The 540175-nt window shown below is 45.4% G+C and overlaps 1 protein-coding gene across 2 annotated transcripts; it reads right to left on the bottom strand.

Moving 5' to 3' along the window:
• Positions 1-141176: 141176 nt before the first annotated feature.
• On the bottom strand, positions 141177-403920 carry PHAF1 (phagophore assembly factor 1). Of its 2 annotated transcripts, XM_069216171.1 has the most exons (17): positions 403600-403920; positions 325637-325719; positions 284376-284459; positions 264923-264966; positions 259458-259537; positions 254326-254420; positions 253911-253934; positions 249940-250037; positions 230085-230197; positions 222174-222307; positions 214706-214789; positions 193437-193519; positions 189591-189634; positions 167062-167105; positions 165942-166000; positions 156826-156898; positions 141177-143298 (listed from the first exon to the last, which is right to left on the bottom strand). In XM_069216171.1, the coding sequence occupies exons 1-17, from the start codon at positions 403661-403663 to the stop codon at positions 143209-143211; spliced, it is 1296 nt and encodes a 431-aa protein (XP_069072272.1). In that variant the 5' UTR covers positions 403664-403920; the 3' UTR covers positions 141177-143208. The 2 variants fall into 2 exon arrangements, with proteins under 2 accessions (XP_069072272.1, XP_069072273.1); XM_069216172.1 differs by lacking the exon at positions 253911-253934 and having other exon boundaries at positions 403600-403894.
• Positions 403921-540175: the final 136255 nt, after the last annotated feature.

Genomic DNA, 540175 nt, shown 5'->3' with positions numbered 1-540175 from the left:
GGTTTTCTGAATCCCAGCATCTGCTGATATTTAAAATCGTTGCGTTCAAATAACGTCAGCTGCTTTCAAAGTGTTTCTTCTTTTAATTATTCTTAAAACCTGTAACAGAATTTGAGATCCGGATAACATTGCAGATTTTGCGGCTCAGTGTTGTGAGGAATTAAATGATGCAAGAATCATGAAACACACCGCAGATTATTGGCTTCTGCCCACTCTGCAGAAAAGGCAGCATTATTCGTGCACATGTTTGGGACTGATCATTCTTAATACACTTTAAATGGAAACTGACATCTGTTTGGACCATGATGGATAGCAGAAACCTTACACAGTCCAATCAAGAGAGTTTATATTTTACAGACTGTTAAGTATTAGACCTCCGCAACTGTGAAACTTGCATTGCCATGCAATGGGGATAGCTGAAAAGAAAAAAAAAAAAACATAACTGGTCATAATTCACTGTCACAATGTAGATACATTCGTGGAACAACACAAGTTGAAGAAAGATGTGAAAGCTCTGCTGCTGCCTTCATGAAGCCAACTGTGACGTGTGAATATGTGCATAGGAATGCCACTAATCGTGTTCTCAATGTCTTCTGTTTAAATAAATATCAGCTCAAAACTCGCTTGTGGCCTGGGTGCCACTCACAGAGCGCTCAGTGTTTTGTGTCTACATGAGCTACTGTGATATTATTGGAATGAGTTTTCGTATTCTTTTCTGCTGTGAATCCTAGAGTGGAGGATCTGCCACGATATTGCTAATGTACCCTCTGTAAATCTCTCCCGTGAAAACACTGCATAAAATGTTCATTATGAGGACCCTATAGAACTGAGCACCCCGCAGAACATCTCAGTGGGATGGGGAATGCAGGTGTTGCCAAAGCTCCTTCCCATTGGACATGCTTTTCCTGTGCATGCAGTGGGTCTGCCCCTGGTCAAAATCAACCACGTTGACCGAATTTCTGCCAGAGAATTTACTTCTTCTACGACGAGATAACAGAGAAACCTTTAGGCCCATAGTTATACTTTTTTAGCGCCGCAAATTTACAAAATACAATTGTATTTTGAAAGTTTGTGCTGCTTTTGCGTCACAAAATGACGCAAATACGGCACTAAAAAAGTATAAATATCGGCCTTAAATCTGGTATATTTACCACTGTCGCCATGGAGGAGTCCTTAAGTGAGCTCTGGTCGGAAACTGCTTTTCCCTCCCCATACTCAGCTCGGACCCAGAGTCCTACATGGAGTCTTATTGCACGTCCAGCTCCTCAGAAGTGGCCCTATTTACTGTACTAAGGACCATAAATCCAGCGCTGAAGGCTTGTTCCTCTCCAAGTGGGGCTCACAGGTTCTGGAACTTTCTTCCATCAGAGATCCTTAATGCCGCATGTCGTCAGAGCCTTTAGGGCACAGCAGAAGCATAGCATGCAGTTTAGTGTATTACAAGCAACAGTGGTCACTTTTATTTTACCCCTTAAGTTTGAAAGCAGACATTTTAGTACGCAATGAGCAGTTTTGGAGCTCGTGCAACAGAGTTCTTTCATAAAAGATAAATAGATAAAACAGCTGTAAAGGTGAGAAAGGTGCAAACTAATAGTTATGTATTTCCTCTGCGGGACAAGTGTGAGTACAGAATGGGTCTTGAGAAAGAGTTTTCTGGTGTAACAGAAGGCCAACAAGAATGAGCTGCACATTGTTTGTCCTACATACACAAAACACTCTGCCAAAGTAGGCCCACGAATCATAGCTTAAAAATATTCGACGTTGGACTATATGATGAGCACAGAAGGCTTACGCAGGTTGTGAAGATGGGAGTTTTGATATAAAATATGAAATGGAGGAACTGACAGACTTTGTTGCCTTGCTTAGCTCCCAAACAAAAAGCGCCTGATTGTAAGTCAGTCGTTTTTTTCCGACGCGTGCATAAACCTCTGTTCATGCAGAAGTCAGAATTACGAGTTCACTGTTATTTAATTTAATTATCAGATGTGTTAAATACCCCACCCTTGGTTGACTTCAGGGCAAACCTGCCGAAATTTAACGGGGAAAGCCATACAGTAATTACCGTATCGTGGATTTTGGTGTGTGAAACACCAAAATCCGCATGTTATTCCCAGAAGCTCGGTATAGCTGCTATAACGTTATAGGTGGTAAATAAAAACCCCATGGCACCTATACTTGTGATCAGGCACTTATTAGGTTAGCTTTCAGTGAGTGACACTGATGCTTACATAATTGTGGCCATGTATTCTAGGAGGGGCACTGGGGTGAAGTCGATGCTCTCAGTCACTAGATTTCATTACTACTAGATGGAAGAGTTTCAAGGCACTGCTTATGTATTTATTTATTAGTTTTCTATTCCTGAACTGCAACAAGAAACATTAGAGTGCTTGAAAAATAACACATAAAAGTTACAGTAGCAGTAAGGATGGAATGCAAGCTATACAAATATAGAGACGATTGGTGGTAGGTTGGACATCTTCACCGGGCCGATTGGTCTTGGTGTAGGCTGAATAGCTGCATTTTTAGGTTGAAAGATGGGAAGATTGCTTCTCAGCTTGGGAAGTTTTGAATTTCAGAGATTCCAGCATCATTCCAGAGTCTTTGTTCGTAGGTGTCCACCAGAAATTATCGGCCCAATGTGTAGAATGAACGATCTATAAATATGATAAAAGTTCTTTCGTTCCTGAGGAGCACAGTACAAAGGAAGAGGCCTTCAGCCCTTTGTGATGTGGTAACTGATACAAACTGATTTACTACAGTAACAGGTAGTCTATCCAGTATATTGCTAGACCCATGTTTGGGCATTCAGTGCACATTGGTCTCATGATTTTCACAGAAACTAAATAGACTATAAATGTGCTTTCTCGTTGTGGAGGATGGTGTCACCTAAACCTTCACCACACACCCACACCGCTGGATCTCTAGGCGGTACAAACTGTGCAAGCTTCAGATATGGCATACGAGAGCCTCCTCTCTTATTCTCTCACAAGCGCTCTAAAGCGGGGTAAAGAAAAGGCGAGGTATGAAACTGTCCCGCTGCCTCCTCCACACTCCTCAGCTTTCACACATATTACAGTATAATGACAACAGACAGTGGAACATTTCGGTGTGGAGGTAGGTAAATCAGAGTGGAAGTACAATCTCAGAGCTGTCAACCATGCTCTTCACTCCACCAAGCCCTCAACCACTGAGCGACCTATGCATCGGTGAGAATTAATCTTTGGACTCTGGATCTGAGCGACAGGAGGGTTGTCTGACTTCCCTGATCAGATAATTTTTATTATGTTCACAGAATGAAAAAAATGACAGGTTGTAGGGAGTACAGATAGGTCCCTGGATTAAAACATAGACTTTCACAGAGGAAGGTTGCGTCTGATTTAGAAGAATCCACTGCACCAATAGAGGAGCCCTTGTTATAAATTCTTATCGAAATAATGAGATGAGCACATCTGTGGACAGATGCTCAACACTCCCTTCCACAGAGAAATACAATGACCTCCAACTGAGAGAGTGAATCTATTTCTGATCCCACTCCCATAATCTCACACCAAATCACTCAACCCTGCAGTGAAGGCTTCTCAGATCCTCCATAACTGATTGCAGCAAGCACGTGTGAGCTGTTAAGTCTACCAATATGCAAAAGCGGAGGTCAAGGAGAGTGTGTGAGGGTGCAAACATATTTGCATCAGGACACAGAAAGGCTGCTGAGAGATGTGACTGAGGCATAGAGAGCAGAGAGAGACCCTGACATCATGCCTGACAAGGGGTAGCTGAAGAGACAAGAGTAAGGGAGAAAGAAACCCTACCTATTTCAATTAATTTACTTTTAAACTCAGGGAATGTTGACAATATATACTAATGAATGCTTTTCAATTTACTTTTTTCAATTTTTTTTTCTCTGATGTAAGTTACATTTATGTGATTTTGACAGTTGTGTCCTCACTTTTCTTAGGATTCCATATCAAATTTCACCTCCCCTTTCCATTGAAATTTGAAAATATTTCCATACATTTTCCAATATTTTGCCACAGATTTGGACTGTATCTACCTGTAACCCACTATTCTGGGCGACTGTGAAGTACCATCAGGGGTACATTATCTACAGACTCTATAAATACAAATGTACAGACTATTCCTAGAAGATATAATTGAAGAATGGGCCTGTGCCATTTATTAAACCTATTACCTGTTGGGAGACTTAGAGAGCCAAGATCTTAAAAGACTTGCTAAAGAGTATGCAAAAGCAAAGCGAATTATTGTCACAAGTATCCTGTGGCAATTTAATGTTTACAGTTATTACAACAGCATCTATGCTGGAGAGGAGTATGCAATTCTCACATTCCTGTTGTGTGTTTTACAGTAACAGGATGTTCTGTTTACAAGTAGGGAATATGCTGTAGTGGGCAGCCTAAGTCAGGAAACTGTAAGTTCCTCTCATAAGGAGGACCATTAGCAGGCCAAGTGTCAGCTGATACAGCAGCTTGGTGGCCGGTGATAAGCTGGCAATGAAGACCCTACTACAGGGGCAGACCCACAGCTCATGGTTCTCTTCTATAGACAGCCATCCAAATATAGCCCGGTCTGTTCTCCCACTCCTGTTATCCTCTCTAGCCCTTTCTGTCTTTCCCCTCACCTGGTAATGAACAGCAAGAAGGCAGGGCTGATCCAGTGGTTAAACAAGAAGTAAACATATGTAAAATACTGAGTTCTACAGCATTCGTCCCCCATCAAGGATACTGGTAACCCCAGTCCTGAGAAATCCAGACGAGGTGCATGTCTGCTTAAGGAGAATTTGTTCTTAAGTTAGGGGACATTTTAATTTCAGGCCTCCTCCTTGGCTTGAAGGCTTCCAACAATTTTCACTGTTAGATTGACCTGAAAAGCATCAACAAACTCCTACAGTCAGTCTCCTTCAAAATGGAGTCAGTAACATTGATCATTCCCATTTTAAATTATTACCATGATTCCTTCTTCTGCTCACAGTGCCACTGGAACCAAGCTATACCTGGCTAACTAGGATGAAACCATTTCTAAGTTGCTTGTGTTCCTGTTCAGAGAGGACCTGGTCTGGCAGTGCGGGTTGGTCTGTTGCTATAAGGAGCATGGTCAAGACTTGTTTGCATATGGCTGGGTCCAATCCGAGGTGGCATGGTGGACAACAAAATTATGGATTAGGATGTAGCCCAAGTGATTGCCAGTGGCAGAGATTAAATCAAGCATTCAGTCCATCACTTTGTTGTTTTTGCTTCTGTTTGCCCATCAGGAATCTCAACAGAGTTTCCTCACGTTTTCAGTTTTGAATTATCACTACCACTTCTGGGTACTGCCTTGTGACAAAAGACGGCCCCATTGTTGTCACAAAGATTCTGACACTGGTAGTGCACCTTTCTTTATGCCAGAGAAAGAGCATTTCTTAGCATCACTCAGAAAATACAAACTCCAGGAGCATCTTTTAGGAGGTCCTTTCCTTTGATGCCATATACTAATACAGTTGTTCAAGGTATAACATTTTCAGCTGTCTTTGCTCTGGAAATCCTTTCTTCAACTGGAATACAATGTAGAAGTAACAAGAACAATCGTTATGGCATCTCTTGATTTACACTACTTATGCTCGTATTTCAGAGAAATACATCAGCAAATTGTAGAGTGCAAAATCAGCCAGCAAAGCTTTGCCTTAACTTCCAGTTTTGTTGACAATAAAATGCAAGATTCTTTGCACCATGTACAGGGTATTTGGGTTAAAGACCAAGAAAACTTACAAAACATGGCTCCTCCTTACATTGCTCTCATAATCCTCCAGTCGATCACTGCCAACCTCATTAAAAAGCAAGGCTTCAGAAGACTAAGGGCCGTATTTATACTCCGTTTGCGCCGAATTTGCGTCGTTTTTTTCGACGCAAATTCGACGCTAAACTAACGCCAACTAACGCCATATTTATACTATGGCGTTAGAGGCGAATAGCGCCAAAGTTCCCGGAATGTGCGTCATTTTTTAGCGTGAACCCCTTCCTTGCGTTAATGATATGCAAGGGAGGCGTTCCCGTCTAAAAAATGACTCCCAGCCCTTTACGTGGTATTTATACTCCCGGGCAAAAGAGACGCCCGGGAGTGGGCGTGGCTAAAAACGGCGCATTTGCGCCGCTTTTTAACGCCTGGGTCAGGCATGGCGTTAAGGGACAAGTGGGCTCAAAATGAGCCCAGAGTGCCCTCCCCTGCCCCCAGGGACCCCCCCTGCCACCCTTGCCCACCCCAGGAGGACACCCAAGGACGGAGGGACCCACCCCAGGGACATTCAGGTAAGTATTTTTTTATTTTTTTTAAATAATTTTTTGTGGCATAGGGGGGCCTGATTTGTGCCCCCCTACATGCCACTATGCCCAATGACCATGCCCAGGGGACAGAAGTCCCCTGGGCATGGCCATTGGGCAAGGGGGCATGACTCCTATCTTTACAATGATAGGAGTCATGTTGATGGGGGATGGGCGTCGAAAATAAATGGCGCAAGTCGGGTTACGACGATTTTTTCGACGTAACCTGACTTGCCCCATTTTAAGACGCCCATGCGCCATTTTCCCCCTACGCCGGCGCTGCCTGGTGTACGTGGTTTTTCTCGCGCACACCAGGCAGCGCCGGTCTGCTTGCGCCGGCTAACGCCATTCAATAAATACGGCGCCCGCATGGCGCTTCAGAATGGCGTTAGCCGGCGCAAAACTTTTTGACGCTAAACTGCGTTAGCGCAGTTTAGCGTCAAAAAGTATAAATATGGGCCTAAGGGCCTGATTTACAATTTGGCGGATGGATTACTCCATCACAAGCATGAGAGACAACCTATCTGCCCTATTACAAGTACAATATGATATAACACACACGTAATAAGGAAGACGGCATAGCTGTCACTTTTGTGACCGAATTACTCATTCACCAAACTCTAAACGGACAATCAAGCATGAAGCCAGATCGCTTAGAATAGAAGCCTTCAAGCAACAAAATTATCGAAACCCTAAGCAGAGGGCACGTGTACCTCCTAGCATGCAGAAGAAAATAAAAGATGCCTATTTAGCTCCAAACACAATATATTAAATAAATAATGATGTATCCAGGAACATTTGTATTTGTAAGGTTGGATGATGGAAGCCCCATCCCACCAATTGCTGCTGTGCCATACCTGGATTATACACAAAGTTCAGATTTGCTGGTGGGAAAAAGCTAATACGTAATACATTCAGGTGTCTTGCACCTGCAGGATGGAAAATGTCTGTAATAACTCGCTCAGTGGGGTTTTCTAATGTTCCAATTAAGCTCATCCTGGAAGGAGGGTATTGCCAGGACATACCAGACACTGAATAAACTGTGGCTTGACATTTTTGCAACAGAAGGGATATTCTCTTCTAATGTTACTGCTCTAAGAGCAAATTATAACAGGCATTAGCAAATGTTGTCCTCTTATTCAAGTGTCCAACTTGTCTAATTGTTTGCTTTCCCTAAAGATACTTGCAGCTCCATATTGTGAATCATGATCTGTACAGAGAGTCTTTGAGTAGTCATGGACCTGCCATTCTGGCACAGGGTGACTGTTTTCAGGAGTGGACCTTTCCTCTCTATCCATCTCCTTTGCAGTGGCTGGAAGCCCCAAACCATGCTGACACTTAGGCTAATGGTTTGGGGACTTAAAACAGTGGTAGACTCTCAGAAAAGTATGTCCATAGAAGTAGCGACTGCACTACAGATTCAAGAAAATACTTGGGCAGGCATTAGGAAGACGTTTCCTAATGTTGTATAACCTAGTGTTTCCAAGATCTATTGCATGATCAAGTGAGGACACTGGACTTCTGGCTGCATGCTTTTTTTAAAGTCTAATGGGCTCTACATTTAGGCCACAAGTGGCACCTATTTGTGCTGCAGGGGCCCTGGGGAATTGCTATGTCTGAGACACGTGCTTTACACCTCCTCACAGACTTATCATGTCTTCTCCAGATCATTCTGTTCTTCATATCTAGGATTTGATATGGTTTTAGAAACTCTTCAGAGACCTCCCTTTGAGCACCTTTTACAAATATTATTTAAGGTTCCTTAACCTCAAATTCTCATCTTCGTAATGATCAGTGTTAGAAATGGGGTCTTTGGTTGGCAGTTATGTTGCACCATGTCCATGCAAGGACCCTCACTCTAGTCAGGGCAAAGGAGAAACATAAGTGGTTAACCCACGCTCACCCCTCTGGTAGCCTGGGATGAACAGAAAGGCTTAACTCAGAGGTAATGTGTAAAGTATTTGTACCAACACATGCAGCAACACAGTAAAAACACTGCTAAATGACTCAACACCAGGTTAGAAAAATAGCCAATATTTATCTGAGCAAAACAAGATAAAAATGAAAAAACTCCAACATGCATAAGCAAAGTTGTGAATTTTTTAAAGATTAAACTTCAATATAGCATGTAGAAACACAAATGCTTTGAATTTGTGATATCATGGCGTTGTGACGGAGTCGTTCACAACAATCCAACGCTAATGGCGCCAGCCACAGAGTCACACGGACCCCCAGGTACAGTACCTTGTGAAAATGAGGAAACCAGATGGTGCACGTAGTCGGAGAACGCGGTGTTGCTGGATTTGGTGCGGCGTCTGTTCCGGTGCTGCGGAGCAAAGGACAAGAGGCTCACGAAGAGGCATTGGATCCTTGCTGCGGAGCGGTGGAGGTGAGGCTGTGTTGGTGTGAAGCGTTGGATCCGCACACTTCCGATGGAGTCGATATACAGCAGTCACGGCATGGTGTGGCGAAGTTGGCTGTCATGGATGTCGGTGACACAGTACTTTGGGACTCACGGAGTCGCAGACTTCAGTGAGGCTGCTGCAGCATTACGTCTGAGGAGTCGTTGCACTCCAGCGGGGTCCACAGCTTCAGTTGCAGGTGCGTCGCAGAATCCAGCAGCGGCAACAGTCCGGGGTCATCCGAAGTTGGTGCACATGGTTCTTCTTGGTTTTTTTGCAGGATAGCCAAACAAAGCACAGTCACAGGCAGGGGCAGCACTTCTCCTTCTGCTCTTCAGCTCTTCTCCTGGCAGAAGTTCCTCTTGAATCCTTCAAGTGATCTAAAAATCTGGGGTTTTGGATCCACTACTTATACCCCTTTCTGCCTTTGGAGTAGGCAAACTTAAAAGGAAAGTCTCTCTTTTTCACAAGATCCTGCCTTGCCCAGGCCTGGCTCCAGACTCACACCAGGGGGTTGGAGACTGCATTGTGTGAGGGCAGGCACAGTCCATTCAGGTGTAAGTGACCACTCCTCCCTCCACTCTAGCCCAGATGGCCCATCAGGATATGCAGGCTACACCTCATATCCCTTTGTGTCACTGTCTAGAGGAGATTAACAAACAGCACAACTGTCAGTTTGACCCAGACAGGGAATACATAAGCAGGCAGAGTCACAGAATGGTTTAAGCAACAAAATGCCCCTTTTCTAAAAGTGGCATTTTCAAACTGACAATTCAAAAAACAACTTTACTAAAAGATGTATTTTTAAATTGTGAGTCCAGAGACCCAAAACTCCATAACTCGATCTGCTCCCAAAGGGAAACTGCATGTAAAAGATATTTAAAGGCAGCCCCCATGTTAACCTATGAGAGAGACAGGCCTTGCAACAGTGAAAATCGAATTTGGCAGTATTTCACTGTTAGGACATGTAAAACACACCAGTACATGCCACACCTTTAACATACACTGCACCCTGCCAATGGGGCTATATAGGGCCTACCTTAGGGGTGCCTTACATGTACAAAAAGGGAAGGTTTGGGCCTAGCAAGTGGGTGCAGTTGCCAGGCCGGATTGGTAGTTTAAAACAGCACACACAGACACTGCAGTGGCAGTTCTGGGCTGTGTTTACAGGGCTACTCATGTGGGTGGCACAACCAGTGCTGCAGGTCCACTAGTAGCATTTGATGTACAGGCCCTAGTGCACTTTACTAGGGCCTTACTAGTAAATCAAATATGCCAAATCTGAAAAAGCAAACTACACATACAATTTACCCTGGGAGCACTTGGGGCCTCATTTCTACTTTTTGGTGCAAAACTGCACTAAGGCAGTTTTGCCCAAAAAAGTTTTGCACCAGCTTACACCATTTTTTTAGCACCAGCTAGGCACCATATTTATGGAATGGTGCAAGCCGGTGCAAAGGGTAGGCTAGCTTAAAAAAAAATTACGTTAGGCAGTTTTGAGTTAAAATAAATGATTCTGACCAGATTAGCATCATTTTTTGACGCTAAGGGGCATATTTATACTCTGTTTGCACTGAATTAGCATCATTTTTTTTTAACTCTAATTCAGTGCAAAACCAACTCCATATTTATACTTTGGTGCTACTCCTGTCTAGCGCCAAATTTATGGAGTTAAAGTAATTTTTTGGAAGTGGAAACCTACCTTGCCTTAATGAGATGCAAGGTAGGCGTTCCCGTGCAAACAAATGACTCTATGGCCTTAACACCATATTTATACTCCCATGTAAAAATTGTGCAAGGGAGGGAGGAGGGGTCAAAAAAGCTTTGCCCCATTTTTTAAGACCTGGGTCAGTGCAGGCGTTAGGGGACCTGTGGCCCTATTTCCATAGTGGAACACCATGGAATAAGCCCAGAGGTGCCCTCCCTAGGCCCTAGGGGCACCCCCACCCACACTAGAGGGACTGCGAGGATGGGGGACCCCATCCCAGGTAAGTACAGGTAAGTGCATTTTATTTTTGAAAGTGCCATAGGGGGGGCCTGAAATGGGCCCCCTTACATGGCACAGGGTGCAATGGCCATGCCCAGGGGACCCCTGTTCTCTGTGCTGGCCATTGGGGTGGTGGGCATGACTCCTTTTTTTCTAAGGCAGGAGTCATGTGGCATGGTAGGTTTAGCACCATAAAATGATGCTAATCTGGTTAGAGTGATTTTTTTTACTCTAACCTTCCTAAAGCCTTTTTTTGGTGCTAAACCGTCTTCTTCTATACTGCCAGCCCCACCCGACTAAAGTCATTTTTTAAAACTCTAGCCTACCCTTTGCACCGGCTTGCACCATTCCATAAATATGGTGCCCGGCTGGTGCACAGAAATGGTGCAAGCCGGTGCTCAACTTTTTGGTGCAAAACTGAGTTAGTGCAGTTTTGCAGCAAAAAGTATAAATAAGGGCCAATATTTTGTAAGTTTGCGCCACTTTTGCGTCATAAAATGACGTTAATGCAGTGCAAAAAAAGTTTAAATCAGGGCCTTGGTGCTAGATGGGTCTAGCACCAAAGTATAAATATGGAGTTAGATTTGCACCGAGTTAGAGTAAATAAAAATGACGCTAATTTGGTGCAAACAGAGTATAAATATGCCGCAGAGTATAAATATGCCCCTAAATATGGCGTTAAGGCCATAGAGTCATTTTTTGCACGGGAACGCCTACCTTGCATCTCATTAAGGCAAAGTAGGTCTCCACTTTCAAAAAATGACTTTAACTCCATAAATTTGATGCTAGAGGGGTCTAGCACCAAAGTATAAATATGGAGTTAGTTTTGCACCGAATTAGAGTAAAAAAAAAATGACACTAATTCGGTGCAAACAGAGTATAAATATGCCCCTTGGACTTTAGCACTGGTCAGCAGTGGTAAAGTGCCCAGATTAACAAAACCAGCAAAAACAGAGTCCAGCACACAGTCAAAACACAGGAAGCAGAGGTAAAAAAGACAGGGGAGACCACACAAGGATGCCAGGTCTAACAATCAACACAAAGGGGGTCATTCCAAGTTTGGCGGGCGGCAGTTGCCGCCCGCCAAACTTACCCCGTCAAATGACCGCTCCGCAGTCAGAATATCGCGGGGGCCATTCAGACTTTCTGCGACGGGTGCAGTTGCACCCGTCGCGATTTTCACTGTCTGCTATGCAGACAGTAAAAATCATGCTGGGTCCCTGTTAGGGGGCCCCTGCACTGCCCATGCCAGTGGCATGGGCAGTGCAGGGGCCCCCAGGGGCCCCAGGACAACCGTTCTCGCCATCCTGTTCCTGGCGGGAAAAAATGCCAGAAACAGGCTGGTGGGAAGGGGGTCGGAATCCCCATGGCGGCGCTGCTTGCAGCGCCGCCATGGAGGATTCTCCCAGCTGGGGAAAATTCGGCGGGAAACCGCCGGACCCGGCTGGGCGACCGCTGCTTTACAGCCGCGGTCGGAATCCCAAATGAAGCACCGCCAGCCTGTTGGCGGTGCTTCCGTGGCCATCAACCCTGGTGGTCGATGACCGCCAGGGTTGGAATGAACCCCAAAGACTGGTGGAACCGTTTGAGCATTATATATGCTTCTTCTCTACAGCACTGGTAGCCTGTCACTCCACACATTTTGAATTTTGTCAAGGTTCCACTATGATTATGAGGTGATTCTTCCATCTGTCTGTTCTTCAGATGGGGAAGCAACCTTTTAAACATCCTTTATGTGGAGCTGGAGATATGGGCCTACAGGTCAGGACTGCTTATTTGACTCACTAACTTTTCAACTTATTTGTAAACTTTGGGTCAGGGCACATGGGCACTAAACCACTAATGGCTAACCTCAGCTTGTGGGTCAGGCACTTCGATACGGCAAGAGCCATGGCACCCTTATAGGTGGATATCATAGAGCATTTGTTTCAGAGGAGCATACAGCCGGGGCCAATACATTGAAGAACCAAAACATACGCATATGAGAGCACAAACAATAATTATATAAATAATGAATTAAAGGGTGTTCATGTCACACTATATAGAGTGATATCTTTAATTACTTTGATTGCAATCTTTCGATGTCTATACAAAGTTTCAAAACAGCCAACACGTTTCCTCCAAATGGACGTTGTCAAGCCTATAATGTAACAACAATAGTGTATTTATACATATAAGCAAAGTGTGAAAATAAAAAACATATTTGAGCAATACAAGTTTATGTCAAGAAGACCTAGGAATCAAGGCCACAGACAGGAAGTCCCAAAAAGTGCAGATGGTTGTGTAAACAAGAAAAAGATGCAAACTGAATCAGATCCCCAAAATAAATTGTTTGGCTACATGAGTAGATTTTGAGGTGACCCAGAAGAGTGTTAATACAATCTGAGTAAGTATACCAAGAAACTACTATTGCCAAAGAGGAGTGATTGACACTGTGTACTGAGAATGTGTATAGGATGCATGTGAGTCAACCAGAGAGTAGTAAAGAAAAGCTAGCAATAGGCAATAATAAATGAAGGAATTTGTTATTATACAAATTATGTCTGTAAGAACTTGTCCAATCCTTTGCCGTCTTAACCATGATTTGCCGTTCTCCCTTAGATGGGCTAATTATCTCATTATGCTCTTTTAGGTTTGCTCAACAAATAGGTAATTTCCACCCTCTTCTTATCATCTACTCATCACTACAGCACCCAGCTCCTATACTGCATGGTCATGTGTTCCAATGGTTTATTTTACATCTTTCTGCTTTACATTCTCCACCACTCCTCTTTGGCGATGATATTTTCTTGGTATCCTTATTTGGATTGTGTTAACACTCATTTGGATCACCCAAAAATCTACTTTTTTAGACAATTTTTGGGGGGATCTGATTGAGTTCCCATCTTTTTTTGTGAATTAACACAATCCTGCACATTTTTGGGCATACTCTCCGTGGGCTTGGTGCCCTGGTCTCCTTGACACAAACCTTTATTGCTCAAATATGTTTTGTTCTTTGAGTCTCTGTTTATATAGATACATACATTATTGTTATTACATTACAACCTTGACAAAGTCCTTTTGAATGAAACACTTATTGGCTGTTTTGTTAGTCACTTTGTATCAACATTAAGCTATTGTAATCAAAATATACTAAACATACCACTATTAACCACTTCGCTGCCAGGCCTTTTCCCCCTCCTGTGCCAGGCCTTTTTTTGCCTATTTGGGGCAGTTCGCGCTTAGGCCCTCATAACTTTTTGTCCACATAAGCTAACCAAGCCAAATTTGCGTCCTTTTTTTCCAACATCCTAGCGATTCTAAAGGTACCCAGACTTTGTGGGTTCCCCTGAAGGAGGCCAAGAAATTGGCCAAAATACAGTGAAAATTTCGTTTTTTTCAAAAAAATTGGAAAAAGGGGCTGCAGAAGAAGGCTTGTGGTTTTTCCCCTGAAAATGGCATCAACAAAGGGTTTGCGGTGCTAAACTCAGCAGCTTCCCAGCTTTCAGGAACAGGCAGACTTGAATCCGAAAACCCAATTTTTCAACACAATTTTGGCATTTTACTGGGGCATACCCCATTTGTGCAATTTTTTGTGCTTTCAGCCTCCTTCCAGTCAGTGACCGGAATGGTCATGAAACCAATGCTGGATCCCAGAAACCTAAACATTTCGGAAAAGTAGACAAAATTCTGAATTCAGCAAGGGGTCATTTGTGTAGATCCTACAAGGGTTTCCTACAGAAAATAACAGCTGAAAAAGAAAAATATTGAAATTGAGGTGAAAAAAACATCAATTTTTCTCTACTTTTTACTCTGTAACTTTTCCCTGCAATGTCAGATTATCGAAAGCAATATACCGTTACGTCTGCTGGACTCCTCTGGTTGCGGGGATATATAGGGTTTGTAGGTTCATCAAGAACCCGAGGAACCCAGAGCCAATAAATGAGCTGCACCCTGCAGTGCGTTTTCATTCTATACCGGGTATACAGTAATTCATTTGCTGAAATATAAGGAGTAAAAAATAGCTATCAAGAAAACCTTTGCATTTCCAAAAAGGGCACAAGATAAGGTGTTGAGGAGCAGTGGTTATTTGCACATCTCTGAATTCCGGGGTGACCATAGTAGCACGTGAATTACATGGAATTTCTCAAATAGATGTCTTTTTTACACACACCCCTATATTTGGAAGGAATAAATGTAGAGAAAGACAAGGGGCAATAACACTTGTTTTGCTATTCTATGTTCCCCCAAGTCTCACGATAAAAATGATACCTCACTTGTTTGGGTAGGCCTAGCGCCCGCGACAGGATATGCCCCAAAACACAACGTGGACACATCACAGAAAACAGAGCTGTTTTTAGCAAAGTGACTACCTGTAGATTTTGGCCTCTAGCTCAGCCGGCACCTAGGGAAACCTACCAAACCTGTGCATTTCTGAAAACTAGAGACCTAGGGGAATCCAAGGAGGGGTGACTTGTGTGGCTCGGACCAGGTTCTGTTACCCAGAATCCTTTGCAAACCTCAAAATGTGGCTAAAAAAACACATGTTCCTCACATTTCTGTGGCAGAAAGTTCTGGAATCTGAGAGGAGCGACAAATTTCCTTCCACCCAGCATTCCCCCACGTCTCCCGATAAAAATGATACCTCACTTGTGTGGGTAGGCCTAGCGCCCGCGACAGGATATGCCCCAAAACACAACCTGGACACATCACAGAAAACAGAGCTGTTTTTAGCATAGTGACTACCTGTAGATTTTGGCCTCTAGCTCAGCCGCCACCTAGGGAAACCTACCAAACCTGTGCATTTCTGAAAACTAAAGACCTAGGGGAATCCAAGGAGGGGTGACTTGTGTGGCTCGGACCAGGTTCGGTTACCCAGAATCCTTTGAAAACCTCAAAATTTGGCTAAAAAAACACATGTTCCTCACATTTCTGTGGCAGAAAGTTCTGGAATCTGAGAGGAGCCACAAATTTCCTTCCACCTAGCGTTCCCCCACGTATCCCGATAAAAATGATACCTCACTTGTGTGGGTAGGCCTAGCGCCCGCGACAGGATATGCCCCAAAACACAACGTGGACATATCACAGAAAACAGAGCTGTTTTTAGCAAAGTGACTACCTGTAGATTTTGGCCTCTAGCTCAGCCGCCACCTAGGGAAACCTACCAAACCTGTGCATTTCTGAAAACTAGAGACCTAGGGGGATCCAAGGAGGGGTGACTTGCGGGGCTCGGACCAGGTTCTGTTACCCAGAATCCTTTGCAAACCTCAAAAATTGGCTAAAAAAACACATGTTCCTCACATTTCTGTGGCAGAAAGTTCTGGAATCTGAGAGGAGCCACAAATTTCCTTCCACCCAGCGTTCCCCCACGTCTCCCGATAAAAATGATACCTCACTTGTGTGGGTAGGCCTAGCGCCCGCGACAGGATATGCCCCAAAACACAACGTGGACATATCACAGAAAACAGAGCTGTTTTTAGCAAAGTGACTACCTGTAGATTTTGGCCTCTAGCTCAGCCGCCACCTAGGGAAACCTACCAAACCTATGCATTTCTGAAAACTAGAGACCTAGGGGAATCCAAGGAGGGGTGACTTGTGTGGCTCGGACGAGGTTCTGTTACCCAGAATCCTTTGCAAACCTCAAAATTTGGCTAAAAAAACACATGTTCCTCACATTTCTGTGGCAGAAAGTTCTGGAATCTGAGAGGAGCTACAAATTTCCTCCCACCCAGTGTTCCCCCAAGTCTCCCGATAAAAATGATACCTCACTTGCGTGGGTAGGCCTAGCGCCGGCGACAGGAAACACCCCAAAGCGCAACGTGGACACATCCTAAATTTTGGAAAAAAACAGAGGTGTTTTTTGCGAAGTGCCTACCTGTAGATTTTGGCCTCTAGCTCAGCCGGCACCTAGGGAAACCTACCAAACCTGTGCATTTCTGAAAACTAGAGACCTAGGGGAATCCAAGGAGGGGTGACTTGCGGGGCTCGGACCAGGTTCTGTTACCCAGAATCCTTTGCAAACCTCAAAATTTGGCTAAAAAAACACATGTTCCTCACATTTCTGTGGCAGAAAGTTCTGGAATCTGAGAGGAGCTACAAATTTCCTTCCACCCAGCGTTCCCCCACGTCTCCCGATAAAAATGATACCTCACTTGTGTGGGTAGGCCTAGCGCCCGCGACAGGATATGCCCCAAAACACAACGTGGACATATCACAGAAAACAGAGCTGTTTTTAGCAAAGTGACTACCTGTAGATTTTGGCCTCTAGCTCAGCCGCCACCTAGGGAAACCTACCAAACCTGTGCATTTCTGAAAACTAGAGACCTAGGGGGATCCAAGGAGGGGTGACTTGCGGGGCTCGGACCAGGTTCTGTTACCCAGAATCCTTTGCAAACCTCAAAATTTGGCTAAAAAAACACATGTTCCTCACATTTCTGTGGCAGAAAGTTCTGGAATCTGAGAGGAGCCACAAATTTCCTTCCACCCAGCGTTCCCCCACGTCTCCCGATAAAAATTATACCTCACTTGTGTGGGTAGGCCTAGCGCCCGCGACAGGATATGCCCCAAAACACAACGTGGACATATCACAGAAAACAGAGCTGTTTTTAGCAAAGTGACTACCTGTAGATTTTGGCCTCTAGCTCAGCCGCCACCTAGGGAAACCTACCAAACCTGTGCATTTCTGAAAACTAGAGACCTAGGGGGATCCAAGGAGGGGTGACTTGCGGGGCTCGGACCAGGTTCTGTTACCCAGAATCCTTTGCAAACCTCAAAATTTGGCTAAAAAAACACATGTCCCTCACATTTCTGTGGCAGAAAGTTCTGGAATCTGAGAGGAGCTACAAATTTCCTTCCACCCAGCGTTCCCCCAAGTCTCCCGATAAAAATGATACCTCACTTGCGTGGGTAGGCCTAGCGCCGGCGACAGGATATGCCCCAAAACACAACGTGGACATATCACAGAAAACAGAGCTGTTTTTAGCAAAGTGACTACCTGTAGATTTTGGCCTCTAGCTCAGCCGCCACCTAGGGAAACCTACCAAACCTATGCATTTCTGAAAACTAGAGACCTAGGGGAATCCAAGGAGGGGTGACTTGTGTGGCTCGGACGAGGTTCTGTTACCCAGAATCCTTTGCAAACCTCAAAATTTGGCTAAAAAAACACATGTTCCTCACATTTCTGTGGCAGAAAGTTCTGGAATCTGAGAGGAGCTACAAATTTCCTCCCACCCAGTGTTCCCCCAAGTCTCCCGATAAAAATGATACCTCACTTGCGTGGGTAGGCCTAGCGCCGGCGACAGGAAACACCCCAAAGCGCAACGTGGACACATCCTAAATTTTGGAAAAAAACAGAGGTGTTTTTTGCGAAGTGCCTACCTGTAGATTTTGGCCTCTAGCTCAGCCGGCACCTAGGGAAACCTACCAAACCTGTGCATTTCTGAAAACTAGAGACCTAGGGGAATCCAAGGAGGGGTGACTTGCGGGGCTCGGACCAGGTTCTGTTACCCAGAATCCTTTGCAAACCTCAAAATTTGGCTAAAAAAACACATGTTCCTCACATTTCTGTGGCAGAAAGTTCTGGAATCTGAGAGGAGCTACAAATTTCCTTCCACCCAGCGTTCCCCCACGTCTCCCGATAAAAATGATACCTCACTTGTGTGGGTAGGCCTAGCGCCCGCGACAGGATATGCCCCAAAACACAACGTGGACATATCACAGAAAACAGAGCTGTTTTTAGCAAAGTGACTACCTGTAGATTTTGGCCTCTAGCTCAGCCGCCACCTAGGGAAACCTACCAAACCTGTGCATTTCTGAAAACTAGAGACCTAGGGGGATCCAAGGAGGGGTGACTTGCGGGGCTCGGACCAGGTTCTGTTACCCAGAATCCTTTGCAAACCTCAAAATTTGGCTAAAAAAACACATGTTCCTCACATTTCTGTGGCAGAAAGTTCTGGAATCTGAGAGGAGCCACAAATTTCCTTCCACCCAGCGTTCCCCCACGTCTCCCGATAAAAATTATACCTCACTTGTGTGGGTAGGCCTAGCGCCCGCGACAGGATATGCCCCAAAACACAACGTGGACATATCACAGAAAACAGAGCTGTTTTTAGCAAAGTGACTACCTGTAGATTTTGGCCTCTAGCTCAGCCGCCACCTAGGGAAACCTACCAAACCTGTGCATTTCTGAAAACTAGAGACCTAGGGGGATCCAAGGAGGGGTGACTTGCGGGGCTCGGACCAGGTTCTGTTACCCAGAATCCTTTGCAAACCTCAAAATTTGGCTAAAAAAACACATGTCCCTCACATTTCTGTGGCAGAAAGTTCTGGAATCTGAGAGGAGCTACAAATTTCCTTCCACCCAGCGTTCCCCCAAGTCTCCCGATAAAAATGATACCTCACTTGCGTGGGTAGGCCTAGCGCCGGCGACAGGAAACACCCCAAAGCGCAACGTGGATACATCCAAAATTTTGGAAAAAAACAGAGGTGTTTTTTGCGAAGTGCCTACCTGTAGATTTTGGCCTCTAGCTCAGCCGGCACCTAGGGAAACCTACCAAACCTGTGCATTTCTGAAAACTAGAGACCTAGGGGAATCCAAGGAGGGGTGACTTGCGGGGCTCGGACCAAGTTCTGTTACCCAGAATCCTTTGCAAACCTCAAAATTTGGCTAAAATAACACATGCTCCTCACATTTCTGTGGCAGAAAGTTCTGGAATCTGAGAGGAGCTACAAATTTCCTTCCACCCAGCGTTCCCCCACGTCTCCCGATAAAAATGATACCTCACTTGTGTGGGTAGGCCTAGCGCCCGCGACAGGATATGCCCCAAAACACAACGTGGATATCACAGAAAACAGAGCTGTTTTTAGCAAAGTGACTACCTGTAGATTTTGGCCTCTAGCTCAGCCGCCACCTAGGGAAACCTACCAAACCTATGCATTTCTGAAAACTAGAGACCTAGGGGAATCCAAGGAGGGGTGACTTGTGTGGCTCGGACGAGGTTCTGTTACCCAGAATCCTTTGCAAACCTCAAAATTTGGCTAAAAAAACACATGTTCCTCACATTTCTGTGGCAGAAAGTTCTGGAATCTGAGAGGAGCTACAAATTTCCTCCCACCCAGTGTTCCCCCAAGTCTCCCGATAAAAATGATACCTCACTTGCGTGGGTAGGCCTAGCGCCGGCGACAGGAAACACCCCAAAGCGCAACGTGGACACATCCTAAATTTTGGAAAAAAACAGAGGTGTTTTTTGCGAAGTGCCTACCTGTAGATTTTGGCCTCTAGCTCAGCCGGCACCTAGGGAAACCTACCAAACCTGTGCATTTCTGAAAACTAGAGACCTAGGGGAATCCAAGGAGGGGTGACTTGCGGGGCTCGGACCAGGTTCTGTTACCCAGAATCCTTTGCAAACCTCAAAATTTGGCTAAAAAAACACATGTTCCTCTCATTTCTGTGGCAGAAAGTTCTGGAATCTGAGAGGAGCTACAAATTTCCTTCCACCCAGCGTTCCCCCACGTCTCCCGATAAAAATGATACCTCACTTGTGTGGGTAGGCCTAGCGCCCGCGACAGGATATGCCCCAAAACACAACGTGGACATATCACAGAAAACAGAGCTGTTTTTAGCAAAGTGACTACCTGTAGATTTTGGCCTCTAGCTCAGCCGCCACCTAGGGAAACCTACCAAACCTGTGCATTTCTGAAAACTAGAGACCTAGGGGGATCCAAGGAGGGGTGACTTGCGGGGCTCGGACCAGGTTCTGTTACCCAGAATCCTTTGCAAACCTCAAAATTTGGCTAAAAAAACACATGTTCCTCACATTTCTGTGGCAGAAAGTTCTGGAATCTGAGAGGAGCCACAAATTTCCTTCCACCCAGCGTTCCCCCACGTCTCCCGATAAAAATGATACCTCACTTGTGTGGGTAGGCCTAGCGCCCGCGACAGGATATGCCCCAAAACACAACGTGGACATATCACAGAAAACAGAGCTGTTTTTAGCAAAGTGACTACCTGTAGATTTTGGCCTCTAGCTCAGCCGCCACCTAGGGAAACCTACCAAACCTGTGCATTTCTGAAAACTAGAGACCTAGGGGGATCCAAGGAGGGGTGACTTGTGGGGCTCGGACCAGGTTCTGTTACCCAGAATCCTTTGCAAACCTCAAAATTTGGCTAAAAAAACACATGTCCCTCACATTTCTGTGGCAGAAAGTTCTGGAATCTGAGAGGAGCTACAAATTTCCTTCCACCCAGCGTTCCCCCAAGTCTCCCGATAAAAATGATACCTCACTTGCGTGGGTAGGCCTAGCGCCGGCGACAGGAAACACCCCAAAGCGCAACGTGGATACATCCAAAATTTTGGAAAAAAACAGAGGTGTTTTTTGCGAAGTGCCTACCTGTAGATTTTGGCCTCTAGCTCAGCCGGCACCTAGGGAAACCTACCAAACCTGTGCATTTCTGAAAACTAGAGACCTAGGGGAATCCAAGGAGGGGTGACTTGCGGGGCTCGGACCAGGTTCTGTTACCCAGAATCCTTTGCAAACCTCAAAATTTGGCTAAAATAACACATGCTCCTCACATTTCTGTGGCAGAAAGTTCTGGAATCTGAGAGGAGCTACAAATTTCCTTCCACCCAGCGTTCCCCCACGTCTCCCGATAAAAATGATACCTCACTTGTGTGGGTAGGCCTAGCGCCCGCGACAGGATATGCCCCAAAACACAACGTGGACATATCACAGAAAACAGAGCTGTTTTTAGCAAAGTGACTACCTGTAGATTTTGGCCTCTAGCTCAGCCGCCACCTAGGGAAACCTACCAAACCTGTGCATTTCTGAAAGCTAGAGACCTAGGGAGATCCAAGGAGGGGTGACTTGCGGGGCTCGGACCAGGTTCTGTTACCCAGAATCCTTTGCAAACCTCAAAATTTGGCTAAAAAAACACATGTTCCTCACATTTCTGTGGCAGAAAGTTCTGGAATCTGAGAGGAGCCACAAATTTCCTTCCACCCAGTGTTCCCCCACGTCTCCCGATAAAAATGATACCTCACTTGTGTGGGTAGGCTTAGCTCCCGCAACAGGATATGCCCCAAAACACAACGTGGACATATCACAGAAAACAGAGCTGTTTTTAGCAAAGTGACTACCTGTAGATTTTGGCCTCTAGCTCAGCCGCCACCTAGGGAAACCTACCAAACCTGTGCATTTCTGAAAACTAGAGACCTAGGGGGATCCAAGGAGGGGTGACTTGCGGGGCTCGGACCAGGTTCTGTTACCCAGAATCCTTTGCAAACCTCAAAATTTGGCTAAAAAAACACATGTTCCTCACATTTCTGTGGCAGAAAGTTCTGGAATCTGAGAGGAGCTACAAATTTCCTTCCACCCAGCGTTCCCCCAAGTCTCCCGATAAAAATGATACCTCACTTGCGTGGGTAGGCCTAGCGCCTGCGACAGGAAACACCCCAAAGCGCAACGTGGACACATCCACAATTTTGGGAGAAAACAGTGCCTACCTGCGGATTTTGGCCTGTAGCTCACCCGGCGCCTAGGGAAACCTACCAAACCAGTGCATTTCTGAAAACTAGAGACCTAGGGGAATCCAAGGAGGGGTGACTTGCGGGGCTCGGACCAGGTTCTGTTACCCAGAATCCTTCGCAAACCTCAAAATTTGGCTAAAAAAACACATGTTCCTCACATTTCTGTGGCAGAAAGTTCTGGAATCTGATAGGAGCCACAAATTTCCTTCCACCCAGCGTTCCCCCAAGTCTCCCGATAAAAATGATACCTCACTTGTGTGGGTGGCCCAGGTGCCTGCAACATAATAAGGCCCAAAACCTGAAGGGATAGAAGGGATAGCACAGCAAGTTTATAAGGGCATATTCTTTTATACATCTTTAGACGGACTCTGCTTTGGGGACCCACATAAGTGAGGTGTCATTTTACTTGGGAGACTGAGGGGAAAACTGGGGAGTAGGAATTTTGTGCTGGAGCGGTGATCCTACTAAGAAAAATCAGGAAAATATGCTTTTTTATGCAAATTGTGAGGTTTACAGAGGAGTCTGGGTAAGAAAATGTTGGGGGAGCCACACAAGCCACACCTCCCTAGACTCCTTGGGGTGCCTAGTTTTAAAAAGTTTCTGGGTTTTGTAGGTTTCCCTACATGACGGCCGCACCCAGGACCAAAAACATAGGTGGGCCCTCCCCCCCAAACACAGGTATTTTTGGAATATATCACTTTGATGTGTGCACATACGTCCGTGATGTGCCAAACACTAAAATTGTGAAAAGAAACACACTTAGGTTATGTGAAGAAGACCCCTCACCCACCAACCAAGTTGGTGGCATGCTTCATCATCGGGGTCCCACCTGAGGCACCTAGCGTGTCTCAAGTGTGCTGCGACGCCTGATTACAGCGGAGCAGGTTTTGTCATTTGTACCACACATACTGGTTGGATTTGGCACGAGGGTGAGTGATGGTTCAGTAGATCAAATTTTATTAACAAGAGATTTCACAAAAGTGAAATGCACTGGTAATAACTGAAAGGCCAAAAAAACTGAACCAATGACTCACAGCTCGTGAGCTGTAAAGCCACGACAAGGCACCAACCGCTTTACAGTCCATTCACACACCTTTCATACATGACATGCACTAGACCATTCACGCCGCCAGCCACGGGCCCAGCACATTCCAAGACTCGCATCCACAGACAGGGCCAGTCAAGGGCCCATCACTTTCATACGCCCACATGCCTGATACAGCAATCACACCAGCTGATGAGTGTGTGGACTGGCGTTTGGCCGGCACTGCCAGCCAAGCGCCACACCACCAGCCAAGCGCCACCCCACCCACACCACCAGCCAAGCGCCACCCCACACACACCGCCAGCCCAGCGCCACCCCACACACACCGCCAGCCAAGCGCCACCCCACACACACCGCCAGCCAAGCGCCACCACACCCACGCCGCCAGCCAAGCGCCACCACACCCACGCCGCCAGCCAAGCGCCACTCTACACATGCCATCCCCTTTTTTTTGTTTTTAAACAACAAAGAAACCACTAATCATAAATTAGTACAAAACTACAAACACAAAAGCTCTAACTGAATACATGACTAATGCCAACCGTGAAACCGAACATATAAAAATATAAAACACCAGTTTACGCTCACGGAATTTCCCAATAATTCTTCTGTGTGTGGTAGCTCCTGAAACAGCCACCCACACACAGCCCAGGCTTTGAAGGACAATCAGGGCAGTACATCCTAGTCTCCTTCCTGATACCTCTTCGAGCACAGACTCTACATCTCTTAGCAGGAAAGTTTTTTTTGGCCGTGGGAGGAATGTGCTCAGCAAAGTGACGATCTTTCAATCTAGCCACATCCTCCACCACTGCTTCTCTAGGAACTCTTGCCTGTTCCAGCACAACAAGGCTAGCTATGATAGACTCCTGAAATTTCACAAATGTCATCCTTGACTCTGGAGAACTATCCTTAAACACAACAAAAGCATTAAAAGTTGCCAAGTGGAACAAGTGAAGCGCTAATTTCTTATACCACACATAAGACTTACGAGCAGCAGTGTAAGGTTCTAACCTCTGATCTACTCTATCAACACCACCCATGTGCTTATTATAGTCTAAGATGCACACAGGTTTGCGCGCTTCGGCAACCTGACCCCAAACAGCCACAGGTGAAGTACTCTCATCATGGATGGTGCTTAGCATGTATACATCCCTCTTGTCTACAAATTTCAGAGCTAGCAGCTCATCATTCCGCAAGGCACTGCACTGTCCCTTCTCAAGTTTTTTACAGACAAGCTCTTTTGGATAGCCTTTCCGATTAGAGCGGATTGTGCCACAAGCAACAGTGTCCACTCTAAACAACTCCTTGAACAACCGAACTCCAGTGTAGAAGTTATCTACATATAAATGGTGACCTTTGTTAAACAGTCGTCTACCAAGTTCCCACACAATTTTCTCACTAACTCCAAAAGTGGGAGGACAACCAGGGGGGTCAATATTGGAATCCCTACCAGTGTAGACCCGGAAATTATAAACATATCCTGTACTACTTTCTGACAGCATATACAATTTAATTCCATACCGTGCCCTCTTGCTAGGAATGTACTGCCTAAAAACCAAACGACCCTTGAACAGGACCAAAGACTCATCTACAGATATTTCTTTCCCTGGAACATAGATCTCTGAAAACCGATCTACCAAATGATCAAGGACAGGTCTAATCTTAAAAAGACGGTCAGAATCAGGATGATCTCGTGGCAAGGCTAAAGCATTATCTACAAAATGCAACATCCGAAGAAGAAGCTCATACCGGTTACGACTCATGATGGCAGGAAATATAGCAGTTGCCATCAAGGGACTAGTAGACCAATATGAAGACAGCGACGGCTTCCTTATCAGCCCCATCAAAAAAGTTAAACCCAAGAACTTTTTCAACTCTTCCAGATTTGTGGGAATCCACCGGCTAGCTCTAGAGTGTGGCCTAAGTCTGGCAGCGTTGTCCCTCAAAAACTGCTCTGCATACAAATTAGTCTGCTCAACAATCTCTTCCAAAAATATATCGTCCATAAACAACTCAAAAAAGTTGACGGGCAAAAAGTTTTCCGTATTAACTCGACACCCTGGAAAACCAGTAAACGCAGGCAACTGTGGCTGCTCCATGTTTGGTGCAACCCATGCGTCAGGTCTTCCAATGGGAAGCCTTTCAGCCGCTGGCTCCTGCACCATTGGCACATCACTGTCCTCCTCTAAAACAGGCCCTTCATCAGCACTGAGAGTGGCTTCATCATCAGATGATTCATCTCTGACAGAAAATTCACTTCCAGAATCCTGCACTTCCTCCTCTGCCTCAGATGCAGAGTCAGTCTCATATTCATGGTCAGAAGATGACTCAAAAAGCACACTAACAACCTGCTGAGCGGTCATCCTACGGCTGGCCATGATCCTTCCTACTAAAATTAACTGGACAAATACACCACCAACAACCAGCACTGTGTAAGATAAGTAACAAAGTATAGGTTTATCACTAAGAATTATAACTCAAAAACTATACTGCTCACTTGCCTGAAAAAGCTTGACTCACCAGCAACTACTCTGCACAGCCACAGCAATCACCAACGATATCCCACTAAAAAGAGAAAAAAAAAAGCAAATTAGACATAAGACAACACAATAATCATTGTGCATAACTCTAAGGACAATTTCACACACAATCCTGCATTCAGTACACCACCTACAAACATGTCATTCATGCATTGCAACAATACTCACTTGGAGTACATTTATTTACTTACCTAAAACATGCAACTACGCAAACCGCAGGACAACTACTGCCAAAACTGCAACAAGCCACAGCAAAGTCAGCAAAAGCTTTGAACTAAAACAAAAAGGAGAAAAACTGTTATTATCATAAAAGTAAATACTTCGCCAGTTGACAAACACTCCGCCACTAACCATTTTTTCATTTTCCTGTGTCTAGTCTTCTCTGCTTGGGGGAAGATGGGCCTAAAAAAAAATAGGCCAATCTACCCCCAAGGGGAGGGGGCAGAAATCGCCCAGATTACATTGCACCCTTTGGGGGGGGGGGGCCTTGCCCAAGGTGCCACACCCCCACACAAAGCACACACACACATACATAGTATCCCTGGCGCTATGGGGATTCTGCCCCCCTTGGGGACAGAAAGGCCTAAAAAATAGGCATATCTGCCCCCTAGGGGGGCAGAACTGCCCAAAAATACATGTGGGCCCCTGGGGGCGACCCTTGCCCAAGGGGCCACCCCCCAACACAAAAAATAAAAATCAACAATAAAATCCCTGGTGTCTAGTGGCTTTCTGCCCCCCTTGGGGGCAGATCGGCCTAAAAATAGGGCCAATCTGCCCCCAAGGGGGGCAGAAACGACAATAAATACATTGCGCCCCTGGGGGGAGCGACCCTTGCCCAAGGGGCCACCCCCCAACACAAAGCACACATACATACATACTATTTCTGGCGCTATTGGGATTCTGCCCCCCTTGGGGGCAGAAAGGCCTAAAAAAAATAGGCCTCTCTGCCCCCAAGGGGGGCAGAACTGCCCAAAAATACATGAGGGCCCCTGGGGGCGACCCTTGCCCAAGGGGCCGCCCCCAACACAAAAAATAGACATCAACAATAAAATCCCTGGTGTCTAGTGGCTTTCTGCCCCCCTTGGGGGCAGATCGGCCTAAAAATAGGGCCAATCTGCCCCCAGGGGGGGCAGAAACGACGTAAAATACATTTGCCCCCAAAGGGGAGCGACCCTTGCCCAAGGGGCCGCCCCCCAACACAAAAAATACAAATCAACAATAAAATCCTTTGGTGTCTAGTGGCTTTCTGCCCCCCTTGGGGGCAGATCGGCCTAAAAATAGGGCCAATCTGCCCCCAGGGGGGGCAGAAATGACGTAAAATACATGTGCCCCCAAAGGGGAGCGACCCTTGCCCAAGGGGCCGCCCCCCAACACAAAAAATACAAAGCAACAATAAAATCCCTGGTGTCTAGTGGCTTTCTGCCCCCCTTGGGGGCAGATCGGCCTAAAAATAGGGCCAATCTGCCCCCAGGGGGGGCAGAAACGACGTAAAATGCATGTGCCCCCAAAGGGGAGCGACCCTTGCCCAAGGGGTCGCTCCCCTACACTAATATTCACACACACACACACACATACAGAAATCCCTGGTGTCTAGTGGGCATTCCTGCTGCATCGCGATCGGGCAGCAGGAATGCTCAAAGAGACATCGAGGGAAAGGAAAACCCTTTCCTTTCCCTCGATGCCTCTCTGAGAGCACCCCCACCCCGTAGGAAGGTGAAATACTCACCTTCTCCCTTGACGCGCTGGAAGCAAATGGCTTCCAGCGCGTCATTCCCCCTTTCCATGAAATCAGCGCGCGATCGCGCGCTGACGTCATGGGGGGGGGGGTGGGGGGGGGTGGGCGTGAAAGGGGAAGGGATTCCCCTTTCAGCCCTGGCCTGGGGGTGTTGGGGGGCGGCCCTCGGGGGAAGCGCTAGCGCTTCCCCCGACTGCCAGTCCCTGGACGTAATGGTTACGTCCATGGCGCCACACGGGCGCTGCCATGGACGTAACCATTACGTCCGTGGCGGGGAAGGGGTTAATACTACACTATGGGGCATATTAACAAGAAAGTGGCGCATCATAGATGGTGCGCAATTTTCACCATGTCAGACATTAACACAATTGCGTCAAAAGTTTTGACGCTATTGTAGAGATTTGCTACACTTGCATCAAAAATGTTAATGCTAGTCCAGCAAAGCACATGGAGGCCCATTGAAGATAATGGGTGCGCCATTTTAACACCTGTAGGTAGTAGGCATTAAAAATGATGCTTGAAATGGCACAGTGAAATGTTGTAAATTTCACAGCAACATTTCTTCGGGCTTTCCTGTGCCGGAACGCCCCTGTGCATACATTACAGCTGGCGCAGGCATAATGTGGCTCAAGTGGGCGCAAAGTGGCGCAATGCAAGCATTGGGCCACTTTGTAAATTAGGCGCTGCAGAAATGCCACATACTGGCACCTTAGTGTAAAATAAATTATGCTATGGCGGTGCTAAGGTGGCGCAAGTGGCTTGTAAATATGCCCCTATGTGACATGGACATTGTTTACTTAATTGTTTTATATCATTATTGACTGTGCTCCCGTGTGCTCACACAGCGGGTGTCATGGTTAGTGAGCACCTACTCTGGTTCATTTTTTGAGTAGCATGGAATGAAGTACAACGTGTAGCCATATATTTTCCCACTGAGATGTGCAGCTCTCCCATTTCCACTGCTGTTGTTGTGATAGTTCACATTGAGTGAGCACTACTTTGTTAAGGGTGAGAGAAACCAAATGTGGGATTTTTAGCAGGGCAGTGTTTGGCTTAATCATTTGCTGGATTCTTCATGGTATGTCAGCAGTCTCATGGTAAGTCAGCAGTCTCATGGTAAGTCAGCAGCCTCATTCGAAGTCTGTGTTGCTTCTTGGTGCGCAGGTAACCATGAAGGACTGGAATGAAGAAAAAAGATTGTGCACTAATGCCCAGATCACTTTGTTGCAATGTTCCTCAGTGAATCCTGTCTTCTGTATCCCAGTCCTTCTTCCCACCACCTACATCCAAAGACATGCACTGTACAGTCCCTATCAAAGTTACTGTGTAAATAGATTCAGGAAGAAATTGGAAGAAAGGAATAATGATCAAGTCCTTGAAGTGGAGTCCAGTATGACACTGTAATCCCAGCGGTGTCACAAAAATATCAAGGTCAGAAATGTTTAGGAGGCACCAAGATGTTCTAGCAGAATTATGCAAAGCTGGCTGCTGCCACAAGAAGGCATATAATGGACCGAACCTCAAAATAGTGACAAACATTGACAGCGTATATTCCTGCTTCCCACTTCAGTGTGGAGGCCTGGAGAAGTGACTATGCAGGAAACATGTTTTGAGTGAAGGAACTGTGGTGAAGGACCTGCCATTATGGCTGAAGAAACTGTAGTGTGGGATCTTTTCTTTTTGGATTTAGAAAAAAGTTAAACTCTTATCGAAAGATCGACACAAATGGTTATATTTGACATTTACTGCACAAATTGTTCCAATTACATTAACTGTTACAAAAGTGATAGCTTTCTGATTCAAATTAAAATTAAAATTTAAAGATCATCCTTTGGACTACTGTATTGATGCATCCGCTTAACTAGATCTTGCAGGGAACTATTCACAAAGGGCTCCATAACTGCCCTCATTCTGTCATGCGGCCAAGCTCACTTTAAGTCGAAGTGGAACATACCTGGCATCGGGCAGAGGATTGATGTCTTCAGCAACGAAGGGGCAGGGCAGCATTAGCTTTCAGAAAGACATTGTGGACGCACCAGGCTAAATTATCTCAAACAAGCTTTGCTCTCACCTGGTTTAAATATCAACAGCCCTCCCCTCTGGTGCAGATGGATGCTCTGTACTACCACTCCCTGAAGAGGCGAGCAGTAGTCAAAGAACAGGCAATGAACACGCATGCTGGCTTGGCAACAGTTTTACACCAGCATCATACCTTTTCCTTGCAGTAGTTATACAGCCTCCTACCCTATGACTTTTCAGTGCCTCGCCTGTGATTTCAAATATAAGATAGCTTTTGGAAGCAGAAGAAGCTGGAAACAAGAAAAAGTCACACTTGAAAAAAGGTTTAATTTTTTGCAAAGCAAATCCTGCCCTATTGTTATTAATAGACATGGTGAAGTATGAAACACCGAAATAAAAAGGCTCTGCACAAGGAGAAGAGTTGGACCCTTTCTGATCAAAATTAAGTTTGTATCAAACATATAGCTAACGCCTAGGAGTATGCAAAGGAAGTGGGGATATCATTGTAACCCTTGAGTTCTCACTGCAATAGATAATAAAAACACATTTTTCAAATACTTCCTCGCCCTAGTTCTTACACCATGAGTTGCGTCTTGCTGCAGGCATATATTTCACCTAATTTATTAAAATACTCTAAAACCATAACCCAAGAAGCTCCTCCACTTCCTGCTAACATAACGGATTGATTTACATCTGTTTCTTCCTGTTTTGTTTCTCTTCACACTACTTGATATAAGTATGTGCTCGTCTTGTTCAGAAGGTTTCAGATATGTGTATGTCAGTGCTTAATTTGTAAATGAAGAGGTGCCGGTGCTCAAAGCCCTTCTCTTAAACACGAGGCTGCTGGAATTAAATCTGCCAGCACTGAATACTGAGGCAGCGTAATCCTGAAGCCATCTCGGGCCTCTTCAATCCATTTACGGCCACCCCTGCCCCTTCAGCTCATCCTGCAACTTTCTACTTTCTCCCTTTATGACGCTTTTTCGTTTTTCCTTCTTCCGTCTTTCCCATGTGTGTCTTTTGCTCGCAGCAAATGGTTGAGGCATAAGAATAAGCCCCGGCCCTCACAAATAAGTGCCGGTGCTCAGCTTAGGAATCAACAAGCACAAATTAAGCACTGGTGTATGTTCGTGTTTTAGAAGCTCTACAGAGGTAGGTGTTGCGGCTGGGGTAATTCTAACAAATTTAACGTCCTGCCAGTCATCACGCTAGTGTCCCTTCCTCTGCTAAATCCGGACTATGCCGAGAAAGTAGGAGAAGGCTACTGAATTAATTTTGGACTTGTCCAGCCTCAGAAATAGATTCCAGGGCTCTGCAAATAGTCAGATTGGAGTGCTACCTCAGGTTTCAATAGAACACTGTAGATCTTTTTCAAGAAACCGATGTTCCTTGTTGTTTTCTGAAGTTTAAAGGAATTCTGAAAGTCCTTCAGGACTTTATCCTGAAAACGGCAAATTTCCAAAGGAATTGATCTAGCTAGCTGCTATTTCATCATATTCCTTCTTCAAAAACCTTCAAGAGACGTTTATCCTACTGTAGATCTATAAAAAGTAAACACCTTTGTTCCTCATTAACATTTCAAGATGGTGACTCTTCAAACTATCATTCCTTTCATCTCTCTGGGGTGTTTTTTTTGTCACTCTAGACTTCTTGGACACATATTTCCATATTCTGATCTGTCCATGACCCAAAGAATCCTCTGTGTTTGTGTAATGTGATATTATTTTCAGTTTCGAGTGCTCCCTTTTTGTGTAAATCACACTTCTAAGGGTGTTCACCAAAGTGGCTGCACCTCTGGTGGGTATCCTTCATGCTCATGGGTTACTGGTGTCCCCATTCCTGGATAACTGCTTAACCTTTGCTTCTTCCTTTTCAAATGGTGTGGAAGCTGCCTGACAAGTATGCACAGTTCTAAAGGATCACAGATTTCTAAACGAAATCCCACTTTGTACCAGTATACGAAATACAGTACATGGGGGTTCTATTCAGGGCAGACTACAAAATGGTGTTCTTGCTTCCTCAACGGCAGCTCAAACTGATGAATCATATAAGAGACCCTCTCTACGTTTGTCAGACAGTGGCTGAGAGTCCTTGGAGACATGGTGGCCTTCCTTTACTTGATTCCTTGAAATCATCTTGACCTGTATCCTCTGGCAAAGATTCCTGTCACACCACAGGTTTTTCAATGATGGCTGTTTCATCCTCAATAACTCAAAGGAGGTTTTCTTGCTCCACCTCAGCCTTTCATCCTAATGTCAGATGGCAACAACCTCTGTTAGGGAGCCACTCCAGGAGACTCCACATTAGGAATCTGTTCATGGTCTCTGAAAAGCAGAGAAAAGAGAAACCTCCACCAACTGGAAGAAGGTGGCTGCAGACTACAAGGCTCTTCTTTCCTTTGCTCCTTTGATGCAGAATCAGGCTGTTCAAATTCAGAGAACCATGTAACCCTTTCTTATGTAAATTGTCTGGGGGTGTTCCTTCCTGGATCCTGAGAATGGCACATTGAGCAAAGTTGATTGAGTCTTAGGTGGAGCCCAATCTTCTGCCTCTATCAGTGATTTATCCTTCGGGTAATGAGAATGGGCATGCAGACAAACTGAGTCAGGTCTTTCCACTATATGCAGCCTGTGTCTTTGTCCCCGTCTCTTTAAGTTAAATGAGAAGAGGTTTGGAGCTCCGTGGCTGGATAGGTTTGCCTCCTCTCAAAACTCTCTATTTCCCTATTATAGCTGTTGTCCTCCATCTCAGAAGACCTGGGGAAAATGTGCAATGTCAATTCATTGGCCCAGGGCCCAGTCCATGCATTTTTCCCTTTTCGTTACTAGGCATGGTTCTTTGAAAGATCAAGCGGCGGTCTTGTTAGTGGTCCCCTGGAGTCACAGAGCACGGTTCCCCTCTCTTCCAGCAGCTGCTAGTACAACCTCCTTGGATATTTCCGATCTCCCCATGCCTGCTCAGACTTATACAGTTACTGGAGACTTTTCATTGTCTAGTGATGGAGGTTTGAAATCTGAAAGGGTAAAGTTAGATTCCTTGGGGTGCTCTTCGGAAGTGGCATTTCTATTTAGCAATCCGGAAGGCAGAGTACTTTCAAAGTATATGCCAAGCATTGAAAGAGTTTTCATCATGGTGTGTTTCCTCTTCTTGTGAGGGGTTTAAAGTTCTGGATATTTTAGGAGATAGCTTTTTATTAGGTTTGGCCATGTCCACTCTGCAAGCTAATGGGCAGCTATTCGGGCTTATAACCTCGCCTCCTTTGATCCCTTAGCTTCCTCTCTCTTGAAGAGGTTATTTTTTAAATGTCTTGTGATTCATACCCATGTCCCATATTGAGATCTTCTGTTAGTCCTCATCATGTTACAAGAAGATACATTTGAGCTCTTGCAGTCAATATATTTGACAGTTCCCTGAAAGGCAGATACCCCCTATACATGCACTTTATGGTCTGGGATAAGGGGGAAATAACCCATAAATCAACAAACAAAATCTCACTTGACCTGAATCTCTTCATGTATGGCTTAAACTCAAAACGGTCTGTCCAGAAGTAATACTTTTTCTACATTTGCATTTTATGATGATTTTTTTTCATATTTTCCCTTCAATGAGACCAGCATAATTAATTTAATACTATTTTGTTTCTTTATACAATTGCTAATTCTGTATATTTAATTTCAACCTTAAAACATAGAATAATCAACCACTGTTTGCATATTTTCCTAAACCTGAACAAGAATGATTACATTAGATCTATATGCTTTTAAAACCCCCTTTCCAATCTAACACTCCCTCTCAAGCCAACATTTGTACTCAGACATACATAAACACACGTATATCTTACATTCCCACCCCAGCCACCTCAAACATACACTGCTGAATACAACGGGAAAATAGATCTCCAATTTCAACTGTTGTTGTGTTGCGGGCTAGGATGTTCTTTCAGTATCAGTCAATGCATGTTTTGGTGGTATGAAAAAATATCAGTCCACCTTCATCAGGACAGTTGATTTGGTTGATTGAGTATCTTTGACATTAAGGACATTTGTGGACACGACTCTTCGGTTTTCCATCATACCTTTATATCACTTCAGAACCACCCAATATCATTCATAAATAATAATTCAGTTAAAACACTCAAATGGCACACTATGCCTTATTTTCTCAGCAGATCCTGGATTATATGTTGCATCATTTATTCCATGGTTCTGTCCGTACTGACTCTGGGAATTAGGTGACACGGCCGGCTGGAGTAAGTGTGATGCTGGGGTTTGACCTGTCCATAACACCTATGGGGCAATTTATGCGGGGTTCAATTTATAAGAAAACTGGATAACATACAAGAAACAAAAATTCCCTTTCATCGACAATAGCCGGATTGATAATGCATGAGTGAGTGCATGGAATGAATGATACATACACATATGAAAGACATTAACTATAGGACACAACGTATATAAGTGGGATCTTGCCAATCCTGATGAAATTTGTATAGCTGAAACCAACTGAAACATGTAGGGAAAGCAGATGTAGGAACAAAATGTATGCTTTTGGTGCATCATTTTTGTTTTTAAGTTGCCAAAGTACAGGAAAGGAGATTGTGGTATAACTCCTAGGTGGTTTTTACTCTCCTCCCAGGATCCCTATGACATTTAAAATAACTGTTGCTTTATAATATCAAAATACTCACACCAAAAGTAGGGTCGAGTCCACCCGGTGAGTGTGGTCACACTGAATGAGGATCCAATGATGAAGAATTTGTGTGGGTGAGGTCCCATAAAGACAAAGAATGAATTAATCGGTCCTGTAGGTTGAAAATAGGGATTACAGTCGGCCTGTTTGGAGTGGTAGGGATCATTTTTGATACAGATACACTTGAGTACATTCTCAAGATGTATGGAGTGGGAAGAGGAATACTGACGAGGAGGTAATGCTCGAATTACCTAGAAGCAACATTCTTTATTCTTGAGTCCAAGTCTTCTTTCCACCCTTTCTTCCCTCCCAAGAAAAGTATATGATTAGAAAGTAAACTATTTGTATTGTAGCTAGGAAATCAGGAAGAGGTAAGGGTAACTCCCTTCTTTATGTTAACAGGAAGCTGAGCATCTTCCTGGGTTACTAAGTGATTTTGGTTTTGGAGAGTTTTTTCATAGCTTAGATGAAGTCTGTCCATGTGGTGAGAGGTTGTCAAGACGCAAGAACTGTAACAAGGAAGGCTTGGAGCAATGCAGGTTACTGGAACGTACGCAGAGCATTTGTTGAGATGATGGATTGGCAAAGCTAATATTTCTGAATTTAATGTGCCAACACTCTTTTTTAATGGACGCACTCAGTGGAGGTGGAAGGATAAAAAGGGGAGGAGCCAACTAGGTCTGTGTGACATCTGCACTTTCAAAATCGAGCCCCTTCTATGGAGCCGTTTCTCAATAAGCTTTTGTCTTTTTTCATTACTTGTTTCAATAGACAACAATTCTCGGGTTACATTTAAAAGAACAAGACATGTATTTTCTTGGTGATATATTTATTTGGTCACCTTAAAGGCTTCCTTCAGAAAGTCTGTGCTGTAAAGTACATGTATAACAATGGGGTAACCCAGTAAAATCTAGGACCTGGGTACAATATTTTCCAAAACAATTGGTCCTACCAGGTGACTTCTTTTGGGTAAGACAACTAAATTGGCCTACCTCACCATAGCCCAAGTAGAAGGAGAAGAGAAAAATCACAACAGACGTTGTAACACAAAGCAAAAACAATATAGATTAACTCAAGATTAATATAAAAAATGTATTCCAACGAAACATTTATATACATATACAGTATAAGAGAGGTTGCTCTGCAATGGAATAGTAGTGCTAAGAAAAATAGAAGTACTCATGTGCTCGTGCAAAGAAATCAAAGCAAATTGTGCAAAAGAGCAAATAATTATGAACAAATCCACACTGGTATTGATCCTGTCTGACAGTTTTACACAAGTTGAACTCCATCCATGAAGTGCAGGTGGATAATTAACAAAGCCCCAACGTGGGGAATAAAGTCAGTCCAGGCCAGGGTTAAAACTGACCGCTTCTATATTGGGTCGAAACGTTTTTGATTTTTATATCTGGCCTGGACTGACTTTATTCCCCACTGTGCCTTACCCAAGGATAAAGGAGAGGTAGGTCAATTTAGTTGTCGTACCCAAAAGAAGTCATCTGGTAGGACCAATTGCTTTTGTAATGTTACATTACACACAGCATAATATTTATTCACAACATATTTATTTGTGCAGTGCCTAGAAGCCACTTTGCAGCACTAGACTGCCTCTAGATGGTCGCACGTATAACTCGCACTCTCGGGGTCATCCTCTGTCCTCCATGTCAACTCTACACCTATTTCACACAGAACGGTGACAGATCTATGTGAATAAGAAGCAGCAACACTATTTATTATAAATTGTTCCTGAACTAAGAGTATAGACTCTTGCACTCCTCATGGAGATTGATCCTTCCTCATCAGTCTTTATGTCTTTCCCTTCCTATCCCACCATGCTGCCTACCAGCTTGTTAAATGACCTTACAGAGCTCGCCTGCAGATGTCATTGGAGTATTCCCTACTGCCTTTGTTTAGCAGCCACACATCTGGATGAGCATTCCTGCAACCCATCCTGATTCCAAAGTCAATAAGAAATTGACATAAAAAACCTTTAGGTTAACCAGGATGTTCTGAACATCCCTCTCAAACTATTTGAAACTGTCCAGAAATTCGTGGTCTATTTCAGAAAATCATCTCATCACATACTTGACAACAGCCAATCAGGATTCGACCTATGAAAGATAAGGAACTTCCTTAGTCCTCCTTGTAAACTACATACCGATCATTGGAGATGAGGAATCGGGACCACACTAGAACCTGAATTGTCAAGAGCCTTTTAGCCAGTAGTCACTCACACTCTTCTGAATCACCTTACCAAATGCACAGGTGCTTCAGAAGAAACATTTCAAGTGGGTCATGATACAGGGTATCACCCCACAACTCCCAAAAGCAGTAATTGTTAAGAACTCTTCAAACAACGACTCCAGATCCTGTAGTTCAATTAACTGGAAAATTCACACCAAGAGAAACCGAACCCAGATGTTGGGGATGGGCCAACCAACTCCCGCAAGCACTTGCCACTCCCAAGTTATGCTATCCTATTGTTGCAAAGACTGTTCCAATTTTATCAGGTGGTATTCATTTCATATAGACATTTAAGCAATGTGTGCCTATTCATCGCCTATAGAAGCCATTGCTTGTCTGACCCGTCCTAGACAACTTCATTCAACTCTGTACCTTACAGATCATCAGTATAAAAGAAGGCTTCCTCCACCAATTTAAATCTCATCTTATACTGGACACCAACAAATCAGCATTCCACTTATGACAACATGGAAACTACTATAGTCGTTGTTACAGACACTATAGTAACCATCATGGAAGAGGGATTATGGACCACGTCAGGGCCAGCTTTACGATAGAACAACCAGCAGTTGAACTTGGTGCCAAGTTCGAGGGGTGTCCTCTTTCAGTTGAGCCTGTCACACACAAAAGTGGTGCAAAATGTTCTTTTGGGGCATGCTTTTCAGCACAAATCCTGAATTGCTTTGTACAGCAGCCCTAAAGTAACACAAGGTAGCACCATGTGCTGCTTAACTTCAAGGAGGCATAACAGAGATTTTCTACGGATGTTTCCAACCAGTCACCCTTGGATTTTGATGCTAATCTTTACTTACTTTGGTAGAAAAGGATTGGCATCAAGCGATTATGCCTCCTTGAGGCAGGCATAAAGTTAAAGAAAAGATTTATTTTCTCCAAACTTTTCCAACTTTGCATGTGTGCTGCACAGTAAAGCACATATACAAAGCGGTAAAGTGTTAAACTGTGTCAAAGCATAGAACTTTGTGCTTCCAGCAGAAAACCTAAGCTTGACATCACACAAACACCTTTGTACTATGGTGCCAGGGTGTGTGCACTGGTGCAAGGCAGCTAAAAGGACACAAGCACTACAACAGAGAGCAACAACACCATATATTAGTAGATATGTTGCTGTTGTGCTCTCTCCTTTTCAAGCAATGCAGAAGGCTTGCTAATTGCGCATCGTTAAAACTTAAGTAATCCGCCACCTAATTTCTCCAGACCAAGTACTCTTAACAGATAAGGCACCACCTTATTCAGGCAGACAACCCTCATTGTGAGAATCAGATTCCAGTTTTGACTTCAGCTTTAAAACCATCTCTTGGGATTGCACCAAGAAGCTCCTCCAGGCCATTGAAACTCTTTGGTAATACTTCTCTAAAATTTTATTACAAGCACGGAGGCTCCTATTATGCTTATCTTCTCTTGCTTTAATTCAAATAGCAGCCAAGAAACTACAAATCCCAGCAAACCCCGCTGGGAAACTACAAATAAATGAGTATGTCATACAGTATGTCATACAGAATGTAACCAATCAGCTGCATAGAAGGGTATAAACATATTGGCTGATAGCCACAAGTCCTCTTTTCTTGCTGCTAGCAGTCAAGATAAGTACTATCTTTTACTCATTCACTAAAGTTTGTGTTGGTTATATATATTACCCTTTTTCTATTGTTACTCTGTGTTTCTATGCTTAATGTATGCTTTTCTAACTTGTTATAACCTTTTTCGGTTTCGCTTTTGTTAAATTTGCCGAACATTTCAATCTTTCGTATCGCGCCCCAACGTTCTATCCTGAACGCCTGGGGCGCGCGCGCGCGCGCGCGAGCTCTAATCCGCACCGTTCTTCTGAACGCAAGCGGACGGAGTTTCACAGCTTCTGACAGCTCGTTCATTGAACGCGCGTCAGATCAGCTGTTCCCTCAGCTGACGCCTGCCGGCTGCTCTCCGCGGCTTTGTTTACCAACGGACACTCCTTCGGCAGCGCGCTTTTCGTCCTCTCGGCATTTCTTCCGTTTTCTCCTGGTTTGGTCAACACGCTAATATATATAAATTATCGTATATAGGCCCATATTTATACTTTTTGACGCTAAACTGCGCTAACGCAGTTTTGCGTCAAAAAATTTTGCGCCGTCTAACGCCATTCTGAAGCGCCATGCGGGCGCCGTATTTATGGAATGACGTTAGCCGGCGCAAGCAGACCGGCGCTGCCTGGTGTGCGTGGCAAAAAACCACGTAGACCAGGCAGCGCCGGCGTTGGGCAAAAATGACGTTAGGGCGTCTTAAAATGGGGCAAGTCAGGTTGAGGCAAAAAAATCGTCTTAACCCGACTTGCGCCATTTTTTAACGACGCCCATCCCCCATCAACATGACTCCTATCATTGTAAAGATAGGAGTCATGCCCCCTTGCCCAATGGCCATGCCACTTGTCCCTTAACGCCATGCCTGACCCAGGCGTTAAAAAGCGGCGCAAATGCGCCGTTTTTAGCCACGCCCACTCCCGGGCGTCTCTTTTGCCCGGGAGTATAAGGGCCGTATTTATACTCTGGTTGTGCCGAATTTGCGTCGTTTTTTTCGACGCAAATTCGACGCTAAACTAACGCCAACTAACGCCATATTTATACTATGGCGTTAGAGGCGTCTAGCGCCAAAGTTCCCGGAATGTGCGTCATTTTTTAGCGTGAACCCCTTCCTTGCGTTAATGATATGCAAGGGAGGCGTTCCCGTCTTAAAAAATGACTCCCAGGCCTTTACGTGGTATTTATACTCCCGGGCAAAAGAGACGCCCGGGAGTGGGCGTGGCTAAAAACGGCGCATTTGCGCCGCTTTTTAACGCCTGGGTCAGGCATGGCGTTAAGGGACAAGTGGGCTCAAAATGAGCCCAGAGTGCCCTCCCCTGCCCCCAGGGACCCCCCCTGCCACCCTTGCCCACCCCAGGAGGACACCCAAGGCTGGAGGGACCCACCCCAGGGACATTCAGGTAAGTTCAGGTAAGTATTATTTTAATTTTTTTTTAATAATTTTTTTTGGCATAGGGGGGCCTGATTTGTGCCCCCCTACATGCCACTATGCCCAATGACCATGCCCAGGGGACAGAAGTCCCCTGGGCATGGCTATTGGGCAAGGGGGCATGACTCCTATCTTTACAATGATAGGAGTCATGTTGATGGGGGATGGGCGTCGTTAAAAAATGGCGCAAGTCGGGTTAAGACGATTTTTTTGCCTCAACCTGACTTGCCCCATTTTAAGACGCCCTAACGTCATTTTTGCCCAACGCCGGCGCTGCCTGGTCTACGTGGTTTTTTGCCACGCACACCAGGCAGCGCCGGTCTGCTTGCGCCGGCTAACGCCATTCCATAAATACGGCGCCCGCATGGCGCTTCAGAATGGCGTTAGACGGCGCAAAATTTTTTGACGCAAAACTGCGTTAGCGCAGTTTAGCGTCAAAAAGTATAAATATGGGCCTAAATACCACGTAAAGGCCTGGGAGTCATTTTTTAAGACGGGAACGCCTCCCTTGCATATCATTAACGCAAGGAAGGGGTTCACGCTAAAAAATGACGCACATTCCGGGAACTTTGGCGCTAGACGCCTCTAACGCCATAGTATAAATATGGCGTTAGTTGGCGTTAGTTTAGCGTCGAATTTGCGTCGAAAAAAACGACACAAATTCGGCGCAACCAGAGTATAAATACGGCCCATAATCTACTGGGGGCTTCACAGACTTCGTTTTGGCAGTATACTCGCCCCTTATTTCAGGGTTATATTTTTTTCATTTAGTCAGATAATTTAATTACCCTGGTCAAGAGGAAATTCTTAATTTATTCATTTTAATATTCCATATATAACAATTTTTTCTGGGAATATGGAGAATTTTTCTGAAGAAGACGACGCTCAGCAATTCAAAGATGACTTGGACTCTTTTATTAAAGATTCTGTCCAGAAAGCGGTATCTTCTTCAATTTCTGGGTTTTCTAAAACATTTGAGGCCTCTATCAGGAAGTTAATCTCTTCTACCTCGCCTTCTAAATCCAAAAAAAGAAAGGCAGACAAGGCTCAGGAGGAATCCGACTCTCCGGCAAAAAAGGTACCTAACCAGTCCCCTAGCACTTCCTTTCCTATACAGATCACTAATCTGGGAGACACTGATGATGATATGGGTGATTCAGATTCGGATAAAGATTCGGATAAGGAGGATCCAGACATAATGATCTGGCCAGGGCCTATGGAGAAGAGGCGTAAAACTTCTCTGAGTAAATTGGGAGAGTCTTCCTCTCAAACAAAATTGAAGAATACTTTATTGGATTTCGCGGGTCAACCAATGTTTGACCCATCCCTTATCCGTCACCCAAATTCCACTGAATGGACTCCCTGTGATCATGTCTCAGAATACGTACTGAAGAATTTACGTCAACCACTAGATAAATTAGTACGCAACAGACTTAAATCTGAGTGCCCCAGACCTTCCCTGCCAAACAACATCACCAATACTCCGGCCATTGATCCAAACATGATAATGTTTTTCACAAAATTTGGGAAAGATCCCCAAAAAGGTGTGGACAGAGCTTGGACCAACTGTCAGGACAGGTTGCTCGACATCTCTGGTCCGCTCACTAGAATTTTAGATCTAGCAGAAGAGGCTAGAATGGAGAGTAAAAAAGTGGATCCGGTTGTACTCTCAAATTGGGCCCAACGGGCGATATGTCTTCTTGGAAATGCTAACGCCTCTATGGCACAGGAAAGACGGAAAAGTCTACTCCTCAAAATCGACCCTAAACTTAATTCGCTCGCAACCAAGGAGACGGGTCCAGAAGCCAATGGTTTGCTGTTTGGAGACTCTTTCCTCAAAGAACTCAGCAAATATGTTCAAACTTTCACCTCAATGGACAAGGCGCAGTCTTCCATGAACAAAATCTTTCACTCCCGTGTTTTTGGAAGAGCCGGCAAAGGCAGGAGCCGCTTTGCCGGCCGTTACACCCAGAGGGGTGCGGTCAATCAGACCAGAGGCTCCTCTTCGTACCCTCAGGAGTACAAGCCACAGTTCTATCCACAAAGGTATCGCTCCTTCAGACGTGGCTTCAGATCCAGAGGCTCCCAAAACGCAGGTAAGCGTTCCTCCTTATGGCTCATTGTTGGTGGGAGGCCGGACAGCTATGTTTGTGACAAATTGGCGGTCCTTAACCGCAGATCCTTGGGTCCTTCAGACAATTTCAGGTTATCATATAGAACTCTATTCAATTCCTTTCCAACATCGTCCTCCAAAACCCTTAAAGTTTTCCGAACAACAAAACACTCTTCTTTCACGCGAGGTCCATTCCTTGATTCTCAAGCAGGCGATAGAGCCATGCGTCCCTCACCCTTCAGGCTTTACAAGTACTCTGTTTCTGGTGCAAAAGAAGAACAAGAAATTTCGTCCTGTGATAAACCTCAAAGTTTTCAACAAATTTGTCGTCTATCACCATTTCAAGATGGAAACTATTCTCCATCTTCGAGATTCGTTGTTAACAAACGATTGGATGGTCCGACTAGACTTACAAGATGCATATCTTTCCATTCCCATCCATCACTACTTCAGAAAGTTCCTACAATTCCAGTGGAACGGCCAATTTTATCGATTTACATGTCTTCCATTTGGTCTCTCCTCGGCTCCTTGGTGCTTTACCAAGGTGTTGAAGCCAGTCATAACTCATTTACGAGCTCAGGGAGTCAGAATTATCGTCTACTTAGACGACTTCCTTATCCTACACCAGGACAGGTCCACTCTCATACATCATGTAAACATGTTAGTTTCTCTCCTTCAGGGATTAGGTTTTCTAATAAACAACGACAAATCCAACCTCATTCCATCTCATCACATGGAATTTTTGGGTTTCCTTATAAACTCTACCAAGGCTACTCTTCATCTTCCGGCCCAGAAAATTTCCCATATCAAGAAGGAAATACACTTGGTCCTCAGCAAATCACAACTTACGATCAAGAGTCTCGCCCGGATAATCGGTCTTTTAGCTTCATCCATTCAAGCTATTTTTCCAGGTCCCCTTCATTATCGAGCACTCCAGAGATTAAAAATCCGGCATCTCAGAGAAGGCTTTACTTACGAAGACCTAATTTTGCTGGATCACGAATCCCGGATCGAACTTCAATGGTGGCTCGATCATCTAGATGCTTGGAATGGCCGGGCAATATTCTCTACAGCACCAGATCTTGTTTTAGAATCCGATGCAAGTCGGACTGGTTGGGGCGCAAGATGCGCTCAGTTCTCGACTGGAGGTTTATGGTCAAGAGAGGAGTCATATCTGCACATAAATTGTTTAGAGATTCTTGCAGGTTCCTTTGCGATCCAAACCTTCGCCAAAGACAGGGTAAGCTGTTCTATTCTCCTCCGGATGGACAACCTTTCCGCGGTTCGTTACATAAATCATCTCGGGGGTACTCGGTCAAAACCCCTTGCCGAATTGGCAAAGAGTCTATGGGAATTCTGTCTCCAAAATCAAATTTCGCTCCGTGCAGAGTACCTTCCAGGAGAGATGAACACAATCGCAGATTGGTGTTCAAGATACCTTCAAGATTCCAGCGATTGGCGTCTTCACCCCTCAATATTCAACGTTCTTTCTTCCAAATTCGGTCCCTTCTCGGTCGATCTTTTTGCTTCCCGTTTAAACACCCAGATCCCTCGGTTCTACAGCTGGCGACCAGACCCCCAAGCTTTCGCCACCAATGCTTTCCAACAGGACTGGTCCAATCAAACCAACTATGCTTTTCCTCCTTTCATAATGATTTCCAGAGTTTTGGCGCAGGTTCGACGTCAATCCACCAGAGTACTCTTGATTACCCCTCTCTGGCAGGGTCAGCCTTGGTTCCCGTTAGCTCTCGAACTTCTTATAGATCTCCCCGTTCTTCTTCCAAATTTTCCATCTCTGCTATTGAACCCTCAAGGTCATCCCCACGACCTGATACTCAGTCAATCCCTCCAGTTAGTTGCTTGGATGGTTTCGGGTCTGCCTGGAGAACCCCAGGAATTTCGCAGGAAGCTGCAAGCTTCATACGACAAGCCTGGGCTCCTGGCACAACCAAAGCTTACAAGTCAGCATGGTCAGCCTGGCATAATTGGTGTTTGCTCAGGGGTGCCAATCCCACTTCAGCGGATATAGTCCTAGTTGTTAATTTCTTAGCCTCATTGGCAGCTCAAGGAAAGGCCTACAGAACGGTCAACATGTACAGGTCGGCAATTTCCGCGGAACATGACAGAGTAAACAATAAACCTGTCGGTGAACATCCTCTGATTTGCCGTTTATTGAAAGGAATCCGTTTCACTAAACCCCCTTTACCGAAGTACAATTACATGTGGGATGTTAATGTAATTTTACAATTTTTCTTATCTCAACCGTCCAATTCCCTTCTATCTCTAAAGTTGCTTTCTGCCAAATTAACCATGCTTCTTTGTTTGGTTTCCCTAAAACGTATTTCTGATGTTAGAGCTTTAGATGTCACCTCAGTCCAGTATACTCCTCAAGGTGTTTTCTTTCAGGTACAAAGACGAACAAAAACTAATTTAATGTCTGTGTTTTATCCTTATTTTCCTGAACATGTTAACTTATGTGTCGGAAATTGTTTGAAGGAATACATTTCTAGAACTAAGGATTTGAGGAAGTCCTCTGAAGCTCAACTCCTCGTCTCTTTCAGACCCCCTCATAAACCTGTAACCTCCACTACTTTAGCACGATGGGTGAAATGGATGATGGAATTAGCTGGCATTAACACTTCCACTTTTGGTGCCCATTCTACCAGAGGAGCTATGGCTTCCAAAGCTTTTTGGACAGGTTTGAGCTTGGGGGACATTCTCAAATCCGCTGATTGGTCTAATGTCTCAACCTTTAGAACCTTTTATTGCAAACCTGTGTCTCATGTAGCTAATTCAATAATTTCTATGCTTTGAACTAAGCATAATAGGAGCCTCCGTGCTTGTAATAAAATGGAGATTTTCTTAGCTTTAGTGAAAGAAAGTCTTGATTTTATTAAAACACGGAGGCGAGTATTATCCCACCGCTTTGGGTCTATTATTAACCCTCCCTTTACTCTCATTAGGTACAACTTCCACCACCAACCAGTCAGCCTAGGATCCTTTCCGCATCCTTCCAGGATAATCTGCAGGCGGCAACTTCCTCGACTCAAGAAACGTCTCTATTTCAAGACCTCTTCTTTCCCAAGTTGGATCAAAAGACTATTCATGTTATTTATCGTTTTGAGGCTCTATTTTCAGTTATATTGGCATGTATTATTTTGCTGTTGATAATACCTTTATTCAGAGTGTCTTAACTGCTCTGCAAGAAAAGAGGACTTGTGGCTATCAGCCAATATGTTTATACCCTTCTATGCAGCTGATTGGTTACATTCTGTATGACATACTGTATGACATACTCATTTATTTGTAGTTTCCCAGCGGGGTTTGCTGGGATTTGTAGTTTCTTGGCTGCTATTTGAATTAAAGCAAGAGAAGATAAGCATAATACTCGCCTCCGTGTTTTAATAAAATCAAGACTTTCTTTCACTAAAGCTAAGAAAATCTCCATTGTACTTCAATACTGTACAGATGTGATGACCTGTCTTTAATACCTAATAGCTTTCACAAGAACAGCCCTTTCCAACAATTTGTCCTTACATGTCACCTGAAAAGTTATTGCTTGATGGACCCATAGTACACTACTGTAATCCAATCACAAGACTTACATGGCTTTTGAAACAAATGCCCAGATGAAGTGTGAGAAAGTGCCTCTTTCTGATTGGTCAACCCATTACGTTTTTGGCTGATGCTGCTGAATATTTAACTGCACACTGGGACAATGCTGTCCAGTATCCTGTGTACGTACTCTGACGTTTAAGCTTTGCTAAAATTGACTAAGGGGGTTATTACAACTTTGGAGGAGGTGTTAATCCGTCCCAAAAGTGACGGATATACCACCAGCCGTATTACGAGTTCCATAGGATATAATGGACTTGTAATACGGCTGGTGGTATATCCGTCACTTTACCGTCACTTTTGGGACAGATTAACACCTCCTCCAAAGTTGTAATAACCCCCTAAATCCTAATTGGCATATTACTTTCCAGTAAGACATTGTATATGGTGGTGGCAATGTACTAAAGGCAGGGAATGTAAATATCACATGTGCAACTGCAACGTGTTACCCCATCCGCTAGGCTGACCAAGAAAACATGGCTTCAGGCCTAAGTGTGTAGCCTAACAACTGTAGTTTAAATAACCTGCAGGCTGACCTATCAAAATAAAATGTTTTTGGCAAAAGGAAAGTCCTATTTTTAAATACTAACTACCCCTACCCCACACCACCATGTAGGCCTCCTTCAGCACACAAGGCAGGGTGTATAGTATTTTAAAGTGGAACATGAAGACATTAAAGGTTGGCATGTTCCTACAGTGACTAGCCTCCAAAAGCTATTTGCACTGTATAGTCACTGTGATGTCTTCTATGAAGACAGTGAAAGTACAATAAAAGCGCGATTTATGTACTACTGGCTTAGAAAAAACTAGAGTTCATTCAAAAACTATTTTGAGATCAAGTGACCCATTATTCTGCTATGGAAAACATTCACAAGGTCCTGTAGAATTGTTAAAATCGGGACCATATAAGCCATTCTGTGTGAAAAGGGCATGACACAAAGGCCAATGCTCTGCCAACCATGTCATCTACTCATTCGAATTCTTGGCTTGCAGAAACAAATGTTTCTCATGTCAGCTCTAAAACAGATGACCACTAATCAACTGACAACTAAGCCCTACACAGTGGACATCTTCCTTGCTAATCTTCTTTACGGAAGGCTATAAAAACTTTCCTGGTCTCCTAGTCCTCTGCTAAGTCATAAGCAGGCCACACTAACATTATTTTACACATACTGCTCAAAATGTATAATAATAGTTGAAAGTAGCTTGACCAGGGCCTTTGACAATGGCAGAAAGTGTTCTCTAGCCCTGCTGCTATTGGCCATTTTCTATCACAAGCCTGCACTCACTACAACCTGTAGTGCTGAAGCATAGGTAATGTGCACAAGCACTGTCATATCGCTTCCACTGGTTAAGGATGAAGATCTTACTCTGTTTAGTTTGTAGTTGACTGGTGTATTATTAAAGCCTAAATACGGTACTATGCATGCATATCATTAGAACATCTCATCTTCCACTAGTTCCTCACCCAGCTATGTAAGCTTTACAATACGTTGTTTTGCATCAGCAAAAGAGGAATCACCACTTGATACTGTCATAGCTACATCTTTGGTATATGTTCAACAAGTATTGCACCTGTGTTGTACATTTTGCAAGTGGACTCCGTGCGTCACCAGGGGTGTTCACCCTTGAACCAGTTGTCCGTGTATTGGTAAAACTAATCAGGAAGATCAATAGCCTGTTGAAGAGCCCAGTACCATTTCTAACTAACTGGTACATACTTGCAAACAGAGGTTTGGTTATTTTCACCACTTCAGCCACATCTAGTTAGCCAAATATTTTTTCATCACCTACCTACCAAACAACCCAAATCTCATAGACATCAAATTGATATTAATGTATATAATATTCATTATCTGAGGATCCATTGATAATAGCGTCTATTTGCTACAAGAAGGCCAACTTGTTTTTACTAGCTATTTCCCCTCTCTTGCTTAATATTTTACAGAATATCCAGTCACTTCATTTATAACAACGTATCTGCAATTTATTCTAAAAAAGTCATAGTGATGTGATATCAGGGTCATTCATAATTTCCTGTAGCTTTGGCCGCATTCCTGTCACATCTGGGATCCAGCAGTTTAGCCTGAAGGCCACTCTCGGTACAAGCACATCATCAAACCTTTTTTCTACTCAGCTCGCCAGGCACGCTACAATTCTTCGTTCAAGTGCTTTATAGCGCAGGACATACACTTGATTACTAATATGAAACTGAAAGGCCTCGCAGTCCTTTTGAACTGTACCCTCCAATATGCAGATGTGCTCAAACAAATTAGAATATTATTCGAAAATCTAGGCACACAAAGATCCTCAGCCCAATGCTTTGAACAATTTTTCAACGGAGCATCTGTTTTTAAACTATTTGTGGTTTCTGGGGTGAACTTTGTAAACTTCAGAAAGATACAAAAAGACCCTCTCTGAAATTCCTTATAAATTGATTCAGGATGGAACACTAGCCCTTATATTTCTCTGTCAATAGACAGCCCCTTTTGTAGATCTGCCAGGACTTTCTGTCTGGCGTGGCTCCATTAAAGAGTATTGGTGATGTTGACAATCTATCTATTGCCCCATTTGTGAGATCAGGAGTTCTGGAAACTTTTGTTGCCTACATGATTGTCCACCCGAATGACACTTCTACAAAATTAGAGATGTCCTTTGACCAACATATGACTCTGTGTACTATCATGCAGCATAACTTTTTTTGCGATAATGGGGGGAAGGACACAAGTTGCATGTGGGTGACGTATGCAGAAACTCACCCCATGTTTCCGGATTGGCTTGTTACAGCCATATCTGCTTGATTCCAGTTACAGCCTCCAAATTGGCAATGGTGAGGCAAACAGAAGTGGCTTTGTGTGGCTCTGTAAGTGCCAAAAATGATTTAGCATTGGGCTGTGACACAAAAGTGACTCAACCCCGACACAAAATCAAAGTAAATCTGAGCCTTAGAGGGATAAGGTCTACACGCAGTGTGAGGACTCACAACACTATCACATTAAGAGAAGGTAGTGCATTAAACAATATGAAAGGTGAAATGGAAACAAAGCGGAATGGGTGACTTGTAAATCAGTTAGGAGAGGGGTTAAAATTGAAGGAAAATTGGCCGGGCTCTAAAAGGTTGTGGGACTGGGCAGGAAGAAAACTTGCATATAATCTGTCGGAGGCTATATTTCAATAAGCGACATATTCAAGCCTTGCCCCTGAAACTGCCTAGCACTAGAGATAGCACAATCGTTTGTTTCACAGCGTCATTTTTGTAACACTCCTGAAATGTCCTTCTTACCTAAAAGCTAAGTTTGTATTTATGGTCACATCGAAGGTGTCCTTACATTTAGAAACAAGAGGACATGAGAATTTAATATGTGTTTTGTTTTTTACTGTATCAAACTGATTAAAATGCTGTAAATATCAAATTAAATAACCAGAATTAGGAAACAAATCATGGCAAAGGTTTCAGTCTGAGGTACATTGGTACTTATAGAAGGTCTTGAACTCACAAGTTAAAATAGAGGCTGGCATCAAATAGTTGTAAGGCTGTACTGGCCTCAACAGAGGGGTGGAAACTCCAGTAGCTGGCGGACAAAGAGAAGGGAGGGGTCTTTTATGGCTCAATGCAGTAAGAGATCCTCAGGCCATCCTGTCCCAAAAGCAGCCCTGAGGGCAGTAGTGGCTCGCAGGGGGGGAGTGGTGGGGGGGGATTCAATTGAAGAAAAAAAAACACTTACCTTTCTCGCCGCCGCGGCCACCACCACCACACCACTCCTCTGCTGCAGTTGTTGGCACAGGCTCTCAGCCTGCCCTGCGGCCAATCCGAACGCTGATGTAATGCTGCTGGCAGCCACAAAGCAGCGTTCGGATTGGCCAGAGTGCAGAGCCAGGGTGCTCTGTGGCACAGTGAAAGTCTCTGCCTGCTCTCTCCAACCCGGCAACACAGTGTCGGGTTGGAGAGAGCCCAGTGCGCATGTGTGTTTGCCCGACCTGAGACAGCTGGCCAAACATACATGCGTACTGAGGAGGAGTGCCTACACTCCCCCCTCCATCCTCGTCATAGCCCATGGCCCCACTCCTTTTACTATAAAATGATAATAAACTTAATATATTATCGTTTTACAGTAAAAGATTTGCAGCTGCTGCTGCTGGCAGGGGCCGGGGGTGCGACGCTCCTCCGCCATAGCAGAGGAGCCGTGCCTGCCTGAGGGAGTAGTACACATTATTTTTAGGCCCATGTATGATTTGTGGCTGAGGGGAAATAATGCACATAGATATTCTGTGAACTGCTGAATCCCATGCAAAAACCCATGCCCAGCTTGAAATATCATATAAAAATACTGGAGTTTTATTTGGTTCACACACCGTATGTCAAGTGGCAGTTGAAAAGGCGCCACTTGCAGTCACCCCCCATTAAAGGTGGTCAATAGGGTGTACAGTCAATGGCCTCACAGACATGGTTCAGATTCTTTGGGTTATTTCTGATAATTATGTGACATTAGAGGTTTTGATCATAGAGTTGACAAAGATAGGTATTTACTGCATCAACCAGCTCACCAAACCAAGACCAGATCTCCTTTGAAGAGAAGCGAGCGACAAGTGTACAGGCCATTGTGAGATCATACCTCAACTATTATGGTACCTTTAACATTGATGCCAAGAAAAACATTTTTTGCCAGTTTCAAAAATCTACAGTTTCGCTCCAAATAACAAAAGGAGAAGTTATTAGTTTTCTATTTGCATGCATCAGTTGTTCCTGTGACAACCGATGCATGGGTTAAATTTTGGTCTCTTGCTTAGTTTTCAAAGTTGTTTACCATAGGAGTTTAAACACTGGCTGGGGAGTCCACATGCAAAAGCACTGCTACTGGGTAATAAACTCCTGCAAGCCATCAGGACCCAGTGGTGGAACAGTCTCACGACTGACCTGAGGAAATCTTATTCAGTTCAAGAAGAAATTAAAGATCTAGCTCATTCCTTCTTGATTTCAAATTTTGTAATCCTTGGACTACCTCGGATAGCCTCTTGTGCCCCTTATAAATGCCCGGGGACTTTAACTTTGAACAAGACTTGCATTTCAGCGGTCCAATTTTGTCAAAAAGTACCTTCAGATGGGGTATTGCCATGTTCTTTGACCAATTAAATTCAGAAAGCTATAAAAACTAGGCCTGGGCACAGTTCAGGGAATTGCCCTACGGGAAGCTCCACAAAGTGCCCAAAATACTCTGCCATGCTACGTGGAGTTCTGCAACCGGTGGAGTGCATTAGGTTGTGCCGTTTGTACTGATTTTTTGAGGTAGGTGTTTGTCCTGTGCTGAAAAATCAGCTCTAATGGCTCCCTGCGCAGGGCGCTGCTTCTTTTCTGCCATTTGAGTTTATTTTCAACTCAAGCGGCAGCTACCTCAACGTGAATGGAAAGTTTCTCACCATGAGCAGTCGAAACCATCTGCCACAGCCCACGCTGAGATATCTCGCCGGGAGTTGGTCTTGATTAAGATTTCACTTGCTCGCGCTCGCCAACTCACCGTTGACGAGCGGGAACAAGGAAAACACTCCGCTCCACTACACTGAGTTTTTCAGAACTCTGCGCTCTAAGCGGAGCGAGGCGTGGGGAAAACTGTGCAAGCTCTGCGAGCGGAGTGGAGTTCACTGCCCACCCCTAATAAAAACTTGGCGTTTCACTTTTTAAAGCTCATGCATTACATTGTTTGTCATGGAGCTGGTTCAGCACAGAGAGTCTCCTCTGAGTGTATGTGTGATTTATGAAAACTACATAAATGAATAATAAATGTCAGACTCTAGAAGCCCCTGATGCAAATGGGTCCTAGTTTGGTGAGCAAAAACCGAGCTATCTTTCAGATGCAGCCGCAACTGGTTCAATTGTATTAGATTTGAGTTTTCCGCAGTGATCAAGTTCCAAGGGTTGGAGTTTTTCTTAGGAACTCTAGCATACGCCCTGGTATTAGTCGGAGTGGTAGTAAATTGTCAGATTCAGCTAAAGCAGCTGTTACAGTTTTTAAAACAGAGCAGCTGTTTGTGCTGTTTATTCTGGATTTACTTACCATGAATAGATGAGGACGATGAAAATAAGAGTTCAGTCCCAAAAAATAAAGATAAACTTACAGTCCTGCTCATGCATAATCAGTTACTAATTGAGCCACTGGCAGGAAGGCTGAAAAATAAATAAAGGGTCTTGGAAAAATAGAAATGTGCTTAAATAATGGAATGAAGCAGGACAACCACATTCTAGGATCAAAAATAATTAGGCAAGTTACATGACAACAGTCACAAACTGGGCCAAGTAGCAGACATGTTAAGTAGGGCTTTAATCATTTATTTATACCCTCCACTGTGGTACACATTAGCGCCTAAACGCAACGCTCATCTGAGACAATCTGTTGAACTATTTCTACCTGTTAGGGATTAGCAGGTAACTTGTTCCAGGGGCTGGGGAACTTGTCCACTGGTCCCTTAAAATGCTGTGAAATCAGGCTGTTTCTCAGATGGTTACAAGGGTCCACCAAAGGCAACATAAACGAATACATCGCTGACACCACTTTTTACCTCTTAGATTATGCATTTTTCCTCTGGTGACTGACTGAAACGTAATAAAGCGTATGGCCAGAGGCATGGCTAGTACCAAGCCACATAACCTGGAGTCCAGAGTGTTCCCCAAAAACCTGAAACATAACAAGGTCAGGATTATTTCATAAAGAATTGGCCAATTGTAAAAGAATGTGGTCTGCTTAACGTGAGATCTTATCCTCCTGACCCATACCTGAACCCAATCCACTCATTTGAGGCTCTGTCCTGATCCAGCATGCCAGGAGATCTACAGACATTTCGAACCGTAGCAGGAAGAGGAGACAGCCTTGATTTTTCCCCCCTCTGCACATTAACATTAAACATCCCAGACATCATCATGTTTGCCCTAAGTGTTGCATTGGTCCTCTTTTAGAGCAACCAAATCCAGATCTGCATTCTTGGGCAAAAATCCAAAATGTATCCAGGACCATATCAAGTATTGCCAGTCAATAGAATTGAACACTTTTCGGTGTCAAGAGATAGAATTGCTAATTCTTCATCAGTCTCCTTTATCTCGTCCAACCACATGTACAGCCTATGCAATTTTATCCTAGTTGACCTATACAACATAAAGTTGGATTGATCCAGATAGATCATCGTTGCTATGACTCTCACTATCATCTTTGCTAGTACCTTGACGAGTACTTTCACCTCAAAAATGAAACCAGAGCCCTTCTTGGGATTTCCTTTCCTTCACATGGTTGTAATATTGGTGTTTCGGATGTGCCTGGTCAATTCTCTCTTTGTTACTTGTCATGAACATATTCAGCAAATAGGGGCCTACTTATGGGATCAAATGTTTAAATAGATCCTCTAGAAGGGTGTTGGGCATCTGGACCTTAAGACTATGCATCTTGAGAATAGCTTATCTCACTTCTTTAATTGTTACATCATTTCCTAAGTCCATGGTGCCCACTAATGTCAGCTTCAAAACAGGCAACTTAGTCATGGCATGGGTTTCAGAGGTTGCTTGAGTCTCTCTCCCTCTGTAAAAGTCTGCACAATACTCTGTTAAGGCCTTCAGCCTCACCCTTCCTGTCTTTTATTTTTCCACTCCATCTCACTTTTCAATTACCTAGTCAGTCCAGTGAGTTTCTAGCTTGGGCTCTGGTGTCATATATTTATTTATTAATGTTTATGTGGTGCAACTAAGACCAGAATTGAAATGAAGGCACTAATGACCAAGAATGGTGGCACATCAAGATAGGCGGGGTACAGAAAAGATATATAATTATAGTTTACTTTGCTTGATAATACAGTATAGCTGTCCCTTGCCATTCTGCTTGCTTTTTCATGATATTCTGTCAGCTCGGACAGCAGCAGCAGAAGCCTTGAATGATCAGTGTTCTAGTTACGCAAGAACCAAGTTGAGAAATTCAATAACGAAGACTCAGACATGCCCGGCTGAAAAGCACTGACTAAGATGCCGCTCCTATTACGTAGATCATCAAGCAGTCATTGCTTAAGCACAACGTAGCGATCATTTGTATAACAGGGACCACAGTGACCAAGCATTTCACTTCCAAGGCATCCTTCCACAAGCTAGTGCTCCTGATGCAAGTTAAGAGTCAATGTTGTGCTTTTAAGCTAGCTAGAGGGTCTTGAATTATGATTCTCGCCTCTGCATTCCACAAACTACTGTGTGAAAAAGGCGCTAACCTCATTTTCAGTGTCTTTGTTGACTCAAGTAGGGTCCCTCTACCGCTTTTTCTCACTTACTTGGTTCTCTTTTGTCTTTTTAGGGTCGAGCCTGCATAGCATGCGCTAGCACATGCGTATCGCTTGCGAGACGCTGTAGTATTTAGAAAAGGGCTCAGAGCCCCACCCATGTTAAGTCAGTGTCTTGGTTCGTGGGCTTGCCTTTTAAAATCTGCTTGCTTTCATTAGTGGAAGGCATGCATACGTCATGCCTTTTCTGGTGGTTACCACGCCTCGAGCGCAGCGATCAAGAACTGAAAACAAATGAGGCTTGCAGTTTTCCGTCCGGTTTGTGGACTACTATTTCTCTTTTTTCGCTGCGCGATTTTGCTTGGCAGAAGTCGAGCGCTTTGCAAGACATCGACGCTGAGACCGTTTCTATTTCCATTTCCATTTTTTAGCAGCGCGATCGCGCTTGTTTTTTTTCCATTTAATGAGGCAAGGAAAGTCCGGTTGGGAGTTTACAACTTCTAATAGCTCTAACTCGGAGAAATGCGAAACCTGTTGCATTGCAAATTGCTTGTTTGTACTTGCTTTCACTGTCCATGATGTCAACATAATATAAGCAAACCGCTGTTGTCACACTACTCATTCTATTCCCTTCTGTGCCGCGGGCGTAATGGTTACGTCCTGCGGCACAGTGCTCATGTGCCCAGGACGTAACCATTACGTCCTGGGCACAGAGCCCAGAGGGAGTGCTAGCGCTCCCTCTGTGGGGTTCCCCCCCCCCCCCCCCAGCCCCCCAAGGCAGGGATGGAAGGGGAAGACCTTCCCCTTCCAACCCAGACCCCCCACACCCACATGACGTCAGCGTGCGATTGCGCGCTGATTGTCACAGAAGGCCTCCTCCATCGCGCTGGAAGCTCAGCTTCCTGCGCGATCGAAAGAGAAATGCAAAGCATTTCTCTTCCGATCACGTGGAGGAGGCCCGGAGAGGCTTCAAAGGGAAGGCAATGTATTTCCTTCCCTTTGAAGTCTCTCTGAGCATTTCAAAAGCCGGATTGCACAGCAATCCGGCTTTTGAAATGCCCACTAGACACCAGGGATGTTTTTTTACAAAAGGAAATTGGCATAAGGGAGCGACCCCTTGGGCAAGGGTCACTCCCAGGGGGGGGGGCATTTTTTTTAAAGACCTTTTCTGCCCCCCCCGGGGGCAGATCGGCCTATTATTAGGGCGATCTGCCCCCGGGGGGCAGAAACCTCTAGGCACCAGGGATCATTTATTTTTCTTTTTAGTTTTGTTTTTGATTTTAGAGGTAGGGAGCGACCCCTTAGGCAAGGGTCGCTCCCATAGGGGGCAAATTATATTTCGGCCATTTCTGTCCCCCCTTGGGGACAGATTGGCCTATTTTTATGAGGACAATCTGCCCCCAAGGGGGACAGAAACTACTAGACACCAGGGAGTTATTTTTTCTCGTGAATTTCACGCAAGGGGAGCGACCCCTTAGGCAAGGGTCGTTCCCCTGGGGGGCAAATTTATTTTAGGTCATTTCTGCCCCCTTGGGGGGCAGATCAGCCTATTTTAATTAGGCCGATCTGCCCCCAATGGGGGCAGAAACCACTAGGCACCGGGGATTTTTTTGTTTTACAGATGGGGAGCGACCCCTTAGGCAAGGGTCGCTCCCCTGGAGGGGCAAATTGTATTTAAGCTATTTCTGCCCGCTTTGGGGGCAGATCGGCCAATTTTAGGTCAATCTGCCCCCAAGGGGGGCAGAATCCACTAGGCACCAGGGATCTTTTTTTTTGCGCCGTCACGCAAGGGGAGCGACCCCGTAGGCAAGGGTCGCTTCCATGGGGGGTGGGGCCAAATTTATTTTAGGCCATTTCCGCCCCCCTGGGGGCAGATCGGCCTATTGTTATTAGGCCGATCTGCCCCTAGGGGGGGCAGAAACCTCTAGGCGCCAGGGCAAAAAAAAATTGTTTTTTTTTGTTTTGTTTGTTTGTTTTTTTAGTGATGGGGAGCGACCCATTAGGCAAGGGTCGCTTCCCTGGGGGGCAAATTGTATGTAGACCATTTCTGCCCCCCTTGGGGGCAGATCGGCGGATTTTAGGTCATTCTGCCCCCAAGGGGGGCAGAAACAAATAGGCACCGGGAATTTTCTTTTTGTGCCAATGTCACGCAAGGGGAGCGACCCCGTACGCAAGGGTCGCTCCCCGGGGAGGACAACTTTATTTTAGGCCATTTCTACCCCCCTGGGAGCAGATCGGCCTATTGCCGATCTGTGCCCCCGGGGGGAAGAAACCTCTAGGTGCCAGGGCAATTTTTTTTTTTTGTGTGTGTTTTTTTTTTTTTTTTTGAGATGGGGAGCAACCCATTAGACAGGGTCGTTCCTCTGGGGGGCAAATTGTATTTAGACCATTTCTGCCCCCCTTGGGGGCAAATCGGCAGATTTTAGGTCAATCTGCCCCCAAGGGGGGCAGAAACAACTAGGCACCGGGGATCTTTTTTTTTTGCTCCAATGCCACGCAGGGGGAGCGACCCCGTAGGCAAGGGTTGTTCCCTGGGGGTGTTGGGGGGGGGGGCAAATTTATTTGAGGCCTTATCTGCTCCCCTGGGGCGGGCTGAGCTAGAGGCCAAAATCCACAGGTAGGCACTTTGCAAAAAACACCTCTGTTTTCTGTGAAACAATTTGATGTGTCTACGTTGTGTTTTGGGCCATTTCCTTTTGTGGGCACTAGGCCTACCCACACAAGTGAGGTACCATTTTTATCGGGAGACTTGGGGGAACGCTGGGTGGAAGGAAATTTGTGGCTCCTCTCATATTCCAGAACTTACAGTCACCGAAATGAGAGGAAAAAGTGGGTTTTTTTGGTCAAATTTTGAGGTTTGCAAAGGATTCTGGGTAACAGAACCTGTTCAGAGCCCCACAAGTCACTCCATCTTGGATTCCCCTAGGTTTCTAGTTTTCAAAAATACACTGGTTTGCTAGGTTTCTCCAGGTGCCGGCTGAGCTAGAGTCCAAAATCCACAGATAGGCACTGTTTTCTGTGAAAAATGTGATGTGTCCACGTTGTGTTTTGAGCCATTTCCTTTCATGGCGCTAGGCCTACCCACACAAGTGAGGTACCATTTTTATCAGGAGACTTGGGGGAACGCTGGGTGGAAGGAAATTTGTTGCTCCTCTCAGATTCCAGAACTTTCTGCACCGAAATGAGAGGAAAAGGTGTTTTTTGGGTCAAAGTTTGAGGTTTGCAAAGGATTCTGGGAAACAGAACCTGGTCAGATCCCCACAAGTCACCCCATCTTGGATTCCCCTAGGTGTCTAGTTTTAATAAATGCGCTGGTTTACTAGGTTTCCCCAGGTGCCGACTGAGCTAGAGGCCAAAATCCACAGGTAGACACTTTGCAAAAAAACACCTATTTTTTCTGTGAAAAAATGTGATGTGTCCACGTTGTGTTTTGAGCCATCTCCTTTTGTGGATGCTAGGCCTACGCACACAAGTGAGGTACCATTTTTAACGGGAGACTTGGGGGAACACAGAATAGCAAAACAAGTGTTATTGCCCCTTGTCTTTCTCTACATTTTTTCCTTCCAAATGTAAGGAAGTGTGTAAAAAAAGACTTCTATTTGAGAAATGCCCTGCAATTTACATGCTAGTATGGGCACCCCAGAAATCAGAGATGTGCATATAACCACTGCTTCTCAACACCTTATCTGGTGGCCATTTTGGAAATACAAAGTTTTTCTTGATACCTATTTTTCACTTTTTATATTTCAGCAAATGAATTGCTGTATACCCGGTATAGAATAAAAACCCATTGCAAGGTGCAGCTCATTCATTGGCTCTGGGTACCTAGAGTTCTTGATGAACCTACAAGCCCTATATATCCCCGCAACCAGAAGAGTCCAGCTTACGTAACAGTATATTGCTTTAAAAAATCTGACATCGCAGGAAAAAGTTACAGAGTAAAACGTGGAGAAAAATGGCTGTTTTTTTCACCTCAATTTCAATATTTTTTTATTTCAGCTGTTATTTTCTGTAGGAGACACTTGTAGGGTCTACACAAATGACCCCTTGTGGAATTCAGAATTTTGTCTACTTTTCAGAAATGTTTAGCTTTCTGGGTTCCAGCATTGGTTTCTCACCCATTTTGGTCACTAACTAGAAGGAGGCTGAAAGCACAAAAAATAGTCAAAATGGGGTATGTCCCAGTAAAATGTCAAAATTTTATTGAAAAATTGGGTTTTCCAATTCAAGTCTGCCTGTTCCTGAGAGCTGGGAAGATGGTGATCTTGCCACCGCAAACCCTTTGTTGGTGCCATTTTCAGGGAAATAAACACGAGCTGCCTTCTGCAGCCCTTTTTCCAATTTTTTTGAAAAAAACATAATTTTCACTGTAGTTTGGCTAATTTCTTGGTCTCCTTCAGGGGAACCCACAAAGTCTGGGTACCTCTAGAATCCCTAGGATGTTGGAAAAAAAGGACGCACATTTGGCGTGGGTAGCTTATGTGAACCAAACGTTATGAAGGCCTAAGCGCGAACTGCCCAAAATAGCCAAAAAAAGGCTCGGCACAGGAGGGGGAAAAGGCCTGGCAGCGAAGGGGCTATTATATATGTTATTTTGCTGGCCATTTTAATAGTTTTCCCTTTCTTTTCTTCTGTACTTTCTTGCTCCCTTTTCTTGAGAGACCTGTTGATGATTCCTTTATCTAACACGGGATCAAAACGTTGTTGACTTGCGCCACCGACCCAAAATATTTTACACCTTAATTACACGAGCCGTATTTGTCTTGACTGTATGATAAGCACACTGATCACTTTATTTACATGTATCATTCTTCAAGAGAGCACCGAGCATTTTATTTCACTGGCACCCACTCTGCCATGTTTTGCGTTCGTCTAAAAAATACTGTTTGCTTGCGTTTACAATTTTGCATCTCTGAGATAGGGACTACTGTTGATTTATTTATTCCATTTAATTATGGCTGAACACCTCATTATCCCGTATTTTTACATAGAACTTACTTGCTGCCCATAGATTCAAGTGCTGAGACCATAGAACCCCGGCTATTAGTCAGATATGTTGCAATAAAGTTCAGCCATTTTTGTCCCTGGGCCTTCTATACCTATGCACATTCAACTAAATCATGGTCCGATATACTATTTGGAATGATTATTGCATGTAAACACCTGTGCACCAGTCTCCCTCATAACAAGAAGGAATCCATGTTGAAACGTTCCCAATGAACAGAAGATGTGAATTAGTAATCTCTTTCCGCTGGGTGTAATAGACCCCAAGGTTCTAGGAGTGTGATCAGTGATAAACTAGTATGCATCTGTTCTTAATATGTTTTAAGTGAGGTCTTCCCGGTTCAATAGCAGGGGCGGCTCTGAGACAAGGAAGGTACGCTTTAAAAAAATATATATTATAATTTTGTTTTCGCCCCCTCCCCATGCCACTTGCCACCCACCCCATTTCCGTCTTGCGAGCCGCGACTGTCTAATAGTGGGTCAAAACCATGTTACAGTCTCCATCTAATACCGCACAAGATTTCCCAATTGCAAAGAGCGTGCTGGAAACATTGGAGAGGAAGTCTCCTTTCTCTTCCACTGGAGCGTAGACTGATTCCACAACCACCATGAAATCATGAACGTGCAATCTGGCGATGCAAAGTGACCATTCGGATGTATCGCATTTTAAGAGATTCTAACTAGGAGTGATTTCTTTATTAAGATAGCCACCCCTACTAAATGATCCAAGGCCTGTGGTGAGGCACCCTCCTGCTTTATGTGTGTATTACTTGTGAATATTACCTGTCCCACTGATTACTTTTTAATTTCTAACATTTTTGTGGGAGGATAACTGTTTTTGTTGAAGTAAGACTAAGTATGGGTGTTTGGAGCCTAGAAATAAGAGACATTTGGTTGTTTTTTATATAATGGGTTTGTCCATTTTTCAAGGATAGAATTGACAGTTGTAGACCCAAAGGTGTACATCTTCAGTGCCTGACCTTGTAAGGTACTGTGCTGAAAATGTGTTTACAGTGTGTACCCTTGTATATTCATGAATCTGGTGATGCAGTCGATCACTGACAATATAGATCTCTATAGTTAGGTGTTGGAGCCAGATTTACTTTGAACAACAAACATCAATCAATGTAAAACAATAACTTTGCTTAAGTAACTCCCATGGCATTGTCATCTTTGGTTTTTGATACTATGGCCCTCATTCTGACCCTGGCGGTCTTTGACCGCCAGGGCGGAGGACCGCGGGAGCACCGCCGACAGGCCGGCGGTGCTCCAATGGGGATTCCGACCGCGGCGGTAAAGCCGCGGTCGGACCGGCACCACTGGCGGGCTCCCGCCAGTGTACCGCCGCCCCATTGAATCCTCCACGGCGGCGCATCTTGCTGCACCGCCGCGGGGATTCCGACCCCCCCTACCGCCATCCAGATCCCGGCGGTCCGACCGCTGGGATCCGGATGGCGGTAGGGGGGGTTGCGGGGCCCCTGGGGGCCCCTGCAGTGCCCATGCCACTGGCATGGGCATTGCAGGGGCCCCCGTAAGAGGGCCCCTACATGTATTTCACTGTCTGCTGCGCAGACAGTGAAATACGCGACGGGTGCAACTGCACCCGTCGCACAGCTTCCACTCCGCCGGCTCGATTCCGAGCCGGCTTCATCGTGGAAGCCTCTTTCCCGCTGAGCTGGCGGGCGGTCTGAAGGCGACCGCCCGCCAGCCCAGCGGGAAAGTCAGAATTACCGCCGCGGTCTTTCGACCGCGGAACGGTAATCTGACGGCGGGACTTTGGCGGGCGGCCTCCGCCGCCCGCCAAGGTCAGAATGAGGGCCTATATATGGCCCCTTAAAGATTGTATCAATGCATGGTAATAGAGTATTGCTGTTATTTCACAAAGAGGCATAACGAAACTTGAGGGGGTCCCCTTAGGACGCGCACAGGAGCTCTCAGGCTAGGTTATTGTGCTGAAAGGACCCCCTCGAGCTCGCCCCCACCCGCACGGGCTGCAAAGACATTTGTTTCACCATTGATTTCACATGATAGGTACCTATATTTCATCATTCAAGCCTCTGTGCCTGCAGTTTCACACTTCTTACCATCTCATGTCAGTCTTCTCATACATATATATTTTTTCTTGTAATCTGTGCTTAATTTGAGCCAGTTGTTTCTGGTGCTCGGCCCCGGCACTTAAGTGTCAACACCCGCACTTCTGATAGTCTGTCACACGGTGGCCTCTCTCATTTTTAAAGGAGCATAACAGCAGTTGTTTAATAATTCAATGTACTTTAGAAATTACTAATACATACCACCCAAACCATTGTTATAGCTTTGGGTGGCTTGCAGTAGTCTGAATTCCCTTACGTGTAGGAGTGTGATGGTTAGTAGTTCTGTTGGGACTGAAACTGGCAGGGGCAATGTGTAGTACAAGCTGCAGTGACCTCCTGACAATGGCCCTTGCACTTTTTTTAAAAACAAATTAAGCACTGCTTGTTGTCAATCAGGGTTTAAACAGCCTAGTAGGTGAGAAGGCAGAGATAGCCTTTCAAACGCAGATGAAATCATCTCACTTCTAATGTGCTAATATTAGCACTCCAGGGTAAACAAACTGAAAAAAGCTGTTTCTCACAGCGACAAGAGCATCGGCTGACCTCTCTGAAGAGAAAATGAAAAAGGAAAAATGACGCACTGCCTGTCCTCTTCCAAAGTCCATCTTCGGCCTGGTGGTTGGTGTGATTTAGGCAAAGCACCTGCAACACCACTGTGATGTACTCAACCTTGAAGATGTGCAGCACATGCCCCCTGTGAAGGCCGCCAGTGAATGCACTTAATAGAAAGGCATGAAAGAGTTAACACAAACCATTTGTAATGTGAACACATTGCATGCTGCGGGCACAAACTCACACACCAGTGTTCAGTATGCACCCAATAAGTAATCAGATTTTGGGTACAAACAGGAGTGTGCATCCTAAATAGGATCATCCCAACAGCCATCCTCAGTGCCTTATTAATGTATATAGTGCAGGCCCCTCATCGCTGGAGCAAAAGCTAGCAGAACTTATTTATAGTTTGAGGGATGGGTTATGTAGACTGCCACCCAGACTCTCTCCTACAATGTTGCCGATTGCCATCCTGGAGGACGGGCCCGGCCCCAAGTTATAAATAAACGAGCGCGTGGGCACCCCAGGTTCTAGCTGCTGCTCAACTATCGGCATAGTGTGGTGTCCTGTTTTGTTTAGTGGACGCGGCCAGCGAACCCGAGGTCTTTGCGTCACCACAGGTTACAGAAATACAAACATGATGATATCTTTTCTGCCTTATTACAAGTACTATATTATAATGAACTTGTAATGAGGCGGCCAGGATATCTCTCACATTGCAGCAAAGTAATCTGTAGCCAAACGCTAAATCAGGCCCTTAGAAAGAAACAGTTCCTCCATGAGGGTTGAGGATCGTTGCCCCCCCACCAGCAGCGGCAGCTGCAAAACCTTTACAAGGAAATGATATGAAACAGTGTTTGTTATTGTTTCCTTGTAAAGGGGCGGGGCCACATGGAGTGACGTGCTCTGAGGGGGAGTGCTTTGGGAGTGCTCAGCACTCCTCCTCAGAGCACATGTGTGTTTGGTTTGCGCTGTAGGCTGGAGAGAACCTGCACAGGCTCCCAGTCTGCCTGGGAGCTCCCTGACGCTGCTTTGAGCAGAATCAGGATTGGCCACAGGGCAGGCTGGCAGCCTGTGCCTGCAGCCAGCAGGGAAGAGGAACGCGGTACGGGACCGCGACAAAAAGTTTTTTTTTTTTTTTGTTGACTTCGTTTTATTACATTTTAGGTACCCCCCATGCTCCGCACCCGCCCCGTTCCTTTCGAGCGAAGTGGGCCGCGTCTGCCCTTAGAGGCTGATTTAGAAACTGGCAGACAGGGTACTCCATTGCAATGGTGACAAAGTGCCCTGTCCGCCAAAGTCTACCCACCCATCTTGGAGCTCTGCAGGCCACCAGGTTAATGCTGCAAGAGTAAAATTTACTTTATCAGCATAAACTTTCCGACAAGAGGAACTATGAGCCATCAGAGATAAGTCATCTGACCATCTGCCCTATGTAGAGTGGGTGGTCAGATGGCTTTGTATAGTGCTTGTCACTGCCAAGATTATGTGGACTGTGTAGGACAGAAAAATAGAAAGGATACCCAAAAATGCCTCCCACAGCACGGGAAAAAACTCCCATGGTGTGGGTGCCATTAGGTTTTTATTTTCCATAAACAAAACTCACACTTTGAGAATTTGTTTTTGGAAAAGAAACATTAAAAAGTTTGCTAAAACCATCCATCAAAAATGATGGACCCACACAAAACTTTTAAATGGCTTTGCACCACCGAGAAGGCGGTTCATACAAACGCACAGAGTTTTCACCCCTGGCCTGGTAATGAACTCTAAATTTGGCGTGCAGAGTAGAGACAAGGCGGTGGACATAAAGTCCTTCTCCACCTTGACTGCCTTTACTCCGTCAGCCAAACGCAAAATCAGGCCCTTCGTCCTTTATTCTTCTGAAAGGGAAATGATATTGCACCATTTATTGAGATAAGAGTTACACATAAACGTCAACTTCGAGACCTCCCTTGCAGGGTAGAACGGCTGCCAATCCAATGAAAATAAAACGCATCAGAATTTAGCCCTTAAATGGTGTGAGTCATGGTAATATTGCTATTCCCTTGATATTCCAAAATGGCAAAGGTTACAAAGCCGGATCCCTTCCCGAGACTATACCCGTCAAACAAACAAGACGTCACCTTTAATTAGAGACAGGTTTAGTTCCTTTGCTGAGTTGTCATCTGGTGACCTCTAGCGGAATACAAACGAAGAATAAACGACTGTATAACGTATATGCAAGAATCCGATCTCCAGAAACCAGAATTATTCCATGGGTAACTATAGCGGAACTCATAGATTATTTATTATTCAAAATATTTCATAGTTCAAATGTGTTTATTGCTTTCGAGTGCCCTCCCTAGAAAAATTACTGCACACTCATCAGCTAACATTTTAAAGTCAGCGTCGAACGTTCTAAAATAAGTATATACAAACTGCTTTCTGCCATCATTTTTGTTTGCTACTACAGTTTTCTTCCAAATGAAAGTTCAAATACGCCATTCGTTTTCTGCACGCGGCAGTCGCTACGCAATGTTCTCGTGATAACGTCATCCTATTAATTTACTTACCAGCTCATGACAAGATGGCAAAGCTGCAGAGCGGAACGTCAGCCTGTGATTGCAGGAGGGGCACACCGGCTCTTATTTTTGGGGACATCACTTGTTTTTCCTCATCCGACTTTGACCCAGAGCAGGCGAGAGAAAAAAAGACCAGGGCTAAAGGAGGATGAAGAGGAAGACGGAACAACATTGACAAATGGAGAAAGCAGGGATGAAAAAGAACCAGCCACAGTAAAATAAAGGGGCAGTGTGTGTTTGGTGGTGGGTTAAAGATGATTGAGGTGGAATCTTTGTATTCAGCTTCCCAATAGTCAATAGCGCCAACAGAGGTTTTCTTTCTAGTAAAACTTTGGACCCTGTACCTATTCTTTAATAAGCATTGCAAGGCTGTTTTTTATCCTACAGTGTTTCATCATTTTTTTTGTGCAAACACATAGGGGGTCATTCTGACCTCGGCGGTAAAAGGCACTTACCGCCGGTCAGAAGACCGCCATAACACCGCCGCGGCCGCGGTAAACCGCCACGGTCATTCTGATCCGCAACTTGCAAACCGCCAAAAACCCGACATCCACAAAAGTCCGCCACACCAAAGGTCAGTGAAAAAATGGCGATGACCAAACCTCCACCGTCACGCCAACAGAAATACGCCCATACCATTCCGACACACAAATCCACGCGGCGGTCTTTCAAACGCGGTATTCCATTGGCGGTACACACCTCCGCGGTCAAAATACACACACACATAGAAAACTCAGCCACATTGGTCAGTTTGAAACACGCACACCTGATACACATACTAACACCACTCCCACACACCCAACACAATATAAAACACACACCCACAAACCCCTACGACCCGAAATTATTGACGAAGGCTAGAGAGAGAGCACAGAATAGACAATCCCACAACACAGAGGCACACAACACCATCACCCACACAGAATCCACGCACCAAACACCACACACCACCACACGCACCACACTCATCACCACAAACGCCACCCCACACCTCATCCACACCACCCCATGGCACCCCAAAGACACCCCAGGTTCACTGACGCAGAACTCAGGGTCATGGTGGAGGAAATAGTCCGTGTAGAGCCCCAGCTCTTCGGGGCACAGGTGCAGCACACCACAATTGCCAGGAAGATGGAGCTATGGCAAAGGATAGTGGACAGGGTCAACGCAGTGGGACAGCATCCACGCAATCGAGATGACATAAGGAAGCGCTGGAACGACCTACGGGGGAAGGTGCGTTCCATGGTATCAAGGCACAACATTGCGGTGCAGAAGACTGGCGGCGGACCCCCACCTACTCCCCCAGAATTTACAGCATGGGAGGAGGAAGTCTTGCACATCCTGCATCCTGAGGGCCTCGCAGGAGTAGGCGGAGGAATGGACTCTGGTAAGTCAAATCTTCACTACTGCTTCCCACCCCCACCCCACCTGCATGTCAAATCATACCCCCACCCTCACCCCCACCTCCATCACACCAACTCCTAGCAAAAGGCTCACCATCACAACTCACCCATCCCAACACCAAGCCCTGCATGCGACCACAAAGCATGGACACCCATCACCAAAGCATGCCCACTGCACACACACATCACCCCCACAAGCCACCCTCACAAAAGCCCCCACAAGGGAATGCCTACACTTGGGTACACGGACACCCACCCATCACACGAAATGCCACACACAGAAGCAATAACCATACCTTTATACCCCTGCAGGACCCGAACGCCACCACACCGCCACGGAGGGTCCAGAGATGTCCATCCCACCCCCAGAAGAGGCCCCCAGCGATGACAGCAGCTCTGTCTCCCTGGACCCAGATGACCAGCCCGGCCCATCGGGGACCTCTGGACAGTCGGTTCACCACAGACAGCCACAGGCTACACCAGACCCAGCCCCCTCTGGGAACACCAGCACAGCTCCCACCCAGCGGGCCCATGCCTCTGTCTCCAGGACACGTCAATCAGCGGTGTGTCCACCACTACAGGGCACCCAGGTTGACCCACCACCCCAACAACAACAGGGACCTGGGGGCAGTGGTAGTGGGCACACCGTCCAGGGGAGAGAGGCCCAGGAACACAGGGGAACTGGGAGGGCTGCTGTGCGACAGGGGGGGGACAGGCCCAGGGAACCGACTCTCCAAGAGGCCCTCTCCTCCATCATGGGAGCTTACCACCACTCCCAGGAGACGATGGCGACGGTACTGGCCCGGTTCCAGGAGATCCAGGCACTGCAGGAGGAACAGTACATGGGGTTCAGAGAGGAAGTGAGGAACATCAGTTCCGCAATGGGGACCATCGTCGTGGCCCTTACCCAGATAGTCACCACATTGCAGGACCATGTGGCACCCCAAAGGGCCCCTGTCACTAGCCCAGGCCAGGAACAGCCTACCACCTCCGCCGGCGCTAGTGGACAGGAGGCCCCCACACAACAACAGGCCACCAGAACCCCACCTCCTGCAGAAGAAGAACCACCCGCAAGCGGAACCTGAGATCTCACAAGAAGACAGAGTAGGATTGCAAGACCCCCGCCAGCCTAAGATACCCCCTGATGTCATCCCACTGTCCCACATTGTCAACCTGTCCAACCTTTAACTGCCCCTGCTCCATCCTTCCACAGGCATATGGACAATGCACCTGTGCGACTGAGAACTGGACTCTGCCATGGACATTACTCCACCCCCACCCATCACCGTTTTACAATCATGTACCTATATGTAGCACTTAAAATAAATCACTTATTGCACTTAAAATAACAGGAGTCTGCTTGTATTCTTAACAAATGTATTACACATAACGGTGCAATAATGTCCAGTTACTTTGTGATGACAACATACCAATTTCAATAAGCTTTAGTCCATGGGCAAACAAAGCAGAAGTCAGGCAGTGAGTCATACAGCTCTGAAAAGGGAAGGGAAAGTCACAAATCAGTTAACAGGAACTGGGGGGAAACACAGACAGTGGAGACGCATGAGGCCTTAAGTAAATGTAAAATGGCGTGGGTGATTCTTACCTGTGTGCTACTGAAAATATTGTTGTATGACTGTATCCCTGTTGTCCGTGTCGTCCCCGTTGTCTTCCTCCTCTTCACTCTCCACAGGCTCCACAGCTGCTACAACACCACCATCTGGACCATCCTCCTGCAGAAAAGGCACCTGGCGTCGCAAAGCAAGATTGTGAAGCATATAGCAGGCCACGATGATATGGCACACCTTCTTTGGTGAGTACATTAGGGATCCCCCTGTCATATGCAGGCACCTAAACCTGGCCTTCAGGACCCCGAAGGTCCTTTCTATGATCCTCCTAGTTCGCCCATGGGCCTCATTGTACCGTTCCTCTGCCCTGGTCCGGGGATTCCTCACTGGGGTCAGTAGCCACGACAGGTTGGGGTAACCAGAGTCACCAATTAGCCACACACAGTGTCTCTGTAGCTGTTCCATCACATAAGGGATGCTGCTATTTCGCATGACATACGCGTCATGCACTGACCCAGGGAACTTGGCATTTACATGGGAGATGTACTGGTCAGCCAAACAGACCACCTGGACATTCATCGAATGATAACTTTTTCTGTTTCTGTACACCTGCTCACTTTCTTTGGGGGGAACCAAAGCCACATGGGTCCCATCAATGGCACCAATGATGTTGGGGATATGTCCAAGGGCATAGAAATCACCCTTCACTGTAGCCAATTCGCCCACCTCAGGGAAAATAATGTAGCTCTGCATGTATTTCATCAGGGCAGACAACACTCTGGACAAAACCTTAGAAAACATAGGCTGAGACATCCCAGATGATATGGCCACTGTTGTCTGAAAAGACCCACTTGCCAAAAAATGGAGTACTGACAGAACCTGCACCAGAGGGGGAATCCCTGTGGGTTGGCGGATGGGGGACATCAGGTCTGGCTCCAGCTGGGCACATAGTTCATGTATAGTTGCTCTGTCAAGCCTGTATGTAAGTATGATATGTCGTTCTTCCATTGTCGACAGGTCCACCAGCGGTCGGTACACGGGAGGATTCATCCTTCTCCTCGCAAGTCCCAGCGGACGGTGCCTAGGAAGGACAACATGGAGCACAGAGTCAAGCAACCCACAGGTTCGTTCACACAGCTTGCACAGTACACAAATCGCTTTGCATTGAAAGGCTTGTATGAGTGGCAATGCAAGGCCTAGGCCTGTGTGACGCAGTAGAAATTATGCCATGTGGGCCCTTGAAATGGCGGCTGCCTGACCTGTGAAGTGTGACAGTGGGATGTGAGGTCACTGCGCTGGCGTGGCACACCGTGGCGGTAGGCGGTCGAAGACCGCGGTGCTAAGCCGCATTGGTTAACATTGCACCCTATGGGTTTCAGTAGCCAATGAGGATGGGCGCCTGCGGTCGCGGTACGCACCGCAGCGGGCGTGACCGCCATTTTCTATCTGATTAATCACTCGAGACCTGATCATCCACAGGAGAGGACCGATACTGCAAGTGCTGCTGTGACCTCGGTCTGGGAGATACAATGGCTGCTGCGACTGGGGAAAGGGCCCCTGCCTTCACTTCCGAAGAATTGGAGAAACTTGTTGATGGGGTCCTCCCCCAGTATGCGCTACTCTACGGTCCTCCAGACCAACAGGTTAGTACACAGGGTGCACGTTGAATGGGCTATGCCTGTGTTGAGTGGGGTGTATGTAAGATGGTGGGGAGGGGAGCGAATGAGGAGTGCAACGCACGAAAGATGAGAGCATGTGCCACATGGCAAGGTTGGGGAGGGGGGGCCACTCACATTGACCAGGCAGAAAAGTGATGCGATTTCCTTTACCACCCTGTACATGTCACATAGGTCAGCGCCCATCAGAAGATCGACATTTGGCGTGCCATCGCCAAGGACGTCCGGGCCCTGGGGGTCCACAACAGACGGGGCACCCACTGCCGAAAGAGGTGGGAGGACATCCGCCGCGGGACCAGAAATACCGCCGAGTCTCTGCTGGGGATGGCCTCCCAACGTAGGAGGGGTGCCAGCCGCCAATTGACCCCCCTGATGTCCCGGATCCTGGCGGTGGCCTACCCCGATTTGGATGGGCGCGTGAGGACATCACAGCAGACACAAGGGGGTGAGTATCAGCACATTCTGCTATCTTTGCGCGCAGTGAAGGTGACTGGGTGGGGGAGGAGGGCTGTGGCTATCTCTAGGCCAGGGCGCATTCTGTAGGCTAGGCCCCTCCGTTAGACACGGCCCTGTGCCCCCGCCCCCCACCTCTGTAGGGTGGCAAGTACAGCTATCCATGGTCCGGCCTCACACATGTGTGCATTTGTCGTCCATAGACCTGTAGGCCTAGTCACAATAACTGAGTAGTGTACCCCGATTGCGCGGCCTAGTGCAGGGGGCTTCTGTGTCTGTCCTCTCCGACAACGGTGTTGCCAATGCATGCACTCAACCTGTCTTCATTTCTCCCCCCCCCCCATTTTCTTTGTCTTCCTGTTCATGTGTGCATTAGCATCATCAGGCAGAGGAGAAGTGGCATCGGCGCACAAGGGAGCTGCATCTCACATGGCCTCGGAGAGCCATGCAACAGACTCCGAGTACACCAGTGAGACGGAGGGCGAGTGGAGCTCCACAACGGGGACCCGTGGAGACATCAGCGACACCAACACGTCCTCGGAAGGGAGCTCCCTAGCGGTGGCGGCAACATCCGTGCCCACCGCCACAACAGGTACAGCCGCCACCCAGCGCACCAGCCCCGCCCTCCCAGCAGCCCCTCAGCCTTCGCTCCGTGCCCGCTCGCCCAGGAAGGCGGGCATCTCCTTCGCCCCAGGCACCTCAGGCCCTGCCCCAGTTACCCCTGCTGCCCTCAGTGAGGAGGTCATTGACCTCCTCAGGACACTCATTGTTGGGCAGTCTACCCTTTTGAATGCCATCCAGGGTGTAGAAAGGGAGGTGCATCGGAGCAATGCATACCTGGAGGGCATTCATTCGGGTCAGGCTGCCCATCAGCGATTGTTCAACGCTCTGGCCTCAGCACTGACGGCAGCCATTGTCCCTGTCTCCAGCCTCCCTCTTCTGACTCCCTCCACCCAGTCCCAGTCTCCTGTTCCTCTGCCTATCCCATCCACACCATCAGACCAGCCTGCACACACCTCTACACCCAAGGGCAGCTCATCCAGACATAAGCACCACAGATCCCACAAGCATTCACCCAAGCAACATCCAGATGCAGACATGCCAACAGTCACTACCACCTCTGTGTCCCCCACCTCCTCATCTCCCTCCTCCCTCCCTGTGACGTCTCCACTCACACCTGCATGCACACCACCATCAGCCAGTACTTCCATCACCAGCACACCCTCCATTACAGCCCGCACACGTGCAGTCACCACCCCCACTGCCATTTACACGTCCCCTGTGTCCTCTCCCAGTGTGTCTGTCATCCCCTCTTCCAAACCACACAAACGCAGGCAGCCACCCACCCAACAGCCATCCACCTCACGACAGCCTCCGTCACAAGCACCTGCACGCAAAGACAGCACACTTGACTCTCCTACAACCACATCCTCTTCCTCCACTCCCATACCCACTACACCTACCCGTCCCTGTCCTTCCAAAGTCCTTTTCCTTTCAAACCTTGAGCTCGTTCCAATCACTGACCCACCCCCTCCATCTGGTAAGAGTAAAAAAAGCACCTCAGCCACCACCAGCCCTGCATCTACTGTGACCATAGTGCAGGGCTATTGGAGTCCACCAGCTCCTAGGGCAGGAACATCGGCCAGCAGCAAGGGGACAGCCAGCCCACCCCCTGGGAAGAGGACAAAAAAAATAAGGGCCGGCGCGACAAGCCTGAGACGGCTGCCACCAAGGACAGTAGCCTTGCCCCGTCACCTGCCACATCATCAAAGGGAGGCAAGGGCAACAGAGCTTCAGCGAAGGAGGGCAAGGGCAGCAGGGCGGAGAAGTCAGGCAGCAGGCGATCTGCCCAGGAGGGCCCCACCAGCCCCATTCCGGTTGTGACGGACGACACCCACGGGCCCAGGACTCCATCACAGGAGGGCCCCGCGACCGCAAGGTCGGATGGCGACTGAGCGGGAAGTCTTGGCCAGGTCTGGCTCCCTAGAAACACAGGACAAGCACCGCTGAACAGGGCCCCGCCGGGAGGTGCACCGCTGAACAGGGCCCCGCCGGGAGAAGCACCGCTGAACAGGGCCCCGCCGGGAGAAGCACCGCTGAACAGGGCCCCGCCGTGACAAGAACCGCTGAACAGGGCCCCGCCGGGAGAAGCACCGCTGAACAGGGCCCCACCGGGAGAAGCACAGCTGAACAGGGCCCCGCCGGGAGAAGCACCGCTGAACAGGGGCCCGCCGTGACAAGAACCGCTCCGCTGGGCCCTTCATCTCAGGCACTGCTCCGCTGGGCCCTTCATCTCAAGCACCGCTCCGCTGGGCCCTTCATCACAAGCACCGCTCCGCTGGGCCCTTCATCTCAAGCACCGCTCCGCTGGGCCCTTCCTGTCAAGCACCGCTGCGCTGGGCCCTTCATCTCAAGCACCGCTCCGCTGGGCCCTTCATCTCAAGCACCGCTCCGCTGGCCCTTCCTGTCAAGCACCGCTCCGCTGGGCCCTTCCTGTCAAGCACCGCTCCGCTGGGCCCTTCATCACAAGCACCGCTCCGCTGGGCCCTTCATCTCAAGCACCGCTCCGCTGGGCCCTTCATCTCAAGCACCGCTCCGCTGGGCCCTTCCTGTCAAGCACCGCTCCGCTGGGCCCTTCATCACAAGCACCGCTCCGCTGGGCCCTTCATCTCAAGCACCGCTCCGCTGGGCCCTTCATCTCAAGCACCGCTCCGCTGGGCCCTTCCTGTCAAGCACCGCTCCGCTGGGCCCTTCATCTCAAGCACCGCTCCGCTGGGCCCTTCATCACAAGCACCGCTCCGCTGGGCCCTTCATCTCAAGCACCGCTGGGCCCTTCCTTTCAAACACCGCTCCGCTGGGCCCCGCCGTCTCTGCACCGCTCCGCTGGGCCCTTCCTGTCAAGCACCGCTCCGCTGGGCCCTTCATCTCAAGCACCGCTCCGCGGGGCCCTTCCTTTCAAGCACCGCTCCGCTGGGGCCCGCCGTCTCTGCACCGCTCCGCTGGGCCCTTCCAGTCAAGCACCGCTCCACTGGGCAACGCCGTCTCAAGCACCGCTGGCCCATTGACAGTGCTGGTTCTGTGTCGAGCAGGGCTTCACGAAGCACTCTGGGCACCATGCCTCCTCCATTAACAGTGGAGTCGGTAATCCATCTGATGGACTGTGGCTTGGCACTTCCCAGGATGGAACAGTGGGCAAGCCACACACTGTAGAGACTTGAGAGACTGTGGCTTTGCACTCCCCAGGATGGCACAGTGGGCAAGCCACCCACTGTAGAGACTTGAGAGACTGTGGCTTTGCACTCCCCAGGATGGGACAGTGGGCAAGCCACCCACTGTAGAGACTTGTGAGACTGTGGCTTTGCACTCCCCAGGATGGGACATTGGGCATGGAGGCCCCTCGTGGATCTGGCGTCGTGGACTCATGTGGCTGAGGTGCCCCCCCTTCCCTTCCCCCTGAGGTGCCTGTAGTTTTATCATCTGATGCCCCAGCAGTGTTCTCTCCAATGGTATCTGGTCTCCTGTGTGGGCTTTGCCCACGGACTATGGAACTTTGACAGAATGGGCAGGACTTATTGCCTATGTATATATTTTTGACTATGTTCATTCCTTATTTTGTATCTTTCATATTGCATATTTCCCATACCTTCAATGGAGCTATTTATACATATATTTTATAGATCATTTTAATTGTGTCTTTGCATTGTTCCGGTGGGTTTGGGGGGTGTCACTCTGACTTGTTGCTCTGCATTGGGGTGTAGGTATTTGGGGCGGGGGGGTGGGTGTATGGCGCATGCGTGTGCCCGTAAGCTTTCCTCCTCCCCCCTCCCCTGTGTCGTAGGTGCAGTACTCACCGTTGTCGTCTGCGCCGGCGTTCGTACTCCTGGTAGACGAGCAGGTAGACAATAGCTGGTAGGATGTTTAATTCGGGTTCCATGCTGTCCTCCTTCCTCGTGGAGTGTGTAGAGGTGAGCGTTTTCCCGTTCGTAGTCTGTTTCCGCCGTGTTTTTATCGGCGGGGCTCCCGCCCCGGAAAAGGTGGCGGATTGGTGAGTTGTGATAGGGTGGGCGGTACATTGTCTGCCGCATGCCTGTTGGCGGTGACCACCGCGCTGTTTGTCTGTCCCGCCGTGGCGGTCGGAGTGTTAAAGTGGCGGGCTGTGTTGGCGGTTCCCGCCAGGGTCAGAATTCCTTTTTTTTTACCGCCTGCCTGTTGGCGGGTTGGCTGCCACTTTATCACCGACCGCCAGGGTTGGAATGACCCCCATAACTTATCACTGTTTAACTTTGAAGAGTTCACTGGCCCACCACTAATAAGATTACTGCATTTCAGCAACACACCAGCAGTCTAACTTCCAGCGTTAATTAACAGGAAAACTTGCTTCCCTGTCAATGAATAAGGGTAGTTCCCTTTATTAGGTCTCACCTACAGACTGTCGAAGAGTCAGAGAAGCATCGCGCCCCGCGCCAGCAGGAGATGCAAAACTTTGACAGTAAAAACATAACAAACTACGCTTATTATGTATTTACTGAAAAAGGGGTGGGGCCATGGGTGTGACAGGGACAGAGGGGGAGTGCATAGCACTCCCCTCAGTGTGCATGTATGTTTGGCCGTCCATCTTGGGCTGGCCAAACATAAATGTGCACTAGGCTCTTTCCAATCCGGCAACGCAGTGCCAGGTTGGACAGAGCAGGCAGAGATTCCCACTCTGCCTCAGAGCGCCCTAGCTGGGCGCTCTGTCCAATCCTAATGTTGCTTTTGTGCTGCCAGCAGCATGAAAGCAGTGTTAGGATTGGACGCAGGGCAGGCTGGGAGCCTATGCCTGCAATGCAAGACCGGAGCAGAGCAGAGCAGATCGGCGCAGCGAATACGGTGAGTTTAAAAAAAAATATTATATACTTTTTGTCACCCCCTGCCACGCTGCCCCTCCCCTTTACCCTCCCGTGAACCGCGACTGCTCTTATGCAGTAAAACATATACCTATAGTGCGTACATGTCAGGCACTTTTTAGGCCGAGCGTGCAAGCGCTTTGACCTGTTGTAAATATTGTGGGCTTTTAACCACGCCCATCACTTTCATTTGCTCCTGGGCTTGCCTTTCAAAAATCACTTGATGTCATTGGTAAGTGTTTTGTGTTTGTCCTGCCTTGAGGCTGCTTTCGTCCCATCTTACCTACAGTCCCTGTTACATGGATTATTGCACGATAATCATGGAGGCCATGGTGCTCACAGCACCAACAGGGACAACAGGGCCACATTGTTCACAGTTACCTAATCAGTAATTTCTTGTGTCTCTCCCCTTAAAACACTTGAAATTGCTAAATGCTTTACCTAAAACAGAAATCCTCAAAGCGAAAGCGGCTCTCCCGGCACATACTGCAGTATTCACTGCACTCAGGAAAATGACCTATAATGCTTTGCAGGGTATTACTCAGCCTGTGGTGGTCCTAGGACAAAGGGACCACCACTAAAACGTTCAGCACGATGTACTCTTTCGGTCTAGGACATCTCTGGGTCCCAACACTAAGTTAGTGGGGACCCCAAAATAATAACCCCTCCCACCATTCAGTGTATTTTTAATAATTCTTTTGGCTGGAACTTTTATTTTACAGCTGGGAGTAGGTTGTGTTTTAAGAGCCTTGTTTGTAATATTATCGTTATAGGCCTGTTACCCCAGAAAATGTGTAATGCACTATGTCCTCTAGGGGCTAAATATATGGTTACACTGCATTATTTATTGCTATATTTTTCTTGTGGTTATGCTCTCTATGGCTAACTATGTAGTTACATGACCATGTTGCTTACAAATGGTATTTTCATTGTGGTGTTCTCTAGGGGCTGTTCTAAGCATTACAGTCATATCAACATAATAAAATACTCGTGACATGGAAACTTGCCCCATAATGCTTTGCAGGGCATTACTTTTACAAAATATTTTCACCAATAACTCAGCCTTTGTGGTCCTAGGACAATGGGACCACCCTCAAAACATTCACCACTATGTGCTCTTTCTGTCTGCATCATCTCTGGGTCCGCACACTATGTTAGTGGGGACCCCAAAATAATAACCCCCTCCCACCATTCATTATCTAAGTTCTCTTATGGCCAAAACGTGTTTTACAGCTGGGAGAACTTATGTTTAATGGGCCTTGTTTGCAATGTCATTGCAATAGGCCTGTTAGCTTTGAAAATGTGTAATGCACTATGCTCTCTAGGTGGTTACATGTTTTTGAAAAATAAATTCTTTGTCAGTTAGCATTTGGGTACATACGATATATCAGGTGCAAACACCGATATGCAAAATCCTAAAATGAAATATAGCAATATCTTCTTGACAATAAAACAAATCTTAAACTTAAACCAAACCGACCATAACATCACATGTTTACTGCATATGTTAATCCCTTTCCCAGCCCCAAAACCTTGACTATTCAGTCCCATAGGGGTCACAAGTACAAGGGAACTCATCTCTCCATCCCGCGTATCTCTATATCTGGGCAAGCCCAGGCCTGGAAAATGTGAATAGAATTGTATGTCACGAGTAGCTTAATCTCAGTCAGATTCTAGCCGCGATGTGGCGTCTTGGCCTTTCAGGGTGCTGTGAAGTAGTGAGTGGGTCATGGCCGCCCAGACCATCAACACCTCTTCAGTTTTCGCATCAGTCCTAGTTTTTCTCAGGTGTACCCCTTCCACTTTCACCCACTCGGGGAGATTTGCTCTCCAGCCAATGTATGGCAACGCGTCTTTTAGCTACCACCAGACCTAGGAGCACATACCTTTTCATGAGTTTTCTATTGGGATTATCCAGTGGGAGGCCCAACAAAAAGTTTTTAATAGTTAGCGGAACATCCCATCCGGCCACTGACTTTAATTGTGCCAGGATCTTGGTCCAAAACTCGGATATGTTCAAGCAGTACCACAACATATGGACAAAGTTCGCACCAATTGCCCTACATCTAGGATAGGACCCAGGCCTGGATGGGATAAATGTGGTAGAGGCGCTCAGGGGAGAGGTATGTCATATGAATAACATTCTACTGTATCTGTTTAAATTTGGCAGATGTGAATGTCTTACAAACCCCCTCATCAATCTTAGTCCAATATGGGGAGTGTACTGTTGCCATAGCTCTTCCACCCTTAGCTGCGGCTGGTGCATGTCAGCGTGAAGTGCACAATATAAATATATAATGAGTCTTTGTTCACCTGCCATAGCCAATGGAGTGACCATAGTGTGGGTGGGTTCCAGTGCATCTGGGAATGTAGGCCTCAATTGATGTGCCGTGGCTGCAATTTTGGCATATTGGAGAAACTGCCCCTGCCTAAGTGGAAAGTTGTTTGTGCATCTTGCAGTGATATAAAATGGCCATCTGGATAGGAATCAGTCAACATTATGCAGCCACCCTGCCGCCACTTATCTGTCGCCATCACAAGCTATACGTCTGAAAGGAGAAATTATGCAGATATCTAAGTCTGAGGCAAAATTGACTCACCTGAGGACTCTTTTTAATGCCCTCTCCCATATCTGACCCATCAGGCGTAATAAATGTGTGAGATGTTTGGGTATTCCTGCTCCCATCATCAGGGGTTCGCCTAATTGGGTCCATCATGGGATCCCTTTAAGAGATGTCTCTCCCAGTTCCACTCTCCATCGAGCCAGGAGATGGCATGCTGAAGTTGGGCCGCAAAGTAGTATAAATCTAAATCCAGTACTTATAAGCCTCCTCTAGCCCACTCCCTCTTATTGGTGGCTAAACTCACCTGGCAGTGTTTACCCTCCCTTAAAAGTTCTACCAAGAGCAGATCCAGCTCTCAGAACACTTCTTTTGGGATTTCATAGTAGGACCCCTGCATGATGTATAGACACCTGGGTAGGACAGCCATCTTCACGAGAGCTATTTTCCTCATCAGGGAAAGTCGAAGGGTGTCACAGAAGCGTATGGAAGACTGTAGTTCTGATACGACACTCCCCATATTATTGGTATAGAATAGGTCCTGGTCTTGTGTTATATAGAGGCCTAGGTACTTGAATTTGTCTATTGCCCATGAGAGCTCCGTTATGGGGAGACACTCAAGGGGTTTACCCATCAGAAGTCCGAGCGGGAACAAGGTTGACTTCATTGTGTTGATCCGGAGGCCAGACACCTCCCAAAATTCACCCATAATATTCAACATGATGGGGACCGATATGTCGGGGCACCTGAGGTAGATCAGAACATCATCTGCATACAGGAAAACCATGTGTTCTTTAAGGCCTTCCCAAATTCCACAGCCCTCTAGAGCTTGACTGAGTCTACATGCTAGGGGATCCATTGTGATTTCAAATATTAGGGGGAAAAAGGGGATGCCCTTACCTGGTACCCCTCTGCAATATGATTTTGTCTGAAACATATCGGCCAGTGCAGACCCTAGCTCTGGACTAAGCATATAATAATTTCAGCCATTGAATAAATCGGCGACCCAATTGCTTTTTTTTTTTCAGTACAAACCAGACAGTCTCAGTTGAGAAAATCAAAGGCCTGTTCAATATCGACAAGGGCTAAGGCATAATGATCATTTCTGAGCTGTGGGTCAAGCAACACATGATCCAGGCAGCATATGTTACGGAGGGTATTTCTATGTGGGATAAACCCTGACTGATCTTCGTGTATGATGGTCGGGAGGTAAGGAAGCAGACAGGCTGCCAGAATACTGCTAAGAATTTTAACATCAATGTTTAGAATTGATATGGGTCGGTAGGAACCGGCATCCAATTGATCCTTGCCGTGTTGGGTAGTCCCGCTATCAGCGCCTCCGTCAGAATATGGAAGATGACTAGTTTCATACGCCTCCGTAAATACTTCTTATAATCGCTCTGCCAGGACTCCTGGGAAGGCGTTGTAAAACTCAGATGGTAGGCCATCACTCCTGGGTGTCCTAGCCGATTGTAGTGCTCTGATGGCCTTTAAGATTTCCTGCGTGCTAACCGGGGCCCCTAGTTGTTCGCGGTCTGCCGCAGTAACATGTTTCAGAGGAAGGATGTGCAGGTAAGTTTGCCTGGATGCCTCATTACAGTCCAATTTCAGTTGGGTAGGTACCCACCCCATGTGTCCCATAAAGACATCATTAGTGGCCTGTTGGGTATAAACCTCTAAGCCCTCATGATCCCTCAAGGTCAGTATTAGTTTGGATTAAACAGGCTAACCTTCTTCCCTACTTATCTCCCTCTAGATACCATCTTTTTTTGGACCGCTGTTTTATAATGTTTTTCCAGCCAGAGCCACAATTCATAGAGTTTACGTTTCAGGTGATCCCATTCCCCCCTTAGTGCAGGGTTCTCAGGGAGGTTCTTCCCAGCCCTTCCAGTTCTCTTTCTCGGTCAGATAATTCCCTCTCAAGCATACGACGCACTCCAGGCAAAGTAGCTATTCAGACCCCCCAGAGGACCACCTTCATGGTATCCCATTCAGTTGCCTAGATCCCAGCGGTATGCCTGTTCGCTGTGAAATACTGTGATAATGTCTCTATGATTGTTGCCTGGAAGGCTAAGTCTGTTAGCACTTCAGGCTATAAGTGCCATATGGGCACTTTAGGGGGATGTCTCTTCAGCGTATAAGTAGCAAGAAGTGGAAAGGGATTGGATAAGTATCTCGCAAGATAGTGCAAGTGTAATGGAATAGACGGTCGCTGCCGTTCTGAAGAAATAATTAAGGCTGCTATGTGTCTAAGTGTGGGGGGAAATAGCATGAATATCCTCTAGTGTGCGGGTGATGTTGATGCCACACACCTATTAATCCAATCGTGTGTAGGACCTGGTGAAATGAAATGGTCATACGGGGCTTAGTATTAGTTTTATGGGGTGATCTGTCCATTTTGCCTCTTAATACACAATTAAAGTCACCCGCCATAATTACTTCAGTTGGGGATGGGATCTGGGCCACTCTTAACAGCAAGCCCAAAAATTCCCGGTCATCAGTATTTGGCCCATAAACATTAACAATGCATATATGATGAGCATCTAACAATCCTTCCAGTATGACATATCACTCCCTCTCATCTACCAGTGACCTGCAGGGTTTAAAAGGGATCCCAGGTGCGACCTAAATCCTGAATACAATGTGGCGAAAATCTGGCCGGGCCAGCTTCTCTGCAAGTATTTAAGGCAGTACTCCCCAGAGGTGTGTTTCTTGTAAAAGGGCTATAGCCACCCCATATCGCCTAATGAAGGCGTAAATCCTACGTCGCTTTGTGGGGTTAAGACCTCACACGCTCCATGTCAAGATTCTGTATTTAGTTCCTGGGTTTGCCATGTGTACTTAGTTGGTGGTTGGGCTCCCCACCCCTCTAGTGGGTTCGCTAGGAGGAGGAGAGGATCCAAAGGTCTCCAATGGATACTCTCCCCCCATAGGATGTAATGCAGCTCTGTGTTCAGTCTGGTACTAACAAGGTAAGTCATCCTGCGTCTGTATAGAAAGAGCAGTATACAACCAAGAATAATTATAAAGAAGAAGAACTCCCTCCCCATCCCCAATTCCCCCCACCCCCAGGCAGTTGCTGCAAAACCCCCTTGGTGTACAATCTACCAAGAGGATCAGAAACCCTGCCCCAGATACCCCCCCAAAAATCTCAACAGTGACTATATGGTGGAATGTGGGTTAGTGTAGAATCTGTCCGATACCACTAGTGACCCTTCGTCATGAGCCCAGTAAGTGCTCAGTAAGTCTGGGGCACTCTGGTCCTGAACTGTCTCATCTCCATCATTGTAGTATATCGTTTCCTTGCCATCTTCGCATATTTGCCAGAGGCGACTCTCCAAACCCCAATCCTGTGGTCCTCCATTCCCACCACCCCGCAAAAAGAAATAACCCAACATCGAAGGGGAGTCAGGTAAGTCTAGATCTCCATCTCTACCTCCTCCCCATCAATAATACTTATTCCGACAGGTGATCCGTGTTCTGAGTGTCTGAAAGGTGAATCAGAGGAAGAAAGAGGTTTGGTGTTGCTTTGATTTCCTGTTCAGTGCAAATTGTTCCATCCTCTGCTATCAGTATTTTGTTGACTGCAGCTTGTTGTGGTACCTGTCCTAGCATTTAGAGTTCTGAAAGCAGCGGGACAGGTACTGAAATTTCTTCTGCTTAGGTTCTCTCCAGCCAGAAATGTTCTCTCCTTGAGTGAGGCCCAGAGCTTCCAACCATTCTATTGCCTCCTGTGGATTCTCAAAGTACAAAGTAGTACACCTTATTATCATGCTGAACCCACAGTCTGGCTGGAAAGAGGAAGCTATATTTGATGTTGTGTTCCCTCATCCTCTTTTTGAACCCCAGAAAATCTCTCTGGAGCCCCTGAATTCTCCTCGTGTAGTCTGGAAATATGGGTATGGGTGAGTCTTTGATGTTAGAGGAGCCACGGGATGAAGTCCCTATCTCTATAGTTAAATAAGCATGCTATAATTGCACATGGCAGTGCACCAGGCCTCGGCACTGGGCTAAATACCTTATCTAGTCTCTCCACTGTGAAAAATGTACAGAGGCGTATAGGTTGCAGGGCTGTGGCAATCCAGTCTCTAGAAATAATTCAGCAGATAGTCCCTCTGCCCATTCCGGAAACCCCACCAGTCTTAGGTTATTAGGGAGCGGCCTTCTGCATCTTCTAGACTCTGTGGCTTGGATGGCATCTTATTTTAGTTTGGTTACCGTTGTCTGCAACTCCTGAACTGTGGTACACAGTGTAGCCACCTCCTCTTCTGTGGTTGTAACTATCTACTACCTTGTGGAGGTCATGTTGGAGATGGTTTATGTCCATTGCCATAGAATCCATTTTATTTTCTAGAGCCTCCCGGGTCCCCCTGGTCACCTCCAATATTTCGATAGTGTCTTGCGAGGGTACATGTGGGGCTGGAGAGTTCCTCCCCTCCGAGGTGTGCACTCTGCTCCCAGGGGTAGTATATTGCATAATCTTATTTGATTGGGCCCCCTTGACTGTTTTTTCATAGCCCATGGTAGGGGTCTCCGTACTTAGTCAGGCGCGCGCTATGCACCCGGACTGCCACTCCACTGCAGTGGGAAGGTTTTCTATCCAGGGGAACTAGGTTGTCTTCTGGGCGCAGCACCCGGGTCCCCTATCATTGACTCCTACCCAGAAGCTCAGGAACCTGAGTTAAACTATAGATAGTAGTTATAAAGGTGCTGCCTCCTCTCTTGCGTCTATTAGATAGGGTGGTGAAAGTTCTGGCATCGTATTGTGGGAGACGGGGCTGCGTGTGTACCAGCAGGGGGTTGTCCTACTCTGATCAGGAGATGTCAGCTCCCGTAGCCCCCTTGTGCCATTCTTCCTAGCACTTCCTGATTGTTTCTGCAAGTCTCCATAGGGTCTGAATCGTGCCGACACACTCTGCATTCAGTTACTCACAGATTTTTTTTGCTCCCTGGAACATCTGCTTCAGCTATCCTATCTTACTGTCCAGCAGCCCTGGGGTTGTATTTAGGGCAGGATCATGGAGCTTAATTGCGTCAAATTGCCATCCCCTGTGGACTTTCAGGCTTCATCCATCTCTGTCCACGTAGCCTCCATCTCCAGCCAAGCACCCTGCTGCCCTCATGCATTTCCCGCTCACAAGACCTCACCACACTCACTCTGTTTTCAACACCGACAATGCAGGGGAACTGGCCGGAGCCGACTACTCATCAACTCTTCCTCCGCTGCCTCAGTCCAGAACCTCGCAATCAGAGGATCCCAGCTGCATGTGATTGGGCCCAGGGGCACGACTGGGGCCTCGTTTCTTTTCTGTCCCCAGTTCATAGGCAGCCCACAGCAGCACAACTCCGCCGCCCCTTACCCCTCTGCAGCTGCCGTATCATCGCCATCCAGGGCCTCTTCTGACGGTGCCCCGGTGGTGGGAGGATTGGTTACCGCCAATGTCCAGCACTCCTCAGTCCAGTGAGGTTCTGCTCCAGGCCGATCCTCATCTTCAGTCATTTTCTACTCACTGGCCCGCCTGCAGGCCTACACGGCATCTGCCAGCCTAACAGTCGTCACCCTCGGGCCGAGGGTGGCATCAACACAGGTGCAGGGGGGCTCAGGCGATCAGGCAGCCACTTTCTAATGTCTCCGTGGGCCGGGGACTCAGGATTATTGCAAGGTTTTCCGATCAGGACTGGAGCTTTGGTGAGACGCGTCTAGGCAGACATCTTGCCAAGCCCTGCCTCGCTACATATATGGCTACGCTGCATTACTTTCTCCTACATTTTTTTTTATGTGGTTATGGTCTCCATGGGATGACTGTGTGGTTACATGACCATGTTTCTTCCAAATGCTATTTGTATTGTGGTGTCCTCTAGGGGTTGTTCTGAACATTGGAGTCAACATACTATAGTGTTTGTGGCACAAAAACTCGCCCCATAATGCTTTGCAGGGCATTGCTTTTACAAACGTTTTTGGTCATAACTCAGCCTGTGGTGGTCCTAGAACAATGGGACCACCTTCAAAACACTATGGCCCTCATTCTGACCCTGGCGGTCGGTGATAAAGCGGCGGCCAACCCGCCAACAGGCCGGCGGTCCAAAATATGCAATTCTGACCCTGGCGGGAACCGCCAACACAGCCCGCCGCATTAACACTCCACCCGCCACGGCGGAACAAACAAACAGCGCGGCGGTCCCCGCCAACAGCCAGGCGGCAGACAATGTACCGCCCACCCTATCACGACCCACCAATCCGCCACCTTTTCCGGGGCGGGATCACCGCCGATAAAAACACTGCGGAAACAGACTACGAACGGAAAAACGCTCACCTCCACATACACCACGCGAGATTCCGGCAGTATGGAACCCGAGTTGCAGGTCATCCCCGCACTCCTATACCTGCTCCTGTACCAGGAGCACGCCCGGCGGCGCGGAAGACATCGGTGAGTACTGCACCTACGACACAGGGGAGGCAAAAGATTACCGGCACACACCCACCCACCCACACCCACTACAACACACACATCAATGCATTCCCACAGATCACTGACACAACCCACAAACCCCCCCCTTCCGAAATAATGCAAAGACCAAAAGAAGAGATCTCAAACGGGCAGATATATTGAAAAATGGACAGCAGTAATCCAAATAAATAAATAAACTATGTACAAAATATATACAGCTACTAAATGTAGTCCAACCACTGTCCGTGGACCACAGGGGTCCTGAGCAAAGGGGCAAGGCCCAGTCCCACGACAAGAACTCCACGGAGAGAACACCGCAGGGGCATCAGAAAGAAAAAAGGACAGGCACCTCAGGGGGAAGGGAAGGGGGGGCACCTCAGCCACTTGAGTACACGACGCCAGATCCACGAGGGGACTCCATGACCACTGGCCCATCCTGGGGAGAGCAAAGCCACAGTCCAAACAGTCCATACAGTGGGTGGCCTGCCCACTGGGCCATCCCGGGGAGAGCCAAGCCACAGTCCAAACAGTCCATACAGTGGGTGGCCTGCCCACTGGGCCATCCCGGGGAGAGCCAAGCCACAGTCCAAACAGTCCATACAGTGGGTGGCCTGCCCACTGGGCCATCCCGGGGAGAGCAAAGCCACAGTCCAAACAGTCCATACAGTGGGTGGCCTGCCCACTGGGCCATCCTGGGGAGAGCCAAGCCACAGTCCAAACAGTCCATACAGTGGGTGGCCTGCCCACTGGGCCATCCTGGGGAGAGCAAAGCCACAGTCCATACAGTCCATACAGTGGGTGGCCTGCCCACTGGGCCATCCTGGGGAGAGCAAAGCCACAGTCCAAACAGTCCATAACAGACTCCACTGCCACTGGAGGAGGCATGTTGGCCAGAGGACATCCTGCAGCCCTGCCCGAGACAGATCCTGCCCTGCCACGTCTGCCAAAGGGCCAGCGGTTCCTGCCTGGAAGGGCCCAGTTCAGCGGTTCTTGCCTTGAAGGGCCCAGTTCAGCGGTTCTTGCCTTGAAGGACCCAGTTCAGCGGTTCTTGCCTTGAAGGGCCCAGTTCAGCGGTTCTTGCCTTGAAGGGCCCAGTTCAGTGGTTCTTGCCTTGAAGGGCCCAGTTCAGCGGTTCTTGCCTTGAAGGGCCCAGTTCAGCGGTTCTTGAGACGGCGGGCCCCAGCGGAGCGGTGCTGGAGACGGCGGGGCCCAGTTCAGCGGTTCTTGCCTTGAAGGGCCCAGTTCAGCGGTTCTTGCCTTGAAGGGCCCAGTTCAGTGGTTCTTGCCTTGAAAGGCCCAGTTCAGTGGTTCTTGCCTTGAAAGGCCCAGTTCAGCGGTTCTTGCCTTGAAGGGCCCAGTTAAGCGGTTCTTGAGACGGCGGTCCCCAGCGGAGCGGTGCTGGAGACGGCGGGGCCCAGTTCAGCGGTTCTTGCCTTGACGGGCCCAGTTCAGCGGTTCTTGAGACGGCGGTCCCCAGCGGAGCGGTGCTGGAGACGGCGGCCATTCTATGGCCAACTGCTCATTGCCTGGTGGTGCCCTCCTGGGCAGCGGGGATGGTGCTCCTTCAATGCCCACCTGGGCTGTGGGTGGTGGGGCCCTCCTGGCCGGCTGGGTCCTCCCTGGGCAGCGGCTATGGGGGTGGTGGGCTCTCCCGGGGCAGCTGTGCCGGTTCCTCCCGGGGCAGCGGCTATGGGGGTTGCGGGCTCCTCCTGGGCAGCTGTGACGGGTCCTCCATGGGCAGCAGGCCTGCTGCCTGACTTCTCCGCCTTGCTGCCCTTGCCCTCCTTAGTCAGGAGTCTGTGGCCCTTTCCTCCCTTTGGAGTTGTGGCTGTTGACGGTGGCTGGCTAGTGTCCTGGGGGGATATCGAATCCGGGCTCCGGCGGCGGCCCTTCCGCCTTCTGCTCCTCTTCCCAGGGGGTGGGCTGGCTGTCCCCTTGCTGCTGGGCGAAGATCCAGACCTGCGGGCTGGTGGGCTCCAATACCCCTGCACCCTTGTCAAGGGGGCTGCAGGGCTGGTGGTGGCTGAGGTGCTCTTTTTACCCCGACGAGAAGGAGGGGGGGCTCATGGTCAGGAAAGAAGGTAGCAGTAGAGAGATAGATTTTCTTGGGACAATGGAGAGTGGTAGGTACAGTGGGTATGGGAGTGGAGGGAGAGGATGTGGTTGTAGGCGAGACAAGCTTGCTGTCTTTGGGTGCAGGTGCAGGAGCGGGAGGCTGTCGTGAGGTGGATGGCTGTTGGGTGGGTGGGTGGCTGCGTTTGTGTGGTGTGGAAGAGGGGGTGACAGACACAGTGGGAGAGGACACAGGGGACGTGTAAATGGCAGTGGGGGTGGTGACTGCACGTGTGCGGACTGGAGTGGAGGGTATGCTGGTGATGGAAACACTGGCTGATGGTGAGGTGAATGAAGGTGTGAGTGTAGACGTCACAGGGAGGGAGGAGGGAGACGAGGAGGTGGGGGTCACAGAGGTGGTAGTGACTGTTGGCATGTCTGCATCGGAATGTTGCTTGTGTGAATGTCTGCGTGATCTGTGGTGCTTATGTTTGGATGAGCTGCTCTTGGGTGTTGAGGTGTGTGCAGGCTGGTCTGATGGTGTGGGTGGGACAGGCAGAGGAACAGGAGACTGGGAGGAGGGAGTTAGTAGAGGGAGGCAGGAGACAGGAACAATGGCTGCCGTCAGTGCTGAGGCCAGAGCCTGGAATGATCGCTGATGGGCAGCCTGACCCGAATGAATGCCCTCCAGGTACGCATTGCTGCGATGAACCTCCCTCTCCACCCCCTGGATGGCATTCAAAAGGGTAGTCTGCCCAACAATGAGCGTTCGGAGGAGGTCAATGACCTCCTCACTGAGGGCAGCGGGGGTAACAGGGGCAGGGCCTGAGGTGCCTGGGGCGAAGGAGATGCCCGGCTTCCTGGCAGAGCGGGCACGGGGCGAACGCTGAGGGGCTGCTGGGAGGGCGGAGATGGTGCGCTGGGTGGCGGCTGTCCCTGTAATGGCGGGGGGCACGGATGGTGCCACCCCCGCAAGGGAGCTCCCTTCCGAGGACGTGTCCGTGTTGCTGCAGGGTCCAGTCGTCCCCGTTGTGGAGCTCCCCTCGCCCTCCGTCTCACTGGTCCAGTCAGACTCTGTGGCATGGCCCTCCTGGGCCATGTGAGATGCAGCTCCCTCCTGCCCCGATGCCACTTCTCCTCCGCCTGATGATGCTGATGCACACAAGCACAGAAAGACAAACAAAAAGGGGGGGGGGGAGAGAGAAATAAAGAGATTTTGAGTACATGGATCACCGGTACAGTTAGCGGACATGACAGACACAGATGCCCCCTGCACTAAGTTGCGCACTTGGGGTCCGCTACGCATTCCGTGGAACATGCCCTACACGCCTAGAGTTGACAACTGCACCCATGGATGACACGGCCCAGGGATGGCTGTACTGACACACTACTGAGGGTGGTGGCTGGGGACACAGGGGCTTACGGGGGTGCCCAGCCTACAGATATCGCCCTGGCCTAGGGGGACCCACAGCCCTCCTCCCCCACCCAGACACCTCCACTGCGCGACAACAGAGTAGATGATGCTTGTACTCACCCCCTTGTGTCTGCTGTGCTGCCCTCACGCACCCATCCAAATCAGGGTAGGCCACCGCCAGGATCCGGAACATCAGGGGGGTCAGTTGACGGCAGGCACCCCGCCTACGTTGGGAGGCCATCCCCAGCAGAGACTCGGCGGTCTTCTTGGTCCCGCGGCGGATGTCCTCCCACCTCTTGCGGCAGTGGGTGCCCCGTCGATGGTGGACCCCCAGGGTCCGGACTTCCTTGGCGATGGCACGCCAAATCCCGATCTTCTCATGGGCGCGGACCTATGTGACACGTACAGGGAGGGAGAAATACCACGTTCAAGTTTGTCTGCATTTTCGTTGCCAGTGGCCCAACGCCCCCCATCCCCGCCAGGCCCCCCGCCATGCCCCCCGCCAGGCCCAACATGCCCCCCATCCCCGCAGGCCCCCCGCCAGGCCCCCAAGCCAGCCAGTGGCCCCAAATCCATATTGAATTAAACTCACTTGTTGGTCTGGAGGACCGTAGAGTAGCGCATACTGGGGGAGGACCCCATCCACAAGTTTCTCCAACTCCTCTCCAGTGAAGGCAGGGGCCCTTTCCCCAGTCGCAGCAGCCATTGTCCCTTCCAGACCGAGGTCACAGCAACACTTGCAGTATAGGTCCTCTCCTGTGAAAGTTCAAGTCGCAAGTGGATAAGTAGATAGGAAATGGCGGTCACGTCCGCGGCGGTGCGTACCGCGGCGGGGCGTACCGCCACCGCCGGCGCCCTTCGCCATTGGCTCCTGAAACCCATAGGCTTCAATGTTAACCAATGCGGCTTCGCGCCGCGGTCTTCGCCCGCCGACCGCCGCGGTGTGCCACGCCAGCGCATTGACCTCACATCCCATTGTCACACTTCACAGGTCAGGCAGCTGCCATTTCGAGGGTCCACATGGCTCAATTTCAACTGCGTCACACAGGCCTAGGCCTTGCATAGCCACTCAGACACGCCATTCACTGCATAGAGAATTGTTTACTGTGCAAGCTGTGAGTACGTACCTGTGGGTTGCTTGACTCTGTGCTCCATGTTGTCCTTCCTAGGCACCGTCCGCTGGGTTTGGCGAGGAGACGGATGAATCCTCGCGTGTACCGACCGCTGGTGGACCTGTCGACAATGGAAGAACGCCACATTATCCTGACCTACCGGCTTGACTGTGCCACTATACATGAACTGTGTGCCCAGCTGGAGCCCGACCTGATGTCCCCCATCCGCCAACCCACAGGGGTTCCCCCTCTGGTGCAGGTCCTGTCAGTACTCCATTTCCTGGCAAGTGGGTCATTTCAGACAACAGTGGGAATTGCTTCTGGGATGTCTCAGCCCATGTTTTCGAAGGTGTTATCCAGAGTGTTGTCTGTCCTGATGAAATACGTGAGGAGCTACATCATTTTCCCTGAGGTGGGCGAATTGGCTACAGTGAAGGGTGATTTCTACGCCCTTGGACATATTCCCAACGTCATTGGTGCCATTGATGGGACCCATGTGGCTTTGGTTCCCCCAAGAGACAGGGAGCAGGTGTACAGGAACAGAAAAAGTTACCATTCCATGAACATCCAGGTGGTGTACCCCAACCTGTCGTGGCTACTGACCCCAGTAAGGAATCCCCGGACCAGGGCAGAGGAACGGTACAATGAGGCCCATGGGCGTACTAGGAGGGTGATCGAACGCACCTTTGGCCTCCTAAAGGCCAGGTTTAGGTGCCTGCATATGACAGGTGGATCCCTAATGTACTCACCTAAGAAGGTGTGTCACATCATCGTGGCCTGCTGCATGCTTCACAACCTGGCTTTGCGCCGCCAGGTGCCTTTCCTGCAGGAGGATGGTCGAGACGGTGGTGTAGTGGCAGCTGTGGAACCTGTGGAGAGTGACGAGGAGGAAGACGACGGGGCTGAAACAGACAACAGGGACAGAATCATTGAACAGTACTTCCAATAGGACACAGGTAACAATTCAAACATAATTTAGTGAATGTGAACTACTCTCCTGCATCTCTGCTGCCTGTCTATTTGCCCCAGTGTATGATGACTGAGTTGTGGCTTTTCCCCTCCCTATTTCAGATATGGGGTCCCCACTACGAGTCCTGTGCTTCGTTTCCCCATGGACTACAGCTTTGTGGCAGCTGTTTGTTGACTCCACTATGTACAAGGACATATTTGCACTGTCATGTCAATTACAATATTTTGAAATCACAGCCAGACTCCAGATAGTTTTGTGCTAAATGGGTGTTTATTTCAGTGCTCAAAATGGGATGGGTGGTTTCAAGTGGGTGGGGGCTATGGTGAAGGAATGTCCATGGCAGCGTCCAGAGTAACAGTCACACAGGTGCATTGTCCAGAGGCCTGTGGAGAGATGGAGCATGGGCAGTTCAAGGATGGACAGGGTGACAATGTGGGACAGTGGGATGACATCAGGTGGTATCCTTTGCTGGCGGGGGTCTTGACATCCTACTCTGTCTTTTTGCGAGATCTCAGGGCCCTCTTGCGGGGTGGTTCTTCTCCTGCAGGAGGTGGGGGTCTGGTGGGCTGCTGTTGTGCGGGGGCCTCCTGACCACTAGCGCCGGCGGAGGTGGTTGGCTGTTCTTGGTCCAGGCTAGTGGCAGGGGCCCTTTGTAGTTGTTGAGTGTCCGTCCTGGTGTTGATGAGGTCCTGCAGCAGCCCGACCATGGTAACCAGGGTAGAGGTGAGGGCTCTGATGTCCTCCCTGTACCCCCGATAGTGTTCCTCCTGCAGTACCTGGATCTCCTGGAACCGGGCCAGTACCGTCGCCATCGTCTCCTGGGAGCGGTTGTATGCTCCCATGATGGTGGTGAGGGCCTCGTGGAGAGTGGGTTCCCTGGGCCCGTCCCCCCCCTGTCGCACAGCTGCCCTCCGAGTTGCCCTGTTTCCCTGGGCCTCTGCCCCCTGGCCGGTGTGCCCACTACCACTGCCCCCAGGTCCCTGTTGTTGTTGGGGTGGTGGGTTATCCTGGGTGCCCTGTAGTGGTAGACACACCGCAGATTGACGCGCCCTGGAGACAGAGGCATGGGCCCGCTGGGTGGGAGCTGTGCTGGTGTTCCCAGAGGGGTTTGGGTCTGTAGTGGCCTGTGGCTGTCTGAGGGGAACCGACTGTCCAGAGGTCCCCGATGGTCCGGGCTGGTCATCGGTGTCCAGGTCGACAGAGCTGCTGTCATCGCTGACGGCCTCTTGGGTGGGGGGTGTGGAGAATTCTGGGCCCTCCGTGGCGGTGTGTTGGCGGTCGGGTCCTGCAGGGGTATAGAGGTATGGTTATAGTTTCAATGTGTGGCATATGGGTGTATCTGTGGGTTCCCGTGTCCCCAAGTGTTGGCATTCGTGTGTGGGGGCTTTGGTGAGGGTGGCTTGTGGGGGGGATGTGTATATGCATTGGGCATGCTTTGGTGATGGGTGTCCATGCTTAGTGGACGCATGCAGGCCTAGGTTTTGGGATGTGTGGGTTGTGATAGTGAGACATTGGCAGGGAATAGATGTGCTGGGGGTGGGGGTGAGGATGGTGGTGGGGGTGAGGATGGTGGTGGGGGTGAGGATGGTGGTGGGGGTGAGGGTGAGGGTGAGGGTGGGGGTGAGGATGGGGGTGAGGATGGGGGTGGGGGTGAGGGTGGGGTTCGAGGATGGGGGTGAGGGTTGGGGTATGATTTGGCATGCAGGTGGGGGGGAAGCAGTAGTGAAGCTTCAACTTACCAGTGTCCATTCCTCCGCCGACTCCTGCGAGGCCGTCAGGATGCAGGATGTTCAAGACTTCCTCCTCCCATGTTGTAAATTGTGGGGGTTGAGGTGGGGGTCCTCCACCAGTCTTCTGCACGGCGATGTTGTGCCTGGATACCATGGAACGCACCTTCCCCCGTAGGTCGTTCCATCGCTTCCTGATGTCTTCCCGATTTCTGGGGTGCTGTCCCACAGCGTTGACCCTGTCGACAATCCTCTGCCATAGCTCCATCCTCCGGGCAATGCTGGTGTATTGGACCTGTGTGCCGAAGAGCTGGGGCTCTACCCGAACGATTTCCTCCACCATGACCCTGAGTTCTTCGTCTGAGAAGCGGGGCTGTCTTTGGGGTGCCATGTAGTGGTGTGTATGATGTGTGGGGTGGAGTATGTGTAGTTAAGTGTGTTGAGTGTGGTGGTGTGTGTTGTTTTGTGTGTGGATATTGTGTGGGTGATGGTGTAGTGTGCCTCTGTGTGATGGTATTCTGTGATCGCTGATGTGTCTCTCAGTGCTTCTTTCTGAATTTTTTGTCGTAGGGGTTTGTGGGTGATGTGGGTGTGTGTTTTATATTGTATTGTGTGTGTGGGAGTGGTGTGTGTATGTGTATCAGGTGTGTGGAATTCAAATCGGCCAATGTGGCTGAGTTTTGTTCGTTTGTGTGTATTCTGACCGCGGCGGTGTGTACCGCCAATGGAAAACCGCGTTTGAATGACCGCCGCGTGGATTCGTGGGTCGTAATGGCATGGGCGTATTTCTGTTGGCGTGACGGTGGAGGTTTGGTCACCTCCACTTTTCCGCCGTCCGCTGGTCTGGCGGTCTGTTGTGGCGGTCGGATTTTCTGAGGTTTGGCTGCTGCGGGTCAGAATGACCGTGGCGGGTTACCGCTACCGCGGCGGAATTATGGAGGATTTCTGACCGGCGGTAGGCGCCTTTTACCGCCGAGGTCAGAATGACCACCTATGTCTACATCATCTCTGGGTCCCCACACTAGGTTAGTTGGGGACCCCAAAATAATAACCCTCCCACCATTCGGTGTCTTTTAAGTTTTCTCATGGCTAGAACTTTTGTTTTACAGCTGGGAGAAGTTTTGTTTTAAAGGCCTTGTTTGTATTATCATAGCCCTAAAAACGTACTCTAGGGGCTAAGTGTATGGTTACACTGCATTACTCTCGCCTGTTTTTTTTCATGGAGTTATGCCCTCTAGGGGCTAACAATTGTTACATGACGTGTTTCTTACAAATTATATTTTTGTTAGGGTGCCCTCTAGGGAGACTGTTTTGAGCATTACAGTCTAATGGCAAAAGTTTATATCTGATAAAGGTTTATATGATGGTAAAAAAAAATCTAGCTATTGCGTCAAGAAGTTTCAATTCCATTAAAGACACGAAGGCGAGGATTATGCTTTCTCTTTCCTTACTGAGAAAATGACAGAGGCCAATCAACATTAAACCATACAAAAAACTACATTTCCCAAAATTCCTTGTAGTCCGTATCATGCCCAATCCCAGGCTTGTTCTGCATATAAATGTCTCTGCCTCCTTGGTTCTTCCTCTTTCTTTGCAATAAAAGAACATGAGAACCTGATCTCCACGAACTGGATGTTCCAAAGTCCCAATGTGGAACAACGAACTGCAGCCACTGGCTGAAACTGGCACAACTACCTTGTCCTATGTGTAACTCAGGATTATTCATGCACCTTTACTGTCTGATCCTATGAACAAAAGGAAATGCGCTACTAAACTGGTAGTGGTTATGAATTACATCAGTGGGTACAAAATAAAGGACATGAGAAATACACCATGCATATAAATTGAACTTTACTATACATATCTCAACTGCATAATTGCTTCAGGAAACATCATCTGAAATAAAAACAATGATAAGGGTATGATAATCCTCAACTTCCAGTCCTTAATAGAATTGAAAATTCTTGACGTGATAGCTAGAATTTATTTTATTCTATGTCAGGACTGGAGGCTTCGGATTATGCTAGCTCAAAGCTGATCTATCACTGTAGATGCCACATCAACCTTAAACGTGGTGTCAGAAGACCAATCTGTCACAGCCATGATGTCCTCTAAATGAGAATAAGCCCCAAAGGACTTGGATGCCATAGTGCTGTGCACTGAATGTGCTTCAAATGTGGTGGTATCTTTACCAGCCTCCCCAATAACCATTTGACCAATTGGGCTGATGGCCAATTTGGATGATGATACTAGAGCAAATGGATTTTGTATTGATATGAGCAATTGCCTTCAAGCATCTCTGTGAATCTCCCGAGCGCAGTCCTCGTAAGCCTTTAAACATTTTACAACACATAACTTCTGGGAAAATGGTGGATATGAAACACACTTAGTTGCCGTCTTTGTACGTCTAGAAATAGTGAAAAACTCCTGAAGGAGTAAATACTCACCCTGCTAAATCCAGAGTGTGTACATCAGACACACGCTGAAAGGAGATGAGACACAAAAGTACAGTTAGTCTGGCTGACAATTGCTTACAAGGGAGATCTTCGCCACATGGCAAAGTTCTTAGAAAAAGCAGTATAATATCTACATCCCATAAAGTTGTATACTTAGGTTGAGGGGGTCTGACCATTCAGATGCCCTGCAAAAGCATACAAATCAGATGGTGTTCACCCACTGGCTTACTCTCTAGATGTGGGTGCCCTGCTGAAATAGCGGATCTGAAATTATTAATGGTGCTATACGCTAAACGCTGGGTTCACAAATCCAATAGGAAATTGATAAACATACTAATGTGGGCTCCCATGGGATTAAAACCCCGTTCACTGCAACAAACCACCCATCGTCTCCCGGAGGCTTCATAACGCTTATGGGTAGAAGGAGGCCAAGTCTGGGATAAGAAGAACATAGTGTCTCTCGAAACTCCTGGCACTTGCCAACATCTCCAGAAAGTCTCCATGCCATGAATGACAAGTGCCCCTGTAATATCAGAGGATGAGGAAGATCCAACGGATCCAGAAGCAAGGATGGGATGGATGGAAGTAGAATCGGAGGAGCACATGATAGTGACATCGCTACTGGAAACCACGACTGAGATTTCCAGAGAGGGGTCACTAAAATGATCTCCGCCAATTGTCTCTTCACATGAGAGAGTACTCTCTGAACCAGGGAAAATGGGAGAAAGGCATAAAGGAGACCCGGGGACCAATCGTGGATAAAAGCATCTGACCCCAAGGCTAGGGGCTCCAGCCTCCAACTGCAAAACTGTGGAAGCTGAGCACTGAGCCGTGACGCAAAAAGGTCCATCGAGCACTCACCCCACCGTCTCACCAGATTGTGAAAAACTGACTGGTGGAATTTCCAGTCGCTGCCAACCCTTAAAAAGTGCGAATTCCAGTCCGCTACCACGTTGGAACATCCTGGAATGTACTCCCCTGTCACCAATATCTGGTGTTGGAGGCAAAAGTGCTAAAACTCTTTGGCAATCACCACTAGAACACAAAATCTGGTCCCACCTAGGTAATTTATGTATCTCACCGCTGATATGTTGTCCATACATAACAGTATGCCACAACTGGCCTTGTGGGAAGAGAGACAGCGAATCGCAAAAGCTGCAGCTAGAAGCTCCAAACAATTGATATGGAAACTCAGATCCTCTGGATCTCCACCATTCTGCAGCAAGCCCCCCAGCCCCATTCACTGGATCTGACTCTATTATTATCTCCGGAGAGGATGCAAAAATGGTTTTGCCGTTAGACGCATCCATGTGGCCCAGCACCATTTTTCTCTGTCCTGGCCTAGTTTGTTAGTATAATCTGCTCTGAGTAAGACAGACCTTTGTGAAGATGTAGGATTTTCAGACGTTGAAGGGCCCAGTAGTGCAGGAGGCCTGGAAATATCACCTGGATGGAAGAGGCTAGAAGCCCTACTAGTCGAGCAAGGGTCCTCAATAATATAGTCGGAGAGGCAAGGGCTCTCTGCAACTCTCTCTTGATTGCAGCTAGTTTCACTAGTGGTAACTTAGACTGCGCTCTGATGGAATCTAGTTGAAAACCTATGAATTCTATACATTGAGAGTGATTTGTGACTGACTTGCTGGAGTTTATCAGAAAACCCAGATCTTGCAGAATCTGAATAATCCAAGACAGATGCAAAAGAACCAGCTCTTTGCTTTGGGCCATGATCAGGATTTTGTCGAGCTAAATGAGGCAAACGTCTTGTTCCTGAAGGAATTGCACCACTGGTCGTAGCAGTTTGGGGCCGAGGACAGTCTGAAGGGAAGGACAGTGAACTCATACCACTGGTTTCACCAACAAAATTGAAGAAAAAGATGATGCGGAGCGAAAATCAGCAACATAAAATAAGCGTCTTTTGAGATCTAACTGGACAAGGCAATCTCTTCCTTGTAAAAGATCTCTTAACAGATGGATACTCTACATTTTTAAATGGTGGTACACTATCCATCAGTTCAGCGTTTTTAGGTTTAGGACTAAACGGTAACCCCCACCCACAGAGGGGTTAGGCGCCTCAGTGCGTGGTACCGAAGGGGCTGGAAAGAGCCCAGAAGAAGCTAAAGAGGCCCCAGGCCCGTACTCATGATCTTTGAGGACTGTGGTAGCGATTTACATAAAAAGTTCTGCTGAGAAAATAGGTGCCATTGAGGCTTTAAGGGAAGGCCCACATCAGAAGACTGACTTTCTCTAGTCAGTGTCTCGAAGGGGGGGTCGACCCATCAACTCTCCTTGTCGAAACCTCACTAGAGGTTGAGTGAACAGCTTTAGAGCTTTTATCAGAGTCTGATTAACAAAGTCCTGTACATGGCGACCCAGGGCCTGTACTAGTCACTCCTCCATCTGATGCTTATAGGGCACTTCGGCCTCTTCCTGATAATATCCGTGCTCTTCTGCGTAATACGCCATGCTGGAATAGCAAGAGGATATGGAGAAGTTCAATAAGGGGATGGGGGAAATAGCCCCAGCAGGTCAACAAAGGAGAAAACTCCTAATTAAATGAGACCAAGCCTCTCAAAATGGCCACGTCTGTGTGGAGGGAGCACCTGCCAAAATTTGCCCTAGGGCAAAGCCCTTAATCATTTTTGCGCTCTGGCAGGCGTTCTGGGGGATATGTGCACATGGGAAAATGAAGCTCTGCGCTCGAGCCGATCTCCGAGGCTATTTGCTGACAGAGATCGTCTTGCGTGCATGCATGTTCATTGAAACAGAAAGAGGGCTCAGACCTCACTTTTGAAGCAGTCTCCTGGCCTCCCCAGGAGGCCAGCAACACGCGCATTGCAACAGACTCTGAGCGCTCTACATGGGCCCTCCGGAGGACGATGTGAAATGTCTGCGTACGATGCGCCCGATCCAAAAAAAAAGGGATCAGCCAGCATGCGAGCATGACGGCATGCATAAAAAGGAGGGATTCCTCTAAGCGAAGTCCCACTCAATCCCCACTCCACGGCCGTAATACAGTATTTAAACACAAATGCTAGCTGCAAAGACACAAATAAAAGTAGTAATGTTAATGTAGTATTTATTAAGTTCATTCGGTCTAGAGATCTAGACCATTTTGAGTAACAAAGATAACAATCATACATGATAAATAGTATTTGTTAAACAAAAAAAAAAAAAAACAAGATAACAATATAAAAACAGTAATAATCAGGACAGTATAACAATAAGATCAACAAGACTAAGTATTTGATTGTAGATAAAAAGTACAATAAATAAGACATGGCTAAAATGTTAAGAATAAAAAAGATAAAAGCTAGGATATAAAATTCTGTCTAACATACCAATGTGTGCAATTGTTTTCCCGTAAGACCTGGCCCTCATCAATCCTCATGTAGAGGGCAACAATCTCCAGCTAAGAAAATCCTACTGATGATACTAAAAAAAAAAAAAAAAAAAAAAAAAAAAACAGTTGAGACTCCTTCTGTCGACTAATGTCAGGATGGCTCAAATGAAACAATAAGCCTACGCCGGATGTACCAGGCCTCCGCTAAAAATTTGGTAACTGTAATAGCTACCACGGAGGATGAGTCGTATGTACAGATTCTGGTGGCGTTTGCTCTATCATATAATGACATATTTTTGCAGAGGGGAATGATCCACCTCCCTCTGGGACTCTTATACAAAGGGCAGAAAAATAGTAAATGCTCTATTGTTTCTTTGCAATTTTGGCAAGAGATACATCTATCATTTGAAGCGATGTTAGATGACCAGTGAGCCGTAAAACCATTAATAGGCAGTGTACCATATCTTAGTTGGAGATATAAAGCACAGGCGTACGGAGGCATGGGAAGGTTCAAGAAGTTCTCAGGCCAGGGCTCGTGCTTGAGTTGGAGAAATTCCATTGTTAGCCTGCCCGCCCCTTTTTGTTGCAAGGAGTCTTCATTAACTTTCTCCCAATATCTTTTTGTGACAAGTTTCCTTGCATTATCGGGGATTTGATCCGGGTATTTCCAGTAGGAAGGAAAACCTATTTTGACCCAGGCAGATTTCATTTCCTTCAGCCATGGAATTTTCTCCAGTGCCTGGGGGGTGGCTATGAGCTCTCTTATAGCCAACCTATATGGTTCGAGTTCAAGAGATTTCCATAAACGAATCCAATAGGAGAGAGGCCTTAGGGCTGCTGTGGTTTTAATACTGTTTAGACCTAGGTCTAGCCTTAGAGGGGTCATTGGTGAGCCCATACCTAGCCGGGCAATCTGTCTAAGGAAATGGTTTTCCTTGATTTGCAGAGTATCGAGGTTTTTGTGGGACCCCCAAAGTTCCGCTCCATAAAGGGCCGCTGCTCTAATTTGGACATTGTAAATCTCTGCAAGTATGTTCAAGGGGGGACTCGGAGCCTTTCTCGATCTACGGACAAGGGCCCCACCTCTCTGGCTTATAATGAGAGCCCCTTTGTCAATGGCTGCCATCCATTTGCCTGTGGTCGATAGTCTGAAACCCAAGTAGTCGAACTCTTCTACTTTCTCCAATGGAATTGAGTTCATTTCTATGCTAACGCGCGGTCGTTTCTTGGAGGTACTATATATCATGAGTTTTGTTTTCTTAATGTTTACGTCCAGACCATAGTCACTACAAAAAACACAGAATTGGTTGATCAGGTTTTGGATTCCCATTGGCGATTTAGATATCAAAATTGTATCATCTGCATATAGCAGACACTGGATTTTTTCCCCAACCAATTTAGGTGAATCATTTATACAGTTCTCTAAGTAGTGGATGCAATTATTGATATATAACAAAAAAAGGGTGGGTGCCAGAACACATCCCTGTCTAACTCCTTTTTTAATAGCTACGGGGTCAGTCAACTCGCCCCCCCTGGCCACATCTAATTTGAGCGAAAGTATTTTCATGCAGTTGAGCAATGAGTTTCAGGAGACCAGATGGCACTCCCATGTTTGATAATGTTGACCACAGCAGGTTCCTGGGGATCAAATCAAATGCGGCTCTGAGGTCTATGAAGACCACATAGAGATTACCCCTCCCCAGGTCAACATTCTTCCATTTTATTGACATGAATCTTGGGGCTTGGTCAACTGTACTCACTGCAGGTCTAAATCCTGCTTGTAGGTCAGAAAGAGCTTCGGACTCCATAATCCATTCCTCAAGATGGAACAGAAGATGCTTTGCATAGATTTTTTGGGAGTTATCAAGGAGACTAATCGGACGATAATTGGCAGGGATGTTCGGATTTCCTTTTTTAAAAATGGGTACTATTTCAGCCCCTGCCAAGTGGGTGGAGCGGGGGCCCCTGCTGCAATAGCATTGCAGATAAGGTTGAGATATGGTGCCCATATATCTGATCTTGATTTGTATAGATCGCCTGGAATCTTGTCTGGGCCAGGGGCCTTTCCCCATTTCAATGAGTCTATTGCTGCTCTTGTTTCGGTTAGAGAGAATGTGATCGGGGTGGTCTCATGGTTTATTGGGGCATCAGGGGCCCACAGAGCTGCTTCAGAAGGCCCTTCGTATAGTTGCCCAAAGTGCTCTACCCATGATGCTGAGAGAATTGAGGAGCCAGGTGCGGCAGGGGAATTGCTACAGTCATCAGTTATTAGTTTCCAGAACCTAGATGTGTCATTAGATTTAGCAGTCTCCAAAATAATAACCCATCTGGCCTCTTCCCAACTTCTGCGTGCCTTAGAACATTCCTTCTTATAAACTTTTCTGGCTGTTCTTAACGGCCCAACATGGCCATCTTTTATTGCTTCCAGGAGAGACAGTTGTGCTTCTCTGCAACAATTGTCAAACCAAGGAGCGCAGTGCTTTTTGTTAGGATTATTAAGAAACTTTTTTGTAAAAAGATGCTTTAAAGATTGGAACAAGTCAGTGTGGGCTGCTAAAACTCTGTCACCCTCCCCATTCTCATTTAGCCGGATCATACACTCCATCTGGTTGGCAAGCAGGTTGTAAATAGATGCCAGGTGTTTAGGGGAAGAATTAACAGATTCCCATTTTAGGTTGCGTCTGTTATTAGTTAGAGCCAGCTGGGAGGCACGGCTCTTAGAGTAGGGCACATTAAATGAAGGAAAAAGTCCTCTGGTCGATAAAATCAGCGGGTCATGATCGCTCTCAATTTGCTTTTGGACCCTCATATCGAACATGTGTCTCCACAGTCGGATGTCAAGAAGTATATAATCAATACGACTCCTGAGCCCTGCGCGCCTAAAGGTAGCTTGCAAATTTACATCCGAGCGCGAGCGACCGTTGCAGGCTCGGAGGCCATGGGCTAGTGTGATGTCGGCCAGTAAGCGCGCAGATTTATTCAGCCTTGGTCTTTTGTTGGAGACTAGCTGAGGGATGCCCCAATGGGCATCCTCTTCTTTACATATTCCTTGGACTAGAGGATTAGGTTCAAAAGTGACATTGAAATCCCCTCCAATCAAAACAAAGAAGGAGGGATTGTTTTTAAGAAAACTGTCCAAAATGGACAGGACATCAGAATCAGCGTGGGAGCTCACATTCCTATTATAGATATTATTTAAAAGTAATGGTCTCTCTTCAGAGATCATTATTAATAGGACTTGCAAGTCAGGGCAACCCGTATCTATTTCTTCTATCTTGCACCTAAGAGAAGTGTTGATCCACGCAAGCAGCCCTTCCGATGGTCTCCCAGAAGATGACTTGCGTGCTGGAACCCAATAGCTTTTAAAGCCTAGTCTATATTTGGGTTCTAATGCCCACGTTTCTTGGAAGAGGCAGATCAGGTGATCATCAGTAAGACTGCCCCATCCTGGGCTTTGTAATTTGCTTTCCAACCCTGCTATATTCCAGCTAAGTACCTTATCGGGATCCTCTGTTTTTATGAACCCTGCTTTATTCTGAGGATATTTCCTACAGGGGGAGGAACTGCTAGGAACCATACTAATTCCCTCAGGTATATTAGGACCAGTGGCTTTCTCGCTATGTGCCTTGTGAACCTCGCTGGATGTGACCCCAGCTATATATGAATTAGGTAGGTTGGCCATACGGGTGGACCCCAGAATGTATGGAACAATTGACAGGAACGGAATACATTCCTCGCTGACTTGGCTCGTGATGCTTGTGGGTGATCCCTGGTTAACAGGATCTGCCAAGGTCGAAGGGGCAACGGAGTTAGAGATGCTGAGGGCAGTAGGGTGAATGTCCTCAGCCTCACCATTGCTCGGAGCCACTTCCGAAAGGGCATCTCCTAGTCAGTCTGTCTCAGAAAGAGATGACGAAGGGCATCTAGGGCCAAGTGCAGGGATAAACTGTGTGTGGGTAGCCGGGGGAGCCCCGTATAACGTTGGCAGTTGTCTACTCCAAGCTGGCATGGGAGGTGGATAAAACACTTGTAACCTGCAAAGGGAGGCTTTTTAAGTTATGGGATAAGGTCTATTAGCGTTTAAAAAGAGCCGTTGGACAAGGTCTGGAGAATTGAAGTTGATAACTATGCAGTCCCCTGAACCGATCTTCGCTAGGGAACCCACCCAACCTACCCTTCTCACCATCAGTATTGAGGGTGTCATGGAAAAAGCAAACCCTGCATTCACGTGCAACCAATGAATAAACTTGTTTTTAAGTTCGGTAAAAGATTCAGTGGAATGAGGTTTGAGTTCAGGAACATTCGATATAATGAGTACATAATGACATGATTCTGGTGGCAAATGGAGCACTTTTGGATCTGGCAGACCCCTGATCTTGTCGCTCTTCTGGTGTTCTGTTTGCGGGTGCTCCCAAGTGGGGTTGCCATCTCCCGGATTAGTTACTGGGTTATTCCATGGGGCGGTTCCTTTTAAAAGGGGAACTGAAACCATATGGGGCTTATTCATTAAAATACTAGCTGTTTTGACGGAGCTGGGCCAATCTTGGTTTAAAGAGGAAAAAGGGATTTTTGCTATTTGGCCAGTGGGTCTGTTAGCAGTGATGAGGTCATGGTTGGCAAGGGGATAGGATTGAATTTCTACGGGTGGAGCAATTTTTGGTGGCTGGCTATTGATAAGGCTTTCCAATTTGTCCTCAATCGATTGGAGGCGGGTTAAAATTGGAAGAAATAGTTTTGAAAGCTCATCTCTTATGAAATCCCTGGTGTACTCATTTGTATGGCACTCGTTTGTGTTGTGTAAGGGGATTGATACCGTATCCTTGTTAGAAGGTTGGGCCATGTCAGAGGGGCTCAAAGTCCTGGATCGTTTGTTTTTAAAAGCGGGTTCCCTTCGTTTCCTTTTTCCTTTGGTATTGGAATCTGCTAAGGTGAGGGGGCCTTCATTTGAGGGACTCTGAGCCAGCGGAATAGGTGCAGCACGGGTGGTAATTACAATTGGGGTTTCGTCCTGATTCTCCTGGGAGTTTTTAGAGGGGGAAGGGAAAGGGGTAGTCAGTACAGACTGTAATTCTGGTCGCGGGGAGGGCTGTGGGGCTGAGCTATCATGAACTAGGCTGTTGGTTGAAGAAGGGGGGGCAGCTAAGCGTCGCTGCACTAACTCTATTTCTTTTTCAAGTTCCCCAACAGCCTTTTGCAGAAAACCATCTAAGGTTCTGTTAGAGTGCTGCTTTCCTTCCAACCCACCCCCACGTCGACGGCCCATTATTCTTTAAGTCAGGGGCCTTTAGTGAGCCCCCGGCCTATAGGGGTGTGTAGGCCTTTGGGACCCAGCCACTGACACTATAGTGTGATTAATAAGCTTCTCAGACCCTAATGTTAACAAATCCCAAAGACAAGACCACAGTAAGACGCCCAAGCGTGTATATATATAAAGCCTGGCCCAACCACTTATCGGGCGCAGACAGGCGCAGAGCGGGTAATGAATTATGGGCTCCTGCCCTTGGGAGAAGAAGAGTGGTGCCGCCTCCTTCCACCCTCCAAGAAACGTAATTCAATAAGCAGTTATATGATGAACTGAGATAAATTCAGCTGAGTACACGGAAAAACCTGCAAGTATCCGGTTTAGGTTAATAGTTTTCCACGTGCTTGATGGGGCCTGGGGCTCTATGGGAGGACTGCCCACGCACCGAGCAGAGGAACTTGAGATCTCCTTCAGGCAGCCATAGACAAGTTTGCTGTATGGACCACGTCTTTGGGTAGATGTCAGGGGGGTGGCCCTGCCCTGCCTCTTCCTGGCAAGGACGGGCCCGCCCTTGGCCCGGGCGCCGCCCGCGCGCGTCCCGCGACGGCGGGAGCGCGATTCAGTTTTTAAAGGGCTCCTGCCCCTTGCACTCCTTCCCGGCACACAACAACAGCGCTTCCCGCAACGGCGGGAGTACGATTCAGTTTTTAAAGGGCTCCTGCCCCTTGCACTCCTTCCCGGCACACAACAACAGCGCTTCCCGCGACGGCGGGAGCGCGATTCAGTTTTTAAAGGGCTCCTGCCCCTTGCACTCCTTCCCGGCACACACCAGCGCTTCCCGCGACGGCGGGAGCGCGATTCAGTTTTTAAAGGGCTCCTGCCCCTTACACTCCTTCCCGGCACACAACAGCGCTTGTACAGTAATGTAGTACTTATCTCTGGCTGCATGCAGAAAAGAAAGAGGACGACTATGGAAGAAAATACATTTATATGGAGAGCAGACCTTGGATTGGGCATGATATGGACTACAGAAATGTAGTTTTTTGTATGGTTTAATGCTGATTGGCTGCTGCCATTTTCTCAGTAAAGAAAGAGAAAGCATAATCTGAAGTTCTCCGGTCCTGACATAGAATTGTATATGTTTTAATAATCACTCCTTATTACAATTATGACCATGATTCAGGCCAACTTGGGTGGTCCTTCTACTTTATTTCACCTCTGTGGCTGTCTTGTTTCTTTTTTGGGGAATTGTGTTAGCCAGCCAGCAACTCTAACGGTGGGGTGGTGAAAGTGGTATTCTATTGGAATTAGCATGGCAGATTTAGATTAGGATGCTAAATGGCAACATTTTCGTTTTTTTGCTGCAGATAGCAGAAGAAGGTAAATGGAAGTGCTTTAGTTATATTCTGAGCAACTGCCAATTATATGGCAGGAAAAGACAAAATTATGAGGCAGGGTTGACCAATTTATGTGGCAAGAAAATTCCAGTTATGAATTTACAACGCCAATAGCTCTAACTCAAGCACATGCGTGACCTACTGCATTGCAAATTCTTTTTCTTCATTGGAAGAACTTATTGTCTCAGTTCCTTTCCTTTTATTTAATGGCTTTCTTCCACATTATTAGGCCTGGTTGAATTTCTTGTGTCCTTCCACTGCCTACATGGACCCCGATCCCTCATTCTTCCTGTTGCTCTCCAACTGCTGCTCATACTTTGGTTCCTCCACTACTCTTCCTTCTTCTGCATTTGTTTTAAAATAAACCCACTCCTGTCCCCTGCATTCCTTCTCTCCTTGCTCACCAATGGGGTTTAATTGCTACTCCCACCTAGGCCTGTTTTTTTCCCCTAGTTTTCACTTTTTAGGGTGACCCAGTGGTGCAGTTTGTTAATGCAATGCTCCTTTTTAGGTCTTGCCTACTACACAGTGCACGAGTGGCCTGTTGCGATAGTATTGTTAGCTTGCAGTGTACTTACAGGCCTCCCATGGTTTACTGTTAGTTGACTTTGTCGCTCTTATTTGCCTCCTTACTCTTTTTGTGCTTGTCCCTAACGTGGAACATGAACTCTTTACTTGTGTCCTTATACTCCTCCCTTTCCAAGCATTACTTTTTTCTTTAAGCAATCAATGAGATTGAATGTGTTGTCATCCTGTACTTCTCCCCCCCCCCCCACCCTTCTGCTGTGCCCACTGTTCCTGTTACCAGTGTGCTTCTCCCCACATTGCTTTCCAGTCCATTTGCCTATCTCTCACTTGGCTCTCTGTGTTGCTTCCAGCCCTGGTTATTTGATCGACAAAACCAGTAGGGACATCCATATACATTCCTATTTCCATCCACATTGAGATATAGGTCTTGTAATGGGATAGGCCATCTGAACTACTTGGTATATTCACCATGCATGGCCTTCTTCCACTTGGGTGGTTTGCGATCGGCCTGAACCACAAACTTGGTACCAAATAAGTTATACTAGGACCTCTCAGGAATCCTACAATCACCAAACATTCTTGTCAGTGGCAGCTTTGTTTGGTTCCCTACGAAGCACTCTGCAGCTGGTGAATGCCACTGGACCCTCTCAACCCTTGTCATCAAATTGAGCCAGTAATGCTCAAACTCCTTAGTGTCAGTCTGTGCAGTGAAGGGTTGTCCATAGTCAGGCGCCTTCAACACATGAATATTGCACAGTGCTACATTTAGGACCTTCAAGACATTCATATCATTTTTCTAGGCTATTTCTTGGATGTCAGAGAAAGCACAGAACATAAGGACTGTCCACAGGTGACCAATAGTGACCCATAATTGGCCACAAAGTGAAATATTGAGTGAGTTCCAGACAGCGTGTCACCTTATTCTGAGTAGCACCCCCTGTTTTAATCCAGACTGGCTCTTTGTAACCAACAGGTAGAGTTTCTTGATGCCCATGTCACAGATAAGCTATTTGTACACCCATGTGAAGTATGCCAAAGTGTATTCAGGAAAACAAGCATAGACTGACATTGATATGCAAAGCAACAGCATTTCCCCTCCATGAAGTGTAAGCATCTAATGTTAATGCTATTATAATTAACAATACCTTTTATAGGATTTCTTCATACAAACTTCAAGCAACTGTATATGTGACAGAAACAAACATTTGCATAGGAGGTGCACATATTTCTGACAAGAAAAAATAAATAAAAAAAGACCCTGAAAAGCATAGAAGAAATTTAAACTTCCAGATACTGAGCTAGACATTTGTGAATTCTGGTTCAGGAGGTCCAAGCATAAGATGGACATTGACTACATCAGGGGCAAGAAAGCAGTACAGGTGATGCGCATTATGGGTAAACAAAATGGCAGTAAATGAACGAACATGGCATCAGCTATTAATGGTGATTTCAACGCAATCATGTGCTATATCTCACCCACTTATTGCCAAAGGTAGACAAGGGTGCAGTGCAGTCCCACAAACTGTAAACATGCAGGCTCATCAAGGTAAGCCACATAAACCAATTCAAGCCATAACAGAACATAGTCCAATTGCTGAAAGGTAACAGGAAAGTTTTTAAGCCTGAGAAGAATAACCCTAAACTGGTACAAGCCTTCTGGTATTGAGAATGTGGTTTCTCCTTGCACTAAGTGCCAAAGCAATGTGCCAATAGCCACTGGCCAGATCAAAAATGCTTAAGACTCAGGAAGCATTCAACCGGTCACCATGTCATCTGATCAGGTAAACAGGTGTGTCTCAGTCTTAGCTACCCCACTAAAGACCTAGCAGTCCACACACAAAAGGGCAGGTCAGTGAACAGGGTACCAACACTACTTGATGAGCCCAAAGAACTACAGAATACTCAATCAATCACTGATGATACCAATATCTTAGCAACCTCTGTTTTCGTACACTTTTGAACCTGACATCTTACAGACCCTATTATTCACTGGCAAACTATCCCCAGTATCTAGATTATGTTAACAAACCAGAATCAATTCTGAGGTCAGCAAAAAGAGACCGGAAAATCATCCCAGTATCTCTCTACACTGGTCTTGCTGTTTATGAGTCATTTCACTGCCTCTATAGAACCATCTTTCTAACTGTGCAGTAGGCCAGGGAGTGGGTCTCTGTCCTCCTTAATCCCTTCTATAATTGCCGGGATGTTCATGATAAGCCTCTAAGGAGGTCTATAACTGACATGCAACATTACTATTACGCGGCCAATTTACAACATGCTGCAAGGTGGCTGACAGACACAGACAAGTGGAAGAAGAGGCTGTTCCTAGGCAAGCTGGGGAATTACATGCTGGTGTACTTACTGTTGCAGGGAGGTCAGTCTGGGGATACAGTCCCATATCTGGTAAAACAGACCGCGGCAATCTGGGAGACAACTGTGGGAAAGATGATATGCAGGGCACCATTCAATAGTGAGCTGCGCATTTGGAACCTGGCCCCATTCAGGGCGATCGATGCTGACATGTCCATAGAATGTTGGAGGGCAAGTGGTTACTAGACAGAGGGGGGCCTGTACTCCAGGAAGGTACTTATCATGTTCCAGGAGGCTCGGGAAACATTTGAGGTGGGACCAGGTTAATTCCTACATTATACTAAACTGGAAAGCATTGTGCAGGAGTTCTGATCTGGGTTTCCTGCTACCTGTGGCCCTACCAGGTGTTGTGCTGCTCCGGTGGTGGGCACCTCATCTCATTATTCTATAAGATGATTAGAAACAATATGATATTCCCACTTTGCGCTTCGAGGGATGCCTGGGTGAGGGAGTTGTGGGAGCCCATTACAAATGTCAATTGGGCACATGCATGCACATTAGTGAGAAAAGTGTTCTGATTTATGTTGCTCCATTTCAATTTCTTACATCGTGCATATGTGACTCCCAATCATTTAAGCAGAATAACTCCCAATAGGGGGTCGTAGTGCATGCGATGTGGGGAGCTGGGTGCCAGGTTTTTGCTCCTGGCTTGGACATGTGCAGGGGTTCAGGGATTGGGGGGGAAGTGGTGCCAAAAATAACAGAGGTGACAGACATTGAGAATCCTTTGACCCCGTTAGCCTGGCTATTGGGAGTAGTAGGCAGCCCGGAGGATGAATGATGCATCACAAGATGGCACAGCTTGCTATGTTGCTGGCCAAGAGAAGAGTGGCCATTTGCTGGATGAGTACCTGAGCACCCCTAATGTCTTCATGACAGCGGGACCTACTTGAGTGGGGGGTGGTGGAAGAGGTACATATGCATACGACTCGTAAGGACAGGGGCGCCTCTGATGCAATCATGTTGTGGGGGAGGTCCCTCAATAATTTTGCAGATGACTATGAAAATTATTCAACAGAGGGATCTAGTGATGAGGGGTGATGTGGGACCCTCTATATACCGACAATGAGATTATGTTGGCCAACTGTGTAACTTTGTGATGGCTATCATGTACTTGACTAGTAAACTTGGCCTTGGGGTGCCTTGGACCTCTGGAGGTCATGCTCAGTTGACACCTCGACCCAGATATATATACTGCCACTCCTGAGTGTACTGCCATGAGTTCAGACTCAAAATCTTCCTCATATTGAAATGTCAATATGTACTGATTGTTGTTCTTATTGTGTTGTTTTATTATCAAAAATCTATTACAAATGTTTTTGGAGGTAAGGCTTCAACCTGTTCATATTTATAACCCTCTTCGGTTTCTGTGTGGCATCAGTGTCCACAAAGTAGATCATTTCATAAACCTTATGCACTATCTTGAATGACTCTTACCACTTATCCTCAAAAGCTCTAGGTCAAATGGGCTTCAGCAATATCATCCCCTGACCCTTCTAATACCCAGTCAGCATTGCTTTCTGGTTATACCACTTTTGGTGTGTTTGAGGGTTTTTCTTCTTTTGACTCTTGATGATGATGATCATAATCATCATTCATCATCATCATCAATCATGCAAGGACAATCATAGTAGTCCACATCCTTCTGGGAAAGCTAACAGGTTCTTTCCCAACAGTCTCTTACTAAGGTTACACACTCTGTGAAATTTCGCTGTAGGTGAATGAGAGGCATAACAGAAAAAAAATCCCACTTTCTCCCGAGATTCTGTGGTAGAAGTCTGATCATGCTATTAGATTATATAAGAGCCTTGGTAAATCAGCCAAATCATTAGCCTGTGGGTTGTATGGCATGGAGACATAGTAGATCACACCACCTTGCTCCACATCACTTTCATATAAGACAACATTTGTTCTCCAGTCTGCAATCATAATCTTTAGAAATCCAATCCTTGAAAAGGTTCCCAGGAGTGCACTGACTATCACCCTAGCAATCATGCTTTACAGTGGTACTACCTCTGAAAACGTGGTGATCTGATGCACTACAGCCAAGATGTACTTGTTGCCTGATGCAGAGGGGGATAAAATGGAATAAAAATGTAAATGTGGTCCCCACTGGCTACCTCCTTCGGTCTGACATACATTCTTTTCATCATAGTTCTGTAAGTACCCTTGCTCATTGATACCTGCTTGCAACAAAAATCTCATGGTATTTGGTTGGATGTACTTTACGGCATCTGGTTCTGTTTCCCACATGTCCAGCATTACTACGTTGCATACCAAAGGGCTCCCTTGGGTCCCCTTACCCATAGTCAACACTATTATAACAGATGGTAAGGGGGGATGGCTCAGGAAAACTATTTCAAGGATACTTAGATGAATCTTGGAAAACCCTGTGGTAAGGGTGTAAGAGAACCAGATACTACAGCACTCCTTCCCTCTGTTTTGATCAAGGTACCCTCCCTAGAATCCATAAGTTTTGTCCCTACCATCCAGAGTCTCTAACAACTCCTTGAGAAAATCCACAAGGACCTCCCTATCTTAGTTCCTGTGAACCTTTTACCTTCTCTTCAAACAAATATCCCCTAACTGATTTAAGGACATGATGTCCAGTTCTGTTCCCACCAACCTTCCATCTGCCATCGAAATCTGCAGATAATGATGTGTTTAAGCTAAATGTACTGTTTTGTTCAAGGCAGCTGGAATTGGAACTTGCAGATTCAACACCACTTGCTGCCATTTGTGAAACACCAGTAAGGGGCTACAGGGCAGATAGCGACTACTGGTCCACAACCGTGGTCTTTGCGATTGTTTGTGTCTTGGGTTCATCCTACTGTGGGGCTCTGCAGACTGGGCCATGTACACCACACTTATTTGTATGGTGGATGTAGAACACCCTCGCAATCACCAGCCCCTTCTCCATTTCCTGTGCCCAAAAAGAGGATGAGTTAAGAACATGTATTGTTTGTATAGCAATTAACAAGACTACAGTTAAAAATAGGTACCCCACTACCACGGATATCAGTTATTTTAGGTCAGCGAGGAGTATGAATGTAAAACTGTGATTTAAGCAAAGTTTGAGTATTTGACTTTCAAGCATGTCTTTTGACCTCTGATGTATGAGCTGATTTTATTTTTATTATTGATGAATTACTGCGAGCATTTCTGTATGTATAATGTGGCTAGATATTGTCCTGATTTACTCTGATTCGCTGGAAACACACTTGCAACATGATCAGGGTTGGAAATGGCTGGCTCTAGTGTTACCCCCAAATGTTTTGCCTTCCTCCTCCTACTTTTTGCTGGATTTTTGCTTCTTGGCCTTAGGACTCTATTCACTTTACCACTGCTAATCAGTGTTAAAGTGCGTGTGCTCTCTCCCTGAAACATGGTTTGAGCAGTGGCGGCTCCTCCGCTTAAGCGGAGGAGCGTCGTTCCCCCCGAACAGCAGCAACCGCTGCAAAGCCTTTAACTAGGAAAGGATAATAAACTATGTTTATTATCCTTTCCTTGTTAAAGGGAGGGGCGTATGGGGTGACGAGTAGTGAGGGGAGTGCACTCCCCTCACTGCGCATGTATGTTTGACCAGCCGTCTCAATCTGGCCAAACATACATGCGCACAGGGCTCTCTGCAGCCCAGCATCTAGGTTGCTGGGCTGCGGAGAGCCTGCACAGGCTTCCAGTCTGCTTGGGAGCACCTAGCCAGGATGCTCCCAGCCAATCCTGACACTGCTCTGAGCAGCGTCAGGATTGGCCACAGGGCAGGCTGGGAGCCTGTGCCTACAGCAGCGACGTAGACGGAGGAGGGGAGTAGCACGCACCGAGGTACGTTTTTAATTTTTTTTTATTGTTTTTCAATATTTTTAATGTCCGACCCTCCCCACCACATCGGCCATCCCCTTGACTCATGCAAGCCGCGACTGAGCTTAAGTGGCATATACCTGACTGGTATTTTAAATTTACATGTAAGTCCCTTGTAGAGTAGTATACCACATATCCAGGGGCTTTCAATTAAATGCTACCATTTGGCCAGCAGCACTTATTGTGCCATCTACTTATGTAGCACCTTAAAACGTATCTAAGGCCTGCCACTGCAGCCTGAAAGCAGTGTCCCATTGCCATGTCAACTTGGTATTTAAAACCCCTTGCCAAGCCTTAAACTCCCCTTTTATTACACATACATCACGTCTGAGGTAGGCCGTCGGTAGCCCATAGGGCAGGGTTCTGTGTAATTAAAGGTAGTTTGTGTACTTTAAAGTTTTACATGTCCTAGTAGTGAAAAAATCCTAAATTCATTTTTCACTACTGTGAGGCCTACCCATCCCATAGGATAACATTGGGGATTCCTTATTTTGTTTAATGAGCTGTAATTCCTAAACCAGAGGTGGTAGATATTTCATGTTTGGTATTTATGAATTTTAATGAAAAACCCTCTTTAATGGTAAAGCCGGATTTATCATTACAAGTTTGAAAATGACACTTTTAGAAAGTTGGCATTTTCCGGCCCTTAGCCATTTGTGCCTGCAGCCTGTCTTAAGTCACAAGACTGGCTGTAACTGACAGTTGAGGCTTTGCGAATTCATCCAAGACAGTCACACAATAGTGGGATTAGCAGATCCTAAATGGGCCATTAACTCACTTAATAGGGGTGGAGCGAAGCACAGCCCAATTACACCTGATTAGGCTGAGCTCTGCCATCACACAAAAGGCTTAATGACCCTGTACTGTCAGTGCAGCCAGCTAGGAGCCAGGGCAGGGGGGCAGGAAACTCCTGCAACTTCAAAGAACCCTTCTAGATACTTCTCTCACCATATAGGAGCAGGGTACCAGGGTATAGACCTGTGAAAGGACTCTGAGGAATGCCTGCCTCTGTGACCTGCTGTGCACTCTACCAGACTGCTGCTGTACCTGGAGGGGGTGTTTTGCTGCCTGGAACCTGTCTTGAACCTTCAGAGGCCAGCTCTGCTGCGGAGCCCTGCATCTTCAACTGCACCCTGGACTGCAGAAGTGACTCCAAGGGCTAGCTTAGCTGGCCTCCTGTTCAGAGCCACATGGGCATTATAAACAGGCTCCCACTATCTTGAACCCGCACCTGGACCCAGCCTGAGTGAGTCTTGAACCCACAAGAGGTCTCCATCCACCCCTGGACTCTTGGTTGAGGTTCTCAAGGTGCCCAGGTGGCCATTTTCCAAAATGGAGGACTTGCTATTTTGAACCTTAAACTTTAGGGATTCATAACACCGGTTCAACTAATTGGATTTTGATAGTTTTGTTATCAAATACTTTATTAACATTTTCTCTATTTTTCTAAATTGTTCTGAGATTTTTCATGTTTTCACTGTATTTCTGTTTGTGTACTGCAAAAATACTTAACACATTGCGTCTAAGTTTAGCCTGATTCTTCTTGTGGCAAGCAAATGAGGGTTAAGCACAGGTTAAGTTAGAGATTTTTTGTGATTCACCCTGCAAGGGTTGGCGGCTGTTGCTTGACCTGGGGGACACACCCCAGTCAACCAACCAGCCAATTTCTCACACTGGTGTTAGCAGTGGGGTCAAGACGTGTGTGTGTGCAGTACTATACAGATATCTGTATTACACAAAAATACCAGATAATTTGGCACCAAACCTGTTTTTTTAGTCTCCTTAGTTTCCATTGGCTTTTAAAAAAATCTAAAAAATTCTGAACTTTAGTAACCTTACCTTCCTCTAAGTACCAAGGAGATGGAGCTGATAAATGTTGACAACCTCACTAAGGTTGAGTTGCAGAAGCTCTGCAAGGAGAGGGGGGCTGAATGTGGCCACAAAGGCTTCCAAAGTGGACCTGCAGATAGCCCACGAGCTTATGAGGAGGTCAAGAGGCTTCAAACAAAGGAGGAGGATGATGATCCTGAGGGGATCCTGGGATCAAATGAGGATGAGAACCTGACCCAGAGGAGAACCAAGGGCTGCAGGAAGAACCCTCATGCCCCCAGGACTACAATCAGGCTACTCAGGATGGGACAAGAAGCAGTGTGTCTTCCAGATGCCAGTCATACGTGGAGTTGGAGGACAAGAGGGAGGTAAGAAAACTCAAGCTGGAGCTGACAAAACTAAAGTTAGAGGCTGAGAGAGCCTTGGAGGAGCAGAGAATAGAACATGAACTCAAACTTAAGGAGCTGGACATTAAAGCCAAGCAAGTGGAGTCCAGCAGTAATAGTGGAATTGAATCAGCAGTGTCTGCCTGAGAGGTGAGTGTCTGCATACCGAAAGACCTGGTGCCTAAATTTGTGGTGTGGGATGATATAGATAAATGGTTTTCAGCCTAAACAAAAATGTCCAAGGCACTCGTGAACAGAATGAAGTTCATATCCATAGTATTATATGTAACAAATTTTCTTGTAGTTATTGCACCTTTTCTTCAGTGTCATCCAAATCAGCCCAGCCAACACGTGTTTCGTCATGCGACCAATCCTCGCTTTGACTTCATCAGGGCTGCAATCGACAAAAATTAATTCCCATGTATTATCCAAAGTGAATAACACAAGCAAATAAATTATGTGGGTGTGCTCCCCAGTGCTCACACAATAATTAATTTACCACAGTTGTCCATTTCTGTGTATCACTAATTAATTTAGCAACTACATCAATGTGAAAAATGGTGGGTAGTGAATTGTTCCATTAACAGCATATAATCTATTAGATAAAATAAGCACAGAAAGTCAAGGTTAGTGCTCGCCATCCCACGTGCTGCATCCATAAAGGTATGGCACCCATTTCACCATCCTAATATGCCCCCAAGATATTGATGCATTTAAGTAATCACATGTGTGAAGCTTAAGTCAAAACTTGCCTACGCTATACACAAAAGAGGATCAAAAGTTCCACAGATTTTAGAATTCTTGGTGTTGTCTACTCGCAAATCTCTTCCAAAATCTTGTAGTATGCCCACACTCCAGAGATCGGTGTGGCTCCTGTGTTTTGTATCTGTCCAAGAGTGTTAGGATACTATAAAAAAAAGTTCAAAATGAGCAATGTACCGTATTGGCGATGTATCCTGAACTTAATAATGATGAGCAAAATACCTTAATTCCTCATGAAATAATAATGTACTTTCTTTTGAAGTAGCCTGCGTTAATCTGAAAAAAGATGTTATCTATAGTCGATCTAAGTAAGTTGTTCAATAAACCTAAAAATCAAACTAACACACTGTACGGTGTCCGACTTATCAATGTTAAATATACAGCATTGTGCCAATTCCTGATTAAAAGTAACTAATGCACTGTTGAAAAGTCTAGTAAAGCCAAAGTCCCATGTAGAGGTCATTAAGGAAAAAAGTATTCAACAACAATCCCCCATGATCTAAAATACGACCCCTTCGTCTACTCGAGGTCAGACTGACTAATTACTGTCCATCCGTATTCCGATGTAAAGTGCAGAGACCACGCTTACCTCAGTAACGGCATAAGTATAACTGTATCTCCAAACCAAAAAGACATGTGTACGCGTTTGTATCCGGAAACCCTCATTAACCTCGGGTTGTCTTATACGCTTAATGCAGCAACCTAGAAAGCGGACTAACAAACAAATATCTAGCGTCCGCCATTTTAGTAGTTTGTAGCCCTCCATTAACGTACAGCGTTCATTATTCTAAAAGTAAGTAAAACACTAATGCTTATCAATAAGGTAATGAGATTGTTATTAATTAAAAAAGCTAGAGAATATGTGTACGCGTTATATCCGTTATGCCCCGGCCCCTTGAATTGCAAAGTGCAATTGATGGAGTAATTCAGAAAACTGACTATTCTAAGCAAAACTCGCTCTTAATCCTAACTCAATTCTAGTGAAAGGACAGCGGACTACTAAAATTTACCCCGTTCGTCTTCAAAGTAATGTATCTGATACCATCACTGACATACCTAAATCAGGCTAGGCAAAAGCAAACCTATGGTATATGAAAGCTGAAAAGTAATTCAATAATTAACATATCCACAATCATTTGTTCAGAAGATAGGTTACCCCCCCTACATGGAGGCAGCATGTGTAGGGCCCCTATATCATTAAATATTATATTTAGCACACGTTTGCAATTAGTAATACAAAGAATATATTGTAATAGTAATTGAGGTCATTGCTCCTAAGATATAGTGCACATTGCCCCCAATAGTAGCATACTGTAGTCATTCTCCCAAAAAGTATCATATTTCAATTAATCTCCCAGAAAGAATTCCATCTCATGAATGGTATTCAAACCCTCCTCAACCGTTCTAAGTCTCAATATTCAAATACATTCTCTTCTTCTGAGGCGTAGTTCCCTATTGCCCCCGGAGGGTCTTGTGGTATTTGCTCCAGACCGAAGAATTGAAAATCCTTGGTCTGTCCCTGTGCCATGCATTGTCTCATATGTAATGCAATAGGATATCTAGCATCATCCTGTATTACATTCCTATAATGTTCACTAATCCTTAATTTCAAAGCTCTAATTATACTCCCCACATACATTCGATTACAATTACATACAATAACATAAACCACATATTTGCTATTGCAAGTAATATTTGATTGAATCTGAAATGTATCCCCAATGCTGTTATTAAATGAACAAATTCCAGTTTTTGCCCATCTGCACATACCGCAGTGCCCACATTTATAGAACCTTTATTCTTCATTGTTAGCCACCTGTTAGGGGAATTGATCCTCGGGTAACTGGGACAAAGTATATTCTTTAGACTTCTACCCCTATGATATGTAAGGCATGGACGATCGGAAATATACTTGCTTAAGCTTTTATACGCATGTAACACATGCCAGTGTTTGTACATGCATTTGAGTAAGTCACTCGAAGCTCGTGTGTAATCTACTTATTGTTTCATTTTTAGTTCTTGGAATATATTTAAGTATCCTTCCTATCCATTCTCAAGACCTTGCTCTGGGCCTTATTAATAATAGACATCTCATAGCCCCGTTGAGCAAAACGTCTGCTCATGTCTTCCGTACATTGCTGAAAATCTACATCCTTGCTACAATTACGTCTTGCACGTATTAATTCCCCGTAGGGTATCTCAATAATCTGATGTTTGGGGTGTGCACTGGTAGCATGTAGTAAGGAATTGCATGCTGTACTCTTTCGATATAAGCAACTATGGATTTTCTGATCTTCTATGAAGAGCTCTACATCCAAAAATGCAATATGTGTACTGCTGTGTTCACAAGTAAACCTGATATTGGCCCAATTCGAATTCAAACAGTCACAAAACTGATTTAATTCCAAGTCTGTTCCTGTCCAAATCATGAAGCAATCATCAATGTATCTGCCCCAGTATAAAATATTACTGTTCCATGCTGCACCCCCAGGGCCCCAAATTAGTTCTTGCTCCAAGTAGCCCATAAACAAATTAGCATAGGAGGGAGAGAACCTTGAACCCATTGCTACGCCCTGTCTTTGCTTATACCAATCAGTCTTGAAAAGGAAAAAATTGTTGTGTAGTATTAATTCAGTCATTGTTATTAACGTCTCCATGTGTTCCAACAGACTTGCTGACCTCCTTTTTAGAAAATATTTGAGAGCCATAATACCCAAATCATGTTGAATACTGGTATACAATGAAACTACATCTAGTGTAACCATTGTCATCCCTGGCTCCCAATTGACATCCGTCAAAATACTCAAAATGTGTTTTGTAGCTTTAATAAATGAAGACAGATTACGTACAAATGGTTGTAAGAAAATGTCAACAAATTGCGACAATTTCTCAATTGGGCCCTCTATACCCAATACTATTGGTCTACCCGGTAGGAAAGGTAAGTTTTTATGTATCTTAGGCAAAGTATAAAGGCATGGGTACATAGGTCGAATGACCCGTAAATACAAGTATTCCTCTTCATTAAGTAAACCTCTTTCAAACCAACCTTTGAGGAACTTATTGATAGTACTAGTAAGTTCATAAATAGGATTATGAGTAATTCTTTCATAACAAACTTGGTCCGCTAATTGTGAATACATTTCTTTTTCATAATCCAACGTTTTCATTATCACAATGTTCCCACCTTTATCCGCCTCCTTTATCGTAATGTCATCCCATTGTTGCATAATTTTGAGAGCCTCTCTTTCTTCATTACTAAGATTCCTATTTACAAACCAATGTCTTTTCCTTGCTTTTTTCTCTAACTTATCAAGATCCTTCCAAACTAGTTTGTAGAGGGTATCACTGGAATTCCCACTAATTAAGTTAGGTGCCCATTTGGATTTCATTTTTAGACCACTAGCAGTTGTACTGCTATCAATATCTAGATCTGAAAGTAATTGCGGAATAGTAATGGTATCATCTTCATAGTCCGTAATGGACATCAAGGTCATTGTATCAAACAAACCCTGAATGGTAAGGGTGCTATGTTGTATGTTTGTCTTCTGCGAATAATCCTCGCGTCGATTCATCACATTAGTATCAAAGTGTTTCTTAAGGTTGAGACGTCTGACTAATTTAAATAAGTCAATCTTTGATTTGTAGAATTCCCCTGTATCTTCAGGACAAAAGCCTAAACCCTTATTAAGTAGTGAGATGGTACTGCAAGAAAGTATCTTGTTAGAGAAGTTAATTACATTAATGGTGTCCTCCTCTGTTTCCATTGTTTCCCCTTGCCCCATGACCTTGTTCTCATTCCTTTCTTTTCTTCCATGGTTCCCTTCCCTCTTACCCCTCCTTGTTCTACAGAATTGTCTCTTCTCCAATTCAATTCCAGATGTGCTTGTTTGATTCTCTGCACCTCTCTTAAAAAAGAAGGAGCAGTCACTTTAAGAGGTTTTGATTGCAATGAAGTACCATCCTTAATATCTGAATCACTATCACTAGTTGATGGGGCAGTGATTGATGTGGTATCTGATCCTGACAATTCTGGTCCCATCTCTCGTTTCTTATTGTCTGTTCTAACTAGATTGTCATATTTGTGGGAAAAAAGTAAAAATTCTCCAATATTTTATAGTCTAACTCATCTCTCTTCAGTTTCCTAGCTTTCCTTTGTGTGATTTCATTTTGGTGTTTATTGATTACGTCCTCTAATATTGCATAGTTCTTAGTTGTTGCTTCCACTAAATTTAGTTCCTTAATTTCATTCTCAAGAGCTAAGATCTCTGTTTGCAAAGCAGATACTTATCTATCTGCACTTTCAATCAAGATCTCTATCAGTCTCATAGAGCTCATAGTCAGATGAAGATCACTTGACCTGCTGGGAAAACAAACTAAGTGGTCAAAAGTAGGGAAAAATCTGAGACATAAGTCCCCTTGGTATCCAATTAAGATTGACATTTTGGCGCAACATTGCTCCATCCCACCATTTTGATATTTCTTGTTTCTTCAGTCTCTCTAGTTGTATAGATTTGTCTTTTAGGCCCTCTTTAGGTTTATATGTTGTATTCCTGTTACTAATGATCACTCCACCACCCCCTCAAGACTACTAAATAATGCTTCTGCTATTTTTGAACAATCCATACTTTGTAACCTAATATGGTGTCTGGAGCTGCCCTCCTATTAACAAAGTAGACAAAAAAAATGCGTGTTTTAAAATAAGGAATGGCGCTCGCTAATGTCACACCCAAGTATCCTATGCCATAAAAAAAATTCTCATGGTGCTCCTGGAAGGGAAGAAAAACACCTCACTCTCCCAAGATTCCAAAAGGAAAAGCTTAAACAAAAATGTCCAAGGCACTCGTGAACAGAATAAAGTTCATATCCATAGTTCCATAAGTACCAAGGCCCGTATTTATACTTTTTTTGCGCTGCATTTGCGTCGTTTTTTGACGCAAAAACGGCGCAAACTTGCAAAATACCATTGTATTTTGTAGGTTTGCGCCATTTTGCGTCAAAAAGCGGCGCAAATGCGGCGCTAAAGAAAGTATAAATACGGGCCCATATGTTCTTGTATTTATTGCATCTTTTCTTCAGTGTCATTCAAATCAGCCCAGCCAACAAGTGTTTCGTCATGCGACCAATCCTCGCTTTGACTTCATCAGGGCTGCAATTGACAAAAATTTATTACACAAACTGAATACCACAATCAAATAAATTATGTGGGTGTGCTCCCCAGTGCTCACACAATAATTCATTTACCACAGTTGTCCTTTCTGTGTATCACTAATTAATTTAGGAACTACGTCAATGTGAAAAATGGTGGGTAATGAATTGTTCCATTAATAGCATATAATCTATTAGATAAAATAAACACAGAAAGTCAAGGTTAGTGCTAGCCACCCCACGTGCTGCATCCATAAAGGTAATGCACCCACTTCACCATCCTAATGTGCCCCCAAGGTATTAATGCATTGAACTCTGTCCAAAAAAAGCACCAACTGGTGGAAACTCAGCAGGAGTGTCCATGTGGCCTAAGGGGGAAGAGATATAATATACTGCTAGTCTCCCTTAGTTGGGGAGTGATTCAGAGGGTGGACTGGAGTTCCTTGGAGGGGAGGGGAGTTGAGTTGGTACTTCCACCAGGGCAAAGTGAATGTGGTCCCGGTCACTGCTCTGAGGGACTCTAGGGCCAGATTGATCATGGTAGTGGAAGGCTGGTTTCCTCACAACAGTGTACAGGTCAGGTGTGTAGGGTAACCCAGGCCCAGATGTAAGCCTTTTTCTACCCCATGGCCCTGGTATCCCTGGAATAGGGTGGGGAGGTTACCCAGAGAAGGGTCATAGTTAGCCCCCAGATGTTCACAGACTGCCTTCTGGGGAATGAGTTGCCACTGGTGATAGAGGAGCCAGGAGGAGTGGATGCCCTGAATGCTTTGACATCTGGACATACAACTCCCAAACAGAGGGTACAGAAGCCCAGAAGGAGGGGTAGAGAGAGGAAGGACTCACCCTGGCCTCTGTTTAACCTCAGGTGTCAGATCCTGGGCTGAGTGACCAGTCTCAGGTTACAACCCTTGAACGGGTGGGAGGGAGAGTGGAGAAAGGGTGGCTAACACCTGGACTACTTCCCCCACTCTGAGAAACCACAAAGGTCAGAGACCCATAGATGGCCTGGTTAGTGACACCGCCAGCTACCAGTGGCCTCTGTTGGTTGTTGTCCTTATGGACAAAGTTTTTCTTTGGTTTGGGGACAGAAGTCTGATCCAAGGGGTGGAATGGGCCACATCACTTTGATGGCCACGGTGGCACTGTCTGCCGACTGGGATGCATCTGTGAGCAAGTTAAGGTTAGGTGCTGCACAGATTGGGTCCACAAGTGATGAGAAGGGTTCCCCATTGAGCAGTTCAGTGGCTCAGGAGAGTGTAAACAGAGGCGGTCCAACTGAATTCAAGAGGGGTGTAGAACTGACAAGTGCCCCTGCAGTAGCCATTCTCCATGTTCTATCACCTAAGCAAGGAAGTCCATCAAGGCATTGATTAGTCTACCCTGGCTTTGGGATGGAGAGGGGTTGTGCTGGTAATGGCCCTCTCTACAGGGTCACCCCCCCAAACCTTTTGCCTTCCTCCTCCTACTTTTTGCTAGGTTTTTGCTTGATGGCTTTAGGGCTCTGTGCACTTTACCACTGCTAACCAGTGGTAAAGTGCTTGTGCTCTCTCCCTAAAACATGGTTTGATTGGCATATACCTGATTGTCATATTTAATATCATGGTCATCCCATATAGAGTGGTGCATCATATACCCAGGACCTGTAAATTAAATGCAACCAGCGGGCCTCGGCACTTCTTGTGCCACCCAGCTAAGTAGCACCTTAAAATGTTTCCGAGGCCTGCCATTGCAGCCGGAAGGCAGTGTCCCACTGCCATGTCGACTTGGCATTTAAAGCCCCTTGTGAAGCCTTAAACTCTCCTTTTATTACATATAAGTCATCCCTACAGTAGGCCCTAGGTAGCCCATAGGGCAGGGTGCTGTGTAATTAAAAGGTAATACTTGTACCTTTAAGTTTTGCATGTCCTAGTAGTGAAAACACCCCCAAATTCGTTTCTCACCATTGGGAGGCCTACCCCTCTCATAGGATAATGTTGTGGGTTCCCTATTATGTTTAATAAGCTGTAATTCCTAAACCAGAGGTGGTAGATATATCATGATTGGTATCTATGAACTTGTAATTATAAACCTTCTTCAATGATAAAGTCGGATTTACCATTACAAGTTTGAAAATGCCATTTTTAGAAAGTTGGCATTTTGCTGCCCTTAACCCTCTGTGCCTGCAGCCTGTCTTAGGCCATATGACTGGGTGTAATCAACAGTTGAGGCTTTGTAAATTCACCCCGGTCACACAATAGTGGGATGAGCAGAGCCTGAATGAGTCCTTAACTGACTTGATGAGGGTGGGGTGAAGTTAAGCACAGCCAGATTACATCTGAATAGGCTGAGCTCTGCCACCACACAATATGCTTAATGACCCCCTATTGTCAGTGCAGCTAGCTAGGAGCCAGGGCAGAGGAGGCAGGAAACTCCAACTCCAAAGAACCTTTCTGGAAACTTCTCCCAGCTGCTAGGAGCAGGGCACCAGGGTATAAAAATAGGGCTCTCAGACCCACTCTTCAGTTTACTATTGGACCTGCGGAAGGACTCTCAGAGGACTGCCTGCTGCTTTGACCTGCAGTGCATTCTACCAGACTGCTGCTGTACCTGGAAGGACTGCTTTGCCGCCTGGAGCCTGCCTTGAACCTTCAGAGGTCAGCCCTTCTGTGGAGCCCTTTATCTTCACCTGCACACAGGCCTTCAGAAGTGACTACAAAGGCTAGTTTAGCTGGCCTCCTGCCAGAGCCACAGGGACATAACAGACAGGCTTCCACCACCTTGAACGGGTTAACATCATTTACATCGCAGGGAATGCAACGAAATGCATTTACCACGATGCATTTACAACGCATATGTGTTTACCACGCATGCCCTTACCACGAATATACCTTTACCACGAATTTCATTGTAAAGGCATGAATGGTAAAGGTGTATGCGTGGTAAAGGTTTGAAGGTAAGTATTAATTGGGTTGAATGATCTATATATATATATATATATATATATATAGGCATTTTGTAGGTTTTAGGGTGGGTATGGGCTTTGGGGTGGTAAGGGCACTTATGGATTTTGGGGTGGATTTGGGTTTTGGGGTGGTAAGGGCAATTTTAGGTTTTAGGGTGGGCATGGGTTTTGGGGTAGTAAGGTTATTTTTAGGTTTTAGGATGGGTATGGGTTTTGGGATGGTAAGGGCATTTTTAGGTTGGGTATGGGTTTCGGGGTGGTAAGGGCATTTTTAGGTTTTGGGGTGGGTATTGGTTTTGGGGTGGTAAGGGCTCCTTTAGGTTTTAGGGTGGGCATGGGTTTTGGGGTGGGAAGGGCATTTTTAGGTTGGTTATGGGTTTTGGGGTGGTAAGGGATGTTTAGTTTTAGGATGGGTATGCGTTTTGGGATGGTAAGGGCATTTTTAGATTTTAGGGTGGGCATAGGTTTTGGGGTGGTAAGGGTATTTTTAGGATTCAGGGAGGGTATGCGTTTTGAGGTGGTAAGGGCTTTTTTTAGGTTTTAGGGTGGGTTTGGGTTTTGGGGTGGTAAGGGCATTTTTAGGTTTTAGGTTAGGTATGGGTTTTGGGGTGGTCAGGGTTTTTTTTAGGTTTTAGGGTGGGTATGGGTTTTGGGGTGGTAAGGGCATTGTTAGGTTTTATGGTGGGTTTGGGTTTTGGGGTGGTAAGGGCATTTTTAGGTTTTAGGGTGGGTATTGGTTTTGGGGTGGTAAGGTTTTTTTTTTAGGTTTTAGGGTGAGAATGGGGTTTAGTGTGGTAAGGGGTGTTTAGGTTTTAGGGTGGGTAGGGGTTTTGGGGTGGTAAGGGCATTTGTAGGTTTTGGGGTGGTAAGGGGTGTTTAGTTTTCAGGGTAGGTATGAGGTTTGGGGTGGTAAGGTAATTTTTAGGGTTTGGGGTAGGTAGAGTTTTTGAGTGGAAAGGTGTGTTTGTGTGTGTATGTATGTATATAATAATGTATGTTATACTTAACTCTAGTTTTTACCATGCATATGCCTTTACCAACTATGCCTTTACTACGATTTGTTTCATGGTAAAGGCATTCGTGGTAAAAGCATATATATTGTAAAAACATTTTGTGGTAAGTGAATGTGAGGTAATGACCATGCATTGTACTTACTGCGTTGTAAAGGTATGCGTTGTAAGTGCATGCGTTGTTCCATCATACAACCCCTTGAACATGAACCTGGCCCAGCCTGAGTGAGTCTTGAGGCCCCCAAGAGGTCTCAACCCACTCCTGGACCCTTGGTTGTGGTGCCAAAGATGTCCAGGGGGCCATTTTCCAAAACTGAGGATTTACTATTTTCAACCTTTGACTTGAAAGTAATGCCTCTGGTTCTACTAATTGGATTTGATGGTTTGGTGTCAAATAACTTATTAACATTTTCTCTATTTTCCTAAATAGGGTTGGAATTTTTCTTGTGTTGTGTGTTCACTGTATTGCTGTTTGTGTACTGCATAAATACCTAACACATTGCCACTAAGTGTAGCTTGACTGCTTCTTCTGCCAAGTTACCCAGGATTAAGCACAGGTCAAGTTAGTGACTTTTTGTGGTTCACCCTGCAAGCAATTGTGGCTGTTGCTTGACCAGGGCTCATGCCCAGTCAACCAACCACCTGATTTCTCACAATCCATCTGTGTTACAAATATTAAGCAACTGCCATCTTTTTACCAAACTCAGTAAGTGTTCCCTTTCACTCCACCTTCGTTTTTTTTTTATGTATATAATTAGCTCACAGGGAAATTAAATGGATGACAAGAAAGATTCAGCAAAACGTAATTGCCTACACCCATGCCTGTAAAAGGTTCTACAAGGTTTGCTAGGATTGTCAATTTTTATAAAAGGTTTATTGATCAATTTGCAGATCTGCTTAGATTCTTTACCAAACATTTTCATAGAGGGGCTACCTTTATCTGGTCCAAAGATTGCCAAGCTTTTTGGTTCCTAAAATCATTTTTCTTCTGTCCCCATTTTGCGAAATACACATTTTGAACGTTTATATTTATTTTTGAGACAACCTCCTCATTTCGTGCTATGGGATGATTGGCCTATTGTTCCCAGATTCTTCCCAAACAGAATTAAACTATACCATTACAAAGACCATTTGAATAATGAAGACATCATTTATTAGGAACCAAACATACAGTAGAGGTATACACCAATCATATACACTTAACATTTTATAAATCCCCTAGGGTGCTGATCCGTAGATGGTTAAGAACAACAGTAAGGGGGCACCTTATTTAGACATAGTCACCATGAAAACGAGAACAACACTGCTAGTGACCGTCCACTGATGTTGCCAGATGAGACCCAAAATAACCTTGTCCTAACTTTAATGAAGATTGAAGCATTTCTAATAAACGTATGCAGAGTTACAATCGATTGATAGAGAAGCCAGGCTCGGAAAAGAGGAAGGTAGAAGTGAGAAAGATGGATTGTTATTTGAAAAGAAAGTTTTGTGTTTACACCTTCATTTCAATTAGGATCACAAGCTATGAGTTGGCTTTGTGACTTAGACTGCTGGGCATCCTGCAATAACTAAACAAGAACAGTGGTTATAGGATATTTTTTGTGGCCTACATTGTCTACAGATGTTAAGCAATATGTGCAGACATGTTGTTTATGCCCAACCTAAGAGCTCACATACGAAGCCCTTGGACCTTTCTCCCAAAAGCATAGCCTGCAGTACCCATGGACCTTATAGTAAAATGACGCAAGAGTCAAAATTGCTGCAGTCACTATTGTAACTATTGTTCATTTGACCAAAATGAACATTTTATTGCATTACCCGGGTTTCCCTCTTCTAAACAGATATCACACACCTTAGCACATTATATTGTTCACTTTCATAGCAAACCACTGGTTTTGAGGCTCTCAATCTCAACATTCCGGTCGCTGGTAAGGAGTTGGACATACACGTTTCTCGGTCTATGAGCTATCATCCTCAGACAAGTAAACAGCAAGAACAATTAAATCAATGTGTTGAACTATATCTCAGATGTCACATATTACTGCAAGAAGAGGATTGAAGTAAGACCTTGTAGTAAGCAAAATTAGCCTATAACAATGCTGCACAGTCTGCCACGGGGATGTCATTTTTCCTTTGTGAGAATGGATATTAGGCTAAAATATTGCCTCTACATTTACACTTGCAGGAACATATTGCTAATTTCAGAGTATTAAAAAGGTTGCAAAAAAAGCTTTGGAGAAAGCCAAAGCAACCTACAAGTCGCATGTTGACAGAAAAAGAATTCCTGCACCAAAGTAAACCGTAGATGAAAATGTCTTGTTATTCACAAAGAATTTACATTTAAAAAAGGCTTCCAAGTGGCAATCCAAACTGGCTTGTCTTTTTATCACTGAACAAACTGTGAAGCCTGTAATTGTGCAATTCAAATTACCGTAGTGCATGGTAACTAATCCCCCCCCCCCCCTTATCATGTTAAATTGTTAAACTCTGGTGGTCTGGAAGGGGTACAGCCCCGAGAAGTGATCAAAGTTGCTTATAGTTCCATAGGAATCATACAGATCAATCTGGAACCCTGACACTGAGACATCTACCCTTGGGGCGGGGGGAGGTGCACTGTCATGAACTGCACACCATATCGGAATGTATATACTGGACAGGCCAGGTGCTTCCCTTAGTTGCTTGGGTGCCAGGGTCTTTCACAGCAGACGTTGTCAGTGGTACATGCAGAGTGGGGGCCTCTTTGTGTGAGACTCCACGTCTGCTATGCATGCACTGTGCATAACACACAGATGAAGTCAAGATTACAAGTCACAGGGTGACACTGGACTCTCATACGACTTGCAATGGTGATGGCCATATTAGATTCGGGACTATAAGATCTTTCAAAGCATTCTTTCATAGGCAATTCACCACTGGAATATTCAAAGACTTGCTGGACACAGAAAGAAATGATAAGAATCTTCAATCTGTACATTGTGATTTTCTTCTGAATCACATAAGATTTTAAGGTATTCACAGTGGCGAGGAAGTGATGTTTCTGTTGCCAAAGAAAAGGGTAAAATAATAATGTATAGTCATTTTACAGCTGATAAGCGTGTTACATCAGAATCAATCAGACCACAGACATAATTTACAAATCACAGAAGGTAGTTATTAATATATAAACCAGAATTGTAGTTCAGGTATTGCTTACATCCAAAACAGTTGTTTAATTTGTAATTCAGTTCTAGGGAATCCCACCGTTTCAATGAACTATACAGAGTTGGAAATACAAAGATTGCTACAAGGGTTATTCAATGTCATGTTAAGCAAGCATATGGCGGTACCCGTATTGTAAAAAGTGAGAAGGTTATAGCCTTCAAAGTCACTGTTTTTGTTATGACCTTAATCTTTTTCTGGTGTGATGGGGACTTCAGAATTGGGATCAAATAATTGTTCCATCTGCATAAATATCTGGGCCCCAGGAAAATGCTTGGATATTATCAGCTGACCTCAGACTTGAGTTGGCAGAGAGAGGATCAATAACGCAATGTCTACTGAATAAGGGATTGCTTCATGGGCTAAAGGCTTCGTAGGTGCCGAGGCCTCCACCTGTGGAGTAGCAGAGTTAGGAAGTATTGGGGTCAGTGCCCCTAGAGTCACCAAACCTGCATTATTGAGCTCACCCTGGTAGAGTAAGGCAGAGGGTACAAGAGGGGTCTTTAACACTTTTAGAATGTCCTGCTGAAAAAGGCTTGACCGGCGGGGGTTCAACCAGTGTAATTGAGATTCATGGTTTCATCTTTTTCATCATTGATATCGGGTCAGACAATAAGGCAGCGCCAGGCTTCAGGGAAGGGCGTTGGGACTCTGAACTATCCCAAGAGCAGCAAGTTTGCTAGGAGAGGAGGAGGATTTCTCATTCCTATGTGATTTTTGTGAGTAGACATCTTAGGAGAATGTTAACTTCCTGGTGACTTATCCGAAGGAAAAAGAAGAATACTATAGAATGTCCCTGCATGCCCTGGTCAAAAAAGACTTGGGCCCTCATTCTGACCCTGGCGGATACAATCCGCCAGGGCCAACGGGCGCGGGAGCACTGCCGACAGGCCGGCGGTGCCCCTAAGAGCATTCTGACCGCGGCGCTAACGCCGCGGTCAGACAGGGAAAACTGGCGGTCTCCCGCCAGTTTCCCCCTGCCCTGGGGAATCCTCCATGGCGGCGCAGCATGCTGCGCCGCCATGGGGATTCCGACCCCCTTCCCGCCGGCCTGGCTCTGGCGGTTCTTACCGCCAGAACCTGGCCGGCGGGAACGGGCGTCTTGGGGCCCCCTGCAGTGCCCATGCCCATGGCATGGGCACTGCAGGGGCCCCCTAACAGGGCCCAACTAGGCTTTTCAGTGTCTGCGATGCAGACACTGAAAAGCGCGACGGGTGCTGCTGCACCCGTCGCACGCCTTCCACTCCGCCGGCTCGATTCCGAGCCGGCTTCCTTGTGGAAGGCGCTTTCCCGCTGGGCCGGCGGGCGATCTGAATCAGATCGCCCGCCGGCCCAGCGGGAAAGTCAGAATACCCCTCGCGGTCTATTGACCGCGGGGCGGTATTCAGGCGGCTTCCGACGGGCGGGCGGCAACCGCAGCCCGCCTAGGTCGGAATGACCACCTAGGTCTCTTATTCCCCCTACTTTTTGGTGTATTAAGCAACATGCGTTGCAGGCCAAGACATTGTGATTGGTTTCAAGACACCACATGCAGATGCCATGCAGTTCTAACAAAGACATATTCTTAAGGCAGCTGCAACACATTTTACACCCTTAAAACGTAGGAGATATTTGACCCAGTGTCTGTTGAAAATCTGGGAATTTCATCGGAGCTTCAAACTTCACAGAGGAGGCATGGAAAACCAGGAATCCTCACCCACAAGCTGGTTGAAGCCTAATATTTTGTTGATATTATTACGTCCAATGAGCGAAGTCATGTCTGAAGCTGCATGGCACCACTTGGCAAGGCTTAAGAGGTATTGCTGGGGAAAATGTTTCGAGAACTAATCTGGCACCTGGAGGACATCTGTAGGGTGAAGAGTTTGCATTAAGACATATCCATCAGAATGATTCTGCTCAGTGTGCCAAGGACCACCAGACATAGGCTCTCTCCTATTCCTTACAGTGCATTGATTTTTTTCTTTCAAAGCCTAAATCAACCTTTTGAATGAACTCTCAGGACAATCATATCCGATATTAGGTGTCTATTCTCAATGTTTTGTGCAATGAACAATATTAACACTCCAAAATCTCCACCCCTTTCATGAACATTGCACCTTAGAGTGCTCTGTTCTGTTAATTTCCATTAGGATTTGAATGTAGGGCTCTACGTTTGTTCCAGCAACTTAGTTCTAGCATCAGGGAGCAGTAAGACATACACAGCTCATCCTTAACGTCTACACATCAATCTTCTGCTTCTGACTTTCAATGTGAAAGGACAGGTCTTCTGCTTGCTGTCCCTGGAACAATCATGAATTGCCACAGCTAGCTTATATTCTACAAGGAGCTGCCACTTCAGAGCACCCGCTTTGCTAATGGTGTTGTGACTTCTCAAACAGTGAGTGGGTCCTAATGCCATGACCCCACTGCTACAGCCAGGTCACTCAAATATCCATTTTCAGGCATTTATATGGCTGCTGAGGGGCACAAACTTTCACTGTCACTCTACACGATCCACCAGACTGCTCCTTCCCATTGTTTGCTTTATCATACTTTGGTGGTCCTTCCACATTACACTGGTTGGTTTTGCAGGTCTCCACCATGAACTCTGAGCTGCAACAACCATTACGTGCCGTTTTTGATGCATGGGTGGCTTTACGCTGGTAAAGGCTATATAATCTTCAAGCCACTGATACAGACAGCCTCCAAGACACCCAGTCAACTATGAGCCAAAAACACAAGTTTGTATTTATTACTCCCAAACAAATATACAAAGACTGGTGCAGCATTTTCTTTTCAAAATGATACATTTGTTTCCTCTGCAACTACTTTTTTCTCTCCGATCTGGAAATCTACACACAGTTGTATCTACTCTAAGTATTTGCAGTTTACTAACTTGTCGCAAGGAAGCAACATCTTCTAAAAAAAAAAACCTACCTTCCTTGATTCATTCACTTCACATCAGTCAAAGGCTTCGAGGTGTGGGCCCCAAAGCCTTATGAGCACAACGTTTAAGTGACACAATTTGAACATGGTCTTAGCCTTAGGAACTTTAGTGACGGTTTCAGTAACCGGTATTTAGAACACAGATTTGCATTTTATGTTTGTGGGTACACAACAAGGGCTGCGGAAGTGCAGGAACTGATGCGTATGCAATGTCTGCCTGGTCAAGAAAGGAAAATGTCACTTACCCAGTGTACATCTGCCCATGGAATGTACTGCAGATTCACATGCTATGCTATGCTAGTGTTGGGCTCGGAGTGTTACAAGTTGTTTTTGTTAGAAGAAGTCTTTTAGAGTCACGGGATCGAGTGACTCCTCCTCTCGGTTCCATTGCGCATGATCATCGACTCCATTGTTAGATTGTTTACCCGCAGAGGGTGAAGAAAGGAGTGATAAAGTATATGAGAAAATAGATGTGCATGCAAATGTAAATATATATATACATATGTACAAATGTATTAACTTAAACAACTACAGGCTTCCGGGGAGGAGGGAGGGTGCATGTGAATCTGCAGCACAACATGCCACGAACAGATATACACTGGTAAGTGACATTTTCCGTTCGATGGCATGTGTAGCTGCAGATACACATGCTATGCATAGACTACAAAGCAGTTTGTCCTCCCAAAATAGCAGTGGCTAGCCTGTAGGAGTTGAAGTTGTTTGAAATAATGTTCTCAGGACAGCTTGTCCTAATGTGGCTTGTTGTTGTGAGAAAACATCTAAACAGTAGTGTTTCGTAAATGTTTGAGGTGTAGACCATGTAGCTGCTTTACATATAACAGCCATTGGTATGTTTCCTAAAAACGCCATTGTCGCACCTTTCTTTCTTGTAGAATGTGCTTTAGGAGTGAGTACAAGTTGTCTTTTTGCTTTGATAGAGCATGTTTGTATACACCTAACAATCTTTCTTGCTAAACCTTGTTTTGATATAGGATTGCCTGTATGTGGTTGCTGGAAAGCTACAAAAAGTTGTTTTGTTTTCCTAAATTGTTTAGTTCTGTCTATGTAGTATATTAAAGCTCTTTTGGGATCTAATGTATGTAGAGCTCTTTCTGCCACAGAATCTAGCTGTAGGAAGAAGACTGGCAGTTCCACTGTTTGTTTGATGTGAAATTGTGAGATTACATTTGGTAGAAATTTTGGATTTGTTCTCAGTACAACTTTGTGTTTGTGTACTTGGAAAAAAGGTTTTTCAAAAGTAAAAGCTTGTATTTCACTTACTCTTCGTAAAGAAGTCATTGCCACAAGCACATGGAAAGCATCTTTCCATGTTAGAAATTGAATTTGGCAAGAGTGCATGTGTTTAAATGGTAGTCCCCTAAGTCTGGTAAGTACTATATTTAAATTCCATGTTGCAATTGGTGGTGTTCTTGGTGGAATGATGTGTTTTAATCCTTCCATGAAAGCTTTAACCCCTTCGCTGCCAGGCCTTTTCCCTCTCCTGTGCCGAGCCTTTTTTTGGCTATTTGGAGCAGTTCGCGCTTAGGCCCTCATAACTTTTTGTTCACGTAAGCTACCCACGCCAAATTTGCGTCCTTTTTTTCCAACATCCTAGGGATTCTAGAGGTACCCAGACTTTGTGGGTTCCCCAGAAGGAGGCCAAGAAATTAGCCAAAAAACAGTGAATATTTCGTTTTTTTTAAAAAAATTGGAAAAATGGGCTGCAGAAGAAGGCTTGTGGTTTTTTCCCTGAAAAGGGCATCAACAAAGGGTTTGCGGTGATAAAATCACCAGCTTCCCAGCTTTCAGGAACAGGCAGACTTGAATCAGAAAACCCAATTTTTCAACACAATTTTGGCATTTTACTGGGACATACCCCATTTTTACGATTTTTTGTGCTTTCAGCCTCCTTCCAGTCAGTGACAGAAATGGGCATGAAACCAATGCTGGATCCCAGAAACCGCAACATTTCTGAAAAGTAGACAAAATTCTGAATTCAGCAAGGGGTAATTTGTGTAGATCCTACAAGGGTTTCCTACAGAAAATAACAACTGAAAAAGAAAAATATTGAAATTGAGGTGAAAAAAACATCAATTTTTCTCTAAGTTTTACTCTGTAATTTTTTCCTGCAATGTCAGATTTTCGAAAGCAATATACCCTTACGTCTGCCGGACTCTTCTGGTTGCGGGGATATATAGGGCTTGTAGGTTCATCAAGAACTCTAGGTACCCAGAGCCAATAAATGACCTGCACCCTGCAGTGGGTTTTCATTCTATGCCGGGTATACAGCAATTAATTTGCTGAAATATAAAGAGTAAAAAATAGCTATCAAGAAAACCTTTGTATTTCCAAAATGGGCACAAGATAAGGTGTTGAGAAGCAGTGGTTATTTGCACATCTCTGAATTCCAGGGTGCCCATACTAGCATGTGAATTACAGGGCATTTCTCAAATAGACGTCTTTTTTACACACTGTCTTACATTTGGAAGGGAAAAATGTAGAGAAAGACAAGGGGCAATAACACTTGCTTTGCTATTCTATGTTCCCCCAAGTCTCCCGATAAAAATGATACCTCACTTGTGTGGGTAGGCCTAGCGCCCGCGACAGGATATGCCCCAAAACACAACGTGGACACATCACAGAAAACAGACCTGTTTTTAGCAAAGTGCCTACCTGTAGATTTTGGCCTGTAGCTCAGCCGCCACCTAGGGAAACCTACCAAACCTGTGCATTTCTGAAAACTAGAGACCTAGGGGAATCCAAGATGGGGTGACTTGTGTGGCTGGGACCAGGTTCTGTTACCCAGAATCCTTTGCAAACCTCAAAATTTGGCTAAAAAAACACATGTTCCTCACATTTCTGTGGCAGAAAGTTCTGGAATCTGAGAGGAGCCACACATTTCCTTCCACCCAGCGTTCCCCCACGTCTCCCGATAAAAATGATACCTCACTTGTGTGGGTAGGCCTAGCGCCCGCGACAGGAAACGCCCCAAAGCGCAACGTGGACACATCACAGAAAACAGACCTGTTTTTAGCAAAGTGCCTACCTGTAGATTTTGGCCTGTAGCTCAGCCGCCACCTAGGGAAACCTACCAAACCTGTGCATTTCTGAAAACTAGAGACCTAGGGGAATCCAAGATGGGGTGACTTGTGTGGCTGGGACCAGGTTCTGTTACCCAGAATCCTTTGCAAACCTCAAAATTTGGCTAAAAAAACACATGTTCCTCACATTTCTGTGGCAGAAAGTTCTAGAATCTGAGAGGAGCCACAAATTTCCTTCCACCCAGCGTTCCCCCACATCTCCCGATAAAAATGATACCTCACTTGTGTGGGTAGGCCTAGCGCCCGCGACAGGAAACGCCCCAAAGCGCAACGTGGACACAGCCAAATTTTTGAAGGAAAACAGAGGTGTTTTTTGCAAAGTGCCTACCTGTAGATTTTGGCCTGTAGCTCAGCCGCCACCTAGGGAAACCTACCAAACCTGTGCATTTCTGAAAACTAGAGACCTAGGGGAATCCAAGATGGGGTGACTTGTGTGGCTGGGACCAGGTTCTGTTACCCAGAATCCTTTGCAAACCTCAAAATTTGGCTAAAAAAACACATGTTCCTCACATTTCTGTGGCAGAAAGTTCTGGAATCTGAGAGGAGCCACAAATTTCCTTCCACCCACCGTTCCCCCACATCTCCAGATAAAAATGATACCTCACTTGTGTGGGTAGGCCTAGCGCCCACGACAGGAAACGCCCCAAAGCGCAACGTGGACACAGCCAAATTTTTGAAGGAAAACAGAGGTGTTTTTTGCAAAGTGCCTACCTGTAGATTTTGGCCTGTAGCTCAGCCGCCACCTAGGGAAACCTACCAAACCTGTGCATTTCTGAAAACTAGAGACCTGGGGGAATCCAAGATGGGGTGACTTGTGTGTCTGGGACCAGGTTCTGTTACCCAGAATCCTTTGCAAACCTCAAAATGTGGCTAAAAAAAACACATGTTCCTCACATTTCTGTGGCAGAAAGTTCTGGAATCTGAGAGGAGCCACAAATTCCCTTCCACCCAGCGTTCCCCCACGTCTCCCGATAAAAATGATACCTCACTTGTGTGGGTAGGCCTAGCGCTCGCGACAGGAAATGGCCCAAAACACAACGTGGACACATCACATTTTTTCATAGAAAACAGTGCCTACGTGTGGATTTTGGCCTCTAGCTCAGCCGGCACCTGGGGAAACCTAGCAAACCAGCGCATTTTTTAAAACTAGAGACCTAGGAGAATCCAAGATGGGGTGATTTGCGGGGCTCTGACCAGGTTCTGTTACCCAGAATCCTTTGCAAACATCAAAATCTGGCCAAAAAACACTTTTTCCTCTCATTTCGGTGACAGAAAGTTCTGGAATCTGAGAGGAGCCACAAATTTCCTTCCACCCAGCGTTCCCCTAAGTCTCTCCATAAAAATGGTACCTCACTTGTGCGGGTAGGCCTAGCGCCCACAAAAGGAAATGGCCCAAAACACAACGTGGACACAACATATTTTTTCACAGAAAACAGAGGTGTTTTTTGCAAAGTGCCTACATGTGGATTTTGGCCTCTAGCTCAGCCGGCCCCGGGGGGGGGGGGGGGGGGGGGGGGGGGGGGGGAAAGCCCTAAAAATAAATTGCCCCCCCCACCCCCCCAAACCCCCCCTGCCCAGGTGCGACCCTTGCCTACGGGGTCGCTACCCCTGCGTGACATTGGCGCCAAAAAACAAATTCCCGGTGCCTAGTGGTTTCTGCCTCCTTAAGGGCAGATTGACCTAAAATCGACCAATCTGCCCCCAAGGGGGGCAGAAATGGTCTAAATACAATTTGCCCCCCAGGGGAGCGACCCTTGCCTGATGGGTCGCTGCCCATCTCTAAAAAAAAAACAAACAAACAAAAAAAAAACACAAAACAAAAATTTGCCGTGGCAACAAGAGGTTTCTGCCCCCCCTGGGGGCAGATCGGCCTAATACCAATAGGCCGATCTGCCCCCAGGGGGGGCAGAGATGGCCTAAAATAATTTTGCCCCCCGCACCCCCCAGGGGAGCGACCCTTGACTACAAGGTCGCTCCCCTTGTGTGACGGCGCAAAAAAAAGATCCCTGGTGCCTAGTGGTTTCTGCCCCCCTTGGGGGCAGATTGACCTAAAATCGGCCGATCTGCCCCCAAAGCGGGCAGAAATGGCCTAATAACATTTTGCCCCTCCAGGGGAGCGACCCTTGTCCAAGGGGGTCGCTCCCCATCTGTAAAACAGAAAAACAAAAAAATCCCTGATCAGCCGAATCAAAATAGGCTGATCTACCCCCCCCCCAGGGGGGCAGAAATGGCCTAAAATAATCCCCCCCACCCCCCAGGGAGCGACCCTTGCTGAAATTCACGCAAAAAAAAAAAACTCCCTGGTGTCTAATGGTTTCTGCCCCCCTTGGGGGCAGATTGGCCTCATCAAAATAGGCCAATCTGCCCCCAAGGGGGACAGAAATGGCCTAAATATAATTTGCCCCCTAGGTGCCTAGAGGTTTCTGCCCCCCCTGGGGGGGCAGAAACCATTAGACACCAGGGATTTTTTTTTTTGCGTGAATTGCCCTTGGGGGCAGAAAAGGCCTTCCCAAAAAAATGCCCCCCCTGGGAGCGACCCTTGCCAAAGGGGTCGCTCCCGTTGCGTGAAATTCGCGCGCAAAAACAAACTCCCTGGTGTCTAATGGTTTCTGCCCCCCTTGGGGGCAGATTGGCCTCATCAAAATAGGCCAATCTGCCCCCAAGGGGGGCAGAAATGGCCTAAATATATATTGCCCCGTAGGGGAGCGTCCCTTGCCTAAGGGATCGCTCCCCACCTAAAAAAAAAAGAAATCATCACAAAAAAAAAAAAAAAAAGGTCCCTGGTGCCTAGAGGTTTCTGCCCCCAGGGGGGGCAGAAAAGGCCTTCCCAAAAAAATGCCCCCCCTGGGAGCGACCCTTGCCAAAGGGGTCGCTCCCGTTGCGTGAAATTCGCGCGCAAAAACAAACTCCCTGGTGTCTAATGGTTTCTGCCCCCCTTGGGGGCAGATTGGCCTCATCAAAATAGGCCAATCTGCCCCCAAGGGGGGCAGAAATGGCCTAAATATATATTGCCCCGTAGGGGAGCGTCCCTTGCCTAAGGGATCGCTCCCCACCTAAAAAAAAAAGAAATCATCAAAAAAAAAAAAAAAAAAAAAAAAAAAAAAAAAGGTCCCTGCTGCCTAGAGGTTTCTGCCCCCAGGGGGGGCAGAAAAGGCCTTCCTAAAAAAATGCCCCCCCGGGAGCGACCCTTGCCCAAGGGGTCGCTCCCTTTTGCCAATTTCACTGAAAAAAAAAAAAAAATCCCTGGTGTCTAGTGGGGTTTCAAAAGCCGGATTGCAAGCAATCCGGCTTTTGAAACCTGTGAGAGACTTCAAAGGGAAGGAGATACATTTCCTTCCCTTTGAAGCCTCTCGGGGCCTCCCCCATGGGATTGAAAAAGAAATGCAAAAGCATTTCTTTTTCAATCGCGCTGGAAGCTCTGCTTCCAGCGCGATGGGGGAGACCCTGTGACTAATCAGCGCGCGCTGACGTCACGGGGGGGTTGGGGGTGGAAGGGGAAGGGCTTCCCCTTCCATCCCTGACTTGGGGGGGGTGGGGGGGAACCCCACAGAGGGAGCGCTAGCGCTCCCTCTGGGCTCTGTGCACAGGACGTAATGGTTACGTCCTGGGCACAGCAGCACTGTGCCTCAGGACGTAACCATTACGTCCTGGGCACAGAAGGGGTTAATAACAGGAACTCTAAATAAAGAGGTATGTTGAATAGTTTGTAAATATGCAGATATTGCAGTAAGGTGTATTTTAATTGAGGAAAAAGCTAAATTTGATTTTTGCAAATGAAGTAAATAACATACAATGTCGTGTATTGATGCTGTAATAGGATCTATGGTTTTAGATTGACAACAATAAACAAATATTTTTCATTTGTTTGCGTAGCACTGTCTAGTAGTGGGTTTACGTGCTTGTTTAACAACTTCCACACATTCTGATGGGAGTTTTTTGAATATCCAAATTGTATGACTTCAAGAGCTAAATCGCTACATTTTGAGCACTGGGGTCTGGATGTCGGATTTGACCTCTGTTTTGTGTTAACAAATCTGGTCTGCATTGGAGTTTGGAGTGAGGTACCACAGATAGACCGAGTAGTGTTGTGTACCATGGCTGATGTGCCCATGTTGGTACTTGTGTATCATGTTGAGTGAAGTTTGACGCAACTTGTTGACCAGAAATGGAAGGAGGGGGGGGGGGGGAGAAAGGTAAGCAAATATCCCTGACCAATTGATCCATAGAGCATTGCCCTTGGATAGGGGATGTGGGTGTCTCGATGCGAAGTTTTGGCATTTTGTATTTTCGCTTGTTACGAATAGATCTATGTTTGGTGTTCCCCAGTTTTGAAAGTACTTTTGAAGTACTTGAGGATGAATCTCTCATTCGTGTGTCTGTTGGTGATTTCTGACGAGGACATCTGCCAACTGATTGTCTATCCCGGCAATGTACTGTGCTAATAGATGAATTTGATTGTAAATTGCACATTTCCAAATTGTTTGGGCTAGAAGGGACAGTTGAGATGAATATGTCCCTCCCTGTTTGTTGAGATAATACATGGTTGTCATGTTTATGTTTTTATAAGAACATTCTTCTGTTTGAGAAGCGGTTGAAAAGCTTTGAGGGCAAGAAACACAGCTAATAACTCTAAATGGTTTATGTGTAGCTGTTTCTGTTTGACATCCCATTGCCCTTGAATGTTGTGATTGTTTAGGTAGCTCCCCAACCGATCATTGATGCATCTGTTGTAATTATGGTCAGAGGTACAGGGTCTTGAAATGACTGCCCCTTGATTAAATTGCTGCAATTCCACCGCAGAAGGGACATATGTGTCTGGCGGTCTACCAACACTAGATCTTGAAGTTGACCGTGTGCCTGTGACCATTGTTGTGCAAGGCACTGTTGTAAGGCCCTCATGTTAAATCTTGCATGTGGGACTATTGCAATGCAAGATGCCACCATTCCTAGTATTTTCATGACAGATCTTACAGTGTATTGTTGATTTGGTTGTATAAGTGGAATTAGATTTTGAAAAGCTTGTATCCTTTGTGTATTTGGATACGCCAGAGCTAGTTGAGTATTTAGCATAGCACCTAAATATGGTTGTATATGTGCTGGCTGAAGGTGTGACTTTTGGTAGTTTATAGAAAACCCTAGGGTTTGCAGAGTTTCTATCACATAACGTGTATGATTTTGGCATTGTGTACAATTGCTTGATTTAATTAGCCAGTCATCTAGATATGGAAAAACATGGATACGTTGTCTTCTTAGGTAAGCTGCTACTACTGCTAAGCACTTTGTGAATATCCTTGGAGCTGTTGTTATGCCGAAAGGTAACACTTTGAATTGTTTGTGTTTTCCTTGTATAACAAACCTGAGGTATTTTCCGTGAGGTGGATGGATGGGTATGTGGAAATACGCATCTTTGAGGTCTAGGGTTGTCATAATGTCTTGTTTTTGTTGCAGTGGGATAACATCTTGCAGAGTTACCATGTGAAAATGTTCTGATAGGATGTAGAGATTTAGGGTCCTGAGGTCTAATATTGGCCTGAGGGTGCCATCTTTTTTTGGGGAATTAGAAAGTACAGTGAGTAAACTCCTGTTCCTAGTTGAGACTGTGGAACTAATTATATTGCTTGTTTGAGTAGTAGAGATAGAACCTCTTGTTGTCACAGAACTGTATGTTCTGGGGTTAATTTGTGATACCTTGGTGGAATAGTTGGAGGAGTGTTTATCAATTCTAGGCAATAGCCATTGCGGATAATTGATAACACCCAGTTGTCTGTGGTGAAATTTTTCCAATGTGCATGGATCTATTGTAGTCTTCCCCCCACAGGAGCTGTGTGGAGTGGAAGGGAGTGAGGAAAGTCACTGTTTTGGTCGTGTTGCTGGTTTGGAATTTACCTGTATTTCTAGAGTATTGTCCTCTATATGTGCCTCTAAACCCACCTCGTTGGTACTGGGTTTGATAAGTTGGTTTTGCTTGTGAGGTTGATGCCTCTGAGGATTGTGGTCTAAACCCGCCTCCAAACTGAGGCTTACGGAATGACCCCCTATATGGTGTAGAATAGTGAGCACCCATTGCCTTGGCTGTATCTGAGTCTTTTTGCAATTTTTATATTGTAGTGTCCACCTCTGGCCCAAAAAGATGTTTCTTGTCAAAAGGCATTTTTAATACAGCCTGTTGGATTTCTGGTTTAAAACCAAAGGAGCACAGCCATACATGTCTTCAAAAAGTAATTGCTGTGTTGACGCTTCTTGCAGCTGTATCAGCCGCATCCAGGGCAGACCTTATTTGGTTGTTACTGATAGCTTGCCCTTCCTCTACTACCTGTTGTGCACTCTTTTGGTGCTCTTTTGGGAGATGCTGTATGATATCCTGCATCTCATCCCAATGGGCTCTATCTTAATGGGCTAGTAGTGCATGGGAATTGGCTATCTCCATTGGTTTGCTGCTTGGGACGCAACTCTTTCCTGCAGCGTCAAATTTCCTGCTCTCCTTATCAGGAGGGGTGCTTCCCCTGAAGACTGGCTATTTGCCCTCTTTCGTGCAATACTAACCACTACTGAATCAGGAGGCACCTGATGAGTGATGTAATCAGGGTCAGAGGGTGCAGACTTATACTTCTTTTCTATTCTAGGTCTGATTATCCTTGCTTTCACAGGTTCATTAAAAAATGTGATCTGCGTGCTTTACCATGCCTGGCAGCATTGGGAGGCATTGGTACCTAGAATGTGTTGAGGATAAGGTATTAAACAAAAAGTCTTCCTCTAATGGTTCTGTGTGCATTGTTACCCCATGATAGGTTGCAGCCCTGGCTATAACCTGATTATATACTGCAGTATCTTCAGGTGGAGATGGTTTAGAGGGGTAGGTGTCTGGGTCATTATCTGGGATGGGATCAGGGTCATAAAGGTCCCATGGATCAACAATGTCTTGTTGTGAATCAAAAGAATGTGTTGGAGAATGCATTGGTGTAGGGCTGGTGTGAGGAGAGGTAGGTAGGTGCGGAGAATGAGGAGAAGAAGAATGAGGAGGTGCTGGCTTCTCTTTTTGCTTTGGCACTTTAGCTGGTGGCTGAGCAGTGTCCAATTCCTCTTGGAATGCCAGCTTTCTCTTTGTCTTTAGAGGAGGTACTTTAATAGTTCTCCCTGTCTCTTTATGGATGTGTATCCTAGATTGTCTCTCATCCATAATTTGAAGAATTAGTTCAATGTCCGACTCTTCCTCAGAGGTGTTATGGCTTTCTCATAGTCTTTTGTAAAGTCCTTGCTCCTCTGTATAACCTGTCTTTTTCAGTTCCAAAGTTTGATGTGTTTTCAGTATCGAAAATGTTGTGGAAGGTCTTGGCTCGAAACTGTCTTTCTAATTTTCGACTCTGAAAATTGTTGTTTTTTGCTGGAGTCCGAAATGGAGCCCCTGATATTTTTTGTCGACTCCGAAGTCGTCGGAGGTGTGGCCTTTTTCGGTTCCAAACCCAAGGGTTGGTCACAGACAGTCTTTTTCCGGGCCGGACCATGGCTTTCCGGCAGTGGTGTACCCAAGGCCTTCTGTTTTTTTTTGTGTGGGGGTGCAGGGGCAGATGTACTCACATGCTGGCTGGCTGTGATGGGTCTGTCGTCTTCGGACTCCTGCTCTGACTCTGTGTCTTGGATAGAGACTGCTGTTTGTGTCTGTTCCTCTTCGGTAACGTCGAGATGTTCAGCCTTCTTGCTCTTCAGTCTCTAAGAGTCTTTTTCGATGGGACCGATCAACAGGCCTCGCAGTTTTCCTCCCGATGATCTGGAGAAAGGCAGAGGTTGCAAACCAAATGCTGGTCTGTGTATGGGTACTTAGTGTGGCACCGAGGACCGAATCGGAATGGAGTCCGATCCATCAGGCTCTCCACGCGATCGGCCCGAATAGGCCTGAGTTGGAGGCACATGCCCGAAGGGCTAACAGAGTGGTTTTCCGACTGTACTACTGGGTCGATGCTAGATGGAGAATACGATTGATACAATACCGACGAAAGGGAAGGATTTCTAAAGTTTTCCTAATCGAAATCTCAGAGCGAGAGGAAACATGTCCGAACCCAACAGCGGAAAGAAATCAATCTAACAATGGAGTCGATGACCATGCGCAATGGAACCGAGAGGAGGAATCACTCAATCCCGTGACTCTAAAAGACTTCTTCGAACAAAAACAACTTGTAACAATCCAAGCCCAACACTAGATGTCGGAATTGATATACATAAAATGTGTATCTGCAGCTACACATGCCATCGAACAATTAAATACAGGATTATATAATGTGCCACAGTATGCTAAGGATCAACACCGTATGCTTGCAGTGATGTGCAAACTGTTTACATTTTGCTGTGAAACAGGAATGCCTCCTCTGGCAGCAGGTACAATTATACAATCTCTATGACTTCAGGTGCAACGTACCAGGTTTATGCAATGTTAAGTGTATAGACTACGGGTAACAAAGTCTAGCCAGTCTGACAGCTGCGGAGGTGTATAGTGTGAAAGGCATTTAACGTACTTCTGTAAGAGCAAGGCCTTAATCTCCCATTTACGTATATTCTGATGATTCCTCATTCAACCATCCTAGTCCACACGTGGTTTCCCAACACCGACTGGGATGCTTCAGTAGCAACTCTCTTCTGGTTGCAGGTCCACAAATGATCCATGTACTACATCTTTGTGTTCTCCTCTCCAACACTTCTGTTTTCAACACTACATACATAAAGCACCTGCTTTGCAAGAAACCTCTGTGAGGCTAACAATTCCTGTAGTGTCAACATCTGTAAACAGGGCAATGTGTGAGACCTGTCATCTCTTTTTGGCATTACTGCTCTTCCCTGAATTTGGTTGCAGCCTTAAGATCTGTACCTTCTTTAACTCGAGATCAGTTTGGGTATGAAGCAAACCCTTAACTGATCTAACAAATTGGTCCGCCGATATCACTGGTAGCTATCTTCTGCTTTGCTTTACCATATGGCTGCCCAGATACAGATAGGTGTGAACTGACCCATGGCTCATGTAACCTGCCACAACCACCTATGGCTAACCTTTGGTAAAAACTGAGTAAAGACTTGCAAATTTCAAGTCAGCGAATAAATCCTGTTTCTTACAGAACACAAGTCTTGGTGCAATGTGCCGTATACAAGTGAAAATGGAGTTCTGCAAGCTTGAAGTAAAGCTTGAGGTAAACTGTGGTCTTACAGATGTCCTCCTGCGAGAACACAATGGCTAGTTGAGAAGAGAACATCTTAAAGTGGGCTGGTGGCACATGATGGTTTAGTGTTAAGAAATTATGAATGTGTTGTAAGGTTCATGAATTATATAGGATACAGCTTTTGAATTCTCTAGCCTAATGGACTCTCAATATTAGACTCCTTTGGGATTGGCACCACAAGTTCTTCCAACATTCGGAGCAAACTGCCTGCACTGGTATTTGCCTTTCTTTTTGGGTGGTGATTGAGAAGATGATAGAGTTCTACGCATTACCCAGTTGTGGGAGAGTACATCGTCCACCTGCTTGAGGTTGTCTCATAGTGGGGACACATGGTACAGTAGTATCTCAGTCGTTCCTCAGCCGCTCACTTGTGGTGGAGTGTGAAACGGGACACATCATTGCTTGTTTGGGTCGCTACTTCCTTCCCAGTCTCTGTTCTCAGCAGGAGTAGGTTTCCTTCCCTTAAATTTCCCCTTTGACATATGAAATCCTGAGTACATTGCTGCTGGGGAAGGTTTGATATTTAATGCCATTTAGTAGGGTGTCTCTGGCCTGTGAGGGGATTCTTTCCTTGGGGTCTGTGAAAAACTACCTGCTTTGTTACTGTGCCTCTGCAGACTAAATATTTTAGTATTTTCTATTTTTTTTTTTAGGATCTCTGACTCATCAAGAAGGCATGCAACCCGGTGGGGCAATGGCAAAAATCTAGTCAGTGGGAATCTTCAGGAGTTAAAGCCAATACTTGTACCATTTACCTCCCTCTCTATTCTATGCATTACAATGTTGGCCAACTACCTGCTGTCTACTGAGTCAGGGAGCTGCTCTGCAGCGAATACTGGAGTGCTGGCCCTGGAATTAAATGCTTCCTTCTCATACAGACCTTCAACAGTTGTTTCTTTGGTGTCAAAAAGTAGACTCACAAGGATAGGACTAGTTTCAGGGCCGATCGGCGTTCAGGTGTTGCTTGCCTTGGGTTTAAGGCAGAGTGTCCTGGTGTAGTGTTTTTTTCCCTCTGGGCTGTCTCTTAGTACGATGGCTGAAGGTGTTTCCGCCCAAGGTCGGGCAATCATTCTGGGCGGTTTTTCAGCTCAAAGCCAATCTTTAGCTCAAGATGTGTTTTGTATCTTTTGAAGCCAACAGCACTAAAGCTTGATGGAAGTGATGATGTCTTCTTTGTTCTCCAAAATAACCCAATCTCACCTTCGAACCCAATAGTGAAAAAAATCAATCTAATATGAAGTCTGTGTACCCGTGCACTGTGGGTTTCACAGCGATGTACAGATAACTGTTGAGTCATGTGGGAAGCTAATGGTGAGGCAAAAGAATTGGAAGTTAACACGTTTTAATTTTCAGATCCCAACACAAGATGGTGGCAGGATACACAGCATGTGAACTAGACCCACGTTGCAAACACTGTGTTCCTTCTTTCTTTCTTATAGACAGCTTTGCCTCATTTTGAGATGCCATGCAGCCTTTAAATCCACACCAATGTATACTGGCTGTGTATACAGGATTGTATGGCTAGGTAATTTATTTTCAATCAAGAATGATATAATGGAAATTAAAAGACACCACCAAAGTCTTTATTAAAAAAAAAACACCCAGCGGCTGTGTAACACCAAACACTGACTGGGAACCCCTTTATTTGCTGTTCGTATACATGCTCATTGCAAGTTCCATTGAATTTACATGAGGGCAACATTAAATGAGAAAAGACACTGAACATTATGAGGCACAGACACTTCTCAGCAAGCAACAATCGCAGGAAACCGCACATACGGGATAGAAATTCAAAAGCGGTCACCACCTGGGAACAGTAAAAAGAAATTCCAGACCTTTTCTGCTTAATTAGTTAGATGTCAATCATTTTTCTTTTTTTGTATTTTTTTTTGTACAAAACAGTCTAGTATGTCACAGTATACAGGAAGACTAAATGGTAAAAGAATACCACACGTAAGTACGTCACATTATCCCGGCTACTGGTCCTGGATTCAAAGGGTTCTTTACAGTTGTATGCCCTCTTTCACTCGCCCATTCTCCATCTCTCGCATACACTGCTAGTCTATACAGAAGTACACTGTACATCCAGATAAAATTACAAAAATGTTCTATTTACAAAAATCTGTACACATTGCAAAACTCACAAAAAGTATTCTATGTTTATCACAAGTTGCTACACCGAAATATTAAAAATGGGATAAAATTAAACATGTTTGCTCTTTTCAGTTTTAAAAATGATGAGTAGTATACAGGCTAATAGTTATGTACCTGCCCCTTCCATCCAACCGTAAGACTAACACAAGAGGACCATAGATCTTAAATATGCAAAAATATGATATTCTGGGTAATAGTCTTGTCGTACAAGGACAGAACGTCCCATTTTTCAGGGATGTGCAGTTCGATTTTATATTCATATAGAAATGATGATTTTTTTTCCACATCAAAGATGTCTTTGGCTAACACTTTGGCATTAAATAAAAATTAGGTCATGATCATTATTCAAATACATTTTCCTAAGGATAAAATATGCTATTTATCAATAAGCGGGCGATTAATTATCCCCTTGCGCGTTGATAGAAAGAAGACAAGCTTTTGAGACATGCATGCAAGCTGGTGATGGTGGAGGGGCAACAGCGTTTCCCTTCTGTAAATAGGCATACATTTTAACTGTACCATAATCAAAAGCAATTCATATTTGTAGAGTGGCCTCTTTTCTAGAAGGATTATAGAAACACTCAATGAGAACAAAGTATATAACATTGCATAAACAATAACAATAAAAAAAATCGGGCATGGCAGGAAAAAAATCCAACGGCTTCAGCATGTCAAGTAAGTATTAGTGCAGGAGGTGGGTAATCCATGCCACCGTTATAAATAAGCATTAAGAGATGCATACTTTGCAGATAACCATCACACCCAACTTGCGCCCGGTACACATATGCGCCTCAGTGAATATAAGGTTTATCAAGTAATTAAAGTGTATGTAGTGCAAATGTTACAACCAAGTAAGATGCACATGCTACTTGCTTGTTGAAAGTCACAAGGATGTGGTGCCTGAATCACGGACATTTATACTCACTCATTTCACACTTGGTACAATGTCCTAAGCCACAGAAATACCGACGTGTTTGTAGCTGTATATACACACACAAATGTATCACTTTCCTGTAAATGTGAATTTCACATCTATACAGTAACAAAACACAGACTAATCAATACCTGCTTCCAGATAGCTCAAAGGCTCAGAAAGTTTGTGCTTCTAACTCTGCAGTCTATCAGCCAGCACTGGCTCCTGGCTTTTTGTGCTGACTAGGGTGTCTCTGAGGTTGTGCTGTCCAGGAGTAGAGCAACAATCCAGGGAAGGGATGAAGGGACCACAACACAGGTCTACATCTGGTCTCCACGCCTCGTCTTCCAAACACACAAGCTATGTGCCCATGCTGTAGAGTCCTACCGATGTTCTCACTTTGACATCAGGCTTGAGGTGGGAAAACCATACCGTGCTTTCCATAGACAAGTGGCAGCAAATAAAGGCACGCTGTACTAAATCTGTAGTATTATGAGGAGTTGCTTGTAAAGGCATGGCGCTACTGTGGAAGATCTGTTGTTCGCAGTTGGCTGTTCGGCCTTGGGGGGCCATAGAGAGTAACAGAGGCAATGTGATTATTTTGCATCACCTGCAAAGGGGCAATTCAAAGAGAACAAGGTAACAAAATGAGATATTAGTCATTAAAAAAATCAGGAATTTCTTAATAATCTTCATTAACAAACATGGACATAAAAGTAAAGTCACAAGAGCAAATCTGTTGGTTTTCGAAATTATTGCAGATGCAGAAAACGTGAGGTACACCAATTTACATGAAATACTCAAATTGCCATAAAGCCCTGAGATAGTTATCATTTCAGCCTTGACCTAAGAATGTATGTCAAATAATGCAGCAGGGATATAAGTGTTTACCATGGCTAATTTGTGTGTTCAGTTTTTGAACAAAACTGCAGAATTTAGTAGTCCTGAAGTAGGTACCTGTTCATTTATTTTGTGTGCCTTGCTATCCAGTATCTACGACATCAGCATATTCTGGTTAAGTGACATTTTGTAATAAATAAGCTGCTGGTTATCTCAGTGATGCAAGTTGAAGGGGGTATTTTGATGTTTCCTCAAGATCTTAACTAAAGGTTCCTTGTCAAAGTTATTTAGTTGCCCATTGCATCATTCCTATCCATTGCAGATCCTCATCCCAAAGTCTAGCCTAATTACTACCACACTGAATCCCAACAGCGACCTCCTTTACCCTTCCCACAATGCATAATGTAGATTGCCCCCTCCCTCCACACTGGACCACACTATTACATCTTCCACTACTCAGCTACTCCTCCTCTCACCTCACCGTCATTACCATACAATGAAACTTCTCACCTGCTACCAGCAGTATGGCACACTCCTACATCTCACTGGAGCCCATGCAATCTTCTAGTTCTGATGGCTCCTCATTTTTCACTGAGCAATGCCAGTTTACTCAGTTACTGATCTAATTCCTTGTCCTGCTCTCCCAACGCCCCACCCTCCTCTCACTTCATCTACTCCAGCACTCTGTACCTTCTCTCCCAGTGTACCCACATACCTTCCTAGTACTTTTCCGGTAATCCACGTAACTTATGTTATATCCTCAGGGTAGCACATCCTGCTTTTACCATTTATGCAGACCCAGAACTTCACAAAACACATTCTAGCACCTCACAGTAGAGCCTATCTTCGCCCAGGGGTGTCTACAATAATCTTCTCTCCATTAGACCACAATCTTTCTGCACACTGAAATGGATATGCTCACCCTAAGGGTTCACACCAACACTTCATTCAATGGGCTACAACTTTAATATTTACCACAGAACACCGCTTTTTGAACGTATGCCTTCCCTACAAAACAACACCCTTGGCAAAAGGCACTACACATGTGGTGCAAGGTGCACCAAAATACATAAAGGGAAAGGCTACTAAACGCATTCACCACCTGGAGGTGGTGTTGAACACTCAATGCACTTGCTAAGGAAACAAACTTTCATCAGACTTTTAAAACCTTTTGTACAGTAGGTTATCCTAAAACCACTGCCTGTCTAAACTCAATAATTCAAGCTTAACAAGGCAGGAATGATAAAAAAATGTTGACGTAATAGAAGGCAAGATTTGACCACTATAGTTATAACACTAAAGACACACAATACAAGATATCACTATTCTCAGGAATGTCTCAATCACAAATCAGGTCAGGAAGCTGACATGGAAACCAGGCATTTATGCGATGTTGAAGCTATACTTAAGTGCGATTTATGCACGTAGCTCGCTCATGCACAAAGTCGGTGACCATTTTGTGGTCATGTCGCCTGGATACTATTGCAGTCCTGAAGCACTGTTGATTTGCCACTGACATTTATGATATGAAGGAAACTACTTGTTCAGCTCAGCCATCCTATCGCTGAATCGATCTGAAGCGATCTCTCACATTTATTATTTTTAGCATTTTAAAAACTATCATGTCATAAAGGATTACAAACCCATTCTGCCTCTTACATGTTTTTTCTCATTTACCTCTTCCTGCACCACATGAAAAGTTTAACATAACACTTAATCTAGCAACACAAGCTTCTCGTCATTATCTAGAATGTTGGTGCCCTAATTGCTCAGTGGAACTCAGTTCTAAAAGCAGCATCAGTCATTTGAATACTTGAGTGGTACTGCAGCTACACAACAAAGTTTCACTCAGCATGGTAATGAAAATGTCACTTACCCAGTGTACATCTGTTCGTGGCATCAGTCGCAGTAGATTCGCATGTTTTGCAATAGCTCGCCATCTGGTGTTGGGCCGGAGTGTTACAAGTTGTTTTTCTTCGAAGAAGTCTTTCGAGTCACGGGACCGAGTGACTCCTCCTTTTGTCTCCATTGCGCATGGGCGTCGACTCCATCTTCGATTGTTTTTCCCCGCAGAGGGTGAGGTAGGAGTTGAATTGTAGTAATAGTGCCCATGCAATGGAGTGACTAAGTATGCACCTATTTAAGGTTGAGATGATACATATATAAATAGTTGAAGGTAACTTCCAAACTGCTACAGGCTCCCGGGGAGGCGGGTGGGCACATGCGAATCTACTGCGACTGATGCCACGAACAGATGTACACTGGGTAAGTGACATTTTCAGTTCGATGGCATCTGTCGCTGTAGATACGCATGTTTTGCATAGACTAGTAAGCAGTTATCTCCCCAAAAGCGGTGGATCAGCCTGTAGGAGTGGAAGTAGTCTGAAATAATGTTCTTAATACGGCTTGACCTACTGTGGCTTGTTGTGCGGATAACACGTCTACACAGTAGTGCTTGGTGAATGTGTGAGGCGTAGACCATGTGGCTGCCTTACATATTTCTTGCATTGGGATGTTTCCTAGAAAGGCCATGGTAGCAACTTTCTTTCTGGTTGAGTGTGCCCTTGGTGTAATGGGCAGCTGTCGTTTAGCTTTAAGGTAGCAGATTTGGATGCATTTAACTATCCATCTGGCTATACCTTGTTTTGATATTGGGTTTCCTGCATGAGGTTTTTGAAATGCAATAAATAGTTGTTTAGTCTTTCTGATGTTCTTTGTTCTGTCAATGTAATACATCAATGCTCTTTTGACATCTAATGTATGTAGTGCCCTTTCAGCTACGGTATCTGGCTGTGGAAAGAACACTGGAAGTTCCACTGTTTGATTTAGATGGAACGGTGAAATAACCTTTGGCAAAAATTTAGGATTGGTCCTTAGGACGACCTTATTCTTGTGTAGTTGTATAAAAGGTTCCTGTATTGTAAACGCCTGAATCTCGCTTACTCTTCTTAGGGAAGTAATGGCGATGAGAAATGCCACCTTCCAGGTTAGGAACTGTATTTCGCAGGAGTGCATGGGTTCAAAAGGTGGACCCATAAGTCTAGTTAGGACAACATTTAGGTTCCAGGAAGGAACAGGTGGTGTTCTTGGTGGTATAATTCTCCTAAGGCCCTCCATGAATGCTTTAATGACTGGTATCTTATATAGGGAAGTTGAATAGGTAGTCTGCAGGTATGCAGATACTGCTGCAAGGTGTATTTTAATGGAAGAGAAAGCCAGGTTAGATTTTTGTAAGTGAAGCAAGTAACCCACTACATGTTCTGGAGTTGTGTGTAATGGTTGTATTTGATTAATATGGCAGTAGCAAACAAACCTCTTCCATTTACTTGCATAGCAGTGCCTGGTGGATGGCCTTCTGGCTTGTTTTATGACTTCCATACATTCTTGGGTAAGTTGTAAGTGCCCGAATTCTAGGATTTCAGGAGCCAGATTGCTAGATTCAGCGATGCTGGATCTGGGTGTCTGATCTTTTGGTTGTGTTGTGTCAACAGATCTGGCCTGTTGGGCAATTTGATGCAGGGTACTACTGATAGGTCTAGCAGCGTTGTGTACCAGGGTTGCCTTGCCCAAGTTGGTGCTATTAATATGAGTTTGAGTTTGTTTTGACTGAGTTTGTTTACCAGGTAAGGAAGGAGAGGGAGAGGAGGAAAAGCGTAAGCAAATATCCCTGACCAGTTCATCCATAGGGCATTGCCTTGGGACTGTTTGTGTGGGTATCTGGATGCGAAGTTTTGGCATTTTGCGTTCTCCTTTGTCGCAAACAAGTCTATCTGAGGTGTTCCCCAGAGTTTGAAATAAGTGTTCAGAATTTGGGGGTGAATTTCCCATTCGTGGACCTGTTGGTGATCTCGAGAGAGATTGTCTGCGAGTTGATTTTGGATCCCTGGTATAAATTGTGCTATTAGGCGAATTTGGTTGTGAATTGCCCAACGCCAAATCTTTTGTGCTAGCAGGCTTAACTGCGCGGAGTGCGTCCCCCCTTGCTTGTTTAGATAATACATTGTTGTCATGTTGTCTGTTTTGACGAGAATGTATTTGTGAACTATTATTGGTTGGAAAGCTTTTAGTGCTTGAAAAACTGCTAGAAGTTCTAGGTGATTTATATGCAGTTTTGTTTGATGTACGTTCCATTGTCCTCGTATGCTGTGTTGATCGAGGTGTGCTCCCCACCCTGTCATGGAAGCACCTGTTGTTATTACGTATTGTGGCACTGGGTCTTGGAAAGGCCGCCCTTTGTTTAAATTTATGTTGTTCCACCACAGAAGCGAGAGGTAAGTTTGACGGTCTATTAACACCAGATCTAGAAGGTGACCCTGTGCTTGTGACCATTGTGATGCTAGGCACTGTTGTAAGGGCCTCATGTGCAGTCTTGCGTTTGGGACAATGGCTATGCATGAAGACATCATGCCTAGGAGTTGTAGTACCATCTTTACTTGTATCCTTTGTGTTGGATACATGCGTTGTATGATGGTGCTGAAATTTTGAATTCTTTGTGTACTTGGAGTGGCTACTCCTTTTGATGCGTCTATTATGGCTCCCAGGTATTGTTGTACCTTGCGCGGCAGGATTTTGTGAAATTGACGGTGAACCCTAGTTTGAAGAGGGTTTGTATGATATGATTTGTGTGATTTGAGCACTCTATTAACGAATGGGCCTTGATAAGCCAGTCGTCTAGATATGGGAACACATGTATTTGCTGCCTTCTTATGTGTGCAGCGACCACCGCTAGACATTTGGTAAAGACTCTTGGTGCGGTTGTTAATCCGAAAGGCAGTACCTTGAATTGGTAATGTATTCCCTTGAATACAAACCTTAGGTATTTCCTGTGCGATGGGTGTATTGGTATATGGAAATAAGCATCCTTGAGGTCTAAAGTTGCCATGTAGTCGTGTAGTTTTAGCAATGGCAATACTTCTTGTAGTGTGACCATGTGAAAGTGGTCTGATTTGATGAAAGTGTTCACTACTCTGAGGTCTAGGATTGGTCTCAGCGTTTTGTCCTTCTTTGGTATCAGAAAGTACAGTGAGTAAACTCCTGTGTTTATTTGTGTGTTTGGCACTAATTCGATTGCATTCTTTTGCAATAGTGCCTGCACTTCTATCTCCAGGAGATTGGAATGGTGTGTTGTCAAATTTTGTGCTTTTGGTGGTATGTTTGGAGGGAATTGTAGAAATTCTATGCAATAACCATGTTGGATAATTGCTAGAACCCAAGTGTCTGTAGTGATTTCCTCCCATGCTTTGTAATAATGACTTATTCTTCCCCCCACTGGTGTTGTGTGGAGGGGGTGAGTGACATGTGAGTCACTGTGTAGTAGTAGGGGTTTTGGGGCTCTGAAATCTTCCTCTATTCCTAGGGAATTGCCCTCCTCTATATTGTCCCCGAAAACCTCCTCTATACTGTCCCTGGTAACTGGACGGTGTTGCTTGTGAGGTGCTGGCTTGTGTGCTCTGACCCCGAAACCCCCCTCGAAAGGGTGTTTTACGGAATGTGCTGTAATTGCCTCTGCTCTGCGGGGAGTAGAGTGCGCCCATGGCTTTGGCAGTGTCCGTATCTTTTTTGAGTTTCTCAATCGCTGTGTCCACTTCTGGACCGAACAGTTCTTTTTCGTTAAAAGGCATATTGAGAACTGCTTGTTGAATCTCTGGTTTAAATCCAGACGTTCGGAGCCATGCATGCCTTCTGATAGTTACAGATGTATTAATTGTCCGTGCAGCTGTATCTGCAGCGTCCATGGAGGAGCGGATCTGGTTGTTGGAAATGGTCTGTCCCTCCTCAACCACTTGTTTTGCCCTATTTTGTAAGTCCTTGGGCAGATGTTCAATGAGATGTTGCATCTCGTCCCAGTGGGCTCTGTCATAGCGCGCAAGTAGTGCCTGGGAGTTGGCGATGCGCCACTGGTTTGCAGCTTGTGCTGCGACTCTCTTACCAGCTGCATCGAACTTGCGGCTTTCTTTATCTGGGGGTGGTGCATCTCCAGATGTGTGGGAGTTGGCCCTTTTCCTAGCTGCTCCTACAACGACAGAGTCTGGTGGCAGCTGTGTAGTGATGAAAACCGGGTCTGTAGGAGGCGCCTTATACTTTTTTTCCACCCTTGGTGTGATAGCCCTACTTTTGACCGGCTCCTTAAAGATGTCTTTTGCGTGCCGGAGCATACCAGGGAGCATAGGCAGGCTGTGGGTGGAGGAGAGTGTGTTGAATAAAAAATCATCCTCGACCTGTTCTGAGTGGAGGCTTACGTTGTGAAATTGTGCTGCTCTAGCCACCACTTGAGAATACGCGGTGCTGTCCTCTGGTGGAGATGGCTTCGTAGGGTATGCCTCCGGACTGTTATCTGACACTGGGGCGTCGTATAGGTCCCATGCGTCTTGATCTTGGTCACCCTGGCTTATGGTGGTGTGAGCTGGGGAGTGTGATGGAGTTTGTGCTGGCGAGACGTTAATCACGGGCGGAGGAGAGGGTGGTGGGGTAACTCTTTTCACCACTTTTGGTTGTGGTGTCTGTTCAGTTTGGAACTCCAACCTTCTCTTTCTTCTAATGGGGGGAAGGGTGCTTATTTTTCCTGTCCCCTGCTGTATGAAAATACGCTTTTGCGTATGGTCTACATCAGTTGATTGTAGCTCTTCCTCAAACCTATGCTTTTGCATTTGGGAGGTTAGCGAGTGCTCTTCTGTATAAGAGCCTGAAGCTGGGTCGCTTACAGTTTGTTTCGGCACCGAAACCCTGTCTGCGTGTTTTTTCGGCTCAGAGGTGACTTTTTTCTTTTTCGGGGCCGAAACCTCTCGGCGTCGATCTTCTTCGGTGCCGCTGTCTCGGCGTCGAGCCGTGTCCACACCGGCATCTTGGTGTCGAGGCTTGTCTCCAGCACTTTCTCGGTCCCGAGAAGGCTGCGTGCCGGTGTCTCGACCGGAGTCGGACGATCTCGGCACTGTTTGGGCCTTTTTCGGTGCCGACGGTCGGTCACCGAATTTATGGGTGGAGCCATGGCCTGATGGCAGTGGCGTCCCCTGGGCCTTGTAAATCTTCCTCTGTGTGGTTTTCGACGTCTTACTCACGGTTTGTGTCTCGTCGAATCCTTCGGAGTCCGATTCTTGGACCGAGAAGGTACCTTCCTCTTCTTGTTCCTCGAACTCTCGGTGGGCTGTCGGCGCGGACGCCATCTGAAGTCTTCTGGCTCGACGGTCTCGGAGTGTTTTTCGGGACCGGAACGCACGACAGGCCTTGCAGGTGTCTTCGCTGTGCTCAGGTGACAGGCACAGGTTACAGACCAAGGGCCTCATTATGACCCTGGCGGGCGGCGGAGGCCGCCCGTCAGGATGCCGCACTCCAAAATACCGCGCTGCGGTCAAAAGACCGCGGCGGGTATTACAAGTTTTCCCCTGGGCTGGCGGGCGGTTGCTGAAAAACCGCCCGCCAGCCCAGGGGAAAACGACCTTCCCACGAGGATGCCGGCTCGTAATCGAGCCGGCGGAGTGGGAAGGTGCGACGGGTGCAGTGGCACCCGTCGCGTATTTCAGTGTCTGCAAGGCAGACACTGAAATACTTTGTGGGGCCCTCTTACGGGGGCCCCTGCCGTGCCCATGCCATTGGCATGGGCACGGCAGGGGCCCCCAGGGGCCCCGCGACCCCCCCTACCGCCATCCTGTTCATGGCGGCTTTCCCGCCATGAACAGGATGGCGGTAGGGGGGGTCGGAATCCTCATGGCTGCGGAGCGCGCTCCGCAGCCATGGAGGATTCACACGAGCAGCGGAAAGTCAGCGGGAGACCGCTGACTTTCCGCTTCTGACCGCGGCTGAACCGCCGCGGTCTGAATGCTCGTTGGAGCACCGCCAGCCTGTTGGCGGTGCTCCCGTGGTCGGTGGCCCTGGCGGCCACCGGCCGCCAGGGTCAGAATGACCCTCCAAGTGTTGGTCTGTATAGGGGTATTTATTGTGGCATTTGGGGCAGAAACGGAAAGGGGTCCGTTCCATCGGCGTTCTTCAGCACGCGGTCGGGCCGACTAGGCCCCGACGGGGGATCGAAAAACTACCCCGAAGGGCACCGGAGCTCTTCGATCTTCGATGCGGTGTTGAATCTAACTACGCCGATCCCGAACGCAACAATACCGACGAAAATCTTCCGAAATTAGCTATCTTTCCGTTCCGAAACTCGGAGCGACAGGAACACGTCCGAACCCGATGGCGGAAAAAAAACAATCGAAGATGGAGTCGACGCCCATGCGCAATGGAGACAAAAGGAGGAGTCACTCGGTCCCGTGACTCGAAAGACTTCTTCGAAGAAAAACAACTTGTAACACTCCGGCCCAACACCAGATGGCGAGCTATTGCAAAACATGCGTATCTACAGCGACAGATGCCATCGAACACTTTTTTATGCCATGGATAAAGAATATAGCAGAAAATATTTGGAAAATAATTGTGGTGCACCAACCATAATTTCCATGACAACCCTAAGCCCCTCCTTTTACTGCAGTACTGCCACAGGAAATACTTTCAATTCAAATTGTCCTATTCCAGCAACATGGCGCTAGGGTATGTCTCACATTTGTAATGTGTACGGTATGTCAGCACTCTAGCTGTTCCTTAGAACTCTTTGGTGAACCTGGAGTTGAACACTGGAAGTCACCGGATTGGCTGCTGATGTTAGTACATGTTTTTAACAAGTATATCAATCAATCAATCAAAAAATGTATTAAGCGCGCTACTCACCCAGGAGGGTCTCAAGGCGAAGTAGGGGGGTGGGAGGGTGAGGGTGGTGGGAATGCTGTAATACTGCTCAAAAAGCCATGTTTTTAGGAGCTTTCTGAAGGTCAGGAGGTCCTGGGTCTTGCGTAGGTTTGTGGGGTGGGAGTTCCAGGTCTTGGAGGCGAGGTAGGAGAAGGATCTTCCTTCTGGTACGTTGGATGCGTGGGACTGTGGCGAGGGCGAGGTCAGCAGAGCAGAGGAGACGAGTGGGTGTGTGGAAGTTCACTCATTCATTGAGGCAGGCTGGTCCAGTGTTGTGGAGGGATTTGTGAGCGTGGATGAGGACTTTGAAGACGATCCTTTTTCTGATGGGCAGCCAGTGAAGGGATCTGAGGTGAGCGGAGATGTGTTTGTGGCGTGGGAGGGTGAGGATGAGACGTGCGGCTGCGTTCTGGATACGCTGGAGTTTCTGCTGAAGCTTGGCTGTGGTACCAGCATAGAGGGCGTTTCCGTTGTCTAATCTGCTGCTGAGTGCCTGGGTGCCAATTTTTCTGGTTTCTATGAGAATCCATTTGAAGGTCTTCCGTAGCATGCGAAGGGTGTTGAAACAGGCGGATGATATTGTGCTGATTTGCTGGGCCACGGAAAGAGATGAGTCTAGGATGATGCTGAGGTTGCGTGCGTGGGTGGAGGGTGTTGGGGGTGATCCCAGGGCAGTGGGCCACCAGGAGTCGTCCCATACCGTCTTGTTGGGGCCGAAGATGATGATGATCTCTGTTTTGTTGGAGTTGAGTTTGAGGTGGCTTTCTGTCATCCATTTGGCGGTGTCGAGGAGTCCGGCGTGGAGGTTTGTCTTGGCGGTGGAAGAGTTCCTGGTGAGGGAGATGACGAGCTGGGTGTCGTCTGCATAGGAGATGATGGTGATTCCGTGGGGGCGGAGGATGTTGGCGAGCAGGGCCATATAAATGTTGAAGAGGGTAGGGCTGAGGGAGGACCCTTGGGGGACCCCGCAGATGATCTTGGTTGCTGGGGACTGGAAGGGTTGGAGGCGGACTTTCTGGGTTCTTTTGGCGTGGAAGGAGGTGAGCCAGTTTAGGGCCTTGTGTCGGATTCCTGCGTCGGAAAGGTGTGCGCGGAGGATTTGGTGGCAAACAGTGTTGAAGGCTGCGGAGAGGTACAGGAGGATGAGAGCGACTGTCTCGCCCTTGTCGACTTTGGTTCTGATGTCATCGGTGCAGGCGATGAGGGCGGTCTCAGTGCTGTGGTTCTTGCGAAATCCAGACTGGGAGGCGTCGAGTGCGTTGTTTTCCTCTAGGAAGTGAGACAGTTGGGCGTTCACTATCTTCTCAGCGACCTTGGCGGGGAAGGGGAGAAGAGCGATGGGGCGGTAGTTGGTGAGGTCTTCCGGGTCTGCTTTGGGTTTTTTGAGGAGTGCAGTGACTTCGGCGTGCTTCCATGGGTCTGGGAAGGTTGCGGCGTCGAAGGAGCGGTTGATTACGGCGTGGAGCTGGGGAGCGATGATTGGGCTGGCTTTGTTGAAGATGTGGTGGGGGCAGGGGTCTTTGGGGGAGCCTGAGTGGATGGAGTTCATGTTTTTTTCGATTTCTTCGTCGTTGGTAGGGGTCCAGGTGAGAAGTAGGGTGGGGTGCGGGGGGTGTTGTGTTGTCTGTCATGTCTGTGGTGGTGATGGTGGGAGCAGATGGTGTGAAACTGTTGTGTATGTCTAAGATTTTGTGGTGGAAGTAGTTGGAGAGGGAGTTGCAGAGGTTTTGTATGTGTGGGGGGGGGGGGGTCGATGGTGCAGGATTTGGGTTTGGTGAGCTCTTTGATTATGGTAAAGAGTTCCTTGCTGTTATGCGAGTTACTATCTATGCGTTCTTTGTAGTAAGCCCTTTTGGTGGTCCGGATGAGTTGGTGGTGTTTGCGTATGGCAGTTTTGAGGGTGGAGAAGTTGTTTGTGGAGGGCTCTTGGCGCCATGCTTTCTCAGTTTTGCGGCATTCACGCTTGGAGTTCAGTGGTGAACCAGGGGGCGGTCTTGATGTTGCAGGTGTTGTTGTTACTTTTCAGTGGGGTGAGGGAGTCTGCGCAGGTTGTTAGCCAGTGCGTGAGGTTGTGGGCAGCGATGTTGGGGTTGTTTGTGAAGGGGGTGGGTTTTGTGTGAGCTTGGCGTTCAGTTGTTCTATGGGGATCTTGTCCCACATTCAGTAGGGGGTGGTGTGTTGCCGGTAATGGGTGGGGGGGTTCATGAAGGAAAAGTGGACGCACTGGTGGTTGGTCCAGTGGAGTTTGGTGGTGTGTGTGACTGTGATGTGGTTGCTGGAGGTGAAGAATGCGTCCAGTGTGTGTCCTGCTGAGTGGGTGGGTGAGGTGACCAGTTGTTTGAGTCCTAGGTTTGTGAGGTGTCTAGCAGGGTTGTGGAGTTGTGGTCGTGGGTGTTTTCCAGGTGAAAGTTGAAGTCACCGAGGAGAATATAGTCTGTGGAGGTGAGGGCGTGGGAGCTGATGGTATCAGTGATGGCGTCACAGAAAGGGGGCGGGGCCTGGTGGTCTGTAAATGATGGTTCCTCTGAGGGTGGTGTTGGCGTTTATATGAATTAGGAAGTGTAGGTGTTCTAGGGTGTCGGTGGTTATCTTGATGGTGCTCTTGTGTATGATGGTGATGCCTCTTCCTGGTTTGTTAATGCGGTCTCTGCTGGAGATTTTGTAGCCTTCTGGGACGGCTATGACTATGTGAGCTTCTGATGAGGGGTTCATCCAAGTTTCCGTGAGGAAGGCGATGTCAGGCGAGTGTGTTGTGATCAAGTCCCAGAGCTCGATGGCATGCTTGTGGACGGAGCGGGTGTTAAGGAGTATGCAGTTATGGTGGTTGCGGGGGCTGTTGTAGTTGTGGTGTGTGTAGGTGTTGTTGGTGTTTGTGGGAGTGCAGGAGAAGCGGCATGCGTGACATGTGAAAGGTCCCTGTGTGTGCTTGTGGTTGGCCTGAGTGCAGGAGGGGTGTTGTCCTGGATAGAGGGCGTGGAGTTTGGTGGAGGAGTAACGCTGCCTCGGGGGTCGGGCAGCGAAGGCAAGGGGGACCGGCGCTGGGCACAGTCCGGGCGCAGACGGGCTTGCCTCTTGAGCGCTTCCAGCGTGAAAGCTGCACGCCCTCTGGGCGCAGCCGCACAGCGGCCGCCATTAAGAAGTGGTGGTGGGAGGGAGGAGCAGCTGGGAGGTGGTGGCCAATGGGAGCGCGAGGGGGGCGGGGACGCAGGGGACACAGCGGCAGGGACGGGGAACCGGCAAGAGCCAGAGGGAGAAGAAAGGCAGCAAAAACAGCAGCAGAAACAAAGTGGGGCTCAAGAAGGACACAAATACAAATGAAATCACAGGTCAGAACGAAATTCGAAATACAGGAAACGAAATGCAGAGCAAGTGCAAAGAATGCTAGATACTCCTACCACAACGGCAGCGAGGGCAGCAAGAACGGGGTCAGGGACACGAGGGCAGAATGGGGGATCTGCTTGATGTTGAGGAGTCGTTGCCTGGCCTTAAAGGAGAAACGACGCACAGTCCCGCTCATAAGTGGAATCAACGCCTCGCAAGCCCTTTTTGACGCGCACTCGCCCATGCGGGGTTATTTTTGACGCGCACCAGGTACATTTTCACGCTAGCAGCGCTAGTGTGTGTTTAAAACTACTTAACGACTCTTTTTGCATTTTTATTGATAACTTGACTTGTGTATTGTGGATTTTTGTCGTTTTGGTATTGTTTTGTTTAGACAAATATTTCCTATTTTTCTAAACTGGTGTTGTGTCATTTTGTAGTGTTTTCATTAAGTTACTGTGTGTGTTGGTACAAATACTTTACACCTAACACTCTGAAGTTAAGCCTACTGCTCTGCCAAGATACCAAGGGGGTAAGCAGGGGATAGCTGAGGATGATTTTCTTTTACCCGGACTAGAGTGAGGGTCCTTGCTTGAACAGGGGGTAACCTGACTGTCAACCAAAGACCCCATTTCTAACATTGGTTAGAGATCAGATGTTTTTTCTCACGTGAATGAGGAGATGCTTACAAACCTATAGAAAATGTTTTCATTTTAGCTTCTGACACACTAACTGTAATTTCCATGAGAAAACCATGAGAGAAAACCGCTTTCTTTCAAAGATTGTTCATCAAACCTCAACATGACCATATTTTGTGAATAAAATATGTTATCATCCTTTTTCTAAGCACTTTTGTGTAACCTTCAAAATGAGTTATTCACTACACTGCTTTTCAGTAGGACAAAAATGGCAGATCCTTATCACAAAGAAAAACAAACCCAAGCTGTATGCTTCTTATAACCGTCAATCTAAATACTACCTTTAAAAAATACCATTTAATAAGCAATTGTGGGAAGCTTACCCAAATTTTAAGGGTCTGTTTAAAAATAGCAATATTATCCGGGGGGGGGGGGGAGGGGGGAAGGCACTACCATGTAGTTATTGACCAGGGTACAGTAATGCCCTCGCTTTTCCTCAGGCCCTTTGACTCCATCCTGGTCAATACCTACATGGGAGTGCCCTCCTCCTCGGATAATATTGCTTAATTAGAGACATATCAACTGTCTTACTTCCTAAACATGATTCTTACCTCAAAGATCATCCGTTGCAGCCCAAAACAAAATGTTGAGCCAAATGGATTTGTGTTGTTCGGAGATGATGACCTGCAAGCAGAAAAACAAAGACACAAATAGTGAATGTCTAAAAGTCATGGTCTGAGTGACCCGATTTAAGCTTTCACAATCTGGGTCTATGGGTTTTAATGTTCTACATATAAATGAAAACAAAATATTGCAGAGGACGCTCAGCCTATTGCAGTTAGACTGTGCACACAAGAAATCAAGTCACAAATTTGAATAAGAGTGCATAGATATCATTTTCTGTGTACAATCTTTTCATTCAAGATTTTAAAGGGGAAAAGCTATGCATCAAAGTTCTGTTATTTTTAAAGCATGTTTTTATTGATTTTTCATATGAGGTTCCAAGTCAATCCACAGAGCATAACTTCTCAAATTTAAGTAATAAAAAAAATAATAGACAATTGTTGGAAATGACCCTTTCTGTAGGGTTATGCACAAACCTTTTTTCCTTCCTCCTCCTATTTTTCTGACTCTCTTTTTGTTGACTTTAGGACTCTGGGCAGTTTACCAATGCTAATCGGCTCTAAAGTTCATGTGCTCTATCCCCTAAAACTGCTCTGGTTGGCTTACACCTGTTTGAATTATTTAATTTACCTGCAAGTCCCTTGTAAAGTGGTATCCCATATACCCAGGGCCTGTAAATTAAATGCTACTAGTGGGCCTGCAGCGATGATTGTGTCACCCACAGAAGTAGTCTTTGAAACTTGTCTCAGGCCTGCCACGGCAGTGCCAGCGTGCACAGTTTACTGCCACATTGACTTGGCATTTCAAACTACTTGCCAAGGCCTTAACTCCTCTTTTACCACACTTAAGTCACACCAAAGGTAGGCCCTAGGTAGCCCTACGGGCAGGGTGCTGTGTATGTACTCTTATGTGTTACATGTTCTAGTAGTGCCAAACAGCCTATTTTGTTTTTCACTACTACAGGATAGCATTGGGAATTCCCTATATATATTTTTAAGTGGTAATTTATGATCTGAAACGAGTAGCGTGGACATGTTTGGTACATTTGGAATGTTAGTGAAAAATCCTGCTTACTGGTGTTTTACATTATTTTACAAATGCCACTTTTAGAAAGTGGGCATTTCTCTGTGATTATAACTCCAGTGTTTTGCAGCCCGACTCAAATCCACGTCTAGGGCAGAGTTACAGCTACACTTCCTGCATACTTTCCAGACAGCCACAACACAGAAGTGGTTGGGTGTGACAGAAGAGGCATCTGCATACTTATAGTCATCCTGGGGAGATCACACCTTGCTTGTCAATAGGCTGTGTCCTGCCCTCAAACAAAGGGCTGATTTACCTCTTACTGATGTCTGGATCCAGGGCTGAATTGAAAGGGGTTGGGTTACACTTGAAAGGATTCCTTAGATGTCACCCCTGACCAAAGGCATTTTGGTGTATAAGTACAGGAGCTCTGACCCCATATTTTAAGAGCACTTTTGGAACTGGGACTGAACTTCTGCTAGAAGGACTGCTGAGCTGCATAAGGACTCATCTTGACTGCTTTTCTGCTGCTGCCCTGCAACCTGCTGGGTGGCATAAAGGACTCACTGGATTCCTTTCTTGCTTGTTGCGCCCTGCTGCCAGCTGCTCCCTGACTGTGGATGACCCAGGCACTATCAGCACTGCCAGCAGGAACAGCCATCTTTTGTTTTTAATGTGTTGGCCTACTGCATCTCTGGTGCTCCAATTGTTCCCTCAGGGGCCCAACGCTTGATGAGTGTTGGTTGCTGCTCCTGGCCCTGCAGTTATAGCGCATGGTGAGCCCTTCATTTTCACCCAACCTCTGCAACTAAACGGTTTATATTTTTCCTATTCTTCACTAAGTGCGTGGGAAGTGCAGTGCATAACCAGCGCACTGGTGACAGCTTTATACTGCCAATTTACTTTAATCACACAGGGAGCACTACATTTTTCACTTGTTGTGGCCAGCGCACGGTGTGCACTTTAACTTCCTCATCTGCAAAACCACCGCACGGGGAACGCTGTCCATCTCCCCTGTAGTCAATATGCAGCTGATCAAAGAAGAGTCCCCCTGTTGCTGGCAGTCTTGGGAAAGGTCGCAGTGAGAGCAGCACTGCAGCCTTTCAAGGCACGTTATCCTGGAAACCAGCGCATCCCTCAAACCTGCGTGTTCGCTTTACCCGCGCAGAGGGAAGCACATGTTGTAAGGGAGCTTGGAGGCCTCGGGCACTAGGAGAAGGCCTGTCCAGCCAGCCCCGTGTCAAGAGGGAACACAGGAACTGGTTGCTTCAGTCCCTGGCTCTATCCGAGATGCGCCACTGGCCGTGTAGCCAACTTGATGAGTGGAGATGGGCCCCGCCTACCCTTCGGAGGGGGGAGGCCGCCACAGCATCACGACACTCAGCACTGATCCCTTTTACTTGGCAGCGCTGATCTCTTCTACAGGATAGTCAATTAGCCCCAGAGAGGTTTTTGGACCCTTCTACTTTCAGGCACTGGAATCGCAGGTGTTCAACGGAGGGAAATCCTCTGAGCTCTTGAGGAGGAAAAGGTTGCCCTCAGGAGGAGTTGCCTCCCAAATTACTGTATCACTCAGTTGGCGTGCAGGTGCTCCTGCGGCCTACACCTTTGTGCCCAAATATAATTAGTACACCAGTGCCTCTGTATCTACTCGGTCATATTACTGATGAAGTTTATGGTGATAATTTGTGATCCCTGCATTTTAGGTGACCTGTAGTGATATACGCTAATGTTTCCTAGCCTCATACATTTCATGACCTGACCCTTTATTATTCTTTTGGGTACAAAGCACATCAATTCCTGTGTGGCCAGGACACTCAGTACCATGGCAAGGATTGTTTCAGATGAACAGTCTTTATGATACGTTGGGATTCATGTGCGTTCTACTATAACGTAATGGCTGCATTTCATGCCCTGATGTTGTGATGTATAACATTTTTATCCTTACCTAGCCAAGATAATGAGTACTACCTCAGGATTTGCATAGTGTGCACAGTACTTATTAATATTGCCACTTTGCTCTATGTTTTATGCATGAGTTACAAAATATATAAATATATATTTTTATATATTTCTGTGGGCAGTCTCATTTGGGTGTATATTTAGTGTGCTACTGGTGTGAGTGTGTTTTGCAAACGCTTTATACATGACCTCTGGGGATAAGCCTGATTGCTCAGTGCCAAGTTACAGGGAGTGAGCACAGGTTATCTTTGGTGTGTAACTTATTTGTCCAGACTAGAGTGGTGGATTCTGCCTGACTTGGGTGCAAACCCTAGTCAACCAGAAACCCCATTTCTAACAACAATGCAAAATAACATGCTTTTTAATGTAAAAACCATGAGTCACCAGGTTTCAATTTAAGCTGTGTAAATAATATGAAAATATTTCCAAATACAGATTTGGATGATGCAGCATTACAAGCAGCTTAAAAACACAGACCCACCAGTACTAAATAAAGGTCAAAATAATATTCCTTTAAACTAATATTCCTTTAAACTCGTTGAGAGTTTGAAATCAATGTGTTAATGGTGATCTATCATTCCACTTAGGAGCAAACTCAGGAAACAGGATATTTAAGTTAATGGCCACTGTTTTCATGCTGGCTTTTTAGCATTCCAATATACATATTTCTGCTATTGCCCAAAGATCAGATTTACGTATAAATACACTTTGCGAGGGCCTCCAGCTCATTGCATTTGCTATTTTACCAACAACACTGCTAAATCAAGGAATTTGTAACTGGATTTCTAAATTTTGGCAGAGGCATTCATCTTAAAAAGCACTATTCAGGCTTCTACGATTATGCTTTCTAGTCAGATGAGCTATCTAGTGACCTTATTCCAAAAGCACTGAAGTGGATAGCATACCCTATGAAAGGACACTTGACTGTCCCCACATCTGGGGCAAATAAAGGGAATCACTGGGTGCATGGTCATAATGATTTCGGTGTTAGGTTTAGTGATGGTACTTAATCTGAATATTGCATTTCTAGACACTTTACTGATGTGCCGTTGGGCACTGATCATTCTTGTGGAATAACTGTGTCCCCAAATCTATGAGCTCCTTCTTCAGTTCCTTCCAGTCACAACTGATAGCACCGCTAAAGGATTGGTTCAAGAAAGTTATCAGTTTAAAAGGTCACACAAGAGTTATAAACAAATGCAAAACTACATCTGCTAATTGTTCGGTCAACTCACATCCCCACATTAGTCTAACTGCTCTAACCAGAGAGCAGTCAGTAAAGAATTGTCCTGCTAAGATACCACAGTTCTCTCCAAACTTTGAAAAGTTCTGCATTCTCCAGTGTTCTGCAAGTCCCATCTGTGAACCAGGTTTGCATTGGTCCACCAGTTCAGATGGGCTGTTCATGCAGCCATACGAAGCCTTGGGCGGCACTACAAACACCGTTCAGGTGCATCCACTGCCTGTAAGTTAGGCTTTATAAAATAGCTGGTGCCCCAGTATTTGGCAGTGCATTAGTGCATGATAAAAAGTTTCAATTTCATAACTGTTCTTATAAAAGTACTTTTTATATATATAATAATTTCCTGCTTCTCTCGCTGGGAATGTCCCCATCCTAACTACACCCTCCTTCATGCCCCAGTATGTCCTGTGCAGAACTTTCAAACATAACAAAGATAGCAGTTTGGTCACTTCATGGAAAATATCAAATATTTCAGTTCAGAAAGGCGTTCCATATCAGCCTGAAGCTCAGCAGCATCCGTGCCTCTCTTTTTTCAGGCAGTTCTATCTGTGTCATAAGTTCCTGCCACTCCTGTAATAGTTTGCTATAACTAGTCCTCCCAATCAGCGTAATGAAGTGGCAATATCAGATTGTGCTATCAAGCTCTGTTTGTGCTGCTCATGCCATATACTCTGGTATGCTAGTGTTAACTCTAATATCAAGATCAGAGGTGAATTATTCATAGTCATACATGACATAAAGCCTATTATTTTTGGTACTTGTTAAAATGGGGGAAACACAAAAGCTTCCAAGACATGTGAAGGAAGGTGCGATTGACCCTATGCCCTCTCCAACGGTAACAATGTACTGCTGAAGTCAGGCTGAGTACAATTAAGCTCTTTTTTAATGTTCGAGATGAGATCAGTTTAGTACAGGTATCTCTCTACCTGTGATGATGTCTTTATGTCTTTACAATGTCCAGCCAAACAACTTCCCTTTTTCACTTCTGCCTCATCAGAGAGTTCCAGCAGACTACGTTGTCTAACACTGTCAAGGATTCAGACATATAGTTGATGGTTCAACAGCGTTTGGGAAATGCAGCCTGATGCTTCAGATACCTAAAAGAGTTTAGTTTCCAGCTTATAGAGGCTTCTCCATGATTTAAAGGTTGTCAACCCCCTCCGTGAAACAGTGGCTCATATTTTGTATCATCCCATTCCTTCCAGTAAATGTCCATGTGCAAGGTGCCATTCAGAACTGCTGACATCCCCTGGAAGAGAAAAGGGCTTGTCTCGTCTCAAATAAGCCCTTGGTTCACAAACTCTTCACTAGACTGTGACAACAGTGTTTGACTGGAGCATACTGTCTGATAGTGGAGGGCAACAATCTTGCCTTGCTTAGGGATACTCTTAAACCAGTACAGGCTGGTAAGAGTGACCTTCACGTGGGAGGATCCCAGGTAGAGGTGTTCCAAATGAGGAAATCCAGTGTCACCTGGGGGACATCCGTGCACCCTTATACTCCATGCAAGCCAGGCTGTTCCAGAAAAACTTTGTAACTAACAACCACCCCCACCCTAAAACGGTTGTTGACACAAGGCACATGACTTGCAATCAGAATGTTGTGGAATGAGCTAGCCAAGTTAAAGGAAGAAGAGGATAGAGTGAAAATACAGCAGACACAATAGATTAAAGGGTGTAAGGTTTCGGCCCAGCATTAATAAAAATGGCTAGCACAAGGGAAGCAGGTTCTGATTCATAGTTGTTGGGGGTAAAAAAGGGGGTGATAAACACACAAGACTGCAGACCATTTAAATTCCATAGTGGGTGGAGTCTCCCTCAGGGTAGCCTATCAGACCTTTCTTACCCCCACGCTAACAGAACAACCTTGGTCATTTGTTCTTACACTGATACTAGTACCCTGGTACAAGGTTTCCTATGTGCTTGCAAAACGTCTGTCCTGCCATCTGAGAGACCACATGTCCAGGCACCAAGAAGCCAGACTCACTGATGATGTAATACAGGAATAAAGAGCTGCTCCATTTTCCTCTTGCAACTGAAGGTACTGGTGCTGGGGACACTATAGTGGTTTAATGTTACCAGCTTTTAGAAACTAGTAAAAGAAACCTGTGCAGAGCGCCTCTGAACAATAATCATGATTGTGCACAGCACAAGAAGGTGTTTGGAGTATTTCCTTCCAGAATCTGCGGGGAACATGGACTAAACATCCTGATCAATCATAAAGGAAACTGCTCCAGAGGTAGAAACTACCTTTCTCCTACAGAGCGCAAACACGTTGCCTTACTTGGCCAAACAGATACCAAAAAGGGGGTGGAGGAGTTAGAAGCACCTGTGTTAGACAGGAGGCTTGAATACAACCATGAGTGGCCATTTGCAAGGGGGATGTAAAATCATGGATCAGAGAGACCACCAATATCTTCAGGTTCCAGTGCTGATTAAGTTGAATTTCACACATGCAACATGAAAAGTTGGCCTTGTATAGAGGAATCTATGGGGATAGCAGCAGTCTGGAAACAGCAGGCAGTGATAGGTGCGAAGTAGTGAACTTTGCACATCAGTAAGTCCTTCTCCAGATGAATGAGGGCTTACTGAGAGATGCATCTTTAGAGCTACCAAAGAAATCAGTTCTGAGACCGGATCGGGCATCACAGGTTGTTCGACCAACTGGGCTAGATAAACCGCTTTCTATACAGGCAAAGACTGTTGGCTTGATGCCTAAATCATCCACCTGTGTAAGTATTCAGGTCTAAAAAAAATATTTTTCACTGGCAGACACCCAGCCAGACACACACTTTTCATATGGCTGCCATATTGGGAGGGTCCTTATGTTCATCCTTTAGATCTATGGGATACAGTGTATTTCACAGTTGGAAAGAAAAACTGGATTTTTTACTGGGGCACCATCTTGAGCATTTTTGCTGACAAATGGCAACTAACCAATCTGAGGAGCACACTCTAATTTGCTGAATCCAGACGTGCTATAGCCCATAGCAAGTCAGAAGACACTAGGAAGAAGCATTGGGAAAGCCAATAGGTTTTGCCTATGCCTACTTAGGAGCTAAACTATGGTTAGGACCACTGGAATTATGGTGCAGAAGAGGGCCAAATTATGCGGCAGGTTTGAGAAAAAATATGTGTCGAGAAAAGGCAAACTATGCAACATAATGTGGAACATTCTGTAACAGTATTACTTCATTATTTCGTCATTTGTAAACTTGGTAACACCCGATTGCACTTCATTAGTACCAGTTTAATACCTATATATAACGATAAGTAACAGAAAGGTGACCAGTCCAGTCCTGCAAAGGCCTTCCACTCCGCAGCAACATGTGTCACTTCAATTTGAGATGGTGTTAGCTTTCTGACACCTTCTAGACTTTGTTCACTCTAATATAATACTACTGAATTAACTTTATGCACTAAATAAAAGATCTGTGGAAATTAGCGAATCCCACAAAGCAGCACGGGTGGATAACGCCATCATCAGACGTTTTACACAACTCTCTGGAGTCGAGCCACTGTTTTTGGCTCTAATGAAACAAAGACTGTGGAGCACTTATTAGCGCTCCCCTCAGTGGGTTAACCAGAGGGCTGTCATTGGTGATTCACTGTGGGAGCCCCAGCCTCTCCCCACTGACTCCGGTGAGCCATGTCCTTTTGTAATGCCACTGGGGCTCATGTAAAGCGCCATGATACCTTCGGTTTGAGTTTGTCCTGTATAAAAGTGCAATCAAAGTAAAATGAGTTTGTGTAGTGTAACAGTGAAAACAAAGTTAAAAAAATAATAATAAATGAACAAACAGCGGGAGGGGGCGAGAGCGGAAAGTAAGTACTGAGTCCATGTCTTCAGTATGCACTGGATTGCCAAATATAACCGAAAAAAAAAACACTGATCCAAGAGAAGAGGCTGAAAAACCATGTGAAAGAGAGAGTCGGCGTGCAGGTGCAGTCACATGAAATGGTCATTTGTAAATTTTAAAAAAGGGACCTGTGGTGTGGAAGGACACTGACCTGTAGCCAATGGCAGTGACTGGAAGAAGTACTTGGTCCAGAATCCACCCAATGGCATGGACAGCAGGATGGCAAAGCAGCAGAGAGCAGGAAGTGAAAGCAGACGATGTGGTTGCCAATCAAAAGCATGTAAACTGGAGCGATGACTGACTAAGCCAATGGTAAGATCAGGTAATTAAGTGGCGGGTTCTAAGCCTTTTTAAGATTCTTTTTTTAATCAAAAAAAAGATTTTGCTAGCACAGTGCGCAAGTGGGATTGTGCCGGCAAAAGCTAACAATGAAGTAGAGAAGGTCCACCAACTGAACCTGCAGGAGTGAAATAAGTGCTGAAAAGCAAATTCTGCTCCTTTGCTCAGCTTTGCAAAAGGATGAACAACAGCCTGAAACCTCTGGGCCACCTGTCCGTTATAGTTCACAGAAGTCTCAAGATGGGATAGAATAGGGCATTAGGCTGAGGATCAAGAACTTCTCACAGAGACTTATAAACCATGCCCAATGCCCTATCCTGGTTAAGGAGTTTGTCAGTGGTTTGCGCCTACAGGAATGATTGCTTAAAGGAGAGATCTAAAATCTCTGGAGTCTCCGGGTTTTGCATGATTTAACTACGTGTCAAATCCCAACAATCATTCCTTTCACAGCTGTTTCTGCCAGAGGTATCAAGCATCTCCAGATTCATATTTTACCCAACTTGAACTTAGTTTGAAAAATCTCTAGACAGCTTATGAGGGTGATCACCCATGAATCTATTTAGCTCATAACATTAAAGAAAAGCACCAAGCTAGGGCAGCAGTGGCATGTGCTGCAAGAGAAAAAGGTAGTCCCTCAAAAACAAGCCCATGAACCATTTAGAATAGGAATTTTTCACCTGTGGAGGACGACTGGCTTCTCCATGGGGTGCCCGAGAAGGTCCTGAATACTGTCCCACTATCATCATAAACAGAGATAAAAGACAAAACATAATTAGCAAATACATAGTGGTCGAAGTATTTTTTTGAAAATATGAGCACCAATGACAATTTCGAATCACAGCAAATCAGACCTTCTCTCCTGCTCTTCTAAAGTAGGTAAGTCATACACTAGGTAAGAGTCTTTTTTATTATTTATTGTGCTTCTAAACGGAAAAAGTGAGCTACAAGCAGTGTATTGTGCTACACAAATAAATCTTTAATATGATTTGAGACCCCAACAGCCATAAAAGGACTGTGTGGGAAAAAGGTAAAAATAGGATGTTTCACTTTGCCCAAATTTGTAAACTAAGACTATGAAAACGTGAGGTGCCATTCAAAGGATTCAGAATCTCGAACTTGACATTTCCACCACCATGCATATCCATGGGTCCAATGGCAAGTGTGCAAGACGTACACAGATTCAGACGAGCTAGTTCCACCTGGCTTCATCAGGGCGACATCTCCAATGAGAATTTGTGCTTTCAAAATGAAAACCACATCTTGCCTTCGGAATGAGCAGCTCATGACCTTACACATGGTACAACAGAAGATACTGATAGCATCTATAGTGACATCTTATTTTGGTTTTAATGCGTAACTAGAATTTCAGTTCAACTGTTCAGGGAAGAAAAAAAATAATATATATATTATTATATATATATCTTTCACCAGTGTGCTCCTCTGGCACACTCTCCACCCCCCCACGGTGTATTGGGTCCCATTTGGAGCTCTGGATATATACACACACACATCTATATTTCTAACTATCTATCTATCAGTCCATCTCTCTCTATGTCCATCTCTATATATATATATATTGCAATGAAGTGTAGATAAATATGTGGTTGGGAGAGTATGAAAGTCCTCCTTTTTAAGTCTCCACACTGGTTTTAGAAATACATTAAGGGACACTTCTCTGTGTTGCTATGAACCCTTGCTGTTACAGGAAAAAAGTACTTGTTTAATAATTATAATATCTGATTACATAACTTTATTATTACCTATCATCCACAACATATTTGACATAATACTTCTCACCTTACTGTATGTTGTACAAGTTTCCGTCTGCGTATCAACACTTTCTGCAAAGAGATAAAACAGAGTGCCAGTTACATTTATTTCAATATATATGGAAAATGTTACTTACCCAGTAGACATCTGTTCGTGGCATGTAGTGCTGCAGATTCACATGCTTTGCATAAGTCCTCCATCTAGTGTTGGGCTCGGAGTGTTACAAGTTGTTTTTCTTCGAGGACGGTTTTCGAGTCACGAGATCGAGTGACTCCTACTCTCAGTGACAGTGCGCATGGGAATCGAGTCCTTTGTTAGATTGTTTTCCCGCAGGAGGGTGAAGTAAATAGTGTAGAAATGTGTGTGTATATATATTTTTTTCTGGGAAAAGAAGATGTCCATGCAATGTATATACATATTTACAAATAAAGTACTACAACGGCTACAGGCTTCTGGGGAGGAGGGAAGGCGCATGTGAATCTGCACCACTACATGCTACAAACAGATGTCTTCTGGGTAAGTAATATTTTCTGTTTGATGGCATGTGTAGCTGCAGATACACATGCTTTGCATAGACTGTAAAGCAGTCCAATCCCAAAATAAGCGGTGGCTAGTCTGTAGGAGTTGGAGTAGTATGAAATAGAGTTTTAAGCACTGCTTGTCTAACATTTGCTTGTTGGCGAGATAAGACATCCACACAGTAGTGTTTAGTAAATGTGTGTGGTGTAGACCATGTGGCTGCTTTACATATGTCTGCCAATGGTATATTTCCTAAGAATGCCATTGAAGCTCCTTTCTTTCTAGTAGAATGTGTTTTAGGATTTACTAGTAACTGTCTTTTAGCTTTAAGATAGCAAGTTTGAATACACTCTACTATCCATCTGGCTAATCCTTATTTTGAAATAGGACTACCCTTGTGAGGTTGTTGAAAAGCCACAAATAGTTGTTTAGACTTTCTGAAATGTTTTGTTCTACCTATATAATACATGAGAGCCATTTTAACATCAAAGGTATGAAGAGCTCTTTCAGCAACTGAATCTGGCTGTGGAAAAAGACTGAGAATTTCACTGACTGATTGATATGAAATGGCGAAATTTATTTTGGTAGGAATTTTGGGTTTGTCCTAAGGACTATTTTAATTTTGTGAATTTGAAAGAAAGGTACTTCAAAAGCGAATGCTTGAAATTCACTAACTCTTCTTTAAGAAGTAATTGCTACTAAGAAAGCAACCTTCCATGACAAAAACTGTAGAGGGCAAGAATGCATGGGTTCAAATGGTGGAGCCATAGGTCTTGTGAGCACGATGTTAAGATTCCAAGCAGGAGCTGGTGGAGCTCTACATGGAATAATTCTTCTAAGGCCTTCCATAAAAGCTTTTATAAAAAGGAATCCTAAACAGAGAAGTATGCTGTGTGTTTTGGAGGTACGCAGCTATTGCTGTTAAATGGATTATAATAGATGAATATGCAAGATTAGCTTTTTGTAAGTGAAGCAAATAACAGACAATATCCTGTACTGACGCTTTAAGTGGGTTAATGTTTTTAGGCTGACAGTAATGTATAAAACGTTTCCATTTAGCTGCATAACACTGTCTCGTTGTAGGTTTGCATGCTTCCTTTAGAATATCCATACGTTCAGATGGAAGCTGTAAATAGCCAAATTCTATGGTAGTTTGTGATGTGGTACTACAGACAGATCCAACAGTGTTGTGTACCAGTGTTGACGTGCCCATTTGTGAGCTATGAGTATCATAGTGAGGGAGGTGTGACGGATCTTGTTGACCAGAAATGGAATTAGTGGGAGAGGCGGAAAAGCGTAAGCAAATATCCCTGACCAATTGATCCATAGAGCATTGCGCTTGGATTGAGGGTGTGGGTACCTGGATGCGAAGTTTGGGCATTTTGCGTTTTCGCTTGTGGAGAAGTGGTCTATGTCTGGGTTCCCCGCATTTGGAAGTATTGTTGAATCACTTGTGGGTGAATCTCCCATTTATGTATTTGTTGCTGCTTCCTACTTAAGATGTCCACTAGTTGATTGTGTATACCTGAAATATACTCTGCTAGGAGCTGAATGTGATTGTAAATTGTCCATTTCCACATTGTCTTTGTCGAAAGGGACAATTGAGATGAGTCCCTCCCCCGTTTTTGCAGATAATACATTGTGGTCATGTTGTCTGTCCTTATTAACACTGTCTTGTGTGTGATTTGTTTTTGAACAGCTTTGAGTGCTAGGAACACTGCTAGTAATTTCAAATGGTTTATGTGATAAGTTTGTTGAATTAAGTCCCATCCCCTGTGTATGGTGAGGTTGCTGAGATGGGATCCCCAACCTATCATTGATGCATCTGTTGTGTTTATGGTCTGTGGCACAGAGTCCTGAAAGGGCCGCCCTTTTAATAAGGGTGATTCCACCATTGCAAAGAGTGATAAGTCTGGCAGTCCAACAACACTAGATCCTGAATAGGACCCTGTGCCTGAGACCATTGTTGCAAAAGACAGTGGTCGCATGTGTAGGCGTGCATTGGGTACTATTGCTATGCATGATGCCATCATTCCCAATAATTTCATGATTAACTTCACTGTATAAGTGTGGTTGTATTGCAGTTGAGATATGAGATCGTGAAAAACTTGAATTCTCACTGGGTTTGGGTATGCTAATGCTGATTGAGTGTTCAGAATTGCTCCTAGATACGGTTGTATTTGGGCTGGCTGCAGGTGAGATTTCTGATAACTGATTGTGAATCCTAGGTTGAGTAGGGTGCCCACTGTATACTGTGTATGCTGTTGACAGGTTTGAATTGTACTGGCTTTTATGAGCCAGTTGTCCAGATACAGAAAGGGTTGTATGTGTTGTCTTCTGAGGAATGCTGCAACCACTACCAGACATTTGGTGAATACGCTTGGTGCTGTTGTTACTCCGAAGGGTGGTAGTTTGAATCTGCAGTGCTTCCCTGCTATAAAGAATCTTAGGAATTTTTGATGTGCTGGATGTATGGAAATGTCGAAATAAGCATCTTTTAGATCTAATGCTGTCATTTAATCTTGTTTCCGTAGCAGGGGAATGATGTCTTGTAGAGTGACCATGTGAAAGTGTTGTGAAAGAATGTACTGATTGAGGGGTCTGAGTTCCAAGATTGGTCTGAGTGCCATCTTTCTTTGGTTTGAGGAAGTATGGTGATTACACTCCTGACCCTTGTTGGGATATCGGTACCATCTCTATGACACCCTTGAGTAGTAGTGATTGTACCACCTGTTTTAACAAATTGAGATGTTCCAGAGTAAGTTTGTGCGAGCGCAGGGGAATGTTTGGTGGAGTAGAGATAAGTTCTAGGCAATAACCATATTGGATAATTGATAGAACCCATTGATCTGTAGTATTGTTGTGCCATTGTGGGTAAACGATTTTCAGTCTTCCTCCCACAGGAGATGTATTTTGTGTGGGGATCTGTAAAAAGTCACTGTTTGGTTGAGGTGGAAGAACCACTTGGGGCGGCTGATTTACCTTTCCCTCTATAATTATTCCCTCTGTAAGAGCCTCTGAAGGAGCCTCTCTTGTAAAAGTGTGGACTTTGTTTCTGTTGAGATGTGGATGGTTCTGAGGTTGTTGGTTTGAAACCACCGCTAAACTGCGGCCTGCGAAAAGTTCACCGAGTAGGTGTAGTGTAAAGGGCACCCATAGCTTTAGCTGTATTAGAGTCCTTTTTTTAGCTTTTCTATTTGGGTATCAACCTCTGGCCCAAATAGGTGCTGCTTATTAAAGGACATATTCAGCACTTGCTTTTGTATTTCTGGCTTAAACCCTGAAGCCCTTAGCCACGCGTGCCTTCTAATGATGACACTGGTGTTGATACCCCTTGCTGCTGTATCTCCTACATCTATAGCAGATCTGATTTGATTATTGGAAAGGGCCTGCCCTTCTGCTACTATATGTTGTGCCCTTTTCTGGTGATCTGGTGGAAGGTACTGTAATTAATCTTTCATTTGGTCTCAATGAGCTCTATCATATCTTGCCAAAAGTGCTTGAGAGTTTGCAGTCCTCCAGTGGTTAGCAGCTTGAGTTGCTACTCTCTTTCCTGCTGCGTCAAATTTACGACTCTCTGTAGGCTGGCTATTTACTCTCTTTCTTGCTGCACTGACGACTATAGAGTCAGGTGGTAATTGAGCTCTAATAAAAACCAGATCAGAGGGTGCAGGTTTATACTTTTTATCCACCCTTGGTGTAATAATTCTAGATTTTACTGGTTCCTTGAAAATGTCTTCTGCATGTTTAAGCATGCCTGGGAGCACAGGAAGACACTGATACTCCTTATGAGTAGAGGTTAGGGTATCAAATAAAAAAATCATCCTCAATGGGATCTGCATGTAATTGCACCTTATGATATGCAGCTGCCCTAGCTATAACCTGATTATAAGCAGTGGTATCTTCAGGGGAAGATGGTCTTGCTGGGTATAATTCAGGATCATTAGGAGGGATGGGATCTGTATCATATAAGTCCCATGGATCTATATCCTGTTGAGTGTCATATAAAACACCCACCACGTGGTGACAGGGGATTGTGGAGAAAGTTGTGTAGGTGAAGGTGGTGGTAGAGTATCTGGTGGTGGAGAAGCAGGAAGTAAAGGGGAATGTGGTGGTGAAGGCTGTTGTGGTGTCTTTGGTTTCTCCTTTTGTTTAAATATTTTAGCAGGTGGAGGCCCAGTTTCTAAAGTTTCTTGGAAAGTCAATTTTCTTTTCATTGTTGGAGGAGGAGAGGCTATGATTCTTCCTGTGTCCTTATGTGTATGGATTTTTCGCTGTTTAGCATCCATTACTTCCAATATGGGCCTTATTTCAGATGACTCCTCAGTAACTGGAGCATATTTACCACCCACAGGTTTCAGCTCCAAAAATTTGGATACCAAATGTTTTAGTCGGTCCAAAATTGTTGGCTCCAAAAGTGTTGTTAGTTTTTTCGGTTCCAAGGTTGAAGTCTCAGATTTTCATCTCGATCCCGATACAGGGGTGGCAAGCTGTTTGGTCGGTGCCGAATGCACTTTAGCCTTTTATTTCTGTGCCAAACTCGAGGGTTGGTCATCCGATTGTATTTTTTGGTTCCGACCATGGCTGGCAAGCATTGGGGGACACAAGACCAGTGCTGAAGTCTTTTTGGTTGTGTTTGGGTGATGGGAAGGGGCTGGTGTACTCACGTGTTGCGCTGGTGGGATGGATTGGCTGTCGACATCGGAATCTTGATCCGAATCAGAGTCTGCAATGGAAATTGTCGCATGATGTGCCAATTCCTCTTGAGCAAGTTCTTCTCCAGAGATGTCGGGCGCTTGTTCCGATGACTTGAAAGCCACCTCCAACCGATGTGCTCTTCGATCATTAAGAGTCTTCTTCGAATGAAAGCATCGGCAAGTGTCCCAGTTCTCTTCTCTGTGATCCAGAGAAAGACAGATTGCACCCCGAGTGCTGATCGGTGTATGGAAACTTGGCGTGACACAGAGGGCAAAAGTGAAACTGAGTCAGTTCCACCAGCTTAACATTGTTCAACTACCACACATCTAAGTAGGCCCAAGAAGGGAGAGGTCGCCCCTAAGGGGCTTGTAATCAACCCCAACGATTACAATCGGATCGAATGTAAAATTCCAAAACACGATCGCGAACTATACCGACTTTTATAGAAAAGAAAAGGGAAGTTCAGATAGTACCGAACCGAGATCTCGTCTGAACCCGTCAGCGGAAAGAAAACAATCTCACAAAGGACTCTATGCCCATGTGCATTATCACAGAGAGGAGGAGTCACTCTATCTAGGGTCTCATAAACCTTATTCGAAGAGAAACAACTTGTAACACTCCGAGCCCAACTCTAGATGGCGGACTTATGCAAAGCATGCGTATCTGCAGCTACACAAGGCATCGCACACACACACACACACACACCTTCCCCAATACAGCCCAAAGTGTGTCGTTGATGAAACAAGAGTACAGAAAAAGGCAGTAAGGAAAAATATATATAAGAGCTTTCATGAAGACTAATGCACAGATCAGATTCATTCCCAGCAGTGTGGAGTCTGAAAATACAGTTTAAGAAGCAGTCATCCAACAGGGAGATATCACTAGTTGCAGGACCCCTATTAAGAGTGGTCTGGGGTACCAAAAACACAGATAGATAATTGTGAAGTGGGTCTAAGGGTTTGAAAAATCATTGGAGTTTAGAACAAGGCAGAAGAGCTACAGCGAGACAAGTAAGGAAGAATAGGTAAAATAGCTTTGTTTTCAAGGTAAAGTACAGAGCTTCAAGCACCTAGCAGATATTTTTAAATACAAATGACAATATGATTAAAAGAAAGGATTATAAGCCATGGCATGTTCATATAATTTCTCTTTTTTACATGAAATATGCATTTTACAGTTCCAATTTGTGCTTTATTGTATCACACTCACTACTGCATGTTAATTCAGTGTTGCAGAGGATTGTCCCCCGTCATAACACTGCAGGTGAAAAGGCCAAAATGCAGCGAGAAAACAATCGTAAGCCCAATGAAAGGGATATGGTGGGTTCCGAAAGAGAGTGCTCAGAGACAGACTGGTTCAACAAAGTGCGACATAAGACTGAAAAAGCATTGTTAAAGCCAGCAGGTCTGGCCTTGGCAAGCATGGTTTATTTATTCATTTAACAAAAAGATGAAATGTGCAAATGTATCCTGCAACAATAAAAAATAAAAACAAAGAACAACATAAGCCTTGGTACTGAAGTGCACTTCTGTGCTGTACATGTGATCAGGCAAAATTAGCTCACTTTCAGTGCAAGACACACAATAGATTAAGTGGGCTCCGCTGACCCATTGCCTCTTGCTGTATGCTGTGGTGGGTGGAACCAAAATGTGAATGACAATTTAACAGACCGATAAATGAAGCCGAATGATTGAACGCACCTGCATCTATTTGTATATGTATGCATTTTTCTAAAATCTTGATTAAAAAAAATGGGACCACTGAAGCGTCTAAAGCTGTCTACGCCCGAATTACAAATCTGGTAAAGGGGTGGTATGTGAGAGAGAATGGCTTAATAGGATCCCTATGGGATGGGCAATTTGTTAACACAGGCGGGCATGGGGCATGAAATGGCAATGATAATGAGAAGCAACACTAAAATGCCTTTGGGCAATAAAGCACTGCACAAATAAAATAAATAAATAAATCGAAAGAGGTGGCATGTGTGTTGATTTTATTTGAAATACACAGTGTCATTAGCCAGGAAAATGTGTTGTGACACTGGACTGAGCAAGCAGAGACCCGACGCCATATTACATCCAAATCACCTAACAGATGGGCATTGAATAAGAAGTCGGGGGTTCTAAGTAATAATAGGATGTTCCTCTGTTAGAACCCATCTGACAGTGGGTGACTATGGCAACACTGTTACTGAATCTCCACACGGATTTATTGCAACTCTGAACTGGTGTTTGTGATTACAAGAGCAGTTCTCAATAAAGTTAAAGTGCCCATTATTTCTTCCATCCCCAAGGAATTACACACAGCTCACTTTAGGGTCTGTAAGTCATTTTGTGATATATGGACTGGGCCAGTACAAAAATTGTATGTCACGTTTACTCTCTGGATTAGACGGGTTTTCTTAAGTCTGGTTGAAACCATTCAGGAGCACTGGGGTGGAGGATGAGGGGCTATCGCCCCACCCACACACCAATTAACTTGAGTACAGCATTTCATTGGTCAGAAATTGTGTTCTTTCACTGAAAAAGACTGCTTGTGTAGCACTTTTTTGTCTTATGGGAAAGCTTATGTCCCACACAGCATAACAGAGATGGTTTTGGTGCCAATTCAACGATGAAGACTAGGCTAATCCACTTATTATTTAAAGTTATGACTAAAGTATTAGGCCTGCCTTATTTATTGTAAAAGCCATTGGGCCTTTACGGATGGGTGATAATTACACAGCGTTAAAGGCCATAGACTGGTATTTTATAATGTGGCATCTCACAGATTACCAGGGTAGGGAAATGTTTTGGTATTGGGTACCCATGCTAAGAACCCCTGTTTACAGAACCCTGCACTGTGAGAATCCTTGTTAGGCCCTCTTAGAGGGGTTAAATGTTGTTTTGACAGCTGTTATTTTGTAGAGGTTTTTAATTTTATGACTGCATGCTTGATGGTTTCCAGTTTATGCAAGTAGGTCGAAGCAGCTTATACTGACAAGCTAATGATGAAGGCTAAAAGCTTGATTTGTTTGGCTTGTTTTAATAAGTTATAACAAAGGCAATAGGCTTCACTTATGCACTGTAAAAGGAATGTTAAAGGCAACACACCTTTAAAGATGGATTGGTACTGCACTGTGTTAAAGACTGTAGACAGGTATTTTGTTTCATGGAAGAGAACAGATCACCATACTAGTCAAAGATTCTTGTGCTGGTTACCACCTTTGAAAAGCCCGAGGAGTAGATGATTTTCAATGGTAGGAACCATGCCATACACCCTTAAGAGGGGTTGTCCATTTTTCCCAACTGTAATTTTGTACGTATTTATAATTTTATGACTGTACGTTGGATGGTTCCATTGGGGGAAAACGTATGCTCAATAGAGCAGACCAGAGTTGAGGGTTTTAGCAACAAGCCCATTTTTAGGGCAACAGACCTGATTAGTTTGTTAGGAAATGTTATGTCAGATGCCATAGGTCTGATAAGTTAGGACAAATGCAGTATGTTTGGCTTACTTATTATGAACACCATATGGTAATGCCAACAGACCTTAATAGCGGATTTCTATTACTCCCTTTGACAGCATGTAGTCAGGTATGCTGTTACATGGAATTTCACCAATTACCTTAATAGGCAAACCCCCTTTGACACAATCAGGAGTCTTGATGGAGATTGATAGTAAGAGCCATATACTTTGGTCTCCTCTTATTACCTGAACAGGTTAGGTCAGTTGCCAGTTATACCTTATTGCCTAAGCATGACCAGTAGTCAGCAATCACTAGCATTTTGTTTTTTTGTTGTTTTATTATTGTTTCAGCTAAATGATAGGTTTAAAGAATTAAGGCACCACAACGTAACACACAATTAATGGGCAGTATCGATGTCTTTGTAAAGACACACAGAGAAAATAGACTGTGCTTCCCGGTGACCCACAGAAAGGTTATTTTCACAAATCACACTGAGGTTTTTCACAAAGAACTAATTTGATTTACTGGTTGATATTTTTATGGGAGCTTATCTGCTCGAGAGCCTTCAAAGGAGATGAAAAGTGACAAGCATAATGGCCTAGGTTTTCGCCAAATTCAACTAAAGTCAAGCAGTGGATCGAGTATTTCATTTCTGCAGTTATCACTTGCAGAAGCCATACTATAATCATCGCAGGGATCATCAGTAAGGCCTTCGCCTGGCAGTCGATCATACGGTTCGAAGAAACAATAGAGGCTGCCTCGCTGTGAATAGAAATGGGAGGGACCCATCTGGTGACTCTGGTGGTGGTAGTTGAGGAGGTGCAAACTTGTGCGTGGTAGTGGCAGCGGAGGCAATTGTGGTGGTGGTGTTCGAGTTGGGGTAAGCAGCAGCGGAAGAGGATTGGTGGGACTTTCCCTGCATTTCTTTGATGATGCCTCAGAGGAGAGACGCTTGGAATACGGGTCACCTTCCAAAGTAAGTGTCCACTTCTCAAGAAGAGGCTCTGGAGGTAGCATTGGAGCTGGTGGAGGGGTATTTGCGGAGGTCTTGCCCGTGACTGGGTGGATGAACAGGCATTTTGTCTGGTGACCAGATCCTGTTAGAACCTATCTATGATCAGGGCCTTGACGGTGGTCTGGACCTTAACCTCCCTTTCCTTTGATGATGACAAGGGTTTCGGTGCCAAGGTCTGTTTCTGCATCAATGGTTTCGTGTGGCTGGAAACAATCAAGGGTTTGGCTTTGAGTGAGCAGATGCTGTTTGGTGTCCTTGAAGCGGGTGGGGCTCGGAGTGTGCTGGGGGTTGATGCCCAGGGCTGGAGACTTGCTAGGCTCAAAGCCTTCTGACAGTGCTCTGGAGCCGGATGACCGTGGGGGCCTGTCGCTGGCCTTTTCTAGGCATCTATAACTCTGGGCTTGATGCCCAACTCCCTTGGGAGCAGTGCACTGTCTCTACATGGGACTTCTTTCGGGGACTTGGCTTGGTGTTATGGGCTGAAAGTATACTTGCGGCCATGGGAATGGTGTTCATGTGAAGGCCAGTTGCCAATTACATATCTTCCATTGGCTGGTTGTTGAAGTCGCTGGACGACAGTCTCTGCACTGTACGATGGTTGCACAGCCAGGAGACAGGAGGGTCAATCTTCTTCAGCGAAGATGTCTGGTGTGCCTAAAAAGTCCTGCTGATACACCCTCCTGTGTGCCTAGCAGTATTCCCTTCGATACCAGAGAACAAGTTACTTACCTTCGGTAATGCCTTATCTGGTAGAGACAATATCTAGCTACAGATTCCTTATCTATGAATTTCCCCCAGGTGTCAGACTGGATCCAGAGATTTTCGTGAGCATTACTACCTGTGCATCGATCGGCTCCGTGTCATCGCTGGCATTGTCCGGGGTGGATAAGAGTTCATGGTTCCTATATAGGCACATTCCCTATCTGGGGGAGTGAAAGGAAATGCACCCTGGGAGGTAGAGGCTTAGACCACCAAGCTCTCAGGGTGGGGTGTTGCATCAAGAAACTTGGGTCACCTGGTGTGGGGTGATGGCGGTAAGCAATCGTCCTGTTCACAGGAGCCCCTGTGCTGGGTTTGGACAAAGTACCCAGTAGGACTTCCATAAGGGCCTCCTTAAATGGGAGCAGTGGTTCTGAGGTGGATGCTCCCAGTTGTAGTACCTCTGTCAAGAGATTAGTCTTGACGGCCACTGAAGGTACTGGAGGTTCCATGACCTCAGCCGCTCTTCTAACCACCATAGCATAAGATGCTCCCTCCTCGATGGCCCTGGTATGGGAATAAAGCATGCCAGTATCTGGAGAAGTATCCAGTCCACTGGCCTCATCCAAGTCTTCACGCCAGTCCATAGTTTCATGGGGCTGGTATTCTAAAGGGTCCAGCTACCCATCCCCGAGGCCTAACCCATAATTAAAGGGTTCAGGATCTGATCTAGGAGGCAAGGCTCCTGCCGGCGTCCGAGTCGTACAACGCCCATCCAGCTCCATGTCAGAGTCGGGGATCACAATGGGGATGGTGCTGCCTGTGGGCATGGATAGCACCAGGAGAGTCAGTGTCGGGCCCAGCATCGTGGAAGGTTGGGGTGGTACGACTGACACTGGTATGGATTCAGAACTGGATCCGTGGGTGTCCCATGGGGCCCGAAAGTGTTGGGCTGCACAAATAAGAGGCGCACAACCTTGTAAAACTCTGAGCTGGGCAGGGGCCACTCGGGCTCCTGGAAACTCAGGGAGGCATGAAGCCAGCCAAGGCACTGGCTCCACAGAGCGGGCCTAGAACGTCAATGCTCCCTTGTCTCATTGGCTGACAGACGAGTCTAAGTCAAAGAGCACTTCGACTTCTGGGACTCCGCAACCGATCCCAGGACCTTCCTCTCGACGAGATCTCGACTTGCGTGGAGTCGCGAGTCTGGCTGCTATCAGCTTTAGGGACAACTCCCTCAAAGTCTTTGAATACATGGCCAGACACCTGGAGCACGACTTCAGGTCGTGGTCGCGCTACATGCACTAAATACACACGGGGTGCCTATCCGTCAGGGACATTGCCCGATGACAGGATCCACAGGGTCTGAAGCTGGTTTTCTGTGTGGCATCCTTGAACCACCAAGAGTAGAAGACCCCAAAAAAAGTTTTGACAAAATGTTGAAAAGAACCAGTCAAAAAATTACTTAGGGATAGCTCTCTTTGGATCAGCTCTTGCTGGTGCAGAAAGAAAAGAACGGACGTCAGCACGCCGAGGTGGCACCTATATAGGTACTGCAAGGTCATATTTTTTTTGCGGACAATGGCAACGACGGACGCAGAGCTGATTGACACCACCTAACGGCGTGCAGAGCTTCTGCTCATGAAAATCTCTGGATCCAGTCTGACACCCAGGGGAAATTCAAAGCTAATGGAATTTGAAACTAGAAGTCTCAATCAGATGGGTTTGTTTTAACTAGTAGGTGAGGCATGACGCATAGGAGGCATTGTTGCAGAAGGGGGACAGGCACAGATTGCACACCTCTTAATGATGCGCCCAAGGATATTTCAAGTGACAGTGAGGACAATTCTGGAACCATGTCTGTCCCATTGTGAAGGCCTTCTCTGGCAACGAAGGACTGGAGAGTGTTCTGAGCCCTTAGAGGGGTAAGGCAGTAAGTGCTCTGGGGAATCAACACTGGTCTCCGGTGCTGCTGAAGATAGTGGGCTTCGTGGAGATGAAGGAGTGGGAACTCGGTCAAAACCGACCATTGAATCAATGAGTAAACCAAAAGGCTGGATAAAAATCATGTTCTGGGTACGACGATTTTGAAGCCCTCTCAGTGCCTATCCGAACTCGATGGTGGTAAAAAACAATATAACATGAAGTCGGTGCCCATGTGCAATGCACACTTAATAGAGGAGTCAGCCCACATTTTGTGACTCGAAAGACTTCTTCAAAGAAAAACAACTTGCAAACATCCAAGCCCAACATAACATGCCAAGACTATGCTAAGCATGTTTATCTTCAGCCACACATGCTACGAATATTTATTCTTTGTTAACAAAATTAAAAGTAAAAATGATCTTCCAAAAAGTATGGTGTGATGACTTAACACTTGCAACCTCAGATAATGGAATGGAAGTTATATTTATAGATACAGCTTCTAGAGTACTACAAAGATTACAGAAATAAATTGGATGCCAGAGATTTCATCTTTAAAAAAGAAATATGTGGCTGCACCTAATGTGACTACATGGCTGTTCCAACAGGGGGACCTCAAAAATAGACCTCTACACATAATATATGCTTCTGTGATTACAGCAATCTCCTCCATCCCACATATGCTGATCAGTTCACTCTTTGTCTACCCCAAGTTTGGGCAGTAAATCAGTAGACATGGCAGAATAAGGACTATCCATTCAGTACAAGCTCATACGCTGCATCTACAAGTATACATCAGTTGTAGGTTCTAATCATTTCCAAAATTTGCTAAATAGTCAATTCAATTCTTTATTTCGGCCAAGAATATGACCATAAAAGTGCAAAACATACAGGATACTACATATCGTGTTGCAAATACATCACAATATTAAAAAGATGTTATCCTAAATTAAAACCATCAATAATCATTTAAAAAATGTTGTAGCTCATGCATCTTAAGCCCCTGCAGCTGGGAATCCAACTGGGAATTGCTAAAAACAAAACAAATAAGTAGGCAACGCCATATAGTGCAGCTAACGGCACAGATAAATCAACTAAACATGAAAGACAACAAAAAAACAATAAATTCCTCCTTTTTACAGCACATTTAAGAAAGGAGCAAATAATGACTCAATCCAAGTGAGATTCCAGGAAGATAGTCCTAGATAGTCCTCACAGAAGTAGATGCTTTATCTCTTGGGTCTACACAAAACAATTCTAGTACTTCCTGGTACTTAAGATTCAGCATTTCAACCTTGCAGGAAGGGCTTTCAGGCCAAGGACTATCCAGATAACTTATGACTGTGGAAGGGAAGTTCGAGTTTCAGCATCTACCCTAGAGAATCCAACCTACTCTGCAGACCATTACGTGGGCACCTATACTGTGCCATTGGCACCGTTTTTCTCCACGTAGGCATTTTTAGGGGGACTACCCCTCTAAAGGCAATATTAAAACTCTGAAAAAAATCAATGGCCAATAAAGTGCAGGTACCGCAGTTCTCAGAATTTGCGGAAATTACCATTCTCAAGTACATATTGTTGTCTGTGATTCTAAAGTTATTCCCATTAAATCTCTAGGTAGTGCAGACTTACTTTTAACCAGGAATCATAAACTGAATCCTTGCCACATTAACAATCATGCTATAAGAGATGATTTTCACCTAGCGACTCCTCTCCCCCTCAGAAGCAAGCACTGGCAAAGCCAACAGGTTTTCCTTTTGGCTTTTGCAATACTTGTGCTGATGCAGAACAGCACTGCCCAAAAACCTAAAAAGCACAGTGATTTATAAATGTGATTTTGCATCTATGTACCATGAAAAGAGGTATGAATTATAGGCGTATATCATGACACACTCACCATTTTGTTTATTTAATTTCCTATTCCAAGATGGTAGCTTCCCTTCCTGGAGTCGTATATTAAAAATAAATAATACTAATTTAATGTGTGTGAAAGTGTTTTTGCAGAAAGGAGCAGCCTGGCAGCAAACTGCAGCAGCTGGGCCTTCCTACAGAGTGAAGTAAATTGAAATAATGGGGAGGGAGCAATGGGAAAGTTGATTATGTGAAACAAAGAAGATGAGCAGCTGCAGTGAGCGAAAAGGGATGTTTAATAAAACAAATTTAAAAAACCCAGTGGATGGGGTGGAGGAAGCAACAGGTCAGTGTCGGGATGTTAAAGGGGGGGGCAGTAAGCAGGACAGAGGGAGAGAAATTGAAAGAGAGCAAGAAAAAGCATGCATCCCATGGAATGCCAAAAGAAAAAGAGAAAAGGGAGCACCCATAGCAATGGTTATATCCCGTTAAAAGGATAATAAAGAAACTAAGGGAGGGATAAACATAAGAAGAGGGAAAAAGCCATTGAATAGGAAAGCAAATGAGATTAACAAGAAACTTAACCAATGCCCACTGCATGTATTGGTATTGTTGACAAGAAAGTGCCTAAGCTATCTGTAGTTGAGACTTAAGGGTAGGCTACAAATACTTCTATTTAAAATAAAAAATGAAGCATTTGGCTCTGAATAGCTGTGCCACAGGTAAAAAAAAAAACCCAAAAAACACTAGTTTGGAAACTAATACAACAATTCATTATACAATAAACTTGTGGCACAACTTGGTGCCTATGAAGTCCATTTGATGTCTAATCAACGACAACCAGGTCATCTGCACACATTACATATTTACATGATGTTAAATCGCTTTGTATGGAAAGCTGCACAACGTGCCAACACATCCTACATATGCTGGACCAATTTTAAGGCAGGGTGGAGTACAAAGCCTTGCAACAGCCCATTCTTTAAGGGAATTCTGTCTGTGCACTACCTGGCCAGCCCCATAAAGGCCTTCACCTGGTGCAGTATAAAGGAGTCTTGAGCTCACTAAGAACGTACCTCATATTATTAATCTGGCAAGCTTTGACCATAGGTTTTCGAAGATCTTGTATTTAACTCTGGACAGTTATTTGTCTAAAAGTAATGGTGGTGTTATCTATTCATGAACTTCTATGCAAGATTTCAAAGGGATGAACACTGATAGATGGTACATATGCTACAGCTAAATTTGGTCTACTCTTTCTCTAGATGCATTTTCTGCTACTCAATAACCTATCTGCTGCAAAACAACGTTGGCTAAAGTTTGGACACACCATCTAACAGGGTCAGCCTGGAGAAATGAGCTCTTTCACATTCCTTTTCGACAAACAGTGGCATTTTGCAACATATCCAGGCTTGGTGCCACACTATTATCCAAGCGCTCATGGTGATTGTGAGAGCCGTAATGTAGATCTTAATTAAAGACACAGGCCAAGCAAGGAGCTACACAGACCTCTCTTGATAGCTATAAGTCGGATGTGTACCTTAATTCACCTGTTTATTTAGTTACACCTTCTTTGGTGTCATCTTTCAGAATAACTTCCTCATTTTCCTGCGAGGCACTAAATGGTACAAGATTTTTCTTCAGTTAGGGTTTTTTAATGCCTTTCCATAAATATGCGATAGGGTTACAGTAGTGGGAGACTTGTGCATCTGAAATTCTGCAGTTCTATCTGAAAACACTAATTTATCACGTTCGCAATCTACATCAATGCATTAATTTTTACTTTAGTGTCATCTGCATTCATATGACAGCTAAAGGGAATTCCCTGCAACAATGATCATACTGAGAGTATGGATCTTGCCCATTGCAGCTTTACAATTGTTTGTGGCTCATATTTAACACATGTATTTCTGTCCTCCTCTTTCAGGGTAAATGGGCTTGCACATTTTTTTCATATTTGTAAAAGTTGGCCCTTCTCCTTTGCAAGAATAACTCAGAAGTGTGACAGCTTTAAATGATTTCAACGGAGTGTGAAATAATCTATAAGTGACACATTTCCAAAACGTACATAAGTATAGCAGAAAGGAAAATTTTATTTGCCCAGTAAGCATCTGTTTGTGGCATGTAGTGCTGTAGATTCACATACTTTGCATACTCCTGCTATCTAGTGTTTGGTGCAGAAGTCTGCAAGTAGCTTTTGTTCGAAGACGTCTTTTGAGTCACAAGGTAGAGTGGCTCCTCTTCTTGGTGATAACATGCATAGGCATCGACTCCATTGTTAGCTTGCTTTCCTGCAGGCGGGTGTGAATGGAGTGTAAAGTCAGTGTGAGTAAAGAGATATGCATGCAAATGACAATGTAAAGGAACTGCTATGGCCACAGATGACTGAGGAGGAGGGTGGGTGCACATAGATTTACAGCACTACATGCCACAAACAGTTGCTTACTGGGCAAGTAACATTCTCCTTTCTGCTATACTTATGTACTTTTGGAAGGTGTCCTGCTAACAGATGCATATTGTGATGGAGAGCCCAAAGCCAAATTGACTGAGCTAGGCGTGATAACTCTAGCAACTGTGCCCCGTTGTTTCTATAAATAGTACATGGTTGTCATATTATCCGTACGGACTAAGGCAACCTTGCCGATGACATGAGGTGTGAATGCTTTCAATGCGAGGTGAACAGCTTAAAGCTCTAGGTAGTTGATGTGGAGACCCTGGTATTTGGTATCCCAGAGAACTTGGACTGCGATATTCTGTAGGCGAGCACCCCATCCTGCCCGTGATGTGTCCACTGTCAGTATGATGTGGGGAACAGGGTACAGGAAAGGCGGCTATTTTAACAGGCTGTTTGTGTTTCTCCACTGCAGAGAGCAATGAGTGAGGTGGTCCATCAACACTAGATCTTCTAACTGACAGACCACTGTTATGCTAGACATTCCTGCAGAGGATGCATGTATAGTCATACATGCAGCACTATGGCGATACACAAGGTCATCATACTCAGAAGGAGCATGACAGTTCTGACTGTGACTTGTTGATTGGCTTGGAAGCATGATGTTAGCATTTGGAAATGGTGTATTTGTGCTGGGTTCGGATAGGCTAATCCCTCCTGAGTTTCTAAAATGGCCCCTAGCAAAGGCAGAAGATGAGATTTTTGGAAATTGATGGTGAAGCCTAGTTGGAGTAGGTCTATGGTAGTTTAGTGTATTGTTGACAAAGCGGGAGAGTACTGGTTTTGATAAGCCAGTCGTCTAGATATAGGAAAACATGATTTTTTTGTCTGCGCAGAGGTGCTGTTACCACTGTCAGATTTTGTGAACACTCAAAGTGCAGTAGCCACCCCGAAGGGAAGGACTTTGAATTGGTGATGGTTGCCTGCTATCATAAATCGTGGGTATTTGCAATGTGCTGGGTGTACGGGAATGTGGAAGTAGGTGCCCTTTATGTCTAGGGCTTAGAGGAAGTTGCCTTGCCGGAGAAGTGGGATCATGTCTTGAAGAGTGACCATGTGGAAATGTTCTGATAGGATGTAATGATTTAAGGGGCATAGATCTAAGATTGGCCTTAGAGGACTGTACTTGGGGATTAGGAAGCATAGGGAGTATACTCCTGACCCTTGATGTTGTAGAGGGACAGGTTCCATAGCTCTATTGAGTAGGAGAGATTGAGCTTCCTGTATGAGCAGATTTTGATGCCGAAGAGAGTCTATGAGTGAGAGGTGGGTTGTTTGGAGGCGTGGTAATGAGCTCCAGGCAACAACTATGTTGCTTAACGTAGAACAATTACTGGCCTGAGGTTACTGATTGTCATGTGGGCAGAAAATCCTGTAATCATCCCCTGACTAGTGTTAAGTAGTCGGGGGGGAAGGCGAATTAAGTCACTGTTTTGTGGTGGTTGTAGCAGCATGTGGGGAGGCTCCTTTGTCTTCTCCCATGGCACTGTTGCCACTATAGGAACCTCTATGGTAACCACGAGATAGGAGTGATGCCATTGGCCACGCTGGTACGAGGTAGAGGCTTCAGAGGATGTGGATTTAGGTAGGTGGAGCTGTGAAAGGTGCCACAAGGACTAGACATACGAAGAGCACCCACAGATTTTACAGTTGTATCTTTTTTAATCTTTTCTAGTGCTGAATCAACTTGTGAACCGAAAAGACGTTCGTTACTGAAGGGGACATTCAATAGTGTTTGTTGAACCTCTGGTTTACCAGATATGCAGGGCCAAGCATGCCGCCACAGTGAAATGCTAGTATTGGTTCCCCTAGCGGCTGTATCTGCTGCATCCAAAGCACAACAGATGGACGTGTTGGAAATCAACTTTCCTTCAGTGACAAGCTGTTGCCTTCTCTTATACTCCTCTGGGATATAATGGAGGAGTTCCTCCATTTCGTCCAAGAGAACCCCGTCATAACGTGCTAGCAACCCCAATTATTGGTGGACTGTGCTGCCACCCTCTTGCCAGAGGCATTGATTAATTTGTTCTCCTTGTCAGGTGGTGGAGCATCATGGGTAGCCTGGGCATTAGCCCTCTCACGTGCATTGGTCACAACTAGTGTGTAAGATGGAATATGTCCCTTTATGTAAATGGGCTCCGAAGGGGAGGCTTTGTATTATTTTTGTTGTTGTTCCAAAATCGACCCTGGGAATTATAATCCTAGCCCGCACTGCGTTCTTGAAAATGTCTCCTGCATGCCTCAACATACCTTTAAGCATAGGGAGATATTGGTTTGCCCTATCTGTTGCAGAGAAAAGTCTAAAAGACGAAATCCTCTTCCAGAGGCTTATGGCATCACAATATGTTGCAGCCCTGCAAATAAGCTCCTGATACATGGTAGAGTTGTCAGAAGGGGAAAGTCTAGCAGGATATAGGTCAGGAACAGTATGCCCTTGATGGTCAATGTTGTATGTCATCCAAGGATCAGGAGGTGAAGGTGTGATACCAACTGTGTCAGTCCCCTATGCCATGCCCACCTATAAATGAGTGTGGGGACCCTTGAGGAGTGATTGTCTAGAGGATCACCTCGACAGTGAGGTGGAGAGTGCGACTGTGGTGGAGAGAGGGATGGAAGTGTTGGTGGTGGAGGAGAGGAAGATGGAGGAGATGGTAAAGGACTGGTGGTTTTATCTGACGTCCTCTTTTTTAATGGTACCGGAAGATCAATAGATTCCCCGAAGAAAAGCTGGTGCTTGGATGATGGGAGTGTAGGTACTGAAGGTTTGGTAAGGATGTGTCATGTCTGAGGCTGTATGTGAAATTGCCTCTGGCCGGCATCAAGTTTTTCTTACAGTGTATGTAAGAGCTGTTCCACTGGAGTGCCAGGGTCCGATCTCAGAGCCTGTTTGGGTATCTTAGGATGCAAGATGGATTTTTGTTTGGGCGCCAAAGTGATTGGTACCGAGGATGGAGGTTGTTGGCTCGACGTAGAAAGGTGTTTTAGCAACAAAGGATTCGGCTTCGATGGTTTTGTCTGAACTTTCGGCACAGAGCCTGTAGGCAGGGCAGCTGAATCAATTTTTCAGTGCGATCATGGCCTGTTGGCAGTGGTAGCCCAGCAGCCTCTTGTTCGGTGGAAGTCGAATGTTTTTTGGGGTGAGGAACTTGGGCTTCTGTATCCACTGTACATTGAAAAGATGAAACATCTTGAGGTCGATTTTGAGCTCAGTTATGGAGCCCTGAATGAAGAACGCCTGTTCCTCCTCTGCAGAGGCCTCATGAAGTTTCTGTTCTTCTTCCTCGACATGTTGTCTGAAGAAGTCAGGAGTTTCTTCAATGTCTTTCTGCTGCATTTCCTTTCGATGGACCCGGTGATCTCAGAGAGTCTTCTTAGACCGAAATGGTCGTCAGGCATCGCAATCCTCCTTCCCTGTGTTCCAGGGACAAACAAAGGTTGCAAATCTGATGGAGATCAGACTGCAGGTATTTGACATGGAAGTTTGGGCAGAACCGCAGAACTGTTTCATCAGTGGGGCATTCTCTGATGAAGTTGGATGTGATGGAAATGTAGGCCACGAACCGCGAGACCAGAAAGGCCACTGTGAAAAGCGTGTCAATACGACGAGCAACAGTTTTCTAAGTGATCGATATGCAAGAAGGGATACACATTCAAAAACAATACCAACAAGTGTAAGAATGAAGTGCAAACCGAAAGGAGCCCGAGAAATGGTCTCAACCCGGAGTACAATCAGACACAACTGAACCCGACAGCAGAAAGAACACAATCTAACAATGGAGTTGATGCCCATGCACATTATCACCAAGAGGACGAGTCACTCTACCTTGTAACTCCAAAGACTTCTTGCACACGTTTGGACCAAACATGAGATGGCAGGAGTCTGCAAAGAATATGTATCTACAGCCACACATGCTATCAAACACATTTCCGACAGTCATTCCACGTTTACAAACAGGTTTGAAACAGAATCTTGAGAAGGAATACCCATCCTACAGATACCAACTTGCCATTGGTAGGCTTAACATGCATCAATAATTATCAAGTTCCCATCATCTAGATCAAAAATAGTAATTTCCTGTGGTCATCTTTTTTCCAGATGGTAAAACTGAGTCAAAGATACATTAGCGTGCAAATTCAATGTTCTTTACCAAGAATATAAAATAATGTTTTTTCATCACAAAGAGTGGCCCTTCAAATTGTGAAACTAGAAGTATCACATTCAAATATATGATTATAAGCATGCATTTATTGCCTTTCACAGCCCCTGTTTGGAGACAATTCAACTAAAATTCTGCAAATGATTAAAGGTTGGTTTCGGAGGGGATATAAAATCCAGCATGAAAACATTAGAGGGTTCAATCAAGAAGATCTGAATGGACTCTAGAAGACATCTTAATCTTCCAATGATATAGAGTAATCGTGAACCCACATAATGACAACTGGGCTCATAGGATCACTATGAATTTGGTAAAGTCTAGCAAACTGTAGCACGCCATTCTTTAGTGGATGCTGAGGAGTGAGAAAAAGCATAACCAGGAATATAATTTAAGCGAGTTTGGGACACACAGAGGATGATGATGCTAGAATAAAAGAGGGAAGATGAGTCAGAGGAGCTTTACGGCTGAATAAGCCATGCAATCCTCATGTACAAATTAAAATATGTTGAATATATATGTATTCAAGCATATTTTCACCTATACATCGTTTTTTTGTTTAACATATTTCGCACATTTTGGTTTTTATAATACTTTTGTGTCATTTTTACAGGCAGAAAAGGGGTGAGATTAGAAAAGGACACTAACGAGCAGGTATTTTCTGCGACTTTGGTATGTCACGTCATACCTCGAGTACAATTTTCAAGCAGATGCTGAAAATCATCAAAAATCAAGCACATAACGTATTTGAAATAATTTTAAAATCTGCTCACCGCTTCCGCCAATACATTTCTTCCTTTGTAATATTAATATAAATTGTTCAGTCTAAGTAGCCTGTACCATTTCTATAGACACTCACACAGAAGAGTTCGGTCCTGAAAGATGATATCTGCACACTCAGAGTATAAAGCATATGGTATATCAAAATGCCATTTCGATTAAATTACGTATTTAACAACACAACAATTATATAAAGTTGTGGCAATTTAAATTCTGTTTCAGAATTACATACATTCATGGATCTATTACGTATTCCTGGCACTGGGTTATGGTAAAGGTTTTTCTATCCAGATGCCATCATCCTATTTTAAAACAGCATATATTTGGGATTGATTATTAAACTAGGTTACTTTGGCAGCGTCTTGTACAGTAATCATGGTAATTTCCTTTCAAAATAAACCGCATGATTTAAGTATGTTATGCTTTGTTTTAAATGTATTTAAGCTTAAAAGTAATTACTCTATTGTGTGTCTTCATTAATCTCTTAAAGAACACTGCTGTCGCCCCCGGCTTCTGTGTTTCATGCAATTAAAACCGAGGTCTTGTCATCGCCAACCTTAAATCTCCCACATTTGGGTTGTATTCAGAATATCGTGTGTGTACAAACATACTATCTGTCACAAATAATATATTGTAAGTATTGCGTGGGAAGTAAGAACCGATGTTGGCCACATCAACCGGGCCCTGTCCTCTTGCTCCAGAAGGGGAACCCTCTGTGCCCTCAGAGATTCCTTAGGGCCATTTATCTCTGGTAAAACAGTGCAGACCCTCAACCAAGGGCAGGCGGACAGCTACTCCCAAGTGGCCCAGCAGGTAATGTCAAACATCCCTCCCATCAGAGTATGTACAAACCCAGTACACAAGGTGAAAGGTCAAAACTGTGCTGAAACTCACAGCCTTCTACCATTCTGTCCTGTATGAATATGAACAAACTGTCATTGACTGAAAACGTGGTCCCTCTAACTGGACAACTCTAAATCATGGTTTGTAATAGAGTATTCAAAAACATCCACCCACCTCGTTTGATAGTGAGCGGAATCTTGAAATCACAACGATGATAACTGAAAAGAAGAAAAATTATTAAAAATGCATAGTTTAGTGATCAACGACAGGGAAGCACTGACAACCACAAATCATGTGAAATAGCATGTTCACACCTTCAGAGATAGCCTGAAAAACACACATCCCAGACAAATGTCCGCTGCTGAAATTGTGGGAAACTTTCTTGATCTTTAGCAAAAATACACACAGATCCCTTGGGAACACTTGTACCATGCAGGTAGCATACCAACAGCAACCAGAGATATGTTAAATGTTATACGGTGGCTATACTGCTACTTTAGGAGATGACGGACCAGAACAGTGATCAGTTTTATGGTGACTGTTTCACCTTGTAGGAGACTATAGATACCTTTTCGTAGTTTGATCATTGTGTTCTGAACCACTAGGAATATGCCCAATACTGAAACTATGACATGACAGCATTTTTCCCTTATGCCGAGAACAAGGGTGCCAGCCAAACCTGTGGTTTTGCACAACTGACATCAGAATAGATTAGTCTCTAGAGGTGTGATCAGAGATTATCTATTCTTTAAGGATGAAATTTGCTATATATGCATAAAGCTGAATCAACAACATTTGTGGGTTAACAGTTAATGTTTTTCTAGATGGGGTTATTCCTCAATTTTTTTCCTGAGTTGAGTGCACTTTTGGTAACTTTTTCTACCTGGTTTGAAAATTAGGTGCAGAGGACAGTTATGTTTGATGGGAAACTACAAACACCTTTTATGTGAAAATCTACTTTGGAGGGGGGTAGGGTGATAGGATTAGCCTTGACTAACTAATACAATTGTGATGATTTCTTTGTGACTTGGGGCACAAAACAATCAATAGGACTTGTGAAAGACATGCAGAATAAAACAAATTCAAAATGAATCTCAGTCTTTGAAACAGAACGTCTACTAGATAACTGTATCCACACTGCACTTGTAAAATGTGAATGGAGAGAGTCAAGCTTAGGGAAACAATAATGGCGCCATTACGATTTGGGAGGAATGTGCGATCCGGAAGGAAACTGAGAATAAATGATGAATTTAGCTCAGCTGGATTACCGAATTCCTGCCGTTTCCCTTCCATTACACTGGAGATTTCACCAGGTAAAAAATAAAGGGGTTTCCAAGTGTGACAAGCCCTGAAAACACAGAATTACACTACAATCTGTCGAGATAATCAGAATTTGTGAAATAATTTCCAATGTTGTAGGTCCCCGTGGAGGCAAAGCGGAACACCACAAGTACTGCAGTCCTATCTTCTGAAGTTTCTGGCTACTAAAGTTATTAGCAATGTTAGGAGTGGCAACATCAATAGGCCTGCCCTCCTTATAACCAGTCTAATTGTGGCACAATTTCAATGTGTGAAATCCTGGGAATAATTTTCTCTAGTCATCTCAAAACAAGAGTTAAAATCATATAAACAACACGGTAATGCACGTTAACACCCGATGCCCAATGTTCTCATTTATGGCACAACACTAATTCTCTTTGCTAAGCTCCTTTTAGAAAGTGTGGCAATGTCCTGTAGAGTTACTATGAAGGAGTGAGTGTTTCATCAAGCACCGCAGCACACTTTTAATTCAGCTATGGCTTGGAAAAATTATGACTTTATAAAATAGAATGCGCGCCTGCAGTGCAAAGTCAATGAAGTGATACTGCCATGATTTTACGACTAAATTAATGATCCAAAACGATTCACCAAAACAACAAGCACTGGCAAAGACAATAGGTCTCAGCTATGCAAAACTATTGGTTTTGATAATGTCTTTTAGCCATGCTGTATAGTAACATGGCTAAAAGTTAGCAGGTTGGCAGTGAGGTGAGTGGCAGTGAAGAGAGGAAAGTGGCAGCAAAGAGAGGAGAATGGCAGAGTGGAGAGGCGTAAATGGAGGTGGACGAGTGGAGGTGTATAGAGTGGTCTGGAGTGGAGTAGTATGGAGTGGTGTAGAGTTGAGAGGTGTAGAGTGGAGTAGCGTAGGGTAGTGAAGTTGTGGGTGTAAGTTACTAAAACAAAGGAACCAAACTTAAAATCAACTCAAAAGTATGAGGCATAAAGGGGATGAATGGCTGAAAATAGGCGTGCAGTGGCAAACATCATGAAGGTGCAAATGTGTTATTAGTGTGGCACTTATACGATATAATGGCTTAATCCACTCAACGTAAAATTTAATTTTATTTTAGTTGTATGACTAAAACAAAAAATAGAAGCATACACAATGTCCAAAAAAGTGTTTGGAGAAAACAGCATGACAACTGGAAACTGAGGAAGCGTCCTACTGAAACTCATATCTCAATCACAGAGCGATCGTGGATGTACATTAATTAAGTTAAATTAATCTGTCCCTGGATCATGCTCCACAGTAAGTAAAGGAAGAATTGCCCAGCATCAGCTGGCCAATTAGGAGGCAGCAAAGAAGAATGACTGATGCTAATGAATAGTAAGCAGTGGGTAGACTCCAAGCCCTTTATTGTAAACAATCCCACTCACAAGCAAGAGCGCATGCTGTGGACGCGCTGTCGCATGCGAGACCTCATAACGTGCCTGGTTCAGGGCAGTTTAGTGGATTTTTCCAATTGGAGGCAAACAACTTTTCTAAGTAGATAATAAAATGCTGCAACAGTTTTTGAGGCAGATTGAAAAAAGCCCCTTTCCCAAAGAATACATGGTCACATATGGGCCCATATTACAGATAAGGGGTACTGTCCTTGTTTGTGCGTTGGCACACCATTAAACAGGTGCGTTAGACAGATACAGAACAGTGAACCCTATTACAATTAACATACTGCCTTCAGGGCAGCTGCAAACCTGGGACTGTCCTGAGGGCAGCACACTGAAAGAAATATGAAGCAGCTGTTTACAAGCTGCTGCGTGTTTAACAGTGCAGGCAACATGCCACCTGCACTTAAAAGGGGGGCAAGAGATCTCCTAGCTGGCAGGTCTAGCGGGATGTCTGGTGGTTCTGTGGGACTCGATTTTCCCAGCCCAGGGGGCTGGCTCAAGAAAGCACACTGACAGTGCCCCGCTGTTTTGGGTGCACCACTGGTGCGTCTCCAAGGGTCCTTTTTGCCTCTGCGTCCATAATAGAGCATGAGCGTACAGGTAAAGTGATTAACTCATTTGCATGGGCACACCCCCATGCAAATGATAGGACGCTCTCTGGAAATAACACTGACGCTACATGTGCACCAGTATTACAGCATCAGTATTACAGAAAGGATTGCATAAGCATCTGCAGCCCCTTCTGCAATACCACATTGCCCGGGAGGAGCGAAAAGCGGATGCAAAAAACATTGCGTCCCCATGGCACTATGTGTCCCTGGTGAGGTAATGGCCTAAATTTTCTGTTGTATAAACTCGCTATGCTAAACACCTCCACAATACGCCCCAGCATGCAGAAACAGTCTGCCAAGCCAATACAACTATTCTTCTCTTGTACGGATCTCAGTAAGAAGAGTCTTTCCATGAAGTCCTACCCAATCATGTGTCACCTGTTAGACAGTGTTACCCAGAAGGTGTCTGGATGTGATTTATAAAGCATTTTATGAAGTAGACCAAACTTAGAAAACACCCATGCATACAACTACTGAGGTAAGAGGTGAAGAAATCAGGCACGTGTATGAGCAGGTTTGAATAAATACATGAAAATAATAGTTCTTAAAAAAAAATTCCCCCCACCCATTGCTGTGATGCCCTTTCCAAAATCCATTTCATGAGCATGATAAAATAATAGTCCTATTTTACAAACACCCCTGAAATTAAACCACCATTGCAATGTTTATGAGCTAAACTTACTCTACAGCTTTTACTTACATGTTGAAGTTGTAATGGCCAGGATAATTGGTATGCAAGACAAATTTCTTCACCTTATGTGTATTTGCATCAAAAAGAATATCCTATTCGAGAAAATGATAGAGACTTGAAAAAAAAGAATAACAGAATACAGTTTTACCCTGTTTATAAGGGATTTCGTTTTGCACAGAATTTTACTTGCATTGTTGTGATTTCTATTACAAGCATTTTACTTTGCTTACATTAGCCAGATGGGCAGACAACAATAAATTACTTTGAACTGCACTGATATAAGCAAACATGGAATATACAGATGTTATCATGCTGAAAGAGGCTTTAATGCTTGTATCCCCTCCCATCCACCAATGTACCAATTGGTACTGCTAAGATTCAGGGATCACCTAGTGCAAAATCTTTCAGGACTTCAAAGGTCAACCAAGTTGCAGTGAGAAAACAATACAGAAGACTGCAGTTATATTTCAGCTAGACAAGTGAAAGACTAGGCCTGATAATCACGTATAAACAAGAGTGGATTCCACTATTGGTATCAGATTAAGTGAAACACTACACTTATCATACACCGCCCTATGATATGCTCTCATTTAACAAACTAGATGGGATATATACACCACAGATTTTAAAATACTGACAAATCAAAATAACTAGATGAGTTTTAATTTTTGTGTTCCCTAGGTTTGGACTGTGTAACATAGTGTTTGATGTGTGTACAGTGACACAATGGTCAGAACACTACTGTTGTCTGCGTTTTGACTACACATCAGTATTTGACAAACTTAACTCAAGTGGATAAAATGCTCAAATTAAACAGGGGACCAATCTAATGAAAAACACATTTCCATTAATGCACACTAGCTGAAGATCCGAGAACAAAGTTTTTCTATACCAGACATTTTCTGAAGAAAAGAGGTGCAACACTCACAACCCTAGCGGGCATAGAATCCAGCCTTTGTAATAACAACCTTTGAGAGACACTGTCAACCTAATGTGGTCGCTTAGGACTGAATAAAACTCTTCCCACAGTCCTTCATCTATATTGAACTCAAGAACTGTAATACACTAGATATCAAACTGACCTTAACTAAGGTGGAGTTCCTGGACCCAACAGTACATAATGAGGACAGCGTAATAAAGACAGCACTATAGGAAACAAACAGAAACAAACTCAATATCACATGCCACCAACTATCACCTTAAACTCACAAATACATCATCTCTAAGGGTGATTTGATGCATAAAGATCAAACAGCAGTGATAAAGATGAATGCACACAAAAAGATGATCTGATATAAAGATTGACTAACAGGGGTTATGACAAATATTTCCATTTTATTAGCATTTTATTTTGTCAATTCTTTTTTGTGCCAGAGTCACGCAACCGCTACTTTGAATCACTAAGATGTAAAATCTTAAAAAAGGGATCTAGAATTTCTCATCTGCTAGTTTCTATGGACAAAAGACCTATGGTGAGACAATAACTCTTGCTAGTAATCACTACTGTCTGATATACTACTAAAAACATTTTAATGTATACAAACTAGCATTGCATATTTAAACCATGTTCAATTTATTTATTTGAGTTAATTATTGACAATTGTTAACTTTGGGTTACAAGATTTAAAATCACAAACAGAAAATGCCCCATATGACCGCTACAATCCTACCACGCGGAGTAAAATTTAACAAGAACCTGCTAACACATTCCATTAGCCCCATCTCAAACTAGAATATGGACTCATTTTCACAACATACACTTCAGACCATAAAAACAATGTCTTTGAAGGCAAGGCTATGATACTTACAACACATTCGTAAAGGCAGAATTAAGATAGCCATTAACATAAAATACAGTGAAAAGAGTGTTCAAGAAAAAGCCAACAGGAGATTGGTTATTCATTTGATTTGGGTTGAATCAAACTGTATGAATGGTACAGACATGGAAAAACTGAACCTCTCGGCAGAGTGACTGATACTTTCCAATCACAAATGGAGCCAAAAGACCGTGAAAGAAACTAAATCCTATTTTACAGTGGATCGTAAGGCAACATAACTTGCAGAAATAAATAGTCAACCTTAATTGGTGTCTGTGAGAAAGAAGACAACTTTCCTGAAAGCTGGAGGATCCCATTCAGGACAGAGGTCAAGCGGAACTAACAGAAATAGGCCCATATTCATCAATTACACGAGACAATACATACGACACATAAATCCTGTCAGTAGCAGCTCAAAAGACTGAATGTGGTATCAATGTAGTCTGTGGTGTTGAGAAGGACCACCAACTAGATTGTAATCACAATATATTAAATTGAAATTTAGAAGATTTCCACAAGGGCAATATTCTACCTTCACGGCAACATATCCTACTTTCTTCAAATAAGTCAGAACCTTTCTTAGTGACGCTGTATTCACTCCACCTAAAATGAATTATTGGGAATCTAACAACTGTTAGAACAAATATCGGAAATGCCATCTTCGTGGTCCAAGGCAGGTGAGATGGAGTCAGGAGCGGCCCACTTCATTCCCCTGGTAAGATCCTCAAATGAGGGATCTGGCAAGAGACATTCACAACAGAGCAGAAATCATCAAAAATTACAATGTAACCTCACAAAATAGATCCCTTGTGTATGCTGGCTATGATTTATAGAACTGGCACTGGCAGCATTAACAACGACTATCTCATCCTGCTGTCAGAACCTGAAAATTGTTTCTCAAAAGTAGCATATCATCAGACAAATGCTGTGTAACATATTATTTATTTAAATACAGTGAAACAAGAAGAGGAGACTGGTAAATACTTTGTTCATGGGAAAAGTTACATTATTCAATTAAAACGATCCATGGTTTGGTCCAACGTAGGTATTAGCAAGGCCAGCATGCAATATTGTAGATGCTCCTTTTCCCTCTATTAACTTATTTTGGTGTACACATAGAATGTACTAATTCAGCCAAATGTAGCCTTATCCATATTGAATAAATTATTTTTGTGAAAATTGTAATATCCTATTCAGTGTCTAGAGTACCACACAACATTCATGCTGAAATATTTTAAACACAGGCTAAACTCACAGAAAATTAGTGATCATTAACTCCAATTTAAAACATGTTAATTGCCCAAGTCAGGTAGCATTTTGAAAAAGGAATTCACCAGTAATTGTGCCTCTGCACAGTTTGCATCCCTCAAATATTTCAAGGAAGGGGAGTACAGTGCCAGCAAACCAGCACACATTCTTCCAAGACAATAATGTAGACACTTTTTAATTAATCAAAAGAAACCAGCTACTTACCTGTTATTATAGTTTTAAGTTTGAAACTCTTTCTGATTAACATGGTTTGCACAATTCCCCCGTCTAGTGGTTTGGTTCAGAATTTTTTCTAATAAGCATTTGATCAGTTTGTGAGCACTGACTTAGACAAAGCTCTTGCATGAGGTTGACTGTAATCCCACAATGCCCTGATGTGACACCCCCCCACCAAAACCCACAATCTTAGTTTTTTTTCCCCTCTTCCCCTTCCACAAACCTCCTTGAATGATAAGGCGGAAGTGCTGCATGTGAATTTAGAGAAGTGTCAAGCTGCAAAACCAGAATTACAGTTAAGAAGCTGGTTTCCTGTGCAGCGTGAAAGCTCTTCTAGATTCACATGCTTTACATAGATTATGTAGTGGAAATACCTCCACAGGCAGGGTGAGTTAGAGAAGGGAGTGCAAGGCAAGACTTCTTTAATATTGCTTAAACTGCTGGACACCTTTCATGACTGTAAACCTATACATAATGTCTTTGGAAGGTATTGCCCAAGTTAGGTAGCACTTTGAAAAGGTTATTCACCAGTAAGTGTATCTCTGCAGAGTTTGCATCCCACAAATATTTCAAGGAAGGGGGAGTACATTGCCAACGTTTATTGCCCAAGTCAGGTAGCACTTTGAAAAGGCTATTCACCAGTAACTATACCTCTGCAGAGTTTGCATCCCTCAAATATTAAGGGGAGTACAGTTGCAGCAACTCAGCACACATTCTTCCAAGACAATATGGTAGACACTTTTCAATTACTCAGAAGAAACCAGTTACTTACCTATTATAGTTTTAAGTTTGAAACTCTTTGAGATTCACATGCTTTGCACAAGTCCCATCTAGGGGTTGGGACCAGAAGTTTTTCTAATAAGCATTTGATCAATTTGTGAGCAAAGCTCTTGCATGAGGTTGACTGTATTCCCACAATTCCCTTGTGTAACCCCCTTTCCCAAAAATCCCACAATCTTAGGTGTATGTCCCCTCTTTCCCTTCCACAAACCTCCGTGAATGGGAAGACGGAAGTGTTGCATGTGAATTTAGAGGAGAGTCAAGCTGCAAAACCAGAATTACAGTTAAGTAGCTGGTTTCCTTTGCATCAAGAAAGCTCTTCTAGATTCACATGCTTTACACAGATTATGTAGCAGCAATACCTCTACAGGCAAGGTGAGTTAGAAGAGGGTGTGGAAGCCAAAAGACGTTTTTAATATTGCTTAAACAGCTGGACACTTTTCATGACTAAGTCTGTACATAATGCCTTTGTAAGGTATGTTTTGAAGACCATGTAGCTGCTCGGAATATATGCTGCATGGAAACATTGGCCATAAAGGAGTTCACAGCCTTGAATGTGCCTTTGGTTTGGTGAATAAAGACTCATCATGAAGTGAATAACATCTCAGTAGTATGAACAATCTATATAGCAATAGTAGTTTTTGTTACCGCTGCCCCTAATTCCTGCACCAAATGTTCTACAGAAAATTGATTGGTTTTCCTGATGTCTTTGGTAAGTTATATATAATTCATATGGCTCTCCTGATATCCAGTGTGTGCAACACTGTGCTCCACAGCAGCATTGGATGGCCTTTAGAAAAACGTAAGATGATAACCTGATCCATATGAAAAAGTGACATGACGTTTCGTAAGAATTTTGTGGGAGTCTCATTACCACGTTGTCCTTATGTATGAATCTGAAAGTCTCCTGCTTACTCTTCTTAATAATGAGACAGCTGCTAAGAAGGCTGTTTTTAAAGTAAGGTGTCTAAGTGTGGCCTTATGAATTGATACAAAAGGCACTTCCATTAATCCAGCTTGTTACAAATTGAGATTCCACTGAGCAGTAGGTGCTGTTCTAACAGGAAAGAGTCTTTCTGCCCATACATGAACCTTTTGATTAATGGAACTGAGAAAATCTGTTTAGCTTGCAGCCCTCTCAAATAAGCTGCAATAGCTGACAAATGTACTCCTACTGGTGTTTACAGCAGTTTACATGTATCAGATGTGTGAGGTACCGGACTATGACCGCATCATGCTGTAAAAATGTTTTGAAATTTGTTTGGCACCAGTTTATATAGCTCTTCCACTTCAAGGCATAACATATTCTAGTGAATGGTTTCCGTACCTCTTTAATGATACATAATGATGCCTTTTGTAAGAGCAGAACCTGGAACTCAGCTACCTCGGGAGCCACACCCTCAGCTGTAGCTCCCCTGGGTTTGGGAAAAAAACCTTAACTGTTGCATGGTTAGAGTTTTCTTGTTTAGGGTAGTTTTGACACGTTGCCTTCCTGACAGATGTAGTAGGTGTGAGAACCATGGCTGTCAGCTCTCAGCTCTCAGAATCACAGTCATGTCGCACACTCTGATCGTCTCTAGAAATTTTGGTCCCAACAGTATTAGGGGAAAAGTGTACGCAAGTATCCTGTTCCAGTCTAACAACAAGGCATTCTCCAGAGACAGAGTGGTAATGCCTGGATAGGAAGGACTGGCATTTTGTGTTTTCTGTGGTTGTAAAAAGGCCTATGTGAGGCACTCCCTAGTGCTAGAAGAAAGTGTCTGCTACAGTTTGCTGTAAGTCCCACCACAAGAGAAGCTTTTATCCCAGCTTAGTTCATCAGCCTTTGTGTTTTCTACACCTAGGACAAGATATGAAGCTAGTGAAAGGTTCTTGCGGTGGCCAACCTTCAGAAGGTTTGTGTCTGTTGTGATAATGTGTATGATACCAAGGCCTCATGCTTGTTGGGATATACCATTCCTGTTGAGGACTTTTTATTTTATTGTACTTGATTTTTAAAGGCTTTCTTTGTGGTTGAAAAATGGTTTTAAATTCCTGATAGTTGATGTGTTTGCTGCTTCCTGCGTTGACCACAACCCCTTTATTCTGGCAGGACCCATTTCTGCTACTTGGCCCATGTGTGAGGTGTCTTGAGGAAGAGATGGGCCCCCTCCCCACACCACTTCATTATGTTGGCTGTATTCAATATCCTCATTTTCTTGCAGACCTTGGTCATTACAAATCCTAGCTCCTCCTAACTTCCTGTTGTTTGTCACCACTGGTTGCTTATTCACTAGAGGAGGTCCTTATGTCTAGTGCTGTGTTTGGACGAAGTGAATGCAAGATGCTATCATCTCCAATATCTTCATGACTGTTCCCACAATCCGAACGTCAAACGTCTGGTAAAATCCATGCTGCCCTAGAATTGCTTAGACTCTCCCTGCAGTTGGGTGAGCCATTGCCATTCTACTGGATGAGAGAAGAGCATTGGTAAGAATCTACCAAAGGGAGTGGCCTGAACTTCGGAAGACAATTTCAGATGAATGAGACACAGGCACCCTCAGAAGGAAAGTCCCAGGGTATAATAAAAAGTGAGACAGGACATGCACATTACAGACCATGAGGAAAGAGAGAAGGAGATTGAATAGGACACAGTACAGCTGTGTTCAGGACTGCTCCCAGAAATGTTTTCTTTGTGTCTGGAACAGGAAATGATTTCCCCCAATTTACAGTGAATCCAAGTTTGTCTATAAGTGATGCCGCCTTTGTGAAGTTTGGTTTATATTGCTTGAAGGTGTTTGCGTTTACTAACCAGTCTTCTAGGAAAAGGTAGGTATGTATGGTGTGTCTCCTTGGGTGTCATGCTATGACCAGCAGTATTTTTGTGAACACTGTCTATGCAGCGTTTATGCCGACTGGTGTACGTTGAACCAGTAATGCTTCTCCCTTATCACAAATCACAGATATTGTCAATTTTAAGATCTAGTGTTGCCAAATTGTCTCCCCTCTCCAGCAATGGAATAACATCTTGCAAAGTTGTTTTCTGGAACCACTGTATTTTTCATTTACCTGTTTACAAACCAAAGGTCTAGAATAGGTTGCCTATCTTGCTTTAGAACTAGGAAGTAAACAGAATACACACCTCTGTTTCTTTCCTTGTGGATGGCCTTTTCTATTGCATCCTTTAACAGCAGTTCTTGCACCTATGCCTTTAAGATCTGTAATTGATCCTTTCTGTACCCCTGATGTTTTGGCGCTTCGGTGGGTAGTTTTTAAATAACATCTGAGCATATTAGTCTGTTTAAGAAGTTTCTCCTCCAACCCCCAACTGGTGATTTGAGTCCGTGGGGTGAGATGCCTCTGAAAGTGAGCCACGCACTAAGCATGAGCGGGGTCCTTGAACAGCAACAACCATTCTCCACAGCAGCAGAGAAAGTCGCGCTAAGCCCAAGCAAGTGTCTTGAATAGCAACAACAATACTCCATAGTGGCAGAAGGAAGCCGCACCAGGAGGCGCTTATTAGGAAGGTCCCACTGCTGCTGTGTGGGATGCTCCCAGGCAAAGACCGGTCCAAGAGTAGACCCAACTGCGCACGTCTGAGACTGGGCCACCCATCTTGGGCCGTGTTTTTTTTTTTTGGTATGACTTTAACCATGCACCCACCAGAGGACCATGGGCAAAAGAAAGGTCAGTGGGGGTTGGAGGGGTGGCGGTTGGGAGGCAGGCCATCAACTCTGAGATTGAGAATGTGGGAGAAAGGCTGTGGGCAGTCAGAAGGTTGCTACCACTTTCTATCAATGATGATCCTGCAGATAATCCCAGGCAACTAAGTGGTGGTCTATGTATTGAGGGGGAGGAAGCCACAAACAAAGCCAACATGAACTACGAAAATTCATGTGTGTTTACAGGTGACTTGGATATTGTAGCCATATCACAGGGGCAGCAGACCTGTGCTGGGAAATCTTCTGTTAATATTGGCATTTTGACCCCAGAAATACCTGGCATGTGCATCCCATTTTAGTGATAAAAATGTTGCTGGGATCATCAGTCAGCTAGAGAGGGTTCTGGCCACTGCTCACGGCCCCATTGTAGCTGAGCTTCAGTATATTGATAAATCCATTATAGAACTCCTTAAGATTAGTGAAATAAAACCAGATACTGTCCCAACATGCCCGAAGCACCATTTATGTCAATAATGTTTCAAGGCTAGAGTGGACAATGTGGGACCTAATGATGTTGGGGCTGAACCAGGGGCAATCATTAACCCTAAGGCAGATCAACTGACAAGTCGCTGCAGACGTAACTTCTCATCCACAGAGAAACCTTCCATCTGCACCTGCCTCAGACTCTGGCCATGCCAATGCTAGTAATACATAATGCCCTCTACAGCTCCCACCTGATTGTACACCATAGGAAGCCGTTTTAAAAAATGTTCCAATTTTACGCCCTAGCCACCTTGAAACCGATCAGCAGTTAAAGAATAAGGTCATTCATTGACTTGGAAAGTCTCTGGGAACCATTAGCAACAACGTACTCTCTACAGCCATAACTGGAATTCGCAGAGAGTGCACTGGGTGTGATACAGATGAAAGAAGGAAGCAGGAGACTCTATTGTAATTAATTTCCGTGACACAACTAGTGGGGTATATACTGCATAAGCTTTCCTACACCTAGGACCATTTAACAGGAATGCAAATAGTACTACTAGGGTACTTCTATAGATCTAGGCTGGATCAGTCTATAGCTCAGCTGATTTTCAATCCTGAGGGAGTCCTGTCATTCAGTATCTCCACAAGCAATTGTCTTTCCATCCTTGAGGAGATGGACTGACTGACTTGTGAGACCAAGGTGGTGGCAGAACTACAGACTCATCGGCTGCGATCACAGGATCTGCGGAGACCTGTTTTTTGGGACAAACTAGGCTGTTCATTCACAATAAATTCTTAATCAGAATTCTAAGGTCAGGCCTAATTATTGCCAATCTTTACCCGAGGTGGGAGCTTTGATGCCGGACAATCCTGATCAGCCAATTATCACTAATAGTGTTGTTGATGGGGAGCTCGTGTTCCGTAATTAATATTCCTGGGGAGCCCAAGGATGTGGATGGAAGTTGTGACTATGACCTGAAGGAGGCCGGTGTCGTAACCCCTTTTACTCTTACCCCGGATTTGAGCCTTTTATCCTGGAACACTGCTGGGGTCACAAATAAAACTAGTAGCAATGTTAAATGAATATTGAATTGATTGTCTACAAGAGACCTGTTTGCACACTGATTTTCATCTAATGGTGATTACACGGTTTTTACCCCTGCTACTCCATCATTCTCAGGGCGCTCAGTGGTGGCCTAATGACATTAGTTAGTGTTACTATGCTGGCCAAGATTGTAAAGACATATGTGGATTCTGCTTTTTTTTCCAGATAGTATTTAGATCGTTAGCAGTAGCTTTTGTCTTAATCAATTTTCATCATAACAGCTTAGAAGCCAGGAATATTATAAATCTCAAATCCCTTGCTTGTGCCCTTGATAAAGTGATGACTGGATTAATTTTGTCGTAACATTGGGGGGAGAGGTGATTTCAATCATAAAACTTGTTCTATGTCGAATCATCGTATATGAGATATGGGTGGTGTAATTATTCCCATTGATCATAACCCATGTAGTGACACACTGAATGAGTTGATGGTAATTTACGACCTCATTCTCTGCTCAGATCTGGGTCCCTCTGCAAAATCTAAGCAGGTTACATATACAGGCAGGGGGACCAGCACAATAATGGACTATAATCTCCAAAGCCTGAGAGTGCAAGGTTTATGCGTCCTACATCAAAGGGAGCTGTTTAAGTGACCACAGTCCATTATCACTAGATCTTTATTTAAGGCTGACATCTCCTGGTAATAAATTGGTTACCCCCTTTAAATATACCAGAAACCAAGGGATACAGAGTTGTTTATGGCCCAATTAGTCACAGCAAGAGGTAACTTTTTGATGCATGTCTAAGCTCTCAACCAGTTCCAGACGATCTCTTGTGGACCTTCTCTGTAATCTGTGGACACGTCAATGAATTATTAATAGAAAGGTATTCTAATGAGGCCCCCAAAAGTAAGAAATGGTTTGATAGGGTGTGTTTGCAGGCCCATATTACCTTATTAAAAGTGGTAAAAGGTACACCCAGAGATATGGCTGAGAATAGAGTGTGTAGGAAAGCTTTACCCAGGAGACAATCAGAACCAGGAAAGAGATAATCAGAAAGGAGGCCTGGAAAAAAAATTAACTTTAGCTTCAGCCAAGGAAGATGCACATTTATTTTGGAAGGTGGTTAGTGCGCCTTTCTCCTCTGATTGCTTTGCTATGAGTGTAGATGTGATTATCCAGGAATGTGAGTGGGTTAACCACTTCAGCAATGTATATGATTCTCTTAACTTGAGGCACCATGTTGTTAGTAACACTGACGAGACCCTTCCCCAGGATAACTGTGAGCAACTACTAATTACACTTAAGGATGTTATATCAGCGGTGGGAGATGCCCAGTTAATAAAGTGCCAGGGCCATATAGGGTCCCAATTGACCTGTCCAAAAGTAACCTGGGTCTTTGGGCTTTAATCCTGGTGAATGTGCTTTGCAGTGAGGTCCACGCTGGTACTTTGAAATGCTGGTCCAGGGCAGTAGTTGTTCCTACCTTTAAAAACGGAGATAGGAGCGACCCTTGCTGTTATCGACTTATCTCTTTATTTGATTCCAACGCTAAGATCTTCGATAGGATACTGCTGAACATCTTGAGATCTGGGCAAATGATAGAGGTATCTTATTAGTAGCCCAATACAGATTTAGGAAGAGAATTGGTACAATTGATAAGTGTCTGAATCTGCACTCGCTGATCAATAAGTATGTGCTTGCCAAAGGTGGGTGTCTTTTTTTGGCATTCATGGACCTCAGCTCTACCTTCAACAATGTGATCAGAGGCAAGCTGTGAAACATGCTTAAGCCCATGGGTGTCAAACCCAAAATTGTGCATCTATTATCTCAGCTCCACAAGGATGTGGAAGGAAGTTTTAGGTTTGGACCCACCATTGAGTGTGCTACACCTGACACAATCAAAAGAAGTAATCAAACAGGGGTGCCCCTTTTCTTTTTAGTTTTTACATTAATGGCCTGGATGAGTACTTATCTGAGGTCGAAACAGATTCACCCAAGGTTGGGCCTAGAATGATATCTGGGTTAATGTATGCTAATGACTGCGTACTTGTGTCGAGAACAGGGCAAGGACTTCAGAGGTTGTTGGACTGATTTATGGCATTCATCTCAGATCTAGGCCTGAGGACAGAAAAAACAGTCTTTTTCCATGGTGTGTGGCCATCAGCATAGTAAGGATATGTCCTTTCATACTGGTGGAACCTCACTTGAGTGTGTCCCTACTTTTACATACTTGGAGGTCCCTTTTGATAACGGTAGGTCCTGGAAACATTTGTTGAGTGTACGTTCAATGGAACTTGCACTGACAATACCTGCACTGTTTAAGTTTGCCTCCAACCTAGGGTCTATTCCACTTCATGAGTCAATAAAAGTTATCAGGCAAAATCAATATTCATTGCTTCTTACGGTGCTGGGGTGTGGAGATACACTGACGTTATGCAGATTTGGGTTATTGAGAATACATTTCTGGGAAGATTTTTAACACCACCTAATAGTATTCCGAGTACAGTATGCTACGAGGAGCTAGGACTTCATTTTATAGAAGATATTTTAAGTTCAGCACCTATCTTATTACAGCTTTCTGTTTGGTCCAGGCCCGAAGCCTCACTCAGCCAAATGATAACTGTAGACTGTAAAACTTTCTAAAGTCCAAGATATCAAATGGCTGATGTTTATTAAGGAAGGTCTTTGAGCCACAGGAAGGGTGACTCTTTATGAAAATCCGTAGATTATTACTTTTCCTACTAAAGCTGTAGAGAAAAATGAACTTTTAAACCTAGTGGTGCAGAAAAGGGTAGGAATAGAGCAAAGAAAGTAGAATCTTATCTCCCATTGCATTCTACCACTTGAATGGACCTATATCTAGTTACAGTGTCACATCATCAGAAGGTTTTATCTAATAAGATTTAGATTAGGATTTGCACATTACTTGGTGTCTTATCCCTTAGCAGTCTATTCTAGTAGTGATCTAATAACCTGCCCTTCATTTCATCTACTCCTCAGTCCCAGCTGCATTTACTTTTTTTCTGCAACTTGTATAGGGATCAAAGGAGATGTATTTTGAAGCCGCTGTTGAGGTCTCTTAATATAAGAGAATTTAATGCAGCAATAGAATATCTTCCTTTACTTTAAACTGACATAGTCTGCCTTACAATCTACTCTTACAGACTTATTGACAAGTGAATTGTGTCACGTTAACAGCTAACTAAATTTATGAATTACCAGGACGGCTGCTTAGCTGTAACCGTCCCAGATGTGTTAGCTGTGGTATGACATGTTATGTGTAGGCAATTTCACACTTACCACCTTATTTAGTCACATTTGATGAGGATAGAAGAAAATAATTTGTGGAAAGTATCTTATGGTTTTAAGTGTTCAAATGTGATCTAGATTAGTCTAAGTATTTATTTTATTGTTTGATTTAGTGCTATTGATTGTACTTGTTTTATGACTGAGCAGTGACATGATACATGCCTATATTGTTTGCACTTAATCTATAGCTGTATTCACTGAGGATGGATGTGATAACGTGCAGAATGTCTTCTTATTGTTTTTAGGTGATAAAAAGAGATTAAGAATTGCTTGGGATTTTATCCTGTTCATTGACTTTAGTGTCAACGAGTGCACTTTGTTGTATAATTGTGAAGTATTTCTGAATGATTTGCACTTTTATGGCTTTGTTTCAAAGTCAAATAAAGTTTATTAAATAAATGAAATTAGTTACCTTAAGGAACCAGGGACAAATCCTCTAGAAGTTCTGCCCTTGGGTTTCCCTCTGCCTTGAAAAAAGGGCTGTTGCTGCTGCCATTCTGTGGTTGTCAAGAACTGGTTGCCTCTAGTTTCTTTTTGTGCAAAAAAAATCAGCCTCCCCTGTCCACTTGGGTCTGGGAGAATTGCCCTCTTTTGTAAGGCCCTCATGGGTTTTGAGGTTTTGTTTGCCTTCTTCGTGGCCCACAGAGTGTGATCTACCGCTGGACAGAAGAGTCGATTTCCTGTCTGAGGCATGTCAATGATAGTGGACTGGACTTCTGGTTTAAAACCTAAAAAACAGAGCAATGTACATCTCCTCAGGATTGTCCCTGCTGCAAGTCGCCTGCTAGCTGTATTGGCAGCACCTAAGGTCGACTTAAGAAAGAAGTTGCCAATGTCTTCTTCTTCAACTCCACTTTTTGCTTTTTTTTGGTACTCTTCAGAGAGAAATGACATAAGGTCCTTCAGGTGCCACCCACTGTTGACGCACATTTCTTATAATAGGGACCTATATGTGGATATTCACCACTGCGTGGCAGACGTTCTTTCTAGTTTTCTGCCCACAGCATTCTGTCTATAGAAGGCCCCATGGATGCAAGTGACATAACTTTTTTTAGCAATGCTTACTATTAGTGAGTCTGCTTCCACATACCCCTGAGTATATTTGGAATCTTGGATCAACACTCTATACTTTTTTCTCTGTAGATGGAGTCACCCCTTGAACACTGGCAGGCTTAGCAAAAATATCTTTACCCTGATCAGAAGCATTGGGAGAAATTGATTGTTTCTGTACACTGGGTTCAGGAAGTCTAAAAGAAAATATACATCTTCCTTCTCTACCTCCATTTCCACTCCGAAGGAGTCAGCTGCTTTCTTAACCACCCCGTGGTATGACAAGATGTTGTACCGAGGGGATAGTCTCAGTTTCCTCTTGGTCAGTAATTTGTGTGCCTGTCTTGGTTTTTTTCATACATAAAATCTTAGGATTCCTGTGTGTGCCCAAACTTTCCTTGAAAGATTTCTTCTTTCACATTAAGCTTTCTATCTCTACCTCCACGGCCCTCTTCTTCCTCTCAACTTTGACGACACTGGAGGTTTTATTAACCCCCCCAGGGACTTTTCTTTTGAGGGTGCCTTTCCCTTATTTCTCCTTCATCTTCAATTGTTTTCTGAAGTTGAGGAGACACCTTCGGAAGATTCTTACCAATATTCTTCTCTTGCCTGGTAGAAGGGGACATCTCCGGAGCTTCTCCAAATGCTGTTTTTTTTTCAGCATTGAGGGTTTGATTTACTGTGATTCAACTTTGCTCAAAGACTTGTGCTTTGACATCTTAGGCAGTACCCTAGGTGGCTTGTCTTTCAACCTCTGAGTGCTTTCAGCCATACAGGTTTAGGGACGTTTCTTTGTTCTTCAACCTCTTGTGAAATATACTGAGATCTATGTCTTGGTGTTCATCCCAAGCTTCCTCAGCATTGACAGAGAAACCAATCTCCTCCAACAACAGACCACCCTCTTGTTTTCCTAGCACCAACAACCAGGTCGTGTCTCTGGTCACCCAATGTGCTTGAAGAAGCTTATGTCTTTGCACTAGAGTTTTGGGCTTAAATAGCAAGCATGGAAGATGGTCCTCATACTATGGTATTTTGGGAGGCAAAACATGCACACTGGGTGTTCATCATTTAGAGCGAACATTCTGGGTCACTTCAGGCAGAATTTAAAGAGAGTGTTTATGCTCTAAAATGGCATTGATGGATCCCATGTTGACCAGTTACCAGTCTCAGACTACGTCAAATCCCCACCAACAAAATCTAAAAAAAAAAAAAAAAAAAACGACTGAGCGACGATTTTGAGGACTACTCTTGATCGCGTTCAGTTTTTCTTTGAGGTATTCAAAGGGCTTCAACAAAAAAGTCAGGAGCTATTCCTGTGCACTTCCGTACAAACGGCAGAAAAAAAAGACGCACATGGGCATTTCTCAATTACAGTAGGCATCATGCATGGTCTCTGCACAAGTCAATGCCCACTCACTAAGAAAACATTTTCAAGACAAGACCCAACCACTAGAAGACAAAACTTAGCAAAGCATGTGATTCTAGAAGAGATTTCAAGCTGTAAATATTAGTATTTTTAGACTCCATTTTGGTACAGCTAGTGCTGGCTGCATACTAGGAGACATGTTTCTGAGTTGTTGCTGGTCTTCTACAAGAAGTAGCAGTTGTGTTGGGGGGTGGCTGAAGCACTGTTTTTAGTTTGTAAGGGAAATAAAAATCCTAAGTATGCATCTCCCAGGCATCTGCATGATTTGAATCATCCCAGTTAACATACTAGGAAGTCTGCGTGTAAGTTAACAAACAACTAACCTGAATTGTTTTCTTTGCTTTAAAGCCTATTCACATTATTGCTACGTAGTCCACTTAACAGCTAGTGAGACAGTAGGCTTCAGTTCCACACCCAGAATAAAATTAATGTTCTTAATCACTAGTGTGAACATAACTGCACCTACATGCCTCACCTAGGAAGAGGACGGTAAGATTTGAATCCAATAAAGATATAACTATTGAAGAAGTGAACTTAAAGTGAAAGGATATTTTCTTTCTCAGAAGTGGATCTTTCACAGATGAATACACTTAAAAAATTTGGGGTGTGTGGAATTTCCTTGTGCGCCCTGGTAGTACAAGTACATAATCTAGAGGATTTTACACAACTTCACCAGTAGGCAAGTTTCTTAGGAGAATAAAAAGCTTTAGCAGGAGAGCACTACTGTCAAAAGTATGTTTTGTAGGATTGTACACCCGAAAAGTGTACCATATAAGCTTTTCCGATAACAATTCCTTTTTTTTTTAAACTGACAAGTTTATAACCGTGGATTTTTTTTTTAATACCTTATGATATGGGTTGTAGTAAAGTCCACTTTACATACTCCTAGTAGGAATAACATACAGTACATAAAAAGGGACAGGGAGATTCAGAACCTTTTAGAAGTGTTTAAAGAATCAGGCTGCTACACATTTGCTCCTCTTCCAGCATGTACATCACTAGTGTAGAGAGGTAAGATTGACTAATCTATATTGTACTTTAAGAGGTGCTCTTGTAAGAAAGATTGTCAGATAGGCTTTTCTTGTCAATAGTGCTTTTATCTTCTCCCTTATGTTTTCTTTTGACTTCTTGTGACTGATTAGTTTCTCCCTTGCTAGGACTAGTTTGGACAAAGTGCTACCCTCTACATTTTTTCAAATGAAACCAGTATTTGATGCTTTTTGTGAAATTGCTTGGTCCTAAATAGGCTGATGATGTAGTCATTTTTGGCATGCTAAGCCCTTTTCTGGTTATGGTATCAGTTTCTAAAAGAATGTTAGAAGAGACACAGAATGGTTTAAGTGAAACACTGAAGGTACCATAGGGTCAAAAGCTGGGGTCATACTCAATATCACTCTACCCTTGGAAAAAACATACATATTGCATTTTGTAGACAAAACCAGAAGCTCACTTACAAAACTAACTTCATATACAGCAATATCTTTAATGACTAAGGCTTCAACTTAAAGTTGTTAATTGTTCAAAAAGACGGCCCAAGAGTATCCCTAAAATTGTATTTAGTTCACACTCGGGGGGATTCTCAACTGGAGGGAACTTGCTAAAAGTGGTACCTGCATCCAATTCATTCCTTTATTGCTTTGTACATAAAAGTTATATCTGCATTAATCGCCCTGATACCTGAACGTTTGACAACTGCTCATCCCCCATACTGCTACTGGACCCTTGAAATGAAGTATTTTTCTAGTCTGTTAAGACTCAAGGGGTTTTGCTGTTTCTGTGTCCAATTCTATGTTGTGTAGAAGTTTTGTCTATCTTTGGCCCAATTATCAGTTCTTTTCACCCAAGACTACCCAATATGTTGCTGGCCTTACTGAAGGTTTGTAAGACACCTCTGCAGTTGGACGCCTGCCCCACTATACAGATGATGGCCTAGTTAAGTTCATCCCATGCCTTATGGCTTATACATTCCATGTATCTTCAGCATTAATGGGGACAACTTCCTTCTTCTAGCTGCTAGTAAAAATTTAGTCACATAATTCCACATTTGTCAAATATAGCGAGTGATGGTTGACAAGGAAATGGACCCTTTCACTGTAGCTGCTGCAGTGGCAGTAACGTTTCCAAAGGCAGCCAGCATTCCTTATCTGGTAGTCATTGGCAGATTCTGCAGAAGCTCCGAGATGCAACTAAAATAGTTAAATCCAAATGTAACTATCCCGTCAGGTACAAGGATGAAGATTCTGCAAAGTTGTACTTTTCCTCACAATTGACTCCAAAGTTGATGCAGACAGCAGATTTTACTTCCTGGATTCTTTCAAGTAGCCAATACAAAGAACAGCCTACAATGTTTATTCTTGAAGTTTTACATAAGTAATTTTTTCTCTCTGGTTGACCGCAACTTCAGCAAAGTGGATTTGTTTTTAGTTTTGAATATTTTTTAACTGAAGTCATCAATTACACATAATAGATGTAATATCATATGATGTCCACTGTCTATCCACCTCTTATAACTTCATGTCCTGTACTTAACTTGCATGTCCTCAATCTCCTGTACTATATCAACACCTCCTATAACCCAACCTGTAACTACATTCCTTAGCCCTATCATAAATCATAATTTAACATTCTTTTGGTTTGGTGTAGCCACAGCCATAAAGCCCTCGGCCTGTATATAACTCTGCCAAAGTGGTCTTTGAAGTGCAGAACTGTCCAAACTTTTGAACACCTTCACAAAATCTGAATAAGACTGCTTACTGAAGCTTTAGCAATGGAATTGAGGATTAGAGCACAAAGTTTACAGAATATTTATTAATTCCCTTCAATACCATGTGTTATTTTCTTCCCATAAATGTTCCATATCATCTGAAGTCAGTTAAGTGGCTTCAGTATCCCACATGCACAACCAATATTACAAGATGTGCTGCTAGGAGTAACTGAGAAACAATTCTTATTAAGTTAGTATTGAGAAAGCAGAAACCTGTGAAGGCTCTCCTTGTGTCCTTGCAGTCAAATGCTGTGGCACTGGTATACAAGTGAACTCTTTAGTTTCTACTAAAACCTAGGTGTACGAAACTTCAAAAGTATACATAACCATAGGATGTGTGACACTGCTCAGATCCCATATAGTCTGAGTAGCAAGGCTTTGTTCTGCAATTCAACATGGCACACAGTCTAACCAGAGTAAGATGTCACCTCTACAGAATTTTAAGGTGTGTCTTGTTCCCTTGCCACAACTGTTCGATGTCTGTGTACCCCATATGTTGCTCCACATCCAAAAATTCTCAGTTTCTCAATGCAGCAGATACCATTTGCTGGTGGGGCTGGTCTGCTGTTAAAATGTGCTTTTGTGCAAGTATTTTTTGGGGCACTCCAAGTGGCATTCGTCATTTTGGATTGTCCATAAAAAAGACAGAAAATAGTGCCACACCAATCAGTAAGTGCACAACACATTTATGCCTAGATATCATCATGCATGCAAGCTCCTACTGAATGATGCATATGCACAACGAGCACATCATTACACATTTTGGTTTTGGCCCGATGCTCCACAACATTGCCAAAAACCACTGGCTTTGCCAAAAATTGTTACAATGTTAGCAATTCTCTCTACCCAGAAATGGCAGAGCTGTGTCAACTATGACTGGCTTAGGCAACTTTATTCATTTGGGGTAGCTGACATCATATATCAACTTTATGAAGCTTGTCCGACATATCCCAAGGTATTTTTAATAATTGAATGTACTCTCTGAAGTCAGTTGTCCGCAACAGACTTTGTAGGTTTTTCCGCACTACTGTTAGAAGGTTCCTAGTTTGGTCATGTTTGTTTGGTATTTCAATACCTTATTAAAGAAATGTAATTCTCCTCGAATCACTGGAAGAGTCATTCAGAATTTCAGTCTCAGACCAGTATTTCAGTTTGAGATTTATTGAACACTGTGAATTTATAACAGGGGGCTCCAAATTGTTCCCTTATATGAGCTACTTATGTGCAATGAAAATCATCCGAGCTACTAGTAATGTTCTAATTGTGACCACATCAGGCAAGATTATGATAGACGCCTCCCAATGCAACTTAAACAGTGATCACCTGAGTGCATCATGGAGGACTGCCAACAGGAACGTTAAAAAGGTTTTATCAATTTGGAATGCCTGTACATGGATAATACTTAAAGGCCATAGCTGCAAAGCCCCTGGCACCAAGGTAATACAATTAGTAGAATATCTTCTCAATGCTGCTTGATTCATCCCTCAAATATTAGCTTTAAGTATATATTGGAAATGCATAATCAAGATACAATATCTGGGCACTAAAGCAACCAACCTGCTCAATACATTTTTACTTAAAAATATACATAGACGAGATATGGGTCTGCATGGTCTTCTGGATTATTCCCTGGCTCCAGTACTACCAAAACTGTATCATCCATCATGGAAAGAGTGAATATCTGAGCCGTTACAATACTGTTATATACCTTGTCATGATTACTTAAAAGGAGGAACAGTGGAGCTGATAAAATGTGGATCCATCCAGCCCTGGTGCCTTAGATTCCTTAAGACTCAAAACTATTTCCTTTCTAGGAGTGGGGCTAACAAACACTGAAATATGTTCATAGGAACTTTTGCCTATGGGATTGTTCTCAAAGTATGCCATCAGCTTGCCACATTCTGATCGGTTAGTTTCCATTCTTCAGTCTTATGGGACATGCCAGATTCGTCCCTCACTCTTGATATACATAAGCCTGTCTGGCAAGCATTAGGTTTTGTGTCTGTCTGCATATTCCTCCTTCAAAACATTTATGAATTAACCTGGCAGGCTGGGGCTTCGATATAGTCTATACAAGCGTATATGGAGCAAGGACTTTAAATCATTTGTTTTGTGACTAGGTTTGTACAGGCTGCTTCTCTGCTTGTTTGGTGGTGAAAAACACTCTTAATAAGCCCACAGGGCTAACTGGGATCACAGAAGCTCTTTGGCAATTCGTTTCTAAAGGAGTTTATAGCAGAACAGACTGTATGAATTGTTCCACTTCAGTAAACTACTTTAGTGTAAAATAAATGGAGGCACTTGTAAATTGAAAAAAGAATTGTCTGATTCATGTACATTATTATATATATATATAGGGAGTGTCTATTCCTCAGTGACTACTTCTGCAGACGGGCTGACCTACTATGATAAGACAACCACTGTAAAGTATGAGATAGAAAGTTCAGTAGCATATTAGACACCTAGTGTATTTAGAAACTTTGTGATTGCCTTTTTTACTGTGCTTGCGGAATAGGTGCACTTATGCGTGAAGACTTCGTGTGGAGCTTAAAGCCTGTTCTTACAGGGTTTCTTTCTTTCAAATAATATTGCTGTACTACTTCACTATACATTAGACAATGTTTGTGATATCTTATTTACATCAGAAATTAGCCGAAGTGTATCACTTTATCAAGCTAAGAACAAGCATTTCACAGGCCAGTAGATGGAGTGTTGATTTTAACCTTGTCCAAAACTTTTTTCCTAATCGTCTCAAAGGCAAAATACAGTTTTCCTATCCTGTACAACTCATGTGGTAGAAAACATTTTAGCGCATTCTGCAATGGGCCCTTAATCTTTTAAATGAGGGTTTAGAGCGAACAAGATACCACAGTTTTGCAAGATTCACACTAAAACGTGCTATATCTCAGCAAAGGTCTGGTCTTTTTGCTGGTAGATTGACTGATTTCCTGAATTGTTCCTGATAGTGGGCTATAACCCAATGACTGGTGCAGGCTGCACTGATCTCAGGTAAGGTAGCGTGATTCAGAATCAGGATTCTTGAGTTAATGCATTTCACATTTTGTAGCATGAAGGGATCAAGCACGCTTGAAAGAATGTTTCATTTCAAGGTTTCAACATCTGAAGTCTGGATAATAATTTCTTGGTGATTTAATTTGCAGTGAATACAATAATTCACTCTGACCCCGCTGTACATAACATTAATAATCATCATTATAGAATCAATTTCAAATAGATGATCAAGTTTTAGCATAATCTCCCTGTGCCAGCTGCACTGTACAACCATTTTCCAAAATACCTTTCTAAAAAGCTTTACTTTTATATCTTTGTCTAAAAACTTAAGAGTGCTTTTGAACTTAGTACAAGATAGTCAAAGTACTAAAATTGAAAACAAAAACATTGTGTTCTGTTCTTCTAACAGGATGAGTTGAAGGATGTCACTGTAATAATTTAGTAACAGCAAACAGAACTTACCACTCCAAGGGTAAAGTAGTTAAAGAAGTAGTCATTGCACTTTGATGGAACCTGCTTATGGGGTGATGGGGAATGGATTTTCATCTGCAAAAAGGTACAAACATCTATTATTATCAAAAGAAACTGATTTTAACATAACCAAACATGACCAGTGAAAAGTCATTTATTCTGTAATGAATACAAGGCATATAGTAATGTTGCAGCTGAAGAGCAGCTCTTTGAAGGCTCAGAATTTGCAACTCCCATTTGATAATCAGTGGATCCTACCATGGAACCAACCCTTCTAATGAAAGGGCAAATAAGATTTGATGGGTAAAATAAGACGAATATCGGTAAATGTAGTTCTCCTGGATTACATGTTTAAAATATCTGCACAATATTTAACATTGTCATACCAGGAAGGTGGTCTAAATAACTCAAATTAGAACAGTAGAGGATTAAAATTACCACAGTAGTGAAGACTCGGTTTAGGATCAGTAACACCTGATTTCACCCGCTCCTGCAGGCATTGTGCCCCCCAACTCCGCTACCACACACACACTCACTAGTCAAATTCTAATTATGTAACAATATTATATCACATGCAGACAGAGACGGGGTAGGTATGAATCTATAAAAGGCATCAATGCAGGACACTAAGAGTTATATGTAAGTGGCTTACGTTTCTCCACGATTCAAATAATTAAAATTGCTATGGTATTTAAAAAAAAAAAACCCAGTTAAAATAGCAAGCTATTGAAAGGTGGACAAAAAGGTGAGTTGTCATCAGAATACCTTTTTGTAGGACTGCCCAGCCCACTTACATATCTGCCTTTGCATCCATGTCCAGGCAGAAGACTCTCAATGATGTCCATGCAGCTGCCCAGCACACCTCCCCAAAGGCATATTTACCTAAAAATTAAAATATTGTAACGTTGTCTCTCAGGGAAAGTGTCCTACGTGTGCTAGCTTTGTGATTTTCTCACGATATTTAGTGCTCGACTGATTTAGAAATCAGATTCTATTCCAGTCTGGATTCCGAGGTTGATTGGTAAGCTATGACTAATTGAGTACTTAGCCTTGTCTTTCTTATATGTTGCTAAGGGCTCTTAACATTGAGTTTTCAGTTACGTCTTTGACACATTTAACGATGATTGCTTACAAAAAGGACAGCAGCAGTCAAATTATTGACTCATATCGCCTTCAGGGCGAACCGTGAATGTGATTTTGCTGCTACCTTGACAGCAATAAATTTTCTGTGCTGTTCTTTGGTTGTAAAAGCCTAACCCTCACTTGACGAAACAATAGCTCCCAAGGGAAGCCTACCCTGGGTGAAGACTTTTAAAACTGATTAGTACATTGATTAAAATATGAGGATGTGAATCTTGGTAAGTCTACATTAATTTTCCACACTAGAGCTAGCGACTTAGCAGAACTAACTCAACAGTCATTTAGCAAAATTCTTAACTAATTGCAATAAGAATACGATATCTTCACAAGGTGCTCTACAAGAACACACAGATGATACCTTCACATTCAGTGAAAAATGTTGCAGGCTTGGATATGGCAGATAAAGCAAAGATGGCAATACATTGGGAGTGTCGCTAGTGACTGGGTGCAAGCAATTTTCCTGCCACCAGAAGCAAAATCTATTCAATGTATGGCAAAGAATTTCATTCTTCGAGGTTTCTCTTAACCAATATACAGTCTTGCCATATTTTAAGGTAGCAAATTTCAAGAGTCACTCATTAAGGTAGAGAGGCTCATTTCTAGGATAAGGACCTGACTGAGCCTCTGGTCACCATTCTTTTATTCAAATTGAGGCATCCTCTGTTGTTGAACTGTCAACAGATTTAGGAACTCTGTTTCCCATAACCCCTATAGGGCTTTCAACTGTGTGTCTGCAGTTTGCACACCTGGCAAGACAGGACAAGGACTAGACATATTGTCAGTTCCAACTGATTGAAAATGATTCACTCATTGCTTCCTCTGCCAAGAGCCTGGAGCAAGTTAACCCTTTTTCGGCCCACAATGCACTGTATATCTTGCCAAGTGACTCTCAACTTGATCTGCTTATCTAGCCTTTTCATGCTTCATACTAATCAGGTGTTGCATGTTTAGTGTAATCTGAAGTTTGACTGTCTACATGTAGAGATTCTAGACTTCTCTGGAAAGATCAAAGACCTTCTGCTTCGGTTCACAGGAGTGTTGCAGTTTCATCTGTCTTCAACACAAATGCTTACTTAGTTAAATAATAAATAAACACTGAGAGTGTATTTCACATCTCTCCTCCCAAGGACTTTAATAGTTAGGCAAAGGCAAATGCACCATGAGGAGCAATAAATCACTGGTAGAGAAGACAACTATTGGAGTTTCCGCCAGTAGGTGGTGCTGTGCATCTCCGTGCCTACGTCTGTCCACTCCAGAAGTGACGAATAGGGTTGCATATAAGGCTCCCCCACCCCAAGCCCACTGACATTACTTTCTTTCCATGACATTTTTGACAAGATATCTATCTATCTATCTATCTCAACTCCCAAAGCAGGTTTTGAACCTTGAAGGGACTGTCGCAAACAAATGTCTATGATAGATCTCTATGAGGTATATCTGTGGTGCCTGGTGTCAGAGCACGACTCCAGGGCCTGCAACAACTGTAACCAGATTAACCCGAAAGTATACGGAGCAGCGAGGTGACTCTCTAGGTTGCCAAGCATCAAATGACACTGTATCATGACCAGTCCAACTGGAAAGGAAGGTCCTGTTCCAGCTCTAAAGTCCCTTCCCCAGCAGGTCCTTGTCGCATTCAAAGTCACTCGCGAACTCTAGAGAGTGTACAAGAGTGTCAACATCCCTTCAGGTCTTGCTTCAGAAACCTGAGGAGTTGATTCTGATTTGGTCTTGATGCAACCAGAGTTTCTGGGTTTGTCTGCAATATTGCAGCAAATTAAGGCCTCTGGGGAGGCTATGCTGGCTATATTTCGGCACCCTTTCAGCACACACTGGTGCGCCTTCAGGTCCCAAGGATCCTCAGAGGCTTCTAATCAGGATCCCACTTGCAGGTTCGTATACTATGGCTTGAACCTGCAATGGGTTCTAAGCAGATTCCCTTTTCAACAACACTGGTGCAAATACTGTCAGCACAGGAGAGGAGTCAACACCTATAGCAATCTCTGACTCAGCCAGCTTCGAATCAACCTCGACCGAGGCTGCTTTCTGATGTGGTGCAGCCTCTAACCAATACCTCAAATTCTGATACCTGGCCCCTACCACGCAATAGAGCTCATACCTTACATCAGCTCTTTTGGTCAGACTGTGACAACAATGACTATGACGATGGAGACAAATTTACTCCTCCTTGAAGAGGATACTGAACTTCAGGATGCCGGTGGTCTGCATGCTTCCACAGACAGCAGGCTTGTCTTTCCCTGATGCTGCTACTGAGGAGAGGGCCATCTTTGCATAGGTCATGATTTGGATCGCAGAGGTCCTTGACCTGCAGATATGCAAGATATTCAGTACCCATATGTTGGAAGTTATCTATAGCGATCTCATGGTGTAATGATTAATGCTGTCAAACGATGGAGATAAGGTCTGCTATTTATCAAACACTTGCCATTGGATCACTTAGGATCATTGAGTGATTTGGTTCAAACCCTACTAACGGACCAAAAAGGAATCTGAAAAGGACTCTCAACCACAGGGTACCTGTGGCATGCTTCATCATGGAAGCCTTCATCCAAGACGAAAATGGTTCTGAATTGGTTCTAACTTGGTTGAGGGAGTGTTTGATATTTTTAACTGAGGGACTTTATTTAAGAAGATATCACAATTATCTAGAGGGATATCCCATAAGTTGTATTTATTTGTGTGTTCCTCTGGTATGATTCAAAACATACAAGTGTATATGTTCATGCTTGGAGATGATTATTATTCAAGTTTTAAGTGGCTATGTGCACTTTACAGCTGTTATTCACAAAAATGGTCACTCAGCCTCCGCCAGGACCAACAAGATCCCTTGTCATTCATGATGCAAACTCAACTGTAGTTCACACGACTAGAATAACAAAAGCACACACAAGCATGCATAAACTTGGGCATAGTAGATTCCAATTTGAAAAAGCCAGGTGTTTTCCCCAGAACAGGATTATTTTGAGCCCCAAAGTGGACAGGGACAATCCATCCTTGGAAGCACATTTTCGTCCAAGAAAGCAGCTGGTCGATTCACCTACCTCAGTCTTCCACTCTGAATGTCATTGTATGGGACAGCATTAGCAGGCACGACACCTGGTCCTGCAACTGCATCAGGCAATCCTCCCTAAGCAGTAGCCTGACTGGAGGACAGATGCTAATGCCCAAATGTTCCAGGTACTACACTCAAATAACCCAATCCAAAGACACCAAGATGACTTGGTCTCTGCTGTTCCTGATTTTCTTCAGGACTCTGAGTATGAGAGGTAGTGGTGGACAGGCATACAGGAGTCCCCTCTAGTACTCCACTCTAACCAGAACACATCTCAGAGAGTTAGCCTTTTTATAAACTCCAGTGCACAAAATATTTGATGCTTGTGTTCTTGATGTTGGCAAAAACATGTAGCTAGGGTACTCCCCATTGTTGGAAGATGCCATGGGCCATCTCAGGCTTTAACTGCTATTCAAAATATGCTAGGTGCTAGGGGCCGTGTTTGTCTGCACTAGAGTTCAAAGATCCGGCAATGTGGTTTATGACCAGGGAAATGCCCTGACACTCCTGCCAGCTCCAGAGATGAAGAACTTCTTGACAGAGGTCCCAGGATCCCACAACTCCCTACAGTACCATATGGAAGTGGTGCTGTCCATGGAAATCTTAATTACCCTCCCCCCCCCTCCTCGTCTGACGGTAGGAAGGCTTTCAGTACCAGGTGAATGGCCTAAAACTCCCAACAAGTTGATGTGAAGTCGGGACTCTGCTGAAAAACAGCCTCTTCTGATCTCTATCTCTCCCCGATGACCAGCCCAACCTAGCAGCCCACATCCGTCCCTACCATTAGCTCTGGGTAGGACAGGGATAGGGGACAGGTCCCGATCCAACTGCAGTCGACCAGCCACCACTGCATATCTTCTGCAGTCTCCTCTGAAACCTGCATGGTATCAGACAGTTTTCCTTGCACTCATGGAGAGTTCAGGTTCCACTGCAAAGCACCCATATGCCAGCTGGCACAGATGAAAAGCTGGATGAAGGAGGCCAAAAGGTGAAGAAGCCGCAAGCAACTTATTGAGACCCAGGACCAAATCTGAAACATCTGGAACACAGCCCAAATATCCTGGACTCATGTTGGAGGGAAGACCCGAAACTGTGTGATATCCACAACTGCTCAAATATAAAAGGAAACCTCTGCCAAGGAATCAGATGTGATTTTGGCATGTTGATGGTGAACCCCAACACTCATCTGGAGGTGGTGTATGACCGACTTTGGCGATTCTGCCTTCAACAGCCACTCATTGAGGTCAGGGAAAACTGGAATCCCGAACCACTGAAGGAGTGCTGTGACCATGCCATCAATTTTGTGAATACCTGAAGGGCACAGGAGAGGTTGAGAGAAGCACAGCAAAAGGAAAATGCTCTGGCATACCCTGAAGCCCATGGGAGTAAGTGGGACTACAGAATGGCTACAGAAAAGCAGATGTCCTCCAGGTTAAAAGCTACCATCCAGTCGTCTGAATCCAACGCTGACTGAACTTAGGAAAATCTGGCCATCTTGAATTTCTTCTTTCAAAACGTGTTCAGAGGAAGATCTAAAATACCTCGGTCATTCTTCGGCACAAGGAAATATTGCAGGTAACAGACAGTCCAAATTGGTGGGGCCAGAATCATCTATATGGCTCCAATTGCCTAATAGGCCTGGAACTTTTGAAGCCAGATGGATGTCCTTGAGGATTTTCAGGCTGGGAGTAGAGGCACTGGGGTGAATCCCTCTTGGCCTTCTTGTGTTTCTGCTTTAACTTACTGGAAGACTTGGACCTCGACGAAGACCTGCTGCGGGAAATGACTCGAGAACTGTGCCCACGACTTTGAATGGGAGTGGAACTTCCAGCTAATTTTGGTGATGTACAGCTTCCCCTTGGGTTCCCGGATCACCTTCGGGTTAATGAGGGCGCACACCTCACAAGATTAGGAGTTGTGCACTAAATCCAAACACCAGAGGCAGACCTCAAGGGGATCTATCACAGACATCTGTTTGTGATACTTCCTACAAGTCATAAACCCTGTAGTTGTAGGAGGGGACAGAGATCGTTTGCAAACTGGAAAAAAGATTTAGCAGAAAAATGATGTCAGCTGATGAGGAGAAAACTCGGAGGCAACTCTAGATCCTGGTAAAAAGACACAGAAAGGAAGAAACTGGTGTCAACTTGGAGTGGTGGCACTTATTTGCGGCTCAGTTTGTCACTTAGAGCTGGAATGAAGTAGACATAGAGCAGTAGTTGCCAGCGACCAGGAGCAATGCTGCTTAAAGCTTCTGGATTCAGTCTGGTATCTGGGGATTGTTTCAATTCTGCAGTTAGAAGTATCCATCAGAAATATTTTTAAGTGGCCTTTAAGACTCTGCACAGATTCACAATTCACCATCCTGGTGCCTCTACCTCCTGAGGAAAATGTTTGATAAATGCTCCAATTGTGGAAATTGTTTTCAAACCATGTGAAAACATTCCTTGCCCACAGTGACATCATACCCTAAACAGAGCACTTGTTTTCTTTAGTTTCACTGGGGAAAACACCTAGAATCTTATTATTCCAAGTAGAGGGCTGCACAGACACCAACACAAATGTAGAAATAGTGAAGACTCATGATGGCTCCCCAACACTTCAAGAGTGGTAAACAATAGTATCAATATCATGCCTTCGGGTGAAGTCAGCATGCTTTTATAGGTGTAGCAGTGTGGGTATAAGCAAGCGCTAGTGGCTGTATAAATACATGCATGGGATAAGACAAAGTTAAGCTTTGTAAAGGATTTTAAATCTGAAGTGGTAGAGTTTTAAATAGCATCTGATTCTGTAAAAGATCAACTGCTGGTAAATTGATGCTGTAGCATCTGGAAACTGTGGCAGACCAATATGTGTGTGGTTACTATTAGGACTCCACTATTCTCCAAGTAAGTTCCTTATCAACATTTTCTTACCATTGTCTTCCAAAAGGAAATAAAGTTGCGTATGGTTAATAGACAAAACAATCATTTTGAAAACTTATTTTGGATTATGCAAACTACAAAACAGTAACAATACAATTTCCTTCTGTTCTTAAACACATCTAAGCCATGGCAATAGTGATATTAAGCATATCTGATAAAAACTGATCACAACACTGCATATTTCCAATAGATAACTAGAATGGAAGGTAACGTTTTTGACTATTCATTACTATGTCCAATTCACAGATGGAGGCTACTAATTGTATTCTTGCTGGCTAAATGCGTTCCATGACTCGCTGTCTTGCTGCATTTAGCATTATTTTACCTTGTCTTCAGACTTGTAGAAAACCTTGTGAGGAGACCCTAGTGTGCTTAAAACATCTTGGCAAGAATCCCCAAAGTAGACACAGCGCTCCGATACCCGCATCTTAGCATCAGCCATTACCCCTGGCCCACTGCCTGTAGGAGGGAGAAGAGAGCAAGTTAATAGTTTATCTACATACTTACATTCTTTTCACCCATTATCCAATAAATATTTACTGCCTAGAATCATTTGTATGTTTAAGGTTTAACCTATAACTAAGTCTTTAATATTTGTGGTTTTTCGCTTCTAAAGTCTTTAGAGTTCATAATCTTGTTCCTGTACTACTTGCAACAGATGCAACTTCTCCTGAATTTTGTATCTCAGAACAATCGTAAACAAGTCAATTGTTACTCATTTATGAGCCAATCCTATGCTTACCAAACATTTCTACATTTTTTAATATGGGTCCCTCCCTATCCTGCTGCAACGTCTGCGGGCAGTTGGGACAGGTGGGTCTGCCCTGTCGTCGTTAAGATCTTTCTTGACGGGCAGATCACAATCGGTATGGATGCCGCCATTTGTGTCCATACGTAAGGTGCTGGAATTTGGGCCCCCCAGGGTTCTGCTTTAATCCTGACTTTATTTACTGTATATTTTTCTCCTTTGGCATCCTTGGTTATTCGTATGGTGTCCAGATAATTTCTTACACCAACGATACGCAGATGGTCCTGACGTGGAACATCTCATGTGCCCAGGATGGATTCAAATTTCAGTGGATGTTCCTGAGTAAACCAGTGTAACAGAGGCAAAATGGAGGTTTGAGTTTTTGGCTCCCCTCCTCCCCCACGGGGAGGTGAGATCTGGGCCACCTCAATTACAATCCTGTCCCCCAACCACCAGTGCCTCCTTTGGTGGTTAGGAACTTATGAGTGAAATTTTACAGCAATCTTTCCTTTAAACCTCAAGAGGAGAGTGTAGTCGGGACACGTTTTGGCCTTCTCCGGATGTTGAGGACGGTGATGTTTTTGCTGCCTGTTGCCTGCCAGATAATAGTGATCCATGCCCGTCACAACATCTCGGCTGGATTATGACAATGCCCTTTTATTGGGGTCTTCAGCAATATCTCATTAAAAAGTCTCCAACTGGTGAAGAATGCAGCAGCTCATCTCCTACTTAGGATCCCTGGGAACATTTCTGATTAGAAATACCTCATGGAATTGTACCAGTGCCAATTAAGGAGAGAGTGTATTTCAAGGGATTGTTGCTAGCACACAGAGCCTATTAGTGACACTCCCCCAAATATCTGGCCAAAAGACGTCAGAACTACCAGCCATCCAGAGCTCTTCGCTCTGCTGTGTGACTGCTATCAGGTGCCCAATCTAAGAGAAAAAAAATGGGGTGATTCCTCCTTGGCCATATTGGCGGTAAGGGGTTCGAGCTCTCTGCCTTTTCACCTTTGTGCGACTAAGGACGTAGTGTTTTTTAAAAGTAAACTGAAAACTTGGCTTTTTAATTCAGCATTTTAGCCTCCCTGATTACATCTGCCTCTACAACCATGTAGTGCCGGGACACTGCTGGAGTAGCCGTGTGCTCTACAAGTGCCTCTGATAGATTGATTCATACATCATTTTGTAAGATTTATAAAGTGTTACACATGCTTTATCGTGCAAGATGAATTGCACCATTTCACAGAGCATGTATTATTTATGCTTTCATTAGAGGTAGTCAAACAAGGAGTGGCACCAGGGAGGCCACCTTGGTCCTGAAGAGGAGCCTAGGGGTAAGGCTCTGAAACATGTAGACTAGGAAGTCAGGTACATTACATCCCCCACTTCCGCAGCCCCTTTTTAATCATATTGCCTCCAAGAGATCAATTAAATCATTGGAATTACTAGGAAACAGGTATTTTTAACTCACCCAAGACCCCACCACTCCTATCCCTCCTGTGATTCACATTGACAAGACTACATCAGTGATCCCACGTATCCCGTAGGTCATAGCATGCCCCGCTCCGTAGCAGAACGGGAAGAAACCCAATGATGAAGCATGCCACCAAGGGGTAACCCTGGTGGATGAGGGATTTTCTAACAGGAAAATCCTTTTTCCTATTCATCCAGTGGTAGTTCTTTTTAGCTGGGCCTCTTTTGCAATGTTATATAGGCTATAAGGAAGACATGCCCAGCCTCACAACCTCTTTCTACCTCTTTGTTTTTGTATACTCAGATATAGGTCATAATACTGAGTGATGCCAAACTATCATAGGCAAAATATGAACTAATATAATGACATGAAAGTACGCATGTATAAGCATAGATTTACTATTAACTCCACCACATCTACATTCATTGAAGATAGATATATATATATATATATCTCACTGAGATAAACAGAGGCGGCATTAAGAATGTAAATAAAATGAAATCTACCTATAACTACTTAGGTTCATGATATTGTGGTAGTCGATATTCTGGATGTTGGAAGATATTTAAAATTCAATATTGTCCATGTCAACACAATAGACAGGTTTACTAACAACGTCAGGAATAGCTTTATCAGTATAAAATGCCTCCACATGATGAATGAAATAACAGCCACAGCAGAAAATGCCAACTAACACAAAGAAAATATTAACAGCTATTAAGTTCCCCAATTCAGTTTGAAATATCATTCAAAGAGCAGCTTTACATATGTTTTGGATTTTAATCTTTTTGTTTTCAAACATCAGCCTATCAGTTTCCCAAATGCCTTGTTTATCATATATGCACTTTCCATGTTGGAGTAACACTCAAAGGAAATCTTGCCATTTTCTGGGAAAAAAACTAAATTTGGGGATAAGTATATGTAGTACTGTCATCTTAAAAATAGCTAGACCCTCTGAATTACTTTCTGTGAAGGGGTGTACTAGAGGGAGCTACTTCCAGGTTCTGGTGAGCTACAACTAGCTCCTCACTACTCAACACCTTCATGGCCCCTCTGAGCAGCAGGGTAATAAGTTCAGACTCTAAAACAGAGGTGTGTAGCAGACAACGTTCAGTGAGAAATGAGGCGGTCCATAGGGATGGACAAGAAAGTTGGGGCTTGGCCCTTGTGGGTTGGCTGAATGTCCCAATGATCTATCCTCACCATTTTCTAATTGATGAAAAAGTGAAAGACTCTCCCCTCACTGGAAGTTGGTGGCTTATGGAGGCAGTCAGAGGTTTTAAGGTGGCAGAGCCCAGAGAAGAGGGCAAGGACTGGATGTGATGCTGTAGTGTTAAATTTGTTTTCTCTAAAGCTGCTATATCAACCACTTCAACAGTGCAAGTGAATCACATAAAACAAAGTAAAAAGCTAGCATACTGGAACTCATACACTGGATCACTTGGTGGATAGGGGGCTAATCAGACATCAGATGAGATAGGAGAGTTAGAAACACATTCAGAGGGTGATGTTATCAAACAGTGTCCAAGACCTAAATGGTTATTTAAATAGGGGTTATGTTGTGGCAGAAGTAATAGCAATTTCTGCTTGCCTCATATCCTTGTAAATAATCATCCCAAGTATAACTTGAACAGATGGGTATTCAGACTTTTCTGAAAGCTAGTATGTAGGGTAATGTTTTTAGTTGAACTGATAGCAAGTTCCAAATATAAGTGGAGGACCCCGTACACAATTGCCTCAACATCTGTTTGAAACTCCTGTGTTTCCAGGAGCAGCATGTTCCCACTTACTGATAGTTAACACCACTCAATATCCTAGATCTGCCAGGTCTACTTGGTTGTATTGCTTTATATGTCAGATAACCTATTTTGAATTGTATCTGGCCCTCCAACTGAAACAGGTACACATTCCTATGATACAGGGAAATGGGGTTGTATCTCTTTTCTCACATCATCTGCACGGTTGAGTTAAGTATTGCTTATAATGGAAATCTACAGATAAGCGTAGACCCAACATTTTGACATGACTTGTTCTGGATGCAATTCTCACATGAGCAGCTGTGTTTAAATATTCGTTATAGAAGAGGTGCTTTATTTGTTTTACAGAATACAGATTAAAGTTAGCTGCTTGAGCTTTATGCTCGCTATTAATGCTATCCAATATTCACAAACTATGTAAAACCAAACAAGTTCACTGTTGTAGGAAGGTAGGGTCTGAATCCTGAATTTTCAGTTTCAATATTAGATTGGCATGCACTTTTTTCTTAGTTCGGAGTTTAGTTTTAGACCATTTTCCGTTATCTAATTTTTCCAATTTCGTCTGCAGAAGGATGATGTCTTGCAGTGACAATAGTTTAGTGTCTTTTGGGTCCCACACTACTCCTAAAGGAAGTTACATTTTGTGGGGCATATGGATCAGCTAAGACAATGGTCTACTCAACTTTTGTGCCTGTAACACCCTCAAAACCTCCTGTACTGCTGTTGGAATGGGCTCTCTGAGGAGGCTGCGCCCAGCGAGCAGGCCAGCCTTCTCTCTACTGCTCATCAAGTGTTCCATGGGTGAATCTCCTTTCTGGCTGAACAGCAGCTTGCAATCAAAGGGCATATCAATAAATGTAGCTTGGGCAACTCCAGAGAAGCCTCTGGAAAGCACCAAGTGTGACGCCACAGCGTCACAGCTTTTCTTGGCAGGAATTACTAAGTGTTGACCTTTACAATGTGTTGTAATACCATGCAGCGCTTTACCACCCAATGTAGTGAACCCTCTTTTTAATATGGGTTCCCTTTTTTCCTTTTCGGAGGGGAAAGGGCTAACACCCTTCACCTCTTCCCACCGCTGAACCCTAAAAACCCTAACCTCCCTTCCCTTCTAACTGCCTTCAAACCCTAAAAAACCCTTACTTTACTTTACCACTACCCTCCCCTGAATCCTAAAAACCCCTTACCTCCCTTTACCTTCTCCAAAACCCTAAAATTCCCTTACGTTCCTTTATCTCTACCCAACTCTAAACCCTAAAAACTCCATACCTTGCTTTACTACGACCCAGCCCTCAGCCCTAACCAAAAAAAAAAAAAAATCTATCTTTACCTGTACCCTCCTCTGAACCCTTAAAAATAAACACTTACTTCCCGCCTCTCAACCCTTAACACCTTACTTCCCTTTACCTTACCTCTGCTTACCGATACCTTCCTCTTAACCCTAAAAACCCCTTACCTTCCCCTTTATGGCTACCTGCCCCAAAACCCTAAAAACTCACCTCCAATAATATTACTCACTCCTAAATCCTACGATAACTGTTGCTCCCTTTAACTGTACCCTCCCCTGGACCTGAACAAAAAAAAAAATCCCTAACTTTTTACCCTCCCTTGAACCCTAAAAACCCTTACCTCCCTTTACCACTACCCACTGCTGAACCTTTAAAAACCTTACCTACCTTTGCCTCTACTGACCTTACTCCTGCCACACTGAACCCTTACCTTTCCTTAACCCTTAAATCCCTTTTATTTTAAATTACGTAACTATGACATAAAAAAAAAAAAAAAAAAACCTATGTAATTACCAAAGTACCGCTGTGTGGTACTTACTTGTGTGGTAATGCCCTGTGGGGTAGAGACTGCATACCCACAGGGTGACATCTGTGCCCATGGACGGAGCTACTGTGTCTGCCGATTCTCAGCTGCACTTCAGGATGTGTTTGGAAGTGTACAAACCATTGTTGACTAGGCTGAAGGTTTATTCATGTGGTCTGGAACAGAAGTGACCACCAGTTTTGATAGTTTCCAAATTGAATGGGCATAGTGGCTTAGTCTGTGCATGGTAGTTACCATGTGGATGGCGATGTTGCTAGAGGCAAAGACAGTCCCAGACAGTCCAGACTTTAGAGTCTCAGTCTGGTGGGGCTGTGGGAAAGGCATTTGGTTTTAATTTTGCAGAGCAAGCTTGGAGAACTACACTTTCGGCTGAAGGGTCTGACAACAAGAATTTCAGTTCACATAGTGGAGGCCTGTGTTGCCTATTTTAAATTGACCTGTATGCCCAGAAAGGTTTTCTCCACAAGCAGACAGGAAAGATTCTAATAATACCACAATGATGAAAAGTAGCAGAGTATCCACAATTGTTGAGGTCTGCAAAATTGCATCCAAAACGCCTTCTAGGAGGATAATTACAACACCAATGTTTCTGCCACTTTTCATGCCAATGTAGGGAACAAAGGGTCTTCCTTAAAAAAGGGTGTGGGGAGTTTTAGAGGGGTATGGGATATTGAATTCTGTAGACAGATCCAAATCACTTGAATTTTTGTAAGACTAAGTGTAGGCCACTGTCAATATAGTAAAAAGGGATGAGGCTGTCAGTCACCAAGCCATTTTCTATGCAGCCATAATACAGTGACACACGAGTGCCAGAGTCAGGCTCAAACATAGTTACATGAGGGCAAATCTCTGGGCCCAGGGAAGAGGCTCATCAGCAAAACAGCCCTTAACCTTCTCTTTGATCACTTGGATGATTTCAACAGATAAAAAGTGGCACCAGTGTCATAGATAGAGTTGAACAAAGAGGGGATGGTACCTTCAATAGCACTGATTAATTTGGAGTCACCAAACCAACAGGAAAGGGTCTACCTTAAGGAGAGGACCAGAATGTACATGAGCAAACCTTAAGATAGCCTGTAAAGGTAACTGAAAGGCCTCTAACTGAGCAAAGTACATGGAGCTGAAAATTTCTGCTTCATCATTTTGAATGTCAGAATGAGCTCATGTCACAAGGAAGTGCACCTGTGAGAGACATGGAAACCTATAATGGTCCTGGGTGCAAGACGTTCCTTGATTAAGAAAAGGAGGTATCCTTCCTACTACTTCTGTGCTTTCTGTGGTACGATCCCTTGGGTGCACATTACATGTCCTGAGATTGACCTAACAATGAAGAGGAATGCTTTGGCATGTCTCTCCGCGGCTTGGCCAATAATGACTTGGCCAAAAATACCTTGGCCTTACCCTCAGCGATGACCTTCAGGTGCAAAAAAAGAACAGGACTTGCAGGCCAGAGGGTTGTGATAGGAGTCAAGGCACTACATGCAGATGACATGCTGATCCAAAGAGGGCATCATCTCCTAGCAACAGGCGATAATCCTGAAATCTTAGGAGACATTTGGCTCAGTCACTCTTGAAAAGTTGATGAATTGTAGAAAAACAGGAACCAACATCAGAATATCTATTAGCTCTTTCGATACTCCAGTGTCATTACATCTGATAGGTGGAGACGGCTGAGGCTGTATGGCGTCACCTAGCAATGCTTGAGAGCTATTGTTGGGGCAAAAGTTTCTGGATCCAGTCTGCCACCTAGAGGATATTCACAAGATAACATATTAGGTATCTACTGCATACACATGTATGTAAAATTTAGACTAGCTGATTTGCTGATAGGAACTTGTAAGTGCAAGCGATTCATGCACAGCTATATCAGGTGTGTTCATTTGTGACCTACCACCTGTAATGGCTGTTTAATGTTTATGCCCTTTTAGAACGGAAGACTTATTTTAATGCATAACTGATCAAGAACAAAATGTGTTTAGCAATTTTCATAAGTCATGCTAGAAATGGCCCTTTTCTGTTTTTCCAGTATCAAACTATTTAGTGCTGCACTGATCTAAAATGCTGACACTCAAGTAAATGAAGTCAAAAGCTGTAATTAAGGATTAATACTTTGTTCCTCTCCTTGAGATTTATAGATTGACCAGTCAGATCTTAAAGGTCTCAAGTCATGTAAATAAACGTTTATATGTTTATTCGTTTCATATCTTGATTATATATTTCATCCTTTATGTGATTACTATTTGTGAATTAATCTCTGGTTTTATGGAATAAGTCTGGGCTTAAACGAAAAAAAAGTCTGACTGACATGCTTTATTTCCTGTAATACAGACTATGAGCTAAATCTATCTCCACAACCAAAGGGTATTCCCATAAAAGGAAGAGATTATGTGTCTCAATGTAAACTCCCACCTAGTGAATGTACCTGCAGTAAGCAAGCGGAGTCGTAAACCTGAGACGCCGGTTCCATCTTGCAACACATCAACATTTTCTGCGTACACGTTTCCGAGGAAACAGCCAAGTGGCATCACTGGAGCCCTGAAAAAAAAAATCAGTTCTTCAATAGTAATCAACTCGAGAGGGCGGTTTAACATAAATTTGTGCAGTCTAGGTAATCTCTTAATTCCAAATACCTAAAGGCACATACCAGGCTAAACATTTATAGATCAATAATTGATCAATTAGCTATTCCAATTAGCGAAACTTTATTTTTTAAACATATCAGTGTTATAACCCATTATTTACTCAAGTCTGTGGAAATGTACCTATAATCAAGGGTAGTCTGTATATTTATTTGAATAGCAGTCAGGAGAAGCACGTTGATATCTGAATTTTGCAGTCATTCAGGGCAGATCGTTCTAAGTCAAACAGGAAGATTTAATGGAAAACAAATATTAGAATGTCTGGTAGAAGGCATACATTAGTAGCTTCATTAGGTGGCGCTCCAAAAATTACGTACCAACAAAGCATTACAAACCACAACCTCAGTCAATAATTGCAGCGATTGGCCCTCAACTAACACATGAGCCCAAGTGGCAGGGTAAGGACTGCAAGAAGGGTAGGAAACAATGACTATCATTATTGTCCAATCAATTTCAATTCCTTTATCCAGTTAAAAGTCATAATCATACATAAATACATTTAAAACAAGAGAGCCTCGATTGAAACCAGCCACTACACAAGTTCCTGACAGATAAAAATAGATTGAAAACACAATTGATTCAAATTTGTCTTATCAAAAGTTTTCTTTGCTTAGGAGCTTGAACTAAAACAAGCATTTGAAATGCAACGGGTCTCGCTTTTGCTCGAGTTAGAGCTATTAGTGTTGTAAACTCCTAACCGGACTTTTCTTTCCACTTAAATTGAAAGAAAAAAAACAAACTTATGCAATCAGGCTATGTAAAACCCAGCACAATCGTGCGGCGTGGAAAATAAAAAGATAAAGTGCTGAAAACATGGAGCCTCGTACGTTTTCAGTAGTTGGCCGTTGTGCTAGAGGAGGGCTAAACACCGGAAAAGGCATGACATATGCATGCCTTTCACTAATGAAATTAAGCGGATTTTAAAAGGCAAGCCCACAAACCAATGAAAGTAACAGGTGTGACATGGGCGTGGTTAAAAGCCCAAAGAGAGGTTACAACAGGGACGGAGCGCTTGTGCACTCGACCGTAAAAATTAGCAACCGAAGAACAAATGTGAACATCAGATAATATTTGTAAGTACCTCAAAGCTGGGCGAACCTGCTCAAAGCCCTTACCCATTGACAGAGAAACAATAAAATCCCACCCAGGCTTTTTTATAAAACCTACAAAACATGGACCAGGAGATATCTAGCAGACCTGTTGGAATTGGGAATCAACAATAATTGATGCACTACATTAAATCTAAAATGGGTTAGCAAAAAATTATGATATGCATTTTGAGCAAACCAAAGATATGGTTCCATTGAAAAAGTAGTCTGTATCAAAACTTAGCCCGTACAGATGGTTTGGTTAACTCCTCCTCTTTCCTTAGAGATTGTCTCCACCTAAGGTAATTTGTGCGAACCCACAATAGATTGGCTTTCACCATCTCAGCAGGATTGTCAAATGATTACCTCCCATCTAATTTGTGAAAGCAGCTCCTAACATACCTCGGCCAAGGAAGATAGTTCCAGTTGTCCAGGAAAGAATAATCCTTCACAACCAGTCTATTTAATTTGCATTCCTGTCGTCTAATGTGCATTCCTTGTCTGTTGTAGTTTCAGCTATACTTCCAAGCAACTGCATATGCTTTCATGTTCTCAATCTGCCAATTAATTTGCCAATTTTTAATTTCTGTCCACCGATGGTCAATACTGCACTTCTGTCACAGATCATTTGCTGATAAATGGGCTTCCTGTGTTCACATTCAAATTATTGGTGTGTTCCAAGAGAGATTCCGGAGTAGTCCAAGGCCAGTAGTGCTCTCAATGTTTGTATGACTGCCCTAACATACTGTGTTGCTTAAAAAGTCTGAAACTATGCCTCCAGCAACAAAGGTTGGTATAGGTACCTGGAGGGCTGCAACCTTTCAACAGGGATGGTTGGGTAAACTATCAAGCCACACTCCCTTATGGATAGGCGCCATTTTACCAGAGGTAATTTGGCTAGAAGGATTCAGAAATGAAACTGTATTGTAATTTCACTGTTGGGAAAAGTTGTGAAATGCAGTGCTTAATCTGAAAAGTGGTTGCAGGTGGGTCTCTCCAGCACTCTTTTTTGGGGACTGGCACATATTTTTCCTAATTAAAACTTTGACACAGAGCAAGAAAGATTAAAAAAACAAGTGAGAAGAGAGTGAAGAAAAAGACAGAAAACAGTGACAACGAAAGAAAGGAGGGATGAAAATCACAGGAACAAGAGAGATACACATACAGGTAGTGTCTGGTGGTAAATTAAAGAGGATGAGGTAGAATGACTGCTATGCACCCTTGATATTCGACAAGCCAACATAGAACAGCATAAGCTAGGGGCTACTCAGCAAAAATTTGGACCTGCGCTTATTCTTTTACAAATTAAGCGCTGGTGGAACAGTATATTAAGGTTTTCCTTAATACTGAAAAGGAATACAGACTTATGCAAACACTCTTTTATTGCTACCTCCCAACACAGGCATGCTAACACACACTATCTAATTGATCTGGCAGGTGTGCCAGATTTCAGCCCTTTGGATGCCAATTTGGCCATGTCTAGGCTTCCCTTTGGGAGAAGATCCGTCATTTACATAAAACACTGGTAATTGTCATCCTCAATGCCTTTTGCTCGAACCTCTGGGAGACCTGGGAGAGGGATGTTGGCTCGTTGAAGGACAAGGAATAGACAGTCACACTAATGGCCTCTTGTGAGGTCGCAATTTCCAATAGATTCTGTCGCATTCAGTTTAATATCTGCATAAGATTGACCACAAAACAATTTTGGTCCTTTGGACGTGGTGTAGGTAGAAAATGGTATTCCAGAATTTAGACACTCCAAACACGTACATAAATCAAATCTCCCACATTTAATGGATCTGAGACAGTGTTGAACCTCAACTTCATAAGGCAATGTGCCCTCGCGTCAGAACACCTCCCCAAACATCAAATCAACAGAGTAAGACACTTCATTAAGTAATGGGACATCCATCTTGTCCAAGATGACATTTCAGACAGAAACGAGTAATAACTAAAGTGCGTTATTAAACAAACTTCTATACATCATAGGAAATGGTGTTTGAAAGGCAATTACACTATACCAGTATGTAGGTATAAAACCTTTGTGAATATGTACCTTATACAATGGAAAAGAGACAGAAAAATATAAATCTTAAAGATACTTGATCAGTGGCCCGAGGTTGGAGTGCCTTGGTTGTGGCAGAAACATTCTACCACATGGTTTGGGGCTGTAACATTTGAAGAAGAATGATAAAGGTTTGCACCCATCCCCCGTGGGAGCTTTTGTTGGAAATGTGGGATAATGTTTGTAGGAAGCTGGCCTGGTGTGTGGTGAGCACCTTTGCTGTTATCACCTTATACCAGGTCCAGGTATCTCCTATTAGTGAGGTGTAGACTGTGTCTAGGAAGCCAGGGGTCTCTAAAGGTAGCTGTGGATGAGCAGCCAAGACTTATCTAGGAGACATGCAAAGCTTATGCAACACAACTACAGTCACACAGCACTTACACACATGACAGAACCACACAGTGTTACAAAAATAAAGGTACTTTATTATGGTAATACAAATACTAAAATACTGTACAGGCAATACTCCTGTAGAAGGGGAGTAAACACACTATTATATAGACATTAGAAGTCAGGAATTGGCATAGAAAACAGTACAAAACAGTGAAATAACAGAAAATAATGGAGACCCTGGGGGAGACCAAACCATATACCTAGTAAGTGGAATGCGAAAGTCAGTCCCCCACCTAAGGAAGTGGACTCTGTAAAGGGGAGCTGGAGGAAATAGGAACCCCAAAAGGTAAGTACCAGAGTGCCCCCCAGCGACAAGGAGAGAAAAGGTAAATACCTGTTTTTTCCCCACACCCACAGGTAATCTTTGTAAAAGGACTGTGCAAGACCCAAGCAAAACTGGGAGGAACAGAAGATGAATCGTGACAGGACACGACCTGAAAAAGAAGGGGACCAAGTCCAGTTCGAGTTAGGTTGTCAGGTTGGGGCTTGAGTCACTAACCACCCTTCTGGAGATGCAGGACCAGGTCGTCGATGAAGACCAGGACTCGGCTATGCAGCACAGGAGCTGAGAAAGAGTTCCAGGACTGATGCAATCGATGTCCCACTTCGGAAGAGTTGCAGTCAGTCAGTGGTGTGGGAAAACCACCAACAAGCCTTGGCAAAGGCAAGAGTGGCAGATGAAGAGTTTCAGAGCTGCCGGGGACCAGGAAGGTCCAGGGGGACTCAACCTACAGAGGGGAGTCCCAGGTGACCCTCAGCAGTGAGTATAGTCAGACGTCGAGGATGCAGCCCCCACAGGCAACTCACAGGCAGGAGGCACAGGAATCGCAGTGAGGCCGACTCAGCACATCTGGAGAGGATTCCCATGTCTCTGGAGCAGCATGCAGGAGAATGTGCTTTGCAGGGAAGAGTGCTGGAGGCCGGCGCTACATGGAGCCTGAAGATCCCTTAGAAGAAGAGCCAACAAGCGTTGGTAGCTGCAAGAGTCGAGGTGCACAGGGGTACTGTTCTGCAAGGACTTACCATCTCTCAAGTTGGAGAGCTGGTAGAGAGGACCAAGGGGACCACTCCAGACCACCACCTGTGTTGCATGATCCACGCAGTTTTGCAGGAGAAAAGATCCGTGCAGCCGGTCATCACTGCAGTTGTTGCCTGCGGATGCAGGGGAGTGACTCCTTCACTCCAAGGGAGATTTCCTCTTGCTTCTTCTGCAGGCTGAAGACTCAGAGGATGCACAGCCAGGAAAATGTTGCAGTTGCTGGAAGGAGCCGGAGAAACAATGTTGCAAAGCGGAGTTGTCGCTGGACTTGCAGAGTGTCGGTTCCTGGAGGGTCCAATTGCAGTCCCGGTGGACAGAAGATGAAGTAAACCATGCAGAGGAGTCCTTCTGGAATCTTGCATGTCGAATCTGAGGACCCATTCAAGAGGGAGACCCTAACTATCCCATGAAGGGTTATTGGTCACCTAGCAAGGTGACCACCTATCAGGAGGGGGCTGTGACATCATCTGCCTTACCTGGTCACTCAGATGCTCCCAGGGGCCTCCCCTCACCTTGGATTCAAGATAGCAAAATCAAGTGGCCACCTGGAGGAGCTTTGGGCACCACCTACGGGGTGGTGATGGACAGGGGAGTGGTCACTCCTCTTTCCATTGTCCAGTTTGCACCAGAGCAGGGGCGGGGGTCCCTGGACTGATGCAAAGCAGGTAATGCAAGGAGGGCACCAAATGTGTCCTTCAAAGCATACTGGTGGCTTGGGGAGGCGACCCCACCCAAGCCATGTAACACCTATTCCCAAAGGGAGGGGGGTGTTGCCTTCCACTCCCAAAGGAAATCCTTGGTTCTGCCTTCCTAGGCTTGATCTGGTCACGTAGCAGGAGGGCAGAAACCTGTCTGTAGGATGGCAGCAGCACGGGCTGCCAGAGAAAACCCTGCAAACTGGTAGGAGCAAAGCTGGGGGTCCTCTAAGGAACCCCCAGGATGCATGGAATCATAAAACCAATACTGGCAACAGTATTGGGGTATGATTCCAACATGTTTTATACCAGATTCGGAGTTACCATTTTGTAGCTGGACATAGGTAGTGACCTGTGTCCAGTACACGGGTAAAATGGCTTCCCCGCACTCACGAAGTCCAGGCAAATAGAGCTGGAGTTCGTAGGGGCACCTCTGCTCATGCAGAGGTGCCTTCAAACACAGGTACTTGCACCCTGCCCTCTGGGCTAGGAGGGCCTGCCATAGGGGGGTATATAGTGACCTGGTGCAATGGCATGTATTGAAAGGGTGCATGCAACTTGTCACACAGGCTGCAATGGAAGGCCTGCAGACACATTTTGTGTAGGCTCCCATGGGTGGCATAATACATGCTGCAGCCCATAGAGAACCCCTGGTGCCCCAATGCCCTGGGTACCTAGGTATCATATCCTAGGGACTTACATGGGGGAACCAGTATGCAACTGTGGGGTGTACTAAGTCAGGGACAACCAAATTTAGAGGGAAAAAGCACAGTTACTGGGGTCCTGGGTGGCAGGACCCCTGTGAATCCAGTCAAAACACACTGACAGCAGGCAAAAAGTGGGGGTAACCATGCCAAAAAGAGGGTACTTTCCAACAATTGTATACATAACTTTTTGCATTCTTGATCTGTACCTGGGGAAAATCTGTGAAACGTTGTTTGTCATCATTTCTGCATCCCTTAATCAATGTGCATCCCTTAATTAATGTGTGATGTGCTGTCATGGACTCAATGTATGATTTAAGAATCCATATTATCTACAAAACCTAATAAATGTGTTTAAAAAAAAAAAAGAGGCTGATACTTTACCAACTGGATGTTTGCACTAGAATAATACATTTAATATGAATTCATTATCCACTGGTGGCCTTCCCCTCTATGTCCTTTGAATATTGCAAAACACTGCCAGTATATCATCTGACCAGATGTACATTCAGCAAATATCTCTCAAGTAGAATAGAAATTACAAATGTGACAGTAACTGCAAAAACACAAATATCACATTGTACAATTATGTGGGTGGTTACTACAAAGACACAATAGCCACAATATAAAATAAGAAGGTATTTGTGTTTTTGTAGTAACAAATCACAACTGTAATGTCTATTCTACCTGAGAGATACTTGCTAATTGTATGTCTGATCAGATGATACGATTAAATATTTTGACAAAATTCAAAGGACAGAGACGGAAAGTTCATGCTAAACGTGAGCAACACTGTAAAGCTTTAGATACAAAGTAGACATGACGGAGAAAGTCACCTATACAGGGCAAAACCGCTTATTGACATCTGTAATGAAATTAAAGTACAATGATATCGTCCGTCCCAGATTAAAATCTACCGGGGCCTTAAAGGAAATTAAGTTCACAAGCTAATGGTTTGATGAAGCAGATAACAAGCAGGTGTATGAGCGATTTGGAAAGAATCCAAATACAGAACCAATGACTCACTTGGGGTAGGTTAAATTGCAAAGCCCTGCGATGAACAAGGACAATATTAGAAGGATTTCACATTGTAGAATCATAGAATGCCTCGGAAAATCTTCCAGTCCCCTTTCTAGGGTGAAAATCAAACCAAATAAACGAATGATTCACAGAAGAAAGCACTGCACGCTTCTTCAAAAACCCAAGAACCAAGATATTATGTTTTTTAACATTAAAACTGTTATAGACATACACCGAACTACAAAGAAACCAGAAAGAGATCTCAGGGATGAGCAAGAGCCAGTGAACCCGACATCTAAAGGATGGACTTTTGTGGATGGCTTACCATACAATAACACCATGTGACAATGTATCTCTAATTCTCTTGCTGAAAGCATGCTAATCTAACATTCATCAAACTCCTGTGTATGGGAAGTCTTCCTTCGTATTGAAGGCAGCCAGGCAGCATAGATTAGGAAATTCTTTGACTACTCCTGAAGTATTAAAGGCATGTGATCATTGAGGAGCAGTGGCTTGTAAAGAACTGAGATGTTATAGAAAAACAAAAAAAACTCACAAGTCTGCATTGTTCTTCTTAGTCACTATCCCTTCAGGCATATGAGCAGCAAGAAGAGAAGCTGATATGGTTTCATGGTAAGGAGCAGACACTGAAATCTCCTGGAGAATCTGGTTGCACAGAAAAGAAAAGCAGAGCAGGCGAGGGTTCCTTCAGCACTGGAAAACACTGAGGTGACTCAAAACATTAGAAATTAGTATTCTGCAGGAGAACAGGAGGCATGTGCTCAGCAGATTTTTAGCTGCTGCCTTACATCCTGAAGTAATGCACATGAAGGTACATGTGTCCGTCAAGCTGAATGATGCTTGATGAGGATGGACCAGAGACCTTAATCAAGACAATATTTCCTGACACAAGAAAAGGATTTTCTGAATGAGAACTACACACTTAATTCTTGTTGAATCCCAAGACTTTAGCAAATTTGCTACTGAATACTTTGGGCAATCACTTTCAGTCAAGAAGGGGGGCTATATCTGAGATTTTGTTCTTTGATCCACTTAGAAAAGGCATCCATCTTCCTACGAATGTGGAATAATTCATTTGAACCTGACTCACACATGAAACGAGGGGTTATTTCTGGCAGCCTGACTTCAGTCTTGTCTTCTACCGATGCCGCTTGAACTGCGAGATCTTTAATTGCCCAACCCTAAGGTGCTGAAAATGGGGTCTATTTTTTATTTAAACTTTTCCTTGAATGCTCAAGTGAGTGAAGTTTCATCCACGGGTTTCCTGCTTTTTGGAAATTCTGTGTGTGTTCATTGATCCTTTGCCCTTGAGCCTAAATAGATGGTTGCTATAACCATTTTTGGCTTATGCTTAGACTATAGCATTTCCCGAACTTCTATTGCTAAGGTTCAGACTCAATCAGAATAAAGTTAAATAAAGAGGAAAGATTCAATCTAGGTGTACCTCCTTGTGCATTCTTTTATTCCCATCTCACCAAACTTCAATCAATATCTCTAAGCAAGTGCATTGTTTTTTGAGGTGTGGTCAAAGCAAATGCTCCGTTTTAGCCACCGGCCTTGCTTTTGTGTAAGGCCTTTTCAGTATTCAACACAAAGTTTTTGAAATCCTGCACATTGTTCTCTAGCTCACAGAATCATTCATCTTCCAAAAGGCAGCTAACAATATGGCTGTTTACCTGCTCCTTACAGCTGGCTTGAAGTTTTGCCTTTAAAGCGCAAGTACACTGTTTGAATATTTCCACGCTTTATACTCTAAATGCCATTTCAATTTATTTATTAATGTGACAATCCCATTAATGAATGCAGTACAATAGCTAAACAATAGGCATGATTCACAAAGGGAATTGTATACTCACTCTCCTAGAAGTATTATTCCTGGCTGGTGCAGAGTTATGCTTTTCCTTTTTCAAAGAACTCAGCAGAAATATGCATGTGACATGGTACCAGGCACAACTTTCCTAGTGTCCCACTGAGTCAACGTGGTTTATTTTTAAAGGCTGCCATCTCCCAAACATGTAACTGTACATAGTGCACTATTGAGCCCTTCTGAAAGATAGCCGGGTACACAAATACACAATTGTAATTTTCTTTTTTCCACCACAAGGAGAACATTTTTCCTTGTGAAGAAATCCTTTCCCCTACACCTATTTAGGGTGATCCATTCGTCTTTGTGACTCAAAAGGGGAGTTACTCCAGGCCATTGCTAAAGTTAAATGGATTATATGCAGGGTGGCAAACAGTAAGGAAAATGCTACTTACCAGTAGACATCTGTTCATGGCATTTAGCACAGTAATTACCATGCTTTACATAAGCTTACCATGTAGTGTTGGATTCGGAGGAATGCAACTTGTTTTTGTTCTAAGAATATTTTGGAGCCTTGGGATCGAGTGACTACCTCTTGGTAATACTGCTCATGGCCATTGAGTCCTTTGTTAGATCGTTTTTCCGCCGGAGAGTAAAGTAGTGAAAAATATATAGTAGGATAGAAAAGATGTCCATGCAATGTATTTACATATATATATATACACATATATATATATATATATATATACATACACACATACACACACACACACACACACCCCCCCCTAAATTGCAATCCGTATACACTTCCAGGAAGGCGCATGTGAATCTACAGCACTACATGCCACAAACAGATGTCTACTGGTAAGTACCATTTTCAGTTTGATCGCATGTGTAGCTGTAGATACACATGCTGTGCATAGACTGTAAAGCAGTCCCTCCATAAAGCGGTGGCTAGTGTGCAGTGGTTGCAATTGTTTGAAAAAGTGTTTTAAGTACAGCTTAAACATTTGCTTGTTGTCTCGCAAAGACGTCTACACAATAAAGTTTAGTAAACGTGTGGTGTAGACCATGTGGCTGCTTTACAAATGTCTGCTATAGGTATGTTACCCAGAAATGCCATAGATGCACCTTTTTTCCTAGTGGAATGTGCTCTAGGTGGTACAGGTAATTGTCGCGTAGCTTTAGTATACCAAGTTTAAATGCATTTGACTATCCATCTTGCTATAGTTGTTTTAGATATAGGATCTCCTTTGTGTGGAAAGAAGAAAGCCACAAAAAGCTGTTTTGTTTTCCTAAAAGGTTTTCTTCTATCTATATACATACATAAGAGCTCTTTTAACATCTAGAGTGTGTAGATCTCTTTCTGCTTCTGGTTTTGGGAAGAAAACTGGCAATTCTATTGCAAAATAATTTTTGGAAGGAATTTAGGAATTGTTCTTAATACAATTTTTTCTTTATGAACTTGAAAGTAAGGTTCTTTTAAAGTTAATGCCTGAAGCTCACTGACACGCCTAAAGGAGGTGATCGCAATAAAAAGGCTACTTTCCGTGAAAGAACTTGTAGGGGGAAGGCGTGAAGTGGCACAAATGGTGGAGCCATGAGCCTTGTGAACACAATGTTAAGATTCCAAGATAGAGCAGGAGGAATCCTTGGTGGAATTATTCTTTTCAGTAATTCCATAAATGCTTTGATAACTGGAATTCCAAACAAAGAAATAGGTTGTCTATTTTGAAGATATGCAGCTATGGGGGCTAAATGTAAACTAATAGATGCGTAGGCTAAATTAGCTTTTTGTAAATGTAATAAATATTGTACAATGTCCTCTACTGTTGGTTTAATAGGGTCAAATCTTTTTTGTTTGGGAGTAACAAACAAAACGATTTTGCTGCATAGGGCTGTCTAGTTGTAGGTGTGCGTACTTGTTTAAGGACATTCATACATTCCTGTGGTAAATGTAAATATCTATATATCCAATTTCTATGACTTCAGGAGCCATATCGCTAGATTCAGTGATCTGGGATTTAGATGTCTTATCTGTCCCTGTTTTTGTGTCAGAAGATCTGGTCTACTGGGAAGTTTTTGATGAGGAACAACAGAGTTCCAAAAGTGTTGTGTACCATAGTAGATGTGCCCATGTAGGGGCCATTAAGATGATATTGAGTAAAGATTGTTTTATCTTCTATACTAGGAATGGTAAGAGTGGGAGAGGGGAAAAAGCGTAAGCAAATAACCCGACCAACTTATCCATCAAGCATTACCTTTGGACTGAGATTGTGGGTACCTGGAGGCAAAGTTTTGGCATTTTTTTTGTTATGTTGTGAACAGATCTATTTGAGGTGTTCTCCATTTATTGAAGTACTGTTGAAGGACTTGTGGATGGAGTTCCCACTTTTGTGTTTGTTGATGCATCCTGCTTAGTAGGTCTGCTAAGTGGTTGTATATCCCTGGGAGATACTGTGCTACTATCTGAATATGGTGCTTAATAGCCTATTTCCATATTGTTTGTGCTAGGTGGGACAGTTGTTGAGATTGTGCCCCCCCCCCCCCTGTTTTTGAAGATAGTACATGGCAGTCAAGTTTTCTGTATGCATCAGCACTTTTTGTGCTGAAATTGTGAAAGGAAAGCTTTCATTGCAAATAATATTGCTTTTAGTTCCAGGTAATTTATATGAAGAGACCAATGAGTATTGTCCCATATCCCCTGAATTGTTAGGTTGAGGAGATGCGCTCCCCAACCGCTGTTTGAGGCATCTGTTGCGAGAATGATCTGAGGCACAGGGTTTACAATGGGCCACCCCTTCATAAGGTTTGCGATATTCCACCAGTGTAGAGAGAGATAAGTTTGGCAGTCCAGCAACACTAGATCTTCCACTTGACCCTGTGTCTGAGACCACTGACGAGAGAGACATTGTTGAAGAGGATGCATATGAAGTCAGGCATGAGGTACTATGGCAACACAAGATGCCATCATTCCTAGCAGTTTCATACCAGTTCTTACTGTGTATGTTTGGTTCTGTTTTAATGTTGCAATTAATGTCTGAAAAGCTTGGACCGTGTTTTGGTTGGGAAAGGCTATTCCTAATTGTGTATTGAGGATAACCCCTTTATATGGTTGTGTTTGGAGAGGTTGCTGATGAGATTTGATGAAGTTTATGGTGAGCCCTAGAGAGCATAGGAGACAAATTGTTGTTTGAGTATGTTTTTGACACTGTGGGAATGAATTGGCTTTGATGAGCCAATCGTCCAAATAAGGGAAAACATGAATTTGTTTTCTTCTGAGATGTGCTGCAACCACTGCAAGGCATTTTGTGAATACTCTGGGAACTGTTGTGACTCAGAATGGTAATACTTTGAATTGGTAATGTTTTCCTGCTACTAGAAATCTTAGGTATTTGGGATGTGCAGAATGAATGGGAATGTGAAAATAAGCATCCTTTAGATCTAACTCTGTCAGGAAGTCTCCTAGTTGTAATAGAGGAATAACATCCTGAAGAGTGACCATATGAAAATGTTTTGATCGAATGTAGTGGTTTAAGGATTTGAGATCTAATATTGGTCTGAGGGACCTGTCTTTTTTGAGGATTAGAAAATACAGGGAGTAAACTCCTGTTCCTTGGTATTGCAAAGGTACTGGTTCTGTAGCTCCTTTTAGAAGAAGGGAATGTACTTCCTCTTTGAGAAGAGTTAGATGATCTTGTGGGAGTCTGTTGGTACGAGGGTGTATATGTTGTGGAGTGGAAATGAGCTCCAGACAGTAATCATGTTGGATAATTTGAAGTACCCATTGATCTGTGTTAATTTGAATCCAATGGGGGTAAACGCTTGTAACCTTCCCCGTACAGAAGTGGTGTGTGTTAATACTGTTTATGGTAAGTCATTGTTTAGTGACGGATAAGGAGCTTCTATATGTAGATAGTTACTCTTCCCCTATTATTGTTTCCTCTATATGATATTCTAAAGTAACCTCTGGTGTATTGAGAGATGGGTTTAGTTTGATATGTGGAATGTTCCTGAAATGATGACCTAAATCCTTTGGTAAACCCTGCATGACGAAAATTACCCATATGTGTGCTGGCTTGTAAGGCTCCCATAGCTTTGGCAGTTTAATTGTCCTTATTTAATTTTTCAAGTGTGGTATCCGCTTGTGGACAAAATAAATGCTCTTTATTAAAAGGCACATTTAAAACTGCCTGCTGTACTTCCTTGTTTAAAACCTGAACATCTGAGCCAGGCATGTCTCCTTATGATGACACTTGTGTTAATACTGCATGCTGCTGTATTAGCAGCATCAAGTGCACATCCAATGGAGTTACTGGAAAATGTGTGTCCCTCATTTACAATTTCTACCCTTCTTTTTCTGATGTTCTTCTGGTAGGTATTGTGAAAGTTCCTCCATAGCATCCCAGTGAGCTCTGTTGTATCTGGATAGTAAAGCTTGAGCATTAGGAATTTGCCAGGTATTGGTTGCTTGAGCTGCCACTCTTTTTCCTACCGCATCTAATTTTTTTACTTTCCTTATAAGAAGGAGGTGCGACTCCTGTTGACTGGCTATTAGCTCTTTTGCGTGCAGTAGATGCAACAATAAAGTCTGGTGAAATTTGTGTTTATATTATATATACAGGGAGTGCAGAATTATTAGGCAAGTTGTATTTTTGAGGATTAATTTTATTATTGAACAACAACCATGTTCTCAATGAACCCAAAAAACTCATTAATATCAAAGCTGAATATTTTTGGAAGTAGTTTTTAGTTTGTTTTTAGTTTTAGCTATGTTAGGGGGATATCTGTGTGTGCAGGTGACTATTACTGTGCATAATTATTAGGCAACTTAACAAAAAAAAAATATATACCCATTTCAATTATTTATTATTACCAGTGAAACCAATATAACATCTCAACATTCACAAATATACATTTCTGACATTCAAAAACAAAACAAAAACAAATCAGTGACCAATATAGCCACCTTTCTTTGCAAGGACACTCAAAAGCCTGCCATCCATGGATTCTGTCAGTGTTTTGATCTGTTCACCATCAACATTGCGTGCAGCAGCAACCACAGCCTCCCAGACACTGTTCAGAGAGGTGTACTGTTTTCCCTTCTTGTAAATCTCACATTTGATGATGGATCACAGGTTCTCAATGGGGTTCAGATCAGGTGAACAAGGAGGCCATGTCATTAGATTTCCTTCTTTTATACCCTTTCTTGCCAGCCACGCTGTGGAGTACTTGGAGTGATGTGTGATGGAGCATTGTCCTGCATGAAAATCATGTTTTTCTTGAAGGATGCAGACTTCTTCCTGTACCACTGCTTGAAGAAGGTGTCTTCCAGGAACTGACAGTAGGACTGGGAGTTGAGCTTGACTCCATCCTCAACCCGAAAAGGCCCCACAAGCTCATCTTTGATGATACCAGCCCAAACCAGTACTCCACCTCCACCTTGCTGGCGTCTGAGTCGGACTGGAGCTCTCTGCCCTTTACCAATCCAGCCACGGGCCCATCCATCTGGCCCATCAAGACTCACTCTCATTTCATCAGTCCATAAAACCTTAGGAAAATCAGTCTTGAGATATTTATTGGCCCAGTCTTGACGTTTCAGCTTGTGTGTCTTGTTCAGTGGTGGTCGTCTTTCAGCCTTTCTTACCTTGGCCATGTCTCTGAGTATTGCACACCTTGTGCTTTTGGGCACTCCAGTGATGTTGCAGCTCTGAAATATGGCCAAACTGGTGGCAAGTGGCATCGTGGCAGCTGCACGCTTGACTTTTCTCAGTTCATGGGCAGTTATTTTGCGCCTTGGTTTTTCCACACGCTTCTTGCGACCCTGTTGACTATTTTGAATGAAACGCTTGATTGTTCGATGATCACGCTTCAGAAGCTTTGCAATTTTAAGAGTGCTGCATCCCTCTGCAAGATATCTCACTATTTTTGACTTTTCTGAGCCTGTCAAGTCCTTGTTTTGACCCATTTTGCCAAAGGAAAGGAAGTTGCCTAATAATTATGCACACCTGATATAGGGTGTTGATGTCATTAGACCACACCCCTTCTCATTACAGAGATGCACATCACCTAATATGCTTAATTGGTAGTAGGCTTTCGAGCCTATACAGCTTGGAGAAAGACAACATGCATAAAGAGGATGATGTGGTCAAAATACGCATTTGCCTAATAATTCTGCACTCCCTGTATATATATATATAAAGGATCAGTGGGTGCAGCCTAGTACTTTTTATCAACTTTAGGAGTGATAAACCTTGCACTAACAGGTTCTTTAAATATTTCTTCTGCGTATCCGAGCATGCCTGGAAGCACTGGAAGGAATGACTTTCTTTATGTGTTGCACTCAGTGTGTCAAATAAAAAATATCACTCTATTGGCTCATTATACATGTGCACGTTATGAAATGCTGCTGCTCTAGACATAACCTGTTGGTATGATGTGGAATCCTAAGGTAGTGAAGGTCTAGCTGTGTAAAGATCTGGATCATTTGGTGTAATAGGATCCGGATTTTACTCATCCCACGGGTCCTGTTCACCTAATGTATCCCCTGGATCTTGAGACCCACCAGGTGGTGAACTAGGTGGTGGGAATCCTGAATGAGGGGGAGATGTTGGTGGAGGAGTATGTTTTGGAGGAGTGGGTAGTCTTCTTTGGAGGTGTAGAGGAATCAAGACTCTCTTGAAAAGTTAATTTCCTCTTTAAAGGTGGCGGAGGTGATGTTATAATCCACCCTGTTCCTTGTTGAATTTAAAGTTGGCGCTGCATAGCGTCCCTAACTTCTAATATTGGTTTAACCTGTGATGTAGGGGTTGTTATAGACTGTCCAGAGTCACTTAAAGTCTTTTGTGTTTTTTTCGGTTCCGAAGGTTTTTTGGGATGGAAAGTTTTCGGTGCTGAAATATTAGCTGGCTGTTGTCTCTTTTTCAGTAGCGAAGTGTTCAGCAGTGAAGCACCATACAGTTTTTGTTTTGTCAGTGCCGCAATGGAGGTACTAGAGGTTGATGCTGAAGACATCTTTCTCTTTTTGCGGTGCTGAGCTGGTATGTGAGGCATCTGAATAGGTTTCTCGGCTCCGACCAAGGCTGGAAGGCAGTGGCAGACAGGTGACCTCCTTTATGGTTGTTTTGTCCAATGGAAGGGGGGCTTTTTACTTACAGTTTGTGCTGGTTGCAGTGGTTGACTCTCGATGTCAGACTGCACATCAGAGTCTGAACCTGAACGGAGAAGACCCCCTCTTGTTTCAAGTCTTCTTGTGTGTGGTTGTCACCAAAAATGTCCGGTGTATCATCTGGATGTCGAGGCGCCATTTTAATTTGACGAGCTCTTCGATCTCTAAGCGTCTTCTTCGACCAAAAGGAACAAAACGGTTCGCAGGTCTGTTCGTTGTGATGTGGCGAAAGACACAAATTTCACACCTGGTGATGGTCAGTGTGTGGAAACTTTGAATGGCATCAAGGGTAAAATCGAAATGGAGTACGTTCCATTAGGGCTGCATTGTTCGATACCACGTGGAAGAGGTAGATCCGAAGAGGGCCAGATAGAGCCTTTCTGTTCCTGACAGGGGTGAGAAATCCGATTCAGAGTATAGAAAAAGGAACCAAGAGTTGAATTATTGAAAAATACGTGTTCGGAAACAATACCGATGACAATAGTAAGACGGAAAGAATACCGTTTTACACTGTTTGGAGCAGAGAACTCGGAGCGAGAGGAACACACATTCGAAGTCGACGGCAGAGAAAAACAATCTAACAAAAGACTTGATGCCCATGCGCAGTATTACCGAGAGGAGGAGTCACTCGATCCCGTGATTTCAAAACTTTCTTTGAGCAAAAACAAGTTGTACTACTCCGAACCCAAAACTAGATGGCGCGCTTATGCACAGCATGTGTATCTACAGCCACACATGCCATCGAACACAGGAGTTTTTTTAATGCTCACAAACTCATTAGTTTTCAGGCATTAGTTTGCAGGCATTCAAATACTAACAAGGGAAACCAAGCCCTGTTTTTTCCTAGTGGGATTTACTACTGTGTAATTTTACACAATCATGGATGAATAATTGCAGAGCAGTAAAACCACTTACAACTGGTGTAAATGGGACAGTTTACAACTTTACACGCACACACAGGTTAGGGACATTTGTGAATTGAACCCATTGTACACAGGACATTAACATGCCTAATTCCATGAGTCTTTCTTCCTTCAGAAAACAAGAAGGTAGCAGTTGTAAGGAAAGTTGCCCTGAAAAAGGGTACAAATCTATGAGAAAGTACAAATGTCTTTGAAGTAAAACACTAGGCAAGTTTAACCTTGCACCAAAGGACAGACTCCGAGAGCCAATTCAGCTTCAATCTCAACAGCACCAGACATTTTCAACAAGAGCTTAAAGTTCAAGATGATCTGCTCTTCTGCATGACATAGTAAGAGAGAAGACCCAACAGGCAAGATCCTTTTTGGCTGTTCATCACCACAAGTTGAGAATCCATTTTTGAAGACTAGGGCTTTATTTCTTCACTTGCACTATAAGCTAGGATCTACTGTAAAGGGTTGTCTTTCTCGTAAGTAAAAACGTCACGAGAATTGAACCTTGTTTTCCACTTGACCTAAACTATTCAGAGCTGGTTAAATATAGCCTTAACTTTTGGAGGACATGAGACCCCATCCTTATCAATGTTCTGCATGCATGGAATAGTGGTATTCGTTCTGTTGCAACTGAACAGAAATTTTTTTAAAAAAACATGGAAAGGAGTATTACAGTGCACACGTTAAACAAGTCACCACTGCAGTATTGTAAACACCACACAGTGATCAAAACAGCTGATGTTTCAGTTATATTCAAGCAATTACTGCAGTTCGCAACCACGTCCAATCTTGGTGAATGGCTGTCTAGATGATGATGAAATTATTTCCAGAATAACGGTGTCTAGAAAATAAACCCCAACTCCTGCCTAGCTTCATCAAGTGCAATATATCAACCAGGCCGACAATTAGTATCTGGCACCTAAAATCAGTGTCAAAGGAGCAGTACAACGTATGTCACAGTTATGCATAGGATGGTGATAAAAAACACGAAACCTTGAAATATACCTAAGGTAAAATCAATAGAAACTAGAACACATGGCTAAATCACTCATTTTGTAAAAGACAACTGTGTTTTTTATGTACTGAACTATGTGTCAGGGAGATGAATAATCCATGATAGCTGCTTATTTTTGTACTAATTACTCTGAATCATCACTTCATGGACAATCAAAAATAGCAGGGTTTAACACATTTTGAAGGAGGAAAATAGATTTATCTTTAATGCTGTAAAATCTGTTAATATTGATCTGCTTTTTCTTCTTTTGTATAGGTTTCTACAGCAAATTAGTTTTAAATAACTTGTAAAGCTAAGAATCTAAAATATTGCTAGACAAAAAGAGAATGTATACATTGCAGTGGTAGCAGGAGCAATTTGCTAAATATTTCCCACCTCATCATCACTGGGAAAGTACATTATCTAGATTTTTTGGTTTCTACCTCCGTTTTATTTTTTTTAATCTTCTGAGCAACAACACTAATGATAACAAAAAAGGGTTTTGGGGGTGAGGCAATGAAATGCTGGCCTATGAAACTAAACCTGAGAATATAGCTCCATAACAGAGTGGCCAGGTAAAACTCAACATTAGTCCATACTGAGACTTGTAGTTTGAGAACTATCATAGATTATTACACAGATTGTTTTCTCCAACCATATTACAGCCTGATCCACTTTCAAGAAACCCACTCCCAACCACCAATCACTGCCTAAGCTACAGGCTAGTTGGAAATGCCACTCACATAATACTGCGGTAGGAGATGGTCACAAAATGGGTGAGCACTTTGTGAAGCACAGTTTAAGTGAACTAGAACAAAGTACAATAAAGGACCAAGGAGGATATGGTTAATTTCCAGCCTTAGCTCACATGCTTTTTACATCTCCTCTTCAATGCATATTTAATCCACATTGTGTCTCTGTATAACCGTACCATAACTGGGGCCTGTTTCACACACAAAACGTTTTACGTTTACAGCTATGCATGTACTCCTATTAGTGGATGTTAATATATTTTTGGGAATGTCTAAACACTGGCAGTAGTATGATGAGAAAGCTCTGCCATTTGCAGATTTCCAGGCGTACAAGGGAGAATGTCATGTGAGATCTGCTATTGCCCTAGTAAGTGACTGTAGGGAGGGTACAACTCCGCATTGTGGAAAGGAAGCACGAAATGTAAATAAATACACATTTGTTTTATTTTTATTTTCCTCATGAAGAATACGTTGCCCTGTAAAGAAATCACCTCCCTCCACGGCGTGTGTAATGCTCCACTCACCTTCCTACACCCCCCATCCTGGAAGTGGGTTTGCTCTGGCCTTTGCCTGTATAAATCTCTGGCTAATTCCATGGTGGGAAATGGGCGGAGAAATGTTTGAGTGCTAACAAATTCACACAGTTGTGGGTGGTAACTCTGGAGGCAAACCACAGATTGTTCTATACAGTCCCCATCTTTGGCATGGGGTTTAGTACTGTGTGATTTAGGAAGTTGCAGTGTACAATTACACAGTGGTAAAATAATTAAACATGTCAGTTATCCTTTTGTAGAAACCCACATAGTGCAGAATGGAGCTATTTCTGGCTGTAGATGTAGGTTTAATCCTTATATATATGAATCAAACTGTTCTTCTTCAAACCCTCCACAATCTTTTTACACAAACAGCACAAGCATATACGAGTACTCTGCTACCCCACTTAAATTCGCCCCTCACTCCTGAGTGCTCCAATTTACTCACTTGGTATCCTGAAGACTGTTCCCACTGTAGATATACATGCGTTTCACAGTTGCACCATGGGGGATTTGTAAAGATGCTAAACCATGAGCAAAGTTGGGCTGCAAAAAAAAAAAACAAGACAAAAAAATTGAACAAACTCGTCATCACAGTGGGTTTAAGACAATGTAGGAATGTTTAAGAACGCTTGTCATGAATTATTAATCAGAAACCTTACTCTCAATAGCCTAAAGGGCAGTAGCTTTCACACAAGTAATTTAATTTCCTCTGAGAAAACCTGCCACTGTTTTAGGCACGGCAAAAGGACCAGGAAGTAACAGTAAGTACTGGAGGAAAGAGACATTTTAGGTAACTGCCTAAAAGACAATGATCTCTACAGTTCATGCTTGTTCTACGCTGGCCTGTGCGATCAATTTTTTTTAGCTACTCATGATGGCGTTGTAGGCAGAATGTTTTTGCTGTTATTCACTTGCCGAACGTTGTGAATTCTTTCACTAAAAATGATGCCAGAAAGCGAATATGTTTGCAAGGATATGTAGAATGCTTTTCTACAAAAAAGGGCACAATATCTCCACCACAGGTAGCACTCCTCTCTGTGTGGGCCTGGAGTGGCTTTGGTGCCACATATGCAAGAACAGGCAAATTACGTGATCTAGGGGTTAAAATACTATAGGGAGATGGATGCTATCAATTTACATCAAAATGCCTCCAGTCAGATATATGGGTCCAGAAATCCCAGACATGTAGTTCCCATGTACACAGACTCACGAGATGGTTGTGTGGTATGCTTTATTTATTCGCAGTATCCCCTGCCACTGCAGGATGAAATAATTCAAACCTAATTTCCTCTCCCTCTTTCCATGTGCTCGTGGCTCACTCTGGTCTCCATTAACTCAGGAAGGGGCATCTCAAAGCCAAATCAACTCCATTATTCTACCGATCACACCCCCACTGAATTGTGATCTGTTTTAGAGGGATCCTACATCTGCGTGGGGTAGTAAACCAACATGTCTTGAGAGCCGGTGAGGGTTTAGTTTCCTCTCATGTTACTCCAGGGCTAATCTACCTGTGCAGCTTGTACTACTGATTCCAAACCAGAGAACAAAACAATTTGGCAATGGTTGTGCGCCTGGTTCTGCACTTGATGGAAGCCCTTGTGCAGAAGTATACACTGCTCCTTTACCACCCTGTAACTCACACATGCAGTTAGTAGCCCTTAGTGTTGACTCGCTGGCACCGTCCACTTACTTAGTAGAAAAAACGTAATGGGTTAGATACGATAGATCTCCCTCCTTACAGACGTACCATGGGAAAAAGACATTTACTTGGTAAGGATTCAGCTCCCCTCTTGCACAGCCTTGCACTGAGCTAAAAGAAGGGACTATAGAGGGACCCCTGCAGTTTAAACTTAGTACCAAAGGTCTTGCAGTAAAGGAGACTAAGTCATAGGCCTGATAAACCAATTTCAATGAAAACCTATTGGAGTAAGGAACAACCCCTTCCATTGGAAAATTAACTCTAAGATTGACTTCGACCTAAAGGCAACGGGTCTAACACCTTGCTTAGGGGTGACACCCCAGGAGGGAGGAGACTTGCACTGCTTGTGGTCACAGGCCAGAATGAAAGATCAAGGCTCGCCTTACAACTGGATGTGATGTAATAATGACGTATGAAGAGAACAAAATCACAAGGAGATACCAGGTTCCACTCTATCACTGCAGGTCACCAATCTCATCATAAAAAGACAGGATAGCAGAGGCAAATAAAAAAAATCCTTAAGAAAAATGGTGAACAGAAAAATATTCGTTATGCACTGCACTGGAAGTCAGCATGAAGACTTTGACCACGAAGGTAACAGATGGTGCACTCACTTTATTCTAGGCCATTGTGCATCATGAATAACATTTTACACTTTACTAGCAGCCTAAGTTAAGTCGGCTACTTGTTTGTACCAGAACAACCCAGACCTCATCAATACATCCCTAGGCAGATTTCAAAACATATATAAGTAGTCAGCTTTCAAAATGGGATCTAGATACAACTTTAAAAAGCATACTTGCAACAGCCCAAGTAAAACTCTACCCAACATTAACACTGGGTTTTTAGTTTTTTCTGTTTTACCTTGTGGTTTTGAGCAATACGTCAACAGCACAAAGTGACTCAAATGAGCACCCAAAAATACACAAGGTGATGGACCTTCTGACCTCCTTCAGCAGAGATTGCCCGGGACTGTCTTTTAACCACTAGAAAAAGTCCAATGGGTTTGTCTGTTCATTTTAACACAGTGGCAGGCAGTGCTTAGATCCTTCTCTTTGGAGATAAAATCAAGAAAACAAATGTAGACTTTTTGACCTCAAAGTCAGGCCATAGTCAATGGACAGAATATTTGGTCATCCTCAGGGTCAGTCATTTACAGCTTACAAGCGCACATCATCTTTGAAACAAGTAGATCTGCTCTGGTAAGAGGTGTAGGTGGCAAACCCAATAGAATTACGGCACTCAACATTCAATAGATAATTCTATTCAGGAAGTACTAAGGCTCAACAAACTAGTTAGGAGTCTGGGTGGCAGAAATGTTCTGGGTTGCACCAATAAGTCTTCACGCAGGACAGAGATCCCCCATATTCAAAGAGAGGAGCATTTACTTAAGACCTATGGAAGCAAAATAGAGAATGCATGCTGTCCTGCAAAGATGCAACAACAAAAACAGTACAAAGTACAACAAAAACAATGCTCAAACCAGCGCACAATCTAAACATTATATTTCACAAAAAACTTACTCAATTCAAAACAGGTAAAAACTTTAAAAAATGTCACTGGGTACAGGCTTGGGATTTAAAAAAATTACCTTTCAGTAATTTTATGGAACAATACTTTCTTCTCACAGATTTCTTAACTGTAAATACCCTGAGTACCAGGCTGGATAAAGAAAATTACATAGCCCTGATAAATGGGCGTTACGCATTGCTATACGGACAGTAGAAGCAGGGCCACGAGGGTGTTGCCACAGAAGTGACAAGTCAGATAAATACTCCAGGAGTAACAGGCTTAGAACATGAACGTTTTTCATACATCCAATTAAAAAAATGTAGGAAATGAGGACGTGTACCACTCAAGAAGATATTAAAATAATTTTGTGTAGCACTTCAGTCTTATCCACTAGAAACTCGAACCACATTAAAGTAGAAATAGTCATCTAATATTAAAAGTAATTCCGGATTCGCTCTACGGCTGCCAACTAGAATCTGGTCTGCAATGGAAACCTCAGAAACTATTTGGGAAGCCATTCCCGGACTAGGGCACCCGAACTGCATGCTTTTCTATCTGTGGGGACGCACCTGCACTGATAGTTCACTACTACCCTCCGCCCCGCCATCAGGGGGCGCCCAGTCAGCACAACAATACAATGTTATCAAGCTGATCTGATGATACCTGTGTACTTTTCTTGAGGCGGTATCTGTATAAAAAGCATCTGCTAGAAAAGTAATTTTACCTATATATGAAGAATTTAGGGACAGTACGAAAAGCTATAATTTCATTCCAGACGCAGTGTCTACTGACATAGGCAGAATTGCTAAAGCAAGAGCATTGCCCTTTTTTCTCCTTTTTTTTTTTTTAAATGTTATTTGTGTTGTGGCAGGGCTCAAAACAAGGAAATAAAAAAAATCCCACACCCAAAAAGAAAAACGTTTTCTTTAGCGCATAAAATGAACGTTCACGTACCACCTGAAAAATCAGGAATACAGCTGTGCACACAAACTGCTGGTTAAGGCAAACACACGCTGACAGGATTAGCACCCATGTACATGCACTGGGGCATAGATAAAAAAAAAAAACACTACTAAAGAGTGAGATGCATGCATCCGTGCACGAAACATTGAAGCCCGCGTAAACAAACATTTCAAGTACTGCCAAAATGTGCTGAGTAGTTAAGGGTCAGAAACAAAACAGCAAGGCATTCGTTTTTTCTTTACCTGTGCCACTATCCTCCGGGAAAACTAAACAAACAGACATATTATGTTATTTATAGTTTTGAAAATATGAAAATATAAAAAGACATGCAATTAACGTTTAAAATAGTATTGGCTGGTAAGAAACGAGGGGAGGGAAGTTTTCTTTAGGAAAGGCGTACAAAGATGCTATTAAGTTAAAAGCATCCTGGGCCGCCAAACATACAGGACGGCTGGCGCCGCCAGCTTCTCTAGAACTACTCGCCAGCAGCGCCTTAAATCGAGAGGCCAAGTCATTTACAAGCGCTAGCAACGAATGCGAATTCTTCCAGGCATGCCTCACATTTTGTTTGCGCCTCTGATACACGTTTAGGCTTATGTGACATAAGAATAAAAAATAAAAGCCGCAGACCAGTTTAGTAAAGATCTGAACTCTGACCTCATACTTAGGAGCTTCAGACCAGGAGTCCAGTTGAAAGGAAAACGATAGTCCTCTGAAGTTGAGGTGAAACAGCTGTTCTGCCGAATTGTATACTAGAAAAAAAGGCACACATTTCCACAAATAATTTATTCATTAAAGATCACACTGAAACATCTTATGACAAAGTTTGACATTTTCTTAAACTTCAAACATTTTCAAACATTTTGGGACACGTCCCTTTAATATGTGTAAAAATACCAGCACTAATTTATTTAACATGTTCAACAAATTTACAAGTTTAGCTCCAATTACATTAGGAAAGGCACACAACTAAACAAGCATTTGCAATGCAATGGGTCTCGCATTTGCTCGAGTTAGAGCTTTCGGCGTTGTAAATTCCTAACTTGACTTTTTTTGCCACATACATAGAAAATGAAAAGTAAAACAGCTGACATAAGCGAGCTGCTTCAAAGTGCCATGGCAGCCATGCGCATGAGCACAAAGGAGACGCACAAAAGGAAAAAGAAGTTCGCTCAGTCAAACATACTGGCAATTGTGCAATTATCCGTGTAACAGGGTTTGTCTGCAAGGCAGTAACTAAACGTCCCCAAGGCGGGACAAATGTAAAGCATTTACCAATGATAACTAAGGGTTTTTGAAAAGCAAGCCCACAAACGAGTGAAAGTGTTGGGCGTGGTTAAAAGCCCACAAGACTTCCAACAGGTCAAAGCGCTTGAGCGCTCGACCTAAAAATGGAACTCAAGCGAGCAAAGAGAAATTGGGAGGGAGGGAGGGAAGAAATAGAAAAAGGAATGAGGTTGATAAGAATAATGTAACAAAACCGAAGTTTCTAAAGAAATCCTACATAACACATATACACTACCAACATGTAAATGCATATTATATCTATCCAAGTTAAATTATATCTAATAGATCAAATAGTATGTACTAGAGACAGCCAGAAAAAGAGTATGGTGCGTGTCATCCTGGCTGTAGTGGAGGGAACGTTATCTGGTGAACAATGGGGGGGCGTCTAAATCTGAAGAAAAGATAGCCATTATCTGGGAGGCCAAAAGTTAAAAGTCCCTTTTTCATGGGCACTTGTGGGATTCGCTTTTCAGCAGGTGTTTGGCATGGGGACAAATGGCTAAGCATAGGGTTGTTCTACCACAAGGTCCCGAATGGATCCTAAAATCAGCCAAGGAGGTCAGCATTAAAGGGGTATTATTACTGTGTTGTACAAGGTTCTTCCTGCAGCATAGTATTGAGCCTAGATCTGGGGAACAAGACATTTTTCCTCACCTTATAGCTGAAGAAATACTTTCCTGAGAAGCCTGCTGGGCAGAGACCAGATTACACCAGCTGTTGCCACCAAAGCTGAGCTCTATTTTATATCTTTCTGTACTGCGACCTATCACAAGGGTGGCATCTTCACACCTGTTTTTCAGTAAAGCGCATGGTGGGCTCGGCTACATGAAAACCTCAGGGGTTAGGTGTTCTGCAAAGAGTAAAAACTTGAACAAGCTTTGACATGAATTCAAAATGTGAAGGCACACGTATGAATAATCATATACCACTATATACAACTATATCTTAATGAATTTTCCCAAAGACATTTTCCACATCAAAAAATCATAGCAACCAATTTCGAATTCGAATCCGTAATATGCATCAATGAGCATTTAATTAAACTGAAAATCAGCAGTCCAAATTAAACGTTCCTTCTATGATTCTTTACAATACCCAGTTCATAGTTCCAAAAACAAAAAATATGTTAATCAATCCAGTCTCAAAAGGTTCCACTTGTAATTCCATGGATAGACTTGTATATCTTCACAACAAAGTCCTCTTTAATCTCTTACTTATCCGTCAACACGTGTTTCATCCGGGGAGTGCCCCTGGACTTCCTCAGGACCTTCCAAAATAATATACCCAAAAATGCTATATCAAAAGTCAGCATATACATTACACATCATAACCCATTGTTAATATTATGCCCGTGACTCTATGTCATATAGTGGGAACAAGTTAAATCCTATGACAGAGTATTACTCAAGTTGAGCATGTTACTTTATTCTCAAGTATCCATTTCAAATAGAAGACATAATCTATGTCCTGATTACACCTTACATAGTATTTAAGATTATACATCACATCTGCAATCAAGCAAATTAATTTATAATGAAATTACCCTCACCTAATGTTGTATTTCTTCTACAGTACCTTATCAACTTCAATGAGCATAGATTGTGGCTGAAATTAGATAAGAAAAATTATATTTCTGAACATTGTGTCTTTAATCTTTTCACCAATGTGCATTATAATAATCACTTTTATTTGTAAAGCTCACCTCAATCCTTGTGATATTTTCATCTATACTGTGTGTTATGTGTCAATGTTCAGAAATATAATTTTTCTTATCGAATTACTATGTAAGGTGTAATCAGGACATAGATTATGTCTTCTATTTGAAATGGATACTTGAGAATATATGAACATGCTCAACTTGAGTAATACTCTGTCATAGGATTTAACTTATTCCATTTAGTTTATGGCCAATGGAATACTTACATTGGATTTTAGTATTTGTCACTTTAATATAATTTGTGCTATTTGAACGGTCACTGTTTGGGATTATGCGTATAGATAAGAATGAATGTTTTGCATAGTTCCCACTATATGACAGAGTCACTGGCATAATATTAACAATGGGTTATGATGTGTAATGTATATGCTGACTTTTGATATATCATTTTTGGGTATATTATTTTGGAAGGTCCTGAGGAAGTCCAGGGGCACTCCCCGGATGAAACACGTGTTGACGGACCAGTAAGAGATTAATGAGGACGGATAAGTAAGAGATTAAAGAGGACTTTGTTGTGAAGATATACAAGTCTATCCATGGAATAACAAGTGGAACCTTTTGAGACCGGATTGATTAACATATTTTTTGTTTTTGGAACTATGAACTGGGTATTGTAAAGAATCATAGAAGGAACGTTTAATTTGGGCTGCTGATTTTCAGTTTAATTAAATGCTCATTGATACATATTACGGATTCGAATTCGAAATTGGTTGGTATGATTTTGTGATGTGGAAAATGTCTTTGGGAAAATTCATTAAGATATAGTTGTATATAGTGGTATATGATTATTCATACGTGTGCCTTCACATTTTGAATTAATTATTGGATAACTTTGTGTTATCAATTAGGGCTGTTTTGGTGGTGAAACCCTAGTGTTGAGCACCGTAGTTTATACACAAATAGCAATTAGATTAGGGAGTAGGGGCGCCAATTACTCAAGTTTTCACCCTCTTTTAGTTTTTAGAAAGCTTTGACATTAAATTGACGTACATATCAATGGTCAACGTGAATGAGGTAGGCAATTGGGGATCGAGCTGTGCAGCACAGTAGAGGAAAGGTGAAAAAAGTGGAGGAAAAGAGACTGGGGAGAAGAAGCAACGGGAGTAATCGGAGAGGGTATGGACAGAGAGAAGGTAAAGGGATCAATGGGAAGAAAGGGGAGTAGTTTCACTGGCATGAGTTAAATGTCACTCTTCTATAGTCTTCTCTAACAAGTCAAAGGGGATGAGACTGCACCTGGATGTGGAGAACATATTTGCGTTGTGGCTTCAGGCTCTTAGCTTGCATCGGCGGGGAGATATCCTCCGCACGTGGGGGCAGCAACTGCTCTACAGCACATGGACAGCTGGACCTTGCACTGTGGGCTGCATTCAGACAGACCGAGTTCTACTTCTCTATCAGCTCAGGACAGAGGATTGTGTACAGTGGTAGCTTTGGCAATGCGCTTGGTATTTTTTTCAAGCCTTGCATCTTTGAGGCCACAGTCATACCTGCTGAACCCGGCTTATACAGCCACACTTCTCTTACACTAGAGTGAAACTGAATTTACACAGGGAAAGCTAGTAGGCAATCTCAACATATTCAGCATCTATCAAGGGACTCATGAAAAGTCTCCAGCATAAGAAATCAAATGGGCAGCCCACAGACTGATCTAACAGGGTCAGACACAGACACAATCAACAGAAATGCATTATCAAGGGCTACAAGAAGGGCCGACTTTTCAATCTTTTCTTTTAATTGTGAAAGTCCAGTGCTACATCTTTTGAGAACTTTTCTATTACCATGCTCTAGAAGCCATGAATAATACTGCAGTTATACACCGTAAGAAAGTACACCTCACCATACACAATCGCAAACTTAAGCATATAATGATGTATTTTTAATATCAAGTAGTTATCTGTCACCTGTATTGCCATGTAATAAAAAATGGATTTCTCAAAACCTAGGTAGTGTAAATATATAACTTGCCTACTTCTCATCTAATAGGTCACTAATTACATACCGAACAATATGTGTCAGGAGACGTGGGTCTAGAATCTTAGGATTAGATGATGATCTGTTCAACAACATTATCACCTGTTACCTCACCCAAGCTCAATCAAGAAGGGTAGAGAACCAGACTCTGTGGCTTGTTCTTGGTTGCCATGAGAAACTGTGTTAAAAGCCATGTGTAAAATTCTCCAGCAGGAGATAGACTGTCCCCTACAACGTCTGCAAATGTGTGAATTCTCTTGGTTTTAAAAATAATGGCCTATTTATCAAATGCTATTTCGTGCAATAGAGCAGAGTCAATTATTTGGGTGGCTTAACGGAAATGTGGCACGAACCACAGTAGGACCACACCGCACAATAAGGTGTGACCTGCTTAAGTTTCCTGAATGCCATATTTCAGGAATATCACCTCGTCAAACAATTTTGAAAGACACACTTTGAGGGTTACATATATAAATTGATCGTCTGTGCAAGCCCTCTGCAATTAAGCTCCCACACTGCCCAAAGTTGGCAAGTGAAAAGTAGCCGTCCCATTTGAAGAAGTATCCATTATTACAATGAACCCGGCTTACGAAACATTCAAGATGCCCCACATCAAACAGAATATAAATAATATGCACAACTGGCCATTGGAATAGGTGGATGCAATCGCTCAATAGAAAATATCCACTTTGTAATAATTAAATGCATCATATAGGCATACAATGCTCACTCATTCACACTGCATGAGCCAGTAAGATGATCTAATGGTGCAAGGTTAAAAAATTACTGGAAAAGGCATAATTTTGCTTACCTCCTGGATGTGTTGCTCCAAACGACTGATCAATTTGTTCTATGGTTGGAGCTATTGCCTGAGAGTTAAAATGGACACCACTGAAAAACAAAGACAGTCCTTTCATCCCAATTTCAGATACTTGGTAAGAGTGTAACAATGCCACACTTTAATGATAAAATAGACTAGATTGTGTGTACAGTGTCCCATTGGAGTGCAACATGCATGGCCTCTCCCTGTTCTTCCTGAATAGGGCAAAGTCTATAAAATCTAGTAAGTGAACATGGGGAGGGGTGGTGAGATTTGACATGAGAGTGAGCTTTGCTGATGGTAGTGGTAATAACAGTTACTTTATTGATGTTGTTCAGCATTTATCTAATGATATTTGTTGAGATGTAATGTTGTGATACTGACAGGAAACAAGACACTGCCTCTGCACTCCTGCTGAACCACTGGCTCATTTAAACAAGGACTGGGATATACAGAACGTGTACCTCTAAGTCAGCCAAGGCAACACCTGGATGAATGAACATTAGTAAGCTGAATAGAGCTGTGGGAATGTCTGTTTTGGGTAATGTCCTAGCAAGCAAAACCCAGAAGTAACTATTTTGTGAACAGAAAAGTACATTTCTCTAAGTTAAGACTCCTAATGAAAAAATACAAACTTTCCGTGGTTAAACCTTTAATTTGCAGGCAGAATGCTTTTTTTTGGATTTCAAACCACAAATTAACAACATAACATAGCTTCAATCTATGTCAAATTGCAACTCCAAACAAAAAAAACATAAGACCACGGGCGGGGGACCAGGGTAAGCCCTCATCTTAGATGTCGACAGTTCCCCGCCTGTGGGCTCCTGACACTTGGGACCCCCACTGACTCTTCTGGATTTCCTTTCAAACGCTTAAAAACCTTATGGTCGGCTCTGGCTATCGTTATCTGAAAAGACGTGTTTTGTATTATTTAGCAGCATACTGCCTGATCTAAATGTACTTGTACTGATTTGACTGGTTATTTTAGCATAGGGGACTCTTTACAGATATGTGTTGACACAAATTCACATAACAGGTTTGTTCTGTGACAGATCCTATCAAGAATGCTTCCAGAATTTCTCTGAGTTACTCAAAGACTGTTACTGGGGTTTGTTTTCTGAAATCTTTTGGATATCTCAGCGGCAGCAGTACTACAATAGTGAATACTTCTGCTACCATTAGAAAGAGTAACAGGGGTGACGAAACGCGTTTTGGCTGACGATGTTAAAACATATGCCTTGTGAAGAGCGGATACTTCTACATGTCAATAAAATAATTGAATCTGACCTATTCTCCATGAATCTTTAATTTTAAGGACTTTCAATAATTGGGGACTGAGTGCTATGGTATTTTTCTAATGTATGTAATTACAGTGTAGCTGTTAGAGCTACACTGCCTATGCCTTTTGGTAGAAGGGAATACTATACCCAGGAGCACCGCCCAAAATCCATTGGTTCAGTATTTACCTACCCACTATTACCAAGTATACGAGGAGGTGCAATCAGGGATATCACTACTACCCCCTTGTGTTTGAAGTGTCTTAATGATGTTTGACATAAACAAATTACTTACCTTCTATATAACTCTTTCTGGTGGATACTTTATCTAACTGCAGATTCTCCAACTTTTGAATTTCCCCCAAGCACCAGACTTAATATGAAACTTTCACCAACTGCTTCAGTGTTCCAATAGGTGGCACCATCAGACTCTGTGAAGGCATCATACCACTTCCCAAAGTGATTACACAGAGCCATATGAAGGACAACACCTGAGCACTAATGTCCGTTATCTTTTTCAAAAATATGCATCCTCAGATGTGGAACAACCATTACAGATTGCAAATATTACATGGTTCTGGGACACTTTTAAAACTCAAATTCTTTTCCACAGTACGAGTAGGAGTGAGGGTAGTGAGGAATCTGCGGTTAGAGTATGTCCACCAGACAGGGTTACAGAAGGTAAGAAACTTTCTTTTGACGGACACTTATAACCATAGATTCCTCACCTTTTGAGCCAATACCAATGCAGTATCTCCCAAAGAGGTGGAGTGTCTCAGGAGTGGCCTTAATATCACCAAGTCCTGCAGGAATCAGCAGGCAAAATGGTCCTCTGCGGACTTGAGAACTGAGAGAGTAATATCTGGTTAAGTTGTGAATGGATGCCTCTTAAAAGCCTAGCAGATGTCCAACACTAGAACATTCCTCACCAATGCAATAGTGGCAGCCTTGGCTCTGGTGGAAGATGCCTAATGCCCTTCACAAGGCAGCTTCTTGGCCATAGCATTGCACATTTTTATGCACACAACAGTCCATTTGGACAAGATTGCTTTCTGACCTTTGAAAGCCAACAAAAAGCTGGTCAAGAACTTCATCAAAACACTAGGGCACAGATATGAGCAGACTAGACTCTGTGAATTGCACTGAGAACACTATAAAGATCACCATTCAAATGTGATTTTGCACTTCCTAACATCCAGAAGTACTATGAAGTGGCTCCGCTTGGGACAATTAACCAATGGGCAAATAGAGGAACCCACATTAAAAATGGAATGGTCACATACTGGGTCAGAAAGACTATATACATTCATTACTTAAAGGAATGCTACTATGCAATGATCCCTGCCAGAGAGAGTAAATAAAACATGGAATAAGCTGAATAAAGAAATTAGACGGAAAGAGATTACATCACAGAACTCCACAATCTGGGAGGATGGAGGGGACAAACAAATCTAAAACAACATTCACACCGCAGGGATTTAAGAAATGGGATGACATAGGATCTCAACAAGAAAAGGGCTATAAATGAAAACTGGGGTGTTCTTTTAACCACCTACAAACTGAAAACTAGACGTATGAGCCTTGGTGGGTGGTTAAATTACCAGACGAGATAAGTAACTTCTCTTACATATATTGCTCTCATGATAAACATGCAAAAAGAATAGATCGCCCTTAGGGAAAGATGGCAACAAGATACAGGGGAAACCAAAGACTATATGATGGAAGAGACTATTAGACTCCATTAAGAAATTTCAATTAAAACAGGTTTACATTAATACAATTGAAAGTATCGCACACAACTATACACATTTGAGATGATCAAAGATGATAAATGTCTCCAAGGATGTGGGCAGAGGTTAATCTTTATATGTATTTTATCATTTCAGCTGGCAACATGTTATGCACTGCAATAATTTACAAGCACTAAACGAAACATAGCAGAAACATGGGGAAGTCCAGAACCCCCAAGAATACTGGAATAGGAAAGACACAGTGTATGGCTGCAGAAAAGATAATCTGAGAGGAAAGTGGATGCCTAAAGAAATACCGGTAAAGACCATGATGCTCCTTAGGGGAATGTGGTCGAGAGAAAAGAGTGGAAAATTGACACAATGTCTGGTAAAAAGGAGGCATGCAGGCCTAATGGCAATGAGACAACCTGTCTTATAGTTAACAGCCTCGGAGGACAGCCATGCATTGGCTCAAAGGGGGTGCACATGAAGTGATTGAGACCTAAGTTAAGGCCCCATTGTGGCGTAATAAAGGTTGCAGGAAGAATCATATGAGAGTTCTTTCAGGAAATATATTATAAAAGTCACTTTAAGAACAAATGTTGGTCAGGCAAATGTAAACAGGCTGAAAGGGCAGATAAGTAATATTTAAGGGGTGCCCACAGGGTAAATACAGACACAGCACACCAGATTACTTGGCCTAAAGTGGGTTGACCTGATAGTCCTCACACCAGGACACAAACCTCCCTATAGTGAGCGCAATAATTTGATTTGGTAGGCTAGTGACAAGCTGCCAAAATAACGTTTCCTGCTTCTCCAGGCTTGGGGTGGGGGTCTCAGTTAGTTCTGTTGCTATGCATGGAGGGTGTAGACTGCGGAGACGTGTGCATAGACCTGCCCTGTTGTTGGGACAGAAGGACCTGCTACAGAGGTAGAGTCAGTGGAGGGCGAATGCTGAGCAGGTTGTAATACCACACTCTCCAGACCCAATCTGGGGGGCAACTGTCTTCAGAACTTTTGAAAGATGTGGAAGGAGGGGTAAGGCATAGAGCAAACTGGGGTCCCACAACTTGCACAGAAGAACATACCAGTCCAGATATAATGCATCCATCACGGAGAGCTCTGGGTGTGCAAAGAGAACATGCTGCCATAGGTTAAGTTGGCATCCATCATCCACCACTGAAAGGTTCTGCGGTGTCTCGACGAAAAAATGTGATGCCTCCTGAAAGACAACCCCAGTGCTCAGCCCACTACACAGCTTGCATGTGTCACACATTAAAGTCAAGTGATCCCCAAGAGACTGCTGAAAGGGGAAACACACCTCTTTTTAAGTACAAGAGGTATACTACCTTGGTAGGTGTCTGGAGCACTGGTGGCTACTGCAGCACTCAGCCACAGGGTAACGAGGGTGAATGCTGCATCAAGTTACACGAGTGGTGCATTCAGTTTGACAATAGCCAGCTTTAGGAATATTGTGGCTGGCCTAAGAAAACACAGAGGGTCACAGAAAGAATATTATGGAACTCTATTATAGCAATGCCACCAGGAAAAGGTACAATAGAAAAACTCCAATGCCGACACATACCACCAAAGCAATGAAGGTTGAGACACACTTCCATTGTATTAAGCACCTAGGAGGAAGTTATGCCACGCATGTGACTTTAGGAGCACACAGCACATGCTCATTTTAGTGCCAGAAAGCAGAGGTTCTGGGGAAAACTGCTGATCAAATCAATTGAAAGTGGACAGGATGAAAATCTTTTTTTTTTTTAGTTTTTTAGTTTTTTTACATTTTTAGCGAAAACCGGATGTAATCTATTTGTCGAGAGGAATTATTCTGTTTGGAAGAGCGGAAGGAACTAAAGAAGCAGAGCATAGGCTTAAAGTAAACATTAGACCGAAAAATTGTGAGAGCCACAAAAAAAAAGCTGGGCCACTTTTATTGACCTAGAAAAGTACCTAATTTGAAATAGAGTGCAAAACAACAAAAGCACTGCAGAAGGTAGAAGACGCCGGGGCACATGGATAGAATGTGGACAGGCCTATTGTAAGTACTGAGTCAACCTAGAACTGGAAGATGGTTCAGGGAATTAAAATGCCGCAGCTTACATCTGCAGTTCACAAGCTTGAATTCCAAGGAAGGCCAAATGAGCTCTCCCGCCTTCCAAACAGGATAAGTAAGGTAATATCACGGGTAGGTAGTAGTAGACGATAGGTAAAAGTAACACCTGTTATTTACAACTCTTGGAGAGAGCACACAAGCACTATGAACATTTTATAAAAACAAAGGACGTTATTATTACAGTTTCACGTTTTCAATATCAGGGAGAAGACTTCTGTCGTGGAAAACCAATGATCTGCATGCATGAAGGGATGGGTGTGGCTGGAAGAGGGAACATTTAATTTCCAGCAACAACAAATATACATTTTAAAGTTACTGTACACTTACCAATACTTTAATTTCACTTTAGTCAAGTCATATACTTCAATCACCTGACGAAATGAAAAAAAAAACATGAGTTAAGGGGGTTAGGTTAAGAAATGATTGCTGTACATAAAGGACTGTTTCTGTAGAAAGGTGCGGAGAATAAATTACAAATATACAGGAGGTAAAAAAAGACCAACGTCTAAATATAAAACTTCAATAATAGCTTTAATGGAAAGACATCAAAAGCAGACTAGAGGAGAATCGATAAACCTGATCAGATACACAAATGGCTGGGTGTATCTGGCATTCATTCCAAGCCCTGTGGACATTTAGTGCAGTAATATTTCACCTGTAATGTGCTATACCGCAATGTCCTAAGATTTTGACCTCGGAATGGGGCACAACACATTCTCTAAGGTCACTCTCTTTTCTGAGATATGTAAAACTGAAATGAGGCGTTTACTCACACAATTTGCATCAGGTTACAACTGATCGAAACTGAGCCGGCAACAGGGTAAACGGTGTAACGCTGGGCCTGTGGTACAGAGGGGGCTCCTAACTATTCATCCCCCCACCCCCGAAACCCTTCAGGGATGGCCCCAGGCCAATTAATGGATGAGAGATATGGCTAACGGGGGGGGGGGGGGGGGGGGGGGAGGGGCTCTTCACATTCTGTAAAAAGGACCATCATTTACCGCTATGCCACTGGAAAGGGTGCGCTACTACCATTAAACTGTAATCGCAGAGGCTAAATCACAAAAACAAAAAACAGATATTAATCTGACATGGCAGCAGTCTCCAAAAGGCATCTACGAATGCTCAAGGCCGGTCTCGTTAAGGAACAGGTATTTCTTTGCAACACCGCATAGCAATCTATGCACATCTGTAGGATTTTTGTTTTATTTCTAGCATTACCAGTTTTTGCAAGTGACACACAACTCACAAGGCTCCTTCTACCTCCTTGCCCTGGATATCAACTATACAACTCAAACAGCCCTTTCTACCCCACAGCATATCAACTACGCAACTCCCACGGCTACTTCTACCCCACAGCATATCAATCACACCATGCAGAAAGTTGAAATGTGTGAACCAGAAACCACAATGTTATTACTTCTAACAAAACCCTAGTGTTGGATGGCCATTTATGAATATTCATTGAAGAAAATAACGAGTAAATGATCAGAGAAAAGCAGAGTGAAAAGAAAATATTCAGTGGACTTGTCAAACTCTCGTAGCCCTCAAGCAGCTAGGGAGGAGGTCTCAATGTTTTCTGCTGAATAAAGAGTCCGCTTAAAACACTAAACGTGAAATTACTTTTTCTACACAAAATGGGTACCTGAAAGAGTGGACTTTCATTAAAAAAAAAAAAAAAAAATATATATATATATATATATATATATATATATATATATATATATATTAGAAGGCTAACAAAATAATAACACATTTTTCGAGCTTAGATATCTCACGAAAGACGATGCTGCGCTGTAATTAGGTTAATTTGGGTCAATTTAGCATCACAATCCTCTTTTCCATCTAAACAGGCATTAAGAACGGCATCCATTTCATGTATCCAGGGTATCCGCGAGTCTGTGTGACAATGAAGTTATGACCTGAACAGACAGCTGGAGCCATTACAACTTGATTAGAAGTCCCAAAGCTCCCACTATTGGAGCAGCATAATTTAATATCTCACAGCGGGCACGAGAACTCTGCGTGATACACAGAGCCAATGAAGCAGCCCCCTTGTCTAGAAGGAACTCTTAACCAGGGCCTGGTCCACTGGAGAGCACGAGGCTTCCGACAAGGCCAAGTACAGCAGGAGTGACGCCTCCTGGGGAAGGAGGGGTGTATTTGCGTAAGTTACCATTGCCAAGCTATTAAAAGCGCCTGGAATCGAGGACGTTCTGCTTCAGAACTCCATTAGCATTGTCTCTGGTTTATTGTTTGCATTGGAGGAAACATTTTGCGTAACATTTTACTTGAATAAGGACCGTGTGTCTGGATGAACCCGTGGGAATTAGCACCAAAGTCTTGAAACTGTATGCTTTAGACAAAAAGTGCTTCATCAACATACTGATTTTGCGGATTTGTAGGGGTGACATCATTAAGTGTTGAAAAGTAGCATTAACATCGGTGTTAGTTTCCCGAGTAGTGGTGGAAAAGAGCGCTGTTTTGTCTGGCGGTATCACAAGGAACCACCACCCGTGCATCGTTTCAGCCCAAGATACAATGAAGACCCTTATGTGGTGGCTTAAGAGGGAAGAAAGACGAGGCCTTTAATTCTTCAGCCAAGGCTGAATTCTGGAGTGATGAATCACAGAAACGAAACATCCGCAAAAAGAGAATTGAATACCACCTGAAACGTCAAGTTAAACACTAGTTCATCCGGCCAACATGTTGTCCACATGACAAGCTCCCTAAAGGAAGGGCAGAGACAGCACCTTTTCTGGTGTTGCAAACTCATCCGGCCAGTCTCTTCTCCATTGCCCAGACACAAGCTTCTTATTCTGACACATTCTGCACCTCTACCTCTGCCGCTCTTTTGCTCTACCAGATGAAATGGATATGTAGAACCACACGTATGTGGAGAAAAACCTGTTCCTTCAGTGCACTGCGAGACAGTGTCATACATGCGGTCAATGTTCGCCAGGCAGTTCACGTAGGACTGTTCCTACTGGAGCAGGACAAAGGATGATTTGCAGGTAGTTGGCCCACTTCTGTAATGCTCTACTAAGAAACGATAGTATGAAATGCACCTGGATCAATTACTAGTGTTCAGAGCTATTCAAGCATTTCCATATATCAAATTTTGCTGTCTAAATAAGTGCGTTCTAAGTATTATGGTTATGGACATACGCTTGTTCCTGCTCACTGTGTCACAGGTCCTCATGCTACACAAAACAGCTCTGGGGTGGCTTGTGTTCCATTCTAAGTGGACGTGGGCTGGCAACTGGGGCTGTTCCTAATGCAGCAGGATTTAAACTGATTGTCATGTGGTTGGTCTTATTCTCGAAGAGCACAGACAAGTTAAAAACGATAGCATGGAAGGTGCCCAGAGAATCTGCCAGTGGCTGACATTAATTCAAATATTTCCAGTCAGCACTTTTTGCTGTTTAGCTCCATGCAACTGAGACCTGCAAGTGAAAGGACAAGGACCTTCAAATCTATTGCTAGAGGAGGAGGCGGCTGTCCTCTGTATGGGACAGGGTGAAGACCATAGGGGCGAATGTGAATAAGAAGAATGCAAGACCCACAACTCATACTGCACCAGAGAACTTATATTTAATAACAGCATAATTTACTTACACAAATTTCAAATGGTAGTGTGCATTTAAGGGCCAACTAAGTAGGAATAATTATTGGCATTCTCATTTTTAGGTTGAGCCTAGTCAGCGTGCAAGCACGGTCTCATGATATGTTGCAATCTAGTTCTGTAAGCTTCCACCACGCCCATCACTTTAATCCGTTCCTTGGCCTGCCTTTCAAAATTCCATTGATTTCATAGGTAAATGTTTTACATTTGTCCCGTCTTGAGGCTGCTTTGCTATTGCCTTGGAGACTGACCCTGTTGGATGGATTATTGCACAATCAGCCATATACCTTAGTGTGGCGCACTACTTTTTTCTTTTGCCTCTCCACTTTGTGCTCTTGCCCGTATGTTGTTTTTTTGCTCTTGCTTGCGTTTGGGCACGCCACTGTTTCTTTGTGGTGTCTGCGCTCAAAGGCTGCAAGCTGGAGGGGGTGGCTCTTTTGTATTTTTTTTTTTTAAAGTTTCATATATCGCGAGGTCGAGCGAAGGAGCAAGGAGCGCTTAACATGATTACCACTTACCAACGTGGTTTCATATAGCACAAACTCAATCGGGTGTGCGCTTTACGTACAAGTGTAGCAATTGAAAAATATACAAACTGCACATTTAAAACAGAAAAAAAACACAGACATCCTCAATGCGGCTCTCCTGGCACAGCAGATACTACAATATTCACTGCACTTGGGAAACACCCCCCATAATGCTTTGCAGAGCATTTCTTTTTCATAATATTTTGGGCCATAACTCAGCCTGCGGTGGTCCTACAACAGGACCACCACCAAACCGTTCAGCAAGATATGATCTTTCTGTCTAGGTCATCGGAGTCCCCACACTAGATTGCTGGGGAGGGGCAAAATAGCAACCTCTAACACAATTTAGTTTTTTGTTTAACAGCTGGGAGTCGTTTGTGCTTTTAAGGGCCTTGTTTGTAATATTATTACAATAGGCCTACTAGGTCTTAAAATGTGTAAAGCACTATGCCCTCTAGGGACTAAATGGAAAATGTCACTTACACAGTTGACATCAGTTTGTGGCATGTAGTGCTGTAGATTCACATGCTTTGCATAAGTCCGCCATCTAGTGTTGGGCTCGGAGTGTTACAAGTTGTTTTTCGTCAAAGAAGCTTTTTTGAGTCACCAGATCGAGTGACTCCTCCTCTCGGTGATAGTGCGCATGGGCATCGAGTACTTTGATGGACTGCTTTCCCGCAGGAGGGTGAAGTAAGTTGTGAAGAATTGTATATGTAAACACACACACGCATATATATATATATATATATATATCTATATCTATATATATAAAGAAAAGAAGATGTCCATGCAAAGTATATACATATTTACATAAAGAAAGTACTACAACGGCTACAGGCTTCCGGGGAGGAGGAAGGGGGCATGTGAATCTGCAGCACTACATGCCACGAACAGATGTTCACTGGGTAAGTGACGTTTTTCGTTCAATGGCATGTGTAGCTGAAGATACACATGCTTTGCATAGACTAAAAAGCAGTCCCCTCCTAAAGTAAGCAGTGGCTAGACTGTAGGAGTTGGAGTAGCTTGAAATAGTGTTTTAAGCACTGCTTGACCAACGTTTAGTTGCTGGCGAGATAATACATCCACACAGTAGTGTTTAGTAAATGTGTGTGGTGTGGACCATGTGGCTGCTTTGCATACGTCTGCCATTGGTATATTTCCTAAGAATGCCATTGATGTTCCTTTCTTTTTAGTAGAATGTGCATTAGGAGTTACTAATAGCTGTCTTTTAGCTTTGAGATAGCAAGCTTGAATACACTTTACTATCAATCTAGCTAATCCTTGTTGTGAAATTGCATTACCTTTATGAGGCTGCTGAAAAGCCACAAAAAGTTGTTTAGGTTTTCTGAAATCTTTTGTTCTATCTATGTAATACATGAGGGCTATTTTGACATCAAGAGTGTGAAGAGCTCTTTCAGCAACTGAATCTGGCTGGAAAGAAGACTGGCAATTCCACTGACTGATTAATGTGAAATGGTGAAACCACTTTGGGTAAGAATTTCGGGCTTGTCCTAAGTACTATTTTATTTTTGTGAATTTGGAAGAAAGGTTTTCCTAAAGTGAAAGCTTGAATTTCACTTACTCCCCTTAAGGAAATAAATGCTACTAGGAAAGAAACCTTCCATGAGAGAAACTGAAGAGCACAAGAATGCATGGGTACAAATGGTGGACCCATACGCCTTGTGAGTACGATGTTAAGAGTCCAGGCAGCAGCAGGTGGGGCTCTAGGTGGAATAACTGTTTTAAGGCCTTCCTTAAAAGCTTTTATGACAGGAATTTTAAACAGAGAAGTATGCTGTCTGTTCTGGAGGTAAGCTGATATTTCTGTTAAATGAATTTTAATAGATGAGTATGCAAGATTTGCTTTTTGTAAGTGAAGCAAATAACAGACAATATCCTGCACTGATCAATGTTTTTGGGTTGATAATAATATACAAAATGTTTCCTTTTAGCTGCATAGCACTGTCTGGTTGTAGGTTTGTGTGCTTCCTTTCGGATGTTCCCACACTCTGATGGAAGCTGTAGCTGTCCAAACTCTATGACCTCAGGAGCCAAATCGCCAGGTTAAGCTTACGGGGGTCGGAATGTCTGATTTTACCTTTGTTTTGAGTCAATAGGTGTGTCTGTTTGGGAGCTTGTGATGTGGTACTACAGATAGATCCAATAGTGTTGTGTACCACTGTTGACATACCCATGTGGGAGCTATGAGTATTACAGTGAGGGAGGTGTGACTAATCTTGTTGACCAGAAATTGAATTAGTGGGAGAGGGGGAAAAAGCGTAAGCAAATATCCCTTACCAACTGATGCATAGAGCATTGCCCTTGGATTGAGGGTGTGGGTACCTGGATGCGAAGTTTGGGCATTTTGCATTGTCGCTTGTTGCTAAGAGGTCTATGTCTGGTGTTCCCCACATGCGAAAGTACTGTTGAATCACTTGTGGGTGAATCTCCCATTTGTGTGTTTGTTGCTGCGTCCTGCTTAAGAGGTCCGCTAGTTGGTTGTGTATCCCTGAGATATACTCTGCTAGTAGTTGAATGAGATTGCGAATTGCCCATTTCCAAATTGTCTGTGCTAGAAGGGCAATTGAGATGAGGGTGTATCCCCTTGTTTTTGCAGGTAATACATTGTTGTCATGTTGACTGTCCTTATCAGCACTGTTTTGTGTGTGATCTGTGGCTGGAATGCTTTGAGTGTTAGGAACACTGCTAGCAATTCCATGTGATTTACATGGTACGTTTGTTGAATTGAGTTCCATTCTCCCTATATTGTAAGATTGTTGAGGTGGGCTCCCCAAACTAACATTGATGCATCGGTGTTGAGTATGGTCTGTGGCACAGGGACCTGAAATAGAAGCCCTTTTGATAAGTTGGTGTGATTCCACCATTACAGAGAGTTGTAAGTTTTGCAGTCCAACAACACTAGATCGTGAACTTGACCCTGTGCCTGAGACCATTGTTGCGAGAGACAATGTTGTAGGGGTCTCATGTTTAGACATGCATTGGGTACTATTGCTATGCACAATGCCATAATTCCCAACAGTTTCATGATAAACCTTATTGTGTAAGTTTGATTCTGTTGTAGCAGAGATTGTAGAAAGCTTGAATTCTCTCTGGGTTTGGGTACGCTAATGCTGACTGAGTGTTCAGAATTGCTCCCAAACACAGTTATATGTGCGCTGGTTGCAGATGAGATTTTTGGTAATAGACTCTGAACGCTAGACTGTGTAGGGTATCAATTGAGTATTGTGTGTGCTGTTGACAGGTTTTAATGGTGCTGGATTTTATGAGCCAGTTGTCCAGATAGGGAAAGGCATGTATATGTTGCCTTCTGAGGTATGCTGCAAACACTACTAGGCATTTGGTTAATACCTTTGGTGCTGCTGTTACCCCAAACTGGTAGTGCTTGCCTGCTATCACAAATCTTATGCATTTGCAATGTGCTGGATGTATGGGAATGTGGAGGTAAGCACCTTTTAGATCTAATCCTGTCATGTAGTCTTGATTTTGTAGCAGCGGGAATGACATCCTGAAGAGTGACCATGTGGAAATGCTCTGACAGGATGTACTGATTGAGGGTTCTGAGATCCAGGATTGGTCCGAGAGTACCATCCTTTTTTGGTATGAGGAAGTATAGAGAATATACTCCTGCCCCTTGTTAAGGCATAGATACCATCTCTATTGCACCTCTGAGTAGAAATGATTGTACTTCTTGTTTTAACAAATTGAGGCGTTCTAGAGAAAGCCTGTGCGAACAAGGGGGAATGATTGGTGGAGAAGAGATGAGTTCTAGGTAATAACCATTATGGATAATTGACAGCACCCATTGATCTGATGTAATGTTGTGCCATTGCTGGTAGAAATGTTCCAGTCTTCCTCCCACAGGAGATGTACACTGTGTGGGGATGTGCAGAATGTCACAGTTTAGTTGAGGTGGGGCACCTCTTGTGGTGGTGGATTTACCTCTACCGCTGTAGTTGTTTCCCTTGTAGGATCCCCTGAAAGACCCTTTTGTGTAATACTGTTGTCACTGCTTCTGTTGGGATGTAGAGGGATCTGATGTTGATGGTTTAAAACCACCTCTGAACTGGGGCTTACGGAAAGTAAGCCCTGAGTATAAAGGGCAGCCATAGCCTTAGCTGTGAGTTTTTTTCAATTTTTCTATGGTGGTATCCACCTCTGGGCCAAGTAAGTGCTGCTTGTCAAAAGGCATATTGAGTACTGCCTGTTGTATCTTAGGTTTGAACCCTGAATTTCGCAACCATGCATGCCTTCTGATGACCATACTAGTGTTAACACCACTTGTTGCGGTGTCTGCTGCATCTAGGGCGGATCTAAATTGGTTGTCGGAGATAACCTGGACCTCTTAAACTATCTGCTGCGCCCTTTTTTGGTGTTCAGGTGGAAGGTATTGTAAGAAATTCTCTATCTCATCCCAATGAGCTCTATCATATCTGGCTAAAAGCGCCTGAGAGTTGGCAATTCTCTAGTGATTAGTAGCTTGAGTTGCCACTCTCTTCCCTGCTGCATCAAACTTGCGGATTTCTTTATCTGGGAGAGGAGCATCCCCGGTGGACTGACTATTTGCTCTTTTCCTTGCTGCACTAACAACAATAGAGTCAGGTGGCAATTGTTGTGTGATAAAGAGTGGATCTGAAGGTGCAGGTTGGTATTTTTTGTCCACCCTTGGTGTAATAATCCTAGCCTTCACTGGCGCCGTAAAAATTAAATTTGCATGTTTAAGCATGCCTGGGAGTATTGGTAGGCATTGATACTCTTTGTGCATAGAGGATAGTGTGTTAAATAAAAAAAATCATCCTCTATAGGATCTGAATGCAACTTGTGATATGCAGCTGCCCTAGCAATGACCTGATCATAGGCAGAGGTGTCTTCAGGTGGAGATTGCCTAGCGGGGTTTAAATCAGGTCATTGGATGGAATAGAGTATGGGTCAAACAAATCCCATGGGTCTGCACTGTAAGGAGTGTCACCAAACTGATCCCCATGAGAAGAAACTGGAGATTGTGAAGAAAATTGTGTAGGTGAAGGTGATGGTGGGGGAGTATCAGGTGGTGGAGAAGCAGGAAGCAAAGGAGAATGTGGTGGTGAAGGCTGATGTACTGCCTTTGGTTTCTCCTTGTGCTTGAATATTTTTGCAGGTGGAGGCCCAGATTCTAAAGTCTCTTGGAAGGTTAATTTCCTTTTAGTTGTAGAAGGAGGTGAAGCAATAATACTTCCAGTATCTTTATGGATTTGGATTCTGCACTGCTTAGCGTTCATCACTTCAAGTATGGGCCTTATTTCTGAAGACTCCTCTGTATCTGGTGCATATTTTCCACCCACAGGTTTTAGCTCTGAAAGTTTGGAGACCGAATGATTTAATCGGGCCGAGAATGTTGGCTTTGAAATGGATGCTAGGTTTTTTTGGCTCTAAAATGGATGATGGTTGTTTCAGCTCTGAGGTGGAAGATGGGTGTTTCATCTCCAAGGTGGAAGTCTCCACTCTTCGACTCAATCCCGAAATAGGTGTGAAACACAGTTTGGTTCGACGCCGAATGCACTTTGGTCTTTTACGGTGTCGAACCTGAGGATTGGTCATCGGAATGTATTTTTTGGGTCTGACCATGGCTGGCAAGCAGTGGTGGACTCAAGACCAGTGCTGATTACTTTTTAGATGGTTTTGATGATGGGAAGGGGTTGATGTACTGACGTACTGAGCTGCTGGAATCGATTGGCTGTCCCCATCGGAGTCTGTCGGAATCAGAATCTGCAATGGAAACTGCAGTCTGAGCTTGTTCCTCTCCGAAAATGTCAGGCATTTGTTCCGATGACTTAGATGCCATCTCTAACAGACGCGCTCCTAAATCCTCCAGAGTTTTCTTTGAACAGAAGGATCGACAGGCTTCACAGCTTTCCTCCTTGTGATCAGGAGAGAGGCAGAGGTTGCACACCGAGTGTAGGTCGGTGTATGGGAACTTGCTGTGACACCGAGGAAAAAAGTGAAACGGAGTCCCATCCATAAGCCTGACCTCAATCGACGACCATGAGTCGAAATAGGCCAGAGAAGGACGCGGTCGCCCGAAAGGGCAATTAATCGACCCCGGCGATACAATCGGATCGAATATCAGAGAGAAAACGCGATTGAAAACGATACCGACAGTTAGAGTAAGAAGAGAGAAGTTCAGATAGTAGCGAAAAAAGATCTACCGGAGCGAGAAGGATCACATCCGAACCTGACGGTGGAAGGAAAACAATCTAACAAAGGACTCGATGCCAATGCACATGATCACCGAGAAGAGGAGTCACTCGATCTCAAGACTCGAAAAAGCTTCTTCAAACAAAAACAACCTGTAACACTCTGAGTCCAACACTAGATGGCAGACTTATTCAAAGCATGTGTATCTGCAGCTACACATGCCATCGAACATATGGTTACACTGCATTACTTTCTGTCATTCTCTTTTCATGTAGTTATGCCCTCTAGGGACTGACTACATGGTTACTTGAACATGTTTCTTACAAATGCTATTTTTATTGTTTTGTCCTCTTTATTGCGATTGTGCCTATATATACTGTAATGAATCAAAGTCAACAGACCTGCCAGATATACTGGGAATCATTTTAAAAGCATTTTAGTGACAAAGCCAAGTGCCCTTCACTTGCTTGACAACATGTACATCACCATTAACATAATTTCTGAGAGGTATCTGGTTATTGAGAATGGTATACAAGATTACTTCTTGTGGAAATAACTATTACTTGTAAACAGAAATGAAGCAGTCCTTCTGCTCCATAAAACCTTTAAGAGGACATCACATTTCTGGTTGTGGATGTTCTTCAATGTAATGCCATCTTTGTGGTAATCAATGTTGTCACCTGGATGTTGTGAGTGCATAGCAATGAATCAAGGAAGAGGCGGTGTTAGGACTGCATAGGCAAATATAACTGGTGAATTTCAGCAGTGTAGGCCTTGGAGAGTATTCATATTATCTGTTCAATCATTTGTTAAGAAATGTTTATGTACTTTTATAAGACATCTTAGCATGTGAAAGGGAGGTTGTATGGGAAGTTTGTAATCCCCCAAAAGGTGTTTCTATGAATACATCCACAGGCCTGCATATGCCTTACTCAAGGTACAGAACTACAAGTTTACCTCTTCTTTTCTTTTTTTATAAAGAGATTTTTATTGTTTTGTAATGGACGATAAAGTAATGATACAACATATACAGATGATATGAAAACAAATGGTGCTCAAACACAATCAATCCCGGTTCCGGACAGAACTCAATGTGCAATATCTGTGAGTCAAGATGGTGGTCAATAACCTGGTCTCAAACTCTTAAGGAAGGATATGGGCAGTAGAAGAAAAGGGAGGAGAGGGACTCCTCCCACCATCTCCTTTGGTACAGGCGCAACTCTTCCAATTGCAGGGCTTTGTTTCAGGCTAGTCGTATGTCATGGCCTCCCACTTCCCCCACACTATTTATCTGGACACCCCCTGGCCTCGTACACTAGCCTCTCGCGCTGTGCACACAAGTCCACTCACCGGCTCCATTTACTCAGAGTCGGTGCTGCTCCGGCTTTTCAGTCCAACATAAATGTCTCTCTTTGCCACCAGGCATGCCACTCCCACAAAGCTCCTGCCCGCCCTCCTCAATCCCACATCCTTAGTGACCCCTAGCAGAAGTGGGAGTGGGGCCACCTCTACATCCTCCTGCAGGGCCCTGGAGACCTCTCTCATGACTGCTTTCCAGTAAGTCCATATAACTGGGCATGCCCATACCATATGGAAGAAGTTAGTATTTGGGTTGGAACACCGGGAACAGTCAGCTGTGGGTCGGAGGCCTGCTGTGTGCAATTTTGCAGGTGTGAGGTATGCTGTGTGTAGATAGAGGACTTGCAGGAGATGGAATCGGGTAGCCATCGTTTAGAGTCCGAGGTGCCATCAATGCCTCTCTCCATTCCTCTATTGACCCCACCCATTCCTCCCACCTGCAGCGAAGTCCCTCAAGGTAACATGAGGTATTGGTTATCAGTGAGAGGTAGATCTGGGAAACTCTGCCTCTGCCTAGATTTCCCATTACTACCTTCGCTTCCATGGGACTGTACTCAGGAATGTGTTCACCCACTCGTGTGTGCACTAGCAAAGCATGGCGGAGCTGGAGGTATTTGTGGAACTGTGTCCTGTTTAGTGAGAAGAGTCCATGGAGCTCCTTGAAGGACCTCATATGCGATCCCCCCCAGACGTCTCCCAATGTGGAGATCTCTATATTGTCCCATCTCTGGAACCCTTCCAGCCCCGCAACCTCAGCGAGTAATTTTGCATGCCATAGCGGTGTCTGTAGGGTAATGCGACTCCACCAGCCTGACACCTTCTGGGTTGCGCGCCACCCCAACAAGATTACTATAGTCACGTCTGGGATAGTCCGGGGAATTGGGCAACCATAAAGAGCATCGAAGACCCCGGGGTAGCCCAGTGTGTGGAGCTCAAGTCGGTATGCGGGGTATGTCCAGCTACCTCCTACCCAATCGTTAATTACAAGCAAGTGCATTGCAAGGTGATAGTAGTACATTTTTGACATTCCCAACCCTCCGTCATAGACGTCTCGTTGACAAGTAGTAAGTGCTAGTCTAGGGCGGGTACCGCTCCACAGGAAATGGCGCACCATTGAGTCTTTCTTTGAACCATTTCTTGGGGATTGGGTATGGGAAGTTCTGTAGTAAATAAAGGAGCCTAGGAAGGACCATCATTTTATTGAGTGCTATTCTCCCAAACAAATTGAGAGGTAGGGATTGCCAGCGCTGAAGATCGTCTTTGATTCTTGTAGTAAGTGGTGTGACATTAAGTTCTCACGCTAGTTCTGGAATAAGTGCGAGGTGGACTCCCAGGTATTTGAAACTATTTCAATGGATGGGGATGTTATGCTGGCAGTCAATACAGTCCCTCGTGGGGTGTAGAGGAACCAGTAAAGATTTGCGGGGGTTTAGAATTAGGCCTGAGGCCTCAGAGAAGAGGTCCAGAATCTGTAAGATACGTGGGCCACTTGTGGCCGGGTTAGCAATGTATAGGAGAACGTCATCAGTGTAAAGCGCCACCCAGTCCTCCGGTCCTGCGGGCCAAGGCCATCCCTCAATGAGAGGGTCTTCATGCAGCAGTTTCGCCAAGGGCTCTATTACGAGTGCAAAGAGCAGCTGGGACAGAGAGCATCCCCGACAAGTGCCTCGGCTGATGGGAAATTGGTCGGAGACCACTCCATTCACCTGTACTCTAGCCGTTGGGTGAGAGTATAGTAGCCCCACTAGGCTTCGGAATTTGGGACCAATTCCATTACCCCGCAGGACACGATCAAGGTAAGACCAGTCCACGGTGTCAAAGGCTTTTTCGAAATCGAGTAGGAGTAGGGCCATAGGGGATCGGGTCAAGACTCTGCGTTGCGCCAGGGCCAAATGCAGCCGCCTGAAACAATGTCTAGTACTTCAGGAGGGCATAAAGCCACATTGATCGGGGTGAATCAATGACGGGAGCGCTGTTTTCAGCCTGGAGGCAAGAATTGAGGACAGTATTTTAATTTTGATGTTCAGGAGGGAAATGGGCCGGTAATCCGAACAGTGCAGTGACGGAGGTTGAGTCTTGGGGATTACCACAATTGTGGCTTGGTCGATTCCAGCGGGGAACTGACCATTGCTTTCTGCTTCGTCATACTTGTTGAGTAGGTGAGGACCTAGGAAGTCGCTGCATCTACTGTATAGATCTGCTGGGAAGCCTTCCGGGCCTGGGGTCTTACCTGATGCTAGGGTGGCTATTGCACCAGTAACATCTACCAAACTTATAGCCTCTTCTAAGCTATCTCTTACTCCCTGAGGAATTTTGGGGAGGGTAATGTCGTTGAGGAGGGGGGGGGGGGACTTCCTCTCTGCCAGTGGTCGGGGGCACTCCTCACATAGTCGTGCATAATAGGAAGCAAAGCTTTGCGCGATCTCTCTAGGTGGCTTGGAAAGAGACCCCGCATCATCTATGATCTCTGAGATGACTCTGTTAGCCATAGGCTGTGTGGCTAGCCAATGTAAGAGTTTCTCGTTTTTGTCCCCCCATCCGTACACTCGAGCTGCTGACACCCTCCAAATGTCTTTCGCGGACTCCAACACCAAATGTTTAATCTCCTCACGCACCTTAATGAGTTGCCGCATGCAGGGGGCCGAGGGAAAGGCGGAGTGCCTGCGCTCAAGGCGTACTGCGCGGGCATCCAGCTCTGTTACCTGTGAATTTCATGCGCGTTCATGCGCGTGAAGGAGATGTTTGGCGTGCCCTCTAAGGGTAGCTTTACATGCAGCCCAGACTGTACCCGGGGACTGCACCAAACCCAGATTTTCTTCAAAGTATTGTGTAAGATGGTTTCTAAGTGCTATTTTGTATTCTTCGCCTTGCAGATACCATGCGTTCAAACGCCACATTGGGCGATGGGTGGGATCCGTGCCGCCTAAGCGGATTTGTACTGGTGCATGATCGAAGACTCCACGAGGTAGGATCTCGGCCCGGTGACATTGGCAACGTCTAGCGCGGGCGCGAACACGAGTGTGAGTGTGAGTGTACTGTCTTGTTCTGGAGTGCCAGGTTCTCCAGACCTCGCACAGGCCGAGGCTTTCGGCCCAGCTATGCAGGGTCGTTGATCGGCCGGCGGTGATGTCACCCAACACATCTAATCCTGAATCCAAGACGGCATTGAAGTCACCTCCTATTAGTGTAGTACCTTGGGGGAGACCAGCCACAACCTGACGAAGGGAAGTTAGGAAAGCGTCGAACCCGGTTGGAGGGGCGTATGCACATATGAGATTGAGTGGCAGCCCGTGTAGCGACCCGGACACTGCAACATATCTACCCTGTGGGTCAGTCTGCGTGGCTGTAATCACCATGGGCAGTGAACGATGAAGGAGGATAGCCACCCCCCTGGAGCCTCTAGAGAAGCCTGAGTGGTAAACCTTATTGTACCCTCCCCTCGCAAGCATGGGGCACCTAGTCCCAAGGAGGAGTGTCTCTTGTAGTAAGACCACTGAGGGGGTGTATCTGCGAAGAGTACTATATACAGCCGACCTCTTAATCTTATCTAGGAGGCCATTCACGTTCCAAGAGAGTACCTGTGTCAGTGAGGGCCACGCGTGAGGTGTGCAGGTGTGTCAAGGCGCCGAGTGTCTGTTAGTGGGCACAGGGACAACCGCTTTGAGCACCAAACTAAGAAAACAAAACAGTAAAGGAAACTTACAAAGACATAGTTGTTTAACCCCAACGTAAACATTTCACCCCCTAACCCCCCCCACCCCATACTTCAACCCAGGAAGCATCTGTCGCCCAATTACCCAATTTAAACAATACAGCCAAAAGGACTGACGGAGTGGAGTGGTGGACCCCTCCATTAAGACGGATCATCTGCAATTTATGGACGGAAGTCTAAGACGGGTACGATAGGTGGCGGGCAGGTCGCCGGTTTTCGGGTAAGGACCCGTTCCAGTCTGTATGCGCCGGCTTTGTGCGGTGTTGATTAAGTCCTGGATGCCGCAGAGTAGATCGTGTTGATTTCGTCAGTTGAGCGTCAGAGACTGGCTCAGGCGGTCACTGGTAATGTCTCCATCGCCTCGAGGGGTCGTTGAGGTGGTAAAGGGGTCAATTTTCTGCTGAGAGGCCGGTGGCTGCCTATTTGCTCTGTCTTTCCCCATCTCTCCTCCAAGATGCTGTTTTAACCTCTTTATGTCATGCTGAGTTTTTTAGGCTAGGCTCTAGTCACCCCACAGTCTCAGGTAGCTTTAAATCCAGGAGGGATATCTCCCGGGGCACAACCTCAGGGGCCAGCCCGGACACCTGAGGCAGGGCTATTAGTCAGAGTATCTGCACATTAGGTGGCTGTCCGCGGGTATATTCCCTTCAGGCGGTCCCCCCGGGAGATGGGCGACCTTCAACTGACCACGCTCAGTCGACGTCTAAGCGTCTCAAGTCAGCACTGCCGGGTATCTCTCACCTTCGGGAACCTCCGCAGGCAGTAGTCTCTCCCAGAGGGGTATTCGGGGACGGGAAGGACACACCTGTCCACCTCTCTAGCCCCACTCCCACGACGTTCGGTTTGGTACTCCTCGCCTCACCCTCCGTTCCTGCGCTGCCGCGTCATGGTTCCCTCCTCAGGCCCCGTTCCCGTAATGAGTCCAGAAGGGGCCCAGGGGTCCAGTTCCTCCCTCGCCCTCCAGCACAGAGTATCCGTGGCGCTGGATGTTAGTAAAGAACACCGAGGGGGGAGGGAGGACTAGCAGTGACAATGGGGCGACCCTCAATCTCCAGGCAGTCCATCTCTTCTCTGGAAGGAAGCCCAGGGACAGCACCCCAAGGGGTCCGGCGCCGCTCCCGCGGGCCCACACCCGCAGTAATCTAGTTCACCGGTCTCCCTCGCCCAACTGTCCTGGCGGACCGGAGTCCAGTTCTTAACTTGCCTTCTAGTGCAGAGCCCTCGTGGCGCCGCGCGCCGACAGGAGAAATACAAGGGGTGGGGGGTCCAGTAGCACTGATGAGGAGGCCCCACACTCCACACGGATCCCCACTGCCATCAGGAGCCCCCCGGCGCAAGCGCCCCGATGAGCCCACTCTGCCCCCGCAAGTCCGCCACTCGCCGCAGTCCTGTTCGCCGGTCCCCACTCGTGCGGGGATCGGTCCGTCCGGTGCATTTAAGTGCAGAGCCATCGCAGCAGCCGTGCCCTGCAGGGCAGGCCCCAAAGTCGAGGGCCGCCGTCCGGGCTGCCCCCCCAGATAGCCTACGGATCTCAGCAAGGAGGGCCCGGCATTTCTCCTGTAAGGCCTGCGCCCGAGACCAAGTGGTCCAATGGTCTTCTCCCACTGGGCGGCGGGCCGTCCGGGCCTGTCAAGAGTCTAGGCCGATCCGGCCCCGATGGGCCGGTTCTTCCTCTGGCACGGCCCGGGGTTCACTCGCCAGGCCTGAGGCCGCCGCCTCCGCGCCCAGGTCACAGGCTCCGGCGGCCTCCTCAATCCAGGGGGGAGAGAGACCCGTGGCAGCAGTGGCTACCCCCCACCCGCTTCGCTCGCACCACGACCCTTGCGCAGGGTCTCGGCACCGGGCCTCTCCTGCGCCCTTGTTACTGCAATATACTAGCACGTCCGATTCAGGACTCAGCGCTACTTTCGGGGACTGCGGCAGGAGCCACGATCCACGCCGCCATCTTGATCACAGGATTGGGCGGCCCGCAGCGGGACCCGGGCACCGCCGCTTCTCGCTCTGATTCCTCTGGGTCTCTAGTTGGCAGGGAGCACGTAGGATTTGTCGGATGCGCATTACAGGGTGGGAACAGGGTCGGCTTCCTCTGGCAGATGACGGAGGGGTCCAGAGCACTCTCAGAGGGCGACCGCTATATTGACGCCCGAAGCCACGCCCCCAAGTTTACCTCTTCTTATACTTAAATTACTAGACATCCTTAAACTCTTCCAGCTTGTGTCTCGGTCATCAAATATACTTCACTGATCGCAGACATTATGCGTACAGCTCACCACATATCACTGGGCTTTAGAAGTGTTGATTGAGTTGCGGACTGGACATCATGACGTTAACTCTCAAGTAAATGGGCCAATGTTTATGAACTTTATTAAGGTTCCTCTCGATATATAAAGTCGATTTCAAGTTTTGTAACATGATCTGATTAGGTGGGATAGCCCTTTCATTGGCCAACTTTTACATTTATTTGAGAAAATGTGTACCCAGAAAAAAGAATTGTTGTGCTTGGGAGGATATTTGGTCAAAAGACAGGAGTTACAGCCCTTCTTACCAACCTGACAGCAATGTGACATTGAACGTAATATTTTACCTCCAAATTCCCCATCTGTCCCAAACTGAGCATGTTTAGTGGTAAGTGGACATTAGGAAGGACATTTTAAGTTTATAAATTTTCTCAAGTGGTGAGATCAGGTCACCATGTATTATGGTTTTTATGCTGCCATATCAGGATGCCATGCCTTCAGTCAGTGTCCTTGAAAATGGGTAGTGTCAAACCTGCTATGTTGTACTCATTGTATGGATGAGGTAGGGCTGTATACCAATGTACTTGTTTCAGAAACTTATTTCCATCAGAGGCCAAAGGTTTGAAGCCTAACTTGATCAATTCAGTTGTTTATTGTTTTGGGCTATGTACTGTACATCAAGCATTCTGGGTAACATTAGCTGTGTATATATTTTTAAGGCTACTGGACACCCGACTGTGTATTTTGTGCTAAATGTACATTTATTTTATCATCACTAAGCATCACTGACTTGGAGCTAAAATCTCAAAGCTCGTAAAGTCAATGAGATAACTCAACAGCAATAGTCAGGTGCCTGGACAAGTTTCAGAATGAAGTCACTTTGCTTTAGCAGCAACAGGGTCACTTGAATAAGCCTCAGTGATGATCACTGCCTGACTGCGCATTGTCAAATTGTGTGAAACCTTTCCAGTGGCACCACTGTCTCTTCAAGATGTACGGTTGTATTTTATAATCGCCACTTCAAACATGGGTAAATCTAAAGTACAGGCCAAAAAAAAAAAAAAACACATTGTGTTTTAGGCTGTGTGTTCAAGTTGAGAATCAGTGGCCACTTGTGTTTCATGGGTAAGCAGAGGAGTCTGACCAACAGAGCTGCCGCCAGCAGCACCTTTGAGCTTCTCCCCAAAGGAGTGCAAGCGCCTTCCCTCATGACTCTGGAAAAAGAACATGAGATGCGGTTCAAGTGCTGCTTAAGGTAGAGCATTTAATTATGTTGACTCAGCAAAATGCCAAGTAGCAAAACTGATATCACTTACCGTTTAACACCCATCATCACAGAGGGACACCAGGATGCACTTTTAGCCCCTCAGCAGCTGCCTACTTGCTGTTGTGGGCTACACGAATCGCAAAGAGTGGGAAATTACATATAGTAAACATTTCTGGGATCCACCCGTTTACTTCCTGCTCTCATGAACCTCTTGGGCAAGGTGTAGCAATAATATGTTGAGGTAGGGTCTGATAAACCTTCCTACACTCTTATCAATGTCCATGCTTTTGTGGCACATTGTCAGTATGCCATAACAGCATAGTCACTTTGACATTACACAGAGGCTTTATTTATAGGAAACAAAATCCTATTCCAGACACTGTTCAGAGGGTTAAAAAGGTTGTTGATGGGAAAAATGAGACTGTATGACCTAATGCTAGGTAAAGTACATCTATATGAATCTACTCTAGGTGATACAATCAGGGTACCTGCCAAATGGATGCCTACCACGTGGACAAAAATGTTGAACAAATGTTGACGTGTGATGTTTGCCAATAGTTAAAATGCATAATTTATTCACTGCACATTTGGTTTATGTGTGTGCAGTGTTCCTGTAGTGGGAGGTCAGTAGTGCTTGTCTGCCTTTCAATTATTTACTTTTTCTAGTTCTTGGCTTTTATTTTCCTGCTTTGTCCCTGGGCCCAATGATCACAGTAACTGGAAAAGTATTCAGCTCTGGCTGTACCAGATAAGCAGCAAGTTCTGCCGAAGCGCATTTGAGAGATATCAGAAAGGAAAACGGGTCAATAAAAATATGCACTGAATGGCTATTTGTCTGGTACATGGGGGTGTTTTTCTTACCTTCAGCCTTTGATTGAAAGCATCGAACAGCAGTTTGATTCCGTCCTGAGTCAGATTGAGGATGAGGTCATGGCTAAGAGGACACTGGAAAACAAAAAGGTGGTATGCTTTTATCTGAAGGTGTAACGTTTGCCAAAGGTTTTACTTCCCGTAGAAAAATATATTGCTCAATTTGTAGCATTTGTAAAGGAACGAAATGCATTACACATATTTCAGGTTGTGCGTGCACAAGTCTAACTCTGCTTCATTCCTAGATTTGGGTTACTGTGCCCAAGACCTAAACACGAGTGAGTAGCTACATGCCACTCTATCTGCCGGTTACCTTCCCATATCCGGGCCAATGTTCAGCAAACTGTTGTGGTGTGAATATAGTGTACACCCTACACCAGTAACCTTTGACTAAAGATTTATTGGAGAACACAACCTAGCGTCGGTCCTTTCCAAAACGCCTGGGGAAATTGACAGTCTTGAAACCCAGTTCGCCTCACAATCCAAAGTGGAACACATGCAAATGCAATACAACTTCCATCATATCACATCCCCCTCTCGTCTCCCATGGGTGAAAGGAATGATAATTAATTCAGAAAATATAAAGTAAAACTGCAATGTATCTACTGAACAAAGAATTCACATTACCCTCGTAAAGTATGTGAGTGCAAAACAAAATAATATAAAATATAAATATACTGGCAATCTACCATCTCACAGTCTTCAAGGTAAGTTAGTGGTCTATGAATACTTGCTTCACGTGTTGGTCTTGAACCACTAGCTCTACAATCATAAAGGTTGATCCCAACACTTCTATCCCCGTGGATCTCTTCATCCATCATAAACATCATCCCTGAACATCCATCACTCTCTTCCCTCACACATTCACCTCCTTTTTGGTATAAGGCCACATTTCTGAAATTCCACCTTCCCCACCCCTTCCAATACCACAAAAAAAGTTCCCACCTTATCAATGCGGAAGGGACCTTTGAATTTGTAAAGTCCCCCTGAAACCCTGCCAGATTTTATTTTGACTCAATCACCAACTCTAAATTTGGATACTCCTTTTACCACGATCTTTACTGTCCCCTGACCTCCATTTTTAACCCATTGCTTCAACAGGCAGGAACTAATTTAGTACCTGGTAATCGCCCTCACTTTTCCTGAGAGGGAATTTTCTGAGTGATATTATGAGTGGTGGTGCGATATGGCCACACTATACTGCCCATCATTTTATTAACATTGCATTGATTGGACAATTCTAATTGAACTGTACCTTTGACCAATCTGTTGGCCTTTTCTGCTAAACCATTCCCCTGGGGATCATACAATAAGGTGCGAGAATGTTTTATCCCACAATGTTACAGAAAATTAACAATTTTGTGAAAAGTTAACTGTGTGCAATTATTCATTGTAAGAAGCATGGAAACACCTCTTTCCTTAAATGTTCCTCAAGAGTGGTCTTTGTGGTGACATCTCTCATGAATTTTACGGTTAACCATTTGGAATATATATCAATGACTACTAAGGCAAACCTCAACTCACCAGACAATTCCGCCAAGGGCCCAATTAAATCTAAATACACTGTGTGGCAAGGCCTACCAGGATCCTCAAGGTGACCACCTTCTTTCCTGCTACTCACTCTCAATCTTTTCTCACTCTCCTTACAAATACTACACTTCTCCACCCACCTCTTGACATGATCATCCAGACCCGGCCACCCAAACTCACCCTTGAGTCTTTTCATGGTCAAACCCTAGCCCAAATGGCCCTCATGCACCAAGTCAAATAACTTACGCCTCAAACTTCAAGGTGGAATAAATCGATCACCCCACATTCCTACCACACACTGATAGCGCCAGAACTTTAAAGTATGCCCTTACTGTTTCTGACAGGGTACTCCCTTCTGCACCACACTATCATTTTTGTTAACCTCTTTGAGTATCACATCAGAATCCATTTCTTCATTCCATTGCACCATTGTGAAAGCTCCCAAACCACTATGTACTATATCTTGTACTGATGCTTTTGCACCTTCTGCATCCCAGCTCCTTACTGACGGACCATCCACCATTTCCCAGTCCAACAGCAATCTCAGCACACAATCAACCTGTACATTCCTCCATTCTGGCACAAATTCCACTGTATATGAATATTCTGGAGTCTGGACTTTACTTTGCCAACCTAGCTGATCTTTTGCCTGCTCTACCAGATGATAAAACTTTAATCAGAGGCTTGTGATGCTTTCTCATAATAAATGGCAAACCCAACAAATATACTCGAAAATACTCAGAACGCCTAGCAGCAGCTAATGCCTCATGTTCTATTACAGAATAATTCCTTTCTGCATGTGTCAAGGTGTGTGATGCAAATGCAACTGTTCTTTCTTTCCACCCATGTATTTGAGACAAAACCACTCCTAATCCTGTTGCGATTGCATCAACTGCAAGTAATGATTTCAATTTAATATTGAAAGTAGGCAAAATCCCAGCATCACAAATTTCCCTCTTGATATTATCAAAGCAAAACTGCTGCTCCTCACACCACACAAACTTATTCCCTTTTTGTAACATATTCTTAAAGTTTTCATTCAAGCAAATCGTTCAACAAATTTTGCATAGACCTAAAAATGATCTCAATTGGTCTTTATCATGGGGAGCAGGTGCCATTCTTATAGCATCCAACAAACACTGCTTGGTTTTGGTTCCCTCATTGGTTATAGTATGCCCAAGATAATACATTTGTTTAGTTAAAAATGTACGTCTTTCATGATTCAAAGTCCACCCAAACTCTTCCAATTTCTTCAACACAATCTTCAAGGTGATATTATGTTGCTCCACTATTTCGACCATGACCAACATGACATACTGAAAATAGATAACATTTTTCATCGCTTCAAACATTTGTGTCATCACCTGCTGGAACAAACTTGCAGCAGACGCTTAGCTGAATGATAATGAGTGAATTGGAATATTCCTTCTGTCGTTATAAATGCTGTTAAGGCTGTAGAATCATAGTGTAATCTATTCTGATGGTAGGCACTTCTCAAACCCAATTTTGAGAAATACTTACCATCCTTCACCAGTGGCAATAGTTAACTGATATTGGGAAGTGGGAATGTATACGTTACAATCCCCTGTTCAAGGATCTCAAATCCACACAATCTTAATCAACCATCTGATTTTTGGGTGATAACCACCGGAGAGATCTATTTAGAAACTTCCACAGGTTCTATAATGTCCTTCTTTAACATGTCATGCAACAGTTCTTTAACATCATTCCTCACTGACAGTGATACCCTTCTCAGCTTGTGCTGTACAGGCACAGCATTCTACTTCAACATGATTTTATGCACATACCCTATCAAGCATCCAAGGTTTTTTCAAAAACCTTTTTAGTGCCGTCAAACACATCTCCCAATTGAACTTCTTCCAAAAACATTACTCGATTAGGGGCTCTAAGGATTAATTATAATATTGAGACCAAACTGGTGCATCCATCCTAATATGGGAGGACCATCCACTGATACATACACCTTGCCTTCTGTGTACCATGTTCCATACTGTATGCACACTTCCATGTTTCCTACAATATAAATGGATTCCCCCTGATACTCCCCTGGATTGATATCCTTAGGCAATAATTTCACATCTCTCTAATGCATCTTGAATAACGTCTATGGGATGATGGTATACATAGATCACGAATCAACCAGGAGGTCTACTTCACGCCCACACACCCTAAACTTAGCAGTAGGATGTGAGATTCTCCTCTTGTCACCTGAACATATAAAAATACTGCATTCTTCTTCCGTACTATGATCTACAATCAGTACTCTATCACCATACTTGACATCATCTGCTCCCTCTACAACACTCTCTAGATTTACTATGTTTGCCCCATCTTTGTTTTCCTTACACATTTGTGCATAATGACCTTTGCGCCTGCATCTCCTGCAATCTTTGTTGCTCGCAAACCACCGTTTGGAGCCTGAGGTATTGTATGTACTTCCACTGTGAGTGCACTCTTTTACTTTGCTTTTGAATGCAGACATTGTTTTCCCTTTCCCTTCATCCCCCTCCAACACTTTGAGCATCAATATTCACAATAGAAACATCACCCCCATCTCCCTTCTGTTTAACTTCTCCATGCATTGTTGAGATTATTCTGTCCCTTTTGCCATTTCTACTGCTTCCTTAGGAGATGGATCCTTCACCACCCATGGCCTTTCCTGAATTTTTTTTTCTTTACACTGAACTATGAGCTGGTCACAAATTAATTCTTCTGTCATTCTGTCACAACAATACTTTACAGAAAGTTCCCTAAGCCATGTTACAGATTCATCAATTGATTCATGATCTGCTTGAGGCTGTGTACAAACTTTGTACCTAGCCATAACCAAATGGACCTGCTTAGCAAACCTGGTCTCTAGCAGTTTAAGCGTTTATTTATACACCTCATCCATAGGCTGACCATTTGGACCCAACGCCACCGGCAAATACTTGAAGATTTTTTGGCCCTCACAACCTAATGCACTCAATAACAGTGCTTTTTTCTATGCTGCTGAAAAATTCTGTCTGTCCAATGCAGTGATGTAAAATTTTCACCCAATCCTCCCAAATTATTTGGGATGACCCCTGTTGCAATAAAAATAAGATTTTGCAATGCAATGGGTCTCGCATTCGCTAGAGGTAGAGCTATTAGTGTTGTAAACTCCTAACCGGACTTTTCTTGCCACATAAATTGAAAATGAAAAGTAAAACAGTTTCACGTAAGTGAGCCTATTCACAGCACTACGGCCACCATTAGTACCAGAGTGAAGAGAGACAAAATGAAAAAGAAGTTCGCTCGCAGTAAAACTTATTGGCAAAAGTGCAATTAGCCATGTAACAGGGGCGGTGGCCAAGGCGGTAACAAAACCCCAATGTCAAAGGATTTTTGAAGGGCAAGCCCACGAACGATTGGTACTGATGGATGTGAAGTGGGCGTGGTTAAAAGCCCAGATACATACCAACACGCCAGAAATGCAGCGCTTGCACGCTGCTATGCTCAACCTAAAAATGGTGGTTGTACGAAGCTGGCCCAGTATGTGGTGGACACCTAAGGTGTTACACCTTATACTGGGTCCAGGCAAACCCCAATTAGCTAGTGTTACAGTGTCCAGACAACCAGGGCTCTCTAGGGTAGCTGTGGTGAGCAGTTAATACTTATCTAGAAGGTATGTGAAGCACTTGCAATACCACAGTAGTCACACAGTAGCTTATCACACATGAAAGGAACCACACAGTGTTGCAAAAATAAAGGTACTTTGTTATAGGCACACCAAACTAGACTACCATTGGTATACCTCCCGCTCGAGGTATGAACACACGATATACACAGGTAAGTTCTCAGGAAAAGCATAGATAAGAAAGGGACTTATAGGGGGCTAAACAGTGCTTAATTTGTGCTTGTTGTTTCCAGTGTGGAACACCAGCACTTATTTTTGAGGGCCAGCATTTATTTTTCTGCCTCAAGTATTTACTACAAGAAAAAGACAAAATGAGGGGCAGACGGAGGAAGAAGAAAAAGCGTCACAAAGGGAGAAAGCAGAAAGCTGCAGAGTGAGCTGAAGGCCTGTGATGGCTTCAGGATTATGCTGCCTAATTGCAGCAGCCGCATGTTTAAGGGGAGGCTTTGGGCAGTGGCACATTTTTATTTACAAACTAGGCACTGGGGCCAAACCATATACTAACTAAAATGGACTGCATACGGGTGTCCCCCACTAGAATGTATGGAGTAGTTAGACAAGCACTGGGGAGAGTCGAACCCTAAAAGATAAGTACCTACAGGAACCCATCGGCCGAGTGCAGAGAGGTAAGTTACACAGTTTTCCCATAGGCTAACATGGGGGTATCGCTGTTGAACCAAATTACAGCCTCCATCAAAATTATGTTCACGCTCATTCCTGGGGCCGTAAACTGCCCTGCAAAGATGGCATCAGATCAGATTGGAGTGTGTTGCGTTCCAGTGACACAGAAGCAGGACTGGACCGGTGGAACTCCAGGGCAGATTTCAGGAGAGGAGGACCTGCAAAAGAAGGGGAGACAGTCCATTCCACGCAAGTGTCTCCAGACGGGGCAGGAGCCAATGCCCACCCTTCTGTATCTGAAGATCCAGGTCCACGTTGATGAATGAAGTCCAGCTGCGGGGCCCAGGAGCTGCAGAGGAGACACTGAAGTCGCCTACAAGCTGTCCCTCGATGGACACTGGATTACATATGGGTCAGTGGTCAGGGGGACCACCAACAAGCACAGGCAAATACAAAAGGAGCTGTTGGAAGTTTTGTAGAACTGTGGAGAACCAGCCAGGTCTTAGGTACTCGACCCTTGGATGAGAGTCCGAACTGACCCTCAGAAGACAGGAGAGACAGCAGAAGAAGTTGGAGCCCCCGCAAGCAACCAACTGGCAGCAGGCACAGTAAGTCGCACTGAGGCCCAAACCAGCACACCGGAAGAGGAGTCCCACATCCCTGAAGCAGCAGAGAGGAGACAGTCCTTGCTAACAGGGTGCTCAGGGCTGGAGCTACTTGAAGCCTGAAGATCCCTCGGAGCAGGAGTCAATGAGCCTTGGTTGGTGCAACAGTTGCGGTGCACAGGGATTCTGTCCCAGTGGCAGAGGCAAAGGCTCAATGTATCCCATGTTGGACAGAAGGCACAGAGGACCCAGTGGATCCCTCAGAACTACAACCTGTGTTGGAGAATCTTTGCAGATCCAAAGGACAGAAGATTCCACCAGCCGGTAGTCATTGCCTTTTGTGCCTGACGATGCAGGGGAGTGACTCCTTCACTCCAAGGGAGATACCTTCTTGCTTAAACTGAAGTCTTCCCGACCCCAGAGAATGCACAGCTTTGGAGATGTTGCAGAATGCAGATAGGAGCCGTGGAAACAATGTTGCAAGGAGAAGTCTTCTCAGATGACGCAGTTTTGTTTGGTTCCTGTGTATCCCAGCAGTGGTTCCAGAGGCCAGGAGCAGAACATGTCTTTGCAGAAAAGTTCCTGGTGGAGTTTTGCACAATGAATCTGAGGACCCATCCTCAAGGGAGTCCCTAAATAGCCCGAAAAGAGGATTTGGTCACTTTCTGGAGTGATCACCTCTCAAGAGGGGTCATTAACGTCGGCTACATGGCAATCCAGTCAGATGCTCCCAGAAGCCTCTGAACATCTTGTTTCCAAGAAGGCAGAACAAGTTGCCACCTGGCGGAGCTCTGGGCACCACCCTAGTGTGGAGCTGGATAGCGGACTGGTCACCCCCCTTTCCTTTGTGTGCATCGCACCAGAGCAGGAACCAGTAGTCCCTAGACTGGTGCAAACCAGATTATGTAAGGAGGGCACCAAATGTGCCCTTCAAAGCAGTTCGGTGCTGTGGGGAGGCTACCTCTCCACAGCCCAGAAACACTTATTTCCAAAGGAGAGGAGGTTGCATCCCTCTCCTACAGGATATCCTTTCTTCTGCTGTCCCCTGCTTGAGCTGGTCGAGCAGCAGGACAGCAGAATCGTGTCTGGGGGGCTGCAGCAGAGTGGGGGATCCTCTATGGAACCCCCAAAGTGCAAGGAATCATGCCACCCATTCCTCATACTGGGATCAGTATTGGAGTATGATTCCGACATGTTTGATAGCAATATGTAGCTGGACGACAAGTAGTGACCAGTGGCCAGTACATAGAGAAAATGGCTTCCTTGCACTTACGAAGTCAAGACAATTGGAACTGGAATTTGTAGGGGCACCTCTGCTAATGCAAGGATGCTCACACACTAAGACCTGCACCTTGCCATTTGGGCTGGAAGGACCTATCATAGGAGTGACTTACAGTGACCAGGTATAGTGACCAGTAGTGAAAGGATGCATGCGCCTTTTCACGCAGGCTGCAAATGGCAAGCCTGCAGACACAGTTTGCATGGGCTCCCATGGGTGGCATAATACATACTGCAGCCCATGGGCGACAACAGGTGTACCAATGAGTGGGTACCTAAGTACCATCCACTAGGGACTTACAGGGGTACACCAGTATGCCAACTGTGGGGTGTATGAGGCACCAAGACAACCAAATTTGGAGGCAAGAGCATAATCAATGGAGTCTTGATTATCACAATCTCAGTGAAAACAGTCTAAGCACACTGACATCAGGCAAAAAGTGCTTTAATTGAAAACAAATGTCATAATGTAAATTTAGTATCTTAAAAACATGAAATGCCAGGGTCCACCTCCAAATATTCCTTGGTCCGATACACACCTTGGCACCGTGGCCTACGTTCCAGGAGCTCAACACTTATACTCACTGCAATATCCAAAACGATAGTGCACCAGGATCACCCAGGTTGTGTCTCCCTTCATTAACAATATTCTCCAAGTCGGCGCCAAAATGTTGTGGTGGGAATATAGTGTCCACCCCCACCAGTAATCCCTGAATAAAGATTTATTGGAGAACACAACCTGGCGTCGGACCTTTCCAAAACACCAGGGTAAACTGACGGTCTTGGAACCCCGTTCGCCCAACAATTTAGAACATAACGCATGCAAATGCAATACAGCTTACATCATAACACGAACCGAACATAAAAGTCTGTTATGGTCAGTGGCATTACATTAAAATCAGGGAGCCTTTTTGCTCGAAATACCCTTTGCAAGGATCCAGTCAGTTCTTGTGTGTCACGTCGCTTCTCTGGTACTTTTGGAAATTCAGGGGCAACCCTTGACGTGAGCACTGCTTTTATTCTATGAAAAGAACGAGACAGAGAATACTTCAAGCTCACCGATTTTCCAGTGTCTCTTTGGGCCTTGCCTTATATAGCATAGCAAGGTCGAAGAGCGAAGGCTTACTCTTGGAGGGTGGAATAGGGTAGAACGCCTAGTTTGGGCAGCACATACATCACTTAAAATAAATAAAAATCCAAGTGTAGTCCTTTTAGTCAGTTTTAGAATTGAAACATCTTGTTTTTTGTCTGGTGGTGGTTAGGGAAGTCACACTCCCGCTCTTTCTCAGCCTCTTTTGAGGTCTCAGCCTTGTTGAGGAACAGTAGGTACCGTTCCTGAAAAGGGTACTTGGTAGATCGAGACACTGTCAGTGTCACACAGGTGGAGGCACCTTCTCCATTGGCATCTGTAGTTTAACAGGTAAAGTTCACAACTATGTCAGCCCATCAATAAGATATACCGGGGCACCGTGGGTTAGTCAGGCCATGTATAGGGACATCCAGGTACCAACTTTTCGTGAATTTTTCCTAAGGTAGCACTGAGCTACAGCTTTGATTTATTTAAAGTCCCATAGAAACATGCCCAGTGCTATTCTAGCCTAGGTACACCTTCATCAACTACTTCAACCAAACCCAACAAAAACCAGCCCAGTGATGAAACCACTATGGTACTGGATGGGCTTGGGTTAGTAACCTTTTAGCTACTTGTTGTTACTTCTGGAGCCATGAGGCAGCAAATAAATAAATAAATAAAATACAGGACTGTTCAGTTTAGATGCAAACCATAAACTTCTGAGCCGTGAAAAACAGCACAAAAGGTTGACGGGATGACAAACAAGACATGGTCACATGCAGAAAGTAAGCCCTTCTTCAGACACTGGAGATAAATACTGCATCCCCTGTCCAACAAACATCTTGGATATAAAAAGAATAATTTGGATTGGCCTTTATTGCGTTTGGCTACAGCAAGGAAATAGAAAATAAATATGTGGATGGTCGGCTTCTATTTTAAGAAAATACTATTAAGACAGCAGCATCAGCGGCTGCCTGATGGCCCATACAAAAATAAAATTTTGTACCATTCCCTGGGTAGGCGGCACACAAAAATGCTGCACTATGTCACTTTGCCTCTGGTCCCAAAAACCTTTGCTATGGTTCTAAAGGGGATCTACACCTCAAATAGCACCCTCAGTGCAATAACCTTACTGTTCCCAATCCTATCCCCTCACCCTTGTCTGTGCGACAGAAACGCAAATTATAAATTGGAAAACTGACCGAATGCTAATTTGCTGTCTCAAGGTTGATTTTTGGCCATACTCAGGTAGGATCAACTTACAGATAATCTCCGTGTTAAGGGCTGTTTTAGACTAAAAGATGAAACCGAGCCAGAAGCACCAGGAATCACAATATTTTGCAGTATTTTGAAACCTGGACCTTGCCATTTCACATTGAGGATGCGGCCCCATGCAATTTTCAAGTTACTGCACCTGTGCCAACACGGAACCTACGAAGGTCAACTCCCCAGCTGTCAGGATCAGAACTGTTCTTTATGGGATAAAAGGGATCGTTGTTGTGTTCTTCTCATGGTCCCCTGTGACCTGGGGACATCAAATTTACAGCCCACTCGTCCATCTTAGGAACTATTTTGCACTTCATGTTTTAGGATCTGCCACTAATTCCATTTTCGATGCTGAAAATTAATAGGCATTTTATTCCCTACTCATTGCAGTATATGAGTTGTATCGTCTACTACAGCTGAAAAAGAGAGCGAGCAGGACTGTGAGCCCTAAAAAGTCCCGTCTTTAGCCTGAACATGACGTCACCCCAGGCTAATGTGGGAGAGAGCTTGCTCTGGTAGTGGCTTACTTAGGTAGCCAATTGGACACTGAAAATGTTATTTCACTCAGCAGGCAGGACACACGAAGGAACTGTCCTCTCTAAAGCCACCCTGTAGTGACTATGCACCCATCATTCACACACTAGGCCACTGAAATTTAACAGGAAGCAGACCACTGCTCGTGCTACTCTTCTAACATGTTAAGCCACAAAACACCTGAACTTATGTGCGTCAGGTAAGCGTCGGCCTCAAAACCAAAAGGAGAAAAAGACACCCACACGTGTCGGGTCTTCACTTGAAAAAACAACCCGGGCGACAACTAGCGCAGCGTGACAACCCATTCTTTAGGACATCTTACACCTTTTTAGGGTCGAGCGTGCAAAGCGCTCTTTCCCTGGTGTAATCACTCTGTGGGCTTTTAACCACGCCCATGTCACGCCCATTAGTTTGGTTGGTTCATGGGCTAGCCTTTTAAAAATTGCTTGATTTCATTAGTGAAAGGCATGCATACTTCATGTCTTTTTGGTGTTAAGCCCGCCTCTTGCGCACAGGCCAACTACTGAAAACATATGAGGCTCCATGTTTTCCATATGATTTCTGGACTACTTTTTCTCTTTATTTCGTAGGCAGCGCGATGTCGCTGGGCAATAGTCGAGCGCTTTGCATTACATCGACCCTGTTACATGGATAGTTGCACTTTTGCCAGTTACATGGATAATTGCACTTTTGCGGATATGTTTCACTGCAAGCGAACTTCTGTTTCCCTTTGTGTGTCTGCTTCACGCTCATGGCGGCCGTCGGCTCACTTATGTGAAACTGTTTTACTTTTCACTGTATTGCTGCATTCCTCTGAGCTAGGTGGGACACACATACTGGAGTATTCTTCAAAAGTTTGCTCTTTGATTCAGTGATAGATGACTAGGAAGGGGCCTAGACAGAGGAAGGAGATAGGTTGATAAAAGAATCATAAAAAGTAGGGCTGTGAACATGAGATAAACCTTTTGATTCACATATCGCAGTATTTGACATTCAGGTGTGAACTCTTGTCACTCCCACGAATTGTGTTGTGGGTCAATCAGCTTCGGAGTCTTGCTTGTTGTGACAGACATCCTTTTAAGGGGAAAAAAGGACAAAGAAGTGGATGCACAGAACCCCAACATAAACTTCACAGATTCTGACCCTAACTCACACTTTGGTGTCTGGAAATGGGACTATACGAAGGGGAGGTTGAGAACCCAAACTCTAATCTGCCAAGTAGCCAGGCGGGCTTTGTGAGGAAGGGAAGCTCTGCAATACTTCTGCCTGTGGCAGTACTGGGGGCAAAAATATGCTCGTCTCCCTGCTGGGTGATGGGACATCACCAAAAGAAACCAACACCCCCCGGCCCTGAAGCACCAGCACCTGCCTGCTTGCTTGCCAAGATCAGTGTGCCCTGTGAGGAAGAGGAGAGCATTGGAGGGAGTGAGGTCCAGTGGGGAATACTACTGAGAGGACTCCCTGAGCGAGGTCTGAAGAGAGCAGCTAAGCACTAACCAGGTCTTTGCCCTTGTGCAGAAACAGTCAGATGGCCCCTGTATGCCAGGAGAGGGCCACCCTTATCTGAGCCGTGCGGGAAGTGTGAAGTCCCCACCGCCTCGCTGCAGTTACCCTTTATGCCAGAGGGGGTCACCGCTGAACTTATTGTGCCCGCTGCTACCATCGGCCCCATATGCCAGGAAGGGCCACTCTGGCAAGGGCAATAGCACAGCAAGAGTCTGTGACCAGATCATAAGTAACCCGGCAACCCCAATTCACAGGACGGGCTGCCGGTACCACTGTGGCCAAGAACTCAGGTCACTGCCCGGACGGAAGGATTAATGCTGTGTCCAGCAGGTCAGACCTGCATGCTGTGATCCGCACTTGACGGATTCTCTGTGGACCGCAAGGATGTCGCCGAAGACATCACACCCTCACCAGGGTTGAGGCTGGGAGCCGGAAGATCGAGTCCCCCCTCCAAAATCCCCTCATTAGGGGAAAAGTGACTTATGTGTTTTTCAAGCGGGAGTAGCTCAGATCGCTCGTATGAACCTGCAGTGCTGCTCGAAGAAAAGAGTCTGCGCCTGATGGGTGCTGCTGTGTGTACCGTGAGCAGCATGACTTCACTGAACAGGTTTAGGCCTTATGAGTGCCCATGGAGAGGGCACTCCCTGCGCCACTGAATGCTTTCATACTGCCAAAGTGTGTAAGACTGGAAATGGGCCTTTGGGGCCCCAGGGTGGTTGCTGCTTACTGTGCTGTGGCACCATAGACACTTTTAACTAAACCCTAAGAATTTGAATGGAAACTCTTGAGTAGGGCTGACTAGTTAGCATTCCCTGGATGCTGCCACCAGTGAAGAGGGAATAACCCTAACTATATTATAAGGAAGTGGGTGGAACAGGGATTTGCCTAACAACGATTAGTGAGCTAACCTCAAAGGAACTGTGTTATTTTTTCATGAATGTTGTTATTCCTCAGCAACACAAAAGGATGATGGACGGAGTGCTGAACAATGCAAACACTCACCCCCAGTCACAGATCCGGGTTTAATCCATTGTTCCTTTGCTCACCATGCCACCCCAGTTTGGACCCAGCCATATGCAAATCAGTCTTGACCCTGTTCTTCATGGGAACAGTCCAGCCCGAACTGCCAAGCCAGGTCCTCCCTGGACCAGAAACAAGGTTTCACCCTTCATCAGCCAGGCTAGCTTAAATCCAGTGGCACACTGAGCACGGGACTCATGTCTGGGCATACCCTTGCCACTTAGGGCAACTTTAGCAACACAAAAGTCGTTATTCCTTTGCTTGTGTAGAGTCAGACATAAAATACTTCTTTTTCTTATAAAAGTAAGTATTTGACTAGGTATTCATTTATTGTTTGTAAGAGTCGTGTTCACTTAAGTGTAACTTCACCTTCCCGCAAGGAAGCCTTTGACTGCTCGTTTACAGCTACCACTGAGAGTCCCATGCCGAAGGGGCACTTGGCCCAGCTGCTCAGGATCCATAGTACATTGGGCCCCAGGGCATCAACAGTAAAAGGCCTCAACCACTGCAGTTGAGCCCAGTAAGGGCCTGTAATGTGTACCTCCCACCTAAAGGTCTGATAACAATAAGAACAGTCCTGCCAGGCATCAAAGTGTGTAAGAAAGGGATATCTTATTAGAGCAGGGGTCAGGCTCCAAGAAATCGTTGTTCTGCCTGATAAATGGCTTCCGAGGTAGGGTAAACATCAGTGACCATAACAGAATTCTTTTAAACAAAGAAATGTACTTAAATGCTTCAAAACAGGACTGGACAGACAACCGCATGCCACATTTGGACAACATGCTTGCACTACTTGGGAACCCTCATGGCACAGAGAAGAGATTCATGAAAATCAGACATTTATGGAGAGTAATCTGTTCTGATGATCACCTGAGATAAGTTAACCATAGCCCTGATACAAGGGGGAGATTCACTAAAAACTTGACAGTCCAAGAATAGAGTTCACCCCATAGCTTCAAAAACCTGGGCATTCACGTCCCAATTGACCTCGCACTGTGTTGGATGCATAATATCACTCCGTAGATCACACAACTCTGCAAAGACCTTCAAAGACTGAGTACTAGGCAATAAATCTGATCGACATAGTAGTAATTCAAGATGATAACAATCCCTACAGAACTAGTTACTTATCTTCAGTAACAATTGTCTGATAGAGACGTATTCTTGTTGCAGATTCCTTACCTTAGAATTTCCCCCAGGCGTCAGTCTGGACCCAGAGATTTATTTTTGAGCAGCACCCCTATGGGCAGTCTAGTGGCTTCAATCGACTCTGCATCAGTCGCTGGCATTGTGGTTGCTGGATATGATATCGCAGGTCGTATACAGGCGCCAATCCAGTGCACTGACATCAGTTTCTTTTCACGACTTTCCACATCAGAATCGTAGAGCCATGAAGAACACTGACCATGGTGCACCAGAAGTAGGGCCCTGAAAGGGAAATCCCTGTCCTTAGAAATCAGATCGTTGAGTGGGGAGGATGGGTGGGTGAGTAATGAATCTGAAACAAGAATATGTCTCTACCAGATAATTAGTTACAGAAGGTAAATAACTTGTTAATCTGATAGAGACGTCTAGTTACAAATGTCTTACCTTAGAATAGATACCTCTCAGAGGAGGGTCTGCAAACCAAGATCATACTAGGAAGTCCTGCCGGACCGAACGGGCAAAGTACCCGTCCCTTCAGACTGGAGTGTCCAGGCAGTAGTGTTTGGTAAACATGTGCAAGGACGCCCATGTTGCTGCCTTGTAGATGTCCAGGACTGGAACTCCATGTGCTAACGCAGTGGTGGCAGCTGTCGCTCTGGCAGAATGAGCATGCTGCTTTTTAGCCAATGCGTAGCACATTTTAATGCAGAGAACAACACATTTAGAAACTGTTCTCTTCCTCCCGGACTGATCTTTCTTCACACCCACATAACCTATAAAGAGTTGACCATCTACCTGGAACTCTTTCGTACAATCAAGATAGAACGCCAACGCTCTTTTTGGGTCCAGGCGGTGGAGTCTCTCCTCTTCCTTAGAAGGATGTGGGGGGGCGTGTAAAAAGTAGGCAAAGTGATGGATTGGCCTACATGAAAGGGTTTAGCCACTTTAGGTAGAAACGAAGCCCTGGTACAAAGCACCACCTTCTCAGGATGGATGGAGATGAAAGGTGGCTTTAAGGAAAGAGCCTGCAGCTCACTCACTCTGCGGGCAGAGGTGATGGCTATAAGGAAGGCCGTCTTCAGAGTAAGAAGCCGAGGTGGGCAATTGTGGAGTGGTTCAAAGGGAGCCCACATCAGTAAAGTAAGAACTAAATTCAAATCCCACTGGGGCATTATGAACGAAGAAGGAGAAAACAAATGGGTAAGACCCTTTAGAAATCTTCCAACACTGGGAGATCTAAACAAGGAGGGTTGGTCAGGCAATCAGAGGAAAGCTGAGACGGCAGACAAATAACTCCTGAGGGAGCCCAGAGCAGGGCCCAGCTGGGCCAGAGAAGGAACAAACAAAAGAACCTCAGAAAGAGGGGCAGAGAGGGGGTCAACAGACTTGTCTGTACACTAAGCCACAAATTTGTTCCAACGACAGGTGCCGTTTTGGTGGAGGGATGACTGGCTGCCAAGAAAACATTACAGCCTTTGGGAAGAAGGTCAAAAGCGGTCAACTTCTGCCGCTCAATCTCCATGCAAGGAGGTGGAGACTGGGCAGGTTCGGTTGGAGAACCGTCCCCTGGTGTTTTGATATAGAGCTTACACTCAGACAGAGACCCAACACCTCTGATTAACCGCCTCTCCCATGTGGCTGCCCCATCCCAGGAGTGATGCATCTGACATCACTGTCAGATTTGGCTGGGGAAGGAAAGAGTGATCTGCCTCTGAACCAATTGCAGTTCAAAAGCCACCACTGCAGATCAAGTGCAGTCCCCTCTGAGATCTCAACCATATAGGAGAGATTCCCCTGATGCTGCACCCACTGGAAATTCACGTCCCACTGCCAAGCTTGCACATGGCATCTTGAATGTGTCACCAGTATGATGCAGGAGGCCATGAGGCTCAGCAGCCCGAGTCATTCTCACCAAAATCTAGGCTAGAGGCCGAAACATCAGTATCATAGCCTACATATCCTGGACTTGCTGCTTTGGAAGACATGCCCAACCCTGCACTGTGTCCAGAACAGCTCAGGTGAAAGGGGGCATCTGAGAGGGAGTCAAGTGTAACTCCAGCATGTTTATAGTGAACCACAGTGAATGCAGGAGGTCTACCATAGTCTGAAGGTGGGAAACTACAACTTGGGGCAAGCATGCCTTCAACAGCCCGTTGTTGAGGTAGAGGAAGACTGAAACCCCCTAACCTGCTCAGATGAGCTGCGACCGCCACCATCACTTTGATGAACACCCGAGGGGCCCTGGTAAGGCCAAATGGGAGCACGGTAAATTTAAAATGCTTGTGACATACCACAAGTATTGTCTGTGAGCAGGCAGGATGGGGATATAGAAATATGCGTCCTGTAAGTCCAACGCTACCATCCAGTTTCCTGGGTCCAGGGCAGACGGGACCCGAGCCAGAGTGAGCATTTTGAACATATCCTTTTTGATGAAGAGATTAAGGGCCCTGAGGTCTAGGATAGGGCAGAGGCCCTAGTCCTTTTTGGGCACCAAGAAGTGGCAGAAAAAACATCAACAACCCCTTGCACAGGGACCCTCCCGCTTTCTCCCTTGGAAAAGAACGCCATAACCTCCTTGCGGAGAAGTGCCAGGTGATCCACCCTCATCCAATCATAAGATGGTGGTATGGATGGAGGGGTAGTCTCAATGGGGAGGGAGCAGCTCCTTTGGACTATTTGCAAAACCCACCTGTCTGATGTAATGGTGTGCCAGAAGGGCAGGTGGTAGCAAATCCTGCCTCTGACTCGTACCTGCTGGTGAAGTCTCAGACTAGGAAGGTTTGGCGGCTTCAGCTGAGGGGGGGCGGTGAAATGGCTAGACCGCTGGCTTCCTGTCCCCGGCCACGTAAAGGCAGGGCAGCATGAGCGGCACAGTAGCTGGTGGGGAACGGACGTGGCTTGGCACCCCTTCCCTAGCCACAAAAGGGACAAAAAGCAGACGGGGTGAGGGGCAGCCTAGGGATTGAGCCGTAGCTCAGGACTCCTTAAAGGGCTCGAGTGTTGAATCTGCTTTTTCTCCGAAGAGACGGGTGGCATCAAAGGGCATGTTCCTCAGAGTAGATTGGACAACCCCTGAAAAAAAAAAAAAGATATCCTCGAACAAACACGTGCCTCAAGGTCTCCGTCCAAGCAACCGATCTGTCCAGAGAGTTGGTCGTATCCAGCCCACATCAAATTGTGAACTTAGCTGCATCTCTCCTGTTAGCAACAGCTTGGGACAAAATGGCCCAGGCCTCCTCCGAGACCTGTGGCAGCACTTGCGCAACCGTGTCCCATAAAGTATGGGAATAACGGCCCAAAAGGCAAGCAGTGTTCACAAAGCACAATGCCAGGCTGGAGGAAGAAAAGAGCCTCTTCTCAAGGTGATCCAGCCTCTTGGATTCACTATCCGTGGGTGTGGAAGATAACGTGCCATGGGATGTTGAGGCTTGGATAACCAAGCTCTCAGGGGTAGTGTGTTGGGTCAGAAACGCTGGGTTGTTAGGCGCATGCCAATGGCGGCGGGCTATTGTCCTGTTCACAGGAGCCCCTCTGCTGGGTTTGGACGAGGTCCCCAGTAGGACATTAGTGCGGGCTTCATTGAAGGGCAAAAGGGGTTTGACATGGAAGCCCCAGGCTGAAACACCTCAGTAAGGAGGTTTGTCCTGAAAGCCATTGATGGCGTCTCGAGGTCCAAGACCTCTGGCATTCTTCGCACCACCATGGAATAAGACACCCCTTCTCCGTAGCCACAGTACGAGGAGAAAGCATGCCAGCATCAGGGAAGGTGTCCAGACCGCTGGCTTCACCTAGTTCGTGAGCCTGTCCATGGGGTCTTCAAGATTGCATTCTAAAGGGACCAGCGACCCCTCCATACTCTCACCGAACTCGCCAAACTCGTACCCATAAGAAAAAGGGTCAGGATTCGATCTAGGGAGCAAAGTCCCCAACGAAGTCAGCATTGGTGTTGAAAGATGCCGGTCTGGCTCTGTGTCGGAGTTGGCAATAAGTATGGGGTCGACGTCGCCTATGGGTCCAGGCAGCGTCAGGAGCGTTGATGCCAGAGCCGTCGTTGGGGAAGGTCACAATGGTACGAATGATGCTAGTTCAGATCCAGAAGCAGATTCCTGGGTGCCCCCCAGAGCCGAGGCTGAAGCTGCTGGCATGGAACTCGAAGGGGGCCCCTATGGGGCCCAAAGGCACTCCGGCAGGGGTGACCTGCCTAAAGATGAGGAGCATGGCCTCGTAGAATTCCTTCAACTGGGCAGGAAACTCTGGCTCCCGGAAAGTTGGGGAGGTGTGGCGCCGACCCAGAAGTAGGCTCGCGGGATGGAGGTCTAGAGTGGCTGTGCTCCTTTTCCGGCATCCAGTCATCCAACGGACGGGGTGAAGTCAAAGAACGTTTGTGCGTCTTCTACTTTCTATGCTTAACCAAATGTCCCGATGATTTTGAATGGCATGGCGACTAATGATGAGGGCTCTGCGAGCAGTCTCGGGACGTTCCTCTTGACCGAGAGCAACGCGGAACCGGGCGCCGGGCTGCAAGTAGCACTAGGGACCGCTCCCTCAAAGCCTACGGGTTCATGGCCCGGCACACGGAGCACGACTTTGGGTTGTGGTCGCACTCTAAACACCACAGACAGATGAGGTGCGATCCGTCACAGACATCATCCGGTTACAGGAGTGGCAGAGCTTGAAGACGGTCTTCCATGACGACATCCTCCATGCACCAAGAAGTCAAAAAGCTTTGACAAAAAAAATCAAAAGTCCAGTCAAAAAGTGACTGTAGGGGTAGCTCTCTTGGGATCTGCTCATAGGCTGGCACAGAAAGAAAACAACTGACGTCGGCACTCTGCAGTGGTACTTATATATGACACGCACCATCATATCTGGCAACCACGACGCCAACAACAGACGAGGAGTTGACAGACGCCACATGATGGCGCACAGGGGTACTGCTTGAAGAAAAATCTCCAGATCCAGACTGATGCCTGGGGGAAATTCTAAAGTAAGGAATCTGCAAATAGAAGTCTCAATCAGATATGATGTATACAGTATAAAACTTCCCATCTGCAATCCCTCGTCAGTTTTTTTATTTAGAAATCTGAGATGCAACTTGGGCCTTCCTCCGGGGAAACAAACCTCAAGAGTATCATTTGACAAAAACACCCTGCAGCGTACAATGGAGGATTGAACATGGCAAACAGCTTCCTTTAATATATCACAGCCACATATTGGTAATCAATGATTGGTCATTCAGAGTAAGTAAGATTCAGCAGCCAGACTCAAACTAACATGCTCAGTGACTATAACGGTGTCCCAATTCTAGACTCATTTATCCCAAACAAGACCACAATGAACTACTGGTGCACGGTGCTATAAAACATTTGATGGATAGGTAAACTAATATGGGAAACCGTACTGTGGCATGGGACATGGATGCCTCAGTTAAAGTCACTAGCTGGCTTCAAATTCTGGGATCACATAGGCATTTCGAAAATGTGTGACCTATGGGAAACTAGACCATGAATTCATTTACACAGCTTAGCAAATAGTTCAACTGACACACATCTGTTTCACAGCCATGTGCAGCTCCGGCATGCATTAGACACATACAGAGACAGCATAACCGCACCAACGAATTGGAGCCCTAATACACTAACCAAGAGGCACTAGAACAGAGGAACTTCCCAAATATACAAGACCTTAACTCTCAACACCCTAGACTAATTCAATAGTTTACATCCTAAATAAGAACAAGACATTGGGTTAGTTAGAACACAACAAATGGAGATGCAAAATGGAAAATCGAAAATTAGCTATAAACGGCCAAATTATTTCTAATACAGATTAAATATTTTCATAGGACATATTACTCCCCACACAGACTCCTGCAAATAGGTAGACTTCCGAAACCAAAATTCCATAGATGTAAAGAAATAGGAGATAGTTTTATTCACATACTTTAACAATGTAACAAAAATAAGAAATATTGGAAAAATTTGACACACTCTCTAGAAAGACCTATGGATATGTCCAGCAAACTTATAACATTTGGCATAATAGATGATATGAACACTCCACAACACATCCAGATGTTTAAAGGATTGGGATTTTTTTTAACCGAAAGGGACGTCACCAAATACTGAGGTTCTGGAGTTCACTACGTTTGAAGATTTAGGACCCTAGTTAGATTATTTCCATACCCTTCTCTCATAGAAAACACTAGTTTTACAACCACAATACACTCCAGGTTAATCAGATGGTGCTCTCCCAGCAATACAACAAAAGAACTGCATGATTAGACATGAACCACCAACAGCAATGTTCTTTCCCACCCTCTCAGGAATTATCATGCTGGTATGAATAGCTTTCATAGAGAGCCTTATCGTTTATTTCACTTTCTGAATCTCATAACCGCTATAACTAGCAACAGTTGATAACTAAACTGGGATACCCACTGTTGTGATGTCGTAAAGGACTCCTTTGGAGCCTGTCAGCACAGCTCTGCTTGTCTGCATTTACTGAAAGAAGAAGGTACAGCAGCAGGAGGGAGAAGGAATGGAAGGAAGATGGTGGAGGGTGGTTAAGGATAGCAGGTAAGTTTTTTTTTTTTTTTAAACCTTTGGGGCAGGGATACAAAATGGAGGCAATGTTATGTATGGCTCCCCATTATGCCTCTGCCACTACATTGCAGATGAAAGCAGGGGCGAATGATTTTGGGGCCATATATAACATAACATTGTAGATGGGTAAAAAGTGAATTATAGGACATTTTTCACTTTGGGGTTCTGAATGACATCACAGACAACTCGAGCTTTGCTCTCGTAGTCAATTTGGTGTCACTTGAGAGCCCCTCAGTGAAAAATGTCCCTGTAATTCACATAATAGGATCTTAAATGTCTGCTAAAACAAATACAAATTCTGTTACATAAAGAGAAAACAAATGACTCCGACACAGTTTTAGCTGACAAGGCCAGCAGCACAGATGTAAAGGGGGACCTGAGGACGGTCATGGGCATACGAGTGGGTCAGGGGAGGTTTAGGCATGCTTTCTTTTTTGTCTCTATATATGTATAGCTTTGAGAGAGCGTAGCTTATATCATCTATATTAACATGAAATGTTTATGAATGAATGTGTGATAATGCCGCATAGAAACTATAAAACTATAATAGTAAATTTTGCTTAAACGTGCACTTGAAATGTGACCACAGGGAGTGGCCACCAATGTATACGTAGACTAATAATGATAACTAAAATGTTTATAGAATGTTATATTGAGTAAGTTCTATACTAATCATTAATCATTGTGTTATTGAATTTGTGCTGAAATCCTTGTAGGCCTTAAGTTAGCATGAGCCGAAGCTTAGCTGCTTGGCTCTCATATTAAATGTATTTTTCCTATCTTGCAGTGTGCTGATTCGCAAAAGGACATGACCTCTTGTTTTCTTCAAACTAGAAGCTGAATGTAACCATAGTAGATCCGTTCCCAAAGGAGCTTTTAAATTGTACTCAAGTTGATTGTTTGTTTTGAGTTATTCTGCCTTCTGACTCTTTACAGACCATGGCTCATAATAGAGATAGTAACAAAAAGGGCAAAGTGTGTGGTTGGTTAAGCCTTATATTAGGTATAGTGTGTGCTATAATAATTGTAGGTGTGATTGTGGGAATGCCGTAGTTAGATAAGAAAGCAACTAACAACGCTTCAAAACCTGAGACTACAACACTAACACAGTGGGAAAAGTTTGAGCAAGATACAGAACACTTGCATGAGGGAACTAACTCAAAAGGGGAACTCTCCACTAACGTCTTCTATCGCTTGCTGAATGAGTATGTTGAGACCATGGATGCGAAAAACTGTTATGTGTGCACAAAGATTCCTTTATCAGTACAAGAACGGGTCACTTACCAAAGCCTTCCACTAACCTACGGGATAAGTTGTAGTTTGCTACTAACAAGATTCTATAATCAAGAGCATGTGCAATACTTTTATTCAAATTTGGATGTGGTGTTTTCTTTTGAGCCAGTGATTGAGTTTTTGAACAAATTAGCTAAGGAGCATAGTATAAAAATAGTTAGAGGTTTCTTTGAACTGACACTTACATTCGGGACAGCTTATGCACACAGCAACAATCTAACTTGCTTATTAACACCTGTAGAGAAAAGCTTCTTAGATGATAGATGCAAAGCATTAAAAGAGTGACTAGAAAAGGGGCTAGAGAAACGCACATATGCAATTGATTATGCTTACACTGCAATAAAGACGCAGCAAATTAGCTATAGATGCATTACATGTAGGAAGGCTTTGTATATATAGGCCGAAATCTGAACATTACACTTTATTTGTGGGAACGAGTGAATGCAGGCATGAGTTTTTGTTTCAGAGTAAATGGACATTCATGTTAAATGGACAGGACCCAGCGATCCCTGGGATCTATTATATCTGTGGACTTAATGCTTATTACCGTCTCCCTAAGGGATGGTATGGGACATGTTATTTGGGGATAGTTTTCCCAAAGATTTACCAGATTGATGACTTAAAGCAAATACCTAAAACGTCTGAATTACAACATGCTAGACAAAAACGAGAGACAGCGGCTGCTGTCGTTGGTGACATATTTGGAGCCATAATTCCTTCAGTAGGGGTTATTCTAAACCCCATAAAGATTCGAAAGTTGTCTACTATTGTGGATAACATGCTGACAAATTTTACAGGGGCTATACTCCTGATGGATACTGAACTTGCTGCGGAAAGAGCTAGGACTCTTCAAAATCAGCTTGCTTTAGACATTCTTTTAGCAAAGAACGGCGGAGTCTGTAAGATGCTCAACGAAATCATTGTAGGCCTTAAGTTAGCATGAGCCGAAGCTTAGCTGCTTGGCTCTCATATTAAATGTATTTTTCCTATCTTGCAGTGTGCTGACTCGCAAAAGGAAATGACCTCTTGTTTTCTTCAAACTAGAAGCTGAATGTAACCATAGTAGATCCGTTCCCATGAAATCCCCATTGCTTGTAGAAAATGTTAAACCAAAATGCAACAGTGTAGATTAATGTAACGTACAAGGTCATTCAAACCGGTGAAGACAATGGAGCTACTGACCAAAAGATGTGCAAAGAATTGCAGAAAGATTAAATCATACCGGACGTGCCACCTCTGAAGACATCGAACAGGAGAACCAATGAGAGACTTGTAAAATAATATGGGGTGAAAGATTAATGACCTAATGTATTTTCTGACAGGTTAAAGATAGTGGGGTATAAACACGGACCAATCAAATATTAGGGGAATATACCACCAAAAAGGGATAAAAACCCATGACACTGGGAGCCATTTAGAATTAGGTAGGGAATGCTATTGATTTTATCCAGAAACTTTGTCACTCTGTTTGGTGACTTATTGGTTTGCTTAAAACCATCCTTGTCCTTAGATTTGTCCATTTTACACTTTACCTCCTTATGAGGGAAGTGCCCCTTTTGCCCCGGAGCTGAGATGTGACTGATGGGATTTGACTGGTGTCCTGAAGACGAAGACTGAACCTGTGTGCTGACCTAAACTTTGGAGGGTAACTATGACAATGTATTTGTGATTTGTCTGTTTGCTTTTCCTTTCTAGGTACCAACTGCTTACTTTTGAAAGAGACCATAGTTAGATGTTTTCCAAATTGGTGTTCTAAATTGTTTTGCATGAAGTCCAACATGCCAATGCTAATTAGTGGTTAGGACAGGTGTTCACTATTTTGACGCAAATAGACAAACGACCAAATCTATGCTTTATTGAACTGACGCGTTATTGACACTCTGCTAAATTGATCTATGTTTACGCCGTGTTATGTCTTGATGTTTGTGATTCTCGCCTTAACGAAAGCTTATCAAAGTTGCCATATCGTGACTACGCTATTATGTTTCTTGGTTTTGAGATTAACACATCTGCTTTTAGAATTGTAATCAATAGGGAATAAAACTTCATAAAATTCTACTAAACTGGTGTGGTTATTCATGACTACAAGGTCATGTTAGTGTCTTGAATTAATTGATGACTTTGACTAAAGTGAAATGTATTGTTATGATAAATATTGATGACATTATTGACGTATTGATTGACATATTGATTAGCTATATCGTCCTAAGGTGTCTCTCAACTGGATCAAAAGATTCATTGGCCTAAAACGAGTCCTGATGTGTAATAAATTATCATAAAGGGACGCGTTATCAGTTCTGGTAGCAGAGGATGGTTTGGCCCTTTGGGGCCCTAGGACGGAGAATTATTGTTTAGATTGTTTTTCTGAGATAATGAAAATTGGAGGTATGATGTGTTTCTAAAATTCACCATGACTTTCCTGGGATCTTGGAGCCTGCCTAAGTGAGTTGGGGATGTTCTCGGCGTTTTAGCAGGTGTGGTGTAGGATTTGCGCTTGCTCAGCTTATGCATTTTGCCGGTGATATTTTGAAGTTTGTGTGTATTTAGGTCAGGTAATGTTGCTTTAGTAGGAGTGGGCGTACTCCACAGTATGAGAGTAGGGAAGTCGGCGTACTTCATAGGAGTGTGGCGCTTTGTGCTAAAAAATTATCCACGTGGTTGGTTGTTAATGTACGGACCCGTCGCAGTCTAAGACTCCGGAGTATATCGACAAGTGTAGGAGACACTTGGGTTTATGATGTAATTTGTGTGGTTTAATTAGGTCAATCGGGCGTGGTTGACAAGTCGAGTTTGAGTCAAACTGTATGTGTGAAACCTTCAATGGAGATTTGGCAAGTTCTAAAGTGCACTAGAGCAAACCATTGACAAGTCGAGAGTAGGATTTGCGGGTCGAATTCTGCTTGCGTATGCGGGAACTGAGAAGGAAAGTGTAGCGGCCGAGGCTTCAAGTGAAATCTCTGTAAAGTTCTGAAGCGAATGTGTACCCTTCCTGTAGTAAACCGGCAAATTTGAGTTGTTGTTGTTAAAGGAGCTTGCAGTAATTTTGCATTAGTTTGGTATGAATCTAGTGAGGGGCGGACAAGCTGCAAGACTTTGTCAGCTGCAGAGTGTGTGAGTGTGACATCAGTGGTGCCGCGCTGAGATAGGTCAGTTGCCGAGAAGGGTCGCGCACGGATTGGCTGCCGTCCGTGAGAGGCAATAGGTAGAAAAAGGTGGGTGAAGAGTGTCCTGGGAATTAAAGTCACTTTCTGATTAAATACAATAAAAGTAAAGACGTAAAGATGAATTTTATCAAAGCTTTTCAGAGCGCTCTGAAAGGGGAAGCATACATTATGGAGAGTGAAGGGGAGCCTACACCGCCTGAGGGTACTCCAGCCTATATAGTGATGGAGGAAAAGGGTGTCGCGCCTTGCTTATGGATGAAACAGTGGCACAAATTTATGGAAAAGGAGGGATGTTTGGCGTTTCGGGAACACGGAACGTTCAATACGAGAGTTCTAGAGAATTTGAGGTGGATGTTAAGTGTACAGAAGCCACCTCAGAGGCCAGATCAGTATGAGGCTTTAGCAATTTGGGATTTAATGGCTATTAAACAGAGACAAGAAAAATTCCAAAGGAGAATAAAAAGGGCAGAGAAGACTTTAGCTGAAGCTAGATGGGATAATGAGAGCAAAATGTGGAGACGGGGAATAGTTGACTGACTCAAATTATTCCCAGAAATAGCACAGGGAGACGAGACGCAGGGGAAGAAAGCTACCTGTAGGACAGACAAGGACTCGAATAAGCCTAAAGAGACCAAGAGGTCTTGGATAGACGAAGAGGATTCAGACGAGGGAGAGTTCCTAAATCGGATATTGCATGATCGTCCGCCACCTTATGCGGTAAGCGACAATGTCCCGAGCACTAGTGCGGGTCCTGGGAACCAGACGCAGGAGAAGGGAGTTACTTATAGAGTATAGACTATTGATACGGTTTTGACACAAAATGGTGTCAGTGTACCCACTGCACCAGACATGCAGATACAGTTGCAACCTCCACTGCAGATACAGAGAATCTATCCAGATGTCCCAGTGCTAGAGACTACTACAAATCTGATAGTGCTGCCAGACCTGATATATACAAAATCGAGGTTAGTACAGCTTGAGCCAACGCCACAATTGCTGCCCCAGCCGCAGCAACAGCTGATACCAGGGTATAATCCAGCAGCAGGACCTCCTTTAATACCTGCCCCAGCTTCAGAGAATCAAACTTTTGGAGTTGCTGCTCCACGGGGTTTGGGACCAGGTCAGACACCAGCTGCCATATCATTGCCAATTACTGTTGGTCCGTCAGTGCCACTGTATGCCCAAGGTAAACCTGGTATGTGTGATCAGGGAGTAATGACCCTGGATGCAATAAGAGGAGGGTCCATAGGAACTCCCCAGTTAATGGCTCCGAGAGAGCAAGCGGTCGAAAGACTGAGGTCTTTGTTAGACCTTAGCCCGGTTGAAGCACCGTTGGAGGCAATGAGACAGGCAGGGGTAGGTATGCCAACCCCGCAGTCAATAAGTACAAATGCTTCACATTCGCCAATGATGCATGCAGGGAATGTTTCACTGCAGGGTTTTACGGTGAAACAAGTGAATGAGTGGTTAGAAAAAAACTTAGGCTCCAAAAGCCGCAGCAACTGTAGAGAAGTTAGAAAGGTCTAAGAAAGATGAATACCTGAATATTGTGAGACTGGGCGTGGAAGCTGCTGAACTAGTGGAAGGAACAGTGGGGGTGAACAGATTAGAGTCATACACAGAAGCATAATTGAGATATCTGTGCCCTAAAATCACTAAAGAAGTAGGTAAGGTACATCAGAGGTTGGCGAACCTGGCAGACAAATACCATATCGATATTGAGAATACTAAACATTTGAAAAGAAGCTACAGATTAGACTTTGACTCAAAGGACTTCGAGCACATGAGATCTGCCGGAATGAAAGCACATCTAAAAGAAATACTGCAAAGTGTTCAGATCTGGGGAGCCTTAGAAAAGTGGGAAGGCAGATGGGCAAAGAAAAGAGAGAAGGAGAAGAGTGACAGTCCGGGATCAAGTTGGGCTAAAGCTTCACCAGATACGGAATCAGGAAAGATGCTACCAATGAGAGGAACAGCTGGTGGGGTTCTAATCCATGTACCGTGGACTAGGAGAGACATACTGTCATTCACAAATGATTATCCCAGGTTGGGGGAGAAGCCGACAGAGAGGTATCAGCAAACAGATAGGTTTGTGAAGGTTGCGAAAGGTCTCTGGGAAGATGTGAATACCTTGTTTGAGATTATAGTTCCACCTGATCTATGGCTTGAGTGCAAGAGAGGTGTAGACTGGCCGACGCAGGAGCCAGCAAGGGATAAGGCGACCGGAGCACCTTCTGAAGAGGTGATGAAATACTATCATAAGGTGATTGAGTTTTTGAAGCAGAAGGTGTTGCCGAAAGTGACAGATTGGCAGAAAATAGACCGGACCTCGCAGGAGGTTAAAGAATCGATCGATACTTACTATGAGAGGCTGTTAAAAGCGTTCAAACATTACAGTGGTACTGAAACTATTGAGCTGAAAGACATGAACCATCTCGTGTTTAGATTTGTTGAAGGGCTGAGACCAGAGGTTAGCCAGATGATTAAGAATCATTTGATCTGTTGGCAAGCGAAGCCGATTGATGAGGTGTTGCAGTATGCAAAATACTGTAGTGATGAGATTGAGCTGAAGCAGAGAAAGTTGAAAGAGAAAGTGATGGTGATGCAGCTAAGGGCAACGCAGGCAGGTATGCAAGGGAATGGAATCCAGCAGATGATACAGCAGCAACCGCAAGGGAATGGTGTGTTTCAGGTGCAACCAAGAGGCCGAGGTCGAGGTTTTGTGAATCGCGGTCCAGATTTGAATACTGTTGTGGTTCAAAATGACGTACAAGGGATGAAAAAGATGTCACCATGTCACGTGTGCGGGAGCGTGGGGCACTGGAAGCGGGAATGTCTGAATGCGGTGCAGGATGGTGTCGTTCAACAAAGCACAAATGTTGGTACAATACAAAATGTGAGAGGTCCAAAATTGAGAAGTCAAAATCAAAATTTCCAAAATAACATGGTTCAGATGCAGGGGCTACAGCCCATGCAGCAAATGCAAATGCCACATGTTCAACCAGCGCAAATGCAGCAAATACAACAGCAGGTTCCCATGGTACCTAGACTGCAAATGCAATTACCATTAGCTCCAATGGGACAGCAACAGGTGATGCTTCCTCAGCAGGTCACAGGTCAGGTGGTGAGCCAAAATAATACAGTGCACCAATTCCCATTGCGTGGTGAAGATGGAATGAATGAGGAATGGTCGGATGACAGTTCAGGCAGTGAAGGGTGCAGGCTTGCAGCGTCCCTAGAAGTAGATCAGAGGGGACCCTATGTAGAGGGAAAGGTAATGGGTCACAAGGTTTCATTCTTGGTTGATACCGGAGCTACACGCTCTACAGTCAGAAGTGCAGAGGTTCCAAAACTGCCACTTTCAGGGCCTACCATAAGAGTAGCAAACCAGTACTTGACCAATCTGATTACAGATCCGGTGCAAGTTGTGATTGGCAACTTTCAGGGACTGCATACGTTTGTAGTCTGCGATTCAAGTCCTGTGTCCCTATTGGGAAGAGACTTATTGTGTAAGACAAAATGTTCAATTACCTGTTCCAATGATGGAATAGAGGTGCAAACAAACAGTGATGACGAGGGGGATGATGGTGAGTTTTCTGAACTAGAGACTGAGACCGGGAATGAGGATTATCCTCTGATAACCTTATTCCCGATGCTTACAGTGACTGACTTACCAGCTGAGTTACAGGGAACAGTGACAGAGAAAGTGTGGGATTTGACAGGAAAGGAAGTGGGGTTGATAAAAGGAGTGGAACCGGTTAAAGTACAAGTGAAGCCAAATGCAGTGTTTCCCCAGGTGCCACAATATCACATGGCACAAGATGTCCTTATTCAGGTGTCGCAAATAATTGCAGATTTTGTAAAGCAAGGGGTTCTGAAAGAGGTGTTGAATTGTGCAGGACTTGAGGAAAATAAACAAGATTGTGGTAAAATGTTGCCCCATAGTGCCAAATCCAGCAGTAATTATGTTCCAGGTTCCGTGTGATGCAGAATGGTTCACAGTTGTGGACTTGTCACAGGCATTCTTTTTGGTGCCGCTTCATGAGGACAGCCAGTTTTTATTCAGTTTCAAATTCCTGGACAAAGTGTACAGTTGGTGCAGAATTCCTCAAGGGTTTTCTGAGTCACCGTCCATCTTCAATCAGATATTGAAAAAGGACTTAGAATCCTTAGTACTGCCTTTCAGTTCGACTCTAGTGCAGTACATTGACGACTTACTGACTGCGTCCAGGGCAAAAGATGACTGTAGGTATGACACAATTGCCTTACTGAATCATTTGGGAAAGAACGGACATAAGGTTTCCCCAAAGAAGTTGCAGTACTGTCAAAAAGAGATGAAGTACTTAGGACACTTGATTGAGAGAGGGTCCAGGAGAATATCAAAGGAAAGGGTAACAGCAATTTTGCAGATGAACCCCCTGACAACAAAAAGAGATGTCAGGATGTTTTTGGGACTGGTGGGCTACTGTCGCCAGTGGATACCCAACTTTTCGATTATCTCTAAACCATTGATAAAGCTGACAGGCAAAGAGACTAAGGACGAACCGTATACCATAACCCTATCCAAGGAAGAGCTTGAGTCATTCATGGAATTAAGAGAGTGCATGTGCAGGGCACCAGCTTTGGGTATGCCTGATTACATGAAGCCTTTTCTATTGTTTTGTCATGAATGTGGCGCTTGTTCTTTGTCTGTCTTGACACAGGTCCATGGAGGTGCAAACCGTCCTGTAGCGTATTTTTCAGCTACCTTGGACCCCGTCGCAGCAGCCTTACCGGGTTGTTTGCGCGCAGTTGCAGCAGTTTGTCAAAGCCTCACGCAGTGTGAAGGCATAGTGATGGGACATCCCTTGACAGTAATGGCTCCACATTTAGTTGAAATTCTGTTGACTCGAACTAAAACCCAGCACATGACAAATGCCCGACTTATCCGATATGAGACAATCATTTTGGGGTTGCTTAATGTCTCATTGAAGCGATGTACTGTATTGAACCCGGCAACTCTACTTCCTGTTGAGAGTACCGAGATTAATAATGAAGAGGAAGTGGAGCATGATTGTCTTGAGGTAACAGAACTATGTACCAAGCCCCGACCTGATATTCAAGATACGCAGTTAAAGGAAAATGACTGCATTATGTTTGTTGATGGATCCTGTTTGAGAGACTCAGTCGGAATTCTGAGAGCCGGTTATGCTGTATGTATAATAGCAGGTATTATCGAAGCCTCCTGGCTCGAGAGAGTGTATTCCTCACAAGTGGCAGAATTAATTGCCCTTACTAAGGCATGCCACGCAGCTGAAAATCAGAATCACTTTCTATACTGACAGCAGATATGGATTTGGAATTGTACATGATTTTGGCAAATTGTGGTCGCAGAGGGGTTTCATGACCTCTTCTGGTTCTCCAGGGAAAAATGGCGAGCACATAAAGGATTTGTTACATACGATTCAGTTACCTCTTGAAATTGTCGTGGTGAAATGCAATGCTCATGTTAAGTCACAAGACTTTGTGTCCAAGGGAAACGGCTATGCAGATCAAGTCGCAAGGTTTTGCGCATTGAACTGTATATCGTTCAAGGATCAGTGGGAATTGTTACCGCAAATTGAAAATGAAACATGCTTGAACTTTGCATTAAGGGTGGTTGATACATTAGATGAGCTAAAAACACTACAGGGTCGTGCTAGCAGAGAGGAGAAACATTCCTGGCAGAGAATGCAGAGAGCTGACGACTTCTGGGTCTCAGAGGAGGGGAAACTGGTTTTACCCAACAGTCTTTTGTCACAATTTGCAAGGCTTTATCATGGACAGGCACATCTTGGGAGAGATGCAATGATCAGGTCATTCAAGATTGACTGGTTTAACCCGAAATTCAGACAAGCCACAGAGGTTACATGTCACAGGTGTATCATCTGTCAACAGATGAATGCCGGAAAGGGAACTGTGGTAACCTTGAGCCACATAGGGAGAGCTGGCGGTCCATTTAGCAAGATGCAAATGGATTTCATTGAGATGCCTATTTGTGGAGGATTGAAGTACGTGTTGGTGATTGTGTGTGTTTTCAGCCATTGGATTGAAGCTTACCCCACACGTAGAAATGACAGTCTCACAGTTGCAAAGCTGCTGCTTAGAGAACTAATACCCAGGTTCGGTTTTCCGGTCTCTTTAGAATCAGATAGGGGCAGACACTTCGACAATGAGGTGATTAAGCTCTTGTGTGCTGCATTAGACATTGAACAGAAGCTGCATTGTAGCTACCGCCCTGAAGCATCAGGACTAGTAGAACAAATGAAAGGTACCTTGAAGTCGAGAATGGCAAAGATGTGCGCAGCTACCAATATGAAATGGCCAGATGCATTGCCCTTAGTGCTGATGTCGATGAGGAACACCCCTGATAAGAAGACAGGACTATCACCCCATGAGATCCTTATGGGTAAAGCTATGAGGCTGCCCGCAGTACCCGCAAATGCTCTTGTGAATATCACGGATGATATGGTGTTGGACTACTGCAAAGGTTTGGCTGATGTGGTTCGCTCTTTTTCCCACCAGGTGGAAGCCAACACATTGCCACCGATCAGTGATCCAGGTCACACCCTGCAAACCGGTGACTGGGTGGTTGTCAAGAAGCACGTGAGAAAGTCGTGTTTGGAGCCGCGCTGGAAGGGGCCATATCAAGTAATACTGACAACAACCACTGCTGTGAAATGTGCAGGTGTTCCAAATTGGATACATGCCAGTCACACAAAGAAGGTAACATGTCCGATTGATGAGGAACTTGAAGTTTCTGACTCAGCAGTTCCAGAGAGGGAAGTCTCAGGGTCAGAGAATAGCCAAGGGGGAACTGAGACTGCAGGAGAGCCCACTGAGAACAGCCTAGTCCCTCAAACAGTAAACAAGTTCGAGAGAGATGACAGTGAGCCTATCTCAGTAGAGGCAGCAGGAGAACTAAATCAAGGAGAGGTTCTCCCAGAAGTAGACGGATACGGGTTAGAGCTTGAACCTGTTACAGACCCAGAAGAAGAAGAAGAAGGGGAAATAGTAGAGAGAGGTCAAAGCACACCGGCATCCCCTGAACCAGTTGCAGGTCCATCCAGAGAAAACACCATAGCACAAGAGGAGGGTGATGTTCAGCGTCCTGAAAAGACAAGTAGGAAGAAGACACATAAGGGAGATAACTGGCCAGAGAAGCAGGCTGCGAAAGAAAAGGTTGTACCAGGTGAAACCATAGCAGAAGAAACGGATACATCCCGGGTAGAGGATCTAAGTGAAGGAGAATTGCAAGGTGAACGCAGGTTGAAAAGAAAAAGATCTGCAAATAGAAGGTACGCAGGTCCTGAATGGGCATATGCAACAACATCTGAATGGCAACAAGAATTTCTAGAGTTCTGTTTTGATCGAGAAGTACCAGGCCAATACTATGGTACCTGAAATCAATCAGAGAAAAAGAGACTGGGTTAAAACTGAGATTGAAAATTGAAATTAAAAGCTGAAAAGCTGAGCAAGAGACTTAAAAACTACCGGATGTGACATTGATAACCTGAATTGACTTTGAAAACCCGATTATGACAAGCTGCTAATCGGATTTACAAAAGGGTCCTGGGGCGAGTAAAACGCTGTAAATACACGCAGAGAGAAAGAGAGACTTTGCATCAAGAAAAAAAAAGAAGAGAAAAAAAAAGGAGCTTTTAAATTGTCCTCAAGTTGATTGTTTGTTTTGAGTTATTCTGCCTTCTGACTCTTTACAGACCATGGCTCATAATAGAGGTAGTAACAAAAAGGGCAAAGTGTGTGGTTGGTTAAGCCTTATATTAGGTATAGTGTGTGCTATAATAATTGTAGGTGTGATTGTGGGAATGCCGTAGTTGGATAAGAAAGCAACTAACAACGCTTCAAAACCTGAGACTACAACACTAACACAGTGGGAAAAGTTTGAGCAAGATACAGAACACTTGCAAGAGGGAACTAACTCAAAAGGGGAACTCTCCACTAACGTCTTCTATCGCTTGCTGAATGAGTATGTTGAGACCATGGATGCGAAAAACTGTTATGTGTGCACAAAGATTCCTTTATCAGTACAAGAACGGGTCACTTACCAAAGCCTTCCACTAACCTACGGGATAAGTTGTAGTTTGCTACTAACAAGATTCTATAATCAAGAGCATGTGCAATACTTTTATTCAAATTTGGATGTGGTGTTTTCTTTTGAGCCAGTGATTGAGTTTTTGAACAAATTAGCTAAGGAGCATAGTATAAAAATAGTTAGAGGTTTCTTTGAACTGACACTTACATTCGGGACAGCTTATGCACACAGCAACAATCTAACTTGCTTATTAACACCTGTAGAGAAAAGCTTCTTAGATGATAGATGCAAAGCATTAAAAGAGTGACTAGAAAAGGGGCTAGAGAAACGCACATATGCAATTGATTATGCTTACACTGCAATAAAGACGCGGCAAATTAGCTATAGATGCATTACATGTAGGAAGGCTTTGTATATATAGGCCGAAATCTGAACATTACACTTTATTTGTGGGAACGAGTGAATGCAGGCATGAGTTTTTGTTTCAGAGTAAATGGACATTCATGTTAAATGGACAGGACCCAGCGATCCCTGGGATCTATTATATCTGTGGACTTAATGCTTATTACCGTCTCCCTAAGGGATGGTATGGACATGTTATTTGGGGATAGTTTTCCCAAAGATTTACCAGATTGAGGACTTAAAGCAAATACCTAAAACGTCTGAATTACAACATGCTAGACAAAAACGAGAGACAGCGGCTGCTGTCGTTGGTGACATATTTGGAGCCATAATTCCTTCAGTAGGAGTTATTCTAAACCCCATAAAGATTCGAAAGTTGTCTACTATTGTGGATAACATGCTGACAAATTTTACAGGGGCTATACTCCTGATGGATACTGAACTTGCTGCGGAAAGAGCTATGACTCTTCAAAATCAGCTTGCTTTAGACATTCTTTCAGCAAAGAACGGCGGAGTCTGCAAGATGCTCAACAAAATCATTGTAGGCCTTAAGTTAGCATGAGCCGAAGCTTAGCTGCTTGGCTCTCATATTAAATGTATTTTTCCTATCTTGCAGTGTGCTGACTCGCAAAAGGAAATGACCTCTTGTTTTCTTCAAACTAGAAGCTGAATGTAACCATAGTAGATCCGTTCCCATGAAATCCCCATTGCTTGTAGAAAATGTTAAACCAAAATGCAACAGTGTAGATTAATGTAACGTACAAGGTCATTCAAACCGGTGAAGACAATGGAGCTACTGACCAAAAGATGTGCAAAGAATTACAGAAAGATGAAATCATACCGGACGTGCCACCTCTGAAGACATCGAACAGGAGAACCAATGAGAGACTTGTAAAATAATATGGGGTGAAAGATTAATGACCTAATGTATTTTCTGATAGGTTAAAGGTAGTGGGGCATAAACACGGACCAATCAAATATTAGGGGAATGTACAACGAAAAAGGGATGAAAACCAATGACACAGGGAGCCATTTAGAATTAGGTAGGGAATGCTATTGATTTTATCCAGAAACTTTGTCACTCTGGTGACTTACTGGTTTGCTTAAAAACATCCTTGTCCTTAGATTTGTCCATTTTACACTTTACCTCCTTATGAGGGAAGTGCCCCTTTTGCCCCAGAGCTCAGTTCTGACTGATGGCGATTTGACTGATGTCCTGAAGACGAAGACTGAACCTGTGTGCTGACCTAAACTTTGGAGGGTAACTATGACAATGCATTTGTGATTTGTCTGTTTGCTCTTCCTTTCTAGGTACCAACTGCTTACTTTTGACAGAGACCATAGTTAGATGTTTTCCAAATTGGTGTTCTAAATTGTTTTGCATGAAGCCCAACATGCCAATGCTAATTAGTGGTTAGGACAGGTGTTCACTAAATTGACGCAAATAGACAAACGACCAAATCTATGCTTTATTGAACTGACGCATTATTGACACTCTGCTAAATTGATCTATGTTTACACCGTGTTATGTCTTGATGTTTGTGATCTCGCCTTAATGAAAGCTTATCAAAGTTGCCATATCGTGACTATGCTATTATGTTTCTTGGTTTTGAGATTAACGCATCTGCTTTTAGAATTGTAATCAATAGGGAATAAAACTTCAAAAAATTCTACTAAACTGGTGTGGTTATTCATGACTGCAAGGTCATGGTAGTGTCTTGAATTAATTGATGACTTTGACTAAAGTGAAATGTATTGTTATGATAAATATTGATGACATTATTGACTTATTGATTGACATATTGATTAGCAATCTCGTCCTAAGGTTTCTCTCAACTGGTCAAAAGATTCATTGGCCTAAAATGAGTCCTGATGTGCAATAAATTATCATAAAGGGAAGCGTTAACAGTTCCAACACAATTTTCAGCACATCCACTAAGTGATGGTGCTCTACACACACTAAGAGGGTTGGAAGGATCAAAATATCTTGTTTGAAATACTGAGCTCCAACAATATCAAGTTCAAAATATCAACTATCACTATATTGTCAAAGCAAGTAGGTGTGAAGTAAAAAATAAAATATTACACATATACTTCCATATACATATGCTTACTTTGACGATATATTGGTAGTCAATATTGTGACATTCATTTGAGGTTGGAGATTTCTGGGCATTTAGAGCAAATACAATATGCTTATTGTATTTACTCTCAGGCCCAGCAAACAACTGAAATAGCATTTCTCCAGATTAAATGCCAGGAGAATCTGAATATCATTAAAGACACTGTGGCTAATATTATGCATTATTCCTTTAATGCCACTCCATGCAGTACCTGAAATGAAGTTAACATCATAAAAGAAACATTCCAGAACAGAACATTCAATACTTATAAGAAGTCCATTCAGCGAGTAATCTGCCTCTTTTAAATGTGGCTCCTCGCAGATAAGTACCCTATTATGTATCATTATATTTAAATGTTTTCATTTGCTTATGCTTGGTATTTTGTTTTTCTTATTAATGCTTAGTCATGCAGCTTCCAATTTATGGAACCCATCCCCATAGGATTATCTCTTGGTTTATTCATTGAAATGGTTAGTAATCACTTTAACAACAACTTGATTTTATTTATTTTTACTTTAACTGTGGTAAGCGCCACTTGCTAACTCATCAAGCGTACCTTGTGAAGCGGACCTTGTCCGCTCCAGTCTCCTAAGAACCGACCCCAGGCTGCTTGTGCCTGCTGGGCCATCTCCGCTTGTAAAGTCCGGACCGATGAGATCGCCTCAGCACGTCTGATTACCATGGCCTCTGCAGTGCAGGTCCCTGTAGTGTCACGGTCAGGGGTTTTTCCCCAGCAGCGCCGATTACCTGTGGGGCACTCGTAGTAGGCCATATTCGACTGAGGAATTCCCTGGGCAATGGCTCTTAGGGTAACACACTGCCATCTTTGTTTGCGCCTTAAGCAACATGCTTTCAAGGACCCTGGGCAGGGGCACTATACCATGTCACGTTGACAGTTAGTGTGCCCATGATCAGCTGTTCGCCCACTACATGTCTTTAGTTAAATTCCTCCTCAGGCCACAGAGATTGTCTTTTTATTTGAGGATATTGTGATATAAGTCCCTTTGAGCCATCTTGGTTCAGCCATTAATGGCCTCTCCTTTTTGACATATATATTTACTGTCCCTTATCAGATTAACATGTCTGATTAGGAAGAAGAGAACTCTGAGATTTCTGATCAAAAAGCTAATTCAGTATGAGATGCGTTCTTGTGTAAATGAGACCCCCGATCAGGTCATGGTTATGAGAGGATCTGAAAATGAAGGAGACCATGGGTCCGTTTCAGGGGAATACTCTGCTCATGGAGGCAAATGAGGTAAGAGAAAGAGAAAGTCCAAGCACACTGACAATATTGAGAGAGGGGGGTATACCCCTTAAAAAAATGGGAGGTCTAAGCACCACAGAGAGAATGGGAGGTCTAAGCATCTTGCAGAGTATGGGTGCCCTATGTGGCACAAAACGGAAAGGTTTCTGATGCAGCATGATGAATTCAGATGTTCCAAGCAGCATTCAATTTTCTGATGTAGCAGAGGAGGAACCTCTTAACGAAAACCTCTTAGATTAATAGGTTTTGGATCTAGATCAAGGGGGCTTTCACAGGGTCTAACTCTTTATGGAGGACAATACTCCCTCTACCTCCAAGGGTGTAATTATAGGATCCCTTAGGACAGTAAATGTTTTCCCAAGACAACATCAAGCACCCTAGGAATGGTGGCCCCTAGACCATGTAGCCAAGTTCATTAAACAGTGAATTCGGAATCCACTTGAAAAGGAATCCCAGAAAGTTTTAAAGGCTGAGTGCTAGAGCTCATCATCTTCCTTTTCAAGCTGGGTAGAAACCCAAGGAAGGGGCTTGAGAGGTCCCTTAAATCATGTTAGGACCACCTCATTGATGTGGTTGGACCCCTGGCAAGAATTACTGACATGGTAAAGGAGGTACACATCAATGGACTTCCACTGGATATAGACCTACTCAGGGGGTGGAGCCAAAGGGCTATGGTCCTCCTCAGGAATGCGAACGTCAGCCTTAATGCCAAGGGGCCAATGAAAATAAGTCCACAGCTTGGAGATCTTCATAAGAGAGAGCCTTCTGAGGATCCCAAAGGTCATCTCTTTGGCAAGCAAGCATGCTGCAGCATTTACAGTCCTCGACAAGGCACAGTCTAATATGCGCAAACTATTCAGCCTAAGTGTTTATGGATGGGCTGGCAAGAGGAGATTTTTTTGCCATCCATGGCTCCCAGAGGTCCCACTTGGCGAGTTAGTGACAACCAAGAGACCACAGCAGAGTCAATCAAGCCAGAACCTTCTATCTCCAAAGAGGACGCGTCCTTTGTGGAAGAATGAATAAGTCATGTGGACAAGGCTCGACCGGATATCAGGGCGAGTACTACAATTTTACCTTCTTTCCTGGGAAGAGAGGTAGGATGCCTTAGACTTTTTTCCCCATGTATGTGAAACAATTCCACAAGACCCTTGGGTTTTAGAAACTGTCTGAGGGTTCAAAATAGATTTCTAGAAAGAACCCTTTCAGTCAGTTTCTCCAAGAGAGCCGAGTTTGACAACTAGGCAGCAGCAAATTGTAGAAGAGGTAAAACCCTTGTTGCAGAAGGGAACCATCCTACAGGTGTCTTTAGAGCATAGTTTTTTAAGTACACTTTTCCTAGTGGAAAAGAAAGGCAAGGGGTGAAGGCCCATGATAAACCTAAGAGAGCTGAACAAATTCCTAGTATATAGGCACCTCAAGTTGGAGGGGAGCCATCTTTTAAGGGATATGTTACTAAAGAAGGATTGGCTAGTGTGGTTAGATCTGAAAGGTGCCTACTTTAACATTCCCATGGCCAGGGAGTATCAACCTTATCTCCAGTTCATCTGGCAGGGTCACCTTTATCAATTCCGTGTGCTTCCCTTTTGACTCTTGTTGGCACCGTGGTGATTTACCAAGGTAATGAGAGCTGTAGCATCCTATCCCAGGGAGAGAGGTATACAGAGGATCATTTATTTGGATGACATTCTCATTATGTCCAAATGCTGAGCACTGATTTTAAAGACTTGAAGATGGTCATGTCTCTCCTGGAGAGTTTGGGCTTCATTGTAAACAGGGAGAAATCTGTTCTTACCCCCTCCAGGTCTCTAGAGTTCTTTAGTTTCACAATAGATAATGTGAACATGGTGCTGCTATTGCCCTTAAAGAAGACTGCTGAAATTCGGAAAGAGATAAGATTTTTTCTCAAACGAGAATCTATAACACTGAGGGAACTAGCCAGGCTTCTAGGGCTTTTGTCTTCATCTATTCAGGAGATCTTTTCGGGCCCTTTACATTACCGGGCTTAGCAGAGGATAAAAGTAAATGCCCTTCGGGGGGATTGTGATATGGAGACAAGGTGCTTCTGGATTGTAAGGCCAGATCAGAGTTATCTTGGTGGTTGGAAAATGTAGACGCCTGGAATGGCAGGGCGAGCTTTGGATGCTCTCTAGACTTGATTCTGGAGTCGGATTCCATCTTAGCCAAGTGGAGTGCACGATTGAGTGCTCAGGATATTGGTGGCTTGTGGTTACATGAGAGGTTGCATCATATAAATTATTTAGAGTGTGACAGCAGGTCTTTATGCCCTTATGAGTTTCAAACAATGTTTGCAGGGCAGAGCAGTTTTGATATAAATGGACAATGTTTCTGCAGCAGCGTATATAAATTGCTTAGGTAGAACAAGATCCTTAGACCTGTCAGAATTAGCAAAGAAGCTCCGGTTATTTTGCTTGGAACACAAGATCAGCCTAAAAGCAGAATATTTGCCTGGGAAGGTGAATGTTACTGCAGACTGGAATTTAAGGTTTTTACGAGATTTTAGTGACTGGTAGTTGAACAGATATTGTTTCAGGAGACTGATATCTGGGGCCCACTGGAGTTAGATGTCTTTGCGAGCAGGCTGGTTTTTCAGCTGAAGAGATATTACAGTTGGATACCAGACCTGGGTGCTTTGGCAGTGAACATATTCCTTCAAACTTGGAAAGGAACCAATGCTTACATGTTCCCTCCTTTTGCTATGATTCTGAGATCTCTTCAGGTCAGGCAGGAGAGGTGCTCACTTGTTTTAATAACTCAGTTTTAGGTGTCACAGGCAAGGTTCCCAATGACCTTTGAGCTAGCTTGCAACTTTCCCTTTTTTCTTCCTGCCCTGTACGGCCTATTGCAAAACGCAGATGGTCAGGAACATACTCTGGTTCTGACTGGGACTTTGAACCTTCTTGCTGGCGAGGATCGGGAGATCTAGAGAAATGTCAGGCCTTTCGGGTAGAGCGGAGGAACTCCTGGAGGAGTTATGACTCCAGGTACCCACTGCAGATATAGAGGAATTTGGAAGACGTAGGAACATTGGAGCTTGGAAAGGGACTTGGATCCCTTGGAGGTTCCTATAATGGAGGAAGTTAACTTTCTCATAGAGCAGTTCGATAGGGGCCTTAGCTATAGAACTATAAACTGCCATAGGTCTGACATCTCTGTAGGACATAGTCTTGTCAATGACAGGGCTGTGGGAAATAATGTTTTGGTTTACAGAGTGCTAAAAAGCATCAGGTTAAGGAGACCACCTAGACCTAGGTATGACACTATGGGACATTAATTTAGTTCTCTCTGTTTTCCTCTTGGCCTGCTAATAAGTATTTGGACCTGAAAAGGCTTTCTATGAAGTTGGCCTCTCTACTTTGCTTAATATCTTGCTGACAAGTGATGGATGTTAAGGCTCTGTAGGTAAGTAACAGAGTTTATGATGCCTTTGGGGTTACCAGAAGAACGAAAACTATGTTAGACTCCATATTTTACCTAACTTTTAATTCTATCAGAAAGCCTTGTGTTGTGATTTGCATGAGGGAGTACGACTCCAGAATGAGTGAATTTCACCCCAATGGTAGTGACCAGCTTTTGATTTCCTTTGTAAAACCCTTCAAAGCGGTTACCACAGCTATCACTGCTAGATGGTTGAAATGGGCTGTGCAACTAGCTGGTATTGATTTACAGATATTTAATGCTCAAGATTTATTTCTCTGGCATTTTTCATAGCCAGTGGATTCCTTATCTACATTTGTCTTTAATGGAAGGAACCAATTCGGCATTGAAAAGAGGCAGATTACTTTCTGCATGGACTTCCTATATGTATTTAATGTTCTGTTATGTTTCTTTTATGATTTTAACTTGTTTCAAGTGCTGCGCAGAGTGGCATTAAAGCAATAATGCCTAACGTTAGCATCTGTGTCTTTAATGAAATTCAGATTCTCTTGGCATTTAATTTGAAGAATCGCTATTTCAATTGTTTTCTGCAATTTCTAGCACAGTATATTAACGCCAACTTGCTAAATCAAAACTGCCAGCTTTTTGTCTTATGCGCCTGTCTCACTCACCTGTTCACTGTACAGAACCTGGACGTTTTTGATGATGCGACAGTGTTTCTGAAGAATCGCTACTGCTTGAGCCAATGGCATTCCTGGGGAAATAAAAGAAACAAATCAATAGACCCGACACGTTTGTCCTCCAGGCCGCAAGCCCTCTTCACAAATATTGGATTGGCCTTTGAATAAGAGGCTAAGTGTGTGGCAGCAGTGAGAGGAAAGCACTTTAATTAGCTACCAGCCAATAACCCTTCTGCCAGCTGTTTGGCGTGCCTCATTTGAGAATCCCATCGATAAAGCTACTTCAACCATGATATCCACAGAGAGGGCATCGTTACGTCGAAGCCTCAAGTGCAACCTCCCCACAAGGAATAAACAAGACATAAAAAGCTTCAAAACATGGCAGTCTGTTAGAAACTGTTACTGTACTGCTACATTACCAGCAACAAATCACATTCATGGCTGACGGACGTGTGGCTTATGTTTATTTTAAGCCACAGGCTGACAATTTAATGTGCTCAGCTACCCGAAATAAGATGTTCACTCAGAAATTAGACTTCCGACAATCACTGGATGTTTGCCTAAGGCATCAGAAACTAGGCCTGGATCTACCAATGTATATTTCAGTGCATGCATTATAGTTGCACAGAAAAACTAATGAAGGGCATTTGTCTATCTTTTTATTTATTTAAGTACATTTTATTTTCTGAGCAACACTAACAGAGGTCTGAACTAGAAGACATTTATCGAATAGTTGTAGTGATTAAGACAGACATGGGAGGCAAGCGGCAGGTTAGTGGTCCCTGTAGTACTTAGTAGAAGTATTGTAAAACATTCGTAACATGTGTTTTTCATATTTAGAGGGCAGTAGCGAATACATGCAGGACACAAGAACAATTTGGTGCGTTTTTGGTCTACTTTGTGAGCTTATTCGCAGGGTGCATGAAAACTAGGAGAACTAGAGGGTGATACTAGGATACAGCAGAAGGGTTGGCAAGAGGGACTGGTACAGCAGCAAATTCATTATGGTACAGCAATATGGTGTTCCCCAAAATTGTCAAAGTCTCATGGAAAAATCTCAGTGATTTATTTGTTTCAGAGGCAGCTGCCAAAGTGCCCCTGTTGTCTAGGGGTAATTGAGTGAATAGTCTTGTTGCTGGTGGTGTTGGTATACGAAAGGTAAACAAACCCAGGATGCTTGTTTCTGGTGTAGGGAGGACCAGAACTGGCAGTTTGGGCTGGACTGTTCTCATGGGGAACACGGTTGATCAATTGATTTGGTCAATTGATTTGCATATGGCTGGGTCCAGACTGGAATGGCAATGAAAGCAAAAAAAAAATGATGGATTAAACCCAGATCTGCGACTGAGGGTGAATGTTTGATTTTGTTCTGCATTCCATCCATCGTCTGTTTATGGTATACAAAAGGTGGAATTTTGTTTCATGTATCAGAAAAGGGCAAGTAGTCATTGGGATGTTGTGCTTCAGGAATGTGTGCTGATCAGTATAGATTCCACCGCAGTGCGGCCATGGAAGAAGTGAAGGCTTTCCAGGATTGCAGAGCAGTAGCTAGAATAAAGCCCAGAGGTTTGGAGTCTACGCAGGTGTTTTATACTATGTCTTTATGAGAAACGTCAGGGTTACACTGTAAAGGCCATTTTAATCTGATGCCATGCCGACTGTAGAAATTCAATTTAGGACAAAAGAAGAACATGTGATCCAATGAGGTACTTTCATGGCAACCTCGCAAGTAGAAGTTATCATCTTTTTAAGATAGCTGTATATAAAACTTGTGACAATGGTAATGGTATAATTGTAAACTTGTGGCCAGTGGGTCACATGTGGATGTAAGCATGATGAGCTTATCCATTGACCAGTATTCTTGAATGATAGTTTCCACCAAGACGTAAATGAATCGATGAAATCTCGCCACTCTGCACAGTAGACTAGAGATCTGTTAATCAGCCCGGGGAACAATGGACAGTAATCAGGCAAGAAAAAAATGCCATTTACACAAGGTGCTTCTGAAAATTGAGAACCACTGGTGAGAGGTTTTTTTTACTTCAAAGCTGTTCAAGCATGAGAAACATTTTGGTAGTTGGTGCTTCAGCACCAGGACAGAGAGATTTGTAGTTAAATGCTGCCAACGTCTATAAATCACTTCAACAGCAATTCTAGCAAAACTCCCAGTGGACTGCTGGGGGAAGAAATTAAAAGATAGTGGAGTAAAAAAATAATTAAGGTATTAAAAAGGTCCACTACAACTTGTTTGATGTTTTTTCAAAACAAACACCTTTGTAGAGTAAGGGGCCCAAGTACAATAAATATTCTGCTTCTCTGACAACTACTTTGAGGAGAATTGTAAGAACTGCTTGTTCCCAGAGTGATTTTTAAGATGATGGCCAAAATGACAGTTTTCTTAATGATGCTACCTTAAGAGTGCTCTACAGTGAGGGAGTTAGAAGTGTTACTTTCAAGCATAGAGCACTAGAACCAGTTTCTACTAAACTGTATTTGTATTGTCAGAATGACCTAGGAACAGATGGGCATTCCTAGCTATTATCTGGTGACCCGTGTCTATCACTTCTGCAGTGCTGAACTAAAAAGAATCAGCGTTGCCAAGTATGTGACAGGATAATTGCATTGCTGATCAAAACTTTTCTGATGTGGTGCAATTATCTTTTGAGGGTGAGCAGGAGGTCCCTCACAAGACAGATCTCAGTTTGAATGTTTTTGCACATGTACAAACCCTAATGTGAGAGCAACTGCCACTGAAACACCAACTCTCTGCAGGCAATACCTTAGAAGGAGGATGGATGGATGGATGGATGGATGGATGGATGGATGGATGGATGGATGGATGGATGGATGGATGGATAGATAGACTCGTTCCTCATGTTTTTACATTAATGGAAGGTAAATTTATTTGGGTAGATACTGTTTTCTAAACATAGGGTTCGGATGGCACACATGAGTTTAGAAGATAAGAGGGGTGTGTGAGGCAATCAGGGCAAAACAGAAAATCACATAAAAAGATCTAGATCTGCTTTTGGGAGGGATCAGAGATTTGAGACGAAATGTAAACATTAAATCATTATAAGAAGAATTTCAGACTAAGAGTGGGATACGTTACTAGTAGAAAGGCAAATGAATTGATATATTTTCCATAGGAAAAAAAGAAATTAAGAACCAATGCCACATCTTGGCAAATGACAGCAGAGCTTAATCAAAATATGCAAGCTTCATCCCTTGTTTAATGATAAAACAGCATATTTTTGACATGTACTTCCTCTATCCATGGCCACAAATGGAACAGCCACAGGACCAACACATATTATCAGTGTTAAAGAACACATTATGGATCACTTCTTTAGAGAGGCACATGTAAGAGAAAGGAGCTCAGCAATGGCTGCACTGGAAAAACAAACTGCAGACCCTGTAAAGCCGTGAAGCCCACGGGTTCTAGACCCAGCAAAGTTGACTCAGCTTCCACATAGTAGGCCAAGAAAACTAGATTAAATTATTGGAGAAGCAGAAGCGTGTAGTACTCCACATAATAAATGGCAGTTTGGGATCTGACAAGTTCAGGGTTTCTATCTGAGGAACCAATTACCTCTGAGGTAGATGACTAAAAGACCAGATTGCGGGGCTAGCACAGAGACAAGGACATAAAGAGGAACTGCTTTTTAAGAGATCAACAGAGGGAAATGAAATTGATCAAAGGCAATTCAAAGACACTCTATGAAAGGCAGATACAGAATGACAAGTGTTGAAGGTAATCAGCTGGTGAGACTCCGGAAGGTAGTTTTGTTGCTATCGTCCTCACTACTGTAACCCAGATAAATGCCATATTTTCACCAGGATGCTAAATTCTCAAGCACCTGTAAGAGAGAGACGAGTTTTTTTTCCAATGAGCAGTTGCAACACAGCGATGAGGTTCCATAGAGCAGTTTCAGCACACATAGGGGGCACGTTGAGAAAGATGCCCAACAGGATCGGCCATGCCCTGAGGATGTCGAAGAGTTCTATGTATGCAAATGAATTCCAGTGAAATGACAACTAGGTATTGCAATTTATGAAATTCAAACTTCGACAGTGTTACAATCTTTATACCACTCAAAATGTATTATGCAATGTGTTGTATCTTGTATATATTTGTAAGGAAGGTTGGGAGGTTGCCAGGGAGACAGGGTGTTGCCAGGTGACAATGTGATGATTCTGGGGTGGAATAGTCTGTAAAGCAGTTGCTGCTGTGACTTGCCAGGGTTGAGATGTTGTTTTCTTCTAAGGAAATAAAGCAGGAAAAACAAGGAAGAAGAGTGTGCTTCTTTTCATTGGCGACAAAGGTGGGATTTAGATCTCTGAACAACCCTGGCAGATTATAGTGAAGGCCACAGGAATTCAATTATGATTTTGGAAAAACCGTTGTTGGTTGCAGCAGCACAGTTAATTGTACAAGGATGTTTACCTGGCCACTTTTGGCTGCGTTTTTATCCTAAGGTATGTGGTGTCATGGAGTAATTGGACCGTTTCAATCCAGTTGTGGATGTGCCGGAGTACAATAACTATTTTTATCGAAGTGTGCACAGATTGTTTACGCGCGTTTGTCAACATAAGGAGCGGGTGGAAATCGGGAAAACACTTGAAGGTGCAAAACCATACCGCGTTGGATGGTGCGAGTTTAAAGGTGAACATTGGATCGCATACAACTTATTGGTAACATACCGCGTTGTGTTTGTTGCATTTCAAATGTGGTGAGAACTTCCACAGTGCAAGTTGATACGAGCGGCTTACCTCTTTGGCCAGCACGCTCTGCACAGTTCCTTCAGCGCCGTGACGAGGAGGAAGTGGCATAACTGCGCACATTCGGTGCAGCAACGTGACGTCTGGAAACTGACGTGTGCGCGCGCGCGCACGTGATCCTAGGTGTGTCGTCATTTCTGGAAGGACGCGACACCATAGCAACGAGTAAACAATAAGTGCTCAGCCTTCACGTGTCGGCTTGGCAGGCACGCACTATAACGCGGTACGGAGGCATTTATTTAGGATTGTGTTGCACTGAGGCTGGATTAAAAAAAATAATAATAATAATAATAATAACATCATAACGAAAAGGTAAAGGAAGAAGAAAGAAGAAGAAAAGGTGAATAAGAGTTAATGGGAAATATTTTAGGACAACGGGGACTACTTTTGTTATTTAAGCTTATTTTTAGCACGTTTAAACTGTAAAATGTGGGACTTTGTGGTTTGAAGTTTTTTTGCCATGCAAGCTATAGTGCCCCATCCACATTTTTACCTGTTCCCTGGGAACCATGTATGTCTTGGGAAGGCTGGGAGGAGGCATTTGAGACATATTTGGAAGCTTTGGGTGGAGCTATTTTTACGGCTAGAAGAAAATTAGTGTTGTTGAAACATAATTTGGGAGTTGAGGGGAGAAAACTTTTGAAAACACTACCATATGTAAATATTGTTGTCAATGAGAATGACGGTGAAGAGGAAGATGGTGATGAAGATGATTTATACACTAGTGCGATGACACCTTTGAGAAATCCTTTTGGTCGCAAGTTGAGTATAGTGTTGAACGTCACAACTTCTTCTCCAGGGCGCAAGCTTCACATGAATCGATTGATCAGTTTGTCAGTGCGTTGAGTATGTTAGCAATAACAAGTAAATTTGGAAGTTTGCATGAGGAGATAATTAGAGATCAATTGAACTAAAAGTTTGCGTATTCAAGAGAAGCTATTGAGTTTGAAGGACCGTCTTTGGATGAAGTTATAACAATAGCGAAGCGTGTGGAAGATACTTTGAGGTATAATAAAGAATTGAGTGCTGATAATACTGATGCAGTGTTGGGACAATCGATCAGTAGGGTGAAGCAGAAAACTACTAGCAAAGTCCATGGAGAAAAAAAAAATGTTTTAGATGTGGGAGTATAAAACACTTGGCTTTCTCTACCAGTTGTCCTGCAAAAGAAGTCAAGTGTTTCCTATGCAGTAGAGTGGGCCATTTCTCTAAAGTATGCAATCAAAAGAACACTTCATATAAAAGAAAAGTGTGAATTGTTTGTGTGATAAAATTCAGGAACAAGATATATCTGAAGAGAATGAAGGTATAGAGATAATGATGATAAATGGAAATTCAATATGTGAGTAGGATCAAATAAGCAAAATTTGCGAACTTGAATTAGATCAGTACAATCCTCCGAAATGTGAAATCAGCGTGAATGGTATAGTGGTTGTCACGTGGGCGGATTCGTGTTCCCCGTATACACTTATTGATAGGACAACATGGGTTAAGCTGGGGAAATGTAACTTATCAGACTCTGAAATTGAGTTGGTGGGGTATGGTGGTAGCTAAATAATCATCATGGGACGCTTCTGGGGGATGGTGGTTTTTAAACAAAGAGAAACTGAGTGTTGGGTGTTTGTGGTAGAAGGTGGTCGTTGTTTAAAAGGTTGGAAGGAACAAAAAGCACTGAAGATATTGTTAGACCCCAACAACGAGGAGCAGGTGTTGACTGTGAAACACGGTGAAGTACAAAGGTGGAAGATGGAGTTTCCTAATTTGTTCAAAGATTAACTAGGGTGTTTGAAGAAGTTTCAGCACCGAATTGTGTTATAGGAGGGAGCGGTTCCAAAAGTGCACAAAGTGAGGAATGTGCCTGTGATATTGAGAGGTGCGTTAAAAGAGGAACTTGCACGTTTACTGCAGTTAGGGGTGATTGAGAAAATTGAGGCTTCTGAATGGTTCAGTCCGGTAGTTTTAGCTCGTAAGCCTAATGGGAAAATTAGGATATGTGTGGACCTGAGAGACTTAAATGACAACATATGGGTGGACAGGAATCCAATTCCAAATATTAATGAGTTTTTAACAGGAGTTAAGGGTGGTAAGTTATATTCAACTTTGGATTTGTCAAGTGCATATCACCAGATTCTATTACGTCCTGAATCTAGGCATTTAACGCCGTTCATCACACCAGAAGGAGCGTTTAGGTTAATCCGCATGCCGTTTGGGCTAGCATCGGCATCAGCTGTCTTTCAAAGGGCTATGCAAAGTTTGTTGGGTCACTTGGAGCATGTCAGGTGTTTCCAAGATGATGTGTTAGTGTGGGGTGAAAATGCGAATGAGCATGATGATACATTAAGGAAGGTGGCCAGATTTTTGAAGGTGCAGGATTGACGGTGGAAGTGAATAAATGCAAGTTTGCACGTGAGTGTGTGGAATACTTGGGTCATACGATATCGTGGGAAGGAATAAACCCAAAGAGAAACCTAATGGAAGCTATAGAACAGGCACCTAATCCTAAGGATAAGGACCAGTTAAGGTATTTTTTAGGTTTAGCGGAGTACTACTCTAAATTTGTGAGGAATTTTGCGGATTTAGCACAGCCCTTGCGTTTGTTGTTAAAGAAGAATCAGCAATATGTTTGGTCAGGGGAGTGTCAACAATCTTTCCTCAAACTCAAGAAGTGTATTGTTGACGCGGTTGAGTTGAAACCATTTGAGGTTCATGACCACACTATAGTTTCAACAGATGCAAGCATGTATGGATTGGTATTAATACAGGTTCACAATGGAAAAGAACATGTGATAGTGTTTGCATCAGAGACTTTGAGGGGAGCGGAGACATTGTATTCCGTGATTGAAAAAGAAGCTTTAGCCTGTTGGTGGGGTATACGATATTTCAGGAATTACGTTTAGGGAAGAAGATTCGAGTTGGGAACAGACCATAAGCCTTTAGTGGATTTATTCACAACCAAGGGTTCAGGCCGTGCATCATCCAGAATTGCAAGATGGTTGTATAGGTTACAGGAGTACACGTTTAACGTGAAATATGTACCAGGTATTACTAATGTCAATCAAGATTATCAGTAGAGAGGGAATCTGAGGATGAGGAATGGTTGGTGGCAAGTTTGGAGGATAAAAATGAGAAGGCAATAAGCAAGGAGGTGTGGAAAACGGCGGTACAAAATGATGATGAATTTAAACGTGTAATGAGTAGTATATGCAAAAGGTGGTCAGAAATTGGAGATGCAACGGGGTTGATAATGAATTTCAAAAATGTATCGTCAGAGTTATCTGTACAAAATGGTTTGCTGAGAAGAGGGGAGAAATTGGTTGTTCCGTACAGTTTGAGACCGGATGTGCTGGGAATGTTGCACGATGGGCATGGTGGAATGTCGGGCATGAAAAAAGCAAGAGAAGATTTTTGGTGGCCAGGCATGGATTTAGAGGTGGAAAGATATGTAAGAAATTGCATGTGTTGTGCGCAGAGCGACAAGACACGTGTAAGTGAGAAGACTCCGGTTGTACCTGTTCCTTTTCTGGCAGATCCTTGGCAGAAAGTAGGAATGGATATTTGCGGCCCATTCAATTTGGTGGGTCACGGAAGGAATTTTGTGATTGTCATGATGGATTACCATTCTAAATGGCCGGAAGTCAGTGTGGTGAAGGATATCAGATCATCCATGATTATTGCGTTTAGTGAGGAAGTTTGGAGGAGGGAAGGGTATCCTGCAGAGTTGGTAACAGACAATGGACCCCAAATCATTTCAAGTGAATTTGAGGAGTATTTAAATTGCTGTGGGATTGAACAGATCAGGTCTGCAGTAGCACATCCTAGAGAGAACAGTTTAGTTGAAAGATTCAACAGGGTAGTAGGGGAAAATATCCAACTATCACTTCAAAATGGTTTAGATTGGAGGAATGAGTTAAAGAAATTGTTATGGAACTATCGTACGACACCCCATTCTGTGACTCTGGAAACGCCGTTTATGTTGTTAAAAGGCAGGAAACCATGTACGAAGATTGTGCCCAGATGGATGGATAGAGCAGATAGAAGAAGTGTGGATGGAAAGGGTTTGTTACACCGAGTAGAAAAAATGCAAGGAAAATATGATGGAAGGTGTGAGAGTAAAATGAAGAAGTGTAAAATGGCGGTTGGTGATTGGGTACATACCATGTTGGTCCATGGTTCGAGGAAGGGTGTATCCAAATGGTCAGATGCCAAACATACTGTGGGGGTGAGAAGGTACAGTGTGGATTTAGATGACGGAAAAAGGTGGAATTTGAGGAGTGTGGTTAAATGTAATGATCAAGAGTTGAGTGCGTGGCTAAAGACATCAGGGACAATTTGAAACAGTAAATAAGGAGATTCCCGGAAACTTGTGTTTGGATAGAAGGAGGATCAAGAAGCAGGGGTATTTGAAGGACTATTAAACTGGATAATACAAGTATATTTATTTTTTTCTGGGAAATACTGGGCTGGGGGGGGGGGGGGTGTAGACAGTCCATTTAGATAGTCCAGTTAGTTAGGTACATGTTTTAAATATGTTATTTTGCTAGTTATAAAATAGTCGTCAGGTAAATTGTGTAAAAGGGGAGATGTGTTGAATCTTGTATATATTTGTAAGGAAGGTTGGGAGGTTGCCAGGTCGACAGGGTGTTGCCAGGTGACAATGTGATGATTCTGGGGTGGAATAATCTGCAAGGCAGTTGCTGCTGTGACTTGCCAGGGTTGAGATGTTGTTTTCTTCTAAGGAAATAAAGCAGGAAAAACAAGGAAGAAGAGTGTGCTTCTTTTCACAATGCACTTTGTGATGGGAATACTAGACATGCTAAACAAACAATCAGTGATACTGCAAAATGCTTCACAGTTAGTCACACTCGTCTTTGGGCAACAACGTCTAAACTTTAAAAAAAAAAAAAAAAAAAATTTACTAGCTTGCAGGGAGGGGATGTCAGTGTAAAAGCGAAAACCTAGTCGACAAGACAAAAGTGAACTTTGGCAATCCATATATTCCGTCAAGGGCATGCGAGTATTCCAGTGTGTCTCCCACCAGAAGTCAAAGTTTAAGGTTTAAAATGTTTAAGGGCGACCACTTGCAGTGAGTTGCACTTCTTTTCGCCTAGCAATATACAGGTATGCGGAACTTGATGCATTCATCCGAGCTGTAAGGACACAGAAGTTTGGAAAGAACACATCTATTTGAGTTCCAGTAAATAGGTAAGTATTCAGTTTTCCTAGGCAACACATTATTTTGTTAACTGGCCACCCTATTACAACATAAAAAACCTCTCTAGGAATCCCCTTAAACAAAACGCAACTTTTATCCTGGACTGTTTCAACATGTACAAATCTGCTTTAAATTCTAGAATAAGCAGTGTCAAACCCAATAGGTCTTGTCGTTTTGAGCGATTAGCTTTGCCAATGCTAAGCAGGATCACAAAAAGAATTGTTTTCCGATTCATAGAGAGCCAACAGGTCTCGTCTTTGGGACCCATTGGTTTACCAATGGTTTTCAGCCATGCAGCACAGCATTCCAAGTGCTTGGATTACTGTTTGTTCTTTTAGTTAGTTTATTTTTTTTTGGCTTATACAGCGCAAACTTGCCAAGCCGCAAATAACATTATCAGCTCTTCACTGATTCAGAGGACCAGGAGGGAACCTTTTTAAAAATATCGCTCACAATTACTGCCATGCTGTGATGACAAGCCGTAGAGCTCGGAAGTTGTTTTCGGTTCATCTCTTGGGGTCATTATGCAGGGCCCTGGCCCCACCGTGTGCCGCCCTCTGAAGGTTCCTGAGCAGGCTGAGCGGAGCCTGGCCTTGGCACTGCCTGGTGCTCTATCACCGCCCTCTGAACTGCTCTCTCTGAACCAGCCTGGCTACAGCGGCACAGAGGGGGATGCGGACGACCTGACCTGTGTAAAATGTTTAAAAAAATTAAAGTTCCTCTGTAATGCAAGAGGTGCCTATGTAAAACACTACAATACCTAAGGGTCGAGTTTGTGCTATTTAATAGCACCCCTCAAAATTAATTGAATAAAAAACATGTTACAGCGCTATGTAATGTTTTTAATTTAATTAATTTTGGGGCGCTTTTATATAGTGCAAACTCGACAAGAAAGCTTTGGATTGCTTTACATGAGCTTCACTTACATTATGTAGGAACACTCATTTTTTTAAAACATGTTAGCAACGCAAGCAGCTGTGTCTTAAAGTAAAAAGAAAAAAAGGTTTACATTTTTTTTTTTTTTTTTTTTTTTAAAAGCCCTATGACGCAGTCAACACTGGCCGCTCATATCGCTTTTTATTTACATTTAAACCACGTTGTACAGCAGCTCATGCTGCTGTGCATCATATCTAACTAAACTTAGGCAAAACAAAGAGAATTTGCAAAGGCGAAACCTATTGGCTTTGTCAATGTTAGTTTCTGTGTAGTTACGGATCCGACTTGAAGCAGCTGGAAGGAAGCAAAATGAGAGGGATGGAAGAGAAAAAGGGGCAGAGGAAGCAACATGTCCGATGGGGTGGAAGCAACACGAAGAGCACTGGTGGGGAAGGTGAAGGTAGGGGGGGATATCAACAGGTGAGACAACCTGGAGCGGGCTACAGAGAGGCACAGGGCATGAAGCAACATGGGGGGCAGGGGTGGGAAGGAGAAACATTGGAACAGGGAGCAACATGGAAAGAGCAGAGAGAAACACACAGGCAAGAAACCAACGAAGGTAGTACATTTTGGCATGGTGAGGTGTGGGTACATGGACAGACAGTAACACAGAGTGCAGGGGGAGAAGTATACGAGAAAGACAGCTGAAAGAACATGCAATCGGAGTGCTTAACCGAAAAGGAAAAAGTAATACTCAAAAAGCAAGCAGAGCAAGCACAGAAGCTAACCACTCAAAAGTGAGGGTAAAGAGATAATGCTACACGGGAGGGACAAAAACAAGACTGACAAGCTGAAACACAAATAAGAAGTAGCCAAATGAGAGTGACAGGAAAGCCAACCAATGGTAATTAATGGGCTCCAAGCCACTATATGTTGTTGGTAGGCCCACAATAAATCTTTCAACAGACAGCACATGCACTGTCTAATGGGCAAGGCTTAAATATCATGACATGCTCCTTTGTACTGTTTTGTCTCCCCCTCCCTTTCCTAGATTCGCTCTCCTTCCTCATTCTCCTGAGCAAGTAGCAGGCCACATTGTGCTCTAAATTTCATTGCTTCTGGCTGCACAATAAGAATGTCAGTCGGTGATAAAGTGTGCAGCATTTCAAGGAACACAGAGTAATTTTACTTCTAGAATACAAAACAATGGACAACTTGGGGCATGAGGTGCGGCGGGTGGGAGGAAGTCGCTTGATTTAGGCTAACAAATACCAATTATTTAGTTCATATTTCCAAACACCGCTGAGCTCATGAAAATCTGAACTAGCAGATGTGGGTCGCTTGCTTTCTGCCTCCATCTGGAAGTGAGAAAAGACCTACAGGCCCTCACAATGAGCTCCTCGTGACTGAGTTTGATTGTATAAGCCAATCAGACTAATGGGAGGCACCCTTCAGTAGTAAATGAAAGCCTGTCAAATGTTATAGTGTTTTTTGGTAAAATGATCAACCTTTTAGGTAAAGGAGAGCAGGTGGCAGTCACAGAGCTGCTAAACATGTAGAACAGTGTGCGGCCACTATTTACTGTGCAAGCAGGGAAAAGTCATTAGAGCAGATCCATACAAAGAGCAGGACACAGGGGAGCGAACGTGCTGCAGAGCGACACAGTGAAGTAATATAGAAAGCAAAGAACATGCTTCGCTTTAAAAGCTGCAAGTGAAGTAATAAAATGAGGCAAACAGAACACCAATCTCAATGTAGACGAAAGCAAGAACAAAGATAACTGCAAAGAGTCTCTGAAATAGTAAGGGTACAAGCTGGGCGCAATCAAGGAATGGCCTTAAAGTCAGCGGACAAAGGAATCAATTCATGGGATGCATAAGGCTGGAGTTGGTTTTTTTTTGCAGCAAAAGGTTAAAAGGAAACGCCAAACACCCTTTGGACTAAACTTTCAGCAGATATGATTTCCCCAAAGAGTAACTGCTGCTGTATGAGGATAGGAGCATGGCCTGTGACGTAGTGGAAGATCTGTGCAGCCAAAGGAAGAAGTCTGAATCCGGCTCAAAGGAATAAATAAAAGGTTTCAGTTGATGTGATCTGCAGAAGAGACAACTAGAGACTGTCTGCATGGGCAGAACTTGCTTTATCAGCTGAAGAACCAAAGATGCTGTGGTGAGGATAGCGGATGATGCATGGAAAGCTTCTGAGATTAGTGTCGCTGCCCAGCACTGCAACCGTCATGGTCTTCATCTGAGGCTCTTGTTGATTCTTGGAGGCAGTTCCATCCAACATCAAACCCTTATCATATCCAGAGATCTGACACGAAAGTCCCTGCAGCTGCTGGGAGTGCCCATGTGCCGACATATCTCCACCACTGTGACTTTTGTAATGCACCCGCAGCACTATATAAATTCTAAGCAGAAGGCCAGACACTACACGTGAGCAGCATATACTGCAAGGCGTAGCCGGTCCCTGCAGTTTTACAGCATCTAGGGTCAACCCTGCACACGGGGAAAAATCAACTGCTTGCAATTATGTATGGAGACCGCTGCACCGTGGTAGTACCAAGCTATTGGACGCTTAACTGCTTATAAACATCTCACACTTTAGAAAAAGTTTTATCAATACTATTCCAAAGTGAAATGGTGCTTTTAATGGGCGATGCAACAATCAAAGGAGAGGCTACGGCTTTTGCTAAAAAAAGACAGGCCTCTGTTACAAAGTTTGTAATGATTTATTAATGAAGTTTTTCCACAGACGCTATGCATTATCCAAATTTAATGTACACAATTTTATTTAGTAATCGACTCCTTCTGAAAAGCAGACAATTGTTTTGAGACTCAAGTCACTTTATCAAGGCCAAAGGTGCCTAGAGGCACTGTAATTGTGGATAATCAATGATCATGATAAAACTATAATCTCCTGTCCTCCGTCAACACTCGAATACAGTGAAAAACTGACCACAATGTGAATGTGTGTTGGCGAATCAGAAAGAAATTAATACAATATGAAACCATTTACATTAAACTTGAATAAAACCCAGCTAAACACCTTCTGACTGATAATATATTCATACACTGACGGTATACTACTTATGTTAGTCAAGGGCAGATATTTACATTGCGTGTGTGCACAATTTAAGAAACCGAGAGATAAAGTAATTCTGCCCACAATCACACAATTGCTGGCCGTGCTCCAAAGTCACGCATTTCGTTGGGAGCAGTCCGACACTTGATGATATGGACAAAGATAAAAATGTAAAATAGAAATCAAATACACCATCTTTATGATGTGTGCTGTTCTAAAGAAACAAGCTAGCTAGACCTGCACCGGGCACAGAGTGTGCTTCTAATACGTGCAGCAGCGAGATGGGTGCAAGGAAGCTTGTATGGCCAAGCCTTCGTTTCCAGCAGTCGATGCACCTGCTGCAGTACAAGGGGTAATAGGATAAAACCATGGAAAGCTCAAGTATCAGGGCTGGGCCTGGAGCGCAGTCGGTGTATCGGACGCAAGGTCTGTCTCCCCGGGGAATAGGCTACATTCATCTATTCCGAACACAATTCTGTTGTACGTCTGTGATCTGCAAAATGCCAGCTGCACTGCGATGCACTAGTGCGCCAGGCTGCGGCCCCTGCCAGCCACCGTCCGCAGCGCTAGCAGCGCGAGGCACAAGCGGTTTCCTGACCTCGGCCCTCTGCTCCCAGACAGGCCCGGGCACATCTGAAAGGCGCAAATGAGTGGCGTCGATTTACTGGGCTATAACTCACGAGAGCATCCCCTGGCGACAGATGTGTTACAGGGTCAATTTAACGGCTCCTCTTTATCGGTTGTCGCGCGGCACCAACAGAAATTAATCTGCTGGCGCAGTAACAAACATCCTCACAGCCCGGCTTCCTTTGACGTGCGTTATGGCCTTCTATTAACGCAACCATGGAAGGCAGGGATGCAACGGGGGCGGTGAGACGGTAAGCAATCTGCACGTAGGCAGGTCCCGCGACACTGGACAACAGCCACACCAAGAAAAGAGACACGCGCAGAGCTGTTGCTAGGCGGAAGAACATTTGCATCCATTTTCTGAATGGTATAACCTTGCACTTACTGACTACACAAGAAGACGTGTCTACCTACAAACCATTCCTTTGCAGGAGCAGAAAAACAGCTTCATTTTAAGGGTGAAAGCTGAAGTGCAGCCGTTTCAGAGAATTGCTGAAAATTAGGCATTTATACAGCATGGTCCCTGCTTCCATGGGTTTTGGTGGTAGATTAATGATTTGCTAAATATGGCCAAACAACGGGTGCCATTAAACAATATTCATGGTTTCATTATTGGGAATCCGGGTTATGTTGGTGAAAGCAAGGTCTTGGTCGGCCGCCAGGACACTTTTATATCATTTAATAACGTCGAAATCAGTTCTTTCTGCAGCCATGGTTAAAACCTTTACCCAAAAGGGGGTCATTTTGCCTTACACCGGATATGAAGCCTCAACCACTAGCTTCACCAAAATACAATACTTTTACATTGTGCCGTCAACTTCGACTATCCCATCACGTGCAACAACCACATCAATCTCAAAGAGCCAAATCTTTAATCTTCGATCCACTGCTAGCTAAATATGTAAGGTACAGAGAGTTTGTGCCACAGCTATGCCACTAGTCTGGAGCCAATTCACAAGAACGCTCCTTACATAGCCATGGGAGAGTTAGCCTCCTCTAATGCAGATCTCAAAATTATTTTCGAGACAGACTATATGGATCTTGAGCCCAAGTGTACTGGGCACCCCTGGTCAATTACAGAACAGACTGGGGACAGTGGTCTGAACTTAATGCTAACTGCAAAAAGCAGCCGTAGCAACCTCCTTATGGTCTTCATGGGCAGCCACCGTAACTGCATTCCTCCGAATTCTTTGAGGGTGTTCCAGCAGCTCTTTGGACACATCAGCTTCTAGGTAACAATAACAGGCTACTTCCTTACATTCCTAAAGTGGACAGGGCTCACACAAGAACTGTAGATAATATTTTAGAACGTATTTAAGGCTTCTGGAATTATGTGGTAGGGGAGGACCAAATTACATAGCAGGGTTGGCTAATTTATGCAGCAGGAAAGTCAAATTATGTGGCAAGATGCAGTACATTTTGTGATAGTATTACTTCATTATTTTGTCATATTTAGTCATGGCAACATAATCTGGACAAATATGTCACCTCATTATTACAGGTTTAGAAACCAAATGCAGAAATAAGCAATTAAAAGAACTATTCAACTTGACAAAAGGCCTTCCACTGTGCAGGAACACCTGTTGCAAAAAACTTTGCAACTTTTGATCCGTTTGAGCTCCAAAAGCTTTGCCAAAATCTGCAAATTATGCAGCAGATGACAGATTACGAAAAAATGCAGCGAAAGCATCTTAATGCAGAAAAAGATGCGGCTGAAATATTGCATAATTCTTGTGGCCCTGGACATCGTTTCGCGTACTGACGGTAAACACCTTTCGTTTACACTGCATACCTTTAAAGTACCAGTTGGGGGTTTTGCCTGAATTTGCAGAATTTGAATTAGTTGTGTACAAAGCCTCAACAACTCATTCCGTCATTATGGCAAAATTGCAAAATGAAGAATCCCAGAGTGACGAAACGTAATGTTGGAGAAAGGCCATAATTAATGACAAAATAAATCATTCACAAAAAAAAAAAAAAAAACACAAATGATTGATTTTCTGGAAAGGTTTCGGGACTAAATCCCAGTCCTGAGGAAAGATAAAAAAACTTTTTAGAATTCCTAACAAAATAGTAAAGATGGGAATGTTAGGAAAAAAGCAAACACTGACATAAAACTACTGCAGCCCCTTTTTATTTCAATGTGTACCGCCACCCATAGTGAAAAGGGATAATGATAACAGAATAGAACATGCATTGGTAAAGTCAATAGGTTGACCCTGTGTGAAATTTATTGGGTCTGTTGATGTATTTTTACATGTTGAACAGCAGTTTATCTATTGTGCAACTTGACTTCAAATATATTATGTTTTAAAAAAAAAAGCTCCATGATGTGGTCAATGCTGGCAGTGTCATCGCGCTTTTTATTTTAAGGCATGTTACACAGCAGCTCAACTGCTGTGCAACATGTAAATAACAAAGCGCAAAGCCAATACATTTCAAACAGGCAAAACTTTGCGAATGATTGTTAGATCAGTGGTCATTTTTTTTTAAAGAAAAGCTCTTTTTTTTTCCTGAGGACAAACATGAAATACACTTCAGATCCAAAAATATCTATTGAAATGCTGCAAACAGCATGAACTTTTCTTGCCGCTTTGGCCACAAACTTTGGAAGGCTCAATGTAGAAATTCAGTGTGGTGCTCTGTCTCATCAAACTTTATAATGTGGCAGCGCATCTTTGAGATATTGTACGGCTGAGAGTGAGGGAACCGGTCTAGGTGCAACAAGATGGGCTTAACGATTGGTAGACGTGAAAAGGAAGAAAAATCAAAAGGAAGAAAAATCAAAAGCAAGTAATAAACGAGGGGTGTGAGATGGATCAGGAACGGGGCACCCCAATTAGAGTAGCCTTAGAAGAGGGGAGTGGAAATAGCAGAGAAGGGGGAAATTGCGACAGGAAGATAAGGCTATGATAGCTGCTTAGCAACAATATAAGCTTTCATTTAAAGGTGGCAAAAAAGCAGCAGTGCTGTAAACTTTTGTGGTAATCGAATTGCAGGACGTTTTCTACCTCTTTAGTTACCTCAGTGTAACTGGAGCTATTGCAAATCCACACGGTATTCGGCCACTTCTCAAAGATGCAGGATTTACCAACAATAACATCAGTAACAAATGGTTTCTCAGATTTTTCCACAAAATCGTTAAAAAAAAGGTCATTCATTTTATTGCCTGTGTTGGTTGTATCTTGTGGCCAGTTGGACAGCGAGTGTTTCAATTGAAAAAGAAAAAGGATGGAGGCAGAGAGGAGGTAAGACATGCAATGACAAAGCCCATAGGTCTTGCATATGCAAGAGCTACTTACTTTGTTAGTGTTTTATTTAGCCGTGTTGTACAGCAGTGCGACTGCTGTGTAGCATTGCTGATAAAGAAAATAGCGCTATCAAGCAGCCAATGCTGACCGTGTATAGACCCATTTATTTTCTTTACATTGAGCCTTGCTGTACAGCAGCTGTGCAGCGGAGTATCATGGGTAGAACACTAGAACATATTGACAAAGAATAGTGCTTGCATGAGTGGGACCTATTGGCTTTACCAATGCTTGTTTTTCATGAGACTCACTTAGGAGATATAGTATTGTCTTGTCAACCGTGGGATGTGGAATTCCTCTAGCCCAACGCCTGGGATATATTGTTTGGGGTCAAGGGCAACATGTTTTCATGTTTATTTTGTCCTTGGGACAGGTAGGCCAAACCCCCAGCAGCACAAACCTTTTGGCTGCCAGTTTACAGAGAAAGGTAATGTGTCTCCATGTGTTAATGCTGTTCAAACTTGTATTTATGGTCCATTAATGAAAAGCCTTTATTATTAGGGTGAGTGCTGTAAAACGTTTAAGGTCACACTGCACTACTGACAAGGTTCCAGTAAAAAAAAAAAAAAGAAAAAAAAAAAAGTGTACACACATTTGACAAGTTTAACAATAGGAGGCTAAGTATAATGCTCTTAGAATGCTCTCTGATTAGATCCAAACGTTTGCAGAGGTTTGTAGGCAAGAGTGAAGATTCTTTGCTTTTAAAATAAAATGTTCAGAAAAATATGCACATGGGGAAAAAAAAACATCTTGCTACCATGAAATTTTAGGTGGTATTTCTTTGAAGCGTCATTTAGTAAAATGGGTTGATGCATGCCAGTATTTCCCAAAAATATTCCTAATGGAAAATCAGTGCAACCTTTTTCAACAACATTATGGGAAGCATGAAAATAAACAAGCACTGGCAAAGCCAACTGATCTGACATTTGTTTTGAGTCTTTTGGTTTTGACATGGCTTTTGTAACACTTTATTGTTGTGGGAGCTACCAGACCCTCACCATTGTAACAAACACTGGCAAAAAGCAAAAAAAAAAAAACAAAAAAAAAAAAGTTTTTGGTCTCAAAAAGCACATATTGCCACCAGTGGCGTAATAAAGGCCCCAAAGGCCCTGTGTTGCAGGGGTTCCTGCCAAGGGGCACCCTCAGCACAGCACCTGCCCTGAGCAAGTCTGGAGGGGGGGCTCCTGTTTCATTACGCCATCGATTGCCACAGTTGTTCCTGGCACTGAACGAAACTACTTTGTGGGGTGATATGCTCCTTGTAGAAGAGCAGAATGCGATTACTCTGAGTAAAGCCAGTCAATAGACAGATAGAGAAATAGAAGTTTAATAAAAACAAAATGTCTTTGTTAATGCCAGACCTAATTAGGGGCCCAATTCTTAAAGAAAGTCACAAAAGTGCACGCATGGTATATGTCTTTGTATTAGTGTTTTTCATGAATTCCCAAGAACTTACAAAAGTAGACCAGGAAATCATACTCCTAGAAAATATTTATGAACTGTGAAATTATGCATGTGTAGATTTGTTCACGTGAAAATCTATTAAGCATTTACAAGTTCACTTCCCCTCAAACCACTTTTTTCCTAACCCTGGAAGCACTTCTACTTCTGCCATTGTCAGGAGTACATTTACACCCTTTCTCATTATGGGAAAAATTGTAGAAGAGCTGGTGAAAATCCTTAAACATGCAAGTTAGTAGGCTTGCAGACTCAAAGGCATTCCAGCCCTGGAACTATTGCTTACTCCTTCATCCAGCACCAGTATGTAGATCTGCGGAAAGGTGGCAAAATAAGGAAATTTCAATAGTAGCTATTGAAACCGCAATTACTCAAGACCTACTATGGTAGTAGCCCTGGCATAATCAGAGAGGCTACCATCAGAGCTCTTACATAATGAGACAGCTGTCATCTTTTGTCGCCGCACCACACTGCACCAATCAGACAAGAATATATATATATATATTTTTTTTTAACAGGACAAGTAGGTATTCTATTAAATTCAGAGAGAGAGAGAGATTTTCCATTCCCCTGCAGGAGTGTATGCCTACCGAAATTACACACTCTTGGTAAACTACGCAAAGCTGTCTCCCAGGAATTAATCAGTTTATTAAATAAACTGCAAGACTACATTGCCCCAAGCGCTCTTATATAAAACACGGATATGTCCCCCAAAGTATTAAATGTGAAACCCAGAATTCTGATGCCACAGGCAATGTACAAAGTAAAACAAAGCTATGTCAGAGAGAATCACTGATATGCAGCATAACTGTACTCAGGACTACTAGCTTCAAGGCTCCCGTGACTACCACCTGGGTGTTCAAATCCATTTTAGGACTCAACTAGGATGCAAAGCTGCTGTATCAAACCTCCACACCTCCCGATTAAGTATCACACTGGCAAAGGCAGTCTGATGCTCTCCTGGGAAAAGTGGTCTGATGCTCTCCTCCGGCAGGAGCAATTTGAAAATCTATAACAAGACATAGAAGCCTGTCGATAGTAGCGAGTCTCTTTAAAAATTATGAAAGCATTTCAGAGCCTTGTCAAAGGTATATATATTATATATATATATATATATATATATATATATATATATATATACACACACACACACACATACCACATTCAAAAAATAGCGTGCCTGCATTTGCCTTTTACAGTGTCTTAATCTGAACGAAAACAATTAATACACATTAAGAGCAAAAGCTTCAAGGTTACTAAAATGGACACATGAATATCATTTATACTAGAAAATTGCCGCATCTAAGCGCTACAAATTGCAGATGTTTAGATGTTTAGTTAATGTTGGCAGGCCAACATTAAAACAAGCAAAGTGACGCGGAAGGATACTGTAAGAGAAAATACTAAAATTTGTTCTTCCTTATTGCTATTTGTGAAGATCTGATTATTTCTTTCTTAATGAGGGCAAAGTGGGGCAATAATCACGTCTTGACACAGAGCATTTGGAATGCGTGTATTCTCAGCCTTTGTATCACAAGTCATCCAATATTATTAAGTCAGCGTCCAACTTTATATTTTCACACATGAAGCATAGCAGCCAGGCCTGGGACTCAATACTTTACTGGCACAGCGGTCTTACTTATGTCATACACACGCAGTAATAGTGAAACCAAATTAAAGGAAAAAAAATACAAGGGTACATGATACTGGTACATTCTCATAGCAGTTCAGAGGATAATTACATCTAAGTCTCTGGGAAAACTCTCAGTCATCTTGGTGCAGTAGGATAGAAGGGTGATGGACAATGGAAGTGAGAGTGAGTTTCTGGAGGTAGGGCGCTCTGAGACGTGCGCACATGGAGTTGTAGTTTTTACAGCAACCCAAGCTACCGATGATGTCAACGCTTGGTTACGAATAAGATATTTAATAATGCATAAATATTTTAATATACTGAAAAACTCAGAAGAGCAAATCTGGCAGTTGTAAAATAATAAACAACTTTGTTATGATACAGAAACTCATGGCTGAGATTTGTCATCGCTGGTATTTGAACCTCTTGTCTTTGCTCTTATGATAAATGGAATGCAAACGTTTGGGGGCATTCGCTCAAGAAGCAGGGGTGAAACTGAATTTGTACAGGCAAGCAATGAGAAGGGAGGGAGGAAGCAATAATAAAGTTGCAAAGGCGAGTGGGGGAGGGTGCTAGCAATGATGTGGGAAGAGCGCCGGGGAGAAGAGAGGCAGATAGCAAATAAAAAATAAAGTACCTTCTGAAGTGTGTAGATAGTAGGACACTGGCCACTGCTCCACAGCATGGACAGGCAAAGCGGAAGATGTGCAAAGTGAAAGCAGATGATGTACTGACCAATCAGAAGCATGGAAATTAGAGCAACGTTAATTGCAGCAAAGAGTAAGTAAATTTAACTAATGGGCGGGTTCTAAGCCCCTTTTACATTTTTACAAATGACAAGCATGTCAGCTTCAGAAATGTGAGCAGGCAAGGTATTCCACTGTTTGGCAGCGGCCACTGAGATGGAGCGGCATCCCCATCTGGCCCTCTGAAATCTGATAACCATCACCTACTTACGGAAGGAGGATCTAAGAAGCCTGCTGGGAGTATACTAGAGGAAGTGGGAAACTAAGTTGGCCTTTCTGATGCAAGGCAGCATAAACCAAGCAGAGAGCCTTAAAGATAATCCTCCTTTTGACAGTGGGCTAGTAAAGGGAGCAAATCTTGCCTCTTAGCGAGAGGCGCCTGAGAATATTAAGAATAAGTCAAACAGACCCATTTTGAGCAACTTTAAGTTTACTGAAGCAAGAAGCATTGATGTTGAGGTACAATGAGTTGCAATGGTCCAGTCCCGAGGTGGCAAGTGTGTGGATGATGGACTGGCAAAGTTCCAAAGGAATATGGGGAAAGATCTTTCTCACTGTCCTGAGGATGAGAAAGCACGTGCTAGTGGGGCAGCTGACCCGAGTACCAAAACTCAAGGTACTGTTGAAGAAGACACCCACGTTTCTGGCTGACTTGACCAGAGTAGGAAGAGGTCCACAATCCTTCAGCCACCAGACATTGGACCAGATCGATTCCTGAGCGCCAAACACCAGTACCTCAGTTTTATCTGCATTCAGGTTGAAGGCTTTGCCTTTTATCCATCTACTGATGCTGGACATAAAATGATTAAACTTCTTGGCCACAATGCAAGGCGTTAGAGAGATAAACACAAAGATCTGGGTGTCATCTACATTTCGATACACCTGGAACCCGAAAGAGCACACCAATTCCGCCAGTGGGGCAACATACACATTAAAAGAGTTGGGCTTAGGGACAAGCCTTGGGACACCCCACAGGGGAGGGAAACCCTCGCAGGTTACAATCTGTACCCTGTTGGTTAGAAAACGAGCTTTAGGATGGTCCCATGGACACCGACTTGCTGCAGACACTGAATCAGCTGTACAGGCAAGAATGTGTCAAATGCTGCAGACAACTGAAGCATTACCGTAATGGCCACCCCACCTTGGTCAATCTGGCGGATACGGTCTGCAGCCATGATGAGGGCAGACTGTAATATGTCCACGCCAGAAACCATTGTGCAAGGGATCAAGGATATCATGAGTCTCCATAAATGTAACCAATTCCTGGTTAATAAACTTTTCAAGCAATTTGACAGGAGTTGGCACCAACGGTTTGGGGGCAGAAGTTTTTAAAGTCGTTGGGATCCGCATTAGATTTTTTTTTAAAGTAGTGGAGTGATGATTGCTTTCTTCCATGGGGTGGGGAAGATTCCCGTTTGCAGCGTGAGGGTGAACACCTTATGCAAAAAGTTGGCAATCAGGTCCAGCGCCAACTGAAGAGTTTTAAGTTAACAGAGATCAGGCGGAGATCCAGATTTAACCATCAACAGTAAGTCCTTGGCTTACTGCATGGAAATGAGGAGATAGAGAGCTGACTGAGCACTCAGCTCAGAGTGGCGATTTGGGAAAGGGACTCACTTTCAATAATTAAGTTAAAAATCGGAGTAAATATTCAACATTTTATCCCAGAAGTAAATTGCTACTCAGTCACAGAAGTCTTGAGATGAATTCTGCAAGCCCTGGGATGAGAGGTGGGGACAGTTCTTTTACTACTCTGAAAAAGTAGCTTAAAGGAGTTGTTAGCAGCCCCGATTTTCTCTCTAAAAACAATGAAGAGTTGGTCAAGAAGGCTTTATGCTTCTCTTTTATCCCTGGGCCTGGAATAGACTTCCATTTCCACTCCTCTGCGGCATTCCTGTCTAAGGACCATACATTCTTCAGAGAACCAGAGCAGACATAGTTTACATCCGGTGACCCTTTTGACCTTAAGGGGGGGCTATGGTAGCCAGAGCAACGATGAACCAGGCCTTGTAGCTTTTTGCAGAGTAGTCAGCATGTCTAACTCTGGCGAGGTTGAGCTCTTGTTCCAAGCTATCAGATATAATCTTACTCAGATGTCTACATATTATGTGTTTAGCAGTGGCCAAGCCCACCCCAGATGTAGAGCGTGGAAGATAGAATGTAAATGTAATAGCTTGATGACCTACCCAGCTGAGGGGGGTGAATACAGTCAATGGCCCATGAGCACAGATGATGATACACCAGGAGCTCAGAGAGGCTGTAATTAGCAGAAATGTGAGCCTAAAGAAGGCTACCTCAGAAGAGATCTCTGTACTCATGGCCACAGTGTTGAAGATGCAGCAAAATGCCTTGCGTGCCAAAATAGGAAGCCCACAGCCCCTGCAGCCCTGGCGGTTGAGTCTGGAGATAGTACATCCTAACGGGACAGGATCCACCAGTTTGGGATCTGAGTCCTCTCTGCCAAGGTCTCAAGTTATAAATAAACAGCCCACGGACAGTGCAAGAATCAGGTCATGAGTTTCGGATTTATGTTTAATAAGGGACCAGGAATGAAGCAACACACTATGGAGACACTTCTGATTATCAGAGCCGACACTTGCAACTTCACGAGTGTGCTTATCCCAAATAGGCGGAAGGGGAGAACGAGACATGCCGATTGTTGAAGTGAAAGTTGCAGTTGGGGCCATGACCAACTGCACTGTTGTAAACATTCATCCGTCTGACAAGCACCCTTGGAGCCTACGGGCTGACGATCCATAAGTTGGACATGAGAATAGTAACTCAGCATAATAGTACTCTGATGAGGCTCGAAATAGGCAGCACCCCGGGTGCCGTCTGGGCACGGACGGGCACAAATGGGCTTGCCTTTGGCATGCTTTTGGCACACCAGCTGCTCAACCGCACCAGCATGAGCCTGATATAGGAGCCACCTGTCCACAGCTAGACCACTAGACCGCCAAAAAACTAAATGCCAGGGCAGTGAAAGAACCGCCAGGAAGTGGGGCAGCACTATCTGCCTGAAAATCTGCAGATACCCTCTCAGCTCAATCAGTCAAAGCTGCGGCTGACCGGAGGGCAATCAAATGCAGAAGCAGACAAAACAAAAGTGAGTAAATCCGTTTCTACACAAACACAGTCCCAAAAAAGTATTGAAAATATATGAATGCAGAAATTTAAAACAAGCATTTGCAATGCAATGGGTCTCGCATTTGCTCGAATTAGAATTATTAGCGTTGTAAACTTCTAGCCGGACTTTTCTTGCCACATAAATTGAAAATAAAAAGTAAAACAGTTTCACATAAGCGAGACGATTCACAGTGCCACGGCTGCCATGACCATTAGTGTGAAGAGACACACGAAAGGAAAAAGAAGTTTGCTCGCACAGAAACTTATTGCCAAAAGTGCAATTAGCCATGTACCGGGGCGATGGCCCAAGATGGTAACAAAACCTCCTCAAGGAGGGACAAACATAAACCATTTACCAATGTCATCAAAGAATTATTAAAGGGCAAGCCCACAAACAAGTGGTAGTTATGGGTATGCGGTGGGCATGGTTAAAAGCCCAGATACATACCAAAACGTCGGAAAAGCAGCGCTTGTGCGCTGCTATGCTTGACCTAATACTACATGCAGGGACTCTCCACAAAACAACTACAACAATGAGTTTTTCTTCAGGAAGGGCTTTCACAGGCTCTCACAAAGTTTATATTTTAGAGCAACAAGCTGCCTTCCATTAATTTTACAGCCCTTTATTTCTTGTGGAGTCAAAGGGGGGGGAAGAGTTAGAAGGAAAACCGGGAAGAAGTGGAGAACAGGCAAAAGGAGAGACCAGCATTTGCAATCCAATAGGACTCACATTTGCTTGAGTTAGAGCTACTGGCATTGTAAATGCATAACTAGACTTTTCTTGCCACATAAATTGGCCAACCCTGCTGCATAATTTGGTCCTCTCTGCCACATAATTCTAGTTGCCCTGGATATAACCTTCTTCCTCAATCTGTAGTAAAAAATGAAAATATTGCCATTATATTTATATCATTATTATTTTGAGTCCGCCCCAACCTAGTGTGTGGACCCAGAGATGACCTAGACAGAAAGAGCACGTCGTGCTCACTGTTTTGATGGTGGTCCCATTGTATTAGGACCACCACACAGTACACAAAGCAGTACGGGGTTAGTTTACGAGTGCAGCGAATATTGTAGTATCTTGACTGTAATGCTCAGAAAGCCCCTAGGGGCACCACAATTAAAAATAGCATTTGTAAGAACCATGGTCATGTAAGCATATATGGTCAGCCCCTAAAGAGCATAAACACCTAAAAAAAAGACTGGTAGAATGTAATGGAATATAACCATATATTTAGTCCCTAGAGGCCTTAGTGTTTTACACATTTTCAGGCTTAGAGGCCTTCTGCAATGATATTACAGACAAGGCCCCCAAAAACAAACTACTCCCGGCCGTGAAACAAAAAAGTTCCAACCATGAGAGCTTCAAAAGACACTAAATGGTGGGAGAGGTTACTATTTTGCCCCTCTGCCCTAACTTAGTGCGGAGACCCAGAGATGACCTAGACAGAAAAAGAGAAACGTGCTGAACGGTATGGTGGTGGTCCCTTTGTCGTAGGACCACCAGAGGCTGGGTTATGGGCCAAAATGTTTTGTAAAAGAAATGCCCCACAAAGCATTATGGGACACGTTTCCCAAGTTCAGTGAATATTGTATTATTGGCTCTTCAGATGTGTGCTGGGAGAGCCGCGTTGAGGATTTCTGTGTTTTTTCCTGTTTAAAATGCGCCAGTTTGTATATTTGTCAACTGTTAAACTTATACGTAAGTGGTACTCATGATCGAGTTCGCGCTATATGGAACTCCCCCCCCCCCAAAAAAATATAAATAAATAAAAAATAACTCCGCCTCCAGCTTACAGCCTTTTAGCGCAGACATCACAAAAATATAACATAACTGCATGCCCAAAAACAAGGAAGAGGAAGAAACAACATATGGACACAGTGAGCAAACTGGACAGGCAAAAGAAAAAAGTAGTACGCCACACTAAGGTATATGGCCGATCATGCAATAATCCACGTAACAGGGTCAGTCTCCAGGTGGTAACAAAGCAACCTGAAGGCGGGACAACAAAGCATTTACCTACGAAATCAAGGGATTTTTGAAAGGCACGCCAAGGAACAAATTAAACTGATGGGTGTGAGATGGGAGTGGTGAAAGGCCACAAAAGTAGATTACCACTTGTCAAGAGACAGCACATGCAGGCTGGGCTGCTTAGGCTTCACCTAAAAAAGATGTTGAGAATAGGACTGTCATAGAGAATGGTTGTAAGTGAAGGAAGCAGGAGCAGGAAGTGTTGTTCTTGGAAGGTATTAAGTACCAATGTGGAAGAAAAGAGAGGAGGAGGAAGGACTGGTTTGAGAAAGGGAAAGAAGAAATTAAGTAAGAAGGAGCACATTGTGAATGGGAGAAAGCGAAAATAACGCAGACATATAATGAGCAGTGGCCACCAAAGTAGACAGAAGGAAAAAAAGTACAGAAGAAGAAAAAAATAAAGGGTAACATTTAATTACTTATGTTCTTTTTAATATTGCAGATACAGGAGACCATCTTCACCTCCCTGGTCCCTAACACCCAACTCCTACCCAACTGAACCCAAAGTGTTTAAAAGTGCCTTCAGTCCAACATACTGACATTTGCTTCATGGGTTATTTGTTAGAAACCTTAACCTCAGCCCTTTGAGAGTGAAGGCAGAAACATTTATTTTCTAAAACCAAAATTGACCGCGGTCCAATTGCTTCACTGAATGTGATAGCCTACACCCACACCACCAAACTCCTCTGGACAGACCACCGCTGCGTCCACTTCTCCTTCACCAAGCCCCCCCACACACTACCATCAACACACCACACCCTACAGCATGTGGGACAAGATCCCCACAGAACGACTAAACTCCCAACTGGCCCATACCTCCCCCCCCACACCAACGACCCCAACGCAGGAGCACACAACCTCTCCAAATGGATCACTACCTGGGCAGACACACTAGCACCCCTCAGAAAACACATCACCATCCGCAACATCAAGAACGCCCCATGGTTCACCCCTGAACTCCAAGACTCAAGGCGCAAATGCCACCAAGCTGAGAAAATATGGAGACTAGAACCCTCCTCAACCAACTTCTCCACCCTCAAAACCAACATTCGCACCCATCACCAACTCATACGCACCGCCAAAAGAGACCACTACAAGACACGCCTTGACAACAACATCCAAAACAGCAAAGAACTCTTCACCATCATCAACGAACTTGCCAAACCCAAAGCCAGCAACATAGACCCCCCACACACACACACACACACACACACACTGCCCCTATGTAACGCCCTTTCCAACCACTTCCTCCACAAAATCCTGGACATCCACAACAGCTTTATATCACACACACCCACCACACATACCCCTCTCTCACCCAACTCCTCCCCACCACACTATCCACATGGACCCCTACCACACACGAAGAAACCGAAAAAAACCATGAACTCCATCCACTCCGGTTCCCCCTCTGACACCTGTCCACACCGCATCTACAACAAAGCTAGCCCTACCATTGCCCCCATACTCTACAACATAATCAACTCTTCTTTCGACGACGCCACCTACCCAGACCCCTGGAAGGACCCGGAAATTACCGCCCTCCTAAAAAAAAACAATCAAGCCGACCCGGAGATCCTCTCCAACTACCGCCCCATCTCCCTCCTCCCGTTCCCCGCCAAGGTTGCAGAGAAATTAGTCAACACTCGCCTATCCCACTTCCTCGAAGCAACCAACACCCTTGACCCCTCACAATCTGGGTTCCGCAAGAACCACAGCACACAAACCGCCCTCATCGCATGCACGGACGACATCAGGACCAAAGTCGACTAAGGCGAGACCGTCGCACTCATCGTCCTAGACCTCTCCGCAGCTTTTGACACCGTCTGCCACAACACACTCCGCACACGCCTCCAAAACATAGGAATCCGCCACAAAGCCTTAGACTGGCTCTCCTCCTTCCTCACCGATCGAACCCAGAGAATCCACCTCCCGCCCTTCCACTCCAACACTACCAAGATCACCTGCGGAGTCCCCCAAGGGTCCTCCCTCAGCCCCACACTCTTCAACATCTACTTGATCCCCCCTAGCCAACATTCTCCGAGCACACGGAATCACCATCCTCTCATATGCTGATGACACCCAACTCATCCTCTCCCTCACCCGCAACCCCACCACCGCCAAAACCAACCTATACCCCGCTCTCCTAGACACCACCAACTGGATGACCACTAACCATCTCAAGCTCATCTCAAACAAAACTGAAGTCATCATCTTCGGCCCCAACAAAACCACATGGGATGACTCCTGGTGGCCCACCGCCTTAGGCCCCGCACCCACCCCCGCAAGCAACCTCAGCATCATCCTCGACCCCTCCCTCTCCATGACACAGCAAAGCAATGCTCTAACCTCCTCCTGCTTCCACACTCCGCACCCTAAAAAAATCCTTCAAATGGATCCCCCCAGAAACCAGAAAGACAGTCACCCACGCACTCATCAGCAGCAGACTGGACTACGGCAACGCCCTCTATGCCGGCACCACACTCAAACTCAAACGCAAACTCCAAAGAATCCAGAACACAGCCGCGCGCCTCGTCCTTGGCCTCCCCCGACACAAACGAATCTCACCTCACCTCAAATCCCTACACTGGCTCCCCATAGACAAGAGAATCACATTCAAGATCCTCATCCACGCACACAAATCCCTCCACAACACCGGCCCAACCTACCTCAATGAAAGAGTAAACTTCCACACTCCCACACGCAACCTCCGATCAGCCGACCTCACCCTAGCCACAGTCCCCCGCATCCAGCACACCACCACAGGAGGCAGGTCTTTCTCCTACCTCGCCCCCAAAACCTGGAACTCCCTCCCCACCGACCTTCGCAAAACCAAAGACCTACTGGTCTTCAGAAAGAACCTCAAGACTTGGCTGTTCAACCAGTGACCCTCTCTGGCGCCCTCCCCCCCCCAGTTTCTCCTCCCTCAGCGCCTTGATACCCTCACGGGTGAGTAGCACGCTCTACAAATTTCTTTGATTGATTGATTGAATGTGCAACAGCAGCTCCCACCACTGAGTACGTGTATTCTGCCTCTTTTCGAAGTCCGGGAAAAACGGACACTGCTTTGGAAGTTGGCAGTTAAACATGTAACTGGGACACAATTACTGCCTGCGAGGTGGTATTCTACGCAAAACAAATGAAGGCAATGTAGCAACATCTTTCTACACATTGAGCACATCTCATGCACACACAGTTAGGACCTCCTACTGCATATAAGCAATAGGGTTGATTAAAAAAAAAAAGGCTATAACATCCCTACGCGGTTTTCATTTCCATGCACATTTTGCAAACTTAATTAAACAGCAGGCAAGGTAGGAAGAACTAGACATAAAACAAGAATTGTGCTCACACAGGTACAAAGACCTATTCAAACAAGCATTACGTTACACATTTGGGACCAGAAGAGCACTCATAGTTGTGCAAACCCAGAAAAGGACCGCTGGCAGAGTCACGAAGATTCAGACTACAGAAATCCAGCAACTGAACGGTAAAAGTGAAAAAAAGTCAAGGCATGAAACTGCAAGAGATGCAATGCAAAAGGCACGACAGAAGCCAGCATGGTTAAACAACGCCCAATGGAAAAGCATAGATCTTTCTCTCAAAACAGTCCCTTGGAGCATTTGCCCCTTTTAGGCAGTGCCACTGCAGGCCTTAAACCCGGAGTGCTTCACAAAGCTGGGAGGCCTAGTTTAGCTAGTGCACCACAGCATGCTTTATATTAAAGCAGTGCTGCTGTGTTCTGAAAAATATATATATTTTTTTAACTATAGCCATTAAGTGTGTAGCCCACAGCCAGCTTCTCCAAGCCCAAGGGTGACTGGATGATCCAGTGTACTCCCAGAGGTGGGTAAGGGAAACTGTAAAATAAGATAAAAGCAACAATTGAGAAGACTTGATGATGTGCAGCTTTTCTTTATTCAAGATCATTCATAGGAAGGATCCTGTAGTGAATCCTAGTTTGTTTTAACGGGATGACAGGGGTTAGCTTTGTCTTTGGCTTGCAGACTCGTGCCCCCGTCACCTAGTGACTTAACCTACTTAGCTTGCTCTGTCTTAGACCATTTATTTAATTAATTCTTCTAAGATGGCTGCTTTGTTTATAGTTAGGCCATTTTGTTTAGATTTATGTTATCAGTGCCACAGTGCTAAGGCGTCAACTCATGCAACAAAGACAAACAAACTGTAGGTGCTCACATTAGAAATTACCATTCCAAGCATGCTGTGTTATCTATTGTTTTGGAACAACCTACGTCAGGGGTACAAGTAGATCTGTATAAATACATCACACTTTCGACAGATAATCAGAGGGATTCCGACCAGATACCATTGCTGCTATCGATGCTGCACATCGCCTTGACACTGACCCGGGCTTCGTGCTCCTTCAGAGTCTGAGCAAGAGACCTCATTCCAAGTTAACAAGGGTTAGGGGCTCCTTCCAGGGACATGGCATTGGCAGATTAGGTTTAACATACCCAGGTCTCCTCTAGGTAGGAGGCTAGGCCTATTATGGTAGGGTATTAGGACATATCACACACTCAATGTCTTTTCATGTTATTGCAAGATGGTGGGGGTATTTATAGTCATGACCCTTGTCTTTACAATTCTATTTCTTGCACTGTTCATTATCCTAATCGTTGCAGCCCATGAGATTTACCGCATATTGCAGATTGTATAAAATAAAAACTATTGAAACATTACTGCATCTTTGTTATTGCCTTTGTGTGATTGAGACATGATCTATCTGTGAGAAAGGGGTAATCTCTGTTTAACCACGACACCCCGTGAGATGTCATACTTCAAGTCCATGCATAAAGGCTGCCACAAATCACCTTTAACTGTTTGGGTTTCTGTTGAGGTACTGCTAGTGAGCCGGAGGGGTTAGGACTACAGTTGCGACTTGTTGTAGGATAGGCATAGTCACCTACAAACATAAATACTGTCATCCTTGAACCAGCAGTCTTGCCCAGAGAAAGAGTCCAAACTACGACATGGCACCACTAACGATGGTGTTTAGGCACTAATTCACTGGTACCCCGACTATCACGGTCTCACAGATACCAGGTAACATAAGTACCATTATACGGAGACGTCCGTGGTCTTTGGGAAAATCCTCCTCAGCTGAACAGGGAACACCTAATTAGGCTGTAGGTTGTTCGAGCTCGAACTCAGAAAAAGGACTTTGCTCCCCACTTGGCGTTCCATCTCCTCACCCATTTCACAAATATGGCTAACCCCATAGATATTCCTGAGAATGCTAGACAAGCTTTAACATTACATCTAGTAGCGCATGGCTTAACAGATGCGGGCGGGGATGTTACATTCATAGTAGAAGCTAATGAAGCTTCTCAAAAAGAAACGTTCTATTCCTGGGTCACCTTTACTGAGGAGGACGCCAGGCCATCACATCTCACACATATAGAATTGCTAATGTACCTCAATGGTACCAAGCATACCAGTACCATGAAATACCGCTCACCTATCAAGAGCATCAGAACTAGTTTGAAGGAGCCCTACCACATGTCATGCAATGAGTGAGATTAGGTCCTTTGAGTAATAACGGACCTACGTGGCCTATGATTGCCACATACACACCTCACCCGGGTATACAAAATTTGCAAGCAGCAGATCTGTGAAACTTATATAATGGAATAGTAACATTATTTAGATGGCTTGTTCAGATCATAATGCAGACTTTGAACACAACACCAGCGCGTCTAGCACCACCAGCACCTGCTGGATACCAATTGGCTACTGGGATTAATCCACAAACAATGCCTACTAATATGGGTAAAGTACCCACAGAGAAAATACCTTATTGGATAGCCCAGAAAACAAATCAGCTGGAAGCTGTGTTTCCCCATACGGGACCACAGGAGAAACATAGAATTCTAACAATGTGCTTTCCCTTTGGGATGGTTCCCTCTGTGGATGACTGTGCCACATGGGGTACAGTCTTTGCTGCAATATATACTACCACACATGGTACCCCGACACTTGCCAATCTACCAGAGGTGTTAAAACAGATACAGAATGAGCGTGGGGCAGTACCTGCCCTAGATTTGGGGATGAAATTAATGCATAATTTTGACGCAGTATCCTCGATAATACTCAGTAACATTAAAGGGGAAGCACTAGTACTGGCTATACTCCAGCGTCTCCGAGAAACTCCACATTTGGATCAAGAGAGACAGCTACCAAAAATTATTTCCGATACCTAAACTAGTATAGGACGGGATAGTCTGGGAGTCAAGCCAAAGAAATTGGAAATAGAGAGTACCACCCCTAAGGAAGGTAGGAAACAGACACAAGAGGGTTTGAAAAAGCGCTGGGAGAAGCCAAAACAATTTAAAGACAGACAGAAGCAGAGAGCAGACTCTCCGCATCCAGAGAACTCCGAAAGGAGATATATTCTCAGAAATAGGGAGAATATTAGAACTCCTGATAGGTATACTGATTCACGTCCCTCTCGTTCCTTTCAGGACACTCCGGATAGGCGTAGCGAGAGAGGGGGCCATGCTGACCAATGTCCTGAATACGTGAAACAAAAGAAAGACTCGCTGCAGTCTAACGTCAAAAAGAAGAAGAGAAGACTTTGCAACAAAAGCCAGTTTAAAAAGAAAAAGGTGGTAGCACTATCGGTCAAAAATGCCACTACACATGAGAACATTACTGAAGAACAAGACATGGGCAGTGACACTGCTAGACGGGGCAGCAGAGGTCAAGATATGTCGCCAGAGTCTGAAAGATCATCTGGATGCAGCAGCAACTAGAGTTTTGTTGCAGTTGAAACGGCGGACGGGCGCGTACTCCCACCAGATAGACTTTATGATCTAAAGATCCAAATCGAGGGAGACGTGATCTTTTGGGACAAACTTAATTGTTACATCCTATTGGCCGAAAGAGATTGGCTGCGCGAACACATCTGAAAGCTCCCACATGGGGAAAATGTCATTTTGCCTTCTTTATCTAATCTTGTTCCACAGGCAGGAAAGGAAGCCTACTCTGTCAGACGGGCTCTAGCGAGGGCACCTGCATTATACCGCAACCATGTAGGTTGGGACAGGGATTCTCTGTGTCATGTAATACCTTTCAGGTCTACACCCCAGCCTCAGACACAATACAGTCAAACATGAGGCTAAAGCTCCAGTGAGGGAGATCCTCACTCAGCTAGAATATCAGGGGGTAACTGAGCCCTGCGCCTCTGCTATGAATAATCCATTATTCCCGGTTGCGAAACCAGACCATTCCTATAGAATAGTCTTAGATTATGGACACTTAAACAGTCATACACGTACATATGCGATACAAAATTCACATAGCACGGCACTGATAAACAACATAGTGTGCAAAAAATATAAAACAACGTTGGATATTTCCAACAGGTCCTTCTGCCAGAATTTAGCGGACTAAAGTCGGGACCTGAGTGCATTCTCATTTGGTTCACAAAAACGCTTTTGCCGTTTACCCCAGGGCTATAAGAATAGTCCAGGGCTGTTCCCAGCCCGAGTAACATCAATATTACATATTATTGATCCTGAGGCATTATCCTATGTGGACGAAATTTATCTCACAGACGAGGACCTGAACATTCATCTTGTGAGGGTCGATTGAATAATTTTGGGGTTTGCAGAAGTCGGTTATAAATGAAACTTTAAGAAAAGTAAGATCGCCTTTATCAGTGTATTGTTCCTGGGAAACGAGCTATCAAACGAAGGAAAGAGCCTGGCCCCGCACTTCCTAGAGAAGTGTGCACAACTGCATCCACCAAATACGCTAAGGAAACTACAGTCTTTACTTGGTTTCTTTAATTTTAGCGGAACAAACATTCCTGACTATGCACAACGTATCAAGCCACTATACGACTTAATACGTCCAGATTTTTCTAGCAGACACTGGACAGTTGAACACACACGCATCCTTAGGGATTTGCATCAGGGCGTGCTAGAAGCTAAACACTTACACACCCGTGACAATAAAAATAATTTGGTCATCAGAATAATTGCTGGTGCCCTTGGGTTTATGTATGTCACCTTCAATGAAGATGACACAGTGCCCATAGCATTTAAATCACATTTATATTCAAATGCAGAGCAACGCTTTGCAACCATAGAACAAATTGTAACTGCAGTTCAGATGGCTGTCATAAAAGAGAGGCCACTTGCCCAGGGGCAACGCATCATTGTCTTTACCCTGGTGCCAGCTTTAGGGGCCGTCACCAAAGCGAGCGTTCCTAAGGCTAAAGCATTACATCCATACTGGATTCAGTGGGAGACTTCTCTGACAGCTACTGAGGTACATTATATTTTTGATCTGAAACTTCAGACACAAGAATTTCTCCAGTATGAACAAGAGTGCCCCGCTCCTCTACATCTTTTACCTTTAGACAACTAAGATACTGTCATTTATACTGATGGTTCAGCCCAACCATGTAGGTACCAAACATCAGTACTCAGCCGCTTGTGCAGCCATGAGTGGAGTGATGAAAGATGGAGTCTTCCACCCTCATAACACCTACATGCAGACCCTAGGGGACTGCACAGCTCAGTTAACCAAACTCAAAGACCTTGTTTTAGCGCTAGAAAAAACAGAGACAGGAAGACTGACTTTGATAGTCTGTGATTCATATTACTGTGTTCAGTCTTACAATGATTATCTTAATCATTGGAAACTGAACAGGTTTAGAGATTCTAAAGGGAACACCATAAAACACAAGACATTGTGGGGGAGAGTGGCTGATCTTAAGAATAAGCTACCATGCGTCCATGTAGTACATACATTGGGCCACCAACGTGTAGGAGTACAGGTTATCTGTAATACTTTGGCTGACGAAGCAGCCAAATCCGCAGTAGCTATGGCTTCTGTGGCTGCAGTGACTCGTTCCCATATGAGATTGCATAATTAAATAATGACTGCCATAAAAGCTTCGGCTGAAGGCCAGTCTCTTCCGAAAGGATACCCTACAAAATATTCTTACCACATCAGTGCACAGAATTTTGCTTATGCAACACTTCCTGGGGTTGGAGATCGAGCAATCCCCAAAGGAGACCAGGTATTAGATCTAGTGAAAGCAGCGCATGAGGGTGTCGCTTCTGCTCATGCTGGTATTTCGGCCACGGTAATACTCTTACAGAAAAGATTCTGGTGGCCGGGTCTATACAAACAGACAAAGCAATATGTCCTTTGTTGTGACATCTGCCAGCAGATAAAGGGCTCTAATATCAAATGCCTACCACAGACATCCCTTGTAGTGTCCAGTAGGCCATTACAATGTGTATACCTGGACCATTGTAGTCCACTCCAACCAGATGGTGCATACAAATACATCCTAGTCGCTGTAGATTCTTGTTTTAGATTCCTGTGAGTATGGCTGCAGCGGTCGGCTGACACTTACAACTGTTATAAAAGATTTTCTGATCTTTATTGGTACATATGCGGCTGCAGCATTCGACTCAGACCAGGGCCCTGCATTTGCCACTAAGGCATTCAGGGACACCATGGGGACGATGGGTGTTGAACTCCATTACTCCTCACCATACTATTCCGAGGGAAATTCGGTCGTGGAGAGGCGGAACGGTGATCTAAAGCAGTCCTTAACGGCTAGAGTATTAGGTTCTGGTCGCAGCTGGCTTCATCACCCATACGGGATCCAGAGAGCACTGAATAATCTGCCAAGATGGTCATGGGGGGGACAAACGTCCTATGAGGTTCTCTTTGGGATATCTACGTATGTCCCAGATCTGGATGGTTCTGGTATGGTGGCAGCAGAAACACATTTTGACATAAATGAATGTCTCACTGTCTTACAGGAGCTTCAACAATTTCGAGATGATAAATCATCCACCAGTGCTGCACCTCAGGAATAAGGGATATTCCAACAACTTCCACTGGCTGGATTCTTAAAGTTGGGGATCTGGTTCATGAAAAGATTGCTGTAAAGAAGGAATTCGGTCCATCCTACAGAGCACCAGTCTCAGTCTTGGGAATACAAGGTACCAGAACTGTAATCTTGCCACCATTGCCTGGTTCCCGAGGAAACAGATTTGTTTCGATTGACAATGTCAAACTACACGCTGTGGCCGATCCTGCACAGTAGACCCAGAGGTCCCTTGGGTAGTTCATGATCCCCTCACACTGCCCAACAGGACATTCCTCTTCAGAATAGAGCGACCAACACTACTGTGGACTACGCTACAATGTCCAACAATGCTATAAATTCCTCTTCGACCATGGAGAGGGCGGAGAATGAGCTCTTGCTGGTTCCAGTCACCACTTCCACGACATCTGGTCAAGAATTGTCCGCCTTATACACCAATACAACACAGACTGATGGCACTATTTACTATGAGCCTCCACGTGAAGTGAACATGTCTACAAGTACTGAACTTGCTCCTGTCTGTTTTTGCAGAGACAGGATCTGGTTACTTCATCGACATTGATGACTTTTTTTCCAGACTCATCCACTCAAGCGATTGAAAATGATTCGAAGACACGCAAGCTATATCTATGGCTCAAAAGAACTACTTGATATATCCATGGAACTATTTATGGTTCTGCCTAACATTCTCAACATTATTTTTATGGATGGGTTTTGTGACTGTTTTTTCCTTACTTATAAATGGTCATTACGTTCCTGAACGTGCAACTGTAGCATCAGTAGATGAAGTTTTAACTCCAAATCATTCCTCACACAAGGTCCGTAGAGACTTGTCCCCGGTGAACATTTCAGCTTTACCATTTCTGATGGGATTGTGTGGAACAAGGTTCCTTTTGAAATATACAGGCCTACTGAGGTTATTCAAATTCTATATGTATTCAAAATATCCATGGCAGATGCTATCACTCCTAGTGTTGTATCTGATGATTGGGGTGTCCAGACAGCTGATTCTATGTTAACTGAAATGAAGGAATGAATTCAGTATTTGAAAATGATGATATATATGTAAATACAATGAATTATGGGGAAATGGTCTGCTACAATATTTGGGGACATTACTACCAGCACCATGTAACTAGACATAGACGGGTACTTAATTACACACAGTGGGAACATTGTTCAACGCCACCAGTGGGGAGCTCAAAATGTTATTTAGAAAAATTCACTTATTTTTCTGGGCACGACACAAGACATTCCAAGTCATATTTTTCAAATTGCCTCCTTCAAAAATTTGAGAAATGTTGCTAACAGATACAAAACTGATATATTCAGATGTCTTTGTTACCATTGAAGGTTACGATCACTGGAAGAACAATATTGATTTAAAGAGTGTATGTGGGGGGGACACAAGATTGGCAAATACAGGGTAGGGAAACCTTGTTCAGAGCATGCCTGATTCCTGTACAAATTATTTTTTTAAATGACACTATTCAACAGACCTGCCTCGGGTTAGCAAAAATAAAAGAAATGAACACGGCCAGTATCCCCACACCGGCTAAGTTTAATGATTGGCAATTTTTCCTGAATAACACCGAGGAAGAACTAGATGCAAAAGTTCAGGCTGGTACCTATAATTCTTCACTTTCCAGTCCATGCGGGTGGTTAGTTTGGCCAATAGACACCAATGGATGTCAGGCACGTTTTTTAAATTCCTCAGGGGGTTTTAAGATTAGCCGGCCAGATCCTCGCTTCATCTCAGGTCAACACACGGGGATAGTTACTACATACAGTGTGGGTAAACTGTGTCAACAATGGGTACAATCTAACACGTTAGCCGCAGTTAAAGAACCCCTTAACACACTTTCTGAAGATATAGACTTGCAGGACTTCTTGTTAGGTCTTAGGAAACAGCGCTCTAAAAGATGTATATATGCTATGTATAATGAGATATGGAAACTTTCTCAGATAGAAGCTGCTGCACGATTAAGGAAGATAGAAAAGGAAAACTTAGAAAAAGATTTGGCGGTTGTCGATAACGGCATGAACACACTGGCCAACAGAACTTATTCACTAACAAACAGTGTCTTTTACGATTGATATCATTCAGTCAGACATGTCCCGTTTATACCACGGACAAAGTCAGCTGCGTTCTATTATGCAGCTTGGTTGGACGTTACAAACATTGAAAAATGGCTGTATTCCATGGAGATACATTAACGGTAGTGAATTGTTTGCTGCTTTTAATTTATCTGAGAAACAACAGACAAATAGCAGAGAGCCAGTCGACTGTCTGGCTCATTCATGGCATTTTTAATCTGCTCATATCCACCTTTCGTTCTTCGAAATGCCTGAAACATCTTGCCGTGGGCAGGTATAAGCGTATGAGCTATATTAAGGAAGAGTGGGAGTTGCCCTTTGATTACAAATGTCTGAACGGCGAAACAGAGGTCTTTCTTAGCGGAAGCGAATGTGAGACTACGGCTAGTCATTCAATGATCCGCAAGCAGGTCTCCCTTCACGGCCATTGCAATGCGGGGGTCGCGAACTTGGCATGTTTCCTGAAGGGTACACCTGTCTCTTTGATTCGACCAGCATTTCATGTACTTTCCAATGGCAGTTATGTGGTGCTGAGCAATCAAAGCTGTTGCGATATACGACCGGGCATTGCCTACACCATTTCGGTCTCTAAGGTGTTGTGGACATGTTATATTCCCCCCCACACAAGAGATAAAGGTATCAGAAATGTGGCCTCACAATGATACTATTAATGTAAATTAGGAAACGCTGAGTAGACTAAAGGCGCTACTGTTTCAAAAACAAGTCACGTTGACATCCGCTAGAGAGACGTATGTTCTCCAGATTGCAAGATCATCAGCCGAGATACAATCCCTATTAAATACCAACTTCCCCAAGTACTTCGGTGAGCTGGTATCCAGAATTTTCAACGCCTCGAGCACTATTGGGATTGTCAATTTCTTTAGGGCTGTCGGGTCTGGATTTGTGTCCATCTTCCAGACTATCTTCGGAGTCATCCCGTCGGGCATCGATTCACTATTTTCAAGTGTGTTTGGTGGCTTTCCTGTAATTTTGCCATTATTTGGCAGAATACTACTGCTATTTTTTCTGATTTGCAGTGGTTGTTTCCTTACAGCTACACGGAGGGAAGGAGCCGCTACCACCAGCACACCTGTGCCGTGAACGCATGGTTCAGATCTTCGATGCTTCATTGCTGGAGGAACAAGAGTAGAATTGGTCATTGCCATTTCGACCACTCCTCTGGTGCGTGAGGCCTGTCTTTCGCTGCGCATGGTGCTCCTTCGAACATTTGCCAACAGTGTGTCTGGCCAGTACCTCCAGTGGACCAAGAACTGCTGATGTCCCTGATGAGGGTTCATACACGGTCGTGCCCCATGAGACTAAGGCTATTCCGCGAGGCCACTTATGAACACTCCGTGTTGGCAGAGTTGGGGCTTCTTTCTACGGACAATGGCACTAATGCAGGTGGACCTGCACATGAGACTACTACTGCAAACTTTTGCTCTGTGAATCCATCCGCCCAAGTGATCGATCTTACATTAGATGATTTGGCCTCATTTTTGATGACTTTTTAGCAGGTGACTTCGGAGCTAGTCTTCAAGATCAGGGCTATAGTTCCACGCCACAATGATTAGAATTTTGTTTTTTTACCAAACTAACTTCCAATGTATGATTCTTACTTTGGCCTGCTGTGCTTGTCATGGTTGACTTTAAGTCTCTTTTGTAGGTTTTTAAACATTTAATTTTGACTGTGTTTTTTAACTTTTGTTTTTATGCTTCGCTTTTAGTCCAGAGCAGTTTTTTAGCTTTTTTGGATTCCCTAACCTTCGGTGGCGTCCAGTAATGGCGTCATACTTGTTACGGCAATGGGGAGGATGTCGTGAATCCTAGTTTGTTTTAATGGGATAAGAGGAGTTAGCTTAGCCTTTGGCTTGCAGACTCATGCCCACGCCACTGTCTTAGACCATTTATTTAATTAATTCTTCTAAGATGGCTGCCTTGTTTATAGTTAGGCCATTTTGTTTAGATTTATGTTCTCAGTGACACTGCGCTAAGGCGTCAACTCATGCAACAAAGACAAACTAACTGTAGGTGCTCACATTAGAAACTACTGTCCCAAGCATGCTGTGTTATCTATTGTTGGAACAACCTACGTCAGGGGTCCAAGTAGATCTGTATAAATACCTCACACTTTAGACAGATAATCAGAGGGATTCCGACCAGATACCATCGCTGCTACACGTCGCCTTGACACTGACCCGGACTTCGTGCTCCTTTGGAGTCTAAGCACGAGACCTCATTCCAAGGTAACAAGGGTTGGGGGCTCCTTCCAGGGACATGGCATTGGCAGATTAGGTTTAACATACCCAGCTCTCCTCTAGGTAGAAGGTTAGGCCTATTATGGCAGGGTATTAGGACATATCACACACTTGATGTCTTTCAATGTTATTGCAAGATGGTGGGGGTATTTATAGTCATGACACTTGTCTTTACAATTCTATTTCTTGCACTGTTCATTATCCTAATCATTGCAGCCCATGTGATTTACCACAGATTGCAGATTGTATTAAATAAAAACTATTGAAACCTTACTGCATCTGTGTTATTGCCTGTGTTTGGTTGAGACATGATCTATCTGTGAGAAAGGGGTAATCTCTGTTTAACCACGACACCCCCTGAGATGTCATACTTCTGAGTCTATGCATAAAGGCTGCCACAAATCACCTTTAACTGTTTGGGTTTTTGGTGATGTACTGCTAGTGAGCCGGAGGGTTTGGGACTACAGTTGCGACTTGTTGTAGGATAGGCATAGTCGCCTACAAACATAAGTACTGTCATCCTTGAACCAGCAGTCTTGCCCAGAGCAAGAGTCTAAACTACGACACAGCCATCCTTGAATCAACTGCCTACATAGATTCCAACTGTCTCCCTTAGTAACCACACATCATTCCAATTCCTTTACATCACTGCATAGATACACAAGTTCCACGTCATAACTTAGATACAGAACACTACAGAAACCGTCTTACAACAGCAGGTCTCCAGAATAGGGAACGAGGGACCCACTCTACTCGTTAGGAAACGGACCACACTAACATGGCGCCACTTCAGACTGTAAATGCAGGTATCTCCGATGTTACAGTATCCTAAACTGTGAGGCCGTAATCATATGGTCATGGCTAGTCCATGTAGTGTAATTATCGCCAAATCACTTTTCCAACCCTACCAGAAGAGATTTTCAGCTGCAATGGCAGGTTGCACTAGGATGTGAATACACAAAAGTAGGATGTTCATTACTACACTTGTATTGGTCCCTTCCGAAATAAGATAGGGAAGAGCTGCTGACCACCCCAACGACTGGATATGTAACCATTAGGATGCAACTTACTTCATATCATGTGGACCTGCAGCACTCTAGTACCATTCTAGAGGTGTGAGCTAAAATGTTGCTGGTGAGCAGTCTGTTGTGTTCCCTCCTCAGGGCAACTAGCCATTGCTCATGGCCAATCTGACATTAGTGGATTGACAACCCATACTCTATGGGTAGAGGCATCACCAACTTTTGTATTTTGCACCACTGGCAGCAAAAAAAACTGTCCCCTCCCTCGATGAATGACAGACCAAACTTTTACGAACACCCCACTGTGAATATATACTTTATAAGGTCAGGGATCAGTTAGAACTCGATCACATCTGAGCTGCTTTCTTGCAGTCGAGGGTCAAGACTGATTTCTCAGAACGTGGATGGGACACTGGGGGGGGGGGGGGGGGGCTAAGAGTCACTGCCCTTTACTAATTGATGTACCTTTAATCCAACTATTCAATGTGCCCCTCTTTTGATGAAGGCATAATGGCTATATTTGTGACGTGTTTTGATGATTTTCTTGCATAAAAAGCAGTGGTATAAAACCCATATTTCACAGTGAACCATGAAATATGGGAAACATTTCACAGTTCCCTGTGAAATATGATTTCCTCACCATAATCACAGCCCCAAAGCACCGAACAGAACTTTAACACTGCCTGGGCTATTAGGATTATGCAGCATGGAAGCCACATTATGCTGCAAGGTTTTTGTAATTATGCTGCAAAAAAGCAAGTTATGCACCACATTCTCTGGGAGTTATAATTTCATCTATTTTAATTAGAAACAACATTTTTGTGAAATCTACAAATTATACAGCAAAGTATGTGGCAAATGAAGTAAATCAATAATTAGGGGGTAAGGACTGCAGCCACAGAATCTCATAAATCATCTGGCCCTCACAAATGTCCACAGTATAATCAACAATTTACTCATAAAGTGTAAGCCGAAATATTCTAACAGCAATCATTACCCATTGTTAACTGTGATTTGAAGAAAACAACTTTTTTTTCCAATACAACCACCCCAAAATAAATATTTAACAGAAAAATATATAACGGGTAAGGTGTAACATGATCCTATAGTGCCATCTCTAGGATTTGGTGACATTTACCAACCACATTGCCTTTGGCCTCTTGATTTTAAGATGTCACCAGAACCCCTTAGTGGTCGACCACATTACAAGGTGACCTGATATATATATATTATACAAACACACACCGCACCCCGCATCCAAAGACATTACACCTTCCGAGTCAACCTGGATGGCCCTACACCTGGTTCAGTAGGGTGTGAATGAAGTCATGACTTGTAGATTCCTTTACTTCACTCTGGCCGTTTACTTGGATGGATCAACACTGTTTAACTATAATGTTTTCACTACATACATCAAATCTAAACAAATGAATGAGAAATTGACCATACTTTCGTTAGTGTTGAGCGTTCTACTAGCAAGAGATTTCTGGAAGGGGATTTTTTTGTCTTGTTGCAATCTCATACCATCAACCTGCAGCGAGATAACAGTCACTGAGGTAGACTCCTTGATGTACCAAGAGCAGTGGAAATCAGGAAAGGGGATGGGAGTCATTTATGTCTCGCATCTATCGACAAAAGGACAGCTGTCCAGCCTATATGGTTTTACCTCTGTATAATTCTACAATTATGCGGTAGTAAATCCCAGGCAATGGGTGGACAGTGGGAGGATCACAGCATGGTTTGCAATGAACGTTTGTAAACATCCACAAACTTGTGAGTTTATGGGCATTCACAATCTTCTCCTTACCATATTGGCAACAGTCAGAACGCAGACCAAAAAAGGGCTGAAGTAACTCCTTTTACAGGGTGGGAAGGGGAATTTAAAACTTCCAAACTTTGTGATCGTGTAGGGAAAGGGATTTTGGACAGTGGGCTGTCGATTAGTAATACGCTACCTACAATGAAGCACTAGGGAAAATCACCTTTAAACACTTTTCCTGGTAGGGCATGGTCCCGGGCCAATCGGAGGCTAATTGAAACTGACAAGAGTGTACAGTACGGTAAAAATTCACAGCTCGGAGCAAGCTGAACATGAGCTGTGCGCTGTGGAGTCAGCGTTAATTGGTCATTACGAACCACTCCACTGATGTCCGATCGATTCCTTGCGAAGCCCAACATGCTGACCCCGCCGCCAACAACAAAATTACTCTACCCCCCCCCCCCCCCCCCCCCCCCCCCCCAAAAAAAGGCGGAAACAGGCAGGCCTTAAATCGCAGAGTCAAATGGAGACTTCAGGTGCCACAGAAAAGGTAGGTAGCACAAGAAGTGGGGAGATGATCGTGTCTTTCCGGGCTGTTCTCTTGGGAGGCTTGTGAGAGTAATGTGCCATAATGGTCCCCAAACCACACACGCTATTAAGAGGACCATCCGCACCCAGAACTAGAAGTATTTTTAAAGGCCACTTTCAATCTTCAACAAATTGTATACCAATGAAAGGTGTCAAATAAACTGAGATAGGCCTGCTGGTACTACAGTATTAGATACAAAATATATGTTTTCAGGTTTTAACAAGCAATACCAGAGCAAATGGTGGATTTGCCCATATTTGTCAGTAAAGTCTTGATGTGCAAGAAAGCTACAGTTTCAAAATAAAAGACAGCATCAACAAATGGATTGCAACATTTCCTGTTTTTCGTATTTTATACGTACTTGTATGTTTGCATGAAACGTGTAAAATCCACTCAGAAACTACAAAATTAGACACAATTACAAAACCAGCAAGGGGTCATTTGCGTTTATCACCCATGGTTTTCTACATTAACGGATTGGAAAAAGGGTGGAAATAAGCAGGGGAAAATTAGAAATAGTCGAAAACATTTTCATTTGTAAATTTTCTCTCCAACAGCTGATTTATAAAAGTATAGTACCATTATCTCCGTCCGTCAGACCTTTTTGGTTGCAGAGATATTTAGCACTCACTGGCTGGTTGTCCAAAATCATTTGACATCCACAACCAATAACTAAGCTGTAGCTTATATTTCATAATGTACCGGCCATGCGTCATTCATATGGTAAAATCTAATGAAGGATAAATAGTTACAAAGTAAGTGTATGCATTTTTAATGTATCCCAGATACCAAGCTTAGGATATTTTTTTTTTTTTTTTTTTTTTTTTTTTAAAAGCCTCACTCACCCAAATTTGTCCCCAAGGGGAACGTAGAAATATGACTGGGTCTGTTATGGGTTAGGGGCACAAAAGATGCTGGGATGGGTCACCCCCACCTCATTTTCTTTTTTTAAATTGTCTTTCCAGGTGCCTAGTTTGCCTTCTGTCATCCTGCGGGAGGGGTGTGGGGTTTTGAGGTAGGGTTGGGGGGAGGTGAGAGGGAATATGTCTAATTGACCTCCCCCTCACAGGGGAACAGAAAGAAAGACACATTTGAGGAGAGGGAGAAGCGAAGAGGAAGGTAGGAAAACGACAACAGAAGAAATTCTTGCTTTCCACCAGCTTGTGCAGCGGGACACGGGATACATCATTGTCTCCGGCTTGTATCCGAGCCGGCGGCAATGCTGTAGCCCGTAGGGTGCATCAGCATCCTCACAACGTTCACTGTCTGCGCAGCACCATGAAAAGGCTGGCGGAGAAAGAGGTCGTAATCTGCCGGGCAGTGCTGCCATCATGGATGTCGGTGGTGCTTTATGTGGCGGTCAGCCCACCACAGCAACGGTGGTCCTGATCGCCACTGCAGTTCTGTCGGTCTTCAGACCGCCAGTCTCATAATGAGCCCCTAAGAATATAGAACCATGTGTAGAGCTGGGAAAGTTGGGACCAAATTGGCAAGTTTTCCCTCTTCTGTGGAAATAATGGGCCCAAATAGGCACATAAATAAATCAGCTTTAAGTACAGCAACACTTGAAAATCAGAGTTTATAAAACACAGCTTTAACACTCCATATATTATCTTCCTTATACTTACATACCTATGTGTTTTTTTACTTTGTCTTGCTACTTTGGGTTCCAGAGTGGCATGCTACTATGTGCTCTGGCTGTTTACCGGACAGTGGTACAGGGCTTGAGGAGGGCAGAGCAGTTGAGGAGGAGCATTTGCTTCAACCTCATGCTGCCTTTACAGCACATTTCATGGCAGCTGCCCCCAGGCTTGCAATGAATCTGGATCAGAGCTTGCAAACTTTGTAATTCTGGGCCTAGCGACACTGCAAAACATAGAATGACACAGAACGATTGTGGATACAGAACTGGGCAACTAGTAATTATGGCCCAAGCATGCTAATCTTGCTGGAAGCACAGTGGAACGCTGCTATCCAACGCATGACTGAGATCTCCCTTCTAATTTGCAAGCTGGGAGAGCAGGAATGCAAGAAGTCACACCAAGGTAACGGCATCCAGAGTCAAATTTGCACATTTATTAGAGTCCCTTAAATAACTACCAATAATATGGGTTATGACGCATCTCTTTTCTAAACTAACAAACATCTGATCAATCACCCTTGAAAGACATGCTTCTGCGATATGCCTTAGGATCCTATCCCACAAGCAGATCATGCCCTCCACAAGACCAAAACACCCTATATGAGAAGAGCAGGCACCACACAGTCAGACTTTCTTGGACTGTAAAGTTTATATGTAATGGCAGAGTCAATAGGCCCGGCTTGCATTTCGAGCCATTACTAAAACATTTTTATAAAACAAAGAGCTTTCAAATGTATTTCTTGTAATGAATATTACTGAAATGGTCTGGCTAACCAGAAAGGATTCAACCTACGTCTAGGTTTCCTTCCTCTTAACAAAACAAAATATTTAAAACCTGTGGTACAGTGTTAGCTACAGTGATACAACGAAATCAGGCCTCAAATGTAAAGTTTCACTTCCAAACCAGACTTAATGGCAACCTCAACCACAATCTTATTGAACATTTCCAATAACTGGTTCATATTGGGCACGTGCTGTGGGGTCCAATGTCAACATTTAAAAAAAAATCTGTAACCTCTCAGATGTAAATTGGACAGCGTTATCAGAGGTAATGGGGTCAGGAATTTGCGCTCTCTTAAACCATTCTAATAAAAATCAGTGGTCATTTGAAAATTAGGCATGGATAACCATTTAAATTCTGCCCACTTTGAAAAATAACTGATTACCACTAATGTGTAAACTTTACCTTTCCCAATTCTTTTATGATGGAAGACAAAAAATAAAATAAAAATAAAAATAAATCAAGAACTGTTACAAAAAATGCTGAATAACATTTTTAGTGATTGATGCTGTGGTGTACTTTTGAAATGTAATGTCCGTCATGTATTGTAGTCAGAGCACTTTACATGATATGCAAAACCTCCAACAGCATGAGGTGAGAGGGAAATAATCCTCTGGACGGAGCCAAAGCGCCCCTTCTAGATATCGTTTAAAAGACTGGTAACAGTAAGTGTTGCATACAGCTTGACCTAACAAACACTAGTGAAGCCAACAGGTCTCAGCATGCAGACGAGAACTACTGGCCATTAGCCATGTTATACAGCATCATGCCTGCAAGTTAAACAAAAACAAATCACTATGATACAGACAATGGAGAGAGGGTGGGGTGAGAGGTGCAATGCAGACAATGGAGAGAGGGTGGGGTGAGGGGTGCAACGCAGACAACGGAGAGAGGGTGGGTGGGAGGGGCAACAGAGAGATGGTGGGAGGGGAAACAGAGAGGGTTGGAGGGGGCCACGCAGAGAGGGTAGGAGGGGTGCAACGCAGGCAATGGAGAGATGGTGGGTGCGAGGGGCAACGCAGGCAACAGACAGCAGAGGGTAAGTGGAAGGGGGAAACAGGAGGGAGAAGTACACAAGAGGGACAGTTTAAAAAAAAGAAAATGCACCCTGGTGGAGTGCTTAAACACAAAGAAAAAAGTAGTGCCAAAAAAAAAAAATATATTAGAAGTGGAAGGACACGTGCATCCATGCCATAGGGGGATGGAAAACACAAGAAGAGGAACTATGCCTATGGTATCTGACCAATAAGAAGCAAACAAATTAGTGACAATGAAGCTGACCAATGGTAAGCAACGGGCAGCATCTGTGCCCAATGGGTCTTGCAGGAGGTGGGCGCATGCGGGGTCTCAGGCGAGACCTAAAAATGGGAGTTGGTTCCAAAACTGGAGTGACTTCAATGACATTTACAACCTCCTGGTCGAGATTTTTGAACGTAGGAGTCGACAATAACATAGGCAATTAATATTTATTTTGCCTTTCAATAAGGTATTAAGTATCAGTTTGCTGCTGAATGCAGGAGTGAGATGTACGATTCCTAGCATTTAGAATATTTTGTCAAAATCCACAGTTTATTCTTCTAAATTGGTCGGGCTCCGTTCCTTTATAATTAACAGTGTGTATGCATCGAGGCTTACTGGCAGACAGAATGCTGCGTTATACAAACAGAAACCAACTAAATCAGACGAGCAAAATTAGTTCTGCGGCAACAATCACACATAGTGAACTGTGGCAGGCATGGCAGTCTGACCATTTTGCTGTGGCAGACAGGGCAATCTGAACGTCTTGCTGTGGCACACAGGGCAGTCTGATCACTTTGTCTCATGCCACAGCAGCTGACTGCTCATGTGTTAGAGCAGCAGCAGTACTTAGGTGAGTTCCGGCACACCGCTGGGTACACAGACAGAAAACTTGCTCCAGTACATGTTAAAGAAAGGGTGGCAACAAAATGTTTAACGTATAAAGCGGACAAAAATGAATTTGCACTTAAGGTAGAACAATTATCCCCAAAAATATTTTTGTCCTTTTCCTGGTCACTAGTCGATTGTCAATTTCTTCATGTGTAGGGTGACCAGATCCTGAGGAGCAAAAACCGGGACATGTCAGACATAAAAGAAGGACTAAAGACATTACTCACTTTTATATCTGGCCTGTCCATTTTTTTTTTTTTTCTTGCGTAGTTTTGTGAATTTGTGCCTATACAGGTGTGCGTTAATATATATATATATATATTTATATACACACACACACACATACATACACACTTAAAAAACTACATATATAAAATTAGCTATGGCTTGACCTCCCACCGTGCACCCCCAATCCGCCCCCACCCACCTCTCTCTGCTCCCCACTCCATCTCTCTGCTGGGAGCAGACAGGGGACTGTGCTGCCGGACAGTAACAGATAAATTACTTTAATTATTTCATACTTTGTAGGGGTTTTAACTTATGCTTCCCTAGGTGATCTGACCTTTGTCCCAAAAACCGGGACATTTATTTAAAGATCTGACCATTGTCCCAAAAACCGGGACATTTATTTAAAATTAAGAGAAATGTCGGGACACCTGGACAGTTCTCTAAAAACCGACACTGTCTGGGGAAATCCGGGAAGTCTGGTCACCCTATTCATGTGCTCAGAACAGAGGTCAGAACGCAGCAGTTTACATGAACAGGTCTGAGCTTTACATACATGTAACAGAAGTTTTGCTACAAAACATGCGAGGCCCGCAGAGAGCAGAGCTAAGAAACACCTGATATGTATCCTATTGGATAGAAAGGAGGGTCTGGCTACAGATTCTTACAGAGCAAGCGTTGGCAGATTTTTAATGGGCGAGCGCAAAGCCCTCCGTCCATAAAGTAATCTCTCTTTGGGCTTCAAACCACGCCCAGGTCACGTCAGTCTCTTTCATTGGTTCCTGGGCCTGCTCTTTAAAATCTGCTTGCTTTCATTTGTGAAAGGCATGCATACGTCATGCCCTTTCTGGTGTTTAGCCCACCTACACAGCACCAGTAAACTATTAGAAACATACGAGGCTTGATGTTTTGAGCCTGTTTTCTGGACTACTTAATCTGTTAATTTTCCCCCGCAGCAAGATCGCGCTGGGGGTATACATAGCGTGATCGCGCTCCATTTTTTCGTTTTTAATTTCAGCGCGATCGCGCTGCATTTTACATAGCGCAATTGCGCAGTGTTTTTTTTCTGTTCATTTGTGTGGCAAGAAAAGTTAGGTTAGGAGTTTACAATGCTAATAGGTCCAACTCGAGCAAATGCGAGTCCCATTGCATTGAAAATGCTTGTTTCTACTACGGTTTTGTTTAGTCTTTTACAAAAGAATGGGCTTGCGAGAAGAATGGGTGGAGTTTGTAAGCTCATGTTAGTTTTATCAGAAGTCACTGAAAAGCCCTCCAGAGTATTTGCAGCGGAGTCCTGGAAATCGCCAACAGCAGGTACATTATTGGCTGTTACACTCTACAGGAATTTGGTCTACAGGCGCCACAGGGGGTCTCCAGATCTAAAGCTTGAGCCAGTGGCTTCAGTTTTTGGCTTCTTATGCAACATTAGCATCAAGACAGAGTGCAGTGAAGAAAAAAAGGAAGTTGTAGAATGGGGTAATTGGACAGGTTTTAAAACATAAAGGCAGCAGTCTGAGGAGGAGGAGGTGATAAAATATCATGCTGCAGCAGCCGCCTGTACAACAACGGGACACCTAAGTTACCTGCCTCCCTGGTCTGGAGTAGAATCACTAGGACCATCAGGAAATTAAGGGTGGGGGAGTAATTTATTAGTACATTCCACTAGCTTTCCTCATTTCCTACTGGCCCATGTCTATGCTTCCTGGATTATTGGGGGGGGGGGGGGGGGGGCACAGTGGTGCACTCAATCTGTACCAGGAAAGAATGAACCCTCCATGAAAACCATCCATCAGTAAATGAATAACTGCTACCATATGCTCACAGATGAGCAACTGTCACACAGACCTCACTCCTCGTGATCTTTTCTTCCTTTTCTCCACTGCCTAACGTATATCTTCTGAGTGAGATATCTTCATGAGAACCTTAAAGTTTCTTTCATAGGCTGAAATAAAGGGCAGTGTAAACTAGTGCTTCTGAAAAACAATCAGAGTTGCTTCTTGTTTGCTTTAGAACAGAGCCTGATACCCTTCTGATGGTGGATGATGCACTCCTTATCAACGGCAAGAGTGATCCCTTGCGTTCTACTCAACCTCTGAGCAGCTTTCAACATAGCACACCGCCAAACAGAGGTACACACAGTGAAAGCCCTTCTGGGTATCTCCAACACAATCCTTCAGCGGTTCACATCCTCCTCGCGATCTTAGAAACCCCATGTAATTCGCACTTCAAAGAATACAGCACCAAGCTTAGTACCCGCTCTCCTTCCCGAATAAAGTGGAATGTGACCTGCCAGAAACAGATTTTTAAAACTCTATTCAAGCTCAAGTCTGTTGAATCGAGAAGAAAGCAACACTCTGCTCTAGAGCTTTGTTCAAATGCACCTCACAGGCTGCACCACATCTCATTCAGAATCTAAAGGAGTTCAACCATATCATTCCAACCCTGAAGGAACTGCAACGGCTTCTGCTCCAACAACACTCATCATCAAGAGCAGATGTATAACGAAGAAGGGCATCCAAAACTTCACTCCTGCGAACCTAGCTTCTGGTGGATAGTGGAACGCAAAAAGGCAGGATATTACCAGACTGGGTAAAAAAAAAAAAAAAACATACTAGAAGCCAGGCCTTTCCCATCTGTGCTCCTAATAATTTCAGGATCAAGATGTTCAAAACTACTCTAATCCTCCTGCAATTCAGTAAAGAATCAGAAGACTTGCTTCTTCAGAGTATACTACATCTCTGCACGATAGGAGCAACACTGTGGAAGAACCTGCCTTATTATAACTAATTCAAAATCATACCTCCATGCTCCCAGCTAAGTTTGGACACAATAAATATATCAATACACAGAATGATGTAAGAAATCTAGCACCTTGTGCTAACAAGTTACAACATTTAAGGATTGTACCACAGGAAACAAAAAGCTATTGCTGTCAAGTATCCATTTATTGTCTTATGTTAAACTGTTCCATCAACCTTCTCGCTGATAATTTTCTTTACTTTTTCAAGGTTAAAGCACTGAGTGGCATAGATGCTACTGGGTGATATTCAATATGTCATAATGAATCACGATCCCTCATTACGGGTGGCCCGGTTATATGCAATCTTTGCAGTAATTCCTGTTACAGCACATATTGCAATTATGGGTTTTGTGATGAACATCCGCAAGTCAAACCCACCAATATTTATTGGGGGAAAAACTCTGGTATTTACCAGAACGTGCATTTTGGTACAGCAAGTACCAAAATTCGCATGCTAGTCCCCAAAAAGTCTTAATTGGGGGAAACTTATCACACTGCGTTAAAATCCGACTCAATGGAGTAGGATTTTATCAGCTGCGATAAATATAAATTCTCTAACAGCCTCCATGTCCATGAGGAAGTCTAGGTTGCTGACCATCACTACCTGAAGAGACATAGGTTCCCAAAAGAAAAAAAAAAAAGAAAAAAAAAAGTTACCTAATTGGCACACTGTGTTGTCCTGAGACAACAGAAATGAATGTCAGTACCGATCCAGGATCCAGCCTCTTAACAACCGATTGGCCCAAGCCACCAAGAAAAGGCCACGCAATTATCAAGGAAAGTTAATTCAGATACTGAAACCCACCACCCTTCCCATTAAAAGTACAGAATAACTTTAATACAATTTGCTTTAGTTCAGAATAGTCCTCACTGTTGCCCCTCATCAGAGATACAAACTATGAAAGCATCCACATGATCTACTCCAAGATGACTTCATCAGAAAGAAATAGTTGCCCTACACTTCATTTGTGGGCAGCGGGAGGACTGTTCTCTGTGCAGCTGTCAGTGGTCTTTATTGGTTGTTGTCCTTATGGACAGAATTTTCCTTGGTTTGGTGGCAGAAGTCTGATCTTAAAGATGGAATGGGCCACATCTATTTCTTGGCCATGGTGATACTTTGGCCTACCAGGATGCATCTGTGAGCCAATTAAGGTTAGGTGCTGTACAGATGGGTCCACAGGTGAGAAGGGTTCCCCATGAGTCAGGCCAGTGCCTCGGGAGAACACAGATAGAGGGATCCAACTGAGTTCAGTGAGACGTAGAACTGACAAGTGCCCCTGCAGTAGTGGGTGTAGGATGCTGGCTCTCTATGTATTGTGCAAAGCTAGGCACACTGTCCAGGCAACCACACATTGTTTTACAGAGGTAACAAGCATTTGCAATGCAATGGGTCTCGTGTTTGCTCGAGTTAGAGCTATTAGCGCTGTAAATACTTAAATGGACTTTTCTTGCCACACAACTGAAAATCAAAAGTAAAACAGTTGACATAACCGAGCCTTTTCAAAGCGCCACAGCCTCCATGAGCGCGAAGGAGAAAGACAGAAGGAAAAAGATGTTCGCTCGCAGTCAAAGTGATCTGCAAAGGTGCAATTATCCATGTAACAGGCTCAATGGCCAAGGCAGTAACAAAACTGCCCCAAGGAGGGACAAACGTAAAACATTTACCAACTAAAACAAATAATTTTTGAAAGGCAAGTCCAAGAACGAGTGATAGTTCGGTGATCGGCGTGCAGTGGGCATGGTTAAAAGCCCATATACATACCAACACATCAGAATTTTTATGGTAGCTCGGTCGAGAAGTTAGACTAATCTTGGGAAAACTACAAATCGTTTGATGTATTCACAGTATCAATAAATGAGACCACACACTCAGAAGAATAACTCGAGACCAATTTACAATAACACTTCAGATTTGTATAACATTTTTAAGACCAAGATCATCAAAATCGGGCAAGTACTTTTTAAGTTATGAATTTTTAAGGTTCAGCAAAAATAGTGTGTAATTACGCACCAGAGGAATCAATGGAGAAATACCTTAAAAATGCATATTTTTGTAGGTAAGTCAAGGTCGTCGGTGGGCACTATGGACCAGCTGGAGAAGTTCGGGGGGATCCTGGTTTTGGCAGCAGCAGCTGCAGAAAGTTGTTGGAGCTAGTGCCAGTCCACTGTGAAGGACCACTTGGAAAAGCACTGCACAGGTGGACTTAAAGGTAAGTGCAGTGGGTTCCCTTAGAGTGTTGAGGTGGCAATGGGTGAGGGACCCTTAGGGCACAGCTGGTGCTTTGCTGCAGGGCACAGGGCGGTCGGTAGGCCAGGAGCTGTGCACAAAGGTGCCCTTGGAAGCAAGAGGGCGCTGTGCAACCAAAGTTGGCACACTTGTAGGGTTTGTCCTCATGATCTGTCGGGTGGAGTTTGGTCCAGCTGCAGCGTCCGGTTCCTTAGTCAGTAGCCTGTCAGTGAAGTGGCCTTCAATGGGTCTTTGGTCTTGGTTTGCAATAGATTAATGCCTTCACTCTGGTGGGAGATCTTTGGAGATTTTCGAAGCGTGGAGGTCCTCTGGGGGGTTTGCAGAGTCCATCCAGGGTCCAATCAACCCCTCTGTGGCGACTATCGAGTCCTGGGTGCAGCAGGCAGGGTTTGCCACCTATTCTTTGTGCAGCAGGGCTTCAGTTTTCGAGACTTGGGTCCTCTTTGTTGCTGGTCTTCTACTGTCCTTGGAATCTGAATCTTCAGTCTAGGGGTGCCCACTAACTACTGTATTTAGTGGGCGTTTAGGGGAGTGCCTATTAGTGACCAATGGGTAATCTACCTGAGGGTGGCTACACCCACTAAAGGACCACTTCCTGTGGGCAAAGGTCACTTCCCTACACCCGATTGAGGAAAATTAAATGGAGGGGTCACCTCACATGCAAAAACTTTAGGGGTGGTGCATGCTGGGGCTGACCACTTCTCCTATCCTTTGTGTGTTTTCCCGCCAAACGTGGGGGTTTGCAACAAGGACGGCCATCTACTGCTAGCAGCAGGCTTTGGGGTTGAGTTTCAAAGGTGGTAAGCCCTTTAAAGATCGCTAGCAGGGCAGTACACAATCCTGAGGAAAGGGGTGTGACACCTCCATCCAGGATGAGCTTTGTTCTGGGACACAGATAGCAGGAGCTCTCATCCCATGGTTTCAAAATCTTGTCTGGTGGTGACAGGCTGGTTGTGGTCGGCCAGCAATCATGCAAGTGTTACTTAGCTTTGTAGGGATCACTTCTAAGGTGGCCCCTTGGTACATTTTGCAATAAATCCAATACTTGTACCAGTTTGGATTTATCATTCTGAATTGTTTGATACCAAACAACCCAGGATTAAGAGTAGCCATCATGTAGCTGTGAAATTCGTACTGACCAATGTCAAGCACATGCATTTAAAATAGCTACTTTGTTCACTTACTATTTCACAGGTTTGGCAAGGACACTCTGTGGGCATAGTTGCATGAGCAATATGCCCCTACTTACAGTATAGTGCACCCTGCCTTAGGGCTGGAAGGCCTGCGAGAGTGGTGACTTCCCTATATTGCATGCAGTGTGTAGTTGACAGGGCACACAGGCTGTGCGCCATGTTGAGTTTGCTTTCTAGGACTGCACCAGGACACCCAGCCTACAATGGCAGGGCTGGGTGCAACCTGATGCATGGCTCTTGAGGGTGCCACAATCTGTGCTGCTGCTCTCAGGGGCCTACCCTTAGTACCCTGTGCCCTGGGAACCTAAGTACCATTTACTATGGACTTACAAAGGCAGCTAAAGGTGTTGCCAATTGTGCCAATGCGTCTCAACAGTTTTGGGAAAGAGATATGACCCAGGAAACCTGGTTGGCAGGGGCCCTGGGCAATAACAACTTTGAGACCACATCAAATACCAGGCAAAAAGTGGGGGCTAACCATGCCAAACAAGGCTTTTTCTCACACTGGGCCATGGTCCACATTTAATTGCATAAGCAGGGAAGTCCTTCAAGGTATTGATTAGTCTGCCCTGCCTTTAGGCTGGGGGGGGGGGGGGAGGGGTTGTGTTAGAAATGGTCCTTTTGCACAGTCACCCCCCCCCCCCACACTTTTTGTCTTTCTCCTACCCTTTTTGCCGAATTCATTTTTGTTGGCTTTAGGACTCTCAGCACTTTACCACTGCTAACCAGTTCTAAAGTGCATGTACATATTCCTCTATTCCGCTAAAACATTGTAACATTGGTGTATTCACAAATGGCATATTTAAATTACCTTAAGTCCCTAGTATAGAGCTCTATTAGTGCCCAGGGCCTGTAAATGAAATGCTACTAGTGGGCATGTAACGCGGATTGCACCACCCACTTAAGTAGCCCTTTAAACATGTCTCAGGCCTACCACTGCAGATCCTGTGTGTGTAGATCCACTATCATGTCGACTTGGCATTTAAAAATTCTTGCCAAGCCTTAAACTCCCCTTCTATAACACATAGACACCCCTAAGGTAGGCTCCATGTAGTCCAAAGGGCAGGGTGCAGTGAGTAAAAGGCAGGAGGTATACTTTAAGTTTTACATTTCCTAGTAGTGAAAAACTCTCCAATTTGTTTTTCACTACCTTGAGACCTACCCCTCTCATAGGATAACATTGGTGATTCCTTAATACATTTATTAAGTGTAATTCCTGATTGAAAGAAGGTAGAGCTGTCATGTTTAGTACCTACAGAACTGTAATGATAAATCCTCTTTAATGGTAAAGTCAAAATGTTAAATTACAATTTTAAAAATGGCACTTTTAGAAAGTTGGCATTTTTCTGCTTGAGCCCTGTGTGCCTGCTGCCTGTCTAAGGTGGGTGATAGCTGGGATTTATTCAATCCCTCTAGACAGTGTCACACAATGGGAGATTAGGTGTGACTCGATGGGGCTTAATGGCCCATTAACTGGCCCGATTTGAGGGGGGGGGGCTTGAAGCTTCGAACTGCCTCAAATAAACCTGAATAGGTTTGTCCTGTCAACACACAATCTGGCTTAATGACCCTGCATTGTCACTCCAGCCAGCTTGGAGCCAAGACAGTGGAGGCAGGGCATCTGCTCACTTTAAAGGTACGCCTCTAGAAGCTTCTCCCACCTTCCAGAATCCGGGCACCAAAGTATAAATACTGGACCTCAGACACCACCACTTCAGTACACTTCTGGACCTGTGGGACACTCTGCCAGGAAGGACTGTTGTGCTGATGAAAGGACTGCCACTCTGCTCGACTGCTACTTTAATGGACTCCTGCTCTGCTGTGCTGACCTGTGCCTGCTGCCCTCTTGTCTGGGAGTAAGAAGGACTGGACAGGCATCTCTACAACCCAGAACCCAGAGTGACTCCAAGGGCCAGCTGACTGGCCTCCTGTTTTGTGAAATCTCAGGGACACAAAAGACTTGCAACCAACCTGCTCCTGCACCGTGACTCTGCCATCAGCGAGTCTGCCCTACCAAGTGGTATGACCCCTAGTCCGGGACCCTTGGAAGTGGGTCTATTGTGCTCTACGATCTGCTGAGCTCACTGGAACCACCATGAAGCGCGCAAAGCAAAGCAACGCCACGCAGACCATGCATCAGGATTTAAGGTACTGTGTTCAGTGGGCCTAAGTAGCTCCCTGTATCCCGCCTGTGCTTCATCGTGATTGGCCTAAACTCTTGACTTTGTCTCCGTCTTGCACAACCAGATAACCACAGTTGGCGTTTTGCTGCGCTATTTTCATCTAAATCTTTAAAAGTGCATATCCCAGGATCTACTTATTGGATTTTTGTTGTGGTCTTGTTTTAACCAGATAAATATTTTCTAAATTTGTGTGTGGAGTCTTCTTCTGGTGTTTTCACTGTGTTACTGTAATTTAAATGGTGCACAAATACGTTAAGCCTGCCTGAAAACTACTACCACAGAGTGCGCACAGGTTAATTTATGGTATGTAATTGACTTACCCTGACCAGGATTGTGGTTCTTGCTTGGACAGGGTGCATACCTCTGTCAACAAGAAACCCAATTTCTAAAATCGAGTCATTTTCTTCTTGAGTTATGGACTGTCAATTCATTTAATCTGCTGAATGCAACTATATACACACACGTGTAGGTGAGACTTGTTTTTATTTATTGTATGTAAAATGTTCTCGATGCCACGTGGATACCAATTTGGAGCACTGGGACATAAGTAGCCTACTGGTTCCAAAGAGAGAGCACATACGGAGCATGGAACCTATGAAAACAAGCAGAAAAAGATTCAGTTCACAGGTGAGCTATCTAATGGTAAATTCTCTCCTATGTTCCCAGATGATATATGTATTGTACACTGCAATATATTTGGTTGAATATAAACAAATTTGCACAGGATATTTAGGTTCAAATTGGGACCATGAAGATTTCTAGTATTAGCTCGTATTTGATCTCAAGATCTTTTCAACCTGCTAGGTCTATGGTTAAAGCACACATGTTGACTCCTTAGAAAGGTCAGCATGTCCTTTGCGGGTCACAGCAAGGTTCAAAATCTGCAGATTAAACAAATGAACTAAAAGCTGGGCATTACCATCACCAACTACTGCAGATAAACAGTACCCGAAAAGTTTGCCTTCCAAATCATGCTAGGTACAAATAAAGAGTCTGAATGGGGATCACTCAAACAGTTCGCCTAGGAAATGTTTCTTTTCCACAGAACTCAGCCGGTTAATAATTTACTGACACAGAGAAACATTTCATAAAGAACTCAATGAGTTAAAAAGGCTAAGATTCACACCTCCTGCCCCACACTAGCAGCTATTAACCAGAACCCTTTCCTGCGTTGATGCGACCCCGCCTGTCCTGTTGAAGGTCAGTGTTTAAGAAATGGTTCACACTGGAAAGCAAGCAACAGAACTCCTCAAATAAACCAGGCATGTGGCAGGAAGTAACCCAACAAAAGTGCTCCTTTTGGACAGTCACCCCATCAGCAGCGTGCGCAGCCTCCCTCTCAAGCAAACACCACAACATCACAAGGTTTTGCAAGAGGCCGTCACCTGATATTTGTACTCGGTGGGGCTATGAGTAACATCTCTGTCACTTTTGGGACTTACCCAAAGGGACAGATGAAAAAAAAAAAAACAAGGGAGACCAGCTGAGCATAGGAGAAAACAGCCTGCAGCCATTAAAACAACTGTTTTGGGTCTATTTATTTTCACAGTTTTATGTAACTCGTACAAGGCCCATCGTGAAGTGTAGTAAGGTCAGAGTGGAACAGGAGGGGTAAACTGCACACCTACTCACAGAACTGCAAGAGATTCATTATAAACATGTTTTGCATTAAAAATGAAGAGTGTGGTATTAATACAGGCTAAGAACTTTTTAATATCTTCTACAGTACAAGTACAAACAATGTGTGATCATTCTGAAAGGTATAGTGATGCAGTATCATAAACATCAAAACTACTTTCAACACAACTTGTGCAACCCACATTCTTAACGCACATAAAAATTATATGACTGCAACTCTACTCGGTCATCTTTATTTTAGATGTTGTTTTGCTATACTTCTTTAATACACACATTCTGGGTGCTGGGCAATTAAAAGGAGCGCAGCCTTTATTTGTCATACACAATTTGTGTAACGTTTGGTTAATACGAGTGATGTTTTACACTGAGACGCTTTCAGTTTCAAATTCTGTTAACTAGAGGCGGCTTATCTGAGGCTTTTAACTGGAAAAACTGTGGTTTCTTTTAAGTATGCAATGGAAGTTAAGGTTCATCATTAAGGGATATGTATTTTGTTTTAATCTTTTTACCTTAAAACATTGGTTTCATGCTACTTTCATCTAACCTGCAGTGGCCTACAGTCGATGAAAGTTTGTTTTCGGGGGTAAGATACCCCTCAGTCAAGCCGAGCCGTTTTGCAAATTATAGATAAGACATTCAGAAATACAATCGAACTGGGTCCAAAGCGGTGTTAAGACGAATCCAGCACCCTTACCACAGGCAGCTGCGGAAGAAAACATGATGGGTGACTCTAGCTACCTAAAGACAATGTATGCAAACAAGTACTCATAATTCTGTCCGAGGCCAATGAACCAGAACTGGAAGGTTAAAAACATGTTCTTCCAGTTGTGGGAGTCAGTAAGTATTTAATGACCAACGCTGTTAGCTACATAAAGAGATGGACTACTGCTGTTTCACGGGCATAAAGGCTGGCTATTTATTTTATTTTGTTTTATTAGGGCTAAATCTGACAAGAAACACAAAATAGAAAACAAACTGACACAGAGAGTAATATGACCATGATCTTACCTTTGTATTCAGAACGTGTCAGACAAAGCTTGATATTAGTTTGAAAGGTTGCGATGACCAGAAGTGAGGCTTAGCAACTGTTGCCAAATACTCTCTTTTAGCTTTAAAACTGCCCTGGTTCTACTCTTGAATGAAAACACGTGGATAGAGTCTACAGCTTGTGGGACCATCCTGAAGGTATGAGGACCACCAAGTATGAGGGAAGTGTAAAGGGCTGAATGGTTGTGCATTTCAGAAGTTAGAGGAAGTCATGCAGGTATTTCGTAAACTCCCAGAAAAGAACACCAATCTCAAAGGAAGGCCTCTTCCCTCTTTATCTATGGGGTCTAACAAAAGGCTGTTGGTATCAATGCTCCCCATAACAAACTGGTCTATTGGTGAATGATCCCACAATGCAAAGACAGGCTGTGTTATCAAAGAGTTGAAATGCCACCTATTTGATTGGCTTGCTTACTTAGAATACTGTTGCACAGGTAGGCAAGGTCCCCATTCCTAAAGTCACACAATAGCCTTGTGTAGGAGGCTGGCCTGGATTGTAGTGGGTACCAAAAGTACTTACACCTTATACCAGGTCCAGTTATCCCTTATTAGTAAAATTTAGTTAGTGTCTAGAAGCCAGGCTGTCTAGAGGTAGCTGTAAGCAGAGCAGCCAAGGCTGAACTAGGGGACATGCAAAGCTCTTGCAATACCACTGTAGTCACACAGTACTCACACACACCTGAAAGACAATACTCAGTGTTACAAAAATAAAGGTACTTTATTTTAATGACACAATGCCAAAAATACTTTGGAGACTATACTCCCTTAAGAGGTAAGTACGATACACAATATATACACTAATAACCAAAAACAGGTACGTAAATAGTCAGAAAACAGTGCAAACAGTGAAAATCACAATAGGTTGCAATGGGCCCAGGAGAAACACAAACCATATACTAAAATAGTGGAATGCGAAAGTCGGTTTCCCACCTAGGCAAGTGTAGTGTGTAAAGGGGCACAGGGAGTTTAAGAAAACACCAAAGGCAAGTAATAAACCCCAACCCAGAGCCCAGGAAAACAAGAGTAAATCACAGTAAGTTTCCTAAAACACAAAAGAAGTTGTGATAGAAGATTATGCAAGAACCAGAAGAGACTGCAAGACACCAACAATGGATTCCTGGACCTGAAGACCTGTGGAAGAAGAGGACCAAGCCCAAGAAGCACTGAAGACTCCCGGGAGAACAGGAGTCCCTGCCAACCCGGATGAAGGTGCAAAAGAAGAACCACTAGTAAGAAGGCAAAGTCAGTATTGCACCAAAGAAGATAGATGCGGGTTCCTGGTTGGTGCAGAATATGTCCCACGCCGGATAGATGAATGCAGTCTGTTTTGCGTCACTGGATTCCGCCAACAACTCTTGGCACACTCAAAGCTCGCGCTTAGTGAAAAATGGTGCTGCCCGGCACCAGGAGGGACCTGGTGGCCTCTACCCGGGGGGGGGGGGGGGGGGGGGGAACAGAAGGGGCTCTCAGGAGAGCCCTCAGAAGACCAGGCACAGTGAAGAGGAGTCCCACAGCCTGGGGAGAAAGAAGGTTCAAATGGAGGCCCATGCAGCACAAAACAAAGGATTCCCATGCCGCCGGAGAACCATTCAGGAAGCTGAGCATCGCAGGATGGAGCACTGGAGGCCTAAGCTGTGCTGTGCACGAAGAACTTCTTGGAAGGTCGCACACAAGCCTTGGCAACGGCAAGTCACGCGGTGCACTGGGGTACTATCTTGCATGGGGAGGCAAGCTCTTACCTCCAGCAAAGTTGGACAGCTGGATGTTGGAACAGTCGGAGTCACTTTAGCCCACTACCCGTGTTGCTGAATCCATGCCTGTCGTCTGGAGAAGGGACCCAAGCCACCAGTTGTCGCTGCAGAGAGGTGCCTTCTGAAGCAGGGAAGTGACTGTCACTCCAATGGAGATTCCTTTGGTTCTTCTGGTGCAAGCTGAAGACAGGCAATCCTTGGAGGATGCACAAACTGGAAACTGTTGCAGTTGTTGGCAGGAGCTGAAGTTACAGTGTTGCAGAAGTCGTCTTTGCTTCTTTGTTGCAGTTTTGTAGAGTTCCTGGAGCGGTCAGCGGTTGTTCTGTTGGTAGAAGATGAAGTAAAGGATGCAGAGGATTCCTGCTAGTCTTGCAATCCGAATCTGAAGAAACACCCAGAGGAGAGACCCTAAATAGCCTTCAGAGGGGGATTGGTCACCTAACCAGGTAAGCACCTATCAGTAGGGGTCTCTGACGTCACCTGCTGGCACTGGCCACTCAGATACCCCCAGTGTGCCCCACCACCTTGGAATCCAAGATGGCAAAACCCAGGAACACTCTGGAGAAGCTCTGGGCACCACCCTCAGTGTGGTGATGGACAGGGGAGGGGTCACTCCCCTTTCCTTCGTCCAGTTTCGTGCCAGAGCAGGGACTGGGGGTCCCTGAACCGGAGTAGATTGGATTATGCAAGGAGTGCACCATCTGTTCCCTTCAAAGCATTTCCTGAGGCTCTGGAAGGATACCCCTCCCAAGCCTATAAAACCTATTTCCAAAGGGAGAGGGTGTAACACTCCGCTGCCAAAGGAAATCCTTTGTTCTAACTTCCTGGGCTTGAGCTGCTCAAGCAACAGGAGAGCAGAAACCTGTCTGTGAGGTGGCAGCAGCTGGGGCTGCCTGGAAAACCTCAGAAGGCTGGTATGGCAGTACTGGGGTCCATAGTGGAGCCCCCCAGAGTGCATGGAATTGTGCAACCAAAACTGGAATCAGTATTGGGGTACAATTCCCAGTTGTTTAGATACCTTATATGGCCATATTCGGGGTTAACATTGTGAAGCTGGACATAAGTATTATCCTATGTCCGGTGTACGTGTAAAATGGCATCCACGCACTCACGAAGTCCAGGAGAATGGGCCTGGACGCTGTGGTGGTACCTCTGCTAGTGCAGGGGTGCCCTCACACACAGGTATTTTGCACCCAGCCTTAAGGATTGGAAGACCTGATATACAGGTGACTTATAAGTGACCTGGTGCCGTGAAAATGGCTGTGAAATAGTGCATGCAGTATATCACACAGGCTGCAATGGCAGTCCTGTAGAAGCCTTTGCATGGGCTCCCTATGGATGGCAAAAGAAATGCTGCAGCCCACAGGGATCCCTGGAACCTCAATGACCTGGGTCCCTACTTACCATATACCAGGGACTTATGAGGGGGGGAAAGGGTATGCCAATTTGGAGTGAAATACTGAGTTATCAGTATGTAGTGACAGATTTGGAAACAGAGCGAGCATGAGCACTGTGGTCCTGATTAGCAGTTCTCCAGTGACAATTTAGAAAACAGTGAAACACACTGACAAGCAGGCCATAAACCATAAGCACTGGGGTCCTGACCAGCAGGATCCAAGTGACACAGTCAAAAATACACTGACATCAGGCAGACATTGGGGTAACATGCCAAAAAGAGGGTACTTTCATACACCTTGAACAGCCAAGGCAAAGAGCGCTTCTGTTACACAGTACCATCTGATCTGCCAGTAAGGCTCTGAAGAAGCAGGAGAAGAGAACCTTGGGACTAAAAGAAGGCCTGACTTGAAAAACAGAAGTCAGACATTCCTTCTATTTCATGGCCAGAGCCATGGGCTCCAAGGAGGCAACAATGGGCTGCCCAGCCAGACGGCAAGTATTGCTGTAGAAGCATAAGAGCAATTACTACATGACAAACATCTTTGAGGGGAGCATGGTCCATAGAACAGCTGGGATTAGGTTTCATGGTGTATTAAAAGATTCAGACACTCAAACTGAGAATCTGGAGAAGAAACTGCAGAGGGGGCTCCTGGGCACCTGCATCCTGGAGCTCGAGTGAAGAGAATCAGTCTCTTTCTGTAAATGTGGCAGACAATTTATCAGTTAGAAATTGTTTTTTTTTTTTTTTAATGAATTACTCTCAACCACTCGTAATAACATGGTGCTGCATTCCAATCAATCATTTTTTAATTTATTTGATTTTGACCCAGCCATATGTAATCATTGTTGCTCCTGCAGCAAAGGAAACAGCCCAGCCCAAACTACCAAGCCACGGCCCCTCCAGGCAGGAATCCTGATGCACCGGAACGCAGCCATGAGAAAATTATCACTGGCTCAGATTGGCTGAAGCAGTCCACCCATTACTCTTGGTTTTCTGAGACTTCGGATGACGGTCTCAGGATAGCCAGATTAAAAGCTACCTTAAAGGATCTAATTCAGAGTTTCCCCATTAACTCCAAAGGAAGATACCTGGCCTAGAGTTTGCAATTTACCATATATGAATATTAATTACCGGTCCTTCTCAATGGGGAATAACCTGCCAAACCCAGAATAAATGGATTCTTTAATACATTTTTACCCCTATTCTTGGAGGGGAGGGGTGGGGGGGTCATAACATATTCATCACCTGCTGTGAGCAAGCGGTAAATATATTATGGGGTGCCTGTGGAGGTCAGGAAAATGGTCAGAGTTTATGTAGCTTTTACACACACAGGGATGCATCTTCCTCCAAAATAGGGCATCCAAGTACTTGGGAGAAAGCTTTTAAAGACTTTTCAGATTTGCGGTGTTCCGACGTCAGCAAAAACGTTCATTTTGGATGCACAATGTAACGACTGTCGTACGTGAATAGGTGGAAATCAAACTGCATCAACCAAATAAGTCCGTATTTTCTGCCCTGTGAACCACTTCTATGACGGGTGCGCTACCTGCTGTTGTGTCATTTCTGAAACCAATTTCAGTAGTGGTTTATTTTTGTTGATTTTTTTTCAAAAGTGGATACATTTGCGCCATATTTCAAAAACTGACTTTTTATGTCAACATTGTAACTTTCTGAGGTAGTCAAAGTTCTATATTGGGATTCGTTCAATTTTACGGGGAATTTAAATGAGCAAAAAAGTCAATGTGAAAGTGAGGCACAAAGCAGAAAGAATAGAGGGCAGAGCTGTCAATCTGAACTGTAAGAGTTCCAATCTGGGCCCTAATAGGGGAGAGGGACATGGAAATTACCAAAGAAAAAACAAATGGTCCCATGAAAACGTGAGTCTACGCTGGTGGTGTCAATACTTTATCACAACATTATCTATTTCAGCCTGACTTCCAATCTTAGTTTTTGCAAGTTCTAAAACGATCAAAAAGAGCTTGGCTAAAGAATTGCTAATTAGCAGCCCAAGACATTGCACAGTCCTAAATGTCCACATGCAAAAACTCAGCAGGGGAAGAGAGAACGAGAGAGATGGAGATTGAAGGTATGCAGCTTTCGCAAGTCTCTCAGATGGAGAACAGCTTTAGGAAATCCTCAGTTATGTCCGTCCAAGCAGGGAGAGTACAGCTCACGTGTGGTTTCAAACCCAGATGGATATGGCTCACATATCTCAAGTCACGAGGAAGGGGATGTTGTCGAACTCTAGCAGAACACAGTGCTAAACCACAACTCCATCAATTACAACCATTTAAACCTGGTTCCACAGAAACCAAGAAGGGAGCTACATGGGTGTCTGGTTACCAGGGATGTGGCTATCCTTTTTTAAAAGGCTTTTGTCCTAACCACCAATGACAGTTTTAAATATTGGGGAGAGACTCTGGGAAAGTCACATGCACTGGGCGGCCGGATGCCCGGGAGAGAAAAGTCTTCTAAATGGCAGGATCTGATGGGCCCTCTGGAAGCATATCCAATCCTTTCATTTTCCCTGAGGGAAGGGACGATTCTTCTCGAGACAGACATCACTGTCAAGAAGTCAAGTATATTGTCAGCAGATACAGAAGGGGGTTGGGGGAAGCAGGTCTGAGTGGCTAGCAGAGGTAGCCATGACACTGTCCTTGAGACCAAACTGCACATGCGCTCTCTAAAGGAGCATACTTTACAGGTATAAAAGGGCCACTGCAATTATGCGGCAGGGGAACACCAAATTATCTGGCAGGGGTGTAAATTATGCTGCAAGAAAATGAACATGTTGGGGCATAAAGCAGACCATTTTATGATTGTAATACATTGTTTTTTGTAATTTAACATGCTGTAATACTATCCGGGCACAGCTTCATCTCATTAGGATCAGTTTAACAACCAAACACAGAAATGAGCAACTGAAAGATGGCCGTCAAATCTTTGCAATGGGCCTTCCACTGCACGCGAACATGCCACTGCATTTTTAGTAGCTTATGATCCGTTTGAGCTAGAAACAATTTTTTTCAGTAAAATATGCAGATTACGCACCAGATGATGGATTATGTGGCAAATCTATATCTATGCGAAAAGAGCTGTGGCTACATAATCACATAATTCCAGTGGCCCTGGATATAAAATCATCTCAGGCTAACCCCTTGAGCAGATTGAAACGCACCCTTGGGACCATTCCTCAACTGAGCTTTAGTTTGCACAATTTGTTCAAAACAATAAATCCACACCAAAAATCCAATGTTAAGAGCCTCCAATTTCAAATGAGTGGCAAATAGAACATAACTGGATGAATAAAAGTAAAAACATTTTATATAAAATTTCACAAAACAAAAATAAAGCATGCATTCATTTTTGTTGTATTAATTTGTAGAATGCTGTCGTACGTATTAACCAAACTGCCCTTGCTCTCAACACCGCAGTACATCCAACAGTCCAGCTCCACCAGCCTCACTCACAGTATGAACTCTCTCACCCAAGGCACGTTCACTTACATTCACCCTCACTTTCCCATTCTCCTCCATCCGACAACCACTTTCATCCTCTACATCAACCCCACATCCGCCACCGGCCTAATGTCCAATCGCCCACTTTATCTTATCAGGACACAAATGATTTTAAAACCAAGACAGAAATAGAGTTTCCTCACTGAAGCAAATCAAACAGAGGGACTTTAAGAATCAATGCATTTTAAAGTAGGGAACTGCGTAGGCAAGAAAGCAAACAGCTCACTGGTCACTTCATAATGAAAAGGGTTATAGTTTTCGAGGGAGAACTGCATTCCCTAAGCAGGACTACATGGAGCCCCATGAGACGCTTGATGGGTTTTGTTGTCTCTACAGAAAGCCACCTCCTGCCTCTCCACCGTTTCCAGGGGAGGAAACCTGAATCTTAGTTTGGGCTGCCTCTGGTTTCCTTGGTGAAAGGGGTTCCTTTTAGTCTTTTTCACCACAAAACTTCAGGATTCAACACAAGATCACAAGGAGAGGGATTGCCTTCCTGCTACCTCAAGCCTGCCCATTACGGCCCAGGCAACTCCCAGTTTCCACGTCCACAGCTCCCCCAGTGGTTCTGTCCCACAACTCTAGCCTTGCCGATCCTTCCTTGGTTAAACCACAAGACACTGACGAACAGGAAACTAAAAGGAACATTAGCTCTCCAGCATTGACATAGACTAGCAATCTGTACAGTTTGCACAAGACATTGACAATCCTTCTATAGATGTTATGGCCCCCAAATCACCAATTTTCTTTTTCAGCCAGCTTTAAAAATTTTAGATATCCTGAGGGAGCATTTTCTCCTAAGACTGTTTCAGTAAAACTAAAAGGTTTTACGAAGCAACGGTTCTCAGAACAATATCTCCACTAAAGAAGGATGTTGCCATAGTATTCCTTAAAATAAAATGCAATTACATTCTGTATTATATACGACCAATTATTGTGATTAAACACAAACACTAAAATGTTTTGACCATCACTGCAATAATTAGAGTATTCCTAAATTCACAGCCAAATCAGTATTATAAAAGGTACTGATCCACAGCGCTGCTGAATTTGTTCCCCCACGCATTTCGCCAGAATAAACCTTATAGTGTGTGCGCACAAGTGCCTAGTATGACGGGGGGGGGGGGTAAATTCTCTTCACAAAGACCCCAACAATAATTCTCCATTCCAAGCACTTGACCTCAGAATTTAGCCCAAGGATAATACTGATCGACATAGTACCAGTATTCTCTTATGGAGAAATTCCCTGCCGTTTCAAGAAGGTAACTCTGTGTTACACAACCTGGGCATCTGGGTCAATCAGCAGTCTATGATGGCCAGGCCAAACCACATAAACTAATCTTTGAAAACTACATACAGTAAAAAAAGTGGTCCGTGTTCTGGTTAGGGGTGGGAAGGGTAGGGTAGGTTTTAGCAGTACCAAATCTACAAAATGAAAAGATGTTTTACCTCATTAGTTTGAACCGTCTATTTTTATTAACACTTTCTTATGTAACTTTGTGCGTGTTTACCTGCGGTTTTCTGCAGCCTCTTCACCGCAACTGTTTCTATGCTGGGGTGGGACGTCATCCCCCAGCCTGCAACAGGAATGACAGCAGCAGTGCGGGACACGCCCGGGCGAAGACCTGTCCAAGAGGGGGACGTCTTCACCTCTCAACGCCCGGAAGTGGCTGGGCCACACCTCTCTTGGCCTTCTTTGATGGCTCACTCTTTTGCCTTGGTACGTTTGGTTTATTTCCCTTGCTGACTGTAAAATCGGAGTTCAATAATGGGCGAACGCAAATTGGCCGCTGGGAAGGATGGATTTACTACAATTCCTCAAGCTGGTTCTACCTCAGATTATTTTTTGGTTCGAGCCATAAATGTAGTCTGAAAAGAGAGCGAGCTGGCTGAGAGACGCTTATTCCTAGAGATGTGGAGAGGCATAGCTCAGTCTCACTTTGATTGGACACTATCTTAGCTGTTTCTCGAGAGGTCGAGCCCAGCCAACCCAGCACTATTAAGCCCCTCCCCGGAGGCGCTGGAGGATAGGGAGTTGGATCGAGACGCTCCCGATCCACTCTTTTCTGTTAGCCCCTGTGGCCCCTCGGCAAGAAAAAAGCAAAAGACAAAATCTAGCACAGTGTCAGGTACTATTAAAAAGAAGGGGCCATTGCACGATCTTCCATTGGTCCACAGTCTGCCACTGGGGTTCGCCCACCAGACAAGGATGTACAGCAATCTAGTAAACTGGTAAAAGAAAGGGCAGGGTCTAGCACATCGTAGGATGGTCTCATGGACCATGTAAAAAGTCTAGTATCTACTGCAATTGCACCACGCGTGGAGAGGAGCTAATCGGGATCTTGGTTGTAAATCAGAACATTTACCATTGCCTACTCCTACCATGCAGTCACAACCTCATATTCAAGCTAAGCCTAGAAATGGCCAGGCTCCATCTCTAGTTCTTGCAATTTAACCCAGGAGACTATGGGCCTCACTACGACTTTGGCAGAGGGGGTTACGCCGTATTACATGTTCCATTACAGGGAGTGCAGAATTATTAGGCAAATTAGTATTTTGACCACATCATCCTCTTTATGCATGTTGTCTTACTCCAAGCTGTATAGGCTCGAAAGCCTACTACCAATTAAGCATATTAGGTGATGTGCATCTCTGTAATGAGAAGGGGTGTGGTCTAATGACATCAACACCCTATATCAGGTGTGCATAATTATTAGGCAACTTCCTTTCCTTTGGCAAAATGGGTCAAAAGAAGGACTTGACAGGCTCAGAAAAGTCAAAAATAGTGAGATATCTTGCAGAGGGATGCGGCACTCTTAAAATGGCAAAGCTTCTGAAGCGTGATCATCGAACAATCAAGCGTTTCATTCAAAATAGTCAACAGGGTCGCAAGAAGCGTGTGGAAAAACCAAGGCGCAAAATAACTGCCCATGAACTGAGAAAAGTCAAGCGTGCAGCTGCCACGATGCCACTTGCCACCAGTTTGGCCATATTTCAGAGCTGCAACATCAATGGAGTGCCCAAAAGCACAAGGTGTGCAATACTCAGAGACATGGCCAAGGTAAGAAAGGCTGAAAGACGACCACCACTGAACAAGACACACAAGCTGAAACGTCAAGACTGGGCCAAGAAATATCTCAAGACTGATTTTTCTAAGGTTTTATGGACTGATGAAATGAGAGTGAGTCTTGATGGGCCAGATGGATGGGCCCGTGGCTGGATTGGTAAAGGGCAGAGAGCTCCAGTCCGACTCAGACGCCAGCAAGGTGGAGGTGGAGTACTGGTTTGGGCTGGTATCATCAAAGATGAGCCTGTGGGGCCTTTTCGGGTTGAGGATGGAGTCAAGCTCAACTCCCAGTCCTACTGCCAGTTCCTGGAAGACACCTTCTTCAAGCAGTGGTACAGGAAGAAGTCTGCATCCTTCAAGAAAAACATGATTTTCATGCAGGACAATGCTCCATCACACGCGTCCAAGTACTCCACAGCGTGGCTGGCAAGAAAGGGTATAAAAGAAGGAAATCTAATGACATGGCCTCCTTGTTCACCTGATCTGAACCCCACTGAGAACCTGTGGTCCATCATCAAATGTGAGATTTACAAGGAGGGAAAACAGTAAACCTCTCTGAACAGTGTCTGGGAGGCTGTGGTTGCTGCTGCACGCAATGTTGATGGTGAACAGATCAAAACACTGACAGAATCCATGGATGGCAGGCTTTTGAGTGTCCTTGCAAAGAAAGGTGGCTATATTGGTCACTGATTCGTTTTTGTTTTGTTTTTTAATGTCAGAAATGTATATTTGTGAATGTTGAGATGTTATATTGGTTTCACTGGTAATAATAAATAATTGAAATGGGTATATATTTTTTTTTTGTTAAGTTGCCTAATAATTATGCACAGTAATAGTCACCTGCACACACAGATATCCCCCTAACATAGCTAAAACTAAAAACAAACTAAAAACTACTTCCAAAAATATTCAGCTTTGATATTAATGAGTTTTTTGGGTTCATTGAGAACATGGTTGTTGTTCAATAATAAAATTAATCCTCAAAAATACAACTTGCCTAATAATTCTACACTCCCTGTATATCCTATGAAACTTGCAATATGGCGGAAGGGACATTCGTCACAGTTGTGACGGAGTAATCCCCTCCACCAAACTTGTGATGGGGCCCTATATCTGCCAATGCCCCAGCTGTTTCTACTGCAAACCAGTCTTTGAAGTACCAGGGGCAGTCGATCCACGGCCAACTTGTACAATGACCTTAACAGCTGTTGGGTCGCCTATGCAAAAAAAGAGTTAATATTCAAACAAATCCCTACCCCCTAACTCGATCTTCACAATTGTACCTGCCAATGGATTTGCCACCCGAATGTAGCCCATACGTGGCAGTTGTGATGGGAGTATCGCTCTCTTCATCCCACAAGAATGAGACGTACTGGGAATTTTAAAATAAAGCCCGCCATTGGCTTTCAAGGAATACTGCTTTCTGTTCTTTGGAGAACAATGATATTCTTTTTGTAAGGAGAACTGGGTGGATTGGTCAATCTGCAAAGTCACTAAAATGGGACTGTGTTGTTGTTAATTGCATGCCCCGGGACCTGACAAAACACCTGGTTAAATCTGGCTTTAGGGCTGGCAATCTTGGTCATACCGCGAGCACTCTTTAAATGGGATATTTTTATAGGCCTGGCCTATCCCGCTACGCCTGGTCTTTTGACCAGGAAGTAATAAATATGGGAGCCCTTCCTGTTCCCACCTCTGACAGATTCCTGCCTCTTTCTGGTCCTGATCTTAATGACCGACTCATGCAACCTCTGGTCCAGCAGAGGGTCTCCTCGTTGCCCAACCTAGAAGAAGACAAAGATAGATTGGGTGCTTTTATGGGGACTCAGGTTGTTGACGACTCCTTTTTGTCCTTAATGCTCCTAGTGCCCTTCTTGTTAATATATTGCATTCATGTGCATCTTATATCTCCCATTCCCCTGTAATATTGTCCCTTGGCACACATACTACTAGAAATCCTGAGCCTGCTACAGGGCATCTAACTAAGTTTGTCTGCTGGAATCTTGCCAGAATTAGTAATAAACTGGCTGGATGGGAGTAGGGTGATTTTATGGATCAACAGGATGTATTGTATGTTTCAGGAGTCCTGCGCAGTCGTACCATCTTTACAGCATGGGTTTGCTAGCTTTGATCAACCTGCCCTATCCTCCAGGAGGGGCAGGCTGTCGGGGGGGGGGCTTGCAATTCGATTGAAAACCACTTTGGTATGCACTTCTAAGGTCAAGGATATTGGATCACCAGACATAATGTCTAGTTTTTGATGGGGTTATAATACGTTTAATTAATGTCTATTGTAGACATGGCAATAGCAAGACCAGTTTAGCTGCTATCGATGCAATAATGCCTACCTGCCAACTCTTCCTGTTTACAGTATTGTAGCCAGTGACTAATTGTAGTTTTAAACTCCTGAGTATCAAAACGGTTTCTCTTTCTGAGGAGGAGGAAGAAGTGTGGGGTGTCCCCATGCTATCTCTTGAGCCTGAAAAAAAATGGTTGGTGGCTGCCTTGCAAATTAATGCTTTTACTCTTAATAACGGGTTGAGAGCCTGTAATGGGAGGACCCCCTGAGACAAGGATGGGAAGTTAACCTTTAACCGTCAAGGTGGAACAACTCACATAGATTACATTTTGATGGATATAAGGTTGTGGAGGCAAGTCATTGATATGGAGGTGCTGTCAAGACAGGGCAGCGATCAATCTGCCCTGGTTCTTCCACTTACTTTGGGGGATTTTCTATTCCTCTATGTGAGCACCACTGCTTCCTCCTCCATCATTCAGCAGCACATGTATGAAACTCTTGTTGCTCTGGAAGATGTCATAGCACAAGATGGATTTCTCCTTCAGTAGATTCGTGGGATGCTTTTTTAGTCATTCACAATGTTTTGTTTTGCTCCCTAAAGAACCTTTTTTTAGCAGAAGCTAGGACTCTCCCCAAACTGTTGCATGAGCCACGTTGCTATACCAGGGTCTGTGGGTCATCTAGGCACTTCCTGATGGATGCTATGAAATCAACACCAGAGCCTCTATTCAGGCAGCTAGGGCTTCTTATAAGGCCACAATAGCAAAGGCCAAACAAAGCTATGAAGTGGCCTATTGGGAGGCTTCACTTCTTGCAGCGAAAGAGAATGATCACTACTCTTTTTGGCATACTTTGGCTCTAAAGGAGTGCATCATTCACTGACTCACCATCCTGTAATGTAATGGCTTCTGCTTGGGTTGAACATTTTTCTGGCCTTTATATCAGTGTGATTCTGGAAGCAACAGGTCTAATGTAAATCCAGATTCTGGGGTTGTAACATCTAGCCAGCTTGACCGTGCTATGTGCCCCATTACAGTAAGTGAAGTTATTAAGGCAATAGAGTGGATTACTCGTGGGAAAGCATCTGGCCTGGATAAGGTACCACAGGACCTATTTAAGGCAGAGAAAGAGAGTTGGAGCCCTTATTTATGCCTGCTTTTTAATGGTATTTTGAATGGTCTACTCATGCCAAAGACATGGGCTGAGGCAGAAGTTATTCCAGTTTATAAAAAGAGCCTAAAGTCCATTCCATCTAACTATCAGCCCATTAGTTCAATAGATAGCTCACACATGCTTTTTAGCCGTATTCTACTGAGCCGACTGCAAGCCTGGACGGAGAAAGCATGATGTACTCACTACGCTCCAAGCTGGAGTTAGAGCAGGGATAAGTACCACAGACCAGGTTTGGCAGTTTCTATTAATACACTGGAAACATGTTGTGCTGGGTGGGTATATATAATTTTGTTGACCTTTGGTCAGCATTTGACTTTGTCCCTAGGGAGGCCTTGTTGGCATCTTTAGAAGGCTCCATACAAACAATTACACCAAGATTAGGTGTGGTTCTCATGGGAAATTGACTGACTCCATTCCAGTGTCCCAGGGTATGAGGCAGGAGTGCCTCTTAGCCCCCAACCCTATTCATGTTATTTATTAATGACCTGGTGTCCCTTTGGGACAATGTAAACATAATTCCTCAAGTCTGGCTGGCAGGAGGGTCCCAGCCCTCCTGTTTGCTGACGACACCTTACTGATACTGAAGTCCCCTCTGGGCATCCAAAATGTGCTCAACCAACTTATTGTTTTCTGTGGACAGAGGAGGCTCGAGATCAACCTAAGCAAAACAATGTATATGGTTTTAAATCCCTGCCATACCACTCAGTCTCACCCAACATTGTGTCCAACTAGAAAGGGTTCGTACTTTTGAATATTTGGGGCACACCCTCAATGAGTCCTTTAGTTGGCCTTGCAGATTCAGAAGTGGAAGCTCAGACTGGAGCATTACACTGGTGGCATCTTGAGGGCAGCTCAGGGTTCCAGCTTCCGTCCGGTGCCCCCTATGTTACAAATGTATAACTTGCAAGCTTGGACGGGACATAGTATGGTGGAGAGCTATGGGGGCATGGTAATGTAAAAGACTTGGAGCTGGTGGAGAATCGCTTTTTGCGCCTCTTTACCAACATGCTGGCTAGTACCATTCTCATCACTCTCCGGTTAGATTTGGGTACCCGATCTCTTGCTCATAAGGCTAGACCTACGTCTTTATTGTTTTGGAGGATTTGGTCCTCCTCACATCTGGCTCCCTTCTGACTGGGCTTAAATTACATTGTAAGGCTCCCCAGGCTGCCAGGATTTCATGGCTGGGATACATAAAACGCCTGTTTGAGACTGGATACGAACACTTATGGGTGAACCCAAAATCTGCGTGTAGGATATCTAAGGCTATGCTAAAGGGAGTGTACTGGAGACATATAGATGAAAGAGCTATATAGGCATGAAAGAGTATGCTCCCTGACTTGAGCTCTTTTCAGAATTTCAGGACTCCTACTAGCTGGAGGAATATATGGATGCTAGAGCGCTGTATATTATGTTCTGGATTGGGATTTTGCGAGTGCAGTCATTTACAGCAAAATGGTGGAGGTGTCCATTTTGCCCTGAGATCAAGGAATCCTAAGGGCATATTTTGTTTTTTGTCCCCAGTATCTGGTTCACAAGATGACTTGGATTTACCTGATATGTTTAAATTTGGGTACCAGGGATTTCAGAACTGGACTTAAAATACTTAGAATAAATCCGGCACATCGAATTCTATTTGCTGTCTCATGGTTCTTAGCATATATGTAGAGACATAGATCGAAACGGGTTGCTTCTCTGTTATTGGACCGGGTTTAGGTTTTGTGTCCCTGTTGTTGGCTGTCATTTAGATGGCTAGGATTTACTTTTTTTTTTTGTACTAGGTATTTCTTTTATCTTATGAATGATGGATCCATTTTAAGGTTGGGATTCTTCTATTATGTATATCTTATATTAAAAAAAAAAAAAAAAAAAAAAGAAACTATTTCATATTAAGGATGGTGGTGTACTAATTATCTTTGTGTGCTCTTCTGGGCTTTTAGATATACATGGGAGGTTTTAATACATTTTTATGTTGGATGACTGTACTTTTATGGCCAACGGTCGAAAGAAAGTTATTTGCCCCAAGATACTCTAATCAACCAAACTTACACAACATGATTCAAAGGTTATGATTCAAACTTGTACAGTTTAACAATTAAGTATGTCTGTTATGTACAACTGTTAACAGCAAAATAGATGTGTTTTGGCAAACAGCCCTTTCTATACTGACTTATCTGTGACTGCGGATGGTGGTCTAATGTGGCTCTGGCCCACGTCCTGAGGTGGATTTTTGACAACTGGAATGAAAACTTTGACTAATACACGCTAACAGATTGAAAATTCTAGCTTAACCGTTGGTTAATATAGCTTCAAGATGGTGTGCACCAATTATTTTTGACTATGTTATTTTGTTCCACTGCTCTGGTACCTTGTCACTACGTCATCACATTTTTTGCTTGCACCATGGATACATTTGACTGCATTATTTGCCTATGGTCTAATACGAATAACAAATACAACATAATTGAGTATGAAAAGAAAAGAAAAAAAAAAAAAAAAAAAAAAAAAAAAAGACATTAGACATACTCCAGGCAACACCATTTTTAAAATTCCAATTAAGAGATCCTCGCATGTCTTAATAGCTAGTTACAAATTTAATTTCAGCCATCTTCTAAAATGATTTGTTCATGATTAACATTGTCTGTATACTACCATTCATACCCTGATCACTCCCAAAGCGTGTTTACGGTGCATTATTTTGTTAAGACCTATATGGGGAACAAAATGCTTGTGCTCCAGGCATTGCATTTAGTCCAAACACGATAATGTAGCTAAGAATTTAATCACCAAGGTATGCCTGCTCCACAGATGATCTTCTCTACCAGTTCACTGCGGTGTCTACAAACCTTAAAGAAAACTATGGGTCAAGCCCTCAATACATGGTCATCGTTCATGGAGGTGTTTTTCATTTTTATTTAATGCTGGCATACTACTGTATGATCAAAAAAGGTATAGTCTATTACCTACCCGTATTTGAAGTCCATAGGTTTCTAACGAAGTGGACTCAACTGGTTAAAATGTATTTATCTAATACTTTCTTTACAATGATGAACGGAATAATGAGCAAATGATTTACACGACAAAAAGACAGGCAGCTCCAAATAGAAGATAGGGATTCTTTACAACCTGTGAAATAACCTTATTACTCCAAGTTACATATGTTATACTAAATAAAATAGAACGTTTCCAGAGGTGACGTCAATTTCCTGTAAATGTACTGTTTGGACACTGCACTCCGAAGGAAAGTTCCTGCCCAAGGCCAGAGTCATGGAACAGAGCACAACACACCAACGTTATTCAATAACCATGCATGATATCTCGTTTGATTGGACATTGTAATCATAATAAGGAAATGATACAACTGAATCCTAAGTGTAGTGAGTGGAAAATAACTTTAATGGCTCTTTGAAAGACAGCAAGAACCACGAGTCACAATATTAGCTGGGTACCAACAAAAGACCAGGTAGCAAGCCACCTCCAGCAGGACAGCCGGAGAATGGTCCCACCCCATCGCAACCCCAAGTTCAGTCAAGCCACCAGACCTTCAGCAAAAACCAAAACACTCGGTTAGCCTTAATGTATTTGGTCCCACAAAGGACGATCCCCATGCATCCAAGGTGGCCCTGCAAGTGCACGGCCTTATGCCACATTCCCAATAGAAAAACTATTGTAGACACCAAGAGCTCATCATTCCACTTTTTCATCATAGGTTACTAAAAGTACCAATAAACAAAGAGACATTACCTGCTTATCATATGCACGATGTGATCAGTCGATATTAAATGCACACGTGAAGGTAATGTGTTAACATATATTTTATTTTTGGTACTCATTAACATTTATATACACACAAAAAAAAACGTGTAGCGATTCCGAAAAGAATATTAAGTGTAAGAATCTGGTTTAACATACAGCAATGAATAATGTACATTTGGTACAGGTAACGAACGACAAGTGTTGTAACGAAAATTCCAAGGAGTAATCTAAAGCCTGCTAACGAGTCACAAGTATTGTGGGACCTCTATACAATTATGATTCCAAAGGTGTTGTCCCTCAAATACAGAGGAGCAACAAGGTAATCAGAAGTCTGCCATGAAGACATATACAGTGCGGTGCGCTCTTTGTAAAACAGACCTTCTACGGATACGCCCAGCATCTACATCTTCGTTTTACTTAAAAGAAAAAAGAAACAAAGCTTTTGCAACTCGCCAATAGGCACAGTGTCCTCAAAATGTGAAATCTGAGCCGAGGCAAATAACTGATGCAAGACCAGGAACAGTCTTGGCACTGCATTTAAAGCAGAAGGATGTCTAGCCAGACCTAGGCTCATGTTGACAACATGCAATTTTACCAGTGTCAGAATGACAGCTACTTCAAAATAGAAATGATAACTGCGGATAAACATAAAACACCTATTTAAAAATGAAATCAGAAGAAGCAACCTTTACAAGTAAACAGAGGATGGTACAGGGGCGGAGAAGCTAAACTAAGCAACAGCAAGAAGTGTCCCAAAACTAAAAACAAAAACAAAAACCGGATATAACAGATGTCCAAAAAACTCCGATTGTATTCGTTATGCAAGCAGAGGGGAAAAGGTTTTACCTAAAGTGAACTCCCATTGTTCGTTTCCCAGAGACCGCTCGGGCACCACTTCCAGGTCTAGCATTGGCTCGTCCACAGGAAGGGCCCCCGAAGAAACTGTTGGTCACAGTATTTCTGCAGCTGGGCTTGTGCTTGGGAGACAAAAGATATGTAGGATGAACACAAGCCAGGGAAACGTCTAGGGACATCAACGTGGAGGGAAGGGCAGGTGTCCAGTGCGTCGACCGGACGTCTTATCGCCGACCCGGCTGCTCCTCTCCGGTCTCCGCTCCCGATGTAAATACCGGAGATTTGCAGCGGCCGTAAGTCACCACCAAACACAGGGAGGAGCTCCGGGAGGATATAAGCAGCGCTATAGTCTGGCAAAAAAGATACGAGTACGTGACACAGAAAAAGAGCCCAAAGCAATCCCAACCTACATAACGAAAGAAAGAAGCAAAAAAATTGTGTTTATACCAGCGATCGCTTACAAGTTCCTGCCTGTAGAAGTGTATATGGTAAATTACACAAGTCTGTGTCATTCGTGAGATACCGTGATTCGATTTCAGGACAGGAGGCTTCAGATTATGCTTCTCATTCTTTACTTTAGCTTCAACAGCAGCGAATCAAAACACATATTCTTTAAACTACATATCCCATGAGCCCACAGACTCCTTTAATCACAGGTTTTAAGTCCCCTATGTGGAGTCACTAGTAGTGACCCCAAGTCTGCTGTGCGTGCTGGGCTGAATAAATACTTGAAGGCCGTGTGTTTTTGAACGAGGGCTGCGAGCAGGGCTTTCATGGTGTACTCGTCTAAACTCCCAGCCCCACCAGCTCGCCCACCTCTCTTTATTCATTTCCCATGTCATACACCAGGCACTAACAACTGTCCGTGGTAGAAGGGGAAACCGAGGCAAAAGGGTGAACCCCCCAACCCCTTCTAATCGTTCTTTATGGTAACATCAACGTTCCAGTTCACGTCACATTACATTCCTCCAAACAAACCAAAACATAACTGAATGCGAACTAGGCCGGATTCAGTTCAGTCTCAATAGGGGTGGGATCATCAACCAAATGGACACATCAGGGTTCAGGCTACAAAGTCATGGAGCTTGAAAGATGGCAGCGGGCTGAGCCTCAAACTGTACCTCGTGCGGACAGACCGGTCTGGGATCCAGTCAGGTTGGGGCTGAGATGGTTCGGTCTCGGATACCTAGCGAAGGGACACCAGGGCAGGCGATTGGTTCGCATCGTCCCCAGGAGTGGCGGGGAGGCTGCCATCTGGGAGGGCACTGGATGGCACACTCAATGGGGATGTAATCGAGGGAGTTGGGCCCGATGACTGGGCTGGGGGATGAAAACATTTTAAAAACAGAGATGTTACGGGAGAGTTCATCTGTCCCTCGGCGAGCTACTACTAGGGTGCCCTGATGCCACACAATTGTCCAGGGGTGAGAGTCAAATGGTGGCCTGAACTTGCTACCAGCGTTTCTGTCTTTCACCTGCACTTTGTCGCCGATTCGGAGGTCTGAGGTCTTGGCATCACAGTGACAACTAGCTCGATCATTCGTGACTCTTCACCTCTCATAAGTCTGGTCGTCATTAATGGAGCCAGCTGCCCAGCCTGGGTGATGGGGAATAGAGTCTTGCACTACTTGCCCCATGGAAAGGTGAGCTGGGGAGCATCTAGTCGAGGCATGGGGAGTCAGGCGATAGTTCCATAGGAACAAGTAGATGGCTGGTTCAGGGGGGGTAATGAGAGGCACTGGCATTCCTGATGACCTTGTTGAGAGTCCTTATGAACCTCTCAACTTCACCGTTCGCATGGGGCCAGCAGGGCGTTATCTTCTTGTGGAGGATTCCCATAGATTTTAGGTAGGATGCAATCTCTCGTCCTTGAAACGGTGGCCAGTTGTCAGTTTGCAACTCCTTTATTAAGCCATGAGTAGCTATAATCTTTTTTATTTTTGGGATCACATCGGTAGCTGTTAAGGACTGGAGGATCTCTACCACTAGATACTTGGAGTAATCATCAATTAAGACTAACGTGTGTCGACCATCTGGCAGACTTCCAAAGTCGAGACTTGCTACCTCCCACGGCTGATTAGGTCCACGTTCTGTGGTGACGGGTGACGGAGGACTGGGGCTCCCTGCTGCCTGGCACCACTCACATGATCTGATCATAGCTTCCACCTTCTCATCCATCAGGGAAAACCACACTTTGGCCCTCAATCAGTTCTTTGACTTTACCATGCCCTGAAGACCTGCATGGGCTAACTGAATGGCTTGATCGGTTAAGCTGGAGGGGATGATGAGACAATGTCCACGGAGGAGGCACCCTTCAGGATCTGCAATGAGTTCTTCTCGTACATGGGGTAGGCTCTCCATGATGCGCCTGGAGTGCATCGTGAGTTGGGACCACTGTCATTTGAGAACGTGCCACTGTCCACTCCGGACGGCAGCAAGCACCTTTTGTAGACACTCGTCCTGTAGGGTGGCTTGGCGGAGCTCTTCATTGGAGATGGGTTGAGGGTGAGATCATTCTGCAACATATCTCACATATTTGTCTGTTTCCTGCGCCTCTCTCTCTTCTTCGGTAGCTGACCGCGGGTGGCTCGAAAGGTAATCCGTGAGATTGTGTGAGTCAGGCCGATACTCTATTTGACAGATGTACTCCTGGATTTGGAGCATCCATCTCTCGATTCGAGGGGGTGGGTTAGACGCTGTCCCTTTAAAAAGGGGAAGCAAGGGCTTGTGATCCATCATAACCGTGAATGGATGTCCATACATATAGAGATGGAAGTGCCTACAGCCCCAAAGTATCGCAATAGCCTCCTTTTCTATCTGCAAGTATCTCTGTTCGGTCGGGGTGAGAGACCGACTGGCATAGGCAACGGCCCTACGTGTGTCGAGAAAGTTGTTATGTACCGCAACTCCTCGGCGATAACCAGCTGGTGGTATCCAGACCTCAAATCCAGCTTCGAGAACCAGCAGGCTCCGCTGATTTAACTGATCAGGTAGTCCATGGTGGGGTTGAGGCGTCGTTCTCTTTTGATGGCTGCGTTGGGTGGCCTCATGTCGACTCAGATTCTCACCTCCCACGGCTGCTTGGCCTTCCTGGCGTTCACGATTGGTGATACCCACGGTGTGGGACCATTTACTCGTTCAATTATGCCTGCTGCTTCGAGGTTGTCCAGTTCCCTTTCGACCTGCAGTCTTAAATGAAATGCGATGCGGCGATGGTGAAGGCCTACTGGCTGGATGGTTTTGTCAATATGCAGTTTGATTTCTTTACTCTTCAGGCAGCCAATACCCTCAAAGATGCCAGTGAAATCTTTTAACATATCTGTGATGGACTCTTCATATACTCCAAAAGTGAAAGACACCTTGCCTAGAGCTTCGGCGGCTCCACATCCCAGCAGCATGCCATGGCTGTCCTTTGTCACATATCCCTGTCGTTAGATTGAGCAGGGTCCATATGCAAGTGTTGTTTTGAATTTTCCCCTCATGGCAAGTGGGGAGGACTGTCCGTCTCCAAATACCCTGATGGTTGTCTGAGTCAGATGTGGGGGTGGTCTCATCTCCTCGTACGTGTCGGATGACATTGAGGCACCAGTGTCTACAACCGCTGGGGTCGAGTGTCCTGCAACTTGTATGCTACATCAGGGTAGTTGTTGTGAAGTACTGGATGCCGAGCCAACCGTGAAGATGGAATGAAGGGCATGTTCTTCATCATCATCATCATCCATGTCACTGGTCTGGCTTTGTGGATTGAAAATAGCATTGGTCGCAGGGTTCAAGGCCTTTCCTTTGGTTGACCTGCACACCTTTAGGAAATGGTTCATCTTTCTGCACCCTGTACGTCTTTCCTCTGGCTGGGCATTCTGATGGGTGGTGAGAGGGTCCTCCGCAATAGCCACATGTCCTGGGTGGGGCGTAGCGCTGTTTGGGCTTTGGTTTGTTGGATGTCTCTGTGACTGCATTCACAGGTTCCCCCTTCACATGTCCGTGTAGCACGGCTACCATGTGCAATGCTCTAGTTTTGGAGAGTTCCTTTGTCCTCCCCAGGGTGAGTATGTCGGCTAGTGATCTTCCTGACTCTTCCAGGATTCTTTCTCGTAGTTTTGTGGATACACACCCTTGTATTATCTGTCCTCTGATTTCCTCTCTTTCATTTGCGAACTGGCAGGTGCTGGCTAACTCTTTCAGATGCATGTGGAACAAGTCTATAGATCCTTCTGCCAGCTGTTGTGCCTGACAAAACACAAAACGTTCGTAGTCCATGTTATTCATCGGCTCGAAGTGGGCATTGAGGGCAGCGATTAGCGTGAGGTGGGTCTTTCTGGGCGGCTTCCTCAATGGTCTTGGAAATTAGGTGAATGTCTTTCCCTAAAAGTTGGAGGAGCATTGCTCTTTTCTGGGCATTCCCCACTTTGGTTGCCTCAAAGAAAAGGAGGACCCTTTCCACCCAGTCTTTCCACCTGGAGGCTTGAGCTGACGGCACGCCCTCAATGATGAAAGGTTCAATAGCTGGTATGGTGGTCATGTTGTGTGAAATGGGTCTACATACGGCGATGTCCAGAGTGATCCACCCTCCTTATGTGTAGCAGGCGGTGTGCTGGCGCTCAGTGTCCAGTCAGGAGTATTTTATATCTCTAATTAAATTATGTGTGTGTGGAGCCTCTCTTTCAGCAGCACGGCAGGTTGTGGGGCAGCAGGTTGCCAGGACTATGGAAGTCAGGCACTTGTCTCTTCTTTTTATTATTATTTTGTTTTATTGGGAGCACAATCAGCAGCAGTGCAGGTGACTGGGTGCAGGTGGCAGGCCGCTGCAGTGCACGTAGGCCTCCTCAAGGCAGCAGAGGGAGCGGGCAAGGGAACGCACTTCCATGCGCTTACCAATCATCATCGCGGGGGAGGTATTCATCCCGGATTCCTCCGATCATCAGGGAGCAGGCCACGCCCTCCGATGCTGCTCCAGCAATGAGCTGGCGAAGGAGAGCGGAAGTGCGTAGGGAGATCACCCGTGGTGCTCAAGCTGCAGGCAGGGTCCAGGGCCGTCCCTCATCGCCAATGTGGAGTCGCTAGTAGTGACCGCCATTCTGCTGCGCACGCCGCGCTGAATAAATACTCTGAGGCCCTGTGTTTTGAACGAGGGCTGCGAGCAGGGCATTCATGGCGTACTCGTCTAAACTCCTAGCCCTGCCTGCTCGCACACCTCTCTTTTTTTATTTCCCACGTCATACACCGGGCAGTTGGTAGAAGGGGAAACCGAGCAAAAAGGGTGAAACCCCTCCTCTAATCGTTCTTCATGGTAACATCAGCAATCCAGTTCACGTCACTGGGTGCAACATTACACCCCTATAAATAGCGTCTTCACTATAGTACTTCCTTTTTCTTTGCCACTGCAGCAGTTGGGTTAAGTGTTTTGTTCCTTTTATGATATTGATATTGTGCATTGTGCTTAATTGGTTGTAGGTATTTATTGATCACATTCACGGTACATGTGCAGAGCATTTCATTTTCTCCTTTCTAAAATTGCCAGGTGGAGCGGGGAAGCAGAGTGGACTCCATTTGGAACGAGGACGCTGTTCTCTTTCTATTACAGTGTTTGCGCATGCACGGTGAGCCGGTGTTCTGACGCTTGACGCTCCCCCGTCCGAATCTGCACCCCCTACGTCAGAGGGTGGTTGTTCATTCAGCAGCTTGCTGAATGTTTCAGCTCGGGTGCCCGTCTCCGCTCCCCCAGCGCGATGTTGCGCATGCGCGAGCGCTCACAGCAGCACAGATTCAAACGAGGAGTTTAACCCCTTCGCTGCCAATGTTTAACCCCGTCGCTGCCAATGTTTAACCCCTTCGCTGCCAATGTTTAACCCCTTCGCTGCCAATGTTTAACCCCGTCGCTGCCAATGTTTCACCCCGTCGCTGCCAATGTTTAACCCCTTCGCTGCCAATGTTTAACCCCGTCGCTGCCAATGTTTAACCCCTTCGCTGCCAATGTTTAACCCCGTCGCTGCCAATGTTTAACCCCTTCGCTGCCAATGTTTAACCCCTTCGCTGCCAATGTTTAACCCCGTCGCCGCCAATGTTTAACCCCGTCGCCGCCAATGTTTAACCCCTTCGCCGCCAATGTTTAACCCCGTCGCCGCCAATGTTTCACCCCGTCGCTGCCAATGTTTAACCCCTTCGCTGCCAATGTTTCACCCCGTCGCTGCCAATGTTTAACCCCGTCGCTGCCAATGTTTAACCCCTTCGCTGCCAATGTTTAACCCCGTCGCTGCCAATGTTTAACCCCTTCGCTGCCAGGACTTTTCCTTCTCGGGCGCCAGGGATTTTTTTGTCTATTTGGGGATCTTCGCTTTTAGGCCCTCATAACTTTTTGTCTATATAAGCTACGCAAGCCAAATTTTAGTCCTTTTTTCCCCACATCCCAGGGATTCTACAGGTACCCAGACTTTGTCGGTTCCCCTGAAGGAGACAAAGAAATTTGCCAAAATGCAGCAAACATTTTGTTTTTTCAAACAAGGGAAAAAAGGGCTGAAGATGAGGGCTCGTGTTTTTTCCTTGAAAATGGCATCAACAAAGGGTTCGCGGTGCTAAAATAACCATCTTCCCAGCTTTCAGGAACGGGCAGACTTTAATCAGAAAACGCAGTTTTTCAACCCAATTTTGGCATTTTACTGGGACATACCCCATTTTAATGTAGACAAAATTTATAATTCACCAAGGGGTCATTTGTGTAGATCCTACAGTGTTTTCCTACTGAAATAACAACATAAATAAAAAATAATAAAATTGACATAAAAAAAAAACAACTGTTTTTCTCCACGTTTTACTCTGTAACTTTTTTCTGCAAAGTTAGATTTTTTAAAGCAATATACTGTTATGTCTGCTGGACTCTTCTGGTTGCGGGGATATATTGGGCTTGTCGTTCATCAATAACCCTAGATACCCAGAGCCAATAAATGAGCTGCACCTTGCAATGGGTTTTCATTCTATTCCGGTCGAACATCAATTCATTTGCTGAAATATAAAGATTGAAAGATAGGATTCAAGAAAACCTTTGTATTTCCAAAATGGCCACAAGATAAGGTGTTGAGAAGCAGTGGTTATTTGCACATCTCTGAATTCCGGGGTCCCATACTAGCATGTGAATTACAGGTCATTTCTCAAATAGATGTCTTTTTTACACACTGTCTTTAATTTGGAAAGAAAAAATGTTGAATAAGACAAAGGCCAATAACACTTGTTCTTCTATTCTGTTTTCCCACAAGTCTCCTGATAAAAATGGTACCTCACTTGCGTGGGTAGGCCAAGTGCCTGCGACAGGAAACGTAACATGGACACATCACATTTTTACATTGAAATTTGACGTGTTTTTTGCAAAGTGCCTACTTGTGGATTTGGGCCCCTAGCTCATTCAGCACCTAAGAAAACCTAGCAAACCAGGACATTTCTTAAAACTAGACACCTATGGGATTACCGAATGGGTTGGCTTGTGGGGCACTCACCAAGTTCCTTTACCCAGAATCCTTTGCAAACCTCACAATTTGTCCCAAAAAAAACATTTTCCTCTCATTTCAGTGACAGAAAGTTCTGTAATCTGAGAGGAGACACAAATTTCCTTGCACCCAGCGTTCCCCCAAGTGTCCTGATAAAAATGGTACTTCACTTGTGTGAGTAGGCCTAGCACCTGCAACAGAAAATGCCCCAAAACACAACGTGGACACTTCACATTTTCCTAAAGCAAACAGAGCTGTTTTTAGCAAAGTGCCTAGCTGTGGATTTTGTCTTCAAGCTCAGCCGGCACCAAGGGAAACCTACCAAACCTGTGCATTTCCCCCAAGTCTCCCGATAAAAATGGTACCTCACTTGTGTGGGTACTCCTAGGTCTTGCGACAGAAAAAGCCCCAAAACACTATCTGGACACATCAAAATTATTAAATACCAAACTACCTGTTTTGGTGGGGAGGGGGGCACCTGCGTTTTTGTTCCTGGATTCAGCAGCCATCTAGGAAAACCTACCAAACCCAGACATTTCTGAAAAATAGACACTAGAGGGAGTGCAGGGTGGTTTGACTTGCGTGGATCCTCCAATGTTTTCTTATCCAGAATCCTCAGCAAACCTCACATTTAGCTAAAAAATCTAAATTTTCCAACATTTCTGTTTGGGATCACCCCACCGGGACAAATTTCCTACCACCCAATGTTCCCCTCAGTCTCTCGTTAAAAATGATACCTCACTTGTGTAGGTGGGCCAAGTGCCTGTGATAGGGAAGAGCCAAAAACATGTGGAAATCGAGGGGGAAACAAAGCGGGTCCAAAAAGGCAGATTGAAATAAAAAAAATGTTGTCTGACAAATGCAGCATAATTTTTATCGGTATAGATGAGACAATGTTGAGAGGTAGGAGGTTTGTGTATTCCTGCAGATTCCGGAAGGTTCCATCACAAAAATGTAGTAGAAATGTGTGATTCCCAGCAAAGTTGGAGGTTTGCAAGGCATTGTGGGAAAGAAAATGGTGTGGGGTGTATGTGAAGCACACTATCCTGGAATCAACTAGATGTTAAGTTTTCAGATGTGTCTAGGTGATGTGAATGTTTCTAAATGGCAGCGTCCCAAAGTCCAAAAAGCGCAGCCCTCAACATTCCAAGTGGCACACTTTTGAGAGTTACCAAGCTCTCATGGCCCAACCGTAAAACCAAGACCCAAAATAATTGGGGGGGGGGGGCAGGAATGGCCTAAAAGTAATTAGGCCCCACCGGGAGTGACCCTTGACTAAGGGGTGGCTCCCCACACATAAAAAATAAAAAAGAAACAAAAAAATAAGTTATCCCTGGTCTCTAGGGGTTTTCTGCCCACCCTGGGGGCAGATCGTCCTAATTATATTATGCCGATCTGCCACCGTGGGGGCAGAAATGGCCTACAAATGTTTTGTCCCTCCTTGGGAGCGGCTCTTGCCCAAGGGGCCACTCCCCTTCTGAGTAACTATAAAAACAATAAAAATTCCCTGGTGTCTAGTGGTTTCTGCCTCCCTGTGGGCAGTAATGGCCTAAAAATAATTTGCCCCCCCCCCAGGGGATATATATCCCTGGTGTCTAGGGGCTCATATTAGGCCGATCTGCCCCCATGGGTTGGTGGGACTGGGCAGAAATGGCCTAAAAATATTACGGGCCCCTAGGGAGCGACCCTTGCCCAAGGGGCCGCTCCCCTTATGTGTCAGCATTCTAAAAAAAAAAAATTCCCTGGTGTCTAGTGGTTTCTGCCCCCAGGTGGGGCAGAATTGGCCTAACAATAATTTGGCTCCCGGGGAGTGACCCTTGCCTAAGGGGTTGCTCCCCACACATAAAAAAATAAATAAACAAAAAAATTATCCCTGGTGTCTAGGGGCTTTCTAGGGAGCAATCCTTTCCCAAAGGGCTGCTCCCCTTATTGACAGTACCTAAAATAAAAATTCCCTGGTGTCTAGTGGTCATTTCGGCTGCCCAATCGCATTGCGATCAAACAGCAGAAATGCTGTGAGAGACAAGAAAGGTAAGGTCTTTCCTTTCCTTTCTTGTCCCTCCCGCCCCACCTCCCGGTCGGAAGAGAAATGCAAAAGCATTTCTCTTCCGGTGTTCTAGCTGTCTGCGCATTCCCGTCTGTCTGCGCATCCCCGTCTGTCTTCGCTCCCCCTGATGTCAGAGGGTGCTCAGGAATACCGCTGCTGCCTGTATGTTTGAGCTTGTACGTCTGTCGGTGCCTCCCCAAACGTGATGTTATACAGGCATATCGCTGGATGAAATACTTATCCTTGCAAGGTCACACAATCTGTCCAATAGTCGCAGAGGACATGCATGCTGCCCTAGCGCGATCTGCTCCGGCACCAGGCCAGGCCAAATTGGGCCCAGTAAAGGAAGAACGGGTTGACGCCGTCCAAGGATGCTACAATCAGCCGCATGTGGCTCGACCACCGAGACTGGAGGAAAAGAGGTACGGTAGCTGTGGTCTAGAGCACAGGATACCAGGAATATGCCCTGCCAAGGGAAAGAACTTCTCCAAATGTGATAAGCCCAACGATTTTGCCAAAGTTTTCCGAGGGAGGTGGCCCAGATCCGTGACCATGTTGGCCCGGAAGGCGGCAATAAAGCAAGTTACGCCAGACGATGGCACTGGGATGGTGGCGGTTGACGCATACCCAGGCAACAAACCCTACGAGGATGATGAAGATAAGGAGATATTTGTTGTTTCGTTTGCTGACAGGTTGGACCAGAGGTGGAGACCACCACCCATGTGTACCATAACGGTAAATGGCACAACAGTGCTCATAGACACTGGGGCGTCAGTAAACGTTATGGATGTGGAACAATACAGCAAGATATCTCCCCCACCAGAGCTCACACCATGCTGGACCAAGATATATGCCCATAGGGGTGTGGACCCTTTACCCCGGCGAGGGGCGATAGAGGTTACTGTTGGTAGTGAGCGCCGTTGGACACATGCCAAATGCCATGTGTTGGAAGGCAAGAAAGTAACCCTTCTCTAATGCCACACGGTGGAAGACCTGGAGCTAGTGTTTTTCGCCTGGCAAGTCCACGACTCCCTGGCTGAGGCGGTAGTGGCCCATTTCCCGGAGTTGTTTCAGGGGCTAGGAAAACTGAAAGGAAAGTAGTTCCAGTTACATGTTGATCCTGCAGTACGACCCATTGCCCTAAAGCACCGGCGGGTGACTTTCCACTTACGACCCCAGGTGGAGAGTGAACTACAGACAATTGAGGAGTGGGGGTCATAGAGAAGGTGACCGGCCCGACGCCCTGGGTGTCGCCACTCGTCATCGCCCCAAAGCCTAAGCAGCCTGACACCATTCGCCTGTGTGTGGACATGCGCCTTCCCAACATTGCCATAAATTGAGAACGCCACATCACACCCACCATGGATGATATTGTTGTGGATCTTAACAGGGCCCAGTGGTTCTCTAAGTTGGACCTATACTCGGGATACCATCAGCGGGAGCTAACCCCAGAAAGCTGTAACGTCACCACATTCTCAAACCAGGTGGTGCTGCGACGTTACAAGTGCCTTAGCTTTGGGGGCTCTTCGGCCGTGCATATCTTCCACAATGCCATACGGGAGACACTGTCCGGTTTGACCGGCGTCATTAATCAACATCTTAATTTTCTCCAACACGTTAGAGGAACATCAAAAACAGCTGAGAGCCACTCTCCAGAGGTTAGCAGAAGCAGGACTAACGTTGCACCGGAAGAAATGCGCCTTGTACCACAACTCCATTGAATTTTTTTGGTTACATCTTTTCAAGGGAACTTCTGAAGGTTGACCCCAAGAAAGTAGAGGCCATCCAAGGAGCAGCCTTACCTCGCAACGCCACTGAAGTCAGGAGCTTCCTCGGTATGGCAATGTACTATGGGAGGTTCATCCCCAATCTGGCCACACTTTCCGAACCTCTTCGACAGCTCACGAAGGCCAACACCCCGTGGGAGTGGGGCATAGAAGTGGACAAGGCGTTCCAAGCAGTCAAAAGTTCACTGTTGGACTCTGTGGTCATGGCATACTTCCACCCGCACAAGAAAACGGAAGTCATGGTGGACTACAGCCCCATTGGGCTCGGAGCCGTATTGCTGCAGGACAGAGCCAACAGCAGTGGACGCCAGTGGCCTATGCCAACATGGCCCTCTCGGCAACGGATGCCCGGTATGCGCAAATTGAGCTGGAAGCGCTGGCCATACGACGGGCCTGTCAGCATTTCAACTTGTATTTTTGAGGGCACAAATTTATGATGGTTACCAACCACAAACCACTGGTATCCCTCTTTGCGGGCACGGCCCGAATTGCCCCGCCAAGAATTGAAAGGTGGGCGGTGCTCCTCCAGCCCTACCGGTTTTACATTGTCTACTGGCCTGTAGTCAACAATCCTGCAGATTACTTATCACGCCATCCGTTGCGGCCACGCTCGCAGGTAGAAGAAGAGGAGGAGGTTGGACAGACAGAGAGTTTCGTAAACATGATTGTGAACCTAGCATGTCCCACAGCACTGATGGTGACGGAGATCATTGATGCCTCAATCCGAGATGCAGTCATCGGCTGAGCCAATCGGTCATGGAAATGTTTCCTTGACAAGAAGTACGATTTTGACTCTGAGGAGCGCAAGACGATGCAGTGGATTTGGAATGTGAGGGCTGGAGCTCTCTGTGAGTCCAGAAGGTCTTCCTCTCCAGGGCCAGCGCTTAGCAATACCCCGCAGTCTACACCTTAGAGTTGTAGAATTAGCTTACCAGGGTCATCAGGGGACAGCGTAGACTTGTTTGCGTGAGAAGGTGTGGTTCCCCAGGATGAACGCCATGGTAGATGACCTGATACCAACAGGTGATCCCTGTGCAATTACCGCTCGAGATCCCGTCCTTGCTCCAGTGATGACCAAACCTCCCAGCACTCGACCATGGCCCCGGGTAAGCCTGGATTTTGGTAGTTTTCCTGATGGATGGCTGACGGCTGTCATGACTGACTTGTGCGCCCGGTTCCCGATGGTGGAACTGGTGACGTCCACGGCATTTGAGCATGTCCATCCTGTCTTGGAGAAGGTTTTCGCTCTCCTGGGTCTGCTGGAGGACATAACAATGGACAATGGTCCTCCATTTCACGGCCAGGAGTTTCAGGTTTTGTTCGCCATATCACACTGGTGAATTACCCCTCAATATCCCCAGGCAAACGGGGATGTTGAGCACTTCATGTGGACCTTGAACCCTGCTTTACGAACTGGAGTAAGTCAACAAGAGAACGCCAAGATATGCCTGCATGCGTTCCTGAGGGCATACCGGCAGACACCCCATAGCACGACGGGGTGTGCCCCGGCAGCGTTGATGTTTCTTTCGCCACCACAGGACTGCAGATACGCTGATGAGCAGTGGAAACCTACTGAATTGGATATACTCAAGACGCAGGAGAAGCGAAAACAGACCAATGTCTAGGCCAGCAAGAGGAGAAGGGCGAAACATTCTGACCTAAAAGTGGGGGAATCCGTCATTCTGAAGGATCGCCACCCAGGTTGGAAGTTCCGTACCCCTTTTGAACCTGACATCTAGATAGTCGAGAAGAACGCTGGGACCATCGCTGCTGCCACAAAAGTGGGGCGTCAGGTGACCCGGAATGTATCTTGGTTCTTGAGGGTGGAGCCGCGGGATGGCGATTAAGGAGCTGACCCGCTGGAGGAGAGTGGCGAAGAGCTTGAAGGAGGCTACGTTTCACAGCCAAGTTCTCCAGATGAATGCTGACCAGGAAGTGACGGAGGTCCCAGCAGAGATCTCGAAGGGTCCTGTTCCCCATATCGGGGACCCGCACGAGGGCTGAAGCAGAGCGGGAGAAGTGAAAGGTACGACCTGCTGCCCAACCCTGAACCCAGCCAAATTCTTAAGAGACTTCATGTGTTTAAAAGAAAAGTGACTGGTGTGCATGTACAGCCAATAACTCCTGCTGTTATCTTCTTTTCCTTTCTCTCTCTTTTCTTTTGTATCTCTGGTTGTTATTGTTATTCATATGCCTTGTTCGAGGGTGAATGTTTTTGTAGTAGTTCACTAAAACATGTGGGGGAAGTAGACAATCACCCGGGCTCTCCCCTACATTGTTGCCTGCTCTGTGACACCATACGTTGTCTGGGGCGGAGGTTATAAAATAAAGAGGTGCCCGGCCTGCGCGGTATTGGCGCACTAGTTAACTGTACAGCTTGCTGCAACGAGGTTTTGTTCCCCCATTAGGCCGTACAGTCCACAGTCAGCGCGACGCACCCAGCCGTGCTACAGTAACTAGAACCTCCGCCCCGCCATGGAGTTATGTCATCGAACATTTTCCTACAAATGTTATGGCCACACATCAATTTTGTTATAACAGATGTAATGATTGCTGTAATATATGGGTTAATTATCAGCGCACGGCGAGTGCACAAGTTATATTTAACCTCTATCATATTATTTTACTTTTAGCCCTGCGGAAGTGGTGGTCTCCAGGGTGTGGGGGCTAGGCGCAGCCCTTGCATAGTTACTAAGCTTAGCCCTGGGGAGGTGGTGGTCTCTGGGGCTTCTAAAAGCACTAGTAGGGGGGATCCTGTGTGCCCCCATCCTAATATTAAGCCATAATGCCCTGAGGACCTGGCCAACCCTGGGGAAAAATAACTGTGAAACTTGGGAGACCATTTTTTTAAACCTCTGCAAAATCTACAGATCCAGCCGCAGAATTTGCAGATATTTAAAAACAAAATACCTTTAAGCCCTGGTGGGGTCCCAGGGGGACCCCTGGACCAAAGCTAGTGTGTTAGACTATACATATCCCGTTACATTTTCTTTTTATGTTTTTATTGGGACTCTGGGAAGCTGAATTCCACAGGTGCCTGGAAGAATGTATGGGATTTAGGAGTGTACGTACGTCTGATGTCTTAGGGGTCACCTCCTCTCCATTCTTAGGTCTGCACTACCCACAGTGCATTTACTGCCTCTGCAATATATACAGCATACCTTTTGGAGTTTGTAGCCTATTCATTGCTTGCTGTTGGACCGGACGCAAAAACGACAAGGTGATGGATGGAATGCTTGAATTAATCCCGGCCCATGGAAATTGCTCGGGCAGCATCCCATTACAACATTTCTTTTGCTCACCATGCCACCATATCACCCCAGTTTGGAACCTGCCATATGCAAAGCAGTTTTTACCCTACTGCTCAAGGAACAGTCCAGCCTGAAATGCCAGGCCAGATCCTCCCTGGACCATAAACAAGCATTCTGGGACCGTTTTTAGGGTATCACCACCTATGGGCCAGGCTAGCTTGAATTCAGTGGCACAGTGACCACAGGATAAACATCTGGGCATAAGCTTCCTACGTAGGGCAACACCACACCACTCCACTTTCCACTACTCCTCCCTACAACACTCTACATCACTTCACTCTGCAACACTCTGCTCCACTCTATGCCCTTCTACTCCATGCAAGCCTCACTTCATACCGTGCTACTCCACTCCAAGACACTCCACTGTAAGACTTTCTATGACACGGCTCGCCACTCCACTCCACACCGCTATACTCCATTCTACCCCACTCCACTCCAATTCAATACAACCCAATCTACCCCACTCCACTGCACTACAATCTATGCCACTCCACTCAAACCTTCCATTTCAATCTACCATACTCTAAATTACCCAATCTACTCTGCTCCAGTGTATCACACTCCATGTTAACCTACCCCCACTCTACTTCAGTCCAATCCACCCCACTGTACTCCACTACAGTTTAGCCCACTCCACTCTAATCCCCTTTACCACTCTGTATTTAACCCCAATCTACCCCACTTCACTCCAATCAATCCCACTAAAAATGTACCATACACCACTGCAATCTAACCCACTCCACCCCAATCTACGGCATTACAGTCTAGTGCAGTATACTCCACTACAATCTACTTCACCTCAATCTACTCCACTATACCCTATTCTTCTCCACTTCAACCTACACTATTCCACTATAATCTAACCCACTTCAAACTACTCCACTCCAATCTACTCCAGTATACCCCAATCCACTATTCCCCAATTTACCCCATTCCAGTGTATCTCAGTCCACTCTACTGCAGCCTACCCGGATATACCTCAATCCTATCTACCTCAATCCTATCTACCGCAATCAACACAGACTTATTCCTTTGAGACGTGCATCAGCTGCAAGGTGCTTCATTTGCATCTATCTTTACTTATATAGCTGAGCTGTTGTCTTAATGTATCAATGCTCATGCTGTATGACAGTTTATTCACACCTCATGATAGTATATTTCATTAGTGTGTAGCTCACTCTTGCAGGGATGCATTTCTTGCACTTACCTTGTTGGAGACTCAATAGTAGCCAAGCCTGGTTTGTGTTTATGTAACTTTCTTGACATAGAGAGGTAGGCCTCTTTTTGCCCTTGGTTGTGTGACCTTAGCTGTTCTTGCTAGTCCAGTTGATGCCTTGTTATTTGTTGTTTAGCAGGGCTCCTTCTCTGCCCCACCATCTCCTAGCACCGTTTTTGGTCTGCAGTTGCTCTTTTCATTGCTCAGCTCGGCCCCTAGGCACTGTTACTCGATGCTTGTTGTCGGTTATGTCTTGGCTGGTGGGTCTGTGTGTTTCTTTTGTACTCTTTGCATTTTATTTTGCCCTTTTATTGTTGTCCTACTGCTACTGCATTGACTTAATAGTGTCTTATTCAAATTCCAACATGTAGTCCTCTTTTGTACTTGGTGTACTCCTCTGTGTCTATGGCCGGAATATTGCTATTCCTCTTTTTCTCATAAGTCCATGTATATCTGTGGATTCCAGTATGGTTCCACTCCACTCAATGCAACTGCAAGCCACACAGTGCCACTTCACTATACTCAGTGCCTCACCACTTCACACCTCACACCACATAATGACTACACTCCATGCCGCTATACTCCAAGCCACACAATGCCACCCTACACCACACAATTACACCGCTCTTAATACCACACCACACAATACCAACTCCACTCCACCAGCACTAAGCCACTCCACCCTACACCACTGATCTTCAAACTTTTTAACCCCAGGCCCACACAGACACATCCACCCACACAGACACATACACCCACACAGACATACACACCCACACCCACACCAACTTTTTCACAATTATTCTATTAAATGTGCAATGTTTAAACTTTTTTAAATATTGCAGATAACTTGTGTTACTGTTATAAAAAAATGCAATCAAATACATGATGCCAACCATACTATTCTGGTCAGGCATGAACTGCTCATTTTCTTCAGCTTAAGACACAGCACGGTTCTCACCATAATGCTTCTCTTGGCCATAGCCTGGTGCCTCACCTCCCTGGGATCATTTGAGGCCCCCTCAGGGCAACCCACCTCCCAGTTTAAAGGCCCCCTGTTCTACACAATGGCACCGTACTTCACTCCTCTAAGTGCAACTCCACACTACTTAATGCCACTCCAGTACACTCCAAGCCACACAGTGCCACTCCATCCCACAATGTACCACACTACTCTAATCCACACAATGCTACTCTTTTACATGTTGCACAATGCTACTTCAAACCATGCCACTCCACTAAATGACAATACACTACACTCCAGGCCACAAAATGACACTTCCCCCAAGCCAAGGCACTCCACTTCAGTCAGTGCACTATACTTATTGCAACATAACATAAGTCCACTTAATAAAATTTCACTCCTCTACACTCCACTCCACACAGTGCCATGCAACACAATGCCACTCCACTCCTTCTAAATCAATATAGTTTACAAATGTGCAGGAGCAGTGCGTGGTGGGGGTGGCTGGTGCGGGGGTGAAGAAAAATTAATAACTGAAGAAAAAAAACTTACCTGAATGCGCTGTCGCCATCACCACCACCAAGCATCACCTCTTTCCTTGGCAACAGGCACAGGCTCCCAGCCTGCCCTGCGGCCAATCTAAATGTTACCATCATGACACAAGTGTTCAGATTTGGGGGAGTGCCAAGCCAGGGTGCTCCTAGGCAGACTGTGAGAGTCTGCCTGTTCTCTCCAACCCAGCACTGCATTGCTGGATTGGACAGAGCTTAGTGCGCATGTATGTTTGCCCAGCCTGAGACGGCCGGCTAACATACAAGCGTACTGAGGGGGAGTACTGAGTATTCCCCCTCTGTGGTGGTCAGGGCCCGTGGCCCCACCCCTTCTACAATACAACAATAATAAACATAGTTCATTATTGCTGTATTGTAGAGGTTTGGCAGCTGCTGGCGGGGGCGATGCTCCTCCGACCTAACGGAGGTTCCACCCCTGCATATGTGAGATCTATTGATTTTGCAAATGCTTGTTTTGCAACACCTTTGGCGTTCCGTAATCTTTGTGTTCCCTGGAGGTATAATGAGGGCAGATCTTCCAGTCTTTCCCACGGGTGAGTGAGAAGGACCATTAGAGTCCAAGGGGCTGGAATTCTGGTCTGAGGCGGGCGGTCTCCAAACATATTTTACTTTCATATTTTTAGATACATCTTTGAGTGCAATGGGTTTTTAACCACCCCTCATGCCCCCACCTCCAGAGATCATGACGGTTGGACTGTGGGTAATCCTCCAATATCATTGATAACTGTATTCGCAGCAACTGATGCTGAGACTGTGTGTTAATTTTCATTTATTGGTGAACATGTGTTTGCGTCATATCATTTTAAATGTTTTTATTTGTTCTCTTTTTAAGTTAAATCAGAGTTTAACTTCTTGTGGAGCAAAATATACATGTCAGATTAGAGGCTAACCGTAAACTTTCATACGTCAATACAGGTGTTGGAAATATGGCTGAAGGTGGTCTAGTGTTTTCAAGGGCAGAAACAGACACACTTGCCACGATTCTTAAGGAAGTTAATTATATATGAAGATCTCAACCTTTAACACTACTCTACTAGACATGGCACCCAATGTAAAATATTTCATATTAGAACTGATTTTTATTCATCAACATGTAGATAACACTAATAAAAGTATAGATGAAATATATCATGTCTATGGTCAACCGCCTGATTGGGGTACAGATATTGCCAGGTTACAGTAGAAGTTAACCAATTTGAAAGTCCGTGGAGATATACATATTATGTCCATCCTATATTAATAGGCCTCACTTTTTCGGGCAATCTGTAAAATATTTCCGACATGATGATGTCATGTCAGATGGCTATTTTGTCCTTCGGCGAGCCTGACCGCCAGGGTACATTACAGAGCCTTATTATGTGAGCCCTATGAAATTCTAAATCTGCAATACTCAAACGTCCTATTACCTAACATTACATGGACGCTCTGGCAGAAAAGGTCTAGGTTGAGTTTTTGATGCCCTGTTGCTAGAACATGGCAAAGAGAAATCAAGACCGCCCCCCTCCCCCCGGAAAGAATAACTCATGGAAGGATTATAAAAATTACCTTTTCATCAAGGTTCAGTTATGTCCATGGTATGCTGTGGCTTACAATTGCTAAATCTTTATTGACGAGTGTTGAAAGAATGATAAAACAATTCGTATTGGGGGTCAACTAAACCTAGGACCCGGAGGACTAAACTGTAGGCTCACACAGAGGCTGAAGGCCTGCGTCTCCTAAAATGTGTTTTTATTATAGTGCTAGTCATCTGTCACAGATTGTATCTGATAAGTGAAAAATGAGATTGCAGAATGAATCCTATGTGGAGACAACTGGAGTTTTTTATGTTGCTAAGAAACTCTGCACTGGACTTGTTTCACTCAACTAAGGGCCCGGTTTAATTAGTGGCCAACCCATCATTGAGTAAATTATGAGAACATGGAGTCTTGCGTATATGGAGGGGGGCTGGATCCATGCACACGCCCCTACATGGAATACTGCTCAATTTAACTATACCCAAGGACCTCCCTGATATGCAAGCCCTAGTAGATCCAATGGGCTCTTAACACAATAAGATATTGGGGTATTAACCTAACTCCCACACTGCCACCTTGGACGCAGGCCAGTTGGCCGCAACACTGGTTCCACATGGATCTGTCAGTGGACTGCTAGCCCCTCTTGGTTCTAGGCTGGCTACCCAAGCACGTTTCATTGTTCAGCACCTACATAGCTACCCCCCATTAGGACGGCACTTGACATATGAGACAGATTGGGAATCAGGTGAGGGCTTACTACCTTCCCCTCCTCCAACACTCCAATTGCACGCAACCCGGATTTCACTCTTGTGCTACTGCCTCCATTATTTACTAGCTTGGAGGCAGAGGAGTTTAGGAAATTAACAGACCTCTTTGCGGGAGCCTCCATTAAGTCATTTGAACAGTGTAAGGCTTATTACTCTCTCCCTGAAACAACAAGGCTACAGTACTGCCAGCTGCATCATTGGGCATTGCACCCCTCCAATTATTCTGGGGCTACCATATCCTATACTGACTTGAAAAATTAGTGAGCGCATATGACGGGTCTAAAGGACTAATCTCCAATACATACCGGACCATTCAACACTCTACACCTCTTCAAACCCACACATTTCAAACTTTCAGGCAGACTACCGCTGCAGATGGCATTTTGTCTAAGCAATTGGAACCCCTTTGGCGAGACATACCTAAAACTTAAGAAAGCTTATCCCACTGTAAAATAGCTTATATGATTATTTTTCAATGGTATTATACACTGGCTTACCTCTCCACCATATACCCCTCCACATCTTTTTTCTGCTGGTAAAGCAGACTAGTTGTGGGAGATTATTGACAAATCCGCTGTTGACCCCCAAGCAGGAATTGGAATGTTTGGGGATCAGAGTGTGCTGGTGTCATGCTAACTGACCAAGCAGGCCGCTTCCCTTTTGCGACCCACCCGCCACCACAAAACTCTTGGCCACAGAAAGGCCTGATACCGGGGGAGTTCAGGGTATAGGCGACCTTAGATAGCATCTTACATTGAACTGCCGTAGCATAGGAGCTTGCACCACACATCAGTGAACAGACTTTGGTTGATACCAGTTACTGAGAATCCCGGCGACCCAGTGGGCCTGAACTTCGACCAACAACCCCACTGCGGGCTTCACGAAGGAGTGCAGACTGAAAGTGGGTGTGGGCTACCACCCATTTTTTCCCCAGGGCCTATAGTGACCACACTTGAGTATTTGCCAGTGCAGCACTGGGACTGCCTGTCCCCCTCTGCTACATGGGGTAATTCGGGTCTTACAACATATATTACTGGGTGTAGAGTGCAGCAGGGGCTGACATTGCTGCTGGTCAAGTGGTGTGCACAGGCTCTCAGCTAGAACAGCAAAGCCATTCCGTTACAAAAATGCCAGTATTCCTCTTCCCGGATTATATCAGTGCAGTGCCGCAGGGCTCCCTTTTTGGGGGTGACGTGCAGATTGAGGCAGGCTGACCTCCACTATTCCCTCCTTTTTCAAGTTAAACTGAAGGCCATGGTTTGAATTAAAAGTTACTGCTTTACCAAGCCCATGGATGCCTGGGACTGGGTTGAGACATCCGCTTTCCCTTCACTGCCATGCCGACAACATGAGGCACAAACATCGCATCGCCAGAAGCACTGGGCACGCAAACATGGTGGTGCTGGATTCAAAGGGGCATCTACCCCAGAACAGGCAAAGGAGGGACAAACCCAGACTTGAGGTTGGAGGTTACATTGTGGGCAGACTGCATTCACCCCTTGTTTACTGTTCAGACGATAGCATAGCCGATGTCAAAGCATGGTCTCAGCAACCCTGCAGGAGCTGACAAGGGAAACAGCAGAGGAGCTTATATCACAACAAGAACCTCAGGTGAAGTAATCTGTATTCATCAGATTGTAGTAACAGGTCGTCCCAACTGACCCAGAGAGAGTAGAACTGCAGACTGCTTACACAATGTGGAAACTGACAGCCTGGCTACCCCCCTTGCCTAGCAAACATGATGCATGCTGGTAACATGCAGGACCTTTTCAGCCATGGGCCTTTTTTTTTTTTTTTTTTACTGTTTAGGTGATCTTAATGTTTGAGGGATGTCCACGGTAGGATTTTTTTTTTTACAGTTTTGTATAACTGTGATGATGTGGCTTATGATCCACTACAGAGCCCACACTCTCCCCACTTAGGATACTGACATGTCTAAATTTAGCATAATCTGGTAGAATGTCCATGGTATGGGCTCCACACGTAACAGACATGCGGTTCAGCAGTATCTTAGGTGATGGGGTGTTCAAATTGCACTGCTATAAGAGACTCATATCATGGGAGGGGAGGGTTCCCGTTTTAAAAAATGCTTTAAGGAAATGTTTTGTACCACATAGTCTGGCTTTGCTTGCAGAGCCATAATCTTGCTTAGACCAGGTGTTCTCTTCAGGCTCACAGTAATCAAAATTGACCTGAAGGGCGGTCCCATGCTGGTCGAGGGGCAACTAGATGGGAGGACGGTCTTGTTTTTAGGGCCCTCCATTCAACATAGCAGGCCTACTTCTCACGTTTGTTCTCCATATTCACTAAATGGGCCCACATCCCCTGTATCATTGACTCTAGGTGTTTAGTTGACCCACAGCGTGATTGATCCCACCTACAACTCCCATACTCCCCGGTGTAGGCTTCAACACTGGACTTTGTTGGACTGAAGGAGATTGCTGAACTCAGACTCTAGGGAATGTTCCTTTAATTCTCCGCCCCCCCCCCCCCCACCACATGCTTTGCGTATCTGATTCGATTGGATACTCTGTGTCACAGCTACTAGGCTATTGGCATCAAGGGCAGAATATCTGGGGGAAGACCTATTCCAACCTTAATCCCCTCCAGGTACAGTTTTAGTGGGGTGTGTCATAGTCACAGGTTCCCACTAGGCATTTACAGCCCACCATGCTTGGAGATAAGGTATTCTGTGACACAACAGCAGAGACACTCTCCCATAGCCTATTCGACAACTGGGGAACATCTGTGTCCAAGGTAATTGACTGGGAAGCGATGAAAGTTATCCACAGAGGTCACTGCATCCATGCGGTTGTAGGGGTGAAGGCAGGCCCACACAGTGACATGTCCTATATTTAGACATCCCTGGGTGCACTGCAAACTACGGCCCAAGCTGACTGTACAATGCTGGGTGCAATGATTAAGGCACTGCATAGACATGCTCAAATGAGTGAGCAACTACAACACCTCGACATCCGTGCGTACCATGTGAAGCAGTATGCAGATGTTTATTGTCCTGGCTCCTGCGCAGCATGAACCTGCCCACACAGATCACGATAATCAAGGATTCACCAGCAATTGTCACAAATCAGTCAGATTCACAAGGCATTTACTATGCATTATCAGACCGCATATGACCCTCTATTATGGACAGTCAGGTTGCAATATGTCACTTTCTTGCGTCTGTCAACTTAGTAGTCCGTCGTCCACTAGATAGGGAAAATCTTAACGCACCCCTTTCATGAGAGAAAGAGACGGTGTCAGGTGGGGCACAGCAACTCATAAAACACTGGGTATGAATTCCAAATCTAATTCTACAAAGCCTACAAGCACCTTGTAGCCCTGAAACTCCTCAAACCTTAACAAGAGTTCCAAACGGACGGTTGACTTCTGCCCACCCTCCGCAAATCTTAGTATCCTTTTCCAAGCCTGTGAAAGACCCCATGGAGCTTGCCTCTTAATACCCGCATTCTATGTTGAGGTCTGATTATAAAATCCTGAACAAGGTTATAGCGGGCAGGCTGTGTGAACACATGCCACGTCTGGTGCACACAGGTAGGTCCACCACCACTTTAAATACACACCTTCTGCACAGGGTAATGAAGCTTCCTCTGGTCCAGTTGCCATTTGCTGCATGCTTGGTGCTGGACTTGCATGAAGCATTTGATATAGTGGATTGAAATTGCCCGTTTTTGACCATGACTATTTTTGGCATCAAGGGATGACTAGATGCGTTAATTTTACTCATATACATTGAACGCACAGTGCGGGTGAATATTGGCCAGTGTATCTTCCCCTGTTTCTGAGTGAGCAGAGGAATGTGGCAAGTCTGTCCGCTGTCCCCTCTGCTCTTTGGCCTCGCAATGGAGCCCTTATCCCTGAGGCTCCAACAGCAGGGGCGTTCCTGGAGTATCCCATTGTCTGGGGAGATCCATGTAGTCTTGTTATATGCAGATGATGCATTATTCTACATCCGAAACATACAGGAGGGCATAGCTGATATCCAAGACATACCCCTGGAGTTTCATGTTGCTTCTGGCCTGGGGGTGACCTGTGCCAAATCATGCCTGTTTATGCTGCACCTGAACTGTCCCCAGCAGCATTTCATTGTGGATTCCAATCCTTTGTGTTAGGAGCCCCGCACGTTTTGATACCTTGGCATAAACATCTATCACGAGACAAAGTATCTAATAGATGACAACCTTATAAGAAGCATAGCAACCCGCATCCCCACATGGCTTTTTGGAGCACTTTGCAAGGTAGAGTGTCCCTATCTAAGATGGTAATGCTCCCTCTGCTACTTTACTTTTCCTATAACCTCCTGGTCTGTCACCCAGAGGCACATCCCATCCATTACACTTGGCCATAAGGAGTTTCATTCAAAACAAGGGGAGTTGCCACATTGCACTCCGTAAACTACAGTTGTCCCTAGACTAAGGGGTATTTGGGGCTCCAGATTTTGAACATTACTAGTTGGCGGCCCAGGTGCATTGGTCGGCAAGTTGTTTGTCAGGTCATCACACAGAAGAACTTGAATCTCCCACAGCAGCCCGAGCACACTTTGTGGTCTAGCGGATCTTCCTCCCCCAGGACAAGGTTTCACAGGATGCTAATGGATTATTGCTGATCACATGAGAGTTTTAATCAGAGCTTGCGATACATCACGCAGATTCTTTGCTTGAGATACCACTGAGCTACATAACCTCATTTAGCAAAATGTTTGGTAGCGTGGGCACAAGGGCCTGGGTAGAGGCAGGCATAAGTACACTAGTTGCTTTGTATCAGGGGGGTACATTATTTTCTTATAAATGCTTACAGGAGGAACATGCCCTTCCAGCAGGTCATTTCTTGGCATACGGGCGCTTGCTGGGCCACCGTAGAAATACTCTGGGCCATCACAGACAATATGCCAGTACAGCGATAAACAACACATTACACATAGTTTATACAGTGGAAAAGGAAATTTGGCAGTGAATTACATCATGCAATACATAGCTATCAGCTATGTAGGTACCTTGCAATCTCGTGTGCATGGGAACGTCACTCGAGGGTGGCCGTACTCCAGCTTGGGGTATCATGTGCACTGCATTGTGAGGGCTGTCTGGTTGGGGCAGTGGAAATTGCCTGGTACTATTTGCAATTTGAGGGCGGCTAACTATGGTGGAAGGCTGCTGGTCAAGGAATTCAGGAGCACTCAGAGTTACGCTGTATGTAATAAGTGCTGTGTTGGGAAATAAACAAATAATTATTTTGAAAAGAGCTGAACTCTCTAATTGGGAGCAGAAAGGCAAACTTTGGCCATGTGTCGGTTGTCCTTCGGGCCTCTTAATTGTATGAAGTTCCTGGTGACAGTCAGCACATAAAGGGTAGTTACATGAGAGGTTGCTTTAACAGGAGGGGATGGGTGGATTGAGGAGAAAGGTGGCGGTTCTCCTTTGTGATGTGTACACCTGCATAGGGGCATTGCAAGAGAAGTTCTCATCTGACTGGGGAATTGAGAGGTGTTGTGTGGGTAAACTGATGAAATCGTGATGCCTTCATCAATATGGGGCCTTCCGTTGGCATGGGTAAGGTTCCACTTTGTCATTGGATAAGGCTGTGGTTTAGTGAGTTATGGGTTTTTCAAGGGGAAGCACCTGCTGTAAGGGCCTTATATTGTAGCAACATCACATCCCATGCTGCTGCGATGGGGCACCGTCTGATACAGCCTGCCTCCTACCAGTGTAGTGCAAGCCTATCTGCCTCATCCTAGCAGGACACTGCCAATTGCCATGGGCCTGCGACGCGGTTGCGGGGCCTTTCAATACAAAGAGAGGAGGCATTTGGCCAATAAGAGGGCCAGCTTAGCAAATTTGGCTTGTACTTTGTGTTGGTTCCATCAATGGGAATAATCCTAGTGCGGTGGCATTAAGTTATGGGACTGTGGCCAAAGTGCTATGCAGCTTGTCCCAAAAGTGTGCCAATGTGGAGCAGGACTAGAGCATGTGTTGAAGGTGCACCACTGGGAAAGAGCATCTCAGGCAGGTGAGGTGTGCCACTATGAATATTCTGTTAAGGGGGGGGGGGGGAAGGGGTTGAGGTAGCCCTTATGTAGAAGCACTTATTGGTTATTCTTGTAGCATGCTTTATGTCTTACCATCTTCTGTGATTCCAGGGCCCTGGCATATTGATGATCATGAAAATGCCTCCTGTGGTTCTCCGTACAGAACTGCCTAAGTTGCATCAGGGGTATGTCGAAGTGTTCCAATGGCTTTACAAAGCCAAATGATAAGATGTCACCCGTGTACCATTTGATATATTATACAAACAACTTTGTGTCTAGTTTTTTCTGTAAGGATTTACCATAGGGAGTCCATTGAGGTAGCAGGCATCAGTATGTGATGAATTGTCCTGGGAGATGGCATAGTCCTGGTCAAAAGCTGGCCGTCCCGGAAGAGGTCTTCCACTGTGTCAAATGAGTGTGCCTGCCAGTCTGGTAGCTGCTCTCTTGTCAATGAGCCCTACACGCTGGTGAGGCCCTGTATTGCAATGTTAGGGGCATATGGAACAATCTGGTTTGTTTGTTAGGCGAAAGTTTCTGGTTAGACATTTCCACGACAACCATCCAGGAAAGGAGCAGGGCATCATCAGTGGTGATCTTAAATGTGTTTTTGCCCACCAGCCATCGAGCCACCCAATCAAGCTGTGCCACCAGGTAGTAAGACTCGAAACATGGGTCCCCTCAAACCTCCCTGAACCACTATCAACCCATCATTCCAAATTGTATCCCCCATCAAATGATCTAGATCACAGAAGTGGTATGGTGGAAAGGCTGGTACGTTGACAAAATACTGCAATTGGGGAAGGATTATCATCTTTGAGAATGCAATCTTGCCGGTGAGGGCTCTGGGGAGCTGCTGACAGAGTTGCCCTCAAATTTGTCTTCCTGCAAGTGGTGAAGTGGAACCCCAGGTAACGGAAGGCTGTGGACTTCCAAGCTAAGAGTGTAGGGGCAATGTTGGCGGTGTGGGTTTTCACCTCGGAACAAGTATAGAATTTTCCCTAGTTAACTTGGAGCCCAGTCACCGCTTCGAAGTCCTGAAAGGCAGATGTCGAACAGGTGGTGTCGATTTTCATATCTAAGATGTAAAGTAGAACATAATTTGCGTAAAGGAACACTAAGTTCCTCCGTGCAGCTGTATTCACCCCCCCTCCCCCCACAAACGGGGCTCTTCCAACTGAGGCAGTGCGCCATTGGCTACATGGATATGGAGAACAGGATTGGGGAGATGGGACAACCCTGTTTAACCACGACCAACAGGAAAGGGGGGCAATATTAGGCAGCCCTCTTGGACCCTTGAAGAGAGGTTTATGTTTAGTAGTTTGATGTAAGCTAGGAGGCATGGACCTAGAACGAAGGATGATAGGGTCGCAAACAGGTGCTCCATAAGAGTCAATCAATACAGACTATTAGGCTGATCTAGTATATAGTGTGGATGCCTGGTCTATTACACTGAATAGGCGACGGATATTATAGGGGTGGCCAGTTAGCTGTAAAGGTCAGAGTGATACATACTGAAGAATGGCAGATTGCAATTGTAATATCCAGCCTGTAGGCAGGGTCATTTCTGTTCTTGTAGGGGACCACCACACCAGCAGTTATCAAGGTTTGTCCCCTTATGAGTGGATTCGAGCTGTGTATTTGCTAGAGTTAGGCTGGCAATCCGAGTGATACTGCAGTACGGTGCCTCAGGAAGCCCTCGTTAATAGTGTGGAGCAGACTGATTAAAAAGCCGCCTACAGTGTTGAAGAAAGAAGTGGATGGGCTGGCCCGTGGTCTTTGGTTTTTACAGGTAGTCTGCTAATGGCAGGGTCACAACCTGGTCATGAGTTTCATTGGCATGACTCAGCATGTACCTAACAAGTGCACTTTGTCCAGAAGGTCTTGGGTGGTCTGTTTTTGGGTCTTCAGCTGTGGTACCATCTCTGTGATATTACGTTCTGTGTTGATGAACCGGGAAGTCAATTTTCGCAGGTCCTTCTGAAGGAGACCAAATTCCACACATCTCCTTTATGTGCGCTTCTACTGATGAGCAAGAGGATTTATTGGTAAGTAGGATGGTGGCCTGTTTTTTACCCAAGTCCTGTGGAGAGCTGGAGGTCTTTGCCCGTGTCAAGGCTCCTCCCCATGATGGAGTGTGGCATAGGGTGGACGGGGGTGAGGTTTTGGTGATTTCGGTTTACCCATGGTGTGTTCCCAGTCTACCGCGCCAATACGTTGCTGGATCACTGTACGCAGGATGACTAAAATCATGTTCCGTGGGGTAAAAGTCTGCTAGTGTCAGCTGTGGTCTTTGTAGTAGCCAGCTCCCTACACCCTCCCCCTCCCCCTGTGCCGGGCATGCCTGGTATGGTATGCAAGGTTGGTTCTGGCCAGTTGACAGTCTGATGCAGCACTGTGTCTGTCTCTGTGTGTGTGTGTGTGTAATGACAGGATTAATGTTGATTGCGGCATTCAGGTCCTGGAGCAAAGTTACTCCATGGCTGCCATCTTTGGCTCCATGGCAACCCCATAAACACCCTCTCATACACACACTGTATATAATGGGTTGAGGCTGTAGACTGGTCACCTGGTTTGTTTGTGCACTAGCATACACCGCACACAACCTGTTAAATGTAGTCCTTAGGTGAGTGGGGCTTAGGTGGCGAGTAGACAAGGAAATACTGGAAACAGTACTTACATACCCCAGGATGATGCAGAATACCAAGTTCAGTAGATCCTGCATAATATATTTCATATAGCTTACCTCACTCCTGCAACTCTGTCCTAAATGTTTGGGTCCTCCTCTGTTTGCCCGAGATGCCAACATGCAGGTGCTGACACGATGCACGTATTCTGGAGTTGCTCAGTCTGTAACCTTATGGGTGTCAGTATCCAACTTGCTGAGAGGTGACTGGATGTGTTCACAATGGAAGTTGCACTGTTGGGATTGTTCAGGTGCTCAAAAACAGATAAAGCTGCGAACCGGTTTATAAACCAAGCATTGCTGATAGCATGCAGACTAATTGCCATGCACTGGAAAGCCCAGGTATTGTTAGATATAGCCCACTGGTGTGCGGCAATACTGAAGTGGGGACAGGGAGAGGAGCTCAAGAGGCAAGAAATATGAGGACTACGCAAATACCCCAGAAATGTGGAATGGGAAGCACTATTACTTGACTTGCACACATTCAAGAGTTGGTGGCCCGTACTTAAACCTACCCTGGCGGGGACATAACCCCCTCCTCCCCCATCCCCTTTTATCCACATTCCCACACCTCCATCATAACCCCTTCCAGCCTGTCCATGGGTGAGTGACAACACCCTTCTGTTACACCCTTTGATGTCCCCAAATAGCTTCCTAGTGGCCATTATAGCTTCATGGATGTCACTGTTGATTTTCAATGTTTGCAGTACCTGCTTGAGATAGGAAGATTGAATAGCACTTATGGTAATGGCAGAATGTGAGTTAACATCAACACATGACTTGTTTTTTCCAATGTTGCTGTTTAAGGACTGAACCAAGGACTCCTGCTGATACTGATGTGAAACTATTTTATTAATGACGATGTAGCTGGATTGCGGATTTTACTAATGATAATGTAACTTTCATAGATGTAATTTATTCAAGATTGTGATATTGAAAATGCAATTTAAAACTGGTTAAAAAAAAAGTTATTGGAGATGCAGTTGGGTAGTTAGCTTTCACTAAAAAATACTAATGGTAGGTCAGCACTAATGAGGGACACATAAGCAAAGCACATTTACTTTTGATAATTATTGAAATTATGAACTATGATTCAATCTCAAGACCGGAGCCATGGATTATGCATTTCCTTTGTCCATTTTATTAATCAGCAGCCTTTACAATTAGAAAAAAAACCCTTTATTTCACAGAAATCTTAGGGAAGGGGTATTCCACATAACCTATCAAACTCTAAATTCATAACATAGTCCATGTTTATGTCGCCTCTTTCTTCGTGAGATAAAAATGGTCAGTTCCTTCTTGTTCATTCCCGTTTGGAGCCGTCATTCCCTAGAAGAGAAAATACACCTTGTAACTATTCCATGCAGAACCAATATGACGTTCAAGTGGAGGGCACGCAAATAGCAATGTCACCTTAAATCTCAAATACAGTATTCAAAAGCATGATAATGGCAAAACAGTCATACTACTACCATAGGAAAGTCCCAAATGTATTCTGCATCAACTTTGTCACCGGGTCAACAGAAACCTCTTGCTAAAGCGGGTGTTGTCTTCATGTCCTTAAGCCCTTCACTGCCATGGACATAATGCTATTAAAGAACGAGTTACTTACCTTCGGTAGCGACTTTTCTGGTGGACACATTAGCTTCCTGTGGATTCCTCACCTAATGAATACTCCCATTGCCCCAGCATTCAACGGAAATCTTCTTCCTAGCTTCTGCACGTCGACGAGCAGTTGCCCACGCGATGCCGTTTGACGTCATACAGGCAATAAGAGGTCCTCGCCGACGTGCCGACGTCAGTACCAACATTTTTTACGTGCCTGAGAATAATAGGCCATTGAGATGAAAGAACAATAGTAATATTTAATGATATTCCAAACAAACACATCATTCTGAGAATTCAACCTACCATTTATTTTTTTTAAACAAGTAAATAAATATATTAACTATATATATAGATATAAACATATATACATAATATATACAAATCCTCAAAACCAAGAGGAGCACACTCAAGAATTACTTGGTTAGACCAAACAGGCAACGGGGAGGCGGGTGGGACCATGAGGAATCCACAGGTAGCTAATGTATCCACCAGAAAAGTCGCTACCGAAGGTAAGTAACTCATTCTTCTGATGGATACAACTACCTGTGGATTCCTCAACTAATGAATAGAGTCCCAAAGCAGTACCGCACTCGGTGGTGGGTGCCTGAATGGTCAAACCAAGAAATCCTGCAGCACTGACCGTGCAAAATGGCCATCCCTTCTGACCTCAGAGTCCAAGCAGTAATGCTTCGCAAAAGTATGAAGGGATGACCAAGTTGTGGCCTTGCAGATGTCGACCACAGGAACACCCCTAGCCAAGGTCGAAGAGGCCGACTTAGCTCTGGTGGAATGAGCTCTTATACCATCAGGAGGATCCTTCTTTGCTAAAGAGCAACACATTTTAATGCAAAGAGCAACCCACCTGGAGAGTGTTCTCTTGTGGACTGCCTTTCCTCTCCTCTTTCCCACGTATCCGATGAAAAGCTGATCCTCCAGCCTGAAATCCTTTGTCCTGTCTATATAAAAGCTTAGCGCCCTCTTTGGGTCCAAGCGGTGTAGTCTCTCTTCTTCCTTTGACGGATGAGGCGGAGGATAAAACGTGGATAGAGTAATTGTCTGGGCCAAATGAAAGGGTGAAACAACCTTCGGAAGGAAAGCTGCCTTCGTCCTCAACACCACCTTATCCCCATAAAAAGATGTATAAGGGGGTTTTACCGATAGAGCCTGCAACTCACTCACTCTCCTTGCAGAGGTAATTGCAACCAGGAAAACCGTTTTAAGAACCAATAATCTTATGGGGCAAGAATGCATAGGCTCAAAAGGGGACCCCCATAAGGAAAGTTAGAACCACAGTCAAATCCCATTGAGCCATAACGAAAGGAGTTGGAGGGATTTTATTCATAAGGCCCTTCAAGAATCTAAGTACTATTGGTGATTTAAATAAAGAAGGCTGGTCTGGAAGACAGAGAAAGGCTGACAAGGCAGACAAGTAACCCTTAACAGTAGCCACTGCACAACCCCTCTGTGCTAAAGACAAAGCAAAAGATAAAACATCTGACAAATGAGCACGTAAGGGATCAATCTGCCTCTCTCCACACCAAACCACAAATTTAGACCACCTATTAGCGTAGATAGATTTAGTGGAGTGTCGCCTGGCCGATAAGATAACATCCACTACATCAGGCAGGAGAGAGAAAGAACTCAGGTTGCCCCGTTCAATCTCCAGGCATAAAGGTGCAGATTCTGGAGGTGGGGGTGTAAAACCTGCCCATGCGACTGCGAGAGGAGGTCTGCCCTGAGAGGGAGACGGAGCGGAGGGCACAGTGAGAGTTGGAGAAGGTCCGAGTACCACACCCTCCTTGGCCAATCCGGAGCAATTAAGATGACTTGAGCCCGGTCTTGGCGAATTTTATTCAACACACAAGGAATCAAGGGTATGGGGGAAAACGCGTAAAGCAACTGGTCGCACCAGGTCATCTGAAACGCATCCCCCAAAGCTCCTTGTACCGGATACTGGAGGCTGCAGAATAACGGGCAGTGCGAGTTCTCCCGGATGGCAAACAGATCTATCCGAAGAAACCCCCACTTCTGGAAGATTAACCGAACTTGATCTGGATGGAGACGCCACTCGTGATCGGCCGAGAAATGGCGACAGATTGTCCGCACGTACGTTCAAGACTCCGGCCAGATGATTTGCTACCAAGCAAATCTGATGGTCCTTTGCCCAGGACCATAGCCGTAGAGCTTCACTGCAGAGAAGGTACGACCCTACCCCTCCCTGTTTGTTTATATACCACATCGCAGTAGTGTTGTCCGTCAGGACCTGAACCGACTGACCAAGAAGGGACGGGAGGAAGGCCTTGAGAGCCAGACGTACAGCCCGTAACTCCAACAGATTGATATGAAACACCTGTTCTACTGGAGACCAAAGTCCCTTGATCTCCAGGTCCCACGGATGAGCTCCCCACCCTAGAGTGGAAGCATCCGTTATTACTGTGGCCACAGGCGTAGCTTGCGAGAACGGCCTTCCTCTGGAAAGATTGCCGTCCGCAATCCACCATTTCAAATCCATGGCAGCATCTCTGGAGATTCTCACCGAGCCTTCGAGATCCCCTTTGTGTTGAGATCACTGCCTTCGGAGGCACCACTGAGGAGCCCTCATGTGCCAGCGAGCATGCATGACCAACAGTATGCAAGAAGCAAACAGACCGAGCAGCCGTAGGACCTTGAGGACTGGAATGACTGCTCCACTTTGAAACATTGGAACCAACGCCTGAATGTCCTGAATCCGCTGAGGCGGAGGAAAGGCTCGGTTCAATGTTGTATCCAGTACTGCCCCTATGAACAGGAGGCGCTGAGAGGGCTCTAGGTGAGATTTGGGCATGTTCACCCAAAAGCCCAGGTCGAACAACAACTGGGTTGTCGACTGCAGGTGATGCAACACGAGCTCCGGAGACCTGGCTTTGATCAACCAGTCGTCTAGATAAGGAAATACTGCTATCCCATTCCTTCTGAGCTCTGCTGCAACCACCGACATCACCTTCGTGAAGACTCGAGGTGCTGAAGTAAGACCAAACGGGAGGACCGCAAACTGATAGTGCTGTGACCCCACCACAAAACAGAGATACTTCCTGTGCGACCTGAGTATCAGGATATGAAAGTAAGCATCCTGCAAGTCGACAGACACCATCCAATCTCCATTGTTCAGTGCCAAAAGCACCTGAGCTAGGGTCAGCATCTTGAACTTTTCCTGTTTGAGGAACCAATTCAAGATCCTTAGGTCCAGGATTGGTCTCAAACGACCATCCTTCTTGGGAATCAGGAAGTACCTTGAATAACAACCTTGACCCCTTTATTGCTCTGGAACCAACTCCACCGAGCCCTTTGAAAGGAGGACTTGAACCTCCTGTTCCAACAACAGGAGGTGTTCTTCTGAACAAGAAGATGGGCGGGGCGGAAAGTCCCAAAAGGGAAGGGTGTAGCCTTTTCTCACAATGCTGGTAACCCAGGAGTCTGAAGTTATGACCTCCCACTTGTGGAGAAAATTCAGTAACCTCCCCCCTACAGGAGTGGAGTGAGTGGGAATTGGTGGAAGCCTAAGGCTGCTTCCCCTGCTGCACCCCTCCAGAGGAAGAGGAAAAGGCAGAGTGCTGCTGAGAGGCTCCCCTGGTACGGACCCTACCCCTCCCTCTAAAAGATCTATAGGAGAGAGCAGAGGTAGGCTTCTGGAATTTCCCTCGAAAGGAGGAGGAGGAGGAGCCACAATCAAATCCTCCTAAAAAATCTGGAGGAGGCAGAAGAAGTGGCTTGCAAGGCCAGCGACTTGGCCGTGGCCCTGCTCTCCTTGAACCTCTCTAAGGCCGAATCCGCCTTGGCACCAAAGAGCTTGTTCCCAACAAAAGGAAGGTCCAGTAGGGTCGACTGCACATCAGAGGAAAATCATGAGTTACGAAGCCAAGCCTGCCTCCTCGTAACTACAGCAGTGCCCATTGCCCCAGCAATGGAGTCAGTTGTATCCAACCCAGATTGGATAACCAGAGTTGCAGCTGCCTGAGCGTCCAATATTAGATTTAACAGCCCCTGAGGGACCTCAGTATGCGTTGATGCAATCTCGTCCATCAGGGCATAAATATATCTTCCTAAAATACATGTAGCATTGGTGGACTTCAATGCCGTGCTACATGAAGAGAACACCTTTTTGGGTGCCATGTCCATCTTCTTGGAGTCTCTATCCGAGGGCACAGATGGAAAAGAGCCAGGAGCAGACCTTGCCGAGCAGGAAGCCTGGACCACCAAGTTTTCAGGTGTTGGATGTCTGGTAAGAAAACCAGGGTCAGCCGGTGCAGCCCGATACCTCCTAGCCACAGATCTATTGACAGCTGAAGAAGACCCCGGCTTCTTCCAGACTTCCAAAACAGGGTCCAGCAAAGCCTCATTGAACGGCAAAAGTGGTTCTGCCGATGTAGAGGCCAGGTGCAACACCTCTGTCAACAAATTCTGCTTGGCTTCAGTTACCGGCAAAGGAAGATCCAAGAAGCTACCTGCCTTCCTGATAACAGAATAAAAAGTGGCCACCTCTTCTGTATACTCCCCAGGAGATGACAAGTCCCACTCGGGGGAAGTATCTAGGCCACTAGCAGTGTCCAGCCCATGGAGACCCTCACGAGAGTCCTCAATCTCTCCTTCCTCCATGTTTTGTCTCTGGTACTCCTGCTCTTCAAGGAGGTGGAGAGCAAGCCTCCTCGAGTGCAGCCTCTCCTCTATCCTCGCTGTCGACATGGCATCAGCTGATGTTGAAGAACGACGCCGATCGAGGAGTCGCATGGAGAGAAGACTGCTTCGGAGTTGCAGGAGGTCTAGACGGCGCCACTGGTTGAAACATCAAAGCCACCGGAGCCAAAGTCTCAGGAGCCACCGGAGCCGATACCGGCGCCGAGCCCACGTTCCCCAGGGGGAGAAAGGGCATAAAGGGTGCCGGTTGAAGCGGAGCCGGAGCACCCATGTTGAAGGCCAAAGGGTCCGAAGGACCAGCCGGTCCACCACCTGGAGCCATCTGCTGGAAGATGGAAAACATTGCATTTAAAAATGCGGTACTATCAGCTCCAGGGGCCGGGAAAGCCGGGTACTGGGGTGCCTGGTTCGAAGGCGACACCGACCTCGACGTCTGCAACGACGGAGAAAATATTTGAGGCTGTGGAACCTCAAACACTGAAGGTGGTTGGCCCCATGACCCGGGCGAAGTCGGTGAGGCTGGAGAAGGCAACGGCGTCGATGGATGGGGAGTGACAGTGGGACTGACCTCCCAAGTCTTCAGACGTCGAGTTGATAGTGACCTCGACCTCTCTTTACTCGACCGGCGCCGTGATTCTCGATGACGCCGGGAGTCCCGATGACGCCGATGAGACTTTGGTGACGAGGATTTTCGATGACATCTCTTTTCCTTCCTTTTCGACTTCGCCAGAAAAAGCTTAGCCTCGCGCTCTTTCAGGGCCTTAGGATTCATATGTTGACACGAATCGCACTTGTCAACATCATGATCGGAACTAAGACACCACAAACAGTCTTAGTTAGTTACCGACATTTTGCCCCCACACTCACGGCAGGGCTTGAATCCTGACTTTCTTTGCGACATTGTAATCTCAAAGAAAAAAATAGATCCAAAAAACACACTCACTGTCGAACAGCAACAGTAGCTCCCTCTAAGATAACCGTTTCGAATGGCACGGAAAAAAGTGAACTGACGTCGGCGAGGACCTCTTATTGCCTGTATGACGTCAGACAGCGTCGCGTGGGCAACTGTGACGTCCTCGTCGACGTGCAGAAGCTAGGAAGAAGATTTCCGTTGAACGCTGGCGCAATGGGAGTATTCATTAGGTGAGGAATCCACAGGTAGTTGTATCCATCAGAAATAGGCTGATCTGCCCCCAGGGAGGGCAGAAGCCATTAGGCACCAGGGATGCTTTTATTTATATTAAGAACAGGAGTGACCCCTTAGGCAAGGGTTGTTCCCCCCTCAAGCAATTTTTTAAAAAGATCATTTCTGCCCCCCCCACCCCCCCAGGGGGCAGATTGGCCTTTATTAGGCCGATCTGCCCCTTTTGGCAGGGGGTGGGGTGCAGAAGCCACTAGAAACCAGTTTTTTTTTTTTTTTTAAACCTTTATACTGATAAGGGGTGCGACCCCTTATGCAAGCTCACAAATGGCCTAAAGTACAAATTACTTACCTTCGGTAATGAAATATCTGGTAGAGACATATTCTAGTTGCAGATTCCTTACCTTAGAATTTCCCCCCAGGCGTTAGACTGTATCTGGAGATTTTGCTGCGAGCAATACCCTTGGGCGTCTGTAGGTGGCGTTGTTCGACTCCGCAGGCATCGACTGATGCCTTGATGACGTCTGGAGTAGTACACTGACGCCGCCCTCCCGCAGTGATGTCAGTTTCTTTTAACGACTTTCCACGCCAGAGCGCAGAGCCGCTAAGAACACTGAGATTGGTGTGACAGAGCTAAGGACCTGAAAGGGTGGAACACCTGTCCCCAGAAATAATTTCGCAAAGCGGGGAGGATGGGCGGGCGGTAAGGAAGCTGCAACTAGAATGTGTCTCCCACCAGATATTTCGAATACCGAAGGCAACTAACCTGTACATCTGATAGAGACTTCTAGTTGCAGATTCCTTACCTTAGAATTGATACCCAAGCAATGCCATCCTATGTGGTGGGCTGCGAACAAAGATCATACTAGAAAGTCTTGCAGGACTGAACGACCAAAGTAGCTGCCTCGACGGACCTGACTATCCAGGCAGTAATGCTTATCAAACGTGTGCAGGGATGCCCATGTAGCTGCCCGACAGATATCCAGGACAGGAACTCCGCGTGCTAACGCAGTGGAAGCCGCAATTTCTCTGTTGGAATGAGAACGCAAGCCTTCAGGAGGTTGCTTTTTAGCCAAAGTGTAGCACATTTTGATGCAAAGAAGCACCCATCGAGAGATGATATGCTTTTGCACCGCCTTCCCTTTCTTAGCACCCACATAGCCAAAGAGTTGATTGTCCACCTGGAAATCTTTAGTACAATGGAGGTAGAACACCAACACTCTTTTTGGGTCCAGACAGTGGAGTCTCTCCCCTTCTCATGGGAAGGGTGTGGGAGTGTGTAGAAGGTAGGCAAAGTGATGGACTGGCCTACATAAAATGGTGTAAATACCTTAGGAAGGAATGAAGCTCTAATGCGTAACACCACTTTGTCAGGGTGTACAGACAAGTTTGGAGGCATTGAAGAAAGCACCTGGAGCTCACTCACCCTGCAAGCAGAGGTGATAGCGACAAAGAAAGACAGTTTGAATGTGAGGATCCGCAAGGGACAATTATGCATTGGCTCAAAGGGGGTACACATTAAATAAGTAAGTACAAGATTAAGATCCCACTGAGGCATAATAAATGGAGTGGGAGATAATTAAGTGGGTGAGCCCTTTTAAGAACCTACTGACAATAGGAGATTTAAAGAGTGAGGGCTGATCAGGTAACCTTTAAGGGTGCCCAAAGCAGAGCCCTGCTGGGCTAAATAATGAACAGAAGAACCTCTGACAGAGGGGCACAAATGTGATCAACAGATTTGTTGGTACACCATGCCACAAGATTTATTCCAACGACAGGCATATACAGTTTTAGTCGATGGATGCCTGGCTGCCAAGAAACATTGCAGACTTTGGGTGGAAGGGCAAATGCATTCAACTGTTGCAGCTCAATCTCCACGCATGAAGGTGGAGGTTGGACAGGTGCCGGTGGAGAACCGTCTCCTGCTGCTGTGACAGAAGATCCGCCCAAAGAGGCAGTCTGAGTGGAGGATGGATGGACATGCTCAATAGCTCTGGATACCACACTCTTCAAGCCCAGTCCGGAGCCACTAAGATAACTTGGGCCCGGTCGTACTTGATTTTCTTGAGAACTCTGGGTAGAAGAGGGCTAGACGGGAAGGCGTACAGGAGGCTGGAGCTCCACTCGAGATGAAAAGCGTCTCTGAGCGAGTGCAGTCTTCAAAAATTCCAACGTGCAAAACAGCTGACATTGCGTGTTCTCTGCGGAGGCAAACAGATCTAACCAAGGCTCTCCCCACTTGAGACCTTGCGTCACCTCCAGATAGAGACGCCATTCGTGATCGACTGTGTGTCGGTGGCTGAGTTTGTCTGCTCTGGCGTTGAGAGCCTGCCAGATGTTCAACCATCAGCGTAATGCCCTGATATTCCAGCCATGTCCAGAGGCGTAGTGCTTCCTGACAAAGGGTCCAGGACCCTACCCCGAGTTGTCTGTTGGAGTACCACATGGCGGTAGTGTTGTCTGTGAACACCTGCACCACTTTCCCTTAGAGAGGGAAGGAATGTTTTTGACCTAAGCCTGATTGCCCGGAGCTCCAGCATTTTTATGTGGAGCCCGACTCCGCCGGAAACCAGAGGCCTCTGATCTCTGCTTCTCCCATGTGGCCACACCAACCCACAAGTGACGCATCTGTCACTATAGAGAGATCTGGTTGGGGAAGGGAGAGGGATCTGCTGTTGACACAATTTGGATTCTAAAGCCACCACTGCAGGTCTTTCGCAGTCCCCTCCGAGATATGGACCATGTCTGAGCGATTTCCCTGATGCTGCGCCCACTGGAACTTTAGGTCCCACTGCAGAGTGCGCATATGCCATCTGGCATGTGTACTAGCAGGAGACAGGAGGCCATGAGGCCCAGCAGGCTCACACTCACCGAAACCCAAGACCGAGGCTGAAAGAAAGATCTGAATCATAGCCTGAAGGTCTTGGACTCGCTTGTCTGGAGAATAAGCGAGAAATCGCACTGTATCCAGAACAGCTCCAATGAAAGTGAGCGTCTGAGAGGGAGTCAGGTGTGACTTCGGCACGTTTATAGTGAACCCCAGCTTGTGCAGGAGGTTCGCCATAGTCTAAAGGTGAGAGACGACTGTCTGGGGAGAAGGCGCCTTCAACAGCCAGTCATTGAGGTAGAGGAAAACTGAGACCCCTAACCTGCACAGATGAGCTGCAACCACCGCCATCATTTTTGTGGACACCAGAGGGGCGGTGGTAAGGCCGAAAAGGAGCATGGTAAACTGAAAGTGCTCGTGACCTACCATGAATCGTAGTTAACGTCTGTGGGAAGGCAGGATGGGGATGTGAAAATAAGCGTCCTGCAAGTCCAACGCTACCATCCAGTCTCATGGGTCTAAGGCAGAAAGAACCTGAGCCAGGGTGACCATTTTTAATTGCTCCTTCTTGAGGAAGTAGTTCAGGACCCGAAAGTCTAGGATTGGATGTAAGCCCTTGTCCTTCGTTGGTATAAGAAAGTAGCAGGAATAACAACCACAACCCACTTCTGGCACAGGGACTCTTTCTATAGCTCCCTTGGCCAAGAGAGCCATGACTTCCTGGTGGAGAAGCACAAAATGATCCTCCGGAAGATGATGGGAGGATGGTGGCATGTGTGGTGCTGCAGATTCCAAAGGAGGGTGGGTAGGAGTAGCCCTTCCGAATGATCTGCAAAACCCACCCATCAGTGGTGATAAGTTCCCAGAGGGGCAGGTGATGGCGGATCCTGCCCCTAACTGGGTAGGAGTGCCGGGACTAGGAGGGTTTGGAGACTGCAGCGGGGAGGGGGGGGGGGGGGTGGGGGGGGGCAGAGGTGGAATGGACAGACCTATGGTTCCCTGTCTCACAGCCACGTGGAATTCCACGACCTCGGCCATGCATAGGCTGCCCAGCGTGCGTGGCACGATGGCTGGGTTGAGGACATGACAGGGTGCCCCTTCCGTGTTCCACGAAATGGATGAAAAGCTGAATGCGGTGGGCGAGTGGCGGAGGAAAGACCAAGGGTCCGAGCCGTAGACTGGGAATCATTGAATCTCTCCAAGGCAGAGTCCGCTTTGTCTCCAAAGAGACGGGTGCCATCAAAGGGCATGTCCATGAGTGACTGTTTGACATCCCCCGAGAAGCCACAAGTGCGTAACCAGGCATGGCGCCGTAAGACCACTGTTGTTGCAACCGATCTGCCCAGAAAGTCTCTTGTATCCCGCCCACAACGGATAGTGAACTTTTCTGCATCTCTCCCATCTTTCACTGCTTGGTAGACGATAGCACGGGCCTCCTCCGGTATCTGCGGCAGGACTTGCGCAACTGTAACCCACAGGGAGTGGGTATAACGTCACAAAAAACATGCAGTGTTCACAGACCGCAGTGCGAGGCTGCAGGAAGAAAACAACTTCTTGGCAAATTGTTCCAGCCTTTTGGATTCACTATCCTGGGGTACGGAAGGGAATGCGCCTGAAGAAGTGGAAGCCTGGATAACACGACTCTCAGGAGTGGGGTGTTGGGACAGGAATTTTGGGTCAGTCGGTGCAGGCCAATGGCGGCTAGCAAGAGTCCTGTTCACAGGAGCCCCTGTGTTGGGTTTGGACCATGTACCCAAAAGGACATCGGTGAGGGCCTCATTGAATGAGAGAAGGGATTCTGAAGTAGAAGCCCCAGGCTGAAGCACCTCAGTCAGGAGATTAGACCTGACTTCCACAGTAGGTAGCTCAAGGCTGAGGACCTCAGCTGCCCTACTGACCACCATACTGTAAGTTGCTTCCTCCGCCGTAGCCACACTAGGAGGAGACAGCATGCCAGCGTCAGGAGAAGTATCCAGACCACTGGCTTCACCCAAATCCTGTTCCCAGTCCACCGCATGGTCATCCTGGTATTCATAATGGTCCAGGGATCCATCCAATTCCTCCCCATAGGAAAAAGGGTCCGAATCAGACCTTGGGTGAATAGGCCCCACTGAAGCCGATGGTGCAGTCGACCGATGCCTCTCCGAGTCGTCTGGGATAAATTCTTGTTCTCCTCCAGGGGAACCCACAAACTATGGGTACCTCTCAAATCCCTATGAAGTTGGCAAAAATATAAATAAAAATACGTATTTTTTTTTAAAAAAACTTCTTAGCCAAAGCGTAGCACTTTTTGATGCAAAGAAGCACCCATCGTGAGATGTTACACTTCTGCACCGCCTTCCCTTTCTTCGTCTATTCACACCCATGCCGATCCTGGTATGACCAGACAGACAACTGGGAGGCGGGAGGGACCATGAGGAATCCACAGGTAGCTAATATATCCACCAGAAAAAGCGTTACCGAAGGTAAGTAACTTGCTCTTCTGATGGATACAACTACCTGTGGATTCCTCACCTAATGAATAGAGTCCCAAAGCAGTACCACCTCGGAGGGTGTCTGTCTGGTCAAACCAGGAAATCCTGCAGCACCGACCGCGCAAAATTGCCATCCATTCGCACCTCTGCATCCAAACAATAATGCTTCACAAAGGTGTAGAGGGAAGACCAAGTCACAGCCTTGCAGATGTCCACCATCAGAACACCTCTGGCCAAAGCCGATGAGGTTGACTTGGCCCTGGTGGAATGAGCCCTGATCCCCTCAGGAGGATCCTTCTTTGCCAATGAGTAACATATGTTAATACAAAGAACGGCCCACCTGGAGATCGCTCTCTTGTGGACGGCCTTCCCCTTCCTCACGTATCCAATAAAGAGTTGTTCATCCAACCGGAACTCTCTCGTCCTGTCGACATAAAAACTGAGAGCCCTCTTAGGGTCCAGACGATGGAGTCTTTCCTCCTCCTTAGATGGATGAGGAGGAGGGTAGAACGTCAAGAGAGTTATTGATTGTCCCAAGTGAAATGGAGACACCACCTTGGGGAGGAAAGCCACCCTGGTCCTCAAAACCACCTAATCCTTATAAAAAGTGGTGAAAGGCGGGTGAGCAGAAAGAGCCTGCAGTTTGCTAACACGTCTAGCCGAAGTGATGGCCACCGTTTTGAAAAACAAATATCCTAATGGGCAGCAAGGAAGTCAACACCAAATTCAAGTCCCACTGCGGCATAATAAAAGGCCTGGGAGGAAATTTATTAGTAAGCCCCCTCAAAAATCGAACAACCAAAGGAGATCTGAATAGGGAGGGCTGATCTGGAAGATATAAAAAAAAGTCGAAAGGGCCGAAAGATAGCCCTTAACCGTGGGCAAAGCACAACCACGCTGAGCCAATGACAACGCGAACAACAAAACATCAGAAAGATGGGCACTTAAGGGATACATTTTCTTCTCCCCACACCAACGAACAAAATTATCCCACCTACTTGCATAGACCAACTTGGTGGAGTGTCGTCTGGCTGATAATAGAACGTCCACCACCTTCGGTGGGAGAGAAAAGGAACTCCGGTTGCCCCGTTCGATCGCCAGGCATGAAGCTGCAGGCTTTGGAGGTGGTGTGTCGAACCTGCCCCTGCGAAAGGAGGTCTGCCCTGAGAGGGAGACGGAGCGGAGGGTATAGTGAGTCGGAGAAGGTCTGCATACCACACCCTTCATGGCCAATCCAGAGCTTTCAGAATGACTTGGGCCCGGTCTTGCCGAATCTTCCTCAAAACCCGAGGAATCAAGGGTATGGGAGGAAACGCGTAAAGCAACTGGTCGCACCAGGACATCTGAAACGCGCCCCCCAACGCTCTTTGCATCGGATACTGGAGGCTGCATAACGACTGACAATGCGCATTCTCGAGTGGCAAAGAGGTCTATTCAGGGAAAAAAACCCATCCGAAAGATGTAAAGAACTAGATCCGGATGCAGACACCACTCGTGATTGTCCGAGAAGAAGCGACTGAGCTTGTCCGCATGTACGTTTAGGACCCCGGCCAAATGGTTTGCCACTACACAAAGCCGATGGTCCCGCACCCGGGACCAGAGTCGCAGAGCCTCTCTGCAAAGAAGGTACGACCCTACACCCCCGTTTGTTGATATACCAAATCGCAGTTGTGTTGTCCATCAGAATCTGAACTGACTGACCGCAAAGGGAAGGGAGGAAGGCCTTGAGGGCCAAACGAATCGCCCGTAGTTCCAGCAGATTAATATGAAACCTCTGCTCTACTGGAGACCAACAATCCTTGATCTCCAGATCCTCCAGATGAGCTCCCCACCCTACGGTGGAGGCATCCGTTATCACTGTGGCCACCAGAGTTGGCTGCGAGAACGGCTTCTCTTGAGAAAGGTTGCCTTCCACAGCCCACCATCGGAGATCCGCTGCAGTGTCTCTGGAGACCCTCATCGATTCCCCGAGATCTCCTCTGTGCTGAAGCCACTCCTTGCGGAAGCACCACTGAAGAGCCCTCATATGCCAGTGTGCATGCGTGACCAACAAAATGCAAGAAGCGAACAGACCGAGCAAACAAAGGACCTTGAGGACCGGAACTACTGCTCCTTCTTGAAACATTGGAACCAGCGCCTGAATGTCCTGTATCCGCTGTGGCGGAGGAAAGGCTCGATTCAATGTTGTGTCCAGTACTGCCCCTATGAACAGGAGACGTTGAGAGGGCTCTAGGTGAGACTTGGGCACATTTATTGAAAAACACAGACTGAACAACAACTGGGTTGTCAGCTGCAGATGACGCAGCACAAGCCCCGGAGACTCAGCTTTGATAAACCAATCGTCCAGGTAAGGGAATACTGCTACTCCCTTTCTCCTGAGGTGTGCTGCAACAACTGAAATCACCTTCGTGAAGACCCGTGGTGCGGAAGTAAGACCAAAAGGAAGGACCGCAAACTGGTAGTGCTGCGATCCTACCACAAACCGGAGATACTTCCTGTGCGACTTGAGAATGGGAATGTGAAAATAAGCATCCTGCAAGCCGACCGACACCATCCAATCCTCCTTGTCCAACACCAAAAGCACCTGTGATAGAGTCAGCATTTTTAATTTCTCCTGTTTGAGGAACCAATTCAAAATCCTCAGGTCCAAAATAGGCCTCAGATGACCATCCTTCTTGGGGATCAGGAAGTACCTGGAATAACACCCCTGACCCCTTTCTTACTCTGGAACCAACCCCACTGCACCTTTCAATAATAGGGAGAGAACCTCCTGTTGTAACAGCAAGAGATGATCTTCTGAACAAAAAGGAAAGACGGGGAGGGAAGTGAGGCGGGATCTCCCGAAAGGGAAGGGCGTAACCTCTTCTCACCAAACTGATGAAGTCTGTTGTTATAGACTCCCATATGGGAAGAAAGAGTGAAAGCCTCCACCTACCGGAGAGGTATAAGAAACAATGGTGAGAGGACTAGGGCTTCTTTCCTTGAGGTAAGCCTCCAGCGGAAGAGGAAGGGTGCTGCTGCTGGGTGGCACCTCTTGTGCCGACTCTACCCCGCCCCCTGTATGAGCGATAAGGGAGGCTGGAGGAGTGCTGCGATCTCCCACGAAAGGAAGAACCTCTTCCAAAAACATGCAGCCGTCTAAGAGATCGAAATGGGGTAGCAGCAGCCTGCAGACCCAAAGATCTAGCTGTGGCCCTACATTCTTTAAAGCGCTCTAGCGAAGAGTCCGCTTTTGAACCAAACAGTTTTGCCCCATCAAAGGGCAGATCCAGCAACATAGACTGGACGTCTGTCGAAAATCCGGAAGTGCGTAACCACGCATGCCGTCTGGAGGCAACGGAAGTCCCCATGGCTCTTGCAATAGAGTCCATGGTATCCAGCCCTGTCTGAATAACCTGTGTAGCCGCCACCCGAGCGTCCGAAAGAAGACTACACAAATCCTGGCACATGTCCGGAAGTACAGTCTTCGTCGCATCCATTATGGCATGGATATACCTGCCCAGAATACATGTTGCATTGGCAATTTTAGAGCCATGCTGCAAAAAGAACACACCTTCCTGGCCGATTGGTCCATCCATTTGGATTCCCGGTCCGAGGGTACTCCCGGAAACGAACCAGGGGCCGACCTCAAAGAGCAGGATGCTTGCACCACCAAGCTCTCTGGTGAAGGGTGTTTGGATAAAAACTCCGGGTCTCCAGGCGCAGATCTATAATGCCTGGCCACCGACCTACTATCAGCCAAAGAAAAAAACAGGCTTCTTCCAAACCTCTTCGATCGGATCCATCAGGGCTGCATTAAATGGTAAAAGAGGATCCACCACGGCTGTAGCAGAATGCAAATCCTCAGTCGAAAGGTTGGTCTTCACCTGCGCCGTCGGTAAAGGAAGATCCAGAAATGCTGCGGCCTTCCTAATAAGATTGGTAAGAGGCTGCCTCCTCTGTATATTCATCAGGGGATGGCAGATCATATTTGAGAGGTTTCAAGACCACTTGCTGTGTCCAACCCAGGGAAATCACCCTGGGGGTCAGTGATCTCCCCTTCTTCGAGGAATTGCTGCTGATATTCCCCTCTAAACGTCTAAGTCATGGAGCAGAGCAACGTCGGTGAATGGCGCCGGGAAGGCATCATGACAGGTTCTCTGGATCCACCGACGCCGCAGATGGATCCATAAGCGCCATGGAGAAGGCACCCGCATCCGATGCCGACATCCGACCCCATCACCTCCAACACCAGCATCAAAGGTCTCTCCCTCGACGTCGAGGGCTGCACTGTCGGCAGAGGGGCCTGACTTGAATCTCCAGTCAAACAAAATGGTATAAACGACATCGGTTTATATGGAGCTGGAACGAGATTGAAAGCCAGGGGACCAGTGGGGCCAGCTGGCGCACCACCTCCCGGAGCCATATTTTGAAAAATCTGGAACATGTCATTAAGGAATGCCGCAGGATCCGTACCCGGAGCCGGGAACGAAGGATAAGCCTGTGGAGCCGGTGCCGGGCTGGACTCTTCAGGTTCAGGATGCACCGGCGAAGCCAGATGACTGAGGATCCACAACTTCAAAGACTGACGGGGCCGGGGACGTTTGCAGCGTCGCAGGTTGAGGGGGACACAGTCGGACTCACTTCCCAAGACCTTTGGTGCCGGGACGATGGAGACCTCGACCGACTTCTGGACTGACGTCGGGAGTCACGATGACGTCACTTCTTATGGGATGACTTTCCAGAAGAGGACCGATGGTGCTGCTTCCTCTCCTTCTTGGACCTTGCCAAGAAAAGCTTTGCCTCGCGTTCCTTCAATGCCTTCGTATTCATCTTTTGGCAGGATCCGCCTTCTTGGAAGTCGTGATCGGAACTGAGGCACCAAAGACAATCGTTGTGCGGATCAGTCACAGACATGAAACCTCCACATTCCCTGCAAGGCTTCAACCCCGACTTTTTCAGAGCCGACATCCTGGAAATACATACCTTCCGAAGAGATAATGATACAGGTAACAGAAAAGGGTCGGTGGAGGAAATCAAGAGACTTGTTTCTACACCATGACACAAATTGATGCCGACAAGCGTATACCATTTTGGTGGAGGGACTCCTGGTTGCCAAGATAAACTCACATACTTCGTGTGGAAGGTCAAAAGCCGTCAACTGCCGCCGCTCTATTGCCACATGGAAAGCGAAGATTGGACAGCTTCAGATGGAGAACCATCCCGTGCTGCTGCACCAGAAGTGCCTCCCTAATTTGCAGTCTGACTGGAAGATCGGTGGCCATGCTCAATAGCTCTGGATACCGTACTCTCCGTGCCCAGTCTGGAGCCACAAAGATTACTTGGGCCAGAAGTGGTATTGGCAGGAAGGCGTAAAGGAAGCCCGAGATCCACTCAAGACTAAAAGCGTTGCAGAGCGAGTGCAGTCATGAAAACTTCAACATGCAAAACAGCTGACATTGAGTGCTCTCTACAGAGCCGAACAGATAACCAAAGCTCTCCCCATTTGTGAAAGAGACCTTGCACCTTTTCTAGATGTAGACGCCATTCTAGATCGACTGACTCAATGACTGCATTTGTCTGCTCTGACGCTTGGGGATCACACCAGATGTTGAACCACCAGCGATATGCCCTGATGTGCCAGCCATGTCCAGAATCACAGAGCCTCTTTATAAAGTGTCCAGGACCCTACTCCACCCTGTTTGTTGCAGTACCACATGCCAGTAGTGCCGTCTGTGAACACTTGCACTACTTTCCCTTTGAGAGAGGTATTTCAATGCAAGCGTGATTCCCTGGAGCTCCAGAAGGTTGATGTTGGGCCCAGAATCCGCATGAGACCAGAGGCCTATGATCTACGCCTCTCCTATGTGGCCGCCCAATCCCAGTAGTGAGGCATCTGTCACTACTGAGATATCTGGTTGGGGGAAGCAAGAGATCCAGATTCCAAAGCCACCACAGCAGATCTTTCACAGTCCCCTCCGAGATCTAGACCATTTTGGTAGAGATTACACTGATGCTGTGCCCACTGGAACTTAAGTCCCATTGAAAAGCCCGCATATGCCATCTGGCATGTGTCACTAGCAGGATGCAGGACGCCATGAGGCCCTGCAGCCTCTGAGTTGTTTTCACCGAAAGCCAGGATAGAGGCTGAAACATCAGAATCATAGCATGAATATTCTTGATTCGCTTTTTGGGAGGATAGGTCCGAAACTGCACTGTGTCCAGAACAGCCCAGATTAAACGGAGCATCTGATAGGAAGTCAAGTGAGACTTTGGCATGTTTATAGTGAACCTCAATGTATGCAGGAGGTTCGCCTTAGTCTGAAGGTGGGAGACAACTTTCTGGGGCGTGTCTGCCTTCAACAGCCAGTCATCGAGATAGGGGAAGACCGAAACCCCTAACCTGCACAGATGAGCTGCAACCACCGCCATCACTTTCGTGAACACCCGAGGGGTGCTGGTAAGGCCCAAAGGGATCACAGTAAATTGAAAGTGCTCGTGATCTACTAGGAATCGTAGACAGTACCCATGGGCAGGCAGGATGGGAATATGGAAACAAGCACCCTGCAAGTATAACGCTACCATCCAGTCTCCTGGGTCTAAGGCAGACAAGACTTGAGCCAGAGTGATCATTTTGAACTTCTTCTTGCAGAACAGAATGAGGGCCCGAAGGTCTAGGATAGGACATAAGTCTTTGCCTTTTTTGGGCACCAGAAAGTAGCAGGAATAACAACTACAACCTACTTCTGGCACAGGGACACTCTCTATGGCACCTTTGGCGAAGAGAGCCGTGACTTTCTAGCAGAGAATTGCCAGATGATCATCTGGTAAGGGGCCGTAAGATGGAGGCATGGCCGGTGGGGATTACCCCCTTTGTATGATATGCAAAACCCACCTGTCTGTCGTGATGGTCTCCTAGTGGGGCAGGTGAATGCGAATCCTGCCACCAACTGGTATATGAGGGTGGGTACTGACTAGGAAGGTTTGGAGGCTGCACCAGGGTGGAGTGGGCAAACCTGTGTTTTCCTGTCCCATGGGCCTGCAGGATTCTGCATCCCCGGTGGCTGTAAAAGGGACCCAACAGGAAGCCCGTTCCGTTGCCACGAAAGGGGCAAAATATGGACTGTTGGTGGTGAGGTGAAACAGAGGCCAAGGGATCGAGCCATAGCCCGGCACTCAAACCTCTCATGCGCTGAGTCCGCCTTGTCCCCAAAGAGACAGGTGCCATCAAAGGGCATGTCCATGAGGGTCTGTTGGACATTTCCTGGAAAAACAGATGCCCTCAACCAGGCATGGCTCCTCAAGGCCACCGTCAACGCATCTCATTTACCTGTAGAATTGGTTGTGTCCATTTCACAGGGAATGGTGAACTTAGCTGCATCTCTCCCATCAGCAAAGGCTTGGGAGATGTTAGCCCGGGTCTTCTCCAGGATCTGCGGCAGAACTTCCACGACCGTATCCCACAAGCAGTGGTTAAAGCAGCACAAAAGGCATGCAGTGCTCACCGACCGCAACGCCAGACTGGAGGAAGAAAACCTCATCTTCTTACCAAGTTCGTCTTTGATTCTCTATCCGGGGGAGTGGAAAGTAATGCACCAGATGACAATGATGCCTGGATGAAAAGGCTCTCAGGTGAGGGGTGTTGGGCCAGGAATTTAGGGTCGTTTGGAGCAGGCTGATGGGGGCGAGCAATTCTACTGTTTACAGGAGCCCATGTTCTGGGTCTGGACCAAGTACCCGGAAGGACATCAATAAGGGCTTCATTGAAGGGGAGGCTCGGCGGTAGAAGCCCCAGCTTGAAGCACCTCCGTCAGGAGATTCGTCCTGACCGCTACAGTGGACAGCTCCATGTCAATGACCTCAGCCACCCTACTGACCACAACAGAATAAGAGGTTCCCTCCATCGTAGCCACGGTAGGAGGAGAATGCATGCCAGCATCTGGAGAAGTATCCAGACCATTAGCTTCACCCTATTTCTGTGCCCAGTCCAAATCAGGGTTATCTAGCTGGTATTCTAAAGGGTCCAGCGTCCCCTCCTATCCTTCCTTGTATTTGTACCCATAGTAATAAGGGTCCAAACCCAATCTGGGGTGAGAACCACATCGAAGTCAGAAGCAGCGTCGGCAGGCGCCGTTCTTTCTCCGGGTCATCGTGGGTAAGAATTGGGTCAACATTGATCGTGTGCACCACCAATGTCAGAAGCACTGATGACCTAGCTGGTGTCGGGGAAGGTCGCGATGGCACGACCAGGGTCAGCAAGGATCCGGAGGGACCACTGGGGGCAGAGGCCAAAGACGCTGGCGTGGAACCAAAAGGGCCCTCATATGAACCCCTAGGCCTCGAAGGTGCCACAGAAGGGTCAGAATGGCCAAATATGAGGTGCATGGCCTCAAAACACATTGAGTTTGGCAAGGGTCGCCCTGGCTCACGGAAAACTGGGGAGGTGCGGAGCACAGCAAGGACACTCCTCCCACGTCGCATCGGCTGAGCGATGCGGTGAAGTTGGAAAACGCCTGGCCTTCTTTGACAACTTCTTTCTCTGACCTGAATGACACGAATATTATGATGATGAGTGGTGGTGACTCCGCGAACAGTCTCAAGACACTCCTCATGAGTGACACCATGAACGATGCAGTGTCGAGCGTCGGGCCTTCATGAGCTTTAGGGACCGCTCCCTCAAAGCCTTCGGGTGCATGGCCTGGCACTCAAAGCACAACTTCAGGTTGCACTACAAACACAAACGGACCGGATGCCGATCTGTCCCAGACATCATATGGTGACAGGCCTCGCAAGGCTTGAACCCGTTCTTCGGGGACATCATGAGGCGCCAAGGGTCAACACAAAAAACAAACAAAAGGGTCCAATACACTTAAAAAATTAACAGGGTATCTCTTCTCCACATCAGCGTGTGGCACAGAAAAGAACAGACGTCACTACGCCGATTTCCTCAAGTAGCGGAACTAAAATGTTGTGGATGATTGCATGGCAAAGTAGTGGCTTATGGAAGGTAGGTATCCATACACAGACTTTTGAAAGGTTTCTCTAATGGAAGGTAAACCTCAGTCAATTTCGAAGTACTTAACTTTTGTATGATACAACAAGATACAAGTAGGAAAATACAGGTCTGGTTGAGATGGGAACTGGGGGCAGCAAACAACACTCTACAGCCTTTTCCCCTGCTTAGGTCAGACTTTAGAAGGACAACATGGTTGAGCCTTTTTTGGGCGTTTCAGGTATGAAATCACTAAGTGTCCTTTTCACCCCTGCTACGTTCTCCAGAACATATGAAGTGGAGGCTGACGCTTCTGTAACAGTAAGACTTTCAATAACAGGCAAAAGAAAGTGAAGGAAAAACACAAGACTTCATGTGGTTGTCTGATGAGGAACAAAATACGCAATGTACTTTACCCTCTGGATTTGGAGGATAAACAATTTCTAGTACCAAGAAGTTTTATGACTCACATTGTATGGATGAAAAAACTGGTTCTTATCCAGTCCGTCCAATGAAATCAGGTGATCAGAAGATGAGCTGGAATCCAAAGGCACCTAACAGTGAGCTGTAGCCTCGGAGTTCTGAGCAGTATCCACCAACTGATAGGGAGTAAGAACCGCAAGTCCTTAGGATTCACAAAACCTATTGGTCCTTGAGGTGGGCAGAAGACTTTAGTAGGAGTGTGAACCTCTGGGGCCATGTGTAGGAAGTTGGCTCTGCGTATACTATTTCAAAGTATGAAATAGTCTGCACAAATCCCAAGGTTTCCCCTTACAGGTAAGAAGGTGGCAAAATCAGATAATACTAATGCACTATTTGTGGGAGTGTGGTCGAGCAGTAGGCTTATCAGAGAGTACTCTTAAGCATTTGTTGTACACACACAGGCAATAAATGAGGAACAAAGACTTACTCCAGTCCAATAGGTTTTTATATTGAAAAATATTTTCATAGTTTATTTTAAGAACCACAGGTTCAAGATTTACAGTTAACACTTTAAATGTAAGGTACTTCACTTAGATACTTTAGGAACTTTGAACAAAAGCACTATCATATACAGTGTTTGCAAAAATGGCAATAAGCTATTTTCAAAATGGACAGTGCAAAAATCAACAGTTCCTGGGGGAGGTAAGTAAAGGTTAGATTAGGAGGAAAGTAAAACACTTTCAAGTCTCAGTTCTGGGGCATAGGCAGCCCACCGTTGGGGGGTTCAAGGCAACCCCAAAGTTACCACACCAGCAGCTCAGGGCCAGTCAGGTGCAGATGTCAAAGTGGTGCCCAAAACACATAGGTGCCTATGGAGAACAGGGGTGCTCTGGTTCCAGTCTGCCAGCAATTTAGTACCTGCGTCCTTAGGGGCAGACTGGGGGGGGGGATGGAGGGGGGGAAGGGAGGGAGGATTGGGCGCACAAGTAGGCATACAAAATACACCCTCGGCAGCACAGGGCCAGCCGGGTGCAGTGTGCAAAGCAGGCGTCTGGTTTCAATGGAGGGACCTGGGGGTCACTCTAGTGGTGCAGGCAGGCACAGGGAGTGGTTCTTGGGACAGCCACCACCTGGACAAGGGAGAGGGTCACCTGGGGGTCACTCCTGCGCTGAAGTTTGGTTCCTTCAGGTCCTGGGTGCTGAGGGTGCAGTGTTGGTTCCAGGCGCCGGACCCTTGTTGGAGGTCGCGGTCAGGGGGCGCTTCTGGATTCTCTGCAGGCATCGCTGTGGGGGCTCAGGGAGGGGTCGTCTCTTGTCACTCACTGGCTCGCAGACACCGGGTAGTCCTCCCTGTAGTTTTTGTTCTCTGGATCTTGAGCCGGGGGCGTCGGGTGCAGAGTGTGAAGTCTCACACTTCCGGCGGGAAACGTGAAGTCTTTGAAAGTTGCTTCTTTGTTGCAAAGAAGTAGCTTGTTTTGAACAGGGCCGTTGTTCAAGGGAGTTTATTGGTCCTTTAATCCAGGGCAGTCCTTTGAGGCTTCAGAGGTCGCTGTTCCCTGATGGATGCGCCGCTGGTTGTAGGTTTTCGAAGTTGGAGACAGGCCGGTAGGGCTGGGGATAAAGCAGTTGTGGTCGCCAGTCTTCTCTGCAGGCTTGTAGGTCAGCGGTCCTCCTCGTTTCTTCAGGTTGCAGGAATCTAGTTTCCTAGGTTCTGGAGTGCCCCTAAATACTAAATTTAGGGGTGTGTTTAGGTCTGGGAGGGCAGTAGCCGATGGCTACTGTCCTGGAGGGTGGCTACACCCTCTTTGTGCCTCTTCCCTGTGGGGAGGAGGGCACATCCCTAATCCTATTGCCCCTAATGCCCATTGCTTCACAGCTTGTGTGCTGGTGGGGAGAAAATGACTAAGTCGACATAGGACTCCCCTCAGAGTGCCATGCCTACCTTCCACTGCCTGTGGCATAGGTAAGTCACCCCTCTATCAGGCCTTACAGCCCTAAGGCAGGGTGCACTCTACCACAGGTGAGGGCATAAGTACTATGCCCATACAGTGGCCAAGCAAACCCTTAGACATTGTAAGTGCAGGGTAGCCATAAGAGTATATGGTCTGGGAGTTGGTCAAACATGAACTCCACAGTTCCATAATGGTAACACTGAAATCTGGGAAGTTTGGTATCAAACTTATCAGCACAATAAATGCACACTGATGCCAGTGTGCAATTTATTGTAACATACACCCAGAGGGCATCTTAGAGATGCCCCCTGAATGCCAACCAGAATTCTAGTGTAGGCAGACTAGTTTTTGCCAGCCTGCGACAGACGAGACATGTTGCTGGCCATGAACAAAGCCTGTACTGGGTGGAAGTGCTTCTCACCTCCCCCTGCAGGAACTGTTAACACCTGGAGGTGAGCCTCAAAGGCTCACCCCTTTTGTTACAGCACCACAGGGCATCCCAACTAGTGGAGATGCCCGCCCCTCCGGCCACTGCCCCTACTTTTGGCGGCAAGGCTGGAGGAGATAATGAGGAAAACAAAGAGGAGCCACCCACCAGTCAGGACAGCCCCTAAGGTGTCCTGAGCTGAGGTGACCCCTGCCTTTAGAAATCCTCCATCTTGAGTTTGGAGGATTCCCCAATAGGATTAGGGATGTGCCCTCCTCCCCACTGCAAAGAGGCACAAAGAGGGTGTAGCCACCCTCCAGGACAGTAGCCATTGGCTACTGCCCTCCCAGACCTAAACACACCCCTAAATTCAGTATTTAGGGGCTCCCCAGAACCTGGGAAACTAGATTCCTGCAACCTAAACCAAGAAGGACTGCTGACCTGAAGCCCTGCAGACAAGACGGAGACGACAACTGCTTTCGACCCAGCCGTACCGGCCTGTCGCCGGACTCAAAGAAAACTGCAACAGCGACGCATCCAACAGGGACCAGCGACCTCTGAAGCCTCAGAGGACTGCCCTGAACCTAAGGACCAAGAACCTCCTGTGAACAGGAGCCCTGTTCAAAACCAGCTACTTATTTGCAACAAAGAAACAACTTCCAAAGATTGCACATTTCCTGCCGGAAGCGTGAGACACTACACTCTGCACCAGACGTCCCCGGCTCGAGATGCAGAGAACCAACACCACAGAGAGGACTCCCCGGCGACTGCAAGCCTGTGAGTAGCCAGAGACGACCCCCCTGGGCCCCCACAGTGACCCCTGCAGAGAGAATACAGAGGCTCCCTCTGACCACGACTGCCTGTAACAAGGGACCAGACGCCTGGAACCAACACTGCACGCGCAGCCCCCAGGACCTGAAGGAATCTAACCTCAGTGCAGGAGCGACTCCCAGGTGACCCTCTTCCGAGCCCACCCAGGTGGTGGCTGTCCCGAGAAGCCCCAGCTGAGCCTGCCTGCAACGCTAGAGTGACCCCCCCCTCCCCCCGGTTCCTCCATTGATTTCAACCTAAAAACCGATGCCTGCTTTACTCACTGCACCCGGCCGCCCCTGTGCCACTGAGGGTGTACCTTGTGTGCCTTCTCGTGTCCCCCCCGGTGCTCTACAAAACACCGTGGTCTGCCCCCCCAGAGGACGCAGGTACTTACCTGCTGGCAGACTGGAACCGGAGCACCCCTGTTCCACATAGACACCTATGTGTTTTGGATACCTCTTTCCTGTGCACGTGACTAGCCCTGAGCTGCTGGTGTGGTAACTTTGGGGTTGCCTTGAAACCCCAATGGTGGGCTGCCTATGCCCCAAACTTGAGACTTATAAGTGTCTGTCTTATCTCCAAAACTAACCTTTACTTACCTCCCCCAGGAACTGTTGATTTTTGCACTGTGTCCACTTAAAATAGCTTATTGCCATTTCTACAAAGACTGTACATGATATTGTGTTTATTCAAAGTTCCTAAAGTATCTATGTGAAGTACCTTGCATTTAAAGTGTTTGATGTAAATCTTGAACCTGTGGTTCTTAAAATAAACTAAGAAAAGCTATTTTTCAATATAAAAACCTATTGGCCTGGAGTAAGTCTTTGAGTGTGTGTTCCTCATTTATTGTCCTGTGTGTGTACAACAAATGCTTAACACTACCCTCTGATAAGCCTACTGCTCGACCACACTACTACAAAATAGAGCATTAGAATTATCTCTTTTTGCCACTATCTTACCTCTAAGGGGAACCCTTGCACTCTGTGCACACTACTTCTCAATTTGAAATAGTATATACAGAGTCAAGGTCCTACATATATGTACTCCCTTAAACATACACTGCAACCTGCCCATGAGGCTACCAAGGGCCTACCTTCGGGGTGCCTGACAAGTAGTAAAAAGGGAAGGTTTAGGCCTGGCAAGTGGGTAAGCTTGCCAAGTCGAATTGGCAGTTTAAAACTGCACACACTGACACTGTAGTGGCAGGTCCGAGCCATGGTTACAGGGCTACTAATGTGCTGCAGGCCCACTAGTAGCATTTGATTTACAGTCCCTGGGCAACTCTAGTGCACTTTACTAGGGACTTACCAGTAAATCAAATATGACACTCATGGATAAACCAAACGGTACAAGCTCTATATGGAGCACTTGTGCACTGATTAGAAGTGGTGAAGTGCACAGACAATAAACCGTCAAAAACGGACCAGAAAAATATTGTAGGAAGGCAGCAAAATGTTTGGGGATAACCCTGCAAAAAGGGCCATTTCCAATATCACACCTGCAGGAGCTGATGGTGAGCCTCAAAGGCTGAAGCCTCTTGTTACAGTGCCATGGGGCACTTTAGCTAGTGGAGTTGTCCGCACACGGACAAAGCCCCACTTTTGGCAGCAAGGTGATCAGGAAAATTATGGAAAGCAGGGAGGAGTGACCCCCCCAAAACTCACCCCTCCCCCTGCCATCTAAAGCTAGGGCCATCCCTAGGGTGTCCAGAGCGGAGGTTGCCCCCCCCCCTTCCTGCAGAATCATCCATCTTAGTTTGGAGAACAGAAACCAATAGGGTTAGGTTTGCGTCCCCCTCCCCAAAGGTAGTGGACACAAGAACGGGGTGTAGCCACCCTCTGGGACAGTAGCCATTGGCTACTGCCCTCTGACCCCTGTCACCCCCCTAAATCCAGGATTTAAGGGCTTACCTGAACCCAGCTCATGAGACTCAGGCTGACCTGACAAGAAAGAAGAAGGACTGCTGAGCTGAACCCCCAGCAGAGAAGACGACAACTGACTGCATCAAAAAACCTGCACAAAAACAGTGAGGCATCCAGCGGGGCCAGCCACCTCGACCAAGTTATAGAAGTCTGTCCTGCACCCAAAAGGACCAAGAACTGCAGTGGACAGTGGCCCTGTCCAAGAAGGAAACATCCAGGGACTCTGGCACACCTCCAGACAGGTGAGTCCTGACCACCCTGCACCAGACACCCTACAGCCGGTGACCACGTGGCCCAACCAGCTAAAGAATCATCAGGTGATTGTGAGCAAGTGCCCACCCTGGGTTGACCTTTCGACCCCCCCACAAAGATGCCTACAGAGGGAAGACCGAGGACCCCGACCCCTGAACGCGAAAGCACTGGATGAATATACCCGCACTGTGAGAGACTGGCACCTTATTGCAGTACTCCCCCACATTTTTGCCTGGTTTCCGAATGCAACTTGGACTGGAGTGCACTGGGATCCTGCTAACTAGGTTCCCGGTACCAGTGTTCTTTCCCTAAAACATTTTAAAAGTGATTGGATACATCTTTAGCTATCACTACAAGTCCCTAGTAATAAGGTACTTAGGTACCCAGGGCATGCAGTACTTTGGATAAGCCCCTGGTGGCAGTGGCACTGATTGTGACAACCTCAAGGGACATGCATCAAGATGTGCACAGCACTGTCATAGCAGACAGTCTCCTGCTGCAAACCTAAAATACAAACTCTACTTGGCACACTACCTGTGTGCCCGGTCCACCGTACACTGCATTAACTATGGGTAAGACACCCCTATAGCAGGCCTTACAGACCTTAGGCAGGTTACTCCATACTATATGTGAGGGCACAGCTGAATGAGCAGTATGTTCCCACCGTGTCCCTGGCAAACCTGGGATATAGTGAGTGAATAGAGCTGCCATTTTAATGTATGTGCTGGACACTGGCCAACACGAGATTCCCAGCAAAATAATGGCTACTCTGAACCCTGGGTTGTTTGGTATCAAACCACTCCGAATGATAAATTCAAACTGGTACCAGTACTGGATTTATAATAAAATGCACCCAGGGATCACCTTAGAGGTGTCCCCTGCAAAAGCCAACTATCCTGGCATATTTTCTGACTGGTTTCATCCAGCCTGCCACACCCACACAGTCCATATACAAACCTTGGTGGAGAGCCCAGTCTCCCTGGTTCGTAAACCAATGCCCTCCCTTGGTGGAGGAGCTAACCACCCACTCCCCCAGGAACGTGCAAAACCCCGGTAGTGAGCTTCAAAGGGCTACAGCCCCTGAAACTCGATCCTCCAGGCCTGCTGCTAGCATCTGAGGGGTTGCCACTTTGCAAAACACCCACTTTTTGAGTGAGCAAAGGTGGGAAACCACACAAAGATTAGGAGTGGCGGCCTAGCATGCACCACCTCTAAGGTGTTGTCTGCGAAGTGGACCCTCAAATTCAGTTTCCTCTATCTTGAAATGAAGGAAACTAGCCAATCAAGTTTAGGGAAGTCACCCTTCCCAAAGGAAGTGGACACTAAAGTGGGTGGAGCCACCCATAGGTAAGTGTCCCATTGGTCATTACCAGGTTTCCCCTAGAACGCCCACTAAATTCTGTATTTATTGGACATCCCTAGAACAAGAAATCAGATTTCAAAATACAAAGAAGACCTGCACCAAAGAAGATCCAAAGCAAAAGAACTACAGACCTGTTGCACAAGAAAAGGCACCAAACCCTGCCTGCTGCACCCAGGACCTGCAAATTGCTGCTGTGGAGGAGCTGGACACTGGACCGAGCCCGAGAAACCCAGGTAATATCCTGGCTTAAAGAATCACCCCAGATATCCCTTTTGAGTGGAGGCACCACTCAAAAACCAAGCAAGATCCAATAAGCCAGTGAAGGTCGCTTCACTGGCTGGCCGATATGTCCACAACCGGAATTTGCAGCTGGACCCCACGACACACTAACTACCGTCCCGGACGTGACCTACAAGTGTGCCAAGATTGGTGGCACTGTGCCCTCCAGTGGCTGAGTTACGCCAATTCCCTGGGACAACCTCAAAACAGCTCCCCAAGAGCTGAAAGGATCCGGAGGAAGCTCCTGTAGAGGGACTTTAATAACACCCTGGGACCTACCACCAGAATGCTCACAGTGTCCTGTAAGCAGCCAGAGAGACTCACCTCCAAAAGGACTCAGTTGCGCACAGCTCTGGATCTCACCCCGCATCCAGCCGCTCTGCGCCCGCAACAAGGAACCAGCTGTGCTCCACTGATCCCCAAACCCTTGCGACCTCGACAGCCCAAGGGGACCCAGAGAAACCATCTTTTCCAAGTGGCCCCTACAGGTGGCCATGTGCCAAAAGCGTTTCCTACACTGCTCCCGCCGGAAATGGGAGCCGCAAGAGGCTCTCCAGCTGGTGCAAGGTGCCTACTGACTGCTGCGACCACCCTGCAAAAAAATAAATAAATAAATAAAAATAAAAAAACACACAAGAGACTGGTAACTTAATTGTACGATTTTGAATGGTAACTGTACATTGATTCCAATGATGCGTAATTATGGGCAGAAAGACTAACTTTATTACAACTTTTAAAACTAATATCTAAAAAAGTATTTGAAAGATCTTGGTCTTAAAAATTTAATAAAACTGAAGTATTTTTATAAACTCTGGTCTCGAGTTATTCATTGAGTGCATGTGCTGCATGATTGGTTTTGTGAGCACAACAAATGCTTAGTACATCTCCTGGATTAGCCTAACTGCTCGACCAGCTACCTTAACAATTGTAGCATTAAGTGGTCTAATTTTTGCTCATGGAAACCAAAGTGTGGTCACCTGGACCCACTGCATAGTGTGCCTAGTTTTGCACACTGCATAGAAGGCCAGCCTCCTACAGATGCCTAAAAGAACACTGAACCCGACCTCCAGCACAGGTACATTCCTCCCTGTCTAGCTTAGGGTTTGCTCCAGGGGACCCCCTGGTCCTCACATGCAGCATCTGAGTGACCCCGGGGTCTCCTCACAGAGATCTATTGGAAAACCAATGCCTTGTTTGCATCCTGCACCCAGCTGCCATAGTGCCACTGATGGTGTGCGTTTGATGCCTCCTTGTGGCCCCAACAGTGCCCCTCTAACCCTCCCCCTCCTACCCCCAGGTCTGCCCACCAAAGAACAGGTACTTATCTTCTGGCATATCTGATTCAGAGTGCACCCTGTCTCCGTAGGAGCCCACTTTAAAATGGCTCAAATTTAACCTCTGCACCCGAACGGCCCAGTGTTGCTGGGAGCTTGGGGTTCACTTGAACCCCCAGCTGTGGACTTCCTAAGCCCCAGAGACTGAAACTGTTAAGTCAAGTACTTACCTCTAAAACTGTGCTTTAGTTTCTTCCCCAAGGATGTGTCCTGAAAATTGCAGTGTCAACATTTAAAATAGCTTTATTGGCATTTATTCAAAAACTGTATGCTATATGAATTCCATTCAAAGTATTATTATTGATATATATGTGAAATAATATCTATTGATGTAATTACATGCAAAGAGAATCTTGTGATTCTAGAAATAAACTAAATTTATTTTTCTATATAAAAACCTATTGGTCTGTAGTTTAGTCATTAAGTGTGTGCTTCTTCTATTGTGTCTGTGTGTAGAACAAATGCATTTGTAGTATCTACTTTAGCCTCTGTGGAACACCTGGAGTCTGTGCATGTCATTTTGATATAGTATATAAAGAATGAGCTTCCTACAAAGGGGGACTGACTGAGTTGGCGAGGTAGCATGTTCCAGGTCTGTACTGCGATGTAGGAAAAGGATCTCCCTCTGGCTGCATTGTTACCAATTCTAGGGGTGGCAGCAAGGGCAACTTGTGCAGAGCGGAGTTACCGGTCTCTGGGTCTGAGAGACTCAGTTGGTGCACGAGTCGCTGAGTCTGAGTGGCTCTGAGTGTGCGCATGAGTACCTCAGTGAGTGTGAGTGCTTGGGTATTCTCTGAGCAGGTCTGTGTGAGTTCACGAGTGCCTCTGTGGGTGTATTACTGGGTGCATGAGTATGTGAGTATTGTAGGAAGCAGTATATATAGTGAACCAAAACGAGGTACACTGCGCAAAAAGTCAAAGCAATCAGAGGAACAAATTACATCCCAAATGCTCCTTTTTTCAGTAGTGTGGTCAAGCGACTCCTACGGTAAGTGAGACACACACTGAAAGAAATCACACCAATTTATAGTAATAACATGTACTTTGATATAAAGTCTGATATTTTGATTTATTAATTTTTACAGCTTACAAAACTTGATACAGTGCATTTTTCAGATGTGGTAAAGTTATCCTATGAAGGAAGAACTAGCACTGCATACAGGTATAGTAAAGCGACTTACGTGATCAATCTCCTGGACTTCGTCCACACGGACCATTCACCTCAGGAAGCAGGGTGCATGGGTACAGCTCAGCGTCAAGTGCCCCATGTAAGTCTATGGGGACCGGTTTGGTCACAAAGTTGCTTGAGGGATGGATTGGGAGTCCACATCAGAGGAACCCACGTGGGTTTCGAACCTTGAGACCCTTAGGCACGTAGTGACACCACCGATCCACTTCACCTCAGGCTGTGGGGTGCAGGTGCAGTGGTGTTTTATCGCATCAGGTCTGGTGCTGGAGTTCCTTGTGGTTGTAAGGAGCCCCGCAGAACCAGTCTATGGGCATCGAGTTGGGGTTTAGTCCAAACAAGCCAACAAGTGGCCTCAGGTCTCACGAGGCAGAGAGATGTGGGGACAGCCTTGGTCCTCTTCTCCTAGGCCCAGGGCAGACGGGTGCAGAGGTGTCCTGAGACATGGGGTCTTTGTCACTCACTGTTGCTAGGGGTCTGCAGAATCAGGCTGCAAACGCTGTCAGGAAGTCCACATAGGGCAAGCTCTGGGTAGGCTGTGTCTGGGGACCATGGTGACACCACTGGACCACTTCAACTCGGGCTAGGCAGCTCAGCTGCAGTGATGTTGCCCAGTGTTGGGTTTTTGGCAGTCAAGGTCCTCATGGTTCTTCCTTGGGTGCCTGCAGATGCAGGGCAGCAGCTCCTGTAATCCAAAAGAGTTCTTCTTGGTGATTTGTGAAGCACGGACAGCGCTCCCTGATTTTTGGAACCTGCAGTGGCAGGACAGGTCAGATGCTCCTCAAGGGCCAGGCGCAGCAGGCTTGGCACCACGTCAGTCGTGCTTCTTAGGTCTATGGTTTTGCAGTCTTGTTGCACACTCCTTTTGTGTCATGGAAGACAGTCAGAGAATCTGTGTAGGAAAGTGGCCTTGTTGGCATGGTTGCCCCCCACTTTGATATTGGTGATAACTTGACAGAGCGTGATGGGATCCTGCTAACCAGGCCCCAGCACTAGTGTGCTTTCCCAAAACTGTAGCATTGTGTCCACAAAACAGCACACCCTTGGTACACAGTTAAGTCCCTTGTAAAAAGTACCCACGGTACCAAGGGCCCTGTTAACTGGAAAGTCCCCAAGTGCTGCAGCATGACTTATGCCACCCTGGGGACCACTCACCTAGCACATGCACATTGCCATTGCAGCTTGTGTGCACCGGTGCTGAGAAAAAGGCAAATTCGACATTGCACCTCTCAGTGTGCCACACCACGAACCACTGCCGATGGTATACGTAAGTCAACACTCATGCAGGCTTTACAGCCCTAAGGGAGGGTGCACTATACCATAGGTGAGGGCATACCTGCATGAACAATATGTCCCTAAGTGTCTAAGTCCATTCTTAGACATTGTAAGTCTAGTGGGGCCATATTAAGTATATGGGCTGGGAGTTTGTCATTATGAATTCCACAGATCCATAAACTAAAGTCTAGAATGTTTGGTATCAAACTTGTCAGCACAATAAACCCAAACTGATGCCAGTGCTGGTTTTATTGAAACATGCACTCAGAGGGCATCTTAGAGATGCTCCCTGTATTTACCCATTCCTTTAATGCAGGACTGACGGGTCTGCGCCAGCCTACCACGAACAGACAAGTTTCTGATTCCATGGGGTGAGAGCTTTTGTGCTCTCGTAGGCCAGAAACAAAGCAGACACTGTGTCCGTGCTTCACACCTCCACCCTGCAGGAATTCTAACACCCGGTAGTGAGCCTCAAATGATCAGGCTTCTTACCTAGAAGCAGGCCTGATTCTGAGTGCCCCCAGTCGCTATAGGTTCCCACTGTAAAACCCGGCAGCAACGTTGACCTCTGCATAAAGCCAGCCCCGTGTGGCTGGTGGAGGGTGCTTGGCACTAACTCAAACTCAGACCCATGGTATTATAACCCCCAGAGAATGGAACTGTAGGTCTGGTACTTACCGCCATAACTGTACTTTCTTTTATTCCCTACGGAACTGTTCCTGAAAATTGCAGTGTGTCAACTTTTAAAACATATTTGCTATATTCACATAAGCCATTTATATTGCCAAATTAAAACAAATAGGTATTGATACATATTTTGGAAACTTACTTGTAAATGTGCTTTCCTTGCAAATTGAATCTTGTGGTTCTAGAAATAAATGGACAAAAACAAGTTTTGGTATCTAAAAAGAATTGCCCTGAAATTAGGGCTTTGAGAGCATGCTTCATTTATTACCTGTGTGTACAAAAAATGCTTTGCACTACCCTCTGATAAGCCTAACTGCTCGACCACAGTACAACAAAACAGCATTAGTATCATATTTGTTGCCTCTAAACTCTGGTGAATCCCTGTACAGACTATATCTCAATTTGATATAGCATATCCAGAGCCATCTTCCTACAATCTTGTATCAGTGGTTCCCCTAAATAGTCAATTTAGGGGAACCGGTATTGAGAGTCAAGGGTAGTAATCACTGGAGTTCTGTAGGAATCTGGCCTGGTGTGTGCTAACTACCTATGGTATGATCACCTTATACAAGGTCCATGTATCCCTTATGAGTGAAGTGGAGTCAGTGTCAAGGAAGCCCGGCTCTCTAAAGGTAGCTGTGGCTAAGTAGCCAAGGCTTATTTAGGAGACATGCAAAGCTCTCATGCAATACCACTGTAGTCATACAGCACTTACACAAATGAAAGAAGGCACTCAGTACTACGAAAATAGAGGCTCTTTATTAGAGTAATACAAACACTAGTTAGGCAATACTCTAATTGTAGGTAAGTAAACATACTACACATGTACAGTAACAATCAGGAATAGGCTTAAAAAGCAATTGAGAACACTGAAAAACAGCAGACAAAACTCTAGACCAGGGGAGTGGGGGTGGGGTGGTGTTGTTGTTAGGTGGATGCAGGAGTTGGTCGACAGTGGAAAGAAGACGGTCAACACTGGGGCAGGTGAAGAGTTCCTGGCTGATGCGGTCGACGTCCCACGCTGGATGAAGGATTGCAGTCAGTCTGTGGAGTGAAAAAAAAACACATACAAGACCTGAAAAAGGAAAATATCACAGTTGCTAGCAGTGGAGCTGTTGGGGTCCAGGAAGGCCAAGTGAGGGGGAGAGGGAACTAAACCCACAGGGGATGTCCGTAGCGACCCTCAGCAGTGCGGAGAGTCCAAAGAAGAAGATGCAGCCCACACAGATGACTCGCAGGCAAGGAGCACAGGAGTCACAGTGAGGCCCATGCAGGACACTTAAAAAGGAGTCCCACGTCGCTGAATAACCATGCAAAGGGCTGAGCGTCACAGGGAAGAGTAATGTGGACAGGAGCAACACAAAGACTGAAGTTCCCCTGGAGGCGGTGCCATCAAGCCTTGTCAGTTGCAAGAGACACTATGCATGGAGAAGGGAAGGTCCTACCTTCACCCAAGTTGGACAGCTGGTAGGGAGGACGCAAAAGAACCACCAACTGTGATGCAGGATCCACACAGTTCCATAGAAGAGGAGATCCATGCAGCCGGTCATCATTGCAGCAGAATGCCTGCAGATGCACAGGAGCGACTTTCATTCCACGGGAAGTTTGCTTCTTAGGGCAGACTGAAGACTCGCCACCCTCATATGATGCACAGCCGGGGAAATGTTGCAGTTGCTAGAAGAAGCCAGAGAAACAATGTTGGAGAGCAGAGGCGTAGCTGTAGATGCGGACTGTAGGTCCCTGTGGAGTCCAGCTGCGGTTCGAGAGGCCAGAAGTTTCAGTAAACGATGCAGATGATTCCTGCTGGAGTCTTGCATGTCGAATCTGGGAACCCACCCATGAGGAAGACCCTAAATAGCCCTGGAAGGGGAACTGGTCACCTAACCACATGGCCAGTAAGATGCCCCCAGAGGCCTCTGCCCACCCTAAGGTCAAGATGGCAGAATCAAAGGGCCATCTGGAGGAGCTCTGGGCACCAACCCTGGGGTGGTGATAGACAGGGGAGTGGTCATTCCCATTTCCATTGTTCAGTTCCAGGACAGAGCAGGGATTAGGGGTCCCTCAACTGGCGCAGATTGGTTTTATGAAAGGATGGCACCAATGGTGGCCATCAAAGCATACCAGTGGCTTGGCGAGGCTACCCCTCCCAAGTCATTTAACACCTTTTTTCTACACAAAGGCAAAGGGTGTTGCCTCCGTCACCTAAAGGAAATTCTTTTGTTCTGCCTTCCTGGACTACAAGTCAGAAACGTTTGATAACAAACATGCCCATGTTCAGAGTTACCCTTATGTAGCTGGCAAAGGTAGTGACCTATGTCCAGTACACGCGTGAAATGGCATCCCCGCACTAATGAAGTCCAGGAAAATGGAGATGAGTCTGCGGGGGAATCTCTGCTCATGCAGGGGTGCCCTCCGACATCGGTACTTGCAGCAGGCCCTCTGGGCTAGGAGGCCCTGCCTTAGGAGTGACTTACAGGGACCTGGTGCAGTGATCTTCAGTGAAAGGGTGCATGCACCTTTGCATGCAGGCTGCAATGCCAGCCCTTCAAACACATTTTACATAGGTCCCCATGGGTGGCATACCATGCTGCAGCCCATGGGGAACCCCTGGTGTCTCCCCGCCCTGGGCACCATACACTAGGGACTTACATGGGGGCACCAGTATGCAAATGTGGGAGGTATGAAGTCATAGCAAACAAATGTACAGGGGGAGTGCACAGTAACTGGGGTCCTGGTTAGCATACTGACAAGCAAAAAGTGGGGGTAACCATGCCACAATAAGGGTACTTTGCTACAGCTACATACCCTGGAGTCACAACACCCTGTAGATGACCACTTTCTGTGGGGAGTGGGCAACACCATGTCCAGAGGTCCTAAATTCCACCAGACACAAATAGAATTTCCTAGGCTGTGTCCATTTCGGGCTGGTCACCCTAGGGGTGTGTCCAGCCTCGAAATGCAAAATGCCTCCTACATAGCTAATGTTCCTGAATATCCAGGTGCCAGATGGGGTCTGGGGGTGGGCATCTCCCTCTCAGAGACTAGATCTGTCTTGGAATGCAGATCATGCTATGGGAAGGGAAGTCCAACACCTCACCCGAGAAGCTTTGTGTCTGACCTCCAAAGAGCAAAGGATCTCACCCCTGGATCTCACTCTAGTCTGTTGGTGGCAAACTGGCTAGAACTGGTCAGTTAGCTCAGAAGGAGTTGTTATGTTTTCAGGAGGAAACTGTAAGGTACACTCTGGATGCGTGCATTAATAAATCCATCGCCAGGGATTATAAAACATGAGAGGTTCAACATCCCTATTTTCATTTAAGACATCATGGAGCTGGGCAACTCGTATTAATGAGTGGCCAACACATCTATTTAAAATGGATTCCCTGTTCACCTAATATATCTAAGAAACGACCGACCTAGCAGGGGCATATCTTCTCTTGCAGATATGACCACGCATATAATCATATGCACCCTGCCTTAGGGCTATAAGGCCTGCTATAGGGGTGACTTACAAATATTACATGCAGTGTTTTGGGGACATGGCACACAGTCCATAATTTATGCTGCATTTTCACTTTTAGGGGGCACCTTGTCAAGCAGTCTGCATGAGGTCAGTGCTGGGTCCCTTGGAGAAGAACAAGTTCTGCTACAGCTCTTAGCGACCCTCTGCAGTACAGAGGCACTCTAGGTAACACTTACTATGGGACTTAGAAGGGTGATACAGAGCCTTATCACTTGGGATCAAGGGATCAGGTGTCCTGTTTTGGGGAAAGACTGGCACTGGGGACCAGCTTACCAGGAAGCCAGTGAACTTCAGTTAAAGCTGCATCATAACTTGGCAACAAGTTGGGAGGGGGCAAGGGACGGACAGCTAAGTACAAGTGTGAGTATGACTTTTTTGTGATGTTCGTTAATTGGTTGCAATTTTACACAAGGAGGACGGGCTGGGAGTTGAGATGAATTTGTGAGTATGGCATGTGGTGCCAAAAAAATCTTGCCATTGAATGTATTATGACCTTGGCCTAAGTTGTTAAATATAGGGCTGCTCAGTTCCAAGGCAACCAAGACTTACTTGGTTTCACCTTATCCCATTTTCTTCTACCGTCCTACTCTTCCTTTATTCTTATTTTATCCTTGCAGGTTCATTTTCTTCTCTACTTTCTCCTGGTGATTGCTTCTCTATGACCCTGTTCCCCTTCCCATTCTGCCTTTTGCTCTTTGGCCAGGTCACTGGCACACTGGTCTACATTCTAAAAGTTTTAACATCTCATTTTCAGGGATAGGGAGGTCTTTCCATTATTGTAACACGGGAGCAGCTCACTACTATTCATGGAAATAATATGTGTGACACCCTCACATTTACAATATATGAGGTTCTATTTTGATGTATGTAGGAAGTTGGCTCTGAATATACTATCTCAAAGTGAGAGATAGTGTGCACAGAGTCTAAAGGTTCCCCTTAGAGGCTGATAGTGGGAAAATTTGATAATTTGAATGCTCTATTTTTTGGTGGGGTAGTTGAGCAATAGGCTTGTCAGAGGGTAGTGTTAAACATTTGTTGTACACACACAGGCAATAAATGAGGAACACACACACTCAAAAGACTTAACCCAAGTCCAATAGTTTGCCTGCAGAACATCAGGATCCCTCGGCGCCGGCGAAAAGTGAGGGCTACTTTGAGCGACCTCAAAAACTGAAGGGACCAGTGACAACTCCGGACTCTCCTGCTGAGGCGTGACAGTAGGACTCATCTCCCATGTCTTCTGGCATTGTGAAGATCGAGACCTCGACCTCGATCGGCTCCGCTCCGAACGGCGCCGAGAGAGTCATGATGACGCTGCTTCTTATGCTTTTTTGGGAGAAACATGGAAGGAATCCTTTTTATTGCCCTTCTTTGCTTTGGCTAAGAAGAGCTTCGCCTCGCGCTCCTTCAGAGCTTTTGGATTCATGCTCTGACACGAAGAGCAACCTTCCACATCATGCTCTGAACTAAGGCACCAAATACAGTCCGAGTGGGGGTCGGTCACTGACATCCGACCCCCGCATTCTCTACACAGCTTGAAACCGGACTTCTTCGGAGGCGACATTGTAACCACCAAAAATCGTTACAGTTAACAACGAGCCAGGAAGAAAAACCATTGGCGTCGAAGGCACGGAAAAAAGGAAAACTGATGTCAGTACGCCGACAAGGACCTATTATTGGCACGTTGTTGTCAGACGGAGTCACGTGGAGCCATGCCATTATGACGTCCTCGTCGACGTAGACAGCTAGGAAGAAGACTTTCCGTCGGATGCTGGCGCAAGGATCCAATTCATAAGGTGAGGAATCCACAGGTAGTTGTATCCATCAGAAATATATTTTAATTTATTTTAGAACCACAAGATTCAACTCAGGTTACTCACGTTATCGTAGTCGCCTGGGAGTCCCCTCTGCGGTATTTGTTTTCTGGAGTTCGAGGTGGGGGCATTGGATGCAGAGTGAGAAGTCTCACGCTTCCGGCGGGAAGGGAGAGTTCTTTCAAAACTTGCAAAAATGTTGCAGTGTCCTCAGAGGTCGCTGTTCCCCGACAGATGCGTCGCTGTGCAGTTTGAGTCTGGGGACAGGCCGGTAGGGCTGGAGCCAAGTCAGTTGGTGTTTCCGTCATCTCTGCGGGGCTTTCAGGTCAGCAGAACTTATTTGTGCAGGTTGCAGGAATCTGATTTCCTGGGTTCAGGTTCGCCCCTAAATACTCAATTTAGGGGTGTGTTTAGGTCTTGGGGCAGTAGCCAATGGCTACTGCCCTTGCGGGTGGCTACACCCTCTTGGTGCCTCCACCCTGAGGTGATGGGGGCACATCCATATTGCTTTTGGGGGCATCTTCCAATCTCAAGATGGAGGAATTATAAAAGTTAAGAGTCACCTCAGGGCACCTTAGGGGCTGTCCTGACTGGTGGGTGGCTCCTCCTGGTTTCCCTCATCATCTCCTCCAACAACCTTGCTGCCTAAAGTTGGGGGGGGGAGTGCATCTCAGTAGCTGGGATGCCCTGGGGTGTTGTAACAAAAGGCATGAGCCTTTGAGGCTCCCCGCCAGGTGTTACAGTTCCTGCAGGGGGAGGTGAGAAGCATATCCACCCAGTACAGTCTTTGTTCCTGGCCACAGATTGACAAAGGTACTCTCACCATGTTGCCAGAAACTCGTCTGGTTGTGTCAGACTGGCAGAAACTGGTCAGCCTAGCACTAGGAGTCGGACTGGTATTCCGGGTCCCTCTCTAAGATGCCCTCTGGGTGTATTTTAAAACAAATACCACACTGGCATCAGTGTGCATTTATTGTGCTGAGAAGTTGGATACCAAACTTCTCATATTTCAGTTTAGCCATTATGGAACTGTGGAGTTTGTGCTTGTTAAACCCCCAGACCTTATACTCTTATGGCTAACCTGCAATTACAATGTCCAAGGTTTTGCTAAGACACCGTAGGGGCATAGTGCTCATGCAGCTATTCCCTCACCTGTGGCATAGTACACCCTGCCTTAGGGCTGTAAGGCCTGCTAGAGGGGTGACTTATCTATGCCATAGGCAGTGTGAGGTTGGCATGGCACCCTGAGGGGAGTGCCATGTCGACTTATTCATTTTCTCCCAACCAGCACACACAAGCTGGCAAGCAGTGTGTCTGTGCTGAGTGAGGGGTCTCCAGGGTGTCATACGGCATGCTGCAGCCCTTAGAGACCTTCCTTGGCAACAGGCCCTTGGTACCAGGTGTACCATTTACAATGGACATATCTGTGTGCCAGGGCCGTGCCAATTGTGGGTACCGGTTAGGGAAAGAACACCAGGCAGATCTTATCCTCCAAACCCACCCTTGCTGCCATCCACATAATCAGGAAGAGCACATCTGAAGGCAGATGCTTTTCTTACCTTGTAGCCCAGTCAAACACTCTTCCACTCAAACTCAGACATGCAGACTCACTGAACCAGCTCACAAAGGATCTAAAGACATGGATCGCAGAGTGTGCAGCACGTCCGCAACAGCTATTTGAGCCTCCATGGGTGATAAGCCGCCCTTTAAAAGCGTCTGATTGCTCAAATGACTGAAGTGTGCAAAAATACCTTTATTAGGAATGAAAAACTTGCCTAACAATAGCTTTACAAGTATGTCTCAATAAAAACATAAAAGAAAATAATTGTTTTACCTAGAAGTTATTTTGAAAGATTAGCAACACATAACTCACCCACTGTTCAATATCAGTCATGTTTGGCCACTAGAAATGGCTGCCAATACTCTTTTTTAGTTTTGTTAGTTCCAGAGTGACCTCCAATTAGTGAAGAATGTAACTTATAAAAAATGTGTTTTGCCAATTCTTCACCAATGATAACTTGTGCCTTCTTCCCCTTTCCTACAAAGAACACCTTTTCACCTAATTTGCCAAAAAACATGAGAACGTTTAAAGGACGATTTCTATTTACTGCAGATGTTGCACGAGAGATACATTAAAAGCACGTAATATATATATAAACACACATACATACACACACACGCTAACAATCATTAAAAAAAATAAAATATAATGAAATGAATCAGACTAAACAATATTTGTTAACACATAAGTAGGTAGATCAATATAATTGAAAGGATCACCAATTCATGAAGCTTCATTCAAACAAGTACAGTAAATTGTATGAATGTATAACAATTTTCTAATTCCAAAGTAATTTGAAAAATAACTTACCATCAATGGTGATTTTTTTGGAAAGTCTCCGTAATCCATGCTTCATTATTTTACTGAAATCATCAGGGTACACATTACTGCGTATATAAAATTCAGAATCTGGTTGTACTTTGTAGCATCCATTGTTCTTTACAATAACAAAATAAATATAAACTGAAGAAAATCTAAACATCGTAATAGTAAAAAAATAAAATCACATGGATGAATATACGTTAACAAAAGGTAAATAATGTGTTCCTCTGATTGACAATTTGCACCCACACATTTGTTTTTTGAGAATGGATACCATAAGAATATCTCTCCACAGTAGCTGCCTCCGCTCTGGTGGGAGGAGCACATAAGCCATCAGAAGTCTGCTTCTTCGCCAAGGCATTGCACCTTTTAATAGGAAGAAAAAGATAGTTGGAGATGGTCCTCTTCTCTCAGCTTGCCTAATTTTCACAGCAATTAAGCCAATAAAAAGCTGATCATCCATTTAGCGTTGTTTAGTACAATGAAGGACCGCTGTGGGTCAAATATATGTAAGAATGAGGAGGTAGAGAAAAAGTCGTCAGGACAATATTTAGACCAACGTGAGAGAGTGAACACTTTTGGAAAAAGAGAACCAGCTTGCCTCAATAGATGGTAGTTAAAATGTGTGGCTACAGAGAGGGTTAGATGCTCGTTAACCCTTATGTAAGAAGTAATTACGGGAAAAAAAGAATATTGTATCGTCAACAAACCTATAGGTCCTCATTACAACCCTGGCGGTCGGTGTTAAAGCGGCGGTAAAACAGCCAACAGGCCGGTGGTAAAAAAAATGTAATCACAACCGTGGCAGAAACCGCCAACATAGACAGCCACTTTAACACTCCGACCGCCACGGGGGTACAAACAAACAGCATGGTGGTCACCACCAACAGACAGACGGAATACCGCCCACAGTATCATGAGAGGCCAATCCGCCACCTTTTCAGGGGCGGATTCAACGCGAACAAAAACACGGCGGAAAAAGAACTTGGAAGGAAAAATGCTCACCTCTACACACCATACGAGGAACCAGGATGCCATGGAGCCGGAACTCCATATTCTACCAGCCATTGTCTTCCTGCTCCTCTACCAGGAGCACGAACGCCAGTGGGGAAGACCACAGTGAGTACTGCACCTACGACACAGGGGAGGGGGGGAGGGAAAAGAGTGACACACACACGCAACACCCCCACCCTCACCAACTACAACACACACACACACATAAATACATGTTGATACATTACAGTTACACCCCCCAAGGCCCCCGGAAGAATGCAAGGACAATGGAAATGATTGTAACGATTCTGATCAATAAAAATCCAGTACTCATAAATATATATACACACTATTAACAAATATATACACCAAGAATTAAAGTCCATGTGCTGCACATACATAGTCCGTGGACCACTGGGCCCAAAATGCATGGGCGAGGCCCACACAAGATATCCAATCAAAACTGAGCGAACACTGCAGGGGCATCAGATCGAAATACAACAGGCACCTCAGGGGGGGGGGAAGGTGGGGCACCTCAGCCGGATGAGTGCACAGGGCTCCATGCCCATTGATGTATCCTGGGGAGTGCAACGTCACAGTCTCACAAGTCTTTTCAGTGGGTGGTTTGCCCACTGCTGCATCCTGGGGAGTGCAAAGCCACAGTCTCACAAGTGAATAACAGTCTCCAATGGTTCTGGAGGGGGGATTTGTGCCCAGAGTGCTTCATTCTGCCAAGGACTGAGGTAGTGGATGCTTTTCTCCACTGGTTCTGGAGGGGGCTTTGTGCCCAGCGTGCTTCATCCTGCCAAGGACTGAGGTAGTGGATGTGAATATCCACTGGTTCTGGAGGGGGCTTGGTGCCCAGAGTGCTTCATCCTGCCAAGGACAGAGGTAGTGGATGTGAATCTCCACTCACGGTGGGCCATGGAAGCTGTCCAGGCCCTGAAACTGACCAACTGACCACCAGCTTCGTACGACTGACCACGGAGGATGGCAGCCATATCTGCGGTGGTGCCACTGGCATATGTGGCGTGTCCACTGGCGGTGATTGTGGCAGCCTCATTAGCGGCGGTGCTTGCGGCGCTCATTGGCCTGCAGTGCTGGTGGGTGGCTCAGTGAGCGTGCTGGTGGCGGCGGTGTCCTGGGAAGCAGTGCTGGTGGTGGCGGTGTCCTGGGAAGCAGTGCTGGTGGCGGCGGTGTCCTGGGAAGCAGTGCTGGTGGCGGCGGTGTCCTGGGAAGCGGTCTTGTCCGCCGTGCAGGTTGGCGGCGACTTCCCTTTCTTTCTGTGCCCCTTCCCCACCTTGGATGGTGGCGCAGCTGTCTTCACACAACCAACTGTAGTCCTGGGAGAGCCCTTTGTGGCAGGTGTTTTGCCCTTCTCCCTCCAGGCTGTGGCCAACTTCTTATGTTTCTGAGGTGGGGGGACTGTCTGTGGTCTGGCTCCTTGGCACACTGGCTGCCCTGCTGCTTGGCGCACTCCAGAAGCCGGTTACTGCTGGCACCACTGTTCCCGTTGATGTGGTGGCTGAGGTGCTGGGTTGTGACCTGACAAGCCGTGCCATAGGGGACAGAAGGGGTGGGGGAGGTGAGAGGGAAGAGGTCAAGGTTTGACAGGAAAAGTTTTAGACACACTGGGAAGGGTAGATGGAGGGGGTTTGGGAGTGGAGGAAGAGGTAGTGGTTGTAGGAGGTGTACATCTGCTGAATTTGGGTGAAGGTGCATGGGCTGGAGGCTGTTGTGAGGTGGGTGCCTGCGTTTGTGTACTTTGGAAGGAGGGCTCACAGACACACTGGGAGAGGAAACTGGTGGTGGTGTGGTGAGTGCACATGAGCGGTGTGTGGTGATGGACGTAGTGGCTGAAGATGTAGTGCATGCAGGTGTGAGTGGAGACGTGACCGGGAGGGATGAGGGAGACGAGGAGGAGGGGGACACAGTGGAGGCAGTGGATGTTGGTATGTCTGCATGGGTATGATGCTTGTGTGAGTGCCTGTGGGATGTGTGGTGCTTATGTTCGCCAGAGCTACCCTTGTGTGTTGAGGTGTGTGCATGCTGGTCTGATGGTGTGCTTGGGATAGGCTGAGGTACAGGGGATTAGGTCTGGGTGGAGGAAGTTGGAGGTGGGAGGCTGGACACAGGGACAATGGCTGCCATCAGTGCTGAGGCCAGCGTATGAAAAGCTGACTGTTGGGCTGCCTGACCAGAATGAATGCCCTCCAGGTATGCATTTGTCTGTTGCAACTGCCTCTCTACAACCTGGATAGCATCCAGAATGGTAGACTGCCCAACAGTGAGGGATCTGAGGAGGTCAATGGCCTCCTCACTGAGGGCAGCAGGGCTGACAGGGGCAGGGGCTGAGGTGCTGCTGTGAGGGCGGTGCTGGTGGGGGGGGGGGGTGTGGTTGGCGGCTGTACCTGTAGATGCAGGGGGCACAGAGGGGCCCGCCACTGCAAGGGAGCTCCCATCAGAGGAGGAGTCCGTGTCGCTGGTCTCAGCTCCTGTCCCTGCCGTGGAACTCCCCTCGCCTGCCGTCCCACTGGTGCCTTCAGACTCCGCTGTTTTGCCCTCCAGGGCCATGTGGGATGCAGCTCCCTCCTGCTCCGGTGCCACTGCTCCTCTGCCTGATGATGCTAATGCACACAAGAACAGGTAGACCACAAAAAGGTGGGGAAGACAGAAGAAAGACATGTTCAGTGCATGCAATACCGCTACAGTTGGCGGACACTACAGACACAGCAGCCCTCTGCACTACGCCATGCACTTAGAGTTCCCTAATTTATCATAGGGACATGGGGTACAAGGCCCATGCCCGACTGCTGCACACATGAGTCACAGGAGCCTGACTAGGTGTAGATGGCTCTTAACACTGGTGGGGTGCCACATAGCCTGCCTTACGGAGGGAACATGCCTACAAAACTCGTCCTGGCCAAGGGGTACCCATAGCCCACCGCCCCCAACCAGACACCTCCAATGTGCGCTGAATCAGCTGAATGAGAGTGTACTCACCCCCTTGTGGCTGCTGTGATGCTCTCAAGCGCCCATCCAACTCCGGGTACGCAACCGCCAGGATCTGGAACATCAGGGGTGTGACTGTGTGAAGGGCACCCCTCCTCATCCCCCCCCCCCCACCTTGGGAGGCCATCCCCAGCAGGGCCTCCGCTGTCTTCTTGCTCAAGCGCCGAATGTCCTCCCATCTTTTCCGGCAGTGGGTGCTACGTCTGTGGTGGACACCCAGGGTCCTGACTTCCTTGGCGATGGCACGCCAAATATCCTTCTTCTGGTGGGCGCTGACCTACAGGAATAGGACAGGGGAAAAGGAGAAGATATAACCGTCCGCACCGTCACAGTCATTGGCCCGCATTCCTACCCTTGCCATGACACACATACACTCACCGTCGGTTCATGCACGCCTAATTCTCCCCTTCCATCTTCCATCCACACAGGCATTGCCCATACAGCATGATCACAGTGTACTTACCTGTTTGTCTGGAGGAACGTAGAGCAGCGTGTGAGGGGGAGGGGGGGTGAAGGCAGGGGCCCTTTCCCCAGACACATGAGCTATTGGCTCTTCCAGACTGAGGTCACAGCAGCACTTGCAGTGTAGGTCATCTCCTGTTGAACATCAGGTATCAAGTGAGTGAACAGATAGAAAATGGCGGTCACGTCCGCTGGGGTGTGTACCGTCACCGCCAGCGTACATCGTCATTGGCTCCTGGGACCCATAGGGCCCAATGTTAACCAATGCAGGATTGCGCCGCGGTCTTCGACCGCCTACTGCGGCAGTGTACAACGCCAGCGCAGTTACCTCATATCCCATTGTCCCACCTTACAGGTCAGGCAGCCGCCATTTCAGGGGGCCACATGGCATTATGTTTAAATGCGTCACACATACCTAGGCCTTGCATACACACTAAGACAGGCACATATCGGATTGAAAAATAAGTGCAATAAAGTTGTGTTTTCGTACATCAGTGTTGGCTGACCCTCTGCTCGCTGTTCTCCTCCACAGAGTACGTCCGCTGGGGCAGGTGAGGAGATGGCGGCATCCTCCGGTGTACAGACCGCTGGTGGACCTGTTGACAATGGAAGAGCGACATGTAATTGTCACCTACAGACTGGACCGTGCCACAATCCATGAACTGTGTGCCCAGTTGGAGCCAGACCGGATGTCAGCTATCCGCCATCCCACAGGTATCCCCCCCTATAGTGCTGGTGCTGTCAGTACTCCATTTCCTGGCAAGTGGGTCTTTTCAGACGACAGTGGCCATAGCCTCTGGGATGTCCCAGCCTATGTTCTCCAACGTGTTGTCCAGAGTGTTGTCTGCCCTGCTGAAACACATGCACAGCTACATCGTGCTCCCTCAGATGGAGGATTTGCCTACAGTGAAAGGTGACTTCTATGCCCTGGGACATATCCCCAACATCATAGGTGCCATTGATGGGACACATGTGGCCTTAGCCCCCCCCGCAGGAGTGAACAGGTGTACAGAAACCGGAAGAGCTACCATTCAATGAATGTGCAGATGGTGTGTTTGGCCGACCAGTACATCTCCCATGTGAATGCCAAGTTTCCTGGATCAGTGCATGACGCTTACATTCTGAGGAATAGCAGCATCCCTTATGTGATGGGGCAACTCCAGAGGCACTGTGTGTGGCTATTAGGTGAGGACATGGACCCTATACAGTGTGACTAGGTGTCTGGGAATGGGGTTGCCCCTAAGGGTAAGTGTGTGTCTAACAGTTGTAACAACATTTGCAGATGACTCTGGCTACCCCAACCTGTCATGGCTACTGACCCCAGTGAGGAATCCTAGGACAAGGGCAGAGGACCGCTACAATGAGGCACATGGGCGAACTAGGAGGGTTATAGAGAGGACCTTCGGCCTACTGAAGGCCAGGTTTAGGTGCCTACATGATGGGTGTTTCCCTATTCTACGCACCAAAGAAGGTGTGCCGGATCATCGTGGCCTGCTGTATGCTGCACAACTTGGCTTTGCGACGACAGCTGCCTTTTCTGCATGAGGATGGTCCTGAAGGAGGTCTTGTGGCAGCTGTGGAGCCTGTGGATAGTGAAGACGAGGAAGAAGAACAACAGGAAATCAACAACAGAAACAAGGTGATTCATCAATACTTCCAGTGAAACACAGGTAAGACGACATCACTGCCTGCTACATCTGATACACTTTTTCTACCTCTCATCTGTCTGTCACTTTCACCCAGTGTATGGACCCCGATTTGTCACTTTCCCTTTCGATTTCACAGATGTGGGTCCCACTGTGTGACCGCTGCTATGTTTCCTCATGGACTAGAGCTGCGTGACATAGGTATGCTGACAATACAATGGATATTGCTATTTTCCTCAGTTATTGCAAATACACATTTGTGAAAGCACAGACTGACTCCAGATTGTTTTGTGATTTAAGTGTGTTTATTTAAGTGCTAAATAGTGGAGGGGGTTGTAAAATGGTCAGGGGTGATGGTGGAGGAATGTCCATGGCAGAGTCCAGTCTATTTGTTTCACAGGTGCATTGTCCAAAGGGGCATAGGAAGTGGAGCTGGGGCAGTTGGTGGATGGACAGTGTGACAAAGTGGGACAGAAGGATGACAATCAGGGTGGTCTCATTTCTTGACGGGGGTCTTGGCATCTTGCTCTGTCTTTGTCCTAGATCTCAGGGACCGCTTGCGGGGTGGTTCTCCATCTGCAGGGGGTGGGGTGCTGGTGTCGAGGTCCTGTGGCGGTGCCTCCTGTCTACTAGCGCCGGCGGTGGGCAGTTCATCGTCCAGGCTAGTGTCAGAGGCCCCTTGTTGTGCCACAGTGTCCCTCCTGGTGTTCACGAGTTCCTTCAGCACCCCTACAATGGTGCCCAGGGTGGTATTGATGGATCCGAGTTCCTCCCTGAACCCCAAATACTGTTCCTCCTGCAGCCGCTGGATCTCTTGAAACATGGACAGTACTGTTGCCATCGTCTCCTGGGAATAGTGGTAGGCTCCCATGATGTTGGAGGACCTCATGGAGAGTGGGTTCCCTAGGCCTGTCCTCCCCCTGTCGCCCAGCAGCCCTCCCAGTTCCCCTGTGTTCCTGGGCCTCTGTCCCCTGAACCGTGTGTCCACTGCCAATGCCCCCAGGTCCCTGCTGTTCTTGGGGTGGTGGCTTAGCCTGAGTTCCCTGTAGTGGTGGACACACTGCTGCTTGACGTGTCATGGGGACAGAGGTAGGTCCGGTGGGTGCTGGTGTTTCCAGAGGGGGGAGGCTCTGTTGTGGCTTCTGCCAGTGTGAGGGGAACCAACTGTCCTGAGGTCCCAGATGGGCCGGGCTGGTCATCTAGATCCAGTTGGACAGAGCTGCTGTCATCAATGTGGGCCTCTTCTGTGGGTGTAGTGGACATGTCTGGAACATCTTGTCCGGTGACGTTGGTTAGGGGTCCTGCAGGGGGTTTAAAGGCATAGTTTATCTGTGTGTTCCATGGTGTGCAATGGGTGGGTGACCCTGTTCCCCAGTGGTTGCATTCCTGTGTAGGAGCTTGCATGCTTGATGTTTAGGTGTCTGTGTGGGTATGTGCAGTGGACATGCATTTATGATGGGTACCCATGCTTTGTTGTTGCATGCAGGGCCTGGTGTTGGGATGTGTGGTTTGTGATAGTGGGACATCTGTGAGGAGTTGGAGTGATGGGGGGGTGAGTGTGAGGGTATGTGATTGCATGCAAGTAGGGTGGGGGATGAAGTAGTGAAAGCTTTGACTTACCAATTCCTCCAGCTACTCCTGTGAGGCCCTCAGGATGCAGTATAGCCAAGACCTGCTCCCCCCATGTTAGTTGTGGGGGAGGAAGTGGGGGCCCGGCAGTCCTCTGAACCGCGATGTGGTGTCTTGAGACCACGGAACACACCTTCCCCCGTGGGCCATTCCACCTCTTACTGATGTTATCCCATGTTCTTGGGTGCTGTCCCACTGCGCTGACCCTGTCCACGATTCTGCGCAATAGCTCCATCTTCCTAGCTATGGTGGTGTGCTGCACTTGTGATCCGAATAGCTGTGGCTCTACCCGGATGATTTCATCCACCACGACCCTGAGCTCCTCCTCAGAAAACCTGGGGTGTCTTTGCGGTGAACATGGGGTGGTGTGGGTGATGTCTGAGGTGATGTTTAGGGGTGTGTGGTGTTTTGTGCGTGGATGTGTGTGTGATGGTGTTTTGTGCCTCTGTATGGTGTTGTCATCTTTGCTTTGCTGTCTCTCTGGCCTTCGTCAATATTTTAGGTAGTAAGGGTTTGTGGGTGATGTGGGAGCTGTATGTGTATAAGGTGCGTGTATTTGGAATTGTCCAATGTGGTTGTGTTTTGTAAGAGTGTATTTTGACGCTGCGGTGTGTTATCGCAAGTTTATCACTGACATTTGGTGTTACCGCCAATGTTGTAATGAGGGCCATAGTGATTAGGCTCAAATGGAGTTCACGAGAAAATCTCCAAAAACAAATCTAAGATTTCAGTGTGCTCTAAAAAAACATGTTTAGGCTGCTAGTGAAACAAGCTGCTTGAAACACTATCGACAGCTGGTGACTAACATGGAAGATCGGTCAGGCACCCGCAAACAGGCTGGAAACACTGAAAGATAACCTTTGTTTGTGCTCAAAGATGACGATAGTCCCACGCCAATGAGCTGACACCACCATCATCAGTTTTGTGAAGACACGAAAGAGGATCACAGTAAACTTAAAAAGCTACTTGCTCACTTTGAAACACAGTTAACATGTGTGAAAAATTCAGGATGCGGGTGTGTGAATAAGCATTGTGAAGGTCCAACACTACTATAAAGTATCCTGTTTGAGCACTGACAACACCTCAGCCAGGGTGTGCATTTAGAAATTGTCTTTGTGGAGGTAGCTGTTGACTGACCACAAAAAAAAAAAAAAAAAAAGGACCTTTTAGTTTTTTTGGTGCACAAAGAAATGAAAAAGAAAAAGAACCACAACCTATCTCTGGAGGTAGGACAACCTACTCTGCGCTTGTGCAGAAGAGAGATGGAAACACTCGCTGGAGCAAGGAAGATTAGCTCTCCATCAGACACTAAATGAACATAGCAACAGGTCATGAGCTTCGCAGGTTTCTAAACGTAGATGACCACTGCTGTTGCTTTTGCCATCTCCATTCCTCCCTCCCATTTCTGTTAGTCAGCATAAACCTTGGCACTGAAAAAATAAAAAATACCAAGCCAAAGGCACTTTACCGTCAAGTCTGCGAAGATCCACATCCAGAGCCGATCCCAAATAGCCTGCTCTTCCTTGCCAGCACCAAATGTTGCGGCGTTAGTCACACAAGCGCAGAACATTTTGATAGCTGCCTGTGGATCTTCCATGGTGTGTACAAGCTTGAACTTTCTGGTGCAGAGGCTGTGGGTGTCTAAAACTGAAAAACTTTATAACAGAGGGCACAAAAACGCATAGACCTCAGGCAGATTATGTTGTGACTTTAAAGACTCATATTGACTAGCAGGCTGTATGTCACCACACTAGACTGAGGAATAATAGTAGGTAAGAGACAAAGAGCCCACACAAACAGTTGTAGACTACAGTTCTAAGAAAGAATATTATTTTTCCACACTATGTTCTATCTTGCGTGTGATGTTTAATTGAAAGACAAGTATTAAATGGAACATTTGTTGTACACACACGGGCAGTAAATATGAACACACACTCAATGCTTAACCCCAGACCAATAGGTTTTTTATATAGAAAAATATTCTTCTCTTAATTTATTTTAGAGCCACAAGATTCTGAATTCAAGTAAGTACATAAATTGTAAGGTACTTGGCATAAGCAAATATAGAACTTGGAATGAAAACAGTAAGGTACACAGTTCTGGCAAATATGCAAAGAACCTATTTTAAAAGAGGATACTGCAAAATTCAACAGTTCCTGTAGGAGGTAAGTAGAAGTTAATTTAGCAGGTAAGTAAAGCACTTACAAGTTCAGTCTCCAGGGCATAGACAGGCGACTGTTCGGGGTTCAAGTCAACCACAAACACCCAGCACCAGCAACACAGGGCCGGTCAAGTGCAGAGGTCAAAGTAGCATAGGCGCTTATGGAAAAAAGGGGTGCTCCGATTCCACTCTGCTAGCAGGTAACTACCTGCGTCCTCTGGGAGCAGACCCGGGGAGTTTTGTAGAGCACTGGGTTGGGGGGGTGTCCCAAACAGGCACACAGGGCCAGCCAGGTGCAGTGTGCAAAGTAGGTGTCAGGTTTTGAATAGAAATCAATGGAGGGACCCAGGGGTCACTCTGGTGATGCAGGCAGGGCATGGGGTTCTTCTTGGGCCAGCCACCGACTGGGCTAGGATGAGGGACGCCTGCTGGTCACTCCTGGATCGGTAGTTGGTTCCTCTCGGCCTGGGGGCTGCAGGGGCAGTGCTTCTTCCAGGCGTTGGGGTCTCTGTTACCAGGAAGTTGCGGTGAGGGGGAGCCTCTGGATTCTCTCTGCAGGCTTCACCGTGGGGATGCAGGGAGATTGTCTCAGGGTGGCCACGTCGTTGGAGTCACCAGTGGGTCCACGCTGCAGTGTTGGTTTCTGTGGACACAAGCTGGGGGCGTTGGTGCAGAGTGGTGGGGACTCACGCTTCAGGAGTGAGGTGGGTGTCCCTTTAAAGATGGTTTCTTCCTTGTTGTTTGACAGAGCCCATATCCACTAGAGTTTTTTGGTCCTTTGGGTTGAAGGGCAGTCCCCCGAGTCGGCAGAGGTCGCTGGTCCCGCAGGATGCGTCGCTGTTGCAGGTTCTTTGAGTCTGGACACAGGCAGGTAGGGCTGGGGCCAAGTCAGTTGTTGTCTCCATCTTCTCCCCGGGTGTTTTGAGGTTAGCAGTCCTTTAGGTTTTCAGGAAATCTGAAATCCTGGGTTCAAGGTCGCCCATAAATACTGAGTGTAGGAGGGTGTTAGGGCTGGAGGGCAGTAGACAATGGCTACTGACCTTGAGGATGGCTACACCCTCCTTGTGCCTCTCTTTGGGGAGGGGGGCACATCCCTATCCTTATTGGGTAAATCCTGCAAAACAAGATGGAGGATTTTCCAAGGAGGGGGAGAGGGTCACTACAGCTCTGGTCAACTAAGGGGTGGAACTGGCTGAGGGGGTGACACCTCCTTGTTTTTCTCATTATCTCCGCCGGACTTTCCGCCCAGAGTTGGGGCTGTGTCCAGGGGGCGGGCATCTCCACTAGCCAGAGTGCCCTGTGGCAGTGTAACACGAAGCCTGAGCCTTTGTGGCTCACTGCTGGGTGTTACAGTTCCTGCAGGGGGAGGTGTGAAGCACCTCCACCCAGTGCAGGCTTGGTTTCTGGCCTCAGAGAGCACAAAGGCTCTCATGCCAGGAGGTCAGAAACTAGTCCCTCTGTGGCAGGCTGGCACAGACCAGTCAGTCTTGCATTGAAGGATTGGGTAAAATACAGGGGGCATTTCTAAGATGCCCTCGGAGTGCATTTTGTAATAAATCCAGCACTGGCATCAGTGTGGGTTTCTTATTTGGAGAACTTTGATATCAAACTTCAAAGTGCTCAGTGTAGCTATTATGGAGCTGTGGAGTTCGTTTTGACAAACCCACAGACCATGTTCTTAATATGGACACACTATATTTACAATGTCTAAGAATGGACTTTGACACTGTAGGGGCATATTACTCATGCAGCTATGCCCTCACCTGTGGAATAAAGCCCTAAGGCAGGGTGCATTAAGGCCTGCTAGAGGGGTGACTTACGTATGCCAAGGCAGTATTTGGTGTGCATGCCATCCTGAAGGGGATGCCATGTCAACTTTGCCTTTTTATCCCCACCAACACACACCAACTGCAATGGCAGTGTGTCTGTGTTAGGTGAGGGATCCCTTAGGTTGGCACAACACATGCTGCAGCCCTTAGGGACCTTCCCTGGTCACAGGGCCCTTGGTACCACTGGTACCTTTTGCCAATCAATCATTAAATTTATAAAGCGCGCTATGTACCCGTTAGGGTTTCAAGGCGCCTAGGGGGGGCTACAGCTGCTATCGGTCGAAGAGCCATGTCTTGAGGAGTCTCCTGAAGGTGAGGAGGTCCTGGGTCTGGCGCAGGGAGGTCGGGAGTGAGTTCCAGGTCTTGGCGGCGAGTTAGGAGAAGAATCTGCCGCCAGAGGTCTTGCATTGAATTCGGGGAGCGATGGCGAGGGAGAGGTTGGCAGAGCGGAGTTGGCGGGAGGGGACGTAGAAGTTGAGTCTGTTGTTCAGGTAGGCGGGTCCGGCGTTGTGTAGTGCTTTGTGCGCGTGGGTGAGGAGTTTAAAGGTGATCCTCTTGTCCACGGGGAGCCAGTGGAGGTCCTTCAGGTGGTGGGAAATGTGGCATCGGCGGGGTATGTCGAGGATCAAGCGGGAGGATGCGTTGGAGTCGTTTGATGTCTTTTGCTGGGATGCCTGTGTAGAGTGTGTTGCCGTAGTCAAGTCTGCTACTGACGAGGGCCTGGGTCACCGTTTTTCTGGTTTCCGTCGGGATCCACTTGTAGATTCTGCAGAGCATGCAGAGGGTGTTGAAGCAGTTGACCGGTTTGGACATGGTGAGAGCGGAGTCGAGGATGAAGCCTAGGTTGCGTGCGTGGTTGGCAGGAGTAGGTGGGGGACCCAGTGCGGTGGGCCACCAGGAGTTGTCCCAGGCCGAGGGAGAGCGACCGAGGATGAGGACTTCCGTCTTATCGGAGTTTAATTTCAGGCGGCTGTTTCTCATCCATTCAGGAATGGATTTCAGTCCCTCGTGGAGGTTGGCTTTGACGGTGTGTGGATCTTTAGTAAGGGAGAGGATGAGCTGGGTGTTGGCGTAGGAGAGGATGCTGAGGTTATGCTGACGTGCCAGCTGTGCGAGGGGTGCCATGTATACGTTGAACAGTGTTGGGCTTAGCGCAGAGCCTTGGGGGACGCCGCAGATGAGGTTGGTGGCTTCGGAGCGGAAGGGTGAGAGTCGGACTCTCTGGGTTCTGCCGGAGAGAAAAGAAGAGACCCAGTTGAGGGCTTTGTCTTGGATTCCGGCTTCGTGGAGACGAGTTAGTAGGGTGCGGAGGCAGACTGTATCGAAGGCGGCGGATAGGTCTAGGAGGATGAGGGCTGAAGTTTCGCTGTTGTCCATTTGCTGTCTGATGTTGTCTGCGGCGGCGAGGAGTGCAGTCTCTGTGCTGTGATTGCGTCTGAATCCGGATTGGGAGGGGTCTAGGGTGGAGTTGTCTTCGAGGTAGTGGGTGAGCTATGCGTGGACGATCTTCTTGATGACCTTCGCTGGGAAGGGGAGGAGGGAGATCGGGCGGAGGTTTTTGAGGTCGGCCTTGGGTTTCTTGAGGAGGGCTTGGATATCGGCGTGCTTCCAGCTGTCCGGAAAGGTTGCGGTGTCGAAGGATAGGTTGATGATCTTGCGAAGTTGGGGGGCAATGGTGGAGTCGGCTTTGTTGTAGACGTGGTGTGGGCAGGGGTCTGAGGGGGATCCTGAGTGGATGGAGTTCATGGTCTTTCAGGTTTCGGCATCATCTACGTGGGGTCCAGGTGGTGAGGCGGTCGGCGTGGGAGGAGTTGTCGGGGTGGGGTCTGGCGGAGGTGTGGTGTTGAGGCTGTCGTGGATGGCGGCGATTTTCTGGTAGAAAAAGGTGGAGAGTGCGTCGCAGAGTTTCTGGGATGGTGGGACGTCGTTGACGCTGGCGTTGGAGAGCTCCTTCACGATGCAGAAGAGTTCCTTGCTGTCGTGTGCGTTGTTGTTTAGGCGTTCTGTGAAGTGGGAGCGTTTGGCGAGTCGGATAAGTTGGTGGTGCTTGCGGGTGGCTTCCTTGTGGGTTGCGAGGCTGTCGGGTGTGCGCTCGAGAAGCCATTTTTTCTTGAGTTTCTGGCAGGTGCGTTTGGAGGTGATCAGTTCGTTTGTGAACCAGGCTGCTTTTTTCTTTTCTTGGTTGACGGTGGGCCTCTTGAGTGGTGCGAGGGTGTTGGCGCAGTTGAGGATCCACTGTTGGAGGTTGATGGCGGCGGAGTCCAGGTCGGACGGTGGGTTCTTGGCGAGGGTGCTGGTTAGTTGGTCTTCGGTGACTTTTCCCCAGTGGCGGTGTGCCGGTAGTGGGGTGCGGTGGTGTTTGGTGTTTTTCTTGAATGTGAAGTGGACGCAGTGGTGGTCGGTCCAGTGGAGTTCAGAGGTGTGGCTGAATGAGATGTGGTTGCTTGCAGTGAAGAGTGGGTCTAGGGTGTGACCGGCGATGTGGGTGGGTGTGTTGACCAGTTGTCCGAGTCCGAGGTTGGTGGTAAGTGATGCGGTGTTGGCGTCGTTGTTGTTCTCCAGGTGGAAGTTGAGATCTCCCAGGAGGATGTAGTCCGTTGAGGCGAGGGCGTAGGTGCTTGCGAGGTCGGAAATGGGGTCACTGAAGGGGGCTCTTGGTCCTGGAGGTCGGTACCAGGGACTTATCTGTGTGCGAGGGGTGTCCCAATTGTGGAAATAATGGTACATTTTAACTGAAAGAACACTGGTGGTGGGGCCTGGTTAGCAGGATCTCAACACACTTCAGTACTCAGTAGAGTCAGCATCAATAGCAGGAAAAAAGTGTTTGGGGTAGGTGGGGGTTGTGGACTGCAAAAAGGAGGCATTTTCCTACAGAGGGTGTGTAAGCTTGTTGAGGAGACAGCGTTAATTTTTTGTGTTATTGATAGAGAAGCCAAGGGTAAAGGTCAGGTTACGCAATTGGTTAATGTGGGCGGGGGCATTAACATGAGTGTGGGGGCCACCAGGAGTCGTTCCAGGCAGAATGGGGTGTAGGCAATCACAAGCATTTCTTGTCTGAGTTCAGCTTGAGGCAGCTGACGTCCATCCAAGGGCAGACTGCTCTCCTCCCATTGGGAAAATGCATCTTGGCTTGAGCAGAGTCGTCCGACATGGAGAGGATCAGTTGGGTGTCATTGTCGTAGGAGACTATCTTTATGTCGTGTTTGATGATCTTAGTGAGCGAGCCATGTAGAGGTTAAAAAGCTTCTGGCAGTGTGTGGATCCTTGGGCCACTCTGCAGCAAGTGTCTAAGTTCTGATGTGAATGGTGGTAGTCTGACCCTCTGTGTTCTTCTGGTGAGGAAGGACCAGATCCAGCTCAGGGCTTTGTCTCAGATGCCGGCGTCGAGCAGCCTGTCACAGAGGCTGAAGTGGGAGACTGTCTAAAATGCAGTAGAGAGGTCTAGAAGGTTGAGTGCGGCAGTACCTACGCTGTGCAGTATGATGCGTATGTTGTTGGTGGTGGCTAAAAGTGCAGTTTCGGTGCTGTGATTGCTTCCAGATCAGAAATGGGAAAGTTCGAGGATACGGTGTCTCTCGAGGAACTCTATGAGTTCCTAGTGGATGGCTTTTTCCGTTACCTTGGCTGGGAAAGTGAGCAGAGACATGGGTCAGTAATTCTTCAGCTCCCTATGGTCGGCTTTGGGTTTCTTGAGAAGCGGGCGGATTTTTGCGTGTTTACAGTCTGAGGGGAATGTGGCAGTCTTAAACGATAGGTTGATGGTTCAGCAAAGCTCTGGTGAAATTATGGGAATGACAAGCTTGAGGATGTGATGAGGGCATGGATCGGAGGGTGCTCCCAAGTGGATGGAGTTCATTATTCTTTGGGTGTCCTCTACAGTAATGGTGGTTCAGCAGTTCATATCTGGTGGGGGAGCAAGGTCCATGGTGCTGAGCGGTGAAGGCGGGCTCTGTATGCTGAAGCCTTTGTAGATGTCCCAGATCTTACAGTGAAAGAAGGTGGGGAAGATCGTTGCGGAGGTCTTGGGAGGGAGGGATGGATGAGGTTTCTGCCCTGCGGTTCGTGAACTCTTTGACAAGGATGAAGAGCTCTTTGATATTGCGAGTGCTGGTGTTGAGGCATGCTTGAAATGCAGCTTTTTGGGTGGCTCGTATGTTATGGTGGTACATTGTGTCAGTATTTTTGTAGGCAGTGCGGTTTGGTGGATTTGCGGAGGCTCCATTTGCATTACAATCGTCTGCAGGCGCGCTTGGATTGATGTAGGTCTTGCGTAAACCACTTGGGAGTTTTGCTATGTAGATTCCATGCCAATTTCCTTAGGGGGGCTACATTGGCTGCACATTCAGAGTCAGCGCTTTAGTTTGCCTGCGGATTCATTGGAGTGGTTGACAGCGTTTGGTGATCTGTGCTTCTGTGACTATACCCCAATGTTTGGGGGTTAGGGAATGTGGTGGCGTGCAGTGTTTGAGTAGGTTAAGTAGATGCACTTGGTCAAGCCAACAGTGTTTGGAGGTGTGGATGAAGGTGAGGTTGTCCCCTGCTGAGAGAATGGCGTAGAGGATGTGAAGGGGTTTGTGGGTAGGGACGATGACTAGTTGTTTGACGCCGAGAATTGTGGGGTCGTACAGGATGTTTGATGTATTGGGGGGTCATTGAGGGTATCAAGCTGTAAATCGAGATCACAGAGTGGGATGTAACAGGAGGAAGTGAGTGCTTGGAGAGGCAATGAGGTTGACAATGTCTTGTAAAGACTGGGGTTGAGGTGCAGGTGGCCTGTAGATGAGGGTGCCACGTAGGAAGGTGTTTCGGTTGGTCAGGATGTGGAAATGTAGATGCTCATGCGTTGACAGAATGTGACTAGATGATGAAAGGCGGAGGTTGTTCTAGTAGATTATGGCAATGACACCTCCAGGAAGGTTGGCTCTGTCCTTGTGTATGATTTTGTAGTTGTGCGTAATGGCCGTGGCAATGTCCATGGTAGATGCAGGGGTGATCCAACTCATAGCGAGATGGTGACGTCCAGAGCTGTTGAGTCGAGGTCTCAGACTTGTAGTGCATGCTTGACGAGGGAGCATGTGTTAAGGAGCAGTGAGGAATCATGGGGTGGTACTTGGGAGTATGCTGGAGCAGGCGCAGCAAGAAAATGATCCATGTTTGTACATGTGGTCAGCTTGGTGGCATGCTGATGATCTTATGGGGTTGAGGGCACGTAGAGTGCTTGCGTTAAACCAGCAGAAGGGGTGAGAACCAGGGTCCCTGGTGCTGGGTGGCGTCCATGCACAAACAGGCTTCCCTGTGGCGCACTAGCGTGGCGGCCGTCGTTAAGGAAGAGAGGTATGGAGGCGGTGGTCCAGCAATAAGGAGGTGGGAGAAACGCTTTGCATGGGGCGGGTGGGGATGCTGGGACACCAGCAGTGCAGGGTAAACACAAGAGGGAGAAAAAGAGAAAAGGACAGAAAAGCAGCAAGTGAAAGGGAAAAAATGGTCCAATTATTATGCCCAGTGGTGCCTCTGAAATGGGGGAGACTTAAAAAAGAGGCTTTGAAAAAAGTGCAAATAGGACAGGAAGTGCAGTGACTAGTTGCAGACTCGCTAAGGGGGATTATGCATCCATGTGTGGGAAGAATAGCCAGCCCATTTAGATGTGCCAGCTGCACCATTTCATCCTGCCAAGGGTGGGCCATCAGGATATTTATGATCCAGTCACACCTGAGCTTCCTTGGCGTGTGCCTGTCTGGAGGGAATGCACAAGAGATGATGCGTCACCCACCCAAACATGTAGACATGCCAGTAGGCAGTAAATATTTAAGAAAATAAAACGGCAAATTTATTAATGTGACATTTTCAGCCACACAAATTAATGTTAGACTTGACCATAAGTTGTGATTTTGAATTGCGAGTCCATAGACATCAAAGTCCAAATTTTGTTTTTTTCAATTCGAAATTAGACAGGCTGCTTCAAGGTAACCCTGATGTTAGCTTAAGTGAAAGTTAGGCCTTGCGGTGGTGAAAGACAAGTGTAATAGTTTTTGTATTACCACAACAGGTTAAAATTAAAAATACACGTCCAACTTGCCCCTGCCCTTTGATCTGTCCCAGGCCCACTAAAGGGGTTACATAGGTTTTAAAAATAAAGGTTTGAACCTGGAAAGATTTAACTTGACAGATCAAAATGGAAGTTTAGAACTGCACACACAGACTCTGGAATGACAAGCAAGTTATGTTGACGTACTACTTAATTGGGATGCACAATCATTACTGTGGGCGCACTAGTAGTCTTTCATTTACAAATCCAGGGCATAGGTAAGTACAATTTATTAGGGACTCATAAGTAAATGAAATATGCCAACTGTGTTAAGCATACATCACCATATTTTAAGGCAAGAGCGCATGCACTTCAGCACTGGTTAGTAGTGGTAAAGTGCTCAGAGGCCCGACAACAAGAAAAAGTCTGAGAAAGAGAAGGAAGGACAACATTTGGGGGTGAACCTTAAGAGAAGGACATTTGACAATAAGCAAAACGCAAAATACATAAAGATATTGTATTTGATTCTCATTTTTGAACCACTGTAACAATATGTCCTGCAGAAAAAAATATAAACTGAGCAGATAGGATAGATGCTCGTACAAAATACCAGTAGACTGGACTAACCAATTAACTGAAAGAAGAAATTGACTGCCCATACACAATTAAGTTCAGCTGCTAACTGTATATCAACTATATTAACAGGGGAGCTATACTATATGTGAGTTATACTAAGTATGATGATGTACCTCAACTAACCAGTACCTCACCTACTTATCTCAAATGTCCGTAATACAAATGAAGGTCACTCTTCTTTCCATGAAAGAAACAGTAATGGGGCAGATGTCAGACAATACAAGTTCGTATAGATCCTCTGAAAAATGGCCATTTAATTTTGGAATCCTTGAGAAACACTGCACTGGTCGCCACCATACTCTACACCACTCTACTCTGTACTAATACATTCTGCACCAATACACTCTATTCCACTGTATTCTATGACACTGCTCTGTCCCATGCCACTGTACTCTATGCCAGTGCACTCTAAACAACTGCACTGTATGCCGCTGCCCTTTACTCTGCACCACTGTACTCTATGCCACTGTTCTCTGTGCCACTCCACTGCCACTCCAAAACTGCACTCTATCAATCAATCATTAGATTTATAAAGTGCGCTATGTACCCGTTAGGGTTTCGAGGCGCTGGGGAGGGGGCAGCTGCTATCGTTCGAAGAGCCATGTCTTGAGGAGTCTGCTGAAGGTGAGGAGGTCCTGGGTCTGGCGTAGTGAGGTCGGGAGTGAGTTCCAGGTCTTGGCGGCGAGGTAGGAGAAGGATCTGCCGCCAGAGGTCTTGCGCTGGATTCGGGGGACGATGGCGAGGGCAAGGTTAGCAGAGCGGAGTTGGCGTGAGGGAACGTAGAAGTTGAGTCTGGTGTTCAGGTAGGTGGGTCCTGTGTCGTGTAGTGCCTTGTGTGCGTGGGTGAGGAGTTTAAAGGTGATCCTCTTGTCCACGGGGAGCCAGTGGAGGTCCTTCAGGTGGTGGGAGATGTGACATCGGCGGGGTATGTCGAGGATCAGGCGGGCGAATGCGTTCTGGATGCGTTGGAGTCGTTGGATGTCTTTAGTTGGGATGCCTGTGTAGAGTGCGTTGCCGTAGTCGAGTCTGCTACTGACGAGGGCTTGGGTCACCGTCTTTCTGGTTTCTGTTGGAATCCACTTGAAGATTCTGCGGAGCATGCGGAGGGTGTTAAAACAGGAGGAGGAGACTGCGTTGACCTGTTTGGACATGGTGAGAGCGGAGTCGAGGTTTCGTGCGTGGCTGGCTGGGGTGGGTGGGGGGCCCAGGGCGGTGGGCCACCAAGAGTCGTTCCAGGCCGAGGGAGAGCGACCGAGGATGAGGACTTCCGTCTTGTCGGAGTTTAGTTTCAGGCGGCTGTTGCTCATCCACTCGGCGATGGATTTCAGTCCCTCGTGGAGGTTGGCTTTGGCGATGTGAGGATCTTTGGTCAGGGAGAGGACGAGCTAGGTGTCGTCAGCGTAGGAGAGGATGCTGAGGTTGTGCTAACAGGCCAGTTGTGCGAGGGGGGCCATGTAGACATTGAACAGCGTTGGGCTTAGCGAGGAGCCTTGGGGGACGCCGCAGATGAGGTTGGTGGCTTACGAGCGGAAGGGTGAGAGTCGGACTCTCTGTGTTCTGCCGGAGAGAAACGAGGAGATCCAGTTGAGGGCTTTGTCTTGGATACCGGCTTCGTGGAGGCGATTTAGTAGGGTGCGGTGGCATACCGTGTCGAAGGCAGCGGAGAGGTCTAGGAGGATGAGGGCTGAAGTTTCGCCGTTGTCCATTTGTTGTCTGATGTCATCTGTGGCGGCAAAGAGTGCAGTCTCTGTGCTGTGGTTGCGTCTGAAGCCGGATTGGGAGGGGTATAGGATGGAGTTGTCTTCGAGGTAGTGGGTGAGCTGGGCGTTGACGATCTTCTCGATGACCTTCGCTGGGAAGGGGAGGAGGGAGATCGGGTGGAAGTTTTTGAGATCGTTGAGGTCAGCCTTAGGTTTCTTGAGGAGGGGTTGGATTTCTGCATGCTTCCAGCTGTCCGGGAAGGTAGCGGTGTTGAAGGAAAGGTTGATGATCTTGCGGAGTTGGGGGGCGATGGTGACGTCGGCTTTGTTGAAGACGTGATATGGGCAGGGGTCAGAGGGAGATCCTGAGTGAATGGAGTTCATGGTCTTAAGGGTTTCAGCGACGTCTACGTGGGTCCAGGTGGTGAGGCGGTCGGCGTGGGAGGAGTTGTTGGGGGTGGGGTCAGGGGGAGGTGAGGTGTTGAAGCTGTTGCGGATGGCTGCGATTTTCTGGTAGAAGAAGGTGGAGAGATTGTCGCAGAGTTTCTGGGATGGTGGGACGTCGTTGACGTTGGAGAGCTCTTTCACGATGCAGAAAAGTTCCTTGCAGTCGTGTGCGTTGTTGTTAAGGCGTTCTGTGAAGTGGGAGCGCTTGGCGAGTCGGATCAGTTGGTGGTGTTCACGGTTGGCTTCCTTGAGGGATGCAAGGTTGTCAGGTGTGCGCTCGAGGATCCATTTTTTCTTGAGTTTCTGGCATTTGCGTTTGGAGGTGATCAGCTCGTCTGTGAACCAGGCTGTTTTTTTCTTTTCTTGGTTGACGGTGGGCCTCTTGAGTGGTGCTAGGATGTTGGCGCAGTTGAGGATCCATTGTTGGAGGTTGATGGCGGCGGAGTCCGGGTCGGTGGGGTCGGGTGGTGGGTTTTTGGCGAGGGTGCTGGTTAGTTGTTCTTCTATGGTGACTTTTCCCCAGCGGCGGTGAGGCGGTAGTGGGGTGCGGTGGTGTTCGGTGTTTTTCTTGAAGGTGAAATGGACGCAGTGGTGGTCGGTCCAGTGGAGTTCGGAGGTGTGGCTGAAAGAGATGCGGTTGCTTGCAGAGATGAGTGGGTCAAGGGTGTGACCGGCGATGTGGGTGGGTGTGTTGACCAGTTGTCTGAGTTTGGAGAGGTTGGTGGTCAGAGATGCGGTGTTGGCGTCATTGTTGTTCTCCAGGTGGAAATTGAGGTCTCCCAGGAGGATGTAGTCTGTTGAGGCGTGGGTGCTTGCGAGGTCGGAGATGGTGTCGCTGAAGGGGGCTCTTGGTCCTGGAGGACGGTATATGAGGGTTCCTCTGAGGGTAGTGTTGGGGTCCGTGTGGATCTGGAAATGAAGGTGTTTGGCTGTCTTGAGGGTGTCTTCCGTGTGGGTGTGGATCTTGAGGGTGGATTTGTGGGCGATGGCTATCCCTCCACCGATTCCGTTGGTAGGGTCTCTTCTGGTGCTCTTGTAACCGTCAGGGATGGCGATGGCGATGTCTGGGGCCGAGGAGTCGTTCAACCAGGTTTCGGTTAGGAAGACTACGTCTGGGGCGGTGGTGTCGAGCAGGTCCCAGAGCTGGATGGCGTGCTTTCGTGCGGAGCGTGTGTTGAGGAGGATGCAGTTCAGGTGGTTGGTGTTGGTTGTTGTAGGCTTCGTTGTTCTGTTGCAGGTGAACTTGCAGGTGCGGCAGGAGAAGGGTCCTTTGGTGTGCTTCGGGGTGGCCTGGAAGCAGGCTGTGGATGGGCCAGGGTTGAGGGCGAGGAGTTCGCTGGCTGAGTAGCGAAGGCTGAGGATGCGGGGGCGTGAGGACCAGGGGGGGTGGCGCTGGGCGCGGACGCGCAGCGCCAGCCATTAAGAAGGGAGGGGGGAGGGAGGAGCAGCTGGGAGGCGGGAGGGAGCGGCGAATGGGGGCGTGAGGGGGGCGGGCCGCAGGGAGGCAGCGGCAAGGGTAGATCGGCAAGGGGGAGCGCCCAAGGGGCAAAAAAAAACAGGGGAAAAAGCAAGGCACAAACAGTAGGGATAAGTTCAAAAACAGTCACAAAATACAATTCTGGCACAAATTACAATCGGGGTACAGCAATCAGAAGGGGCACAACGGGGGCAGAAGCGCAAGGAGGCAAGGCGCTAAAAAAAAAAAAAAAAACACTTACAGGACGGCGAAAAGCGGCACATGGGTCAAGTGAAGCTTAAACAGAGCCCACTAGACACCAGGGATGAGGCGCAGGAGGACTCCTGCGGGTGGAGGAGGGCCTCGAACACGCTAGCAGCAGCGTGGGTGGGGGTCAGGGGCACGAGACAGCAGGGTGGTGCTGCGGACGTGGGGGGCGAGCTCTAGACCTAAAGCAGGTCAGAGGTGGCTCACTCGCGACGCGCAGCGCCAGCCATTAAGAAGGGAAGGGGGGGAGGAGCAGCGAATGGGGGCGGGGCCGCAAGGAGGCAGCGGCAAGGGTAGATCGGCAAGGGGGAGCACCCAAGGGGCGAAAAAACCAGGGATAAAAGCAAGGCACAAACAGTTAGGAAAAGTTCAAACACAGTCACAAACTACAATTCTGGCACAAATTACAATCGGGGTACAGCAATCAGAAGGGGCACAACGGGGGCAGAAGCGCAAGGAGGCAAGGTGCTGAAAAAAAGGAAAAAACACTTACAGGACGGCGAAAAGCGGCACACGGGTCAAGTGAAGCCTAAACAGAGCCCACTAGACACATGGGATGAGGCGCAGGAGGATGCCTGCGGGTGGAGGAGGGCCTCGAACACGCTAGCAGCATCGTGGGCAAGGGTCAGGGGCACGAGACAGCAGGGTGGTGCTGCAGACGTGGGGGGCGAGCTCTAGACCTAAAGCAGGTCAGAGGTGGCTCACTTGCGACGCGCAGCACCAGCCATTAAGAAGGGAGGGGGGGGAGGAGCAGCGAATGGGGACGGGCCGCAAGGAGGCAGCGGCAAGGGTAGATCAGCAAGGGGGAGCGCCCAAGGGGCAAAAAAAAACAGTGAAAAAAGCAAGGCACAAACAGTAAGGAAAAGTTCAAAAACAGTCACAAAATACAATTCTGGCACAAATTACAATCAGGGTACAGCAATCAGAAGGGGCACATCGGGGGCAGAAGCGCAAGGAGGCAAGGCGCTGAAAAAAAGGAAAAAACACTTACAGGACGGCGAAAAGCGGCACACGGGTCAAGTGAAGCTTAAACAGTGCCCACTAGACACCAGGGATGAGGCGCAGGAGGATGCCTGCGGATGGAGGAGGGCCTCGAACACGCTAGCAGCAGCGTGGGCGGGGGTCAGGGGCACGAGACAGCAGGGTGGTGCTGCGGATGTGGGGGGCGAGCTCGAGACCTAAAGCAGGTCAGAGGTCTACACCACACTATTCTTTACTACTGCACCCTATGCCACTGCACTCTAGGCACTATACTCTGCACTGCACCACTCTACGCCACTGCACTCTGCAACAAGTCTACTCTGCACTCTATGACACTGCACCACTCTGCATTACTGCACTCTCTGCCACTCTATTGTATGCCACTCTATGCTACTCTACCACATGCCACTGCACTCTAAACTACACTGTACACCACTACCTTCTACTCTGCAACATTGCACTCTCCGCCACTGTACAGCAATTTACTCTGTACTACTGCATTCTACGCTACTGCACTCTATGCCACTCTACATCAATCCACTCTACGCAACTGCACTCTACAGCACTATAATCAACTCTGCACTGCACCACTCAACACTACACCACTGCACTCTCTGCCACACAAGTCTACTTTGCACTCTATGCCACTGCACCACTCTACATTACTGCACTCTGCCACTCTATTGTATGCCACTCTACTTTGTCCCATGCCACTGCACTCTACGCAAATGCACTCTAAACAACTGCACAGTACCTCACTGTACTCTAAATGAACTTCACGCCACTATGCCACTAACTTATAGCCATGCTAAACAGCAGCCACTCTGGTCAAAACACATTGGCAAAGCCAATAACTTGCGTAGACAAGACCTATTGGCTTTGCCAATGCCTGTTAGTACTATGAGGTAGGATGTCCCTGAAAGAACTGTGAATGTGTAAGTCCTTGTTTTAAACATGCAACTGATGCCTCGTTGGGGGTAGTAAACGTTATATAAATACAATTACATCATAATATAGGCTGCTACAAAGTGTGCAAATACATCCCACTTAAAGTTTAAAAAAAGTGTTTTTCAAATACAGATTTGATTAATATATAGTTTATACCTAGAACTAACATTATTTATAACAGTCTAATAAAACCACACACTCCACAGCTCACCTTGGAACACCATTACAGTATCTCTGCCATTTATTTAGTGCTCACAAAATGCCTGCAGCGTCCCGAGCTGCTTCTAACGGCCCAATGAGGTGCCGTGACGCAGCTCGGGAACAGGTAACTAGTAGAAGGGCAGTGACACAAAAGAAACTCAGTAAAAGAGGAAAGCCGAGATTATGTAGTAAAAGAGGAAAGCCGAGATTATATATATAGAATATATAATCGGCACGAGTACTGACCTTAGAGAAGGGGTAGCGCCGAACGCGGTACTGTTGCTCCAACCGCAATCCATTGTGCCCCTGGCAATGCCGACCGTTAAAATGAAAAACGCGCATGCGCGTCATCCTCAATTAAAATTCACACTAAAAATTCAAAGCGCGCATGCGCTCCAGAAGTGCCCGTGGAGGGGAGCAGTCCCAGACGGCGAAATTGACAAATTCGCCGGTGCGCATGCGCACAGTTGTGCGCATGCGCACATAACACAGCCGACCCGATTCGGACGGGGTGCGGCTAAAGATAGAACACCGGATCCGCTGTTTTTTCACTTCCCGACTGGTCTCTAACTGCATGTGCAGCCAAGTCACTCCAAATTCCCCCTGAATGCCTGACGGGGTGCAAAAACGATTATTAAGGCATTGCCTTAGGGACTTCTGAAGGTGGCTCCCTCCACAAAATATTACCGAACTGACTTTGAGGCAGTTTTAACTGTTCCTCTTCTTTTTGCACATAAACTGTATATTACCTGCCCAGAGCTACAGTCTCCCCTTGAACTCCTCCTTTCCTCCAAGTCCCCAGGCTACATGGTGTACTACGCTGATGAGGAGGAAGGATACACGGAATAAGCAGATGTGCCATATGAGCAACATATGGATGAGCGCTTAATGGAAGCACTGAATAACCAAGTGTAATATTCTGTGAACTAAGCTTTAATTAGAGCTTCGAGAACCTTCACACAACCCCTGTTCTGATTCGGTATAAGAGACTTTTGGGGTCCCTCTGGAGACTCGTTCTCCAACAGTATGATGATCAACAATGGGGGATCCATGCCTAGAGTCTCAGGTATGGTAGCGTTTCGAATTCTGCACCTAGATCGGCTCTGGTTTAGTCTCAAATTGTGGCCTCAGTCCTTCGGGACCATGAAAATGGGAACGTTCCACCCTTAGGGCCTGCTGGGAATCCTGTGTGATCAACACCACTACTTACCAATGTGTCCCCCAACTTCTGACTTGGTTGCCTCTCCGGAGGATCCGTGCCCAGCATCCAAGAGCAAATGCAAGACACACAATATCCCTACCGATCCAACACCAATAGAGCCTAAGAAGCTATTGTTTGCACTGGAAAACATAATTCACCCTCAGTCCTCTAAACGGGTATGGTGCATGGAAGTAGCACATTACGTGCAAGATAGACTTTGCAGAGGTTTCAAATGCAATATTCTTCGGTCAGAATGTCCTAGACCATCCTTGTTGGGTGAGGTGGTGGACACTTCGGAATTAGATCCTAACATGGCAGCGTTCCTAAAAAAGTTTGCAAAGACCTCAAAAAGGGTCTGGACAGGGCTTGGCGTGGATGCCAGGATAAATTACTGGACATCCCTGGACCCCTTATGAAAATCTTGGAGTTAGCAGTCCAAGGAAAAGAAGCTAATACTCAGCTAGACCCGGGTGAGATACTTGAATGGGCTCAGAGAGCTATTTGCCTGTTGGGCATAGTGAGCTGCACAATGTCTACTGAATGCAGGAAATCTTTTCTAATGACAATCAATCCAAAACTCATGGAATTGGCCTCTACAGAAGCGGGCACTCTAGCCAATTGTTTAGTGTTTGGGGACAAGTTTGTCAAAGTGGAGAAGTGTGGCTCAATGGTTAGAGCTGCAGACCCTGAAGCAGAGATCTGGCTCAAGACCAGGGTTCAAGTCCCGCTTCGGCAGGTCTTGGGCTCAATTCCCCTTGACCAGATAATTCTCGCCTCGGTGCCTAATCTAATTCATGGGTCCCACTCTGCAACTCTGGGCAATAGCTTGCTTAATCTCCACAACGGCCCCAACAGCGCTTGGATGCCTGGCTTCACCCTGGGGGTGCTCAGGAGTGGGCGCCTCACAGGGAAAAGCCACGAGGGGTTCCATAGCGGTATGAGTACAGCGCCTTGAGACCCTAACGGGTGAGTAGTGCGCTATACAAGTGCTAATTTACATTTACAAAGATTTGGGGAAGTACGTATCCACCTTTGCTGCAATGGACAAAGCGCAAACGACTATAAAGAAGATATTCCAGAGTGGCCTTTTTGCCAGCGCCGGACCCTTCCCAGGCTAAGCACCTAGCCGTGGCTTCAACCAGGCTTCCAGAACCTATTCAAGAGGTAGAGGCTTCCCTTCTAGATCTTCCTCATTCTACCCTTACTGTAACAGAGGAGGGTGTGGCCACCCCCAAAGGGGTGGATATCAAGGTTGTTACAAAGCCGCAAATGCCTCCTATGCAGATGAGTGTTATTCCAGCCTGTGAGGCCTTGATAGGGGGGAAGATCCGGGGGTTTCAATTAAATTGGGAGCAGATCACCCAAGACACCTGGGTGATTCAGACCATTCAGGGATTCAGGTTGAAGTTCTACTCCTCTCCCCACCAGAGTTCTCTTCCAATTCCTCTCAATTTTTCCCACGTAGAGAGATCTTTCATAGACAAAGAAACTCAAACACTTAATTTAAAGAGGGCAATTTCACACACTTCCCCGCATCCTCAAGGGTTTGCCAGTACAATATTTCTGGTCCAGAAAAAAGACAAGGGTTTCCGTCTGGTCCTGAATCTAAAACAATTAAATTCCTGGATTGTTTATCGCTAGTTCAAAATGGAGAACATCCATCTACTTCGAGATCTGTTACAGGAAAGGGACTAGTTGGTCTGATTGGACCTCAAGGATGCTTACTTGACAGTTCCCATTTCTCACCCTATCGGAGAGTTCTCCAGTTTCGGTGGTGTCCTTAGTGGTACGAGTTCTTGACAATGCCCTTTGGCATGTTCCCGACCCCCTGGTGCTCCACCAAATTACTTCGCCCTGTGGTTCAATTCCTGTGAGAGACAGGGGTTTGCTTGTTCATATATCTGGATGAAATTCTCATCATGGTGCACGAAAGGGACACAGTCATTCTTCATCTATCTTGGGTGATGCAGCTGCTGCAGGATCTGGGTTTCGTTACTGACTCCGAGACGTCCATTCTGGTTCAGAATTTAGACTTTCCAGGCTTTCAAGTAACAGCACAACTTCTTCTGCCACTGAAGAAGAAGATATCGATCAAGAAAGAGTTGAGGAGAGCACTTGCCTCTTCAACTATATAATTGAGGATCCTGGTAGGGTTATTAGCATCTTCCATCCAGGAGATTTTTCTGTTCCCACTACCTAATCGGGCTCTTCAGAGGTTGAAGATTTTACATCTTCATCAGGACTTATCTTATTCGGAGAAAATAGTATTGTCAGAGGAAGCCAGGACGGAGATGAACTGGTGGTTGGTTGGTTGGTTGGTTACCTTTTTACCTTTTTGCCGCCTTAGATCTTTGCTGCCCCGCCCCCCCTGCACTCCCACTGGACGTTCCCTCTCTCCTCCCAGCTGCCACTCCCTCCCACCTCCCCTCTTATGCCGGCTGCAGCGCGGATGTGCCGCTGGCGCACCAAAGGCAAACCCGTCTGCGCCCGACCGCGCCAAGACCGCGCCCAGTGCCAGACCCCCTGGCTATCACGCCCCCCATACCACCAATCACCACTACACCGCCGACGACCTCCACACCCTCAATCCAGGACACTCCTCTATCTGCTTTAAGTCCACACCGACGTGCACCAAAGGACCCTTCTCCTGCAAAGCCTGCAATTTCACCTGCAACCTAACCTCCAAGCTCCAACTCAAAGCCTCAGACAGCCGCCTAAGATGCATCCTGCTTAACACTCGCTCCGTCCACAAGCACGCAATCGAACTCTGGGACCTACTGACCACATCCTCGCCCGATGTCGCATTCCTCACCGAAACTTGGATGAATTCGGCCTTGGAACCAGACATAGCCATAGCCATACCAGAAAACTACAAGATCACCAGAAGAGACCGCAGCAACAAACCAGGAGGAGGAATCGCCATAGTCCACAAAAACACCATAAGAGTCTCTCCAGCTCCCACGACACCATCAAATCCGCCGAGCATCTCCATTTCAAAATCCACATCAACGCCAACACCACCCTCAGAGGAACTCTGGTCTATAGACCCACAGGCCCAAGACCGCAGTTCTGCGACGACATCGCGGACGCCTTCAGCTCCCAAGCCCTCACCTCAACGGACTACATCCTCCTCGGCGACCTGAACTTCCACCTAGAAAACAACAACGATATCAACACCACCAACCTAATCGACAACCTCGCCAACCTTGGCCTCAAGCAACTCGTCACGTCACCCACCCACACTGCAGGACACACACTCAACCACATCTTCTCAGCCAGCAACCACATCTCCTTCAGCCACACCACCGAACTCCTATGGACCGACCATCGCTGCATCCATTTCTCCTTTCAGAAGTCGGTCACTCACCACTAAACCCCCCTGCCGCTACTGGAACAGACTCTCAACAGAACAGTTGATCTCCACCCTCACCCAGGCACCCTCTCCCTGGACCCGGGACCCCAGCACAGCCACCACCTACCTGCACAAGTGGCTAGAAGACTGCACCAACACCCTTGCACCACTCAAACAACCCTCAGACTCCCACCACAGACCCAAGGCCAGCTGGTTCACCCCCAACTTGCAGGCCTCCAAACGGGAATGTCGAAGAATGGCGAAGACCTGGCGCCTTGCACCCACCGAATCCAACCACACCGCCCTCAAGACTGCCATCCGCAAACATCACCAGCTGATTCGCACTACCAAAAGAACCAACTACAAAAGCCGAATAGACACCAACGCCCACAACAACAAAGAGCTCTTCGGCATCATCAAAGAACTCTCCAATCCCAGGACCTGCTCCCACGAACCCATGCCATCACAGGAACTCTGCAACTCCCTCGCCACTCACTTCTGTCGAAAGATCGAAGACATCCACAACAGCTTCGAAACCCTGACCCATCAGCCAACCACAGACAACCACAAACCCAACGCATCAAACAACACCAACCCTCTATGCTCCTGGACCCACGTCAACAATGAAGACACCATCAACACCATGGCCTCCATCCACTCCGGCTCCCCCTCGGACCCCTGCCCGCACCAGATCTTCAACAAAGCCAGCAACATCATCGCACCCCACCTCTGCGCAATCATCAACAGCTCCTTCGAGACAGCCACCTTCCCGGAGAAATGGAAACACGCTGACGTCAATGCCCTGTTGAAGAAACCCAAAGCAGACCCAGATGACCCCATTAACTACGACCTATCTCCCTCCTTCCCTTCACAGCAAAGGTCATTGAATCGTGAACAGCCAACTTTCCCGCTACCTGGAAGACAGCAAAGCGCTTGATACCTCCCAATCCAGATTTCGCAAGAACCACAGCACGGAGACCGCACTCATTGCTGCCACAGATGACATCAGGACCGTGCTCGACAAAGGCGAAACCGTAGCGCTCATCCTTTTGGACCTTTCTGCAGCTTTCGACACCGTCTGTCACCACACCCTTCGAACACGCCTCCACAACACCGGAATCCGCAACAAGGCCCTCGATTGGATTTCCTCCTTCCTCTCCGGCAGAACCCAGAGAGTCCGCCTTCCGCCCTACCTGTCTGAATCCTCCAAAACCGTCTGCGGCATCCCTCAAGGATCCTCCCTCAGCCCAACAGTTTTCAACGTTTACATGGCTCCCCTCGCCAACATCGCACGATCCCACCACATCAACATAGACGCAGACGACACCCAGCTGACCATCTCCCTCAAGAAAGACCCCACAACATCAAGAAACAACCTCCACAAGGGACTTCACGCTATCGCTGACTGGGTGGATTCAAGCCGCCTCAAGCTAAGCACTGACAAAACAGAGGTCCTCATCCTCGGCAGCAACCTCTCCGCTTGGAACGACTCCTGGTGGCCTACCTCCCTCGGAGCGGCCCCCACCCCCACCTCCCAAGTACAGAACCTGGGCATCATTCTTGACTCAGCATTCAGCATGACTCAGCAGGTCAACGCAGTCTCCTCTTCCTGCTACAACACCCTTCGCATGCTCCGCAAAGTTTTCAAGTGGATTCCCGTCCAAACCAGAAAAACGGTCACCCACGCCCTAGTCAGCAGCCGACTGGACTTCGCCAACGCGCTTTATGCAGGAACCACGGCCAAACTACAAAAGAAAATGCAACGTATCCAAAACGCCTCAGCCTGACTCATCCTTGACGTCGCACGCCGCAGCCACATCCCTGCCCACCTCAGAGAGCTACACTGGCTACCCGTATTGAAGAGGATTACTTTCAAGCTACTCACCCACGCACACAAAGCCCTCCACAACACAGGTCCGGCCTACCTCAACGACAGACTCACCTTCCACACCCCCACCTGCCAGCTCCGACAGCTCCGCCAGCCTCGCCCTCGCCTCCGTACCCCGCATTCACCGCACCACCACCGGAAGAAGATCCTTCTCTTACCTTGCTGCCAAGACCTGGAACTCCCTACCGCTCCAGCTACGCCAGACCCATGACCTCCTGTCCTTCAGAAAACGCCTCAAGACTTGGCTATTCGACCAATAGCTCCCCCCCCCCCCCCAGCGCCTTGAGACCCTGACGGGTGAGCAGCCCGCTTTATAAATTGATTGATTGATTGATCGATTGGAGCACATGGACGCATGGAACAGCAGGGCGATCTTTGCTCTGGTTCCAGAAGTAGAGATAGAATCTGACGCGAACTGATGTGGGTTGGGGTGCCAGATGTGGCTTGGTGGAGATGGTGGGACCGCTAGTGCCTGGAAGAACTTTGCCTACACATCAATTGCCTGAAACTTCTTGCTGGGTCATTTGTGATTCATACTCTGTCTCCTCGCAAAATGAGTTGTTGCGTTCTGTTGAAAAAGGATGATGTCTCAGCGGTGCATTATTTCAATCGCTTGGAGGGGACGAGGTCCCGTGTTCTGGTGGAGATCACCAAATATTTTTGGCATTATTGTCTCCAACATCAAATATCATTTACAGCGTAGTATATTCTGAGTCTTAACAATGTAAACACAGTTTGGAACTCTCGATGCGTGCGAGATTCCAGTGATTTGAAACTATACCCTTGGGTATTTCGGCAACTGAATCAGCATTGGGGCCCTTGCCTCATAGACGTCTTTGCGTCTCGACTAAATTCTCAACTTCCAATCTTTTATTCTTGGAGGCTGGATCCTCTGGCGGCCGCCTCAGATGCGTTTCTTCAGTCTTGGACGATGGGTCTTCTGTATGCGTTTCCTCCCTTCTCGATGATCCAGAGGGTGGTGTCGCAGGTACATCGACAGAAAGCAGAGTTGGTGTTGGTGACTCCTTGTTGGAAGGCTCAATCCTGGTTTCTGCTAATGATGCCACTGTCATGTGCTCCACTGATACGAGTCCTTCCGTTTCCGGATCTCCTCTCAGATCTGTTGGGTCTACCACATCTGTTGGTGAATCAAGGGCTATTATCCCTCATGGCATGGAGACTTTCAGGAATCGCTGGCAAGTGCCAGGAGTTTTGCAGGACGCTATTTCCTTCTTGTCCCAGTCCTGGGCTCCCTCTACTCATAAACGATACGAGGCTGCCTGGTGACAATGGTAATGTTGGTGTAACAAGCAGAATGTGGATTCCATCGGAGCAGGGGCACATATGATTATGAATTTTATGTCTGAGTTAGCTAGTCGAGAACTGGCATATAGGACTGTTAATAATTTCTGTTCAGCCATATCAGTGGGACATCCACATCTGGATGGTAGACCAGTGGGAGGACATCCTCTGGTGTGTAAAGTACTTAGAGGTATTAAAATGGTTAAATCTACACATCCAAGATATTCATCTTCATGGGATGTTGATATAGTGCTGAGGTTTCTTACATCCTGGCTGGTGAACGAAGAATTATCTCGCAAACAATTGTCAGCTGAAGTGACTCTTCTGTTATGTCTGGTATCTTGGAAACGTGTCTCAGACGTGCGTGCATTGGATTTAGCTGATAGAGTATTTACCAGTAACCGCTTGTGGAAGGGAACAACGGCACGGGGATGGGGAGAATAAACAATAAACATTAAATAATAATTTCAAAAAAACACTTACCTGCACGCCGCCGCACCACTCCACTCCTCCGTCTTCTCTGCTGCTGCAGGCAGGCACAGGCTCCCAGCCAGCCCTGCGGCCAATCCTGACGCTGCTCAGAGCAGCATTAGGATTGCCTGGGAGCGCCCAGCCAGGGTGCTCCCAGGCAGACTAGGGTGCCTGTGCATGCTCTCCCCAGTCCGGCAACTGTGTTGCTGGGCTGGAGAGAGCCTACTGCGCATGTGTGTTTGGCCGGCCCAAGACGGCTGGCCAAACATACATGCGCAGTGAGGGGAAGTGCTGTGCTTGTGGCCCGCTGTTTACAAGAAAACGATAATAAACACAGCTTATTATTGTTTTCTTGTAAAGGTTTTGCAGCTGCCTCTGCTTGCAGGTGGGGGGGAGGCAACGCCCCTGGTACTTACTCCTTCAGGAGTTTCCTTTTCAATTTCCAGACGTACAAAAAACTGCATCAAAATATATTAGTTATCCTGCTTTTCTTCATCATCAGAAAGTGTGTGTTGTTAAATGAATTAAAGCATATGAGGATTGTACTTGTGAACTGAGGAGTGATTTCCATGGTCAGTTCATTATTTCTTTGCAGAAACCTTTCTGCCCAGTCAATGCCGCTACTCTAGCCAGATGTGTTAAGTAGCTTTTGACTGAAGCGGGATTGATGTCTCTACTTTCGGGGCTCATTCAGTACGGGGCGCTTTGGGCTCTAAGACTTTTTCTGTCAGATCTCTGCAGCAGGATATTATGGCTGTGGTGGTGGACTGGTTTTCTGATTCTACTTTTAGAATATTGTATTATAAACTTATTGTGGGTGTTGCATCTGTGGTTGTGAATCAACTTTAAACTAGCATAATCCGAAGCCTCAGGTCCTGACATAGAATAAAAAAAAATCAAGTTGGCGTGTCGAGGATTTTCAATTCTGTTACGGACACGGAGGCAAGGATTATCCCTCTTGGAAAAATATTATTGTCTATATAACCTATGTTTATAAGTGGATATGATATTTCTATAGATAATGTTTGCTTTGTATGTTGCATCATTGAAAATTATTGCAACCCAAGTTTCTCACCCTACTGAATGTTACATGTATACAAGATGGAGGTAAGTTGCTGTTTTATATTTCAGGTTCAAATGCAAAGGTGACATGAAGATGCAAAGTGACATTGATGTCAACTTGCTGATGCTGGTTTTGCCGAGAGAAGTTTTCCTCTGTATGATGCTGTTCAGTTGGGAAGAACTCTTTGGTTCCATTGCAGTTGGATCATTGTCAGGTTTTGAGACTCGTCGATGGACAGCAAAGAAAGAGGAAGGACTATTGTGTGGTCGCTAATTATAGGGTCACTTAACACCTGTGATTGGAGGTGCCTGTGGGCTCATGGGATATGTAGTTTAAAGTTGTTATTTTTTTGGCTGCTGTTGAAGCTAAAGTAAAGAAAGAAAAGCATGATCCTCATCTCTGTGTCTTTAAAAGACCTGAAAGTTCTTGACGCATCAGCTCGAAAATCTTTTATTCCATCCTGGCACATAATGGCCTGAAAAATACCTGCATGACGAGTATTGTTGGTTAAAATACAATAAGTGGTTGAATGTGCTGCACTTTCATTGCAGTCCTGTCATGCTTCCTAGAGCTACGTATGATGTTCTGCTTCAGTCCAGATTTTCTGTCTTGGAATTCTGGGACTTGTAGCCTTATTCATTCTATTATAAAACAAGATTACAGGGGTCAGAATTCGAAGACAAAACTTGGGCTGGATCAGCACATCACTCATGGACCTGAGAAACTTGCTACCTATGATCAGTGAATTGGGCCCTTTCGCAGGTATGGGGACAAAGAGGAATTAATCTTCTCTATCACTGCATATGTTCACATTTAGCTTTTTATTTTACTCCTTAGTTCACTCCTCACTCCAATTCATCAACATATTATGCTTTCTTCTTCCCCTGACCCTCAGTTCTTCAGGAATGGAGACTAAATAATGGGTGTCACTTTCTTTTATTTCCATTCACCCACATGATAAACATAATGCCTCCTTAGACTTTAATGGGGCAGTGTCGAGCCTTTAAGAGAATGTTCTACTCCCACGGCGTAGATCCAGGGGGCGTGTTTGGGGTGTGACACTCCCCTAATAAATGGATTCTATTGTTTCTAGTTGGGTCCAGGGGCCTCCCATTGTTCTAGCTGTGTCTGTAGTTGGGTTTCCACTTGGATTAGCAGCCGTCATAGCACAGAAACATGTCTCTATGAAACTTTGCAGAGCTTTTATAAATCCACCCCTCCTCTTCCCTCTCACACAAAACAGGCCAAGAATAAACAAATGATTGTATGACTGTATGGCTTTTATGTGGTTCAGAGAAGCCTTTGAAATTTAAGTCTATTTTCATCCAATTTGCCAGTTCAATTGCAATGATGATTGGGAAATATCTGTTCCACACCCTCCAAATCTGACTGACTAAGCTACGCCCTGTGTATTCCTGGGTAAAAAAAAGGACCATGTATGCCTCATCGCAGCACCACGTCCCTGAGTGCACACATAGACAACACATACATATGCACATCCACTAGCAATTCAACAAGGTCCAAAGTATGTTGAGGATGGGCTCACGCCAGAGCTGGCAGATACTTGTGGGAACACATCGGTTCAGAGGACACCAGGCAGGTCCAACTTCTTCAGGCCGGTCACGACTTTGGCAAATGCAGCTCAGCACAATCTGTGAATAAAGGGTGGTTGCAGCCTCCATATAACTACTGCAGGCAGTTGTGGCCATGTGCAAGTCGATAACAACACTAGGCAGTTGTGGTCATGCTAGGGAGTTATCCTCACAGTTCCCACCAGTCACCAGCACAGAGAGACTACAGGGTCACCATCACTGCATACCAAAAGATTGCTCTACTCATTCCTCTCTTGGTAAGTTTGTACACACCTTCTATTTCTAACTTCACATATATGTACCTTGGTGATATATGTATCTAGAACATACATAGATGTAGATCCAAGAATAGTAAATCATTTACCTCCCTCTGTGCACTTTCCTATTCAATATTTTGCCCCCTGATATTCTGGTGATGAAATTGTGACCATTAAATATTTTCTCCTCAATATTCCTTACCACAACCATGCACTTTTTTAACACCAAGAAATTAAAACATTCTCCCTGTATTTTTCAAACAGGCAAGTATTTATTGTTTGGTGTTTGCACAGGCCACGCCAGGGATGTCTAAAGACCACGGTGAGGTATGTTTCTCAATATCATCCTTTATCTGCGCTAAGCACACAAATTACAACAGAACTTTTGCATAACAGAATCCTGTCAATGTTGTATCCAGGGTGTGATGAAAGGGCTTTTTTTATTGTTCTTTTTATTAAACAGCAAAAGAAGCCATTGTACATTATAGCGGACAATAATACAAATCCCATCAGAGATCTGCTACAGACGAACCAGTCATAGTATTTATCTATATTCCAGGTTCTGACATGTCAGTTGGGCATCCCACCTCATCTAATATGCAGGTGCTTCTCAATTACACTCCCCCACTCGCTCAAAACCAGCCAGCCACTCATCACGCTGTGTGTCTGTAAGCCCCCCATCCTCCCCTCGTTTTCTCCCACTTCTTGGGGCAGCCCCTGCTCTCATAGACTACTTTTTCAGCGCTGTACCACCAATCCATATCCATCTCCCATCCCAGAATACTGGGCAGAGAGTCAGTCCCCACGCCCGCGCTATGTTTCGTTTGGCAACAATTTCAGCGATAGCCAGCCACAGTATGTGATATTTTGGCCAATGCTTCTCCCCTGCCACATTAAGCAGAAGCAGCTTTGGGTCCAACAAGACCTCCTTCCCCAGCACCCAGGCTGCCACCCCGGCGATCCCTGTCCAATATGTGTGTGTAACTGGACAAGACCATAGTATATGATAAAATGTACCCTCCAACCAGCATTGCTGCAGGCACTGCGAGGTTTGCGCTCTGCCCATCTTATGCAAAACCACCCTGGAGTAGTAAGCTCGGTGTAGGATCTGCAACTGGATCAATCTGAATCGCGCTTTAATCACCACCACCCGAGGGCCCCCTTTCATGTCCCCCCAGTCCTCGTCGTCCAGGGCCCCTACGTCCAACTCCCATTTTGTGCACGGAGCAGTCATCGGGTCCGGGGAATTATTCATCAATGGCCTGTACAATAGGGAAATGGCCTTGGCTGCCAGAGGCTCTGTCAACAGACGGTTCTGCAGGGGGGCCGCCTCAGGCAACTGCTTGTGCTCCGGGATGTATCTGCCCAGAGCGTTGCGAAGCTGCAAGTATCTGAATCGCTCTAAGCCCGACCATATCATATTCTTGCTGGAGGACATCAAAAGTTATGAGTGGCTGGCCTCTCTAAACATCCCCCAAATGCTCAATCCCCAATAGAGACCACCCACGGAATCCGCCCAGAGTCTGCAGGTCACCTAATATATCTCTACACCACAAGGGTGTCCGCGCAGTCAAGGTGGTACTCCAACCAAGGAAGCAGGTAGCGTTGCACCAAACCTTCACCACTGTCGCTGTGTGCACTGGCAGGGCACGCCCACTTGCAGGGGCATAAAAGGCCCACTCATAGCCACCCCTACCCATCATCTGTCTGTCTACTCGAAAAGCTGGGTCTCCTTGGTCCACAAAGGTCCAGTCATTAATAGTCACAAGTTGGGATGCCCAGTAGTAACGAAGCGGGTCCGGAACAGCCAACCGGCCCTCTTACACCCTGAGTTTCAGCTTTGTCAGCGCCACACGGGAACTGCCGCCGTTCCTTGACAACAGCCTATTTATCACGGTCCAGATGACGAAACAGCTCCGCCGGTCCCCCGCAGGAGGTGTTCTGAAAAACATATAGGAGACGAGGCAAAGTCATCATCTTGTGGAGAGCTGCTCTCCCCACCAGTGAGAGAGGCAGTGTCCTCCAGTGAGCCACATCTCTACCAAATCTGCCAAGCACTCGCTGCAAATTTTCCCAGAGAAAAATCTCTTGATTCCTGGTTACATATATCCCCAAGTATTTGAACCCATCTAGTGAGGTCTGAACTTCACAACCCAGGGGCAAGGTGGGGGGGGCCCGCCAAAGGGAATATCAACGACTTGGTCCAGTTAATCCGAAAGCCGGAGTGGTCCCCGAATATGTGAAGAATATGCATAATCCTGTCGATGGACCTTCGGGGTCTGGTAACATACAGTAAAATATCATCTTCATACAGGGAGACATGTTCCTCCCAAGTAGCTCCAGAATCAATGCCCTGAATCAAGGGCCCGTTACGCCAATGGCTCAAGTACCAACGCGAAGAGGATCGGAGAAAGCAGACATCCCTGATGGAGCAAGAGGAGATAAATAGTGGCGCGTATGAAGCGCTGCAAAAGCGCGAAGTGGAGGCCAGGGCGGGTCCTGGCCCGCGCACAGCCTTATTCCAGACATGCGGGCCCACTCCAAACCTTCTAAGAACCGCCATGATATAGGGCCACTCCACACTATCGAAGGCCATTTTAGCATCGAGGGACAGCAGTGATGCCTGCTCACTGATCTGGTGTGCCGTCATATGCAGAACCCCATAGAGCCTCCTCAAGTTCAGATGCGTGGATCCGGATGGCATAAAGCCCGACTGATCCGAGTGAATTAGCTTGGTGATGTTTGCACGAAGCCTGGTTGCGAGGACCGTCACCAGGACCTTGACCTCTGCGTTCAGAGGAGAGATGGGCCTATAAGAGGTGTACATCTCCGGGGGCTTACCCTTCTTCTGGATCAGTACGAAAGTCACTGTCTGCTGATCCGGCGGTATTGCCCCCACCTCCCCTGCCTCTCGAAACATGGCCAGCATATGTTTAACGATCTTGCTTCCAACAAACTTGAACAACTCCATCGGGAGTTCATTAGGTCCCGCCGCTTTACCTGACTGGAGCCCGCACAACACCTCTGCGACCTCCTCCTCCGTTAGCTCAGCATCTAGCATGTTTCGCTCTTCTACTGAGAGCTCTGGAAGCGGGATATCCCATAAGAGGTCCGCACAGTCCACCTCAGTCATCTGAGTCACGGAGGTATAAACCTCCTCGTAGTACGCTGCAAAGGCCTCAGCGATGGACTCATCGGTCCCACACATAGTACCCTCACTGGACCTCACCTCGCTGACTCAAGATTTCTCGTGATCCATCCAGTTTAGCCAGGCCAGCAGTTTATTAGCTTTGTCACCCACATCATATAACTGACGCTGAGTCACCAATATGTGTGCCCGCGCATGTTGTTCAGCCAAGGTGCACAACTCATAACACTTGAGTCAAAGTTGGTGCTGCAGATCGTCCTCCGCCACCCCTCCCGTGGCAAAGCGGGCCTAAAGTGTCATTATTTCCCGCTCGAGGTTCGCTGCTTGCATGTTCCGTTCCTTTTTTTGGCCACCAATTATGTCCTGTGCATGGCCCCTAATCACTGTTTTGAATGCTTCCCACAGTGTACACACCGAGTCAACGGATCCCAGATTCTCCTCGAAATACTGGGACGCCCTTTCCCTCATTTTTTCAGCAAAGTAGTTGTCGTTCAAATACCAAGGGTCAAGCCGAGGCGGCACCGAGTAGGATCGCAATTGGCCGATGAAGGCGACCCCCACCGGGGAATGGTCCAAAATCCCTCTTGAGTAGTGCATTGCCTCCTGGAACCTACCCATAAAGTATTCCGTGTTTGCACATTTAATTGCAGCAGCCAGGTGTTTAAGAGGAGGGCTTTGGGCACCGTCACCTTTTTATTTACAAATTAAGCAATGACTTTATCTATCAGTAGATCTTGCTGCTAGCCCCTGGTCGCACATTTGGTGGCGGTCTTCCTTATACTCATATAAATATAATCACTAGACCCCAGGGCCTAATCGTAGTGCACAAGTCTAGGAGAGGGTGACTGTGAAGTAAAACCTGTAAGTTCCTCCTTTAGTTTTAGAAAACTTAAATCTTGCCAGACGGGGTAGTAAATGAACACAAGAATAGCAAGTGAGTGTAGCAAGCAAGCTAAAAATCTTTATCACAAAAACCCTATAAGCAGTAGCAGTGCAAATACAGGTAGCTGCATACTCCAGGCGAGGTATGGATACAGAATGTCCTCATCCCTTCACTCTAGTTGCTCTGCTTCCTTTATGTCACAGTTGTTAGGAATCTTATAATGTGGCAATACTTCCAAGGCCATGCGTTTCATAATGAGCATCAGCAAGAAAAGAAACCAGGGTAGCATTTCTGCACCTAAAAACTCGGACACTACGTTTATTTTACTTTCCTACTGGGCCAGACGTTTAATGCCAAACACTGGGACTATCCCTTATAAATTGGGCAACTGGTTACCACACGTCTGAGGGAATCCCAGCAGCAGGAGGAGGGGACGTAGCATTGGGCACTGGGTATGTGGGCTCGCAGGAGCAGTCATTCACTATACAAGCGCTCAGTCACTCGTACATCCATTCATTCACACACTAATGTATTCTTGCATTCACGGGCTTACCCTTCCATAAGAAAACAGACATGCAAACTCAACAACCATAGGGGAAATCAAATAAAAAAATAAAAGTAAAGCAAGCGGCCCAGTAGGAGTGTCTCTGGATCAGCAGGATGTTCTAAAAATAGGGAAAGAAGAAAGAAACCAATGAAAGGAGATCTATATAAGAAAAAAAGGGAAACTCAATTTCTGGCCCACCAACCCAGGCACTCAAGTGCACTCGTTTTCAGGCAGATGCCAAATGCGATGAGACAAAATGCCATGACTGACAGGGTAACAGAGCCAATGTCAGAAGTGGCCTAACACAGTGTCATGTACAGTGTGCCGCGCTGTCATGGGGAGACGCTGGATGTGAATGACTTTCAAGCAGAGAGAAGATGGCTGATCCTACATCCCTCTAGGTATGTATGTATGTACACATTTATGTATGTATGTAAAGATGTTAATTGTTTATTTTTATTACAGGGGCCTGACAGACAACTACACCTGCCAGGGTCCCTTAGGAGGGTCTATCAAGGAGTATCACAGTGCAAACGTTCAGCCCCAGGGTTTGTCAAAGAATGTAACCAGTACCAAAATCCTGCCTACTACAGTAGTCTGTAAGATTCCATGTAACAAAACACCTATTTGCATTCCTTAACACAGTATAAAAACATTCCACTTTTGGGATAACTCAGGCCTTTCACCTATGTTACATTTTTTCATACTAAACAGGTCAGACCTATGGCATCTGAAATTATGTTTACTAATGAACAAATCAGACCTCTATTCCTTATCACTAACTGGATACCATAGCCAGCTCCTTGTACTGTATTCCGCACAAGCTTTCCCACAAGGCAAAAGTTGGTATACAGTCATTAAATTGCATATGTCAAAATGACAGCTGGCAAAACAGTGTACATTCTTTCTTAAAATGCAAGTCTTCTCCCCCAGTGGCTTTTTACAGTGTGAACAACACCAGAAACCTTACCTACTATTGTGATCTGTATTTTTCCATGTTTCAAAATACCCGTCTAGTAGCTTTAGCACAATGTAAGGAAAATATAACTTTGAAGACGTATTGACTTAAACATGTATTTTTCACAAGAAATAGGTCATGGCCTACTGCCTTTGTCATAACGTTTCATAATATATATTATATATATATATATATGTATATATATATATATATATATATATATATATATATATGTAAGACTTATAATATTGATCATTGGCTTGTCACCATAGCTAGCTCAGTCCTGCTGTATTGTGCCTAAGCCTTTCCACAAGGCAAAAAGTGCAATAAAACACACTTTTTAGCAGAAGCACTCAATTTTTGGCCAATCAACAACTGTTCTTAATGAAATCGACACTTAGTCAGAACCAAAGCGCCACTCTCAGTAGTCCTTCTTAGAGCTAGTGTTCTATTTCTGTGCTGTCAAGCCAGATCAAACAAAGGAGTGCCCCCTTTGTCCTGGCTGTTGCTATGCTGAATGTTTTTCGCCCGGTGAACTCAAACATCTGTAAACGTACAGGAAGTGTTTCATCTTTTAACAAAAGTCCTCAACAGCAGTGTAGACCTGCTCAAAGGAAGTACTCCCAAAATCTTCCTCGAAGTCCGAGCATATGGCTGCAGGCCTATGTTAATGGGCAGTGGTTGCAGTGGATTACAATTCAGGAGTACAGACTGTGTTACTTGCACCTCTCAGAGTTAGACTGCCTACTGAAACTCTCTTGTATATGTCCATTCAGTCCTCCATAGTTAGGGTCCCTGCCTTTTCTTGAGTTTACAGTGTATGTGACGTGAGTGCTTCATATTTATGTGTTCAGAGATCAGTGTTCTCACACAGGTGTCAATTTGGACACTGTGAGCCACTCAAGGTAGTGTTTCCCCATAGAGGTTCACAGTGAGCCAGACAGGCTGCTTCTTGCTTTGCCATTGGCCTTCTCCAGAACACTGGAACATTCTAGATGGCTTGGAAAAGACTCGTTACTCCTTACATTGTAAAAGAAGAAACCCTTACTCTCCCACTGAAACTGTCAGCTCCCGCCTTCCTGAAACTGTCTGCTTTCGCAATGCCTGAAGTGTGCAGTTTATTGCCCAGCAGCTCTGTGACTGAACAGCCCAGTTCTAAACTCCAAACCGTCTTCACCGGTCTAGACCAACCTGACACACACTACTTTCCGGTGATAGCCCAACAAAATAAAGCGGCAAAATATGCACCCCCCCCCCAATTAGAGGGTTTTTCAATAGATGTACACAGTATTTTACTATTCTGTAAGCTCATTAAGACCTTGCTTTTCTCTAAACATCCATCTGGGATTAGGCAGCTTTCTGCTTGTAACTCGTCAGAGCAGCATGAAACAAATGTGTGCTTGCATTACAAAAGCTTCAAACACAAAATTAAAAAACGAGATAACGTAACATGACATGACATACCAGAACGTAACAACAGACCTGGGCCATGCAGGAATTATAAGACCCTCTGTAGCCTACATGGTCAGAATCAAAGACCAACGACAAAGAGTGAATCTACACTTTCAACAAATATATCGTGAGTGTACACCATCCCCTGGGTATCTTAGGGTGGTGGCAGTGGGACTTCCTGTCCACCCCTCCTACTGGGGCTGTGATCTATTGACTTCCGAGAGTTGCTGTGATTTCAGAATCATTGGAACCAACGTTCTAGTCCTTAAAGAGAAGGAGGAATAGTCTTTTTAAGTTGTGATTTTAACCATACCCTAAACTCCACTAGTTACCTCTATTCTTATGGTTGCAACTGCCAGTACGGTAGCCTTTTCCATGATACAAGCTCCTGAAAATGTATACCTAAGAGACACTCCATAGTGGATGCTGATCCACTTGTGCTTCTGTGCTGTTTTGAAAAGTTTAAGGACTGCATTAACTAGTCTCACCTGGATCTATGTCTTGCTCGACATTTACTTCAGGGTCCCTGCTAGCCTCCGTTAACCAAGCACAGAGACTCTGCATACATCCTTAAGACAAGACAGCCTTTCTGTGCCCACCCCTGCATTTTTTAGTCAAAGACTGGAAACTTTCCTCTCGAGTGAGCACAACCCAGATCTGCATTATCTCAGTTAGTTAGGACAAGTGGAGTTTACAATTTGTCTGTCAACAAGCTTCTATTTAAACCAGCATATGATAAAAAGCAGACTTTAGGCAGATATACAATGGAGGATCATTTCAAAATGGTTGAATAATGGTTCACATTTTTTAATACTTTGTCAAGGAAACTTAAAGAAGTCAGCCCCACCATTTCTCTCAGCCAAAACACTGTTTTTCGAGCGATAATGCCTATTTCAGAAGTATCAGATAATTGGTTGCCCTGGCTAATCAGGTGCATTAACTCAAAGTTCTTCCAGGTAAAGTGGTGCTTAGCCCAAGTCAAGGTTTTTTGTTTTGAGATTTCTAAAGCACAACAAAAACCCAGAAGCCATTTTGGCAATAAGGGAGGGGAGAGAATGCAGGCAGACCAGATATAAAAAGAGAAAGGTTTTGAGCTCTTTTTCGGAAAGAAAGGTGATCAGAGATGGATTTTAGGGAATATGGGAGTGAATTCCAAAGATTGAAAGCAAGGTAAGAGAAAGCGTGTCTACTCAGGTGAGTTTTCGTTATAGAGGTACTACTAGACATTTGACTGGAGAGGAAGAAAGTCTTCAAACAGCCAGAAAAGGCTGATTGTTTTCATGAGGAGGGGGGGGGGGGCAGAGCTGTAGGCCCTGTGCACCAAACAGATGGCTTTGAAATTAGCTCTGGATATGATTGGTAGCTAACAAAGATTCGTAAAATGAAGAGAGATAGACGTGAAAGGGGTAGGTTGACAGCAAGAGGAGCAGCTGCATTTTGAATGATCTGGAGGTGATGTCTGGAAGAGTTGGACAGAGGTGGATAGAGGTTGGTGGCATAATCAAAGTGAGAGGTTATCAGAGAGGGAACAATTGTTTTTACTGGCCGGCATCAGTAGAAGGATCTTCATTAGCATCCTGAGAAGCATAAAGCATAACCTAGCAACTTGGTTGATCTGAAGGTCGAAGGCAAAATATTAATTAAAGACTATACCAAGAGTTTTGATTGAAGGGACTGGCACCAGAGGATTTCCAGACTCGGAAGGGCCACCAGGAGAGAGCCTAGACAATAGAAGCTGACTAAGCCCAGGAATGCCAGTTTTATCGCTATTCAATTTGAGGCAGATATTCTGCATTCAGTGAGCAATGGGAACTATACTGGCACAAAAGTTCGTGCTGTCCATTTGGGATGTTTGTTAATACAACCAACTATGTAGGTGTTGTCAGCAGAAGGCATGACATCCAGTCAATGTGACCAAGTGAGGGTACTTGTAGGTATTGAAAAGGGTTAGGCCAAGATAGGAACCTTGAGGGATTCCATAGGTTCTTGTGGAAAGGAATGAAAAAATACATTTTAGGTTTTGGTTTGTGATGCCCATCTTGAAGAACCTGTCAATCAGTTTGGGATGGAAGACACTATCAAAAGGTGCTCAAAGATCTAACAAGATGAGGGCTGTGGAGTGTCCCTGGTATAATATATACTGAAACTGAGCGTAACAGTTAATGGGGAAACCCTGTGTTCCTCAGAACGTGGGTAAATAATCAGTACAAACACATGTGACTCTGTCCTCATAATTTCAAAAAACATTTGCAAAATGTGTTAGGTGTGCATAAGTATTTTCTCCAGCTTGCTTCATATTGAATTTATAAACAAATGACCACCAGTCTCAATTATATATTGTCCAATGTATTCAAGCAATATACCTTATTAGACATGTCATACACATTTTTTCAAGGAATAACTTTTTAGAACCAGGAAGTTGGTTGGTGATAAACAAAATGCTTGTGCAGTGCAGTATCGGTGCTTATGTAAAACTTCAACTGTCCTCCAAAGAAAATGTTTTGATTTCCTTTTCAAAAGAACTTCACTAGGGTCCATTTGCCAACATTACATATCGAGCAGGTCCTCCTCGCGCGATCCTGTCAAGTTACCCGTGAATCGGTTACACAAAGTGTTTGCAGTTATCTCCTGAAAGCCCACACTCACTTAATGATCGGTGAAGAAGAAGGAGTTTTGTGAGCGCACCATCAGCCAATGGGGGCTAATACACGAGGCTAATGGTAACGTCACGAATAGACCAGCAACGAGAGTACTCAGTCGTATTTGGGGAGACGGGGTTGAGAAAGCGAAAACGGCAAGCTCTGCAAACACTGGTCCCATTAAGACACAGGTAGAGGGGCGGGACTTACTTGGGGAGCTGGGCGAGGGAATTGTATCCCGAGAACAGGTGATACTCGGTGGAGTCCCAAGTGCGAGCAGGCACAAACAGGCTTGTTTACGGAGCACACGCTCGCTTAATTATAAAGAATTGATATAGAATGCTTGACCTTCAGTGCGCACGAGGACATTGTTTTGCCTGCACCCAGGAGAGGTCCTTATTCTACTGTACTCGAATCCTTTAGTTGATGATGAATAGGGATGCAAAGCAGTTTTGTCTTCAGTGGCTGACTGTGCACCAGTCCTGTCCCTCGTTGTGACTCATGCCTGACACAGGTTCCAGGGAGCCTGGTGCTGAAACTTTGAGGCAATTGATTCTATCAAGCGTGAGAAGTTACTGTCTGGTTGGGAGTTCCTGTGCTCATGGGGGTTGAAAGTCGCTCTAGCTAGGTAGGTTATGAGGTGAACATATGGTTTTCCCATTTAAAACACTAGCAGTGAGATCACGTTATCTTCTATCAGTATCTTAATAAAGCACCATCATATGCCAAAGGCACTGTATGTTCTCATTCTGAAACTGTTTATAATGTTGTGCTGAAAGCAAATGCAATTCTGATAGTAATTTTCTTTTTTCAACAAAATCTTCCGTGTTTCATTCAAGGTTTTGTTAGCATTTTTTGTATTGCTTGTAATTTCATAGCAGGATCTTTGCAATACAAAAGTCATGCCCCTCCTTATCACAGCGATGTATGCCTCCCAGTCACCATAACTGGCCTTGGGTGGCTCCAGCAGGGGCTTTTTGGGCTTACTGAAAGGCTTAGTTAAACAATAATTGCCAAAGCCAATAGGTCTTGCCTTTGGGGGCTATTGGAATTGCCAAATATTTTAAGCCACGCTGCGCGGCATCTCTGATGCTATGCAGGATGGCTAAATAAGAAAAACAAGCCTATTACGCCACTGTATCACACCGCAGATGCTTTATTTCTTTTTATTTGCAAATTCAACTCAAACTTGGAAAGTGGGCGGGGATGTGGAAGCAATTTGGGGTCAAAGAGGGTGGGGGAAACAACACGAGCAGAGGGGTGGGGAAACACGAGCAGAGGGATGGGAAAGCAACATGGGGGACTGGTGAGAGCTATAGCGAAACTTGGGACAAAAAGCAACATGGAGGGTGGAGGTGGGGGGAAGCAATACGAAGGGTATTAGAGAAGCAAGAGGGTGGGAGGGAGAGCAGCATGAAGTACAGAGGATGGGGTAGAAAACCAAACAGGCGTGAGAGAGAGCAATGTGAAGCTGGGGGAGGTGGGGCAAGAACGTGAGCACCTAATGCAGGAATGGAGGAACACAACAGGGAGCCCATCTCGGAGGTGTCAAGGGAGAACCACAAGGGCAAGAGAGAGCAGCGTGAAGAAGAGAAGCACAGTATGGAGATAGCTGGAAAGATGCAGTCTTGCGGAGTGCCTACACAAAAAGGAAAAAGTAGCGCCTGAAAAAGTGAGACACAGTAATACTTCCATACTCAAGGGGAGGGAAAAAGACAAAGATAAGAAAAGGAGGGAAAGTCCACACAGGCTAATGAATAGCAAGCAAGCAAATGTGAGTGACAATGAAGTCAACCAATGCTAAGCTTTAAGTCCACTGTAAGCCAAGAATATGTCTTGCAACCGACAGTCCATGCATTGTCTCACTGGCAAGACCTAAAAAGGGAATATTTTAGTTATAGTGCAGCCTGGTAATATGGGTGTGGGATGGGGGGTTAGCCTTCATATTTCCGGGGCCGTAACAAGGAGGTGCAGGACTCATGTGGTGAAGGTTAATGGTCAGTAATTCTTCCACTCTCTTACTCTTCGTGCATCAAGTGCTGAATTTTAGCAGATGATTACCGGTGGGGGCCACAGGCACTTACTTTTGGGGAACGGGACACTTATTTTTCCCCATCAGATATTTCCAGAGAGCAAAAGGGAGATAAAACAAAGTGGTAAGCTGGAGGAGGAGAAAGACAGCAAAACTGTCACAATAGGAGAAAGCAGGGCCCTGCAAGAGAAGAGTGACATAAAGAGGTAGAGTGTCTGGTAGGAGATTAAAGAGGAATGAGGTGGATTCAAGATTATGAAGGCTTGGCACCAGCCAAGGGCTTCAGGGAAGATCTTCAGCACCGGCATTCTTTCTTTTACAAATTAAGCACTAGGTGTATTTGCCTCTTCATTCTTACTCACATCTGCCTAAACACCTCTCTCTCTCTCTCTCTCTGTCTTTCACGCAGCAGACGCATGATGGCTTTCTGCTCTCACCAAGTTACAGTCACGCCACAGTGTTGACAGCTCTTTTGCTTTATGTTTGTGAGTCACACCTGTTTACTTTGTTTCTTTGCTGAGAGCTAATTAGCATTATTTGGAGCTCTCTCTATGGGCAATGTAACTGCGCTCCAGTTTGAGCACTAGGGAATATAGGGGATTACACAGCGTCAAAGAAATATATTAAGGCATCGCTGGGCATCTTTCAATTTATTTTTCGAAAACATGCAGCTTCCAGGTTAAAAAGGTAGTTCCTTGTTGCACCGCACAAGATTAGCATGTCCAGCCATCTGCAGGTTTTTGAGAGGTGGGCAGCCAGATTCTTCACAACCTCAAAGTTTGAAACAAACATTAACCAAGCCAGTAGGTCTGGCTGTTGCAAGCTAGTGCAATGATTATGTTTTTAATTGCAACCCTATCCCATAACAAGCATTGGCAGAGTAAATAGGTCTCACCTATACAACAGCTATTGAAAATGTGTTTTTGCCATGTTGTACACTAGTGTGGCTGCTGTCCAGCATGGCTAAAGGTTCGTGGTGTGGAGTGTCCTAGAGTGGAGTAAGGGGAGTAGAGTGCCTTAGACTAGATTTGTTGGAGTAAGGTGTCATAGAGTGGAGTAGGGTGAGTAGAGTGTTATTGAGTTGAGTAGCGGGGGTAGAGTTCAGTAGTTCAGTTGCAGAGTGTGTCGTAGAGTGGAGTGGAGTGAATTGGCATAGAGTGGGATAGGGTGGAGTGGGTTGAGTGGATTGAGGTAGTGGGGTGTATTAAATTGGAATAATTTGGGGTAGATTGGATTGAGGTAGAGTGGGCTGGAGTAAGTGGAGTTGGATGGACTGGAGTGGGTAGACTGGATTGAACAGGAGTAGGGGGGGATGAAATGGGGTGAGGTTGATTGGATTGGGGTGGATTGAAGTGGGGTGGATTGTAGTTGAATGCATTATATTGACTTGGGGTGGCTTGGATTAGAGTATGGTAGTTTGGAGTGGACTGAATTAGAGTGGAATGGGGATGATTGGATTAGACTGGACTAGAGTGGGGAGGATTGGACTGGATTGGAGTGGGTGGAGTTGGGTGGATTGGACTGGAGTGGAGTGATGTGGCCTGGCTGGGTGGATTGGAGTGGGTTGAATTGGATTCGAGTGGGGTGGGCTGGATGGATTGGATTCAGTTGGGTGGACGGAACTGGAGAGGGGTGGGATGGGGTGGATTTATGCATGGTAAAGTGGATTGTATTGGGGTAGAATGGGGTGGATTGGAGTAGAGTAGAGTGGGCTAGACTGCAGTGGAGTTGGATGGATTGGAGTGAAGGGGGATTGGAGTGGGGTGGACTGGATGGGGTAGATTAGATAGGAGTGGGGTGTACTGAAATAGGGTGAGGTGGGTTGGACTGGATTGGATTGGGGTGGGGTGGAGTAGAGTGTTTGTTTTGGACTAGGGTGGATTGGATTGGGTGGGGTGGATTGGATTGGATGTGGGTGAAGTGCAATGGGGTGGATTGCCCTGAGGTGGGTGGATTGGAGTTGGGTGGAATGGAAAATGGGGTGGATTGAATTGGAGTGAAGTGAACTGGAGTAGGGTGGGCTGGAGTGGGGTGGAATGGATTGAGGTGAAAGGAGTGGGGTTGAATGCAGTGGGATGGAATGGACTGGCGTGGGGTGAAGTGGATTGGAGTGGAGTAGATTGCATTGCAATGGAAGGATTGGACTGGAGGGAGGTGGGTTGGACTGAGTGGGATAGATTGCATTGGGTTGGATTGGATTGGGATGGATGGATTTGGGTGGGGTAGATTGGACTGAGGTGAATTTGATTTGAGTGAGGTGGATTGGAATGGGGCATATTGTTTTACATTAAAGTGAGGCATATTGGAGTGGCACAGATTGTTTTTCATTGGAGTGGGCAGATTGTTTTTCATTGGAGTGGGGCTGATTGGAGTGGAGTGGATTGTTTTGGATTGGAGTAGGGCAGATTGCATTGGACTGGAGTGGGGCAGATTGTTTTGTATTGGAGAGGGGCAGATTGTTTTGAATTGGAGTGCAGCAGAATGGATTGGGTATATTGTTTTGGATTGGAGAGAGGTGGATGTTGGTGGATTGGAATAGAGTGGGGTGAGTTGGGGATGGAGTGGGGTGAATTGGATTGGGGTGAGGTGGATTGGAGTGGGGGTAGATTGTGGTGGATTGAACTGGGTTGAATTTGGATGGGGTGGGTGGATTAGGGCGAGGTGGATCGGATTGGAGTAGGGGGAGTGGAATGGGGCAGATTGGGGCTGGTTGAAGGGGGGTGGATTGGAGTGGGGCAGATTGTTTTGGATTAGAGTGGGATAGATTGGAGAGGGTTGATTGTTTTGGAATGGAGTGGGTCACATTGGAGTAGGGCGGATTGGAGTGAGTAGATTGTTTTGGATTGGAGTGTGGCAGATTGGAGTGGGGTGGATTAGAGTGAGGCAGATTGTTTTGGTTTGGAGTGGGGCAGATTGGAGTGGAATGATTGGAGTGAGGCAGATTGTTTTGGACTGGAGTGGGGAGTATTGGAGTGGAGCAGATTGTTTTGGATTGGAGTGAGGCAGATTGTTTTTGACTGGTGTGGGGTAGATTGTTTTGGACTGGAGTGGGGCAGACTGAAATGGGCTAGATTTTGTTGGAGTGAGGCAGATTGTTTTGGACTAAGGTGGTCCAGATTGGAGAAGATTAAAGTGAGGTAGATTATTTTGGATTGGAGTGGGACAGGCTGTTTTGGATTGGAGTGGGGCAAATTGATTGGAGCAGCTTGGAGCAGGTTGGATTGGGAGAATTGGAGTGTGGTGGATATGAGTGGATTGGATTGGGGTGAGTGGTTTGGATTGGAATGCATGGGGTGGTTTGGATTGGTCTTGGGTGGAATGAATTAAATGGGGTGGATTGGTGTAGATTGTAGTGGGGTGGATTGGGGCGTGCTGCATGATTTTGTGTTAAAGCATTTTTTCAGAAATTACACATAACAAAGAAACAATGTTGCTTTGTAAAATTGAGAACAAGGCAATCCTCATATTTTAAGAAGTGTGTCCATGAGCAAAAACAAAAGAAAACATGAGTGCAAATTGAGAAAATAAGACTTGGCTAAATAAAAGAAAGTTATCTGTAGAAAATAAATATTTGCAATTTTGTTTGTTCTTCTGTGCACATTTTTACAAGTAACAAGCCTTCAATTTGCATAGCAGTAAAGATTAAAACAAAAAAACAGTACCTCAATCACATAGCAGTGGATGGGCACTGATTAAATTGAATCAATCAGTGCTTGGTCCCTGCTCCACAGGGAGGAACGGATATGATGCTAGGCCTGCAGTGCCGAATAACAAGGCTGTAAAGAAAAGTGCTATGCAAGGCAGCAAAATTGTAAGCAACAGGCAGGCTCCAAACCCTTTTTTGTATTCAACAGTGTTTAATGCATGATCTTGCAGGCTTGCTCCTAAAAAGTGGGAAAAAGACACATGCTGCCACCTAGATGTGGCAGGTCTAAGCTTTCACTAAAAACTTTAAATTAAAAAAGACTCAAATTAATTTAGATAGAGTCAGTATGCTGGATTCCTAGGAGGCAAATGTGCATAGGCTAAATGTCAAAAAAATGTTTTTTATTTAGTAGAGTGCAGTGGCATAAAGTAGAGTGTTTTGATGTAGAGTGCAGTAGTGCAGAGTAGCATACAGTGGCATAGATTAAAATGATGCAGAGTAGAGTTCAGTGGCATACATTTATCACTGATGAAATATGGTGTGTCTCAAGCCTGACTTAATCACACCAGCCTCTTATTTTATGCCTGCGAATACTATCTACTCATAAATGACACATTAAAAGGTGGTGGTGGTGTATGAAACAGTATGCTCCCGAATGTAGGTATTTGGGGCCACATGTACGAATATTAGGTTTTGCAACTCACAAAGTGCGAGTCGCAAAACCTGATGTTGTACGAATATTAGGTTTTGCAACTCACAAAGTGCGAGTCGCAAAACCTGATGTACAACAGTGTCAATCAATCAAATAGGGAATTTGTAAAGCGCACTACTCACCTGTGAAGGTCAATGACACTGGGTCAAGGGTCACTCATGGGGGTCAATGACACTGTTTGCGATTCCCAATGGGGTCGCAAATGACCTACCTCATAAATATTCATGAGGTAGGTCGTAATTTGCGACGCCATTGGGTATGGCCGCTCTCACAGGGATGGTGGCCTGCTGGGTATAGCAGACCACCATGTTGTGACTGCTTTTAAATAAAACAGTATTTTTTTGTTTTTTTAAATGCACCAGTTTCCTCAAACAAAGAAAAACAGGCTGTGTTTCAAAAACAAAAATCAAATGTTTTCTTTTCATTTTTTTCAGAACAGGCAGAGGCCCGTGGGGCCACTGCCTGCTATAAAAAAATATTTTCGCTACCATTCACAGAGGGGAAGGAGTCCCATAAGGACCTCTTCCCATTTGTGAATGGGTTAGCACCCATATGAAATTGGTGCTAACTGCGATTGTTTTTTGACCGCATTCACGGTCACAACACAATCCTACACTGCACTGCGACTCGCAGTTAGGAATGGAATGCCCCTTCCAAATTTCGATTCACAAAGATGTACTGCGATTCGATAAATAGATTACCAAATCGCAAAATCAGGTTTGTACATACCAAAATGCTTTTTTCTTGTCACAAATGGCCCGATTCTGCGAATTGACAAGAAAAAAGGGACGTACATCTGGCCCTTAATTCTCATTGCTGAGATTGCTTTTAAGACTACCCTTGGATACTTCTGCAGAGTTCAATAATTGCACTCAAGGATCCAGGACTTGGATTTACCCCATTAGAATGTGTTCAGTTCAATGTAAGGAAGGCCTAAATAAACCGGTCACTTAATGACAAATCATGGCCCCATTCTGCGCACAAATTTGATAGCTTATGGGACCTTGTGGTCACTTCTGAACACTGTGATAAAATAGTTTTTTCAATGGACAAACAGTTCAGTGTGTTGGTATTGTAGCAGGTGATTGGTATACTCTTCTGTAATCTGATTAGTAACTGGAGTCTCGCTATGTGCCATCCATTTTGAATGTGACAGGTCTAAAGACGGGTTTGCACAGTTGATTTACAGTCTGCCAATTTAGCTGATTTTCCTCCTCCTCTGAGGTGATAGAAGAAAATCTGCCAAATTGAAAGTGCTTACCCAGGTCTGCAAAAGTTTCTCCACCAAGGATGCTAATCCACTTTAGGAGGTGCTACTTTGATGAAAAGATTTATGGTGAGAATGTCACCACTGTCGCTCTCAGATGGTAGTATTTATTCTACCAAATATAAGCACTTGAAATTCACTCCCTAAGAAGGGATGCATTGGAAGTGTTCACATACCTAGCCTCCTTAACATATTTGGGGTGTTTCCCAAAAAAAAGGTACTCATGACTAGTATCATAGAATTGGGTGTGGGTATACTAGGGACCAAAATCCACAACTCTTGTGGGTATCCCCCCACCACATTTCAGTGATTATGAGTTTTGTTTTGCCCTGTAATCGGAAATATCAGAGTGGACCCAATGAAGGGGCAGAGCTGCAGAGCAGGCTGTTGTCTGTCTGGGGATCACTTTCTGCTCCCTCGCTACTGCTGCAAGGGCTGGGCAGGGGATGGGCCGTGATGATGCCCACAGCCCTTACCACTGCAGCAGTACAGATGGGCTTGGTGTCTGTTGGTACAGAATATTTGGGTAAAATGTTTGCAGAAATGAAAGATTTTGAATTTCACCCAGATTTATTTCTCCCAGTGAAATACCACATTTTGAAGTGTGGACCTCTTCCTATAACCTCCTCCTCAAATAATTATTTCAATGATCACCAGAGATGGGATTCTGAGGCCGTTTAATGTATCAGGTTGGGAGGGGGGACGCAGGCACCTCTCCCCTTAAACATAATTTAATTTACTGCAGCCCCAGGGGATGGGGTCCCGAGGTCTCTTGAATGGCTTGGGAAGCAGGGCTGCACGCCCCTTGCTCTTTATAAAAATATTAATTTTCCTTCGGCCCCTGAGGATGAACTCCACGCCAGTTGATGGAAATGCACAAACTCAAATAAACTAAGAAAAGGCTAAATGTACTGTTGTGTACGATTGTTCTTCGAATAGATTACAGCCGAACTCGACCTTTTAATTCAATCCTTTATTGTGGTGCAGGTTACATAAGAACAGGCCATTCCCCAACCATCTTCATCAACTGCCTCAGTCTCTCCGCCTCAGCTCCCGAATCTATAACCCCTCACCATTCTAATGTCATGGCAATTGCCACGAGGCACACAACATATGCCCCCTCTATAATAATTTAAACAACAAAAAACTAAGAATGGTAATATGTCAGAAACTACCAAACAGATTTAGAGTAGATCAGATGTACATTAGAACACTTATTTGATTCAAATTCTATTTTTATGGCACGTTTAATTGAAATCTATTTTTCTGGTGTGGCTGTAGGCAAGAGCAAAATTTATTCAGGTTGAGAAAATGGGAAAACACATCTTTTTTGAACTACTTGAATTGTTTTTCTAGAATCAGAACTACACAAAAAGTGGCATCGCTGACTTTAGTTAACTAGGTTCAGTGGGCGCCAAATTTGGTGACTATCTGTTGAAGGGACCAAAGTTCTAGTCAAATAAAAATTGAAAGTGTGGCTGAACAATAACTACACAGTGTATTTATTCATTTTTGGGAAAATAAAATATTAATATGATTTTATATATATATATATTTTTTAAAAATATTTTTTATTGGTTTTATATTTCAAAATATAATACAAATTGTTCAATTTGCAACCACAGGATAAACCAATACAATAACTAATATCTAGGTCTTTTAACAATCACAAACCCCCCAATGTGCACATCACAGAACACTTCTAGTTTTACAGTGTCATTTCTGACTGCACCCTCCATGGGTTTACCCTTTATTATTTATTTAATATAGGCATTCGCTCGTGACCAGTGTGGGCCTTGTTTTGCGTGCGTGGGTTCCCTGGCTTCCTAATGAGTGCACCATCCGGATTAGTATATGCAGATAGCAACCCTGGTTTCCTGCTCCTCATGCGTCGCTGGTGCTGTGGTGACGAAGATTTGATGGATAATTATTACTAGAGAGAGGGAAAGAGATGATGTGCATGCGCTGTGGTGCCTGGGTGCCCTATGGGCTTTGTCTCCGTAACGGGGGATGCAGGGGGATTTATGTCATGGTTATTGTGAGTATATGTACCCCAGTTCAAGGAGGCATCTCATCGTTTTTGGCCTCCAATTTTGTTACCAGATTCTCCCAAGTGGAGCATCCTGTGTGTTGTCGCCCTTCGCGCACCATCCTTTTTAGTACCTGGTATTCAGTGCGAGCCCAACATATTATTAGAAAGTACCAGGATTTCAAATCGGGAGCCTTGGGGGCTTTCCAGTGTATTGCTATTAATCTTTTGCACATTAAAAAAGCCAAGTCTATAAATTTGTGCAGATGTCTTTGTTTTTTTGGTCTCTTTCTCAATCCCAGCAGGCAGGACCCAGGGTCTGCTATCAGTGCAAGTCCCGTTAGCTCAGATACTTCCCTTACCACCTCCGCCCAGGCCGTCTGTATATTAGGGCAATCCCATACCATATGGTAGAAGGGTGCTGACGGTGTTTTGCATCTTGGGCATACTGGTACTGAATCGGGGAACATGCGCTTTATTCTGGCTGGGGAAAGATATGTTTGATGCGTGTAGTTGAATTGGGTATATCTAAATCTGGGATTCCTTGACACGCCTCGGATGTGGGACAAGGCCTTTGGCCAGTCTGCCTGTGGGATCGGGGTGGGGAGTACTGCATTCCATCTACCCCATGCTTTCCCTGCCTGTGGATCAGGAGTCTTATTGAGGATTCTGTATAGATTGGATATTATTTTTGTTTGATCGCTGTGTTGTAGAAGCTGGTGGAGCACTGGGGAAATCTCTGGTTCCGAAGTGCCCACCCCCCATATTTTTCTAATTTCGTGACATACGGCGTGGTATGTCAGGAACTGACCCGGATTTATCTCCGTAAGGGCCTGGAGAGCCTCGAACGTCATTAATTTGCCGTCTTCAAAGCAGTCTCCTATTGTCTGTATTCCTGCTTCACTCCACAGCTTTGCAGCTTGCATTCCAGCTGCAGTCCCCGCCAATAGATAATTTAGCGGTATGTGTGGGGAGTAAGGAAGCTTATCCGCTCCTTTTTGCACATATTTAGTCCAACACGCATGCGCAACTGCAAGCAAAGGGTTGACCAGTACCGCTTTGGGGGGCTTAGACGTCAGCCAATTTATGAGGGGGGGTCCCGTTCCGCCGAGGCTCTAGGCTCCTGGGTTCTGCTTGCTCTGGTCTGTGGATCCAGTATTGGACCCACTGAAGTTGTGCGGCTGCATAGTATCTTTCAAAATTCGGAGTTCCCAGGCCACCATTATCCAGCGGGCATTGCAATGTGGTTAGCGCCACTCGTGCTCTGCCACCACCCCAAATGAGCTGTAGTAGTGCTGTATTTAAATTGCCGAAGAAACTTTTGGGAATAGTTATCGGCAGGGCCGCAAAATAATATAGGAGCCTAGGTAGAATCAACATATTGGCAATCGCCACCTTGCCGGGTGGTGAGAGCGGGAGCTTGTTCCAGAATTGTAGGGAGCCTTTTATGGAAATTAGCGCCCTCCCCAGGTTCCAGTCTCTTAAGTCTTCTATGACATGATATATGTTCATCCCAAGATATTTAAATGTTGTCGGGCATCACTTTAGGTGCCCTACTTCTGGGGGGTCTTGATTATTGGGGGCCCTTTTTGCCAGGGGGAACACACAGGACTTCTCCCAGTTTACCACAAGGCCAGACAGGCCTCCAAATTCAGCCAATAAAGATATTACAGATGGGATAACTGCACAACCGTTCCTGATATATATCAAAGCATCATCTGCATATAATGAGACCGTGTGATATAACCCATTCCTAATAATTCCCCATTCGTGTTCCATGAGGCGTATTTTTGCTGCTAACGGTTCCATTGCTATGGCAAACAATAGCGGGGATAGGGGACATCCCTGCCGTGTCCCCCTGGAGATCGGGAAACTATCAGAAATCACCCCGCCCGACTTCACCCTCGCACTTGGATTAGAATACAATGTCCAGACCCAACGGATGTAATTAGGGCCTATTCCCATGCGGGCCATCGTGGCCATCAGGAAGTCCCATTCCAGCGTATCAAAGGCCTTTTCTATGTCTAGTGAGAGCACCATTTCCTCTTGTGCAATCTTGGGGGTGTCTCCTATTATACTCAGCAATCTGCAAATATTTAGGAAGGTGTTACGCTGTGGGATGAAGCCATTTTGATCTGCGTGAATCAATGAGTGCATGAGCGGAGCTAATCTATTAGCTAATATTTTGCCTAATATTTTGCAGTCTGTATTTAATAGCGATAATGGTCTATAAGATTTAACATCCGTATGGTCTCGGCCCTGTTTAGGGAGTACCACTATCATAGCTTACCTTTGAGATATAGGTAAGCTTTCTTTAGTCCACGCCTCTTGGAACACTCCCAGCAGATGGGATTTCAGGCTGGGTAGATAGGCTTTATAATATTCTGAGGGGAGGCCGTCTGCGCCCAGCGCTTTGTTCCTGGGCAGCTGTGCAAGGGCTAGTTCTATTTCTTCTGTTGTTATGGGGGTTTCGATTGCATCTCTATCTGTTTGTGATAGTTGGGGTAGGAGGGAGTCTGCCAGAAAAACCTCAAGTTGTGTAACTGTGCATGAGGTGCGTTTAGTGTATAAGTTTGAGTAGTAATTCCTAAACGTCTCGTTTATTTCTACTTGTGTAGTAGCCATCTCATGCGTGCCCACCCGGATGGCACCTATCGGGGCTTGCTGTCTATCTTCGCGGAGTAGCCATGCTAGCATTCTACTTGATCTATCTCCTTCCGTTTGCAACCTAGTTAAATAATAGTTGTAGTCGTGACAGCGGAGCCTGCTATCTGCATCATTATATTTTGAGCGCTTTTCTTTGAAGACAGTGCTAGAGATTTCCCCTAGTGCTACCGCTTTTTCCGCAATCCTTAGCTCCTTCTCTAGTTTGCTAATTTCCGCTTGTAAAGAGCGTCTCACTCCCCACGTAGTGGGCATACATACTCCGCGTGCTACTACCTTATGGGCATCCCATTCTATCGCCCGAGTTGTTGCAGACATAGCGTTTATTTCCCAATATTGGCCTGTAGATTTCCCCAATGTTGTGGCGAATGCTTGATCTTGTAGAGCCTCCACCTGGAATCTCCAAGTGGGGATTGCCTGACGTGTCCTACCCCAATTCAGTGTTACTCTCAGAGGCGCATGATCCGAGATCGTCTTTGCTAAGTATTCAGATTCAGTGACCAGTGCCCCTATTTTGCGATTACCCCATACTATGTCTATTCTAGTGTGAGTGTTATGTGGTACCGAGTAAAATGAATATTCTTTTTGCTCTGGGTGGCCTAGTCGCCATACGTCGTGAAGTCCCATAACGTTTGCCCATTCTTGCAGGGGACCTATGGGCTTCCTATTAGTTGGTGCGCTCGGGTAGGCACTGGTTCTGTCCAATGTTGCTGATGGGGTACTATTAAAATCACCGCCCCAGATGGCTAGGGGCATGGGGTGAGACAGCAACGTTGGGGTGAGAGTGGTGAGAAAGCCTGTGATGCCACTGTTTGGAGCGTATACCCCAACCACCTCCATTTGTCTGCCGTCTAGCCTTCCCTCCACTACTACGTACCTCCCTCCCTGGTCTATCTTGTGTGATGACAAGAGGAATGGAACTCCTGCCGCTATCCAGATCAACACCCCCTTGCAAAGGCGAGTATGTTGTGCCTATCAACTGGCCTCCCCACCTCGTGCGCAGGTCGCCTAGGTCCCCCTCTAACATGTGTGTCTCTTGCAAGATAGCGATATGCACTCCTAGTCTTTTAAGTCGAGCGTACACTCTAGCCCGTTTGCTCAGCGCGCCAAGACCCTTGATATTCCATGTTAATATAATATACTGGTTTTTAGTATTATTTCGGGAAGACATCATATGGGGTTCTGGGGATGTGTTGCTGTGTTGAGGGTCTGGGCTTTAAAGTTGGCCCGCCTGGTCCCTGCCTTTCTATAGCTGATATTGAAATATAGCGGGTGCAGGTATATATTTCGTGCATTAAGTAATTCCGGTCCTTGCATTTCTACTAAACTGTTAATCCCCACCCCCCTAATTAAACCCCCTATACTACTTACAGCTACAGTGAAACTACAAAACTTAAAAATGTGTGAAATAACTCTTATCCAGTTGGATTTGCATAGTGGGATTCTCATATCGTACAGATGTGGCTCTTGTAAGGGGCTCACATCGTGCCGCAGACTTAGGCGGTGATTCTAACCGCGGCGGTCGCCGCCCACCATGCGGTTACCGCCAAATGACCGCACCGCGGTCACAAGACCGCGGCGGCCATTCTGGCTTTCCCGCTGTGCTGGCGGGCGACCGCCAAAAGGCCGCCCGCCAGCACAGCGGGAAAGACCCAGCAACGATGAAGCCGGCTCCGAATGGAGCCGGCGGAGTTGCTGGAGTGCGACGGGTGCAGTAGCACCCGTCGCGAATTTCAGTGTCTGCTAGGCAGACACTGAAATTCTTTTTGGGGCCCTCTTACGGGGGCCCCTGCAGTGCCCATGCCATTGGCATGGGCACTGCAGGGCCCCCTGGGGCCCTGCCGCACCCCCTACCGCCATCCTGTTCCTGGCGGGAGACCCGCCAGGAACAGGATGGCGGTAGGGGGTGTCAGAATCCCCATGGCGGCGGAGCGCGCTCCGCCGCCATGGAGGATTCTCAAGGGCAGCGGAAAGTCGGCGGTACACCGCCGACTTTCCGTTTCTGGCCGCGGCTGAACCGCCGCGGTCAGAATGCCCAGCGGTGCACCGCCAGCCTGTTGGCGGTGCTACTGCGGTCATTCGCCCTGGCGGTTTTTACTGCCAGGGTTAGAATGACCACCTTAGTCTGCCAATATCGTCAGGCGCCCCCCCTTGGCATAAATCTGTTCCCTCTGGCCCCGCCCATCCATCATGTACCACCTTATTATGCCCCCAATCACTTAGCTTAGTGTTTATAACAAAGATGCATATTGTTGAAGGCACTTTGTCCCCGCGTCTCGGCGATGCCGCAAAGTCTCTGCAAATTTTCAAGTTAAAAAGCATCATCACTGGAAGTCTCTCTGGGCCTGTACGAATAGTTTAAAGTTCGTCCGCGGTTCTTGGGGTGACCTTCGGCCCGCCTAGTTCTCCTGTTATCGTGGATGCGGAGCTGGCCGTGTCTGAGTCCGATCCCAGCTCTGAAAGACCTCTAGCTGTTGTACTGTGACTTTGCATGTGTAACGGCGTCTCTTTTAGCACTCTTGCTCTTTCTTCTGCTGCTTGCCAATCATTGGGCTGGCCTCTGGTGCGCCTTTTGGATCGCTTCCTTGCAGCGGGTTTTTGCCATTTCTCGTCCCCCTCATCGTCCTCCCGGTGGTGTGCAAGGCCCTTGGCATGCAGCCATTTCCAGGCATCTTCGGGGTTGGTGAATATATGAGTACGGTCCTCCATCACTACCCTTAGCTTGGCTGGGAAGAGCAAGGCATATTTTATGTTATGTTCCCGTAGGCGTTGCTTGATTTTGACAAAAGAATTGCGTTGGTTCTGCACCTCTTGCGTATAATCTGGGTAAGCGTTAATGTTCGAGTCTTCATACTTGAATGGGCCCTTACTGCGGAATTGTTGCAATATTGCGTCTCGGTCTCTGTAGTTCAAAAACCTGGCAATCAATGGCCTGGGGGACTGGCCGGGAGCCGGAGGTCTGCCCGGGATTCTGTAAGCCCTTTCGACTGAAAAAAACTTGGATGGAGCCCCATTTAACACCTCCTTGATTAGCCACTGCTCTAGGGAAATTTCTGATTCCCGTTGCCGCATACTTTCTGGAAAGCCCAGAAACCTCACGTTGTTGCGGCGCGCCCTGCTCTCCATTTCCTCCGATCTTCTCCAAAGTATCTTTAGCTCCTCATCCATGCACTGAATCTGTTTTTGGTTCCTTTGCGCTATTGGAGTTAGGTCGGCTATTTCAGCTTCAGTTGTTTTCACTTTTTCAGCTAGGCTTCGATGATCCACTCGTAATAGGTTCAAGTCTTGCGCGACTGCATCGATTCTGCCTTCCAAAGATGACTTAGGCCCTCATTCTGACCTTGGCGGTCTTTTCGCAAGACCACCGAGTTACCGCCGCGGTAAAGACCGCCGACCGCGGCGGTATGCCGCTGCGCGTATTCCGACCGCTGGGAGCGTTCCGCCGGAATACCGCCAGCAGCCACACTGGCGGTCGGCGGGAAAGTGGAGACTGGTCAACCTCCACCGCCACGCCAGCAGAACACCGCCCCCAGAATTACGACCCACATTTCTGTGTGGCGGTCTTCTGTTGGCGGTCTTCTGTTGGCGGTCACGTCCCTATGGCTCCCGTCGCCTCCCGGAGGACCAACGCACAAGGTAAGTTGATCGTCCGTGAGGGGAGGGGGTGGGGGGGTGTTGTGTGATGTGTGCGTGCATGGGGGTGTGCGTGTGAGTGTGTAGAGGGGGTGTGTGAGTGCGTGCATGCGGGCGGGGAGTGCTGCTGTGCCTATGGGCAATGTGTTTAGTTCGGCGGGTGTGCATGTCGGCATGTATGTGTGCGGGTATGTGTCCCCGTTGTGTATGTGTGTGTAGGGGGTGTGTATATGTGCATGTTGGGGGTGTGTGCATGTCGGGGTGCATGTATGTGCATGTCGGGGTGGGGGTGGGGAGGGGGTTCGTACCACCTCTGGGGGGTGGCAGGGGGGTGGAGGGTGTGGGGGGAGGACTCGGGTGGGTAGTGGGGGGTGGGGGAGACCCCTATCAGTGCCAGGGAAGGAATTCCCTGGCCCCGATAGTGCTTACCGCCATGGTTCGCACGGCGGTTCCCGCCCGCAAGAAACCGCGGCGGTAGGCAGGGTCATAATACCCTTGGCGGTCTTGGGACGACCGCCGGGCCGGAGTGCGCAAACTCCAGCCCCGCGGTCATGACCGCCGCGGCGGTCGGAGTGGAGAAGTGGCGGTCGGTCGCGGCGGGGACCGCCGCGGTCAGAATGCCATTTTTAATACCGCCGGTCTGTTCGCGGTCCGACCGCCGTCTCTCCGCCGACCGCCAGGGTCAGAATGAGGGCCTTAGTGTCCAGTATTGCCTGCAATACTTTCTCGAACTGAGCAGAGTGCGCAAGAAGTGTGCTTTCCAGTGACTGTAGGGATGGGCTAGATTGTTGGTCGGTAGGCGTTATCACTTGAGTGGTTCGGTCTGGGATCATGGTTGATTTAGCTCTGCCGGCCATTTTGGCTGTTCTGAGATTACCTCCCAATCTGCAGTGATTTCGCACTTTTAATCTTCCTGATTCGTTGTTTTAAACTTTTACTGAGTGGCCTGGGCATGGAGTACACATCTGGCGTTAAGAGCGTGAGATTGGCCAGCCAAGTCAAGGGACAGTTTAGCCTTATTCAGGCCTATTGTGGCCTCGGTATTCAATGACAAATGCTGCAGTCATTAATTGATTCGATATTCCGGCGTTGAGTTCTTGCGGGGCTGTCCTCCGGGCCCACCGGAGTGTGCGGAGGGTGTAGAAGCTGGGTGGGAACACTCGTTTCCTCCTGTGTGATGGCAGGGCTTGGTGCCAGAGGCTCCCTCAGATAGAGGGGAGGAGTGTTTAAGGGCCGGGAGAGGTGGTGGCGCTCGGGAGAGACTGCAGATCAGGCCGAACGCCAGGTGCCACAGATGGGCTTCGTGCAGTTAGGGACAGTCGCGGCAGGGGCCTACTGCAGGGGAGTCCAGGGCAGGCCACGCACCCGCGGTCTGCCCCAGCCGTCCGTTCTGTGCTGGTTAATTAGTCCGAGCTCACAGGAGCACACGGTCCGCATCAATCTTGCCCTCTTGTGTTAACGAGGAGGTGGGGTGGGGGGGGTTGTCTAGCATTCCAAAAGTTTTTCCCCACAGCTTAGTTTTGGTGTTCCTCCCCTTCTCAGGTGCCCTCCTCACCTCGTTCCTTAGACTATGCACTGGTAACCCCCGTAGCCTGCTGGGCCGCCGCCGCTGTGCGTATTCGTTGCCGGGCTGGAGTGCCCCTTCTCCGTTCCTGTGCAACATGTACACGCGGCCACTGCCGCGGCAAATGTGAAAATGGCGCCCCAGCCCCTCAGGCCGGCACCAGCTTCACACGCCCCGGGTCGTCCAGCAAAATCTGCAGCACGGTCCGTTTTGGCCGCGGCTCTTCAGCCCCCCCCGGCCACGAGCAAGCCCGGAAGCGGGAGGCAGCTGCGCCGGGCAAGGGCGCGATCGGGGCCGCAGACGCAGCTCCTCCGTTTCGGTGCCGCACCCGGCGCGAGCTCGCAAGTCCCAGCCCCGGTCCGCCCGCGCACCAAGGGGCACTTGCGGCTCAAATTGGGCGCCCCGGTCTCCCCCGGCCGAGCCGCCGTCGCAACCAGGCCGCGGGGGGCGCCTTTCAGGATGTTTCGAGCTAGCCAGGGACGGAGCGCTCAGATCAAGCGACCGTCCCGGCCGCCATTTTGGCTCCTCCATATGATTTTATATTTTATATCTTTTTATGGCAGGTTTTGCCGAATAAAGAATGACATTGAAAATAAAAAATATTTATTGTGGTTTGAAAGTTTTGCGGAATATGTGTGTATTGATATTTTTTTAATTTCATATTCTGTTTATTATATTATTACGTATGCACTCCCATACTGATAAAAAATAGTTTGCGATTTGATTGTAGGTAGTAGTTTAAAAAAAATAAAATTAGGGAATAATCAGAAAATAGCCTTGATAAATTTATTAAATACTCTTTAACAAAATATATACTGGAAGGTAGATTGAATAGTAAATCTGATCCCCCATTATAACCACTTTCTGGGTGTTTGTGGGACTGGAGTTAGAATGGTAAATCTGATATCTCACAAATCATACACTTTACCCAATGTCTTCAGACCTGGAGCTAGACTAGTATATTACACCTTCCATCTTCCCAATATATACATCACCAATATATGCACTTTTCCCAATGTTTGTGGGATCTCAGTTACAATAGTATATCTCACCCTTCAAATATATTTACTGTGACAGTCATTGTTGGATTGTAGTTATAAGAGTCAGTCTGATCCCCCAATATATGAATATTCCCTGGTGTTTGCTTGAGGCTACAACAGTAAGTCTGCCCCCACCTACAATTTATGCACTTTCCGTAGTTTTTGCCTTGTGGATTGGAGCTACAATAATAGACATGACCCCCCGTATACATGCACATTTGCTATTGTTCATAGGAGTGGAGATAAAATAGCCAATTTAGCCCCTCACCGGGAATACATGCTTATTGTCAATGCTTGTGAGACTGGAATTATAACTGTATTTATAGTGATGAGTGGGAGCTCTTTCCCAAATGTTGGTTCTTTCCCCAGTGAATATGGAGATGGAATTAAAGTAGTAAATTTAACCTCACCAGCACATGCACTTTGTTGAATTGTAGTCAGAATAGTAGTTGTGATCGTCCCCCAATATTAGCTCTTTGCCCAAAATTTGTGGGATCTGACTTAGAATAGTATATGTAACTACCTGAATATATTCACTTTCCCCAATGTCTGTTGGATTGGACTTGGAATCATAAATCCGTCCCCCTTTCTTTGGGCGCTTTCCCAATGTTTTTTGGGACTGCAGTGCGAATATTACATGTGAGCCCCTGCCCAATTTATGTTCTTCACTCAGTGTTGACCTGAAGATAGAATAGTAAATATAATCTCAATCTCAAAGTTATGCTCTGTCCTCAATGTTTGCAGGAGTGGGGTTAAACTAGTAAATTAAGCATCCTGCCCCCAAATACTAGAATAGTGTATCTGACTGTTTATTTATGCACTTTCCCTGAAGTTTGTAGGACTGGACATAGAATAGTAAGAGAATCTCCCCCCAAAAAACTTTTAAACTTTATCAATTATTTTGTAAATGTTTATAATATTTGTGAAGCAGTTTTAAAACGTTTCTATGTTAGAAAAATAATATTTAGTAATATGTTTAATGTTTTAATTATTAATACATATAATGTTGTATTTACAAGTTATATTTATTTTATTTTAATTACATATTATGTATGAAATCTTATTTTTTATTTCATTGTATTAGATATACAGTTAAAGAAAAACATAATTGATATTTATTTAAAAGTAAAGTCTGTTTTAAAAATTGTCAGAATTTACAAAAAAAATATGTAATTTATTTGAATTGCATTATTTCAAACAAATATAGAGTTAAATATTTAAAATTGTTAATGATTGTACATTTAAGGAATGGAGCATTTGTTTTACCTTGCAAGGAAAATATCCCTGACAAATATTCATTGCCCTTTAGTGCTATAGTCCACAGAACACCACAATTAGAGCAGAAAAGGGGTTAATGAGTTTACCATTTGTTTACCTCTTGGCAAGGTAAATGATCCTTGAACCAGTAAAACCTGGTCAAGCGGCAGAAGTGGAATTGGTATTTTTGCAAGCATGTCTTGCTGAAACATTGTTCACTTTTTGGTTGGAGGCAGATTCTTGAGAAGAGACAAGTTCTTGGGCCCCTCTGACGTGAGTCTACCCAGAGAAAGTCAATTCATTTTTCCCCACAAGCCAAAGACGTATCTGGTGTGACATCTTGACAATCCAGGATCCTGTCTCCCTGCAAGTCCTAAAGGAACTGTCACTATGAGTTTGTAGATGGGTTCCAGTGGATCCGCAGAATAGAAAAATAATGTAGGCTGTGAAGTCTTAGACATGCCCCTGGCATCGGTTTTTAATCAAGTGTTGCTTTGATCAATCTGTTGCCTGACCTGCTGGGCCATGATCGATCCAGGTCATGTAAGCACAAAGCAGACGTGAATACCAAATCCAACACATGCACTAGGCCTTATAATAGTTTCTAAATGTTTAGGTAAATTGTGTTAACAGTGCTGAGGGTCTGACATGGGAGAGAGACTGCCGTTCTGCTACCACTGAATCATGTGCATCTCCTATAGCATTAAGGGCACATTGAAGAAACACAGACCGAAACATGAGACTCCACTACTCATGTGCCCATGCACTCTCAGGCACATTGCCTACAGTCATAGCTAAGGGCTTAGCCATGACCCCCTACACAGATTTACACAAGAAGGAGGGGGTATGCAGCCTCCCCACCGGGATATAGTTAACATGCCCCTTATGTCAAGATTATTAATCAGCTGTCAAAAACTATAAGAAATGCCAAGGCATGCTTATGGGGGTGATAGCTACCCATGTTAAAATTACATTGTTTGGTATTCCCCTATGTTGTAGTCCTTTTTTCAAGTAAGTTATAAATACATGTTTGTCACCTTCAACTGGAGTTATTCCGGTCTTCCCAGAGCAAACATAAAGTACATCCACTTCCAGTAAAAGCTGTAGCAGTTCTTCACTCGTTCACAATCCAACTCCCTCATCGCATTCCATGTAATACAGCAGGCATAGAGCATGCTACTTAACTCCCTTTCCTGATAACTAAATAATTCAATATAATAATTGTCTAATATTAATCAATGCGACAGAGTCTAGAACATATTCTATCTATCTATCTATCTATCTATCTATCTATCTATCTATCTATCTATCTATCTATCTATCTATCTATCTATCTATCTATCTATCCAATACAACACAGGCCCAGAGTTACGGAGACACTTTGCATACGGCAGTCTGAGACGTGCTCTGGCGGCCCACGTATCCAATGTATAGTTCTTCTCCCTCGCAAAGAAACTTCTTTCTTAGACACTCGTGGTGCAGTTTAAAAAAGTAGATTTAATTCACACAGATGGTCCTCATCCAACGCGTTTCTGCCGTTGCCTTGTTCACGGTATGGGGGAATACGAAATTCAATGCATTTAAAGAAACACAACACATTGTGATCTAAACATTAAAAAAGGACAACAGTACCAGTAGCCCTACAGAACACATGAAAAAGCAGTTGAAATATGGGAGCAGGTTTAGAAAGTATACTAATCAACATGTTCGTTTGTTAGTAGCAGCGTTTATATGAAATTCATGATATGCATAAACACGAAAAGCATTGTGTCCATTATAACTATACAATTTGTTTTCATATCCTAAAGATTTATTTCATGTCCTGAACATTTATAAAGTGTACCACAGCATGTTCGTACCTTGCACGTCACTC

This window comes from Pleurodeles waltl, chromosome 12 (genome assembly GCF_031143425.1).
Source record: "Pleurodeles waltl isolate 20211129_DDA chromosome 12, aPleWal1.hap1.20221129, whole genome shotgun sequence".
NCBI lineage: Eukaryota > Metazoa > Chordata > Amphibia > Caudata > Salamandridae > Pleurodeles > Pleurodeles waltl.
The sequence above is the reverse complement of the archived record's forward strand: the minus strand, read 5'-3'. Positions and strand labels throughout refer to the sequence as shown.

What these genes read in the sequence shown, in the direction of transcription:
- PHAF1 (XM_069216171.1), bottom strand. Translation starts at nt 403,663, where the DNA reads ATGCTAGACCTGGAAGTGGTGCCCGAGCGGTCTCTGGGAAACGAACAA. An exon ending in CCCGGAGGATAGTGGCACAG is followed by an intron (nt 250,038 to 253,910) that starts GTAAAGAAAAAA and finishes TTTTTTTTGCAG; the next exon opens with CCCAACTTTGCTCATGGTTT. An exon ending in AACAGTCTTCAGGATACCAA is followed by an intron (nt 230,198 to 249,939) that starts GTGAGTAAATTG and finishes TTTTTTTTTCAG; the next exon opens with GGCTCCAGTGATGCCACTTG.